The sequence below is a fragment of the Muntiacus reevesi genome, chromosome 2 (genome assembly GCF_963930625.1).
Source record: "Muntiacus reevesi chromosome 2, mMunRee1.1, whole genome shotgun sequence".
NCBI classification, from domain to species: Eukaryota; Metazoa; Chordata; class Mammalia; order Artiodactyla; family Cervidae; genus Muntiacus; species Muntiacus reevesi.
This window is the reverse complement of record NC_089250.1, coordinates 251,992,813-252,569,528: the sequence shown is the minus strand read 5'-3', so window position 1 is coordinate 252,569,528 and position 576,716 is coordinate 251,992,813. Positions and strand designations below refer to the sequence as shown.

The following is a 576,716-nucleotide window of genomic DNA, read 5'->3' as shown; positions in this document are numbered from 1 at the left end:
GACACACTTGGGAAACGTGTGCTTCTTGCCCATACTTGGGTTGGGTTCTGGCCAATTAGCAGTCTTGGTTCTCGATGGGAGTGGAGGGAGTGGAAAAAAGGTGGACTCTTCTACTAAGGGACATCACAAATTCCACTGAACTTCCAAACATAACTATTGCGTGGTCACCTTGAACTTCTCGTGTAAGTGAGGCAGTAGGGAGGACAGAATAGGAGCGATTAGGACAACTGCGTTTCCACAAGCAAGAGAATTAAGAGGGATCCTCTACCTCATACAATAACAAATTTTAACTCAAAACGGATCAATGGCCTGAACATAAGAGCTAAAACCATAAATGTCTTAGAAGAAAACATAGGGGTAAATCTTTATGACCTTGGATTTGGCAATGAATTCTGATACAATGCCAAAAGCATGAGCAACAAAGGAAAAGATAAACTGAACTTCACCAAAATTTAAAACGTTTCTGCATTAAAGGACATTATCAAGAAATTAAAAATATAACCTAAGGAAAGGAGAAAATATTTGCAAATCATGTAGCTAGTAATAGTTTAATGTTGTTGCTGTTGTTTAGTCACTAAGCAGCATCCTGCTCTTGGTGACCCCATGGACTGCAGCTCGCCAGGCCTCCCTGTCCCTTATCGGAGTTGTCCGTAGAATTCTCCAGGCAAGCATACTGGAGTGGGTAGTCATTCTCTTCTCCAGGGGATCTTCCTGTCCCAGGAATCAAACCCCCGTCTCCTGCATTGCAAGCAGATTATTTACTCTCCAAGCCAGCAGGGAAGCCCAATAGTTTAAAATCCAGAATATATAAAGAACTCTTACAAAACAACAACAAAGAGAAACAACTCAAACAATTGTCCGAAGCACATGAAAAGACGCTCAACATCACTAATCACGAGGGGAGTACAAATCAAATCATTATGAGATACCACTTTTCACCTATTAGAATGACTACCACTGAAAAGAAAAAAAAGAACAAGTGTTGGCAGGAATGTAGAGATATTGGAGCACTTGTACAATGTTGATGGTGGTTTAAAATGGTACAGTTGCCATTGAAAATAAAGTATGGTGTCTCCTCAAAAAATTAAAAATAGAATTATTGTACAAACCAGCAATTTCATTCCTAGGCAAGAATACTGGATTTCCTTCTCCAGGAAAACTTCCTGATCCAGGGATTGAACATGCATCTCTTATGTCACCTGCTTTGGCAGGCAGGTTCTTTACCACTAGCGCCACCTGGGAACCCCCTCTGTTTCTGGATCACCTCTTAAATAAGCTATCCTTGCTCCATGTCTTTTTTCCAAGCTCTGCTCTTGGGAAGGACCCAGGTTAAGACAATGTCTGCAAATTCCAATTTGCCCTGGGAAAGAACTAAAATCTGTAAGTGGGATTTTTGTCCATGAACATAAAGTACTTAAAAGACTTGGTGTTTATCATACAACCTCGGTCTTTTAATTTGGAGCCAGTATTGAAATTCCATGTAATCCCAAGGGTACATAAATTTATCAAATTGAGAACATATAGAAAAATTTCATTGTAGCATAAACAGTGAAGACACACGCCATTTCAATGTACAGTTCTCACAAAGTGAAATGCTTAGTTTGTTAAGATTAAATTGGGTGCGTTTTGAGTTCTCCCCAGCCAACAGTTCCTGGATTTCCTGATCTCGAGCATCCCCTAGTGGTATCTTCAGTTCATGTCCTGAGCTCAGCAATGAAGCCTGGAATTTGGCTTCTGCAAAAGCTGAATTAGTGGAAATTTGTTACAGGAGAAGCTACTTTCACTGTTTTTTCTCTAAGGAGAGGTCATGAGGTGTTTGAATACTTGTATAAATCTGTTCCACTTCTATGTTTAAAACAAAGTGTCAGGTTTTATGCTTTGCTTCTCCAGCAAATCGTTATTGCGTGTCTGTGTAGTTTGTAGAAGACACCATGACTGAATATGAGGTTTCAACTGAAAATACACCACCTTCCCAGGATTAACAGTGAGGAAGGGTGCCAGACCAGTGTCCAAACAGGTGCTGCAGGGAGACAGATGCCGCTGTCTGCCTCAATTTCTCATGAGAATTCAGCATCCTACCTGGCTCAGGAACAGAAACAGGGAGCATATGCTCTCTTTACAGTTCCTCCCACAATCGATTTCAATACATCTGTGCAAGGGGACGTGAACTATCTTAAATGTCTTATAAAATAAAAAGACACCTTTGGCTTAATCAGAGCTTAGCAGCTTTAAATGTAGTTGAGTTAAGGCTTTAGCACACTCCAATTGATTGTGGGGTTGATTCTTACACACTTCGGGTAATTCATATGCATGAGAAGACATCATCATTTTTTCGTGCAGTTCTGAAGGGAAGTATTAAGGGCGAGAATTTGATTTTAAGTGATGGGAAGAAAAAAAAGGTGTGAATTTCACTCCATACTCTGCAGAGGATGAAAGAAGATGTTATGTTTCTGTTTGAGACGTTGCAAATCACTCAGGAATGCCCTCTGAACTCCTCCCTCAGCCCACCTGTCCACAGAATGTCTGGGATTCACTCAGTTCTGCCACGTCTCTGATAAATAGTCTTTGAGAACACACAATCTTTGAAAGTCCCTAAAGTCACTACATGGACAACAAATTGTTTTGCAAAATGACAGTATATAATAGCTGAGAAGATCTTAAAGAAATACAATCAGCAGTCTTGAGGGTATGTATGTGTATCTACACATAACCAAAATGAAAAATTGTGATTAAAAAGCCCCAGAAATATTGACTAGAGTGATTGTGTCTTCCAAAGAGAAGCTGGCAGGGCAGGGGTGGGGTGTTAATTCATTATGGGAAGAGTAAACTTTTATACCCACCACTTCCCTCCATTTAGAAGAAGGTTAGATATGAAGCTTAAAATTTTGACCATGCTAAAGGTAAGATCTCAGTTCAGAGCTTTGGAATCCCAGGACTGAGGCCTGTTACTGACAGGGGCTATGGAAACAGGAACCCAGGCAGAGTGCGGGAGTGAGTTGATGCTGGTCCATCGGGAAGAGAGTAGTATAAGGCCCTCCCCAAAAAACTGAGAGGCTGGCTGGGCCCCACTAACTTTAAAGAATCTGAGTAACTCAATATTCCCTCTCATGCTACTTGATGGGTCACATTATTCCATGGAACTCTTTCTAGACACTGTGAGTCCTCCGGCAAAGTCTGCAGGACAAGGCATCTGGTGTTAGAGATGCTTTGGGGAGTGCCTGTGATGCTCTAGAGTTCCCCATTCATTCAGTCCAGGCAAGCAGAGCAGGAAGAAGGTTGCTGATACAGGAGCTGGGAAGGGAGGCTAGGAGAGGAGCCAGGAAGTCAGGCTCCAGGGACTTGCTCTCAGGAGAAATGGAGTTTGTTTTCACCGCTCCTATCAGCAGTCTCTGGGATTCAGTGCAGATGTTCTACTGTAAGTGGATTGAGAGTTTGAGTCACTTTCATTTATTAATGTTTAGGGTGATTTCCATTAAGCCTGAAAGACCAGGGGAACCAACAGGCTAATAGCTATTAAATAATTATTACTAACGGTAGTCATTAGTGAATGCCAGTTACATACTAGTCATTCTTTAGGCACTAGAGACCCAGGGGTAAATAAGACATGGTTCCTCTCCTGTGGTTATCACATTCTGGGAGGGAGAGTGTTGTATTTAATAGGGGTGGTCCATGAGGGCTGTGATTGTATCAAAAGTCCATTTTATCTAGGTTGTTATTCTCCTAAAAGGTTTGGCTGGCAGCCACCTTAACGTAATGCCTGGGTTATTGGAGATTTCCAATCTAGGGAGGATCAATGTATACAGGGGGTTTCCTGGTGGCTCAGCAGTAAAGAATATGCCTGCCAATGCTTAGGAGAGGGGGGTTTGATCCCTAGGTCAGGAAGATTCCTTGGAGAAAGAAATAGCAGCTTACTCCAGTATTCTTGCCTGGGAAATCCCATGGAGAGAGGAGCCTGCCAGGCTACAGTCCAGCAGGTCACGATGAGCTGGCCATGACTGAGCGAACACACATGCCCATGCTTCCATATTGACAAATGCTAGACTACATAATCAGTAGGATGTTGAGAAAGTGGTGCTGCGTAACTTTCAAAGCTAGATCATAAAGATATTGTGCTTCTGCTTTGTTTCTGGATCACTGGCTCTGAAGGAAGCCCCCTGCTTAGTGATAAGGGTGGACAAGATAGGTGTGGATTTGGATAGGCAGATAGGTGCAGGTGTCAAGGAACCCAGGCCTTGGAAATGAACCCTCCTGTCCCAGTCAATCTTTCAAATGACTGCAGCCTCATAAGATAATCCAAGCTAGAACTACCCAGATAAAGCACTCCAGAGTTCTATGAGAGGTCTTAGACGTTTACAGTTGTCTGAAGCTACTAAGTTTTGAAGCAATTTGTTATGCAGCAATAATAACAAATACAGTGATATTACCCTGTTCTTAAATCCAACTATTGACACTTCCTCAGTCTTGCATAAATTTTAGAAAATGAGTTTTAGAAAATATTGTCTTTTTTAAAAAGTTGCGACATAAAACCCTAGTAAACTTAGGGTGTGCTTAGTTTGCAAATTCAACTTTAAAAGAAGCGCTTTAACCCCCCAGCTCCTTCCTACTGCGTTGTCCCCTGGACCCCCTCCTACACGGAGATTTTTGGAGTTTCCACCGCCCGAAAGATAGGCTAAGACAGGAGAGGTATTCCCAGAGCCACTGAGGACAGCGGGAACAAACGACGGGCGTCCCAGGAGTAGGCAATCCAGCTCAGCACACGGAAAGTTGAGATCTGGCCGGCGCGGGAGACCTTCCCTCTGGCCCACGGTGCACCCAGCTCGGGACAAATTATCTCAATAATAAAGGAAAGGAAGCCCTCATTTAATGCAAATAAAACAAAAACTCGGCCATAACTCATTTATTTTATTGAAATAGTATGCAAATTACTTGATGAAACTGAGTGAAAATCAGCCCAGAGGAAAAAACAGGCATTGTTTGGAGCGCTTCCCATCGGTCTCAAACCCACACCTGACCCTCCATCCGGGCCGCTCTGCTTCCCCACTGCACACCCTCTGGCTGCTCCGCTATTTGTCTGGCTGCTCCACTTGCTGCGTGTGGAGCCAGCAAAGCTCTCCACCCCCTCACCCTGCACCGCCCCCTCCCGCATGCTTCCCTTCCCCTGCTGCTCCGCAAGGACAGGCCCCCAGCCTTTGTTTTCCGGGAGGAGCCACGCCACGGGTGAGCCCGCAACCTGGGCCGGTGCATCGACCTGGAGTGCCCAGCGGCCAGTTGTCTGCCGCATTATCGGAAGCCGCTTTGCTTGCTTTGTGTGGGCGCTGTAATCTTCGAGGCTTCAGGAGATACTTTGAGGAGCTTACTTGAGTGAAATCTCTTGTCTAGCCAGGATCACTCTCCACGAGCCGCCGGCACCGGTAAGGCCATCACCAAGGCATGGATCTGTAATCCCAGCCCACCTGGCTGCCTCCTGCCCTGGGCTACTCCAGCAAAGCATGATGGCAGCGAGAAAGGTGGCAGGGATTCAGCCCAGGAGGGCGAGGGCCTAGGGCCTGATACCTGTTGGGGCCTTGGGCAAGTGGAGGGGGCCTCAGGTAGAAGGAGCTACTGGTGCCCTCTGCACCCCTGAAATCCTGACCTACGGAAACTGCCAGAGACAATCCATGTTTATCTCCCCAGACCATCACCCCAAAGTCTGCCTTATCAGGGCCTGAACATTGAGGTCAATGGAGCATCATTGACCTGAGGTCCTGAGGTCCACAGGTGGATAATCATTGACAGAACAGGGGACAAGTCTCTGTTTTCCTAACAGGGATGTGGCCGGCAAAGGGGCCAAATGTGTGCAGAGATCCCTTTCCCCAGTGCTGTCCATCCTGAAGTCAGGACCGTGTTCCCACAAGGTAGTTGACATTTTGCAGTGGACACAACACTGTGGGATGGGAGTAGGGGGGGGGAGGAGACAAGACCCCAAAGATCCCACCTCCCAGTGCCTCTGAGCCTCAGAAGACTGCCTTAAATTCCAAAGTCCCCTCTCTTCTGGGAGCTTCAAACTACCAGATTGCTTTCTATGTTGGAAGATTCCCTGAACAGTCTCCTTTCTGATTTTTCCATATTTACTCTGTGTGTGTCTGTGTGTTTACCTACTACCCTGCCAGCCTTAAAGGGGATTCAGCACCCAATGTTCAGCACCCCCACCCTCAGTACCCTCTAGGGTCCCCTCTCTTCCCTGCTGGAGAGTGTGCTGTGGGAGGAAGAGAGGCTGGGAAGCCAAGAGGTTTGGACCATGATTCTGTTACTCAGTGTAACCATGGGAAGTCCCCTTCTCGCTGTTTCTTGGGAAGCCTAAGAAATCATTTGGAAACCTGAGCACCTAGATAATTTGAGGTCTGTCTAGTTAAAGACTGTGACTGGGGATAGGGCATCTCCATCCAGAGTTCTGGACTCTAAGCTAGGGAGTGTGTTCTACCAGGGACACGTGGAAATGATGGCTAACCTCAGAGGCAGGTCCTGAGGGTGCTGAACCAGTAGGCAGATCTGGGGGGACCTTTCATGTAGACAGGTCCACTGGGCTTAGAGGTCAACCTGACATCTTTCAAAATCACCCTTTCTCCTGAGGTGGGATCTTCCTATGGAGTAAACATCATGTTAGAGTCAATAAACATGCTTCCAGACCCCAGCTGGCCTGCACCAACTCAGGGGGTCTGAGGTCAGTGAATTAACCAAGAAAAACTCCAGCCCCTCCCTTCTTCCCCAATGGGGCTACCTTCTGAAATAGGATATTACCTAATCTAATCTTCTGTGCTTGAAGTCTCAAGTTCCTTCTCAAAATATAGTTTATTAACTTTATTTAATACATGGGCTCTGGGAATTTCTTCCACAATAATAATAAAATTTATGTAGTGCTATGAGAAACGCTGGGCTGGAGGAAGCACAAGCTGGAATCAAGATTGCCGGGAGAAACATCAATAACCTCAGATATGCAGATGCCACCACCCTTATGGCAGAAAGTGAAGAGGAACTAAAAAAGCCTCTTGATGAAAGTGAAAGAGGAGAGTGAAAAAGTTGGCTTAAAGCTCAACATTCAGAAAACTATGATCATGGCATCTGGTCCCATCACTTCATGGCAAATAGATGGGGAAACAGTGGAAACAGTGTCAGACTTTATTTTTTGGACTCCAAAATCACTGCAGATGGTGATTGCAGCCATGAAATTAAAAGACGCTTACTCCTTGGAAGGAAAGTTATGAACAACCTAGACAGCATATTAAAAAGCAGAGACATTACTTTGCCAACAAAGGTCCATCTAGTCAAGGCTATGGTTTTTCCAGTGGTCATGTATGGATGTGACAGTTGGACTGTGACGAAAGCTGAGTGCTGAAAAATTGATGGTTTTGAACTATGGTGTTGAAGAAGACTCTTGGGAGTCCCTCAGACTGCAAGGAGATCCAACCAGTCCATCCTGAAGGAGATCAGTCCTGGATGTTCATTGGAAAGACAGATGCTGAAGCTGAAACTCCAGTACTTTAGCCACCTCATGCAAAGAGCTGACTCATTGGAAAAGACCCTAATGCTGGGAGGGATTGGGGGCAGGAGGAGAAGGGGACAACGGAGGATGAGATGGCTGGATGGAGTCACCGACTCGATGGACATGAGTTTGAGTAAACTCCAGGATTTTGTGATGGACAGAGAGGCCTGGCGTGCTGCGATTCATGGGGTCGCAAAGAGTCAGACACAACTGAGCGACTGAACTGAACTGAAGGACTAAATTGTGTGCCCTTTAATTCATATACTGAAGCCTTAATTCCCAAAGTGATTGTTTGTAGACGGGGCCATAAGGAGGTTGTTGTTGTTGTTGTTCAGTTGCTCAGTCGTGTCCAACTCTTTGCACCCCATGGACTGCAGCATGCCAGGCTTTCCTGTCATTCACCATCTCCCAGAGCTTGCTCAAACTCATATCCATTGAGTCAGTGATGCTATCCAACCATCTCGTCCTCTGTCCTCTCCTTCTCCTGCTTTCAATCTTTCCCAGCACCAAGGTCTTTTCCAATGAGTTAGCCCTTCGCATCATGTGGCCAGAGTATTGGAGCTTCAGCTTCAGCATCAGTCCCTCCAATGAATATTCAGGATTGATTTCCTTTGGAACTGACTAGACTTAGCTTTACCCACAGCCATTCTCTCCCACCAGGAAGCTTCGACAAGCCTCTTATCCTCATCCATCAGAGGGCAGACAGAATGAAAACCACAATCATAGAAAACTAACCAAACTGATCACATGGATCACAACCTTGTCTAACTCAGTGAAACTATGAGCCATGCTATGTAGGGCCACCCAAGACAGACGGGTCATGGTGGAGAGTTCTGACAAAAAGTGGTCCACTGGAGAAGGGAATAGCAAAACGGCTCAGTATTCTATCCTTGAGTACCCCACGAACAGTATGAAAAGGCAAAAGGATATGACACTGAAAGATGAACTCCCCAGGTCAATAGGTGCCTGAGAAAAGCAGTAAAATAGCTCCAGAAGGAATGAAGAGGCTGAGCCAAAGCAGAAGCAACACCCAGTTGTGGATGTGTCTAGTGGTGAAAGTAAAGTCAGATGTTGTAAAGAACAATATTGCATAGGAACCTGGAATATTAGGTCCATGAATCAAAGTAAATTGGAAATGGTCAAACAGGAGATGGCAAGAGGGAACATTGACATTTGGGAATCAATGAACTAAAATGGACTTGAATGAGTGTGTTAATTCAGATGACCATTATATCTACTATAATGGTCAAGAATCCCTTAGAAGAAATGGAATAGCCCTCATAGTCAACAAAAGAGTCTGAAATTCAGTACTTCGGTGCAATCTCAAAAGTGACTCATCTGTTTGTTTACAAGACAAACCATTCAATATCACAGTAACCCAAGATTATGCCCCAAGCAGTAATGCTGAAGAAGCTGAAGTCGAACAGTTCTATGAAGACGTACAATACCTTCTAGAACTAACACCAAAAAAAAATGATGTCCTTTTCATCATAGGGGACTGGAATGCAAAAGTAAGAAGAGATACCTGGAGTAACAGGCAAGTTTGGCCTTGGAATACAAAATGAAGCAGGGCAAAGGCTAACAGAGTTTTGCCAAGAGAATCCACTGGTCATAGCAAACACTCTCTTCCAATGATACAAGAGATGACTCTACACATGGACATCATTAGATGATCAATACCGAAATCAGATAGACTATATTCTTTGCAGTCAAAGATGGAGAAGCTCTATACAGTCAGCAAAAACAAGACCAGGATCTGACCATGGCTCAGATCATGAACTCCTTATTGCCCAATTCAGATTTAAATAGACGAAAGTAGGGAAAACCACTAGACCATTCAGGTATGATCTAATTCAAATACTTTATGATTAAGCAGTGGAAGTGACAAATAGGTTCAAGGGATTAGATTTGATAGACAGAGTGCCTGAAGAACTATGGATGGAGGTTCATGATATTGTACAGGAGGCAATGATTAAAAGCATCCCTAAGAAAAAGAAATTCAAAAAGGCAAAATGGCTGTCTGAGGAGGCCTAACAAATAGCTGAGAAAAGAAGAGAAGCTAAAGGCAAAGGAGAAAAGGAAAGATACCCATCTGAATGCAGAATTCCAAAGAACAGCAAGGAGAGATAAGAAAGCCTTCTTAAGTGAACAATGCAAAGAAATAGAGGAAAACAATAAAATGGGAAAGACTAGAGATCTCTTCAAGAAAATTAGAGATACCAAGGGAACATCATGCAACGATGGGCATAATAAAGGACAGAAATGGTTTGAACCTAACAGAAGCAGAAGAGATTAAGAAGAAGTAGCAAGAATACACAGAAGAACTATACAAAAGAGATCTTAATGACCCAGGTAACCATGATGGTGTGGTCCCGCACCTAGAGCCAGATATCTTGGAGTTTGAAGTCAGGTGGGCCTTAGAAAGCATCACTACAAACAAAGCTAGTAGAGGTGATGGAATTCCAGCTAAGTTATCTCAAATCCTAAAAGACAATGCTGTTAAAGTGCTGCACTCAATATGCCAGCAAATATGGAAAATTCAGCACTGTCCACAGGACTGGAAAAGATCAGTTTTCATTCCAATCCCGAGGAAAGGCAATGCCAAAGAATGTTCAAACTACTGTACAATTGGACTCACTTCATATGCTAGCAATGTAATGCTCAAAATTCTCCAAGCCAGTACCTAAACTGAGAACTTCCAGATGTTCAAGCTGGATTTAGAAAAGGCAGAGGAACCAGAGATCAATATACCAACATCTGTTGGATTACAGGAAAAGCAAGAGAATTCCAGAAAAACATCTACTTCTGCTTTACTAACTACACTAGAGTCTTTGACTGTGTGGATCACAACAAACTGGAAAATTCTTAAAGAGATGGAAATACCAGTCCACCTTACCTGCCACCTGAGAAATCTTAATGCAGGTCAGGAAGCAACAGTTAGAACTGGACATGGAACAACAGACTGGTTCCAAATCGGGAAAGGAATATGTCAAGGCAGTATATTGTCACCCTGCTTATTTGACTTTACGCAGAGTATATCATGAGAAATGCTGGGCTAGATGAAGCACAAGCTGGAATCAAGATTGCCGGGAGAAATATCAGTAACTTCAGATATGCAGATGACACTACCCTTATGGTAGAAAGTAAAGAAAAACTAAAGAGCCTCTTGATGAAAGTGAAAGAGGAGACTGAAAATGCTGGCTTAAAACTTAACATTCAGAGCGGGTGGGCTCCCAATCCAGTTCCATCCAGTTCTCCCACGGCCCACCCCCCTACCCTCCACCCGCTGTGGGTCCCAGCAGCTCAGGAGGGGAGAGGAGAGGCAGTGGTCAGGCTACTCGGCTTCTGGAAGGTTCTTGGCCTACCATGGCTCTCAGGCACCCGGCTCTCGCCCGCCCTGCCACCAGGATGCCCAAGAGGAAGGTCAGCTCTGTCGACGGGGCGGTGAAGGAGGAGCCCGAGAGGAGATCGGCAAGCTAAACGGGCTCCTGTATGGAAACCGAGAGTCTTCAGTTTTTGAATGTTGTTGTTGTTTTTTCTTTCATAATTGAGATTTTATTGGTTGTTTTGAGGATCACTACAAAGATATTTCTATTTGTATACAATTCTTCACATACATACCAAAAATCTAAAAAATCACATAGTTGTGGTTCTTAACAGTTATTCCAGTGACTTTCCAGCTTCATGTATGGAACCGAGAGTTGGATCATAAAGAAGGCTGAATGTTGAAGAGTTGATCCTTCTGAACTGTGGTGTTGGAGAAGACTCTTGAGAGCCCCTTGGACTGCAGGAAGATCCAACCAGTCAATCCTAAAGGAAATCAATCCTGAATATTCATTAGAAGGACTGATGCTGAAGCTCCGATACCTTGGTCACCTGATACAAAGAGCTGACTCATTTAAAAAGACCCTGATGTTGGGAAAGATTGAAGGCAGGAGGAGAAGGGGGCGACAGAGGATGAGATGGTTGGATGGCATTACTGATTCAATGGACATGAGTTTGAGCAAGCTCTGGGAGTTGGTGAAGGACAGGGAAGCCTGGTGTGCTGCAGTCCATGGGGCTGCAAAGAGTCAGACAGGACTGAGCAACTGAGCAACAACAGAATTGACTGGTTTGATCTCCTTGCAGTCCAAGGGACTCTCAAGAGTCTTCTCCAACACCACAGTTCAAAAGCATCAATTCTTCAGCACTCAACCTTCTTTATGGTCCACATGTCATATCCATACATGACTACAGGAAAAACCATAGCTCTAACTATATAGATCTGTGTCAGCAAAGTAGTATCTCTGCTTTTTAATATGTTGTCCAGCTATATCATAGCTTTTCTTCCTGGGAGCAAGTGTCTTTTAATTTCAAGCCTGCAGTCACCTTCTGCAGTGATTTTGGAGCCCAAGAAAATAAAATCTGTCACAGTTTCCATTGTTTTCCCATCTATTTGCCATGAAGTGATAGGACCAGATGCCATGATCTTAGTTTTTTGAATGTTGAGTTTTAAGCCAGCTTTTTCACTCTCCTCTTTCACCTTCATCAAGAGGCTTTTTAGTTCCTGTTCACCTTCTACCATAAGGGTGGTGTCAACAGTTCAGTCAGTCAGTTCAGTCACTCAGTTGTGTCCAACTCTTTGTGACCCCATGAATTGCAGCACTCCAGGCCTCCCTGTCCATCACAAAATCCCAGAGTTTACTCAAACTCATGCCCATCGAGTCGGTGATGCCATCCAGCCATCTCATCCTCTGTCGTCCGCTTCTCCTCCTGCCCCCCATCCCTCCCAGCATCAGGGTCTTTTCCAATGAGTCAACTCTTGGCAAGAGGTGGCCAAAGTATTGGAGTTTCAGCTTCAGCATCAATCCTTCCAATGAACACCCAGGACTGATCTCCTTTAGGATGGACTGGTTGAATCTCCTTACAGTTCAAGGGACTCTCAAGAGTCTTCTCCAACACCACCATAAGAGTCATGTCATAAGAAGGTAATTAATGTTAAATGAGGTCATAAGGGTGGGGCCCTGATCTGATAGGATTAGTGTCCTGATAAGAAGAAGCACCAGAGAGCTTACTGTCTCTCCCTGCATGTACACAGAACAGGTCATATGAGCACACAACAATAGGGCAGCTGCAAGCCTAGGAAAGAGGCCTCAGCATGAACCCTACCCTTGCCATCACCACGCTCTTGGACCTTCAGTCTCCAGAACCATGAGAAATAAATTTCTGTTCTTTGAGCCACTCAGTCTATGGTATTTGCTACGGCGGCCTGAATAGGCTAATGTATTCAGATATATTTGGAACAATCTAGATGGCATTAAAAAGTATCCTGTGCACTACATGCTAAGAACACACAAACAAATAAACACCAGGGGTAACTTTTCAGCCACAGTATGTACTGGAGCAGAAGAAAACCTTCTGCCATTGAACAAAGTCCCAAACAGACCACAGTTTTAAAAATAAAAAACCAACAAAAACCCAAAGCACTATTAAAGTAAAAACTACTTGGGAGAAAAAATTTCCATCCTATGAGCAATTTGAAATAAAAACTTCAGAATCATAATAGTGACTCTACTATAATTTTCTGTAATAAAACATCTATTATAACAGATATGGCAATACAATAAAAGTCCTATTGTTCCAGAAACTGTATTATAACTGAAACAGGATAATTATAGAAATACTTGCGTGAGAATTGCATGTTCAACAGAACCATTGAAAATCATTGTTCTCAGACTGAAAATAAGTCTTCCGGGTACAGAAGAACTCTTCAGTGAGATCTGAAATGGAAGACAAGGTGGATTTTTTTTTTTAAAAATCTTTTATAGCAGCATAACCTTACAAAGCCTCCTCAGGGCCATCTGTAACATGTCTCCAAGGGCCCATGCAGCTCTGAGTTCCACACTTTATTTGGAATACTAAAATCTAATAGTAGATTTTGAAGTAGGGCATCTCTATATTCTTTCAACAAACAGATTTTAGGGTGAATCTCAGTTCTATCAAGTTCATTTTGTAAATTCTAACTTAGAATTTGTAGCTGTTTAGAACAGCTGACCCCTGGAATTCTCTGCAGAAACCTAAACGTATGTTGAAGGCATTGCTGGTACTGCCACTCCCCCTGCTTGTGGTTTACAGAGCACTTTTCTACTCTGTTCCTTGGTAGTCTTCACAGTAATCCCAGGTTGTTGAGAGTGGGGGATCTCAGCCTGATTGTATAGTTGAGGAAATTCAGAGTACCTGGATGGAAGCAGGGGCAGGGAGATCTGACTGGAAACTTAAAATATTTGCACTGTAAACACACTCTTTTTACCGAGCTTGTCTGTTTATTTGATGTGGCTTTGGGGAAACTGGCAAAAATGACAAAGGAGTTGGGGGTCAGAGGGCCTGCAAGTCATCTCTTGTCACCACTACTGATTTCTAAAATTACATACCAGGGAACTTGGCGCTTGAGAGGCTGGAGACCTGGAGGAAATTCACACAGCAGTGATGGTGGCTGTGGGAATAAGTGAGTGTGCCACGAGGAAATAATAATAATAATCATGACAATGAGGATAACACACACTCAACACCATGGCAAATATGTAGAGTGGTGCTAAGTGATGACTAAAGGGACATGATAACCATCTACAAATATTTGAAGGATGTAAACACTAAGGAAGAAGATGAATTAATTATTTAGAAGAAGAATGAGGAAGCCCAGGAGGAGCTCATTACCAGTCCCAAAGCCACCTCATCCCTCAACAACCCTTTTGGAATGAAGCTCTCCCAAGACTAAAAGCAGGCAGTTGGATGGCCCCCTGCACACAAAAACCTCAACACAAGGCATGGTTGTGAATGGTATATTTTTCTCTCTTTTAAAAAAATCTTTCTTTTTTAATTATCTGGTTGTACTGGGTCTTAGTTGCTGCATGAAAACTCTTAGTTGCAGCATGTGGGATCTAGTTCCCTGACCAGGGATAGAATCCAGGCCCCCTGCATTGGAAGTGAGGAGCCTTAGCCATTGGACCACAAGGAAAGTCCCTAAGAATCATATCTTTATCATGCTTGCAGGTACCCATGTGCCTATTTGGATAATAATCATCATAGCTGGCATTTGCTGACTACCTGGTATTATGGATTCAATTGTGTCATCCCAAAATATATGTGAAAGTTTTGACCTTTTGTACTTATGAATATGACCTTATTTGGAAATAGGGTCTTTGCAGTTGTAATCAAGTTAGAGATGATGTCATTAGGGTGAGCCCTTACTCCAATGAGATGGCAACTCACTGCAATATTCTTGCCTGGAAAATCCCATGGTCAGAGGAGCCTAGCGGGCTGCAGACCACTGGGTTACAAAGAGTCAAGACACGACTGAGTGACTGAGCACACACATTACTCCAGCATGACTGGTGCCGTATAATAAGAGGGAAATTTGGACACACACAGATACAAGGGAGAACGTCATGTGACAAAAAAGGTAGAGATGCAGCTGCAAGCCAAGGAATGCCAAGGATTGGTGGCCACCACTAGAGGCTAGATAGAACAGTCGAGGAGGTTTTAGAGGGAGCACTGCCTGCCAACTCCTTGGACTTCTTCTTTTTTTAAAAAACCATTCACTTTTATGAATAAACACTTAAGTTCACATATAGTCTAAGTAAAGCTTTTCACAATCCATCGTATGATCCTCAATCAAAATTCAGATTACAAGACTTCAGAAACATTCTTTTTCTTCTGTTATAATGATTTGAGAATTGTGATTTCTATGGTTTACATATTTAGTAAACAAAGATGTACATTATTGTTAGACAATAAACTTCTCTTTTGAGCCACCCAGTTTGTGGTACTTTCTTATGGGGCCCTAGCAAACTAATACAGCTGGTATATGCCAAAAAGTGTGCAGAACACTTTACAGGTGAAGGTGAAATCAGCCTTGGGGGAAGGACTGGGAGATGAGGAGACTTTCTCTGGGCAGGGCTAAGGACTCAGGCCCTTAGGAAAGGTCTCCTGGACCCAGCATGTACCGCTACTGACCCAAAACCTTGGCTCAGTGAGTACCTTGGGATAAATGGTTGTCTTCAAGGCTAGAGCAAGATCCCCAGGAATCCCTAATCATCAGACAGACTGTGGTGTCCTTAGTGAAAGTGTTAGACATTCAATCATGTCTGACTTTTTGCAATTCCATGAACTGTAACCCACCAGGCTCCTCTGTCTATGGAATTCTCCAGGCAAGAAAACTGGATTGGGCTGCCATTCCCTTCTCCAGGGAATCTTTCCGATCCAGGGATTGAATCCAAGTTCTCTGCATTGCAAGTGGACTCTTTACCATCTGAGCCACCAGGGACACCCAGGGAGGTAATTTAAAGAACACGATTTAGTTTTCAAAGTGACATCTGCTTTACATGTATGCTGTTATTAAGAGATTGCAGGGGTTTATGTATGTGTGGATCATCCAGCCCTGGGTCTGGGTGGGTTTATTCTGAAAGAGTTGTGTAAGTTGGGAGGTCCTCACTCATCATCTCAAAAAAGGGGCGGATGGGGTTGCTGGCCTCAGGGGATCCTACCTGAATTCCGACTCTGGTAGGCTCTTTGAATACAACCTAGCAAATGGGTCCATCAGGAAGAGGGTGCACTGCAAAGGCTGGGGTAGAATTGCATTTCTCACCATTCTGGGCATATGACACTCACACTGGGGAATTTGGGTCTTCATTTTCATAACTTATGATGTAATCAAGAATATTCTAGATTCCTACACATTACCTCCTTTGATCTTCAAAACAATCCTATGAGACAGGCACTATTATTACTGTCATTGCCCAAATGAGGAAACTGAGGCACAGAGAAGCTGAGTAACTTTCCCCAGATCATCCAGCCAGACCTTAAGATCATAAGCATTATGGAAGCACTAAATGGATGCTGGGCCAGTGAAGAGTCACCACGCCATGATGGAGACCCCGCTGTTCTCCTCATTCATGGGACCCACTTTGCAAGAGGCTCAGCTGCCATTATGAGACTGTGGTACAGTGGGTTACATTTATGGGCTTTGGTGTGTGCATGTTAAGACTTTATTCATATCAGAATGAAGGTCCCAAGTTGCTGATGGGTCAAATGTTTGCCGTACTTCTTATAGCTAACCTTCTCTAGAGGCGCCCCACCCTTGAAGTTTCTTTCCCTTCCAGCATTTTCCTGCCACCCTGTCCTTTCCTCCCCATCTCTCCAGGAGCGAGTGAAAGGGCCCAGTTCCTTAATGTGCCACCAGAGGGAGCTGGCCTGCGGAGAAACAGGAGAATCTTATCCAGGGCCAAACCTGGAGACACCCCAGGGAGTGGGGCTATTCTTTACCTTGGTTAATTTTCACTTTCAGTTTTGGAATGTCACCCAAACTCATAAAGCTCCTATTCAGGAACAAATGCAGTTATTTCAGGGGAACTTATTTGTGGCAGGGGAACTCTGGTTAATGCTATAGGCCCCTTTTCACATTAGTGACAGAGTGGAAACAGAAGTAACAAAATAATGATAAAGAATACAAAGTTTCAGTTAACTGACCTAACATATATAAATTCTAGAGATCTACTATACAGAATCGTATCTGTAGTTAACAATACTGTAGTGTACACTGAAGTGTGCTAAGCTTACCACATCTCCACACACAAAAGATAGAAATAATAAAGGAGATGGAAGGAAACACCCAGAGGTGATGTATATACTTATGGCCTTGATGGTGGTGATGATTTCACGGGTATAAATTCATCCCTAAACTCATCAACTTTTGTATACATCAAATATGTACAGCTTCTTGTATGTAAATCATACTTCAGTAAAGTGAAATATCTACCTATATATCTATAGCTCACACACAAACATACCCAAAGGACTTTCCCACTCAGAAAAAAAAAAAAAAAAAATGGTAGTTTGAAAGAGGCCGACTCTCTGGGTGCCCGCAGCACTCAGGAAGGCAAGCCAGAGGGCTGGTTACAAGCAAGGGCTTTGAGCCAGGTGGACCCAGGATGGAGTTTGGACCCTGACACTCCCTACCTTGCTGGACCTGGGTAGACCACCCTCTCTGAGCCTTGGGGCCTTCCTTCTCCTGTCTGTAATATGGTAATGGGAACCAGGCCTACGCTGCAGGATTGAGGGAGATAGCCCATGGAAAGCCCCCAGAAGCCTTTCTCAGCTTTGAGATGGTTCCAGGCCAGCCCTTGTATGTGGAGGTTGGAGGAGATGGGTAGAAGGCTCCTCCACGTGCAGCTCTAAAGCATCCCCTGGCCCTTCTCTGACCTGTCTCCCTCACGCCTTTGCACCCTCCCAGGAGGCTCCCCAACCTCAGATTTCCCCCGGAAGCTGGACCTCCTCTTTCCTTGGAACCCCAGGAGAAAGGGGGCGCAAAATCTTTTCAAACCCCCGGACGCAGAGGCCGCCGGTGTCCGCGCTGCGGCCGGCTGACGTTTGACTCTGCCAGGTACATTCAGCGAACATTAACTCAGCCCTTCGCCGAGGCCGCGGCGTTCCCTCCCGAACCGGGACACGAGGGGTGGGGGAGTGTCTCGGTCATGAGTGAAAGGCCAAAGCGAGACAGGGCCTCCCAGGAGGACCCTGGGCTTGAGCAAGAACTAAAGGAACTCCGACCTAGTATGGGGGTGAGCGGGTGGAGGGCAGGGCTGCGCGCGGCCTCGGGGCCCCAGCGATCCCGCTCCAGGCGCCCCATTCTGGCAGGCGCTCGCAGAGCGGAGCCGGGGCCGGGAGCGCAGCGGCAGGGGCGGCGTTCCCGGTGGGCGGTGCCCCGGAAGGCCCCGCGCGGACGAGCCGGAAGGCGGGGCGGGGCCTGCGCGCCCGGCGGGGTGGCCTGCTGTCCGAGCGCCTGCCGGTCTGTGACCTCGCGGCGCCGCCTCCGCAGGTAAAGGGCCCCGAGCCGCCGCCTGAGCCAAGGGGGCGCCCGGAGCAGCGCCAGGGCAGACGGTCTTAGTCCATTTATTTTCCTTATGGAGAAACGGGTAAACGAAGGGATGTGTGTGCTGTCGCCGCCCGCAGGAACTCCTGTGTGTGCGTGCGCGGGCGCGCGCGTGTCGCTTCCCGCAGGAACCAGGGTGCGCGTGTGGCGGGTGTTATATCCGCAGGGTGGGGCACTCCTGGCCTTGCCCTCTGGGGAGAGAATTTGGACGCCAGATTAGAGATGATGAGGAAGGGATGTTAGTGATTTAGGGGCGGGGAGATTAGCCTTGTGGGGACTGATAGCTTGTCTTTTTTTTGCCCGCACTGTGGGGCATGTGGGATCTTCGTTCCCCGACCCAGGATCAAGGCTGTACCTCCTGCATTGGGAGCGGGGAGTCCTAACCACTGGACCGCCAGGAAAGTCCCTCTTTATCCTTTTTGTTTGTTTAAAGAAATAGGAATATTTTGAGAGGGTGTTGCTCAAGGGCCAAGCAGGTAGATAAGATGTGCTACCGTAGGCCCCTGCTCAGCTCTGGCCTGGATTGCTGCAGAAGGCCGATCCTGTGTGGCTTGTACTTTTGATTTTTCAGGAGAATCAGAAATCTGAGGTGTATGTGAAATCTCTTGATTTTAAAATTCTAGCAACTATTTTATTTTATTTATGTATTTGGCCTCAATGCATGTGGGATTCTAGCTCCCCCATCAGGGATCCAGCCCTCATCTCCTGCATCGGAAAGTGAAGTCTTAACCACTGGACTGCCAGAAAGTGAAAGTATCTCAGTCCTGTTTGACTCTTCCCGCCCCATGGACTATACAGTCCATAGAATTCTCCAGGCCAGAATACTGGAGTGGATAGCTGTTCCCTTCTCCGGGGGATCTTCCCAACCCAAGGATCAAACCCAGGGCTGTCACACTGCAGGCAAATTCTTTACCAGCTGAGCCACTAGGGAAGCCCAGGACTGCCAGGGAAGTCCCTAATCCATTTTTTAAAAGTCTAATCTGACTGTATTTGCTGATGGGATCCAGTGTCTGTACTGGGGCACAGAGAGGTGGAAAGACATGGTTTATAGGAGCCAGTGGGCACACTGGAGCTTTATAATAAAGTCCACCAGAGAAGTAAAAAGTACTGAGGATTGCAGGTGAACAACATCACTGAATCTTAAGAGGCCCTGCTTTTTTAATTTTTAAAAAGAGCTTTGTGCATGGAGGTCTGTGTTAGCTCTGCAGCCTTCCTCTCCTCCTCTCACAATCTGGTCCATCTCAGAAAGCCAGGCTGCAGTCCCAGGGCCAGGCTCATCTCCCTCTCCCCCAGATCCCTACTATAATCAGCAGACCAACCTGGATGCTTGCAAGAAACCAGGGCTTCACGTTGGCATTTGCCTTCCCTGTGGCTGGCAGATGGACTTCCTGTGATCCGAGTCTGTTTTGTGGACAAATCTGATTCTGAAATAGGTGAGATATGGTTGTGGAGGGGGACACCCTCCCACCCCATTGAGGTCTGTCCCCAAAGAGTGCTGCCTCCTCCTTCTTCACCCACTTCTCTGCCACTTACTGACTAAGGCAGCTGGAGTGAGAGAAGGAAAAACGGGACTGGCTTCCTTCCTCAATCAGGCAACCCTGGAGAAGTTGGGAGGCTGAGCTTTTTAGCAGGGACTCAGGAGATGGTGCTGCAGACTTTTCTTCCACAGCAAGAATCTATTGATGCTCCAGCTTCTACAATGATTCTTACAAGGAAATTAAACCAGCAGCCTCTTGGATGGAGGCAGCCACCATGCCAGTGGTCTACTCATGGTGTGGATCCATTGAACCCAGCAGGAGCTGGGCCACTTCTCCCCTCCCACACACCATGGCACCTGCTGGCCCACTAGTCATACAGAGCTCTGGACTTGAACCTTGTGCTGACTCAACTGGGCTAAGTGGAGGTTAAAAGTGGTGTTTGCACAATGATGCCTCATTAGTCCCTGTGGATTTTGACTTAAAGTCATTCAGAGCAGGTTGGAAGCTGGTTTTGGTTGTTGTTGTTGTTGTTTTTTTAATAGACCGTACAGGGTGAAGTGGGTATGTATCTCCAGCCTCTTTTACATGCCTTTTCTTGCTGTGCAGAAACTGTTTGGAGAATACAGATCTGTAATTCTACAGAAAACCTGGCATATGGGCAGAATGTGCTGGCCTGGAAACCAGCCTTGCAGATCAAGCGTGGCAAGGCTCAGGGTCTTCATGCCTCTGAGAATGCAAGGGGCCTTCCCAGGACCTGAGCTTCTTCTCCATTTTTTCTGCAAAACTGACAGATAAAAAGCTAGATGTAAACCAGAGCTAAGCTAGAAGGTGATTAGGTATTTTATAGGATGATTTTTAGCTTTTTAAAAGGTTTTATCATGAAATTAGTTCCTTTGGTTATCTTAATAGGTATCTGAAATTAAACGTTTTGTTTGCATAGCTTTACAAGCCCATGGCTTTTGGGTAAATCAGGTTACTTTCTCCCTCCTCGCATTTCTAAGTGCAGTTCCTTCGCTGTTACAATGCTATTATGTCATCTTGACATTTGTGCCTGGAAAATTTTTGACTTGTGGAAGGGGGCTGTCTTGCAGGTAGGAGGGGATTGGGGCATGGGCTCTGCCTACACGTGGTCACCTCTGGTGAACAGAAGGGCCTGGAAGCCAGGAGGCATTTTAGCAGATCCAGGATACCTGGGAGCCAGAGCAAGGACAGGCACACCTGAATTTTCCTCTAGTCCCTTGGGCAGCCTTGCAGGGCTGCCCCTCCACTGCCTCTCACACTCCTGGTAAACGGACACATCTGGAGCATGCCTTTTGCATCCTGAATTCAAGGACTGAGTAGCAGATATCAGACATCTTAAGTCATTCTGTCATAGAGTCTTGCTGTTCAAAAGTGAGGGCAGAATTTCAGTTGGGGGCTTGTAAATTCTGTAAATCTCACCCTACCTATATGGGTAGTATTTAACAAGGTCTTCAGTGACTCCTATGTGCTGGTGGAGAATCACTGATATCAAGGATATCAAAAGGAGGAACTTCCCTGATGGTCCAGTAGTCAAGAGTCTGAGCTCCCAATGCAGGGGGCTACAGGTTCAATCCCTGGTTAGGGATCTAAGATCCCCCTTGCCACATAGCGTGGGCAAAAAATAAAAAGAATATTAAAAAGAAAAAGAGGGGAAATTTTCAGGGCCTGGAGAAGAGGATCCCACTTACTTCCCCTGGGACTACAAAGAAGTTCTGGCTGGTGTAGATCCACAAATTTGTTCTAAAGGCTCAGAGTTCTCTCTCAGAATTGGGAGGATAATTTTACATTAGGGTAATTCTGGATTTTCTTTGGGTTTAAAAACAACTCATATTTCCAAAAGATATTGAACAATAGGTCCTGCTCCAAACTTCCATGATCAGATTCCTTGTAAATGTCTGTGTCTCACAGCCTTGCTTGAAAAGGGAAGTATTTGTGAGAAAGGAAGGTGCTCACCCAGGCCTTGGGTCCAGCCAAGGCTGGAAGAAGAAGAACCGCTCGTTGTTGTTTTGATTTTACTTCTTGTCCTGCCAGGAGGCCCATCAGTGCCAAGGTTCTCCATTCCCACCAACCCTGGGGTAGTTAGTGCCTGCCCTACCTCCACCCTTGCCCTGACCTGTTTTTTTCCTGCTAGTGTGGCAGTTTCCTGACCCCAGAGAATTTTTCTAAAGGTCATTGTTCCAAAGTCTGTCCATCCATCTGTCATCTGTTCACCCATATGGAATTCTTTGATTTCTTTTATTCTCTGGCTGTTTCATCTCACCATATCATCCTGTCCCTGCCTTTAATATGCCATGAGTAAAACTGGATTGACTCTGAGTGGTTGCTTGTTGAAGCCATTGGTATATGTTAGGAGGAGAATGTTCATTTAGAACCATCATATCTGAGAGTCTGCAGCATTAACAGTCTCGCTCCAGGTGAGACTTTGCATCCATTCTGCTAACACCTTGTAGGAATCCAGCCTGTAGGTGGTTTATCTTCATCTTACAGGTGAGAAGCCTGCCACTCTGATGGGTCATCCTGTGCTACAAGGCTGTGTGGTGACAGAGTCTGTGCCTTCCCCTTCTCTGGCTTGGCGGGAGCCGAGATGCCCTGTCACAGAGAAGTGGACCCAGGGCTGGGACTTGTGCACTCAGCCCGGCTTTGTGCGTGGTGATTGTCTGGGCTAGCTGAAGGGCCCTGACACAAGAGAGCTCAGAATTGCATCACTCGTGATGAACTGGTGGAGCATGTGGCCAGGATTGTCCCTTAAGCTGTCATAAATCAGAAGTTAGAGTGCAGAGACCTTTCACCTACTCTGCTGATGCTGTCTACTTAATAACTGAATGCTGCCCTGCTTTCTGTTTGGCAAAGGACTTGCCGCATGACTGGGTGTGCTGTCCATCCTGCACATGGCAGAGATCCTGTTCTCTACCAAAAATGGGGGACCTTCCTTAAAACTTGAGGAAGAGTAAGATTTGGGTGGAAAGGCCTTTCACTCATTGCAACTGTCCTTAGGAGCGCTTACCCCGAGGTCCGCCATGATGCCCGTGGCGGTGGAGGACGTCATGAGGTTGCTGTGCTCCATCTCCGAGGAGAGGAAGATGAAGGCGGCCGTCAAGCACTCCGGAAAGGGCGCCCTGGTCACCGGGGCCGTGGCCTTCGTTGGTGGCTTGGTGGGCGGTCCACCAGGACTAGCCGTTGGTAAGTGCAGATGCCTCACAGCGACAGTGCAGTTGTTGGGAAAAGGCCTTTGAAACCACAGAGACATCGTAAAAGCCTCTGTCCTGTGTGAGAAGTTTGTCGCGTTGAGGTCACGTCTGTGAAGTGATCTTTGGGCACATAATCAGTCCTGTAAACACCACCAGCTTCTGTGTGAATGTCTCAGAAGTGCAGGGCTCTCTCAAAAGGCATCTGTGTCATCAAGGCCTGGAGGACATCTTTCTCCCAGAATGTGTCCTAGAGCCAGAGGATTTCAGGGTGTCCCGGGTTTTGGACAGTCTTCCTCCCCCCATCACCGTTAGACATCCAGAGAGGAAGCTGAGATTTGCTGAGCACCTCCTGAGGGGTGATGCTGAAGAGCCACTGAACGTGAATTCATTCACAGGGTGCTTCCCTAGTCTGAAAGCAAGCAGCCCAGCTCAGGGAAAGCAACAAGCTAGCTCCTAGAGTGGTCATCATCCCTGCCCCTTCTTTTACCACCTGCTTCTATTTGGGAACTTGTTTCTGGCAGTAAATGAAAGTTTGGCTGATCTTCCCGTCCTTGTTTGTAGCTAGAATGAAGCTGCTTCCTTTGGATTAGGAGCAGAAAGAATTCCTATGTGGTCTGAACTGTGGGCCGGGGGTGTTGTCAGAGAGCTGGCTGCTATCCAGGCCTGACCTGTGGAGGGGCCAGATAAGGTCTTCCTCGAGGTGTGTCAGATGGACCCTGCAGAACAGGGCTAGGTCTGCTGCCCTGGGCTCAGCAAATATTGACCGAATGCCTCCTTTGTGCTGGTAGCTTGTGCTGGGGATACAGAGCCTGAGAAATCTCACAGACTGGTGGAAACGCTTTCTATGTGGCTTGTAGTCTTCACATGAATACAGGCTAGAGAGATGACTGCTTTTCTTCCCAGCTCACGGGAAAGGCTTCCAGCTCTCCTCTTCCCTCCCGTAGTAGGATTGACATTTGAGGACATTGTATCAAGCTGAGGCCACACTGAGGAGAAAAAAACTCAGCTTGTGGGTGACCCTAGATCTTCCATCTATACATTTCCATTTCCAAACGCTGTGAGTTAGTGAGTCCTGCCTTCAGCTTCTTGCCATCCGGGAAGTATTCCCATGGGGGAGGACACAAGGCCATTGCCATCTTCCTCAGTGACATCCTTTATCTTTGTCCCACCCCATCTGATGTGCTCAAAAAGGGCTAGCTGGGATCATTTATCACATAGCTGTGCCCAGATGCCATTTTGGGAGCACATATTTTATTCAGATTGAGCAAAAGCTGGTAGAGGACAAGCTGTGAGCAAAGGGAACCCCGGGGATTGGCTACTCGCAGCCCCTAGGTGATGGGCAGGAGCATCATTTTACCCAGAAAACAAAGGAATTTTCTCTTCTCCAAAGAGTTGGTAATTTCTTGGTCGATATTTCCTGGCGACTTTTTGCATTAAGTGCTGCTCTAAATCAGATATTGATGTTCTCATAAAGGTTTAGTGCAGATGAGTGCAACTCTTGTCAGTGCTAAGCATTTCACTGGTGTCATGGGGAAAAGTTCACTAAAACTTGTAAGTGACTGACCCTCCCTCCCTGGAATGCTCCTTCCTTTCCGTGTGGGGGGAAGTCTGTCCAGGGCAGTGTTCAGCCTCCAAGACATAAGGCTGGCCGGTTTCCTGCATCTTAGGAGGTGTGCGCTACCGGTTGCTTCCACGCTTGGTTTTCTAAAATGTTGCAAGATTTATTTACTGATGGCTGCGTCCAGCCTGACAATGGGTTCTCTCTGGCTCAGGCTGCGTTCTTTTGGATAAACTTTTTATTTTGGAATAATATTAGATTTACAGAGAAGTTGCAAAGACAATGCCGAGAATTTCCATGTATGTGTCGTCCAGTTTCAGCTCCCCTAATGTTCACATCTTATATTACCACGGCACACTTGTCAAAACTAAGAAACCCAGCCTAACATGACTGTTAACTACTCTTCAGGCTATATGTGGATTTTATCAGTTTCTGCGTCCAAGGTGTTTTTCTGCCCCAGGTCTAGCTCAAGACCACACACTTAATCCTCATGTCTCCTTAGTCTCTCCAGTTTTATTATTTCTTTTCCACTCTTAATTTTCCCCCATGTGGGCCATTACAGAGTATTGAGTAGAGTTCCCCGTGTGATACAGTGAAGTCATTCAGTTGTGTCCGACTCTTTGCGACCCCATGGACCGTGCCCATCACCACCCCAGGCTCCTCCATCCATGGAATTTTCTAGGCAAGAGTACTGGAGTGCGTTGCCATTTCCTTCTCCAGGGGATCTTCCCAACCCAGGGATTGAACCCGGGTCTCCTGCATTGTGGGCAGACGCGTTAGTGTCTGAGCCACCAGGAATCCCAGTAAAGAACCCCGTTATACAGTACGAGGTCCTTATTCATTGTCTATTTTATGTAGCGTAGGGCGTCTGTGTCAATCCCAGTCTTCCAGTTTATCCCTCTCTCTCCTCATCCTCTGGTAACCTTAAGTTTCTTTTCTGTTTCTGTAGTAGAAAACCTCTATGACTCTATTTCTGTTTTGTAGATAAGTTCTTTTGTACATTTTTTTTTTTAGATTCCACATATAAGCGATATCATATGATCTTTGTCTTTCTCCTTCTGACTGACTTCACTGAGTATGACAATCCATGTTGCTGCAGATGGCATTGGTCTGTTCTTTCCTATGGCTGAGTAACATTCCATACACGTGTACCACATCTTCTTTATCCAGCCTTCTGTTGATGGGCGTTTAGATTGCTTCCATGTCCTGGCTATTGTAAATAGTGCTGCAGTGCATGTGGGGGTGCACGTATCTTTTCAAATTATGGTTTTCTCCTGGTGTATACCCAGGAGTGGGATTGCCGGATCATACGGTAACTCTGTTTTTAGTTTTTTAAGGAACATCCATGCTATTCTCCATAGTGACTATTTGGCACAGTGGTAACTCACATCTCAGTGACACAAGAGATGCGAGTTCAATCCCTGGGTTGGGAAGATGCCCTAGAGAAGGAAATGACAACCTACTCCAGTATTCTTGCCTGGAAAATCCCATGAACAGAGGAGCCTGGCAGGCTACAGTCCATGGGGTCGCAAAGACTCAGACATGACTGAGCAGAGCACATTGTGTACATTCCCACCAGTGTACGTTCCCACCAACAGTGTGGGGGTCCCCTTTTCTCCACATCCTCTCCAGCATTTATTGTTTGTAGGTGTTTTGATGATGGGCATTCTGACCAGTGTGCGGTGATAGCTCTTTGTAGTTTTGATTTTGCATTTCTCTAATAATTTGTGATATTGAGCATTTTTTCATGTGCTTTTTAACCATCTGTGTATCTTCTTTGGATAAATGCCTAGTTGGATCTTCCATCCATTTTCTGTTTGGGTTGTTTGGGTTTTTTTGGTATAATGAGCTGCTTGAGCTGTTGGTGTGTATTGGAGACTAATCCCTTGTCGGTTGCTTTCTCCCATCCTGAGCGTGTCCCCCGTCTTGTTTTCTGCTGCTTTGATACTTTTGAGGAGTATTGGTCAGGTATTTTGGAGAACTCCTCTCAGTTTGGGTTTGCCTGATGTCCTTCTCATGAGTAGACAGTGGATCTTTGGGAAGAATACGGTGGCGCCTCTCGTCACACATTTCAGGGACACATGACACCCACAGCACCTCCTTGAGATGCTCGACTTGATCACCTGACTGTTGTCAGGTCTGTCAGTCTTCTCCACTGCACAGTTAGTTTCCCCTTTCCTACTCTTCTCTTTTGAAGAAAGTCACCAAGTCCAGCCAGCCTGCATTTTTTCAGTATCCGATCACCAATATTTAAAACTTGTAAGACTATTAAAAGATACAAACCTGGTATTCCATGTGGCAGCAGTTGGCTGGCATGGGGTAGCCACTTCTCCTTTAGACACGTACCTGGCTCTTCAGGTCACCACAGTCCCACTCAGCCCAGGTCACTGACCTGCTTGGGCCCTCTAGACACTTGAGTTTGAGACCCTTACCCTAGGACATCTTCCTGTAGCAGGCTGCACTTGACCTGCTTAAAGAGAACTTTCCATTGAACTTGGAACTCTTCTGCTCCCAAGATAGCATGCTTTGACTTTGATAATAATAAATTTACATATAAAAGTAATGTTTGTGCCCTTTTGGGGTAGCAGAAAAAGAAATAATTGAATACATTAAATTTGTTATTTATCATCATACAACTTTGGAAGGGTTGTATGAAAAACATTGCTTCAGGAGAAAATACCTTGTCATCTGTCGCCGTCCCCAGGGTCCTTGAACCAGGTGGTTCCACTGGAGATTTCAAAGCTCAGGGCTCAGGCACATGTTAGCCACCCACCGGAGGAAACTCAGCCTCATCAGAGATGGTTCTCCCTGAAAATGCATTTGCTTCTCAGCCCTCTCCTTTGAGATGAGAGAGGTTTTTATGGAAGCATGAAAGCCTTCAGCCCATGAGGATTTTAGTTAGCATAGCTCTCAGGGGGCGAGATGCTTCATGTTGCACCATGAGCACAGAGCTTAGGAGAGGGCATGTGTGAGTGTCAATTATCTGAGCCAAATGGATCAAAGACCACGTAAACCTTTGCCCTCTGCCCTGCTGGTGGAGCAGACATGAAGCTGAGCCCGTCCTGACCCGTTCACGAATGTGCTCACTCGTCAGGACGGTGGACGTGCGCTCAGTGAGAATCTGTGGCCATCATTTATGAATAAGGCCGACTAATTGAGTCCTTCCTGTTTTCTAGGGGGGGCCGTCGGGGGTCTGTTAGGTGCATGGATGACGAGTGGACAGTTTAAGCCAGTTCCTCAGATCATAATGGAGCTACCGCCTGCCGAGCAGCAGAAGCTCTTTAACGAAGCCACTGCCATCATCAGGCACCTGGAGTGGACGGACGCCGTGCAGCTGACCATGCTGGTCATGGGCAGCGAGGCCCTGCAGAAGCAGCTGCTGGCGATGCTGGCCAACTACGTCACCAGGGAGCTGCGGGCAGAAGTGCAGTATGATGACTAGGCCTCGGCCCTGGGAAGTGGGGTCCATTTGGATGATTCCCCCTACTCATGGGAGGTGACCGGGGAGCTACGGGAAGCCCACATCATCAGAGTATTACCTAAACTGTAGCAGCATCTCCTGCTGAAGCGGCTGCTGCTCTGCTAGGTCATGTTGTGGAAATTAAGATGCTGCGCTTCATGGCTGTGTGCACCTGTGTGTCCTGACAGCCTTAGGGGGAAGCTGGCGAATAGCAAGGCTGTGCCTGCTGCCACGTGTGGCGGTTTTTTGAATCCACACTTGCTCACACAGGAGCCGGAAGAAGGTCAGCACGTTCAGCCTCTCATCTCATTGCAAGAAGATGACGCCTGTCCAGGCACCCACTGCAGGACCGGCCCCTCTCCCCCCACACCTTGGGACCTGGGTGGCTGGCCCCTGTTGGAATCAAGTTTACCTCTTGATTATCCTTTCACCGCCCAGTGACTTCTGAGTGGCCTCAGGGAGGGGGCAGTCGGCCTGCTGAGTGAAGCCAAGAATGCCAGTGGCTCTCTGCCCCTCCCACACTAGCTGCCAGACTAGGTTCTCACCCTCCTGGGGGGGCTTGCTTTCCCCATCTGAACAGTCACGGTAGTTCTTGTGTTCAGCTTTTTAAATTAAGTATTTTCAGTAAAAGTATTTCTCTTTCTGAGGTGATAGGATCATAAACTTACCTAGATACAGGAAACATCTCCATCCTAAATTTCCCTAATACTGTTTTTGCTTTGCTTTCAGAACCGCAACTTGACTGTCATCAAATCACAGTAAATATTTTCTGAATAGTCCTTTTCTCCACCTATTTTGTGTAAAGTGTCTCTAAGATTCAAAGTCGTGTGCTTGGAACACAAAGGAAGAGAACGGATTTGTGGCTCTAAAGAGTGAATGAAAGCTCTGGATTCCTGGGCCGGACACCTGAGGCTCCAGGCTGCTGTGGTTCCCCGGGCTGCCAATGTGTACACACTGCCGGGGCTCCCCTGGCAACCACAGGGCGTCCCTTGGGTCTCTCCAGGGAGCTGGAAGGAAGCTTCACTGGCCTCCCTGGGGTACAGCGGAAGGCACTCCTGTGGAGCAGAGATAGTATCCCGCACTTCTTTGGATAAAGGAAACTTCAGGGCAAATTTGAACCGGAGGTGATTAAGGAAGGATCAGGCTTTTATCTCAGAAAAGTTGCTCTTTATCTGGCCTCATCTAGCACTCATCAGGTGCCCTTCACAGGTCAAATGCCTGGGGTTGATGAGGCCACTTGGTCATTTGCCCTGCTCGAGTCGATGAGGGAGCAGGGCAGGGTCCTTTTAGATGATTCTCCTGATGCATAGAAGGTGACTGGGGAGTTTGGGGGGGTCCCACGGGGGGTCCCACCCACTCATTACTTGTGTTGGCTCCTACTCTGAGAGGGTCCGGGGACACAGGTGGTCCCCGCTCAAAGGCCCTACACCAGTGTCCACTGGATCCCTCCCCTGACCTGCCTGCCGTTACCCCTGGGAAAGCCACTCTGGGGAGATGGCCTGATTCCCGACCAGACAGGTGTCAGGTGAAGCAGACCTTACAGAATGAAGTCACTGGCCTAGCCAGGTCCTGGGTGACTTGTGGTGGACTCTGGGCCCAAGAGGAGTCCAGACCTTGAGTCTCATCTCTCCCAGGAGCTGAAAGCACTTTCCTTTCACGCTCTCCTCACTCACAGTAACTGTGGCTTAGTATTTCTTTATCTTCTTTGAAAATTTTTTACTTATTTATTTTTGAAACTTAGGAGACACCAGAAGGTATAAATGGAAAATGAAGGCGTTCTCCTATGCTGGCTGCTGCTCCAGCCCCTTTCCAGATGCACCACTGTAGCAATTTCTTCTGTATTCCTGTTTTTAAAATATTCATTTATTTATGTATTTGGCTGCCCTGGGTCTTAGTGGCAGCACGCAGGATCGTTAGTTGCCGCATGTGGGATCTAGTTCCCCGACCAGGGATCGAACCTGGGTCCCCTGTATTGGGAGCACAGAGTCTTAGCCACTGAACCGCCAGGGAAGGCCTGTATTCCTGTTTTTAGACAGTCTTTTGTTTGTCAGTGTTTATTGCTGAAAACATAGAAAAATCCAGAAAAGTACAATGGGAAAAAAAAACCATTAAACTATCACCACCCCAAAAAAACCCACTGTTAACACATTTGGCATACTTTGTGCAAACTTTTTATGGTATGTATGCTTCTAACCTATTTGCATCTTTACTGTTTAGACCCTTTGAACACTTTTACCAATTAGCATTAAATAACTCTTGTGATGTAACTTGAACTCCCTTGTGAACATGAATCATGGCTTTATAATATTCCATTGCACTAAACCATATACCTACTGCAGTGTCTTTTATAGGTCTTTACTATTATAGTGGTAACGTTTTTATGAACACTTTTGTGTTAATATTCTGTTCATATTTTAGATTATGATAATCTGTAGGATAGATTCCTCAATGTGAAACTGTTGCATTTAAAAGTGTGTTTTACAATAGGTGGATAGCATCACTGACTCAATGGACATGAGTTTGAGCAAACTCCAGAAGATAGTGAAGGACAGGGAAGCCTGGTGTACTGCAGTCCATGGGGGCCTCAGAGAGCCAGACACAACTTAGCAACTGAACAACAGCAACAATATTTTTAAGGCTCTTGTTATATTCAGTCAAAATTCTCTCAGAGAGGCAGTATCACTAATTTGTTCTTCCAGCAGCAAGTTTTTGGGGATGCTCATCTTATCACATCCTCACCAGGAAATAGAATGACAGTGTCTTAAAGCTTTATTAATTTGATGGGTGGTTACTGACATCTTGGTTTGATTCATTTATCTTTGGATTATGAGTGAGGTGGACAAGGCTGGAGTGAGCTCCTGGGGGCTACCTGCCCAGGTGGTGCTGAGAGCTCCAGGACCCTGGGGCCCAGGCCTAGCAGAGGGTGAGGGGGCCGTGGTGTGAGCAGACAGCCGGCGGCGGCAGCGGCTGGCCAGGCGGTGGCCAGGAAACAGCAGGAGAGTGCCAGCGGGGTAAGGAGGCAGCTGAGGAGGAAGCCTTGGTGGGGGACCCAGTAATTATAAAAAGAAACCATCTGCTCTGGGCTGGTTATTAACCTGCTTCGAGTGTTGCTGTGACAGTGCCGGGCAAGATTTTTCTCAGGCAGATGGTATATTTTTAGCTAGAATGAACTTTTTATTTATTTATTTTTAATTTTGAGATGTCTGGCTTGGAAGTAAACACTAGGGTGTGTTGCAATGCTGGAGGCGGGGATCGCTGGCGCGCAGAGTGTGGAGGAAGGGTCCTCTCCGCATTACTTATTGAGAGGCGCCATCTAGCGGGCAGCGGGCACATCCTTTCTCCTCTTCCCTCAGCCGGGCCTACAGAGCCTTCTCTAGGAGTCTCCAGCCAGGCCAGGATGTGGCTCCACAAGGATGCTGCTTTATGAGTTCCCCTTGGGACAGGGCTGCGGCCTTCCTGAGGTTTTAATAAGCCCTGAGCAGAACATCAACCATGTCTGCTGCAACCTTTTTGCACATAAACCAGAATGTCTCTCAATCTCAAACAATCAACATATGGCAATTAAGCAATGCCAGGATTCATCTAAACCACACAGGGAAAAGGCACTGTCTGATGTGTTTTCAGCTTGTTGGGAGGAGATAAATGACTTTATTAGCCAGAGGTGGCTTCTCGGACCATTACGATAACAGCGGGTCAGAAGTCAAAGCTTGGGCCTGGCTCCCTGCATCGCAGGCTCAGGCAGCTATGGTACCACCAATGCTGGCAAGTGGAGGAAGTTGAGGAGTGTTCTTCTAAACAGTTGAGGTGGTGGCTATTTCTTTAATTTTTGTGGGTTTTCAGAGGAGGACTTTACTGTCTCTCATTTGAATTAAACAAATACAAGGATAATATCTAGGAGATATCTATTACATGCCAGTTAATTAGTATAAGTGAATGCAAATGATCAAACCCAGAATGGGCAGGACTGTGGGTAAACAATGTATATACCTACACACATACATTCACTCCACCAGAGAAAATACACAGTGATACAGTCTTTTGGGAGAGTGATGTGAAGGAAAAAAGTCACAGGGATCGTAAAACTGTATATACTTTCCAGCTCACTAATTTCACTTCAGGGAAAACATTACAATAAAATAATTCAAATGGCAAAAAGATAAATTCATAGCAGTGCTGTTTATAATAGCAGGAAAAAAGGAAAATAATCCAAATGTTGAACAACAGGGAAATATTTAAACTGTACATGGGCAATATGATGGAATTGTTCAGTCGCTAAATCATGTCTGGCTCTTTTCAACCACATGGACTATAGCGTGCCGGGCTCCTCTGTTCTTTACTGTCTCCCAGAGTTTGCTCAAATTCATGTCCATTGAGTTGGTGATGCCATCCAACCTTCTCATCCTCTGTCATCCCCTTCTCCTCCTGCCCTCAATCTTTCCCAGCATCAGGGTTTCCAATGAGTTAGCTCTTTGCATCAGGTAGCCAAAGTACTGGAGCTTCAGCTTCTGCTTCAGTCCTTTCAGTGAATATTCAGGATTAATTTCCTTTAGGGTTGACTGATTTGACCTCCTTGAAGCCCAAGAGACTCTCAAGAGTCTTCTCCAGCACCACAATTCAAAAGCACCAATTCTTAAACACTCAGCCTTCTTTATGGTTCAACTCTCACATCCCTACATGACTACTGGAAAAACCATAGCTTTGACTATAAGGACCTTTGTCAGCAAAGTGATGTCTTTGCTTTTTAATATGCTGTCTAGGTTTGTCATAACTTTCCTATCAAGGAGCAAGTGTCTTAATTTCATGGCTGGAGTCACTATCCACAGTGATTTTGGAGCCCCAAAAAATTAAGTCTCTCACTGTTTCCACGTTTTCCCCTTCTATTTGCCATGAAGTAAAGGGACTGAATGCCATGATCTTAATTTTTTAAAAGTTGAGTTTTAAGCCAGTTTTTTTTACTCTCCTCTTTCACCCTCATCAAGAGGCACTTTAGTTCCTCTTCACTTTTTGCCATTAGCGTGGTATCATCTGCATATTTGAGGTTGTTGATATTTCTCCAGGGCTTCCCTTGTGGCTCAGCTGGTAAAGAATCCACCTGCAATGAGGGAGACCTGGGTTCGATCCCTGGGTTGGGAAGATCCCCTGGAGAAGGGAAAGGCTACCCACGCCAGTATTCTGGCCTGGAGAATTCCATGGACTGTATAGTCCACAGTCACAAAGAGTCAGACATGACTGAGTGACTTTCACTGTCACTTTCCTTTTTCTCCAGGCAATCTTGAGTCCAGCTTGTGATTCATCCAACTCAGTATTTTGCATGATGTACTCTGCATAGAAGTTAAATAAGCAGGGTATCAATATACAGCCTTGATGTACTCCTTTCCTAATTTTGAACCAATCCGTTGTTCCATGTTCTAACTGTTGCTTCTTGAACTGCATACAGGTTCCCCAGGAGACAGGTAAGGTGGTATTCCCAACTCTTTAAGAATTTTCCACAGTTTTTTGTAATCCACACAGACAAAGGCTTTAGCATAGTCACTGAAGCAGATGTAGATGTTTTTTTCTGGAATTCCCTTGCTTTCTCTATGATCCAACGGATGTTGGCAATTTAATCTCTGGTTCCTCTAACTTTTCTAAACCCAGCTTGTACATCTGGAAGTTCTTGGTTCATGGACTACTGAAGCCTAGCTTGAAGGAGTTTGTGCGTTACCTTGCTAGCATGTGAAATGAGTGCGATTTTAATAAGTAGTAATTGGGAGTGGGTATATGAAAGTCAGTGGAATTTCTCCATATGCATTATTTGCCTTATGGCAACTTCATATGTCTGTTCTTGGGGGGAAAAAAGAAAAAGATAAGCTGTGCTAGTGCTGGCGATGAGCCCAGGCCTTCCAGCGCCCCAGGGTTGCGGCTCACAGGAAGCAGCAGAGGTGCACGAGAATCTCAGAGTGTGGGCATCTTGTGCCTGAGGGGAGTCCAGTGTTTAAAATTGCGAATGAGATACCAGTCCAGAAACCAGACAATATCCAGCCTGGTGCCCAGCTCCCTGGGGCTGTTCCTCCCAGGAACGGTTCAAGGCCACCTCACGAGCCCACTGTGGACCTGCCTCTTCAGAGGCAGCAGCAGGTCCCAGAGCACAACCCTGAAGTGGGGGCCGTGTGTCAGTAACCAAGGCAGGAGGGCCAGCCACGTGGGAGCTGTTTAGACACAGGGTCTTTTCTCTAGGGTCTGTCCAGGAGAAATATAATACAAGCCACAAACATAATCTTATTTTCTAGTAACCACATTTTTTAAAAGTAAGAAATAAATTTAGTAGTACACTTAAGCCCAATATAACCACTTGTTATCATTTCAAATGTAATCAATATAAAAGATTATTGAGACATTTTCCAATTTTTTATATTATCTCTTTGAAACTCAGTGTATATGTTATAACACATCTCAAGTCTGTGTTTTGAGATTAGTCAAAGACACATGTCAAGTCACATGTGGGCCAGTGGGGACCTCATCAGGCATCACCACTCTGTAAGATACACAATAGAAAACAAAAAGATGAAAGGTTTTTATTTTCCACTTTGCTTGCCAGTAATACAGACGTGTCATGGTAAGGGCCAGGAACCTCTTTCAGGCCTTTCTCTGTTCTGAAGTTCAGCATCTGAACTTGTTTGAGGTCCTCATTAGAGGTCAGGGTCAGGCTGGATGGTGCTATGGATGGAATTGTGTCTCCCCCAAACTCACATGTGGAAATCCTAACCCCCAAGTGATGGCATTTGGAAGTGGAGTCTTTGCAAGGTAATTACAGTTAGATGAGGCCATGGTGGAGCAACCCCCATGATGGGATTAGTGCCCTTACAAGCAGAAATACCAGAGAGCTTCCTCTCTCTCTGTCTCCCTCTTTGCCATGTGAAGACCCAGAGGAGAGGGCCATCCAAAAGCCAAGAGCGCTCACCAGAACCGGGACATGCCGGCACCGTGATCTTGGACTTCCAGCCTCCACAGCTGTGAGCGATACATGGGCATGATTAAGCTGCCAGCCTGCAGCGCTTTGTTACGGCACACGGAGCCGACTGGGACAGGTAAAGAGCAGGGAGGCTTCCTGGATCCCTGAATTCTAACCTGATTTAGGGGCACCGGCATTTTTCCCCTGCCTGGAGGTGACAAGTTGAGCAGTGTGTGGGTGTAGACCCCCGTGGATGAAACTGAACATCCTTGGCCACTAAGAACCAGCCTTGACCTTCTGTCCCAGGCACAGGTGGCCCTCAGAGGCCTTGGAAGACGGCACCCCTGAATCTCTACCCCCTCCCTGCCTGCACCTGCCGAGCTGGATGTGGCTAAAGAAAACACCTGCCCACACTGCTGGTCTCACTCAGCATCGCTGTGTTTTCCCATCCACTTCCTCTCCCTCTGCCTCTTTTCAGCTGCCATCATTTCCTCCTCTGTCATCCCTCAGGTCATGACCTTAGTTCCTGTTTCCTTGAGAAAAGGGATTAACTGGAAGAGAATGTTCACTCCCTACGTCTGTGCCCATCTTTCCCCCTGGTATAACAAACTGCCCTTGCTCTTGACTCAGGCCAGCCCCTCCACCGGACATTGGATCCTACCCCCTCCCTCCTGAGGGCACTGGTCCAGTCATTCTCCTTCTTCCTCTCCATCACCACATTCCCCCTCTGCACAGAACTTTCCCATTAGTGAGCACGTGTGAATGATTTCTTCCATATTAAAAACAACGCAGATTTCAACAAGGGTACCAGGAAAATTCGGTGGGAAAGAATTGTCTTAAATGGTACAGGGGCAACATGTAAAAAAATGAACTTGGATGACCCCCCTACCTTTTACCATAGAAAACATTAACTTAAAATGGGTCATACACCTAAACATAGGAGCTGAAACTCTGAAACTCTCAGATGAAAACAGGAATAACTCTATGACCTTGGATTAGGCAATGGGTTCTTAGATAAGACACAAAATCATAAGTGACAAAAGAAAACATAGATAAATGGGAATTCACTAAGATTAAAAACTTCTGTGCTTTAAAGGACACCTTCAAAAAAAGTAAAAACACAAGCCACAGAGTGGGAGAATGTAATTGCAAATCATGTATCTGATAAGGGACTAGTATCTAGACTATATAGCTTCCAGTTCAAGATGGCAGAGTAGGATATGCACCCATCTCTTCCTGTGAGAGCATCAAAATTGCAACTAGCTGTTGAACCACTATCGACAAGAGGATGCTAGAACCTACCAAAAAAACATACCCCATGCCCAAAGACAAGAAGCTGCAGTGAAATGGTAGGAGGGGCACAATCATGATAAGTCAAATCCTATACCTGCCAGGTGGGTGATCCACAGACTGGAGAACAATAATACCGAAGAAGTTCTCCCTCTGTCGTGAAGGTTCTGAACCCCATGTCAGGCTTCCCAGCCTGGTGATCCAACAAAGGGACTGGGAATCCCCTGGGAATCTGACCTTGAAGGCCAGCAGGATTTGATTATAGGACTTCCAGAGGACTGGGGGAGACAGAGGCGCCAGTCTTGGAGAGTGCAAACAAAATTTTGCACACACCAAGATCCACAAGAGAGGAGCAGTGACCCCGTAGGAGACTGAACTAAAACTACCTGCTAGTGTTGGAGGGGCTCCTGTGGAGGCATGGGTCAGCAGTGGCTCGCCACAGGGATGGGGCACGGAAGGTCTCCCCTGATACTCTCTTGGGGTTTGCCATTGGGGGGGGGGGTGCGGGGGAATGCAACCCCACCCATCAGTAGATAATTGGATTAAAGTCTTGCTGCAATGCCTGGCCCACCAGAGCAAGGCCTGGTTTTTCCCATTGCCAGTCCCTCCCATCAAGACGCTTCCACAAGCCTCTTAGCCTCACCCATCAGAGGGCAGACAGAAGAAGCAAGAAGCACAGGCACACAAAAACTGTATTACAGAAAGTTAATCACAATGAAAAAGCAGAAAGTTATGTTTCAGATGAAGGGACAAAATAAAGTCCCAGAAAAACAACTAAAAAAGTGGAGATAGGCAATCCTCCAGAAAAAGAACTCAGAATAATGATAGTGAAGATGATCCAGGATCTCAGGGGGAAAAAGGAGGCAAAGATTGAGAAGATGCAAGAGATGTTTACCAAAGATCTATAAGAACTAAAGAACAAATGAACAGAGATGAATAATACACTAGAAGTAATCAATAGAAAATATAAAGAGCTCTCACAACTCAACAATAAAAAGGCAAATAACCCAATTTAAAAATGGGTAAAGGATTTGAACAGACATTTCTCCAAAGAAGATATTCAAATGGCCAATAAGCATGTGAGAAGATGCTCAACATCAGTAGTCTTCAGAATCACAATGAGATACAACTTCTCAGCTATGACAAAAATAAAGAAGACAGTAACAAATGTTGATGAGATTGGGAAGAAATTGGAGCCTTATATGTTGTTGCTGAGAATGTAAAATGGTGCAGGCACTTTGGAAAAGTTTGAGAATTCCTCAAAATATAAACACAAAGTTATCATATGATCCAGCAATTCCACTCCTAGGTATATACCCAAGAGAACTGAAAACATATGGCCACACAAAAACTTGTGTATAAATGTTTATTAGCAGCATTTTTTATATTAGCCAAAAAGTGTTAACACCCCAAATGTTCATCACTTGGTGAATGGATAAATAAAATGTGGCATATGCATTGTATATAACATACAATGGATGAAGAATATTTTGTGTATAATGACATATTTTGTATATAATGATACATGGATGAACTTTAAAAAGAATATGCTAAGTGAAAGAACCAGTCACAAAATACCGTATATTTGATGACTGAAGTGGCGTCCCTGATGGCACAAATGGTAAAGAGTCTGCTTGCAAGGCACAAGACCTGGGTTCGATCCCTGGGTCGGGAAGATCCCCTGGAGAAGGAAATGGCAACCCACTCCAGTGTTCTTGCCTGGAAAATCCCGTGGATGGAGGAGCCTGGCAGGCTACAGTCCATGGACTCGCAAAGAGTCGGACATGACTGAGCGACTTCACTAGCCAGCTAGCTATTTATTTGAAGTGTCTGGAATAGGCAATTCCACAGGGACAGAAAACAGGACAGAGCTTCAGGGGCTGGGGGAAGGGAGGAATTGCTGCTCATGAATATGGGGCTTCTTTTTGGGGTGACAGGAATGTTCTGACGCTAGGTAATGGAGATGGTTGCACAATCTGGTAACTATACTAAAACACCTGAGTTGCATACTTTAAAGAGGGAGAGGGTCTTTTATGGGATGTGAATTATATTTCAATAAAGCTGTCTAAAGAATTCTCTGGCCCTGCTGCCCCCTCTAGCCACTGCCCCATTTCTCTCTTTGTCTTTGTAGTGGAATTCCTCACTGGAGTTTTCCATACTCGCTGTCACCAATGTCTCGCCTCTCATTCTAGCAGGCATCTGCTTCTACCACCCTACTCAACGATCTCCTACCAAGTCACTGTCCTCTATGTTACGAAGCCCTGTGGTCCTCATCTTACCTGACTTGTGAGCAGCCCTTGGCCCAGTTGGCCTTCCCCCTCCCCACTTGGCCTCCTTGACCCTGTAATCTCCTGGCCTCCTCCGGCCTCTCTGAATGGCACTTTCTTGATCTTTGCTGCTTCCACCTCTAGTCCTGAATTGCAAACACTGAAACGTCTGGGGTTCATTTCCTGACCTCTCCCCCTCTCTATTGAGGTAACACTGGTATATAGCATTATATGAGTTTCAGGTATACAATATTATAATTCAACATCTGTGTTCATTATAAAGTGGTCATCACCAAAAGTCTAGTTACCATCCATCACCTTACACTTGACTCCCTTCACCCATATTTTGCTCACCTCCTCAATCCCCTTCCCCTCTGGTAACCACCAATATGTTCCCTGTGTCTATGAGTTTCTTTTTGTTCTTTTATTTGTTCGTTTCCAGAGTCTTGTGTGGGTTTTTTTTTTTTTTCATTTTTGTTTTTAGATTCCATATACGAGCGATATCATACCATACGATTTTTTTCTTTCACCTTCCAACTTTTTTCACTCAACATATTATCCTCGTGGTCCATCCATGTTGGATGTTGCAAATAGCAAGATTTCACTCTTTCTCATGGCTGAGTAGTATCTCATTGTACATGTACACCACATCTTTATCCATTCATCCATCGATGGTCACTTAGGTTGCTGCCACATCTGCACTCGCCTTTTTCTTTTCTATCTACATCACTCCGCCATGGCTCTCAACCTCTGCACAGCTTGCTCACGCACTGAAGATTCCCAAGTGTTTGTGAGCAGAGTTTCTTCCTGTACTCCAGTCCCTTAAGCAGAACTGCCCACTCAGTCTTCCCAACTTTACCTTCTGAAACTGAGTTCCTGATACCAGGTTCCCCATTCTTCAAAAAATCCTCAACAAATAACAACAACAATGAACAGCTCCTCCTTCAGCCTTCTGGATCTCAGAAACCAGGGGCTTTATGCCTCTAGTTGCTTTGATGTCTTTCTTTCTCTCACATTCCATATCCAGTCCATTAGCAAATTCTGTTGGTTCTTCCTTCAAATATATCTGTAATTTAATCTCTTCTCACACCTCCACTTGGGCCCTGGACCAGACCACCATCATCTCCCCCTCCTCGATGGTCTCCCAGCTACCCTCCCCACCCCTTTAGTCAGGCTCGTTGTAGCCAATGAGTCAGCATGTGCCTCTTCTCAGCTAAAAGCCTTCCCACGACTCCCACTGTCCAGTTCTAGAGAGAAGCCAGTCTTTACAGTGCCTCCAGGCCCCTATTTCACCTCCCTTCCCCTTACCCCTTCTCCTTCATCTCTGGCCACTGACTCTGGCCCAGCCACTCTGGTTTCCTCCATGCTCCTGGACCAGGCCAGGGACCTTCCCAACCCAAGGCTTTTGCACTTGTTGCTTTTTTCTTCCGAACACCTGCCTCATTTCCTTCAAGTCTTGACTCAAATCCACCTTTTCAGTGAAGCCCTACCTGGCCACTGGATCTGCAACGGTAGCTGCCCTGCCTACCCCGCATTGTCCCTTTCTCTGTGCTGTCATCATCTACAGCACTCAGTACCTATGAATTTACTCCATTGCAGAGGTTCCCCCCTCCCCCCGAGACAATCTATATCAAGAAGAGTGTTGAGATAATCTTTCCAAAAAACAAAAGAAAAAGTACATTAGCAGAGCTGAACGAACAAGGGACAGGCATGAGCATTTCCAAATAGTGTGGCCCCTCTTGGCTGGAAATCACCCTAGTGCTGGAAAAGATACCAGAGATAGAGTATAACATACTTTTTAAAAGTTGTATTTGTCTCTTTTTACTGGAGGATGTGCTCTGGGAAGGGGGGCTTTTTGTCCAATTTGTTCATAGCTGTATTCCCAGTGCTTATAGGTACTCAATCAATACTTGCTGAATGAATAAATAAAAATTTAAAAGCTAGCAGGCAGATTTTCTCCTATTTCATTTTGCATCCCATATGCAGACATCTTGCAGACCAGACCTAACTCCCACACCATGTCCATCTCACACACCCACTCCACCTGAGGGTGAAAGAAAATGCTGCCTCCCGTGTGCCTGGAGATGCTGGCTCTAATGTCAGGACAGTGTCTGAGGCCTACATGCAAGTAATCTTCCAGAATGACCGCAGTGGGAAAGATAGACAACACCAACTGCTAGTGAAAACATGGAGCGACTCGAACCCTGATCTACTGCTGATGGTTTAGTTCAGTTCAGTTCAGTTGCTCAGTCATGTCTGACTCTTTGCAACCCCATGGTTTGCCTCCTGCCAAAAACTTCTGGGTAGCATCTGCTAACATCATGCATACATCTATCCCATGGCCCAGCAACACCACTCCTAGTTATGTGCCTAAAAGAGACAAGGGCTTATGTGCACCAATAGACATCGATAGGATTGGCCATGAATCTTCATTCATGATAACCCCAATCTCAAATGCCCAACAACAGAATGAACAAACAATTGTGGAGGGTTCCCCATGTTGTTCAGTCACTAAGTTGTGTCCGACTCTTTGCAACGCCATGGACTGCAGCATGCCAGGCTTCCCTGTCCTTCACTATCTCCCAGAGTTTGCTCAAATTCATGTCCATTGAGTTGCTGGTGCCATCTAACTGTCAGGCGAGTGTATGCTCCTCGGTTCTTTGTCTCATCACAACAAAGATTTGGAGTGACGGACATTAAAGCCCTTGGCGCGTCACAGCTGTTGGGTCTTGGACAGACCATGTTATAGCTCTCAGGTCTCGAACAGACTGCGCTATAGCTCTTAAATAAATCAGTGTTACAGCTCAGTGTTACAGCTCTGTTTTATTTAGATAATAGCAGGAAAATCCACCTTCGAGGCGTGAGGGCACGTCGATCCAAAGACGCGAAGAGAAGAGCACCCCATCGCATGGGGTGGGTGGGGGGGGGAGCGTACGCATTCGTGGGAGAGAGAGAGAACCCTTTGACTCCTCTTTTTATATGTTTTTTCTTCCCCCTGGGCCTGTCCTATTCAAATTGGGCTTAGGCAGGAGCGCTGTTCTACCTGCAGTCCTCATTCTGGTCCTCGGACCTTCCTTTGACCTTCCTCTGTTCTATTTTCATGGACTTTTCCATTCCTTGTCTTTTAGCCACCACCATTTTGGACTCCTTTTCCCTATTCTAACTACATAACATAACCGTCTCATCCTCTGCTGCCCCCTTCTCCTTTTGCCTCCAATCTTTCCTAGCATCAGGTTCTTTTCCAATGAATCGACTCTTTCCACAGGTGGCCAAAGCATTGGAGCTTCAGAGTCAGCATCAGTCCTTCCAGTGAATGTTCAGGGATGATTTCCTTTAGGATTGACTCGTTTGACCTCCTTGCTGTCCAAAGGACACTCAAGAGTCTTGAGCACCACAATTCTACACCAGTGTAGAATACCACAATGAAAAACATCAACCACAAACACCCACAATGACAGGGAGGGATTTCACAGACAGTGTTGAGCAGAGAAACCTGAACAAAAAGATACATACAGTGTGATTCTATTTATATCATCAATGAAAAATTAATCGGTCAATTTAAGAAAGAAACTTTATTTGAACCAAACAGGATCATAAACCAAGAACAGCCTTTTAGAAAATTCTAAGAACTTTTCCACTTGTTAGGGATCAAAGCATAGTTACCTAAATTTTTGAGACAAAGGGCATTAAATGATGTATTATTGACAGTTTACACAATCCACACCTGAGGACAAAGTGAGTAGCTGGTAATGGGTCATCATGGCCCCTTGCAAGATTAAGAAGGAAGGTTAGCTTCTAAAAAGTTGTGATCCTTGATGAGATTAGGGAGGAATGTTATCTTCTAAAGTGGTCTGGTTAATCTAGATGCACAATTCACATAAAAGGGAGGAGGCTCAGATGGGCAGAGAACATTTTCATATTTAAATTTTTCTTGTCTTGCCATAAAATATGAATTTTATTTCATCAAATGAAGTTTAAAGAGATAGAAAAAAAATCTATGGTGACACAGATTAGAACACCAGTTATAGAACATCAGTTACCCTTGGAGGCAGGTACTGTTGGGAGGAACTGAGGGAGGCTTCTGGGTGCTGGAGATGCTCTGTGTCTCTACCTGGGTGGTGCTAATAGTTGTGTGTGACAGTATGCAAAGTCTCACTGAGCTGCACACTTGAAATTTGTACACTTTTCTGAAGGGAAGTTAGACCTCAACAAGAAAGAAAAGAAGGAAGGAAGAAAAAAGAAACCGAAGTCCCAGGGTGATAACCCAGACATCTACTCTATCTATGTACTGACCCTATGCTAATTTCCTCCTTGTAATGCTCCGGAGACTCATTGATTTCCCTACCTGTGCACTCTTTGACTTTTGGAGAGGAGGTCAATATGCAGAAATACCTTGGACCTAATCCTGGAAGACATGGTGCTTTCACAAAAAATATATCCTTGAAGAGTTTGGTCTCTGTATCATCACTCTCCTAACTTGAGGAGGGCTGGACAGGCTTTGTTTCCCAAAATCAGATTTTCATCTGAATTATGTTTGTTCCTCCACTCATGTGATAATCAGCTTGCGAGACAGCAAGACGGCCTGAGATGTTGCATTGTTTTTGACTTGAATAAAGGAAACAATCACTGTGAATGTTCTGTTTTCATATCTTGGAGCTGTTCATCATTGAGAGGATTTCTCCCTAATTGGATTGAAATCTGAACAATGTCTTGGCAACAGCGTCATACTGGGTGTAAATCAGGGCCCCAGGACCCTCACCTAGCCCCTTTCCCTAGACTCCTTGGTCCTCCTCTCTGAGAGCTGGGCTGAGACCTCCTGTCGCATGACCCTGGACCACTCCTCTCTCTGCAAAGGTAGAAGAAGTGGCCGTGGACCCTCAAAACTCTCAGTAGATCCCCACAGTTCCACAGTTGCACTGGTTGTCCAGACCCACGTACTACACCTGTTTCTAGAGCCAGGATGTGAGTGAGTCAGCTGTACCAAAACGTGTGGCTGAAGGTAAGGAAGAGGGCTTCCCCAGGGGCGTGGGGAAACCACTCCGTGATTTCTTTACTCCCACACTAATAATACATGCACACTTTTGACACCAGATGTGCGGGGGTTCCCACACATTGCACCAAGCAATTCTCTGCCATACCAACTGGAGGTCCTCTAACTCAGTTCTGTTCTGGCTCTAACCGGTGTCCGTGCAGACCTCACAGGTGAAGGGCTCAGCCCCAAAAGGCTGCCCCCAGTTCAGGTGCCAATGCCAAGTCCCAAGCTGTCACCTGTACTTCTGACAGACTGGCTATCAATGAAAGTTTCTCTGACCCTCCCCCTTGGGTTTGATAATTTGCTAGAAGAGCTCACAAAATTCAGGAAAATACTCGCCTGTTGGCTTATTATAAAAGATATAATAAAGAACAGCCCAAGGAAGTGATGAGTGGGAAAGGAGGCGGAGCTCGGATGCCCTCTTTCGGTCCACCACCCTCCTGGCACCTCCACGCGCTCACCAACCTGGACGTTCTCCCTATCCTATCCCTGTGGGTTTTATGACACTGTCATCATGACTGATCATTTACTCAATCCTTCCCCTTCTGGGAGGATGGCAGGGAGCGGGGGCGGGCTACAAGTTCCAAGCTTTTAATCATGGCTTAGTCTTTCTCCTGCCCACTAAACGTTGCTTCATTAGAGAAAAAGACACTCCTGTCAACCAGGAAATTCCAAAGAATTTAGGAGCTCTGTTTCAGAAATGCTCCTCCTAGTGCTCTTATCACTTGGGAAATTACAAAGGTTTTAGGAGCTCTGTGCCAGGAACTGGGGACAGAGACCAATATGTAATTTTTGTATTATTTCACACCAGGGGATACCAGAGTGTGACCACCCACAGAAGGAACATGCACCTAGGTGAGCCACAGGTGCCGACCACCCCATGAACTCGCTCCAGCAGTCAGGGGTAGGGAGCGGTGGGCAAACCGATGATCCAAGTGAGGACACCGCATAAGTGCAGAAAAGAAAGAGCGTCGAGGAGACTGGGCCTGTCCTGGGGTGATGATCTGCACCCCAGCCCCACCCAGGGCTGGGCCCGCTGTGAGCCCTGCCTCTGCTGTGGCCCCAGGACCCCCCACCCCCTCCACTGAGTACCTTTGTTTCAACTGACTTCTAGTCCAGCTCAGGTCTTGGGAAAGAAAGTGTCAGGGTGGAGGAGGAGGTGGGAGGGGGGATCGGGATGGGGAATACGTGTAACTCTATGGCTGATTCATATCAATGTATGACAAAACCCACTGCAATGTTGTGAAGTAATTAGCCTCCAACTAATAAATAAATAAATAAAGCAAAGTCTCAAAAAAAATAAAAATAAAAATAAATAAATAAAAAATAAAAATGTAAAAAAAAAAGAAAGAAAGAACGTGTCAGTTAGTGGCTGGTCCCGGCCCAAGGCTGACACGTTCCTCCCCTTCCTGGGTGTGGGGTGGAAACCCCAAGAGGCTTGGTTGGAATAGCAAGGAAGGCATGTTGGCATTTTAGAATGTTGGTAATTTGCAAACTGCATAAAATCTGTGTGTGTGTTCCAGAATCCTGGAACCACTGATTTCCACAGCCCTGGGCATTGCTGTGGGCGTCCAGAGGACCCCCAGTACTGAGAAAGAATGGGGGCAAGGACGGCTGGCCCCAGGCCTCTGATTTCCACTGCCCCCACCTCCAACCCCCTGTCACACTGCTTGGGAGCCACAGTGGGCAGGAACCAGCCTCTGGGAAGCCTCTTCTTCGGGGTCAGAACATCTGGCAGGATCCCTAAGTTGACGTTCCAAGGATTGAAATTTCCTCTTGTTTTTGCCCAGAAACGTCTGGCTTGGTCTGCCCTCCCTCTGTCCTCCCCCTCCCCCCCCGCCCCCGCCTACCAGCCTGCCTTTCTGCCTTTAGCATTGGAACATTCTGGTCAGAGCTGGGCTCCGTGGTGTGGGGCAGCCAGCAGGAGCTAGGATCTGGAGGGACTCAGGACACTGCCTGGCTGTGGCTTCTCGTGCGGCGTTGACCCTGACTCCCGAGTGCTGGGGATACGCCTGCCCCCAGGGCCCGAGAAGAGAGAGGGAAGAGCCCTGAGAGCCTCCTGGGGCTTCACTCTCCTCTGCTTCCCGGGTCCTCACTGCCTGTTCCTCCCTTCCAGATGGAGCCCAAGTCAGCCTGAGGCTTTCAGATGGGGAGCCCAGGAGGGGGAAAGTGGGAGGCAGGACAAGGGGTGGGTGGGGGTATGGGGGAGAGGGGGCACAGCCTGGCCCACACTCACCTCCATGGCCTCGTGTGAACCGCCCCCTCCAGGACCCTAAGGAAGCTCCTTCAGTGCCTCAGAGCATCAAAGACCACCGCCCACCCCCCAGTTTGGAGCTGGGTTGCCTGGATGGGCAAAGGAGGGTGGGAGACAGGCAAGTGAAGGGCCAGGAGACACCTCAGTGTCTGGCTAGAAGGCCTGAGCGCAGATGCCAACAGAGGCCAGACATGCAGGTTACAGAAAGCCGATGGGGGCAATTGTGACTACAGGAGCTATCCCTGTAAACCCAGGATCCTGCCAACAGCCCCCAGGAGCTAGGAGAAGTCACAAGGCCACCTCCCCCTGGAAGAGAAGCATCTATGGAATGGCCAGTGGCATGGGGCCTGGGCTGGGAACTGTGGGGTCCACAGATGAATAATGACTGAGCTGCCCCTGCCCTTGAGTGGCTCAGGCTTGAGGACCAGTTTTGATGGGCACAGGTGCACTCAGGCACCACCTGGAGGGTGGGGAAGCTGGAGCAGGTCTGTGGGTGCTCTGGGAGCACAAATGGGACAGCTGTGCTGACCCGGGGCATCCCAGGAAGGCAGCAGAGTGGAGGTGGCCGCTGCGCTGGAGTTCACAGGGGAGCTAAGTCCATGGGCAGAGGTGGAATGGTGGGCACAGCGTTGGCAAGCAGCCCCGAGAAGCCCAGAGCCTGGCTCTGTTGGGCTTGGTGAGAGAGAGACCCCTCTTCCTCACCTCTGGCCCTATATTCTGCACTCCAAGCACAGGTCCCACTGAATCTGCTCAGGGCTGAGGCAGGGCGAGCAGGAGAAGGGTGGGGGCCCTTCACAGGTGAGGGCCTGGGTACCAGGCTCTGAGGAGGGATGCTTCGGGGAACCCAGAGAGCCGGCTGATCAGGTGGGAAAAGCCCCAGACACAGCCAGGGCCCTGCCCCGCCTGCAGCCCTCAGAAAGGCCACTTCCTGCAGGCCCGGGACAGAGGCAGGCCAGCGGAAGTGACTGCTTTGCTTTGCGAGCGTGGCCTGAGAGAACCTGGGTTCTGGCTGAGAACTGGGTCAACCTCACACCCACTCCCACCCTTCCCAGCGCCTGATCCAAGAGAGGCCCTGACCTCCCCTGCAGCCTCTTTCTGTCTGTGTCCCAGAGAACAGGCTGGGGCAGGAGAAAGACCAGGCCGCCAGAAATCCTCTGATGTCAACCTGGATGACATCCCCAGTGGAGCCACGGGGCCCCTACAAACAGGTGTGATGACAGCTTTCCAGAAAGTTTGGCCTGGGTGGGGGTGGATGAGCACTTCCTGCCCTGCCTGAGAGGGCAACAGTCAGCGTCTTGGGGGAGAGGCTAGTCCTCAACCCTCCAGAAAGAGGCCAAGGTTCTCACCCAGAGCTTGACTGGAGGCTCCAGGAGTGAGACCCAATTCCCATTTCCTTGTCATCCCCTCTGCCCCAATGCCCCAGCCCATTTCTTACTTGATTCATTTATTCAATCAACAAATGTTTAATGCCAGGGATGAGGGTATGGTTAACAAAAAGACCCAGACTCCTAGACCTAATGGGGACTACCACCCTCTCTGATAAAGTCCTGCCCTTCTCTGAGGTTCAGCAAAACACCACCTCCTCCAGGAAGCCCTCCATGACCACACAGCTGTCCTGGGACCTTAGGATAGCCTTGTGTGATTGGGTCTGCTTCCCCAGAACCAGTGTACAGATGAGTCTCAGTAAGCGGCAGCCACAGCTCCCATCAGCACCAGTACCCACCATCATCATCATCAATGAGAGATAATATTCCTTGGGTCCTGTCAATCCCTTGCCTGCCTGTGGGACCCAAATGTTAACAGCACCCATGCAGTGGGCCCTACTTAAGAAAACTCAGCTCTAAAAATCCCAACAGCCAAAACTTACAGGTAGAGGCCATGGGCTCACCCCCTGAGGAGGTCTCCCCTAATAGCTGAGTACTGAAGGACCATGGCACCCCTGCCTAGGGGTGGGCCACACTCTAAAGGGAGGCCTGTCTGTCAGTCAGTCCCAAAATGCCTTGAGGTCACCACTGCAAGTTCACTTTCCACCTGGAGTGACTTCCATCTGGGCTGCCCCCAGCAAGGGCGCTTCAGGCAACACTAAGGTGGTGGGGGCTCCAAGGCCTCTCAAATGCATGGGCCTGGTCCTCAGACCCTCGTCCATCTTGCCCTTCTGAGGAGGAGGGGCAAGGCAGAGCCTCCTCCCAGGGCTCAAAGCCTGTTAGCATCCTTAGCTGCTGGCAAGGACACGGAGTCCATGCCCAGCTAAAGGGAAAGATTCCTGGGTGATGAACTGGAGCACTTGGCTGGCAGGACAGTTGGTTCTTGTGCCCTTGCCAGGCCTGCAAGTGAAGCCCCAGGAGACAGTGTGAAGGCCTGGATGAGGCCCAGGAGACCCAGCCCTGCAGCCAGACCTAAGGCATCATCCTGGGGAAAGAGAACATCCACGAGCAGTGAGGCACTGATTCAGCCTGAGAGCGCCTGACCTCTTCCTCCACTGGTGGCCAAGGGCAAGGGTCAGCTGTGTGACCCTGACTGAGGGCAACTCAAGCCTTGGATGACACCTGCCGCAGGGGAGATGAGTGAGGAAGGCACAGGCCCCTGCAGCCTGGCTGGGCAGCAGGCCCCTTCTAAGGACAGTGGTGGGGGGTGGGAGGTGAGGGGTGCGGCGTGAAGCAGGGTGGAGCCAGGACCTGGCCTGACCCTTGACCCATGTCAGGCTGATGAGGTTGTCTCTGAAAGGAAACAAAACCGTAAGGAGTCAGAGATGGAGTCTCCCAAGGCGGTGCCTTCCCTTCCTGGACCCACGTCTTCCCTTCCTGTAGGTCCTGACTCCTCGGGCACACTCCTCTCAGTGCTTCAGTGGCTGCGGCGGATCGCCACTCCACCTTACATGCTGACCCAGGGCAAACGTTCTGCCCAGGGCTTTTACTTTGCTTCCAAGGGTACCATCTGTTATCATCAGAGCATCTTGCAGAACAGGGCGTGGGTCAGCCCTTTGAGATAAGTTGAGGGCAGCCGAGGCATGCCTCCCGCCATCTACTGTGGTAGGCAGATGTGGCCTTAGAGAAGCCAAGGCCACCCCTTGGGGACCTCAGGGGGAGCAGGAGGCTTCCCGGCCACTCTCCCCGCTCAACCATCTGTACACAGCCACCAGGGCAATCTCCTGAAAGCAAACAGCAGACCTGCCACCCTGCTGAAGGCTCCTGTGCTTCCAGTGCAATCCACCTGGCCCCACCCACTCTCTGGCTTCAGTCCAGCCAAGCTGCTCCAGATCACAGGGGTGCCTCCCCTCCTCACGGCCTCTGCACTTGCTGGTCCCCCCAGTGGAGTCTGAATGCCATCCCCGCCCCCTGGCCTCACTCACCCATCTCACTATTTGGGGTGGGCTCATCCCTGTGATTGCTGTCCTCCTCCCACATGCTGTCTGTCCCAGTCCATGCCCCCCTCACAGCCCACACCAGAACCAACGCCACCTGCTTCTGGACCTCTCGGTCTCCCTTGCCAGGTTGCATGTTCCTTGAGCGCTGAGAACTTGAGCCTTTCACTCAGGCTGTCTCCAGTCCCTGGTGCAGCACAGGGCAATCAGGGAGTCTGCGTGAATGAAGGCTATTACTGGCCACCCGAGCCCTTGGCTCCTTCCAGGCCCTAACTCCTCAGGGCTCAGGGAAGCCACAGTCCGGTGGCTGGGGCCACGAGGGAAGCAGACCCGAGGGTGGAAGCCTGGGGGCCGAGCCAGCCCCTGCCCAGCCTGGTGAGCAGGGCATGGCCTCTGGCAGGCAGCTTTGAGAAGGCCGCTGGTGCCTGGAATCAGCTGCAGAAATCCTCTCCTGTCCAAAGGAACGCTGTCCTGGTGCTTCTACTCCCTGTTTACCAGGCAAGAGAGGTTCTCAGGGAGTAGGGCAGTGCCCAAGAGACTGGTGGCTGGGGCTGGGCACTCCCTGCCTGGGCACCAACTCTGGGCGAAGGGACAGAACCTCCTGGCCTGGCCCTCCAAGCTGACCCAGCTTTAGTAAGTTGCCTGCACCCTGAATCTGCCCTGAGCCCTCTGTCCAGGCAGAACCGCCTGAACCAGTTCGTGAGGCTCAGGGAGGCCAAGGGCTTGTGAATTCTTGGAAGCACTTCTGACCCTTCCTCCCTGGTCCCTCTGTCCTGCGGGTCAGACCATACGCAGGCCCTGGGTGCCTCACACTTTGCCTTTCCCGCTCTCCCTCATGGCGGTGGCTCCAGTCAAGAGCCGGCTGGAGTGTTGCCGCCCCTGGGCGCAGGCCTGGCCTGCTGAATCAGAGTTAGCACTTGAAGGAGATCCTCAGGGTTCTGTCTGCAAGCGAAGGACTGAGAACTGGGCTGGGAGGACAACTGCTCACCCAGGGACTGGAGCCGATTGTGGGCTTCCAGGCACTGCACCATGTGGTCTGGGGGAGCTTTCCTGGCCCCAAAGTCACCTAGCTGACAGTGAGCCCCTCTCTGCCACAGTGGCTAAGGCCAGCCAGGCTATGGGAGGAAGGACTGATACAGGAGACTGTCTTGAAGGACCACAACTCCATGGCCGGGTGTGGGCCAGGCATCAGGAGGCTGCCATTCAAGCCCTAGCCCCAGCACACATTTGCTGAGCAAGGCACTTTGCTGCACTTGGAACTTCCCCACTCAATAGCACCATACCCAGGGGCAGGCCTGGGCCGGAGACCACACGGGAGAGCTTGAAACCTGGAAGGCTCATACAGAGCTGGCTCCTTTTCTTTACTCGCTGTCTGCCTGTTTAGATAACTCACACCCGATAAACAGGCCTGCAGGTGCCTGGCCACAGTCACCCAGGCCACAGTGCCTGGATGGCCGGGGCTCCATCCCTGGGAACCAGCCATGGTGAGGTGCTAACATCTGAGCCCACTGCAACTGCCAGCGTCCTCAGGGATGCCCAGCGTGGTGGACAGTTGTTGACACTGGCCACCTAGCATGGTTTCAGTCCTTGATCACAGAGTTGCATCTGAAGTAAGAATACTCCTGGACTTTTCAACCACATGAATGAATAAAACGTTTTATTATTAAGTCAGTCTCCATAGGGTTTCTGTCACTTGCAATAAGAGTCCTAACAGAAAACACTGCTTTCCCAGCAGAGGGAGCAATGAAGACAGGACTGAGGGGCATCAGACACCTAGAGGGAGCTCAGACTGGACCAGAGGGCTTGGCAGGCCGCCCTGGACCACGGGGAGCTCAGACTGCAGTCCCTGAGGCTGGCAGGCACCCACAGCATGGCAGTCTCCTGCCTTGCTCTGGGTGAGCTCACATGTCTGGCCTGACGAGGCCCAGCCGGCCAGACAGGTAGGCATCAGCAAGGTGGGTGGGTCGGTGCTGCTTTCCTGGGAGCCTCTCTGGACCCACAGTCTTTTCTGTAAGGGGGCAGGGCCAAGTGTGGTGGTTGAAGGTCTCAGAAAAGAGGGGACCTCACTCCAGTCCTACCTTCTCTCTTGTCCCTAAAGGTGCCTGGGATCGTCTAATTCTGGAGCTACAGCTCAAAAGGCTGAGAAAGGACATTTGCTCCCAAGAGGCCTAGGTATCTGAGGCTTGCTAAATGAAAAGGTAATTACCTTAAGTGGAACTAGAAGGATGCCAATATCCAAAAAGAGGCACTGGGGGTTCGGAGAAAAGGAGCCATTTCCGTTGTGCCCACTACCCATGGGGTAGGGTCCCCTGGGGTAGGGAGGGCCCTGCGGGGGTCTGGGCAGCTTGGGGAATTCTGCCCTCTCAGGGGTCCGGGCAGAGGCATCTGCTTGGACCGAAGTGACCAGGGAAGCCCTCCCTCACGTCTGCAGACCTGGGGTCAGCTGTGGAAGGATGACCAGGACACGCCCGAGGCGTAGAACTCCACGCGGCTGGGCCAGTCCGCATCCCCACTGCCCTCCCTGTCCTCGTCTGAGTCATCGTCGTCTCCACTGGACGCCCCGCAGACGGCCCCCGCCAGGTAGGCCGACGGCCCCGGGGACCCGAGGCCCTGCTCCTCCACGTCCTCCTTCCGCTTCTGGGCGGCCAGCTCGCGGAAGCAGAGGCTGCAGACGCGCAGGGGCTTGGGCGAGAGGCGCGGCAGGAGGAAGCGCTCGCGGGAGCACTCGGCACAGACCACGAAGCCGCATTTGCGGCAGTGGTGCCGCCGAGTGAGCGCCGAGAAGCGCGTCTGCGTGCAGCGCATGCAGATGTCCGTGGCCTTGTCGGGGATCCAGGGCGCCGCGTGCTCCGTGCTGGGCTGCAGGCCCGTGGCCAGCAGCTGCCGCCGCACGCACTCCTCGATGTGGCTGATCCACTCCTGGCGTTCCGTGGCGGAGGCAGCGGACACCACGAAGGACTTCTTGGCCGTCTTGATCATCCAGCGGTTCTTGGCCTGCAGCGTCTCCGGCAGCGTCTCCAGGGTCACCTCCTCCAGCGGAATGATGTGCTGGCTACGGTACTTGCGCTTGTTCAGCACGATGCTGCCATACACCAGGATGTCGTTGAAGAGGAAGAAGATGCGCGGCTTGGCCTTCTTGCGGCACTCCTTGGTCAGCACGCCTTCACCCAGCAGTACTCGGCCCGGCAGGGCCAGCGGCTGCCCTGATGCCCCGAAGCAGCTCTCCACAGCCGCGATGCGCTGACTGTTGATCTCCGTGTTTGCCAGGTAGTCCACCATCTTCGGCCACTCGGCTGTGGGAGGAGCGGCAGAGGAGGCCGTCAGCTTGCTCTGACATAGCTGGGGGTCAAGACCACCTCCAACCCCCAGTTGCCCAAGCCATAGGTCAGACAACCCACTAATTACCCCGACTGCAACCCAGGAGGCCCAGATGTGCCACTCCACCAAGGAAACTGGCTGCTCCAGAAGCCACCCCTTAGACACGGAGTTACTGGGAGGTGAGGGGTGTGTGGAAGCCAGTCCAGGATGGGAAGGCAGTAGTTAAAGATGTGTGACTGAGCAGGGGAGCGGGCGGGGCGGGGGCTCAACCCTTGGGGAGCTTTGGAAGACAGGGTAGAACAGGTCTCAACACCATCCACTGCCCAAGAGACAAGGACACTGAGCCCCAACTCCCATCAGGGGCTTCCAGGAGAACTAACTACCCAGTGCTTTGGGCCTGCCCCAGGCAGAAGGGTGCAGAAGCCTGTACCAGCTGGGGAAAGCCAGATAATGGAGTGCTGCAACCCCAAAGGTCACTGACTCCCCCATCTACCAAGCCAAAACATCACAGACCCTGCAACCCACTCACTCAGCCTGTGGGCCCATTCACTAGCCCTCAGGAAGCGCCTACTGTGTGCTCAGCACCGTTCCATGCACTGGGGATACAGTGAATAAGAAAAGGCTCCTGTTCTGATGGAACGCCACCAACACCAACATCACAGGCACCACTGCAGAGGGCTTCCTCCATGTCAATCATGACTCTCTCAACTTGTCCTCACACCAACCCGAGCTGGTAGAATTACCACTGACAGAAGGAAACTGAGGCTCTGTTAGGAATCAGGCAGCCCAGGGCCTGCACCACTGGAGACCACACTGCTCAGAGCCCTCCCCCATGGAGGAGAGGCCTCTGTCCTCCTCTGCTGAGCACTCCACGTGGTAGCCCCAGATCTCACCTGGGCCTCCTCTGCTCTGCCCACACCCACTCCCTTTGACTCACGGCATTGAAGACACCCAAACACTGCTGACCCAGGTCAAGCCTGCAGTCCCAGCTCTCCCCTGAGCTGCCCCCGTGACCTCCCACCAGATCCTCTTCTTTTCAGAAACAAACCACCATTCACCTAGTTGTTGAAGCCCGAAATCTAGGACTCATCCTTGAACCTCCTCTTTCCTGTACTCCCAACATTCAACCAGTGAGCAGGCGCCATCATTTTTCTCTCTCACACTTGGCCCTGGTTTGCCCACTTCTCACCACACAACTCCAGCAAGGCTATCTCCCTTTCCAAAAGGGTCTCTCTGACCCCAGCTCAGGCAGCTTCTCCCGCAACCCAGGAAAGGGTTGGCAAATCATGGCCTGAGGGTCAAATATGGCCCACAGCCTGGTTTTGTGAATAAAGCTTTATTGGAACAGAGCCGTGTCATTCATTTACAGTGGTCTCTGCTGCTTTCCTGCTGCAATAACAGAGCTGAGAGCTGCGATAGAGACCACATGGTCACAGACCCTAAAATGTACGGTCTTTACAGAGAAAGTTTGCCAACCCCTTCTGTAGGATGTTACCCTATTTTGCTTTTTCTTCACAGGATTTGTCAGGGCCTGATATTTTCTTGCCTATCGATTATTTGCTTGCATGTTTTCTATTTCCCTCCCCCACCTCTAAATTCCATCAGAACAGGATTCTTTTCTTATTCACTGTATCCCCAATACGTGGAACAGTGCTAAGCACACAGTAGGTGCTTCCTGAGTGACTAGTGAATGAAAGAACCAAAGCTCCCTCAGGCCCACCGTGGGAGGAATGAGCCTCCACCTCCTGTCTCTAGAGGAAGCAGAAGAGAGCTGACCCACAGCTGCCGCCACCGCCACCGCCACCACGTGCATACGAGCACAGAGCACACCCCTGACCAAACCGATCACACTCATAGAGTTTCTAGTCACCACACTGCAGTTCCGTAAGTCTGGCCACCTGTGGGAGGCTGAAGTGGGGCCAGCGCGGGGGCTGGATGCATTACACAACAGGGGTGCTCAGCCCCGAGGCACGTATCGCTTGCCCCTTTCAGACCACAAGCCATCCTGAGAAGTGCTGTCCACACCACCTTATGTAAGAACCACTATTTTTAGGCTGCTGAACTGGGCTGCATGTTGCAAACCCAGCTGGTTATCAGTGACAGCCCTGGGCCATCCTGTTAGGACCAGTCACCACGTCCCTGTTGTGGACAGTTTGGCAACATGCCAGAGGCCACCCCCAGGACCCCTAGGATGGGGTGGATGAGGGTTCCGCTGGAGAAGCTCAGAGCATAGCAGCGGGAGAGGCACCAAGAGCAGTGACTTTGGGACCTGTGGCAGCAACAACAGAGATTCTTGGCAGAGGGGAAAGGGCAGAACAAAGGGTGAGCTGGGTGCATTCACACAAAGGGCTACTGTCAGCACCCAATCCACGTGGGTCAACATGGAGTGACAATAGACACCAAATGCTGAGTGGAAAAAGCACCCTGCAGAATGATCTGACCCTGTGTATGCAGAAATTATGCATTTAAGAAGTGTTCATGAACTACATCTGTAAATAAAAATGGACAGGATGGAGCCTTGCACCCATGAGGATGGCTGCTATTAAAAAAAAAACAAAAACAGGAAATAAGTGTTGGCAGGGGGATGTGGAAAAGTTAGAACCTTTCATGCACTGTGGGTGGGAATGTAAATTGGTGCAGTCACTGGGGAAAAAAGTATGGAGGCCCCTCTAAAAATTAAAAATAGAACTACCATATGATTCAGCAATCCCCTTCTGATTATTTATCCAAAGAATTGAAAGCAGGATCTCCAAATGGTATTTGCACACCCATGATCATAGCAGCATTATTCACAACGGTCAAGCAGTGGAAGCAACCCAAGTGTCCACTGATGGATGCATGGATAAACAAAATGTGCTATGGACATACAATGGAATATTATTCAGCCTTAAAAAGATATCCCATCACTTGCTACAATATGGATGGATCTTGAAGACATTACGCCAACTAAAATAAGCCAGTCACAAAAAGACAAATACCACATGATACCACTAATATGATACATCTATAGTAGTTAAATTCATAGAAACAGAAAGTAGCAAGGTGGTTACTGCAGAAGGAGGAAGAGCAGGGGAGGAGGGGTGAGAGGGAGAGGAGAGTTGTTATTTAATGGGTTTAGTGTTTCAGTTTTGCAAGATGGAAAGAATTCTGAAGATATTTCACACCAATAGGAATATACTTAATACTACTGAACTGTAAGCTTAAAAATGGTTAAGATGGTTTACAAAAAAAGATGGACACAAAGCAAGATCAGGAGACAAATGGCCTGGGGGAGGACACCTGAATGTCATTAGGCATGTTAGATCAAAGAGTCCAGATTTATCTACAATATTTTATTTCTTTCACTTAAAAAAAAAAAAGGCAGCAGCATGTGTGATAAAGTCCCAGTACCAATCAATTCCGGGAAGGGGGAACATGAACTTTTTCTTTTTCTCTTTCTAAATATAAGGTCCTCAAAAAGAAAAGAAGTATAGTATGATGTCTAGGTCAACAGCTGTAGGCTCTACTAGCCTCACAGTGGGTGACCTGGCTGGGCCTCCCCTGACACACAGCAGCAGGGCCCAGGCTGCAGGACACGCTAGGATGAACATCTCAGGATGGAACACAGTTGTTCCTTCCAAAACTCCTGGGTGTCGCCACCTGGCAGAAGTGGGTGAAATCCCAATCTTACAGCCACACTCCGAGGCCAAGCATGTTCAGCACCGAGGCAAACGGAACTTAGGTGGAGTGAAGAGCAGGCGCCCCCCCTATTGCTCCCCCTCCCGCCACAACCCTGGCCTGGTGGGGCTGGGTGAGCTCTGGAGGCAGACTTGCTCAGAATTCACCTCTGACTAGATGCTACCCAGGTGGGCTGCATGGAGGAAGTGAGGGGCAGTGCCCATGGAGGGGAGAGCTTTGGGCAGGGGAAGGCCTGTAACACTGTCTCCCTGTGCCTTGTAGGAGGCCCCAGGATGCCCCACACTGCTGGATCCCTCATCAGTGGTTTACAGCCCCCCTCCAGGCCCTGGTAGACCCCATTCAGCTGTTGGCAGCAAACATAGTCCAGGAAGGATGGGGAGTCCCTGGTGACCATGAAAGGGGTCTGGGCTCTGAGCTGAGCCCACACACAGACGGGATAGTGGGAAGGCTTTCGTGCCTCCTCCTCCGTGGGCCTGCAGTGAGTAGCAGCTGGGGTGAGGGGCCAGCAGATAGCATCTTCCTGGGGAGCTCCCCGACATCCGCCCACCACACTGCTACCACACCCAGAAATTCACTTCACACCTGGTTTAACATAGCCTGGAGATTTTTTTCTCGGCCATGTCAACAGCTTATTTCCCTGATGAGGGATCCAACCTGCAACCCCCTGCAGTGGAAGTGTGGAGTCTTAGCCACCGGACTCCCAAGGAAAGCCCCAGGAGATTTTCCTGGTAAATGTGGCAGCAACCCCACCTCCCCACCCCCCACCCCTCCCAGCAGATGAGAAATCCTCTTTTTATTTTTCTCACTAAAGAAGTGAACTGCCCTCCCTTAGGACAGGGCGGAGGGAGAGCTGAGCCTGTGCCCCTTCCTTTTGTGGGTGCCTGCCTCAGGACAGCCTGTGCTGACCCCTGCCTGGGGTCAGCCTGCCTCAGGACAGCCTGTGCTGACCCCCCCAAGTGCTGGCAGAAGGTGGACGAAGGGCCAGTGTCTGGGAGCAAAGAAGGAAACAGGCCAGCTCTTTCTTGCATGTTTTGGAAGTGGGGCAGGCTCCAGGGCTGGCCTTCCTAAACACCAGTGATCCCACCATCTGAATTAGGCCAACGGCTCTCTCAGTGAATAAGCCATGCTCCAGGTGGCACTGGGTGGCCAGGGTTCTATGCCTGACAGTTGAGGTGTCACACGTGATCTACACCAGGGGTAGCAAATCTACACCAGGCCCGAACCACTGCCAGCTTTTCTAAATACAATTTATTGGAACATAGCCACATGTAACAGAGATGGGCCTGCAAAGCCTAAAACATTTACCATTTGGCCCTTAACGGAAAAAGTTGGCAGACCCCTAATCTATGCCACCACACACTTGCAAATGCATAATGTGCCTGCTCCAGGGACGCACCTGACACGAAGCCACGTCCTGATGGAGCCAGTCTCCTCCACTTGGACACAGCCTTTGGGATTCGAAGAGCTGTCTGGGGCCCCAACCTGGGAACCCTGTTCAGTAGGACCTGGGAGGGGCACTCAGGTCCATCCTTCCATTAAGAGTTACAGTTGCAGACATTGCTTATCAGAGAGGGAGTTACCTGGCCGAGGTCACAGAGGGAGTCAGGGTGTTGGCCCTTTGGACTATCCCTTGGCTTCCCCAGATCAGGGCAGGGCTGATTTATCACCTGACCCTCATTCCCTCCAGTCCCAACCCAGCCCACACTGTCTTCATGCCTACCTGACTTCACCTTCTAAATATTTACTAAAGTCCTACTATGTGCCTGGCACAGTTCTACTAGGCAGGACTGGGCACCAGGTTACAGCCAGGAGCTGGGGACCAGACCCTTCAGTATCAGACAGCCTCGTGCGACAGCCAGACCAGAAAGTATCAATAAATCAACAAGGTGATTTCTGACTGTGAATGCCACAAAGAAAAGGGCTGATGTGCTGAGCAAGGCTAGGGTGAGGGTGGCCGTCAGGAAAGGCCTGGTGAGGAAGTGACCTTGCACCAACCTGAATGTGAAGGATCTTAGCCATGCAAAGGCCTGAGGGAAAAAAGTTCTGGGCTGAGGGAACAGCTCAAAGACCTGACTCTGGAGGCAGGAGGAGTAACAGGTAAGGTTAAAGGTGCTGTAGGAGCCAGTCTTGCAGGTCCACAGGCCAAGATGAGGATCTGAGTTTTTCTCCAAGTACAATCCAAGTGTCCTTTCCTTCCAGAGGGGCCACCCCTCAGGCTTGTCCAGTTCTATGCTTTCTGGAAAGCCCTCCTCCATGAAAAGAATAGTAATAAGGAAAATAAACCAGGGGTGCAATTAACTAAGAGCTTACATCTCACCAGGCACAACAGTAAGCACATTGCAAGCATTATCATGCCAACTCTTCACAAAAGCCCCATTGGGGAAGGTGCCCCCTCCATCATCAAAGCCACTGCCCAAGGTCCCAGCTCCAAGACAACCATGAGCTGCTGAAGACAGAATCAGAAATCTTCAAGTTCAGAGGGCAGGGCCCCTCTCCCAATGCCTGATCTCCAACCCCCAAACCCTCTCCACCCAGGTCAAGGGGTGGCCCGGGCAGGTCCATTAGCTTGGCTGAGCTGCCCAGCCCTTTCCTTCCTTGTAGTGGGCAGGGTTGCACAAGTCCCTGAGCTCAGCTGGGCTGCCTCAATTGCCCATCCTGGCAGCCCTGGGGGTTGATGTGTGCAGGGACACAGGCTGAAGTCAGAGAAAACTCCAGTGGAAATGGCATGCCCAGGAACATGCCAGCATGAAGTGGAAATTTGCCAGCAATCATCCTCCCCTCTTCCCTGGCTTCTGACCTACCTCGTGGTGAGGTAACAATGCCGTTCAAATTCCAAACGAATATATCCCTGATCAAGTTACAAAGTGACTCAGGGCATCCACTTTCCTATCTGGAAAGGGGGCTGGATGACAACTCTCCCGGACACAGCTCTTCAGGTGTTCAGGGAGACAGAAAGGGAAGGAGATTCCGGGTGATTCCAGGCTGGGAAGGAACTGCCACCTCTCTCTGGGTCAGCCTCAGTACTTCCTCTGTGAAATTGGAGATTAAGCCTGGCCCTGTTTCTTTCGACAACTCCCACCCAAAGTCACAAACTCAGACGCTTCAGGGGCCAGCAAGCACCCAGGCCACCCGGAAAGCCCTACCACCCTGCCTCTCCTCCCCGCTTCTCTGGGCCAACACACCCTGCAGACTGGGACCAAGAGCGGCGGCCCCCACGAGTCAGGAATTCCCGAACCCTCCCCAGACAGCAGGAGCGCTGAGATCCTTGCTGTCCCGGGCCCCACGCCTGCAGGCGTCTCCAGATCGTTTCTGCTCTCACTTCGTGCGTCCCCCCCGGGCACCTTGCCTAGACATCGGAGACCCCCTTACCTGTTTTCACCCCGCTGTCCTTGGAGCTCCTGGTAGCCCCCGCCCCGCCTCCAGCCCCACCAGCCAGCAATAAGCGCCTTGGTCCGCGCCTTTGCTCTGGGCCAGAGTCCGAGATGGCACCGGCTGCGCGACCGCCCCGCCCGAGTCCAGGGGCCACCTAGACGAGGAACCCGGGGAGCTGGGAGGCGGTCGGCCGGAAGACTGCTCCCGGCGCTGCGGCCTGGCTGGTGACCCTTACCTCCTCAGCCGGGGCCCCTCGCGTCTCGCGCCCCACCAGACAGCCGGCCAGACAGACCGCACTGGGCTGCCGCGTTCCGCTTGCCGGAGGGGGCCAACCCCCGCCGCGCAAGCCGCCGCGTTCCAACTCTCCTCGACACGCCCCCTCCCGGCGGCTCCGCCAATCGGAGCCTGGGTGCGAGGCGGGGGCGGAGCCTGGACGCCAACTCTCGGAGTCCGAGTTCCAGAGAATGTGCGCGTGCAGAGCGGCCAGACTTTGAGTGCGTTTGGGTGTGTTGGCGCTGCAGGCGCTGCGGGCGTGGGGCTTCCTTGTCGCTCTCTCCCGGGACTGGGAACCCAGACTCAAACCCCCCAGTCTCCCTTTCCGCCACCGCGCTCGGCACTCTGGCCCCGCAGGAGACTTCGAACTCACCCAACTGGGGCCTTCGGGCCAGGGAAGGGGTTGGGGAGGGAGGCGGTGGCATTACTGTGCCTTCCGCTGCCGCTGGTGGGACTCCCTGCTGCTGGCTGGCATAGTCCTCTCTCAACAATTGAGAGATTGATAATCATAATATTAAAAGTCTTCAGCATTTTATGCTTTATATTTTAAACTTGTATGGTGGAAACTTTCAAACATACACTGAAGGAAAGAGACTAATGGACTCCATGTATCCATCACCTAGCTCCAACATTATCAACCGGTTTTGTCCTTTTTCTCCACCCTCCCCCACCCACCCCGCAACACTGAACTGAAATGAAAGTCCGAGCCTCAGCTTCATCACTCCTGGAGGGTTGTCTTAACCTCCTTCTGGCCTCCTCTCAACACTTCATTTCACACTAGCTGCTTCTTCCTGTTCCTCAAAACCCCAAGGTTGTTCTCACCTCTGGGCCTTTGCACTTCCTTTTTGCCGCCAGATCTTCTCATGGCTGCATTTTTGGCATTGAGATCCAACTCAAACTGTCACCTCCTCAGAGGCTTCTCTGGCCTCTGAGGTCACCCTCATCTGCCTCACTCCCGTTTTGTTATTTTGTAAACCACATCTCTCAACCTGAAGTCATCCGATTAGGTCTCTTGTTTACATGTTCATGGCTGGTCCGCCCCACCTAGACTGTGAGCCCTGTGGGTTGGACTGTACCCATCTTGTTCATTCCTTTCCCCCATGCTGAGAGCTGAGTTCAGCCTTTAGTAAATGTCTGTGGCACGGGTGAGTTTGCCTTGCCAAATAGGGCAAGGCTGGGTAACTGCAAAGAGGGGCTGGCTCAGGCCAGGGCAGTGCACGCTGGACCAGGACCAGCACAAGAGGAACCCAGGTGCCTGGGTCCAGACCTCGGACTCTGCCCAGGGCTGGGGCCTGGAGGGCTGGTGCTGGGAGGCATGAACTGAGCAGGGGGGTGACCTGCTCTCCTGGGTGGTGAGGGCAGAGGCTGTGAGGTGGGGCCTGGTGCTGGCGATCTGCCTTTCCCAGCCGGAGTGGAGTGAAGCCAGGGCATGGGCACATTCCCACAGGGGAAGGGGTTGGGGTGAGGGAGGAGAGAGCAGGGAGAGGCTAAGAGAAAGAGGAGGAGTGGAGGCGATTGGTGGGCAAGTAAGAGGGCCACCACCTGTGCCCTTGAAGAGTCCACGTATCCTACCAGAGCATCCCCAACTCCATCACCTTCCCAGCTATTACCCTCACCCAGTGAAGCCACAGCCTCATGACAGTACTTCAGCACTTATAAAATGTATTGCCAGCACTTCATCTTGAGAGATTATACAGAAATATCAGGATTTTCAGCTCCTCTTAAATCAGGATTAGAAAGAGCTGGTCCCCATCTCCACTTTAAATGGGGCACGTGTTCTCCCACTCACCTCAGCCCCCACCATTCTCCATGGCTTCCCGCTCACCCCACTTTACCCGCTTATGTACCTGCGATTGAGTAGCATTTGAGTTTATGACTTCTGGTGGTAAAGTCCAGCCTCTGCATCAGACAGAGGAGGGAGAGACAAGGCCCCAAGATCCCAGAAACTGAGTTATAACCGGGAAGGTCAGCTGGGGCATGAGACACTGGGAAATGTCATATCAAGTGTACACATGCTTGTCACCCCGGGGAGCAGGGATGCGGGGATCTGGAGGTTAGCTTTCAAGGCCATGTTGGTGACTTCCTCAGTGCTAGATCCACCACCTCCCTAACTAGGGGGGCTTCTGCAGGAAGGTGGGCCCTGTCTGGGGTGGGGGGCTGTAGGAATGGAGCCGGAAAGCCCTGTGAACAGCCAGCTCTCTGGCATCTGACTGTGAGCTTGGCACTGAGCAGGTATCCAGGAAAGGGAGGCCTTTACATGATTCTGGAAAGCCGGAGAAAATACGTGGAGCTGTTGGTCCTGGAGTCAGGAGACCCCCAACTAGCCTTTCTCACTGCTGGTCCGTGGCCCACTGGGGCCTGAGTCTCCTCTTCTGTCCTTTCCAGTGCTGACATTCTATAGAATGGGGAGGGGGAGCTCCGGGAAACCCTGGGAGGCAGCATGAACTCTGATCCTCTAGCTGTCTACTGCTTCTCACCAGGGACGGGCTGTGGGTGGAGAAGACCTGGGTGGAGGGCCGGTTCCTCCAAATAAGAGGAAAAACTCGTGACTCAGGGAAAGGCAGAGGCTGAGTCAGCCAAGCCACAGGCTGTGGAAAAAATGAAGTCTCCCTGAAGCTTTTTCTGCACCTCGGGTAAGAAGCCCTTTCTCAGGGAAGGCTGGCTTCCAGACTTCAGGAACTAGGCTTTCAGGAGAGCACCAGGCTCAGATTAGAGATTCTAGTAATCACTTCGGTGGAAAATGCCAGGAATTTTTTTTATTGGAGCAGTTCTTAGGTTCTACGTAAATGTCAAGGAGTGTGTGTTAAACACTTCACATCCTATTTCTCCCCAGGCTGGACCTGTCATTCCCAGCTTTGGGCTAGAGAAAGTGAGACAGAGGCCAAAACTTGGAAGGGTGAATTATTGAGAGGAAGGTGCAAATGTCTCAGCAAGAGGGAGAGAAAACAGAAGGGGCAAATAGTAACAACTGATGACCTTAGGCCAGAGGTCAGTGAAGGGTCAAATGGTAAATGTTCTGAGCTTTGGGAGCCAGGAACCCTGTGGCAACTACACAAACCCTCGGTAGAGTTCACCTGTCTGATTGTCATGTCATTTTCACATGTCTTGAAAGTTTCTTCTGAGTTTTTTCCAACCACCTAAAAATATAAAACAAGCAACAGGCTGGAGTTTCCCGAGCCCTGACTTACAGCTGCATACTTTACCTGCAGCTCTTCCATTGGTTTGAAACTATTCAAAACAGAAAGTGGGGGAAAACAAAGAAAAAAGGGAAACAGGGGCCATCCTACTTATAATGGGCAGATTTGGAATTAGTCAAGTTTTCATGATTCTCCATGCTGCCTTCTTTGTCAGTTACACAGCTGAGACTGCGTCTCAAGGCTATGGAAATGTGGGACTTTGGGGGAAATATCTATTCAAATGGTTATGAAGATTGGTTCTAAAGAAGGACACCTGAGATATTAGGAAACTGATTTCAAAGGAAAATCTTTCAAAATGTTTGGATTTTGGATTGTTGAATTATTGGATCTGAAACCATGACCACATCTATACTTTGCTAAACCAAGGAACTGGAACTGCTGTGGTTTCCTCTCCCCTCCCCCTCTCTCTGCCATGTCAATATTTATTCTGTTCTGTGCGTAAGTTTGCCCTGTGTTTGTCATTCCCAACCTGCGCATCCTTTTCATGTTTGTGGGCATTTTTGTTCCTGTTTCTCATCATGGGTGTCTCCATGAGGCTCTGACTGGGCCAAACGGGAAAACAAGAGAGACGAAAAGAAACAGTGCCCTTTGAAAAATGCTTCAGGTGACGGAAATAAACGCGTTCACCTAAATATATTCTTCACAGTGATTTAGACACACCTAGCTTCTCAAATGGAAGAAAGATAAGAGGCCTCTGCCAGTACCAGTTTAACAAGGTTCTATCTGCATCATCCATTCATTCAACAGTTATTGGACACTCTTTTTGTCACCCCAAGCAGCAGATGCCATGATGAATGAGGCACTGTTTCTGCCCTTGAGGCACTCACAGTGGAGCAGGGACAGACCTGTGAACACAGGCTTATCCTTGAGGAGCGAGAAGCGCTTGCCCCGAGCAGAGGGCAGAGGTCATCTCTGGTGATAATGGTCTTGGTTGGATGACACATCTTGGAGCATTATTTTGGCATTAAAAAGTCAGCTTTAGGGGACTGGCTGGCAAAGAATTCTTCATCAGAAGCATTTGAGGCAAGAAGAGGAATTCTGGGGGTCAGGAGCAAGAAAGCTAGAGAGGGAAAAAGGCCCAGCTTAAGGTGCAAGAGAGGGCCAGGGGAAGCCCTCTGAGAAGTGCGACCAGAGAAAGTTTCAAATGGCAAGGAAGGGTGATACTCCATTTTCTTTCCTTCACTTTGTTTTCTCTTTTTCTTTTTCAACTTTTTATTTTATATTGGAGTGCAGCCAATTAACAATGTTGTGATAGTTTCAGGTGAACAATGAAGGGACTCAGCCATACATATACATGTATCCATTCTCCCCAAAAGTCCCCTCCCATCCAGGCTACCACATAACATTGAGCAGAGTTCCCTGTGCTAGACAGTAGGTCCCTGTTGATTATCCATTTTAAATAAAGCAGTGTGTACTTGTCCACCCCAAGTTCCCTAACCTTCCCTTCCCTGCATCCATCACCTCCCCACTCCCCAGCAGCCAGAAGTTTGTTCTGTAAGTCTGTGAGTCTCTTTCTGATTTGCGAGTAAGTTCATTTGTATCATTTCTTTTTAGATTCCACATGATATTGCAATTTAATTACTTTCTGAGCTGCCCAAGAGGTTCCACATTTTGGGCCATTACCCCTCAGTGCTTCATAAAATCCACATTTTTGCTGGTGGGAAGGTTAGTTGTTCTATCCAGCCTCCATGGACAGCAATGCAGCAGCAGCTACCACACTGGAAGATGTCAGGACACTTCTGTCCAGCTAGTCCAGTCTAGACATGTATGTCTAATAAATTCTAGATATTTATTCTAGTGCAGAAGGACTTGTGTTCATTTATCCACTGCAGCTTTGATTTCAGTGGAGAAGCAGTGAAGACAACCCAGATGATAATCAATAGGAGAAAGGTTAAATAAATTACGCATGCCATAGAATGGCTTATCACACTTAAAGGGAAAGAGGCAGGTCATTATTTCCTGATGTGGAAGGATTTCCAAGATACGTTGAGTGAAAAAAGTAAGGTGCAAGAAGAAGTGTGATTTCCTATGTGAGTATGTATGAAAAATATTGCTGGCAGAATTCACAAAAAACTGGTCTCAGTGGTTGACTGTGGAAGAGAAAATTAGTGACTCAAACCCATGAGAGGGAGACTCACATTTTATACCCTTGTGATGTTCACAGTCCACATTGGATAACATGAACGTATGTTGCCTGTGTAACCAATAGGAAATGACAGTGTGTGACTTCTCCAAAATATGTCACAGAAGTCATGGTGTCTTCTGCCGTGCTGTCTTGGATCACTGGCTCCGGAGAAAGGCAGCTGCTTAGTCATGAGGATGGTGAGCAGCCCTGTGCAAGGGCCCTGTGGTGAGAAGCAGAGCCCTCCTGCTGACCGCCAGCACTAGCCTGCAAGTGTGCGAGCAAGCCAGCCTGGAAGGAGAGCATCCAGCCCCAAGGAAGCCCTGAGGTGGCTGCAGCCCAGGCTCTTATCTTAGCTGCAACCTCCTCAGACCTTGAGGCAGGACCTTTCAGCTGAGCCACTTCCTAATTCCTGACCCACAGAAATCATGTGGTATAATAAACGTTTATTGTTTCAAGCCAATGAATTTTGAGATAATTTGTTATGTAGTACTAGATAACTAATAGGTCTTTTGAAATCTGTACCTTTTACATTTGTGCATGTCAAAATAATGGTGGTGGTGATGATGATAATCATCATAATCATATTAATAACCTAATATACACCATGGACTTTGTGGGCAATAATTCAAGGATTATTACTGTTGGGTAGTTTTGGGGTGGAGAGGTGGGAACCACTGCATGGGCAATGATCCCTGGGCTACGAAGGGACTCCACCTGGATGCTTGGAGAACCTGGCTTCCAGGTGTGTGTAAGCGGTGGGGCACCTCTGCAGGCAGTGGAGAGCTCTTTGGGGCAGAGGTTTCATACTAGCTGCCTGCAGGCTCACAGACCCTTTTTGCTTGGCTAGCACTTTGGATTTTGTCTTTTTAAATTAAAAAAAAATTATTTATTCTTGGCTGCACTAGGCCTTCATTGCTGTGTGCAGGGTTTCTCTAGTTGTGGTGAGTAGGGCCTACTCTCTGCCATTAGAGAAATGGCAGAAAGTGAAGAGGAACTAGTGAACCTCTTGATGAGAGTGAAAGAAGAGAGTGAAAAAGCTGGCTTGAAACTCAACATTAAAAAAACTAAGATCATGGTATCTGGTCCCATCACTTCATGGCAAGTAGGAAGGGAAAAAGTGGAAGCAATGACAGATTTTATTTTCTTGGGCTCCAAAGTTACTGCAGACAGTGACTGCAACCATGAAATTAAAAGACACTTGCTCTTTGGAAGGAAAGCTATAACAAAACCTAGACAGCGTATTCAAAAGCAGAGACATCACTTTGCCAACAAAGGGACAAAGGTCCATATAGTCAAAGCTATGATTTTTCCAGTAGTCATGTATGGATATTAGAGTTGGACCATAAAGAAGGCTGAGTGCTGAAGAATTGATGCTTTCGAATTGTGGTGCAGAAGACTTTTGAGAGTCCCTTGGATTGCAAGGAAATCAAACCTGTCAATCCTAAAGGAAATTAACCCTAAATATTCCTTGAAAGGACTGTTAATGAAGCTGAAGCTCCAATACTTTGGCCACCTGCTGCAAAGAGCTGATTCACTGGAAAAGACCTAGATGCTGAGAAAGGTTGAAGGCAAAAACAGAAGGGGGTGGCAGAGGATGAGATGGTTAGATAGCATCACTGACCCAATGGACCTGAATTTGAGCAAACTCTGGGAGATCGTGAAAGATAGAGGAGCCTGGTGTGCTGTAGTGCACGGGGCCGCGAAGAGTCAGACACGACTTTGCGACTGACTGAACAACAGCAAGGGTTTATTCTCTAGGTTGTGGTGCTCTGGATTCTCATTGCAGTGACTTGTTGCAGAGCACAGGCTCAGTAGTGGTGGCTTGCAGGATCAGGGGAGTCTGCATGCCATGGAGCAGGTAATCCCTTGTGCCAAAACTTCTGAAGTCCTTGTGCCCTAGAGCCCATGCTCCACAACAAGAGAAGCCACCACCATAAGTCCTCACACCACAATGAAGAGTAGCCCCCACTCACTGCAGCTAGAGAAAACATGCACGCAGCAGTGAAGACCCAGCACAGCCCAAAATAAAGCATTAAATAATTGATTGATTAAAGGAAAGAATTGTCAACTTTAAAAAAAAGTGCACAATGTGAGAGTTGTGAGTGACATTTTTTTTTTTTTTGGACAGGAAATAGCATTTATTGGTGAGCGTGATTAAGGAGGGAACAGAGATGATGCTCATGAGTGCAGGGCCCGCCATTTGTCCAGGGGACCACGATTAGGGATGTATTTGACCCCACAGCCGTCCGGGATGAGTCGCTTTTCTGCCACCATGTTCTCAAATTCATCCGCATTAAACTTGGTAAATCCCCACTTCTTGGAGATGTGGATCTTCTGACGGCCAGGGAACTTGAACTTGGCCCGGCGGAGGGCTTCAATCACATGCTCCTTGTTCTGCAGCTTGGTGCGGATGGACATTATGACCTGGCCAATGTGGACCCTGGCCACTGTGCCCTGGGGCTTTCCAAAGGCACCGTGCATACCTGTCTGGAGTCTAGATTGAGAAACAGCAGGCCAGTCAGAAATGCCCACTAGGAAGAGTTGTCTCCAAGGTCCCTTAGGGCTACCTGTACAGGCAACAGGTTGCATACACCACCAAGGAGGCTGCTGTTTGCAGCCACTGCACACTGGGCCCCCATGGGGAAAAGAGCACAGTTGGCTTAACTGGTTGCAAATGTGAGTGACATTTTTATGTGGCCCAAAATGAGGACTGCATCCCGGGAGATAGCACCTCAGATAGCTCTGAGAAACTCCTCCAAAGAGGCAAGGGGGAAAATTCAGTATATAGGTGATTTTGGTGAAGGAGGAATACATGCAACCAAGCACATATTTCTCTAAAAGCTTTCTACTAGTCTCGTGAAGCTTTTGCCAGTCAAGAGGAATAATCGTCACCATAAAGGAATTTAGTGCTCTTCTAGATATGGGAGATACAAGAATTGCGCTCATAAAATCTGCTCCTGAAAATATCTAACTATCTGAACACTTGTCTGGCCTTTTTTTTTTTTTTTTTCCCCGAGCCTCATTTCTGCTCTCCACCTTGAAGGTGTTGAAGGTCAGCAGCTGCAGCAGCACATGGTTTAATCCTTGGAGAGGTAGATGGCAAGTGCCCATGGCAAGTGCCGACTTGTGGTTGACAGAATGTTATAAGAACATTATTCACAATAGCTTCATAATGAATACAACTCGTATCCACCAACAGTAAATGGGTAATAGACAGTGGTGTATTCATATAATTGGATACTCCTCAACAGTAAGAAGAATGTGTGTGTGTGTGTGTGTGTGTGTGTGTGTGTGTGTGTGTGTGTGTGTGTGTGTGTGTTGTTCAGTCATGTCTGAATCTTTGAGACCCCATGGACTGTAGCCTGCCAGACTCCTCTATCCATGGAATTCTCCAGGTAAGAATACTGGAGTGGGTTGCCATATCCTCCTCCAGGGAACAAAAATACTGCTATACAAATGAAAATATGTATCTCATAGGGATGAATCTCCCAGACACTATCTGGATTTTGGTGATGATCCCACATGTGTACACACACATAAGGAGCTTCCCTGGTGGCTCAGATGATAAAGAATCTGCCTGCAAGGCAGGAGACCCGGGTTCAATCCCTGGGTCAGGAAGACCCCCTGAAGAAGGGAATGGCAACTCACTCCAATACTCTTGCCTGGAGAATTCCATGGAGAGAGGAACCTGGAGGGCTGTAGTCCATGAGGTTGCAAAGAGTCAGACATGATTGAGTGACTAACACACGCAAACACACATGCATATGTGAACATTTATAAAACAATTCACTCAAGTTTGAACATAAATCTTAAGATTTTTCTCTGTATTGTATGTATGTTATACCCCAATAAAGATGCAGCTTTAAAAAATCTGCTCTGAGTGCTATTTGAGGGCATGCATCTCGCAGTCCAGCTCCTTCCCAGTGTTTGGACTCTGAAGACTGAGCGTGGTTCTTGCAGGACGTGCCGTCGGCTAGTGTTTCCTGGTGCCTCTCCCGGAGCAGCATGGAGCCTGTGTGGGGCAGCCAACTAGGGACAGAAGAGAGCAAACAATCTATCTGGGGTTTTCTCCCTTACACTGTGCCCAGACAGTGAAGGCTGAGTGAAAATGCATGTGACATGTGATATTGTGATTTATAAAAATTATATATTTGGTCAGTCTCCCATTTCTGGTACAGAGCTCCTAAAACTCTTGGTGTTTCCTAAGTGTCCAGAGCTATAAAAATGTCTCTGGTTATGTTAATGAGGTGACCTTTGGGATGCACCTAGGTGTGGGGGCAGGTTGCTAAGAGAACCAACTGCTTTCACTTAACGCCTCTGGCAATCACTGTACTCTGTATTTATGAGATATTTTTTTTATTTCCACTTAAAAGTGAGATCATACAGTATTTGTCTTTCTTTGACTTATTTCACTTGATTTAATGCCCTTTAGGTCCATTCATATTGTCACAAATAGCAAGGTATTTTTCCTTTTCTATGGGAGTATAATATATTCAACTTATATTTATACTACATCTTTGGGCTTACCAGGTGGTGCTAGTAGAAAAGAACCTGCCTTCCAATGCAGGAGACATAAGAGACATGGGTTCGAACCCTGGGTGGGGAAGATCCCCTGGAGGAGGGCATGGCAGCCCACTCCAGGATTCTTGCCTGAAGAATCTAATGGACAGAGGAAACTGGTTGGCTGTATTTCATAGAGTCACATAGAGTCGGACATGACTGAGGTGACTTAGCACCTACTACATGTTTATTATTCATTTATCCATAGACACTTAAGTTGCTTCCACATCTTATCTATTATAAATAATATTTCAGTGAACATAAGGTGCATATATCTTTTCAAGTTAGTGTTTTCATTTCTTTTAGATAAACATCCAGAAGTAGAATTGCTAAACCATGCGGTAATTCTATTTTTAATTTTTTGAGGAATCTTCATACTGTTTTCCAAAGTGGCCTCACCAATTTACATTCCCACCAACAGCTCAAAAGTGTTTCCTTTTCTTCACATCCTCACCAACACTTGTTATTTCTTATATTTTTGATAATAGCCATTTTAACGGTTATCAGGTGATAAATCATCGTGCCTTTGATGTGGACTTCCCTGATGATTAGTGATGTTGAAAATCTTTTCATGTATCCATGGCCATCTGTATGTCTTCTTTGGAAACACATCTATTCAGATCCTCTGTCTATTTTAAAATCAAACTGTTTGTTTGCTATTGAGTTGCATGAGTTCTTTATATTTTTTGAATATTAACTCCCTGGCAGAAACATGATCTGCAAATATTTTCTCCCATTCAAACTGTTCATTTTATTGATAGTTTCCTTTGCTGTGCAGACACTTTTTAGTTAGATGTAGTCCCATTTGTTTATTGTTGCCTTTGTCACCTTTGCTTTCTTAATCTTAATTTAATTAATTAATTAATTAAATTAATCTTAAATTAAAAAGATCATCACCAAGGCCTATGTCAAGGAGCTTACTACCTATGTTTTCTTCTAGGAGTTTTATGGTTTCAGGCCTTACATTCAAGTCTTTAATCTATTTTGAGTTAATTTTTGTGTATTGTGTGAGAAAGTAGTCTAGTTTGATTCTTTCGTATGTCTAGTTTACCCAACACCATTTATTGCAGAGACTGTCCTTTCCCCATTGTATATTTTTTACTCCTTTGTCCTAAATTGATTATATATTCATCAGTTTATTTTTGCACTCTCAATCCTGATTCACTAATTTTTGTGTGTGTTTTTATGCAAATGCTACAGTGGGGTTTTTTTGTTTGTTCATTTTTTTCTCTTTTTTCATCCATGACTTGTGGGATCTTGGTTCCCTGACCAGGGATTGAGCCCAGGCCTTGGCAGAGAAAACACAGAATCCTAATCAGTGGGCCTCCAGCAAATTCCCCATAGTGCTTTTAGTCTTTGTTCAAGTATTTTTCATGTGTGTATTTGCAATCCATATATATCTGTTGGTAAAGCATCTACTGGAATATTTTGACCATATTTAATTGGGCTATTTCCTATTTTGTTGAGTTTTGAGAGTTCTTGATATATTTTGGATCTATATCCCTTTGCCAAGTATGTGATTTGCACATATTTACCCTCTGTCTGTGGCTTTTCTTTTTCTTTTAAAAGTGTCTTTTATAGAGAAAAAGTTTAATTTTGAAGAAGTGTAATTTATCATTTTTTCCTATGTGGATCATGATTTTGGTGTCTACCCTTTGCTTAACCCAAACTCACAAAGATTTTCTGTTTTCTTCTCAAAGTTTTATAATTTTACATTAAGGTCAGCAGTCTATTATGAGTTAATATTTGTATAAGACATAGGTCAGGGTTCATTTCTTTGCTAGCTATTCCAGCATCATTTGTTGAAAACATTGTCCTTCTTCCTCCTTTTCTTTAAGGAGTCTAAGCAGGGAGGTTTCATGGGGCATTTATGAAAATGCTGCTGTAGTTTTTCTTAAGAAACAGCAACAGAATGCTCAACATCATTATACGTTAGGGAGACGCAAATTAAAACCACAGTTGGATATCACAGCACACCTATCTGAATGGCTCTAAAAATTAAACCAGAACCAAAAAAAAAAAAAAAGAAAGAAAGAAATGGTAATACTGGGTGATGGTGAGAGTGAAGATCAATTGGACTGTCATACACTGCTACTAAGAATGCAAAATAGTCCAAAAGCTTGAGAAATAGTTTGACAATGTCTTAAGAAGCTAAACATACTCTCACCTGTGACCCAGCAACCTAATTCATAAGCATTTACTCAAGAGAAGCAAAGAGCCTTTGAGTCTGGGATTTTTTTTTTTTTTTTAGCATGATGCATTTGAGATTTATCCTTGTTTCTGGGTCTACAATAGTTTATTCCCTATTTTGACTGAATTCCTTTTCATTTAATTGTATTGATATACCATCCACCACATAAAGGATTCTTAGGCCATTTCCAGTTTCTTGTTTCTGTTAATAAGCCTGTTACAAGCATTTGTTAACAGATTTTTCCATAAACAAAAGACTTCTCCTAAGAATTCTTCAGCTGTTTCCTGACTGGGAGCCCAGGAGTTAGAACTTCCGTTCCTTTTTCCAAAGTCACAGAAGGGAACTTCCCAGGTAAGAAGTCAGAATTTCCCTCCCCTGAATCTTAGCAAGCAGAACGGTGAATAAGTAAAGATAAATCAGCAAAATCAAAGACATACAGCAATAACAAAATGCAAAAACCTCCCATATCAAATGAAATAAAGCACCACTAGACAAAATGAAAAGCAACCTAAGAATAGAAATGGTCTTGCAAAGGCCAGGGCAAAATATCCTGCCAAAAATGTTTCTACAGGAGCAACCGGGGACTTCCCTGGTGATCCTGTGGTTAGGAATCCACCTGCCGACGTAGGGGACATGAGCTTGATCCCTGGCTCGGGAACTAAGATCTCATATGCCATGGGGCAGTTAAGCCCGTGTGCCACAACTACGGAGCCTGCCCAGGCACTCTGGAGCCCCTGCTGGGCAACAAGAGAGACCATTACAATGAGAAGCCAGTGCACTGCAACTAGAGAGGAGCCCCCGCTCCTTACAACTAGAGAAAACCTGAGCACAACCGCCAAGAACCAGTGTAGCCAAAAATCAATCGATCAATCTCAGAAAAAAGGAGCAACCAGAGTTAAGATATACAAAATTTCAGAAATGAACCTAGTTCGTAACTCTTCCCTAACTCCTCACCTCCAAACCCCAGAGCTGTAAGGGAGAAGAGAGAGTGAGAGGACAAAATCCTCGGGGGACAGCTGAATAATATCCTCCAGCAGAGAAAACAAGACTGAGGTCATCAGCAGGCATGACTCTGGGAAGAGACACAGAAGTTATGACCATCTTCCACACCCCTACCATCCCCTGCACCTCACTGCAGGCAGGATGAACCACCCGGCTGCCCTCCTTGTTTTGATTTTTCCTGACGGGCAGCGCAGTTAGAGATGGAACACAGAACAGTCATGCAGCCATTGCTCTAATTTTCTCCAGCTACAGATTCCATAGGGATTCAGAAAATAGATGACTGCTATCTGAAAAAAAATGTAGAAATATCTCCCCACCTAGAACTGCACTGTACTTTGATTTCTTTTAATTGCAATGAAAAAAAATTCTAGATCCCAGGACAAAACTGTTCCTATTTCCTATTTAAGTCAGTACTAAGCTGACTGTTCCAGCCTGGGAGGGGGAATGAAGGGAGGGTTGGGTTAGTGTCTCTCCATTTGGTAAAGACACCGCCCACCTGTGCTAGCAGGTCTCTCGTCTCAACTGCTTTGCCATCCAGAGTGAGTATTGTTTATTTGGAAACTAGGAAGCAGGCCTCAAAGCTTTGTCTGTAGGAGTTATGGGCAACAGGTTGACTTAACCACCTAATGGAGAGACACTGACCCAACTCTCCCTTTATTCCCCCTCCCAGGAACAGCTCACAGAGCTGTCCTGAAAGCCTGGCATGAATAGAAGAAACTACACAGAGAGTTTGACATGGCTAGTGTCAGGATTAGCCTTTGCATTGCCTAGTGAAAGTAGAGTGAAAGTGTTAGTCCCTCAGTTGTGCTGGACTCTTTGCAACCCCAAGAACTGTAGCCTACCAGGCTCCTCTGCCCATGGAATTCTCTAGACAAGAATATTGGAGTGGGTAGCCATTCCCTCCTCCAGGGGAGCTTCCCAACCCACGGACTGAACCCGGGTCTCCTGCCTTGCAGGCTGATTCTTTACCACCTGAGTCACCAGGTAAGCCCTTGTGTTGTGTAAAGATCCTTGAAAGTGTGTGTGTGTGTGTGTGTGTGTGTGTCTTTCTGAAATGAAAATACTGTAAAACAAACAACAATAACGACAAAAGAGTAATGCAAAATCTAAATGTTTTACCAAATTGAATTGCAAAGTTTACAAATGTAAACAACACTGTACCCAAGGGTTTATCTTGGTTTACCTCCCTCACCTACTCTCCCCCGAGTACTCTCCCCCAAGTCAGCCACTTTGATCTCGTTTAGGTATTTTCTCTCAGCCACCTAGGCTTTATAAAAAGTTTTCATAATCAGTCTCGTGCTTCCTAGGTGGGACAGTGGTAAAGAATCTGCCTGCCAGTGCAGGAGACACAAGAGACACGGGTTTGATCTCTGAGTTGGGAAGACCCCCTGGAAAAGGACACGGCAACTCACTCCAGTATTCTTGCCTGGAGAATCCCATGGACGGAGGAGCCTGACTGGCTCCAGCTCCAGGTCACAAAGAGACAGATACCACCGAGCACACACTGCCTGAGTCAATCTCAGACTGCATTGAGGGCTTCCAAGTACCTGTTTCAAAACTGGGAAAGGAGTATGTCAAAGCTGTATATTGTCACCCTGCTTATTTAACTTCTATGCAGAGTACATCACGTGAAATGCTGGGCTGGGTGAAGCTCAAATGGGAATCAAGATTGCCAAGAGAAATATCAATAACCTCAGATGTGCAGATGACCCCACTCTAATGGCAGAGAGTGAAGCGAACTAACGAGCCTCTTGATGAAGGTGAAAGAGGACAGTGGACAAAGCTGGCTTAAAACTCAGCATTCAAAAAGCTGAGATCATGGCATCCTGTCCCATCACTTCATGCCGAATAGATGAGGAAACAGTGGAGAAAGTGACAGACTTTATTTTGGGGGGCTTCAAAATCACTGCAGATGGTGACTGCAGCCATGAAATTAAAAGACGCTTACTCCTTGGAAGAAGAGCTATGACCAACCTAGACAGCATATTAAAAAGCAGAGACAGTACTTTGCCAACAAACGTCCATCTAGTCAAACCTATGGTTTCTCTAGTAGTTATGCATGGATGTGAGAGTTGGACTATAAAGAAAGCTGAGCACTGAAGAATTGATGCTTTTGAACTGAGGTGTTAGAGAAGACTCTTTGGAGTCCCTTGGACTGCAAGGAGATCCAACCAGTCCATCTAAAGGAAATCAGTCCTGAACATTCACTGGAAGGACTGATGCTGAAGCTGAAGCTCCAATACTTTGGCCACCTGATGGAAGAGACAATTCATTAGAAAAGACCCTGATGCTGGGAAAGATTGAGGGACAGAGGAGAAGGGAGCGACAGAGGATGAGATGGTTGGATGGCATCACCGATTCAATGGACATGAGTTTGAGCAAACTCTGGGAGATTGTTATGGACAGAGAAGCCTGGCATGTTGCAGTCCTTGGGGTTGCAAATAGTCGGACACAACTGAGCAACTGAACAACAAGCACTTCGAGGCAGGGGACTGAGCGTGAAGTTAAGGACTGAATTTTCTGCTTCTTCAAGGTGGAGGTAGCCAAGTTCAGAGTGGGTGAATTGACACACAGGAAGTCTCTACAGCAGGGCAGGCATATAACAGACCTTGTGTAAGGATGAGCTATTTTTATGACTGCTTTCTACATTGTGATCTGGGAGTGATTTGGGAATATCTATTTCCTGTTTAAGAAAGTAGGTCCCTTCTGCTTTTCATTCTCTGGTATTATGACTGCCCTGAACCTTCTGTTCCGTTCCTCCCTGCCAACATGAGCATCAGAGTCACATGGGCCTCTGACTACAGTCCGTGTTAAGATAGGGTTTCACCTGTCCAAAGCCTGTTTGAATTTCTGGAGTCCAAACCTCCTTATTCAATTTACAGTTTTCCTGAATTAATCATGCAAAAAAAAAAAAAAAAAAAAAAAAAAAAAAAAAAAAAACCCAGAATTTCCCAATCGGCAGTATGGCATTTAACAAAAATCCAGAATGTGTTTATTTTCCATTTTCCTTTGGGTTTGAACATTACCCAGTTCTGAACCCAGATGGGGTTTAATGGTCATTGCATACAGTTGGGCAGGTTGTTCACTGCACAAAGATGCCCAGCAGAGATGAGAAGGTTGAAATCCAACCTTTACTTTCTACGCTGTATCCTTTAGGCTACGTGAGTCCAGAGAGGCCACTTTTCTTAGGTTGTCAGTCTAGAAGGGGAGTTTGGAGGTTATTTTTTTTAAAATCTACTGCCCACAACACAATCCCCTTTGAATTCTATAGAACCTCTCATTGAGCAAAACAACCCTTCAGGCTTAAATGAGCAGGTCAGGCACCTGGGTCTCTTGAATGGCCTAAAGATATTCCTCACAAGATTTATGTTTAAAACCAGTGGTATCCAAGTGTGGATGGTTTTCCTCCCCAGAGGACACTGGGTAAGGTCTGTGAGCATTTCTGGTTGCCACAACTGGAGGGTAGTAGTTCCGGCTTCTAGATGGAGGCCAGGAATGCTGCTAAACGCCCTACTATGCACAGGGCAGCCCCACAACAAAGAATTATCCAGCCCCAATGTCTGCAGTGCCGCTGGAGAGAAACCTTATCCAAAGGGAATGGAACAAAGCTACCAAATAAAGTGGGTTAGATTTTCCTGTTGTAGTTCTGAGTGCCCAGCTTATCGCCAGCTTCATTGACTGTAGCCACAGCCATGATGACTGCTTCTTTGCTTATTTCTCTCTTGCTCCTGCCCAGCTTTGAGGAAGATCTCACTGCAGTGTGGGAGCCTTGGCCTGTGTCCGTTATCAGATCAGAGTGCAGTGGGTGACCAGGGTCTTTCTTGACGTTGCTCCTTTTTACAGAGGGGCGGCAGGAGGTGTTGAGGATCCTTGGGGAGGGGGACCCGTGGACAGGAGTTGCAAGGCCCAGCCGCCTCTAACTGGGCTTCTCCCCAGGTATCCCCTTGGATATCCAGGTCTGACCACAGAAAACTGTGGTTCCCACGCATACTGGCAGCCCTCTGAGGCTGCTTCTTCCTCAGCACTCAGAGGCTTGGATGACCAAAGATCTGACACTGGATATGGCGTGGTTCTTCTTCATGAGAGTTAATATCCAAGGCTTGGTTCTTCCCCAGTGTACAGGCTGTCAGCGGCCGGCTAGATGTGTTCAGTCGTCCTCTCACATCTCTGAATCTCTGCTGCTTCCTCTTCTGAAACACCCTTCACTCTGAGTTTCGCCGCAGAGATCCAGCCTTCAGGCCTCAGGTGAACCATCCCTCCCACTGCAGAGGCTTCCCTGACTCCTGCTCTAATTCCTCTCTCCACCGCATCCTCGCTAATCCCTCTCACTGCTCTGCTGCTCAACAGGGTGATCTTCTGTGATTCTGCTTCTTTGGAGACTTAGACCCAGAGGACAAGTGACTTGGGTTCATTCCCCATGTGCACACCCAGAACACGCAATGCTGTTCCTGTTGCGGTTGGTTTGAGTCTCGCTTAGGAGCATGGCAACCCACTCTAATATTCTTGCCTGAAAAATCCCATGGACAGAGGAGCCTGGTGGGCTACGGTCTGAGGGTCGTAAAGAGTCAGACCCAATTGAAGTGACTTAGCATGCACGCAGGCACGTAGGAGCACAGGCTAGAGTTAGGGAATGTACTAGAAATGTTCTGGTGCCAACATGTTGAGCTCTGCCTGAAGTTTCAGCCACACTCATTACATTCATAACTTGCTTTCTTTAAGAGGGATCCCTCTTGACTGTTGGCATCACAATTGCTTTTGAAAGTGCTTGCATATGTCTACTATTTATGAGTGCTCTTTCCCTTAGAAATTTTCTGATGGAGCATGAAATTTAACCTTAGAATACATCTGTACCTCTCTTCATTACACATGTCCTCATTATCTGAGGAGAACCACTATCAGAGAAAAGCCCCTTAAAGTGAGTCTCAAATGTGGACACAATAAGAAAGAAAAATTAAAAAGAAAAAAGTTCCTTTGTATTAAAAAAAAAGGAAATAAAATTATGAAAATGTTTAGCTTCCATTTAACAAAATGTGGCTTATGCTTGCAACTACCCAAACATGCTTAGGATGAACAAAGGTTGAGTCATGTTGGTTTGGAGGAGGCATATATCTTCAAACAAAATGTGATCACTTGATATGACATTCCCCTCTTCTGACTCTTCCTTGTGGGTTATAAGGGACAGTTTTGAAAAAAAAAAAATATATATATATATAATTATTTTATCAATTTTCTTAACCCATTGACATTCAAATCATTCTCTTTTGAAACAACTGTTCTGTCACTAATCTAGTGATTTTCTCCAACTGTTAACTGGTTTATTATATATATATTTATTATATATTTTTTGATGAATTTTTATCTTGTCAAAATGAAATATATTTTAAAAAACACTTAGAGAGAGATGAGAAATGAGAGACAGAGAGAGATGAGGATAGATGTTCGAAAATTCCCAGACATTAACACTTTTAGTCTCTGTAGCACTGGTGAGACGCGCTGAGCTGCCCTGGGAGAGAGGACAGCTTGCTGCTCCTGGTAGGAGAGGAGAAAGTATCTTAAAGTGAGATTTCCTTGTATCTCCCCCCCCCCACCCCCCGGCCCACTTCCCTGATGATGCCTCCTATTTCCCATGTATAGGGACCCATTTATTTTGAAAGATGTTCGCATCAATCCGGCTCGGTGGGTTCCAGCATTTGAGCAGGTGTGGTGAAGGAGGGGAGGCAGGGGCAGGCAGGCCCTGATGTCACCCTGACAGCCAGAATCGGCATTTTCATCTTCTCCAAGCAGCAGAGGCACTTCTCTCCCCTCCTGCCTGCAGACTTTTTATAATAGCAATAAGACAACTCTGGGGAAGATCATCTCGTATTAACTCCGGGGAGTAATCATCTAATCACATTCCAGGCTGATTTGAGGCACTCATCTGGACCGAATGCCTCCCCACACCCCGGGAGCAGCTTTATGAGGCAGCAGCCAGGCCCCATCGAGCCTTATTGCTTAATTAAAAACAAATTCCCGAGTAATTTATTTTTTGGGGTTTTTATTATTTTTTAATTTTTTGTCTTCCCATAAAACCTCCAGCCGCACAAAGGGTGAGGGAGAGCCCAGGAGCTGGAAGAGGAAGTGGAGATTTATAGCTCTGGCTGCCGGGCTGGCCGCTGGCATTCAGGGTCGAGGCTAAACAGGAACATCCTGCGAGGCCGGTCTGCGGGCTGTGGAGGGTGACGGGCTGGGAGGCACGTGGGCGGGACACGTGGGTTATAAAACAAGAGCAACCCTCAGGCTTGACCCGGTGTTGGGATGATAGCCCTGTGCTGTGACAGACCCTCCAAAATGCCACCAGCGCAGCTGGGGCCTTAACTTGCCTGCCCAGGGCTGCTGGAGGCGCCTTCAGAGCTGCCAGCCCTGCTCAGGCCCTGCTCTGTGCCCAGGGAACCCCAGTGGTTGCAGCCTGGCACCTGGAGCTCCCAGGATGCCTCTGGGCCACTTGCTTTTTTTCTCTGGGCCTCAGTTTCCCCAAGTGAACAGTTTCCCACCTGCCTTACAAGGTGATGAGGGGATCAGAGTGGATGGTGGTGCTGGAGAGGCTGGGGCCGCCCTCTCACATGTAGGGAGTGACGAAGACAGTGAGAGTGGGGGCTGGGTTTTAAACAAGGAGATGAGTGTCCCAGCACCCAGATGAGGCTGTGAGTGCAGAGCCTTCCCTCAATCATCTGTGCCGGGACTCACCAGGGCGTGGGACAAAGGCTGCAGAAGGGATCGTGTGTGTGCTCAGGTGCACCGAAGTGCTGGAGGTATGTGTGCATGTGTGTGGTGGGCGAGAGTGTGTCTACAGAGGCCCAAGTGCCTTCCTATGATCTGTCTGTGAATGGAGAATACCATTAAAGGGCCCATACTCTGAGGCCAAGCTGTCATAATTCAAATCCCAGCTCTACTTTGGGCTAGTGACTTAACCTCTCTAAACCTCAGTTTTCCTATCTGCAAAATGGGAATAATGATGGCATTGACCTCTCTGGGTTGTTGTGAAGCTTAAATTTGTTAATCCAAGCAACACTCCCTGGAAAGTGTTTCACAAGCATTCTGACATCTATGAGTGTGCGGATGTGACTTGTAAAAATTACGTGTAATACAAATTTCTCTAACTTAAGTCACATTTCCCATAGACTTTAATTTAAAAAATTAGGGATGAGACTTCTAGCAGTAATTTTGTTCATATGTTAAAATAAAATCACCAAAAATGTGGCAAATCTTTACAAGTCACGATTTTTACAGGAATGAGGATGCTTACATTGGAGTACAAACCAGGGAGAAATTGAGCCCCAAACTGAAAATAGAGTTCTTTACTCTATCTCACAATTCTGACTGACTGAAAAGCTGCGTCCTGAAATTGCAGTTCTGTAGGAGAGTTGAGCCCCAAATGCTTGTCTTCTCCTCACTCTCCTCTCCTCCCACCCCCATCATCACTTCAGAAATGAGCCAAGTGGCCAAAATCAGCTCTTGGAAGATTGCAATCAAGAGCGGAGATCTTCAACCACTTCAAAAAGAGGCAGCCTTTCCTGGGAAATTTAAGGGTCATTCATTAGCATCTGCAGAAAAACATTCCTGAAAAGAGACTCTGGGTAGAGCGGCTATCACAGAAGGGGAGGCCTTGACTGTGATCATGGTGGGTGCAAAGAAAGTCCAGAATCAACCTAGAAAGTGACTATTGGTAAAGGCAGGCCCTTGAGGGTCTCTGAAGTGGTTGTTCAGTTTTCCTTCTCTGAGAAGTTGGCAGAGCCTGGTGGTGGCTTAAAATAACCCTGATGAATCTGTGGGGTCTATGGGGACAGCTTCCCTGGTGACTCAGATGGTAAAGAATCTGCAGTGTGGGAGACCTGGGTTCGATCCCTAGGTCGGGAAGATCTCCTGGAGAAGGGCAAGAAAACCCACTCCAGTATTCTTGCCTGGAGAATCCCATAGACAGAGGAGCCTGGTGGGCTCCAATCCACGGGATCACAAAGAGTCAGACATGACTGGGTGACTACACTTTCTTCTTTCTTCTTCATGAGGACAGCATTGATCTCAGAGCCACATGTCCAGGATTCGAATATGTACCCTTTCATCTCACCAGCTGAGGGCCACTTCCTGAGGCTTTTCAGAGCACTTGGATGTTGAAAGTTACCTCTCCAACTTTGTTGGTAGGATTTGAAGTGGTTACTTGGACAGCAGACAGTGCTGGCCTAATCAACGGCAGTTCTGTAGCAGATATTTGGTGCCCACTTATACCCTGTAAATGGAAGGCCAACAACCAGTCTCTGGATCTATTTACCAGAGTTCACTGGTAAATTCCAGGACAAAAAATCCACAGACATTCCCGGAATCAACCTGCTGCGACAGCCCTCACCACTAGCTTTGGTGGATTAATACCCCAGCTCCCTCACACTTCAGGTAGGATGCCTGAGGTGGGGTCTCCTGCAGTTGCTCACAGCTCCAGTGTGCCTGAAAACCCTTTGTTGGCAGCTTTCTCTTACCCGTCTCACTTCCTCTCTCCCCTGCCAGTGTTTGTCTTTACCTCCCAAATAAACTACTTGCGTGAAAAGCCTTGTCTCTGGCTTTTTCCTGGTGAACACCAACTAACATCCCTAGCCTAGCCCAGCCATTAAAACCGTTAACTCATTAAAACCATAAAACTCATTAAAACCAAGTACACCGGGCCTACACAGACATCTTTATTCACTGTTTTCTCCTGTGTGGCATCCTCTCTCCCTTCTGGCAGAAATACCTGTTTTCTTTGGGGGAAACTGAGACTTCCTCTCCCATCATCCCTTTCATTCAGAGAGGACTGACCCCAGTCTTGGCCCTGGAGGTAGGTATGAGATGTGAGTCTGCTGGACTAGAGAGTTGTGTCCTCCACCTGCAGTTGGTTCAGGGATGTGCACACGATCTGAGTCAGGCCAGGATCCGACTCAGTCCCGTTGCTATACTCCTGGGAAAGAACTGTCCTGACACTGGGAAGTTTAGGCCAATCAGATATGACCAACATTCTCCAAGATCAGTCGACCCAAGTGAGAGTAAAGCTGACATGGGGGAAAACATGGTTGAGAGGTGGAGAAAAGCATATTCCTAACAGAATCTTTGAGCTCTGAATCCAGCCATGTCTGAAGCTACAATGCCCCCATCCTTTTCAGTCGCATAAACCAATTTTTTCTGCCCTCCACACTTTTTGCAATTCTGAGTTTGGTTTTGGCACTTCCAACAGACTAATACACACTTTCATCCTTCTTTAGCTTTCAGTTCGTGAGGAGACGGTATGTGGCTTTGAGATTTTTCTCCTTTCTGGGTGTAGATTCTTCACAGGTAAAGTTGGTTTGAAACTAATCCCTTCAAAAGTTGCCTGAGGAATAAGTGTCTACACCATTTATCACCTGGGGTGTTTTTGTTTATTTATTTTTTTAACTTTCTGCTTTTGTATTTGGGTATAGCCTATTAACGATGTTGTGATAGTTTCAGATGAACAGTGAAGGGACTCAGTAATACATATATATGGATCCATTCTCCCCCAGACTCCCTTCCCATCCAGCCTGCCACATACCATTGAGAGAGCTCCATGTTTCTATACAGTAGTTCAGTTGCTCAGTCATGTCTGACTCTTTGCAACTCCATGGACTGCAGCAAGCCAGGCTTTCATGTCCTTCTCCATCTCCTAGAGCTTGCTCAGACTCAGGTCCATTGAGTTGGTGATGCCATCCAACCATCTCATCCTCTGTCATCTTCTCCTCTTGCCTTCAATTGTTTCCAACATTAGGGTCTTTTCTAATGAGTTGGTTCGTCACAACATGTGGCCAAAGTATTGGAACTACAGCTTCAGCATCAGTCCTTCCAGGACGGATTTTCTTTAGGATTGACGGCTTTGATCTCCTTGCCGTCCAAGGGACTCTAAAGAGTCTTCTCCAATACTACAGTTCAAAAGCATCACTTCTTTGGCACTCAGCTTTCTTTATGGTCCAATTTCCACATTCATACATGACTACTGGAATAACCATAGCTTTGACTAGATAGAACCTTTGTTGGCAAAGTAATGTTTCTGCTTTTTTTTAATACACTGTCTAGGTTAGTCCTAGCTTTTCTTTCAAGGAGTAAGCGTCTTTTAACTTCATGGCTGCAGTCACCACCTGCAGTGATTTTTGAGCCCAAGAAAATAAAGTCTGTCACTGTTTCCTTGGTTTCCTCAGCTATTTGGCATGAAGTGATGGGACTGGATGCCATGATCTTAGTTTTTTGAATGTTTAGTTTTAAGCCAGCCTTTTCACTCTCCTCTTGCACCTTCATCAAGAGCCTCTTTAGTTCTTCTTTGCTTTCTGCCATAAGGGTGGTGTCATCTGCATATCTGAGGTTATTGATATTTCTCCCGGCAATCTTGATTCTGGCTTATGGTTCATCCAGCCTGACACTTTGCATGGTGTACTCTGCATATACAGTAGAGGGCTATACAGTAAATCCTTGTTAATTATCCATTTAAAATATAGCAGTGTGTACACGTCCATCCCAAACACACTAACTGTGCCTTCCAACTGGAGTGTTGTTGGATGCAAGTAGCAGAAACCCCAACTCAAACTGGCTTAAACAAGAAGGAATTTTATTACCTCTCATAACAGGAAGCTGAATGGCAGGAGAGTTTGCAGGGTTGTTTGACTCAGTGATTTGGCCACATCCTTCAGGATCCTGCTTCTCTTAGTTCCTCGGCCCTCTGGTCTTCAGGGTGGTGGTTCCCTGTCAGGATGGAGGCTGAATTCCAGACTTCTCATCCCTACATAGCACCATCTAGAGGAACAAGAAGGGAGTATTGGCTTTCTTTCTATATGTACCTCATTCTTAGAAAGAGACACTGTCTCTGAGCCCCTAGTAGAATTTTGTAACAGCCAACATAAATGAAATTACACAGCAATAACAAAAAATCTCAAAGTGCTAGTGACTTAAAACCACAAAATTTTATTTTCACTTGCGTTGAGCGACAGAGCAGATCTGCAGAGGGCTGTCTCGCCGACGTCTTTCAGATACCCGGCTGAGGGAGCAGCCGCCATCTTGGGTGGTGTTGGTTGCTGCGCAAAGCGCTCTCACCGGCAGTTAAATGCTGCGCCTCAGAAGAGACACACAGAGCTTTGTCTCATGACTCGTTGGCTAAGCTTAGTTTTGTCAACCCGCTTGACCACAAGGAGACCAGGAAACAAATATTCCCCTGCCAGAAGTGGGAAGAACTGGAAACAGTGCTAACGATAGTCACAATTGCTCTCATTGGCCAGAATGGGGACGTTTATAAACCAGTCCCTGTCAAGGAGGGTTGGATGATTATGATTGACTTCGAGCCTTGTTTGGATGGGGTATGGGTTCTGGCAAGTTAACTGCAAAGACCTCTACCTCTATAAGTGTATCTGCGACCACATTTATAGATAGTGAGATATACATAGGGCATTTTCATTGGCGTAAGCCAGGGGAGGGAGGCGGCAGTGGCTGTGGGGAAGATATTCTTCATCCAGATGATCCTATGTTCTGATGGGGTGACTCTAGTCCAGGTTTTCTACCAGCGCCAAAGCTTCTTCCAAGGACTTGCATGTCTAACTGAAGTGGGGTGACCCAGGAATCCTTGCAGGCAGTGGGGAGAAGGCTGCTCCTGGCATTGGTCCTATGTATCATTCATGAGCTCATCAGGATAATTTCAGAGCCAGAAGCTCAGACACTGTTATGTCATGGGTCCGTCAGAGGAGCAGAACCTCTGTGAGACTATGTATCATAAAGGATTTATTATAGAGACTTGACCTTATCCTCCTGTGGGAGCTGGTTTAACAGATGGCATGAGACCATCACTTCTGTGTCTGATCCTGGAACCAGGAACCTGCAGGGCAGGTGACTGGGAAGGGATGATGCACATAGCGTGTGTGTGTTGTGTGTGTGTGTGTGTGTGTGTGTGTGTGTGTGTTGGGGAGGGTGATATAAGGATGAAATGGTCCAGGGAGGTTGGCACTGTATCAGGTCCTCACTGTCCCCACCTCCAGTTTTACCCTTGAGGGTGTTCTGCAAGAGGTGCTGGCATCCTTCTTAAAGGCCCAGGACCAGAGAAACTGGAGGAGGACCCAGCAGGAGCTGGATGCTCCATAGGCCTGGTTGCAAGCTGCACCAGCCCCATGAGCCAGCAGATCCTGCCAACGTCAGCAACAGTGGCGCCTCATGACCAGCACTAACCTCAGAGCTCTGAAGAGATGCTGCCGCTGTGCTTCCACCTCCAACTCTCAGGCAGAAGGCCTCTTGTGGCCTCTCACACTGAGACCCTGCATGAAAGGGAATACTGGGAAATGTAATTCCAGCTCAGCTGCATTGTCGCTACCAGTCCATCCCAGAGCCCCTCATTGTGCTGCAACTGGCTCCTCCTTTAAGAACTCAGTGGTGTGGCATCTATAACTATTTTCACTGACTCCAGCATCCATCCTCCTTTCTTTTTAAAATAACTCCTTGATGCCTTTCAAGGAATATCCTCTTTCCCATAATCCATTCAGGTGTTTCCAGGGTAGAAGCGTGTGACCCAGGCCTGGTCAATCAGTGCCTTGGATGCCCCAGCCACAGAGTAGGGAGACAGAGACCTGATCTAAATGGTCAAATCAGGTGAAGGAATCCTGGGACTGGAGGAAGGGCTACCAGAAAGAAACATTCCTTTTGTTTCTAGCTAGACCTCAGCTTGACTGAGAGAATGTGTGGATTGCTGCTGCTATGAAGGGAGAATCTGTCTGAGCAAGCAGACAGCACAGAGCAAAGATATGACAAGAGAGAAAGAGATCTGAAGACATTGTTTCATTTGGATCAAACCATTCTTGAAGGCAGTTCTACTCTGACCTTTCAATTATGGGGTACAATAAATTTCCTTTTTGTTTCACCTGTTTGAGTTGGGTTTTCTATTACATTCAACCAAAATAGCCCCAGCTGACACACTCAGTGGTCACAGGCCAAGTCAGTGATTCCTGGAACTGCAGCTCAGAGACCTTGTATGCATGGGACCAAAGTGGAGAAGACTCACCCACCTCAGTGCTCCTGAGCCAGAGCAGACCATTGGGTTCCACAGAGGTGTGGATGAATTAGGAGAATGGAAACAGCATAAGAAACTGGAGCTGAAGTCCAGCTCCAATCCTGATAATCTCTAATACCCTTTGCTTCTCCCTCACTCCTCTGAACACCGTTTTCTTGTTTACATGCCTTCACTGTCCCTTGTACCAGGTGTTGGTGCAGAGCTCCCTAACATGGACCCAATTCAGTGATCCTTGTGCCTGGAGACCTCCGTTTTCACATAGAACTAAGCAAAATGTGAGGAAATAAAGTTTCCTGACTTTATTATAATAAAAGGTGCAATTTGCTTTGGTATTTTATTCCATAGTTTATCCTTTTTTCAAAAAAGAAAATAAAAGAATGATCATCATCACCACCTGCTAACATTGATTTTTTGAAGTTTTTGGAATAGACTTTTTAAAAACATTTGCCCAAATTGCCCTCTGCAAGGCATGCTTGGATATGTGCTGGTCTGCAGGTGGGTCACTGGGTGAAGTGTTCGAGAGATGCTTTTCAGAAGCACAGTCCTGCCACAGAGATGGCTTTGAGATGATCCATGGTTTAGCACCTGGCTAAACCAGCTGTCGGTGCACTAGCTGACACCCGCCCTCATTCACTCCCCGGGCACCTGCACGGAGCCTGCTTTGTGCTGAGCCCTGGGACTCAGAGTGGGTTTCTCAGAGCTCGCGGTCAAGGGTCGTGAGAAATCCCAGCCCCTAGTATCTGGACTAAGGGGCACCTAGCCCAGTCTATCAGACCTGGGTGGAGCTGTGGTCACCCTGGAAACCTGGGCCACATGTCTGCAGTGGCAAGGTGCAGCTTATTCCAAAGTCCCAGCTCTTAGACTGGTGCTTTTTTTTTTTGTTTGTTTCCAGATTGGTTCTTGATGCTCACAAACTATCCATTCAGCAGTAGAAAGAGCCAGGATAGAGCAAATCTTAATGAGACTTACTGCGCCTGGCCCTCTTCACTTCTTACAACACAAGGGAGACAGTCCTACTGTACAGAGAGGAAGTCCCGACTCTCAGAGGCCAGGTGACTTGCCCAAGGTCACGCTGCTGGGGAGTGTCTCAGTTGAGGTCTGAACCCAGATTTTTCTACCACTGATTAAAAACTTGCAGATGCCAGGGCCCTACCCCTAAGGAATTCTGGCTTAATTTTGGGAAGGTGAGGTCTTGTCTTTGGAACTATTCTGGAAGCTCCCTAGATGGTTGAAATGTGCAGCCAGGATCGAGCAGCCACTGATCTGGACACAGGTTCTTCTGAAGAGAGGCCAGCCCCAACCCATCTTGTGCCACCCATGACTGGGGCAGGGAGGTGTGGGCAGCCACTGCAAGGCCCAGCCGTCACTACAGGGTGGGGACAGACCTGTGGGCTTTGTTCTCTAGCACTGGTGGAAGGGAGTCAACTAAGGCAAGGTGGTCTGGGAAGGCCTTCCTGAGACGGTGGCATCTAGTGTGCTCCCTACCCTCCGGAGCTAAAAGAAGCCAGACAGTGAGCAGGAAAGTCCATCCTGGTAGATTTGCTTGGGATTGCACAGTCTGGGCAAAACTTGGACAGGTTGCTCCCCTAGTCTGGAGGTGGGGGTGAGGTGAAGCTGAAGGGAGGCAGGAATTTTAGGACTTCATTCTCTGTTTAGTGTTTCTGGGAGAAACATTCCTTGGTCTCCCTGCAGGAAGGCCTAGGAAATGTTGTCACTGGGTTTCAGGGAACAGTTGAGCCTCTGGGTCTGAGAAAAAAGAACCTAGGTGGGAGTGTCTCTCTCATCTGATTTGGGGCCTCGAGACTGAGCTTCCTCAGTTCTTGGGGCCAATTAGCCCTCTGTCTTCATTATTTAAGGCCATGACTTACCTGTTACTCCACGAAGTCAGAATGGGGCTGCCACCATAAACGCCCCTGGAATGGGGCCCGGGTGGCTGGCAGAGCCTCCTCCGAGAAACATCAGCCTCGGTGAGCGGACGGTAACTATCATTTACATTAATTAGGCAGCCGAATAATAGGATGTTCAATAGTTATTACAGCCTGTAAATTCTGCAGCAAACGCCGCCAGGAGCCAGGAGCTGGCAGGGGCTCCTACTTTGCAAAAATCAGTCCTGTTCTTACCCTGGCAAGCAACACCAGGGCTTTAAATTCAGGGGGAAAGGGAGTCTTTATCAAATTCCAGAAGAATAGCTGATGTCGGGAGAGAGGGCTACCCTCGTGATCCAGTCAGCACTGTGTGATCCTGGGTGGATTAATCTCAAGTGTCCTTGGCCAGCAAACAGGTGACCAGTGCCAAGCCTCCACCAAGAGTGTTGGCCCGGGTGGGGGGGGGGGCAGCTTGGACAAGTGACAGCTCCTGTGTGTTTGAAAGAAGAGACCACATATTGTGGGAACTCTCCACATTTGGGGGTGATATGCACAGTAAGTGGAGTAGGAAATGGCAACCCACTTCAGTATTCTAGCCTGGAAAATGTCATGGACAGAGGAGTCTATCGGGCTACAGTCCAAGGGGTCGCAAATTTAGTCGGACACAACTGAGCGACTCAGCACACCGAGCACACACACACATGCACGCAAATCTTTTCTAAATTATTTATTTGACTGTGTTGGGTCCTCGCTGTGGCACATGGTCTCTTTGATGCAAAGCATGGGCTTCTCTCCAGTTGTGGCGTGGAGGCCTAATTGCCCTGCGGCACATGCTGCTTAGTTCTCCAACCAGAGATCAAAGCCGCATCCCCTGCATTGGAAGGCAGATTCTCAACCACTGGACCTCCAGGGAAGACCCACAGAGTAAATCTTACTCATTGTGCCTTATTTGTGACGCTTATTTTACAGATGGGGACACAGACACTGCAAAGGTGGTGGCTTGCCTAAGCGACAGAGCCAAAGCAGGGAAGGACATCTCAGAAGAGTGCCCACACCACTCCCTGTTCTTGGCCCAGCTTTCCCATCTTCCTCCTCATTTCCTGCTGCCAGGGGTTCCTCCTTCATTCCCCACCTGCCCACTGGCGCTTTCTTGCCCGAGACAGCTCACCTGCAGCCTCCTCCCGCCTCTTTGGCTCTGCTGGCCGTGCTCCAGCCCCTCCACTTACAGCCTGGCTGGCTGAGGCCACCCTCTGCTTATTGACCTGTAAGGTGGAGCCTTACAGGTCATGAGGCTGTGAATGGAGACTCAGGTGGCGGCTCATGTGGGAGGCTTGTGAACACAAGGCCTTGTCTGTGGGGAGTTGTGTGCACCCTTCAAACCTGCTTTTGTGTATCCCTGAGGCTGGCACTCTGGTCCCTCACAGGCACAGCCTCCTTGCTAGTCTTCCAGGCCTGGCCCCGGCCAGCTCCAGCTCACCCCTGTCTCCTTTCCTCCCCCGACCCTGGCTTCCTGCCGCCCTGCCCAGTGTCCAAAGCCTCCGGCTGCGGTCAGTACTGTTCCCCTACCCACGCCCCTCTGCCTGCCCCTAGTTCCTCTGTAGGAGGTTCCTCTGCCTGCCTGGCTCCAGCTCAACCCTCTGGCCTCATCATAAGGTCAGGTCCCCAGGGAAACTGCTCCGCCTCCAGACCTACCAGCTTCCCCTGGTAGGTCCTGTTTCCCACCCCTGCCACCCCACTCTGCAGCCCCCATGATAACCGTTCCCACCACTTGCTGTCTGTCACACCCGCTAGAGCTTCTCATGGGTGGGGATGAGGACATCTGTGGTGATCACACCCTAGTAACAGCACTGCTGACTTCTTGGTCATGGAAGTTCAGGGCAGAGAGACAGAGCACATATTTTGAGAGGGAGGTATTAAAACTGTAAAGTTGGTGACACATCCCATTTCTCAGGACCTTGAGTTTCGTCACTTTCAATCCATGATCCTGAGCAAGAGCTGTTAGGGCAACCCAGCTACCATCAAGAAAACAAGATTTCCAGGGAGATGCTTAACTTGCAGAAACATATGTAGCACCCACATGATAGACTCACACAAAGGACACAGATCCGAAATCCATAGCCCTGCGAGTTATCAGACAGCAAATGCAAATCATGTTTCCAGTCCCCAGGCACAGTGTCCCATCTTCTGTGGGCTAGGTGTCAACCACCACCTCAGGCTCAAATCATGTTGTCACATCTCCTGCAGGGGCCCTGCAGGGACAGGCCCTCCTCCCTCAGAAGGTCCTGCCCACAGGGCTGGAACTTATCACGGCTTCTCCTGCACGCAGAGGAGCTGACTGGTGTTTCGGGTGGCAAGCTGGAAAATGAACAAGGCCTGATTGGCGGTGTAGTCTAAATATTCCCACCACAGCTGGTCTCGAGTTGCCGACGTGAATGGTATAGTGAAGCTGGAAAGAGAGGCACATGTCAACCCTCCCGGGCTCGGGGCCCCTCCAGCACACCTCAGGCCTAGGGTCTGTGCTGCTGTGAGCAGAATCACAGTCACACACTTTCTGGGGAGACAGAGGGCAACTGAGGATGCTTTCCATCTCACACCACTGCAGGGCAAGCTTCCACTTAACGGGAGCGCAGGGCCATAGGCAGCTCCATCTGCAACATCATTTCTCTCCTTCCCTTTCTTCTGGCAGAGGATGCACGTTAATTTGTGTAGATTAAATAAAGCTACCTTGAACACACTGTTTTTTTCACGTCTTCTGTGGCTGAACCTGCAAGTCAAGAATAAACTGGACCTTGAGTTTGAGTTTCCTGATTGATTACTGAGCTTCTTGAGCTCAGCACCCTCTCAGGCCGGGTCACCTGCACCAGCCGCACCTGCTCCAGCCGCACCTGCTCCCACTCACACCCTGGGCTCCAGCGTGTGACGCTGGAAAGGGCAGAGGCACGCTGGCCACACACACTGCACGTCACAGCTGCTCCTGAAGTGTAAGTGCACCTGGCTGAGTAGACGGAAGGGCAGGCCTGATGACGCAGGACATCACTGCTGCCTGGGATGCCTGCCTGCCAGCATGGAAGGTGTGGAGCCTGTGGGTCCCAGGACACAGTTCTGCTCTGCCGTGGACAAGCTGTGGCAGTGGTTGGTGGGGTATTGTCTGAGCTGGAGGGGGGCATGGCCAGTGTCACAGCAGCTGTGTGCCAACCCTTATCCATCATCAGGCCACACTCTTGGCTGCTTGCCTTTTTTTTTTTCTTTTTTTTTTAGTCAGACAGCAACTACTTAACATGTGCAACTTAGTGTTCTAGATTGCATTGAGGAAACAATGGTTATGATGGCAAACGAGACAGGCAAAATCCTGGTGTTCATGGGGCTCATATTCTAGTAGAAGGAGATGACAGTAAATAACAGGCAAGATTGTTAGATACTAAGAAATGCTATAGAAAATGTAAGATGGACTCATACGAGAGAGGGGCTGGTGTGGGACTGCTCAGAGGAGGCAGCTCTGAGGGAGGCCAGTTGTGGGGAGTTGAATACAGAGGAGGGGCTGCCTTGTGGTTGCGAGTCCAAGGGAAGAGTGTCCCAGGCTGCGTGACAGGTGCCCGCACTGAGTAGGGCAGAGCTCTGCAGAGAAGGCGTGGGGCTGGGACACTGGGGAGGTGGGCTAGGCCAGGGCTGGAGGGGGCCCCGATGACCCTGGTCGGAAGCTGGCTGTAATTCAAAGAGCACTGGGAAGTTTCCCTGTGGGTGTTGAGCAGAAGGGCAGTAAGATCTGAGTCATGCTTCACAAAGGTCAGGTCAGCTGTGGTGGAGCCCCACGTGGAGGCGGGGGGGGGGGGGGGGAGGAGAGGGTAGGGAGGGGCTGTGGCTGTTGGTTGAGATGAGAGCAGGTGGGAGCAGGGAGATGGCAAGGAGGCTGGAAGGAGGGCCACCAAGCACTTTATGGGAGATTGGTTGGGGGGCACGAATGCAAGAGAGGATGATGCCTGGGTTTCTGGCTTGAGTCATGGGACAGCCAGGAGGCCATTCGCTGAGGTGGGAGCAGAGGAAAGTCAGTAGTTCTGTGTCCTGCCCTATCAGGCTGGGGTGGGGGGCATTAGAGCTTTCAGTGGGCACTTGTGTTCATTCCCTCATGGAACACCTGTTAGGGTTCACTGTTTCTACATCACTGGGGAGACAGCAGAAATCAGTACAAAGATGTCCTTCAGAAGTTCACACTGGAACAGGTTGGGGAGGCAGACAATACAGTTACAGATTTGGGTCTGGGGTTAGGAGGAAGCTAGGCTGCCAATATGATTTTGAGAGTCAAGTGTATTTGAAGTTGTGGATGAGACCAGCTACAGAGCAAATGCAGAAGAGTCCAAAGCTGGAGTTCAGGGCTTAACCAACATTTGGAAGTTTGGAACAGGACGAGAATCCATGAAAGAACACTTGAGAAGGTGTGGCCAGGGAGGCAGGAGGAAAGTCAGGGAGTGTGGGGCTACAGAGGTATTTCAAGAGGCAGGGAATGGTTAGTCATGACAAAAGCTGATGAGAGATGAAGTAAGAGAGAACTGACTACTGATTTTGGGAAGCTATAGCTCATTTAAGTGAGAGCTGTTCAGTGGCGCGGAGGAGCCAAAAGTAATAGAATGTTTTCCTCTCATCCCATTTCATCCTGTTGCGCCCACCCATTCCAGCCAATCCTGCCCTGTGCTAGAAGGGGCCACCTCTCCCGATCCACACAGCTATGGTATCTAGTGAGAATCTCTGGGTGAGTCCCTCCTTCCTCCATTTCCTTCCCACATCCAGGAGCTGTCTGAAGGACTCGGTCAGCAAACGTTTTCTGTGAAGGTATATGAAGCGGGCAGAGCAGGACTGTGCTCCTGAGAACTGCCTCCGATGGCTGGACCCTCCCTGGGCAGAGCTGACCAGGACACAGAATGGTTAAGCCATGCGTGGGGCCTTGTCCATTGTGGACCCTGCTGGGGACACCAGCACCAACACTCCATCTCTGTGTCTACTTAGCAATGCTTGTCCTTCACAGCTCAGGAAAAATTACCAAGAATGTTATTGACTCTAATTTTAATTTGTCTAGCACTCTTGTTAATGATGTCTATTTAAGACATCCATTAAAGGCCCATGAGGTTAATTAAATGGACAATTCCAATACAGTTCTATTAGAACCCCCTCTATTAAATTAATATTATAGACATTTAACAGATGTCTTAATTAGACATTATAGCTAAGAAATGCAAACTAAATTAGAACTAAAGCCATTGTCCAGAAAGAAAGCTTTTTACCGTAATTTATGGCTTTTGGGGGGAATGCTCATGTTTACTCTTCAGAACCTGAGAGATCAGTCATTTGACAATCTTTTCCAGCATTCACAAAGCACCATCCCGAGAGGCCCAAATCTTAAATCACAGTCCAGATGTCAGAGCTGGAAGAGACTTCAGATACCATCTGGAGTCCAGCATCCTCAAACATCAATGATTGGAGGAACCAGCTGGGGTCTTAGAGAAACAGAAAGCTGTCTGGGCCCCACCCGTGGAGTCTGATCGCAGCCCAGGATCTGGCTGCTTTCGACACATATCCTGCAGATTCTCGCACAGGTAGTGCCAGAATCCCACTTAAGGAAGCCCTGATCTAGTCTCAAGGCCACACTTGACAGATGGCGACACTGAGGCCTTGGAAGACTTCAGAACTGGGTGACTGGATCAGCACAATTCCACAGCCTACCCTGATACAGTAGAACTTTTCTAGCAGCTCTCACCATCTCTCCCCTCCTGCTGGGCATCTCCTGAGTTTGGTAGCCATAGCCCCACAGCCTTTCTTGTCTCTCTTCTGCTGGCCCCAGGCCCTCTGTGCAGGTGATTTCCTGGGTTCTCCATGTTGGCCCTGCAGGCCCTGCTGAGCCTGTGTGACCACACTCTTAACATCCCACAAATGGCTGGATCCAAAGCCACCTCCAGGGTGCCTCCCTTGCCCACCCCGCCCACCTGTGTGTTCTTTTTCCAACCGGACTCTGCCTGGCCCCAAGAGGGCTTGGGAAGAGGAGCTGTTTGCAGAAATATAAGAGAAGCTGGAACCCTCTGAGCTTCAGGTATTGGAGGGAGCAGCTGAACTGAAGTTCCATGAGCAAATCCTGGAATCCTGTGGTGATGGGAGCTCAGGGTCCAACGGCTGGGTTGGATGAACTGGCTAATGGTCCGAGCACCCCATTGAGGGGTGCAGGAAGGCCAGGCCAGGCCAATATCTGAGGATGTGGGTCAGGATACAGGATACAAATAGTCTGTCCCAGCCGAGACGCCTCCATGGCTGTTATGGACTGAATCATGTTCCCTCTAGATTCCTCTGTTGAAGCTCTGAGCCTTTAAGGAGGTAATTAAAGTTAAACAAGCTTAGGAAGGCGGGGCTTTAATTCCATTAGACTGGTGTCTTTACAGAGGAAGAGATACCAGCGATCTCCCCTCACCTCTCCCTGAGTGCACACAGGTTATCTGAGGACACAGTGATGTGGCCAAGGAAAAAGCTCTTACCAGACAGCAACCCCAAGAGCACCTTAACCTTGGACGTCCAGCCTCCAGAACAATGAGAAAAGAAATGTCTGTTGATTAAGCTGCCTCCCTGCAGGCAGGCTGGGCTAATAAGGCATAGCTTACACTGTCCCTCTTACCCTCCAGGTGCTGCATCCTTTTCCTGCCCTAGAGGCACTGGCCTGTCCTCTGCAGGCCCCGCACTGTGGCTGTGTCCTGCTCAGACCTGGCCTAGGGGATGTAAAGGGGCTGGGGCCCACTTGCTCTTAGGGGGACAATGGGTCACTGTACCCACATCTCCTGTCTCGTCCCGTGGTGTTAACTGTTCTGTTGCTTCACAGGCCTCTTGGGGCACAGGGTTCTCCCCTGCATGAAGGCTTATACACAAGGCAGATTTTGCTGTGTCTCACAGGTAGCCTACCTGTCCAAGGCCCCAGCTCTGCTGGAGCTCTGCTCCCTGGGCAGTGGAGATGGGAGTGACTGGACTGCAAAGTACTACACCGCCCTCCAAGACAAGCCCTGTGCTGCAGCCATGGGGACGGTGGGCCCCGTGCCCCTGCCGTGGCAGCGTTTAGTACAGTTTCATCGGGATCGCTCACTCACAGCCAGCGCCCAGGCCGGCTTGGGCCCCCCTCACCCCGTCCCCTGCCTTTGAGGATGGCATGGTCCATGGGGCACAGGGCCTAATGGCCCCTAGGGACAGAAGGGTCTCCCAGAAACAGGCAGCACAGCAGCAGCAGCTTCGTGGCAGGTGAGCGTTCTCACCGAGTCTCCTTGGGGAGGGGGAGAGGTCTACAAACAAAACAGCCACTCACATGGAAACTTGAGTCTGCGCCAAGTGAAAAACAGATTTCACATGGCAATTGGTTCCAACAACTTTTCTGGAAAGCAACTGTATATTTACACAACACTGGCCGCCTTTTACACTGCAGAGGGGTGGGTAAGAGCAGTGGGATTTAGGAAGTGATAGCACCTATACTGTTACCAGTGTGGCACTTTCAGACAGCCGGAAGAACAGAAGCCGTATTATGGGAAAGACAAGAGATTCCCTCAGGAAGCGGGAACCCAAGTAATAAAGGATGCACTCTCAAAGTATCTTCCCATCCTAAAGAACGTGGCTCTGGAGCTAGACTATAGGGTTCAAATCCCAGCTCGAGCTCTCAGGTGGTGAGACCCCAGGCAAGCCAGTGCTCTGACTCTGAGTGCCCCTGTGGCCACACCCAACGGCTGTCACTGGGTCAGGATGCCCTGTCTGAGGCGGTGCTGGGACTTGGGCTCCAAACCACAGGCAATGGCGGCTGGGCTGCGGGGAACACCCCAGGGGACTCAGACCCTCCTGGTAAGTGGGGGACACCACGCACAGATGGACGCGGGGTCGAGCTGCCAGGCATGTATGTCCATGGGAGACTCTCGGCAGGCTCAGCCCTCAGGAGGCACAGCTAGGCCTTCTCGCTGTTCTCCAGTTGATGTGAAATCAGTGTTTACACTCCCCTTATCATGCTTCTTGTCCCGTGTGGAGTCTGAGTGGGAAATGCTGAGAAAGCAAAGCTCTGGCATTGCTGCTTCTCTTGGTGTGGAAGAAAAAAGCATGTGAATTTGCCACCAGCTTGTCTTCAGGAATGCTTCTGCCTTCACCTTGTTGACTGGCAAACACCTGCTTCTCAAAGGAAAGGGGTGATAGGGTCTCCTAAGCCACATGGCTTTTTCAATAGCACACCTGGAAGGCTGGTCCCCACCCTGTTCTCATTCAGCTGGTTTGTACTCAGGCCTGCGTAGAAGGGCCCCACCTACTGGCCCACGGGCACACTGCCCACAGGGCCAGGGTCAGACTGGAGAGCCATGCTTTTTGGCAGCAAAAATGGAACTAAGAGTCAACTAAGGCGGCACCGCTGGGGACTCAGGCTTTCCTAGCAGGTTAGACCTTGGGAAAGACTGTAGTCTTGTTTTCCCTTCAGTCCACCTTCCTCTGGAGCCTGACGGACTCAGGAATTGAGAACACTCCATAGGCTTAAACTCCCTGTACTGGAACTTTCTTCTGCTTTCTAGAAACAGCAAAGTGAACCTTGGTTAGGTCAAAGAGCTTGACAGAAGGCCTGATTTAAAGTGACCCATCAAAGATGCAGGTCACCACTAGCTAGTGAGACTCGGTGCCTCACGGCACCGAGCACAGAAGTAAAGGCAGGAGCCAGGGACGGCCTCAGGCCTCTCTCCCTCGTCCTGGCTGTGCTGCAGGAATCGCTCCTGTGGCCTATTCATACCCACACGCATGCTTTATTACACAAATTACTGACTTATCAAACAACATTCTGAACACACAGAAAAGTATGAAAAAGAAAAACCAAACAAACTGTTTGGGTCAACTTGTGTTAATCCTGGGGCTTCCTGCCAATCGTTTCTCTCCATGGGAGTAACAGAAAAACGAAAGCATCTGTAAAGACACATCCCTCTGGTCCCTGAATTCTGTGCTCAGTACAGTGTGCTTCTCCCCAGATGACTAAATGTCCTTAACGCTGATTTAAACTGGCTGGAAGTGGTCTATAACCAGAACTGGCCTGACCATCTCTTCCCTGAAAGGCGAATGTTTCCAGTCTTTGGCTGGCATAAATAATCCCCTTAGGCAGTAACAGCTCACAGGTCAATTGTTCCCTTGGCTTTGAACTTTTTTGCAGACCGCTCACTTGACCGCAGCTGGAATTTGCTACCATAAATGTAGGAAATAAAGCCATCGATCTCCACAGTGAACACACAGTTTTGCTTCGGGATAACTGAAAAAAAGTAAGAGAAAAAGGATAAGGAAAAAAATTCTGGCAGTAAGTTCACTTTTACGGAAACTATTATTCCCAAGATGTTTGTATTAGAAAATAAACAAAGCTACTAGGAAAGACATTAGGAAATGGAGGAACCCACAAAGGTAACAATACCAGGACGAAGGTGATGATTCTACCAGAAGGTCAATTTACTCACATTTTAAATATAACTCAACACCTATTTTTCAGGGTGAAAGGCCAGGAACCAAACTCCCAGAATCAGAAACTCCCAGAAAAAGTGCCAGAAACAGGTCTTGCCACATAACTTGCAGACAGACTCATGGCTTTATGCTTCCTGGGGAAACTTGTACACCACTTTCTTAGGTTTAAAATGAGAACAGAAGAATATATAGGGAAATAGAAGCAAGCAGCAAGAAATCCAAGGGTCAAAAATAAAAGGAACAACCCCCACTGTGGTTTTGAAATCTCTGGATTCGTGGGCAAGGTAGGGGTGTGGGAATCCTGACAGACCAGGTGCTCCTCTGCCAGAGCGGTGAGCACAACGGGCAGATGAGCGGGGACTCGCTTCCCTGGATCCCAGGGCGCGGGCTCTGGGAACTCCAGGGGCAGGCGCTGCCTTGGCTTCCTCCCTACTGCCTCTCTGGCTGCAATCCTCTGGGAGGCAGCAGCCTTTGGGCAGGTGGAGGGTCCCAGTCCTGGAAACAGACCCAGGTGTCTGGAGGCACAGCCAAGCAACCCTTCCTTCCCTTGATCATATCTGGCCACAGCGGCTGGGCTGACGAGTGTCTCAGGGAGAGCCTTGGGTGCCAGGATGGTCTCTGCAGGCTTAAGATGTAAGGTAGGCAGGTATCTGCTGACTCAAAAGGTCAAACTACCTTTAGAGGAAAGGGCCGGTGAGTTGGTTGGGGCGGCCACAGCCATGGCCATCCAGTCACGTACCTTTCAGGCGGTCTTCTTTAGTGATAATTTTGAAAACGTGCTTTGTTTCTTGTAGAAGGATCCCTGTAACACCCACATAGGAGGGGCACTTGGATTTTGTAACTGCAAAGGAAAAGGGCAGTTCAGGGCTCAGGCCTCTGTGCTATTAATGGAGCCACAGGCAGCCAGGCCTGTGGGGGATGAGGGCTCTGTTCCCAGCCTTGAGCCAGCGGAGGAAGAAAGAGCAGCAGGCGGGGCGTGGTGGGGGCAGCGCTCCTATCCTAAGTGCTGGCTACTCAGCTGGGCATGGACAAGCCCAGGCTTCCCAGTCCCTTACTGGGGGTGTTAGGGCCTGTGCTGCTCTGATAGGGTGTCCTTCAGAGGGCCTGCTGCCACAGGGGTCCTAGGCAGGATTCTGGAGCCAAGGGGTCACATGTGTGTCTAATACCACCAAGACCCACAGTTGGGTTGCTCTGGCAAGGCCACCATGGTCCTCCTGTAACCTCCCACGCTCTGGCCAGAACGGGAGGCCACTACAGGTCACCCAGCAATGAGCTGCCCCCACGGCGGCAGGCCCCTTGCCCCCTCCAGCCCACCCCCATGCAGTCGGCACATGGTCACTGGACGCCTGCCGTGTGTCCGGCACTGTCCGAGGTCGGTGCTGGGCACAGTAGTGAGAAGGGCAGTCCCGGTCCTGCTCTCAGGGGCTGCTGTTCTAACGCGGGAGGGGTAATACACACAGACAACTGTATTTTCTGATAGTGATGAGTGCTACGAAAAAAACACAAGGGCAGGGTAATGGGGGAGAGAGGTCACCTTTAGTAATGGTAGACCCCTGGGAAGCGACATCTGAGCAGAGACCCAAATAATGAGAAAGAATCAGTCTGTGAGCACAAAGAACTCTCTGGACAGAGGGAAGAAGCAAATGCTAAGAGCCTGAGGCAGGGCCAGGCCTGGTGAGAAGCAGAAAGCTGGCCAGTGTGGTCAGACCTGCTGCCCAAGGACAGCAGGACAGGCTGTTTGGGCCACAGTAAAGAGGCAGAAGGGACACAACTTTTCAGTTAAAAAAAAAATCTTTCGTCTGGCTGCCTGGTCAGGGGAGGAGCAGTGTGTTGGTAGGAAGAGGGTTAGGCAGCTTTGCAATAATCCAGGGGAGGAGGTAGTGGCTTAGATCTGGATGTTAGGGTGCGCTCATGCCTTGGAGGTGGGGATGAAGAAAGAAGAAATGTGGATACTTGGGTTTTCGGCCTGAACAACCAGGGTGAACAGTGCACTACCATTTGTGGCCTCAGTAGTACTCAGTGCTATCACTGACAACGATCTCAGTGGCAACTGAGATGACAAAGACCAGGGGAAGGGCTGATCTGAGGAGAGGCCCAGAGTTCTATTTTGGATGTGTAAAGTTTACAATGTCCACTGCACATCTGGGTGGCTATATACAGTAGACAGTTGAATTCAAAGAGTTCAAGGGTGAGGTCTGTGCTGGAGATGACAACTTGGCAACTGTTGGTCCACAGCTGACATTTAAAACCACAGGACCGTTCAAGTGAGCAGGCTATGTGTGCGTGCCAGCAGCTGCAGTGTCCTTTGGGATACCAGCAGGGGTCTTTGTGTGGGAAGGTACACAGAGATCATCTAAGAGTATCCAACAAGTGGTCAGAATTGACTAAGACATCTATAGTCATCGCCTAACCTAAGTGCTGGTGATGTGGGGACATCAGCAGTGAAAGGAACTGTCACTAAAGGATGGCTTGGGCATCCGGATGATGTGCTCTTTAAGCAAATTACCTGAAACAATAGCGCCGTGAAGATCTGCCTTTAGAAGCTTGGCCTGAATCATCTGTGGCTGCCTAAGAGGTAAATAGAAGCTTTCAGTGTATACCATGATGGTAAATTCTGAAAGAAGTAAACAGGTCTACAGACTTCTTCAGGCAGGCAATGCTGATAGCAGGGTTCCTTGGGTTCTTCCCCAAAGGGCAAGGCTTCAGAATTGCGACTCACGTGTCTGGTTTGAGGCCGTTACATAGATCCCGGATGTACTGTTTCCAGAGTTCATGTAGAGGGAGAAAAAGACTGTATCTGTGGCAAATTCAGAGAGAGGTAAAAAGTCAGGCAATGTGGCATATACAATATATGACAATGTAACATCCAAAGAGCACAGAGCGTGGCTTGATGCCAAGGACCATGACCTGGATCACTGGGGCCTGGGTGCAAATCCTAGTTCTACTTCCTATAACCGCACTGAAATCCAGTACTTTCACCTCTCAAATCTTAGTTTCCTCTCCGGTAGAACACTCTCAAGGCTAAGTTTTTGCTAGTGAGAAGAGAAAGATGTTGCCTTCCTTTGCCCCTTCGTCTTTCCTGCTGGTTAGACGCAGCCGTGACAGTTGGAGCTCAGGCAGACGCCTTAGATAAAGATGGTGCAGCAGCAAGGACGCACCCAAGGCTGCACTCCAGGGTGCCTGATGGCTGTGGAACTGCCTGCTTCACCAGCCCAGGATGGTACTCAACTTGACTTTTCACAAGAGAAAAGAAGCCACTGCTACTGGCTTATTGTTTAATTCACTGCTGTTTTGAGGTTTTCTGTCATAGGAAGCTGACCCCAATAAGCCCTCAGTAAACAGGAGTTGCTGGTTGTCATAAGCCCATGTGCAAGGTGACAGGGTCTGTCTGGAGGGTGAGAAGTGGTAGGGTGCAGGGGAGGAAGCAGGTGAGAGGACCCCGAATGGGCCTTCCTGGTGCTTCATGAGGAATCCGCTTAATGAAGCTACTGGTTAGAGAAAATGAGAACCTCAGGCTGAAACCCAAAGTGGACTCTATTGGTGGGGTCACGGGTGAGGCACACCAGGGGCAGGCAGCAGTCCCTTCCTCCTCCCAAAACCCAGCTGATTTTGTGAGGGGGCCATGAACAAAGTGACAGTCTCTGTCTTAGGGGATGTGGGAGGCTATTTGGCTATAGATCTCGGAGCCAAAGCATATGAACAGTCCTAAGACATGCAAATACAGAACTGTAGCCACGGAGGGATGGGGTGTCAGCTGGAGGGAGGAACATGTCCTCCCACAGAGAGTGATGTCTCTCTCAGAAACTTCTGAAACACATGGGCAGCACGTTCTTTGGCAAATAAAACCCCAATGGGTGAGTCTGTCTACTGCTATTAAAAGCTACAAAGAGATATATGTTAAGAAGTATCAGTTCCTTTTGTTCTAAGAAAACTGTCGCCCTATTACCATGGACGACAGACTCACTTTTGGCACTGGCCTTATTAGTTAAGGATAGGACAGAAGCCAAAAATCAAAAAGGTCTGAATTGGTAAAGGAAGGCTGCCCCCTTGTGGCAGAAATGGGAGAGGCTCTCTTAGCTTAAGTGGAGCAGGGGCTGCCTAGTTTCCCAAAGTGAAGTTGCTCAGCTATGCCAGACTCTTTGCAACCTTACAGACTGTAGCCCACCAGGCTCCTCCATCCATGGGTTTTTCCAGGCAAGAATACTGGAATGGGTTGCCATTTCCTTCTCCAGGGGATCTTCCTGACCCAGGGATCGAACCTGGGTCTCCCAGGTTCAGGTTGCAGGCAGACTCTTTACGGTCTGAGCCACCAGGGAATCCCCTAGCTTTCCAAATCCATTCTCAGTACCAGGAAGATCACGCTGCTGGGACGGAAAGGCAGGAAAAGCTCACCATACCTCTGCTGCTCCGGTTTAATGTCAAAGAGCCGCAGCTCCCTCCTCTGCTTGGCAGAAAGGCCTTTAGATTTCTTTCTCTTTTCCTTTTGCTTCCGGTGAGTGAAGTACTCCAGGACAACAGCCTTGCGTTGCAGGTGGTCCTCTAGGGCTTGCTGGCTCATGCGAGGGATGCTCCGCCTCAGGAAGGCCCTCACGAAGGCCTCGGCCCGCTGGGCTCCCATGTGCTGCTTGGGGACAAGATGGTGAGATGCTGCTCTGGCTGGGAGCACCCAGGCCCCTGGGCACTCCCACACACCACCGCAACAGCAGGGGGGCCACCTTCACTGACCCACCTATCTACCCACCGAGGCCCACACAGCCTCTTGTTGGCCGAGTGTCCGCCAACCCAGCTGGCCAGAAGTGAAAGCCACATTTAAATTTCAATTTGTGACTGTCACACAGATCAATCACCTCAGACTCCAACTTCCTACTCTACTTCTTTGAAGTTAGTTAAAAATAAAAACAAAAAGCCACAGCAAAAAACCAAACGGACAAAAACATTGTATTTGGAAGAAAAGACTTCTCTCATCCTTGGAAAGGAGGAAAGCTTGAGAAACGACAAGACAACAGTATTTAATCAATCATGATCAAATGAAGGCAAGTGATGGCCTCGAAGGAAATGATCCTAACACTAGGGAAAAACAGCATAATCAAGAACTCCAGGTTGGGCCCAGCTGCAGCAATTTTGACACTGGCCGTATCATTAATACTCTTTATTGAGTCTTCAGTCTTGCGGACATGGCATGACTACTCTCCTAATTGGTTCTGGCACTGCATGAAGAAAGACACTGTGAGCATACCTTAGCCCTGCGTGGTCACTCTTTCCCACACAGAGCAGAGCATCGTGTGACTGTGACAGCACCTGCGCTTAGAGAGGACTTCTGGGCAACGTTACTGTCAGGACTGCGTGTAATTCTTGAAAGAATATGCACTGCTGTCCCCCAAGTTGAAGTTCCACCAGTCTCTTCCTCATTCCAATGCCTCTGCCCACATGTTTGCCACACCCCTAGGGAGCACTGTCTACTGAGGTTCTCCCTCTTGGCAGGGCCATTTCCTGGACTTCTGTTGCACTAACTGGGCTGCAAACACCTTGGAGCTCATGTGTCGATAGTGATCAAGCCTCATTTCATGGAGCAGTCATGGGCTTGGGGATAGGTGGGAGATGGGGATAAATGTGATACACACAATCTTCAAGGATCCCCATAGTAAGGAGGGCCGTCAGCTTCAGCTCTGTACTTTTAAATGCTAAGTAAAAATTCACTATCATCACTATTATTATTATAAGAGGACACTTGATTCTTTTTTTGTTTTTGACATTTGATTCTTTAAACACCTAAGTGGCCCACCTTTCATGCAGAAGCCAAATAAAAGTATATCAGTCTTTCAAAATCTTGATTTCCTAAGTAACTCCCTCATTATGAGTCACCAGTGAAGCTTCTGCCAAACTATGTTTGTAGCACCCAGATATGATCCATAAATTACATCTATCAAATATGATCTGTCTTCCCTCTTCAGGAGTGAAGGGGGCAGAGTAAGTTCAAATGACAGTGCTCACCATGACAGGTTTCAGGTGAGCACAGCCTGGTGTCCCCTACATGGTGAAGGGACACAGATCAAGAAGTCCCAGTTTACCAAACTTGACTCTGGGAAAGGAGGCCAGCAGAACAACAGACCTTGATTAAACCTAATATGTCTGCTGGAAACGTGAGAAGTCAACTGTGGGAAAGGACATCTAAAACAGCACTAAAGGAGTCACTAAAGCACTTAAGAAGCCACTGAGACATCTTGGTCATCACCTCTGGTGCTCCCAGACCCCCTGCCCAAGCACTGTACCTTAACGTCGAACTCTTTTGCCTCCTTCTGAGAAAAGGCATGGCAGACCGCACCTAGGGGATTAAAACAAAACACAAACATGGAAAGATCGATCCTGTTGGCTATGGCTAGAAAACCTAAGACTCTTCGAACTGTGAAAAGCACTTTGCTTATTGAGGGACAGAAGACGGGTGGTACAGAGAGCACAGCGCCAAAGCTTTTTCGGATGTCTACGGTCCTACCCTCCGGCCACATCCATCCTAGCAGTCCCAGCGGCGTGCTTTAAAACAGTGCTTCTCAAACATGAATGTGTGTCTGAATCTCTGGAATCTGTTGCTCTAGAACTCTAATAATGTATCTCATTTAAAAGTTATATGACAGGGTTTTTCAGGATGAGGAGAGCTGAAACTACTACATTTTGTTTACTGTTTGATGTTTAAAAACAGACTTTTCACATTTTAGTATCAATGAAGCTGAGATGCATCATACAACCGATGGTGTCCTAAATTGATAAAATACCATAGAGCTTTCTTCAAGCTCAAAATACATACTGCTCAACATGGTTTCAACCTTCAAAAATTTTCACACTCTTGTTTCTTAATTTCTTCTGAAGAAGAAAACCACAGCATTGGGGACAGAATATGGGTGTGAAGAGAATGAGACAAAGGCCTGGTTTAAGGGCCAAAGGACTAGAAAATATGGTTCACACTACACTCTAAACTCCATCCCAGCTCTGTTGTGCTTCCCTGAATACATGTGAACAAACAAACCAAGGTGGTTACAAGCCTCATATACAGAGTATGATTCTCCCTCAACTGGAAGACAGGGATTGAAATCTGTTTGTAGAAAGCAACTTGCAGGGTATGGAACCCCAGGAATGACTGCAACTGAAACAGGTGCCTAGCATTAAACCCAGAAGCCTTTTTTCCCCCTCCTATAACAGACATCTAACAAGTATTGAGCCCTCAATACTTACCATGCCCAATTAAAAGCTACATACACTTTATCTTATACTTTCTGAATGACCATTTTAAAGGCATTATTATTCCTATTATATAGTCCCAGGTGGCGCCAGTGGTAAAGAATTCGCCTGCCAATGCAGGAGACACAGAAGAAATGGGTTCAATCCCTGGGTTGGGACGATCCCTTAGAGGAGGCAACCCACTCCAGTATTCTTGCGTGGAAAATCCCATGGACAGAGGAACCTGGTGGGCTACAGTCCATGGGGTTGCAAAGAGTCGGACATGACTACCCACGCACACACACATTCCTATTATGCACTGAGAAAACTGGAAGTTCAAATATGCTGAGACACTTAACTCGATCACGCAGATCGAGAGGCAGAAGTGGAACTTAAAATCCAGTTTTAACGGTGTCACTCCCCTGCCTATATAAATTGCCTAGGGTGTTTGCTCACCTCCTCTCTGCTCAAACTCTCAAAGCCTTGGGTTAGTGGCACTGTTCCCCAGCGCGCTCTCTGCGCTTTACACCAGAAAAGGGTCGTTCACAGAACAGCTGGCTGGGCAGGCACCATTATCAGTACCTTCAGTTCAGTTCAGTCGCTCAGTCCTGTCCGACTCTTTGCGACCCCAGGGACTGCAGTAGGCCAGGCTTCCCTGTCCATCACCAACTCCCAGAGCTTGCTCAAACTCATGTCCATTTAGTCGGTGATGCCATCCAACCGTTACAAAAGGGGAAAGTGGGTTGAAGAGAGGAAAAGGGCCTTAACCACGCCACCACGGGATATAGCAGCCAAGTCAGACCAAGGCCTTGGGCCCTCCTCTAGCACCACTCACCAGGGAGCAGGGCAGCCCCCCTCCCCCTCCTCCGGCCCAGAGAACCCGACATCAGTTCCTAGTTCAGAGATTGCACCAAGCCAATCGGGACTCCTGGCCACAGTTACACTTCTAGAAGGCGGGACAATTCCCACGGCAGTTCCGTCCAGACTCCCCTGCAACCCTGTCACCCACCAATACCTAGATCTAGTCTCCGGCTCTCTAACACCCCACCCCTCTCCAATTTCGTGGCCCTCAACCCGGCTTACTCGTCATTCTCGGACCGCTTCCGGTGCGCTCTGCTGACGTCTCCTTCAGGCGTCGCTCAGTCTTTATCCGCCTCTACTTTCTTCAGCAACCCTCGACCACTAGAGCCTCTTTCGTCCAAGTTTGTGGCGCAGACGTTCCTTGTGCCCGAAGTCGCGCGGTAAGCAGGCTGACAGACCGACGACCTGCTTCTCGGAGCTGGAGTCTCGGGCTCCTGGCTCAGGGGGTGGCGCGCCCGTGACGTCACCGACGTGCGCCGACTTAGGATGACGCCTGCGCCTTGGGGCTGACCCCGGCGAGCGGAGTACTGCGGGCAGACAAGAGTCTTTGTTTGACGGCGCTCTCTGCGTTTGTGTGTTTTGTAGGCGAGGGACTGCCAGAAGCAGTAGGGTTGGAGTCGGGGAGTGTGGAATGTTTGTGAGGCCCTGGAATAGAGAGAGACAAGTGGACTTGGAGAGAACGGAGGGAGGTTGGGGACGCGAGGAGGGTGGAAATGGGTTTGGGGATGGTGGTGGTGGTGGAGGAGGAAATGAGGTCTGTGCGATCCCTGCTCGCTACAGGGTCAGCGGAGGCACGGAAGTTGGGGCAGGAGGTTCTTGTTTTGTCTCTGCTACTAGCTAGCTGTGTGATCTCGCTTAAGGCACTTTCCATCTCGGGGCCTCACTTTTCCTGTGTACTGTGAGTGGGGTTGGGCTTGATGGTCTCTGGAATATTAGGTTCTGCCAATAAGGTAAAAGGCAAGGAATGGATTCTTATTGCCCAGGGGATGGGTTCAAGACATGTGGCTGAAAGGCCTGGTGGAGATCTCTTACAAGTGACCCGATGGTGCACACAGAATCGTGCAGTCTGAACTTTTGCCCCGTGCTGAGCCTGGGCTGGGTGCTGCCCAGGAAGAAAAGCAGGATGACTCTTGTCTTCTAAGCAGGTGGTTCTCAACTTTCAGTACGGTATAAACTCCCTTTAAAGGAAAAACTTTTCTCAAGGAACCCTGGGAGTATGTCTGCACATCCTAGTTTTAGAAACATTGGCTTAAGTTTCTTTGAGTGGTGACCTTGTATCATTTTGATATTAAATATAGGACTGCAGGCCCTGAAATTGAGTGAATTGTCTAGTATTTACCTTGTATGTATATTACCATCGAAATGGAAACAGCATTGAAACCAAACTGTATTGCACTTTGAGACCCCTGAAAATACCTAGGAATCTCTGGGACTAAGTTTAAGAAACTGCCCTTTGGGTTAGTTATGTGAACTACCATTCCTTGTTGTTCAGTTGCTAAGTCATGTCTGATTCTTTGCAACTCATGGACTGCAGCACAGCAGGATCCTCTGTCCTTAACTATCTCTTGGAGTTTGGTCAACTCAAGTGCGCTGAGTTGGTGATGCTATCTAACCATTTTATCCTCTGCCACCCCCTTATCCTTTTGCCTTCAGTCTTTCCCAGCATCAGGGTCTTTTCCAGTGAGTCGGCTCTTCCCATCAGGTGGTCAAAGTATTGGAGCTCCAGCTTTAGCATCAGTTCTTCCAATGAATATTCAGGGTTGATTTTCTTTAGATTGACTGGTTTGATCTTCTTGCAGTCCAAGGAACTTTCAAGAGTCTTCTCCAGCACCACAGTTTGAAAGCATTAATTCTTCAGTGCTCAGCCTTCTTTATGATCCAGCTCTCACATCCATACATGACTACTGGAAAAACCATAGCTTTGACTATACAGATCTTTGTTGACAAAGTGATGTCTCTACTTTTGAATACACTGTCTAGGTTTGTCATAACATTCCTTCCAAGGAGCAAGTGTCTTTTAATTTCATAGTTGCAGTCACTGTCTGCAGTGGTTTTGGAGCCCAAGAAAATAAAATCTGTCACTGCTTTCACTTTTTCCCCATCTATTTGCCATGAAGTGAAAGGACTGAATACCGTGATCTTGGTTTTTTGAATGTTGAGTTTTAAGCCAGCTTTTTACTTTCCTCTTTCACCCTCATCAAGAGGCTCTTTAGTTTCTTTTCACTTTCTGCCATCATAGTGGCGTCATTTGCATATCTGAGGTTGTTGATACTTCTCTCAGCAACATTGATTCCAGCTTGTGATTCATCCAGCCCAGCATTTCACATGATACATTCTGCCTGTAAGTTAAATAAGCAGTGTAATGGTATGCAGTCTTGACATGCCCCTTTCCCAATTTGGAACCAGGCCATTGTTCCATGTCCAGTTCTAACTGTTGCTTCTTGATCTGCATACAGGTTTCTTAGGAGACAAATATGGTGGTCTGTTATTCCCATCTCTTTATGAATTTTCTACAGTTTGTTGTGATCCACACAAAGTGAACTAACATATCTGTATTTTAAAATGCACACAACAACAGAAGACAGCCAATTTCAGTGCTATACTCAAGGGAGGCCCTTTTGAGCAGGGTTGTGATTATGGAGATAAAGGAGAAGGCAGACCTCAGTCTTTTTAGAGTTTTTCTAGGGTTGTTAAGAGTCTTAACTCCCAACTGACCCTGAATGAGTCTTCTGTAGAATTCTCTGATTGTGTTGGGGTGAGCACTCCCAGAACTGCAGTTATTCCATAGTTCCTGATTATTAAATTCTTTTTAAAAAGCAAACAAACTACTTAATTGTCCTCAGGAAATAAATGTATATATATGCAGAGAGATGCCTGTCCTTGTATGTTGTTGTGATTGTCATTTAGCAGAAATTTGAAAACTATTTGATGTTTGAAAATAAGGGATTAAACAAATGAAGTATGTGATAATTAATTAGGTAGGTTAATTAAATGCATTATAATCACAGGGTAAGCTTCAAAAATTCATATTCCTTGCCATCCTGGAGATTCTTATTTAGTTGGTGGGTCCCAAAGAATTTTCCCAGGCGATTTTGGAAACTATAGTATGGTATGTTTATATAACTTATATAATGGAATACCATGCAGCCATTAATCAAGTGACATTCTGTTTTTTTTAAAGTGTGCAAAATATTAATGTGTGTAACCAAATAGTACAAATAGAATATACACAAAAAGGACTGGAAAGAACTATAATAACATACTGAAAGTTTCTGTACCTGTGTAACTGAACTTATGAGAGATTCTTTTTTTGTCCATTTTCTAAATTTTTCTCGGTGAAAATAAAATTTCTTTAAGTTTATTTTTTTTTTATAGTTGTCAGTGGTAAACTTTCAAACATGGATACACGTTTTCCCACTAGCGACCTTGTGAATGTTCCATGGGAAATCAAGGTTTGTTAGTATCATGCAGATGACTTCCTCCTGCCCCTGACAACTTATTGTAAAGAACTTCAAATATACAGAAAAATGGAAAGAAGTCTGTAGTGAACACTCTTATGCTCTTAGATTATACAATTAACATTTTGTTTTATTTGTACAAGTTTCTTTTGATTGCTGCTTTAAGACATTCAGGCTATTAGATTGAGTACTCAAGGAAAATTCCATACGTAAAGTCAGAAAGATTAAGCCTCAGCTATTAAATAAGTGCATATCTATGAAAATTAGAACCCTCATTATAAATAAACACAACTAAATCCATAGAAATCATTTATCTAACAGCCTCTGACAATACAGTGGAGAAATATTTTTTTCTGTGTTCCTTTTCCTCTACTTTTGGATTAAAGAAAGACACCATTATTAGTAGATTTTCTGCCATTCCTTTAAATGTACGGAAAGGTAATGATCCTGAAGAAATACCAGCACACCTGCAGTGAGAGCGTGGAAAACTTTAATTTCAATGAAAGTTGTAATCCTCCAAGTTCAAAAAAGTCAGCATGTTATTTTATATATTGTGCATATTTACATATGTGTATATACATAGATACACATATGTATAGACACATTTATACATATGTTCGTAAATTTTTCTTCTGTTTCCTTTAAATGATTAAAGAGGGATAAGGCCTGTTCATGCTGCTTTGCTACAACAGGAGGCCTTGTCTGCGATGGACTGACAGCAGTACCTGCTTCCTAGGGTTCCTTTGGGCCCCCAGTGAGATGATGCCCGTGTTCAAATGGCCTGGCGTAGATAGCACGGTTTGAGAAATGAGAACTATCATCGTCTTCATCCCTGCAAAGCTGAAACAGTCCATCTGGCTCAGGGTTATGAACTTCCCTGGCCCTGCTTTGCCTTTGGTCTGTAAACTGGTCCAGATGCGGTATATGGACAAGAGGAGCTGGGGATGGTGGTGGTGTTGGGGGTGACCTGGACACAGCGGCAGCAGCAGTCATTCTGTAGGCTTAATGGTGCCACTCTGCCCACTCTGACAGAGTGAAGAGGCTAGGCAGCAAGGTACTAGCGCTGACACTGGATATTTCTTTCAGGCAAACCCTCTTCTGCTGGGTAATTGGGTGTTTTAGCTACAAGAAGCAAAGAACTGACAGGTGAAGGAGGATGCCATGTCAGTCCCTCTGGTCAAGAGGAAGTACTGTGCTCTAAGTCAATTTCAGATCAACCGTTTAGGTTTTTGAATAGCAAAGAGTATAACACATGTCATGTGTGGTCAAATTGCAGTGTCTGAAAGCCAGGTCACTCTGTCAACATCCAGATGTCACACTTCAAGGCTACCTACCTTGATCCCACAGGTCTGAAATGCAACTCTAATAGATTTGCCCAGTTCCCTGAAGAAATTTCACTCTGCGCTGAACCCCCTGGGAAATGCTTGGTTTTGGTTTTCATGATGCAGTATCTCCACGGGATTCCCTGGTGCTCAGTGGTAAAGATTTGCGCCGACAATGCTGGAGACCCAGGTTTGGTCTCTGGGTCAGGAAGATCCCCTGGAGAAGGAAATGGCAACCCACTCCAGTATTCTTGCCTGGGAAACCCCATGGACAGAGGAACCTGGTGGGCTACAGTCCATGGGATCACAAAAGAGACACAATTGAGCAACTAAACAACAACAACATCTGAACGCACAGGAGGCTCTTTGGGGTCCTAAGAGGTCTCCTTCGGTGGATGTGTGGGGTAATTCTTGAGGCCCTTGAAGGATTTATAGGGAAACCACTGCCGGCTTCATGGGGCATGTGTGCATAAAGCTCCTATTTCTCCTCACCTGCGCTTAACTTTGGGGAAGTTGTCGTTGGCTCCTGGCTGAAGAGCTGTGTGTTTACACATGTATGTGTCCAGTCTAGTTCAAAATGTGGGGAACTGGGAGGGAGAAGGAGCTCATATAAAATCACCCCAAATGAATTGGGATGGACTAGAAAGTGAAGAGACCTGGTTTGTATTGAGTCTCAAAGCCCTGTGGGAAGTAGGGGACAAGATGGTCTTCTGTCTTCTCTTCTGTTCTTTAATATACACTATACAGCTTAAGATGTAAAACAACAACAGCACAGTATATAGGACATGCAGGAACTCTGACCATAATCAAGAGAGAATGGCCACTACCAGAACCTTAGACGACGCAGATGTTTGAATTGAAAGACGCAGCCTTTAAAACACTATTATAGGACTTGCCTGGTGGGACAGTGGATAAGAATCCACTTGCCAGAGCAGGGGACCCAGGTTCTATCCCTGATCTGGGGAAGATTCCACATGCTGGGGAGCAGCTAAGCCCATGAGCTTCAACTATTGAAGCCTGTACCCTCTAGGGCCCGCGAGCCACACCTCCCGAGCCCGGGCGCTGCAGCTGCTGAAGCCCGTGCACCTGGAGCCGAGCCTGTGCTCAGAAACAAAAGCCACCACAGTGAGAAGCCCATGCGCCGCATGAAGAGTAGCCCCTGTCTCTGAAACTGCTTTTGGAGCATCAATGACTGTGAAGGAGGCCTCCACACTTTGCCCATAGAAGCCAAGAGGAGGGCTTCAGTCCATCTGTCACTGGGGTGACACCCGGTGTCAAAGACAGGACATATATATATATATAATATTTGTACATTGAATTTTTAGTCTGTGTTCTATATTTCTTCTGCCCTACGCTCGTTGACTTAGGTATCAAAGAAACCTATGAAGTCCTCCTCGAGAAAAAAATCCTCTCCCAGTGGGAAAAATGCCTTTTTGAAAAAGTTCACAATAAGTTCTACCAAGAAATGATAGTCAACAGTCTCAGCATACTTAATGCTGTGTATAATCCTAGGAACGATATTAACGTAAAGGACCGGAATGTGTTCCTGGTGGGAAAGAAGGCCGCTGGCAAGATGATGATTGTAAAGTGATGCTGTTACAGTGGACACATGGGGACATCTGGGAAGGCGTCTACCCCACCTCAGATGTTCCCCTGGGAATAATAGTCACCTCCTTCCATTTCTGGGTTTTCCAGGTGACTCAGAGGTAAAGAATCCTGCCAAGGCAGGAAGATGTGGGTTCCACCTCTGGGTTGGGAAGATCCCCTGGAGAAAGAAATGGCAATCCACTCCAGAATTCTTGCCTGGGAAATCCTATGGACAGAGGAGCCTTGTGGGCTCTCGTCCATGGGTCACAAAGAGTTGGATGTGAGTGACTGAGCACTCACGCATCTATCTGCACCAAGTCTTAGTTGTGGCATGCGAGCTCTTACTTATGGCATGTGGTTTCTAGTTCCCTGACGGGGGATTGAACCTGGGCCCTGTGCACTGGAGTGCAGAGTCTTAGCCACCGGGCCACCAGGGAAGTCCCCATCTCCCCATATTTGAAAGGCTTCCTGCCAGAACCTGGTATAGATCAAATAGAATGTTCTTCATACATAGCTTATGTTACAGATGGTTATCTGAAGTTGAGATGATCAGCAGAGAGTTCTTTTCCTCTGTGGTTGTTCAGTCACTCAGTCGTGTCCGACTCTTTGCAATCCCATGGACTACAGCACACCAGGCTTTCCTGTCCCTCATCATCTCCCAGAGTTTGCCCAAGTTCATGTCCATTGAATCAGTGATGCTATCCAACCATCTCATCCTCTGTCATCCCCTTCTCCTCCTGCCCTTAATCATTCCCAGCATCAGGGTCTTTTCCAATGAGTCAGCTCTTTCCATCAGGTGACCAAAGTATTGCAGCTTCAGGCTTCAGCATCCGTCCTTCCAATGAATATTCAGGGTTGATTTCCTTTAGGATTAACTGATTTGATCTCCTTGCTGTCCAAGAGATACGTATCTATTCCTTTTCAAATTCTTTTTCCCAGTTAGGGTGATGCATAATATTGAACAGAGTTCCCTATGTTCTACCGTAGGTCCTTGGACAACCTGACTTTGAAATGAACAGACATCCCCCGACCTGGATGGGAGTCTGAGATGGAGAGCAGCAAGTGATCAACACTGAGAATCTGTTTTGGCCTGAAGAGGGAAGGCGGGAAGAATGACATGGAGAAGAGGCACATACTCTGTGTGGGACCGGGGCTGTAACCCTCCCGCGGTTTTATCTTTCTGCACGTTGACCTGTGTCTCGGTGGGTACCCGGTTTGAAGACGTGTTCAAGTCTATTGTTCATAACCGGAATCTGACGCCCCTGAGCCTGGGCTGTGTGCCGCATTCCCTAGAGATGGTCTCACTTCTGGGTGAGGCCTTGGAGAATCCGGCTCGCAGCCTATACAGCATCTGAGGTGAGTTATTCCCTGCTGGATGCTCACTGTATGCAGGAGGGGCGTGGCTGGATGTTGCCGGCACAGATACCCTTTAGATCATTCTTGTTTGTTGTTTAGTCGCTCAGTTGCATCCAGCTCTTTGCAACCCCATGGACTGTACCCGCCAGGCTCCTCTGTCCATGGGATTCTCCAGGCAATAATACTGGAGTGGGTTGCCATTCCCTTCTCCAAGGGATCTTCCCAACCCAGAGATCAAATCCAAGTCTCCTGCATTGGCAGGCGGATTCTTTACCATCTGAGCCACCAGGAAAGCCCCCACTTTAGACAATACCACCTGATATTTCTCCTGGATGCCTCTCACTCCTTAAATATTTTAAGCACATGGCTTGTTTCTCTCCCACCAACGTTTATTCCTGTCATTTTGGATGGCTTTGGTTTCTACATGGATGATTTTTCTTTTTTCTTTTTAACTGGAGGATAATCGCTTTACAGTGTTGCATTGGTTCCTACCGTAAGGCATCGTGAATCAGCTGTAAGCATGCATGTGTCCCCGCCCTCCTGAGCCTCCCTCGCACCCGTCCCTTCTGGGTCATCACAGGGCACCAGGCTGGGTTTCTTCTATTACACAGCAGCTTCCCGCTAGTTGTACAAAGATGATCTTTTCTATAACTTGGCTTCTCATTTCTTTGACCTGTATGTCTCTAATCATCTTGTCCCTCTGCCCATTCTCAGGCACAGAACACCCTGGTCAAACCTGAGAGCCTGGGGCTTCCCCGGAGGTTCAGTGGCTGGGACTCCACACTTCCACTGTAGCAGGCGTGAGTCTGATCCCTGGTTGGGGAACTGAGGTCCTGCTTTTCTCTTTTGTGGCCAAAAATAGAAAAATAAGTAAATAAATAATAAAGAAATTTTAAAAACCCTTATAGTCTGCCTATATATAAAGTAGATAATCAATAAGAACCTACTCTATAGCACAAGGAACTCTACTCAATATTCTGTAATAACCTATATGGGAAAAGAATAGTTATATTTATATGTATAATTGAATCATTTTGCTATATACCTGAAACAGAGCATTATAAATCAACTATATACTCCAACATAAAATAAAAATTTAAAAACTTAAAAAACATCCTTAGAGTCTGCCTGATGGAAATTTTTAAAATATATATTTATTTAAATTGGAGGCTAATTACTTTACAATATTGTGGTGGTTTTGCCACACCTTCACATGAATCAGCCATGGGTGTACATGTGTCTCCATCCTGAACCTCCCTCTCACCTCCCTCCCCATCCCATCCCTCAGGGTCATCCCAGTGCACCAGCCCTGAGCACCCTGTCTGATGGAAATATTAAGCAAGCCAGAAAGATAATTTAACATCTTTGAGTAGCCACATTTAGGGAAAAAAAAAAAAAGGAAACAGGTAAAATTAATTTTAATATCTTAACATATCAAATTCAGTTCAGTTCAGTCACTCAGTCATGTCCGACTCTTTGAAACCCCATGAACTCCAGCACACCAGGCTTCCCTGTCCATCACCATCTCCTGGAGCCTGCTCAAACTCATATCCATTTAGCCAGTGATGCCATCCAACCATCTCATCCTCTGTCATCCCCTTCTCCTCCTGCCTTCAATCTTTCCCAGCATCAGGGTCTTTTCCAATGAATCAGCTCTTCACATCAGGTGGCCAAAGTATTGGATCTTCAAAGCCATGGATACCTGGAAAAGAATATATTACTTCTGAGTTTCCCACAGATAGATCGCTTAGTAAGTTAATGTGAATATTTTTCAAGAACGACAGCAGTAGAAAAAAGAATCTTTTCACAACCCCCAGAAGTCCTACCTTGTGCCTTGGGGAAAGATTTCCAAACCATAGATCTGTCTGAGATTAGCCTGCCATCCCTGCCAATGAAAGTCTTTCTAGGGATGCTTAGATTGCGTGAGGACTGACTGCAGGTTTGAACTGGGCATCAGGGCCAGGGAAAGTTCCAAGTCTGCATCCAGGGTGAGGGCTGAGGTTCTACCCTGACTCATGCTGAGAAAGCCAAACCCTGACCTTGTCGTTCAGTTGCTGAGTCACGTCCGAATCTTTGAGATCCCATGGACTGCAGCACGCCGGGCTTCCCTGACCTTCACTATCTCCCTGAGTTTGCTCAAATTCACGTCCATTGAGTTGGTGATGCCATCCAACCATTTCATCCTCTGTTGCCCGCTTCTCCTGCCGTCAGTCTTTGTAGCATCAGAGTCTTCTTCAGTGAATCAGCTCTTAGCATCAGGTGGCCAGAGTATTGGTGCTTCATCTTCATCATCAGTCCTTCCAATGAATATTCAGGGTTGATTTCATTTAGGATTGACTGCTTTGATCTGGCTTCCCTGTTGAGAAATCTCCATCAGGCACTGTTCTTAGGGCTTTAGAGTTCTAGCCAACAGAGGCAGTCTTTCTGCAAAGCCCCTTGCTTAAATTCTAGACATTCTGGTTCATTCAGACCATAGCATTCTCACTGGCAAAAAAAAAAAAAAAAAAAAAAAAGAATACCTTTGGTACTGTGTATTCCTGATCTGGGAAGAGGACTGGAGGACAGGTCCAGAAACTTGTTATGAACAGGTGTTCAGTTGTTAACTGTGGGACCTAAGTCAGTGTTTCTCCGTGTCGGCACTGCTGACATTTGAGACTAGATAGATGTTTGTGGTCAGGTAGGTACTCTAAGATGTTGATTATCATCCTGCCTTCCACCCCCTAAATTACAGTAGCAATGCCCTCTTTGTCTGGTTATTGAATTAATTGTTGTTTTAGTCGCCAAATCGTGTCCGACTCTTTGTGACCCCATGGACTTGTAGCCCGCCAGGCTCTTCTATCCATGGAATTTCCCAGGCAAGAATACCAGAGTGGGTTGCCATACTCTCTTCCAGGGGATCTTCCTGACCCAGGGATCTAATCCGAGTCTCCTGTGTCGGCAGGCAGATTCTTTACCAGTGGGCCATCAGAGAATCCCAGTATTGAATTAATAATCAACTCAGTAAAAGTAGATATGGCACCTATGGAAGGTGTATGGAGAAAGAATGAAATAATTATTTCTCCTGCTATGAAAATCAGACCTTCAAAGACAGGACCTGTGCCATATTAATTTTTTTATAATATTCAGAATAGAAATGAAGGGATAGATTAAACAGGAAAAGATGATTGATTTGAGACATGTATGGGGTTGTAATCTATAAGCCTTGGAAAGTAATTGGTTGTGTTTGGTGGTAGGGGCTAAGGGGAGTTATAGATAATTTCCACATTAACCTGATAAAAGCAATGTTTACCTATTGAAATGAAGATGACAGAAGAATCAAAGCTGATTTGAGTTTTAGGTGGAGTGAATTAGGCTTGGGGGGACTCTTTAATGAAAAAATTCTGAGAGTCTAAGAAAGTGAAAGTGTTAGTCTGTCAGTCATGTTCGAATATTTGTGACCTCATGGACTGCATGTAGCCTGCCAGGCTCCTCTGTCCATGGAATTCTCCAGGCAAGAATACTGGAGTGGGCTGTCATTTCCTTCTCCAGGGGATCTTCCCAGTCAAGGGATCAAACCCAGGTCTCCTGTATTGCAGGCAGATTCTTTACCATCTGAATCAGCAGGGAGGCCCAAGGAACCAGTTAAATTTGAAAAACCAAACCACGTGGAGTGCTGGTCTCAAGATAGAGATTTTTGATTCTTCAACTTTTAGGTGTCATTTTCAGCTAAAATAGGTTGATGTTCTGATTGGATGTTTTCAGTAGTGCTGCCCTGAAAATAGGGGTGCAAGTATCATTTTAAATTATGATTTTCTTGGGATCTAAGGCAAGAGCAGGCTGGCTGAATCAGGTGGTAACTCTATATTATAGAGTTTGAAGCAATCTCCGTAGTGTTTCCCTTTGTGGGTGTACCCACCCGCTTGCATCCGCACCCGCAGTGTAGGAGGGTTCCTTGCTCCCCTTGCCCTGGGCAGCAGTTTAATCTTTGCAGACCTTTGGGAGGATGGTCATTCTGAGTGAGTAAGCTGATGCCCTGTTGCAGTCTCCATCGGCGTTTCTCCAAGAGGGATGCTGAGCATCTTCTCATGTGCTTTGTGGCCATGTGGATGCCTTCTTTGAACAAATAATGTCCGTTTAGATCTCTAGCCTGTTTTCTGTTGGGTTGATTGGCTTTTGGTATTGAGTTGCATGAACTGTTTGCATGTTTTGGAGATGGAGTCCTTGTTTTTAAATTCGGTGGCAAATATTTTTTTCTTCGTCGTGAGGGTTCTCTTTTTCCTCGGCTGAGTGTTTTCCATGCTGTGCAAAAGCTTTCGAGGTGAGCGAGGTCCCTTTTGAGTTTCCTTTAATTTTCCTCATTGTAACAGTTGATCCAAAAAGAATTTCCTGCGACTTATGTCATCGCTTTGATTAAGATGGAACTTTGCTGGCCAAGTAATGTCTCTGCTTTTTAATATGCTGTCTAGGTTGGTCATAGCTTTTCTTCCAAGGAGCAAGTGTATTTTAATTTCATGGCTGCAGTCACCATCTGCAGTGATTTTGGAGCCCAAGAAAGTAAAGTTTGTGACTGTTTCCATTGTTTCTCCATCTATTTGCTATGAAGTGATGGGACTGGATGCCATGATCTTAGTTTTTTGAATGTTGAGTTTTAAGCCAGCTTTTTCACTCTCCTCTTGCACTTTCATGAAGAGGCTCTTCAATTCCTCTTTGCTTTCTGCCATAAGGGTGGTGGCATCTGTGTATCTGAGGTTATTGATATTTCTCCCAGCAATCTTGATTACTGCTTGTGCTTCGTCCAGCCTGGCATTTCGCATGAGGTACTCTGCATATAAGTTAACTAAGCAGGGTGACAATATACAGCCTTGATGTACTCCTTTCCCAGTTTATAACCAGTCCATTGTTCCGTGTCCAGTTCTAACTGTTGCTTCTTGACCTGCATACAGGTTTCTCAGGAGGCAGGTCAGGTGGTCTGGTAGTCCCATCTCTCGAAGAATTTTCCACAGTTTGTTTTGATCCACACAGTCAAAGGCTTTGGTGTAGTCAGTGAATAGGAAGTAGATGTTTTTGGGATTCTCTTGCTTTTTCTATGATCCAACGGATATTGACAATTTGATCTCTGGTTCCTCTGTCTGTTCTAAATGCAGCTTGAACATCTGGAAGTTCTCAGGTCATGTACTGTTGAAGTCTAGCTTGGAGGATTTTGAGCATTACTTTGCTAGCGTGTGAGATGAGTGCAATTGTGCGGTAATTTGAACATTCTTTGGCATTGCCTTTCTTTCCCCCTTACCTGGGGAATATTATTAACAAATGCCCACCAGCACAGGTTTTTCAGTTGTAGTTAGCAAAATCAGCCACAAGGGGGCAGCATTTCTTCATGCGCCATTGGGTTTTTTTTTTTTTTTTTTGACAAATTTAATTTTTGTATTCTGTTGGCATACAGTTGATTTCCGTTCTTGTGTTTGTTTTAAGTTTACTTTAGCAACTTGATTCAGTTATACATAGATGTGTGTCTATTCTATAGAAATAACTGTAGATGTATTTCTGGGTCTTTCCCCATATAGCTTATTTCAGGATGTTTAGTAGACTTCCCCGTGGTATCCTCTAGGTCCTTTTGGACTTCTTGTGTGCATATGTTAATCCCAAACTCTTAATGTGTCCCTTCTCCTGCTTTTTTAAAAGTAATCATAAGTTGGTTTTCTTCATGAGTCTGTTTCTGTTTATAAATTCATTCATTCATATGAATTTATAGATTCCACCTGTAAGTGATATGATATTTTTCTTTCCCTCTCTGACTGACTTCACTGTGTGTGATGAATCTCTTGATCCATTGATGCTGCTGACAATGGCAGTTTTCCTTCTTTTTGATGCCTGAGTATATTCCAGTGTCTAGATGGATCAGTGACTTAATTTCTCTATTGATGAACATTTTGGTTGACATTCTGTCTTGGCTATTGTCAACAGTGCTTCCATGAAAAAAAAGAGGTGCATGTATCATTTAAAATGATGATTTTCTCCAGGTTAAGACAAGGAGTGGGCTTGCCGGATCATGTGGTTAATCTGTATTTAATGTTTTAAGAAACTTACATATCACATTCCTCTGTGGCTGCACCCATCCATTTACATCCCCATCCACAGTGCAGGAGGACTCCCGGTTCTCCTCGCCCACGGCAGCATTTAATCTTTATAGATATTTTGGAAGATGGACATTCTGAGGGGTGGGAGCTGATACCTTGTTGTCGTGTTGATTTGCATTTCTTTAATAATTAGTGATGCTGAGCATCTTTTAATGTGCTTAACCGCCTTTTTTATGCCTTCTTTGGAGCAGTGTATATTTAGATATTTGGCCCATTTTTCTGTAGGGCTGTTTGGTGTTTTGATATTGAACTGCCTGAGCAGTTTGCATGTTTTGGAGATGAAGTCCCTGTGGGTCTTAGTTTACTAACATTTTTTTTCCCATTCTGAGGGTTGACTTTTCCTTTCCTTTACGGTCTCCCTTGCTGTGCAGATGCTTTTACTGTCCATGAGGTGCCTGTTGTTGACTTTTGCTTTATTTTTCATTAAGTGGTGGATCCAAAAAGAGCTTGTTGTTGATTTATATCAAAGCGTGTTCTGTGTATATTTTCCCTCAAGAGGTTTATAGTAATCATCCCACCATTTAGATTTTTAATTGATTTCGAGTTCGTTTTTCTGTATGGGGTTAGGGGGTTGTCATGATTTCATTCTCTTTTCCCTGGTTTGAGGAGCTTCCGCCTCATGCTCCACGGTGGCTGTCCACATTTTACGTTGCTAGCATCAGTGTATGAGGGTTCCCTTTTCTCCACAGCCTCTCCAGGATTTACTGTTCATAGACTTTTAAGGAAAGGCCAATCCGATCGGTGAGAAGCGATACCTCATTATAATTTTGATCTGCATTTCTCTAAGATTTCAGGAGGTGAAACTTTTCCACTAATTTTTTTTAAGCAGTGTGAGTAAAACTGACCCCTGCAGAGTGGCCTCTTGACCATCTGCCCTGCTTTGAATCTTCTCCCAGGACCTTCCCGAGGATATTTGTTGAGAGCAGCTGTTTTTCCTTCTGTCGCTCTGCCTGGTGAATATGAAGTGCCCAGGTAAGAGATGTGTTCAGTTGTAGTTACCAAAACTGGCCACAAGACGGCAGCATTTCTTCATGCTCCACGCTTTTTTTTTTTTTACTAATTTAGGTTTTGTGTTTTTTTTTTTTTCCCCACTTTGAAGTAGAGTTGATTTCTGTTGCTCTGTTTTAGGTTTACAGGAACTTGATTCGGTTATACACAGACCTATATCTATTCTTTTTCAAGGTCTTTTCCCATAGAGGCCCTCTCAGCGTGCTCAGTAGACTTCCCTGTGCTATTCAATAGGTCCTTGCAGATTATCTTTGATAATAGTGTGTATCTGTTAATCTCCCAACCTCTTAACGTCTCCATTCCACTACCTTTTATTTTAATAATCATAAATGGGTTTTATAAGCCTGTGAGTCTGTTTCTGTTTATAAATTGGTTAAACTGTATGAATTTATAGATTCCACCTGTGATTTCATATTTCTCTTTCTCTCTCTGACTGACTTCACTCAGTATGATAAATCTAGGCCTCTTCATGCTGATGACAATGGCATTTTTATGCTCTTTTTGATGGCCGAGTATATTCCAGTATGTAGATGGACCAGTTACTCTTCAATTTTTATTGGTGGACATTTTGGCTGATGCTCTCTACTAAATATTGTCAACAGTGCTGCCTTGAAAATAGGGTTGTGAGTATCATTTTAAATTATTATTTTGTACAGATCTAAGGCAAGGTGTGGGCTTGCCGGATCTTGTGGTGACTCTACATTTAGTATTTTAAGGAATCTCCATACTCTTTTCCTTCCTTTCTGCACACACTCACTTACCTCCCCACCCACAGTGTAGGGGCTTCCTTGGTGACTCGGCTGTTAAAGAATCCACCTGCAATGCAGGAGACCTGGGTTCGATCCCTGGGTTGGGAAGATCCCCTGGAGAAGGGAATGGATACCTACTCCAGTATTCTGGCCTGGAGAATTCTGTGGACTGTAGAATTCCCTGTTCCACATTCCCTGGGCAACATTTAATCTTTGTAGATATTTTGGAGGATGGCCATTCTGATGGGTGTGAGTTGATATCTCGTAGCTTTGATTTGTCACATTTCTCTAACAGTGATGCTGAGCGTCTTTTCATGAGCTTTATTGCCATCTGGATGCCTTCTTAAGACAAATGTCTATTTAGATCTTTGGACTGCTGCTGCTGCTGCTAAGTCGCGTCAGTCGTGTCCGACTCTGTGCGACCCCATAGACAGCAGCCCACCAGACTCCACCGTCCCTGAGATCCTCCAGGCAAGAACACTGGACTGGGTTGCCATTTCCCTCTCCAAGATCTTTGGCCTAGAGTTTGTTTTTTGATATTGAGCTGAATGAACTATTTGCATGTTTGGAGATGAATAAATTGTTTTTAAATTTGATCATAACCATTTCCCCCCATTTGAGGGTTGTCTTTTTCTTTCATTTAGAATTTCCCTTGCTGTGCAAAAACTTTTGAGGTTAATGAGGTTACTTTTGTCGAATTTTGTTTTATTTTTCAATTTTCTAAGAGTGAAACCAAGAAGTTTGCTGTGATTTCAAAACCTGTTCTGCCCGTATTTTTCTCAAGAAGTTTAGAGTATCCATCCCTCCATTTAGCTCTTTAATATATTTGGAATTTCTTTTCTGTGTGAGGTTAGGGAAGGACTTAGTTTCGTTCACTTTTCCCTCATTTAAGGGACTTCCACCCTGTTCTCTGTTCTGGCTGTTAACAATTTACATTGCCGGCATCAGCGTAGGAGAATTCCTTTTTCTCTAAAGCCTCTCCACCATTTGCTGTTTGTAGAGTTTTTAACAAAAGCCGTTCTGACCTGTGTGAGCTCATGCTTAGTTCTAGTTTTGATTCTCATTTCTTTAAAATGACTCCATGTTGAAAGTTTTCCATGTGATTTAAAAAAAAAAGTGAGTAAAAACTGACCTCTGGAGATTGGCCTCTCGACTGTCTGCCCTGTTTTGATTTTTTTTTCTCCAGACCTACCCGAGGACTTTTGTTGAGGTCAGGTGTTTTTCCCTTACATCCATCCCCTCTGGCCTGGGGAAGAGTGAATAGCCATCAGCGCAGGTTGTTCAGTTGTTGTTACGAAACGCGGCCACAAGGCGGCAGCGTTTCCCCGCAGTCCTTTTTTTTTTTTTTTTTTCTGTTGAAGTACATTTGATTTCTGATATGTTTGTTTTCAGTGAACAGAAACTTGATTCAGTTATGCACAGATTATCTATTCTTCTTCAGGATCTCTTCCCACATAGGTTATTACAGTGTGTACAGGAGACTTCCCTGTGCTAACAGGAGGTCCTTTGGGATATTCTATCTGATAATAAGTAGTGTGTATATGTTAATCCCAAACTTTTAGTGTCTTCCTTCTCCTACTTTTGATTTTAATAACCATAAGTTAGTTTTCTAAGTCTATGCGTCTCTTTCTGTTTACAAATCAGTTTATTTGAATGAACTTATAGATTCCACTTGTAAGTGATATATTTCTCTTTCCCTCTCTCGCCGACTTGACTCAGTACCTTAAATCTCTCAGTCCACCCATGCTACCCCACTTTTTCCTTCCTGTTGATGGCCGAATGTATTCCCGTGTCTAGATGGACCGGTCACTCTTCATTTCTCTACTGACGGACGTTTCGGTTTCTGTTCTGTCTTGGATATTGTGGGCAGTGCCGCCCTGAACGGAGGTGCATGGTGCAGCTGGTGGAGCAGAGACCAGAAGCTGCCCCACGACGCGAGGGTGCGGCAGGCGGTGCCCTCGCGATTGTCCTGGTAAGCGTGGCAAACGGACATTCTTGGGCGGGACGTGGCCTCTGCTCCTCCTCGCTGCCTACGCCTGCGTCCGTCCCCATGGAAACAAAACAAGATGCTGCTGATCAACAGCAGAGCCTTAACTTTCCTCCCTCGTTATGGTGTGCTGATCAAACTCCCAGCATAGCTATTCCCTAATGATCGCGTGTGACTCCTGCCAATAAAACTGCGGGCTGAAAGGAGCCGTTCTGTCTTCCTGCCATGCAGAGCAGGGGGGCCCCCGACACCCCGCGCCAAATTACATGTGTCTGTCTTTTCATGATGCGCTCACCCCCGTTTCAGGCCTTTCACACCCGCTGTGCTGGACACGGCAGGTGCACTCACATATCATTTAAAATTTCTATTTTCTCTGGATCTAAGTGTGCTTGCCAGAGGGGGTGGTAAGTCTATGTTTACTGTTTTAAGGAATCTCCTAACTGTTTTCTTTCTCCACCTACCCATTTACATCCTTGGCATAGTGTAGGAGGATTCCCTGTTCCCCACGCTCTGGGCAGAGTATAATCTTTGTAGATCTTTTGGAAGATGGTCATTTTCAACGATGTGAGTGAATACCTCGTTGTTTTGATTTGCATTTCTCCAATCATTAGTGATGCTGAGCATCTTTTCATGCGCTTTAAGGTATCTGAATGCATTCTTTGAAAAAATGTCCATTTAGATCTTTAGCCCATTTTTCTGTTGTATTTTATTTTTTATTGAGTCGCAGGTGCTGTTTGCTTTTTTTGCAGATGAATTACTTGTTGATATATTTGCTTGCAAACTTATTTTGTCCATTCTGAGGCTCTGAGGATTGTCCTTTTGTTTATGCTTTCACTTACTGTGCAAGTGCTTTTAAGGTTAATGAGGTCCTTTTATTGAGGTTTTGTTTTTTTTTTCTATTTTTTATTATTCTAAGAGGTGGATCCAAAAAGAACTTGTTGCGATTTATGTCAAGGCTTGTTCTCCCTATGTTTTCCTCTAGAGGTAGAGCATAATCCTCCCTCCATTTAGTTCCTTAATCAATTTGGAATTATTTTTCTTTAAACAGTTATGGAGTGACATAATTTCATTCTCTTTTAAGGAACCTCCACCCTGTCCTTCATCCTGGCTGTTAACAATTTACCTTACCAGCATCAGTGTAGGAGGGTTCCCTTTTCTCCACATCCTCTCCAGCATTTATTGTTTGTAGACTTTTCGACAAAGGCCATTCTGACCAGTGTAGGTGATACTGTGTTTTAATTTGCATTTCTCTAAGATTTCATGATGTTGAAATCTTTTCATGTGATTGTTTTTTAAAACAGTGAGAGTAAAACTGACCTCTTGCTATTGGCCTCCTGACTGCCAGGGTTTGAATCTTCTCCCAGGACCCACCCCAGGACATTTGTTGAGAGCAGGTGTTTTTTCCTTACTTTCCACAGGCCTGGTGAACAAGTGCCCGTCAGCGCATTTTTTTAAATTGTTGTTACCAAAGGCAGCCACAAGGCGGCAGCATTTCTTCTTGCTCTACTTTTTTTTTTTTTTTTGGTATTTTAATTTTTCTTTTCTAATAAAGTTGATTTCCGAGATTGTATTTGCTTAGGTTGTATTTGCATTAACTTATGCAAGATAAAGTATAAACAAAAGGACAATCCTCAGAGCCTCAGAATGGAAAAAATAAGTTTGCAAGCAAATATATCAAGTAATTCATCTGCAAAACAAGTGAACAGCATATGCAGCTCAATTAAAAATGAAACACAAGAAAAACAAGCCAAAGATCTAAATGGGCATTTTTTACAAGCAGATATAGACGTACAATGACATTTTTTCAAGCAGATATAGACATATTTCTGTTCTTTTCCGGGGTCTTTTCTCATGAAGGTTATCTCAGTTTGTTCCATCGACTTCCTGTGCTGTTCAGTTGGTCCTTTTAGATTAACTATTTGATATGGAGTAATGTGTACCTTTTAATCCCTCTTCGTGAATCCCTCCCCACAGCTTTTTAAAATAAATAATCATGAGTTGGTTTTTTTAACTCTCTGAGTCTGTTTCTATTTGCAAATTATTTCATTTGCATGAATTTCTGGCTTCCACCTGTAAGGAATCTTTTAGGATATTTGTCTCTCTGTCTCTAACCTCACTTAGTAAGATAATCACTCGGTCCATCCATGCTGCTGCCCATGGCATTTTTCCTTCTTTTTTTGGATTAATGACTGTATTCCAGCGTACAGATGGGCCAGTTTATCTATTTATCTACCGATGGATATTTTGGTTAATGTTATGTCTTGGCTATTATGAATAGCGCTGCCCTGAAAAGAGTGGTGCACGTGTTCTCTTTGAATTAGGATTTTTTCCAGGCCGAAGCAAAGAGTGGGGTTGCCCCAAAATGTGGTAACTCTCTATTTTGTGTTTTAAGGAGACTCCAGATATTTTCTTCGTGGCTGCACCCACCCATTTGCAGCCCTGCCCACAGTGTAAGATGGTTCCCTGTTCCCCTCACCCTCAGCAGCATTTAACCTTTGAGGATCTCTTGAGGATGGCCATTCTGAGCCGTGTGAGGTGACACCTCATCCTAGTTTTAATTTGCATTTCTTTAATAATTATTGATGTTGAATATCTTTCCGTGAGCTTTTAACCTTATACTGTCTGAGTACAATTAACCTCTTGAAATTGACTTCAGGTTAGCCCTGTTTTGAATTCTTTTTCGGTGATTTGTCCCGGGGCATTTCTTGAGGGCAGGTGTCATTTCCAGCCCTGTCGGCTTTGTGAATATTGAGAGCCCATCAGCCCAGGTTTTGGTGTCGTTACAAGGAATGCCCACAAGGCGGCAGCATTTCTTCATGCCCAACTCGAACTGCCTGGGCAACCAGAGCCTTGGGGCAAGTCCAGTTCCTTGGCTGTCAACTGGAACGGAAACACCCAAGGCCTGTGTTACTTTCCTTCTTCCCCCTTAGTCTTCATCCCCCAGACGCATCCCAACGATTGCCGCACCACTCTGCTGAGGGTGCTGTCCTCCTCAAGTGGGCGACCCTAAGGAAGGAGGCTGGAGGTGGGAACCCCACCAGCAGGAGACATCTAGCCCAGGGGACTTTGCAAAGCTCTTCCAGGCCAGAGACCCCACCATCCTCTGGGGGCACTAGGCTTGGCTTTGCTGCAGGAGGGCCCCCCTGGGTCTGGAGAGCGTGGCCTCGTGCAGAGGGGAACAGGAAGTCCAGGTCCGTGGAGCGTGGCAGGGGCCACGTTGCCTGGACACCCTCCCCAGCTCCCTCAGCCCCACCACAGCCCAGCCTGGGGACCCAAGCCCAGGGTACCCAGGGATGTGACACCAGCCCAGGTACCCAGGCCTGAGGGGAAGAGAGGCAGCAGTCCTTTTGTCTGTCTGTCTGTTTTGAATCCCAGTGTGTAGGTGATTTGCATTTGCTTTGGGGTTTTTATTTGTGCGCTAAGTAGCTTCAGTGTCTGTATCCGACTCTGGGACCTGATGGACCATAACTGTCCGTGGGATTCTCCAGGCAAGGATCCTGGAGTGGGTTGCCAGGCCCTCCCCCAGGGGATCTTCTGACCACAGGGATCGAACCCATGACTCTTATGTCTGCCTGCTTTCACTGGTGGGTTCTTAACCACGAGCACCATCTGGGAAGCCCCCTTTTCTTTTATGCGTATAACAACTTAATTTGTATGTAGATGTGTATATGTTCTTTTCCGGTTTGTTTCTCATCAGTTCAGTCAGTCAGTTCAGTCGCTCAGTTGTGTCTGACTCTTTGCGACCCCACGGACTGCAGCAAGCCAGGCCTCCCTGCCCATCACCAACTCCTGGAGCTTGCTCAAACTCATGTCCGTTGAGTCAGTGATGCCATCCAATCATCTCATCCTCTATCGTCCCCTTCTCCTCCTGCCTCCAATAGGTTGTTAAAGATTGTTGAGTAGGGTTCCTTGTGCTCCACAGTGGGTCCTTGTGGATTATTTTGTAAATAGTAGTGTGTATATGTCATCCTCAACCTGCTAATTTCTCCCTGCCCTGACACCTTTCATTTTTGGTAACTGTGAGTTTCTTTACTAAGTCTGTAAAGCTGTTTAATCTGTTTTGTAAAGAAGTTCATTGTATCCATGTTTGGATTCCACCTAGAAGTGACAACATGTGATACTTGTCTTTGTCTCAGTTAGTGATCATCTCTAGTTCTTCTCTGTGGCTGGAAGTGGCATTCTTTCATCCTTTTTATGGGGGTAATACAGCCTTGTGTATGCGTGCCCCATCTTCTTCATCCATTCCTTCTACACTTAGGTTTCTTTTGTATCTTGGCTATTGTACCTAGTGTTGCCATGATTGTTGGCATGCAGTATCTTTTGAAACTTCGGTTTTCTGAGGATCCACACCCAGGCATGAGATGGCTGGGTCACTTGGTACTTTTTGTTGAGTGTTTCAAAGACCCTCCATACTGTTCTCCAGAGTGGATGTACTGATTTACATTCGCACTCAGGAGTGTTCCCTGAGTGTAGGAGGGTTCCCTTCTCTCCACACCCCCTCCAGCATTTATTGTCGGATTTTTGAGATGGCCATGCTGACTGGCGTGAGGTGATATGTGACTGAACTTCTGATTTGCATTTCTCTAAAGGTTGGCGATGCTGAGCACCTTTTCAGGCGCTTGTGGCCACCTGGCTGCCTTCTCTGGAGAAACGTCCGTTAGATCCTTGGCCCATTTTTCTGTTGGGTTATTTGTTTTTTGATATTGAGCTCTACGAGGTGTTTGCCTGTTGTGGATATCTCCATTTCTAAACACTGTTTCCCCCCATTCTGAGAGCTGTCTTTTTCATTTATGGTTTACCCTGCTGCTCAAATAATTTTAAGGTTAATGAGGTCCCATTTGTTTAGCTTTGGTTTTCATTATTCTAAGAATGAATCCAAAACAAACTGGCTGTGATTTATATCAAAGCATGTTCTGCCTGTATTTTTCTCAAGAGGTTTATAGTATCTGTCCTTCATTTAGACCTTTAATTGATTTGGAGTATGTTTTTCTGGGTGGGTTTAGGGAGTGTCCGAATGTCATTCTCTTTCCACTTGTTTAAGGAACCTCCACCTGTCCTCCTTCCTGGCTGTTAGCAATTTACCTTGCCAGCATCAGTGTAGGAGGGCTCCCCTTTCTCCACATCGTCTCCAGCATTTATTGTTTGTAGACTTTTTGCCAGAGGCCAATCTGAGGTAGTTTGCAGGTTTGATATGCATTTCTATAAGATTTAGACATATAAAATCTTTTCATGTGATTATTTTTAAAGAGTGTGAGTAAAACATACCTCTCAAGTCAAGGTGGGCTTCTTGACCATCTGCCCCGTTTTGAATACTCTTTCCAGGACCTACCTGAGGACATTTATTGAATGGAAGTGAAAAGTGAGAGTCACTCAGTCGGGTCCAACTCTTTGCCACCCTATGGAATACACAGTCCATGGAATTCTCCAGGCCAGAATTCTGGAGTGGGTAGCCGTTACCTTCTCCACGGGATCTTCCCAACCCAGGGACCGAACCCAGGTGTCCCACATCGCAGGCGGATTCTTTACCAGCTGAGCCAGGAGGGAAGCCCTCACAGACCTGGTGAATATCAAGTGCCCATCAGCCCAGGCTTTTCAGTTGTTGTTACCAAAAGTGCCCACAAGGCGGCAGCATTTCTTCATGCTCTTTTTTTTTTTTTTTGTAACTTTATTAATTCTATCAGAGTAGACCTGATTTCCGATGTCGTGTTTGTTTTTGGTGTACAGGAACTTGATTCAGTTATATACAGACATATGTCTATTCTTCTTTGTTTTTTTCCCCTATAGATTATCACAGTGTGTTCAATTGACTTCCTGTGCTATTCAGTAGGTCCTTTTTGATTATCTATTTGCTATATAGCAGTGAGAGAAGAAAGTGGGGAAAGAACCAAGCTTCCCCTATTCCTGCATGTTCCCTTATTCCTTCAGGCCCTTCTGATCAAACTAAGACCCCGGCTCCCAGAGGGAAAGGCCCTGCTTGATCAGCCAGGCTGCTCCTGTTACAGGGCCAATCTGAGCATGTTTGGTCTGTATGTTAGCTATGAAACTAGGACTACAGAAAGGAGAGGTGACATTTTTTTGACACTAGATGGCATGATATTCTTTAGATTCCAGAGAAAATGGGTTAAAATGGAACTTTTTTTAAATTGCAAAACTGGTTCCTTTTGCAATTAGGAAAAGCTGGCTTGTTGAAAGACTTTTCTTTTCAGAACTCTGACCCTGAGAAAACAAAAATATACCAAGAAAAAAGCCTGAAGTTTTTATCTTGACTGGGAGATACACAGCCCACTTTACCTGAGACTTCAGCCTTGGGTAAATCAGTAGAAAATCAAGCCAAGGAAAAGAAAGGGGCAAGAGACATTTTATAATAAATCTTAAGCAGAAAACTATGAGATTGCTGTCTGTCTCAATTTATGTATGCCTTGGTGTGTGTCTTTGTTTTTGGATAATATTGCTGAGGTTAATTTGTAAGTGAGCTCTATTTAACTGATTTAAAGAAAAGTAAGTACTTACAAATCACATAATTCTAAATACAAGAAAAAAACCAAAGATGTTTGGGCTTATTAGATACATGCCTTGTATTACATTGAGAAAAGAAATTGAACTTCGGAAAAATACATGTTTTTAGAGATTCTAAAATATGTTCCTGAGTTTGCTAATTAGAGAATGCCAATATGATAAAAAGTTCACAATTGCTTTCTTCTTGGTTTTCACTAGGAGTTAAGGTTTTTTAAAGGTTAAAAATTATAATATGGAATCAAAGCTACTAAAGTGACAAGGAAAAGATTTTGGTGCATAAAGCAAGTAAGATGTATGTTGTCAGTGAGAGAAGATATAAAGATTGGAGATGTTTTTGTTGTTAAAAAAAAATAATGATAATAATTCTGTTCTACAGTTGCTTGTTTATAAATGGGGAAAAAATAGAACAAATATATAGATCTTGAAGGTGACAAAAGATTTGCATTAAAGGACCAAGGGGAAGATGCTTTGGTTTAAGTGTTAATAATACGTCAAAGGTTAAAACCAACTTAGATAAAACTAGACAACTGGCTACAAGCCTGCATGTCTCCTTGAAATGCCAGGTGTAGACTGGGATTCAAGTTTATTCTCCTGGAAATAAATGAGATCCATTTTGTATATTAATGTTCAGATTGTCACTTATCCAACTACTGAAGTTGAGTGGCCTGTCACACCTACATCAGTCACTCTGGGCTAATAAAAATGATACCAAAAATATGTGCGACCACAACAAATGGTTCCATTCCTTTGGACAGGGTAGCACAAGCACTGACTCTATATCTGGACCAGGACTGAACTTTCTAAAAAACGCAACCTGGTTCTTACTCCTGCTTGGGCCCCTGGTCAAAATAACTCTTTTACTGATCTTTGGCTCCTGCCTTTTAAAATCTATGTGTTAAATTTGTCTCTTTCAGATTACTACAGTTTCACATTAAGATGATGGTGATGCAGAGATTCCAGCAAATCCTCAGAACAGATCCTTCAGGAGTAACAACAGAAGTCCCTCTGAGGCCACGAAATGAGACAGGGTGAGAGCTCCATGACCCCAGCTAGGTAGGGTCTGCGAGCCCCATGCCAGCTTGAAGAAACTACAGAAGAGAGACCTTCACCCTTCAGCCTCCCAGTAAAGATTTTGGGGGTTCATGTCTCTCAGAGGGATTTGAGGTGGGAGATAGAGGGGCCTCTGGGCTGGACAGCTGGTGTTTGTCAAGTGGAGTGAAATTGAAGCTTTGTTTTCACCCAGACACTCAAGCTAATGGCAGAGGCTGAGCTCTGCTGGAATAAAGAGATAAGGTGCCTACGCCTGAGGTCAAGGAAGACTTCCCTGTCTGCAGAAGCGCAGGAAGGCTCCTTGGAGGCCACAAAGGGAGGGGGTCCCACCCCACAGTAAGTGCGGACATGCATCCACAGGCTTCCACTGTGCGATCAATCTTAGCAAAAAGCTGTGCCCACATCTTGGGCAGGGTCCTAGACGAGTCAGGTGTGTGTAAGAAAGAAACGAGATGATTGGTGAAAGGTAAGCAAAGGTGCGGAAGGACTGCCCTGTATGAGGGACTTACCTCACCTCCATCTGTGCCCCTCGGGAGGCCAGGCTTCTCTCGGCCGTGTGTCTGTCCTGCTTCCGTCTTAGACTGGGCTTCTGTATGCCCTACCACAGGTTGTGCTGTGTCCGTAATAATGGGCTTTATATATGTATTTACACCTCTTGCCTCCTTAAAACAGTCTTGGTTTCAAACGGGAGAAAGACGCAGGGTCACCTTGCTCCTAGCCTCTGGCCACTGGTGGTCTCATGGTTGGGATCCGGGTGTTCATCCAGGCCACCCAGGTTCAATTTCTGAGCAGGGAGCTAAGATTTCTCTTTAGGACCGCTCACTGCTATCTCTCCAAGATCATGAGCATGTTTTTCAGTTGCTGTGGCTGGAAAAGGCATTATTTGATCCTATTTTATGGTAGAATAACACGGCCTTGTGTATCTGAACTGCATCTTCTTTACCGTCATCTCTCCTCATAATGTAGGCTGCTTAGCTGTCTTGGTTATTGTTCCTAGTGCTGCCAATGTCGTTGCGGTGCAGCTGTCTTCAGAAAAATATTAGCTTTCTCCAGATCTCTCCCTAGGCATGGAAGCTAAATAGATGACACTGTATATAGTCCTATGTTTATTTTTTAAATTTACTATTCATTGGTGGATAATAGTTTTGAAGTTTTGTGATGGTTTTTCACTTACCTGCAGCCCACCAGTGATTTTAACTTATTTTGAGTAGAATTGATTTAAGATGCATAGGCCGTAGTGAAGACTGACTCAGAGGCTGAGTGAGGAACAGACTAGGGCCTTCCTTTGTGAGGACCAGTTTGACCTGTGTTACGATGAGACCGGCCTTTGATACCACCAGAGTCAGGCCTTGACGTGGACCAGAGTAAGACCCAAGACGAGAATCAGGCCTTAGTGTGGCCGCAGTCAGGCCTGAGTGAGTACCAGGGTCAAGAGTAAGTCAGGCCCAGGGTCAGGCCTTAGTGTGGACCTTAGTAAGGCGTTAGGGTGGACCAGAGTCAGGCCTCAGTGAGTACAAGGGTCAGGGATATATGAGTACCAGAGGCCGGCCATGGTGTGGACTAGAGTCAGGCCTTAGTGTTGGCCAGAGTCAGATCTTAGTGAGTACCAGAGTCAGGCCTCCTGTGGACTAGAGTCAGGCCTAAGTGAGTACAAGGGTCAGGAATATGTGAGTACCAGAGGCAGGCCTGAGTGTGGACGAAAAGCAGGCCTGAGTGTGGACCAGAGGCAGTCCTGAGTGTGGATCAGAGTCAGGCCGTGATGGGGACAAGAGTCAGGCCTCCTGTGGACCAGAGTCAGGCTTTAGTGTGGACGAGAGTCACAGTCAGCCCTTTCTGTGGACCAGCGTCAGCCCTTACTGTGGACCAGAATCAGTCCTAGGGGATACCACACTCAGGCCTTAGTGCGCCCCAGAGTGAGACCTTAGTGTGGTCCATAGTCAGGCATTAGTGTGGACCAGAGTCAGGCCTAGTGTGAACCAGAGTCAAATGTTAGTGAGTACCACAGTCAGGCCTTAGTGTCTGTGAGGGTCAGGTCTTAGTGTGGCCCAGAGTCAGGCCTTAGTGTAGACAAGAGGCCTTAGTGTTCACCAGGAGTCGGGCATTAGAGTGGAGCAGAGTGAGGCCTAAGTAAGGACTGGACTCAGGCCTCAGTGATGAACCAGAGTCAGGCCTGAGTGTAGACCAGTGTCAGGTCTGGGTCTCGAGTGGAGTCAGGCCTCAGAGTGGATCAGAGCCAGGCCTTAGTGTGGCCCAGATAGGAGTCGAGCCTTTGTTGGACCAAGGTAAGGTCTTGGTGTGGACCAGAGTGAGACCTTAGTGTGACCCACAGTGAGGCCTTAGTGTGGACCAGATCAGAGTCCAGCCTTTGTTGGACCAAGGTGAGGCCTTAGTGTGGACCAGAGTGAGGCCTAAGTGAGGACTGGGGTCAGGCCTCAGTTTGGACCGGACTCAGGCCTCAGTGATAACCAGAGTCAGGCCTAACTGTGGACCAGAGTCAGGCCTCAGTATATATAGATTCAGGACTCAATGTGGATGAGGGTCAGGCCTGTGTGGACCAGACTGCAGCCTCAGTGTGGTCCACAGTCAGGCCTCGGTTTGACCGGTGCCAGGCCTGAGTGTGGACGAGAAACAGCCCTCTGTAAGAGGCAAAGGCAGGCCTGATTGTGGACCAGGGCCAGACCTAGGTGTGAATCAGAGTCAGGCCTCAGCGTGGACCGGAGTCAGGCCTCAGGGTGGACCAGACTCAGGCCTCAGGGTGGACCAAACTTAGGCCTCTGTGTGGACTAGAGTCAGGACTAAGTGAGTACCACAGTCAGCCTTCAGCGTGGACCAGGGTCAGGCCCAGTCTAGACACAGTCAGGCCTCAGTGTGTATAGATTCAAGCCTCAGTGTGAACCATATAGATCTGAGTGTGGACCAGAGGCAGGCTTGTGTGGACCACAGGTAGGCCTGAGTGTGGACCAGAGTCAGGGAAAAATGAGTACCACATTCAGGGCAGACTCTGGTTTAAATTAAGGACTGACTTCAACAGAAAATAAAAATTACTCGAGAAGAAAAACCCCAAACCCAGCGTCTGCTGCGTTCTCCTCAGCTCTCTGACCCCTGTGCTTGCTCACCTCTGGGCCGTACTAGGCTTGACTTCCGGGTCAAACTGAGGTCTTCATGAGGGAGCTGGAAAGGTGGTGCCAGCCACGGACCTCAGTAATACCTTGACTGCCTGACGCAATAGATGGGACCACCTTAAAATTCACGTGGTCCCACTACACGTAAAGCAAGCCTCTTGCACCTAGAAAATGGTGGACTCTGTCTTTTGGAAGAGGTTTGAACAGTCACCCTATCGTCCCCTCTTTTGCTCAGAGGGTTCCTACTTCCAGCCTCTCTCCCTAGGGGCTCCACCTGCCTAGGACAGCTGCCTCAGCATAAGACTTTGGCAGGGGATAGGATAGGTCTGGAGGGAGAAGGGTAAGGGGCAGAAGGAATGACACTCTGGCCCTCTGTGTCTGTTCCGCCCTTTCCACAGTCATCTCCAGCCCAGGAACCGCGTTGCCAGGGCCCAGGTTCCCCCGCACGCAGAGCGGGGCACGAGTAAGGGCTGCCCCCTTGCGGCCGTTTTAGGAAACAACAGCCGCAAACCCAGGACCCGTGGGCATTTCGTATCCACCGGAGCTGCTCTGCTCTGAATGATCTCTTTGCTGGAGAAATGACACGCGGGAGGCAGCAGAAACAGAATTCAGAAGAAGGCCGACCTTCAGGAGCCGATTTCAAATGGCAAAGTTTCGCTTACATTTAAAAAACAGGAAGGAAATCCAAATCCCCCTCCTGTGAAAATCCCGGGCGGCCCAGATGAAAGAGGAAGGCACACAGAAATACAAGGAGCTCTGGTGAGTGGCAGTTTGCGGGAAATGTGCAAACAGTAAGTACTGCAGAAGGCCAGGAGACCAGGGAGCACTCCTAGGCTTCAGCGGGCGATGCACTCGACAACAGCCACTAGGGACAAGTGCATGCAGGCTCCTTTAAAAATAAAAAGCAGCCTAGGATGCTGCAGCCTGCCTCTGGGGCCTAGACCCTAGGAAAAGCACCCCTCCAGGACACACACGCATCCCAACGTTCTCTTCGGGGCTGTTTACAACAGCCAAGGCACGCAAGCAACAGAAACCTCAAGCCACGGAAGAATGGCGGCTAAAGATGTGCTGCACACGTTCGTGGACTGTGACTGACCCACACAAGGGAATGAAGTGGTGCCAGCTGCCGCAACAAAGACAGGGAGGGGGAGATGATCAGGCTGAGTCAGGTCATCGGACAAAGACAAAAAGCATGTGATAGCACTTACAGCTGAAATCTCATGATGGATGCAAACGAACTCTTGGATCAACAGAAGCAGATGCTTAGAAAAGAAACTTTCCTTACCAAATGGGAAGACCAGGTGGTTGTGGAGAGATAACGGAGACATTTGGGATTAACCCATATACTCTTCTATACAGATACGAACACAGAGAAAAAGAATAATGAACAAGGATGTGCTCTATAAACAAGAAACTACTCAATACCCTCTCATAAACTCTATGGAAGAGAACCCTAAAAAGACAGGCACATGTGTATGTGCACATATGTTAACTGAATCAACTTGCTGTTCCCCTGTGATTAACACAACACTCTAAATCAATATGTTCCAATAGAGAATAAAAATTCCATGATAGGAAGTCAGAAATAAATGTCTCCTCTATTCCCCTTAGGCCTCAATCCCCGGGGCTGCTGTCTCATCCCTGCGTCCTGAGCACCCTAGTCCCCAAGGCTGCCATGTATGTGTGGAGGGAGCTGGGGAGGATGTTCAAGCAAATGAGCCCCCTGAGGATCCTGTGTGCCTGGTTCCCACTAGTTGGACCACAGTCTTCACTTCCAGGCAGGCCCTCTACACCAAGCCTCTTTCACTCAAACAAGGAGGGCACTCTGTGCTGGAACAGCTCTCAAAAGTTTATATTTCCATAAAATGAATTTTTTAAAAAAGAGCAAGAAACCCCCAAGTTACAAAACAAAGGGAATAGCAAAACCAAGCTTACCTCAAAGAATGAAAATAATGCCAACACTTTCATAAAAGTGGAAGGAAAAGAACATATAAAATATTTTAACAAATTATCGTGATCAAAGCCAAATCAACAAGGTCTGCCAGGACACAGCCCTGGGTTGCCCATCTGTGACCCGCGGATGAAGCAATTCCTTGAGATCCTACAGCTGGTAAAGAACAGTGGTGGGTAGAATTCTGACTCATACTCGAAAAACTGTTTATGGCCATTTGGCAATAAATAGTTCTCCCTACTGAGGTGGTAGGTTCCAATGATTTAGGTCAAACTCAACTATTCAACCCTGATATGATCGCAGAGCCCAGCGTTCCCGACCCCTCACCCCACCTTTCCAGCAGGCAGCAATGCACCTCTCAGGAGCTCTAATCCTGGGCCCGCCCCCATCGGCTTTGATGTCCTCAGGGCGTGTGGCCTGGGCACCTTCGAAAGCTCGCTAGGTTTTGGAACTCGTTCAGGAACATCAGAGACTTGGCAGCGAGCCCACCCCTGGTCACCATGAGTGGCATCGTCTCCCTCAGCCTGCAGTTGGGGGCCTGTCACCCCGGTGTCGGGCAGAATTCCCCGCTGAGGGAGCACCCACTGCCCTGATCAGAGTGCCTGCTGGTATTTCTCCCCCGATCTAGACTCTCCCGGAGAGCAGGGCCCCGGGGCTCACCAACCTTGTCCTCGGGATTGATCAGTGACTAGATCCTTGGAAACCGACAGCCTGAAGAAGCTGCCACTGCCGGTTCTAAAGCCTAAGCCTCGAGACCTCATCCTTGGGAAAGCTTCGTGGGCGTGCTGGAGCCAGGACTGAGGGGCAAGACTCAGCACTGAGCACAGCTGGCTCCTGAGATTCTAGAGCCTGGGGTCCTTCCAGCGAGCCAGACATCTGACTCCGCGTTCTCAGTGTCTGAGAGGCCTGTCGTGAAGATAAAACTCCCTCCCCTTATTAGTGATCTCAATCCCTCACTCCAGCACCCTACGCAGTACCGGCTCTGTCACCTGCGCAGATGTCTTGATTCCAGGTTCTAGCTGTGAAACCTTAGGAAGATGGATCAACCTCGAGGAGCCTCTGCTTCCTCATCTGTGAAGTGAGGCGGCACGACCTCGCTCATCGGGCAGCTGCACAAGATGAATGAGCTGACGGGTGTGAGATGGCCCAGTCCTCCTCCCCTCAAAGAAGGCAGGCAGCGTTTTACAGCGATCACTTTTTAAAATGATCGATATTATGGAGTAAATTGTGCCTCCTCCTGCCCCCCAGTTCATATAGCCTCGGTGACAGTATTTGGAGACAGCACCTAAAGGAAAGAAGTTAAGTCAGTCATAGTGATGTGGCCCTGATCCAACAGGATCAGCGTCCTTATAAGCAGAGACGCTAGAAAGCTCTCGGGTAAAGCTCGAGTTAAGTCCCTCTGTCCCCGAAGAAGGCTACAGACTGAGTGTAGAGTCTTCTAGACCAGTGCTTTCAACCCTACTGTGCATCCAGATCACCTGGGATGGTGTCAAAATGCAGATTCCGATCCGTAGGCTTGGGGTGAGGCTGGGGAATCTGTCCCCAGTGAGCCTCCAGGGGATCCAGATGCTGCTGGTCTGCCGACTATGCTTCGGAGAAGCAAAGTCCTTAGACTCCCATCTTATTTCCCCACCAAAAATATATGGTCATTTATTTATCTAGATGCCAACTGTCCAGTGCTGCCAGGCACTGTGCCAAGTGCCGAGGGTTAATAAAACAGGGTCTCTGCTCTTGAGTTCATAGTCCAGTCAAGGCCCTAAGAGGTTTCCCTGACTCCACGAGCCAAGGGCAATGTCAAATACAAAACACGTCCCAATGAAGACAACATCCTTCCAGAAGATCCTACACAGTATGTGCGGGAGGCAACAATAACGTTGAGATGAACACCTCTATTCAGGGACTCAACTCAAGCTATGATAAAACCAGGTGTTTTTGAGAAGCAGAGCTAGTGATGGATAAAACCAGGGGCCACTGTAGCTTCAGTCCATAAAACCACGGACATGGAGACAAGTCTATATGTCAGCCCTGGGTCTCCTACTCATTAGAGCAATACTCATCAGTACTGGCATTGGCGAGAGGCGGGGTAACGACAAGCAGTGGTGGAGAGAGATGGTACTCAAGAAAGTGGCACTTGAGAGAAGCAGCTAGATGTTCTTGACATGCTGAATGTTAGAGCTGAATGTTAGGAGGGTCCTCTTCTTGGAGCAAAATCCCCTTTAGTTGAGGATGAAACTAAACCCCAAAGCAGTTAAGGCAGTGGTTCTCGACCGGGGTGACTATGCATCCCCTGGACACAAATAGCAATGTTTGGAGACAGTTCTGTTTATACAACCAGTGGAAAGCTACTGATGCTTAGTGGACAGAGAACAGAGATGCTGCTAAAAGCAGCACAAGATGGCCCACCACAATCAAAAATTACCTGTCCCAAAATGTCAATAGTGCTGAGGTTAAGAAACCCTGAGTTAAGGAATTTGCCCAAGTCAAAGAATGTCACACCACAGACTAGCTTAGAGCATTCTGCAGTGATGGATACGTTCTACACTCTACACTGTCCATTATGGCAGCAGACAGCTACATGTGAGATATGACTGGTGTGACTGAAGAACTTGATTTAAATTTTTTGTCTTTAATAATGTAACTGCAAACAGCCACGCATGGCCAGTGACTACTGTGCTGGACAGGACAGAATTTCCCTTTGTATTTCCTGATACATAGACTGGCATTCTTTCAGTTTCACAGTCTGCTTCTTTCTACTTTTCTGAAACTACCTACCCATCTGACTTTATCACAAAGGTTTGGCTGGAAAAAAATTACAAATGTAAAACAACAGCCTTTTCATACTGTTCATGGGGTTCTCAAGGCAAGAATACTGAAGTGGTTTGCCGCTCTCTTCTCCAGTGGACCACATTCTGTCAGACCTCTCCACCATGACCCGTCCGTCTTGGGTGGCCCCACACGGCATGGCTTAGTTTCACTGAGTTGGACAAGGCTGTGGTCCGTGTGATCAGATTGGCTAGTTTTCTGTGATTGTGGTTTCAGTCTGTCTGCCCTCTGATGCCCTCTCTCAGTGCCTACCATCTTTCTTGGGTTTCTCTTTCCTTGGACATGGGGGATCATGGCATCTGGTCCCATCACTTCATGGCAAATAGATGGGGAAACAGTGGAAACAGTGGCTGACTTTATTTTTCTGTGCTCCAAAATCACTGCAGATGGTGATTGCAGCCATGAAATTAAAAGACACTTACTCCTTGGAAGAAAAGTTATGACCAACCTAGACAGCATATTGAAAAGCAGAGACATTACTTTGTCAACAAACGTCTGTCTAGTCAAGGCTATGGTTTTTCCAGTAGTCATGTATGGATGTGAGAGTTGGACTATGAACAAATCTGAGTGCCGAAGAATTGATGCTTTTGAACTGTGGTATTGGAGAAGACTCTTGAGAGTCCCTTGGACTGCAAGGAGATCAAACCAGTCCATCCTAAAGGAAATCAGCCCTGAATATTCATTGGAAGGACTGATGCTGAAGCTGAAACTCCAATACTTTGGCCACCTTATGTGAAGGGCTGATTCATTTGAAAAGACCCTGATGCTGGGAAAGATTGAGGGTAGGAGGAGAAGGGGACAACAGAGGATGAGATGGTTGGATGGCATCACTGACTCAATGGACATGGGTTTGGGTAAACTCTGGGAGTTGGTGATGGACAGGGAGGCCTGGTGTGCTGCGGTTCATGGGCTCACAAAGAATCAGACACGACCGAGCGACTGAACTGAACTGAAAATAACAGCAGAAGAATCTTTAAAAAAGGCTTGAAGTTAAACACCTTATCTTGTAGATTCTGAGAAAAGCAGAATGTCAGATCATGGTGATACATACAGTGGCCCCCCCATTAACTGAGGTTTCAATTACCAGTGGTGAACTACAGGTCCATAATATTAAATGGTAAACTTCAGAAATAAACAGTTTGTAAGTTTTAAGCTATATGCCACTCTGAGTGTTGAGATGAACCCTCATGCTGTCCCACCAGAACATGGATCACCCCTTCCTCCAGTACACTCAGGCTGTCCATGATACCTGCCCACCTAACAGCTGTCATCCTGGACAGGCTGGGTTATCAGATCAGCTGTCCAGTATTGCAGTGCTTATTATGCTCAAGGAACCCTTGTGTTAGTCGCTTAGTTGTGTCCAGCTCTTCGTGACCCCATGGACTACAGCCCGCCATGCTCTTCTGTTCATGGAATTCTCCAGGCAAGTAGACTGGAGAGGGTTGCCATTTCTTTCTCCAGGGGCTCTTCCTGACCCAGGGATTGAACCCAGGTCTCCTGCATTGCAGGCAGATTCTTTACCATCTGAGCCACTAGGGAAGGCTCTTATTTTGCTTAATAACCATTCTAAAATGCAAGAGCAGTGATGCTGGCCAGGCGGACATTCTCTTACTGTGTCTAGTTTATATATTAAACTTTGGCCAAGGTGGTGGAGTAGGAGGATGTGGAGTTTGCGTCTCCTCACAGGTACAGCGGGGTGGTGGGGGGAGGGTCTGGAGTGGTTCTTGCAGAGCGCCTGCTGGGCCCAGATGAAGATATCACACAAAAAGAAAATTACAGGCCAACATCACTGATGAACATAGACACAAATCCTCAACAAAATACTAGCAAACAGAATCCAACAACACATTTAAAGGCTCACACACTACAATCAAGTGAGATTTATCCCAGGGATGCAAACTGAAGAATAAAAACCAGGTGATCAACTCAATAGATGCAGAAAAACCTTTGAGAAAATTCAACAATCATTTGTAATAAAAACTCTCCAGAAAGTGGACACAAAGGGAAACTACCTCACCATGATAAAGGCCTTATGTGACAAATCCACAGCAAGCATCATTCTCATGGGTGAAAAGCTGAAAGCACTTCCTCTAAGATCAGTAACAAAACAAGGATGGCCATTCTCACCAGTATTATTCAACATAGTTTTGGAAGTGCTAGCCATGGCAATCAAAGACGAAAGAGAAATAAAAGAAATCCAAATTGAAAAAGAAGTTAAACTGTCAGTGTTTGCAGATAACATGATACTGTACATAGAAAATCCTAAAGATGCTACCAGAAAACTACTGGTGCTAATCATGAATCTGGAAAAGTTGCAGGATACAAAATTAAGGCACAGAAATCTCTTGCATCCCTATACACTAGCAAAGAAAGGACAGAAAGAGAAATAAAGGAAACAATCCCATTTACCATTGCAACAACAAGAAAAAAATACCTAGGACTAAACCTACCTGAGGAGGAAAAAAGACCTGTACTCAGAAAACTATAAGGTACTGATGAGAGAAATAAATCACACAAAGAGACAGAGAGATATATACCATGTTCTCAGATTGGAAGAATCAATATTGTGAAAATGACTATACTACCCAAAGCAACCTACAGATTCAATGCAACCCCTATCAAATTACCAATGGCATTTTCACAGAATTAGAATCAAACATTTTTACAATTTATTTGGAAAAACAAAAGACACTGAATAACCAAAGCAATCTTGACAAAGAAAAATGAAGTTGGGGGAATCGGGCTCCCTGAGTTCAGTTCATTACAATTCAGTTGCTCAGTCATGTCTGACTCTTTGCGACCCCATGAACCACAGCAAGCCAGGCCTCCCTGTCCATCCCCAACTCCCGGAGTTTACACAAACCCATGTCCATCGAGTAGGTGATGCCATCCAACCATCTCATCCCCTGTCATCCCCTTCTCCTCCTGCCCTCAATCTTTCCCAGCATCAGGGTCTTTTCAAATGAGTTAGCTCTTTGCATCAGGTCTTGCCAAAGTATTGGAGTTTCAGCTTCAACATCAGTCCTTCCAATGAACACCTAGGACTGATCTCCTTTAGGAGGACTGGTTGGATCTCCTTGGAGTCCAATGAACTCTTAAGAGTCTTCTCCAACACCACAGTTCAAAAGCATAAATTCTTCAGCACTCAGCTTTGTGTGTAGTCCAACTCTCACATCAATACATGACCACTGGAAAAACCGTAGCCTTGACTAGACAGACCTTTGTTGATAAAGTAATGTCTCTGCTTTTTTATATGCTGTTTAGGTTGATCATAACTTTCCTTCCAAGGAGTCAGTGTCTTTTAATTTCATGGCTGCAGTCACTATCTGCAGTGATTTTGGAGCCCTCCAAAATAAAGTCAGCCACTGTTTCCACTGTTTTCCCCATCTATTTGCCATGAAGTAATGGGACCGGATGCCATGATCTTAGTTTTCTGAATGTTGAGCTTTAAGCCAACTTTTCCACTTTCCTCTTTCACTTTCGTCAAGAGGCTCTTTAGTTCTTCTTCTCTTTCTGCTATAAGGGTGGTGTCATCTGCATATCTGAGGTTATTGATATTTCTCCCGGCAATCTTGATTCCAGCTTGTGCTTCATCCAGCCCACCGTTTCTCATGATGTACTCTGCATATAAGTTAAATAAGCAGAATGACAATATACAGCCTTGACGTACTCCTTTTCCTATTTGGAACCAGTCCGTTTTTCCATGTCCACTTCTAACTGTTGCTTCCTGACCTGCATACAGATTTCTCAAGAGGCAGGTCAGGTGGTCTGGTAGTCCCATCTCTTGAAGAATTTTCCACAGTTTATTATGATACACACAAAGGTTTTGGAATAGTCAATAAAGCAGAAATAGATGTCTTTCTGGAACTCTCTTGCTTTTTTGATGATCCATCGGATGTTGGCAATTTGATCTCTGGTTCCCCTGCCTTTTCTAAAACCAGCTTGAACATCTGGAAGTTTATGGTTCAAGTATTGCTGAAGCCTGGCTTGGAGAATTTTCAGCATTACTTTACTAGCATGTGAGATGAGTGCAATCGTGTGGTAGTTTGAGCCTTTCTTTGGGATTGGAATGAAAACTGACCTTTTCCAGTCCCGTGGCCACTGCTGAGTTTTCCAAATTTGCTGATATATTGAGTGCAGCACTTTCACAGCATCATCATCTTTCAAGATTTGAAATCACTCAACTGGAATTCCATCACCTCCACTAGCTTTGTTTGTAGTTATGCTTCCTAAGGCCCACTTGACTTTGCATTCCAGGATGTCTGGCTCTAGATGAGGGATCACACCATGGTGATTATCTGGGTCATGAAGATCTTTTTTGTACAGTTCTTCTGTGTAATTCTTGCCACCTCTTCTTAATATCTTCTGCTTCTGTTAAGTCCATACCATTTCTGTCCTTTATTGAACCCATCTTTTCATGAAATGTTCCCTTGGTATCTATAATTTTCTTGAAGAGATCTCTAGTCTTTCCCATTGTATTGTTTTCCTCTATTTCTTTGCACTGATCAGTGAGGAAGACTTTATATCTCCTTGCTATTCTTTGGAACTCTGCATTCAAATGGGTATATCTTTCCTTTTCTCCTTTGCTTTTCACTTCTCTTCTTTTCCCAGATTTTTGAAAGGCCTCCTCAGACAACCATTTTGCTTTTTTGCATTTCTTTTTCTTGGGGATGATCTTAATCACTGCCTCCTGTACAATGTCACAAACCTCTGTCCATAGTTCATCAGGCACTCTATCATATCTAGTCCCTTAAATCTATTTCTCACTTCCACTGTATAACTGCAAGAGATTTGATTTAGGTCATACCTTAGTGGTCTAGTGGTTTTCCCTACTTTGTTCAACTTAAGTCTGAATTTAGCAATAAGGAGTTCATGATCTGAGCCACAGTCAGCTCCTGGTCTTGTTTTTGCTAACTGTATAGAGCTTCTCCATCTTTGGCTGCAAAGAATATAATCAATCTGATTTCAGTGTTGGCCATCTGGTGATGTTCATGTGTAGCATCTTTTCTTGTGTTGTTGGGAGAGTGTGTTTGCTATGACCAGTGCATTCTGTTGGCAAAACTCTATTAGCCTTTGCCCTGCTTCATTCTGTACTCCAAGCCAAATTTGCCTGTTACTCCAGGCATTTCTTGACTTCCTACTTTTGCATTCCAGTCCTCTATAATGAAAAGGACATCTTTTTTGGGTGTTTGTTCTAAAAGTCTTGTAGGTCTTCATAGAACCATTTCAACCTTGCTTATGCCTTAAAATCATGGGCTTGAATACTGATAAATTTTTATAAAACGTAAATTGTGCTTTCCTTTACTGGTGGGGGTCTGCACAGCTTTTAAAACCCCTGCCAATATAATCTTACATATAAAGGTGGGTGCGGCAACAATCTGAAAACTGCTGCAAATACAGATTTATCTCCAGAGGACAATGCATGACTTAACAGCTTCCTCCTGGTACCTTGACACCAAGGAGCACTGATAAGGGCATTTCTAAATGTCTTCTAAGGTTTATGTCTTTAGAATTTTGATGACGGTTGATGTAAAACAATGAAAAAAAAATCAATGGGAACAATTTGGATCTATTTCTCTAGTGTGTACTCATTTCCACTAGACCCATATCTAATATAATTGTTCATGTTTCTTTTGCTGTTTGGTTTGGCTTTTTCTTAAAGGTGAACTGAATTTCTCATGGGTCATAATGTGATAGAGTTTTTAAATAATTGAAACAATAAGGAGATGTTTATTTTTTTTTACCAGAAGAAACTCTTTTCTTCTGAAATCACATTCTGGCCTAGGTTGCTAAGAAACCAGTTTCTTGCTCAAGGCCCAAATCGATGTTTTGTCCTACCTTTAGTTCAGAAGTTCCTGGAAATAATGGTTATTGTTGTTTTTCTGATATCTTGGATAGTGTCAGCTAGTTAAGTTCTTCACCCATAATTTGGCAGGGCTACTGAGGACAAAGCCCAAGGGCTTCCGTTGCCTTCTCTATGTGCTCACTTCTCTGTCCGTGGGGACCAGCCCTGGCCAGGCCTGCTGGGCTCAGACTCCTCCAGACTAGTGGATAATGAGTATGTCTGCTTACACACTGGCCATCATTTCACAGTTGCAGCTCATCTGCACATGTGTGATGACACCTGGTTAGTGACACATAACTTACGGGCATTATATAGCAAGAAGGGGCTTGTGAGACTTTAAGACAGGGTCCCTCAATCTTGAACTGCACAAAGCAGTTTTGCCAACAGCAGCGTGATTTTGCTGGAGTGTCAGGGCAGTATGTTGAGGGTCTAAGAGGCTTGGGAGGTCCCACATTTGGCATTTCTTAGTATGTGGCAGGCCCTCGTGATGTCACAATATAATCACCTCTGACCTGAGGCCCGTCTAGCCCAGAGAAGTGTCTAGACTCACGAGGATGCCATACTCACCAGGGCCTCCGTGTAGAACAAATGGCATCAGGGCGCAGCATTCACAATCGTTTTCCAAGCACCATGGTCTCTGGAATTGTGCCACCTGGACCCTGATATTTTCTCAGCATCCCCCTCAGTGAGACATCTCTTGGTCTGCTTTGCTGAGAAAGTGTTCTTTCAAATGTAACTTCTACCAGCTTTTGATAGGATGCTTGTTTTCACCACACCTCCCCTCCAGCCCTCTGTTGAGCTATTCTGCCATTCCAAACTTACCAATATGAAATGATTTTCATTGCTGTCTTTTTCGAGGCCAAGGAAATGTAAGAACCACGCACAGGAAAGCGATGTACCCCCATGTCAAGTCATCCCGGAAGGGGGTTCATGCTGGGGCAGGGCCTGGGCTGGGTGCTTGGTCCCAGGGGGGTGTGTCTCCAGGCCTTGAGGCTTGGGCCCTAGACTTAGTGGCTGGCTGGAGCAGGACGGGGCTGAAGCCGCGGAGTTGCCCCGGCCACCTAAAGGCACTGCTTCGCTGGTGGTGATACTGGGAAGTGACCGGTTTCTATAGCAGCCAGTGTCTAGGGTGGGGGCTGGGAGCCCCGCAGCCTCAGGGGAACATAGCTGAGTCTTGACCCTCACAGTTAGAGGAATCTTGGGTCTCACTGTGCTCGGACCATGGATGTTCTAGCTAGCTTCTGCACAGCTTCCTCCCTCTTTCCTGAAGTCTTAAGAACTGTCTATCATATGGGGTTTAAAAGTGTTGAAAAGGTTTACCCTTTTAGAAGAAGCTGGTGATGGGCCAATGGCTCCCCTCCCCCCAGATCTGCCTCTGGGGAATTGGGGGGGGATTGGGGGGTAGGGGCCCGTTTCACTCATTAGGCCGTAAGAAGAGTTGGTGAGATTCTCTCCAGGGCTCTAATGAAGAGCGTTAGGGGCTGTGGGCTCAGCAAAGGCTCCAGTTCCCCTGGGGCCTTTGCAGCCACGCTCTCCCCTGCACTGTGCATTCAGCCCCACCCCCACCCAGGAGGGCATTAACATGCAGATTCTGACTCAGGAGGTCCAGGCGGGCCTGACAGTCTGCATTCCTAGGTGCTACTGATGCCAGGCTTCAGAGCTGTGCTGGCCACGTGGGCAGCGATGGCGTCCCTCAGAACCCGGCAGAAATGCAAATTCCCCGGGCTACCCAAACCTACTAAATCAGGCCCTCTGAGGGTGGGGCCCAGCCGTCTGTGGTCAGCAAGCCCTTAGGTCATTCTGATCGATACTAAGTTTGAGAACCATTGGCTTCTTCGGACTCTGTACTGGCTGGTTAGAGGACGTGTTCCTTACTCTGTGCTCCCTTGGCGTGCTACTCATTAATCACTGGGAGTATCTGTCGTCTTGTTCTTCAACTTTATTCCTATAGCACGGTCTTCAGTGGTCACAAAAATGAGCTCTCAAGCATGTGTCTGCAGCCTCTTTAGGAGAGGCTTCATCTGGTATAGCTGTGTGTCAGGTGTAAGGGGCTGAGGGTCGGAGGGAGGTACAAAGAGGTGGAAGAATCTCTGTCCGTTAGAAAACACCTCCAGTACCACAAGGTCTTGTTAAAAACACAGGTTTCTGGGCCACGACCCTGGAGCTTCTGACTCAGCAGGTCTGGGGCCGGCCCTGAGAACTTGCATTTTTAAACAAATTCCCAGGTGATCCTCAGGCTGTCGGTCCAGGGATCATTTCTGAGCACCACCTCTTGGGAGCATCCATTCCCAAAAGGCCATGGAGGTTCTTTGATGCCTCCTTCTCTTGCAGGTGGAGTGGATAAGGAGAGGGGAGGAGGTGGAGGCTGGGGACCCTCAGGCATTAGGTGTGTGTGCGCGTTTGTGCAGAAGCCTGTTGGCCCTCCACTCCTACGCCTGAGGGTCAGTCTTCAACCACCTTTATGTCAACAGGTGGCGCCAACGGGTGAGTGGCTCTATTAAGACCACTGCAGGACCCCGGGGAGAGTCCAGGGAGGCACTCTCCCCAGAGCTGGGGCCTCCACGGCCTTCCCTCGGAAGAAGGGCCCCAACCAGACTGTCACTCTTTGTGAGCACACACAAGACAGCTGCAGCTAAAACGCATCCACCTGAGACACGGTCCCCCTGGAAGCACACTCCTGACTGGCCGCTGCGTGACTGGCCAGGTGGGTTTTGATCTGTAGCACTGCTTCTCAACTCTGCTATACAAGCTAAAAAGATGCCAGGTCCCTCCCTGGACTGACTAAATCAGTGTTTGGGGAGGTGGGGTCTGGATCAGAATTAGGCAGAGACTCACTGCTCTGCAAGCTGAGTGGGGTTGGGGGAACTGGGGTCTCTATTAGCATCTCTCCAGGATCTGGCCATCAGTGAGAACTTTCTATGGGAAACAGATCAGGGACCCAGAGATGGGGGAGCACCCCAACTTCTGCCCCTGCAATAATTGCCTTGATGTATCTGCTCTTTGCTTTGAAAGTAGTGACTTGTTTGGCTTTCATATGAAAGCAGAATAAAATACAGTGTCAAAACAGAATCATGGCTAAGGGCTCTTGAAGCCATCATGGGTTTTAAAAAGAAACTGCAGGGCCCCAGAGTCATGTGCCGCTGAGAGCCATGTGAGAGAAGGTCACCTTATTAAACACGGGGATTATTACACAGTGCCTGAGCTTTGTAGGCATATTAAGAAATCAAATTTAGAGACTTGCTCTTGCAAAGTAAAATATAGCTCTGTTTTATATAGTTACCGTGTTAAACATGGGGTATCTGTATTTCATATAGATATTTGGAATTCACATAATATGGAAATAAGTGCCCTTATAACTGAATTGGAGATGGTACCTTTAGAGTTCTCATTATTTTCTCTATTCTTTGTGGGGCTTAGAACAACACAAAGGTCGTAAGGGCTGATGAGATGGCTTCTTGATGATGCTGCCAACCCTGGTTCTCACTACGGGGTGATCCCCTTCAGGTAATAAACCCACTTAATTCCAGTGTCGCTGCCCTCGCCCGGCGGACAGGTTACAATCAGCTTGCTGGTGATTGGTGTTTTGCTGCCCGATGGGTTCCCTTCGAAGTAGACCGTGATGTTGTTGACCTTCTTGGGCTTCACAGAGTCCATGGCGCGGATGGAGAACGCGGTGTTCTCCACGATGAAGGAGAAGGTGACCGGGTGGTAGAAGACGTTCTTGAAGGGGATGACGATGCTGTAACCGGCTCGGATCAGGAAGGGGCCTTGCGGCTTGGGGGGCAGCGCCACCCCGAAGAGGGGGATGGTGTACTCGCCGCCCGCCAGCGACAATAGGCTCAGGTTGCCCTTGCTCTCGCCCAGGCGGCTGGGCTCGAAGTACACCTCCACGCTGACCTCCGTGCCGCCCTGCGCCCCAGGCGCCGCGTAGATGACCTTTTCCGTGTGGAAGTCCGGACAGTCGGTCTGAAAGGGGAACACACGTGCTCGGCTCCCCCTGGACCCTGAGGAGCAAACCTGCAGCTCCGGGCCCTCCCCAGGGCCCCACCCTCCGACATGAGCAACCTAGGCTTGTGTGAGGCAGGGCAGGCTGTACAAGAATCGAGCCCTGTGACTCTCTTGAAGAGAAGGTATTACTAGTTTATCCCTAGTTTACTAAGAAGAAACCAAGGCCAAGAGGAACTGAGGCAGGGTGATGTGGGCAGCGGTCCTTGGGGCTGCTCCCCTGTACCTGCACTTCTTTCCTTCCACAGGCAAGGAGGGCCAGGCTTTCTGGCTCCTCGTGGATTGGGGGTGGGGTGCACTAGATCTGGACAATAAGCGGAGAACAGAAGTGCAAGGCGTGCCTTCCACACCGGGGTGTTTAGGTGCCAGTGCAGGTCCCTCTGGGGTCTCGTCACGCCTTTGCTCCCAAGACTGGAGCATGTGAGATGGTGGGTGCCCTTTCGCCTGCATCCCTGAGTGGCTGGTGAGCAGAGTCCCCCATGGACTGTGACTACACAGAGGAGTGCTAAAGGAGACTTTGTTGTTTTAAAGCCACTGAGATACTGGGACTGTTTGTTACTGCAGCATAATTAGGCTTCTCCTGATGGATGGGATGACCAGGAGCCTATGCCTCTTTGAAAATTGTGAATCACTATCTCGTACACCTGAAACTTATGTTAAAATTGTACAACTATACCTCAATTTAAAAAAAAAACAAAAAGAGCCTCTGCCTCGTGACCATGGCCATGGGACGTCAGTGTTAACTGGGCACGTGGCCGCCGACTGTAAGGCTACACTCCTAGTGCCCCTTGTTGCTGGGTGTGGTCGTATGAAGTTTTCTTCAATAAGTGTGAGTGGAAGTGAGGTACACAGCTCCCCGCCTTCCCCATGGTAGCTGGCTGCAGTGAGGATGCCACAGTAAACCATCTTGGTCCACGTGGACCTAAGCGACTCTCTATAGATGGAAGGAGATCAGGACAAAGGGGTCTGGGTGCCTGATGTCACGGCACCTAACCCTAAGCCCACGCTGCTGTCTGAGAGAGGAATAAATTTTATTTTGTTGGTTTGGGGGAGGTTCTGTTTCAGTAGTTAATCCTATATTCACACTGATGTAATAGGTAACATATATGGAACACTTGCTATGGGCCAGGCTCAGTTTTACATGCATGTTTAAAAAACCCTGACAGCTATCCTGTGAGAGTACTGGTAAGTTATTCACACAAAGAATAAACAGTGAAGTGAGGATTCAAATCCAGGTCTGCTGGATTTCATAGCGTATACTCATGACCACTGAGCTCTCGGTAGAGTTAACCAATAACTTACCAATACTCTCACAGGATAGCTGTCAGGATTTTTTAAATATGCATGTAAAATGGAGCCTGGCCCACACCAAGTGTTCCATATATGCTCCCTATTACATCAGTGTGAATATAGGATTAACTATTGAAACAGAACCTCCCCCCCAATCAACTGTCTCTGTATCCACTGCTGAGCAATGCTGCCCCCCCGCCACACTCCAGCTTGTTAAACTCGTGACGAAGAACCCAGACCTGATATTCTTTCTGGTACTCTTGTTTCTAGCTGGGAGTTTTCAACTAGATGAAGGCCCCAAGTATGGGTTTCCTATTTCTGCACCCCAGTGTCCGCCCGTTATTTCTGAGCCCAGACCTCTGGAAAGTGGAGGGCAGAGGGTGGGGCCGGGGCTGCTTACCCTGCAGTAGTATTCTGTCTTCTGCCGAGTGTAATTGGTGAACTTGGCAAAGATGCTCTGGCCGCTGCCAAGAACAGTCTGGAAGTGGACAGGCTTTTCAGGCAGTGCTGGCAAGGCTTTCAAATTGAGCTCATATGGGTAGTAACCCAGGTCGCTGTTGTGCAGGGTCAGTTTCCCGAAGGTTTCTCCAGCTTTCAGGGGCTGGAATTCAAATATGAACGTTCCCTGCAAGAGAAGACAGAGGCTCCTGTGATGCTGAATGTCCGCCTCTCCTCTGCCCCTCTGGGGGCCTCAGAGCAGGTTGGCGGTAGATACTCACACTGATCTTGAGCCTGGGAACCTCTGTCCAAACCAGCCCTCTTTTCCTCCCTGGAATTTTTCCCTAGTCGGGGTATTTCTGTATCTGGAATCTCTCTGAATATAAAAATAGGTACTGGATCCTCTCTTGAGAAGTGTAATTACAGAGACAGGAGTGGGTGGGCTGGGGGAGCGGGAGGGCTAAAGGTCGGGCAGCTCCTTCTCTGCTCGTGGATAATCTCCAACCAGCTTCTGGGGTTCTACCATCATTTGAAGGAGGCATTCTGCTTCCTCTATTGTCATCCAAAGCAAAACAAAATAAGAACCAAAGAGTACTGCTTATAAAAGCAAAATAAGGGCAATAATTCCAATGTATTAGCAGTAAAAGACTGGATAAATAAATTATACTTACTTCTGTGGAATATTATGTAGCCATTAAAAAGGAAGCACCAAAGCTCTAATCATTGAAATAAAAGGTGGTAATAATATTTTAAGTGGAAAAAAGAAGATTCCAGAAATGTATATGAGTTCATTGCTGTGGAGAGGAATATGTCTACATATGTATAGAAAAGACACATCAAGGCTATATTGAACTGTTACCAGTAATTGTCTTAGGGTGGGGGAAATGAGATTTGGGGGACTTTTCTATTCTTTTTTTTTTTGCCATGCCAAGTGGCATGTAGCATCTTACTTCCCTGACCAGGGATTGAACCTGTGGTCCCTGCAGTGGGAGCACGGAGTCTTAACCACTGGACTGCCAGGAAGTCCCAGGACTTTTATTTTCTGTTTCATGTACTTTTATAGAGATAAAATAGTCTTTTTGTCATGAACAGATATTGTTTCTTAAAAAAAACTGGGTCTTATTGAAAAATAAAGAGGGTATCGTTAAAGTTGTTGTAGATGTTTAACAGAAAAAAAATGCAGTGTTAAAATTTACATGATTTTACCACAGTTAAAAAATTTAGATGAAAATGGACAAATGTGTAAACAAATATAACTTACTACAACAGACTCAAAAAGATAAAGAAAACCCATATAGCCCTATAACCATTAAAGATATTTAATCAATAGTAAAAAAAAAAAAATTTCCCTTAACAAAATTCCAGGATCACAAAGCTTTCTTTTTACCCATCTAATACTCCACAAATTCTCCCATAGAAAAGAATAGGAGGAAACCTACCTCAATGAGCATAGTCTGACAGCAGACTCCAACAAGGCTAATAGAAGAAAGGAAAACTGGATGCCAGTTTCCTTACTGAGCATATATACAAAACATCTAATAAAACTATTATCAACTGATCCAGCAACACTATTACGTATCCCTTGCTGTCCTTTTCACTACATATATTCCATTGACTTATATAATTAGGAAAAGTAAGAAAAATAATTTAATTTGAGCAGGGCAAACAAACATGTAACAGAGACAGCTAGTATTACTCGCTCAGCCGTGTCTGACTCTCTGCGACCCCATGGACTGTAGCCCACCAGGCTCCTCTGTCCATGGAATTCTCCAGGCAAGAGTACTGGAGTGGGTTGTCATTTCCTTCTCCAGGGTATCTTCCCGACCCAGGGATTGAACCTGGGTCTCCTGAAATGAGGGCAGATTTTTACTGTCTGAGCTACCAGGGAAGCCCCAGTGGCTAATAAATTAATTCCTTTAACATGCTTGAGCCAAAGCTCTATGTGGCCCTGGTTTATATCAGGACTTGGGCAGCAGGGCAGAGGAGAGAACAGGACCATGACGGATCGGTCGTCCTCCGCCTTCCTGACCACTGCCAGGCTGCCCCAACTCAAGGATGCAGAAGTGGGTTCAGAGGCCCCCTGGGCAGAGTCCCAGGGCCATACCTCAGAGTTGGCCGGCACCACGAACTGGGAGGGCAGGCTGATGTCAGGCACCCTGCATTCCGTGGAGAAGGTCACCATATAGGGCAGGGGGTTGTCCACCTTGATGGAGGCCGAGGTGCTCTGCCGGACGGGGCTCACCATCTCAATGGTTTTGATGACGCCTGAAGGGATGACCCTGAAACTCAACATGTAGTATAAGAACTCGTTGGTCACCTCGTTTCGGAAGATCACCTGGATTCACAGAGAGAGTGGGAGGAAGTGGGGCGGGGCAGAGAGGTTAGTTTGGGGTCTTCCACCATCGACAGGCTCCTTCTCTCCGTTAGCAATGCCTGGGCATGTGAAGCATGGGGCCTGGGCTGACATGGGCCCTCCCAGCCTACGTGAACCCCGCCACCCAGCCCTTCTCTTCAGGTGTTCTGCTCTGGCTCCTTCCAGGTGAGCAGGCATGGAGGAGCCTGGGTTGCTTCAGAAGAGGCGAGAGCAACACGGTCTAGTGCCTTTTCAGTATATTCACAAAGTGGTCCAACCATCACCACTCACCTTCATCACCCTCAAAAGAACCCCTTTATCCAGCAACAATCATTCCCATGTCCCCCTAACCCATGCCCTCTAGTCCTAGGCACCACTAGGCTACTTTCTGTTCCTATAGACTTTCCTATTCTGGACATTTCATATAAAAAAATTGCACAATATGTAGCCATTTGTGACTGGCTTTGTTCACATAGTGTAATGTTTGCAGGGTTCATTTCAGTGTTGCCTGTATCAGTACTTGGTTCCTGTCACTTTTTATTGCCAAATAATAGTCCATTGTATTTCTCTGTTCACCAGTTGATGGAAATTTAGGTTGTTTCCATTTTTTAGCTCTTAAGAATAATGCTGCTATGAACGTTTATATATAGGCTTTTGTGTGGACGTATGTTTTCACTTATTTTGGGAAGAAATTGCTGAATTCTTTTTTTTTTTTTTTAAAGTCTTTATTGAATATTGCTTCTGTTTTATATTTTATTTTTTTGGCCATGAGCCACATGGGATCTTGGCTTCCCAACCAGGGATTGAACCTGTGTCCCCTGCATTGGAAGGCAAATTCTTAACCCCTGGACCACCAGAGAAGCCCCCGAAATTGCTGAATTCTATGGTAACTCTATGTTTATCCATTTGAGAAGCTGCCAGACTGTCTTCCAAAGTAACTTCACTATTTCACTCCCCCCAGTGAGCGACACATGAAAGATCCATTTTCTCCACACCCTTGCCAGTACTTGTCATTATTTCCTTTCATTCTTGCCATTTCTTTGTGCTCATGGGCTATTTTTTCGCTTTAAAATCTTTCCCTAGGTGATTCCATCCTCCATCTTGGTGTCAAGCACTATCTGTAGGTGGATAATTCCTGTAAGTTCTCTTCAGCCCTGACCTCTCACTGAGCCACTGAACCATGTACTCCTTTTCCTCAACGCACTTACGCCCTTTTGAAGTGACCCATTGCAATGACATGATGCATGCTCATCTCCTCCACTGGACTGCGTGTTCCAGCAGAACAGAGACTGTGCCTATTTTTGATCACTGCTAAGTTACCAGCATGTAGTATAGCATATGGTACATGTGCTCAAGAGAGGCTTGCTGAACTGATGAATGACTCAGGAGAAACAGTTCATGCGTGAAGGAACCTGTGGAGTCCTGGAGTCACTGGCTCTGAGATGAATCCTGGCTCTGACGTCACCAGCTGTGTCAAGGGCTCAGCCTGATGCTGGGCGCTCTCTAAACCCTCAGAAAAGGGATCTTTTCGCTCTTATTATTGTGGTCTGGTGTCTGATGCCCAGTGTTACCTACTGCTTCAGGATTTTCATGATTCTGCCGCCTTGAGGGCTTGGTATGGACCTACATGTTGGCTGGCTATCTAGTCTCATCTTAAAGGGTCTGGTCCCTCTAAATGGTCAGTCTCACAGGATAAGGGAGGGTATATCTTCCCTCCCAACACCAGGATCATCAGCCTCAGGGCCAAACCTCCAGGGTCCCAGGGCAGTGCCTTTAGTGTGTGGATACCTTTGCTGTGTATAGTCCCTCCTTGTAGGAGAAGAAGTTCAGCTTGTAATCTTTCTTGGAGGAGGACAGCACATCAATGTAGTCAAGGCCCTTTAAGGTGACACTCAGGTCAGGCTTCTCTGGTTTCAATATTTCCACAATGACCCGGAATCTGCGGGAACACAGGGGTGCAAGGAGAGAGGACGAAATGAGACAGTTTGCCCAAAGGAAAGAAGGCAAGGTACCTTGTCCACTCTTGATTTCACAGAAAGCATGTGGGTCCAGGGTTTTAGCTCCCACACTGTCACTAGTAATAACAGGAACTACCATTTAATAACTGCCTATTGTGTGCCAGGTACTGAGTCCTGCTCCACATGGGTTACATTACAAGCTTTTAGTCGCCACAGTGTTTGTAGGAGGTACATCTTGTTATCCTCTCTATTTTACAAGGGAAGAAGTTGAGGTGGAGAGAAGGAAGACGCCATGCTCAGGTAGCAGTGCCGAGTTATAGGCAGAACTAGCATTCAAACTTGGGTCTGGGCGTTTATCCACTGTGCTGAGCAGGTAGCTCTCTTCTCCCAGCCTTTTGCTCTTTTTCCAAAAAAAGAAGGGGACCCGTCTGGGCCTCCAGCTCCTCTAGCTCCTTTTTGCTCTGCAAATACAAGATCCGAGGATCTGGCCAGTGGCTGATGTGATAAGACAGGGCTCTCAATAATAACCACCACGATTATCATTTTGATAATAATGACAGCTAACATTTATTGAGCACTTATTTTGTGCCTGGCACTTCCAGGAGATTTACAAGGCATCGGCTGCTCACAGACAGCCCTGGACAGGACACTGTCTGTGGGGTGCAGGCCAGGCAATGCCTGGCAGCAGCACAAAGGGCCAGGCTCGACACTGCGCGTCCTCCCTCCGTCCCCTCTTCATCCCCCATCTATTCTCTCACCTCTGGGGCTTGTTCAGCCAGTTGGTGATTGGCAGGAGCTCAGTGTAGGGTGTTTTACATGGCACTTCACGGTAGATATTGGCCACAGCCTTGGGGAGCTCGGAAGTCCCGTGCAGCTGGTACAGCCAGCCAGTCCCATCTGGGAGGGGGAAGAAGAGGGTGCCCTAAGAGAAGAACAACCATGGTGAGCGTGACACAGAGGGTCCTTTATCAGCTACCTCTCAGGCATGGCAGCGACACAGGATTAACGAAGGTACGCAAATAGGTTTAACACTTTTGGAAAGCAGCTTCATAATATGTTTCCAAGAGTCACAAACATGTTCATGTGTATTTGAACCAGGAATCTCATCCCAGGGAACTTACTGAAGAAAAATCCCTGCAGAGGAAAAAGTTATACGTAAACGTGCGTGCTCAGTCACTCAGTCGTGACTGACTTTTTGTGACCCTTTGGATTGTAGCCCGCCAGCCTCCTCCCTCCAAGGGATTTTTCAAGCAGGGATATTGGAGTGGGTTGTCATTTCCTCCTCCAGGGGACCTTCCCAACCCAGAGATCGAGCCAGTCTTTTGCGTCTCCTGCATTGCAGGCAGATTCTTTGCCACTGAGCCGTTGGGGATACACATGTATATTAGAATCGCTTCTATTGATGAAAATTTAGAGATAAATTAAACATCCAACAACTGAGGGTGTTAAATAAATTATGGAGCTGGCATTCAGTGCAATATTAGTCAATCAGTAAAAATGATCACCAAGAAGATCACACAGTTAAACAGACACATGCTCATGATGTGATGTAAAGTGAAAGTAAACAGGATGCAAAAACTGAGGATGTGATGATGGCAGCCATGGCTGTCTTTGAGTGAGGATTGGTAAAGAAGACAGAAGAAGACAGTTCTTTTTTTGTGAGGGGAGTGGAAGATTGTGGCTTCTTTTTTTAATCTTTATCACAGTCACCTTGGTGTTATTTGTGCACTTGAACTAAGTGTTAATTGTTTGATGCTTCATCTGGGACTTCATTTCAGAGATGAGCCTCGGGTTCCAAGTGAAGCCCCTCAACATGAAAATATACGGACGAAGAGGGAAGCTTTGGTCTTGATAAGCTTTGGACACAGTTCCCTGTGATTTCCACATTATTTGTAGGGTCCCCCCCTTGTCCTAACATTCTCTCTCCCACAGCTCCTTCCTCCAACCATGCCAGGAAACCGATGTGGGAGGCGGGGCTCAACCTACCTGATGCTTGCGGTTCTCCACGTTCATGGTGCGGGGCCGGTAGGTGATCTCGTAGGGCTTGTTTTGCTGATGAGGCTCCAGGGTGATGAACTCGGGCCCCTCCCAGTGCTCACCCTCAATGATGGGGTGCAGATTCCAGGTTTGGTTGGTGCGGTTTGAAAGCATGATGGTCTGTGTGTGCTTGGAGCGCACCTGGCAGGTGAAATTCACCACCTGGAAGAAGATGGACACCTCAAGTAGGCAGCGGAATTTACAAGTCTGGAGTTCAAAGGAAAGTTTACACACACACACACACACACACACACACACACACGCATTTGGGAGCTGTCAGGATAGCAATTTTTTTTTTTTAAGGGCAAGAAACTGGATGAGATCATCAAGAAGTAAGTGTATTTAGAAAAAAAGAAGGGATTTTAGGACTAATTCTTAAAATCCTGTACACTCCAATGTTAAGAAAAATCAGAAGGGGAGATGAGAAGCAGAAACTATTAAAGTGGGAGGAAAACAAGGAGAGGGTGGTATCCTGGAGGTCACACAATGAAGGAAGTGCTTGAAGGAGGAGGGGCTTGTTCAAGGTGTTCAAATGCTATTGACAAGTCAAGTAAGAAGAGCAGTGAGAACCAGCCATTGAATTTAGCAACATGGACAATGTTGCACTGGTATAAAGGAAACCAAAAGAGTTCACCAAGGGGATGAGAATAGTTTAGCAAGAGACCCACACCTATATGATCAATTGGTTTTTGACCAAAGTGCAAAGGCAATTCAGTGGAGAAATGATAATTTATTAAGTAAATGGTTCTGGAACAACTGGATATCTGTGCACAAAAAATGGATTTTTTGAATTTTGATCCATAATCTTAACTATATACAAAAATGAACTCTAAACAGACTGAAGATATAAATTTAAAACTTATGTCCTGAATATACAAAGAGCTCTCAAAACACAGTAAAACAAGAAAACAAACAACCCAAATAAAAATGACTTGAACAGATACTTCAATAAAGAAGATAGATGGATGGCAATGAAGTACCTGAAAAGATGCTTGACACCATTAGTCATTAGGGAAATCCAAATTTAAAACCACAAGATATCATCATGTACCTATTAGAATGACTAAAAAATTTTAAAACCTGACCATATTGAGCATTGGCAAGGATGTGGTGCAAGTAGAAACGTCTGATGTGGCTGATGGGGACGTAAGATGACACAACCACTTTGGAAAACAATTTGGTAAGTTCTTAAAAAGGTAAACATGTACCTACCCTATGATCCAGCCATTTCACTCTTACATATTCACCCAAGAAAATGAAAGTATATATTCTTGCCAAGACTTGCACATACACTTTTATAACATACGGCGTGATTCCATGTACATAACGTTGTTGAAATAGCAAGAGATGCAGATCAGGTGTCATTATGACCGTAAGCAATGTTGCCAGGAACTATCAGGTGTCCGCTACTAGGGCTTCTAGCGACAGGGTGAGCAGAGGTTAACCCAGGTGTCACTGTTTGCTTAGAGAGCTTGTGACAGAATGTGATCTAGCCAGAGATGTCCGTATAACCTTCCTTTAGAATGAGATGCCTGGGTTGAGAGCTGAATTAACTAAATGGAGAGGGGGGAGGAGTATGTCAGCAGTGGGAAGAGCCTGCGCAGAGGCCGTGTGGCGGAGGGAGCAGGTCTGCACCGAGGACTGTTTGGACAGAGTCTGACTGAGTTCTCTTGTGGGGCTTGCCGGGCCAGCCCACCACCGGCCCATCTGTGGGCAGCACCTACTGACCTCTTTTACTGAAGGTGGTCCCACGCACACTCCGGACAGGGTTAGGCTCAGAGGACTGCCTCCCTGGATGAAGCAGAGCAAGTTTTTGTGGAGAATCTCCTTGCCCACCTCGGTAGGATGGTAAGTCACTTCGAAAGAAACCTCCATGCCTGCGGTGATATAACCCTCTTCCGGGCTGATGGAAAACGGAGGCTCAAGTTTCCTGGCATCCCATTTGAACCTTTTCCAAGACAGGAGACAAGGAAGACAATTTATTACTATCCCGGTGGTGTCCTCAATGCGGCTGAGAAGAGACTGGGTCTGGTTTTCAGGTGGGAGGTTCATCCCCTTGTGCCCTCCCTGGGACCTAGGAGAAGGAAGGCTGCCAGGAAAAGCCGGGGTGTGGGACCAAGGCCAAGTCATTCCTGGGTGCACTCTCTTCACTCTCCCTAGGGGCTGAGAAGGGTGGAAAGTGGTGCATCTTATCGTACTGTCCACAAGGGACAGCCACTGGGGGGACATGTGCCTGAACACATTTCAGTGGGTGCCTGAGGTCACACAGCCAGGACTGGAACCCTCCCGAGCTGGTAGCCGTGGCCGATCCCTGCACTGCCTCTCGGGTCTGAGCCGGGGGTGGAGATGATCCCTTCACATGAGAGCTGCCCCTGACCCTGCTGACCCCGTGGTCACCCCTCTGTGGTCGGCCCTTGGTCCAGGCAGGATGGCGCAGACCAGAGCTTCCAGGGCCAGGGCTGCCACAGCACAGCTTCCAGGCACTGCTCCCCGGAGGCCGGGGTGCAGAGCGCCCCCTGGAGGTGCGCGGTGTGCGGCAGGCACGGCTGTGGCCGCGTGCTGAACGGTGACTGGGCGGGCGCCTGTGGTGGGCACCACTTTGAGCCTTACCTCCACCTGTGGCATGGAGACCACCCAGGGAATCCAGGCCCAGGGGGCTCTCCTACCTTGCACCCACGTCACCCATGTTCAACATGAGGATGCGACGCGTGGCTTGTGTCTGACACACGACTGGTCCAAAGGGAAGATGCTCCTGGTCCAGGGAGATCTCCAGGGCCTGGCAGCAGCCGCTGATGAGGAAAAGGGGCCGCAGGAGCCCCATGCACTCCATGAACACCTCCTCGGAGAAGGGAGGGACACGCTTTAGCGGGGCGAAGGTGACTTCCAGCTTCCGGACCTCTTTGGGCTTCATAGTGATGTTGCGGAACGGTGACAAGGTGATGACCTGGACAAAACGACAACAAGTCTCACCAGCTGAGGGTGGGGCACTCCTGGGGCTCCATTTCTGAGGTCCTGCTGCGAGGATGGGTTACTGAGTAAATGTAAGAATGAATTGAATGAAGGAATGGATACAATCCATCCTCAGGATAAAATACATCTGGTCCCATTTCAAAGGGGCACCCAAACACTGTTAGAGGAAGCGGGCGGCCAGGGCTGTAGGTTCCCTATGCAGAGAGCCCGAGGACATGGATTTAGCAACAAGCATGTTTCTCTCACATAGAGGACTCCAGTGGAAAGAGGGACAGCCTGTCGGGGGCAGATGAATGATGTATGTTGAAACACACTCTTCCTTTTGGTCCAAGAAGCCCACTCCTAGGAGTATATGCTCCTAGGAGAGTCATGGATGCACAGAAAGGTTTGTTTAAATGGATATTACAATGTTGCTTATAAAATAAATTAAAAAAAAAAACCCAGGAACACCTGAAATGAGCAGAAATAGAGGCTTGGTTCATCTACATAATGAAGGTACAGATGAACAAATGAAACTGAATGTTTAGGAGTTACTGGTAGATGATAAAACCAGGTTTCAAAACAATCTGAAAGTTAGCAATTTATTTTTAAAATGTGTAGGAAAAGCAGGGGAAAGAAAGGTAGCAATAATGTTAAGTGATTATTTCAGGGTATGACATTATAGGCCAAATGTTTTTTTTGTGTGATTTTCCATATTTTTCAAATTTTCTGTCATGAAGATGCACATATATTCATTTGCGCCCAGATCTTCTGGGTCCTTATCAAGGGCACTTCTGTGCGTCACTGTCGCCCTCTAGAGGCAGAGCATCTCCAAGCTGTGGTTTCCCTACATGTAAAGGAGAGTAACAGGGGTACCCCTATACTGTTTTTATGAAGGTGATCAGACATGGACAGCACTTGGAATGGCCTGGCACACAGAAGCTGCCTGAGAACCATGAGGTGCGGAGGCATGAACACGCCACTGGGACCCTGATCACCAACCTTGGTTTCCTGGAGTTCCGCTGAGAACATGACTGACAGGTTAAATGTGAGCTGGGCTTGGCTGTTGTTCATGATGGAAACCATTTTTTTCACCACCTGTCCAGGTAGGATGGCTCCTAACTTCAAAATTTTATTGGCTGGATCGAGGACTAAAATCTGTGGACAAGAAAGAGAGCAGGAAGGGAGGGGTCAGCAGTTAATGAGAAAGAGAAATACTGTGGGTGTACCCTAGTGAGGCAAGGGTGGTTCCCTCTCTTCCCGTGTCCCTCATTCTTCACACTGGATGGGCCTTCGCCTTCGCTCACTCAACAAACATTTATGTGCATAAAATGTGCACTAAATAGCTCATTGTACAATTACATACTTACAGCTGGGTTCAGAGCTGTTAAGAAGGAAAGGCTCGGGGTACAAAGGGTTGAGCCAGTCTGAGGGTGAGGGAGGCCTCCCTGAGGAAGGCATGCTCACACTGGGAGCTGCTGGAAGGGTAGCATCTGGATTTAAGTCAGGGTGGCGTGGGGCTGCACCCCGAGGGAGGAGAGAAGCTGTGGCAAGGCCCTGAGCTGGAGGGAGTGGTCTGGCCAGGCCTGTGGCTGGGAGCGAGGTGGGGAACACGAGAAGATAGCTTGGAGGGGGATCAGGTTTTTTTCTGGGAGAAGTGGGAAGCCAGTGCAGCCTGGAGTGGTCCCATTAGATGGGTATCTTGTGAGTATGCCCTGGCTTGCTCTTCTGTGCAGAGGGACTGGAAGAGGGCAGGAGACAGAGCCTTGAAGAGAGAGAGATAACCATGGCAGCGGAGGTGGGAAAAGCAGATACATCTTAAAGCCCCCATCTAAAGCCCTGATCAAAATGCTGGCCTGCATCAGGCTGAGATCAGGCTGGGCCTTGCCCTCTGGGATGGTGTGACCCACATAAACAGCACCCACCAGTCACTGTCACTTGACCAGTCAATAAACAGCACCCCTCCCCCTAATGGAAAGATGGGATCTTTCCATCCCACCCACAGGTTTCCATGTTGTCTACAAAGGTAAGAGTCTCTGGCCCCAGCGTGTAAGCTCCTGGAGGTCAGAGAACACGTTTACGTCTCCTCTGGATTTCCGCAAAGCACCTGACATAAATGAATGCTGAGCGAGTGAATGAATGAACACGTGAAAGAAACCATGACACCAGAAGAGACCCTGCCGCCGGCTTGGGCGCAGACACACCAGGTGGCCTGATCCTGTTGCTCCCCTGGATTGATGGAAAGGACGCCAGGAACACACCCCTCCCATTTCCTCTTGGTTGCTGAAATGTCCCATGCATTGCTGAGGATTGCAGGAGGTCTTCAGTCTTCTAAAACAGCCTAATAAAGGTGGAAACTCCCACCAGACAGACATGTGAAATGTATACTGGACACGGGGAAGAAAGGATAAGCGGTGGAACCAGACCATCCCCTTCCTGCCAGGAGCACCTGGTTAGAAGCAAGGGCCTCAGTCAGATGGGATCCTGGGAGTTGGGGTTGACTGGAGAATGTCAGTCTATGTGGTCTTGGGGAAAGATGTCCCATAACTGAAACTTATGTCTGCATACAGTGCTTCAAACAAACCTTGACTGTAACCTGAAAACACTACATGCTCTCATGTGGGAGGAAGAGGACTTGCTTGGGACACTGCATCGGACAGTCTCAAACTTCTCCAAGAAAAAGAATGTTTCTGCAGCGCCTGTGGTTACTTGTATCCTTTGACACAGTAACATTTGGTACTGGCAAGATCTATGTGATTCTCTTGGGTCTGATCTGTCTTGATGGAACTGGCTGACCTCTGACAGAGCAGCTAGGGGCAGGAGACATGGAGTCAGAGGAGTGTGGGTTCAGGTGGGCAAAGGTGGCTGAGAAGGGCAAGAAGTGGGGGTGCCAAGCCCGATGAGCTCCCCAACTGTCACTTACCTTCATTTCCGTTCCTTTCCCTTTGATTTCAACAACTTGCTGGGAGAGGCCATTGATTTCAAAGGGAATGAGTTCTCGATAACTGATAGCTTCTCGAGGATAAAAGGTGATGGGGATCTCCAGTGTCTTTCCTGGCTTTATCACATCGACTCGGAAGTTCACCTCGAGGTGGCTGGTGTTGGTGTACAAACAATCCAAGCTGGAGGAAATCAGAAGGAAGCTGTGTGAGCTCTCGAATGGCCGACATGGAGGGAATGAGTCCCTTGCTTCTCCGAGCTGGACCCGCTGCGGGATGTCCTGCCGTGTCGTCCTGGAGCTGGGATTTCAGGGCTGGAAGGGACTGCAGCAGTGGTCCAGCCTACAGTCTCCTGGGCATGACTGAGTCACCTCCCCCAGATCACAGCCTGAGACCTTGGCAGAACCAGGCCTCAGAGGCAGTCTCATGACCTTTGACCCAGTGTTCCTTTCACTCTCTTCACCCCCTCTTCCTTGATGACGCAGCTCATGGTGTGGCAGCTTCCTGGGAGAAGGGTGTGCTTCCTGGAGTAACTGGGTGGGAAAGCACAGCGGGGAGGAGGATGTGTCCAGAGTCAGACAAGCGTGTGGATTCAGGCTCCAGCCCTAACTTCCATGTGACCCGAGAACAGTTACTCAGCCTGTCTGGGTCCCTGTTGCCTCACCTGCAAAATGAGAGTAGTGATCTCTTCCTCATGAAGCTGCTGTGAGGATTAAATGAGATAAAGTGACTAAGTCAGCCACTGAAGGCACAGAGGAAGCATTCCTAAAGGTGAGCTACTGTTATGATTATTACTAATAGCTCAACTAGAAGGGACCTTCAAAGATCACGTCCACCCCCTGCATCTGTGGATGGGAAGCACCTAGACCTCCATTACAATCCCTCCTCGTCTGTCTTCCAAGTATTTAGAGAAGGACTCTAGCTAAGGCAGTAAATAGAGTATAATTCCTGAAACAAAATAAGAGTCAGATTCAGTTAAATTAGACAAGAAGGAATATAGGCAGATAAGATTTTAAATTAGTATTTAAAATTACATGACACTCCTGTAATGTAACATTCAGGAGAATCGTCATCACCACCAGTATCACTCCCACAAAAGTAGCAGCAGATAAAAATATCTGAGCATTTTCTATGTTCCAGGCACTAAGTACTCTCTCTAAATGAACTAATTAATCCTCCTAATAACCCATGGGGAGGTACTATTATTATCCCCCAATTCAGACAAGGAGACGGAGGCACAGAGAGTTTATAAAGACCTAAACGCAAGGCTGGATGCTATAAAACTCTTAGAGGAAAACACAGGAAGAACACTCTTTGACATGAACCACAGCAAGATCTTTTTTGACCCACCTCCTAAAGTAATGAAAATAAAAACAAAAATAAACAAATGGGACCTAATTAAACTTAAAAACTCTTGCACAGTAAATGAAACCCTAAATAAAACGAAAAGACAACCGTCAGAATGGGAGAATATATTCACAAATTAAGCAACAGACAAGGGATTATTAGTCTCCAAAGTATACAAACAGCTCATGCAGTTCAATATAAAATAAAAAAACAACCCAATCAAAAAATGAGTGGAAGACCTAAATAGATATTTCTCCAAAGAAGACATACAGATGGCCAACAACACATGAAAAGATGTTCAACATTACTAATTATTAGAGAAATGCAAATCAAAACTACAATGAGATATCACCTCACACTGGTCAGAATACCCATCATCAAAAAATAATACTAACAATAAATGCTGAAGAGGGTGTGGAGAAAAGGGAACTCTTACACTGTTGGTGGGAATATAAATTTATACAGCCACTATGGAGAACAGAATAGAGGTTCCTTAAAAATCCAAAAATAGAACTACCCATATGACCCAGAAATGGGTCTACCATATGACTCCTATGCATAGATTCAGAGAAAACCATAATTCAAAAAGATAGGGACTTCCCTGGCAGTCCAGCAGTTAAGACTTTGCCTTCCAACGCAGGGGGTGCAGACTCCATTAGTGGCCAGGGAGCTAAGACTCCACATGTCTCGTGGCCAAAAAACCAAAACATAAAACAGAAGCAATACTGTGAAAAATTCAATAAGGACTTAAAAAAAAAACAAAGCGAGGTTGGGATGTTCTGAGAGAATAGCATTGAAACAAGTATACTATCAAGGGTGAAACAGATCACCAGCCCAGGTTGGATGCATGAGACAAGTACTCAGGGCTGGTGCACTGGGAAGACCCAGAGGGATGGGGTGGGGAGGGAGGCGGGAGGGGGGATGAGGATGGGGAACACATGTAAATCCATGGCTGATTCATGTCAGTGTATGGCAAAAACCACTACAATATTGTAAAGTAATTAGCCTCCAACTAATAAAAATAAATGAAAAACAAACAAACAAACAAACAGACACAAGCACCCCACTGTTCGACATGCAAGCAACCTAAATGCCCATCCACAGAGGAATGGATAAAGAAGATGTGGTACACATGCACAATGGAATATTACTCAGTCGTAAAAAGGAACAAAACTGTGCCCTTTGCAGAAATGTGGATGGACCTAGAGACTGTCATACAGAAAGAGAAAAAAAAATAATATATTATATGTGGAACCTAGAAACATGATACTGATGAACATTTTTTGCAAAGTGAAAATAGAGACACAGATGTAGGTAACAAATGTATGGATACCAAAGGAGGAAAGGGTGGGTGGGATGAACTGGGAGATTGGGATTGACACATACCCACTACTATATATAAAACAGACAACCAATGAGAACCTTCTGTATAGCACAAGGAACTACATTAAATGCAGGGATCTGAATGGGAAGGAAATCCAAAAAAGAGGGGATGTATATACACGTACAGCTGATTTACTTTGCTATACAGCAGAAACCAATACAACACTGTAAAACAACTATGTTCCAATAAAAATTAATTTTTTTAAAAAAGCAAAAAACATTTGCTCGAGGTCACATAGCTAGGGAAGAACTGGGATTTGAACCTGTGCTATTTGAAATTTGACATGGTAGCCACTAGACACGTGGTTATTAAATTAAAATTAATTAAAATAAAAAATCCTGTTCCTTGGTGACATTAGGCACATTTCAAGGGCTCCATAGCCACATGTAGCTATAGGCTGCCATATTGGACACTGCAGATAAGACAACTTTTCTGAAACTGAAGTTTCAGTTCAGTTGCAGCACACTGATCTAGAGAATTTCTAATAAACACAGGTCTCTGGGTCTGTCTCTGGAGATTCCGTTTTGTTAGGTCTGGAATAAGGCCCAGAAATCTGGATTGGAACACTCTACACAGGGATGGTGCAGAGCGGCTGGATTTGAATCAGAGGGCTAAGGCTCAGTATAGATCTGCCTTTTACTGCAAGTTCACTGGCCCGAGAAATTAACTTTTTAACTCTCCAAATCTGAGTTTCCACATTTATTGCTGCTAAGTCACTTCAGTCATGTCTGACTCTGTGAGACCCCATAGATGGCAGCCCATCAGGCTCCCCCGTCCCTGGGATTCTCCAGGTAAGAACACTGGAGTGGGTTGCCATTTCCTTCTCCAATGCATGAAAGTGAAAAGTGAAAGTGAAGTCACTCAGTTGTGTCCGACTCCCAGCGACCCCATGGACCGCAGCCCACCAGGCTCCTCCGTCCAAGGGATTTTCCAGGCAAGAGTACTGGAGTGGGTTGCCATTGCCTTCTCCCCCACATTTATTACGTGTGGAAAATAAATGCAAGTAATCAAGCCTCTTGTCAGGTCATCTGGCATTGTCCCCCTCACTTCCAGAAGAGGATTTTGTCTTCTTTTTTAGCAGAGAAGTTCATGGCTATCCAAATATCAGTATTAGCAGTGAGGAAAGGATATTCAGGATTCATGCCCACCTGTGCTAGAGGCTCTCTTATAATCCTTTCTCTGTCTTGGCAGGACCTCAGCTGTGTGGAGGCTGTAGAATCCACAGGAGTGGCAGAATCATCTGGAAGTTCTGGAAAGTCTACTTACCTCATAGCTGTCTCTTCCTTGTTGGTGACAAGCAGGGTTTGCTTGTATGGGGGCATGCCAGCTTGGTAGATGAAGCAGGTGCCAAAGTTGTAGCTGGTGAAGGAGAAATGGACAGCTGGGCTCACAGCAAAGCCTGAGATGGTGCACGTAAATGTTGGGCCGTGGCTGATCTGTGGGGGAGAGAATGTCCAGTGGAGATGACAGGGAGAAGTGAGAGGAAAGGGCCCTTACACTCTCAGGTGAAGGAGGGAAGAAGTCAGGTGCTTTAAAAGAATTCAGGTCCCAGGACTCCATGTGCAGAATCTCTACAGAGATTCTGATTAACAGGCTCTAAGTTTCTTTAAGGAAACCAAGGTGGATGACTCTGCAACCAGGCCCCACATTGGCTCTTGAATCATTGCAGGAATACTTCAGCTCGAAGGCAGAGGGGTGTGCAGAGACCTGTCAGTTCCCACCCAACATCTGCTTCCTGGGGCTTCCTCATTAGCAGGACTCCGATTGGTTGCCAACTTGCCTGGGAAACATGCTTGACTTCCCATCCTGCCTTGCAGCTAAGGGTGGACATTGGACACAGTTCTCAAGACAGAATGCTGTGAGCACATTCAGTGTTGGACAATGTTAAATGCCTCACCTTGATTTTGAGTTCCAGACCCTTCAAGACACATTTCTTTAATGGCTGGAAAGACAGGGAGGCGTGTGCACTCTGCCCCACGTCCACACTGCCATCAGTGGGTGAAAACTCCAAGTACTGTAGCAGGGATCTGGGGCCAGACAGCTCTGCCTGGAAGCTGAAGTTGAACTTTCCAGTGTTGATAAAGCTGAATTCACACTGGACACACTCATTCAATTCCACCTGAAGAAGAACAGAGTTGTATGTTGAGTGAGTACATACTATGGTTCCCTTCTCTGGGGTCAGGGTATGTAACGTGTTGGGGGAAATACCCTTTGAGAGGCAGCGACAGCCCATGATGTTAGTGAGCTGAGTGAGTATCATTAGCATAATGCAGCCAGAATCCAGCAGGAGCTACAAAGTGCTGGAGTCCTTCCTTCTGAAGAGGAAGATGACAGCTGAATTCTTAGAGCTCACTTGGTAACAAAACCTCCTTCATGTATGTTTAAGATAAGCATTCTTCCCCTTGCCTACCATCTCTCTGCCCCCTGAAAAGTAAAATAAGAAAAGCTTTCTTATCATACCATGTGAAAAGCTTTCTTTTCACATCAAAACCATGCACATTCTGGGGATGGAGCTGCTGTTGGCACATTTCTGTTCTCCTGATCTCCCTGGCATTTGAAACAGAGCTTCATCTAATGCTCCCATGCACTGCTTTTCCCAGCCAGTGTGGAAGCAGAGAGAGCAGGGCCCTCTCACACCTTTACCTCACAGAAGTTGACAGTGGTAGTCTGGTTGGGAGGCAGGAGAGTGATGGAGCCGTTCCTGTCCTTGCATTTGACCTCCACGTTCACGGAGTAGCCCTCAGCCTTGACATTTAAGGTCAGAGGGTGGGCTTTCTTTTTCACATTGCAGATCAAATTAAAGTTCACATCTCCTTCTTTCTTTGGTGTGAAGAAAATATCAATTGGGAACCTGGTTGGGGAAGACGACAGCAGATTGGGTAACTAGACCAATCTGTTAAAGAAGTTGAAGAAGATAAGCCCAATGGATCATCAGGCACTAGGAGGGGAAGGCAGCATAACGCCAAATCAGGGTGAATTCTGAAAGTTTGCCAGGCATGGCAGGCTACTGCTTTAGGGATTTTCAAACACAGTGGATAGTATGGAAAAGAATATAAGCATAAGAAAATACTGAGAATAAGTGCTTAAAGTTCTCAGTATTCTACAACTCATGGTGAAAATTACCAGCAGGGGATAAGCAGGACAGAGATGAAACTGCAATATCTCAATTTTAGAGTTGGCAGAGACTTCAGAGATGGGGCACTCTGCTAAGATGCTTCAGTAGTATCTGACTCTTTGTGACGCTATGGACTGTAGCCTGCTAGGCTCCTCTGTCTATGGGGTTCTCCAGGCAAGAATACTGGAAAGGGTTGCCATGCCCTCCTCCAGGAGATCTTCCCGACCCAGGGATCAAACACACATCTCTTACGTCTCCTACACTGGCAAGTGGGTTCTTCACCATTAGCTTCACCTGGGAAGCTCCAAATTTTAGAGTTGGGAGAGACTCCAGAGATGGGGCACTCTAAAGGAACCTGATTCTCCTGGCTAGTCAGCCTGGGACCCCTGCCATATGAGCAAGGGCAGTCCTGGGGGGCTTCCTTTCTGTTTACCTGGACAGTGGGGGGACCCAGCCTTCCATGGGACATACAACCAGGCTGTTGCTGAAACCTTCAGAATAGCGGGAGGTGTCCTGGAAGGCGAAATGGAACTCCTGCTCCTCCTTGCTGATGATCTTCACAGTCTCCCTGGCTTCTCTGCCTGAGGAGGAAACACTACCCTCAGAGGGGGCCTCGTGCCTGCTCCGGACGTACCTCAGCAGGCGAGAGGAAGCCTGCTCAGAAGGGAGTCTCCAGCTTCTTTTCTTCCCTCTTCCACGCTCCTGAGCCTGTGGCTCCCCCTCTTCCTTCTTTTTACTCTACAAGTGTTCTTCCTCTCAAGGCGCTCCAGCTCTTCCTTCTAGAACTATGCCCCATCAACTGTCTGCTCCTCGTAGGTGGCCACTCAGCCTGGGCTGTAGCTCTCCTGGGATCCTTCTTGCTCCTTTAGACTCAACGCCTTTCTGCTTTTGTTAATGGGGGTAGGTAGGCCCCTCCGCTCAGATGATCCATGAATCATCTGTGCATCGGGCTCTTTTGAATTAGACTTCAGATGTGCCATGGGTGTCCTGACAGGGCCCTGACTAACATATCTCTTGTCACTAGTTTGCTTTTTCTTCCTTTCCTTGACTATTGTGGAGCATTTATTTTCCACATAAACTTTAGAATCATTTTACCAAATTCTGCCCTCACCTCAATCCTTTAGGACTAAGACTGTCAAGTTTAGCAAACAATTTTTATAGTATAAGTATGTCCCAAATATTGCATGGGACAGACTTATACTAAACAATCATTCCTTGTTATCTGAAATTCAAATTAAACTGTGCATCCTGTATTTTATCAGACAACAATAGCTGGGATTTTATTTAGAACTTGATTAAATTTGCATTTAATTTTTGGAAGAATGGACAAATGTTCAGATTTTGCTTGCGGGCATTTCAATAAGATTTTATAGTTTTATTCATATAGGTCCTGTGCTTTTCTTGTGACATTTATCCTTGGCTATTATATAGGTCTTATCAGTATTGAACGGAATTTTCTGTTTGTTTCTAGGTGCTTATTGCTAAAAGAAAGAGAAAGCATTGATTTTTGCAAACAACTTGCAAACATCTACTTCCTAAATTATCCTGCTGATTCTAGAAGTTTGTTTTGCTTTTCCCTAGAGTCTCTTGAGCTTATCTATGTATGGCATCATTAGCAATAGCATAAATGAGACAATTTTGTCTCTTATTTTTCCAATGTTTATGCCAATTATTTTTTTTATTTTATTGTACTTGCTAAAGTCACTAACAAAGTGTCCAATAATGACAGTGACAATGACCATTCTTGCCTAATTCCTGACTCTAATTGAAGTAACTTCAGTGGTTTATTACCAGATAATATTTGCCTCTTGATTTTGGTTAATCTTTGTTCAAGTTTTCCCCCTCTATTTTTATTTTACTACTAGAGTTTTTGTTGAGAATGTCTGCTGAATTTTTAGCAATGATTCTTTGGTATACACCAATACCTGGTTCTTCTTTAATCTGATGATGTAATAATTACATTGAAATGCACCATTAAACTGCATTCCCAGATTAAATTGTCTTGTTGTTATTCTTAAGCTACATTGCCCACTTACTTGTTCAAAACCTGATTAAATGCCATAATCTCCTCCTATCTATTATACGTATCAGTGTAAGAAATGTATGGAAATAATACACATCATACTGTTCACACTGGTTTCCTCTGATGGAAAGGGAAAAATGAGGGAGGTGGGGAGTGGTTATTACATTTTTCCTTATACAACACCACATTGGTTGACTTATAAAGAATGCTACTTTTATAACTAGTCTAACGAATTACTAAAACAAATCCTCTGACTTCAGTTGTATTTCTCTCTCTCACACACATACACAAAACATCACATCCATGTGATAGAGTCACAGTGTTACAGGGGACTTGCCCATCACTTCCTTTATTTCAAGTTTCTGCTCAAATGTCACGTTCCCACTGCCCGCTGGCACTCCTTTTCCCCCTACCCTATTTTATTCTTTGGAACACTTATCCACACCTGACATGCTACATATTTCACCTTTCCATTCCGTGATAGCCTCCTTCCTGCTACTAGAATGCAACCATCATGAAGATCGGGACATGGGCTTTGTCCACTGCATTCCCAGCTCACAGAAGAGTGCCTGGCTCACGTGAGGGGCTCAACAATGTTTGTTGAACGGGGCAAGAGTGAGAAAGGATGGCAGAGGAATGTGAGCACTGTGGCCCACAGTCTGGGGACACATGCAGGTAGGATGGGGCTAATATGGGGCTCTGGGGACAAACTAGTCAATCTAGACCCCAAAGGAATCTTCCGAGGAGGCTCTGCAGCAAGCTTCCTCAGTGTTCTTAGGTTATTAGTGTGTGGGTTTAGAAGACACTTGATGGAAATTAGATTGAGAGGTTAAATATTCTGTGGCCCTGTGAATAGCAAAAAGAGGCCCTCTGACACACTTCTAGAAGATACCAGGAAGAAAGAATTCCTCTGCTGGGGGAACACCCTCCCCCACAGGTCATGTCAACTCTAAAATATAAACCAGCAGGGCAGCCTTACCAATGAGGAGACAACTGAAGTTGATATGTGACTTGTCAAAATTGATGAGAGGGTCAGTGGCTTTGCCTACCAGCAGGAAAGGGACTGTGATATTGTGTTCAGGGATTAAGAAAGTCCAGAATGCCTCCGAGATGTCCAGATGGGAAGGTGTGAACTGGAAGATAACCTAAGAAGACAGTTGGGAGCGCAGTGGTTAGAGGCACTTCTATGTGTTTGCTCCACGTACCTTAAAGGTGTGCCAGCCCTGGGGTTGTGCCGGGTAACATTATCAGGTCATCACTTCCTATTCCCTGTCTTTGTAAGGGCATGTGAGTTTGGCTGTACCAGTAACATCCATGTCTGTTTGCCCAGCCCACCAAGTATTTCTATGGGCTTCTGCCCCGCTCATTTCTATTTCTAAGGCTCTGCAGGCTAGGCTGCCACGTCTTGGGATGGCATGTAAAAATGGAAAGATTTAGGTAGAATTTGGAATTTTCCTGAAAAGTTCGGGAGAACTGGCAACCCTGGGCTCACTGCTCTGTGTGGTGATTTGTCCCCAGAGAAGCATTGTGGCCAGCCGACCCTGGTGCCCACCATTCCCTGTCATTGACCCCTGGCCTGGGCTCTCCATTTTTACGATTTTTCTGAAGGCATCTCAATTCGTAATCTTTGTTTCATGGATTTATTTCTGCCCCCAATAGTCTCTGGAGAATTTACAGGACACGGGGCCCACAGAGCTGCTTTGGCCAGCAAGTTTGTATTTCTTGAAATCTGACCCTCTGCCCTAAATCACTGTGTGGACATTAGGATTAAACCATGGGGCACGACTCTGCTTTTCTGTTTTGCCCTTTGGCCCGACCAAGCAAAGATACATCTCTGTTCTCTCACGGCTGTCAGTCCCTGGACAAAAACAACTCGGTTCCTTGCTATTGTGTGAGTCCTAGAGTCCCCAGGCACTGGTGTCCAGCTCTCTTTTCCTTGCTTTTAAAATATCAATTTTTAAAACTTCAAATACTAGAGCTCTTTGCTTCTCTATGGCCAACCAAGACGGCTGAGGTTTGTCCTGTTCATGAGGACTGGCTAACACACAGTAACCACCCAAGGAACTTGTTGATGGACACACCCTCCAGCTGTTCTCCCTAACTCCACCCACGCTCTGCAGCACGCCCGCCCTGCAGAGGGCGATGGGAGGAGTAAAGCCCTGGGTCGAGTGGTCCCCATTCACACATACCTCAGCTTTCTTTTCAGGGAGGACGAGGCCCTTTTCTGTAAGGCACGTGAAGGCTGGAGGGTTCTGGAGACTTTCAATTTCTTCAGAGAGCCAGGAGAAGGAGTAGGCACCACAGGTCGGGTTTAGGATTGTAAAGGTCCTGCCCCAGGGGAAGGAACGGCAGCAGGAGTGAGATAGGGGCTTGAGGATTAAGAGAAACTTCTCTAGACTGTTCCCGAGCACAGACCCCTTATGTGGGGATCAGAACTGTTTTGGCCATTTTGTTACTGTAGAAACAAAAATGGCATCTTGGGGGTCCCAAGTGTGGCTCTAGTTCTGGACTTTGGAGCAATAACACCACCAAGGGCCCTTCTGTCTCAGTGATCCTCTGTGGTCTAGGTGGTGGTCAGGGATCATGTTTTATGTCTTTCAAATTTCCCGAGTGTCAAAACTAAGGAGACAGAAATCCGCTTCCTCACTGCAGCAATTCACTAACGGCAATCCCTAGGATAGCAAGCGTGCTTCGAGGTGTCAGTCTAGCTTGGTACCCTGAATTTCTTCCTCTGGGTTTTCAGAAAGACGAACTGATATGAACTCAACTAGTGCAAACCCACACCACTCACCGGAGATTCTTCCCTCCTATGCCCACGCTGGTGAACTCAATCACCCGGGTGTTTGGGTCCAGAGCCCCGCCACTAGGCCCTCGGAGGTCTGGGTTGCGCCGATGGCCGATGATGTAGTCGGAGTCTTTCAGGTCAAAATGGCAGATGGGCAGCGAGCTCCGCCCTTTGGCTGACAGGACTGGGCCATGCTCTCCCGGTGGCAGGTTAGGAATCCTGAGAGAATAAGGTTATTTTGATCTATTTTTAACTCTTTAATAAGTTCTTGCTTTTGTGGTTGGAAACGAATATGACACCGACCAGAATGTGAGCTCCATGAGCACAGAGAATGGGTCTGTCTGGTTGACAATGTAACCTCAGTGCCTTGAGGAGTACATGATACCTAGTAGGTATTCATTAATTAATCGTGACAGGGATAAATACATGCATGGGCTGAGTATGGGGAGCCTGAATTCTGGTTCCTTCTGGGTGCCTCAGAAAAGACCCTGCTGCTGGGAAAGATTGAAAGCAGGAGGGGAAGAGGACGAGATGGTTGGATGGCATCACCGACTCAATGGACATGAGTTTGAGCAAGCTCCAGAAGATGGTGAAGGACAGGGAGGCCTGGCGTGCTGCAGTCCATGGGGTTGCAGAGAGTTGGACACGACTGAGTGACTGAACAACAGCTTGCCTAAGTTACTACCTTTACCAATGGTGAGAAAGTCTCCCTGCTATAACGTCAGCACAGAATCTTTCCCTCTGGGCTCTTTCATGGGCATCTAATGGGATACAAAAAAGGACCCAGGCATCCTTAAGAAAACAAAACAAAACAAAAAACTACCCTGAGCTCCTCGGAGAAAGTGAACGCGATGTGAGCAGACCTCTATCCCCAGCAGCGAGCTCAGGTGGCCCAGGTGTGGGAAGGGTCCCTGCAGTGTGACGGCAGGTTTTCCACAGGTCTCATGGTTCACATAGGTTTCTGCCACCCCACGCCATGGGTCACAGACTTCCTCTAAGGTGGGTGTCCTCCGTGGAGCTCTCAGGGACTTTCATTGCCAGATATTATTGGGTCGGCTCTCCTCTAACTGGACCTGGACTCCATCTGCTCCTCTCTTACTATGTTCCAGGTCCACTTCCTCCATCACCACTACCACCTGATGTTCAACTGTACTTACTGTGCGCTGGGCACTGTTCTAAGCTCTTCACTTGAATTAGCTCATTGAGTTTTCACAACAACTCTACAGAGCGGGTACTGTTATTTGCATTTTACATAGCAGGAAATTGGGCCTCAGAAAGGTAAAAGAGAGCTTTCCTAAGGCCATGCTTGCCCCAGGACTGGAGCCCAGCTGGCTGCCCACCATTCTGTTGCCCCAGTGGAATCGTGTGTGTGACCGGGAAGGGGAGGTGGACAGGAGGCAGGGTCTACAGAGGGTTGATGAACAGTACAAAAGACTAGACTCCTCTTGTTCTCCAGAGGGAAATGTGGTAGTGTGGGGCTCCACACGGGGCTGGGGTGAAAGAACGGTGGTCGTGGTGGGACAGAAGAGGGGTTAGGAGCGCATCTCCTTACTGGCAGAAAAGATTGCTCTCGAAGTCTCCAACTTCCAATGGGGAGAATTTCACTTTGAGCTTCTGAGTCTTCCCCACTAGCACGGTGCCTGAGATGGGCTCCACACAGAAGGGCGGCAGGGAAGTTTCATTCCAGTGGTCCACGGCACTGTCCACTGTGCTGGCCGTGTGTGGTGTGCCCTGGCTAAGTTGGTCTCTTTGGGAGAAACCTGGGGGTAGATAAGAGTGCCAGTGATGTTCTTAATCTGCAGTGGGAGGGCGGTGATGGCAGCCCACCCATATGGGTCCTTAGGCACCCTCTATGGGGTCTGTGGGCTCACGTTTCCTAGCCGGTATACTTAACTTTGGGCCCCAGGGGTGAGGAATTAGCTGTGTCTCATAGGAGATTCATGAAAAATACTTCTATTAATTACATCAGGTTTTCAAGTGTTTTTCCTTTTTACTCAAGGGTATGGGTCAAGTAGATGTCTGTGGGTCATCTGCCTTAAGAGTAATGGGCTGTGAAATAATTTTTTGGAGAATCATTGCTTTAAAGCAGGGGTTCACAATCTGGGGGGTTCATGAAAAAGAGTTCATTGGAAAGGTCTGGGAATCTCCAAACTGAAAGAGTAGTGGTTTGCCCACTTTGCCCACCAAGGGTTGGGTTCTCTTCACATGTACCAACTGCAAATTGGGCATGGGTGTGTGTTTTGCTGGGAAGTCAGTTCATTGCTCTCATCAGCTTCTCCAAGAGTCTGTGATTTCCAGAAGGTTAAGATCTAAAAGAAAAGACTCCGAGGGATCTGTGAGAGGGGGTACCAGCCTTGTGGGGCCCAGGGAGGCAGAATTCAATTCTGGAGTTTCTTGGGCCCCTTTGGCTCTGCAGATGCTAGAGGGCCCCTGGTCTGCTTCTTTGCTACCAAGAGGGAGGTTGGAGCAGCGCTTGTTTCTCCATGAACCAGGCTCTTCTACTAATTGGGGACCCAGCTCAAGCCCTGGGTTTTACCTGTCACCTCATTTACCTTGGTTGTCTGGCATGGCAAAGCTGACAGCTTTTGCTGCCTCTTCTGAGATCCAGTTGAATTCCAGTTGCACATTTCCTGAATTAATCAGTTCAAACCTGCAAACAGATCGGGAATGGATGTGAGAAACACACTGAAGATGGTTTTTGTCCTGTCTGCACATCATCTGTACCATTAACTATTTTTTTTTAAGTCAAGTTACTTTGTTTCCCAAATGTTTCTTCAAAGGCAATTTTATTTGAAATCAAGCATGTGATTTCAAATTATAGTTCCTTTTAAAACACAAAAATATATACATAGCTATTAAAAGCAAAAGCATCCAGATGTTTAGCACTTCAGTCATCTTGTATACCCCTGGCATACTGTGCCTTGAGCTCTCAGCCTACATCGTGGTGATCCTGAAAAATTCCCATGGGAGAGGAAACAAAACCCATTCAGAAGACAGTATCTCCCTCGGGTGCAAACTCCAAGGCCTCTCCCTTCCTGAATCACTTTCTCCCTGAAACAATGTCCTCGTGGTCAGAAATCATTTGACCCCTGCCTGAAGTGTCTTCACTGGCTGAGATACCGACTTGTCTCAGATTCTGAATTAACGGATCCTCGTCTTGCCTCAAGTTTTCCTGCTCTGTGGTAAGAACTGGGAGACAGAAGCTTTTTCTGGAGTCACTGTTAAATGTGATCACAGACAGTCACAGCAAGAGGGTTATTCAAGAAAAGAGCTGTGCAAGCGAGAGAAAAACACACACATGCTTCCTAGTTTTAGGGGAGAAGTGGGAGCTGAGACTTGGGGGCAGGGGAAATAGGTCCAAGGGAGGGGTTTAAGGATCAGATTCCCTATATCCAGTCCAGGTAGGCTATGTAGTTATGCGTGAAGTCAAGTGTTTTGGCCTCAGGGGCTTGTGTGAATTTATGAACTATGGGAATTTATGAGCACTGGTCTTTAGGCTAAAGCAAATTTTTATGAAGGGGAGAAATCTCAGTGGCACAGGATACTTCCAGTAGAAGCACTCTTGGTTTAGGCCCAGGGGTGAACAAACGTTCCTGTAAAGGGTCAGACAGTAAGGTTTTGGGCATCATGAGCCAGAGGTCTCCGCAGTGGCTGCTCCCTTTGCTGTGGAAGCAGCCTTGGATGATAATAGATAAATGAGCATGACCGTGTGCCCACACAACATACAGCATAACCGTATCTAAAAAAATAAGCCACTGTTGAGTTTGGATCATGGGCCAGAGTTTGGCGACCCTTACTGTAGGTGAAATGGCCACCAGCAGAAGATCCCATTTCCTGTCTCCTAGCTTTTGGTTCTATAATAACTTGAGAGGATACATTAAGGGCCACAAGTGCAGAATGAGTTGAACAACTAATTACCAATTTTTACAAAGTAGAAATGTCAGTGGTTTACACTTTTGTGTTTGTAATTCTCAAAGAAGAGTCACAGGCCTTCTCTCTGCCTGAAGGCCCCTTTTCTCACTTCTTCACCTGGCCACCTCTTATTTGTCTTCTGAAGTTCAGCTGGTCCACCACTTTGGGAAGCCTTCCCAGACACCTGTCTCTCCCCGTATCTTGGTCTGCTTTGGGGACGCTTACTGCAAACCCAGAGCATTGGACTGTAACATCAATTCCACCATTTTCACCCATTCACCCAACATCCACTATGAGCTCTTTGAGAGCAGGACCCACGCATCCCTGTACCAACTGAGAGTGAATAAAGGGTTAATATAACCCCTTCTCCTTCTAAGTACAGTTTCGACTTTGACTTAGTTTTTGAGTTCTGTGTCCGTGGAAGCCTGATGAGTGAGACATATCATCTATATTATCAGTCAACTTTGTTTACAGTAAAAATGACCCCTGATTGCTAACTTGCTTTGGGGCTAGGAGAAATCATGATACCTGGAGGGAAGCCATAGCACTGGGGTTCTCTGAGTGTAGTGACTCTTGTAACTGGGCAGGTCCCTTGCAGGAATCCTAGAAGTTATAGCCTGGAGTGCTTGTGAGACATGTTGGCTTCTGTTGGTCTGGGCCTTCCAAGCTAAGATGAACCCTACACCCACCAACATGGATACTGTCTGAGCTGTCACTTGGGGCAGAGGGTTGGGCAATAAGAATAGTTGTTGGGTGGTGATATGGACCATTGCAAAGACTGTTCCCACTGAAGCTGAATCAAGTCTACATCTTGATTTCAAGTGTGAACTTGAATAGGTTCGTGGGTCTGAGTGTTTCTTTGGACCTACGAAGATCCTCTGGTGCATGCTACACAGATGTTATGTCTGGTCTGTGCTGTCATGGACACTGAATAAATGTTTGCATGAGTGAATGATGGAATGAAAGGACTGCTCTAAGAGTGTCAGGAGGCTTCTGATGACTCACTCAAACACTCGAGTCTGGTAAACCAGTGTTTCCTTAAAGTGCACATCGGTAGTCTGGCACTTGTATGAGGCGAAATTCACGTGGGCACTGATTTGCAGCTGCAGTTCTCGATAGTTTTCTTCTAGGACTGAGTAAGCCGGCTCGGGATCAGTCTCTATCACCTGCAACAAAGACAGCCATGTCCTCAGTGATGCAGAGCCAGCTGCTTCACGGGAATGATGGGGAGATGAGACAGTGCTTCATCCTACCCAGTAAGCGAGCACCAGCCCACAAACCCAAGTTCCAGGATACCTGATGAGGTCAAATCTAAAATGACTCATAAATGGGAAAGGAAGAAATTGAATAACATGGAATTACTGAGAGCATCATGACAGCACAGGCATGAGTTCTGGGGTCAGATACACTCCAAAAAAGATTGAAAAAAATAAAAGAAATCATAAAGACAGGAACAGATATTAATAAAACAAAATAAATCTAAAACAGAGAGGATCAGTGAAACCAAAAGCTGTTTATTTGAAAAGATTTAGAAAAACTCTGGTGAGAATGATCAAGAAGAATAAAAGAAAGAATAAAAATAACCAATATCAAATGAAAAAGGAGACATCACTGTCTACCCTACAGATATTTAAACATGATAAAAAATATTATGAATAATTTTACGAAGATACATATGAAAACTTAGTTGAAGGGAAAATTCCTAGAAAAATGATTTAATAAAACAGACTCAAGGGACTTCCCTGGTGGCCCAGTGGTTAAGAATCCCCCCTGCAATGCAGGGGATGCAGGTTCTATCGCTGGTCAGGGAATTAAGGTCCCACATGCCACAGGCAACTAAAGCCTATGCACCACAACTAGAGAGAAGCCCTCACAGCACAACGATAGATCCCATAACAAAAAACCTGCGTGATGCAGCTAAGACCCAATGCAGCCAAATAAACAAATATTAAGAAAAGGACTCAAAAACAAATTTAAAAAATCCTAAAGAATCTTATTACTATTAAAGAAACTGAGCGGTAGCAAAAAAAAAAAATCTTTAAAAAGACCTAAAGAGAGATATACCTTGATGAATTAATGTTATAAAATGATAAATTTTTCTTAAACTGATTTATAGATACAATCCAATTCCAATCAGGTTTCCATCTGGGTTTTTATAGTACTTGTTTAAATGGATTCAAAAATTATTTAGAAAAATAAAGGGCCAAGAATAATCAAAATACTTCAGAACAAAACAATATGGAGATAATCATGAAAAGATACACTAAAGAAAGTGAAAAGATAAGTGAGAAATACAGTGAGGATATTTGCAGACAAATCTAGGAACAAAAGAGCTTATCAAAACTAAAATAACTAGTATCATGTTTTTCCAAGATAATGCCTGTGTTGTCCAAAGTGGGCTGTACCAATTTATACTCCTGCTAGCAGAGAGCTTCTGTGGAAACACTTGGACATTATCTTGGAAAGCTGAGCTTTCACACCCTCTATGGCTCAGCACTTCCACTTCAGTGACTCAGTTTAGGAATATAAACTCTTGCAAATGAACACCAAGTGACATGAACTATAATGCTCACAGAAATACTGTCCACGGTAGCAAACCTCAAGTGATTTTCAAAAGAAGAATGGGTAAATAATAATTTACATGGCAGTGACATGGGTGTGCTACATCCAAATGCAGTAACACAGATGACCACATGCCATAACCTATAAAAAAAATAGTTCAAAACCACACTGAAACAATATGCCTTTTAGAACACGTAGGTTAATTTAAAAAAGAACTAAAAACAAATATCAAGGGAATGAGCAAACAAGATCCTGGGATAGTGACCACCTCTCAGTTGGTGGGAGGGAATGGCTGAGAAGCACACAGGTAATGCTGGTTATACTTCCTGTGTTGGGTGTGGGTTCATCTCTGTTTATTATTTTACTAAAAAGAAACCAACTAAGGAATAATTAAAGGAGTGGCATGCATGGACCAAACAAGAGATTAACCCAATTCTGGACACTGAGGGAAAAAGGAAGCAGCTAAAAGACTAGTTATGAGGTTTCTGAAAAAGAAAAAGGGGGGGGACTTGCTCAACTAGAAACTAGATACCGAGACTTAGACTCAAGCTCTGCCAATGAAGCTGAGTGGTTTGTGTGGTATGTGTGGTGAGGATGGCAGGAGGCATGCTTGAAGTTCAGTTTGCCACTTTGGAAACCCAGGTCAGGTGAATGGGGACTGTTTCTTTTTTCCATGAAAGAACGATATGATGAGACACTGAACATGACAGCATGGCGGGCCTGGTCAGACTAGGGGCTTGGTGTTCCTACTCACTTTTCGTTTTGTAGTGAAAGTCCCGGGAGTGTTTCTGGGCACGTCCATCCACTTGACCGTCCGCATGCGGTCATCCCAGTCAGGCACTTGGTCTGCAGGGAGCGGAAACATGATCTTGGAGATCTTGCACTTGACCCCCATCTTCTTCAGGTTGATGGGCACGTCTGACTTCATGGTCACCACTATGTCCTTGGCACAGCCAGGGTGGAGGTGGCCCACCTGTGGAAGAGCCTTGTATTAGTATTTGGGGGAATTCAATCTTGAGGACTCTTCATGCCTGATGGTGCCATTCTAGGGGTAAAGCCAAAGTTCTGGGAAAAATGCATCATTCAAGACCATATATGTATATCATCTTAAATATGTACATGAGGTTCTTAGAAATAGAATCATAAAAGCAAGAGCAGCTAGCTATATAGCACAGAGAGCTCAGTCCAGTGCTCTGTGATGACTTAAGAGGGGTGGGATGGTAGGGTGGGAGGGAAACTCAAGAGGGAGGGGATATAAGTATACATATAGCTGAGTCACTTCATTGTACAGTAGAAATGAATACAACACTGCAAAGCAATTATATTCCAATTAAAAAAATATTCATACAATGCAATATTATGACAAATAAAGACAAAACATGAGGAACTAGTATTATTAAACTGTTACATGCTTCAGGTACTATTCTAAACCTTTATAAAATTCTACGAACCCCCATGACAACCCTATAGATGTGCAGTTATAACCCCTATTTTATAGGCAAGGAAACTGGTAAGTTGCTCAAGGTCATACCATTAATATTAGAATATCTGGATTCAGATCCAGGTTGGATGGTGCCAGATACCATACTCTTAACCATCTGTACTTCTTAATCATATGATCCATACAAATTATGGACAGATGTACACAGTACCTTAGCAGTTGTCAAGTGTGATCTAATGACCCTTGGGGGCCCTGAGACCTTTTCAGGAGTCCACAAGGTTAACACTATTTTCATCATAATACTAAGATGACATTTGACTTTTTCATTCTCATTTTCTCATGAGTATACAATGGAATACGCTCCACTGTATACTCAGAGACAGGAGTATACACTCTCTTCTCTTCCTACAGATCACATGAACTACGATATCAAATCAGACAGAATGCAGAAGCAAATACAAGAATCCAGCTATCTTCTACTAGGCCAGATACTAAAGGGTCTTGTAAAAATGTAAAACAATATCACTCTTCTCACATAATGTTTTGAAAATAAAGCCATTTTCAAAAAATATGGCATTCATATTACCATGTAATAGGCTTGTTATTATATTTTAAGTGACTAAATATATATTTTTAAAGATTCTCTGTTGTAATTTCTAATATGATAGACATAAACCACGTAGATGACTTTTTCTATAGTCAAAACATTGTCTTTTATTTATTTATTTATTTTTCAATTATTTTTATTAGTTGGAGGCTAATTACTTCACAACATTGCAGTGAGACATAACCCATGTAAACAATAGCTCTTTGAGGGTCTTCAATAATGTTTAAGAGTATAAAGGAGGGCTGATACCAAAAAGGCTGAGATTTCCTGAAGTATTCCAGATATATAGGAAATCCAGTTTGGTCTGTAGAATAAAATCACTTGTGCTTTAGCATACATAAATGCACATACATATATCCAAATGTATACTATATATCAGTTCAGTTCAGTCGCTCAGTTGTGTCCGGCTCTTTGCGACCCCGTGAATCACAGCACGCCAGTCCTCTCTGTCCATCACCAACTCCCGGAGTCTACCCAAACCCATGTCCATCGAGTTGGTGATGCCATCTCCAGCCATCTCATCCTCAGTCCTATATATGTAGTTTTCTCATGTTTCTAATAAATTAAAAACCCTTTCTCCTCTGGGAAGTGAAGGAAGAAGAAAGCGTTAATACTTCCCAAGGCCATGACTGTGTGTGTGTGTCTGGGTCTGTAAATGGATCATGAGAAGCTAGTTCTGCCTACTTTGACTACCACTTTACATCTTTCCAGGAAGCAAAGCACTTCTTCCTGATAGCGCACTAATATTTAAAGTGATAAAGGAGGGTGGGTCCTCAGCCCTCCTCCATCCTCCTAGATTGCTGTGCTTGAATAGACTTGGTGGTGGAAACAAAGCAGGAGGCCACAGATACACACATAGTCCTGAGAACTCAGAAGTGAGCTGTCTATGAAAAGCAAGGGCTGGGGAACTCCCTGGTGGTCCAGTGGTTAGGACTCCACACTTTCACTGCTGAGGGTGTGGGTTTGATCCCTGGTTGGGGAACTAAGATCCCACAAGCTGTGCAGAAAGGCCGAAAAAAAAAAGAGCAAGTGCTGGCCAGAGGGGAGGCTCTGCTGCAATGTTGCCCTAGGCTTTATTCAATGTCGAGCTTTGGTCAGCAATCCATAAACTGTGTGCTGTGAGATGCTAAAAAAAGGGGACAGAATATTCCAGGTAGAACAAAGTTGACTATGTTTTAATATGCTGAAGGAGACTGAGAATCTTTGGGAGAAAGATGTAACTTGTAATATTTTCTAAATCACTATTGTCCACAAAACCCACCACCCCCATTTTAACTTTTGATGAACCACTTTTGCAGGATAAACACTCAAAAGAATACACACCGAGGGTGACACAGGTCTATACTCAGGGATGGGAAGATTGGAGCCTGTCTTCATCCATGGAGGTCTCCATGGAATTTCTCAACATTGGCCTAGCCATAGACTTGGCCAACCTCACTCTCTTTTCTTAGGCCAGAGGGGACGCTTCTGGTACCAAGTGTGAGTGAGGGACATATCCACCCCATCCCACGTATCTGTGGGATGGGTCAACAGCCAAGTCAGGGTTGGGGTAGGCCTAAGGGAGTGTGGAAAACAAGGACTGTCTTTCACTTACCTGTGGGGAGAAAGAAACAGTAGCCAAAAGCGGCCATTCAAACCGTATCACATTTGCTTGGCTGTGATTAGTGATGGTGAAGCTCACATTATAGCTGGTTCCAATGTGGCAGTCCCCAAACTGGATGTGATTCACTAGAGCAGCTAGGGGACAGAAGCAGGGGGCAGTGAGTCCCCCCTTGTCTTTTCTGCAGGCTCACTTCCCCCAAGGAGCCAGCACTTGAAAGACACTGTACCTCACCCTCATGCAACCCTACCCTCCTCGGATGGTCATCCTGGAAACACCTGGAGTCCCTTGGCAGCACGCTTTCTCTCCTACAGGAGCATCTATTTACCATCCATCCATCTACCCACCCATCCTGGCCCTCACCTCCATCTGTACAAAGGAAAACATAACCACCCCCTCAACTCCATTTGTTTGCTGAAACAGTATTATTAAGGCTTGGAACTGCCACACAGACTGCAGGAGTCCCCACTGAATTTGAATTACAAATAAATGATGAGTAATTTTTGGTATAAGTAATGTCTGAGGCAAAATTTGGGGACATAAATTTACTAAAAGTTATATATGGTTTACCGAAAATTCAAGTTTAATATCTAAAATTCAAATTTAATTGGGACTGCTGTATTCTGATTTTCCAAACCTGGTAACCCTATTAAGTAAATGGAATCTGATATCTGAACTAGGGTTCATGGCTGGCTCCTTCTTGACCCCTGACAAGAGAGATGCCACCCTGTAGCTGCAAATAGAGGTGAAAACACCAGATACATGAGGAGCACTCATTTTAACCCATGCTGTAGGGACTGCCTGATGCTACATTCTGGGACTGGAATTAAGCTCCTAGAAAAACCGCGAGACTATGTTTATAATTCACTGCACAGCAGTCAGCCACACAATCAGGGTTTTAACAACTGCTTTTCGATAATAATGATGAAGTACGTTTTCTCCTGCCCAATGAATAGTTAACCAAATGCAGCAGTGGTGCCTGACAGACTGCAGAGCAGCACGTCTTCAGCTCTAATACACACACAGATCACCAAGGGGTCTTGTTAAACTGCAAATTCTCATTCAGTAGGTCTGAGGTGCTGGGGTGGGCCTGAAACTCCCGTTTCTAGTGACTCCCAGGTGATGCTGACGCTGTAGGTTCTGACAGCGTGTTTAGTAGTGAGGCTGCAGGGAACAGTCTAGCCGAAGCACAAACTTACATGTTCTCTAACTCAACCAGTTGGCCATTTCCTTTAGAATGTCTAGGGCACATGATACAGATGAAACAGACAATACCAACGCAAGCCAGCTCAAAAATACAGACAGGGAAAACTCCAGAGAGACATGTATTCACTTCTCAGCTAATCTGGAATTTAAATTTCACTTATTAACTAACTAAATTGGAATTTGAGCTCAAATAAAAAGCTCCCTATGGGGCAGACTCCCTTATTAATTACTCTCTAGAACTCCAGACTCATGTACACTGATGCTCAACAAATGTTCCTTGAGGGAACACAGGGAAGATGCAGTGACTCAACCAGGCGTGAGGGGGCAAACAGTAACAAGGAGGAGATGCCATCCTAAACTCCCAGGACGCTAGCCAATCTGTTATTTAAATTTCACTCTTATTTAAAATGACCCAAGAGGGACTTCCTTGGTGGTCCAGTGGTTGAGACTTCGCCTTTCAATGTAGGGGTTGAGGGCTCAATGCCTGGTCAGGGAACTAAGATCCCACACACCTCATGGTCAAAAAATAAAAGAGGCAATGCTGTAACAAATTCAATATGGACTTTAAAAATAGTCCACATAAAAAAAAATCTTAAAAAATAAAATAATAAAAATGACCCGAGGGCCAACAGCTGTCAACACCTCATTGCTGCTTCTCTCACCTGACACCAAGTCTTCCATGGTGCTTTCCTCAATGACCTCAGAGACATCTGGGGACTCAGGGCTGGAGGAAGCCACCAGCCCATGGATGTTGTCCAAGGTGATGTCATCCTCATAGCCCTCTCCCACCATGTGGATGACTGTATCCTCGTACTGGTTGTTGATGACTGACAAGTGAAGGATGCCTGCCATTCTCCCGACTTTCTTGGGGTGGAAAACAACATCAAATCCGGCTATTTCTCCAGGAGGAACAACCAGGGAAGCTGTGTGAGCTTTCTTTGCTGCAATGAGAAGAGAGAGACATGATCTAGAGTCAATTTAAAGGAATATGCATCTGTAAAGATCTGGACTCAAGGGAAAGCAGCCCTCGTGTGGGAAGGAGTCTTGCCTAGAGAGGCCATTGGTGACAGGGCTGAACATCTGACTCGGGCTGAGTACACATTTAGTTCAGTTCAGTTCAATTCAGTCCCTCAGTAGTGTCCGGCTCTTTGTGACCCCATGAACTGCAGCAAGCCAGGCCTCCCTGTCCATCACCAACCCCCGGAGTCCACCCAAACCCATGTCCATTGAGTTGGTGATGCCATCCAACAATCTCATCCTCTGTCACCTCCTTCTCCTCCTGCCTTCAATCTTCCCCAGCATCAGGGTCTTTTCAAATGAGTCAGCTCTTTGCATCAGGTGGACAAAGTATTGGAGTTTCAGCTTCAACATCAGTCTTTCCAATGAACATCCAGGATTGATCTTCCTTTAGGATGGACTGGTTGGATCTCCTTGCAGTCCAAGGGACTCTCAAGAGTCTTCTCCAACACCACAATTCAAAAGCATCAATTCTTTGGCACTCAGCTTTCTTTATAGTCCAACTCTCACATCCATACATGACCACTGGAAAAACCATAGCCTTGACTAGACTTTGTTGGCAAAGTAATGTCTCTGCTTTTTAATGTCTCTGCTGTCTTGGTTGATCATAACTTTTCTTTCAAGGAATAAGCGTCATTTAATTTCATGGCTGCAATCACCATCTGCAGTGATTTAGTAGCCTAGAAAAATAAAGTCAGCTACTGTTTCCACTGTTTCCCCATCTATTTGCCATGAAGTAATGGGACCAGATCCCATGATCTTAGTTTTCTGAATGTTGAGCTTTAAGCCAGCTTTTTCACTCTCCTCTTTCACTTTCATCAAGAGGCTTTTTAGTTCCTCTTCACTTTCTGCCAGTAAGGGTGGTGTCACCTGCATATCTGAGGTTATTGATATTTCTCCTGGCAATCTTGATTCCAGCTTGTGCTTCTTCCAGCCCAGTATTTCTCATGATGTACTCTGCATATAAGTTAAATGAGCAGGGTGACAATATACAGCCTTGATGTACTCCTTTTCCTTTTTGGAATCAGTCTGTTGTTCCATGTCCAGTTCTAACTGTTGCTTCCTGACCTGCATACAGGTTTCTCAAGAGTCAGATCAGGTGGTCTGGTATTCCCATCTCCTTCAGAATTTTCCACAGTTTATTGTGATCCACACAGTCAAAGGCTTGTACACATTAGTTCCTAACAAAACAGCTACCGGCACCCATTGCTCTCCAGAAGCTATACTCACCCTACTTACCTTTTGCTTGTGGTTTGTTTTCCTCCGTGATGTAGATGTAGGAGGTAGAAGGCTTCCCTTTCAGGGAGAAGACTCCTAGTTGGTCCTGCAGGTCAACATGCAGCTGGCAGAAGGAAGACAAGAAGGAGCGTTAAGCGTACAGGTTGCTCATGAGTTCTGAACTGAGGGAGAGACGCTGTGCTGTGGGGGAGTACCCCTCTTGACCCCAGGTCACTGTGCTCAGGGCTCACTGTTTTCAGTTCCTTAATAAGAGAGAGGTACTAAATATTAGACCTGGAAAGGAGAAATAAAAAATTTAGCTCAGTTCTTGCTATTCAAAGAAGGAAGCAGAGGTCCAGAGAGTATGGGGACTTTCTGGAACACCCAGCTATGTAGTGTTAAAATGGGGCTGCCAAGCCCTCTGTTATCGACAAATCAGTTGTAAAGGATATATTAGACTAATAAAATGGGAATGATGGCTTTCCTGGTGGCTCAGATGACAAAGAATCTGCCTGTGATACAGGAGACCCAGGTTCAATCCCTGGGTTGGGAAGATCCCCTGGAGAAGGGAAAGGTTACCCACTCCAGTATTCTTGCCTGGAGAATTCCATGGACAGTGGAGCCTGGTGGGCTGCAGTCCATGGGGGTCTCAAAGAATTGGACACAACTAAGCAACTAATGCAACAACAAAAATAAAATGGAAATGAATATTCATCACGCTATGAGGACTTGCATGAATGTGAGTTCCTAAAAACCAGTATCTTCTAGATAGGAGTAGGTCATTTTCCAAAGTCCTACAGTTCATTGTATAATACTTACATGATTTATCACCTTTTTTGTAAAATAAAAACATAAGTGCTGAACCCAAAGTCCCTTCAGATGTTATATCTCTCACCCCTGATGACGTTTCTTTCATTTCTTTTCTTTATTGCAGATGCAGTGTTCATTACAGAAAAAAAAGTGAAAAAATAAAGACACTCAGAACAGCCATAATCCTATTCGTTCAGCTTGGTGTGTATCACCGCTCACTGCCTTGCACTGTCATTTCCAGTGTACCATGGATCAGTGTCCTAGTAATCAGACCAACCCTGGGTCCCTCTGTAAGTCCCATGTCTTACCCACACTCCCGTATGAGGAACATGAAAGAAGTCCTCACAAGTTAGGGATGGCAGAGACCCCAACATCAAAAGTCTCACTTCTAGAAGACTCCCTTTTCACCCCATGCTCACCCTCCAGCAGTACCTTGGCAGGGATGGCACCGCTGTTCTTGAGGATAAGAGGCAGTGTCTCCGAATGACCAAGCAGAAGCCTCTTAAAGAGAAGTAAGGGGTTTCTATACTGATTGTAGAGAACTGGCCGCACAACGGTCACCCGAGGGAGGTTCCCCTCTCCAACGATATCAAACACAAGGCTTCGGTTCTTGGTCAGGTTGCTGCAGGGAATGGGAAGATAGAAGCCAGTCAGCCAAGCAAGGCAGGAAGGACATTCCACAGAGAGCGTGGCCTGCAGCCCTGCTGGAGGAGGGGAGCTGGGGAGCTGGTACCTGGGCAAGCCGTCCAAGGTGGCCTCAAAGATGCACTGGTAGGTCTGCATGGTCTGTGGGGTGAAGGACACTGTGGCAAAGGCGTGTGAGCGGCTAGCAACACACATCTTGTTGGGTTCCACTTCAAAGATGTCCGTGATGCGGGCATAGACCTGGAAAGGGGAAGGGGAGCAGGGGCTGGTGTGTATGCCACTTGGTGTTTACACAGGGCTTGCTGCTCATCTCTATTGGCCCTGCTGTGACTTCCCTCCTCTAAACTCTGTGCAGGCCTGTCCCACTACTTGGACAATCCTGCTCCTGGAAGGCGTGGCCTGGGTTCTTGGGGACCCAACCCTAAGCATTAATTGGCTGGACTTGGCCAGACTTGTGGTCTTTGCAATTAGATGAACTGAACTGTATCTTGGATAGCAGATCCACCCCACCCCACCCCTACTTTTCTCTCTGTCACACACACACACACACACACACACACACACATAAATTTAAGATGCCAGAGACCCCTGGTGGTTACTGAAGTGAGGTTTGGCCTAGAAGCCAGATGAGAGAAAGGAGCAATGGAGACACCATGTGTGAGAGACATGTGGTCTTTGGCAGATGATCTTCTGAAAGTTTGATTTTAGGTGACAATTCCAGTCAGTCTCCCAGGCATCCAGCTACAGGCTGTGTTCCATCCTGCGTGTGAGGTCTCGGATTCACCGAAGCAAACCTTGATATGGTGGAGCCATTCTGAGTGGGTTTCTGCTCCTTGCAATTCTAAGAGTGCTAGTTAGAACCACCTCCTGCAGCACTTTATCTGCTCCTGTCTTAGGGCAGTGTTTGGGGAAGACTGCGGGCACGACCTCTAAAGGATTTTTTGTTCTCATGGGAGGCAGGTGGGATTCAAGAGTGACTATTCCTTCTTGCTCTTAAGCTGAGAGTATAATTTCTTTGCCCTTTCCAAAGGATAATCTGCCAATTAAGGAAGGATGACAGAATGCATTTGTCTGGAAAAGTGTGGGCCTCGGTCACTGGGCCCCTGAGGCCATGTGAGGCAGATTCAGCTAGGGATGCACCCACCACCAAAGTTTAATACAGTGCGACGTCTGAAGCCTGGGCTAGAAGGTGAAGCACATCAGTGCCTACTGATTCATGGAATGAATGGAACTGCTCAAGAGGTACTAGGTTTCTCTGTAGTCCGTTTTCCCAAAGGGGTGGAAGAAATATAGAGGAACTGGTACCTGGGTACTAATTAGTTACATTGGGTAGATTGGAATGATAAGACTTGTTCCATCCCTTTATTTTTGAGTTACTGTAAAAGGTTTTGTAGGAGCCAGAAATTAAAATTTTGCTTCATGTAAAAAAAGAAAAAAAACACAGGAGGACAACAACATAATGTCTACAAATCCCTGTTAAAAACTTATCTTTGTTTAGAAGTCAGGCTTGCTCATTTCTTATGTTTTTAGCAATGGAATAGGGAGAAGGTTGCCCTTTCTTGTCCCAAGAAGGTCAGAAAGTGATGACAGTCTCCCAACCCCTGGCCCTCTGCAGTGATGGTTCCCCAAGAATGCACACTACTGTCAGCTCTAGGCTAGGCCAATCCTCTAGGTCACCTCCCCACTACTGTTAGCTGTGAGAACTTACTCTCACGTGACTCTGGGGCACAAGGACACCAGGGTCAAGACTCTGCCTTTGGCTGGAGAACTGATGTGGCTGAGAGACGCTAGGCAGTGTTTGCAGCACACCGACTGGAAATTAACAGGAGTGAAACCCACTGACTCAGTCCTTTCTCTTGGTCTCCTGAATTTTCTGTTCCACGGCAAGGAAACAGTGTCTCAGTATGGTCCAACTTAGAGAGGAAAGGCAGTTTTGGTCTGGCAGAGCCCAAGATAGGCATTTATTTTCTACCTGGTATTGACTCAGATGGTAAAGAATTTGCCTGCAATGCAGCAGACCTGGGTTTGATGCCTGGGTCGGAAAAATCCCCTGGAGAAGGGCGTGGCAACCCACTCCAGTATTCTTGCCTGGAGAATCCCATGGACAGAGGAGCTTGGTGGGCTACAGTCCAGGGGGTCACAAAGAGTCAGGCATGACCGAGTGATTTTCACTTCTGCTACTGAGCGGACGAAGCTGGGTTTTTAAACCAAGCTATATATCCCTAGGCTATGGAACCTAGGGCAAGAATGCAGCATTTTTGAGTCTCAATTTTCCTAACGATAAAATGGGGAGAATAATACAAAATCAGATAATACAAACTTCTGAGGGTGAAATGAGATAAACGAACATCAGCGCAGTGCTCAGAATACAGCAGGAGGTCAATAAATGCTCACCTCATCTTACACTTTATAGAGTGGCATCTCCCAAACCTCTTCTGCCAGCCTAGTGTGCCCCTTGAGCAGCCTGCCAGAGCTGGCACTACACTTTGGCTCTCCCCACAGAGCTCTGTCCTGTAGACACGGCGAGTGTCTGGTGTGGGAGTGCTCCGCTCTGTCTTGTGAGCCCGTTTATCACAAGGTACCCAGAGAAGACATCCCCTGGGACAGACGCATGTCCCCTCAACATAACTTCCAGGGAGGCCGAGAGCCAGAAAATTCCCACTAGAGATGCAGGCTCCACAGCAGGGGTTTCCAAGAGCTCCCGCCCTGGCTTTATGCCAACCACAGTGGACCAGGGCCACGGTGGACCAGTCCAATCAGGTGGACTGGGGCTACCTACCTTGTTGGAGATGGGCTTAACCACGATGTTCACGTCACAGGCGATCTTTCCCACATTGCAGATCTTGAACCGAGCCTTGGCCTGATGGCCCACCAGGACGTTGCAGAAGATGAACTTGTTCTCATCCTCCACATACAAGCCCCCACTCTCTATGGTCTGCAGGATGCTGTTCAGGTTGGCGCTGCTACAGAGCTGGTGCTCCTCAAATATCAAGCTGTTGTTGTCCGTCACAAAGGCTGGGGAGTGGAGGGAAGACTGTGAGATGGAGCCTAAGTGCCCGGTTTCTACTCTGTAATCCCTAACTTGGAGATTCAGACTCCGACAAAGGACAATCACAGGGGAGAGACAGGGGGATTCACACAAGGGAGTGTGAGGGGTGGGACAAATTCTATCTTCTCTTCCTTTTTGGACTGCTTTTGCTGGTCTCCAGACTCCAACCACCTTCTCCTTCCAATGGAAAGGAGGATGAGATCTGGGGTGAGCTGAGGAAAGAAGGAGGCATTCAGCTCACTTTGGTGCAAGTTTGCTGGGGACCTAGAACCAAAGCAAGAGGAGCTGTCTCTGTGCTCCAAACTTGCTCTGTCACTGATCATTACTCCCTGGGCACATTTGCACAGGGAGTGGTCTGGCCACTCAAACCCAACAAGATCTCAGCTGAGCAGAATTCAGTATTCCCAGGTCACCCTGCACCATACCCCATCACACCATGATTCCCAGATAACACTGTCCATCTGAGAATCCCGGACCAAACTCAGGAAGACCTGGAATTTAAAGCTGCACATCCTCTTCTAGGTGTGTGCATGCCCTGTAAGTCTTTAAGGAAAAATATGGCTGAAGACACCACAGGAGGTTCTAAGGTCCCAAAGGAAGAAGCCTAGCAATGTCTATTAGGTGCCTGCAGGGGGAGGGGTCTGCTATAGAGGAAGGTCTTTTAAGGGGTGCTGCCCCATCTGAGCCCTCAGTACCTGGCTGACAGGCTTCAGCCAACAGGCTGTATGGGATGCCAGCAGGTTGGTCTCTTGGATCTCGGTCAGAGATATCAATTGCTATGAACTCTTCACATCTTCCCACGGGGTCAGCCACGCAGTCAACAGTGATGACCTGCGTCCCTCCAGAAGGGATGGTACCAAACCCAGGGTACACGGTGAACATGCCGTGGGTGAAACGAGCCTGCAGGAGGGGCAGAGGCAGAGTAAGTGGCAAGGTCTGAGTAAGCAGCAGGGTCTGAGCCCTTCCACCAGAGTCATGAGATGGTGTCAAGAGGGACTGGGTGGCGGGGATGGGAGGCCCTCCCCACAAGCTCTCCCTGGGCCCCAGCTGTGCTCCTGGAGGCCTGGAGGGCCGGGGGTGGAGGCGGGCAGTCCTTCAGGAACAGGCTCTCTCAGCACTTCTTTCTCTACATATTCCTTCTGAACAATCATGGGTAAGTGGGGGTTTTAAGGAAATAGACACATTCCACAAAGTATAACACTTATCCAGATGGGAAGCTCCCAGCAGAGGGGCAGGGCTTAAGAGTATCGACCTTTGAGTCAGACAGTCCTGGGTTTGAATCACAGCCTTCAAACCCTCCTGTGTATTAACTGTTGGACCTTGGTCAAGTGACTTTTCTGAGTCTCAATTTTATCCAGAAAATGGAGCTAAAGCCTTTACCCTGAGACCACTGGAGGCTTCAGTGAAAGAATGTGCAGGAAGCAGTTAACAAAGCAATGGGCACAGAATCTGCTCAAAACATGGGATGTTATCATGCACTCCTCTGGGTTTTAGGAGCTTCCTTCCTTTTTTTGCTCTATTGTAATTGCATTTTGAAGCATTTTTATGTTGGTTGCTTTACCATCTTTGTCATATAACTCTAACATTTTGGTCATCTCAGTGTTGGCATCTACTGCTTACCTATTTTCACTTAGTTTGAGATCTTCCAGGTTCTTGATATGCTGAGTGATTTTCAGTGGAAACCTGGACATTTTGGATATTACATGATGAGACTCTGGATCCTACTAAACTTCTCTTTGAGCTGGCTTTCTCAGACACCTCTTGGGTGGGGACAGTAGTCCAGATTCCACACTGGACTTCTTACTGCTGCCAGGCAAGGGTGGGAGTTCCAGTTCCCCACTAGTCTTAGACCAGTATCACCCTCGGAGGTGGGGGGCGGGTAATAGTGTCTCATTACTGTTCTGCTGATTCCACAGAGTAGGAGGTCCACTGGGGGGAGGGGAAGGGCAGCTCATTTCCACAGGGTTGGAGTGGAAGTCAAGGCTTCTCATTTGGTGTCTCTGTTGACAACGGCTGAGGTGGTGGTGGGTAATGAATTTCTGGCTCTCTGCTGAGTGTTCTTGGATATCACTTTGACCTCATTACAGCCTGAATTAAGTAGGAAGTCTAGGTTCCCTGTGCGTCTTTTCTTGAAATATGTGGTGTAGGACCACAGGTTTCTCTGTCATGTTTGAATGTAACATTACAGCTCTTATTTGAACATTCCTGTCTTGCTAGACTACCCTTTTTCTGGTTCTTTGGCTAGTGAGAGCAGGCTTTTGGTCTGTGCTTATTGATGTTTCTGGATTGCTGGCTCCCTCAGTACCAAATCTGAGAAGTACGAAGTAAAAAGAAATCTCAGGGAACTCATCACTCTGATGTCTATTGGGTCCCAAGAACCTTAGCTGGTGTGAAGTTTTTTCTCTCTGTTCCTCAGTCTTCTATATTTGTTTTAAACATAACATTCATGGTTTTTAGTTGTACTTATTTGTAAGAATAGGGAACAATCATCTACTTCATATTACCAGAAGTAAAAGCCTTCAATCTTCTTTCATTTAAGCCAATCTGAATGGGCTTTAGTTTTGTATCAACAAATAATTCTTTTTTAATTTTATTTCTGGCTGTGCTGTATCTTCGTTGCTCTGTGTGAGCTTTCTCAAGTTGCAGTGAGCAGGGGCTACTCTTTGTTGCAGTGTGCGGCTTTCTCGTTGTAGTGGCTTCTCCTGTTGCAGAGTACAGGCTCTGGGTGCATGGGCTTTGGTAGTCGCAGCACACAAGCTCAGCAGTTGTGGCCCACAGGCCTAACTGCTCTGCGGCATGTGGAATCTTCCTGTGGAATCTTCGGACCCTTGTCCCCTGCATTGGCAGGGGGATTCTTATCCACTGTACCACCAGGGAAGTCCAACAAAAGATTCTTGATGAAAATACTTATGAAGAGCAGACACTAATTGTAAAGCAATGAGGAACCAATGAAGGTTTTAAAGCAAAAGAGGACATCCAAATTAAAAGTCACAATTCCTTATTTTAATATGAAAGTGATAGTTTCATTACAACTAATGTTCCTGCCATAGTAGGAATATTCAAAATTCAAATCCTGGTATCCTTGGGAATTATCTTTTGGGAGAACTAGTTTCCAGGAGGCCTTACAGGGTTTCTATTGAACAAAGAAAAGGGTGCTCACCTGGCTTGTGATGTTCACGTCTTTCTGAACAGAGTCAGAGAACTTGGTTGTTTTGGAAGGTCCAGTCTTGTAGAAGTTCTCACTTTCTCGGGATCTTGCATGTCTAACATGGGTGGCTCTGATTAAAGAAGTGGGAATACACCCTCAGGGTGGAGTAATCATGAAATACCACCTACCTGCTTGCTTGCAAGGTCCCTTCTTCTTGGAATGGAGGAAAGGGCCTTTCCTTGCCCAGAGGGCATCAGGGAGCATGGTCAACTTATTTATTAACAGCCAAACTCATTTAACAAGTATGAGAAAAGTATGCAGAAATTATACATATTAACTATGACTCATAAGGACATTAAAATTACTGCAAGTAAATAATAATTGTAAATGTTTGCCAAAAACGGAAGAGGAGTTAAATTTACTCATATTACTCTACCAAAACATGAAATGATTGCAAACAATGTAAAGCTGTGTGTCTGATTTAAAACAATTATTTAGAAAGTCAGTCTTAAATGACTATTAAGAAAGTCAGTTCATTAGAAAGCCAAGACAAAATACCTGGGAATTGGTAAAAATAGTCCCTAATTTGTAAAAAAAAAAACAAAACCCAAAAACCAAGAATATGACAATCAAATCAAAGCCAAAAGCACTCAAAAACATGAACTGTTTTGGTTAGTTGACTGACAAACACTTTGTGAAAATTACAGTCTTTGTTGGAACAATTATTAAATTAGTTATAGTGATTGAGTGTCTTCATGGGGACAAGGTAAAGACATTCCCAGGAAGGTAGAGGCCTCACCAGGTTTTCTCTAGTCCAAATTTCTAGGGTACTCTTTGCTACCCCTCATATCATGAAACATCATGCTTTCTTTTGATTTAGCTTGCTGTTATAATCATCCCTTGACTTCTACAGAATGACAGACAGGAGGTGACTTACTGGTAAGCAACGCAGCACACTAGGCGCATCGAGACAATAGACACAATCCCAAGCAGGAGACTTTACATTTATTCAATTAACATGCACTGCATGTTGGTCAGCAGTTGAAAAGCATGTGAAATTGGGAGTCAGAGATGTGGGTTCAGAACTGAGATTCACTGGTGATGTTTTTGATAATCTTGGATGAGCCATTTCTAAACCTTAGTAACCTCACCCATGAAGGGGGATTGGGTGGATAAAATATATGAAAGCTCATGGGAGAATAAAAAGCACCAATTAACCAGGGGATGTTTTGAGTTAAGTAAATACTTGTCTTACACTTTCTTCTGATGAAGGGGGCTCTCCCCTGTCGTTCTGTACAGAGCATATTTGAAGTCGATCACACCTAGATTTTCTATGGTGAAGAAGGCGCTTTTACGAGTGCCATAGATCAAAGCCCCGAAGTTGATGATGGAGGAGGGGCTGATGTTGTATTTGGAGAACACCGCAGTCACAGAAAACTTAATCGGGATGCTGGCAATCATTTCACCTCCTTCTGAGATATTAGGCTCAATAATCTAGACAGGGAAGACAGATTGGGAAGATGTCAGCTTAACAGTTGCCAGCATAATTTCTATGGCTGTCTACTCCATTCCTTATTTTCTTCATTGACACAAAGCCATATTCTTTATTATCTTTATATAATTGCATTGATAATACGAGTAAATGCTAACATGAGACTTACTGTGTACCAGCTATGGGTCAACATGCACCAACTCTGCCTCCCATTTTCACTTCCCCCTTTTCTTTTGCACTTGATGACTGAACTCAGCCTCCCTGTCTCTGGTCTGGTCTCTTCCAAAGACCAGGGGCCACATTTCTTCTCTGGAGCTTCAATTTCTGATACTCTAAACACCTCCCACCTGACCTATCTGTGCCTGCAGGTCCCCAAGCCCTGGTGAGCCCTGTCTGGTGGCCACCAGGTCCGCCCTCCCTTTCCCCCTCAGGGCATGGGTCAGACTACATAAGCTTCATTTTGGCACCTGCCACCATGGGAGTCATCCCTTCAAGCTCTCTTACCTGACAGCGCAGAACTGGCTGGTTCTCGATTTTCACTTCCTTCTTTGCATGGAAGATCACCTGGACATTTGTGGGCTTTTCTGTCATGGTCAGTGAGCCCTTCTTGGGTTGGACTGTGATCATGGAACTTATATTGGTTGCTGAAATTCCTATGGATTCCACAGAAAAGCTGAGTGACAAGAAGAAAAAGTCAGTTTAAGTCATTATCTAGGGAGCTCGAGACACCATAGATGAGACTCTAGACCGGTAGGTACCTGCCACGTCCCCAGCCCTGTTTCACCACTATGGCGAGCGGTGTTCACTGTGCTCTGTACTCTGTGACCACTCCTTAGCCAGGATCGACCAGGCCAGGCGCTGAGGCTTGAGGCAAAGATAGCCATCTCCAGCCCATGGTTAAGAGATGTCCTTGCAGGAGAGCTCTGTCTAACAGGAACATGTGATATTGGATAAGGACCAAATCAGTTCATTTCTCCCTCTCCCTGCCTCTCTGTCTCCCTCTCTCTCTCTCTCTCTCTGTCTCCCTTCTTGCTCTAAGACTGAATGCAGTAGACATAGAGGGAATAGTAATGCAGAAAATGGGGGATCTAAGGAAGGACTGAAAGGGCAGGGGCAGAAGTCATCCAACCAAGGTGTTCAGAAGCGCAACCCTGGCCCAATGCAAGTGAGATGAGAGGCCGCAGAGAAAAGCTTGGGGACTGGAGCTGGAGCAAGAAACCTCAGCTGAGGTGAGACGCGTGGAGTTGCCATAGGGACCCACAGGTCATCCCCATGCTCACTCCAGGAGATCTGGCCCTTCACTACAGCGTCCCTGCTGCCTGAGCTGCCTCACCTCCCTGCACATCCATCCTTTCAGTGAACCCTGACCACCTGCTCCAACTTGAGGGAGACTGTTCCATGCAACCTAAAAGAGCAGGGGTAATACCCAACATAATCTATAAAATAAAACTCACAACGTGCAATATGCCATTTATCGCTAATTCCACAGTGACTGTGGCTCTCTTCTAGGTTTGTTTAGCATTTATTTATATTAACTTATTTCATTTTCTAGTTCTAAGAAACAGCAGTATTGAGGTGGGACCTCTCTAGTTTCAGCATTCTTTGAACTGAAATGAAACACTCATGAATATACGGAGTTCCTATTAAGTCTGTGTGGTGGGGGAAGTCCCTTTATCAACTTCAAATTCTTCTGGGAGAAGGACGACCTTCCATAACATCGACCAGCTGTGGGTGCTGGCGCTGCCTGAGGACCTCCTCCCTCCCTGCCCCAGAGCCACTTCTTCCTCCTTGAGGAGCCTTCTTTACTTAGGGTTTTATTTTTAATCTAAAGATGAGCACAAGCTGGAGCTGTCTCCCACCAGGCTGTCATTTGGAATCTATAATATAATAGTTCTTAACATTAAGAAAGAAAAATGGACAATCCCTTCTTAACGTGAAAGCTTACGCAGACCATCAGCTTATGAAACAGAGAGGAGCTGGAAGGCAGGCAGGATGTCCTGAGGGCAGGGCCCCCATCTCCAGTCTCTCTCTCAATCCCTAAGACCTCCCCGCACCCCAGGATCTCCTCCTCCAAATTCCCTGCCAGGCTCTTCTCCACCCCCAGGCCCCTGTGGCTCAACCTGCAGAGCAGCTGGGATTCCATCATTTGAAGCTAAGAGAGGCTAACAGCTGAGATGGTTCTTAGAATTTCCTTGATGGACTTTTAATAAAAACTCTCTCAGGCAACACTCCTCTCACCATGAGAGGATGTGGACGACCACATGCTCGATAATTTTTAGGTTACCTGAACATGATCTCATATTTCCCACGGTTCTTCAGCTGCAGGGGCTGCTTCACCTCGTCCATGACCTTCACAATCCCCAGATCAAGGCCTCCTTCAGCTCCTGAAAAAGGCAGAGGCCAGGGTGGGAAGGGGTGAGTGAGCATGGGAGTGAGAAGCAAGGGAACTTCCTATTGACGTTCACATGGAAAATCCATGGTAACAATTTCAGAGAATCTGTTTTTTAAAAGCACTGTGGCTAGAAAAACTTGGAATTGAGTCTTAGCAAACAAACAACAGACACTTCTCCTGTACTCAGTTCAACCAGGCGGCTCCCTTTAGCTTCCACCTTAGGACTGTTCTTCCTTTCATATCTCTCATTAGCTAAAACTCCCAGTGTCTAAAAAAATTTTTTTGAATCATGTGTATAATGTACAGAGTTGGGACATAATGCATAAATTCATATTATATTTTGTATAACATCATAATCATTTCCCCATGTAACTAAAATCTCCCCATGTTGTATTTATGGCTGCACAATATACTATGATACGGCTATTTCATAATTTACAATATTATTCCTACAATAATAACATTCTATTACAGATAGACGCTTAGGGTACTCCTAATCTTCCATTATTATAAATAATGCTGCAATAAATAATGCTGTGCGTAAGACCAATGACATCAAGGCAAACATGTAGCTCTAACATTCTATGAGTCATGCTGAGTAGCAGACCTATCAGAGAAAGGAGGGCCCTAACCTCCTGGGTGTTGGGGCAGTGTGGTAGGCAGAATAAGGCCTGGCACCTCCCCCATCAAAGATGCCCATGTCCTAAAACCCAGAACCTGTAAATATGCCAATTTACGTGGCAAAGGGGGATTAAGGTATTAGATGGAATCAAGATTGGCAATCATCTGTCTTTAAAATAAGGGAGAATTTCCTTGTGTCTCTGGGGGGACCCCAAGTAATCACAATAGTTCATAAATGCAGAAGAGAGAGATGGAAGTGGTAGAACCAGAGAGATGGCAGTGTGAGAAGGACTGGACCCAACATTGCTGGCTTTGAAGAGGGAGAAAGCGGATCATGAGCTGAGGGATGTGTGTGGCTCCCAGAAGATGGAAAAAGCAAGGAAATGGGTTCTCCTCCAAAGGCTCCAGAAGGGACAGTAGCCCCACAACACTCTGGTTTTAGTCGAGGGAGAGCCATTTTGGACTGCTGACCTATAGAACTATAAGATAATAGATCTGTATTGTTTTAAACCACAAAGTTCATGGTAATTTGTTAGGGTGGTGACAGAAAAGCAACACAAGCAGGCAGATAAGAACTCACTCTCAGATGACTGCTCAGAAAAGAACTCTTCGAATTTAAAATTTTGACCACCCCATTATTGTCTCCAGTTGGAGAGATTAAAATTTGTACTAACACTGCTAACATCACTTGAGTTTGCCTGCTCACCATTTACTTCAATTCCACCTTTCTCTCCAATAATCACTGGTCTTTCTCTACACAGGAAACACACTACCCTAAAAGATGTGACCTCTAAACACCCTTTCTTTGGAGGAGTCAACAGACCTTTGGGGAAGGTGATGTCTAAGGCAACGTCATAGGACTCGGCAAAGATCAGGATGTTTTCAATCTGAACGACACCAATGAGGTTGTCTGCGTCTAAAACCTGTCAGGGTGAGAGACATTCTTTAGTGAGGGCAAGACCTGCAGGGTTCTTGGGAGTCGGAAACTAAAGAACCTGTAGGAGGGGATCATGTAGAAGGGAATGTGGTAAGAAACATTTTTGCAATGTATTTAGTTTTTGTTTACTGAGCATTTGTGTAGGCTGAGTGTTCTTTGTAATATCCTTTGGGGGAGGGCTGGTGTAGGCAATCAATAAAAGGATGAGGAAGAGGGACTATATTTTCCATCTTGTCTACTCACTGGGTTTCAATAATCTGTATCACTGGCACTACCTTCCTGAAGTTTGGATTCTGAGTACACACAGTAGGAAAGCCTTCTTTGAACTTTTAAGTCAAATAAACCTGAAGAGCATTTTTCTGACAGTTGAAATGAAAATCTTTTATAGTCTAAACTGCTTTAACTCATTTTATAAATCTGAACTGCTTTGTTCTTTATTTCTGATTCAACCCATGATAAAAGTGCCAGGTTTTCCATATAAAACGAATGCTTAATGTCTCTCTTTTGGAAATTTCAGATTTAAAACAATGAATGCCACTACTATTAAAGCTGGAAAAGTTAAAAAAATAAATAAAAGCAAGACTCCTAGCCTCCAGCTGATTTCTGTCCCCTCTATTGTCCCTGATGGCGGTACCTCTCCTGATTGCTGTCCCCTCTGTGGTCATCTCTGATGGTGGTTCCTCCCTCACTGTCCTGAGGGATATCTGAACTGGTGTCAGTCTTTAGCTGGATCTGATTGTTGACTCTTGAGACTGATGATGGGGCAGTAAAGGGTCTGTGTTTCAAGGGGAAGAGCCACTGGGCAGTGGGTGTGGCTCTCTGTATCTGCCTGGAGACCACCTGCCTCTCTGCTGAAGCCCCAAGCTGGAAAGCTAAGTGGCCAGCTCCCCACAGCTGGTGCCTTATTAAGGCGCCAGGGAGGAAATCTGTAGCTGTCACCAAACTCAAATTTTAATTCAGAGTTTCCATCTTTCCTTTCATCAAGCATTCTGCCAATGTTTCACAGAACAAATTGGATTGCTTGATTTTACCTTCTCTCTTGTGATGCTCAGCCTCTGACAGAGATGACAAGAAGGGCTGGCAGCAGGAGGGGATGGTAAGACAAAGAACTTGGGTTGTCAGATCCAGAATTTATATAGTTCTTCTCTATTGATAGAGACCAAGTACCCAGAGCATCCTATTTCCTTTGCTACTCTACTGGATGGCAGGGGAAGTGGGGGGGGGAAAATAAGGACAACTTTATTTGATAAAGTTCACCAGAGTGCTTTTCAGAGTGACCAAAAAGCAAGGCATTTCCTCGTGTGGATGTTGAAGGAGTATAACCTGGGAAGAGGAAGCAGAGCAGGACGTTGTGGGTTGTCAAACATAGATTAGATGGGAGCATGTAACGTGGAGAATTGCCTTGGCATGTCTGTGAGTTGGTAGTGTGGGTGTCAGCAAACCCAGTGTGTACACATCTTGGTGACCGGGTCTGAAGACACAGGAAGCCTCACCTCCAGCCGGATTGCCTTCTTGACGTTGACAGGTTTGGAGGGCAGGAAGTGCACCTGGAGGCTGTACTCGGACCTGGGGGCTATGGTCCCCTGCATGGCGGACACGCTGAAGTCTTCGCCCAGGTGCTCCAGGCTGGTGATCCTCCAGGCCAGGGGCAGGAGTGTGAGGTTGCGGAGAACAACTGCCTTGGAGTCTTTTCTGCAGAGACCAAAGGAAATTCTGTCCGTTTCAAACAATTTTGATTTATTACAGCAAGTCAGAAAAAACACTTTTGGTTATTTCAATTCATACCAGTTTATTACTATTTATTGCAGGGAACAGGGCCTATCTGTGATGATCAGGAAATGTAGGATACATGAATCAATATACTTCCCCAGCTGCCTCAGAAATAAACATTCTCTATTTAGAATAATACAATTTCCATGAATGATTGTGTAAGTTCTAGGTCTGGTCTAGTGTTTTCTGCTTGTCCTCTAAATTTCTAGAGCCAAGATTCTTAACCTTTTAGGGTAATGGACTGAAAATCTGAAAAAAGCTAGCCCTTCTGAAAAAAAAAAAACACAAACATGCACACACTTTGGCAGTTGATCTTAGAGAAGTCCTTAAACAGCCTGCAGTCCATTCACTGAACCCAAGCTGACAACCTGTGAACTCAGAGGGTTACCACCCATCCCGATTTGCACAGGACCAGAAGTTTCCCAGGACAGAGGACTTTCAACACTAAAACCAGGCAGGTCCCAAGCAGATCAGAATGAGTTGATCACTTCAGAACTAAATGTTCTTTAAATTTCATTCATCCCAGTCCTGGACTCATCTAGAACTCTGACCTGTGCAGCAAGAGCCGGTCAAAATGCAATTGCCTGGGATCCAACTCCAGTTCTGGGCGGACACCCTGGCAGCTTAACTTGAATACAGCTGGCTCGGGGTTCTCCTTGATGCAGCAGACAATGCTGTCTTCAAAGACACCGACTGCAGTAGGGTAGGCCCATACATTCAGCAGCTAATGGGAGAGTCAAAACAAAGAACATTTATATCCAGGATGCCAAGGCCTCAAAATTCAAAGGAAAGCCTTGCCCTGGTAAACTTGTTTCCACGTGACTGTACCTGCTTCTCATTGGGTTTCAGAATCATGTTGATGGGCTCCAGGAAGTAGGTGTTTGCTTTGATGTCATTCTGAAAACAGAAGAACGCCTCCACGACCATTGGGGAGCTGTTCAGGATTGTCAGTGTCTCCATGTTGCCTGGGAACAAAGAGGACTTGTACCTGGAAGTGAACAAAAATTCAGGATGTGGATGTGAGGACTGACTGAGAATTCAGGTGGAAAAGCAGACTGTGAGGTGCAAGGCAATTTCAAAGGATAAAGTGGCTACACAGAGGCAGTGGCATGAAGGCTACGAACACAAACCTCATGGTGAAGACTTGCAGCTGTGACCTGACTACTCCCCCACAAACCCACCCCAAACCTTGGTCTCATCTTTTTAAGATGGGATGATAAAAACTCTTAGGATTTCAAGTATCAAATGAAATATCAAAAGTACATTGATATCAAGAGTATAAAATGAAATAGAGCACCTAATGCTCTGAGGACAGCTGCAGATAACAAATGCCCAATAAAGGGCAGTTGTTACTACGGCAAAGATTTCTAACTAAGAAATCTGTAGCTCTATCCTTCCCAGTGCTTATGCTTCCAAGAGAGATGATCGCTTGAGTAACCTGTTATTTCATATCTTAGAGAAGACCTCATTTACCACCTTCTCCTACACTCGCACAGGATGCTACTGTTTCGACATAGATGCATTTGACACTACTCACTGCTCAGGGCTGTTTCTGTTCCCTAGTACTTTAGGGAGAGACCCACTGAGTGGAGCACTGTAAGCACCGGAAACTGCCCAGTTAACGGCACCAAGCAGAAAAGCAGCCAGAGAAGGCACAGGGAACATCAACAGACACACACATGGCTGGAGGTTACAGCACAGGTCAGGAAAGCATGGCACCACTGTGCCCACAGGCAGTCTGAAGAGCTCTCTGGACAGTCTACAATGGAGGAAGGAAGGAGAAGGCGTGGCAGAGATTAAATCCGAGAGACAGAGCTTTCTCTGTGTAACTGCCGGAGAGGTGGTGGCCTTCACATCTCACTGTTAATTATCACCACCAAGCACTTTGCTAAAAGTTACATGTGTACTTTCTAGTTTGGTCTTTCCAAAACTGTGCAGTAGGTGCTATTCTTTTCCCGTTCTGCCGATGAGGACGTTGAGGCTCAGCAAGACTTAAAAGATAAATGATACTCGTTTAGGGACCACTGTAATTGCCCTCTTGAACCATTGCTGTCTGGCCTAATACCCTGGTTAATTCCAGTGCTGTTCTGAACACAGGCCTCTCTGAACAGGCCATCATTTCCCTGAATCCCACCTCTGGCTGCTGATGGATCTACATCACATCCATCAACCTTACTCCCACCCCTTCTCTTGTCTAAGCCTTTCTACTGGGTCTTAAGGATCCTCTCTATCAACAGTCAACTCTCTTCAACTTCATTTTCTAGTCCAATATCTTAGAAAATAAGCAAGAGGTTATGAAGGGAACAGAGAACTAACTTGGCTCATTAGTTTCACCAAGTAAGCATAGCTTCCTGCCTATATAATAAGCAACTTATATATAACTAGAAACAAAAAAACTTGTATCACTAAATATTAATGACCATTGACCTTAGCTGGGCCCCCAATTCTGCCAGATAATCTTAATCTATTTCTCTAATATTCACCCTCTCTTACTTTGCACAAAACCTGTTTCATACCTTCTCCATTTTCCCAACATTTTAAACTTCCTTCAACTTGCCTCACTGTTAGGGATGACCTCACATCATTCACTACGGAGAAAATAGTTGCATGGGAACCTCACCATTCCAGTCAAATCTGTGACCCTACCTGCACCTGAAGCCATCTCACCTTCCTCCGATGTGATGATGGTCCTTCGTCCTGACAAAGCCAGCATCTCCACCTCTTGTGTTGTTCCAGGGAGCTGCACCACTCACTGCCCTGACTTTCTCTGGAAACTCTAGCTTCTTCCTCCCTACTTCCCCCCTTGACATCTAAACATCGTAAGAACAACAGTGAACAAACAGCCTTCCCCGCACTCCAGGTCTCTCTCCTGTCCTCAGCGGCCTCCATCTCCCTTTACAGTCGAGCTTCTCCAAAGAACCAGCTCCACACTCTGTCTCTACTCTCTCACCTCCCACTCACTCCTCAACTCACTTTACTTGCATTTCATCCTCAGAAATCCCCTGAGAGGGTCCTATGACTTCCGTGTTGTTAAGCCCCATGGACGTTGATGTCATCACCTTTCCATCCTCCCTGCCACAATCAACATGGATGGCCAGGCCCTCTTCTCACGGCTCCAGGACACCATGCGCTACCGGTTTCCACCAGTAACCCCTGCCCTCTTATCTCTTGTGAGCGGTGGAATTCTTTAGGGCTTCATCCACAGTCCTTCTCGCCTTACTGTGTATTCTCATTTAGGTGATCTCATCAGACTCATGGCATTTTTTTGGTCTTGAAACAGATTTTCCTCTGAAAACCATTTTCCTATATGGTTTCCAAAACCATATAGACTATGCCCTGCTTTCTGTGGCTTCTAGCTGTATCTTGTGAGCATCTCAAACTGAACACATCCCCAAGTAAACTCTACATCCTACCCTCCCCCTACCCAAACTAGGTCTTCCTCCAGGCCACCCCATCCAGGAAAACAGCATCCTCAGTCACTTGAGAGCTTAGCAGAAACTTGGGGTGCAAGAACCCACTTCTGACCTGTGATGCAGGGATACCTGAAGCAACGTCAGTAAGAGCTGGGTCTACTATTAATACATAGGAACCCCAGCTCGTACTCTTCATGGGTCCAACCCAGGGGTCTGAATCTGCTTTGAAATAGTGGAACACTTACTTATCTCTTGATTTCCCACAAAGCAGTGGTCCGAAGTGAAACCTCTCCAAGCTCACAATATACTTCTTAAAGATGACCTCATTTGCCTTCATGTCCATCTTCTGCTGAGGGAATACCACCCTGAACACAGAGGAGGAAGAGGAGAGGAGGAGTGTCTGAATGCCTCCACATGATGTATACATGAACCCAACATTCCCTGTTCAGCAAAGGGTCCAGGAGTCTGGAGACAGAACAACTCTTAATTTGAGGACGTTTCTGGAACGACTCTTAATTTGAGGACATTTATGGAACCAACCCTGAGGGAAGACAGTAGAGTTTGATCCTGAGAAAAAAATATTCCCAGTAGTATCTTTCCAATGGGGCTGATGATGAAACTGAGCTGGACTTCCTGTTCTAGTGTGCCTAGCTAGAAAAAGCCCTGAGAAATCCTAAGGAAGCCTAGTTCTGGTGGATCTTAACCAGCTTATGAGCTCCCTGTCTGATGTGGCCCCTTGGTGAGAATTGCAAAAAAACTCTTCCTGGTGTACAAGCTATAACGAGTCCCCTGGCTTACTCAAGCCAGGGGCCTTTATGTGGTGCATAAGGGGCTCAGTGTTTGGTACTCAGGAAAAAAATCTGCCTGTGGAGATATATACATATACTGAGGTTACAGGATAAAAGTCATACAGCAAATATAAAATATGTTTACATTTGCTTAATAGTTAAATAAACAAACTAACTTGCCACAGGAAGACATTCCCTTGCCCTTCACATCTGCCAGTATACTACTTCAGCTACATGGTACCGTGTCATTTCTGTGACTCAATCAATGTCCATGGCTCTGGAGCCCAGTACAAGAGGGCCTGGGAGGCTGCCCCGGTTCCACATTTCTATTAAGACACACCTCATTCAAAGTCCCATGGGGGAAAACAAAAATGTATCTGCCAATCTTTTCTTTAAGGACAAAATACACTTACTTTGGGTCCTGGCAAATGTATGGGTAAGTGCAGACACCTCGGCAGTAAAGCTGGTACTGGCGGTGAGTTCCAAGGATCTCAAAGTTAAATGTTTGGTCAAAGATCCCAAGATCGTTCGAAGAGAAGTGCACGCGCAATGTCACCTCACCGTTGGCAGGCACAATCCACCGGAAATGATTCAGCCTGAAAACGACCACACAGGCTTTTACTGTGAGGATGCTTCCTCTGGGCCAAGAGAAGACAGGACTGTTGCCTGGGAGAAGTCTGATCCTGCTGCGGTTAGGCATGGCGGTCCTTGACCGCCACAGAGGTCCTTAACAGTCAGGACAACCCCGTTCCCATCTGAGGCTGTGACAGCCACACCCTCATTTGGAGCTTCGGCCTTCCCCTCCCTAGCTGGCTCCAAGGCCCACCTGGTGAATTTCTCCTGGGAATGCTGCCCAGATAAGTTGTTTTGCTCTATGTCCGATAGCGGAGCAATAGTTCCGGAAGTTCCTGCAGAAAGGCCCTTCCTGTTGAAGGCCATTCGACGTTTCTCCTTCTGAGTCTCACGCAGCTGATCTGTTTTTTCTTTCTCTTTTTCTTTCGTTTTCTGTTTGCTCCCTTTAGATGAGGTGGTTTGCTCCTCCTGGGTCTTAAATTGAAAATGAGTACAGGGTCTTAAACAATCATCCTACGATCACAGAAGCAGGAGACAGGAATGCCCATGACATTGCCTGTGGTTTGGGGTGACCTCGCCGCCTGCAGTCTGGGGTGACCTCACCAGGTTCAAGATGCTGGCAACTGCTGAGAGTGGCAGGGCCCAGACTATGACACTACTGTAGGAGAGAAGTGTGGAGAGGAGTCTAGGTCTTTCCCTGGCACCCCATTCCCTGAAAGGAGGCCAAAGCTCCAGAGAAAGCTTGAAGCTGGTCTGCAGTGTTTTCCTATAATGTATTTTGTTGTTGTGCTTCTTTAGTAATTTTTTAAATCTAGATTTCTAATTTCTTCCCAATCACACTGATTTTTTTCATAGACCAAATCTGTATCATGCCAGAATATTCCATAGTCTGTAAATCTTTTGACTGTTCTAAGAGTGTCACTTAAAACTTACTTATTTCCTGTATTTCATGTAAGCTGAAAAAAAGATTTAAAAACTCGATTAGATTTAGAGAGGATGCTGTGCACACCATACTTGGTCACAGTGGGAGACAAATGATGTCAGGTAGACTCACGATTATAGATGCAAAGGGTGTCTGTGTGGCTGCAGTGATGCTCACAGATCTTGGCCATGGCAAAGCGGACTTCCCTCTCTGCAGCCAGCCAGCCGCCCGTGGGACGATGCTCTGGCTCAGAGCAAGTGTCCTGTTCTCCAACAAACCAGCACTCTAGGAATCCCCTGGCACTCCTTAATCAAGTACGTCACTGGGGATATCAGAATGGTGCCTTTCTAATTCTACCTTTCTTTCTATAATTTCAGCTGTCATTCTCCTAGAAAGAAGAGCTTTCCTTCATGTACTGGAGATGAGCTTGAGTTCCTCCTAAAATTAAAGAAAGCTAAACTCTTTCCCCTTAAGGTTCAGTTTTCAGAAAAGAGGTTGGTATAAGTCACCTCTGATGGCGGCAATATTTTCTTTTTTACCTTTTTATTGGACTCTGCCCAAGTAAGGCCTGCCCACCAGTGCTGATATTTGATGCTGATTGTCTATTTACTTACCAAACTGAAGTTTGGGGCTCTCTGTTACCTAATTGAGGTGTAAGCAGGGCCTATAGATAACATTATTTGCTGCTGATTTTGTTTTCTGCTAACATGCATGGTTTATAGGAAGAAGACTAGGAGGCAATTCAAATTTTGGCCCCCATACTCCTCTTTGGCCACCCGATGTGAAGAACCAACTCATTGGAAAAGACCCGGATAATGGGAAAGATTGAAGGCGGGAAGAGAAGGGGACGACAGAGGATGAGATGGTCGGATGGCATCACCAATGCTATGGACATGAGTTTGAGTAGGCTCTGCAAGTTGGTGATGAACAGGGAAGCCTGGCATGCTGCAGTCCATGGGGTCACAAAGTGTTGGACACGACTGAGCGACTGAACTGAACTACTCCTCTGGTAATAAAAAGCCCCTCTGTAATTTTTAATATCCATGCATTCTTCATATTACTAGTCAAATCTATTTTCCTTTATTTATTCCATTAACTGTATATGTAAAAATGAATTTTCTACTTTTACATGATTTCATTTTGAACACTTATCCTTTTAATCTAGGTGGAATTACTTTTACTGCACTGTGTCAGGCAAGGAGATAAAAAGCAACTTTATCCAAAATATCCAATCTTCCCCATATAATTTCTTAATAGTCTTTTCTTTCTCCAATGGTGTGTGTTTCCTTGTGTCTGTTGATTCTTGTATTCTTCTGCACTGTGTGAATTACCTTAGCTTCATAATACATTTTGCTACCTTTTTAAAAGAGCTAGTTTCGCCTTTTTTTTTTTTTTTTTGCAAATGAGCTTTAGAGCAAATCAACAAGTGTCATTTTTAGTCTCTTCTTGGGGGCACAGGAAGAGTCAGACCAAGGGAAGGTGCAGCTTAGGAAGGCTTGGGTGGAATCCCAACTGAGTGGAGGCAAACACCCCAGTGAACTTGACATCAACCTCGGGCTCAATTTTTGGCCATGTGGAGGGCCCATGTGAAGTCTCGCCAAGGTCAGGAGGATAAGTTTCTTCCTTTACCTTTGAGGAGCCCGGAGTAGCTGAAAGCTCTGTTTCTGCTTCCACTTCTCTTTTCTCCTCCATCAGGGAGAGCTCTTCAGAGGGTGGAGTTACAAACACGAAATGCTTCAGGATTTCTGTCATGGTCAAAGGCTGTCGCTTCACAGGGTAGGAGATGATTGAGAACAAAGCAGGTGGTGGGATAGGTGGTCCAGAGGAACCCAGGCCCAAGATGTCTAGGATCTAAAGGAGAATATCAAGATTAATCTCTGGTGTAGAGGGCAGGCTACCCCTAACGGCCTCCCTGAAAGAGCACAGGATGGTGAGACCCTCCCTCCTTTCTCTCAACTTTCTCGGGAGACGCCCTGATATAGGCGTGTGTCAGGGATGGTGTGTAAAGGGCCTCTGACACAGCTCTGCAGGTCCTTCCAGACCCCACACCTCCAGACCCAGCTGGGGCTCTTGCTATGGGCTTCAGGCCCCCTCTCTTATCATAACCTTTGTCACTTTATTATGATTGCTTGATGGTCTCTCTCTGCAACTGGACTGCAAAGTTCATTAGGACTGGATCTAGGGTGATACAGCACATGGCCTAGCACACAGCTAGGACTCAAACCTCTGTTTAAAGAGACCATCTCTTAACATTCTGATGTCTATAGTATAGAGCTGTTTCATTTATTTTCAGATCCCCTGTTAATATCTCTTCTACCTTTAAGTGTTCTTTCTTTTCAAAGGTAAAAGAGAGTTAGTGCTAGAGCAGGTCACATACAGCAAAGAAAAAAAAAAAGCACATCAAGGTTCTGGGAATGGGGTGAAAGATGGGAATGAAGAGAGAAATTAAAAAAGAAACTTTAGAGGAATAAGTCAACTTATTCCTGCAGCATTTCCCATTCTACTCTGATATATAATAAATGTGAGCCATCCAGAGCAGATGGCTTGAAAATCTGGTAGCAATTTTCTCCTCAGCTTGTAAAACCCTCAGAAAAAGGATGCTGTCCCTTGATTAATTGTTGTCATCACAACCATGAGGCCACCTGAGTGGACCAAACAGGCTATTAGCTCAAGCAAGTAACTATCTTCATGCAATCCGGTGTTGCTAATTCTCTGGGTCAGAAAGTTGAAGACACTTCCTGACTAACATGTAGCTAGAAGTTAACTCCCAGGATTCAGAATATCTGTGAGAAAAGGGATGAATAACTTTAATCCCCTATTAAATTAATAGAGGCAGGAAGGTCTTTAAGCAAGTCTAACTCATGGTTCCTCTCAGGCTCTGCTCTCTACTTTTAAGGTTGCATCTAGTTTCTGATAAATACTAAACTAAACCAGTGGGTAGACTGCAACCCCCTGCTCAAATGTGGCTTGCTACCTGCTTTTGTAAATCAAGCTGTATCTGAACAGAGTCATGTCCAGTCATATCCATTGTTGGGGGTGGGGGTTTGGGACAGAGACTGTATGACCGATAGCCTCAAATATTTGTTTTTGGTGTTTCACCAAAAAAGTTTGCCCCGGGATGAAAGGTTATAACCTTTCATAACCATCCCCTCCAAATCACTGCCAAAGGGGTTTCTGAATATGATGCTTTTGTTTCTAGGTACAAGAAGCTGTCTGGTCGTATAATTTCTGTCATGGTGGGAAGCTTATGGGAAAGAAATTTTAGAATAGTTGAGCCATTTGCATCACCCCCAAAGTATACCTGCCTTGCCAACCCATAACACAGTATTGTTAATACTAAAATTAGTTTTATGAGTGGCTTTTTATAACGTTAGATGGAATAGTTTAGATCTGTGGAACTTCCTATGGATATTTCATCACATAGAAAAAGGTCCTTTTAGCCATTTTTGTTTTGTATACAAAGGGACATCAGAGATGAATGGAATTAAGGGGATCTGGATTTTGTGTTGAAAACACATTTATAAGGACTAGCTCTGTACGGCTACCTGGCTACCTGATTGGTACATCTCTGTCTTGGAGGAGAGTCTGTACCTGCTCCCCTTTAGGAAGCCTCTCATTTTCCAGGGCCTGCTTCCAGCTCGAGCCTTCGGAGTCAGGCGTCTGGATGCTTATGAACGGTACACCCAGATCCTTCTTCCCCTCGTGGTCTTCCTCCTCGCCCTCGCCCCCGTCGCTGCGCTCCTCCTGGGCGCGGAGCTTCTCCAGCCGCTCCCTCTCCGCCCTCTCCCGCTCCAGGCGCTCTTTCTCGGCTCGCTCCTTCTCCGCGCGCTCCCGCTCCCGGTCCTTGCGGCCTCGGCGTCCACCGGAGGGAACCTGGCGCTGGTCGGTGCCTTCCTCGTGGCTCATGTCCTCAGTGCCGATGTGATGCAGCAGAACTCCCTGCTTCCGGTCCCAGTACGTGAGGATGCTCTGGATGTCCTTCAGGGTCAGCTCGAAAGTCTTAAACTTCTGGGCCATGTTCTTGTCAGTGTCCTTCGGGAGGTCCCCCTCGCTGTCTTCTTGCTCCTGGACAAGAGGAAACCAAAGTGTGTTGATATCTGACAGGAGGTTCCTCTTCCTCTTATTTCATTCTTCCTTCTCCACAGCTACCTGCTCTCTGATGGACACTTTTCTTTCTACTGCGTCAATCTTCACCTCTAGTTTGGAAAAAGTAAGAATCTAGAAGGCAAAAAAACATAAAACATTCTTAAAACAGTTCTTTCAGGGAGAGCAAATCGCAAAAGAAGGAGAAAGAGGGCGTTTCTGCTTTGTAAGATGGCCTCATAGGATTCCAGCCCCTGATACACACACCAGGGCTGTGCCTATAGATTGTGTGGGGGCCTTTCTCAGAAGACTGGCTCTGTGGTCCTTCCTTGCCATAGAGCTGGCTGGGGCCGGGCATTACGCACAGCAGCTGTAATGCCACTCCTGGTTGAGAGCTGCTGCTCTGAAGGATCAACGGGAAAAGATGCTCAAGAAGAGCCTTTCCTCTGGAGAGGCCACTGAGTTTAGTGGTCCAAACCTGGTCTCACAATTGTTAGCTGTGTGACCATGGGTGAGCAGTCCACATCTCTGGCCCATCTGTAAGGTGTTGACAGTAATATTAATAACTACCCCAGGGGACCACTGAAGATTAAACGTGTGAGTACATGTAAAAAGCTTATAACAGTGTCTGTCACACAGTAAAAGGTCTCGTAGTGCCAAGTTATTAAAATTATTCAGATTATGTATACAGATTAATCAGTGCTGCTGGGGACAGACAGGGTTTCAGAATCTGACTACACTCTAGTCTCTTAAACAAACCTGTATTTTAGCTAATGAACCTTGCAGAGAGAAACCAACCTTAGTCTTTTTCTTACTGCTTTGTGGGTTCTGACTTTCTCCCCTCCTGAGGAAACCCTTTTAAACTTGCTTTGTGGGTTCTGATTTTCTCCCCTCCTGATGAAACCCTCCAGGCGGCTTCACAGGTTTGGGGGTCATTCTTTGAGGACAGACAGTCCAGTCCAGCCCAGTGACATTCTTCTCTTGCCTAAGCTCAGGTGTGGAGGCATGAGAGGCCCAGGCTGGTTATCCCGTCTCTGCACTGCATCAGCTCCCCCACTACATGTCCGTCTCTACAGCCTGGAGAGAGCTGACACAACAGTACTGACATCACAGTCTCCCGGAGTGGGCGGACAGCCTTATTTGTGTGGGGGAGGGGAGGGCTGGGTGCCTGCTCTATGTTCCCATCTACAGAGTTCTGCCTAGATATCCTGTTCCAAGTGGAAGTGGACTGAGTGTAGAAGCGCCTGCTGAAGGAAGCACTTGCACTTGGAAGGTTGCAGGAGCCTATTTCTTACCCTTGTTTTGGTGCCTAAGTTTTAAGTGCTCAGACCTGCTCCTGCCTGAGCTCTGCCTGATGGGGACTCCCAGGCTCTGCTCTTCCATCTGCCTCCTAGGACCAGTCTGCACCTCATCTGGGAGTCTGGCTTTAGTTTAATCCTCAGCACTCTCAGGGCTGGAGCGGCCACTGCGCACCCCAACTGGCCACACCCCTCAGCCACCAGTGCCACCCTGGACGTTGCTCTGGCCAGTCTGCACCAAGACTGGGTACCGTGTATCAGTGGGCAGAGACGTGACAGGCAGACTGACAATCACAAGGACAGCTTATGCTGGAGCATCTCCCTTGACTGCGGTCACGGATCAGCTCCTGGTTGAACACCCTGACTTGGTGGCTCACTGGAAACAGCTCTTTACCACCAGTCTATTTAACCCCATCCAGGGGGCTGCAGGAGACAGCAGGAGGAGCCAATCTGTGCACACACACAACTGTCATAGCTCATCCTGTTAAATTCTGGATGGGGTTCATGTCTCTGGACCTCTGAGGAAGGACAGGATGTAACAGGACAGGATTACGGGAAGCCACGGGACACACGGTCAGTGCTCAGAAAATGCTGATCCCTCTCCTCTTGCCTTTTGCTCCACCACAGAGTCTACACAGTCCTAGGTCAGCTTTCTGGAGGGGAAATATGCTGGGTTGATATGCTGGCTGTGGTGGTGGACCACTCTGCACCTGCCTGCCGCTGAGGGGTGAGGGAGGGTTGCTACCTGCCGACTTGGTATCTGAGTTTTCTTCGTGGACGGCTCCTCCTTTACGGGTCCCTGCTTTGGCTTCTTATTCTTCCGTTTTAGCTCATCTTCTTCCTTCTGTCGCTCAAGTTCCTGCTGTAGCTTCTTTTCCTGCATCTCCTTTGCCAGTCTCTCCAGCTCCCTTCATTAAGTCAGGCAGAGAAAACAAGAGTTCAGAGGGTCCTGCCTGAGCCCCTCCCCTGCTGAGATAACCTGGTGGGGGGAACATGGCGCAGAGCTTTCTTGAGCATAGAAACAAGGAAAGAACAAAAGAAAGCTGGATATTATAGGAAGGAAGGAAGATGGAAGGAAGAGAAGAAAAGAAGGAAAGAAAGGAGGAAAGGATGGCTCACATCTACCTTTGAATCGTCATTTAGTAAAACTGATAACTGAAGCTCAACTAAGAGGAATTCTCAACTGATCTTTAATTCTACTCCAGTTTCCTTTCACAGGAGAGTGAGGCAAGGGCTGTAAATAAGCTGGATGTTATCACCCTTAAAAAACAACTTTCAAAGATTGCTCTGATATCAGTACAGATGAGGCCCAGCTTTCTACACTCATGTCTGAGGTTTAGACAAGAAGAAATGATGTTTTTCACAGCAGTCCCCATTGTGGCCCATTTGGAGCCATGGTGCTAGAGCTGAAGGCCACGTTCCTCTCCTTCTCTCTCTTTCTTTCCTTTCCAGCTATGGATTCAGCCGTGTTTGCCCTGCTGCTAGTGGCAGAGAGGGCACCAAGCCTGGGCACCACGTATAAACAAAGCATGGAGGGGATGGCATTTCTGAAGATACGGAATCCATTTGTTTTCATCTCTGGGAATCCCTGGTTGTTCTGACTGCTGTGGCTCTCTGCTCACTGAAGTTGACTCATCTTTACTTCATCACTTTGTGTGTGTGTGCGTTACAAACAAGTCACTGTTGAGCTCTGAGAATCAGATTTGCATTTTCTAAGTCCACTGTGAGATGAATGCCTGAAAGTAAATGACCTGAATGAGAAAAAAAAAAGAAAGCGATTCTTTTGGAATCCTAAAGCTGGGATTCCTGAGGCCCAGGCATGTTTACAATAGACCATGCAGGAGATGTAGGTATATATATATATATACTGATACTGTAGAGGACATAAAAGCTCTTTGGGGGCCAGTGGGAGGAGTCTGGAGGTAGGGGGAGAGGAGAAAAGGGGATTAAATTATAGGTAGGCATCTTGCCTACCCACCAGTGTTTGGAATCCTAGGGAGGGGTAGGCAGTAGACCCCCCTCCCTCCCTTGGCATGTCTGAAGATCTGAGGACAGGACACTGCCCACCTGTGGGTGAGACAGCATGAAATTGTGGGCCATGTCTCGTGGGTGGTATGGAGGGGGTTCAGTCAGTCCTGTGTGGTCCCCAGGGATGGGCACAGAAGGTGGCTGAGAGCACTGGCCTGGGAGCCTGCCCAGGGTCGCTGGTGAACTGCCCAGGCTGAAGGGCAAGTGGGAGTGGCAGTCAGACCTCAGGGGATGGACAGCACCACCAAAGGTCAAGACGCTGGCCAGGAAAGGAGGAGAAATGGCTAAGTTATGGAAGGCAACCACCATGCCCATGTCACAAGAGTGGCCCCCTGGGTCACCATCTGTGGACACCTGAGCACAGAGGCTGATGAGCTGTGGCTCTCAGGGCAGCCAGCAGGAGCCCAGGACAGTGCAGGGTCCAGAAGCCCCTCCTCTTTTTACACCACAGCCTCTATCCCTGGGTCCCACCTGTCCCCCAGAAAGAAGGAAGGACAGGAGAATGGAGACCTGGGAAGGCTGTAGCAACCAGCACCCTGGTTGTGCAAGATACCTGTTTCTGCTCTCAGCAAGTCAGCCTCCCAGGTCTCCCGTGGCCATTGCTGCCTCATCCCCGGCCCCGATGACCCTGGTCTCCAGGATGGGCCGTGTGCCTGATGGAAATTGCTCCCAGCGACAGTGCCTCCCTTCTGACCAGCCCCAGACACTGACCTCCTCTTCCTCTCCCTCAGGGCTTGCTGAACCTCTCGATTGAATGTTATCTTCTCCTCCTCTGTCAAGGCATCATACTCTTCTTCATCCATGTTTTGGAGACGCTCCTTCTCTCTCTTCTGTGCTTCCCTGCGCTTGTGCTCTGCGAGGAACAAACAGGAAGGTGGGAAAAACTCACCCGCCACCCTTGGCTGTGGGGACCCCAGTGGTTTAGCTCTTGCCTAAGCAGGCTGTGGTGTGTGTGTGACAGGGAGAGGCGGCGGGGACCACAGGCGGCCTGCCTAATCTCTGATGGGCTTTCCTGCACTAACATAGTTCCTACAATGGTTTCCATCTGTGGGAGGCTGAACCGGGGCCCCAAAGATGTCCACGTGCTAATGCCCAGAACCCTGTGAATATGTCACCTTACATGGCAGAAAGAACTTTGCAAATGTAATTAAATTAAGGATCTTGAGTTGGGGCGATTACCCTGGATTATCTGAGTGGCCCAGTATAATCACAGAGGTCCACCAGAGGCAGGCAGGAGGGTCAGGGTCAGAGAAGAAGAGTGAACAATGAGGCAGAGGTCAGAGAGTTGCGAGGTAGGAACCACGAGCCGAGGAACACAGGGGGCCTCTAGGAGCCAGAAAAGGTGAGGAGGATTCTCCCCTAGAGCCTCCAGAGAAACATGGCTCTGCTGACACCTCAATTTTAGGACTTCTGACTCCCAGAACTGTCAGAGAACAAATCTGTGGTGAGTCATCAAGTTTGAAACAGTGTATTACAGGAGTAATAGGAAAGTAATATACCACCCACTGACTTTACCCATTACTAACACAAGCAACCAAAGTGCTCAGGTGACAGAACTGTCAGCTTCCACACCCTGCAGATTCCAGGTCCTGAAGTGTGGTTCACACTTGGCACGAAGGCTCTGGGCTGCTTCTGCACACGTCCCAGGCACCACATTCTTGCCTGATGCTTCCCGAAGTTTGAGCTTTGGGCTCAGAGATCTACATCTTGAGGTCTCAGTCTCTAACACTTACCAGAGGATAGCAACAGATCAGAATAATAATTTCTCCTTCACAGGGCTGTTGTGGGAATCAAATAAGCAATCGTGTAAGGTACCTAGCCCAGTGCCTGGCACATTCATAAATGTTCAATAACAACTAGAGTCTAATATAATAATATTGTACGCTGCCTCAGGACTTTTTTAAATGATTAAGGGAATAGGGACCTATATTGCAACTGTGAAAACTACAGGTAATTGAGAAAGTGAAAAGAGATACTTTCTTTCAAAAGTTGATTGTTGAGGGGAAATGAGTTTTCTGGAAACTAGGAATCTGGAGGTTGAAATATTGCTGAGAGATGCCTGGTCAATCTTCCTAATTTTTCTCTGGACGAGAATAAAAGGAAGCAGTCTTTGAGTTCTGCTTCAATCCCTGGGTTGGGAAGATCCCCTGGAGAAGGGAAAGGCTACCCACTCCAGTATTCTGGCCTAGAGAATTCCAGGGACTGCATAGTCCATGGGGTCGCAAAGAGTCGGGTACAACTGAGTGACTTTTACTTCACTATGAACTAAGAGAGCTCAGTGTTTGCAAATATTTCCTTAAAAGGAAAAGCATTATGATTGGTGCAGACTGTTCTGGAAGACAGAGGCAAGGATGAGTGAGGAAGGGCACTGATATGACCAGAGCTGAGGCTGAAGCAGGATTCTGCCTCTGAGGGGTAGTACCGTCCTCTCCCTCAGGGGCCAAGATCTGCTGGGTCTGCTTCTGTCTAAATTTGGAACTTCAGCTAACATTACTTTCTTTGTGTATGTGTGTATGTACTTGTTTCCCACATCTGTAGAATGGGGGCAATAATCTTTGTGAGGACTAAATGACCCGAAGTGTCCTTTAAAGACATATTAAGTGTATACAGTCTGCTGCAGTGCCTGGTACACAATAGGCTAAAATGTAGAAACTGTTTCCTAAAGTTACAAGTTTTACTCTGGTCTTACAGGAGATTCACAATGGGCTTAAACAAAACCGACAAGCTAACGAATGGGTCACCTGAGTAAGGCTGGGACCTGTGACGTGGTCCTCTCAGTCCGTGCTCAGTTGCTCAGTCATGTCTGACTTTTTGCAGCCACATGGACTGTAGCCAGCTAGGCTCCTCTGTCCATAGGAATTTTCAGGCAAGAATATTGGAGTGGGTTGCCATTCAGGAGACTGTCCCAACCCAGTGACTGAACCTCCATCTCCTCTAATTCTGTGTTGGCAGGTGGATTCTTTACCACTGGGCCACCTGGAAGCCCTGTGATACCCTCAGGTAGGCTGTAATTACACAGAAGATGAAGGGATGTAATGTGATGTCGGGGGAAAGATGCTTATGGTGAGAAGAGCTGGGTTCCATCCTTCGTTCTATAATCTCTCAACAGGTCACTTGTGTCTCAATTTCCTCACATGCAAAGTAGAAATAAGAAGTCCCAGCCACCCTCCAGGGCAGAGGTGGGGCACCAATGAGATGGCAAATGTAGCTGCACATAAGCCTAATGGGTGCTCACGGCAGGGAAGGACTGTAAAAAGCCTAGAGCTCTGTTTAAAGGAAAGACCTATAGGGCTTGAGAAGGACAGCCCAGGAGTGTATGGCCTTACCTTCTTGCTCATTTTTGGCTTTCTCCTGGGCCTTCATGGCTGCATAATCCTGGGCCATGTTGATGACATAGATGTGCTCCCGATTGCCGATGGCCTTCAGCAGGCAGAGGAGAGCGGTCGCTGCGTTCCGAGCAAAGAGTGTCTCCAGGCTGTCAAACACCACTCCTCGGTAGCAGTCACTCAGCTGAAACCAGAGCACAAACAGTTACTGTGGCCACAAGATCATCTGTTCTCCAAGAAGGAAGCTACTTGTTCTTCTGCTGCGGCTTTTACAGGTGCTGCCTTTGGTTCTGCAGACACAAAACCATTGGTTCTGGGCCCAGATGAAAGTTCCACTGCCTTCCCACCTGCTAGATTCAAGGGGCTGTAATTAAACAAGAGAGAAAAATAAAAATGTTTCAGCTGTCATAAAAGATCTTTGCCATACATATCTGCAGAGCAAAGGATTTATTCTGTCTCTGTAGAAATCAAGAAAACAAATAATGTTAAGGTGAGAATCTGGGAAGAGCCATGAAATACAGGGAAAGAAGATGTGTATGAAAGGTGTCCGTCTGCAGCAAAGGCAGCGGTAGCGGATGGGCCATTTTTATCGTAGTGGTTTTCCTGCCTTGGAGCGTAATGACTTTGGTAACAATAACTACTGTAGACCAGGCCTTGGCTGTGCTGCAGTGTTACTTAAGGTGTGGTGCACAGGCTGGCCACCATGGGCTAGAGACTGATCACTACCACTTTCTGATGAGACAAGAATCCTGCATCAGAAAATCAACTACTGCAATCAGTACATATACTATTTAGTTTAGCTGCCATTTGTTTTTCCTCATAGGGAAGACTTTGTCAATAAAGGAAGTAGCGCAAGCTCCGTATCTCATCAGAGGCCAGTGCTATGAGTAGTGCAGCTCTCCTGGCTCACTTTGGGTTTTACCAGTTTTCTCACGGGACCTTTAATGCAGCCTCGAGTTCAAACCTTGACATGAATCGTTTCCGGGGATTACATCCTCCTCTTCTGGGAACCTCAAGTCTAATTTTTGTTTACTTAGATGTGCAATTAACACTGCAGCCCATTCTGGCAAATCACAGCAAACACAGAACTCTAGGACCTGGTAAGCAAGTTAGTTTTCTGTAATCCATAAGCAGCAAACCCTCCCAAATTCTGCTGACCTAGTTTTCTTTTAAGACTACAACACTTATGAAAAATCAAAACAAAAAGAAACAGTTACTGTGTTTCTGACTTTAAGAGCCATATATCATTATAAAATAATTCAGAAATGTATGAAGATTAAAAACCTATAATCTTGCTAGCCAAAGATAACCACAGTTAACATGTATTTTAAGGATTTTTATTATGTGTATGATACACATTTATAAATATTTTTAGAGAAATATAATTATGGTTTACATACTATTTAATAATCTGATTTTCTCAGTTAGTAACACGGTGGTGGTAGTTTAGCCACATCTGACCCTTTGCGACCCCTGGACTGTATCCCACCAGGCTCCTCTGTCCATGGGATTCTCCAGGCAAGAATACTGGAGTGGGTTGCCATTTCCTCCTCCAGGGGATCTTCCCGACCCAGGAATTGAACTTGGGTCTCCTGCATTGCAGGTAGATTCTTTACCAATTGAGCTATGTAAACACTTATTTTTACCACAGTTAATATCACTCCAAATTCTAACTCATCATGTCTCCATGTTATGATTCTTAATATACTTCTGAGGGCTGTATACATGTGTGTTTTGAATGTGCTACCTTCTGCCCACTGGTCCTTAAGGTGAGTGTGACTTCAGCCAGCAGACAGCCAGGGTCAGAGACTGACGAGGGCTATCAAAAGGACAAAAGGGGGTGAAGAAATCCATCTTTCCTTTCTGAGGCCCCTGAGTTCTGAGCTGCTGTGTGTGGGCAATGGCTCAGAACCTCAGCTTACAGCAGGGGGACAGGCGTGTAAGCCCTGCAAGTCCATGCAGGTAGGTGTGGACGCACCTGAATTCGGTCGGCCAAGATCTGAGTGAATAGCTCCTCAGGGAGCACGCAGCTCACAAGCCCGGTGTCACCTCCAACACTGGCGCTGACACTGAGTCGACGCTGTGTGGGCCCCGAGGGGAGAGGGCTGGAGGAAACCTGTTTTGAGAGAGAAGGATCAGGAGTCAGAATCCAGAAGTCTGGTATTCCAACAGCTCCTCCACTTAACAGGCCATGTGACCTTGGGAAAATCATCTATCTAATCTCTGGGTCTCATTTTCTCATCTATAAAATGGGGGTTGTACTATAAACTGGAAGGTTCCTATCTCACTTGAATAACTGCTGTTAAGTTTCAAGTAGGAACACTGTGGAAGATGCCTTGTATGTGTATTGAACAGCAAACATTTGTTCATTCATTCATCATTTGTTCACTTCCACTCTCCACCCTGCTTCCCCCACAAGTAGCTGTATCTATTTCCACACCTTTACTGACTCCAGAGGAAGATGGCACCCATTCCCTTCAACTTTGCTTAATCCCGGTCTGCCCCACCACATTTCCTTGGAATCTCTTTCCCTCTTGGGAAGATCATCATCTGATACTTCTCCAGGAGTTCCTATCTTTATAGAACCTGCTTGTGCCTCTACCTCCTTTCACAGAAAGAACTCTCTTGACCCTGGGTTTGCTCCTCTAATGACTATTTGATCTTTTCTCCCTTTCTTTCAAATATTTCAAAAGCTTGCACTCATCTGACTCTGGTTCCCACCAACAATCCACTGTGCCACCCACTCTTTCTGGCTTCAGCCCCTGCTATTCAGCCGAGATTGTTCTTGAAGTCCCTCGGCACCTGACTCAAACTCTCTGGCTTCTTTATGACTTTTCAAGACTCCCCTGCAGCCCTCCCACAATTTATATTAGTGGTTCCATCCTTAACATTCCTTTAGAAGTAGGTTGAACCATATGAAGTTGTTGCAACAGAGGTCTCAAGTGGTTGAATACTGTCAATTTCATATCAATTTTGTATGGTTTAACCTAATTCTTTTTACATACCTCTTTTGTCCTAATCTCATTTTACTGCAAATAAAATGTGTGGTGATCACCCTCATCAGGCTCTTAGTACAGCCTGAGTGCAGGGTTTTGCTTTATTTATCTTCACTTTGCCAGGACCTGACCTGCTTCACACCTGGTAGAAGAACACTCCTTTCAGGAGTGATACAGGGGCAGTACCCAGGTCTGCCTGGCCAGGGCACCTGTAGGAATGAGGTTGTGCTGACCCAGATGCAAGATGCCAGGAGGAGGAGGGGTAGGAGAAGGAAGGGGATTAGGGGGAAGGAGGAGGGAATCCCAACCCTCCTTTGGGGGAGCCCTGATTTGTACCTGGGGCGTTTCGGATGAGTGCTGGTGATGCTGCTTCTGAGACCCAGAGCCGTGGCTCTCTGCCTTGCCCTTGGTGATCAGCACACTTCCACGCACAGGCTTGGTAGGTTTAACTTCGGGAGTTACCAGAGTGCATTCCGAAGTTAACTTGCCCAGGGTCTCACTGCTCAGGCGCAATTGTCCCATGGCATTTTGATTCATAGCAGCAGCCTCCTGGGCTACACGGAGAGAGTGGGTTTATATTGAAAATCACCTCAGGGTAATAAAGAAATAACAGGGAGGATGGCAAGTTGAAACCTAGTGTGATTCTTCTGGGGAAGTCACAGCCACCTCCACCTGCGGCTGGCCCAGCAGGGCTGAAAGAAGGGGCTCCGCCACTGGGGGTGGATGGTGATGATGGTGGGTGTGTGCCCAGTCTGGGCTGGAGCTCGGCCTACACTGCTCATCTTCTCAGAGGAGCCACAGACTCTGCCCACCTTCTCTTCCAGCCCAGAAGGTAATCATTTCCAAAACTGCTGGCACAACTACAGTCCTGCCTGCCCGGGACACCTCACATGATTATTACTGTGCTGTCTGACAGTCTTTTATTCTCACTACATCTTCAAAATCCAGCACGTATCATACACTTAGAGCACATCTCAGTTTGGACTTGGCACATTTCGAGCGGCCAGCGGGTCCTGTGTGGGACCCATGGGTTTGGATTGGTCACTTCCACCTCAGTATGGCCAGCTGACTTCACAGCAAACAGCAAATGTAGGTCTGGGTTTAACCCCCACCATTGAAAGGGCTTTCTAAGAAGTCACCAGTGACTTCTGAACTTATGAACTATAGCTGTCCTCTTCTCAGGGATCATTCAGTTTGAACTTTCAGCCATCTCTGATTATATTCACTTACTGATTTGATACATGTTTGTAAATCTTTACTGTGTCTACTATGCACCAGGCACTGCTCTAGATGCCAGGAATACATTAGTGACAAAAACTAATGCAAATCTCTGCCCTCGGAAGCTCACATTCCTGTGGGCGTGGGGGAAGACAGATAGTAGAGTAAGTAGAATAAATAGTGTATTAACGAGGGATAAAGGCTATGAGAAAAATAAAGCGGGAAGGGTCCCCCAGACTCTTAACTAGGGCTCTGAGGAGACATGAAAGTCCTTCTGGCCCCACCTCCGGCAGCCCTCCTGATTGCCCCTGCCTCCACTCTGCCTTCTTCACCTCCCCTGGCTTCGCTGCCTCTGCCTCCTCCTGAAATATAAGTGTTCTCCAAGGTCCCATCTTGCCCTGTGTCTATCCTTCTCTTCTCTTTCTAGAACTTTCTGGACTGATTTCCTATTCTTCAGCAGCCACATCTCTCACTTTGTTGAGGAAGTCTCTCCCAATCATTAAGCCTTTAGCTTGACATTACTTTCTCAGGGAGTTCAAATTTATGATTTGTCAAGGGACATCAACACAGCTCTGAAGACCTCTGAGAAATGCAGTTTGACAGAAAAGGAAATTAAAAAAAATCTAACAGAACTAGAATTATGATGCAGCTTGGGGTTCCCACTAAAGGGTGCCAAAATATGCCACCCCAAAAAAGACTATAGGAGCTCAGGACTTGCCACCTCGAAACATGCTGGCTATTTTGAGCTGCAGGCACTTGAAAAAAGCAACACATGCAAGGAGTGGGTTTCTCTGACCTCCCCACAGCCACTTAAAGACAGAGTCTCCCTAAGAAGCTCCAGTCACAAATCCCATCCAGGGAAGTTACATCAACCAGGGAGATGGACTCTTATCACAGAAGGAAGACTCAAGTCCACACTACACCCAAACCATCAGAAGTCAGCATACCTCCCATCCAACCTCCTAAGGCCCCTTCATCTTTCCTAAAAACCACTGACCCTCCCCTCACAGGACCACAACCCCCTTTCCTTTCCCTATTAGGAGGTATTTACTTCTGAATTCTAAAGCCACTCATTTCCCCCTGAGTATTGCCCATGGATACAAGAAGCATACATGTTAATAAACTTGTTCTTTTCTTGTTAATTTGTTTTTTATTACAGGGGCATGCAGCCAAGAAATCAGAAAAGTAGAGAGAAAATTATTTTTTCTTTCCTATACCACTAAAAAGCTGTTTCTACCATCCTCCCAGAAAAGAATCTCCCATTTCTCCTGAAAGCCCCAGCCAGGTCTACCAACTAGTAAGCAAGGGACACCATCAGGAATGACATGCTGTCCTAAGCATTCCTATTATAAGAATGAGCCTACTCTCAGCAGGCGTTCGGCTTTATAGTCCATAGATTTTTTTCCCACTGAGCAGCTGCTCTCCTGCCCCGCAGGTCTTTAGAGGACCTGAGGGAGTCAGGATTCTTAACCTCTGGTAGGTAAGACTATACTACTTAGTAGTAAGTACTACTACTATGGGGTTTAAAAACTTAATTTTCCTCTCCAGTAAACTTTCTCCTCCCCCATGTTCCCTGTCTTGGTAAATGATGTAACTCCCTTTCTGGTTTCTGTGACTGGTAATCGAGTGTGGCCACCTTGAGTGCCTCCCCCTCTTTCAATTCCCTGCCATGCAGGTCACTCTCAGCCCCACTCACATTCACTTTCACTACTGCTTTCTTTACAAGACACCATGAGAGTGCCTTTCCTCCTGTGACTTTCTGGCAATTTCTCCCACAGGGTGAAAAGTGCCCAATTCCTCTTTTCCTTCAAAACACAGTCCAAACGCCTAATCTCAGCACTAAGGTCAACTGTGATTGCCCCTCAACCTGTCTTCCCACCTCTGACTTACCATCCCTGCTCTCTTGGTCTGGAATGTCCTTATCTTCATCTTTGCCTGTCAACATTCTCCTCCTTCAAAGCCCATTTCCCTGAAAACTTCCCCAAATCATGCTTGTTGGAACTCAAGTATCTCAAAGTTGGTCTTTTGCAGAAGCTAGTACTTCTGTTACATACTGTCCTCTGCTCTGCACCTCGGTGCCCGCTCCAGGGGTCACCCACAAAGATATGGCCATAGTCGCCCTGCTCCCTGCAGTGCCAAGTGCACCGGGCAGTCAGGACAGTGGATGTCTGTGGGAGAGAATTCTCTGGGCTGCTGCTCAGTCAGCCTTCAGTGGAGCTGTGGGAGAGAAGCTCGGGGGGAAACTGAGCACCACCAGTTGGATCAGGGCCAGTCGGCCGCAAAGCGTCAGAGGAAATGCTCTCACCAGACTCCTCCTCCTTCATGGACTGTTCTATGGCAGCCCGAATGCAGAGCTCCCGGGCTCGGATGCCTGCGATGTTGTTGCCGTCAGAGATGGCTTCCAGCATGACAGAGTCAAGGTTCAGGCAGGCAGCGCTGTAGTACCTGGCCATGTTGACTGCGGTGGCTGACTTTCCTACAAGAAAGGTCAGGGGGTTGAATTTTCACGGCTCTCAGTTGCTCACTGTTCTCAACAGAAGAAGTTTCTAGGTCAGAGGCTCCTATAAAGTGACCTCTCCAAGGTCCCGGCCTCTAAGTCTGTCATGTGGCATCCAAGAAAAGAGGGAAGACGTGAGCCAGGAGTCATAACTAGGGGTTCTGGTCCTAATTCTACCCTTGAACAGCTGTGTGCTATGGCAATTCACATTCCCTCTGGATTTTCTCCTCAGCTTAAAAAGTGATTCTAGTGGATGAACTTTAAAAATCTTGTAGCTCTTACTTCCCTCATTCTACTGGGAAGAGACATTTTTGGTTTAAAGAATAATTTGCGTTGATGTCTGTTTTTCTCATTCCCAATACCTGCTTATTAAAAAAAGAAAGCAGAAAATTCAGAAATAACAGAAGAAAAAGCAATCCATAATTTACTCATCCAGAGAGATTATAGTTAGCATATGGCTGCTATTTATGCATCTATAACTACTTTATTTACATTTCTTATGAAAAAAAGTAGTGGGCTAGGTGGTAGGCTGAATAATCCCCCACCCTAAAATGTCCACATCCTAATCCCTGAAGCCTGTGACGTGCTCTGCTCAGTCGTGTCTGACTCTTGGTGACCCCATGGACTGTAGCCCACCAGGCTCCTCTGTCCATGGAGATTCTCCAGGCAGGAATACTGGACTGGGTAGCCTTTCCCTCCTCCAGGGGATCTTCCCAACCCAGGGATCGAACCCAGGTCTCCTGCATTGCAGGCAGATCCTTTACTGACTGAGCCGCCAGGAAAGCCCAGAGCCTGCCTGTAATGTGTTGTCTTATATGGTAAAGGGACTCTGCAGGTGTGATTAAATTAAGGGTCTTGATGTGGGAGAGTGCTCTGGGTTATCTGGGTGGGTCCTTACAAGAGAAGCAGGGTGGTCAGAGTGAGAACAGGTGATGTGATGATGCAAACAGAGAGACAGAGAGAGACAGACAGACTAGAAGATGCTATGAGGCTGGTTTTGAAGATGGAGGAAGAGGCCATGAGCCAAGAAATGCAGGTAACTTTTCTAGAAACAAGAAAAGGCAAGGAAATGGATTCTCCCCCTATAGCTTCAAGAAAGGATGCAGCCCTGTTGACCCATTTGAGACTTCTGATCTCCAGAACTCTAAGAAAGTTTCAAGTCACTAAATTTGTGGTTATTTGCTACAGTAGCAATAGGAAATGAACACAGATTACAAATTGTAAACATGACTTTTTTCCCACTTAAAACAATATATCATGAACCTTTTTCTATTCATTTAATACACTTCAATGGTACTTTTTTTAATTGTCATAGTATACATACAAAATTTACCATTTTAACTGTTTTTAAGTACACAGCTTAAAAAGCTAAGTATATTCCCAGTGTTGTGCAACCATCACCACCATCCATCTCCAGCATTTTTCATCTTTCCAAACTGAAATTCTGCACCATTAAACAATAACCTCTCATTCCTCCCTCTGCTCAGCCTCTGGAAATCACCATCCTACTTTATGTCTCTATAAACACAATGACTCTAGGGTCCTTATATAAATGGAATCAAACAGTAAATTGCTATTTCAGGTCTTGCTTATTTCACTTAGCACAATGTCTTCAAGGTTCATCTATGTTGTAGCGTGTGTGAGAATTCCCCTCCTTTTATGGGTGAATAATATCCCACTGTACCACATTTAGTTTATCCACTCATCTATCAGTGGACAGTTGGGTTGTGTCTTACCTTGTGGCTATTGTGAGTAATGCTGCCGTGAAAATGGGTGCACAGGACACTGTTTTTAAAGGTGATATAATTCACTACATGAATGCACGCATGCCTGCATGTGAAGTCACTTCAGTCGTGTCCTAGAGAATGTACTATGGTTTAATTAACTAGTCCCCCATATGAATACTTCAACTGCGCCCAAATTTTTAGTATGGCCGACAATGTTGCAGAGAACACCAATGCAGTCAGTCTTTACCCATATGATTACTTTCCTAAGAGAAATTTTTAGAAATAATACTGCCAGGTCAAAGAGTTTGCACATATTTCCCCCACTACTCTTCTTAAATGACTTACTGTCTTGGATTTTTCTTTAATATTTTAATGCTATTAAATTATTGAAAGAATACAAGCTCCAACAATTCAGAGATGTATTAATTAAAAATGAGGTGTCCCTGCTCTTTCTCTAACTTTGTTTGTATCTCTGAAGTTGGCAATGTAACAATTTAGGGATAATCCTTTGGTACATAAATCTCAAACAGAAGAGTATTTTATTGCCTCAAAAACAGCACACGCAAATTTCACTGTAAATGTATCCCAAAGGGGCAACTCTTTAGGCCTGTGCATACCTGACAAGGGCGTCCCATGGATGATGATGGCGATGCCTTTCCGATTCTTGGCCATGCGGCCTTCTGCAGAAATGTCGATGCCCAGGTAGCGAGCAATGGCCTTGCTCACTGGGTTGTTCTCTACTTCTCCAACCTCTTCCGCAGAGTGGCTGTCAATACTCTGAATCTTGTCAGCTACAAATTAAAAATACATGTGCATATATGCATGCATGTGGACACACCCACAATTCACATGGGTTCTGATGAAAATGGGATGACTTTTCCTAGCCTACGTATTATTTTAAAATGACCAGCACAATCTGCAGCAGATGTTGCTGCCAGCGTTACTCACTTCATAGCATACAAAAGTGCCCTTTTTGGCTAATAATTTGTCCGTAGCTACTAGATTTGAAAACACAGATTACTCTCTGATTCTTAATCCCATTTGAAGGAATCTCTCCTGCTTAAAAATAACACTGGAAACTAGTGTTTGCAATAGTAAGGGACATGGCTAAATAAATGATGGCCTGTTCAAACTGTAGAATTAACACACGATTGTGCTAGTTAAATGTGTTTTATGGAGAAAGGTGAAAGGCACTGAACAGACTTTCCACTTTTGCTTAGAAGGAACTGGTACCCAAACATTAAAATGCATGATTACTTTGAAACATGAGTTTTTCCAGGCTTTCCTCATCCTCCTCTTCCTCTGGGTAGGTCTTGGATTCAACCATTGGGACATGCCGCTCTTCCAGGTTGGATGTGACAGAGATCCCTCTACTAAGCGAGGTCCTCTTCGTGCTTGCTGAAGTGCCCTGCTCTGACGATGGACCGTCGTCCTCTTCTGCCAGGGGAAAAGGATGGGAACACATAGGAAGAGTCAGGAAGAGGACCAGGGAGATGGGGCAAAGAAGGGAAGAGAGACAAAGAGGAGAATCAATGAACTGCTTACCATCAGCCTGGACCATCTGACCCAAATTAAAAAGAACTGCAGTCAGTCTGCCTTTAGATTTCTCTGCCCAGAGTGTTTCCATATTTTAACATTGAAAAAAGATACCAAAATTACACATTCGCCCCAGAAAATTTGGGACGTTCCAAAGAGCAAAAATGATAAAATTTAGCTGCAGAAAGCAATATAAAAAATGGTGGTAGAGGAATGGCAGCTTCATCGGATGATACCAGAGTTGAAGAGCCGAAGCCTCTCAGAGTTTTAATTTTTCCAAACTGAAGTTGGGATCATACTGTACGCACACCAGTTTGTAGCCTGCTTTCCTCCTTTTCATGAGAATTGTTGAGCACATCTACTACTTTATTTGCCCCAAATCCTCCTCACTGTCCTGATCCCACAGAGTTTCAGTGGGTGCATTGGGCTGTCATTGGCCAAAGTCCGCTCTGTCCTGGAGCTAAGACATCCTCTTTGTTTAACTTTGGATTTGAGTCAGAGAGATTGTGGCTCTCCTGGGAATGGCAGCGGCGCGACTTGGAGCTGCGAGCCTTCCCTGGACGTGGTCTGGAAGCAGAGGAGGATGGATCCTCTGTGAGACAGCAGAGCGAGCAGGAGCTCAGAGAGGTGCTGGGGAGGAGCAGAGCAAGCGCCTCCCTGGACTCCTGCTGACCCTCAGGTCGCAGCTCCAGACCAACTTTTCATGGGCCAAATGGAAAGGTGTGTAGGACGGGGATGAGAGCAACAGGGCCCTTCCTGACCCTCACTAAATCCTCTCTACCCTAAAGCTTCCCATGGCTCTCTGCCTCAGGCCACCAGGCAATCCTGGGTCCATCCCCCAACCCTTCCTGACTGTGAGCTCTCAAAGGCAGGGGCTGGTTTCACTGATCTTCCTTCCAGCATGTCAGCTCAGTGCTTGGAACACAATGGGTGCTTGTTATGGACTTAACTAGTTTCCATAGAATTTTATTTGCTGAAGTCCTAAGCCCCCCACTCTCACCCCGATATGCTAGAATGTGACGACTACTTGAAGACACAGTCTTTAAAGAGGTAATTAAGTTAAAATGATGTCATGTGAGTGTCCCAATCCATCCACAGCCCAACACGACTGGTGTTCTTACAGGAAGAGATTAGGACACAGACACACGGGGGACGTCCCTGTGAACACAGGGCGGGAAGACAGTCATCTACAGGCGAACAAGGGAGGGTCACAGAAAACAACTCCATCAGCACCTTCATTTGGGATCTCTAGCCTCCAGAATCATGAGAAAATAAGTTTCATTTGGTTAAGCCCCCCAGTCTGTCGTATCTGCAATGGCAGTTCTGGAGAACAATATGCTCAGTGAATACAACCAGAAGACTAGGTGAACAGGCAGCTGCCTTCTCTCCTCCCCTTTTAGAGCAAACTAATGTTCTCCAACTAGCTTCTGTCTCCCTGAGACAGTAAGACAGCTTTAAGGGCAGGAGAAGCGGACTTCATTCACTCACTTTAACAGCACACACTTATCGGGCACTATGATGTACCAGGTGCTGGTCCATGCACTGGGTTTACATTGGGGAACACATGGTCACTGCCTGTATGGGGGCTTCTTGTTTGGGGGGGAGATGGGTGTGAAGAAAATACACATGATGACTATTATGCAGAAGAAAGAAAGAATGGGGAAGGTGAATTTCCAGGATGAGGGCACGGGGAAGAAGGGAAGACAAAAAGCACCCCAACAAGCTACATGATCCTACAGGTCACCCTGGAACCGTGATGTTCAAGTGTACACAAGGGGGCCCCTGGGCAGATGACAGATAGCTTGGGGATGCTGGGCGAGAAAGGGCAAGATTATAAGAGCACAGTCTAGCTTTGAGATTGAGCTTATGATCACGGAGGGTCCTTCCTCATGTGAACTCCCACCCCCACCTCTTGTAGGGCACTAATGTCTACCATGCGTGACAGATTACCTTACATCACCCAGGCACACATTTAGAGGCTGTGGAGTAGAGCGGTTACTGTCGTGGACTCCAGAGTCAGAGAGATCCGGGCTTGAGTGATGGTTCTGCCACTTAAAACTGCAGGCCTGGCTTTTCAGTGCTTCCTCTCTCATCTGCATGTGTGAAGCCCTCAGCACAGAGCTTGCAAGCATCTAGCAAGCATCCTTCTATATCTGCATTAGCTGTTTTTAAGCCTTGACTCCCCATCAGAATCCAGTGAGAGCAGAATGTGTCCCCGTGTCTGCATCCATACAATGGGGACAACAGGGCCATTCTGTAAGGGTCAGAAAGGAAATCCCCAGGACACCTGAAGCCTGCCTGGCACCTGGCAGGTGCTCAGTAACTGGTTCATCTCCCAGCAGAGATAACTTAAAGAAGCCAGTGGCTCCAGAACTGTTGAGTTCTCACCGGTCTCCTGAGCCAGACTCTCCAGATATTTCACCTTCATCTGCTCCTCTTTGGACCGCTTTATCTCCCTGAAGTACTCAAACACCTCTGGGGGCAGCTTCTCTCCCGGAAGGCGAGGAGGCAGCAGCAGAGAGTTGTAGGAATCATAGCCCTTCAGTGTTCGCAAGATCTGCGTAAGGAGAACGGGAGTTGCTGTTGGCCTGACTGGATGCTTCCTCCCCACAGCCCCCAGTGGGCCTGCCATCTATCTCATGAAAGCCCTGCTTCTACCCAAGGCTGGGGTATGCACAAATACTTTCTGGACCTCAAAGGGTAGGGTCCTCTGCAGAGGTCTAAAGTTTAAGGCTGAGTTGTGGATATGGGGGACATATATAGGGACATATATATAGGATTTTGTGTCTGGGCATTTCCCATGTGGAAAAGAATTATCTCCTTGCTTTAAAAACAACATATATTGTTTTTCTTTTGTTTTTTTACCCATTGACAAAAGTACAGAACTCAATTATCCACTTTGAGTGACACATTATTAAAAAAAAAATGGTTGTCTCATAAGATATAGAGAAAAACAGGTAAAATGGCATTAGGTATGTATGTGCATATGTGTGTGTGTGTATGTGTGTGTGTGTGTTTGAGAGAGAAATGAGAGAGAAATAGAGACAGATGTATATTAGGGTTGTCAGATGAAGCATAAGACGTCTAGTTAAATTTCAATTTCAGATAAAAAACTGATAACTTTTAAAGTGTGAATCTGTCCCACATTGTTTATCTGGAATTCAAGTTTAATTGGGGCAACCTGTTTTTCTTTCTACTAAATCCAGCTACCCTAGGGTGTATGTATATTTAGTATAAAAGACAGTAAAGTCGACTCCTAGAAAGTAATTACTTTCTAAGTTACTGGTGTGAAAAATCAGTTAGGTAACCATTCTCCAAGATCACCAATTTTAGTTGTTTGAAAACCAATATCAATGAGTTTATTCTAAAATTTACATGGAAGAACAGAGGGCTAAGGATAGCTAAAATGCTAATGAAGAAAAACAGAGAGGACTGTCCTACCAGATATCAGGACCTATGAAGTTGGAGCAACAGACTGTGAGGTATAGATGTTGGGGTAGACAAATTGAAATAGAGGAGAAAGTTCAGAATAGACCCATGTGTATGCAGAGCTCTGATACAGGACAGAAGCGGCACAGCAGATCAGTGGGGAAAGGAAGGATTGGTCCAAATATTGGCTGACACAGAGACACAAAGGCCTGGCCAACTTGCTTCACCTGGGCCAGCCCAGGTACACAGCGTCCTATGGGATCAGCTGAATGCCCTGTGCCACATCGTCTCAGTTTATCTTCTTGTCTACCCAGGCCTACAGTCCTTATTCTTCACAGGATCATCCCTGAGACCGCTCCCTGATAAATCTTCTGCATGCAAATCTCAGAGCCTCAGATTCTGCTTTCCCCAGACCCTGGCCCACAGTGAAGGCTGTTGTGCCAACACAAGCCATTGAACACTTACTATTACCTAGTGGAGAAGCTTGCTTCCAGAGGGACAGAGTCCCATTTGGAGGAAAATTTCTGGATACAGAATCCAAATTGGGCAGAGCATAAACACTGGACGTAAAGACAATATTCAAAGGCCAAGTTGGTGGAGAGTCCAGAGGAAGCAGATCTTAAATGCATACTACTAAGTGAAAGAAGACAGTGTGAATGTCTACATGTGATATGATTCCACCTATATGGCACCCTGGAAAAGGCAAAACTACAGAGACAATAAAAAAAAAGATCAATGGTTACCAGGGGTTGGGAGGAGGGGGGATGAACAGGTGGAGCACAGAGGATATTTAGGGCAATAAAAATACTTTATATGACACTATAATGATGAATACTTGTACATTTGTCTACATCCCTAGAGTGTACCAAGAATGGACTGTAAACTATGGACTTTGGGTGGTTAGGATGTGTCACACAAGTTCATCAATGATAACAAATGTACCATTCTAGTGAGGGAGGTTGATAATGGGGGAGGTTATGCCTGTGTGGGGGGAAGGGAGATATGAGACATCTCTGCACCTTCCCCTCAATTTTGCTGAGAATCTAAAACTTCTCTAAAAAAATTAAGTTAAAAAAAAAATGGATAAAGCAGAGCAATCGTAAAATACGCAGCCCAGAACCAACTGGGGGGTAAAAGGCAGACTGAAGTCCTAACGTGATTACATTAAATATACTGTAATATATAAATACCCCAATTTAGACACTGCCAGAATATATTAAAAAGATGACCAAATATATGCTGTCCGCAAGGACCTCACTTCAAATACAATGACTGTGGCATACGTTCTTTACTGTTTTAACTATAAGCATGAATTAGTTTTTCAATTAGTTGTTTAAAATGTATAATGAGATCACAAAGAAGCAATGAATTTTCTCAAGGTGAGGGAAAGTAGGTCAGGAAAGCCTGTGAAGTGGTCTTTAAACTGACAGGGAAGGGTTCACAGGAAGAAGGAGCAAAGGTCAGGAGCTGTCCAAGCAGACAGGAGAGCACCTGGCAGGGCCCAGCAAAACAGAGCTGGTTTCCGTCTGTGCTCACCTTCTCTTCCACAAGATATTGCTGGTCAAACTCTAGGGAGTAAAACTCAATGGGAAAGCTGCAGGGATTCTTCACCACCACCTCGGCCTCATCTCCAGCTGCGTAGGGCAACAGGGGCCCCAGCTCCAGAACCGAGGGACTGAATTCCAAGCGTGGTTCTAGACCTTGCCCTTCCGCCAGCAGAGTAAGCTTTTGAGCGCTCTGGGCAATCTGGAACACCAAGGTTTGGCTGTAGAATTTCTGGGAAACATACAAACAAAACGAGCATCTCAATCGGTTTCTGCTGTGCGTCATGTAAAACTGATAACCACTGGAGAACAGAACGGATTCTGTTTAGATTAAGAAAGAAAACTTTTCTTATAAAACTGCATGACAGCAATTTAGATTAGAGTGTTAATGCTGGGAATCTAGCATGCCAGGCACTGTACCAGTGCTTATCACAGTCCTCAGAGTGTTGTTCTCACACCCTTCAGAACCTCCAATGTGCTCAGATGTCCCACTGCCACTATGTGCACCTCTGGGCTCTCGTTTCATGGGCCCTGCTTCCCGTCAGTATAGGGCAGGGCAGGGCAGAAATGCTGGAGAAATAACACCTTCTGGGAACAATCCTCAATCAACGATTCCCGGGAGTTATTGTATGAAGACCTGAGCTCCTTCACTCCTGGGGAAGGAAAATTCTGAAATGTGCATTTTGTATATTTTCTCTGAGTTTCCAGTGGGATTAAGATCCAGTGTCCAAGGCAGCTGGCTCACTCACACCCTATTAGCTGCCTTCCTTTTCCTGATCACTTTCTCCTTCTCTATTAGTATCCCCTACACTTCCTACAGCTTACACTCAAATTCTTGACTCCAAAGTCTGTTTCTTAGAGAATCTGAATGATCACACTTCTATTATTTGAAGATACAGTTAAGCAACTGGTCAGAGATGATCAGCTAGGGCAATCAATTCATCTCATACAATTACAATCCAAATACCAGTGACAGTGACACCAGTTACCCTAATCTGGTTTCATTGAGAAATCTATTAAAATGCATATTCACAGGCCCATTCCTAGAGACCTTGACTTGGCAGAGAAAGGATTGGAATTCTGCACTTTTCACCAGATGCCCAGGTGGTTGTGAAACTTGGGCCCATGGCGTGGGTTTGGATGGCATGATTGACTGAGCAATTTGGGGAGCTCTTGGATACCTTAGTTCAAAGGGGAAAATCAGATGGATGGACTGTGTAAGGATGTAGATACAAGTTCAAAAAATACCTATTGTTGGAGAGAGTAAGAAAATGAATTATTGGCTATGAAGCTTTTCTATATAATTATGGGTTTAGCATCTTATGTGATCCAAACTTCTATATTTTAACTGCTTATTAGGGAAATATTTCTAAAACATTTCACTCATCTCCTTGTATTCAGAACACGTTACAATGTCTAGGAGTTGTTAGTGGGGACATCAATAGTTTCTCTTGCTCCCGGTGCTGGTGCAGATATAAGCGGGGATCGTACGGATTGCAAGGCTAACCAGCTCCCAGTATGCGTGCGTGCTCAATCACTTCAGTCGTGTCTGATTCTTTGTGATCCTACAGACTGTAGCCTGCCAGGCTCTTCTGTCCATGGGACCTTCCAGGCAAAAATACTGGAGTAGGCTACCATTTCCTTCTCCAGGGGATCTTCTGACCCAGGGATTAAATCTGCATCTCTTACATCTCCTGTATCGGCAGGTGGGTTCTTTACCACCAGCTCCACCTGGGAAGTCCTGGTACACAGCCAATAAATTCCTCTTCCAACTCTAATTTGAAAAGATGCATCCCAATGTTCATAACAGCACTGTTTACAATAGTCAAGACATGGAAGCAACCTAAATGTCCATCAAAAGATGAATGGATAAAGATGATGGGGTATCTATGTATAATGGAATAAAATAGAATGAAATAATACCATTAGCAACATGGATGAACCTAGAGATACTAAGTGAAGTAAGCCAAAGACAAATATCATATGTTATCACATATGTGGAATCTAAAAAAGTGATACAAATGAACTCATTTACAAAGCAGAAATAAACTCACAGCCATAGAAAACAAATTCATGGTTACCAAAAGGGATAGTGGGGTGGGGGCAAAAATAAATGAAAGCCTTTGGGATTAACATATATATACTGCTATTAACAAAAGAGGTAAACAACAAGGACCTATTGTATAGAACAGCGAATTCTACTCAATATCTTCTAATAACCTATAATAGACAAGAGTCTGAAAAAGAATACATATATATATTTTAACCGAATCACTTTGCTGTGCACTTGAATCTAACACAACACTGTATACTGTAAGCTAGCTATACTTTAATAAAAATGATGCTTGAAAAATTCCTCTCCCATTTGGTGGAAATATTTTATTAATTTTGATCAATTCTAATTTAGCATTTATGGAATTGCACAAACAAATCTATGTTTTTTACTATATTTACTGATAATTCTCTCATTCAGCAAGACATCCAAAATCTTGAGTAGCCCCACTGATAGTCTTAGGACTTCCTAAGAATGACAAACATGTTAGTTTTCTTTTCTTTTAAAGGATCAGAGAGATTTTGACAATGATAGACAGGGACTCTATTTTAGAATCAGATATGAAACCATTCACTTTTCTTTCTTCTCACTAGATTCTTAAGCATCTCATCAAAGCTGTTACCCAGAAAACAGGAGTTAACTGTTTTATAGGTGTTTTATAAAACTCACATCCATTTCTTCCTTTAAAAGAATAGAGGAAAAACATCTCCCAAATGCCTTAGACTTTGAGCAAAAGTCTTAACAGTGTAACCTCTTGAGATCCTCTCTGGTTCTAGGATTTTATCATTTTTCACTGTGTTCTTTGTCAGGAGTAGCTTTGTGGTGATGGTGTTCGCACAAGAGACATTTGTGAGGCCCAGGGAGTATGTTTATCAGGAAGTACTTATTATTATCACAACTACTGATGATAACAGTAAGTAGATATTGAGCCAGTACATATAGAGCAGAATGCTGTGCATTTTATTCACATTAATTCATTTCCTCTTCAAAATGACCCTGCTGTTGCTGCTGCTGCTGCTAAGTCGCTTCAGTCATGTCTGACTCTGTGCGACCCCATAGACAGAGGCCCACCAGGCTCCTCTGTCCATGGGATTCTCTAAGCAAGAACCCTGGAATGGGTTGCCATTTCCTTCTCCAATGCATGAAAGTGAAGTGAAAGGGAAGTCGCTCAGTCATGTCCGACTCTTAGCGACCCCATGGACTGCAGCCTACCAGGCTCCTCCGTCCATGGGATTTTCCAGGCAAGAGTACTGGAGCGGGGTGCCATTGCCTTCTCCGTCAAAACGACCCTAGGAGGTAGCTATTGCAGGTCAATAATGTCTTACCGGAAACCCTAGGGGCCAGATGCTTTAAAAATTCAGATTTTTAAAAAGGTAAACATACCGCATATGCCCTATGTTATAAAGTATCCTCTGCAGGGTCCCCTGGAATCAAGCACATTATTATTTCTGTGGCTGTAGAGTTTGAGTCTGCAAACCAAGGTGGGTACATAAAGGTTAAGTAGTTTCATGTCAGTTCAGATTAGGTTTTTCTGCTAAATGAATTTGGGTCTGAAACTTATGAAATCCAACACTCCCCCCTCCCACCCGGTTTTTAGATCTTATTGGATTTTGAAATTGCAATAAGGGATTTGGGGACATATGATATTATTATTTTTCATTTTATCTGTGAGCAAACCGAGGTCTAGTGAGGCTGAGTAATTTGCCCAAAATCATGCTCTCTCCAAGCACAGAGGAAGAAGGCAACTAAGCCAGGTCTGCTGATAGAAGTCAGAGTATTAGACAGGAATCAGCGCCACTGCTGCTGATGCCAACAACGGGGCTCCTAACGACCAGGGCACAGCTCCCATATGAACCAGAGTACTGGATGTCACAATCAGAGCAAGGAGGGACAGCTCACTCAAAGCTTCCCTGGAGATCAATTAAGCATGGACTTCAAGTAAGTCTCAAAGAGATCCAGGGAGTCTGACTACATTTCTTTAGAGCTTACCTCCTCTTTGGGCATGAATTTCACTTGCACGTTGGACCTCTCACCAGGATCCAGGACCCCACAAGTGGGCTGAATCTCAAAGATCCGTGTCTTTGGCTTTAATTCAGTGCATAGTTTGCGTCTTAAGTATTTTGGCATGTGTTTCTCCAGCTGGTGAAGTAATATTAGACAATTAGATCATTTTCTTTGGAAAATGATTCCATTCTCCATTCACTCAACCTGTGTTTACTGATTATCTCCCTGATTATCTCCACACATCAGGGGATGTGTGGAACCAGGGGCACAAAGATAAGATATTTGCCAGATAGCATGGCCTGATAGGCCCTTGAGTGTTGGGCTGAGGGCCTACATTTTATTCAGGAGGCAGTGGTTGTCACTGAAAGTCTTTGAGCAGAGGGTGAAATGAAGAGAATGAAAGTCTAGAATTATAAAACTGGCACAAATGGAGATGGAAAAAAGGCAACAACGGGCCAAAACTCACTTACCTTACTAACAACTTGCTTATGGCTCTGGACAAACCATTCACAAGGGACTTGGAGATGATTGGAAAGCTGAATAGTTTCCACAAGGCACTGCCCACACTGAATTGTGGCAAACTCCACTTTTCCACAAGATAGTGTCATACTGGGAATGGTCACCTTGGCTTGGAGACGGATATGAACTGGTGGCCCTCCAACCACCTAGAGTGGGCATAAAATTGCTGTTACCATATAGCACAGGCTTGGAGGAAGAATCATGGCTTTGAAATAGCTGTGGATCATCACAGGGTGGTCAGCAAGCAGGGCTGGAAGCTGGGGAGGATCAGCTGGACCCAGTGGCATGTCTTACCTTGATGGGCAGAATGACCTCTTTGCTGCCAACAGAAACATTGCCCCCTTGTGTGTCAAATCGCACTTCAAATGTTTCCGTTTCACAGTAAGGCAGATTCTTCACACGATCTAGCTCAATACTGAAGCCTGGACCAAGACAAACAAAACTTTGTGGGAAGGAAAAGTAGCAGTCAAGAGCTGCTCTAGAGAGAGTCCATCTGAGGCAGGACAATCCCTCAAAGTATCGATTAATAGCCCAACACTTCTTTCAGCTGATCCCAGAAGAAACACAACCACCTCTCCAGGACAGTACAGCTGGGAAACTTGTCAGAAATGATAGCATACATTAGGAAGGGTCTCCAGCCTGGTCACCTGTGTCATGAAGGACACGCTTCTCTGCATGGAAGGACACTGGAAAGTGACTGGTGTTGGTGATCTTGATGATGTGGGTTTGGACGTCACCGAGGATGATGTAGCCAAAGTCCAGGATGTATTCTGGTAGCTGGACTCTGAAACAGTGAACAAGCTCTCCTTACCACTCGTGTTTCCATATGTGACACAGTGTGAGGCTCTCTTCTCTTTCCTCTGCAGAAGTCCCTTCTGTGGGGTAGAGAACCACCACTCTCCAGAATGGAGGCTAGAGGTGAGACACTTCCCCCAGGAGACCACACTTCTGCTTTAGCCTTCATCTCTAAATGCAGTCAGGGCTGGTCCTTAAGCACCTGAAACCCAGCCTGTCTATACACAATGTGGGAGGTTTCTAAGAGGCAGAGCCCTGCCTGGCTGGCTGGCTGCTGGAGAACAGTAGATATGTGAAGCGAGTGGATTTCATCCCAACATGATCAACCATTAATTCAGGGAGCACTCTGGTGGAGGACACCACCAGCTCTGCTACATTCTTAAACAAACATGACAGGGAAGGTCGCTTACTTGATTGGTTTACGGCGACTCCGATGGTAGAAGTCATCCATGGAACCAGGGACAATTGATTTCTGATGTTCTATGGCATAGTCTTGGACTATAAGTCGCTCTACTTCCATCTGGAGGTGAGCATTTAACTGGAGCAAGACAGAAGAGCAAGTTAATAAACTCTTTTAGAATATGCATTCTCACTGGGGGCAATATCACTCCAAAGTGGCAAAAACTACTTTGTGGAGGGAAAGTCAGAAAATCTTAGACATTGTAATGGCTTGTGGCCCTCCAAAGGGTCAGAGGACATAAATAGATATACAGTATAACTATGGGTTTAAAATTTTTATTGGAGGATAGAGTAGGCTAAACAAACTGTGCATCTATGCCATGGAATATTACTCAGCAATGAAGTAAGGAATGAACCGTTTATGTTAATGGTTCTCAAGGGCATTATGCTGAATGAAAAAAACATCTCCAAAGGTTGCAAATTGTATGTTTCCATTTATATAACTTATATGCTCATAACAAGAGTACAGAGATGGAGAACTATAGTGGTTGCCAAGCAAAAAGGGATGAGGAGCCTGGGGACGGCTACATCAATGTAAGCATGTAAGGGCAAAAACAAATTAAAAATAAGAGGCTCAAGGGAGTTCATGGTGGCTCAGTGGTTAGTATTGTGGACTTTCACCACTGCGGTCCAGGTTTAATCTGGGAACTGAGATCCTACAAGCTGTGTGGCACAGTCAAAAAGATACAGAGGCTCAATTCTCCCTGTTAAAAATAAGGATGAAGACTTATTCCAGTTTCACTTTTCTTGCGCATTTACTTAAGAAAAAAACTTGCAAGTTCTTTGTCTCTTAGAAATATATATAAAATATTTTTAGAGGGTAAGCCTTTTGTCAGCTTCATAATCCAGGAGTGTCTTTCTCAAGGACCTGGGAACCATCTCTTTGACATGGTTTGACATCTCTGTGTCACCATCAAAGAATACAGAGCCCCATCTCCCAGTTTCCATGGGAGGACAGAGTTCAACTTCAGAGGACTCTATCATAAAAACACAAGAGGTTTGTTTTCCCTTCGGGTAAAGCCAATTAGCTAAAACAGATGGTCATTCCAATTACCATGTGAGTACAGCATGAAGTAAGTGTGACAAATGGTGCTGTCAAGTCCTCTTACCTGAGAACTAGTTATAGTTCTTAAGGACTAGTTACTGTTTACTTTGAGAACATGCATATAATGGGTTATATATAGTGGGATTGTATCTGCTTGGCTCCATGAAAGACTGAGATTTCTTTCTGTCTTTGCAATCTCCTAGCAGACTAGCAGAAACATGGAGCACTTTCTACTTTAATGCTGATCAATAATAAACTTGGATTCTTTCTTTGTGGAAAGATTTTGTGGGTTGGAAAGAGAGTTTGTGTGTAATTCTATTTTCCCTTAAGCACAAGGGATACTTAGGAGATGAAACACTTCTGTGTTTTAATTGTGGTGGTGTTTACACAAAGCTATACATGGAAAAATTTGGTAGAATCACACACATATACAGATATGCATACATAAGTAGACATGCAGATAGACAGACACACAAGTACATATAAAACGGATGAAATCTGAATAAGCTCTGTGGCTTGTACCAATGTCAGTTTTCTAGTTTCTATATGGTTCTATAGTTACAAAAGATGTTACCATTGGGAAAAACTTTTTATTTTCTTGCAGCTTCCTGTGAATCTAGTTCCTGTGCAGAGGGAAGCCAATCTTACCTCAGAAGATTCATCATCAGGCACATTCTCCTCTGGTGTCTCTAAGTGATCAAGCATTTCACGTTTATTGCACTCTTTCTCTAGGTTTTTTCTGGCCTGATTTAAGAAGATCTCATACTTTTCACTTCCTGTGGGGGTTGGAGTTAGAAGGAAATCTGGATGGCTAGAAATATATGAATTATGCCTAAAACATAGATTCAAAGCTCAAGGTCAATAAAGTGAGAAGGTAAGTGAACCTTGTGATACTTCACCTGCCATGTTTTCTCTGCTTCAGAGGGTATTTTGTACCAGAGACCTCACTGAAGTTAATAACATCATGCTTTAGTGATGAACTACTATCTAGTTCTCAAGAACTTTATGGCAGTAGCACCCTGAATCGGTTGTGGGATGACCAACTGGATCCCAGCTTACTTGATATTTTGCCAATTTAAGCACAGATGGCTGTACCACTTGGGAAACCTCTCCATGTTGGACAAACCCAAGTGGATGGTCACCCTTAGGGTGGTCTTCATGTTTAGTGATTATCTATTAACTAAAAGAACATATTTGATTCAAGTTGCTTTAACTACAACTAAATAAGCTACAGTCCCCCTGAATCAGGGAGGGTGGGCAATGGCGGGAGAAATGTCAGACACCCAAGTTCACCAGTAAGCCAGCACAAATTCAAACGCCCAAGTAGATAAAGTAATTAAAGCGTCTTCTGTGAAACCACAGGAAGTGCTGAGACTGCGGTGAACTGGAACAGAGAAGACCCGACTAATACTCAGATTTAAATTATTTTATAACTCTGTATTGGTTAAACATGTGTACTGCCATAAAGAGGCCAGATTGGCATCCAGTTTTCAGCTATGAGGCAAAGGGTTTCCTTCTTGAAATTGTATGTGGAGCTGGACTAACCTATGTCTGGTTGGAACTCTAGATGCTAGAGAGTAACATGGTCTTAGATTTACTAATATTTGTGTTCATATTTTCAGGAAGCAGACAATTGGGATATAATGAATCAACAGGTGAGTTAGTGACTTTGGGGAGTGGGGTAGGAGGAAAAGCTGAGGAGGGAGAGCTTAGTCTGAAGCTGCTTAGGGAATGTGGGTTTCAAGGAACCTGAAGAGTGACAAGTTTCTCTTGACTCCTCATCCTGCAGCCCATGTCAGGAAGAAAGAGCAGGAGTCAGTCCATGGCTCAAAAAGCTGCTTAGTTGAGCTTCAGAATCTGCTATGACATAAATACTCTGGTACACAGTGATGGCTCCAGGAGCTGGATGTTGCCCAGAAAAGCCTTGGTTAGGGATGTGGGCAGACAATTAATAACAGTCTAAATTAGCCCCCAAACTGAGTAGTGCCAGCATAAGGGGTTGGAACCTTGGTTGCTTCTCTCTACAGTTTATATTTTGAGAATTGTACTCCTTGCAGTAAAATTAGTTGTAGCCTTCTCAATGGCCAACCATGAGTGACAATTCAGGGAGACAGTGCAGCTGGAAGGAACATGCCATGGACGAAAAGGCATTTGGAAGTACGAAGTCCTGATCACTCTGTAATTTAATAATGGTGAAATTGGCCAAAAGTCTTAATTTGGGACTGTCATTGACATATCTTGTTGCACTCATCTCAGGTCATCCAGTCAATTTCAACTCTTGATGTGTTTTGCAACTGAGGAATAACACAAAAGGGAGGACTGCCAAACAAATAATGCAGACTGCCAGCACTCTTTTGATAAGCAGCTAGAATGCATCTTGTCATCCAGTGGGGAAATATTACAGGGGGTAGAAGTACCTTTGAGGTTCCTGGGGAGATCGAGGGAGATTCGGGGAAAGATTCCCTCTCCACTCAGAGTAATATTTTCTGGGTCCAGGTGGGCAATCTGTATCTGGAAACTTCTTTGAAAGATCTCAGGCACTCCAGGTAAGTAATAAACCTTCAACACTTGCTCTTTATGGGAACTGATAAAACCCTATACAGCAGAAAGATCAGAGAGAACTTTAAGTAAAATTTACAATAGACTCTTGCTTCCAGCAGTTTGATGCACTGAATAATCTCAAGGGCTTAGTGTATGCCATAGTGTCCACTCACACTGCTCTCCCAAGATTCATTCCTATGCAGGTGTGAGAAAATGACAGACAATAGGAAAATAGAGGCAGCAAATATGGGCAGGCATTTCATAAAAGAGGAAAGCGGAACAGCAAGTCAACACAGTGAAAGTGCTTATTCTCATAAGTAATCAGGGAAATGGAAATTAAGATCATAATGAAAAAAATTTTAACCATAAGATTGCCAAACTTTGCCAAATTTCAGTAAGACTATGAACCAAAAGAAACTCATTTACATCTGGTGGGAAATCACCAGATTTTTCACAGAAAAAAATCACCATGAAAACTGTGTTAGCACCTCCTTATAAAGTTGAACAAATGCATAGCCTATGACCTCAAAATTTCACTCCTAGGAAAATTCTCTGTGAAAACTCTTCCACCTGTTGGCTGGGACACAGGTACAAAAGTATTTGTAGCAGGATTATTTAACAGCAAAACTTGGCAGGGGAGTGGAATCCCCAAATGTGATTTGTCAGGGAAAAGGAAAACTACTTTCAATGTAGTAGTTACAAAATGAGTATTGTACATTAGTGAAAATAAATGAACTATAGCTACATGCAACAATGTAGACTAGCCTTAAAAACAAAATATTAGGGGGAAAAATTGCACAAATTACAGGTACTGATGACATTTTTATAAAGCTCAAGATAGAGCAAAATCCCATAAAACAAAATCTCCATGAGGGCAGGGTATATCTGTATGTTTTGTTTACTATTCGATTACAAGTTCTAGAAAAATACCTGGTTATTGCAGGTGCTTAGAAGTTTTCATAAAGTGATAAACTAAAAGTACTTGATGTAAAGATGCATACATATGTAATAAAACTGTATTTTACAAAGAGAATGACAAACTTAAAATTCAGACTAGTGGTTGCTGGCCCGGGGGTATCCAGAAAGCATATGAGAGACAAAAAGAGCCTGGGTAGATTGCAGTATGTTGAACTGCATGCACCAACACACAAGTGATTTCAAATATATTAGTAATGTTCTGAGTTTGAAGATGGGTGGTAGGTACATGGGTCTTCATTTTTTTATAATGCTCTGTAAGTCAAACACATGTGACATGGATATCTTTTACATACATCAAATATCATATAATAAATCTTAAATATTGTGAATAAAGTCACAAAATAAAGACTCTAGGTCAGTAATCAGAAAGTAAAAGTAGGAGAATTTTATGGTAAAAAACTACCAGAAAAGGCAAATCAGCCTAGAATATAAACCAGGGGAAATGCTATTATAGATTCAAGTTATTTAGAAGTGCTTTAAAAGTCATCTTTGAAGGGGCCTCTAATAATTTTTTTTAACATATTTTATTGTCTTTTGATGTTACAATTGATGTATATTCTTTGAGGAAAAATGAGAGAATGAAGATAAGAAAAAGCCTGAGTCATGCAAACTTAAGGAGTCTTAATGTACACTGACAGATCACTGTGGTTAATCCAGGTCAAAGTATTAACTCAAAATCTGACCCTTTGAGGTACCTGGCAAAAACAAGTGCAATGCTGTTGGTAGCATCACATTACAATCCAGGGTGAATGAGGCTCTCTTAGAGAGAACAATCTCAGCTGAAGATGACCCCAAGTCAAAGATTACATATCATACAGGGAAAGCACTGATAATGAAAGAGAGTCAACAGTCACATAAATAGGAATAATAATAACTCAATTAGAAAATTTTAAAAGAATGTACAAAATGATTAGTGATAAATGAAGAAATTAAAATCCCAAGTGAAAGTGGTGAATCAGATGGAATTTCTGAAATTAAGAGAGTAGGGTTAAACAGTAGATTATACTCAACTGAAAAGAAAATTAGTTAACTGAAAGAGCTGAGGTAGTTATCTAGAAAACAGTATAGAGAGATAAACAGTAAAGAGATACACATGTGCAATATAGGTTAAGAAACATGGACAGAGTGAGAAGGTCCAACATATATCTAACATTTGCTTTAGCAGACTAGAGACAGACTAGAGGAAGTAGGGTAGAAGCAATACTTGAAGAGATAAGAAATGAAAGACACAGATCCTCAGGATGAAGGTGTGCTGTATGCTGAGTCGCTCAGTCATGTCTGACTCTTTGCAACCCCATGGACTGTAACCCACCAGGCTCCTCTGTCCACGGGGATTCTCCAGGCAAGAATACTGGAGCCTGCCAAGCTCTTCTGTCCATGGGGATTCTCCAGGCAAGAATACTGGAATGGGTTGCCAAGCCCTCCTCCAGGGGATCTTCCCAATGCAGGGACTGAACCCAGGTCTCCCGCATTACAGGCGGATTCTTTACTGTCTGAACCACCATGGAAACCCAAGAACACTGAAGTGGGAAGCCTATCCCTTCTCCAAGGAATCTTCACAACCCAGGAATCAAACCAGGGTCTCCTGCATAGCAGGTAGATTCTTTACCAGCTGAGCTACCAGGAAGCCAGAATGATGGAATGAACATATAACTAAGAAAAAGATACACTCTTGATTGCTATAAAATGTCTAGAACCAAACCACAGTAAAAACAACATACCAAACCTTGTGAAAGACAGTTACAATGCTACTTCAAAAGATGTGATATTAATATTGTGAATTAATATTAATAAACAAAGAAGAACTCAAAGTAAACAGCATTAAAAGGGAAGAAAGTGGTTATTTAAAATAGGTAAAATATACAGTCCAGGAAGAACACTTAATAGTCATTAAATCTTGTGTCTTGAATAACACAAAAATAAAAATGCATAAAATGAAACTTTATATATTGTTATATACCATTTTATATATACACTCTAGGGTGTGGCTTGCAGGTTTGAGTTTGGGCCCCTCCTACCATGATCAGTGGCTGTCATGGGTGGGTGTGGGGTAGGCTACTTACTGAGAGAGGCTGGATGAGTGGCACTCCTGGTAGAAGGCTGTCTGGTGAAGACTGGGGGTCAGTCAGAACCCTGAACTCAAAGCCAACTTTCCCAGTGTTCTTGAGTGTGATTTCACTCTCTGTGACATGGTCGAACAGCTTGAGAGGAGAAAAAGGAGCAGAGTGACTCCCCTGCCACCCACCCTCCGAGATTCTGCCGTCATTCTGACCGAGGTGGGTAGACAAGCATACCTCACATACACATATTTCATTTTCCATGAGGTGTGTGCTGTGTACTAAGTTTGTTCAGTTGTGTCTGACTCTTTGAGACCCCACGGGCTGTAGCCCGCCACGCTGCTCTGTCCATGGGATTCTCCAGGCAAGAATACTGGAGCGGGTTGCCGGGCCCTCCTCCAGGGGGTAGATGCTGGCCAATCCACATTTTAGTAGCACAACCAGGTGCCTCCTGGGTGGGAGGAGCACTGGATCCTAGAGTCTGGTTCTAGTCTTAGGTCTTCTAACAGCTAATTTAGTTTAGTACAGCTGTGGGTAACCTCCTTAGACCTCTTTCTTCACCACAAGGAATTCATATTAGAGGATCTTAAAGTGAGATTTTTTACATTAAGAAGATTTGGATAAGATTTGAGTTCAGAATTTTCTAGAGTGAATGTTTCTATTTTTACAGAGAGCCATGGGAGAAATAGGCCAGACATGCTCTTTTTCCTGAGATTTTGCTAACACAATCCAAAAGGTCCAATAATCACAAACTGAAGCCACTTATGGGGCTCTTAGAATAAACTAGGGCAAGAACTAGCTGCTTCAAAGGAAGTACTCTGAGCTGAGCCAGAACCAATCACCCAGAAGACCTTGGAGATAAGGAGTGAAAGAGAATTCTATTTAGTCAACATGTCAATAGGTGTTGGGTGAATTTGATTTTCAGCACAGTTTTTAACTTATACATGTACACATGCAATTCAGTAATAATACATGCAGTGGCTATATAATGGGGAGTCTAATCCCCATTAAAATTTTGTAGGAGATACAGTATCTGAGTACATAACACTAATCCTAATTGGGAAGAGAAGCTGTACAGACATAGAATTGACAATTATTCCAAAGCAAGATTTAGAAAGCACATTATATTATTATATTATGGCAAAGAGTATACTTAAGTGCCAAGAGAATATAGTGCAGGTGGAAGGTAACGGAGGGATGGAGCTGAGCTGGGTCTCACAGTATGTGTGTGTTTGGAGTTGGCAGAGTGGAGGATGAAAGGGATAATACAAATGGAAAGATGCAGAAAGCGCTGGGGTGCATTATGGCTAGTGGGTAAACCAGTCTGACTATAAATTAATAAATGGTTTATAGTGGGAAATCATGAGAAACAAAGTTCAATATGTAGGGAGTATCAGTTAATAGAGGGACTTAGGATACCCTTACCCAGGTGGAGGAACCTGGCTCTGATCCACAGAGTGACTCATGATTGAATGCATTCTCTGATCCAGGCACAGTACTGACAAGACACTAGAGAAACCATAACCACTTGGTAAAATAGGAATTGCTACCCCATTCCCATTTTATAGATGAGGGACGCTGAGATTTTGAGAGGCTGGTGACAGTCACAGTCAGTAGGAAGTAAAAGTAAGATAACCTCCCAGTTCTTCTGACCACAAAGCAATGTTCTCTTCTCTATGCTGCTTTTCCAAATGCCTCTGGGATTAACTGTTCAGGGACTGATGGCATGAAAATGTAATCTGGGGGAAATCTATCTGACAGTGATATTTAGATGGATTATAGGTAGAAGCCAGGAATGCATTGTAATCCCTTATCTCCATGGGTCCGTGGACCAGCAGCATCGACATCACCTGGGAGCTTGTTAGAAATGCAGAGTCTCAGGCTCCATCGTGGACCTACTGAATCAGAATCTGCACTTGAACAGGACTCCAGGTGATTCGTATACACATCATAGTTTGAGTAGTAATTTAGGCATGGCTTGATTAGATCCTGGAGTGTGATAACTGCGTTGGTGATGGGAAAGGAAAACCAGCTCAGAAGAATTATGCTTGATGAAGGAACAAACCCTGGAGGGTGTAAGGATGTGGGGAGGTGAGGGACACAGTGCAGTGGAAAATCCCATAGAGGTCATAAACTCAAGGGGCTGAGAAAGGAGTGGTCCTACTGAAAGAAAGAAAGAAGCTGGTGGGCTTTTGGATTGAGAATAAAGATCCAAATTTTAAGGTCTAACATGCAGAATTTGAGGAGACAATAAGAAAAGCAAGTGAAAATATCTGCCACGTGGTTGGCAGTAGGAGGATGATCAGGGTTAGGAAGCAGATTAGGGATCAAGGACAGGGGTGATGGTGAGACTAGGAAGACTGCAGGTTCCAGGAGCGATGAGAGCACAAGGACTTTGGCCAATATTGAAGGCAAACCCAGAAACCCTCCTCCCGATGGCTGGCAATACCTGTAATCCATAGTTAATATCCTTGGTGTCAAAGGAATAGTTGACCAGGGAGGCCTCTCCCCTTAGTACGATCTCATAGGTGGGTCCTCCTTCCACTTCGCACAAAGCCTTAGCCTGTGCAGTGATGTCACCGTGTCCATAGAAGGTGAACGATATCTGGTGGCTACTGTGTGGCCGCAGCACTCCATAGAGGGGCAAAATATCAAACACCTGCAGAGAAAGTCATTCCACAGGAGGGTCTGCAAAGGGTAGGCTAAAGTTCAGCCAACTTACAGACTGACTCCTCACTTTACCTTGCTTGATTCTACGAAAGGTGACTAACTCAGCACTCTGATAATACATGATGATAAGGCAGTAATAGTGCTTGGGAAAATTTCAATTTCTAACTTGGGGGCAGGTGCTCAGTAAGAACAGTTAGTATCAGATGACTTTAGGGCCCATGAGGTGTTAACTTACTTCTTCTACCCCAATGGAAAACATTTCATCCCGTTCAAAGCTCCATGGGGATTCCTGCAACTCCCTGTGGCTCTGGTTCACATCTATTCTTTCTGTTTCAGCAGAGTTCATTTTCAATCCCTAGGGATTTGAGGTGTGAGGAAAAACTTGTAAGCATTCATAATTTGTTATCAATGTGCTCCTCCTCTTCACTGACAGAAAAATGCAGCAGGTTGCATATATTTTAAAAATAGCACTTTTCCCCTCACCAGCCTCACGCCCCTTCCCGCCAGGAGATAACTGGGCAAGTGCCGAAGATGTATGTACAAGGGTGTTTACTGCAGCCCAAGATAATGTCAGCCAGAGACATCTGACCTGAAAGGAGCCAAATGGAAGCTTGTGGAAGATGAAAAGAGCTTTTCCATGCTCTTATAAGGCCATCCTGGGTGAGGATGGAGGTGGAGGTGCAGAAGAGCTAAATTACCCTGCTTGCTGCCTACCTGTTCTTGTTCAACCATCCTTCCATCCATCCATCCATCCATCCAGTCAGACCTGTATTGAGCTCATGCCCCGTGTCTAAGACCCTTGGCTTTGTGAGTGGTGAAGAGGAAAGACTTTGAACCCTGCCCTCCAAGAGCTCACAGTGCTTGGGTGGTGCTAGCCCAGTGTTTCCCCAAGAGGAAACTGAACTTCCAGCAAAACTCTGGAAGTAAACTAAATGCCTATCACTAGGCAGGTAGGGGGGTCGCTTTAAGTGAAGTGTGTGTGGTACCTCTATCTGTGGAGGATGATGCAGTGTGCATTTATGGACCAGGGATGACGCGCAGTTCCATTTGTGTAATATTCAGTTCAGTTCAGTAACTCAAGTCATGTCCAACTCTTTGAGACCCCATGGACTGCAGCACGCCAGGCCTCCCTGTCCATCACCAACTCCCGGAGCTTGCTCAAACTCATGTCCATCGAGTTGGTGATGCCATCCAGCCATCTCATCTCATCTGTGTCATATTACATATGCCTATGTATCACACCTGCAAGTGTGAGTGTGTATAAATTCACTCAGATTTTCATATGCAAATAGAGATATCTGGGAGGTTAAGTGCTAAAGTTTTTCTATGAGTGGTGGGATTTTGAAAATTTTTGCTTTCATTTTTCTATATTCTTAAATTTTCTATGACATCTTAAAAATACACAGAAAGCTTAAAAGGTCAAAATACAAATCAATCATTAGGTTATTCTGCAGATTTATATATGTGTGTGTGCATAGTGTGAGTATATAGAGATACATTTATATTCTGATTTTTCAGTTAACATTATAGCATGATTGACACCTTCCCATATGACTAAATATTCTTTACAGGCATAATTTAAAATACTTTAAAAAACAGAACATGTAGTATTTTTACTTAATGTATCAGGGATTACTCCAAATCAGTAAAAAGAAAAAAGTTCTCATTTTCTAAAAAAGGACTTCATAGTATTGCCTTGTGCAGATGTAATATATTCAACCAGTCTCTCATTGGGAGAATTAAGTGGTTTTCAATTTTTCTTCCTTTTTCCAATAAAGCTGCTATGTACAAGGATAGTTACCTGTCATTATATAAACCTAAAGGTATATGTGTAGAACAGTACTGTAGTAGAGGAACTGTGCATTTTAAGTTTTGATGTGCTCAGTCGCTAAGTGATGTCCAACTCTTTGCAACCCCATGGACTCTATCCTGCCAGGCTTCTCTGTCCATGGGATGTTCCAGGTGAGAATACTGGAGTGGGTTGCCATTTCCTTGTCCATTAAATTTTGATACACCTGCAAAATTGCCTGTCAAAAAGGCTCCGCTAATTCACACCCCTACCTACAAAGTGTGAAAATGCTTGCTTCCCCCCACTCTGCCACTATTGAGACAAATCCTATTTTAAAAGATTGGAGATCATCATGGACACAAAGCAATTTATTTTCTCAATTCTTTTTTTTTGCTATTTTTACATACACCTTTGTATATGCATCTATGGATATACAATATACATATTGTATTGTATATTGTAATAATCATTCCTGATTATTTCCTTAGGCCATCATTCTAGAAGGAGAATTTAAGTGTATAAATTCATAAACTCTCTTGCTCTTCTTTTTTTTTTTTTTTTACCATGTAAGACAGTTTTCCTTTTGTAGCCTCTATCTAGGGGCCGGGAAGAATGCATGATGGCCACGGTCAAGGGTAACTGGCTTTTCCATTAGTTACAGAGAAAATCTATGTGCTGAGGTGTCTGGATTGTCACTGAGGTGATGGTTCTGTGGGTGTTTGGTTGGAAAGTGACCCAGAAAAAGATTCATAGCCCACTCGCCCCAGAGAGAGGAAACCATACGTCTGAGATGGCCAGGGCAGGCACTTGTGCTTTTTTGTTTTCTCTTTCTTCAGATCCAACTTCTTCATCCACAATAATAGTCCTAGGGAGTTTAATGAAATGTGGAGAATCACTCATTCAGCCACCATCACAACACAGTCTTCAGCTGCATGACGGCCCTGTCTTCCTCTCTCCTCTGCTGCACCCCAAAGAATAAGTGAGGTTCTCACTCAAGAGACACTTTTCTCAAGCTGGTCAGTGCTCTGTTACTCCCTGCCCCAAACATGAAGTCTAAGGCATCAAACTGGCCAATTTTCCAGAGGCCTCAACCCTTTTTTCCTGGCCTATGAAGCCCTTATCTGACTTACAGAAGTTCTCAAAAGCTCGGGCAACCCTTCAGACAATTTGGATGTGCCCCCCAAGTGCTCAATGTTAAGCTTCATCATTTATTGGAACATTTTTATCGTGAGACTACAAGGTTTGGCCCATTGTCACATCCTTCTCTGCCTTCTAAACAAACTTGACCTGACCATGGCTGCAGACCTAGGGCAGATGGAGAAGGCAACATGATAGGAAGGGCTCAGTCCCTCAGGAAATCAGGAGGCTACACTCTCTGAGAGCAGAGATGATTTTTAACTCTGGATCCCAGATGCCCAGCAAAGGGACTAACTCATTACAATGCTGGAAGAATAAATGAAGGATACGAAGAATGAGTTTGAGAATATAATTCAGTGTAGAGAAAAGAATGCTATTTAAAGAAACACACTGTGGCTTTGAGTTGGCACTTACTTAACAAAATCACTTAGGTCGATCTCGGGGGACTCTATTGCTGGGACTGCAGCCGAGCTGATGGATGCCAAGGTCACTGGGGTGGACTCCTCCTGGGACAAGGGGGCACTGTCAGGCTTCTTTGTCGCAAACCTACAAAACACAGGGTGGGTGGGGAAACTCAGTCACGTCAGCTGTTGCAGGTCAGTGCCTGGTGGGCTCTTTTTTGGAGGCCAAACTCCAACTCCTAGACCAGGTAGGTCGAGACGGGACTGCCCCATCCCTCTCTTGGACTGATCTTCCTCACTTCATAACTGAGGTTTCACGTTCTCCAAAAGTTTGCTGATCAGCCCCTTCCGATATGGGTCAAGTGTCTTTCCTCTGAGAACCCGTGGCACCCGGGCTTCCCCTCACACACTGTTCTCTCCCTTCCTGCTAGACCGTGAGCTCACTGGGGACTTGTATCTAACACGACCTCTAACACAGTGCATGGCCTGCAGAGACACGCAGGCACAGCTTGGAATTAATGAGTCACTCGGGCTCCTGCTCCCAGCTTAGCAGAAAGCAGGGTAAGGTTGTGAGGCACGCACTCCCAGGTCCTGTTAGTGAGGGCTTAGCCCTTGTGGGACCCCGCCTCCCATCATGCTTGCTCTGGGTGGCTTGACTGCCTCACCCTGGTCCTAGCCTAGCCAGTTTGCTTTGTCACCACTCAAGTTCTCAGAGCCCCCAAGGGCCGAGGGGGAAAGCGGGTGACTGCACCAGCTGGTACTAAAGGCCTTACGTCCAGGTCTTATGTTCAGTTTTCACAGAAAGGACCTCATAAAGGCCAAAGTGGTGGGGTCACCCTCATTCTTACTGTTTTCCCAGGGTGTAGGGGCTTTTTTAAGGATACCTCTCCTCTCCCATCTCAGGCCCCTGATATTAATTTCAACCCAATTTCACTTAGATATTTATTCTGACCCCATGTGCTGTCTACTTTTTCTTAAGAGGTTCAGGAGAAATGTTATCTATTTTATGAAGCTCCCACCACTTCCCATCTTCCTTTGAAGTTTCACAGCATCTCACATGCACATTTTTTAGGATACTGTCCACTTCACCTGAGTGCCATTTCCTAAACTTCAGATGTTCCACTACCCTCCGACTTCATGATTTCTACCTTTTTGAGTATCACTTAATAAATCCATTTTATTGAGGTATAGCTAACATTCACTTTAAACATACAGTTTGATGAATTTTTGCATATATATATATGCGCACACACACACACACACACACACACACCCCTTCCCAATACAATCACTACTGTATTAATGTACATAGCACTTAAAATGTTCATCATCTTAAGAAGTTCCCTTCTGCCTCTGCCCAGTCAACCCCCAACCCTGCCTCCAGATGAACACTCATCAGCTTTCTATCACTGTACATTAAGCTGTGCCTACAGTTTCATTTAGGAATCCTAAATATGTACTCTTCTGTGTCTGACTTCTTTTGCTCAGCATAGTAGTTTTGAGAATCATCTATACTGTAGCAAGGGGCAGTAGTCTCTTCTTTTTCATCACTGAGCAGTATTTCACAGTATGTGTGATGACTAGAGTGTTTATCCATCATCTTGTTGATAAGACACCTTGGCTTTTTCCAGCTTTTAATACTATAAAGTTGCTAAGAACAAATGAGTACTTGTCTTTCTGTGGACATTATGTTTCCATTCCTCTCAGGTAAATTCCAAGAAAGGGAACTGCTGGGTTGTATGGTATATATATGTTTAAAATTATAGGCAAGTGCCCATTTCCCAAAGTAACTTTACACCAATTTACACTACCACCCCCAGTGATGAGAGTTCTGGTTGGCCCACGTCTTCACCCATATTTGGTATTCAGTATTTTAAATTGTAACTATTCAAATGAGTATGAAGCAAAGGCACATTGTGGTGTTAATCAGTAGGCTTATTTTCAAGGAAAACCTTGTATCATTACAGTAAATTAAAAACTAGTTTTATCTACCACATTTAGAAAAATCAGCATGATGGGAAAAATTAATGTCATTACTTTCTTGCCTGGTGAAGACTTGAGTTGACTCCCGCTTGCTCTTTTCAAGAAGAGAGACCAGTTCGGTTTCCTCTTGGGGAAACACTGGACTAGCACCACCCAAGCACTGTGAACTCTTGGAGGGCAGGGTTCAAAGTCTTTCCTCTTCACCACTCACAAAGCCAAGGGTCTTAGACACGGGGCATGAGCTCAATACAGGTCTGACTGGATGGATGGAAGGATGGTTGAACAAGAACAGGTAGGCAGCAAGCAGGGTAATTTAGCTCTTCTGCACCTCCACCTCCATCCTCACCCAGGATGGCCTTATAAGGGCATGGAAAAGCTCTTTTCATCTTCCACAAGCTTCCATTTGGCTCCTTTCAGGTCAGATGTCTCTGGCTGACATTATCTTGGGCTGAAATCATACCATTCTAGGCAAAGGACAGAGGGACTGGGTGCTGGGAGGCTCATTAGACTCCGGAACCTCATCCTTGGATAAATTCTGATTCTTCAGGTCTCAGTAGGGCCCAGGAGTTAGATGTTTAATGTTTTCCCAGGTTGATTCTAATGTAGAGCCAAATTTAGGACCCATCATGTGTAGGAAAAGCCAGAGGACAGTAAAGGGCTGGAGCTGATAATTAATGTGGGACTGTCACTCAGCCTAACCAGCTCGGGACAGTGAAGACCAGCAGAGGGTGATTTAGAGCATTTATTAAATCACCCCAGGGCAGCAGACTCTCTGGGGAGACTCTGCAGGTCCCTGCCCCACATAACAGCACTCTTATTCAAAATTTGCACCCCCCTAGGATGTGGTTTGGATGGGGAAAAAAAGCATATGGGAATATCTGAAAAGTAAAAATACAAAGCTGTAGAGTGTCTGCAGACCTGAGGGAAAACAACACCTCAGCTGACAATGCTACCTAGATATTGGGAAGGCAAGAGGTCTTTTGGAAACAAAGGAGACTAGTAAGGCTGCCCCACTGCTAACAGGCAGCAGACAAAGAAAGCTTCATCATAATGAAGGCTTTAACTTATCATTAAAATGGAAAACCTGCTTCAAAGAATTGATATAGAATGGTGGGAGAGTTTTTTGGATCAAATTTCATTTTGCTCTCAGGAACAGATGATTACTTTCCTGTTATGCTGACCCAAACAGGATTAGATTCAGTTATTTTTAAAAGCGAATTCGTGGCAAACAAGGAAAATCAATACTGCTCCAGTTGCAGAGCTGCCCAAGTCAGGATTGCTGAAGGAGCCAGCAAAGAAACCCTCCCCTCAGCTGTGACAGGGCTGTGTCAATGTCAGACACACTGTCCGTCAGCCACATTGGCTTGGGCTCAGCGATTTCCTTCTTCATGTTTTATTTTCAATTCATGGGTAAATTACGATCGATGCAATCTTTTGTGTTACAAATTAAAAGAAGTCCACCACTCTTCTTTCCTGGTCTCCCTTCACCGGATGCAGTGTTCCATCAAAACAAAAAACTGAAGAACAGGCTGGTGTTTCAGGTAATGCTGTGTATTGTGGTTTAGACCACATTTGGAGATGGAATGGTGTACGTTGCACAGCCACTGAAGTCTCTGCGGTGCAGACAAGGTCTTGAAAAAGAGGGGTACCCTTGCAGTAGACAGTGACTTTTAATTTGCTGATTCATTGAAACTTGGATTCTGGGAGCGTCCATGTAAGAGGGTAAAAATGGCCACTGACTGGATTAAAAGGTCCTGCAGGTATGCTTTATTTGGCTCATGTTTAATATTTTTTGAAATTACTGACAGCAGCAGAGGCTGATGGTGCACAGGCTAGGTGCACTAGGATGATGCACCCATCCCTGGGTGCTGTGGGTGCTGGTTACACCTTTCTCTGGAGCACTGCCCTGGCTCAGTGGGAGCTGCCTCACCCACTCTGAGCTGCCTAGGAGGTTATGCTTTTCATCCCCTACAGACTCAGCTATGCAGCTGTGTCCCACCTCAGCATGGGTGGGCAGTGGGACTCTGCCTTCTGGGTCACGATGAAGGGCTAAGGCAGGCTGTCTTCCCTTTGTGCATGTCTGCAGTCCACCTCTCCCGCTCATGTGGCAGAGCGAGTGCCGAGTGCCGATGGGGAAGGTGCTGAGCAAGTCCCATCTGTTTCGTCTGTCATTTGCTTCCCAATGTGGAAAGATCAGCAAGTATAAGACCACAAAGCCGGGCAATAAATATGGAAACATGGCTGAGGCTTTGTGTTTGTGCTCAGAGAGGCTCCGAAATTTGCCTACTTTTAATGTGATTTAAAGCGATGATTATAATCTGCTCCCTTTAGCAGCAGGAATTGGAGGGGGGGTGGTGCTATCTAATCTAGGGCAGTTTGCGAGGTGCAGTGTTGGAGGAAGGGCAGGAAGGAGGGAAAGAGAGAGGGTGGTTTAAGAAATTGAGAAAAGCGTAGGTCAGATAGCTGAGAGGAAGAATGGGAATGTAAAAAACCACCTGATAAGATCTAACAAGTAAAGATGTGTGGTTTGCTTAATGTAGCACAGATTATAAATTCAAGCAATGTAAATAGGAGGTATAATTGTAGGAGAAAATACCTCAACAATGAAATCAGTGTTGTTGAACAGCACACATTCATAACCTTGAATTGTTGGAACACCAACTGGACCTCCAAACCATGCTAGGAGCACTGATGGGACACCAGTGGCTGCTGTGGGTCATTTTCTCATTTTGTTTTCATAATTAGGGGAGGGCAGGGAGCAGAAGGCTTGACCCTGAAGGGCCTTGTAAGTCTCACTAAGGAGCTGACTTTATCCTCAGGAAAATGGGGAGTCTTCCAAAACGTTTTAAATGGGGAAGTGAAATGATCAGTAAGTTCATTTGGGCTGTAGAAAGGGGCAGGGATTTGAAGGGGACAGCCCTAGCATGACCAAACCTGTGAACCATGCCATATACAGTGATGGAAAATATAACCCAATGGGATATTTTCTGTTTTTATAATATTATTATTTTTTTAACAAAGTAAGAATCAGGAAGCCCAAACAGAAAACAGTGATAGACGTTCAGACAAAAGATAATGGCGATCTTGGTCAAGGAGGTGGAGATGGAGATGGAGACGGAGCGGGACGCCCCTGTGCAGACTAGGAGGTGGGACGGCAGGACCATGGCCCTGGGGTGAGGAGCTCATCCTGACAGACCACAGCCCAGGTCCAGCTCCACTGCTGCCGCCTCCCCAGCCTGTCCATGAGCAAGGCTGAGTGGCTGGCTAGATAGAGGGGATGGAAATAGAACAGTGGAGGAGACCTGAGGGGCCACACTACAATCACCTGTGTTCCTCCTACATTTGGCAACTTTCCTTGCCCAATACCAAGAGGAAGAGGCAGGTGAAAACACTAAAAATCAAGCGACAGGAGGACGAGCACCTCTCCTGTCACTGTGGCTGCTATCCCACCTAACCTGTCACGTGTACCTCCACTGTGACCAGCCCTGACTCCCAACTCATTGACTCTCTAGTTTCCATCACTGTCATCACTGTCAACAGCACTGTCGTCACCATCATCTGCTACCATCTGGCACCTACACGCTTTCTTACATGGAAAGCAGCCTGCCTGAGCCCTTTATTATGTCCCAGAATGCTTCCAACTGGCCTACCTGTTCTAAGGTAGAAGTTGGTGAGACACAACAGAACAGCTGAGACTCAAGTTTCTCATACTGTGTTTTTAAAGGTTCTCAAAAGGAGCTGCTGCTTCCAGAACAATGGATCTCCCTACAGCTATCCACTGAATCACCCATGGTTCTTTAAGAGCAACTTCCCTACCCCAAACTGTAAGAAATAAATGTCTGTTGTTTAAGCCACTCAGCCTGCAGTAGTTGTTTTAGCAGCCTGAATGGACTAAGACAGGCCCGAATAAAGCAATTGTAGCCAACAATTAGCATCTCTTACTCTCTCTCAACTATTATATTAAGTACTTACTAAGGACTGCCTGTGTTTTAGTTGCTCAGTTGTGTCTGATTGTTTGGAACCCCATGAACTTAAGCCCACCAGACTCCTCTGTCCATGGAATTCTCCAGTCAAGAATACTGGAGTGGATAGCCATTCCCTTCTCCAGGGAATCTTCCTGACTCAGGTGGTTCAGATGATAAAGAATCTTCCTGCAATGCAGGAGATTTGGGTTTGATCCCTGGATTGGGAAGATCCCCTGGAGAAGGGAATGGCTATCCACTCCAGAATTCTTGCCTGAAAAAGTCCATGGACAGAGAAGCTTGGTGGGCTACAGTCCATGGGATTGCAATGAGTGGGACATGACTGAATGACTAATACTTTCACTTTCTCTTCAAGGACTGCCTAATTAAATCCTCACAACAGGTTGATGAGGTAGGTATGATGATGGTCTTCAGTCTTCAGATGACAAAACTCAGAGAGTAAGTCAGTGGCTGAGCTAAGTCAGCCTGGCTCCAAAGCTAATGCTCTTCAAAGCTTTACTGGACAACAGAAGGCTCCTCCTTGGTTACTTAATGCCAGGCCATGCCCAAGTCAGTGACTCATAAAGTAGGCCTTTTTTTTTCTTCATTGTAAAAGTAATTGGAATCTACAACATAAGGAACATACAGTGCATTGTCTAGAAGCTTTCCCTGGAAGAGGAGGGACCCATTCTGATTGTATCTAAATATGGAAAGCAAGACACAGTTGACCTTGCCCCTGAAGGGACTTCCTACAGTTTTGCTGGAAGGTAAGAGTGGGGGGGTGTGCCCAGAGTCTACCTTGACGCTCTCCAGAGGGATTTCCGTGATAAATGACCACTTCTATAAAAGCTCCAGAAGGTGTCTCCACTGCTACATGCTCTTAGGAAGGCTGCTGAATAGGTGAGCTGTGAAATCTCCCTTACAATTAGCTTCAAAGCTCTTCAGAAATATTTCCAAAACAGGATAGCTTTTAAAGTCAATTTCTTTTTTTTTTAATTTTTAAGTTTTTTATTTTGTATTGGTGTATAGCCAATTAACAACATTGTGATAGTTTTAGGTGAACAACAAAACGACTTGACCATACATATACATGTATCCCTTCTCCCCTAAACTCCCCTCCCATCCAGGCTGCCATATAACATTGAGCAGAGTTCCCTGTGATCTGATATATCCACATGTTTATATTAATTAAGATTTCACAACTCCCCCAAAGCTAGCTATATCTACTAAGGATCAGACGTTAAAAAATTGACAATTTCTTTAATGTCTGGCCCTTTGTAGCTATAGCTAGCTTTGGGGGAGTTGTGAAATCTTAATTAATACAAACATGTGGATAAATCAGATCACCATATGAAGCAAGCAGATGTCATCCTAACTCAGGTTCAGATGTGCACCTATATCTTTCCACTGATTCCTTTAGAAACCAGCTTAGTTCACACTGAATATCTAAAAGCCTGATGCCCTCCACTGAATTTGAGACATTGAGAAGATGCCTTAAAAGGAATGAGTCTAAAACAAGGTAACTAGAATTCTTCTATAATAACATAAAAACAGTACCAGAAGTTTTATCACACTCAGAATTGAAAAGGCAGTCCAATTCATTTCTCTAGGGGGTAACATATCTCAGGAAATTGGACTAAATGAAACTGCAACAGAAGCAGACTGCATAACTTCTCACATGGTGATCACTTTTAAGTTAAATACGCAGAGAGTGAAAAGTCGCCCATTTCTTGGACTGGAGTCACTTGCAGGCTGACTACAAAGGCAGGAACTTATTTCTGGAAGTTCAGACTTGAAACATGGTGTGAAACCCTCCCATTAGTCCCAGAGGCAAACTTGATCCCCTGTTTTTAGCTGCCCCATCATAGCAGGAGAGGAGATTCTAGATAAATGGGCTATGGGAGGCCTGCGGGGGCCTTCCAGGGGCATCAGCATGGAGGATAAGCAGGATGGTTAGGGGCTGACCCCACATTGTTCTCTTTCATCAGGGGCTTCAGACTTACCAAGTGTTATATTTATGATGAGGGTGATAAGATGTAGGTGTTGAATTCATTATTATTCTTAAGCCATGTGCATGTGTTATACATGCTTTTGCCTACATGATGTAACTTCACAATAAAATGAGTGAATGTCAGGGAACATTATGGAGTGAGAAAGGGCTTCAACTGGGTTTGAAATCATTACTGACCTTCTAGAGAGGCAGTTTCAGTTAAGTGAGGGGCCAAGAGCCAGCTTAAATAGAATCAGGGAGTGAAAGGGGTTACTAGTGTACTGTTTTCTTCTGTCTCCTCATACAGAGATGGTGGTTGACACAAGAGGATTAAGAGGAGGGCTTTTCAAGATGTGGAGCACTTGTGCTGAGGGCAAAAATCTCTCTCTCTGGTAAGAGAGAGATTACTGATGGAGAGAAGCACAGATGGAAAGTCTGGCCTTGAAAAGCAACAGATGTCAGGAGAAGGAAATGAGATGATGAAGGCGGTAGCCTGAAGAAAAGCAATATGTGGTGTGGGCTACAGGGAAGCAAGCTGTCTAGCAGTGTGGTGGGAACCTGGAAGGAGGGATGCCTGAGTAAGAGGGTAGCTAGGAGCTAAAAGAAAGGACCGATCCAGGAAACACTTTTGAGGAAAAACTGATGGCACATACTGACCAACTGGGCTGAGGATAGAAGCAGAACAAAAGAAAGATGGTACAGAACCAGATAGGCATAGTCTTGGGAATGTTCAGGATCAATGATCAGTGACTGACACGTTGCTTTCCAAAGTAACTGTGTTGGTTTACACGCCTGTTATCAATGCATATGCTTCTAACCTCCACACCCTCAACAACATTCAATACGGCCGTATTGCATTTAATATGGTGGGTGTGCAATGGTGCCCAGCTGTTGTTTTAATTTCCATTTTCAAGATTACTAATAAGATGGAACATTTTTTGATATGCTTACTGGCCATTCAGATCTCTTCTGTGAAATAACTGTTCATTTCCTCCCTTTTAAAATTGAATAACATGTTTTTTCCTTCAAAAGTATGCTTTATGTATTATGTGCTCTAATAATTTGAAGGTAATGTGTATGCTGAAACTTTTGTCAGTTTGTAACTTGTCTTTCATTCTTTTCTATGGTGTAAAAAGGAATAAAAGTTCTCAAATTTAAGGCAGAAACTATGAAAAGTTTCTTTAAGGTTCTGTACTTTTTGTTATCTTGTTTAAGAAATTCCCCTTTACTGTTTGCAAATGACATGATCCTCTACATAGAAAACCCTAAAGATTCTACTAGAAAATTACTAGAGCTAATCAATGAATATAGTAAAGTTGCAGGATATAAAATCAACACACAGAAATCCCTTGCATTTCTATACATTAACAATGAGAAAACAAAGAGACATTAAGGAAACAATTCCATTCACCATTGCAACAAAAAGAACAAAATACTTAGGAATAAATCTACCTAAAGAAACAAAAGAACTATATATAGAAAACTATAAAACAGTGGTGAAAGAAATCAAAGAGGATACAAATAGATGGAGAAATATACCATCTTCATGGATCAGAAGAATCAATACAGAGAAAATGAGTATACTATCCAAAGCAATCTATAGACTCAATGCAATACCTATCAAGCTACCAACGGTATTTTTCACAGAACTAGAAATAATTTCACAATTTGTTTGGAAATACAAAAAACCTCAAATAGCCAAAATAATCTTGAGAAAGAAGAATGGAACTGGAAGAATCAACCTGCCTGACTTCAGTCTCTAATACAAAGCCACAGTCATCAAGGCAGTGCGGTACTGGCACAAAGACAGAAATACAGATCAATGGAACAAAATAGAAAGCCCAGAGGTAAATCCACACACCTATGGACACCTTATCTTTGACAAAGGAGGCAAGAAACTACAATGGAGAAAAGACAATCTCTTTAACAAGTGGTGCTGGGAAAACTGGTCAACCACTTGTAAACAAATGAAACTAGAACACTTTCTATCACCATACACAAAAATAAACTCAAAATGAATTAAAGATCTAAATGTAAGGCCAGAAACTATAAAACTCCTAGAGGAAAACATAGGCAAAACACTCTCCAACATAAAACACAGCAGGATCCTCTATGACCCACCTCCCAGAATATTGGAGATAAAAGCAAAAATAAACAAATGGGACCTAATTAAAATTAAAAGCTTCTGCACAACAAAGGAAACTATAAGGAAGGTGAAAAGACAGACTTCAGAATGGGAGAAAATAATTGCAAATGAAGCAATGGACAAAGAATTAATCTCAAAAATATACAAGCAACTCCTGCAGCTCAATTCCAGAAAAATAAATGACCCAATCAAAAAGTGGGCCAAAGAACTAAACACACATTTCTCCAAAGAAGACATACAGATGGCTAACAAACACATGAAAAGATGCTCAACATCACTCATTATCAGAGAAATGCAAATCAAAGCCACGGTGAGGTGCCATTTCACGCCAGTCAGAAAGGCTGCTATCCAAAAATCTATTAGCAATAAATACTGGAGAGGGTGTGGAGAAAGGGGAACCCTTACACTGTTGGTGGGAATGCAAACTAGTACAGCCACTATGGAGAACAATGTGGAGATTCCTTAAAAAACTGGAAATAGAACTGCCATATGACCCAGCAATCCCACTCCTGGGCATACACCCTGAGGAATTGAAAGAGACACATGTATCCCAATGTTCATTGCAGCACTGTTTATAATAGCCAGGACATGGAAGCAACCCAGATGTCCATCAGCAGATGAATGGATAAGAAAGCTGTGGTACATATACACCATGGAATATTACTCAGCCATTAAAAAGAAAACATTTGAATCAGTTCTAATGAGGTGGATGAAACTGGAGCCTATTATACAGAGTGAAGTAAGCTAGAAAGAAAAACACCAATATAGTATACTAACGCATATATATGGAATTTAGAAAGATGGTAACAATAACCCTGTATGCGAGACAGCAAAAGAGACACAGATGTATAGAACAGTCTTTTGGACTCTGTGGGAGAGGGCGAGGGCAGGATGATATGGGAGAATGGCATTGAAACATGTAAATTACCATATGTGAAATGAATCGCCAGTCCAGGTTCAATGCATGATACAGGGTGCTTGGGGCTGGTGCACTGGGACGACCCAGAGGGAGGGGATGGGGGAGGAGGTGGGAGGGGGGTTCAGGATAGGGAATACATGTACACCCATGGAAGATTCATGTCAATGTTTGGCAAAACCAATATAATTATTGTAAAGTAAAAAATAAATAAATTAAAAAACCTGAAATTAAAAAAAAAAAGAAATTCCCCTTTATTCAGAGGTCATCAAGGCATCATCCCACATTTTTTTCATATTTAAAGCTTGGACTTTTATATCTTTAATCCATATGGAATTAATTTTTTGTATAGTATGAGTTTAGGGATGTATTTAGGCTTTTCTCCCTCCATAGATAGTGGGTTGTCCCTAGATTATTCACCTAATATACCATTCCTTCTCCTTTGTTTTATGATTTCAACTTAGTTATGTTTCCATACATGTATGGGTCTGTTTCTGGACTCTATTCTGTTCTTTAGTCCATTTGCCTATCTGTGCACCAATACCACACTATTAAAATCACTATATTTTCATACTAATGTGTTATCCAGTAGATAAAGACTTCCCACTTGGACTTGACTAGTCTTGTGCCTTTGCTCTTGCATATATATTAATATTTTAGAATCAACCTGTTGGGATTTTGATTATAAGTGTATTGAAACTATAATTTTGGGGAGAAATATAACATCTTTAACAAATTGCATCTTTTAAAGATCATGGTATGTCTCACCTTGTATTTAAATCTTTTAAAATGAGTTTTAATAAAATTATTTCATACACAGGGATATTTGCAATTTTTGTTAAATTTATTCCCCTACATTAAAAAATTTGCATTCTCTTTTTTATTTGCTGCTGGTACACAGAAATGCATTTGGCCTTTATAACTCATACCCATCCATCATCCTCACTAAAATCTTTTCCTAATTCTAATAATCTGCTATGGATTATTTTGAGTTTTTTATATAAGTAATCATTACATGGCAGTTTCATTTCTTTCTTACCAAATCTAGCCCCTTTTATTTATTTTTGTATCTTCTTGTACTGGCCAGGCTCTTTAGTAAATTACTGAATAGAAATGCAACTTTGTCTTGTTTGTGACATTAAAGGAAATAATTTTAACATATTATTGTTTTTCAAGTTCTCCTTGATTGAGTTGAGGAATTTTCCCATGGACAGTTGTTTAGCTTTATTAAATGGTTTTTCCTTAGTCTATTGAAAGGACCATATTTCTTTAAAATAGTAAAGTGATGAATGTTTAGATTTTTCATATCTTGAATCAACCTTGCATTCCTGGAATAAGCCCAACTTGGTCATGATATTCCATCTTTTTATCCTTTGCTGGGTTCAGTTTGCTAACATTTTGGTGGATATTTGCATTCACATTTTTTAATTAATGAGTGATAATAACATGAAATATTTATGTCTCTGATCTGGCTTAATTGGTTTTGGCTAGTTTAGTTTCAAAAAATGACTTAAGTAACACTTTCTCCTTTATTTCTCAAGTGTTATGTAAGTTTGTGAGTTGTGTAAGCAAAGGAAGTCATCAACAAAATGAAAAGACATGCTAAATGGAAGAAAAATACTTGCAAATAATATCACCAATAAGGGGTTAATACCAAAAATATATAAACAGCTCATACAACTCAACATCAGAAAAACAAACAACGTGATTTAAAAATGGGCAGAATACCTGAATAGACATTTTTCCAAAGAGGACATGTAGATGTCTAACAGGCACATGAAGAGATGTTCAACATCATTAATTATCAGAGAAATGCAAATTTTTGAAACTATAATGATCTATCACTGCACACCTATCAAAAGAGTTATAAAAAGGAACACAAATACCAAATGCTGGAAAGGATGTGAAGAAAAGGGAATCCTCAAATACTGCTGATGGAAACATAAGTTGATGCAGCCATTGTGAAAAACAGTATGGAGGTTTCTCAAGAAACTAAAAACAGAACTATCATTATGACCTGCCAATTCCATTCCTAGGTATATATTGGAAAAAAAACAAAAACATGAATTTGAAAATATACATGTACCTCAGTGTTCACAGCATCATTATTTACAATTGCCAAGATACAGAAGCAGCCTAAGTATCCATCAACAAATCAATGGATAAAGATGTGGTGTGTATATGTGTGTGTGTGTGTGTGTGTGTGTGTGTGTGTGTATACACACACACATATATATAATACTTCTCAGCCATAAGAGAAGGAAATTTTGCCATTTCTAACAACAAATGAATGGATAACAACATTATGCTAAATGAAATAAGTCACACAAAGACAAATACTATGTGATATCATACTTGAGGAATCTAAAAAATACAACAAGCTAGTGAAGATAACAAAAAAGAAACAGAGTCACAGATACAGAGAACAAAATAGCGGTTACCAGTGGGGAGAGGGAAGATGGGATGGGCAATATTGGGGTAGGGAAGTAAAAGTTAGAAACTATTATGTATAAAATAAACTACAAGGACATACTGTATAACATGGAAAACACAGCTAATATTTTATAATAACTATTAATGGAGTATAACCTTTAAAATTGTGAATCACTATATTATACACCTGTAATTTACACAATATTATACATCAACTGTACTTCAATAAAAAAATAAGTAATATAAAAAATAATTTGTGTAAGTTTGGAATTATTTGTTCCCTGAATACTTGGAAAAACTTGCTTTTGTCTATCAGGACTAGTGTTTTATTATAGCAAGACTTGAAACTATTCAATTTCTTCAGTGATTAAAAGAGACCATTTGGATTTCTTTTTTTTAAGTTAGTTTTCAAAAGTTGTATTTTTCTATGAATTTATCCATTTTATCCAATTTTTCAAAATTTTCCATAAAGTTACTCAGGAAAATTTCAGCTTTTTAATATCTGCTACAATTGTAGTTATGTCACTTGTGTATTCCTAGCAATAATTGTGTCTTTTTTTTTTTATTAGTCTTGCTTGAATCTATCAATTTTATTGATAGTCTCTTCAAATAGCCAACTCCTGGTTTTGTTGATTCTTTGTACTTTATTTAATTTTCTCTTTCATTAGTTTCTGGTCATACATTTAGTATTTCCTTCTGTCTATTCTCTTTGACTTTATTTATTATCTATTTACCCAACTTCTAAAGGTGTAAATGTTCAACTCAGTTTTCAGCCTCCCTTCTTTTGTAACACAAGCATCTAAAGTAGAGTTTGTCAATGGCAGCACTGTCAACATTTTGAATAGCTAATTCTTTGTTGTTGGGGGCTGTCCTGTGTATTCAAAAATGCTGAGCAGCATGCCTGGCCTGTCCCCACAGAATGGGCGAAAATATTTGGAAACAAAGTGACTGACTGACAAGGGATTAATCGCCAAAAGATACAAACAGCTCATGCAGTTCTAAGTCAAAAAAACAAACAACCCAATCAAAAAATGGGGAGGAGATTTAAATAGACATTTCTCCAAAGAAGATATACAGATGGTCAGAAAGCATAAGAAAAAACGTTCAGCATCACTAATTATCACTAGAAATGCAAATCAAAACTATGAGGTGTAACCTTACATGAGTCAAAATTTCCATCATCAAAAAATCTATAAACAGTAAGTGCTGAAGAGGGTGTGGAGAAAAAGGGACCCTCCTACACTGTTTGTGGGAATGTAAACTGGTACAACCACTATAGAGAACAGTATGGAGATTTCTTAAAAAACAGAACTACCATATGAAGCAACAATCTCACTCCCAGGCATATATATCTGAAGAAAACCAAACTTCAAAAAGATACATGCACCCCAATGTTCACTGCAGTACTATCTACAGTAACTGAGACATGGAAGTTACCTAAATGTCCATCAACAGAGGAATGGATAAAGATGTGGTACATACATATAATGGAATATTTACTGAGTCACAAAAGAACAAAATAATGCCATTTGTAGCAAAATGGATACACCTAGAGATGATCACACCAAAGACAAAGATAAATACCATATGATATCACTCATATGTGGAATCTAATTTTTTTAAATGATACTAATAAACTTATTTACAAAACAAACAAGACTTATAGATATTGAAAACCAAAGGGGAAGCATGGGGAGGTTTGGGGACAAATCAGAAGTTTGGGATTAACATACACATACACATATAGTGGAGAAGGAAATGGCAACCCACTCCAGTATTCTTGCCTGGAAAATCCCATGGACAGAGGAGCCTGGCAGGCTACAGTCCATGGCGTCACAAGAGTTGGACACGACTTAGTGACTAAACTACCAACCACCACTACTACGTCAAAGATAGATAACCAACAAGGACCTACTGTATAGCCATAAGAAACTCTACTCAAACTCTGTGATAACCTATATGAGAAAAGAAGATGAAAAAGAATGAATGTATGTATATACATAATTGAATCACCTGAAACAAACACAACATTGTAAATCAAATATAATCCAATAAAAAATTTTATAACTACACTTTAGCTTTTATTACCACTATTTTTTTTTTCCATCCTCATTCAATCTGTTGTTCTTATTTACTCTATTGTGTCTGACTCTTTGTGACCCCGTGGACTATAGCCCACTATGCACCTCTGACCATGGGGTTTTCCCAGCAAGAATATTAGAGTAGGTTGCAACTGCCTTCTCCAGAGGCTCGTCCCAACCCAGGGATCAAACCCACATCTTCTGCATTGCAGGTGGATTGTTTACCGCTGAGCCGCCAAGGAAGCCCATCATTCAATCTAAGTATTTACTAAATTTCATTGTGATTTTTTTCACCCTAGATTATTCAGAAGTGTATTTTAAAATGTCTAAGCCTATGTACTTGTTTGTTTGTTTTTAAATATCTATTTTTTATCGATTTATAACATATTTGTTGACATTTGCTTTAAGCCCTAGAACATGGTCATTTTTCATAAATGTTCCATAGGGCTGGATGAGTTTTTTCTTAGTGGGATGTTCAACATACATCAATTATATCGAGCCTGTTAATTGTGTTCAAGTTGTCTGCAGCAGAGTTGTCTAAAAAAACTTTCTGCCATGATGAAACGTTCTATATCTGTGGTATTAAATACAATAACCACTAACCACATGTGGTTATCAGCACTTAAAATGTGGCGAGCATGACTAAGGAGCTGCATTTTTAATTTAAAAAATCTTTAATTTAAATAGCTACATGAGCCTTGGTGACTTCTCCATGGGGCAGTGCAAACTCTAGAGTCTTGCTGATTTTCTGTCTGCTTGAGAGAGTGTTATTAAAGACAGTGGGTTTGTCTACTTCTACTGTGGTCCTCTGAGTATCTGCTTGAAGTATTTTGAAGTTATGTTTTGAGACATGTGGGGTTTAGATTTATTATATCTTTCTGGTGAACTGAGCTTTTAAAAAATGACCTAGTAACTTTCGTGATCTCTAGCAATGCTTTTTTTGTTTTAAAGTCTATTTTTACCGTTGCCAGGGTGGGAGGAGGGGAAGCGGGGAGGAGGGGAGGGATACATTGGGAGACTGGGATTGGCATATACACACTACTATACAGAAAAGAGATAACTAATAAGGACCTATTTTATAGCACAGGGAACTCTACTCAATACTCTGTAATGACCTATATGGGAAAAGAATCTAAAATTTTCAAGAGTGGATATATGTATGTGTATAACTGATTCACTTTGCTGTGCAACAGAAACAACATTGTAAACCAACTATTCACCAATAAAAATTTAAAAATGATACTAGAAAATTAAGTGTATTTTAACTGACGTGTCACAGGTTTGTCACAACTCCCCTTCAAGATATGCCTGTTTTATCTTTTCCCATCCTTTTACATTGGCATGTCCATATTTTTCAGATATCTCTTTTTAAAATAATTGTGAGTAAAATCTAGAAGCACAGCCATTTTCTTAGCTAGTTTAATTTACATTGATTTCAATTACTGATACATTTGGGTTTATTTTGTAATTTTTAAAAATTTTCTCTGTGTCTTCTCCATGTCACCTCTTCCCCTAATTTTTAAATTTTTCTTTGGATTGACTGTAATTGTCCCCTTTACTTTTTCCCTCTTCTGGAACAATTTAAAGACCTAAAATCTTTGATTTCTCCTCTTCCATAGTGAACAGTATTTCAGTCCTATATGATATTTATCCCCCAGATTTTACATTACTATTATCATTTAATGGAGTTTAAGTTTACCCATAATGTACCATTTTCTTAGTTCAGAAATCTTTCTTGAATCTTAGACATTATATCAGATAATTTTCCTTCTTTCTTAAGTATACCCATAGAAGTGTCTTTAATGAGTCCGCCCCTCCTTTAATGGGCCTGCTGATAACGACCTCTTGCAGTTTCAGTTATTCTAAGGACTGCTGTTTCCGATTCACAGTAGCCCATGTCACTCTCTTACTTTAAACCCTTCCATAGCGTTTCACTACATTTTTTAAAAAAATCAAATTTCTTAGCATGACCTGACTGGCCCTGCAGAAACTTCTAGTCATATTGTTACCATTTCCTTGGCTTGTGGGCTTCTGATATCATGACCGTTTTACTCTTCGAATGTTTATTCCTACATTTGCTGATTTAAACTTTTTAAATTAAAGACTGTTATGAGCTGAATTCAAGGTCCCCCTTGAAATACTATGTTGAAGTTCTAACCCCCAGTACCTCTGCCCCACTGCTCAGGGGATATTCTTAGGTCAACTGCCCCTCAACCCTCAGCCATACATGACTCAGAAGAACAGGTCACAGGACATCCTGAACTGGTGAGGGAGGCCACGGAAGTTCTGGTTAAGAGTCTCACCCCCTGTTCCTTCAGGCCTCCACTCTCTTTCTTAATCTCATCTAGACTAATCCTTTAGGTGTGCTGTCTACTTCCTGCCAGCATCAGCTTGTGGTGGTTTGTTACAGCAGCAAAAGGAAACTAATACAGGTGAGAAGGGTTAGTCCCTGCTGGCCCTGGATTCATTCTTTGGGCTGTAAAATCATCATTCTGGCTCAACTACAAGCAGGGGGAGAATTAGGGCAAAAAGGAGGTGTGGGAGGGGCATAAGAGCTTGACTTGGCACTTTGCCTGAAGCCATCTGTGGCCACTTCTGTTCCCTTTTCCGACCTTCTTGCTCCCTCAACAGAGCTGCTTGCCCTCTAGCCCTCAGGCTCCATAATTTCTTATACAAACTTCCTTGAAGGGAGAAAAGAAAAAACTATGACTGCAGAAGATTAAAGGATTCCAATAGGTTCAGGGCCTGTAGGGAAGAGAGAGGGTTACTTATGAAAGGGATAAACTCTCAGGCCAGCAAGAGATAACCTGCGGCCCTCAGGCTCTGTAGCTTCTGACTGATTTCAGGAGAAGCTATCTCCAAGCCAACTCTGGGACCCTGCTTCTCAAATACGTCCTGTGTCTGCACTGGGGTGCCAATCCACTAATTTCTTCAATAAAAGAATGACCATAACACCTGACACTTCCTGATCATTTATTGCATGATGGGTGAAGATCTGAGAACTCTGAGTAGAGGTGGAGTCAATCCTCACCACATCCATATGTGGGAGGTGCCATTACAACTGCCCTCGTTTCAGATGAGGAAGTCAAGGCTCAGAAACCCTCAGCCATCCACCAAGTCAGGTGGGGCAGGTGGCTGAGGGGAGGCTGCCTCAGAGGCCAGGCTCTCAGCATACTGAGCAGCCCTGGAAGGCTGAGGTGCAAGGATACCCAGTGTCTGCCCCAGGGGACTCAATAAAATTATTTTTGTTTTGAAAGGAAAATAAAGACTCATTTTATTTTCCTCCTAAATACTTTTGTTTTCTTGATTGGGCCCTTGGGCAAAGCAAGGGCCTATCCTTGACCGTGAGTCTGGGCTTACCTGGCTGTGGAGAGGAGTAGTGGGGAGGACAGGGAGGCACGCTGGGCCTGGCCATCCTGCCCACACTCGGACTGCGGCCTGGTGAAGGCTCGGCTTCAGCCTTGATGAATGTGGCCTGGTACAGGGAAGTGAGTTTCTATCCTTTAGAAGGAAAATGGGTCTGAGTCCATTATCTCCGTGTCTAAAGATCCTGTGGTTCTAACACTTTAGGGTCCTGGGGAGGGTTTCACTTTGCAGCCCTTGGTGGGAAGGAACAGAGAAGAAGGAACCCTTTGAGACTTGAAAACAGCCACCAATTGCAGATTTTTCTTTTAAGTGTCATCTCGGAGACACACGCACTTCATAAACATTTAGTGCTCACAACAACTCTTTTCGGTTTCTGCATTACCCCCTTTTACAGGTAAGTAAACTAGGGCACAGAGTCACACCTTTAGGAGGACAGACCTAGGATTCTAACCAGCCATGTCCAATTCCACAGCCCAGGACCTCATCTACCACTGACTCCATGTCTTTAAAAAGTTCCACTTTCAAGGCAAGAGAAAGTGAGGGGTGATGAAGAAACATACAGAAGCCTGCAGGCAATGAGAGTCCCTCTATCACACTTCCAGCTCTTCCACTCCCCTCTTACGATCACAATATTGGATAAATGACGCTCACCACAGAAAAATCGGCGTGAGAACAACACATGTTCTTTTGCTGTCAGGCTGGGCTCCCTTAGGCTCTTGTATCTGATTTATTTATAATCTGATTTGGAAATGAAAAGGCAAAGTTGTCCTTGGGGACCATGTGGCCCACATGCTCGAAGTTCTAAGATTGCGTCAGCCTGCAGCTCTTAGTCTGGGCACAGATGCCAGCTGAGCCACCATCTGCTTGGCTCTCTCTGGTCTCTTCAGAGCAAAGCCTGGTTTGAGTGTGGGTGCTCCTTTTCTCTCCTTCTACATGGATGCCATGAAACATCACATTCTTATCCAGCTGAGCAGTCAGGCCAAAGAAAGGGTACATTCCCACAGCGCTGGTGAGGCCGGCAGCCATGCCCAGCCCTGATATGTCACCCCAGCTTCCTCACTACATGTGAGCAACTGGACTGTCATCTAGCAGAGTCAGTCTAGGACCCTGTCATGCATAGGGACGGCACATAGATGAGTGGGTTTCAGGCAATGGCAGGCTTACAGAGTGCTTACCAAACACACTTGCCCACTTTACTTCTTTGTTCTTAGGTGTGACATGAGATGGAAACATTTTTGGAACAAAAATTATGTTCAAACAAGAGAGATGCTTTGAATGCCTGAGGCAGAATTGCCTACAAAATCTCACATCTATACACAAACTCCCAAATGCACAGACACATGCCTGCACACATGTACACACACACACACACACACACACACACACACACACACACTCCCTTGGGTTGTGATACATGCGTGCTGTGACAGGCAGGAATATTGACAGTGTTGCGGTCTCCTCATATCCTGTCTAATAAAAAGAAAATCCTCTTTTATGCTTTTGTTTCTTTTATTAGTTGTGAGGGTTAGAGGAATTCTGATTGGCAAAGAAAGGTTCTTGTTGGTATATCTGATAAAAGTGACCTTTAGTCAATGAGCGTTTCATGTTTTTCTGACGGGCTGTACAGACAGAGTCTGTCTGGACAGCAAGTGGCATTTTTTTCTATGCAAGGTGACATTTATGCCTTGAACCTTTCCCTTTGGCAGGTGCCAGGAAGCTGACAGAAGAGAATGTTAAACCAGTTATGAAATGACTCTCCTCTCACTACAAACACCAGGGGCAGGGAGAGAAGTTGATTAATTACAAACTATGCTTTGAGGACTCACTCTGTGCTATGGACTGTGCTGGGCCCAGGGATAAACAGGCCACAGATCAGATGTGCTCCCTAGTCTCACAGGGATTAAGAGTCAGCAGGGGAGTTGAACATTAGCCGGAGTTCAAATGTGATGAGTCATGGAGGAGATGGGCTACCGGTGCCTATGACAGGGGACCTCCAATAGGGAAGGGTCTTAGAGAAGGCTTCTCAGGGAAGGAAGTTTAAGCTGAGACCTGACAAGGCAGCAAGCCTTGCTAGGTGAGGAGCAGGTAGAGCTTACAGCAGAGAGAAGGTGTGAGGCAACGACAGCACTGGGGAGGAAAGAGGCTGGCATGTGAGCAAACAGGAAGATGTCAAGGTGGCAGCGGACAGCAAAGTGCGGAAAACTTGGAGAGGAATGCAGGGGTGGTAGGTACATGTTGAGCCTGGAAGAATACAGTGAGTATTTTGTATTTTATCTGAAGAAGCATGGGTGTCCTCAGAGGCTGAAAACCATGGCAGTGACATGCTCATCACTTGGCTGTGGAGGGGCTGATAGACTGTGGCCCAGGAGTGGAGACAGAGAGCCCGGTCAGAGGCTGTCACAATGGTCCAGGCAAGAGGCAAGGGTACCTTTAATTAGTGTAGAGTAGGTAGGATTTGGTGATGGATTTGATGGGGTATGTGGGATAAGAAAGAGGAAGAAATCTGGATGCCTCCCAGGAGGACAGAGGGGTCATTTACTGGAACAGGGGCCCTGGGGGAGAAGCAGGGAGGGGGTGGAGCCTGAGCTTGGGGTGGGGCACACTGGACTTGAATCACCTGTGAAACAGCCAAGAGGAGAAGTCAAGAAGGCAGACTGGCAACTCCGAGGGTTCTAGGAAGAGATACACATTCAGAAGCCTCTGCCACAGGAGCTAAGTGAAGCTGTGGGTGGTGCGACTCCAGGAGGAGCAGAGGGCCTAGGAGGGAGCCCTGTGCCCCCACAACTCCAGCTGTTGCTGGCCAAGAGCTGCAGAGTAGTCAGTTGAGGGGACAAGAGGAAAGGTAGGAGAGTATGGTGCTATTAAAGATATGAAAGGAATTGCGTTTCAGGAAGGAAGGGTTGGACAACTGTGCTGAATGCTGCTAAGGGTTATTTTTCCAAGAAAACCTGTCTCTGTCACTCTCCTGATTACAAATCTCACCAGTGCCTCCAAGAAAGAGTCTAAGGTCCTTACCATGGAATCCCAGGCCTCTCATGTGCTTCCGCCAGTCTACCTGCCCAGACTCCTCTCCCCAGCTGCCCCCTACCGATGAAGTCTGTGCTGCGTGTGGCCCCTGTGGACACTGACAAGTGTGTACCATCTGCTTTCCCTGCATCCCTCCCCCCGTATTGCAGCTTTTGTCTGGAGGTGTGCCCCACTCCCACCCTTTCAGTCCATGTGGTTCTGAGTCACCAGGGCAGCCCTTGGCATGGGGCTGCAACCAGGTCAACACTAATCAAGTGCTTCACCCTCTCCTGACAGGGACTGGGGAGGGGAGGGGACAGGAGAGGTGATTTAAGAAGGTCCCATCAGAGTGAATTTCCTGGAAATTCAGGGACCAAGGCTCATCTTCCTTTCCAGTGGCTCACAATCGCACAGACATGGCCCCGGCAGCGCTGGCAGCACTGAGAACACGGCTCACATGTGAAGGAGAGCAGAGCTGAGACAGGGAGGCTGGCACCAGGGACACGCTTTCAGTCTTTCCTGTAAGCCAGGCCAGAAGCCAAAATGCACTTGGAATTTTGAGCTCTGGGAACCAGTGAATGAACTCTGATTTTCATTTTTACATAGGAGCCAGGTTCCTGGTCACGTGTGACAGGATCCATGAATCCTAACTTCTATACGTGCTATTTCTGTAACTGAGAATGTTTCCCTGCTTCTCTGACTGGGGCATTTACCTGTGCTTCTCCGTGCAGTCTTCTCTGACTCCTGTGAGCATTCATCCCCGTGGCCTCTCATACAGCCTGGCACTACCCGCCCACTGTGGTTTACACACCTGCTTCCCCAACAGCCTCAGTCCAGGGATCATGTCTTACTTCTGTATCTCTGATGCCTCACAAAGTATTTGGTGTATAAGAGTCACTTATCAAATGGTTTCCGAGAGACTCTCTGAATGAACAAATGAAATATAAGCAAGAGGCTCAATATCAAGATATTAGAAGACAAAGAAGAAAGGAAAATAAAGGTCAAATGAGTGCTTAAGCCAATGAAAAATGAAGTGCATCACCTCCAGTACTGGCCAAGTACATTTTCAAAATGTCATTATTTTAAATTATGGAAATGGCTTCTCGAAAACAAAAAAATAAATAAAGCATGTCCCCTGCTCCCAGATGGAATAAATTCATTTATCTGTGTTACATCAGAATAACTTCATACAATCTGGTATTCGAAACTCATTAGGTCGGGTTGACTGATTTTTCCATAATTATTTTAAACGTTTACCATCTACAAAATTTCATCCCAAACCTGAACAGTCAGTCATTGGCACCTAAATGAGTAGGCTCCCTCACTCAGGCCCTGAACCAGCTTCAGTGCTACACTGGGTTATCATCAAATGTTTATGGAAGACATCCAGAGCAAGCCATAGTTACCATGGAAACAGGCACGGTAAAGGAAAGGATGGCTGTCATACACAAGATGAGGACTGTGTATAGGAAGCATTGACTAGCCAAGAAACAACATGAGATATTCCCAGTTAAGAATGGTCATTTATATTCAGGTGTTGAAAACCGAGCTGTCCAAACACCCAACAAGGAAACACGCAGAAGCCTGTTCATCCTGGCCACCAATGTGGCTTTTGATCCAGATGAAACTGTTAAGGCCTGACTGAAATAGGCTGTTTCCGATTTTGCAAAGGAGTGTTTTTCAAATGAACTTGGATTTAGCTTCTAATTGGACAGGAGAGACACTTCTAAACCTAAATGTTGTGAAGACACCTTTTCCCTTTCAGTGCTCGCAATCTCCCTCACACGCTCCCACATATGAGTTTATGTCTATACACATAATGTACAGTCATGGGCCAGAACAAAACCCACTGAAATATGCAGAAGGCAGAGTTCAAAGAAGCACATGCCTCATGTATTGTCCTACTTGGTTTGTGCCTTGGGTTTGAAATGCTTATTAAGGAAACTCGACAAAGACTATTTTTAGTGATAAATCTCTAAAGATCCAACCACTAGATTGAAAATTAGAGCAGGCTTAGGTATATCACTTTGTTCATCTAGTGGCAATGGGCGCTTTATCTGCTTTTCCTGTGAAACCTAGGATGGATCATGGTTCTCTGTTCCTCTGTCAGTGATTAGTTGTGGAACTTTATCCCAACTGAGAGTATTATTGAGGGCTTCCCTGGTGGTCCAGCAGTTAATCCGCCAGCCAATGCAGGCAACACTGGTTCAATCCTGGCTTGGGAAGATTCCACGTGTCGTGGAAAAACTAAGTTCACAAACCCCAACTACGGAAGCCTGTGCTCTAGAGCCCAAGAGCTGCAACAACTGAAGGACCACACACCCTAGAGCCTGTGCTCTGCAACAAAAGAAGCCACCACAATGGGAAACCCAGGCACCGCCACTGAAGAGTAGCCCCTGCTTGTTGCAACCAGAGAAAGCTCGCAAGTAGCAAAGAAAACCCAGCAAAGCCAGAAATAAATAAATAAAAGGTAAAAAAGGAAAATATTCACGGAAGACCAGGACTCAGAATACAGGAAACTCAGTGCAAAGTCCAAAGGAGATTTTAAAAAATGAAAGCACAGGAGAGCTCTGCAGGATCACCCTGCTGGTCGGTACCTTATTTGATTTTCCTCATCGTCCACCAGGAAGAACCAGCGAAACTTCACAACCAGGGGGCTGCAGTTGGTGATCGTGACGTAGCGGATCACCTCAGTGTCATTCAGGATACAGCCAAAATCCAGCTCCATGGTCTCAAAGGTGAGGTTGGGGTAATTCACTTCTCCACGCAGGTGCAGGGTGTCCACTTGAGGGTGCTCCACATACTTGATGGCTAAAACTTCTTCGGCCACCCAGTTGTTCAGATCATTTTTGTAGGAAGGGTCAAATCTGACCAGCAGGTCTTTTACTTCACCGACCTCCAGTTTAACAGGCTACAAAAAAGATAATGGGGAATTACCAACCTCTACACTATGCATTTCCAACCTGATATATGAAATAGGACAACCAAAGTTATTTACATATATTTATGTGCACACACATACATATACATACATACAGACACACACAATAGCAAGAAACAAATACATACACACATATATGTAAATATATATAGACATACACACACTTAATCCATAACTATGCATCCACAGTTTACATAAACAGCTGACATACTGATGGCAATATCTCTATATATCTACCTCTACCTCAATCTCTATGCACACACATATTTTTCAATAGTTGAAAATGAAAGCAAGGAAAATTTGGAGAAAAATGATTTGAAAGAAGAGATTTTGATAAACGTGAGGTTCTAAGGATTGAGGAGTTGTGAAAGGAACGTCTGCAATGAATAGCTATTATAAAATATTCTGAAAATCATATAAAAACTGAAAATAAATTAGATTGCAAAACGGTCTTCCTAGATAAGTGGGAAATATTCTTTGCTTAAGAAAAATTTTAAAAAGGCTTTCTAAAGGACTGGGGGAGGGGTCCCATAGACGGTGACCCAGAAAGGGATGGATTAGGTAATTTAATTTCTTTTCTTACGTCTGCAATTCTAACACTTCGCACAGTGTTATTCACTTTCCGCTGTTTTCTATTCAACTTAAAATGACACTCCAGAGCTGTACAGAGTTTGTTCGGGAGATTGTGTTTGTTCTCTTCTCTGATTCAAATCCCCATGTGTTCCTTGATACCAAGGCCACAGAAACACCTTCCCAAAGAAAGCCTGGCCCTGAGTTCGCTTTTTTAGGAACCCCTTAATCCCCACATTTAATCGGCATGAAAGCCACCTCCTGGTTTTGTAGAAAGTGCCCCGAGGAAGTCAGGAAGAATACAGCACAGGAACAAATCTGTTTACAGAGCACTTTCCTCTCCACTGAGTTTTAAGGTTCAGGTCTTTAACCATTTACTTCACTGACATGATCAGATGGCTTCAGTGGATAAAGTCAATTACCCAACTGAAGAGTCAGAGAGAGGGTAATGACTCCCCAGTTGGCTAATCTCCTCTGAGAGCCTTGCCAGCCACTTGGCACAGGTGGCTTGGCACAGTTTAGAAGCCATTCTTGTAGATCATGGCACCTGCAGCACTAGGCATTGTGATGATTAGTATTTAAATACAAAAGCACAAAGAAGTCAAAAACTTATCCAAAATTTCACCAGATATTATTTCTCAGAGATCATATCTGGTAAAACATTAGTCCAGACATGATGAATGGATAAATAAAATTTTACAAAAATGGAATTAGACTAATTTATTTTTAAAAAATCATGTTTGCACTTTAAAAAATAGGAAAGATTCTTATATAAGAGGTATTAATTATAAGATCATGGACTCTGGAGCCAGACTACCTGGGTTCAAATTCTGGCCTGTCAGTTAGTCACTCTGTGAACTTGGAAGCTGCTTGCCTTTCCTAGCCTTTAGGTTCTCCATCTGTAAGACAGGAGCAGTAATAGTACCTAACTCTTTTCTAAGAGGATGAAATGAGGTAACGTATTGGTGATATGTTCAGAGCAGTGCCTAGCACATAGTGTAGGGTATATAAATGTCAGTTGTTACATATCAGTGAACATCAACATTTTAGGAATCAGTGAACTAAAATGTACTGGAAATGGTGAATTTAACTCAGAAGACCATTATATATACTACTGTGGGCAAGAATCCCTTAGAAGAAATGGAGTAACCCTCACAGTCAACAAGAGAGTCCCTAATGCAGTACTTGGATGCAATCTCAGAAACAACAGAATGATCTCCATTCGTTTCCAAGGCAAACTACTTAATATCACAGTAATCCAAGTCTATGCCCCAACCAATAAAGCTGAAGAAGCTGAAGTTGAACAGTTCTATGAAGACCTACAAGACTTTCTAGAACTAACACCCAAAAAAGATGTCCCTTTCATTATAGGGGACTGGAATGCAAAAGTAGAAGTCAAGAGATACCTGGAGTTACAGGCAAATTTGGCCTTGGGGTACAGAATGAAGCAGGGCAAGGCTAATAGAGTTCTGCCAAGAGAATGCACTGGTCATAGCAAACACCCTGTCCCAACAACACAAGAGAAGACTCAATACATGGACATCACCAAAAGGCCAATACCAAGACCAGACTTATTATATTCTTTGCAGCCAAAGATGGAGAAGCTCAATACTGTCAGCGAAAACAAGACTGGGAGCTGACTGTGGCTCAGATCATGAATTCTTTATTGCTAAATTCAGACTTAAATTGAAGAAAGAGGGAAAACCACTAGACCATTCAGGTATGACCTAAATCAAAACCCTTACAATTATACAGTGGAAGTGAGAAATAGATTTAAGGGATTAGATCTGATAGACAGACTATCTGAAGAACTATGGACAGAGGTTTGTGATATTGTACAGGAGGCAGGGATCAAGACTATATCCAAGAAAAAGAAAAGCAAAAAGGCAAAATGGTTGTCTGAGGAGGCCTTACAAATAGCTGGGAAAAGAAGAAAAGTTAAAGGTTAGGAGAAAAGGAAAGATATAGCCATTTGAATGCAGAGTTCCAAAGAAGAGCAAGGAGAGATAAGAAAGTCTTCTTCAGTGATCAGTGCAAAGAAATAGAGGAAAACAACAGAATGGGAAAGACTAGAGATCTCTTCAAGAAAATTAGAGATACCAAGGGAACATTTCATGCAAAATGAGAAAGAAAGTGAAGTTGCTCAGTCATGTCCAACTCTTTGCAACCCCATGGACTGTAGCTTACCAGGCTCCTCCATTCATGGAATTTTCCAGGCAAGAGTACTGGAGTGGGTTGCCATTTCCTTATCCAGGGGATCTTCCTGACCCAGGGATCTAGCCCGAGACTCCTGCATTGCAGGCAGAAGCTTTACCTTCTGAGCCACCAGGGAAGCCCTAAAAGGAATTTGAAAAGAGAGGCCCCTTGCCATGCCATTGTTGCCACAATGCTGTGACTCGGATTCGAACCGAGGTTGCTGCGGCCACAATGCAGGGGACTAACCACTATACAATCACGGTGAGCTACTGGAGACCTGTGCAACCCTGTGGACTATATAGTCCATGGAATTCTCCAGGCCAGAATACTGGAGTGAGTAGCCTTCCCTTCTTCAGGGGATCTTCCCAACCCAGGGAGCGAACCCAGGTCTCCTACATTGCAGGCAGATTCTTCACCAGCTGAGCCACAACGGAAGCCCTCTTCATGCAAAGATGGGCTCAATAAAGGGCAGAAATGGTATGGACCTAACAGAAGCAGAAGATATTAAGAAGAGGTGCCAAGAAAACACAGAAGAACTATATAAAAAAGATCTTTATGACCCAGATAACTATGATGGTGTGATCACTCACCTCAAGCCAGACATCCTGGAGTGTGAAGTCAAGTGGGCCTTAGGAAGCATCACTATGAAAAAAGTTGGCAGAGGGAATGGAATTCCAGTTGAGCGATTTCAAATCCTAAAAGATGATGCTGTGAAAGTACTACACTCAATATGCCAGCAAATTTGGAAAACTCAGCAGTAGCCACAGGATGGGAAAGGGTCAGTTTTCATTCCAATCCCAAAGAAAGGCAATGCCAAAGAATGCTCAAACTACCACACAATTGCACTCATCTCACACACTAGCAAAGTAATGCTCAAAATTCTCTAAGCCAGGCTTCAACAGTACATGAACTGTGAACTGTCAGATGTTCAAACTGGATTTAGAAAACACAGAGGAACCAGGGATCAAGTGGCCAACATCCGTTGGATCATAGAAAAAGTAAGAGGGTTCCAGAAAAACATCTACTTCTGCTTTATTGACTATGCCAATGCCGTTGACTGTGTGGATCACAACAAATTGTGGAAAATTCTTCAAGAGATGGGAATACCAGACCACTTTATCTGCCTCCTGAGAAATCTGTATGCAGGTCAAGAAGCAACAGTTAGAACTTGATATGAAACAACAGACTGGTTCCAAATCGGGAAAGGAGTACATCAAGGCTCTGTATTGTCACCCTGCTTATTTAACTTATATGCAGAGTACATCATGAGAAACGCTGGACTGGATGAAGCACAAGCTGGAATCATGATTGCCAGGAGAAATATCAATAACCTCAGATATGCAGATGACACCACCCTTAGGGCAGAAAGTGAAGAAGAACTAAAGAGCCTCTTGATGAAAGTGAAAGAGGAGAGTGAGAAAGCTGGCTTACAGCTCAACATTCGAAAACTAAGATCATGGCATCTGGTTCCATCACTTCATGGCAAATAGATGGGGAAACAATGGAAACAATGAGAGACTATTTTCTTGGGCTCCAAAATCACTGCAGATGGTGACTGCAGCCATGAAATTAAAAGATGCTTGCTCCTGGAAGAAAAGCTATGACCAATCTAAACAGCATATTAAAAAGTAGGGACATTACTTTGCTGACAAAGGTCCATCTAGTCAAAGCTCTGGTTTTTCCAATAGTCTTGTATGGATGTGAGAGCTGGACTATAAAGACAGCTGAGCACCAAAGAATTGATGCTTTTGAACTGTGGTGTTAGAGAAGACACTTGAGAGCCCCTTGAACTGCAAGGAGATCAAACCAGTTAATCCTAAAGGAAATCAGTCCTGAATATTCATTGGAAGGACTGACGCTGAAGCTGAAACTCCAATACTTTGGCCAGCTCATGCGAGGGGCTAACTTATTGGAAAAGACCCTGACGCTGGGAAAGATTGACGGTGGGAGGAGAAGGGGATGACAGAGGATAGGATGGTGGGGCGACATCACCAACTCAACAGATATGAGTTTGAGTAAGTTCCAGGAGTTGGTGATGGACAGGGAGGTCTGGCGTGCTGCTGTCCATGGGGTCGCAAAGAGTCGGACATGACTGAGTGACTGAACGGAACTGACTATCATCCTTTTATGATCACAGAATTGATCAGAAAGTGTGGATAAGTCTAAGGTAAGTCTAAAATCTTCCCTTGGTGGGTCTCCTCTCTTTAGAAGCCATAGAATTCTTTGGTCAATCGTAAGACTGGTAATTTCACTAAGATGTGTCTACCTGTTGAATATTCTACATCATTTTGTTCCAGGACAAAGTGTGACCTTGTTTTTTTTAAATCTTAAAAAAATATTTTGTTTTTATTTTTGAACAGACAGGACAATGAAAACCATATTATCCTTGGGCCCATCTCAAGTGAATTCTTTCCCTCCCCTGAGGCAATTATGATTACACAAGTGTCTTATCTGTCCTTGTATGAACATAAAGATATTACATGAATATAAAATCACATTCACATATGTATTCCTTTATTTTTTACATATATGATAGCATACTATGCACTCCTGTTCTGCATGTTGCTTTTTCCACTGGGGGATAACTCATCAGTGCAAACAGAGCTGCCTCACTCTTTTTCAATAGCTGCATTTTATTCCAGCATAAAATTCTGTCATCATTTTTAAGCAATTTCCTATTGACAGATATTGACTCCTAGTCTTTCGTTCTTATAATCAATGTTGCAATTAATATCCTCTTTGGCCACCTCATGCGAAGAGTTGACTCACTGGAAAAGACCCTGATGCTGCGAGTGATTGGGGGCAGGAGGAGGAGGGGATGACAGAGGATGAGATGGCTGGACGACATCACCGACTCGATGGACATGAGTTTGAGTAAACCCCGGGAGTTGGTGATGGACAGGGAGGCCTGGCATGCTGCGGCTCATGGGGTCGCAAAGAGTCGAACACGACTGAGCGGCTGAACTGAACTGAACTGAACTGATACATATTATCTCTTATATTGTGTCTATGTCTGCAGGATAAACTCCTAGGAGTAGAATGACGAGGTCAGAGGGTATGGGCGTTTGAAATGTTGATAGCGAGAGCTGTACTGTCTTCCACTGTATACTTCCCCAACACAGTGCCTGTTTCTACATGCCCCACAACATAGAGAATTATCCAATTTTTGCTCTCTACCAGTCTGACAGGAAAAATGTGTTGTTTCATAGTAATTTTAACTTGCATTGCTTCTAACATGAGTGAAGTGGGACATACTTTCATATATTTAAGAGCTTTTTCCTTTTTGTAAACTCTGTTCATTTATTTTGCCTGTTTTTCTACTAGGTTGTTGGTACTTTCCCTGTTGATTTGTAGAAGTTATTTTTAGAATTATATATATGCTTTTATTAAAGTTACATGTGCAAGTAATGTAAAATGTCAAACTGTACTAAATGATTTATTACAAGAAACAGTAGTTCCTGACCCACTCTGCCATTCTAACAGTCCCAAGGCCACCATTTCTCAATTCCAGTAGCAGGATGGGTCTATGGAAGAGCTTTTCTGGTCAGAGAGGGGTGATCAGGCGCTGCACACAACTCAGATATCAGGGATTATTCTGAGGTATCGATACTGACACAGGACACATTAAATTCCCGGAACACTTTGATGAGTTTCTCTGCGGAAGAGCATTTATCTTTACGTCTTGGGATGAAAGCCTGCTGCCCATGTCTTCTGAGTGGAGTTGGTCAGGACAGCTGGCTGGCGCACACAGGGTCCCTTGTGTTCACAGCTGGTGCCTCTCTGCCCAGGCCACCTGAGCTGAAGGACTCACACTGCCTTGCCTCACTGGAGAATTTCCTGTGCTTTACGTCTTTGTCTTTTTGACTACCCACTCCCCTCCTCATTCTCTCTTACAGAATTTGTTTAAATCTCTCATTAATTGGTTACACCCACCGTCTTCTCCTTTCATTTCATTGTTCTCGGTGGCTTTCCTTTTGAACATTTCTACTTTTATCTTGTTAAGATTTCAGGAGGGACAAGATGGGGTCTGACCTAAGACTGAATTTTCATTTTGTCATCCAATTGTCTTCCTCTGCTCTTCAGTTCACTCTTCGTCTCCTCTTTGAACACTTGTATCTTGTCCTTGAGCTCTTTTTAAAGACAGGTTATATCGTCTGTCATTTCTCTGAGACTGTAGAAAACTCCCTGTTTCTACTTTGTGTTTTTCTTCTTTGCACAGGTTCCCTCGCAGGAGGTTTTTTATCTGCCTCTTGCTTATAATCATCTTCTCCTTTTATTTTTCTGTTCAGAGACCTTAGCTGTTTCCGCCCTCCCAGCAGTCATGCTTGAATGAGACCCTAAAGAATCAGCGAGGAAGGAAGGGCAGGGGAGGGTGGTGGTGCAGTACTGTCTGCAATACCCTCTCATCCAGTGGCTCATCCCCCATCTCCCACAAACACTTGTCCCCCCGAGCAAGTCTCCATGCCTCAGTCATCTCCACTCCTGTTCCATAGCAAATATCCTTCAGTCACAGGCGCCCTCCACTCGGCCTGCCCTTCCTGCCTCCTCTATCATTTCTCCATTAGCTGTCCCCCTGAGAGACTGAACACCATGGGGTGTGGGGCTGCTCTCTCCTTCAATCCTCTTCCCTCTGCAGCAGCCCCGGCTGCAGGACCCAGTCATTCCCTCTGGTGTCCTCACGTCTAGCCAAGGATGGATGATCCTGTGGGATTATTCAGGGAACACCGCATCCAGCTCCAGACCAGTGGCCAGGGGAGCTCACAGCCTCCGCCTGTGGCCCAGTTCCCATTTCTCAGTATCTGGAGATGGGCTGGCTGGTTCAGGGCCTGAGCTTTGAGTTTTGGTCAAATTTGAGGGACATTAAGATCCTTCCTCTTATTGCTAGGAAGTCACTGTTTTCTAAAGATCAGTTTCATCATCACAGGCAGGAAAGGAAGGATCAAAATAGTTAGTCAGAAGTTCTTTCATCATTAATAATAGCTTTCCTACCAACTGATACTGAAATTTGACTCATTTTAGATTTTTCCTCTCTGTTTCCAAGATTCTTTACATTTTTTTTCTGGACTGAAATTTGGCAGTGCACTGATACTATTCTCTTCCTTTATCACACACATGGCTCCCTGCTGGGAGTTAGGAAATCCTCTGTCTAGTTACCTCAGGAGTTGAGGGCAGTGGGGATTTATCAGTCTCGCAGATAAAGAAGGGTCCACCTGTTGAGAGCAACACGTTCACAGGCAGCGTGGAAATGTTCTTTACAGTCAAGGGCTGGTATTCAGGTTCTAGGATAGTGTTAGGTTTCTGCAAAAAAAAAGAAAAAAGAGGAAACAAACCACAGTAAGCCTTTAGCAACAAAGGTCTGATATTCATTGTTAACAGCTGATTTAGCATTCTCTCTGTTTGTATCTATGGATGTATGGATTTATATTATCTGTATCTATCCAAATATCTATCTAAATATAGGTAATATATATCTATATATTATATAGATTCACATCTCAATGGTCTTCCATACATTAACAATGATTTATCTAAATCTCTACAAGGGATTAATATAGATGAAGATACAGGTATAGAATTGTCTATGTGATGTATGTATCTATCTATCACACTAGAAATGATCCTATGTTAAGCCATAAAATACAGATTAGATTGTCTTACTTCCTTGTTACCTGGTTAAAAAAAACCCTATATAAGCCATGCCTCTGAATAGAACTACTACTACTGAAGTTTCCACAGCATCATAAAACAAAAGTTTAAAAAGTTAGTGGTATCTTATGGAAGAATCCATGCACCATTATAATGAATAAAACATTTTTTCCTTACACAATATTTTTTTCATGCTTAAAACACCCAATTTGCAAATATACTCACCTTGCTATATCAGAAATGCTCATAACTGTTTTCTATAAATTTTCCTGATAACACTGGAAGAGGTGATTTAGAAGCACCTTTCACTCTATTAGATCAAATTTCATTTTCAACTGGAGAAAGCATCAGAAATGGATCTTGAACTGGAAGTTTCTGTTCAGACTGAAGTTTTCTCCTTCTGACTCTGGGATCCACATTATTCCTTGTGTATCTTGGAAGGATATCTTTAATATCAGTAGGAGGGGACAGGAAACCTTAGTCTCTGGCCTCCAACAAGCTCCCTCTCATTCCCTGTCTCCTCCAACAACTCTAGCTTAATTTTTTCCCAGGCCTCTTTGTTTTGATTTGCTTTTTCTCCTTGTTCGAATTTAAGGTAAATCCCCATGATTCCATGTTTTTCTCTGTTCCTGATCCTTTGCCCGGCATCGTCTTTCCTCTACTGGGCTTTCTGAGGGAGCTAGGGTGACCAGTGTCCATGATGTCTTGGTTAGTTCAGGCTGCTGTAATGAATATCACAGACTGGGTGGTTTAAATCGGCAGCCATTGATGTCTAAACGTTCTGGAGGCTAGCCAGGCCAAGATCAAGGTGCCAGCACATCCGGTGTCTGGAGTGAGCCTATTTCTCGGTTTGTAGATGGCTGTCTTCTCACTGTGTCCTCACATGGCTGAGAGAGAGATCATCTCCCTTGTCTCTTCTTATAAGGGCCCTAATTCCACTCATGAGGGCTCCACCTCCATGATCTTATACTCTCAAAGCCTACTTACAACACTATATAAAGAATTAGGGCATCAACATATGAATTCTGGGGGGACACAATGTTCAGTCCATAAAGTTGGCTTGAGCCTTCTGCCTCAATTGCACCCCATTAGTCCTTTGTGGATGCCCGAAGCTCCTTCAGTGTTCAAACCTCCCAAGAGAAGCTGCCACTATTTCTCTCCCTCTAACATGGTGACATAGGTCCCGGGTTCACTGTGCACTCGCAGACTGCATATTACAAGTTGGGGTGGGATGGAGCAGCACCTTCGACCTTCCCGCCAGCCTGCTGTGGCACTGCAGGTAGCTTTGAAGAGAAAAAGCCACACTCGGTTGTTTTGGCAAGAGGCCATTTAGAGGACAGTGATGGGAGAGTCGATGCACGGAGAACCTGTTCTATTTTAAAATGACCCCTTCTGGCTTGTTTGTCTCGCCAAATATCAGCAGACAGGATTTGCTGCTGGACTTCATGAAGCAAACTGACTGCTAGTTTCAACTGACCTTTTCAATTCCACAGAGATGTGGCTTCATCTCTGTGGCTTATGAATGGTACAACAGTTACACAGTAGATCAAAACTGAGGAAATGGTTATAGAAAAATTCTTCTCATAGGCAGGCTTGGTATCATTATAGTCTAATGTGCTAAATCAGATACACTGCCTTGTGCCGAAAACAAGGAGACAAGAATGGATAACTGGATATTATGCAATTGAACCTGAACACCAAGACCTAACAGGTCTCCTGCACATCCTGGGTAATGAAGTAACATTTCTTCATTGCCCCTGATATGGATTCAATGTGAGCAGGAAATGAACGATGAAAAATACCGTAGAAGGGCAGATTGCAAACTTGTGACATTTGGGAGGAAATAGAGAAAGGCAAAAACAAACGGGGCCTTATGACTCAATTCATTTCTTAGTTCAACAAGTTACTGTCATATTCAAAACATTTGCTGTTTTATTCCAGTGATAAATCCAAGCAAAAGACATTTAAACAAGAATATGCGTTAACTAAAAACAAGGCTTAAGAAAATAAAGAAAAGAAAAGGAACACTATCCACACATGTTTATGAGCTTTGGAAAAAATAATCTAATAAGAAACTAAGCTGCATGTGCTGCAATGTCTTGCACAGAATAACTATTCAATAAATCTTCACTGAATTTTCTCTGAGTGGCTACATTTAGAGAAAATATGATGCCACCAAATTTGGCTCAGCTATCACCAATAAATATCCTTCCTGATTACTTTAAAAAAGGAAGAATTTAAAACAGCGATGAAAACTTGATAGCTACAGCAGGAATTCTTGTAGTATTTTCTTTGTGTCTCAGGGAGACTGTCAAGTCAGTTTTAGTTCAGCTCAGTTGCTCAGTCGTGTCCGACTCTTTGAGACCCCCTGGACTGACTCTTCGCAACCCCGTGGACCCACTCTTTGAGACCCCCATGGACTATAGCATGCCAGGCTTTCCTGTCCATCACCATCTCCTGTTGCTTGCCCAAACCCAAGTCCATCGAGTCCGTGATGGATTCAAACCATCTCATCCTCTGTTATTACCCTCTCTTCCTGCCTTCAATCTTTCCCAGCATCAGGGTCTTTTCCAATGAGTCAGTTCTTCACATCAGGTGGTCAAAGTATTAAAACTTCAGCATCAGTCCTTCCAATGAATATTCAGGACTGATTTCCTTTAGGATGGACTGGTTTGACCACCCTTTAGTCCAAGGGACTCTCAAGAGTCTTCTCCAACACCACAGTTCAAAAGCATCAATTCTTCAGCGCTCAGCTTTCTTTATGGTCCAACTCTAACATCCATACATGACTACTGGAAAAACCATAGCTTTGACTAGACAGACCTTTGTCAGCAAAGTAATGTCCCCGTTTCTTAATACACTGTCTAGGTTGGTCACAGTTTTCCTTCCAAGGAGCAAGCGTCTTTTAATTTCATGGCTGCAGTCACCATCTGCAGTGATTCTGGAGCCCAAGAAAATAAAGTCGCTCACTGTTTCCATTGCTTCCCCATCTATTTGCCAAGAAGTGATGGGACTGGATGCCATGATCTTAGTTTTCTGAATGTTGAGTTTTAAGCCAGCTTTTTCACTCTCTTCTTTCACTTTCAACAAGAGGCTTTTTAGTTCTTCTTCACTTTCCATCACAAGGGTGGTGTCATCCGCATATCTGAGGTTATTGATATTTTTTCAGGCAATCTTGATTCCAGCTTGTGCTTCATCCAGCCTAGCATTACACATGATGTACTCTGGATATAAGTTAAATAAGCAGGGTGACAATACATAGCCTTGATGTACTCCTTTCCCGATTTAGAACCAGTCTGTTGTTTCATGTCAAGTTCTAACTGTTGCTTCTTGACCTGCATCAGATTTCTCAGGAGGCAGATAAAGTGGTCTGGTATTCCCATCTCTTGAAGAATTTTCCACAATTTGTTGTGATCCACACAGTCAAAGGCTTTGGTGTAGTTAATAAAGCAGAAGCAGATATTTTTCTGGAACTCTTACTTTTTCTAGAATCCAACAGATGTTGGCAATTTGATCCCTGGTTCCTCTGCCTTTTCTAAATCCAGCTTGATTATCTGGCAATTCTCGGTTCATATACTGTGAACCTAGCTTGGAGAATTTTGAGCATTACTTTGCTAGCATGTAAGATAAGTGCAATTGTGCAGTAGTTTGAACATTCCTTGGCATTGCCTTTCTTTGGGATTGGAATGAAAACTGACCTTTTCCAGTCCTGTGGTCACTGCTGAGTTTTCCAAATTTGCTGGCATATTGAGTGCAGCACTTTCACAGCATCATCTTTTAGAATTTGAAATAGCTCAGCTGGAATTCTACCGCCTCCACTAGCTTTGTTTGTAGTGATGCTTCCTAAGGCCCACTTGACTTTGCACTCTAGGATGTCTGGCTCTAGGTGAGTGATCATACCATTGTGGTTATCTGGGTCATAAAGATCATTTTTGTATAGTTCTTCTGTGTATTCTTGTCACCTCTTCTTTTTTTTTTTTTTTTAATTTATTTTTTTATTTTTTATTTTTCAGTGGGTTTTGTCATACATTGATATGAATCAGCCATAGAGTTACACGCATTCCCCATCCCGGTCCAAAAGTCTACAAGCAATAAATGCTGGAGAGGGTGTGGAGAAAAGGGAACCCTCTTACACTGCTGGTGGGAATGCAAACTAGTACAGCCACTATGGAAAACAGTGTGGAGATTTCTTAAAAAACTGGAAATAGAACTACCAAATGAGCCACCTCTTCTTAATATCTTCTGCTTTTGTTAGGTCCATAGCATTTCTGTCCTTTATTGTGTCCATCTTCGCATGAAGTGTTCCCTTGCTTGGTATCTCTAATTTTCTTGAAGAGATCTCTAGTCTTTCTAATCTTTCGTTTTCCTCTATTTCTTTGCATTGATCACTTAGGGAGGCATTCTTATCTCTCATTGCTATCCTTTGGAACTTTGCATTCAAATGGGTGTATGTTTCCTTTTCTCCTTTGCCTTTCACTTCTTTTCTCAGCTATCTGTAAGGCCTCCTCAGACACCATTTTGCCTTTTTGCATTTCTTTTTCTTGGGGATAGTTTTAATCACAGCCTCCTGTACAATGTCATGAACCTCCACCCACAGTTCTTCAGGCACTCTGTCTGTCAGACCTAATCCCTTGACTCTATTTGTCACTTTCACCATATAATCATTAGGGGTTTGATTTAGGTCATACCTGAATGGTCTAGTAGTTTTCCCTACTTTCTTCAATTTAAGTCTGAATTTGGCAATAAGGAGTTCATGATCTGAGCCACAGTCAGCTACCAGTCTTGTTTTTGCTGACTGTATAGAGGTTTTCCATCTCCAGCTGCAAAGAATATAATCAATCTGATTTCGGTATTGACCATCTGGTGATGTCCACATGTAGAATCATCTCTTGCGTTGTTGGAAGAGGGTATTTGCTATGAACACTGCATTCTCTTGGCAAAACTCTGTTAGCCTTTTCCCTGCTTCATTTTGTACTCCAAGGCCAAACCTGTCTGTTACTTCAGGTATCTCTTGATACCAAGTCAGTTTAGCATCCTATAACTGAAAACACAATCCTACTTCTTCATTCTCCACCAGTCTGTGAAATGTTAGAGTTTTTGCTTGTCTCTACTGACTAAAAACACAGTAAGTGCTGAAACATTATTTGTTGACTTGAACTGAATTGTGTTAATACATCTCATCACTTATATTAGCTAATAAGCTCTCTTATTCATCTCCTGGCAGAGCACCTTATCCATGGTGGGTGTTCAACAGGTATTTATTTAATATGAACACTCTTACAGAGCACGTTACCAGAACAAATGATTCTGAACACTCTCTTCAAGCCTCTGTTAGTAAAAGGAATCCCAGTTGGTTCCCTCACGACCTGGGTAGGCACTGCCACACCCAGAGCTTTTGTATGACAGCACAGAACATACCTATGGGATCTTCCTTAAGACTTGGTGTTCCCTGTTGACTGTTAGGTTCATCAGGGAGGGACTACTCACTGTTGTATCTCTATGACCCAACACAGGGCCTGGCACACAGTAGGTCTGGATACATATTCCACTCAGCAACCTGCTTCAATGAATACATCTGACCATGTCACTCCCTTCCCCAAAACCCTCCAATGGTCACCCGGAGCAAAACCCAAAGTTCACAACACATGTCCCAGTCATGCCACACACATCTGGCCCCTCCCCACTTCTCCAGATGGACTTCATTGTCATTTTTGGCATAATCTCTAAGGTGGACTTCCAGCTTTTTTATGTTGACCAAGCTCTTTCCTGACTCAGGCCCTTTGCATGTGCTGTTCCTTACAATTCTCTCCCCCTTTCTCATCATCAGACTGCTGTTTTTCAAGTCCCAACCTGAGGTGTTTGCTCAAGGAAGTCATCTATGACCTCATGCACAAATAAGGTCATGTCTCCTGACACATGCTCTCACTGCACTTGTATCTTTTCTTCATAGTACTGTTTAGGACTGCCATTTAAACAATTAAAGCTTCATAGTTTGTTTACAGTCTGTAACCTCAACCAGTGTCTCAGCTTTGACTATGTCATATTTTCAGCACCAACACAGCCCTCGACTCAGAGATGTTCCACACATACCTGTTTTGAATAGTAAATAATTTTCTGCTGGAAACCTGCCTAGGAGTAGGCTGAGTCCTGCTGTGATATCTCCCGCTCCTCGCAACCATGCCTGCCCCCTGCCCTGAGCAGCAATCATACCATCTCTTCCTTGTCCGGGGCCTCCCCCACTTACTGCTCACCCTTAAAGGCACATAAGGTCATATACAGGTATAAGCACATGAATTAAAGAATGTGAATCAAATAGTTTAAGTCAATGATTTGCAAGCAGTATTAGGTGACCTACAAAACAGCTTAACTTGTCTCTCAGTTTCCTCCTGCATATCACAGGAAAGATATCAGACCTTCCCACATAGACTGTCGTGAGGGACAACTGGGCAATGCATGTAATGAACATGGCTCAATGCCCAGTACATACCAATCAATAACGGGTAGCTATTCTAACTGGTTACTGTAATTATCAAAGATTCTTCTCCAACTATTTCTGTACTATGATGTCAATTTTACCTATGTAGAGTAAATGATGGACTGAAATGCATTTTCAGTGCATGGAATAGCCCTTCATTTTGGTCTTATACATCAGAAATGATGGAAATAGAATTTCCGTGGCAATTCACCTTTCAAAGGAATGTAGGCTTGGATTAGGAATTTTTAGTTGAATGTGTACTGGCCTCTGAAGTTGCAAAAACATTGGTGGGGTGTGGGTCTAACAGGATTCCCATTGATTTAGCTTCCTAAATGAAAGTGTGAACATGTGGACCCCTGGCTGGAGAGTGCCCGGCCCTCTGCTGCACAGCCTCACTGACCTTCTCCAGTCGGTAAACGAGCTGCTTGGTGGAGAGCTGGATGAATGGCGCCACAAACTCACAGATGATGTTCACAGTCATCACCAGGCTCTTCCCCTTTTGTGTCCCAATGATGGTGTGGCACACCAGCTTTTCCTTGACTACCTGAGGACAAGATATACCAGCATTTGTGAACCCTCCATAGTTCAGAAAACTTAATTCTCAACCATCAGCAAACATTCTCAACTACTCGCCTGGGGACACCAGGGAAGAGCACAGTTTTCTGAGCAGTTCATGTCAGGGAGGGGTCTCTGCCACAGTTAAAGTCACATTGGTTAGATATGGCCAGGGTGGATCCTGTGTCTACTTCTGACTGTCCCTGAGGGCACAATCAATTTACATCCAGTTCATCCAGTGTGTTTATGGAAGATCTATTATGCACTGGGGCTGTTAGAGACTGGATACACAAAAGAGTGATGGACAAAGCAGATAAAAATCCTTCACGGGCCATCACTGTGCTGGACACCTGAGGCTGACACAACATTGTAAACCAACTACACTTCAGTTTAAAAAAAACCTTCACAGGCTTAGAGCTCAACAGTAGTTACACGATTTCTTACCAAGCTAGCTGGAAACTGACTGGAACAATTTTACCTTTCCTATTTGAATATTTAAAAATCATATACGATAACAAATACTTCTTTGGACCCAATAAGCCTAGATTTTTATAAAGTAGAAAGGACCCAGAGTGAATTTATATCATGAATAGCCTTTATTGAAGACTGGCTAAGGTTTCAGATGTTAATGAATTCAAGACGCATCTCACTTATGTAGCAGAACTTGGAAGAACATTCAGCGAAGCTTTTAGTAAGGCTACAACTGAATTTAGAACCCCAGCAGCTCAGATTTAATGGCTTTAAAAATAGCCAACTCCTGATAATGACATTGTAAACATGTTCCTGCAATGGACCATCAGTATTGAGCTGAGGGACTGTATTCTATTCATCTTTGCATCCTCAGTGCCTACTCTGGTGTTTGCCGTGTGTACATACTCAGTGAAAGTTGGCTGAAGCCCTCAGTGAGACAGAAAGAACACATTATACACTCCACCATGGGAAATAACTGTCTTTTTAAAATTGAGGATGTGTTTTACCTGAAAATATTCTGTGAAGAAACAATTTAAGTGAAACAAAGTGACCCTGTGACCCCAGAGGAGCTAAGCAGTGGACCAGATTTCCCATCTCATCTGCTAGGAGACATCTTATTACTGTTTCCTTTTTCATGAGAAGAAAGTTCAGCATCACATCCCAATTTGGTAACATGAGCAGAAGCTCAGGTAACCACTGTTTCTCATTCACAAAGTCTGTCTTTGTGAAGAGGCTTATAAATGATTTCAGATTTTTATGTTTTTGATGGTTTCTAACCTCCATGAGGTGATAAGAATAAACAGACACATGGTTGGATCTGCCTAAATGTCTTTAGCAGAATGGTGATAATGTGAATAACAGCAGAACGTCAGAGTTGAAGATAAATGCAGCTCTTTTATCCATACATAAAAAGGTGATGATTATAAATGTGAATCTTTCAACTCAGGCTGAGAGGAAAGAAACTGAAGACATTCCAATACCTAGATAGGAGAGGCAGCCAAGATGGACTATAAAAACATTTTAAAAAACAAATATTAAGTGAATACTGCTAAGTGTTAATAAGGGGCCTAGCTTGGCCTGAACGTTGGTTGTCCCTCCACCAGCGACCTACTGGCTTTGTTAACTCTGGGGATGAGAATCTGCTTTAAATGGTTTTTGAAGATTGGGTTCACAGCAGCTGTAGAAACAAACAGAAAACTCCACAGTGCTGAACCTTGAATGGAATGGGTGCTGCCATGGTAACACAGTGCTTGAGAAACCATAGCCTTCCTTCAGATAAATGTCAAGAGACTCACCTAAGAAACAGAGCAAAGATTTATCTAGGAGAATAACAGCTTCTAAACATGGCGTCCTCTTACCCTGGGAGTGGTAGAATAGCCTTCGAGTATCACATCGATCGTCTGGCCTGGGGACAGCTCCATCCTGACGGGGTGGAGCTGAAATACGGGGCCGTGAGGCTCCCTGGGTGCCTGGCAGCACTGGACCTGGGGCTGGCTCTTCGCACGATCCTTCTTGGCCAGTTTCTTCTTGTTCAACTTTTCTTGGGGACAGAAATCTTCATTCATCCAGAATAACTGTTGGGCCCGACGTCCCTTGTTGGTCAACTTGAAGTGGTAGTAATAGGTGTCCAGGCTGGAAAAGAGGAGGGAGGGATTCATAGGACTTCCCTGGGGGTTGTTCTGTTCAGCTCTACACCCTTGGGATTTATCCCTCTGGAAGTACTTAAAAAGTGAGCAAAAAAACAGACATCAGTATTTTTTTTTTTTTTGGTAATGTAGAAAGGCTAAACAGTGATACTATTAGGAGCTGCCACAGTAATAGGACAATGTAGCGTCTACTCATAGGGTCATCTACGCAAAGGGTCCCTGAGTTACCATCACCAGGGAAGGGGTTGTGGGGAAGTGGCTCCTGCGTCCTCAGTGTTTCTCATGAGGAGAAGCCACCACACAACACAAAGACACAGATCACGTGAAAACCACTTTCATTTGCGAGAAACGGTTCTGAGGAGAGAAAACAAAATACCTCCTGGAGGAGAAGCTTATTTCAAATTGTATTGAGTAAACTTCTAGTGACCAGTAAAATGCCTTGTGATGGACTCAATTTGAAGGGAACTTCAAAGAGAAACAAAACATCCTCTAAGCCTTACAGTCAAGGAGATTGTAATAGATTAGAACACCAGCCAGACTGGTCATTTGTCTTAGACTCATGTGCTTTAAAGATGCTACTATTTCATTCACTTATTCATTCATCTGTTCCACAAATAAAGTACCTCTTTATTGTCTGGTTCTTTGCGAGCTACAGTGATTTATAAGATCTGGGAGGTGGTTTATATGTGTTTTTTTGTGTTTGTTTTTTTTTTAAACTGATTATAAGCTTACTTTAAAATATTCTTTTCAGGGAAAAACTCATCTCAGGACTTTTTAAATTTATTTTTAATTTTGAGGGACTTTGAGTTTTCATCTCATGTGTCCCCTCTTTGGAAAGATGTCATATCTAATAATAAGTCTTAATAAAAAATGAGTGCCAGTTGTCAGGTACAACCACTTTTATCTAAATATATGTCCAACAGGGCTTCCTCATTGGAGTCTTTACTTTGTAGTTAGACTTCAAGGCTAAAAGTACACTTTTGGGGGAAATAGCAAGTAATAAATACTAACAACTAGGTAGGGTCTCCGTCACTTATTCACAGCATATCTTTTAACCATCACAGCAACCCAGTAATAAGAAGTATATTTACTCCCATTTTATTGACAAAGAAACAGAAGCTCTGAAAACTCAAAGTTGTTGTTCAAAAATATGCCATCAGAAAAGCTGGCATCTGAGTATTTCTTTAGATCTTATGTCCCCAAAGTTGGCAAACGTTTCCGGTAAGGGACTGAATAATAAATATTTTAGAGCTTCCCTGGTGGCTCAGATGGTAAAGCATCTGCCTGCAATGCGGGAGACCGGGGTTCGATCCCTGGGTTGGGAAGATCTCCTGGAGAAGGAAATGGCAACCCACTCCAGTATGCTTGCCTGGAGAATCCCATGGACAGAGGAGCCTGGTAGGCTACAGTCCACGGGGTCACAAAGAGTCGGACACGACTGAGCAACTTCACTTTCACTTTTCTTTGGGCCTTGTGGTCCATTACAACTACTCTACTCTCCACTGCAGTGTCAAAGAAGCCAGAGAAGATACATGTATATGAATAGCCATGGCTGTGTTCCAATAACACTATCTTTTTTAATTTATTTTTAATTTGAGGATAATTGCTTTACAATGTTATGTTGGTTTCTGCTATATAACAACACGCACCAGCCATAGTATACATATGTCCCCTTCCTCCTGAGCCTCCCTCTCACCCCCTACTCCATCCCATCCTACTATTGGGGTGAGCTTCCTGCATTGTAGAGCATCTTCCCACTAGCTATCTGTTTTACATATTGTATTATGTATGTTTTAATACTACTCTTTTGATTTGTCCCACCCTCTCCTTCTCCCACTATGTCCACAAGTCTGTTCTCTATATCTCCTTCTCTATTTCCTGCCCTGAAAATATGTCCAATGACATTTTATTTATAGAAACAGGCAATGGGCTGTAGTTTTCCCACCTTTGCTTTTGATGACTCTTCTGCAGATTGCTGGCATCAACATTTTATGTCAAAAAGAAGGACAGTATAGTTTAGGCAGAGCAGAAATTGGCAGTTAAAAGTTACAGATTGCTTCTGTTTTCATAGAAAACTATCAGCTAACCCTCCAATTCTAGGCAAGTGTCAGAATATCTTTTGTGGTTCAGTTCATTTCAGTCACTCAGTCACATCCAACTCTTTGCGACCCCATGGACTGCAGCATGCCAGGCTTCCCTGTCCTTCACCAACTCCCGGAGCTTGCGCAAATTCATGTCCATCAAGTTGGTGACACCATTCAACCATTTCATACTCTGTCATCCCCTTCTCCCCACCTTCAATCTTTCCCAGCATTAGGGTCTTTTCCAATGAGTCAGTTCTTTGCATCAGGTGGTCAAAGTACTGGGTTTCAGCTTCAGCATCAGTCCTTCCAATGAATATTCAGGACTGATTTCCTTTAGGATAGACTGGGTGGATCTCCTTGCAGTCCAAGGGGCTCTCAAGAGTCTTCTCCAACACTACAGTTCAAAAGCATCAATTCTTCAGTGCTCAGCTTTATTTAACAGTCCAACTCTCACATCTATACATAACTACTGGAAAAACCATAGCTTTGACTAGACAGACCTTTGTCAGTCAAGTAATGTCTCTGCTTTTTAACATGCTATCTAGGTTGGTCATAGCTTATCTTCCAAGGAGCAAGCGTCTTTTAACTTCATGGCTGCGGTCACCATCTGCAGTGATTTGGAGCCCAAGAAAATAAAGTCTGTCATGGTTTCCATTGTTTCCCCCATCTATTTGCCATGAAGTGATGGGACTGGATGCCATGATCTTAGTCTTTTGAATGTTGAGTTTTAAGCTAACTTTTTCACTCTCCTCTTTCACTTTCATTAAGACGCTCTTTAGTTCCTCTTTGTTTTCTGCCATAAGGGTGGTGTCATCTGTGTATCTGAGGTTATTGATATTTCTCGCAGTAATATTGATTCCAGCTTGTGCTTCATTCAGTCTGGCATTTCTCATGATGTACTCTGCATATAAGTTAAATAAGCAGGGTGACAATATACAGCCTTGGTACTCCTTTCCCAATTTGGAACCAGTCTGTTGTTCCATGTCTCGTTCTAACTGTTGCTTCTTGACCTGCATACAGATTTCTCAGGTATTTGACACTATTTGTAAATTAAGAAGAACATGTAATTAAGCCTGGTTTGCAATATATTGTTTTCTATAATTATATCTGAATGCACTTAACAAAGAAATCTGGAAACAGAGGCATGGTACGCAATGACAAAATGCCCCGGCTTATAGTTAATGGACAGGAGGAGACGGCTCCTAATATTATTTTGTCAGGTACACCTTCTCTTAACAGTGTGTCCATCTTGGTTTCAGGGCATCAGACCAGAAGGCAGGAGCATCCCTTTGAGATCTGTTCACAGTGTTGAAACAAACAGGTACCAATTCAGCTGGCTCATGAGACTCAACTAGTGACAACGTGTGACTCTTATGAGGAAGCATGAACCAAATTCCATGGTTAGTATTCAAACCCCACACATTTTAAGAGTTACATTTACATCATTCTGCTCAGAGGTGTCTACACTGTACCACCTGTTATTTAAATATCTAGGTGCTCTAGCTTTTCCTGAGTGATTAGGTGAAGCCAACCACAATCATTTCAATTGTTGGCGCTGTGGTAAGGAGGCAAGCAGAGAACATGATACAGGAAAAAATCACTGGCTTTGCAATACCTGAAAAGATACATTCGCAGTATATTTTTACTTTCCTAGTTATATTCTATGTATGTTATCGCTAGCTTGCATCTTTATTTTCTACATTCATGGAAAGAAGTTAGCAATGTATTGAAATCAAAGAAGAGAAATCATGGTTGAGATTCTAAATCTGTCACAGAGAATCCACTCTAAGTTTTAGAGAAGAACACCTTTCCTATGAAACATCTCTTCTCTAGTGCAGAGGGATACCAAACTAAGTTGCAGCATGTAACCAAACTAAGACTAGAAAATGTCTACTTGTGGCAGATGAACCACCTGGAGGAGGGAAAGTGAAGATGAGGAGGTTAGTTCTATTTACTTAAAAATAACATTTCGAAGTAGAAGTGGTGCTCAGCTTATGCAATATATATGATATGTATAAAAGCTGGTCCATGATATTTCTTTACCTAAAGTGTGCTCCCAAATTGAGTTCTGGTGCAAAGGGCTTATCTGAAACAATGGTGGAGCCAACTCCTGAAGCCTGGACAGGAATTCGGTAGGTGTTGCTATTTTCAATGTCCAAAACAACTGTGTCTTTGAATGTCAGTATGTCGTTCAGGTTGGCGATCAGTGTCAGTTCGACATCACTTTCTGGGGGAACCATGCCTTCACTGGGCTCAATGGTCCAAAGGGACTTTTTGTGTGCCTGTAAAACAAGACTACAAGTTAACTGTGAAGATACTCTTGGCTTTTCATTCTGCACATGTCAAAGCCCTCTATACTTCAGATGCCTGGCACTGCAGAATTCAACATCAGAGACAAACATTATTTTTTTGAATCAAAGCAGCTGGGTGTTTGTTGGCTTTTCTTTTTTTCAAAAAGCAATATGATTCTGAAGTGCAAACCTACAATTCTACTTCTGAATGCTCTGTGAAGATTCCTTACATCTTTTTCGTAAAGTGACAGCCCAACTCTCTAACAAACTTATACTAATTATCTGCTCTAATCTCCAAATTCTGAGACACCAACAGAAGGTACAAAATCCTTCCTGAAGTTTGAAAGTTTTAAAAGAAATGTTTTTCAAGTGCAAAGTTTCTGTGATGTTATAGTAGGGGTGAACAGCTTTCATTAATAAAAACAATGTGAAATCATCTTGGTTTCTACTATTTCATTTTTTTTTTAAATTTTTTATTTTTCAGTGGGTTTTGTCATACATTGATTACTATTTCATTATAATCAATAGAATTTCATTTGCTAAAATTCCAAACTTATTTTAAAACATGTTACAGGACTAAATAATAGAGTTGGGAGTGACTCCCACCAATGTATTCCCTTTAACTGCTTAGATCCTCATAGCTCAATCTCTTTCCTCCCCAAGGTCTTTGACTGAACAACACTTGGCAATGAAGCTTACACTTTCCATCACATTTTAAGTTGAAAACCTTCCCCCTCCAGTACTCCTTATACTTTTACCCTGCTCCATTTTTTACCATCTTCTAACATAGTGCATGATTGACTTATCATGATCCTGCTCTCCCTGCACTACAATATACACTCTCTGTAGAAGGGATTTTTGTCTCTTTTGTTATAGTTGTTCTTGTATTTATAATTATGCCTGGTACATAGTAGATGCTTAATAAGTATTTGTTAGATGAACTTATATATCTGCCTTTTAATCAAATCCTGTGATGTTAGAGAACTCATTTATAAACTAAGGTAATATATCACTGATTTTTAACAATCCATAATATCTGGTATGTCTTCCTTACATTAAGCAGAGATCTGTTTGTTTTTGACCTTCCATATACTGGTATTTGGTCCACTCCCTTGGAGCTAAATAGAACAAATTGAATCTTCCTCTTTTGTTTAACAGCCCTTCAAATTACACCTCCAACTTAAGAAGAAAACCTCTTATGGCTCCAAAGTAAGTTGAAAATTTGGCTAACATGTCAAATAATAATAATTTTAAAAAAATTACTCAAGCTATAAGCATCTTATTTAAAAATATAAACTCTGGATCTTCAGTGTTAAATCACTTTCCTAGGCGGCTTTTAAGACTTTTCTTCTTGTACTTGATTAATTATAGTGCAGTTTCACCTCAACATGTCCAGTTATGAGTTTATTTGTATATCCTGCTTGGAATTGGCTACTCTTCCAGAATCTGTGGTTTGGTATCTTTATTTCTGAAAAACTCTCAGCAATTATGTGTTTAAATACTGTTTCTGACTCATTCTTTCTTCTTTCTTTATATTACTCCATAATAAGTGGGCATGACTTTCCTAGTGTGTCCTCACACGCTTCAAGTGCATTTTCCATCCTTTCTTTCCCTGTGCTTCATTTTGGATGACTTCCTCTGAGCTATCTTCCAGTTCAATAATTCTTTCTCCAACTGTATATAATTCACTGTTAAACACATCTAGCATATTATTAATTTCAGTGTTTTTTGAATTCAGTTTTATTATTTACTTTTCTTTTTATACATTTTTCAGCCTTTTGAGATCTTTTAAAATTCTGATTATGACATTCAACTTATTAGCTACTTTTCCTCATCCTTCCCAGTCATCTGCAAATTTGATAAGCATATTGTTTTACATGTACTTAAAAGTAAATACTTTTTAAGTGCATATAGCAAATACATGCTCAGTGGTTCTGAGGTCAAGATATTGTGGAAGACACAAAAATGTCCAAAGCACAGTTTCTGCCCCCAAGAAGTTTATAATAATGACATTCAGAGAGACAACCATGCAAAACAAAAATGCAAGTCAGAAGGAGGCTATGGTGAAAGTGTCTCAGGGAAATATAAAGAACAAGCTGCATTTTTGGAGCAGAAGATACTGAAATTCTTTGTATAATAAATTTCCAGACACATTGTCTTTTCTGCCTAAATATGAAACTGAGCTTAATTATCAGAGAGTGTGATCCTTAACTATTTTATGCCATTGCTTAATAAAATTCAATTTGTTCCATTCTCATTTTACATGTAAACAGGATCTCAAAATTAACACAAAACACCACATCCTTATTTTGATTGTTATATTATTTAAATTAATTCTAACAGTACTGTTTTGTTTTGAGAAAAAAATTACTCAGAAATATTTATATGCATAAATATTCATAGAAAATATTTAATGATGACTAACAATGTATTGGGGAAAGGCTGAAAGCAGAAAAGATGTAGAGATCATTTCAAAACTTCCAGGATAATAATGGAGTGGCAAAATCAAGCTTTCCACTTCATTGAAGAAGAGTCTGATTATCCCCTCATGAATCTTCCTTGGCTCCCCGTACTCTTCTGAGTAAGGAAGCTCAGAATAAGCTCTCTTTAAAAAAAGCAGACAGAAGAAAACAACAATTTAAAAGCAAATGTAAATATACTCTATCGGCTGGATTTGAGAAAGCATTCCAGTCCAAAGTTATCCTTCCTCCATATTTAATTTCTATGGTGTATTTCTCTTAGCAAAAGAAAAAAGAGAAATGTAAAAACACATGTAGCTCCATGAGGACTGAGGTTCAATGTAAAGTTACAGATCAGAAATCTCCTGGGTTTGGAATAGAGTTGTACTGTTTGATGTTCATTGTAAAAAAGAAGAATGTATTTTGCAATTTGCAGGCAAGAATTAGAAATGTCAGTAGGCAGAATCTTGTAGGATGACAGTGCCTGGGAATGTCTCCAAAACCCAGGTCTAGCCCCAGTGTAAACTCAGAGACTGGATTTGGTGAGTGGGCCCTCAATGGTCACTCTCTTGGGAACAGGATCACAGGTACTTAAATAAAGAGAATCTAATATTTAAACCCAAATGCCAATTTCCCAATTAACAACTGAGGAAAATCCTATTTCACAGATCAGAATGCTAATTACATTTTGTCTTGGCTTGAAAGTGCATGGGAACTAATAAATTGCATTTCAAAATTCAAATAAATGAAGCAAAGAAGAACAGTTCTCAAGATTATAAATTGTTTATAAAGAGGATGTAGATGAATGATGAGAAAATTTTAATTTTGGTATTAATGGAAATCATCGATTTAACTCTAAGTCACGAGTTCTATTATTATTCATAGCCTTTTAATATGGGACATCTCTAGAGACATAGATAGAAAAGAAAACAAACATGAAATACCACACTAGATAAACTAGGGCTGAGATAAGATATTTGTATGCTAATTGTCTCTATTCAGAACACTTACTAAAAGAAATGTTGATGTTTGTATGACCAACTGTTTTTCCAAAATTTTTAAACTTTTCTCCTCATACTAAATTAACCCCAGTGAAATACTTTTAATATTAAGAAAACAGTAAGCAAAGTCTGTCTTTCCATAAAATTGACTTGTATTTGTGCATAATTTTATCCTTAACTATTAGTAACAAAAAATAATAATTCTCATAAATTTAATTTTGGGGATTATAGATCAATTATTACTGCAAGATAAACTACATGATTGAATATCATATATTTTGCTCATGTTTAGGCTCAAAGAAATAACTTCTTTGCATCTTCTTAATTTATCCACTTTTTAAAAAACAGTGTCTGATAGCCCAGTCACAGCAATGTAGGCTTATTCTAGCATGAACTTCAAAACTCTTACATGTATAATTGATTCACTATGCTGTATAGCAGAAGCTACACAAGATTGTAAATCAATTATACTCCAATAAAATTTTTTTTTAAACAGATAACCAACAAGGACCTACTGCATAGCACAGGGAACTATACTCAATGTTATGCAATAACCTAAAAGGAAAAGAATCTAAAACAGAATACACATACACAAACATACACATTTCAACAAAAAAAAAAAAAAAAAAAAAAAAAAAACTCACAGCTTCAACCCATTTCCCAGTTCCAAAACCACAGTCATATTTGTAGGTATTTGTTACAGCAGTACTCCATTCTCAGCATCAGTATCTGTCTTTGTCAGCTAGGGCTGCTATAACAAAGTACCATAGACTGACTGGGTGGCTTATAAACTACAGAAATTTATGTCTCACAATCCCAGAGACTGTGAATCCAAGATCAGGGTGCCAGCATGGTTGAGTTCTCCTGAGAGCCCTCTTCCAGACTGAAGACTGTTGGCTTTTCCTTGTGTCCTGACACAGTGGAGAGAGAGCAAAGAAGTAGCTCTCTTTTGACCCTTATTAGGGAACTAATCCCGTCTTGATGACCTCATCTAATCCTAATTACCTCCCAAAGGCCTCACCTCCTAACACCATCACATCAGAGGAGAAAGTTTCAAATATGAACTTTGGAGGTATACGAACATCCAGTCTCTGACATTCTGCCCCAAAGCCCCCAAATCCACGCCGTTCTCATATGCACAATATATCTATTTCATCTAAATAGCCCCCAAAGTACTTGCTTGGTTAACTTGTTTGGTCTCACAGGTTCACAGCTAGAGAGGAATTTTACCTTAGGATGAATGTACTCTGAGTTTTATTCATACCTGATTTAGTTGATAGTTAGATGAGACTCAGGACCTTAGAGGTGATACTGGAACAAGTTAAGGCTGTTGGGATGGAATGAACTTATTTTCATGTGAGAAGGACATCAGTTTGGAGGAGCCAAGATGGAATGTTATGAACTGAATGTTTTGTGTTTCCCCCTAAATTAATGTTGAGACTCTCTCCTCAGTATGATGGTATCAGGAGGTGGGGTTCATGAACCAGATTAGTGTCGTCCTTAGAGTCACGAACCCTGGAGGAGGGCATGGCAATCCACTCCAGTATTCTTGCCTGGAGAATCCCCATGGATAGAGGAGCCTAGAGGGCTATAGTCTATGCGGCTGCAGAGTCAGAAATAACTGAGCAATTAAGCACAGCACAGCGCAAGAGTCATCAAAGATTCACCTTGTCTACTTCACTGAGGATACAGTGACAAGTTATGAGCCCCTGGGGTGGAAGAGGGCCCTTGGCAGAACTCAACCACTCTGGCCTCCTGATCTCAGACTTACACCCTCTGGAATTGTGAGAAATAAATTTCGGTAGTTTATAAACCATCCAGCCTACTGGTACTTCGTTATAGTAGCCTGAACTAAGACACAGTCCCAAAGAGCAAATACTAATACCTTCTAACATATTGGGCTTCCCTGGTGGCTCAGATGGTAAAGAATCTGCCTGCAATGCGGGAGACCTGGGTTCAATCCCTGGGTTGGGAAGCTCCCGTGGAGAAGGGAACTCTACCCACTCCAGTATTCTGACCAGGAGAATTCAAGAGTTGGACATGACTGAGCGACTTTCACTTCTAACATATTAACCATAGGAAATAACACAAAAGTGAGTTCTAAAGAGCTATAAATGCAGATAGATGCTTTTAAATGAGTCATTATAGCTTCATTTCATTGGAGTTTTTATTATTGTACATAGGAGTCTTTGGCATATCATTTTCAGTCTGATCTACACAATCAAAGTAATATATGGAAATAGATATCCCATGCTTGAGCAACCAGCCTTTCTCCTTACTTAGAACTACTTGTTTTACTTTCAGTCTTTTAATTCTAGGCTTTTATTTTAATTTGTCAAAGATTTCTTTATCTCTTTAATGAGAAAATTACTAAAATAATACAGCTGGTTCCAAGGAGAACACAGGGACTGGTTTATATAGCCAGTGAAACGAAAAATTGCTGAAATACAATTGCTAATAAGTTACATATTTAATTGCTTGATCTCCTATAGAACAATAAAAAGACAACATCTGATGTAATCTTTCACCTTTCTAGAGGTCTTTTAGAATTTTAATGTCCATATTGACTTTGAAAGACACACAGTAATCTGTTTAGGTGATTATTTTAGATAAAGTAGTGCCAACTGCTACAAGGGAAAGACCCCTGACACTCAATGGCTTAAAAAAAAAAGCCATTTATTTTATTATTATTCCTGTTTACACACATTCCAGTTGCTGGCAGGAGTGAGGATGGGTTTCTGCTCCATTCAGGCATTCAAGGGTCCCAGCTAAATAGAGAACGTCATGTTTAATTCATGGCTTCTTTGGCAGTCTGGACACTGACTGACATCTGCCCAGCCAATAAGAAAATACAGAGAATGGAGGGTCGTAGGCCAAGATTTTATGCACCAAGACTGGAAGCGGCACAGATCACTTCTGCTCACTTCCACTGGCCAGAGCTCAGTCATGCAGCCACAATTAACTCCAGAGGGGGCTGGGAAACGTCACCTGCTCTGGTTCAAGAGGAAATGAGGATAGGCATAGTGAACTACAAGCCACTCTCTGCTACAGCGACCTTGTGGGTTCAGTCTACTGTCATATTCTTAGGTCTTTCCAACTGCCTTCGATCGTAGATTTTGGAAGGTGAAGAGTTCACTCCACCAGAACACAGAAGTAGAAGTATCACATTTCAACTTCTCTGGGAATTTCAGGCCTGGAGTTCATATCTATCTGCTGTTAGGACAAATGGAGGAGCAGCTAGGAGATAAAATAAAAATGTTCTAGGCAGCATCATCTCACTCTGATGGCCCTTCTCCCCAAATACATGGCCTTTGAGCACTCTATTTAGTTTGAGGCTTAGCTTACAATTAAAACATAAATCAATGCCATTTTTGTTCTTCTTTTATCAAAAAAACAAACGCCTTTCAGAAGAGGGCATTGTGAATGTCAGCTCTCGTGTTCTAACCATTTATTTTCCTCGTCTAGCTAGTAGCACAGGTCAACCCTCTGTCCATAGTAAAGAGAGGGTGTCACCAGCATAAGTGCTGTTTCAAGTCAGGGGACATTAGTTTTCGATGGATGGGTACCACTTCTGATTCCTGCTGACACAGGTTGGCTGCTCTGGAAAGAAGACCTGACGTTGCTCTCCAGGGCTGAAGTGATGAGTTTTCTTTTTGATGAAGCTTATTAATCAATGTTTGGCACAAAACCAGGCAGCAAAGTACATCCTAGAATCCAAGAACAAGTCACAATAAAATGCCTGCTGCTAAGTATTGGACTGTCCTTATCAAAAGTCAGTCTCTAAACCACATTCACCTTGTGGTATTTGACTCTTAGGGGTGTCCTTTGTTTTTAGCGAGGACTTGGTCCATGTGACATTTTCTGTTATTAGATGGCAAATCTGACTAAAGGGAGGACCAATGAATGATAATCTTGGCTATGGAGGACACTCTGTAATCCTTTTAAAGGTTCCAATGGTTACGAAGGAGGGTTCTAAAGGAAGACCGACACTGCGGTTTGAGTCCCAGATCTGCCACTTTCCTGCTCTCACACGTTGGGCACGTCACTTCACTGTGTCCAGCCTCAGTTATCCCACCTGTAGCTCATGATACTGATGACAACTTCTGCAAAGCGTTGATGATTAAGCGAGGTGATGCACATAAAACTCAGAACATCGTCTCGCACACAGTAAATCCCTGTAAGTAACAGCTACTGTCATCATTTTACCAAGAGCCGAAATGCTCCACATGACATATAATTATGGGCTCAATAGTGTTTCCCGTGACATGTATTGCCAAACTCATAAAACAAGGATAGATGCTAAGAAGCATTTAACATGCAATACTCTTGTCAGAAGAGAAGCATCTCATAAGCATTTACAGTAGGTGGACATCTAAGATGGCCCCCAAGATCTCCATCTCCTGGAGTCCAGTTATCTCCTCCAAGTTATTCAATCAGACACCAATCTAGGCACTACTGTGAAAGGTCCCGAGTCAGCTGATGTTAAGGAGGCGAGATTACCCTATTGGGCCTGACTTAATCAGGAGAGCCCTTAGCAGGGACTGGGTCTTCCTAGTGAGGAGATTCCAAACAGGAGAGGGTCTGTAGGGGGCTCGACAGCCGACAGTAGCCCCTGACTGACAGCTGGCAAGGAAATGGGGCCTCAGTCATTCAACTGCAAGAGAAGAAACTCTGCCAAACCTGAGGGGGCCCAGAATGGATCTTTCCCTCATCAGACCTCTAGAAGAGAATGCAGATCAGCCAGCAACTCCATCTCAGCCCTCTGAGATCCGAAGGGGAGGATCCAACAAGTCATGCCTGGACTTCTGACCCATGGAAACTGAGGTAATACATCTGTGTTGTATTAAGCCACTAAGTCTGTAGTAATTATTTACTTAGCAATAGAAAACTAATACAGACTTTCAAATATTTGTTCCTAAAATGATTAAAAAAAAAAAAAAAAAAAAAACCTTTCCTAAGGCTTCTACCAAACTTTCAGCAATAGTTGCCTTTGTTTCCTCTATGAATTGGGGCTAAAATGCTTCAGTCATTATAGTAGCTCAAGAGCAACACATACAGGTGGTTGGTATGCATATGTGCATATGATAGTGCAGAACACGAAAAGTTGTGATCTTCTGCATTTCAGTATTCCAGACCCTGCTCCCTGAGGTTACACGTTATCTAAGGCTAACATTTGCTTTTTATTTGACAACAGGGCATTAGCACACTTCTTAGCCAACGCTCAGGTCCCAAGGTAAAGCAGCCAGTGCTTTTATAAGTTACCCTATCTTGTATTTAATATTTTCCACAAAAGACAGAAGTGTTTGCACATGTCGTTTTAACAATAAATGAACACACACACACTCAGGCAGACCTTCTATCCTGCAGTGTTAATGACTAGGAAGCTTGAAGAAAACAGCACTGTGCACTTGTCTCCAGAATGACTCGCTTGCAGGAATTTCCTTCCATGGGATGACAGGACACAAATAACAACAGGAACCAAAGTGCAGAGTGAGGAATTTCTTTGGATTTATACCATTATCTCAGCAGATGATCAATTCTTTGTGGAACAAGAACAATGAACAGTCACCGAGGCCTTTCTCTTTTTTGTCCTCTAAATGGTATCTCTAGCCATATGGTTCTCTGCCCTGAAGTGAGTCACTTTGCTGCTTAAAATAATTAACTGAATGTTAGGAAATGAAATACAAAAGAAATGATGCCAGAGCTTTATAAGAGAGGCGCAGAGGGTCATGATTAAAAAAGAGGGCTTTAGAGTCACATGGAGACCGGTAGGTCAACTGTAGACTCTGCCAATTTGTAGCCAGGTGACTCTGTACTAATTTTTAATAAAATGGGTGCCACAGAATATTCTGCCACAGACAGAATATATTCTGTCTACCACAGAATAAATACTCAGTAACTGGTGGTTATTACAAGGTTATCATTCAAAATTTCATGTCCAGTCCTCCTTCCTGTTTGTGCCCTCCCCAATCTAACTTGTTGACAGGAAGCTCTTTCACAGACCTGATCCTGTGCCTCTCCTACTGGAGATTCTGGATGGCTCTCCAATGTCTGGACTAGTAGTGCTGATTTTTCCCCTCTTGGGAAAACTATGGAACCTCTTCAAAGAAAAAGTGTGTGCACGCACGCATACACACACACACCTCCCACATACAAACATACTCCAAACACATATCCCAAACTTTACATATAATTTCCAGGGTTCAAGGACCTCCAAACATGGTAGATATTTGTCATCTTTTCTGTTTGAAACAAAGGCTGTGTGCTAAGTCACTTCAGTCATGCTCGATTCTTCACAACCCTATAGACTGCCCCCCACCAGGCTCCTCTGTCCATGGGATTTTCCAGGCAAAAACAGTGGAGTGGGTTGCCATTCCCTCCTCCAGAGGATCTTCCTGACCCAGGGATCGAACTCGGGTTTCCTGTATTTGCAGGCCACCAGGGAAGTCCAATTTGTTTGAAACAAAGGCAGCCTGCAATCAAGACTGGTACATCAGATAGGAGCCTCTGGTCTGGAGGATCTGTTTCAAATTTTTTGTTATGCAGAACTTTTGTAGGCTTACTTCCCAGGCACTGTCAGTTTCTAACAGGCATCCTTGGCCTCAGCCACACTGAATCTCCCCAGGTGCTATACACCATCACTGCACTTAACTGTGCTGCTCTTTGGAAATGTACACCCCATTTCCCTGTCTTCCTCCTCCTTATTCCTCAAGTCTCCACTCAAACGTGCCCATCTATGAACATTTTTAATTTTGTGGGGGAATTAGCCACTTCTTAAAGGCTTCCCTGATAGCTCAGTTGGTAAAAAATCTGCCTGTGTTGCAGGAGACCCTGGTTTGATTCCTGGTTCAGGAAGATCTGATGGAGAAGGGAAAGGCTACCCACTCCAGTATTCTGGCCTGGAGAATTCCATGGATTGTATAGTCCATGGGATCGCAAGGAGTCGAACATGCCTGAGCGACTTTTTACTTTACTCACTCATTAGCCACATCTTACGCTGTGCCTATATATAACACTGCACACTGTAATACTGTGTTGTTTTTGTATTCATTACTTTTTTTGAGATTGCAAATTCTTTGAAGAAAGAGATCATTCTTAAGATCTTATGAAGAAAGAGATCATTTTTATGTCTCTCCCTTCAGTGAGCACAATTAGTCCCAGGCATGGGGAAGATACTTAGAAATACTTGTTAGTCAATAAGTACATGAAAAATGTTCAGTATCACCAGTAAGCCAAAGAAACACAAACTTAACTAGCAGTATGTTTTTTTTTTTTTCTCATCTGCCAGATTTTGCAAACAAAATGCCAGCAAGGGTCTAGGACAGAGTAACCTTCTTTAACACTGAGGGGGGTAGGATGGGTAGGATATAAACTGGTACAAATTTTCTAGGAGATAATTTCAAAAGACTTACCAAGACTTAGTTACATTCATTTCATTTGATCTAGCAATTCCATTTCTAGGAATTTAGTCTAAGGAAACCGTTAAAGATGGGAGCAGCAATTAGGATGTGAGTATTGTTTACAGTGGTGAAAAGCTGGAAACCACCTATTGGTAGGCGATTAGCTAAATCAACTGTGGTGAAGCCAAATGATGCAATAAAGTAAGTCACTGTAAATGATCTGTGTAGGAATATTCCTTAATAATTCATATCAGAAACTGACTATACCACACTGTTGAATGAAAATAGCTGGTAATGAAATAATATTGATGGTGGGGGATAGGAATACACAGACAGACACACACAGTACAGTTTTGGAAGATGTACACCAAAAGCTTAATAGTGGTTATAGGCAGGGTGGCACATGAGTGACTTTTCTTCTTTTATTAACTTCTGTTTGTTCTATAAGGATGCTAATTTGTGTAACAGGGAAGACACACTTTTGTTTCTTGAATAAATAACTCATCCTAAAAGGATATGATCACCCTTCCCTTTAGGGTCCATTTAATTTTAACTCTGCTTGCTCTCTTTAGTTTCCTGCCCAGTTTCTTTCTTTCTTAGAAGCTTTTTCTTGAAAAAATAAATAATGCATGTCACAGTGTTGAATTCAAATGGATTCTAATGAGTCTGTCTCTCTTTCATGCACAGGACCACTAGTTACCATTCCCAGAGGCAGCCATTGTTTCCAGTTTTCTGCCTGTCTTTTCAGAGAAACTTTATAAACAAAACTAAAAAATACACATATTTTTATTTTTTCTTATATAATGTTTCTTGCATAAGTGGTAGCATACTTCTACATACTGTCTTGCAGCATGATTTAAATTTTTAAATCTTTCTTATTTTTATGAGATATATGCATTACACAATTTACAGAGTTAAATGGTTCTAGAAAAGGCATTTTTGTGAAAAACAGAAGTCTCTTGCACCCACCTTCCCACTTTATCAATCCCACTGTTGCTCATTAATGAGGGCAACCACTGTCAATTTTTAGCATTTTCTTTTGCTGTTCATCTTCATATCTACAATCTACTGCTACTTCTTACCTCGGCAGTTTGAGTCTTATCCATTTGCTTCTGTGGAAGGCAATGATAGCTTTTTCCCCTTTCCCTCTCTCTCTGAGTTTGTCTGTTTTACCAGCTCTTCTACATTTTCATTTTGGGTAGTTCCTTCTGAACTTTCACTTCCACAGTTCTCTATTCATCTGTATGTAATGCACAGTTAAACTCATCTACTGAGTTCCTAATTTCAATTTCATTTTTCAGGTTTTCAATTCCCATTTGTTCTCTTTTACACTTTCTAGATCTCTACCAAAATTCTAAATTGTGCCTTTTATTTCCTTGACTATATTAAGCATATTGTAGTTCTATGTTAATTTGTATCCTATGCTTGGTAATTTTAAAATTAACTGTTTGACATTGTATATGAAAACTGTAAAGATATTTTGAGGCTTAGAATCATGTTGTCTTCTTCTGGTAAGAACATATATTTGCTTCTAGGAAAGATGTGTCGGGAACTAGGAATCCTGGATCTCCTTCATCCAGGCAGAGATTATGAGGTCTGCATTACATCACTTTTGTTTCCAGAATATAGCTTTTCCTAGTCGGAACCAAAAGTCTGAGAGTTTTACCAAGTTCATTCTTCTTCAGTTTTTATCTCTCTAGCCTGTCTTGATTCCAGTGTTTATCTTCTTAGATCAACAAGTTTTCTGAAAGCTCCTTTTAGTTTTCAACCTCTTCTGGTACTATATAGAAAAAGCAGTCATAATGCTGGGTTTAAATTTCTCAACTTCCTTTTCCTTCTAGGTTGTTGTCACTGGCATTGTTGTTCCATCATTCCCTTAAACTTGTGATTTTTCATATTGTGCCCAGATTTTCTCCCTGTTCTTAAAGGGAAGGAGTTTAGAATGACAGACTGATTGAAAGGGCTTGGTCACTGAGGTGCTGAGAGTTCTATTGGTCAAGCAACTGTCCTACTTCTTCATTTCCCCCTTTGCAGGGAGTGGAGGGTAGGGGGAAGTCTGTGAGAATTTTAAGACCAGCAGAGTTTGACTATATGAGGGAAGCAGGTTTCTATAACTTACATAGCTCTTACGATTACACAGCTCTTAAGATTACCAATAATCCTTTAAGGCTACAAGGAGGTATCTTTCAATAGGGACAATAATGTTCTTTCTGAAAATCACTGCCTTCTCAAGACTCAGTCAAAGATGTTCAATCAAACACAAGGCATGAAGATAGTTAAATAAAAGGAACTAGGACTGCTCTAAGCATATAGACATGATTTACATGGTGCCAGGAAGCATCTGCACAAATACATGAATAAATAAGCTCCAAGAATCAGAAAGCTAATGAACCTAAACTTTCTAAAGTAATTTATTTGCTAATAAATCTCTTTTCTTTGGTGTAGAAGAATACATATGGATTCATCAATAAAAATGTTTTATATTTTATAAGCTGGCTTCACTGTCAAAAATTACAGAAGCCAGTGAAGAGCAAGAAAAAAGGCAGTAATAGTGCTCCCATCTGATAAAGCACTGTACTATGTGGATCAGTAAAATTTGAAATCTTAAGGCCTCTCTGAGTGTGCCTTATTTCTTTTTCTTTCTTACCTAAGAAATATAAAAAATCTTAAGATACAGTGTCGTAAAAATAAAAAGTCTTTCCATAAGCCATTTCACTAGATCTTTTTGTCTGTCAACATTAATAATCAAAATCACCATTTATTGAATGCTAATGTTTATTTTTCATCAGGCTCTTTCTACGTAGATTATCATGTTTAATCTTCTAGATGCCATTATTAGTTCCACTGAAAGAGGAGGAACCAAAGCCTCAGAAAGATTAAATAATGTGCCCAGAATTAGCACACGCAGAGTTAGGGCTTGATTCCAGATGTGTCTGACTAGAACCCATACTGTTGATAGTGCAGAACATACTGCAACTCTCAGACACTCAACCACTGTTTGCTGAGTGACTACCACATGTAAGACAGCTGGGCAAGATGTATGACCACGCTCACCCTCAGATAAATGCTGCCCTTCTCTCCCAGACTCTTTTCCATTTAATATCCTAACATCCCAGTGGAGGATTTTTTCCTTCCAAAGCATGAAACAATGCTGCATACAATTTCATCACAACCAACATGTAAAAAAATATCCCAAATGCCATTCTACAGAGAGCTCTACCATGCTACAGATGCCTCTCCAGTCTCTTTCCTTTCACTTGTGACAGAGAAGATAAAATGGCACCGAGGAAGAATATGACTTGCTCCCTGATCAACTTCATCTGATCTTTATGTATGTCAGGGTTTCATACCATTAATTCATATGATCTTTATGTACGTGTGTCAGGATTTCATACTATTAATAAACCTTTACACCATGCTCCTTAACGCATCTGTCTTTTCTCATTACATAAAAGTGTGTTTCATTTTGTACTAGCTTATTATTGAGGATGACTGTCTACTGTCAGTGCACAAACAGGCAGAATAAATTCTTTATAATGATAATGACAGGTATCCCTTAAGAGTAACACGAGTTGGTGTCTTAGTAGACACCAATGTAGACTGCTATAACAGAATACTATACTGGGTGGTTTACAAACAACAGAAATTTATTTCTCACAGTTCTGGTTGGTAGTCTGAGATTAGAGTGTCAATATAGTCAGGTTCTGGTGTGAGGTCTCTTTCAGGTTGTAGACAGCCATTTTTTTCTTTGTATCCTTAAGTGATGGAGAGGGTGAGAGAGTTCTCCAGGGTCTCTTTTATGAGGGCACTAATCTCATTCATGATGATTCTATCCTCATGACCTATTTACCTTCCAAAAACTTCACCTCCTAATACCATCACATTGAGGGTTAGGATTTCAATACATGAATTGGTGATGGCGGGGGTGGGGGGGTGGCACAGAGCACAAACATTTAGTCCACTGCAGTTCTGCTGATGGTGATGCTGGTGAAGGGGAAGAAGTTATAGATTTGTCTGGAGGAGGGAAAGTAGAACTTGAAATAAAAAAGCCACATTTGATCCATATGAAGGAAATTTTGCCTTAATCTCCCTCTGTGGTGACAAGTATTAAGTGTATGACTGAATAATAACTAATGAGCAAAAACAATTTGCTAAAGCCAATTAAGAGCTGGAATAGGCAGAATGAAGATGGAAAGGCTTATAAAGCATGCAGGAAATCAATATATTTTTCTTTTATTTTCTGGCTAGCTCTTTTGTGACAAGGAAATCAAGCCTCCTTTCATTCTGGTTTGAGCTTATACTTGAACTAATCATATTTAATCAGCAGAGCTATCACTCTAAATTCAGGGAAGGTGCTGACCCATCATGTAATCAATAGCTTTCCTTCTCCTAGAGTGGTTTATAATCAGTATGACCTGCTGGAATCTGTCTTATGAGTTTCACATTTAGCTATGCCAAAATAAAAAAAGTCTCAAGTGAGGGTCAGCATGAGGGGCTTTATAGCTGTCTGCCAAGTACAAACCTTTGCTTCTGGAAGTCTCTTGATATCACTGCCATTGGTATCCTCTTGTGACTGAAAGAGTCACTTGGTAAGGCTTAGGAAGAGCGTGATCCATTTTGGAATGGCTATGACTTTTACATGGTAAGAGAGAAGATGCCCATCTTGATAAATTAGGATGTTATTCTCTTATTATCTTATTCCTATGAGTTTATTCTATAGATTTTGTTCACAATTAAGGCTAAGACATAAGAACTCTGCCCTCTCATAAAGATACATTTTATTGTCCTTTTTTCAGTGCTCACTGGTAATATGTAAAACATTATAAAAAATAGCTAAGAGGCTTGACTATAAATCAATGAGTTTAAGTGTTAAAACATGTCTTTTACTTTAATACACAGAAAAAAGATAATACTTTGAAAAAATGAAAAGCCATAGTTGTCTCCACGTCTTAGCAATTGTAAACAATGCTGCTATAAACATAGGAGTGTGTCTTTTTTATTTAGTGTGGTTTTTTTTTTTTTTGGAGACATACCCAGGAGTGGGTTATAATAAAGAGGAACTAGGGATGAGACTAACACAGTTTATGCAGTTGAACTATGTAAATCTCTGCTTCTGTAGATCATTTTCAAAGACATGTTGCTGAAATAAGGCCACTGCCTCTAAGATACAGGCAAAGCTGTGTTTTCATCATGTGACAGCTCACAATCTACTCACCATGTATGCCTTGAACAATGCGGGGATGAAGGACTGGTTAGACAAGTTGAGAACCCTGAGCGAGTCCTTCAGGACGTAGATATTGCCAAAATCAACTTGACTGGGATGTACATAGATAACTGGGCCTTCTCCGATGCTCTTTAAGTGACATACCTGCAGTCCATGCAAGAGAAAGAATACAGGAATGGCTGAAATGGTGGGCCTTTAAAATCAAATTGAAACAGAAGCTTCTAAGCATCCCTTTAAAAAAGCAGGGACATAAAAGGTTGCTATTAGAACTGACAGTCCTTTTCCCTGATATTCTGTAGTGAAAGGTCACAAGGATGGTCCCACTGATCAGACCCATGAATCTAGCATGGAATTCCTCCCTTAAAATAAAGCTTTGCTTCCCTGGGTCAGCCCAGAGCCACGCACCGGTGGGAAACCAGAATAACAGTTCGGTACGCGCCACCAGAACCCCAGTCTCAGGAACACTTAGGGGTTAAAGACCAGCACTTCAGGGCTGACAGTGGCTGGACGGAGTCCCAGCCCTTTTGCTATCCCAGCAATACAACGGGCGCCCGCCATGCAAAGCTGTGCAGGTTGGGGACTGAAATTCGCCTTGCTCTCTCTTCCCTTCCCCTACGCTCTCAGCCAGGCACTCTGTCTGCCCAAGGAAAGGGGTCTTTTTCTTTCATAAAATGTTTCCTGCTCAGCAAAGTTACATCTGCTACATCTGTGCAGGGCAGGCGTGTAGGCTAGCAGGTTACCTGGACTGTGGCACCTTTCAGCTGGCCTGCCTTATGATGCTGCTTTGTAAGTCAGATGGCTTATCTATGTGATCTTATATGGAAGAGATAAAAGCAAAACCCTAGTTTATTATACTCTCTGAGCAATCAGAATCACTTAAAACAAACGTATGTTGACACCACTCAGCTTCTAAGTAAATCCAATGTCTAGGAATTCATAGCCTACTGGGACAACTTCCTTCAAGGTTTGTCCTTTGATCCAGCTCAAGCAGCAAAAAGCTTTCCATGTCTCCCTTTTCTCAGACTTGGAGTAAGTAAGGTTAATCAGTGATACAAGTCCAAGAATATAATAGGATATGCTGCAGCATATAGTTGTGTATACATATCCAATAATCTACAAGAAAAGATCTGGTGAGCAGTGAAGGACATCAATCTCAGAGACATGTAGCAAGCTAGGGATACCCAGCTTTGTAGCAGGAACAATTGAAAAGGGGGTTAATCATCGAGGTGTGCTGGTCCTCTGTCCTCAGAGATTCTGGTTTCATGGGTCTGGAGAGGGGTCAGGTGTGTCTGAATGTGTGAGAAAAATCAATTGCTATAAAGCACCATTTTCAGATGTATCCACAAACAGATTCCCGAAGTAACAGCCCTGGTATTTTACCACCGCAGAGAGAAAATGAAAGACTCTAGAAGACCAACAACCAGAGGATATGCAAATATGGTGAGTAGCTTACAAGCAAAGGTTAGAATGTCCCCACAAGAAGTACGGCACTTAGAACTGCAACTCTGAAAACAGGCACTCACCATCGGGGGATCCTGGCTCCCAAAGGTTGAGATGTAAACTGTGGACCTGTATTCCCCAGGGACTTGGGTCTCCAGGGTCAGAGGTATGTGAACTGTGCTGTGCGGAGCGATGATCCCACAGGGCGTGGGACTAGAGAGCAGCACAGTGGGCACATCCTGATACACCTGGTGGGGGAGAGAAGCTAGAAGGATAAGCAAGCCCCAGGTTCAGTATGAAACCAGTAGCACGTTACATTATTTTGAAACAAGCATTGTCCTGAATCCACGGAGGGTCTTATAATGTACCATTGTTAAAGCAAGTGAATGGGGATGACCACCTCAATTTAACCAAAAGGAACTCTGGCTAAGAGAGGTGTACAAGCCCCAAATCCAAAGTGTGTGACCCAGAAAAGTGCAGAATCATCCACAATGTGAATTAGCTCAGGAACAATGGCTTCCCATGGCCAAATTCCTTGAACAGGCCTTTTGCACCTTCATGCTTTAATCCCCGTCCACTTCAGCCCTGTACGCTCGATCAGTAGAGATCACTGGCATCTCCTGAACACATGATACTGCTTTCACCTCCAACCCTTTGCACTTGCAGTTATTCTTTCTGCAATGCCTGAACCTTCTGACCTGCCCCCTACTCATCCTGAAACCCCCAGGGGTGTCTAGGCCCTAAAGTCCAGGCACTTCCTTTGTTCTCAGGGAACATCCCTCAGTCCCTTTCCTCAGCATGTGCTATCAACATGTCCATCTTCTCCAAGGGCTATAAAAGTCTTAGGGCATGACCTGGGCCTCTCTCCTCAATACCTGCCCACTTTCTGGCCCAAAACACATGCTCAGTATATGTTCTTTAAATGGAAAAAACAGGTAGGTGAATGAATGAATGTTGTCCACTGTTTACTAGTGTGTGTTCCTAAGAACTCTGTTCTGCAGCACATTACTAAGTTTTTATGTAACACAAATAAAACTTTAAAAATCCCATGGTCGGGAGCCCACACCCAAGCCACCGCCTGAGGCACTCAGTCATCCACCTGGACACCGGAGCAGGCTGCCAGGCCACCACCACAGTTGTTCAGGTTTGAAAGAAGCCACAACATACAACTCTAAGCCACAGACATACAAGAGGGACATTTCCTTAAACAACAGTCACCCCTGAACAAGATCAAGTCTGCACCTTTGGAGTGGGAGCACTGACTCCAAGACCCAAGACTACCAGAGAACTAACCCTAGGGGGTGTCAAATAGTGAGAACTCAAAGGAAAACACCTGATTACAAGACCTGGCATCACTAAACCACCAGTAGCACCCTGGGCAGGACGCCTCATCCAAACAAAAATACAAACTCAATCATCAGCAGACAGGATTACCACCTCACTCAGCCTTGCCCATCAGAGGAAAAACAAACAAAAACTCAGCACAAATCTCACCCTATAAGAAGTTTACACACACCACTGGACCAACCTTAGGAGGGCAGAACCAAAAGGAAGGAAGAATTCAACCTTGAAGCCTGGAAAAAGGAGACCTCAAACACAGTAAGTTAAAAAAACTAATGAAAAGGCAGAGAAATACTACACAAATGAAGGAACAAACTAGAAACACAGAAGTCCAAATAAATGAAGAGGAAATAGGCAAACTACCTGAAAAAGAATTCAGAATAATGATAGTAAAGATGATCAAAAACTTTGAAAACAAAATGGAGAAAGTGCAAGAATCAATTAACAAAGACCTAGAAGAATTAAAGAATAAACAAGCAGAGACAAACAACACAATTACTGAAATTAAAATAACTCTAGAAGGAATCAATAGCAGAATATCTGAAGCAGAAGAATGAATCAGTGAGCTGGAAGATAAAATGGTGGAAATAACTTCTGAAGAGCAGAATAAAGTAAACAGAATGAGAAGAACTGAGGACAGTCTGAGAGACCTCTGGGACAACATCAAATGCACCAACATTTGAATTATAGGGGTCCCAGAAGAAGAAGAGAAAAAGAAAGGATATGAGAAAATTTTTGAAGAGATTATAGTTGAAAATTTCCCCAACATGGAAAAGGAAATAGTCAATCAAGTCCAACAGGCACAGAGTCCCATACAGGATAAACCCAAGGAGAAACACACCAAGTCAAAGTCACATACTAATCAAACTAACAAAGACTAAACACAAAGAAAGAATATTAAAAGCAGCAAGGGAGAAGAAACAAGTAACATATAAGGGAAACCCCATACGTTTAACAGTTGATCTTTCAGCAGAAACTCTGCAGACCAGAGGGGAATGGCAGGATATATTTAAAGAACTCAAAGGGAAAAATCTACAACCAGATTGCTATACCCAACAAGGATCTCATTCAAAACTGAGGGAGAAATAAAAAGCTTTTCAGACAAGCAAAAGTTAAGAGAATTCAGTACCACCAAACCAGCTTTACAACAAATGTTAAAGGGACTTAAATAGTCAAGAAATACAAAAGAAAAAGATCTACAAAATCAACCCCAAACATTTAAGAAAATGGCAATAGGAATATATATATCAATAATTACTTTAAACGTAAATGGACTAAGTGCTCCAACCAAAAGACACAGACTGGCTGAATGGATACAAAAACAAGACCCATATATATATACTGTCTACAAAAAACCCACTTCAGACCTAAAGACACACATAGACTGAAAGTGAGAGAATGGAAAAACATATTCCATGCAAATAGGAAGTGAAATCTGGAGTAGCAATCCTCATATCAGACAAAATAGATCTTAAAATAAAGAAGATGACAAGAGATAAGGAGGGACACTAAATAATGATCAAGCGATCAATCCAAGAGGAAGACATATAACAATTGTAAATATCTATGCACTGAAGACAGGAGCATCTCAGAACATAAGAACAAACACTAATAGACATAAAAGAAGAAATTGACAGTAACACAATAATAGCAGGAGACTTTAACACCCCACTCACACCAATGAACAGATCATCAAAACAGAAAATTAATAAAGAAACAGAAGGCTTAAATTATACATTAGATGAGATGGATCTCATTGATATCTTCAGGACATTTCATTCAAATGGAGAAGAATACACCTTCTTCTCAAGTGCACATGGAACATTCTCCAGGATAGACTGCATCTTGGGTCACAAATCAAACCTCAGTAAATTTAAGAAAATTGAAATGGTATCAAACATCTTCTCCAACCACAACACTATGAGACCAGATATCAATTACAAGAAATAAACTATAAGAAGCATAAACACATGGATATTAAACATGTTTCTAAATAACCAACAGGTTACTGAAGAAATCAAAAGGGAAATCAAAAAATTTCTCGAAACAAATGACAATGAAAACACAACTCAAAACCTATGTGATGTAGCAAAAGCAGTTCTAAGAGGGAAGTTTCTAGCCATACAATCCTACCTCAAGACACAAGAAAAACATCGAATAGACAGCCTAACTTTACACCTAAAACAACTGGAAAAATGAAGAAAAAAGACCCAAAATTAGTAGAAGGAAAGAAATTATAAAGATCTGAGCAGAAAGAAATGAAAGAAACCATAGTAAAGATTAATAAAACTAAAAGATGGTTCTTTGAGAAGATAAACAAAATTTACAAGCCTTCAGCCAGACTCATCAAGAAAAAAGAGAGAAGAATCAGATTAACAAAACTAGAAATGAAAAAGGAGAGGTTACAACAGACAATGCAGAAATACAAAGGATTGTCAGAGACTATTATGAATAACTGCTGCTGCTGCTAAGCTGCTAAGTCACTTCAGTCATGTCCAACTCTGTGCAACCCCAGAGACGGCAGCCCACCAGACTCCCCTGTCCCTGGGATTCTCCAGGCAAGAACACAGGAGTGGGTTGCCATTTCCTTCTCCAATGCATGAAAGTGAAAAGTGAAAGTGAAGTCGATCAGTCAGGTCCGACTCTTAGAAACCCCATGGACTGTAGCCTACCAGGCTCCTCCATCCATGGGATTTTCTATACTTATGAACAACTATATGGCAATAAAATGGATAACCTGGAAGAAATGCAAAGATTCTTAGAAAAGTTCAATTTTCCAAGACTGAACCAGAAAGAAATAGAAATTATGAACAACCCAATTACAAGCACTGAAATTGAAGCTGTGATCAAAAATCTCCCCCCAAACAAAGGCCCAGGACCAGATGGCTTCACAGGAGAATTCTATCAAACATAAAGAGAAGAGCAAATGCCTATCCTTCTAAAACGTTTTCAAAAAATTACAGAGGAAGGAACACTTCTAAACTCATTCTACAAGACCACCATCACCCTGATACCAAAACCAGACAAGGACAACACAAAGAAAGAAAACTACAGGCCAATATCACTGATGAACATAGATGCAAAAATCCTCAATAAAATTTTAGCAAAGAGAATTCAGCACACATCAAAAAGCTCATACACCATGATCAAGTTGGATTTATTCCAGGAACACAAGGAGTCTTCAATATACCCAAATCAATCAATGTGATACACTATATTAACAAATTGAAAGAAAAAAAAGCAAATTATAATCTCAATAGATGCAGAAAAAGCCTTTGACAAAATTCAGCACCATTTATGATTAAAACTCTTCAAAAAATGGGCATAGAAGGAACCTACCTCAACATAGTAAAGGCCATATATATAAGCCTACCGCAAACATTATTCTAGTGAGAAACTGAAAGCATTCCCCCTAAGATCAGGAACAAGACAAGGGTGTCCACTCTCACCACTATTATTCAACATAGTTCTTGAAGTCCTAGCTACAGCAGTCAGAGAAGAAAAAGAAATAAAAGGAATTCAGATCAGAAAAGAAGAAGTAAAGCTCTCACTGTTTGCAGATGACATGATACTATACATAGAAAACCCTAAAGATAGTATCAGAAAATTAATAGAGCTAATTAGTGAATTTAGCAGTTACGGGATACAAAATCAATACACAGAAATTACTTGCATTTATATATACTAACAATGAAATATCAGAAAGAGAAATTAAGGAATCTATCCCATTCACCATTGCAATGAAAAGAATTAAATATCTAGAAATAAACTTACCTAAGGAGACAAAAGAACTGTACACAGAAAATTATAAGACACTAATGAAAGGAATCAAAGATGACATAAACAGATCTTCCTAGGTAGGAAGAATCAAAATTGTGAAAATGACTATACTACCAAATTCAATCTACAGATTCAGTGTGATCTCTATCAAATTACCAGTGGCATTTTTCACAGAATTAGAACAAAAAAATCCACAATTCATGTGGGAACACAAAAGACCCCAAATAGCCACAGCAGTCTTGAGAAAGAAGAATGGAGCTGGAGGAATCAAGCTTCCTGACCTCATATTATACTACAAAGCTACAGTCATCAAGACAGCACAGTGCCAGCACAAAAACAGAAATTTAGACCAATGGAACAAGGTAGAAAGCCCAGAAATAAACCCATGCACCTAATGGGTACCTTATTTTTGACAAAGGAGGCAAGAATATACAATGGAGCAAAGATAGACTCTTCAATAAATGGTGCTGGGAAAACTGGACAGCGACATGTAAAAGAATGAAAGTAGAACACTTCCTAATGCCACACACAAAGATAAACTCCAAATGGATTAAAGACCTAAATATAAGACCAGAAACTATTAAACTCTTAGAGGAATACTAATAGGCAGAACACTTGATAACATAAATCAAAGCAAGATCCTCTATGACCCACCTCCTAGAGTAATGGAAATAAAAGCAAAAGTAAACAAGTGGAACCTGATTAAACTTAAAAGCTTTTTAACAGCAAAGGAAACTATAAGCAAGGTGAAAAGACAGCCCTCAGAATGGGAGAAAATAACAGCAAATGAAACAACTGACAAAAGATTAATTTCCAAAATATACAAGCAGTTCATACAACTCAATGCCAGAAGAATAAACAACCCAATCAAAAAGTGGGAAAAAGACCTAAAAAGACATTTCTCCAAAGAAGACATAACCTGTATGGCTAACAAACACATGAAAGATGCTCAATATAACTCATTATTAGAGAAATGCAAATCAAAACCATAATGAAATATCACCTCACACCAGTCAGAATGGCCATCATGAAAAAGTCTACAAACAATAAATATTGGAGAGGATGTGGAGAAAAGGGAGCGCTCTGGCACTGTTGGTGGGAATGTAAATTGATACAGCAACTACGGAAGATGGTATGGAGATTCCTTAAAAAACTAGGAATAAAACCACCTTATGACCCAGCAATCCCACTCCTAGGCATATACCCTGAGGAAACCAAAATTGGAAAAGACACATGTATCCCACTGTTCACTGCAGCACTATTTACAATAGCTAGAACATGAAAGCAACCTAGATGTCCATGGACAGATGAATGGATAAAGAAGTTGTGGTATATATACACAATGGAATATTATCCAGCCACAAAAAGGAACACATTTGAGTCAGTTCTGATGAGATGGATGAACCTAGAACCTACTATACAGAATGAAGTGAGTCAGAGAGAGAATGATAAATACCATATTCTAATGCACATATACAGAATCTAGAAAAATGGTTCTGAATAATTTATTTACAGGGCAGCAATGGAGAAACGGACATAGAGAACAGACTTATGGACTTGGGGAGAGGGGAGGAGAGGGTGAGATGTATGGAAACAGTAACATGGAAACTTACATTACCATGTGTAAAATAAATAGCCAACGGGAATTTGCTGTCTGGCTCAGAAAACTCAAACAGGGGCTCTGTATGACCCTAAAGGGGTGGGATGGGGAGGGAGATGGGAGGGAGGTTCAAAAGGGAGGGGATATATGTATACCTATGGCTGATTCATGTTGAAGTTTAACAGGAAATAACAAAATTCTATAAAGCAATTATCCTTCAATAAAAAAATTTTTTATAAATCCCATAGTCAAATAAGTTTGAATAATTTGAGGAAACACTTTTCAGAGCCCCCACTTCTGGAAGGAAGGACAGACGGTGCCAGTTTCACTTGCCTGGAGTGCCCCATGGTTTTTCTGTACCTGGTCTGGTCTAACTTTACCTAATCATAACTCAACATCCCTCTGTGGCAATGATCTGCCTAGCCTTCCTGGACCCTGAGGCCAAAGGAAAATCAGTCTGATTACATCTTTACCAAATGTTTTGATACCTTATTTATCATGGATTTTTTGTGATACTTTTGATTTCTTCAAGTGTGGCATGAAAACACCGTCTATCTTGATTACTGTTTTGGTCCCCCTGAAGCTACTGCCTCACCCTTTCCCAGCCCAGCTGTGCAGTAACAGCTTCCCCATCACTCGATGTGACGCAGGCTCTGTTTTGAGTTCTTGAGGTGACCAAGCGCTGTGAGTGGCCAGCCTGTTCTGCTGTTGAACATCTGAAAACTAGAAAAGTTGTCTCCTGTCACCCCCATTCATTCTTAGCTTCTGGTTTTGTCTCAGAGAAGCCCACAGAATAATTTGAATTTCCTTTTTAATACAGTAGTCCTTTGACTAGAGATAGCTATTTCATTCCAGTTAATCGTCTGTTCCAGGTTAGACGCTGTGCCTGCTCCTCAGATGACTTGGGTTTCCAAATGATGTAGGCTGACACTCTGGTTACTCTGAACATGATTCCATATTTTTCAAGTTTCCATTAAAAAAACATCCTGTCAAGAGCTGAAGACAACACTCCAGCACTGCTCTGACAGGGGGCTCTCTCCTTCCTCTAGCTATGGAATACCGTGTTTCTCTGATGCAGCCTAAACCTGCCTTGGTTCTGCGGCCCCAACACTGGTCTTTTGGAAGTCCAGGGCACTATCCATTGCACCATGGAGTCACCTTGCTGGTTTTTTATTTTGCACTTGTAGCCAAATAAAACCATTTGATTTTCTGCATGAATTTTTATTAGAGTAGTACTTATAGAATTGAGTTTTAAACCCAAATACTTTCTTGGTAAACTGTACCTCATTAGTCACTTTCCATTTACTGTAGTCTACAGATATTTTTGAATCATTTTTCCAAGTGTGTTTAAGTACTTAGTCTCCCACCTAGATAGGTATAATGGCATGTGGATAGATCCATTTCATAAAACATTAAGGAACAGTTCCTCCTTTCTCCTTCATATATTATCTCTAACTTTCCGGTGCAAAAAGTTCATTTATAAATACTGTATTAGCATATCTTAGTGATTCAGTTCAAGTCACAGCCATAGACATAAATGAAAACTCCCAGCTCGGCCTTATTTCCCATGCATGGTGAATTCACAGGCAATAATTTGCAAGTGCAACTTCTGCATGTTGGCCTAATTGACCCTTTCCCCTCTTTATCAAAGGCAATTTCCCTCAAAAAAAAAAAAAAGAACAACTGTTTCCACCTGCAGCTGCTCACTCAAACAGGGGGCAATCCAGCTGTGGCTTTATAACCTCACCCCCAGGTTATCCCACAGTTAAAAATCAGAATTTACATAGATCATGCGGTCAGGAATATGGCTCTTTCAAAGGACTTCTCTTTCTCGCTGAAGGAATCCAACTGAAATAAAAAGCAACACTGAAAATGGATAGAGCAACTCGCCTGAGGCAGGACCCGATAGCACCCTGGGAGGTCATCATCATTGACAAGCTGGATCGTTTTCTTATACGGATATTTCAGGAAGCAACGCCCGAAGTCCACCTCTGTATTAACCACGTGGAGGGTAGGTACAATACACCTGCTCGAGGGAAGGAGCCCATTAAAGAACTCAAAAGGATGAAGGCAGAGCTTGTTTACACATGGAGGACGCAGTCCCAAGTTAAACACATCTGTCACTGTCACACACTAGTTTTCCTCTAATAACCACATTAATCATTTTCACATCTTCTCTCCTGTCATCCCTCTCTCTAAGCCCCTAGTAACCACTTTTTAATCAAAAAAGGGCTATTAGCAGGATGCCGTAAACACTGTCTTCTGTGGGTAATGACTAACATTTCCATTGTTTTTCATATTTGACTTTTCTCTGGCAAAGGGCCCCCAAAGCACAAGTTCCTTAGGATAGTGGATCTGTTTACATGACAAACAGGGCCCAAGCCACTAGCATGGGGTCCTGACTCGCTGCGACACTATGGACCAGTCAGAGTCCCCTGAGGCCCAGCAACAGCTCATACCATCTAAATAATGGTACTAATTCTAATTTCCATGAGGAACAGCTGCCTTGGATCAGTGGGCTCAGGCAGCTGCTCGACCCAGATCTGGCACTGTGACAGTGGTGCTCAGTGTGAAGGGGCTGTTGTGGGGGACAGGAGGGAGGGATGGAAGGCCTGAGTGTGCAGACTGGCCTATTATTAGGTGACCTGGGTTTGATTTCGTGTCTGTTAAGTCCCCAGGTCTGCCCTGCCCTGCTGCACTTTCACAACATGGTGCCATGGTGAGGAGTGCTGGCGTGTGAATCTGTCAGAGCCAGGTTCAAATACTGACCTCACCAAGCACAACCTTGAGCCAGCTGCTCTCCCTCCCAGAGCCCCATTTTTGCTCATAGGTAGAAAGAAGATAATCTGAGGCACTGACATTGGCATCAGCTCTTCCTGGGGAAACACAGAAGATGGTGTGAATGAAGGCATGGCGCAGGACCACCTGATGGCTCAGTACGAGGCGATGCGCCCGTGGCCTGCCCGACCAGTCACACTGCTGGCTCTCTGGGAGAATCACTTTGGGGAGCACGTTCTAAAAGTAGCTCCTCTGTTGAGAGTCTCTGAGCAGTCCTTACAGGCTGCTCCAAAAGTAGTGACACAAGAGTCTTGACCTCAAGTTCAGGTTTTAGCGGAAGATGAGGGTTCACTTTTAGTTAGAATGGGAGTTGTCAGTTGACCCAATGATTCTGGTAAAGCTTATCCTTTACTACCTGAAACACTGGGGCTGACAGGACTCATAGCATTTGACTTGGTCACAGAGTATACGTGCTAGAACACTCACAGCCTCCTCTGACCCATTCCCCACCTTTCTAAAATGCAGGATTTTTCACTTAGAGCTGCAGGGAAAAAGCATTGGAAAGTATCAGAATAAAAGAAAAATAGAAAAGAAATACAAGACTAGACAAAAGGTCAAACTTTGGGATAGAGAAGACCAAACAAATGGGTTTTTCCACTGTTCTTAAACAAATGATTAGTGAGGTCTCTGGAGGGAATATTAAGCAGATTGTGGCAAGAACTTGACCTTCAAGTTATTTTAGGGCTGCCCCCTGACTTCACTCAAACCCAAGACAGAGGAAATGGTGCTGGTTATGATGACCCCACCAACCAGCATACCTGTACCTTCTTTAAGGTGCATCTTCCTAAGATTCATGAAGGCCCTACATTCTAGGTACTAGAATACTGCCTGTTTCCTTCAGATGGCAGTTTCATCCACACTATCAGGTCCCAGATCTGGACACTTGTTTACTTTGGCAAGAGCACGGCCTGTGATTTTATTTAGGACCACGGTCAGCATCACCACACTTAGAAAGGCTGTAAACTTAGTGAAGGAGACACAGTCAACAAACGTCAGAGCCCGGATCTTACCCTGACTCCAGGACCCACTGCTGCCTCTATTGAGAAAGAGACAAGCTGTGATGGTTCTGAGGAGTTTATGATGTTAGTGAGGGCCTTGTTTTGGGGGGCCACTTGCAGCCTGCCTTTAAGTCCTACTGACAATGTCCAGGAGCAGGGCTATGAGCACCACTCTTTCTGCTGCACAGCTCTGGAGTACTATCTTTAAAGATAAAAATAAAAACCAGCAACTGCTCATCTCTTCCTGATAAAACCTTGTCAAGTATATACACAGAAAATCAGACCCATTAAAGAGCACTGTTATACTTAACACCTAACACACACATCCCTCCTCATACCTCCACCAAAGGTGCATTTTCTCATATAAAACTTTGTCACTCCAATATCAGATTCTTCTTCCTTTCTCAGGAAAGGCAGTAAACTGGTTGGTTGCTCCTGTGCTGCCTTCCTTCCCAAGAGCCAGCCCATTACTGGTGGCTTAGGGGAGACTGGGAAAGAGAAAGTAGGTGAACGTGATACCTTGCTGTGATTAGGAGTGCCAGGACTTCCTCCCCGATGCCCTCCACATCTACCACCAGGGCCAGCTCATATTTCTGCACAGTGTTGGAGCATAACGTCACCTAGAAAGAAAAATGTAAAAAGCTGCTCTTCTAAAAGGCCAGTTCTCCCCCTGCACAGGGGAGAAGGGGGCCAGGAGAGGACCACACGGATGAGTGTGGTTTCTAAGTACTTTATTAGAGGATGTATGGCATTTAACATTTTTAGTTAAACAGGTTCCATTTCAGGGTCAGGGCATGCTGAGTTGTTTCAAAGGCCAGGTTAGATTCTAACAAATGGCTTTTGGTATAATAGGTCTGCTGAATTCTGAGGGGGTAGTATCAAAGGAGCCACAGATCTGGCATGAGAGGAAACCAGGCCCTGAAGGACATCAACATCAAACAAACTTTAATTACTGCAATTTAAAGTGTTCCCTATGCCTCTGGGTTATATAAATTCTGAAAATTCAGTACACCAATAAAACACTACAGCTAGATTTCACTTATGGCAAAATAAATGAATATAACCAAGTCAGTGATAGAAATGGTGTGAGAAATAAACTAATCTTTTTTTTTAACCAAAATCTTGTCGTTCCTCACCACCTCCCGTATTCACTATTAGAGCAGAAAATACGAAACTCTGAAGAAAGGTTAATCCAAGGACAGTATGTGACCAATATATTTTACCCTATGTTTGTATTTATTGTTGTGAAACTTGACATTTAGTTTTTTGAAGCTTTGTCACAGTTTTTAATTGCTTTAAATGATTTGTATTGGAAGAGATACTTCTAAGTGTAGAAAACAGCTTCTGGCACAGGTTATGGCTCTTCTATCTATAAATTATGCATCAGGTACTAATTAAAATTTTTTTGGTTGGAAAGGGAATTGTTGGATGCAAATCTGAGTCCAGATAGACGTGGTTAAAGTGCAGATCAGGAGGGAAACCTGAGGCTTGGAGAAAACTTTCTAAAATACAAAGGAAAAATAAAGCAAAGAGGGAGTCGCTGATTTAGAAGGAAAACTTGGCAGCTCTGGAGAGAAGCAGCCACTACAGCTCCAGATTCCTGGAGTGGTTCTAACCCTGACTTATGTCTCTGAGCTCAGGTTAGAAGAAGTGATTCTGGTAGAACCTGCTAGATAGATGCTGTCTTCTAGAATCTTCCTGAACTACACGGGAGAAGATCCACAAAAGGGGGGAATGGTAGGTAATATGTAAGCTAAGCATTACTTTGTAAAAAATAAATTCATTCATTGCAGCTGCACCTCTCCTTGGGCAAGTCACAATTAGCAATTGCTCTGATCTGAATGCTAATGTCCCCACCTCCCAAATGTATACGCTGAAATTCTAACTCTCAACATGCTGATTATTAGGAGGTAGGGTCTCTGGGAGGTCATGAGGTCATGAGGGTGGAGTCCTCTTGAGTAGGATGAGGGCCCCTCTAAGAGGCCCCAGAGAGCTCCCTCGTTCCTTCACCAGGTGAGGATACAAGGAGACATCAGCAGGCTGAAATCTGAAAAATGGCCTTCACCGGAACCCTACCATGCTGGTATTCTGACCTCAGGCTTCCAGCCTCCAGATTGTAAGAATAAATTTCTGATGTTTATAAGCCACCCAGTCTCTGGTCTTTTGTAAGAGGAGCCCAAATGGGAAGTTACAACAATATGTGATATAAAACCTCACTGTATCCCTGAAGAAGACCTTAGAAAAGCTGAAACCTCCTAGAATAGATTTAGGATGCATAAATTCATGGTGAGATATTATGAAGCATTTAAAGCAAATTTGAGGGGTAAAACTCACAGCTGAATTAAATATTGAAAGGTAATGACTAAAGAGAAAATTATCACCTTAGTTGTGAAGTTATTCTTTTTTCTTTTGCAGAAAAGATAAAAATCATTTAAATTTAGCAGCCTTCAGTGTTGCTAGACCTAACTGCTTGGAGAAGCAAAAAATAAGTGATGGGAGACAGCAAAAACCTTTCTCAGCTGGCACTGGAACAATTCTGCTGTTGGCACTACGAGGCCATAAGCCAAGCATCACACTGTGGACCTTAAAGCACTGCTGGGAACATCACATCCACATTCACCAGGAAGCTCAGATTCAGGTTAAAAATTTGAATAAACTGGATATCATCTGGGGCATAAACCTGGATACTTACTAGTATAAATGATTTGAGTCTAATGGAGAACCTGATTGTCAATGAGCTCTTAAATATTTTTATATTAGCATTGATGAGTACACTATTAGGCACAGAGCAGCGATTTCAGCAGAAATTGCTAGAATCCACTGTTCTGATAAAGGCAATGCATGTAGACTGATGGAAACCTACTGAAGCAGTGTCAGATCTTTGGCCCAATATATTTGTATCTGGTTTCTTTTGCCACAGTAGTTTACTTCCTCGTAGAAATAGACCCACTTTTCCATGTGAATTAGAGGCACTCCCTCTCATTGACAATGGGCACATAAAGCAAACGCTAGATGTGGTCTCAGTACCTATTTGACAGTTCAGCTGTATGGCTACATATGCTGGAAGGCTGAGCAGTTTACCCTGATAGCAGCAAATCCTTGGGAGCGAATGGTGCCGCAGCTGGGGGTTATGGTGAATTCTTTTGGTCTTATTACAGGTAATTCATCCTTGCTCCAAAATGGTTTTTTGTTGTCTGAATACTGCTCACAACTTGAAATGCTTTGCTGGCCAACGCCATCCCCAGGGATACGCAGTTTGAAGGTCATGGGGACCAAGGAGGTATTATTGAGGGAACATATCAAGGTATGAGGAAACCCTGGAAAACAAAATAGAAGGTGAGAAATAGATGCCCTATGACAGCGTCCCTTTAACTTCAACCTCCCCTCTCAGTGCCAAACCTCTTAAATGAATTAGACACGCAATTCATCACTGCTATTTATTTCCAACTCTCCCCAGTACTGTTTTCAGTTGCACAACCAATAAATACATTTCACTCATTCATTCAGTGAGTACTTGTTATGCACTTACTATGTAACAATAGACATGAAACAAACCACTCTGTCATTATCCAGACCCCTCTCCAGAGGCGGTCTCTATAATCAGTTTGTTGAGTAACCTTCTAGAAGCACCATTTGCATTTGATTTTTACATAGAAATACAATTTTCCCCAAAGAATAGGAGTATATTTGCTCTTTTTATTTGCTGGTGTGTGAAAGGAGAAGCCCACGCAGCTTTGCTTGCTGTGTGACCAGAGCCTGCCAACACATTATATATTTCATCCCAGACTTGTCTGAGGCTCTTGCTCTTAGAGTAGATGACACAAAATCGAATAATAGCCTCTCCTGAGAGAGACTTTACGACCTGCTTTTGAGCTGGCCAAAGACTCGCTGGCCAAAGCTTTCACCTCCCTGAGACGAAACTGCTTTTTAATGTTATTTAATGTTATTTTTTAGCCCTCCTACATTCAGTTCAGGGAGATTTGTGTTCCTTTCCTAAGAGATGTGGCTCCTTTTTGCCTGGCAAGCAATAAACCAAACTCTGATTTTGGATTCCCTAGGTGGTCATTGTATCTGCTACCATTTTCAGAACAAGAATGATCTAAAACCATAAGAGAATAAATATGCATATTTCTACTGGATGTAAACACTTCTCTTTCTATGTTGAAACCTACTGGGATAAAATACAACTGGTCTCCTGGAGTAATTGCTGCAGCACTGCTGGGGATATTTTGAACTGATCTACTTCTCCCCGTCTGAGCCTCTGTCTACACATTAGGACTGTTGGAGGAAACACATCCACGTCTCCCTCATAATTTCGCACCTCCTTGGAAGAGACATTTTATGGAAGAATTGTGTGATTAAGGGCACTTGAAAGATTATTCTTGGAAATTCCAGAGATATTGCTAGAAAGTCATTTTCACAATCATATAATTGCTTCATCTGACTTCTCTGAAATTTTTCAAAATGTCTCTTAAAACTACAGATTCTTCCTTATTTTACCTTATCATTTATGGGATAAACACTCTTCAAATGTACGGTGTAATTTGGAATTGGATCCTATAAAGGTTCACATGTGTCTTTCCAAACCACTGCCCAGACTGCATTCCTGAATCTGTAAGTTTTTCTGAGAATAAAGTCAATTACAACCTTCTAGCTAGAACAATTCCTTGTACAACTACTTGTAGTAGCCTGTATTGCTTGTGTAGAAGCCCCCAAAAAGAGGATATTGCTTTATTAAAGATCAAACATTCATTAATACAAATGTTATTCCTAGGTTTCTGGTTGCATCAAATCTGAATTACTGTTCTACTGTCCATCTGAATGCAAGCACTTTACATCTAACACATTAAAAAAAATCAACATCTATGTGTCTTTTCTTCAAATAATTAACAACACACTTGGCCAGACTGCCTCAAAGACTCAAAAGAGACACTTTCATAACTCTCTCAGTACTTAAATAATGATTTAAAAGATTGTAGTCTTAGGAGGTTTGATTCTCATTCAAGATGTATATTTTCATCTGACCTAGAAAGCCCCGAAAAAGAAACTTAAGGAAACTAGGGGCAAAAGATCACAAGGCTACAAAGGAAAATTTTCAATTCTGACAAAAGGTGATAAATTGTTTGGAACATTATCTCTCTACCAATAATGGATCCTAACTAAGAAGAGTGTTAAACTGATTCAGCAATACCCAAGACGAAACATTAAATTACAAGTGACAGACTTTTGGGAATTCATTGGATATTTTAGACAATGGATTCCTAATTTTTCTAGTAAAATAAAAATCTCCACAAAGCAAAGAGAAATGTATTGGCAGAACATTGTGCAAAAACAGATGGTATTATTGTAGCTGTCTATAGAAATATTTCACAATATAGGAGATCAATAGGCACATTTGCACAATTCATTTTGAAGATAAAAATATTCAGACTTAGAAAACAAACATTACTTAAAAATGGGATCCTCTGTTCACTTCAATGGTTTCTCATACCCCAAGTATGAAGTGCCCCAAAGTCTGAGCTGGTCTTTGACAAAAATCTTATACCACAGGTCCCATCATAAAGAAGATAATTTCTGAATAAGAGTTGATAGGAAAATTTCTCCTCTGTAACTGGCTCCTGTCTTACATCCTGCTATCATATTCCAGAAAAAAATGTGCAGTCAGTTGTGGGTCTAAATCATACTTCAGAGGACCTTTCAAATACAAATGGGCTATGCCAAAATTATACAGTTAAAACACGTTGTTGTAACTGTCTGTCTTGAGACAGATTTGAGCCTTCCTATACAGAAAGGCTGCTGCTGTAAATACGACTCAATCATTGTACTTGATAACTTTCCCCCATGGGGAACACCAGCCTTATGTAGAAGAGTTATAAAGAATCCTACAGTATATTAACCATTTGATGAAAAAATGTCACAATCCACAATCTTTGGAAAATATAGAGCATAAAAATTTTACTACTGATCTTAAACTGGCCAAGCTCTCTAAGCCTCCTGGATTTCTTTAGTGAAGAGTTTTACTTTTAGTTCTAATGTCTATCAGACCAGGTTAGCTCCCTCTGGAAACTCAAAGGTTATTCACCTTAGGAAATAAAAACTAGAAGAACCATGGGATTACAAGTGTCTTTATCAATCTGAATCAAGTTTCCTTAATAGAGATGTAACTAAACATTGTCTAGAACCAACTCACCTATAAGTTCAAGAAGCCTTCCAAAAGCTCACCCTCAGAAACTTTCCCTTTTTTCAGCTTCAAAAATGAAAAAATAAACCAATAGTCTTTACGGCCTTCTAACAACTGACCCTACAACTAACTAGGAGGTGAGCTTTTGGATAAAAAGATGCCCAAAGAAACTGAATTACTGGCTGAAGGTGTATAGAAAACTACTCTTACTAGAGATTCTTTAGTTTTCCTTTCCTTTTTTTTTTTTTTTTTTTTAATATCTTGGCCACGCTGTGCAGCACATGGAACTTTAGTTCCCAAACCAGGGATCAAACCTCCATCCTCTGCATTGCAAGGTGGATTCTTAACTGTTGGACCACCAGGGAAGTCCCTGGCTGGAGATCTTAAGTGGAAATTTGCTAAAATGAACTTTCAGAAATCAGTCACCTCAGCAGTAGATTGCTATTCTAAGATCCTCAGAAACAGCAGACTCGAAATGAAGTTGAAAAATTCTGCTCATGAGTGACAGAACAAGATTTTGCAACATACCTGGTATTACTGAGTTTCACACTTTACCTTGTATACTTTCGTTCTTATCATTCTGCCATATTATTCTCTACCTTAAGGTCATATTACCTTAAGGTCATTCTACCTTAAGGTCATATTAATTCTTAATCCTTCTGATATCGCTGTTGTGTTTCCCTTTACTGCTGCTTCTGCTGCTGCTAAGTTGACTCAGTCGTGTCCGTCTCTGTGTGACCCCATAGATGGCAGCCGACCAGGCTCCCCCGTCCCTGGGATTCTCCAGGCAAGAACACTGGAGTGGGGTACCATTGCCTTCTCCATTACTGCTAATGATCCCTTACTCAAATCTAGGCTTTGCTTATGCCTACTGTAATCTCTTCTGCCAACCTTTCTAAGAACTTCCTATGATCACGACAATTAAGCTTTGCCCATATCTCTCTACTTTACACCTTCCTAAAGTTAACTTAAATACTTCTCCTTGAGTAAAATACTGCTAGTTAATACTAGGTCATGTGTATTTTTGACGCTTATATTTATTTATCCCAACAACTCTGCCCTCAAACCCTAACTTCTCTGTCTAAATTATCTAATGGTCAAGTCCACAGAGAAACCAGAGCCTTCCAATTTCCTTATTCTCATTCAGCAAGTTCTTGTACCTCCTGAAAAATAGTGACTTTGCAGATATTTATCCTGCCCCATTTGATCTATCACCTGGTATACCACTGATGATTTGGTTCATTTCATTTCTTGATCAATCTGAGGAGTTATCAATGTCCCAGTGTTCCTTTAGGGACAATCACTACCCAAATTCTATAATTTAACTCTCTCAATACTGTAGCTTTAGTCAAAGTAATTAATTATTAGATATGACATCCAACATCCAATCCTACCATCACAATCTCCAGCAGTTCAGTTCAGTCGCTCAGTCGTGTCTGACTCTTTGTGACCGGATGCCATGATCTTAGTTTTCTGAATATTGAGCTTTAAGCCAATGTTTTCACTCTCCTCTTTCACTTTCATCAAGAGGCTCTTTTTTTCTTCTTCTCTTTCTGCCATAAGGGTGATGTCACCTGCATATCTGAGGTTATTGATATTTCTCCCAGCAATCTTGATTCCAGTTTGTGCTTCATCCAGCCTGGCATTTCGCATGATGTACTCTGCATATAAGTTAAACAAGTAGGGTGACAATATACAGCCTTGATGTACTCCTTTCCCAGTTTGGAACCAGTCTGTTGTTCCATGTCCAGCTCTAACTGTTGCTTCCTGAACTGAATACAGATTTCCCAAGAGGCAAGTCAGGTGGTCTGGTATTCCCATCTCTTTCAGAAGTTTCCACAGTTTGTTGTGATCCACACAGTCAAAGGCTTTGGCATAGTCAATAAAGAAGAAATAGATGTTCTTTTGGAACTCTTTTGCTTTTTCAATGATCCAGCAGATGTTGGCAATTTGATCTCTGGTTCCTCTGCCTTTACTAAAACCAGCTTGAACATCTGGAAGTTGACAGTTCACGTATTGCTGAAGCCTGGCTTGGAGAATTTTGAGCATTACTTTACTAGCATGTGAGATAAGTGCAATTGTTTGGTAGTTTGAGCATTCTTTACCATTGCCTTTATTTGGGATTGGAATGAAAACTGACCTTTTCCAGTCCCGTGGCCACTGCTGAGTTTTCAAATTTGCTGGCATAATGAGTGCAGCACTTTCACAGCATCATCTTTTAGGATTTGAAATCACTCAACTGAATTCCATCCCCTCCACTACCTTTGTTCATAGTGATGCTTCCTAAGGCCCACTTGACTTTGCATTCCAGAATGTCTGGCTCTAGGTGAGTGATCACACCATCGTGATTATCTGGGTCATGAAGATCGTTTTTGTACAGCTCTTCTGTGTATTCTTGCCACCTCTTCTTAATGTCTTTTGCTTCTGTTAGGTCCATACCATTCCTGTCCTTTATTGAGCCCATCTTTCCATGAAATGTTCCCTTGGTATCTTTAACTTCCTTGAAGAGATCTCTAGTCTTTCCCATTCTGCTGTTTTCCTCTGTTTCTTTGCACTGATCACTGAGGAAGGCTTTCTTATCTGTGCTTGCTATACCCATACTTTAAATATTTTAGATACCAACCAATAGTACTATTACCTCTTACCTACTTTATGATAATTACAATATCCTAACATCATCAAAACCAGCAGACCCTGTGATGCCAAATCTAGATCTTTATCTGTAATCAAGTAAATGCCATGTCTCTACTACTAGCCCGCAACTGATGCCTCTTCAAGAATGGGCCTTAGTGCCCATAAGGGGATGATATTATCAACTTCAGTCACCCTAATGTACTACCCAGCCCCACTATAGTCCCTGCAGACCTTGCTTAACTCCACGCAATGTATCTGTCAAACTGAAATAATTTAACAAGTCCTCCAATGTATGGCTGGCTTCTGTAACAGTTCTTTTCTCTCTTGCATCTGGAACTACCAATGTACACCTCTATTTGTCTTTCGTCCCTGAGCCAGTAACATGCTTTATTTTCTCTCTCTCATCAAAGCCCTACCTGCATAGGTGGGGTAATAATTAGAGAACTTCAAATAAATAATTCCCCAATGAACCATGTTTCTTTGTGGTAGGAGGCCAATCTACCTGAAGAAATACATGATACCTGGTATTGGAGTCATGAAGACTCTAGTTCCAATTTTGGAACTTGAAATATTATCACAAGATAATTTTGAAAGATTGTTACAAAACTGTTCCTAACTTTGGTCATTATAGTGCAGAATCCAGAAGCACAGAAAAGTAGCTTGAATTCACTGACCCAAGTGTTACGAAAATCAAACAACCTTAGATTTCCTGTTGGCAAGAAAAAAGGGTATGCTATTGTTAACCTTTCTTGTCATAACAGAGAGAAGACTAAGGAATCCGTCTCCAAACTCAAAGAAAAGGCAATTTGGGTTCTGAAGGTGGGCTCAAGAGAGGAAGTTCTCAGATCTCAGACTTGGGTAGTCTTGGGTCATGGCTCTGTACCGTCTTCTAACCTCTCATATCACAAGAGTCTAGCTTCTGTATCGCCTCTTATTGTGCATCTGTCACAGTTACCCTTCAAGTTGCAGGTCACTTTTATTTTCCTTCAAAGGAGCCTATCATTCAAATATGCCCTACAGATCTGTAAACATCTCTCTAGCCATTTTCACATTCTACATGAAGAGACATTCAACTTCATTTATATAAACTTTCTTATGGTAGGTGCCTTACCCAATACAACACAGGTCAGGATGGGGGCATCGTATAAATACATGTGCTCTGAATTTTAAAACACTTTTACAACATCCACGTGCTAAAGCAATTTATAAAGGCATTACGATTTTTCTTAAGAACTATTTTTCCCCAAGTTAGATGGGCCAACTTGAAACGAAGCAAAAGAAATAAAAGTCAAAATGGAAAACAATAGAGCAAAATGGAAATGATTAAGGAATAAAGATTCAGACTAGGGTTTCTCAATTAAAAAAAAATTACCACCTCCTAAAAAGAACCATTGTGATAAACTAATTTTATATCATCAAATCAGTTAATTAAATATGACTTAAAGTAGACTCAATTCTCTCTAACAAGAGAAATAAATACCAAGGAAAAAGATTGTTGGGTAGGGTGGACCTTTGGACACAAACAATTGTTATATCTAAGTTTTCTCAGCCCCTAGGAATCAATTTTTGCTTCTCTAGGGGCAACTGTCAACACCCAAGTTGACAAAATATGATTTAGATAGATCTCAATTGAAATACTAATTCTTCTACAGCTGTGTGACCTTTGGGAGTTATTTAACTGTTCCAGTGCTCAGGTCTTCTATCTTTAAAATGTAAACCTTAAAGAGTGCCTCACCCTAGGACTGCTAATGTGTTTAAATGTCATATTTCATATTATTACTTAGCAGCAATTGGACTGCAAGAAAGAACCAATTAATAAGTAAATTTGCTTCCACTGTTGTTATCAGTTCTATTATTGGGGAAGTTCAGATGGGAGATAATGACTCAGTGAAGCAAGTGAGTAAAAAGTCTATACAACAATAAAGAAGAGTCTTTAATTTGAAGTGATAAAACACCTGACTTAAACCACCACTGAGTTCACTTTAAATTTGAGAGCATCTCTGTTGACAGGCTGTGTAGCCAAAGTGGGCAGTCAAAATCTACAGAAAAAAAGAGTGTTCAGAATGTTCAGATAGTGGAGTGAAACATAAAGCATTCTGTTGTTCTATTGCAGGAAGGGGGTGGACAGCCATGGCCTGACAACTACTAGTGTCCAGCACAAGGCTAAAATGTTCACCTAAAAACTAGGAAATGGCAACAAAGTGCTAGAGCAGAAGAACAATTCTAGAACCTCTTAGCTATTGCCCACACAAAATGGCAAGAGAAATTCTTTGTAAACCTTCTCCCTCCCACATAGAGGGAAAAGGAATTTTTCTCAATATCTAATTTAAAATGGAAAAGTACTCACCAAAGGAAACATCACCAAAACGCAGAGCAGGAACATTAAAATGGAAGGTAGGTCCAATGACACAGCCTCTGGAAGTAAGAATATACACTGAGGGAATGGAAAGGGAACCCAATGAATTCAAGGTAACAGTCAAGAAGTGGGCAGAGAGTGAGCACTGAAAACCATAATTTGGCATTTAATCAATTACAGAATCATCTAGGACTCACTGAAACTGTGAGATGATGGTCAATCACAATGGTTCTTAAAATTCCTTTACAACTCAAACCTTTGCGTTTTAGCGAATGATGCTATGGTTAACTTATCACCATATTCCTACCAGTGATGAGGCAGAGAAGACACACCACTAAACTAATGGCACAAAATGTTAATGTGGATGAGATACACAACATGACAAGTTATTAATTCAGACAAGAAAAAATTATAGGTCTAATCCAGGTATAGACATCAAAGACTATCAATGATACCAGTATTCCTTGGCCCACACTTTTATAAATCTGCTTTAATCCAGTTCCTACCACCAACTAGCTGTGATCTTGGTCAATCACTTTACCTCTGTAGGTCTCAGTTTTTCTCCTAACATACACAAGAGAAGACGGGAATAGGTGGCCTTTAAGGACTCTTTAACTGTTGATTTTCTGTTTCCCTCTCATGCAAGGCTCATGATCTTGGAGTGATGCTCTAGCTTAAAATAAATAACAGAGATTCCATAGCTTCTAGCTGACTTCAGGTGTGGTAGATAGTATATTGGTCCCCAAAGATGTCTATCTGCTAACAAACCCCAGAATCTATGAATATACTAGGTTACATGGCAAAGACTAATTAAGGTAGCAGAAGGAATTGAAGTTGCTAATTAACTGAACTTAAAATAAGGAAATTGGGCTTACTAGGTGATGCTACTGGTAAAGAACCTGCCTACCAATGTAAGAGATATAAGAGATGTAAGAGATGCGGGTCCAATCCCTAGGCTGGGACGATCCCCTGGAGGAGGGCATGGCAATCCACTCCAGTATTCTTGCGTGGAGAACCCCATGGACTGAGGAGCCTGGGGGGCTACAATCCATCAGGCTGCAGAGAGTTGGACACGACCTAAATGACTTAGAAGGCATGCACACAGGATATGGACATCAGCCTGACTTATCTAGTTGGGTTCAGTGCAATCACTAGGATCTTTAAAATCAGAACATGGAGGCAGAAGACAAGGTAGGAGTGAGGCAGTGTGAGAAAGATTCAACCAGCTTTTGCTAGGTTTGAAGATGGAGGAGGGAGGTCATGAGCTAAAGACTGTGGGCAGCATCAAGAAGCCAAACAAGGTTAGGAAACAAATGCTCCCCAAGAGCTACCATAAACAAAGCCAGCCCTGGCCAATACTTTGATTTTAGCTCCGTAAGACCTGTGTTGGACTTAAAATAATATATGTGTATTGCTTTAAGCTACTGAGTTTGTGGTAATTTGTTACAGCAGCAATAGAAAACTAATATATCAGATATTTGTTTATTCTTGCCTTTTTCTATGGTCTATGTCCCTAAAATCTCTAGACCAAAGGTAAGAACTGAAATAATTTCCCATTTGTGTGTCAGGCTTTCAAAAGTTATAGACGCACAAATATCAGAAATCCCACTAAGCCTGAGTCTTCTAATCCACCCAGATCCAGATGTTGGTGATGTAGGTGTGTCAAACCATGCTGAATGAACTTGGTGCCCCAGTGATACTTCCGGCTGCTACAGATCTGACTATAATATGTTGAGGGGCTCCTGCAAGCCTGGGAGGAGAGATGACAACAAAGACTCAGTGCAGGAAGTCTGGATTCTAAAAGCCTTTCCCAGGACCATCTTTTCTATTTTATGCTAATAATCCAAAGTGGTTTCAAAAGGAGCAGCTGGTACTCAGGAGGAATTAGGATCCAGCTGAGAATGAAGTCAAACGAGCCTACAGATTAGATACTTGATTTGTAAAAAAAGTTTTTGGGAGGCCAAAGTAACGAATAGATCAAAAGAGTCTGCAGTGCACAAAAGCATAAAGAAATAGGAAAGAAGATCACAAAACTGCACAATGCAGTCATTTAATCAGTGAAGCAGGAAAAAACCAGAGTTAAATCGCATTTGTTCAAAGGCACATATAACTAAGGGAACGGCAGCTGAATACCAACTGGGCTTAGACACTGTCATATCCATTCAAACAGGGATTCTGAATATTAGGACAGTCTCTGCCAAGATGGTACCCAACACCAATGCAGTGGTCTGTTAAGATTAGAATTTTAAAGACCAAGAGATAGAGTGATTGAATTATTATGTTGTTATGTAAAACAGACTGAATGAAAAATATGCTACAGTTAAACTTCATAAAGTCACATATGTAAAAATAGGAGAGTATAAAATTGCTTATAGGTAATTTTTAAAAATCACTTCAATTTTACAGTGTTGTTTATCCAACCACTTTAAGTACTGTGTCATGCAGTTGGAGAAATAAACAGAAATAGAAAAAAATTCAGCAATAGTTCTGGTAACTTTCAAGGTATACTAGCAAAAATTATGTGGTATTGAGGAAAGAAGATTACCTGACAGTGAAAGAATAAGAAATAAAATTTCAGAATCCACAACATAAACTTTATAGAGACTTCCTGGGCTATAAGGCCCAAGAGAGTGTCCCTGGCAAAGGCATAAGTAAAATGAGCATTACTGTGTGGAACTGAAAGTAAATAATAAATTGTACATGTATTTCAACCTTTATCATTAGACATTTATTTGTGACACCACATATTTACCAAGTTTTCAAAATTACTGTTTGTGGTATGACATGCTAGAACAATTCTGGACAAATGCAATTTAGACAAGAATATTTCTCTTAGCAATTTGTAATTCGTTTTAGGATGAAATAAACATTCTTTCCACAGTCAGATTTTCCTTTCCTTTGCAAGAAACAAGGAGTGAACATGCAAAAAAAAAAAAAAAAAGGCATGGGAGCTGGTATGAATGGTAAGGTCCAGAGACTTAAGAGACCTAAACTTCATAGAATACCTGGAGTATTAACTAGTCCAAACTTACTTGTGAAAAGGTTCCTAGAAGATTTCTAAACTCTGCTATTCATAGTGGAGAACACAAGTACATTCTGATCTATTCAGACATTGCTAGTGACATGCAACACTATATAGAGCATGCTTGGGATCTTTAGGGGAAGAGAGATTTAAAAAATTCACCCATGAAATGACAGAACTATTATTCAATATTACAGGCTCTTGGAAATTGTAAAAAAAATAACAGCCTCATTCAAATATAATTCATATGCTATAAATTCACCCACTTAACAGGTACCATGTTGTAGCATGTACATCCTTCTTTCTTTTCTCATTCCTTTTTATATATTCCTTAATAACATTCCATTGTGTGAACAGACCATGTTTTATTTATCCATTCATCAGCTGGGAGACACTTGGATTATTTCCACCTTTTGGCTACTAAGAATAATGCACTGTTAAACATTCATGGGCAAGTTTTTGTGTGGATTTAAATTTTCATTTTTCTTGGGTAGGTATCTAGGAATGGATTGCTAGATTATAAGGTAATTCAAAGTCTACCTCTTCGAAAACCTGTCAGACTGTTCCAAAGTGACTGCAAATTTTACATTCCCACCATCAGTGTATGAGACTTCTTATTTCTCTACATTCTCTACAACACTTGCTATTTTCTATTTTTAAGTTATAGCCATCCACACAGGTATGAAGTTGCATCTCAGTGTGGTTTCTATTTGCATCTCCTTGATGATTAATGATGTTGAGAGTCTATTCACATGTTATTAGTTACTTGCATATCTTTTTTAGAGAAAAGTCTGCTCAGACGGTTTGCCCATTTTTAACCGGGTTGTCTTTTTGTTATTGAGTGTTAGTGTTCTGTATATATCTTAGATAGATCCCCCTTTTCAGATATATGATTTACAAGTATTTTTTCCCATTTTGTAGTTTGCTTTTTTCATTTTCTTAATAGTGTCCTTTGAAGCACAAAATTTAAAAATTCTGATGAAGTCTAATTTACTTACTTTTCCTTTGATTGCTTATACTTAGGTGTCATATTTAAGAAATCTTTGCCTAATCCAAAGTCATGTATAGTTGCACCTATGCTTTATTTTAAAAGTTTTATAGTTTTAGTTTTTACATTTAGGTCTTTGGTCTATGTGTGTGTTAGCCACTAAGTCATGTCCGACTTTTTTGTGACCCCATGGACTATACCCTGCCAGGCTCCTCTGTCCATGGGATTATCTGAGTAAGAATACTGGGGTGGGTTGCCATTCCCTTCTCCAGGGCATCTTCTGGACCCAGGGATTGAACCCAAGTCTCCTGCATTGCAGGCAGATACTTTACCGTCTGAGCCACAAGGGAAGTCCATATTAATTCTGTATATGGTGTGAGGTGGACGGGGGGGGGTGCATGGAACTTTATTCTTTTGAATGTAGATATCCAGTTGCTCTAGCATCATTTGCTGAAAAACACTATCCTTTTTCCCATTGAATTTTCTTGATACTCTTGATAAAAATAAACTGACCATAACCATATGAATTTATTTTTGGAATCTCAATTCTGTGCCATTGATCTATATGCCTATCTTAATACCAGAATAACAGATGCTTGATTACTGCATCAAAACTGTAGTATGTTTTGAAATGGGATATATAAATTCTCCAAATTTAGGGTTTTTTTAAAAAATTATTTTGGCTATTCTGGATTTCTTGCCTTTCCATATAAACTTTAATATCAGCTCATCAATTATTGCAAAAGGACAGCTGGAATTTTGATAGAATCATGTTGAATCTATATATCACTTTGTGAAATCTTGCCATCTTAGGTTAATACTAAGTCTTCTAATTCATGTCACTTATTTAGGTCTTCTTTTAAATTCATTTTTGATGAGGTTTTGTAGTTTTCAATGTGTAAGTCTAACACTTTTTTTTTGTTACATTTATTCCCAACTATATCATTCTTTTAACTATTGTAACAGGAATTTTCTTAATTTTATTTTTGAATTTTCATTGCTACTCTCCAGTAATACAAATGATTTTTGTATATGAGCCTATATTGTATAATTTTTCTGAACTCAATCGCTAGCTCTATAGCTTTTTGGTGGAATCCTTGGAATATTCTACATATAAAATCACATCATCTGCATAGAGAGATAGTTTTACTTCTTCCTTTTCAATCTGAAAGTCTTTTATTTCTTTTTCTTGCCTAATTGCCTTGGCTAGAACTTTTAATACAATGTTAAACAAAAACAACTTTCAGTTTTATTTTTTCTCTATTGTTTTTCTTTTTTATTTCATTAATTTCCACTATAATCTTTATTATTTCCTTCCTTGTGCTTGCTTTGGATTTAGTTAGCTCTTCTTTTTCAAGTTTTGTAACATAGAAATTTAGGTTATTGATTTGAGATCTTTTTTCTTTTTAAATACAGGCACTCACAGCTATCAATTTCCCTCAAAGCATTACTTTTACCACATCTCATAAGTTTTGGTACTCTGTGTTCTGCTTTCATTTATCTCAAAGTATTTTGTAATTTTTTTCTTTGCCCTATTGGTAATTTAGGTGTGTTTTTTAATTTCCACATATTTGTAAATTCTCTACATTTTCTTCTACTTTGGATTTTTCATTTTATTTCTTTCTAGTTAAAGAACACACTCTGCATGATTCAAATTATTTAAAATTTATTGAGACTTGCTTTATGGCCTAACACATGGTCTATTCTGGAAAATGCTCCAAGTGCACTTGTTGGGTGGCGAGTTCTATAGGTTTCTGTTAGGTCTAGTTGGTTTATGGTATTATTCAACTATTCTATTAAGATATTCTGGCGAGCTGTTCTATCCATTATTGAAAGGGGGGTAGTGACATTTCCATTTATTACTGTTCAATTACCTATTTCTCTCTTCCATTATATAAACTTCTGCTTCATGTATCTTTGGGCTCTGTTGTTAACTGTGTCCATATTTATTTCCTCATAGTTCTGTAGGTTGGAAGTCTAAGATCAACATGTTGGCAGGGCTGGTTTCTTATGAGGAATTCTCTCTTTCGCTTGCAAATGGGTACCTTCTCCCTGAGTCTTCCCACAAATAGGTCTTTTCCTATTTGTGTATCTGTCCTAATGTCCTCTTCTGACAAGGATATCATTCATATTAGATTAAGGCCCACTCATATGACTTCACTTTCCCTTAATTACTTCTTTAAAAGTCTTATCTCCAAGTGCAGTCACATTGTAAAGTACTGGGTGTTAGGACTTCAACATATGAATTTTGAGAGGATGTAATTCACCCTATAGCAGAGATAGTTAGGTGAAAGAATTGAGAAGAAATGGTAATCACCTTCAAGTCAATCTTAAGATTCTACATTTTCAGTAGATATCTTAAAATCAATAAGTTTTCCTAGGATCATTCAGGCCTCAGAAATGTGCCTGTCTCTTTTCTATGTCATCTCTAGACCTCAAGGGAGAGACTTCAGATGTAGATGGAGTGAGGTCCTGCTAGGCTTCTGAACCAAAATAAGAGAGACTATCGGCTAATTAACAACCTGTTGCTGTGGGAATCCAAATAGAATCTGCAATCTATTCTGAAGACATGAACTTCTAAAGCAACAGGAACCAAAGTTATAGGTCTGCCAACGGGCTGGTTACAGAGAACTTCTTTTTAAAACCTGAAGACAAACAGAGCAGTCGGAGAAGGCATCAAAAGATGTCTAGCACAAAAGTTTCAAGTGTCTAGCACTGGCTGACTGACACTATAAGTAGACTTTTATAATTCTTGGCGGCATTAGACGTAAGAGCATTTAAATAATTTCCTTAAAATAAAAACAAAAGATGGGAAAAAAACAAAAGGTGAAAGTTTAGAGGAACTATTAATAGGGTGACAGCCAAAGCTTAGTCATAGAAGATGATTTTATCCAGGTGTTAGTAACTTACTTTCCCTAAATATAGTAAAACAGAGAGAGTAAGTAGAAACTAATTTAAGTCTTTATTTTATAAGGTTATAATTTAAAGAAAAACTAGATCCCAAAAGAGCAACTGCATCCATGTTACAAGAAGTTATACATGTCTACTAGAGAAACACTGGTAGAAATTTAAAACACCCTTATATATTGACGTATTCATATCAACAAAGACAGATATTGATATTCAAGACATGATCTAGTTCTGGTTTTTAAAATAATTTTATGAGAGGATTTTATTTTTACATTTTATGTTTGTGCCTGGATTTTAAAAAGCAATCAGTAGGGAGTCAAATTGTTATTTTCAGATAGGTATCAATAGTGTTATTAACAGGGGCTGGTGCACTGGGAAGACCCAGTGGGGTCTTGGGGTGGGGAGGGAAGAGAGAGGGGGGATTGGGATGGGGAATACTTGTAAATCCATGACTGATTCATGTCAATGTATGGCAAAAACCATTAAAATATTGTAAAGTAATTAGCCTCCAACTAATAAAAATAAATGGAAAAAAAAAAGAAAAGAAAATAAATATTCTGTCAACCTAGTAATTCTCCATTAATGTATAAAGTGATCTAGTTTTGAAGTTTAAGAAAGCATAGGTAAAAAGTTCAGTTTCCATATTACTTGTAGAAGCACTTACCTAATGGTCAATTTCACAGGCTCAGGTGACCCATTCACATTGACCAGGAACTCTTCTTCAAAGTGCCCCAGGACGGTAGAACTAAAGGAGATCTGGATAGCCTGGACTCCGCTTGGTTCGATGATGCCTTCCTTGGGAATGAAAACAAAGCAGGCCCCCAGAGGTGAAACTGGAGGGATCACATTGAAGAGGGCATCAATGCTGCCTTTGTTGGATAGCACTGCCTGTATCAAAAAGACAAGAATGAGAAAAGTAAGCAACGGAACTGTGATTTATTTTCATATAAGCACCAACACAGAGACAGCTGCAGGAAGACAGCTCCAAAGAAAAACCTCAGGGGAAAAATGAACAGTGTTCTGTTTAAAGACAGGAGTCCCAAGCCAGAAAATAATTTTGTGTTTTTATCTCCTCTTTAAAATGGAGTTAGTCATATGTATTATACTTAAGCTATAAAGACTGATCATAATCACATCTACTGAAGAAAAACCTTAAAATACCTTTTATTCTACCCATGAAATTATCAAGGGAAGGTAGGTCTTTCCCTTATACACATGAGAAGGCTGGGATTAAGTGACATGCTGAAAAGTAAAAATCAAGTCAGAATATAGGAGCAAGAACTATCTAAGCCTACCTTTATAATGTAGCTTGAAGAATGTAGATGAGATATAATTGTGGATTCCAGATTGCAAAGATTCTCTTTGTTGCACCATTAGATTTCATCCTATTTTGATACTTTCATCTCAAACTCTAATGGAGAGATAACTGTTTGGCAAGCTACTGTTTTACTACAGAGAAGTTTTATTCCTATATATCAGTTTCTGGAACCAATTTGCCCATATTTGATTGCACACTAGGTGTGTGTAAAAAGCTCGTGCTTGGCATTTAGAGGCCTCTTCGCTGGCTCTGTCGACTGCTCCTGCTGCCATTTGCCACAGTTGCTGCCGTGAACCTGTAGCACTGCCACACAGTTCTACCCCTGGACTTCTAGAACACAATCTCCATTCCTTGCCAATGTTTACACCTGAACAAGTGAACAGCCATTCTCTCTATGTAGTAAGTGCCCTCAACCTACACTCAACCTATCACTGGAGGAAAAAAAAGAGGAGATAGGAAAGATTCATAAAGGTATGTGAGGCATGTCAGGAACTGAGAAAGCCAAGAGAGAATTTCCAAAAGACGTTGAATGTGGACAGAGGTCGAGGAGAATAAGCTTTGAGAAAATGCTACAGATATTTTATTTTTAATTGGGTCATCCCTGCCCTCAAAGAAGAAAGTAATTCCAACAGAGCGTGACTGAGGAATCCAGAGTACAAAAGTTTAGGGAGTGCACAGATGCAGAGGAAATAGTGGTTGACTGTTCCAGACTGCTGTTTTGACAATATTAGTGGTAAAAAGAGAAAATGGGGGTGGCAAAGCTGTAGGACGGTATGGTAGAGGAGATCTAGTCTATTTGTACTATTAAATGAGATAATGCGGTCAAGGCCCAGATTAGATGTTGATGTTGTAATAAGAAAAGGGGACTAGATAACCAAGATAATAGGATTTTGGTGGGTGTAGGGGGTCCACTAGATTAGGTTGCCTCCTAAGGAGCAGAGAAGAAGGAATCAAGAGCACAAGTAGGATAGAGACAGTGGCCCTTGCAAAGGAAGAAACTGCTCCTGCCAAGAGAAGATGGATGATTCACCACAAGATACCTGTTACTTGATGTTACTCATCTTTTTACATTTATTTCCCATCTCCCTCGTTCTAAGTTCCTTGGTCATAGGAACCACATTTTGTTCTTTACTCCTTTTAAAAAGACCATGTAGAAAAGTGATTATGACCACGGTCTCAGAAGTCAAATGCCTGGGTTCAAATCCCAGCTTCTCCACTGACCTTGAAGAACCTGCTTAGCTTCTCTGTGCCTATTTCCCTACTGGTAAAATATAAGTACTATTAACTTCTCAGATTGCCATGAAAATGAAATTTATTAATTTACGTCACTTTTAGACTAGTGAGTGGCAATGAGTGTTCATAAAGGACAGTGATTGATATTTATATAACCAGTGTTAAGCCAAATGAGTTTAAGATTTATCTGTGCTTAAGATGCAACTGATATGTACTAGTTAGTGGTAACGTGAAGGCAACTCAAAGGTATTGGTGCTAACTTGAAGGACCTTTGTTCTCCTCTCTGAGCTGGTACAAGGACTGTCTTTACTGTTGTCTTACTCAGATTTTCTATAAGGGGCCAACTCTATTTTCAAGAATTATGCGTTTCATTCTTCTCCCCCCTGACAAACCAGAAACTACTTATGTATACGGAATCCAGGAAATTGTTTGGCAGCACAGTTCTGACATCTTCTGATTACTAGTAATGCTCTTACCCTGTAGTCCAACTCCTTGGAGAGGGGGAAATTTATAGAAGAACTTCACCTCTCATTTGTTTTTCTTCTAATTACACTGGGGAACAGTGTATACTCTTGGGGATTATTCTTTATGTATCTGCTAAGCTCAGCAATGACTAAGAGCAATAGCTAGTTATTCAAATTCGTCTCAAGTAGGTAATGTAATAAATTGAAACAGAGATGCAATGAGGCATCAGCATTAAATACGCAATGTGTGCAAAATATTCCTATAAGAAGCACCTTACCATGTCCTTCTCTGGCACTGCACAGCTCTCAAAACTGTCCAGTCTAATGCTGCACTCCATTTAACACTTATTTAGCTGGCTGTGGTTTGTTACTGTTCAAATGTGGGAGGGTGGGAAGTGAAGGGCTCAAGTACACTTCTCTTAAAATTTGTAAGAAAGTATTACTATATTCAGGCAAACCCTATCCATTTTGCATCAGAACTAAATGCTCTTTTCTGCTGCAGCACCTATAAGACACAGTCTTTAAGGTATAAGTGAAATTTATTCTGGATAAATTACAGGCAGAATACCAATTCAATAAGAATTCATATCTGTTTCCCTCTAAATGACTATTTTTTTCAGAATGCAACACAGCACGATGCGACATGGTGGGTGTGCCCGTTTCATTTTCTGATAGTCATGCAACTGATTACTTCATTTAAAGTGTGCTCTTAGGTATATTCCACGTCAACATGATGTTAACACCTCTATTTACCTTTCAAATCATCCCATTTGGGATATCGTTAACTCTGATGAATGTGATGACAAATGACACAGCAGGAAGCTCTCAACATCACCTGGGCACTTACCTTCCATGCCAGGTTAGGCTGGGCTGAAAGGTGAGCTGCCTGTAGACCGGATTTGCCCACAATGAGATGCCAAGAGACTGACAAGCCAGCAAAGGGCCTTCTCTTCCCCTAGGATGTCAGGCCCGAGCCACTCACTGCTCACTAACATTTCCAAGCTATGTGACCTTGCCAAGTTACTTAACAAATGTGGCAGAATGAAGCTGGCTGTTCACTGGACCTATATCCTCTTCTTCCTGTGTCTATAGCTAGACTACATTTCCCAATTACCCTCGCAGTCACAGAATGTGAACAAAAGCGATACGTGCCACCGCTGGTGCTGCCTCCTATAAAAACCTCTTGTGCGCATCCCTCCATGTTCTACTATCAGTGTGATACACGTGACACTGCAATCTTCAAGTCACACGTGAGGGGTAAGGGGTGGCAGAGCCATGAGATAGGAGGCTGAGTTCCTGATCCTCCGCAGGAGGAGAGCCCTCCGCTGATGAGCAAGCTTGTCCGGGACTTTATGTTAGGAACAAAATAGATACATTATTGTATTTGCTTGTTATGGTATGTAGCATTACCTCCTCTAGCTTCCTCAGCTATAAAATGGGGACAGTCATTGTACCTACTTCATATGGCTATTGTGAGGACCAAGAGAACTAATACATGTGAGGTCCACACACCTGAAGGGTGAGAATGTTGAATTAACTGCTATGCACCTCATATTTCTCATTTATAAAACAGGTACATAAAAATTAGAAATGACACATGCACATGTAGGCATGCACACAAAATAGAGCGCGGAACCTGATGCCTATTTGTCTCTCACTAAATGAATGCTTTTGTTTTTACATTTATAGAAATACAAACACAATTTAGGAATTTTTTCACAATAACCTTTCTAGGTAATAGTTTTATATAATGTAAACAAATGTCCTAGAAACGAATTTAATGATGAAGCGACACTGAAGTAATTTTGATCCTCATGAACCCATGGGAACACTATGTAAAAAAATCATTTTCTATTTAATTGGAAAGGCAAAACAGGGAGATAGCTTCCAGGAATCAGGATGATTGGTTTTTAAATCAGGGAAAATTAAATTAAAATTTTAAATTAGAGAAAACTCTGAAGTGTGAAAACAGCTTTCCTCATTAGGACATTCTGGAAAATGTAACAGGTCCTCCATTCTCTCATCTGTAGGATTTATGTTGCCAGAGAACAAACATTAAGCAGATAGGGAGATGTATTAATATTTATGGTGTCCCCCTTTGCAATTCATAAAATGATGCTGATAAAATCAATAAAATTATGAATTTGATGCCTTTTGTAAAGTTAGAAGGGCTGAAAGGGATGGGAAAAGTTGCTTCCTTCAGTAAAACTGGGAGGGAGGAAGAGGAGTTTGATCATTTGGGGTCCAAATAGGTGTGAGTAACGGTAAAAAAAAATATGATAGCAAAAATTTCTTATCAATAAAAACACAAAAAATCAAACAAAAACAGCACATACTTTTGAGTCTCAATGAATAATCTTAATGTTTACCTCATAACAATGTACAGATCCAACAAAAACTTTTCCAATATCCAGCAACTCAAAGTTGAAATGAATCTTTGGTCCTATTCCTTCCCCTTTGATTCGGAGGGGCAGACGGATCTCTCGACCTGTTGAAACAATTCAGATTTTATTATCCTAAGTGATGCTCTATTCCCCTAGATCACCCACAACTTCTTATTAACAAAACCAGTCAAGATTATTGCAACAACATCCTGCAATGGACTGAGAGAATGTAATTTAACCAATGCTAAATAATTAGCTTATATTTAAGAAACAAAAATACTATTAGTTTCTTAACTTTCAGTTCAGCTGAGTTCAGTCGCTCAGTCGTGTCCGACTCTTTGCAATCCCATGAATCGCAGCATGCCAGGCCTCCCTGTCCATCAACAACTCCCAGAGTTTACTCAAACTCATGTCCATCGAGTCGATGATGCCATCCAGCCATTTCATCCTCTGTCATCCCCTTCTCCTGCTCCCAATCCCTCCCAGCATCAGGGTCTTTTCCAATGAGTCAACACTTCACATGAGGTGGCCAAAGTATTGGAGTTTCGGCTTCAGCATCAGTCCTTCCAATGAACACCTAGGACTAATCTCCTTTAGATCTTAACTTTAGAGGACAGCTTATATTGCAAGTGAGATTGATCTTTCAGTGGAAAAAAAAATTTTTTTTTAATTTAACCCCATATCTTAACTGTATCCTTAAATTTCTTACAAAGGAAAATAATTTCTCTAAATCAAAGAGAAATGATCTCTAAAATATGACCATAACATGAGAGTTGACATGGGTCTCCAAGAGACTTGTTCACACTGATCTTTCCTAGATTTAGGAAGAGGCAGGGCATTAACAGATCTGAGTCCAGGAGTCTATCTGACCCTCACTTTACAGCTTCTTTCATGTAGAGGAAATGGAATCCAGACTTTATTTTCTTGGGCTCCAAAATCACTGCAGATGGTGACTGCAGCCATGAAATTAAAAGATGCTTGCTCCTTGGAAGAAAAGCTATGACCAACCCAGAAAGCATATTAAAAATCAGAGACATTACTTTGACAACAAAGGTCCATCTAGTCAAAACAATGGTTTTTCCAGTAGTCATGTATGGATGTGAGAGTTGGACCATAAAGAAGGCTGAGTGCTGAAGAATTGATGCTTTTGAACTGTGATGTTGGAGAAGACTCTTGAGAGTCCCTTGGACTGCAAGAAGATCCAACCAGTCCATTCTAAAGGAAATCAGTCCTGAATATTCATTGGCAGGACTAATGCTGAAGCTAAAACTCCAATATGTTGGCCACCTGATGTGAAGAACTGACTCATTTGAAAAGACCCTGATGCTGGGAAAGATTGAAGGCAGGAGGAGAAGGGGAAGAAACAGGATGAGATGGTTCGATGGCATCACCAACTCAATGGACATGAGTTTGAGCAAGCTCTGGGAGTTGGTGATGAACAGGGAAGCCTGGCGTGCTCCAGTCCATGGGGTTGCAAAGAGTTGGATATGACTGAGTGACAGAACTGAACTGAAATAGTATCCCTTACTACAGAGGCACAATGCATACAGAGCACAAGCCTTTAAAGTACTGACTGGTTTTGTTTCCCTTTTAAAATGAGGTATACCTGCATGATCATTATAAAATATTAAAAGGGAAAGTAGAAATTCTATCATAATTCCACCATACAAAGATAATAACTATTGTTATCATTGTGGGCCAATCCTTTCACATTTAATCTTATTTAAGAACTGTCAATGTAAATGAGAGCATAAGCTATGTATTATTTTTGGCCTCCATTTTTTTAACTTAATAAAACATCTTATTGGCAAATTCAGACTTAATTGAAGAAAGTAGGGAAAACCACTAGACCATTCAGGTATGACCTAAATCAAATCCCTTATGATTATACAGTGGAAATGAGAAATAGATTTAAGGGACTAGATCTGATAGACAGAGTGCCTTAAGAACTATGGACGGAGGTTCGTGACATTGTACAGGAGACAGGGAACAAGACCATCCCCAAGAAAAAGAAATGCAAAAAAGCAAAATGGCTGTCTGAGGAGGTCTTACAAATAGCTGTGAAAAGAAGAGAAGTGAAAAGCAAAGGAGAAAAGGAAAGATATTCCCAATTGAATGCAAAGTTTCAAAGAATAGCAAGGAGAGATAAAAAAGCCTTCCTCAGAGATCAGTGCAAAGAAACAGAGGAAAACAGCAGAATGGGAAAGACTAGAGATCTCTTCAAGGAAGTCAGAGATACCAAGGGAACATTTCATGCAAAGATGGGCTCAATAAAGGACAGGAATGGTATGGACCTAACAGAAGCAAAAGACATTAAGAAGAAGTGGCAAGAATACACAGAAGAACTGTACAAAAATGATCTTCATGATCCAGATAAACACGATGGTATGATCACTACCTAGAACCAGACATCCTAGAATGTGAAGTCAAGTGGGCCTTAGGAAGCATCACTATGAACAAAGCTAGTGGAGGTGATGGAATTCCAATTCAGCTATTTCAAATCCTGAAAGATGATGCTGTGAAAGTGCTGCACTCAATATGCCAGCAAATTTGGAAAACTTAGCAGTGGCCACAAGACTGGAAAAGGTCAGTCTTCATTCCAATCCCAAAGAAAGACAATGTAAAGAATGCTCAAACTACCGCACAATTGCACTCATCTCACACACTAGTGAAGTAATGCTTAAAATTCTCCAAGCAAGGCTTCAACAATACATGAGCCGTGAACTTCCAGATTTTCAAGCTGGATTTAGTAAAGGCAGAGGAACCAGAGATCAAATTGCCAACATGGGTTGGATCATCAAGAAAGCAAGAGTTTCAGAAAAACATCTATTTCTTCTTTATTGACTATGCCAAAGCCTTTGACTGTGTGGATCACAACAAACTGTGGAAAATTCTTCAAGAGATGGGAATACCAGACCACCTGACCTGCCTCTTGGGAAATCTGTATTCAGGTCAGGAAGCAAGTTAGAGCTGAACATAGAATAACAGACTGGTTCCGAACTAGGAAAGGAGTACGTCAAGGCTGTATACTGTCACCCTGCTTGTTTAACTTACATGCAGAGTACATCATGTGAAATGCCAGGCTGGATGAAGCACAAACTGGAATCAAAATTGCTGGGAGAAATATCAATAACCTCAGATATGCAGGTGACATCACCCTTATAGCAGAAAGTGAAGAACAAAAGAGCCTCTTGATGAAAGTGAAAGAGGGGAGTGAAAAAGCTGGCTTAAAACTCAACATTAAGAAAAGTAAGATCTGGTCCCATCACTTCATGGCAAATAGATGGGGAAACACTGGAAACAGTGACAGACTTTACTTTCTTCGGCTCCAAAATCACTGCAGATGGTGACTGCAGCCATGAAATTAAAAGACGCTTGCTCCTTGGAAGAAAAGTTATGACCAAACTGGACAACATATTAAAAAGCAGAGACATTACTTTGACAACAAAGGTCCATCTAGTCAAAGCTATGGTTTTTTCCGTAGTCATGTATGGATGTGAGAATTGGACTATAAAGAAAGCTGAGCACCAAAGAATTGATGGTTTTGAACTGTGGTGTTCAAGAAGACTCTTGAGAGCCCCTTGGACTGCAAGGAGATCAAACCAGTCCATCCTTAAGGAAATCAGTCCTGAATATTCACTGGAAGAACTGATGCTAAGGCTGAATCTCCAACACTTTGGCTTCCTGATGTGAAGAACTGACTCATTTGAAAAGACCCTGATGCTGGGAAAGATTGAAGGCAGAAGGATAAGGGGATGACAGAGGATGAGATGGTTGGATGGCATCACTGACTCAATGGACATGAATCTGAGTAAGCTCCGGGAGTTTGTGATGGACAGGGAGGCCTGGCGTGCTGCAGTCCATGGGGTGGCAAATGTCGGACATGAACTGACTGAACTGACTGAAGAAAATCTGGAACATTTTTACATATCATCACCTAAAGATGTACTAAATACTTTTAACCAGTCCCTTCTGTGGATATTTAAGTGTTTCCAACTTCTCATTACAACGTATAGTGTAATTAATGCCATTGAATACATTTATGATCAGTTTCCTGTATTTTCTTTAAGCACTTTGAAGGCATCATGCTAGTCTTTCTTGTCTTCTACCATTTCTGTTGAGAACTCAGTTGATTGTCTTTTTGCTCATTTAAGATAATATGTCTTTTTCTCTGACTGCTAAGGTTTTCTTTGTCTTTCTTCAGTTTTACTATAATATTCTTGTGGTTAGGACTTATCCTTTGTGAGATTTACTGCATTTCTTGATGAATATCTTTCAACAATTTGGAAAAGTTTAAAGTCATTATCTCTTCAAATATTGCTTATGCTCCATTTTCCCATTTCTTTACACACACATACACACACACACACACACACACACACAAGTTTTTTGCCTCATTCCCCTCAGTTCTTATGCTCTTTTCTGCATTTTGTCCTTACATGCTTTAGTGTACTGGTTATTTTCTTTTTCTAATTTCCAGTTTACAAAATCTACCTCTGGCTGTAACAGGCTATTAAATTTATCTACTGAGTTCTTAATTTGTCAACATAGCTTTCCAGTGCAAGACTTCCTAATGGATTTTTTTGTAGTTCCCAGGCTTCTGCTCAATGTTTTCAGTGAGAATATTTAAAAAAATCTGTGTCTGAAAAATTCTATTACTTGGCTGTCTATGGGTTTGTCCCCATTGTTTATCTTAATATTACATCAGATTGTGTTACCTCCTTATATACTTGGTTATTTTTAATGTAGGGCTGATCAGTGTACATAAGAAACTGTAGATATAATTTGAAACCCTCAGAAGATGTTATCTTCCTCCAGGAACTGGGTGGTAACTAGGGGATATTAGTGATTTCAGATAACCAAATCTTACCACTGGCAGCAAGAGTCTGTGACAGAATTAAGCCCTGCACCAAATCAGTGAAGTAACTATTTTCTCAATTCTACTGAGAAGGGTACGTAGTGAGGACCATCCTACATACAGAAGAGAAGTTAAACTTCTCATATATAAAAGATACCTTAGAACATTAGGGATTAATTATCTCTTGAAACCTTGGTGGGGAAGCATCTTAATCAAATCTGTACCTGAAAAATGATCCAAAGTTGAGCTCTAGTTCTTTTAAGGACTTGTTTTTAGTTCCCACTTAACTGGTTCCTACCTTTATGCATGGGGGGTTTCCAGGGCCCTTTCTCCTTGGGCATCCCATGAACTCCTATGTTTTCTCTCCTGACTCCATTTAATTTTTCAGTCTTTGCAGTATCTACCCAAAAATCAGTGTCACTAAGGATAAAGAGGCCCCCCCAGATCTGATCGCTTTGGTTTCTTTCTTTTCACGGACCTTGGCCTACCAATCCTTCAGTGTCTTGGCTGCTCTCTTTTGCTTTCTAAACAAGTTTAAAAAAATATTTTTTCCTGTTCTTTTATTTTTTTAGTTGCTCTGAGATTATGTGTATGTGAGAGAGAGACTGAGGAAGTTAATCTAAATTACCCAGCTCACCACAATCGGAAGTAGAATGCCAGAACAAAAGGATGCGCACTTGGTAGTTTGAGAGCTATGCCTATATTGTCTTCCGGAATGGTTGCATTAATTTACACATAAACATCAACAGTATTAACAATGTTGAATAGTTTCTGTCTCTCCATGTTCTCCCTCAAAAATCAACGCTCTAAATATTTGATAATTTAATAGGTTTTCCTTAAATTTATACCACTACAATTTCAAGCTATTTAAGGAAAAATTATGTATTTGCTCTGCATGTAACATTTTAAACATCTGAAATAATTTTGATGCTCCATTAAATGTAATTTTCAATATTAGAGCAAATACATTTTGAACAACCAAGTGACATTATTGGTTATTAATTAATTAATTTATTATCATTATAACTCCTTGTGATATTTTATGTTTTGTTGTCTTCTATTGCTATTTAGGTTCTATATCCTTAACAGTTTCTCTCCATGACTATCTTTTTTTTTCTCATCTTTTCTACTTTTATTTTAATATGTATCTACTTTTTATTTTTCTACTTTTATTTTAATATGTATCTACTTTTAAGCATTTCTACTTTTATTTTAATATGTATCCAGTATTTTTTTCTTCATTTATTTTTATTAGTTGGAGGCTAATTAGTTTACAATATTGTAGTGGTTTTTGCCATACAATGACGTGAATTAGCCATGGATTTACATGTATTCCCCATCCCGATCGCCCCTCCCACCTCCCTCTCCACCGCATCCCTCTGGGTCTTCCAGGTGCACCAGCCCTGAGCACTTGTCTCATGCATCCAACCTGGGCTGGTGATCTGTTTCACCCTAGATAATATACATGTTTCGATGCTGTTCTCTTGAAACATCCCACCCTCACCTTCTCCCAGAGTCCAAAAGTCTGTTCTGTACATCTGTGTCTCTTTTTCTGTTTTGCATATAGGGTTATCATTACCATCTTTCTAAATCCCATATATATGTGTTAGTATACTGTAATGGTCTTTATCTTTCTGGCTTACTTCACTCTGTATAATGAGCTCCAGTTTCATCCATCTCATTAGAACTGATTCAAATGAATTCTTTTTAATGGCTGAGTAATATTCCATGGTGTATATGTACCACAGCTTCCTTATCCATTCATCTGCTGATGGGCATCTAGGTTGCTTCCGTGTCCTGGCTATTATAAACAGTGCTGCGATGAACATTGGGGTGCACGTGTCTCTTTCAGATCTGGTTTCCTCGGTGTGTATGCCCAGGAGTGGGATTGCTGGGTCATATGGCAGTTCTATTTCCAGTTTTTTAAGAAATCTCCACACTGTTCTCCATAGTGGCTGTACTAGATTGCATTCCCACCAGCAGTGTAAGAGGATTCCCTTTTCTCCACACCCTCTCCAGTATTTATTGCTTATAGACTTTTGGATAGCAGCCATTCTGACTGGCATGTAATGGTACCTCACTGACGTTTTGATTTGCATTTCTCTGATAATGAGTGATGTTGAGCATCTTTTCATGTGTTTTTTAGCCATCTGTATGTCTTCTTTGGAGAAATGTCTGTTTAGTTCTTTGGCCCATTTTTTGGGCCTTTTGGGTCCTTTATTTTTCTGGAGTTGAGCTGCAGGAGTTACTTGTATATTTTTGAGATTAATCCTTTGTCGGTTTCTTCGTTTGCTATTTTCTCCCAATCTGAGGGCTGTCTTTTCACCTTGCTTATAGTTTCCTTTGTTGTGCAAAAGCTTTTAAGTTTCATTAGGTCCCATTTGTTTATTTTTGCTTTTGTTTCCAATATTCTGGGATGTGGGTCATAGAGGATCCTGCTGTGATTTATGTCTCCATGACTATCTTTTTAAAAACAAGGACCTTTGTCTCTGAGCTTCCCAAGTGGCGCAGTGGTAAAGAATCTACCTGCCAATGCAGGAGCCACAGGAGACCCGGGTTCGATCCCTGGGTCGGGAAGATCCCCTGGAGAAGGAAATGGCAACCCACTCCAGTATTCTTGCCTGGGAAATTCCATGGATAGAAGAGTCTGGAGGGCTACAGTTCATGGGGTCCAAGGAGTCAGACACAACTGAGCACACACACACGCACACACATATCTGTCCCCTCTAGTGCTTGGCAACACAGTGGTCATTAGGCAAGGATTGCTTTGATTACAAGAAACAAGAGCAATTTTAGCAATATTGGGGACAGTTGATTTATTCAAAGGGTTCCCCCAATCCATGTGATCCCTGGAAGTACTGATCAGATGCTAGTTTGACAACACTCTAGAACATCAGTAAAAATTTCAGAGAACCCAAACCTTATTACCCTACTCCATTATTTTAGAGTTTTAATCTTCAAACCTGTTGTGAAGGCAGTGATTTTTACTCCCTGGTCAAGAGAAAAGTATTTTGACAGAGATCCAACTTTCAGAATGGCAAAGAAAGAAAACTGCAAATGTATTGTGAAATAAATTGCAAGCCTATTCATTATTGTCAGGCTTAAAGCTTTCCCAATCTGTTACCTTGACTGCCTTCCTTTTTTTTTTTTAAAAAAAAAAAAAAAAAAAAAAAAAAGAGGTGTAAGAATAAAGCAGGAGCCAATGTTTCTTTGGGAATTATTAATTACTTCAAAGGTGACTGTCTTATTTGTAGCTAGCCATTCCCCTAACTCAGGGCAGAATAGGAGTAAAATAATACCCAGACTTGCATTTGCAAGAGTTAATTTACATTTTAGTGTTACATTACAAATGCTACATTTCCACAAGATTTTCGAAGCAGGGCAAAAGGCAGCAAGGTGGACAAGCCTGCAGGAACTAGAAAGCTCTAAGGACAGATTCCTTAACAAAAGATCAAAATATTAAAATATTTTTAAAATAGGGAAGTTTCTCATTTATGATTACAGTGTTCTGGTTTCACAGCTGAGAAGCAGGGAGATGTGCTATAAAACCTCTTTCCCAGCCCTAAAATCTGTGAATGCACTAGACTACATTTTATCAAACACCAGAAAATGTAACCTTGGGCTTTCAAAAACCTGCCATCTAAGATATACTAGATGTTCAATATGATACTTGAGCTCCATTCTTGTGCAATGAGACAAGAAAAGGGGGGAAAATGCATAAATGGAAAGAACAAATCGTCATTACTAACATTTTAGGATGATCTTACCTGAAAAATCCTAAAGAATCTATAAACACTTTTCAAAATTAATAAGACAGTAAGATTGATGTTTACCAAATTAATACACAAAAATCAACTGCATTTCTACAGAGAGTCAAAAATTAACTTTTAAGATATTGTTTAAAACAGCAACAAAAATATAAAATACCTAGGAATAAATCTAACAAAATATACTTAAGACCTTCAAGGAACAAATTGTAAAACTTTACTGAAAGATATTAAGAAAGATCTAAATAAATGGAGAACTAGGTTATGTCTTGAAGAGAAGATTCAATGTTATAAAATTGTCAAGTTTTCTCTAACTGACCTAAATCTATAATTTTAATGTGCTACTAAACAAAATGCCAGCAGGCAGAATTTGATGGTTCTTTATAAAATTTAAATGTAAAACTCAAAGGGCCAATATTAACCAAGACATTTCTAAAGATTCACAAAGTGAGGGGATTTGCACTGTCATATATTAAAATCTATTATAAACACATTGTAATTAAGAGGGTGTGGTATTGAGGCAAAAAGGACAAAATAACTGAGGAGACAGAATACAAAACTCAGAATAAATGCACACATACATGTAAATTTGACTTATGACAGAACAGGTGCTGAGAATCAGTAGGAAAGATGGACTACATAGTCTAAAGAGCTAAAACAACTGGGCACCAACATAGGATCTGTGGTAGGCCAAATAATGGCCCCAAAGATTACCACGTCCTAATTCCTGGAATCTATAAATATTACCTCATACCACAAAAGGGTAAATACTATCTTACATGACAAAAGATGTGATTAAGGATATTATCCTGGATTATCTTGACTGTGTGTGTGCCCAGTCACTTAGGCATGTCCAACTCGTTGCGACCCATGGACTGTAACCCACAAGGGTCGGTCCATGGCATTTTAAAGACAAGAATGCTGGAGTGGGTTGCCATTTCCTCCTTCAGAGAATCTTCCCAACCCAGGGATCAAATTCGAGTCTACTGTGCATCCTGCATTGGTACCTGGATTCTTCACCACTGAGCCAGCTGGGCAGCCTCTATCCTGATTATCATAGCTTAAAAGTTGTCTTGAAATCAAATCATAGTAGCCTTTCAATTTTATTCTTCTATCCCAAAGTTGTTTTGGTACAATTCTAAATGCTTTGCATTTCCATATGAATTTGAGAATAAGTTTGTTAATTTCTATCAAAAAAAAAAAAAAAAAACAACTTGGATCTTAATTTGAATTGCATTGAATCTATAAATGAATTTTGGAGAAAAATGACATCAATATTTAATTTATCTATATTAACAAGGTACAGTTCTTCATTCAATTTTGTCTTTAATTTCTCTCAGCAGTGTTTTAAAGTTTTCCACATCTTTTGTCAGGTTTATCTTTAAGTAATTCATATTTCTTAATGCTTTTGTAAGTAATATTGCTTTTTTAAAAATTCAATTTCCCATTGTTCTCTGTCTAGAAACACAATTGATTTATCTCTATATAAATCATTTCCTGCAACTTTGCTACACACTTACTTTTTAGTCCACAATGAAATAGATGCTCTCTAGCACCCTCTCCAGAGTTCGATGCAATAAAACATAGATGAAACCCAAGAACCCACATTTTTAATGAGCAGCCAGAGTGACTCAATGCAGATTCTCTAAGAATGCTACCTCAAGAAATATATAAACACTGTTAACTACATTAACTTCTGACAACAGGGCAGAGTAAGCTGACTCAGCACATCCTTTCATTTTAAATACAAAAAGAACTTATTAAAAGCATGACAAACATGTAGCTTTAATACTTATCCAAGTCTAAAAAAAAGAAAGAGGAATTTATCAGCTGCTAGAAATAAAAAAATTCATGTGCCAAGCAGGAGACCTGGGTTTGATCCCTGGGTCAGGAAGATCCCCTGGAAAAGGAAATGGTAACCCACTCCAGTATTCTTGCCTGGGAAATCCCATGGACAGAGGAGCCTGGTGGGCTACAGTTCATGGGGTCATCAAAGAGTCAGACACGACTCAGTGACTGATTTTCATTTTCACTTTCAGAAATTAAAAAAAGAACTCAGAGATTTGTAAAGTATATACAGTCTTCTGATGTAATGGCTTCAGTTTAAGTGCCCTCACAGAAACAGGGCATATGGCTATGCTCCCATCTGGGAATGAGGAACTGAACTTAGATCCTTGCATAAGTCCAGGACCTTGGAAAGGATGCCTCTTTCCAAAAAGAGAACTAGAAAAATTCTACCTTTGGGTCTAGGGAGGTAGTGATGAAGCCTGTCCTCTACCCTGCAGTCTGAATAAGGGAAAGACACCCCTGCTAGAACTCAAAGTCCCATGTATAGGTACAGGATCCAAATTTATACTATATTATAGATGAAAGGACTGATGCTGAAACGGAAATTCCAATACTTTGGCCACCTGATGTGAAGAACTGACTCATTTGAAAAGACCCTGATGCTGGGCAAGGTTGAAGGTGGGAGGAGAAGGGGACGACAGAGGATGAGATGATTGGATGGCATCACCAACTCGATGGACATGAGTTTGAGTAAGCCCCGGGAGTTGGTGATGGACAGGAAGGCCTGGCATGCTGCAGTCCACGGGGTTGCAAAGAGTTGGACATGACTGACCAACTGAACTGAACTGATAGGTGAAAGATTGAATGCAGAAGGAGAAGAGGGCATCAGAGGATGAGATGACTGGATGGCATCACCAATGCAATAGACATGGACTTGGGCAAACTTCGGGAGACGGAGAGGAACAGGGAGGTCTGGTGTGCCATGGGGTTGCAGAGTTGGACACAACTGGGCAACCAAACAGCAAGATAAGTGAAAGAATTAGATGCTGAGAAAATAAAAGTTGCAAGGTCTTAAAGAAATAAAAAATTGCTCTGAAGGACCATTCATAATCTAGTACTCATGCTGTGCTAAGTTCATTTGGGTTGCTATAATAAAATACCATAGACTGTGAGGGTTAAACAGCAAGCATTTATTTCTCACAGTTCTGGAGGCTGGGAAGTCCAAGATCAAGGTACTGGCAGATTCAGTGTATGGTGAGAGCTTGCTTCCTGGTTCACAGATGCTATCTTCTCACTCACATGGAAGAAGGGACAAGGGAGCTTTCTGGGGTCTCTTTTACAAAGGGCACTAACCACATTCATGAAGAGTCTGCCCTCACGTCCTAATCACATCCAAAGGTACTACCCGCCAATCACCATAACACTGAGTACTAACTATATTTCAAAATATGAATTTGGGAGTGAGGGGGAAGGGACACAAACATTCATTGCACAGCACATGATAAAGATGAGCTCACAACACCTGTGTTTCAAGTCATCTGAAGAATCAATTCAACATGAGGAAAATCAGTGGTTACCACAAACATGTAAATTAGTATTCCAAAAGTTTGAGATAATAGAAAAGTCTAACATGTAGCATTCTCAAATTCTTTAAAGATGTAGATGAAGAAATAGAAACCATGTGAAGGAGATAAGTGAAAGTACTGAAACCAAATAGAACTTCTAAAACTGAAAAGCCAAATCGATGAAATAAAAACTACAGGAGTAGTTTTTTATTTATAGTAGTTTATTTATAGTAGTATTTATAGTAGTTTATTTATTTATAAATAAATGGAGTAGAAATAGCTGAAGAGTCAACTGGAAGAAAAATCTTAGAGAAAACCCAGAATGTATTATAGAAGGAAAAAATGTGAAGGAGGGACTTCCCTGATGATCCAGTGGTTAAAACTCCATGCTTTCATTGAGGGGGACAAAAAGAAAAAAAAAAAAAGAAAGGAGAAGTGAAAAGAATTTTTGATTCCATGGGAAAGAAATATATATAAAAGAATTTCCAGACGGAGAAAACTGAGATAATGAGATAAAAACACTGAAGAGATAACTGCTGAGAATTTTCCAGAATTGATGAAAGGTACTTATATTAAAGAAGCATACCAAGTTTGAAGCAGGATAAATAAAGGTAAATCCATCTAGGTGAAATTGTAGAACACCAAAGCATAAAGTAATTCTTAATATTAATCTGATAAAAAAGACAGATAATCAAAAGAAATGACAATTGGACTGCAGGAGATTTTTCATCTCAATAACTGAATTCACTGTTCACTGTTTTCACTCTCCTCTTTCACTTTCACCAAGAGGCTTTTTAGTTTCTCTTCACTTTCTGCCATAAGGGTGATGTCACCTGCATATCTGAGGTTATTGATAATTCTCCCAGCAATCTTGATTCTAGTTTGTGCTTCTTCCAGGCCAGCATTTCTCATGATGTACTCTGCATGTAAGTTAAACAACTAGGGTGACAATATACAGCCTTGACATGCTCCTTTTCCTATTTGTTCCATGTCCAGATCTAACTGTTGCTTACTGACCTGCATACAGGTTTCTCAAGAGGCAGGTCAGGTGGTCTGGTATTCCCATCTCTTGAAGAATTTTCCACAGTTTGTTGTGATCTACACAGTCAAAGGCTTTGGCATAGTCAGTAAAGAAGAAATAGATGTTTTTCTGGAACTCTCTTGCTTTTTCGATGATCCAGTGGATGTTGGCAATTTGATCTCTGGTTCCTCTGCCTTTTCTAAAACCAGCTTGAAATCTGGAAGTTCACAGTTCATGTATTGCTGAAGCCTGGCTTGGAGAATTTTGAGCATTACTTTACTAGCATGGGAGATGAGTGCAATTGTGCGGTAGTTTGAGCATTCTTTGGGATTTCCTTTCTATGGGACTGGAATAAAAACTGACCTTTTCCAGTCCTGTGGCCACTGCTGAGTTTTCCAAATTTGCTGGCATATTGAGTGCAGCACCTTCAAATAAAGTTCTCATATGGTAAACCAAATATGTGTGGTTTCCCTTCGAGTCTTTTTTTTTTAAAGGGTAATCTTTAAATTAGGTATTTAAAGGAAAAGTACTTTTCCTATTCCACAGGAAAGTCAAGATAGATGAAAGATCAGCTTTGAGACCTAGATCAAACCACCAGCAAGTTTTTATAAATATCTAATATACACGTTTAACCACTTCTAAGAAAATCTAAAAATTTTAAATGAAAAAAAATTCAGTATCAGATTAACTGGAAAGGTCTTAATGATGTTATGTTTGCCATATTCAGGTCTGAGCTGGTCACGCCCCACTTAGAGCCCTTCGGGGATTCCCTGCTCCCTGAGGATGAGTCTGAGCTTCTTAGTCGGCCAGTCAAGGGCAGGCCTCTGAGAACTGGTTCCCACCTACTATACCCCAGCCTACAGCTTCATTTCCTGCCCCTGCCTGCCCCCTCCCAAGTCTCAGTTTCTCTCTGATTCACACCCTAAAGAACTTACAATTCTTTGTCATTTCATGCTTGTCATATTTTTACATAGTGTTTTTCTGTGTTTTCACAAGTGTTTCCCTGCCTCTCATGCCGAGGCCCTCCTTTTTTTCCCACTTGACTAATACGTTCAAGGGTCACTTTCTCCGGGACCTTCCATGCAAACTGCAAGACAGAGCTATTCTTTTCAATAATTTTCATTCATTCACTGTATGGCATTACATAACTGTTAGTTTCTATGTCAGTTCCCCCCACTCCGTTCTATGCTTTCTAAGGGCAGGAGCTATGCTTTTGTGCATCTTTGTACTCGTGGTGCCCAGTTATAGAAGCTTTCAAATGAAGAAAAAGTTGCAGTTGGAGATGGGGATTAAATTTCATGTATCCCAAGAGGCCTCCCTCAAGACCAATGACATTGGCCTTCGCTGCTACTTCCTGTCTCTGAACACACATTCACATAATGGAATACTTTACAACAATGAAGATGAAATGCAACTAGAGCTACAAGCAGCAACGTGGATGAGACATGTAGATTGATTCCAATTATGCACATTCCAAAAGTAGGCAGTACTAAATTGTAATATTTAGCTACACATACACAGGAATATAAACTATAAGTGAAAGCAAGGAGATAATGATCATGAAGGAGAAAATAATGATGACCTAGGGGGAAGTTGGAGTGAAGGGAGTATGACAGGGAAGGAACACACAGGAGCCTAACGAAGGTTCAAAATATTCTATTATTGATCTTGGTGACAATTACATAATGTATGCTCTGTAATTATTTGTTACACTGTACTTGCATGTATATTAGTTCTCCAATGCTGCTACAACAAACTACCACAAATTTAGTGGCTTAACATATAAACTTATTCTCTTAAAAGTTTGGTAGGTCCAAATCCAAAATGGGTCTCACTGGCTTAAAATCAAGGTGTTGGCAGGGCTGTGTTCCTCTCTGGAGGGTCTGGGAGAAAACACCTTTTCTTGCCTTACCTATTTTCTAGAGGCTGGCTGAATTCTTTGGCCTTTCTAGCTTCAAAGGCAAAAATGGCTGGTATAATCTTTCATACAGGGCAGCATTCTGACACTGAGACTGATATTTCGGCCTCCCTCTTGAACATTTAAGGACCCTTGTGATTATTATTGATTGAGTCACCCAGGACATTTTCCATACCTTAAGGTTAGCTCATTAGTAACCTAAATTGCATTTTCTACCTTAATTCCCCTTTGCCATGCAATGTGAAATATCCACAGATACTGGGGACATGGACGTCTTGGAGAGGCCATTACTCTGCCTACCACAGCACACAATATGCACATTTCTGAATCTGTGCTCTACTTCTCAGTGACAAAAGGTTAGAAGTAAAATTTGGTATATAAACACAAAGAATTCCTATACAACCACAAAAAAGAATGACCCTTTTAAACTTAGTGTTATGGAATAATCTCTAAGAAGCATTTAAAAAGTAGTGTTAGAACTACTGTGTAAAGTATGCTGTCATTTCTGCAAAAAAGTAAGAGAAAAAGCATATCTGTATGTTTCTCATTTTATGTGCTCAAACTATATATGAAAACAAAATTAAAACAAGGGAAGGAGCTTTTCTATTTGCCTAAGAAGGATTTCTTAGTGACCTAAAATCAGGAGGTTTCACCAACCCTTTGAAGATAATAGTAAGGAATCAGCGCTAGCCCTTGAAAAGACACACAGAATTGCATGGAATTTAGAGAAGATAATATGGAATTACCATGCAAATAAAACCCTTTCCTGGCAATCATATCTTTAAATAAATCACTAACAAAATAAAAAAGAATGTCATGCAGATGGAAAATTACACCATTCACTTTACCCAGGATGTGAATTCTGTGGCAGAATTCAGAAATTGCAAAGAAAACAATAGATAAATACAATTAGTTATGTAACGATTGGGAACCTCCTGGAGAGCAGCCAGCCCCCTGGAATAAGGCCAAGCACGATGACATCCCAGGGGAGCCATCGATGGGAGGGAGATCCCAGCACCTGTGATGTGGGGGCCACTGGACCATTTCCAGCCTATGTCTGAACACTGATGTACCAATATTTCCTCCAGATCCACTAAGAAGCCTGGGGTAGATGATGCTGATCTGAAGCATGGAAACAGGTCAATCCAGAAATTTGTAGTGCATTCTACATTCATCTTAGTGCCACATTGAGAATCCTGCATCCATGCACAAAGGGAGAGACCGGATCAAACTAGGATTCATTTGTTTTCACTTATCTGCTCATTCATTTAATCAGTATTTACTGAGAGGCTTTATCTTTCAAGTACTAATAGTGTAAGACACAAAATTTTTTTAAAACAGGTAAAATATACTGTTTTGCTTAGGAATTAATACATAGGTGGTAATACACAAGAAAATGACTATCATAAAAGTCAAGGTGATGGCTACATCCAGGGGAGGTGAGGGAAATATCATCAGGAAGGGACATACAGCTGGGGTAAGTGGAAAATGGCACAGTCTTGGGTTGGGCAGTCCATTCTAAACTGCCTGACCCCTGTACACAAAGAGAAGAGTGACTGTATAGATATGAACTGGAAACATGCTGATTATAACAGAATAGTGGAATTTTTGCACTTCGGGATACTATGATTGTGCACTCTTATTACTCTCCCTCCAAGTCTAAAATAACCACCACAGCCATATTCCTGGGAGACCTACAAAGAGGTAAGTAGCACAAGCTATCCTGAAAATTAAGTCCATTTTCTTTCTTTTTTTTTTGTAAGTCACATATCTGTAGTTTCATTTTTTTTTTCTTTTAAACCATTGTTTCTCACCCCCCCCCCCCAGTTATTTTTATTAGTTGGAGGCTAATTACTTTACAATACTGTAGTGGTTTTTGCCATACATTGACATGAATCAGTCATGGATTGACATGTGTTTCCCATCCTGAACTCCCCTCCCACCTCCCTCCCCATTCCATCCCTCTGGGTCTTCCAGTGCACCAGCCCTGAGCACTTGTCTCATGCATCCAACCTGGACTGGCGACCTGTTTCACACTTGATAATATACATGTTTCGATGCTGTTCTCTCGAAACATCCCACCCTCGCCTGCTCCCACAGAGTCCAAAAGTCTGTTCTGTACATCTGCATCTCTTTTTCTATTCTGCATAAAGGGTTATTGTTACCATCGTTTTAAATTCCATATATATGCATTAGTATACTGTATTGGTCTTTATCTTTCTGGCTTACTTCACTCTGTATAATGGGCTCCAGTTTCATCCGTCTCATTAGAACTGACTCTAATGTATTCTTTTTAACAGCTGAGTAATATTCCATGGTGTATATGTACCACAGCTTCCTTATCCATTCATCTGCTGATGCGCATCTAGGTTGCTTCCATGTTCTGGCTATTATAAACAGTGCTGAGATGAACATTGGGGTGCACGTGTCTCTTTCAGATCTGGTTTCCTTGGTGTGTATGCCCAGTAGTGGTATTGCTAGGTCATATGGCAGTTCTATTTCCAGTTTTTTAAGGAATCTCCACACTGTTCTCCATAGTGGCTGTACTAGATTGCATTCCCACCAACAGTGTAAGAGGGTTCCCTTTTCTCCACACCCTCTCCAGCATTTATTGCTTGTAGACTTTTGGATAGCAGCCATTCTGACTGGCGTGTAATGGTACCTCATTGAGGTTTTGATTTGCATTTCTCTGATAATGAGTGATGTTGAGCATCTTTTCATGTGTTTGTTAGCCATCTGTATGTCTTCTTTGGAGAAATGTCTGTTTAGTTCTTTGGCCCATTTTTTGATTGGGTCATTTATTTTTCTGGAATTGAGCTTCAGGAGTTGCTTGTATATTTTTGAGATTAATCTTTTGTCTGTTTCTTCATTTGCTATTATTTTCTCCCAATCTGAGGGCTGTCTTTTCACCTTGCTTATAGTTTCCTTTGTAGTGCAAAAGCTTTTAAGTTTCATTGGGTCCCATTTGTTTAGTTTTGCTTTTACTTCCAATATTCTGGGAGGTGGGTCATAAAGGATCTTGCTGTGATTTATGTCATAGAGTGTTTTGCCTATGTTCTCCTCTAGGAGTTTTATAGTTTCTGGTCTTATATTTAGATCTTTAATCCATTTTGAGTTTATTTTTGTGTATGGTGTTAGAAAGTGTTCTAGTTTCATTCTTTTACAAGTGGTTGACCAGTTTTCCCAGCACCACTTGTTAAAGAGGTTGTCTTTTTTACATTGTATATCCTTGCCTCCTTGGTCGAAGATAAGGTGTCCACAGGTACGTGGATTTATCTCTGGGCTTTCTATTTTGTTCCATTGATCTATATTTCTGTCTTTGTGCCAGTACCATACCGTCTTGATGACTGTATAAGCCCATTTTCTTTTTTTTTTTTCAAGAGGATATTAAATCTTTTATTGATTACACATGATAATGGATGATACACAAGCTTCATTCCCATCTATAACTTTTATCTAGTACCATAATTCAATTTAGATATATTGCACAGGATGTGCCAACAATCATTAATAACCAAAAAACAAAAAAAACAAAAAACCTCCATGACTTTGCATGGGTGACCCTTTTTAATGGTGAACTCCAGGTCACAACACAATAACTTTCAGTTTAACTACACCAAGGTTCTGAAGACAACAGCTTCTCCACCAAGCAGGTTGTAAATAAATTTCAAATGGAACCTGGCATCACCCTGAAGGAATTCTAACTTCACACTGTTGGGGTAGTTTACCAAAATGGCTTCAGAGTAGACTAACTTTACACAGCACATTAAAAAAAAAAAAAGACATTTATTCAGCGTCATGATCAGACTATTACATTTAGCAATCAACAGCATGGGTGCAAAAGAAAAATCTACATTAAAACCCTTTGTTGGAATGCTTTACACTTTCCACAGAACAGAAACTAAAATAACCTGTTATACAATTAGTCACAAGTACAGTCTTCAAGTTTTTTGCCCATACACATGAGCATTGTCTAAAACATGTCTTCTTTGTAGCAGCTAGGCCCTGCCACCACTGTGCTTGGCTGAGTTCACAAATCTGTTGTCACCTGTAGCTTCCCTGTCACTTCTCTGGCTCTCCTCTCCTGCTAAGCTTTGTTTCCTGGCAGTAATTAAAACCTTCTGCCACTGCCATAGCTACTGCTGCTGCTGGAACCACCATAGCCACCTTGGTTTCGTGGTTTGGCAAAGTATTGGCCTCCACCACCATAGGGGCCAGAACTTCTGCCTCCGAAGTTTCCTCCTTTCATGGGTCCAAAATTTGAAGATTGATTGTTGTAATTGCCAAAATCATTGTAGCTTCCGCCACCTCCAAAATTGCTTCCGTCATTACCAAATCCATTATATCCATCCCCACTGCCACCATATCCACCACCACCACGGCTGCCACCAAAGCCACCTCGACCACTGAAGTTTCCTCCACGACCAAAGTTGTCATTCCCACCAAAACCACCTCCACGGCCACCACCAAAGTTTCCAGAACCACTTCAACCTCTCTGGCTGGATGAAGCACTAGCCATCTCTTGCTTAGACAGGGCTTTTCTCACTTCACAGTTGTGGCCAATTCACAGTGTGGTATTTCTGAATGACAATCTTGTCTACAGAGTCATGGTCATCAAAGGTTACAAAAGCAAAGCCTCTCTTTTTGCCACTGCCTCGGTCAGTCATGATTTCAATTCAGTTTTTCCATACTGTTCAAAATAATCTCTCAGGTGATGTTCTTCAGTGTCTTCTTTAATGCCACCAACAAAAATCTCTTTCACAGTTAAGTGGGCACCAGGTCTTTGAGGATCTTCTCTTGACACGGCCCTCTTTGGTTCCACCTTATGTGGCCTTGCATTCATGGCCGCATCCACCTCCTCCACCGTGGAGTATGTGACAAACCCGAAGTCTCTGGAGCGCTTGGTGTTTGGATCCCTCATTACCACACAGTCTGTGAGCGTTCCCCAATGCTCAAAATGGCTCCTCAGACTCTCATCAGCTGTTTCAAAGCTCAATCCTCCGATGAAGAGCTTCCACAGTTGTTCGGGCTCTTTGGGAGACTCTGATTTAGACATGACGGCAGTGGAGGCGGGGAAGTCTTCAACGATGCTTTCTCGGTGGCGTCCACGGGCTGAAAAGAGTAACCTCACGAACGTATCTCCCATTTTCTTACTCTTATATACAAATAGACAATCACAGACGAGAAAACACTGGAAGGAGTCCTATGAATGCAAGATACAAGTTACCTGAATTTTTCTGACTAATAAATGTCAGAAATGTATTTCTCTGGGCATCCTTACTTAATGGCTTTAAATGGTGTTTAAAGTAATTTACTATCCATGTTGGAGGATTGAAATCTTATTCTTTAACAAAAGATGATCAATTCTGTATGTTTAACTTTAGAACATTAAAATCTCCAAAAGAATACAATGAAAAAGATGGAGGAAAGTATGTTTAAAAAAAAAAATTCCCAAAACTGAAGTAACATACGAGTAATCAGATTTGGCCCATAGAAAGCTGAGGAGAATGAACTAGAAAAACTCACTTTTGGACATACCTTCACAACATTTCAGATCCCAAATACAAAAAGAAAACCCTAGAAAATATGAGAGAAATACCAGGCCACCTGCAAAAGAATGAAAATTGAGTGACTTCAAGCTTCTGAACTTTTATAATAAATTTGGCACAAGGTCTCAAAGTTCTGAGGAGAAATTATTTTGAACCTAGAATTCTAAAGTCAGCTGAACTATCAAGTGGGTGCATGCATGCATGCCAAGCCGCTATAGTCGTGTCTGACTCTTTGCAACTCTATGGACCATAGGCTGCCAGGTTCCTCTGTCCATAGGATTTTCTAGGCAAGAATACTGGAGTGGTTTGCTGCCCTCCTCCAGGGGATCTTCCTGACCCAGGGATCGAACCTGTGTTTCTTAATTCTCCTGCACTGGCAGGCAGGTTCTTTATCTGTAGCCCCACCTGAAAAGCCTATCAAGTGGGTACGGAGGGAGAATAAGACATTTTCTTGCATGCAAGGATCAAAGTTTCCCATCTAGATACCCCTTCTGAGGAAATTACCTGAGCAAAATGAGAGACAAAAAATACAATGGAATGCACATGGAAAAAAAAAAAAACTCCTGGAAAAAAACTGTGCAGGAAGTAAATGATCTAAATTAGAATAAAATGCTGATGGGCTCTGAGGAAATATCTTCAAGGAGAAGAAGAGCATGACCCTAAATTTAGATACAAATTTTTAAAAATGAGGAATTAGAAACCACAGGGGGAAAAATACCAAAAACTATATGGAAGAGTCAAGTCAATTATGACCTGAGTTAAAATGAGATATAAGTTGTGAGAAGATGGTGGACAGTCAAGAGAATCTACATTACACACAAGTCAGAATGGCTGCAATCCAAAGTCTACAAGCAATAAATGCTGGAGAGGGTGTGGAGAAAAGGGAACCCTCTTACACTGCTGGTGGGAATGCAAACTAGTACAGCCACTATGGAGAACAGTGTGGAGATTCCTTAAAAAACTGGAAATAGAACTGCCATATGACCCAGCAATCCCACTTCTGGGCATACACACCAAGGAAACCAGATCTGAAAGAGACACGTGCACCCCAATGTTCATCGCAGCACTGTTTATAATAGCCAGAACATGGAAGCAACCTAGATGCCCATCAGCAGACGAATGGATAAGGAAGCTGTGGTACATATACACCATGGAATATTACTCAGCCATTAAAAAGAATACATTTGAATCAGTTCTAATGAGATGGATAAAACTGGAGCCCATTATACAGAGTGAAGTAAGTCAGAAAGATAAAGACCATTACAGCATACTAACACATATATATGGAATTTAGAAAGATGGTAATGATAACCCTATATGCAAAACAGAAAAACAGATGCAGATGTACAGAACAGACTTTTGGACTCTGTGGGAGAAGGCGAGGGTGGGATGTTTCAAGAGAACAGCATCGAAACATGTATATTATCAAGGGTGAAACAGATCACCAGCCCAGGCTGGATGCATGAGACAAGTGCTCGGGGCTGGTGCACTGGGAAGACCCAGAGGGATCGGGTGGAGAGGGAGGTGGGAGGGGGGATCGGGATGGGAAATACATGTAAATCCATGGCTAATTCATGTCAATGTATGACAAAAACCACTACAATATTGTAAAGTAATTAGCCTCCAACTAATAAAAATAAATGAAAAAAAAAAAAAAAGAGAGAATCTACAAGATTCAGACCTTAGGGACATTCTTTGAGTGATTTAAGGTCAGAACACTCAACCAATAGAGGATAAAATGTTATCCCAGAGTACAGTTTGGCCCTCCAGTGTATAAAATTTATGTAGACAAAACAGAAGACTTGAATGTGGTTATCAACAATGACAACACAAAAGTAGAACAACTCACAGAAGAGGGAGAACTGCAGTGGGCAGACAACTCATCTAAGGATATTGTAGAGTGATGGACACAAATTTATAGTTTTAAATATATAAGTAAAGGCTATTTGAGACTATAAATAAACCTCATAAAATACAACAAATATAATAAAAAATAATTGGGTTACCAGGGATTAAGGTGGGGGGTAGAATTGTCTGCAAAGGGGGGCATGAGGAAATTTTACTGGGTCGTGGAGATATCCTACGCTTGCTTTTGGTGGTGGCTACATCACTGTTTACGTCTGACAAAGTTCACAAAACTATATATCCAAAAAGAGTGAATTTTACTGCATGTAAATTATAATCTATTAAGTCCAGGAAGGGGTAGAGAAGACAGGAGTGAACTAAATCCTCATTTTTTATATTGAGGACTCAAAAGTAGTATGTGAAGGTGATATATCAACAAATAGCCATATAAGCAAGAAACAGCTAAAAGTACTTCTTGGAAAGCAGTACTGAAGAAATAAGACTATTATTTAGCTTTATAATGTTATTATATGTATTTTTACTTATTTATTGATATCAGCTTTTTTTAAAAAATTCTGAAACACTTTTAAAATACATAAAACTCTCCTTAGTAGTACAAAGAACTTCTACATATTCCTTTGCTCTCAATAATCTCCTTGGTAGCAAAGGATCCAATGCAGGGTCACATGGTTGCACCCAGATGTCGTCATGTTTTGTCCTTCACCTTGGGTGAGTCTGAGGCTTCCTTGTGATTAGACTCACCTAAGTATTTAATATCACTGAAGAGATGCTGTGCTTCTACTGCATCCTAGCAGGTGCTATATGAGGTTGATTTGCTCTATTACTGCTGGTATTAACTAAGATGACATCCACCATTCCATTCCAATACCAAAGGCTTCCTCCTTCCCATATCTCTATTTCCCTTCTCTGAGTGAAAATTACTAGCTCTTGTTATCCTCGATATACTTACTTTTTTGCTTAATTCCTCTATATGTATCCAATCTCCTGAAGTCATCAGGTTGCCACCCTACCAGTACACCCTCTTTGTGGCTCTGGCCACTGCCAAGCTGCCTTCCCATCTCACTTGGCATGCATTATTCTGATAAAAACTTAAAAAGGAAAAAACTAACTATTCAAATACTATAAAAAGAATAAAACATAACATTGTGAGAATTTGTGTCAAGTAATATTCTTACTCTGGGACTTCCCTGAAGTTCAAATAGTAAAGAATCTGCCTGCAATGCAGGAGACCTGGGTTCAATCCCTGGGTCAAGCAGATCTTCTGGAAAAGGGAATAGCAGTCCACCCCAGCATTCTTGCCTGGAGAATCCCATGCACATAGGAGCCTGGAGGGCTACAGTTCATGGGGTCACAAAGAGTCAGATATGATTGAGCAACTAATACTATTACTATTGAGCAAATACTACTGTTACTACTAATATTCTTCGGTTCAGTTAAGTTCAGTCACTCATTCATGTCCGACTCTTTGCAACCAAGTAGACAGGCTTACCTATCCATTACCAATTCCCAGAGCTTGCTCAAACTCAGGTCCAACAAGTCGGTGATGCCATCCAACAATCTCACCCTCTGTCATCCCCTTCTCTTCCTGTCCTCAATCTTTCCCAGCATCAGGGTCTCTTCAAATGAGTCAGTTCTTTGCATCAGGTGGCCAAAGTATTGGAGCTTCAGTCTCAGCATCAGTCCTTCCAATGGATAGTCAGGACTGATTACCTTTAGGGTTGACTGGTTTGATCTCCTTGCAGTCCAAGGGATTCTCAAGAGTTCTCCAACACCACAGTTCAAAATCATCAACTCTTCGGTGCTCAGCTTTCATTATGGTCCAGCTCTCACATCTATACATGACTACTGGAAAAACCATAGATTCGACTAGATGGACCTTTGTTGGCAAAGAAATGTCTCTGCTTTTTAATATGCTGTCTAGGTTGGTCATAGCTTTTCTTCCAATGAGGAAGCGTCTTTTAATTTCATGGCTGCAATCACCATCTCCAGTGATTTTTGGAGCCCCAAAAAACAAAGTCTCTCACTGTTTCCACTGTTCTGCCATCTATTTGCCATGAAGTGATAGGACCACATGCCATGATTGTACTTTTCTGAATGTTGAGTTTTAAGCCAGCTTTTTAACTCTCCTCTTTCACTTTCATCAACAGGCTCTTTAGTTCCTCTTCGCTTTCTGCCATAAGGGTGGTGTCATCTGCCTATCTGAGGTTACTGATATTCTCCTGGCAATCTTGATTCCAGATTGCATGTCATCCAGTCTGGCATATCACATGACATACTCTGCATATAAGTTAAATAAGCAAGGTGACAATATACAGCCTTGGCGTACTCCTTTCCCAATTTGGACCAATCCTCTGTTCCATGTCTGGTTCTAACTGTTGTTTCTTGACCTGCATACAGATTTCTCAGGAGGCAAGTAAGGTGTTCTGGTATTCCCACCTCTTGAAGAATTTTCCAGTTTGTTGTGATCCACACAGTCAAAGGCTTCACCATAGTGAAGCAGAAATAGATGCTTTCCTGGAATTCTCTTGCTTTTTCTATGATCCAAATTATTCCTTGATTTATAGAGCAATAAGAATATTAGTTGGAATTCTCTTGCTTGGATCATAGAAAAAGCAAGAGGATTCCAGCTAATATTCTTAGTGTTCTAAAAATCAAGGGGTAACCTAGATCTGTGGTTTTCCATCCCCACCCAGGACACCACAATTATAAAGTTCGATCTGTTCTAGAAAGACGTATGAAGTGCATAACTTGCCTCTATTATTCTCCTCCCGATATCATGTACTGCACATAAACGCCAATATTCTCACACACACAGCACTTTATCACTTTATGCTCTGAGCACTTGGTAACCTGAATTTACCACATGAAGGAAGTCTTTACCCGAAATGTCACAGTAGACGGTCTGCTGGTAGAGCCTGGCTTCCCGGGGATTAAAGTACACAGTGATTTCAGCGGATGAATTGGGCCAGACATCGCCTTCCTAAAAACATGAAAGAATAATTAAAAAACAATATGATGAAGGGAAGACACTGCTTTTAAATGCTATTATTATAACTCTAGGAAATTTGAAGGCAATATTTTGACAAAAAATAAAAGGAAGCACAACTTTACCCAATAGATAGGAAATTTCTAGTATTTGTTAAGAGGTGATACAAGCTGGAAAAAAGCTTCAAAGATCATTTCATTGAGTAAATGGATTCATAATTAGTTACTAAAGGAAGTTAGAATACTTAGGGCATTTTCTAAAGTTTGCAGATTCAACTAACATTCATTGTATGCCAATGCGTGTACAGCATTGGGCTTCAGAGATTAAGAAAGGCATGGTCTAAGATTGCATGGAGCTCATCTCTTAGAGGGATGATAAAAATGTACACAGATATCTTAAAATATATGTGGTAAGTGCTATCTGTGCTTTAACTACATAAGATCCAGATATTGCTTTTCACACGCAAAGAAGTATCTAATTCACTTGATGGAGAAACCTCATTCCGAACCTTTGAGTGACAGCATAAAGAAATACTCTTATTTTGTGAAAACAGCAATGGTCTGAGGCAGAACGATGGCCAAATCGAACTCTGGTTCTGATCCTGTGTGATATTAATTCTCATTTTAACTCAAACTACTGAAAAGTCATAATAAGAAAACAGGTTTGAAACTGTAATGCAACATACGACAATATCAGAATCCCCTTGAGATACCCTTTGAAAAATATTTTCTACAAACCATGCAACCTCTCAGGGCTGTAAAAGGACATGTTATAGGACCTGCCTCAAAGGGTTTCCTAACTTCTGATGAGGGATCATGAGGTCAAATGCTTTTGACCCACATTTAATACACAGTAAGAACTCAGCAAATAACAGCTTGCTATGATTGATGTTATTCTTTTGCCACTTGGAATGACTAAGATGAAAATATCAGAAAAAATAGGGAAGAAAATGTGTTTTTTCCCTACGATTTTTATAAATAAGGCCAAGTAGAGTATCAGTGATAAGCTGATACATCCAAAAATGTATAAGTAGTCCTACCAACTAAATAAAAAACTAAGGAATGTGATGATAAATAATTGGGATCCAGTTTCAGACAATCCCACAGGCATGTTCTAGTTCCATTTTGACTTGACATGAACATAGTGCTGGAATAAAGAATTAGGCAGACATGAAAGTGGTTTAAAATGCAGCTATCAAACAAGAGGGCAAGGAAGAGAAAACTAGAGTCAATTTGGGTTTGCTTATGAAGGTTACTGTCTGGTGAGTGTGTTGCTCAGGCTGTATCCCTCTGCTTCAGGAGAATAAAGGGCACAGAGGTTCCAAGAAGGAGCAGTGAGGGCTGTGGGGGTTACGTGGGTCCTGGGAGCTCTCACATCCCTTCAGCCCACTAGAATGAAGGCTCCATGAGGGTAGGTGCTATTCTATCTCCACCACCTAAGCCAGAGGTGACTCATAGTAAGTGTTCAACATGTTTATTGAATTGGTTGTATCCATTCAGTTTGCACAATGTGGAGTTATTGACAGTTGCCTATTCATCTTTGCAACCTATTTCTGCTATCTTCTTCTCACCTGGAACCCAAAAGTCATACAGTCTTAGATCTGACAAGGACTTCTGAGATCATGCAGGGAATAGGGAAGTCCTAAGCACTTTCGCTTATTTGGGCATCTCACTGTAGCCCTTTTCTAAACTTGTAGCTGGTATCTGCTCTCTTCTGATATATAGTGAATACCTGGCCCATTTTGATTTGTGGGGATTCTGGTGATATGGAGTGCTGGGAATGTTTGTGGCTAAAATGAGCAGAGAGGACAAGCAGAAAAGGTGGTTCATCCATTCCGTGGTATATCAGTGGGTAGTCCATCTTAGAATGAAGACCTGGGCTTACTCCTAACCCACAAGACAAATGTATTCCCCTGGAGGGATCAGGCTCTGCTTTGTTTGGAAGTGTATAATGGACACAGCTAACCTGTTCCCATTCAAACTGCTTGACCACAGATGTCATCTTGGATCCCTAGAAAATTTCTACTAGAAAAGCCTCACCAAAATGGTAGGAAATGCCCCAAAAAGGATATGTTGGAAGACAGATAAGCTCAGTACCTGTGGATAAATTCAAGTCTTATGGTTTGGGCTGGTCCAAACCAAAACAATATTCAAGCAACAAAATTCAGGGCCCATGTGCACACAAGAAGGCAATACACTTAAGTATTATCCCAGAGGCACTTTGGCACACTCCATCTTCTAAGAAGTCTGATTATCAGATTGTGCTTAGTCACTCAGTCATGTCTGACTCTTTGCAACCCCATGGACTATAGTCTGCCAGGCTTCTCTGTCCATGGGGATTCTCCAGGCAAGAATACTGGAGTGAGCTGCCATGCCTTCCTCCAACTGATGAGTTGGGAAAAGGTGGGACAGACATGCTCCAGAGAGGCAGTCAGAATCTCCCAGAGGAAGGAGCAGTAACATCTGGATGTGATCCAGGAGCAGACCATCCGATATGGATGACCTAGAGGCTGAGAAACCCTTCTGCCTGGTGAGGGAAGAACAATGTGAGAGAATCTGAGCCCACCGGCTGTTCACACTGGGCGAATGCAACTGTGGGTACCGTGCTTTCTCATCCTAGGCTGCAGTGGCTTTGTTGTGTCTATGACATCTGCTAGTAATTTAGAGCTTTTATTGAGCCCCAGGAGATAATTCAAGGACAAATCCTGTTCTAAAGCCTCTCCTGGGCTTGTAGCAGCTACTGTGCATTAAGAGTGCTGAGTGTATCTGTAAAAACAGAAGTGTGGTCATTCAGTTTCCTGTCACAGAGGGATGCTTCTCACATAAGGTCATTTCAAGGAGTTAGGAACATTGTAAAAGGATACTTTTATTTTTCAGTTGGAATTAAAATAAAAGTTAAAGAACTTAATTTTTTTTTTTTACAGCAAAAACTCACTACAGCATTTCCTACCAAATCAGAGTGCAAATACCAGAAACAGGTCATCAGCCTAAGATGACCCCGTTTTTACTTATGTATCTTTGATATACTTCATATTACTTTTCAGACATTTCTGAAGTTAACTACTGTCATTTATGTCATCTCTGAAAAGAATTTTTCTTTCTTTATTGCTCAGTTCTAAAGTTTCTTTCTGAGAGCCAAAACATTCAGAATGTTCCCCGCTGGCTCTGACATCAGTATCATTTCCTCCCAGGCCTGTGAAACCAGCCTCATCACGCAGAACCCCCTGCTGTTCTCCTTTGCCTTCCACAGACGACTCCTTTCGCATCGTTGTCCATTTTCCTGCTCCAAATGAGAGACTGAGAACGTAGAATATAATCTGCAGATGCCCATTATCTTGTTTGCTGAAAATAATTGGCAAAATGACCTTCTGTTTTACTGTAATGATCTTCCTTCTTGGTCTTAATCTTTTGTTTTCCCCTCAGAACCACCACTACATTTCACTTATCAATCAAGTGACCTGCCGGAAGAAATCAACTTTGAATTTTCAAGTTTAAAGTTAATTTGCTATGTTTGTGTTTTTGGTCCAAATATTAAATATTTCTTGAAATGGAACTACTGGGACAAGAACAACCAAGTGTCTTGAGAGGGACAGTTTGGAGACGTTTTGAAAGCTGTTTATGATCATACAGCCACTGGTTCATGATAAGCAATTAATATGATCATGAGAAGGGTATCCCATTAAAATGATCTCCTTAAAAGATGATATTGGCAATGATCAAATAGGACCTTTAAAAATTCTCTACGATGTCTCTATGATGACCTACAAGACCTCCTAGAACTTACACCAAAAAAGCTGCCCTTTTCATCATAGGGGACTGGAATGCAAAAGTAGGAAGTCAAGAGATACCTGAAGTTACAGGCAAATTTGGCATTGGAGTACAAAATGAAGCAGGGCAAAGGCTAATAAGAGTTTTGCCAAGAGAATGCACTGGTCACAGAAAACACCCTCTTCCAACAACACAAGAGGTGACTCTACACATGGACATCAACAGATGGTCAATACCAAAATCAGATTGATTCTATCCTTTGCAGCTGAAGAGGGAGAAGCTCTATACAGCCAGCAAAAACAAGACTGGGAGCTGGCTGTGGCTCAGATCATGAGCTACTTATTGCTAAATTCAGATTTAAATTGAAGAAAGTAGGGAAAACCATTAGACCATTCAGATACGACCTAAATCAAATCCCTTACAATTGTACAGTAGAAGTGACAAATAGATTCAATGGATTAGATCTGATAGACACAGTGCCTGAAGAACTATGGACAGAGGTTCATGATATTGTACAGAAGACTAGGAACAAGACCATCCCCAAGAAAAAGAAATGCAAAACAGCAAAATGGTTGTCTGAGGAGGCCTTACAAATAGCAGAGAAAAGAAGCCAAAGACAAAGAAGAAAAGGAAAGATACCCATCTGAATGCAGAGTTCCAAAAAAATGGAAAAGAGAGATAAGAAAGCTTTCCTAGTGATCAATTAAAAGAAATAGAGGAAAACAATAGAATGGGAAAGACTAGATATTTCTTCAAGAAAATTAGAGATACCAAGGGAATATTTCATGCAAGTTCAGTTCAGTTCAGTTGCTCAGTCAAGTCCGACTCTTTGCAACCTCATGGACTGCAGCATGCCAGGCTTCCCTTTCCATCACCAACTCCTGGAGTCTGCTCGAATTCATATTCATTGAGTCGGTGATGCCAACCATCTCATCCTCTGTCGTCCTCTTCTCCTGCCTTCAATACTGCCCAGCATCATGGTCTTTTCCAATGAGTCAGTTCTTGGCATCAGGTGGTCAAAGTATTGCAACTTCAGCATCAGTCCTTCCAGTGAATATTCGGGACTGATTTCCTTAGGATGGATTGGTTGGATCTCCTTGCAGTCCAAGGGACTCTCAAGAGTCTTCTCCAACACCACAATTCAAAAGCATCATTCTTCAGTGCTCAGTTTTCATTATGGTCCAGCTCTCACATCCATACATGACTACTGGAAAAACCATAGCTTTGACTAGACAGACCTTTGTAGGCAAACTAATGTCTCTGCTTTTTAATATGCTGTTTAGGTTGGTCATAAGCTTTTCTTCCAAGGAGCAAGCGTCTTTTAATTTCATGGCTGCAGTCACCATCTGCAGTGATTTTGGAGCCCAAGAAAATAGTCTGTCACTGTTTCCATTGTTTCCCCATCTATTTGCATGAAGTGATGGGACCGGATGCTATAATCTTAGATTTTTTAATATTGAGTTTTAAGCCAGCTTTTTCACTCTCCTCTTAGATGGGCACAATAAAGGACAGAAACAGTATGGACCTAACAGAAGCAGAAGATATTAAGAAGAGGTGGCAAGTATACACAGAAGAGCTCTACAAAAAAGATCTTCATGACCCAGATAATCATGATGGTGTGATCCCTCACCTAGAGCCAGACATCCTGGAATGTGAAGTCAAGTGGGCCTTAGGAAGCATCACTACAAACAAAGCTAGTGGAGGTGGTAGAAGTCCAGCTGAGCTATTTCAATTCCTAAAACATGATGCTGCATTCAAGATGCCAACAAATTTGGAACACTCAGCAGTGGCCACAAGACTGGAAAAGGTCAGTTTTCATTCCATTCCCAAAGAAAGGCAATGCCAAAGAATGTTCAAAATACTGTACAATTGCACTCACCTCACATACTAGCAAAGTGATGCTCAAAATTCTCTAAGCTAGGCTTCAACAGTACATGAAGTGAAAATTTCCAGATGTTCAAGTTGGATTTAGAAAGGGCAGAGAACACAGAGATCATATTGCCAACATCCGTTGGATCATTGAAAAAGCAAGGGAGTTCCAGAAAAACATCTATTTCTGCCTTATTGACTACGCCAAAGCCTCTGACTATGTGGGTCACAACAAACTGGAAAATTCTTCAAGAGATGGGAATACCAGAACACTTTACCTGCCTCCTGAGAAATCTGTATGTAGGTCAAGAAACAACAGTTAGAACCAGACATGGAAGAGCAGATTGATTCCAAATTGGGAAAGGAGTACATCAAGACTGAATATTGTCACCCTGCTTATTTAACTTATATGCAGAGTATATCATGCAAAATGCCAGACTGGATGAAACACAAGCTGGAATCAAGATGGCCAGGAGAACTATCAATAACCTCAGATATGCAGATGACACCACCCTTATGGCAGAAAGCAAAAGGAGCTAAAGAGCCTCTTGATGAAAGTGAAAAAGGAGAGTGAAAAAGTTGGCTTAAAACTCAACATTGTTAAACTAAGATCATGGCATCTGGTCCTATCACTTCATGGCAAATAGATGGGAAAACAATGGAAACCATGACAGACTTTATTTTCTTGGGCTCCAAAATCACTGCAGATGGTGACTGCAGCCATGAAATTAAAAGACACTTCCTCCTTGGAAGAAAAGCTCTAACCAACCTAGACAGCATACTGAAAAGCAGAGACATTACTCTGCCAACAAAGGTCCATCCAGTCAAAGCTATGCTTGTTCCAGTAGTCATGTATGGATGTGAGAGCTGGACCATAAAAAAAGTTGAGTGCCAAAGAGTTGATGCTTTTGAACTGTGGTGTTGAAGACTCTTGAGAGTCCCTTGGAGATTCCTTGGAACAAGGAGATCAAACTAGTCAATCCTAAAGGAAATCAGTCCTGAATATTCATTGGAAGGACTGATGCTGAAGCTGCAATACTTTGGCCACATGATGCCAAGAACCGACTCATTGGAAAAGACCCTGATGCTGGGCAATACTGACAACAGGAGGAGAAGGGGATAACAGAGGATGAGACGATTGGATGACATCACCTACTTGATGGACATGAGTTTGAGCAGACTCCGGAAGTTGGTGATGGACAGGGAAGCCTGGTGCGCTGTAGTCCATGGATTCGCAGAGTTAGACATGACTGAGTGACTGAACTGACTTAAAAATTCTCTATTGAAAATCTTTACATAAAAATAAAATACTTTAAAATCACCTTTTCCCCTCCTCTCTGTTACCCATCTCCTTCCTTCCTTCTTTCCAATGAAGAACTATTTCTTGAAAAATTTTGAAAATCAAAGCCCAAAGTGCAAGAAGAATGGGCTGTAACTCCCTCCAGTATTTCTCCCTGGAAAATCCCATGGACGACAAGCCTGGTGGACTACAGTGCATAGGGTTGCAAAGAGTTGGACACCACTGAGCAACTGAGCATACATACATACATACATGGATACATTGGTTTATCTGGAAAGTAGTTTACAATAAGATTCTGCCTATATTTATCATAAAATAGCTGCATTTTAATTCCCAACTTACACTTAGAAGAGTAATCCAAATGCTTGCCTGCTCAAATGTTACATTTTCCAGTCATACTCTCTAATCTGGCAAGATATTAGACACAACATAAGACTGAATTGTGAGAAGGCAATGGCACCGCACTCCAGTACTCTTGCCTGGAAAATCCCATGGACGGAGGAACCTGGTGGGCTGTGGTCCATGGGGTCACTATGAGTCGGACATGACTGAGCGACTTCACTTTCACGCATTGGAGAAAGAAATGGCAACCCACTCCAGTATCCTTGCCTGGAGAATCCCAGGGATAGGAGCCTGGTGGGCTGCCGTCTGTGGGGTCGCACAGTCAGACACGACTGAAGAGACTTAACAGCAGCAAGACTGAACTGTATTTAACTTCAAATCATTATATTTGCTGTTAAGTGAGAGCTCATGTTCCCAGTACTGTGTTAAGTGCTGAGGTACACTATCTAGTTCAATCTTTACAACCTTGTGAAGTGATATTATCCCCATTTTAAACATGTGAAAATCAAGGCAAGGAGAAGTTAGTATCTCACCCCAGGCTGCATCAACAGTTAGGTGGCAGAGCTGGGATTCTGCAGTACTTTTTTCTTTAATTTCCTGAACCCTGCTGCAATTATAACAAAACGTGAGGCCTCTGCTTTTAAAAACTGCCAGGAGAAATTTAAAAACACTACAACCAACAAACAGGCTTAATTGAAGCCAGTGGGACCTGGTGTTCGTCCAGTGGACATAGTAGGACATGCTGCATACTCAAACATTCAGGTACTTTGGAAGGTGACTCGCAGGAGGTTCCTATGAATGACACAGTCAACATTAGCATGGAGCAGCTCTTGAGAAGTACACTGGAAGATCTTCACCAAGCTTTCCTGGTCGCGTCAGGGTACAGCCAATTCAGAACAAGTTTCCTGAATAATGACTTCAAGAGCAGCTATAATGTGCCACGAATTTCATAATGTTCTACCAAAATGGAAACATTTTTTGGGTAGAATGGAACAAATATTTTCAGCTATCTTATCGTTTTTAAGGAAAATTTAAAGAATTTCTCTTGGGAAATAAAAATATCCCCTTAAAGTCAGATTTCTATTAGACAGTAAGAGAAAAAAATAGAAGTACTGATGAGCAGCTATAATCCACAATGACTTTCTTAGAACCTTCCAGATCAATGGGAGGTTCTCCTTATTGTCACCTGGGGCAAATATTAATAGAAGTGTCTCAAAGAGAAATAAGAAAAAATAGAAGCTAAAAACTAAAGGTAAACTATTCTAATTATCATTGAAAGAAAAGACTGAACTGGCACATGGCAAGCAAAGAGATTTTTCTCTTTCAGTATATCTCCTGGGAGAGGAAATTGTCAATTTAGGCAAGTTTTGATTCTGATCAGAAAAGTTTTTAAGAGAAGGTTTTAAGATCTGGCTATCCCAGGGAGACTTCCCTGGAGGTCCAGTGGTTAAGATTTTACCTTCCAACACAGGGGGTATGGGGTCCATACCTGGTCAGGGACCTAAGACCCCACATGCCTTGTGGCCAAAAAACCAGAACACAAAACAAACAATATTGTGAGAAATTCAATTTAAAAAACTGAATGTAGACCACTTTAAAAAATGGTCTACATCTAAAAAAAAAAATCTTAAAAAAAGATTTGACCATCTCTCAGAGAATGTTTCACCAAAGATCTCTCTTGGGTGAGATACTCCAACCCATGTACAGCGAAAACTCCAGCAGGATTTTGTGGAGCTGAGGTAGCTGTGGGTGATGCTCCTGCATTGAGCCAGGCCTGCGTCACTTTCAGCAAAGAAGGGTCTTAATTTATTCAACAAGCCATGAGGAACCTTGATGGTTCTAAGACCTCCCTAAGTCTCCCTCCACCTCCACTGGTTCTCAAATACAGCAGTGAATATACCAGCACAAATGGAAAAGATTTGGCTGAGCATAAAGATCTGAGAGGATGAACAATAATAAAGGGAGGGTGAAGAATGGGAAAACCACACTGACGGAAGAGCCATGACTTGTCAAGGACAGTTTGTTCCCAGCACAACCCTGTCCTCTTTTCTCCTTTCCGGTGTCCATTTCCAAGAAGTCAGCGCCCACATGTTTGCAATGTGACTCACGACTAATGGTACAAGAAGTGGAAGGGGTTTGCAGTAAAGAGCTCGATCCTTCCTCTTTGCTAGCCATCTGGGCTCCCACCCAACCATAGTTCTGCTGAGCTCACATGCTATGCCAATTTGGGAAAAATAAAGTAAACTAAATTTGAGCTGTGCTTTCAAAGTCTGAATTGCTGAACCCCCTGTTTTCTGCAGGCTTAGGTGACGACAAAGCATGGTTTACTGTTACTTACGTGGTAATAAAGAAATTATCAAGTTTCTCTCCCTTTAAAAGGCTTAGTTAAATTAAGCTGAAGCTTCCTAGGAATACTGGATGAAGTCTGCTTTGATGGAAGACACTTGCTAAAAGAAGCAGAAATGTTTTCCCTGATGTCAGTCAGTCAATCAGATAGGGCCAGTTTGGGCAAATATCTTTAAATTCTCAGACATTTCTTTTTGAGAAAATATCTAGTGTTCAACATTCAGAAAATTGCTGCATTTTCAAAGTGTGACCTGAGCTAGCAGTACCAGAGTTCAGAAGCAAGGCTACCACACCTGTGCTGTGAAGTCTCAGAGGACTCCTAGATGCCCATGGAAATCGAAAGCTTAATTCTCTCTTTTTGCCCTGTAATATTCTTTTGCCTCTCAATCCTCAGAATTGTGTTTTTTTTTTTTTTCTTTAAATCTCTCTCACTCAGGATACTCAAGAGACATAAGCAAAGGAAATGAGAGAATAAGACTGTCAAAATTCTGTACAGCTAGAGTCCATCTAGTAAAATAGAATATTACATTTCTGAAAGTAGTCCATTTCACTTGTTTTTCTGGAAGGCACAAAACATGCATAATATACTCAATTTTGCAGTTCTTTTCCAAAGGGAAAAGAAACCTGTGTGGATGCAGGTGGCTTGAGAAATGATCAACATTCTATAGAACCTAGTGCCTTCCCTAGGTAAGAAATAAAGAGAAATTTCAGGTTAAGTACATTAGTATTTTGAGATGTTATCAAAAGAACTGACATGAGGAACTGGATATAAATAGCAGTAATATACATGTTTTAAAGACTAGAACAATTTTTGTTACTATTAGAATATCAGTGGTTACTACTAGAATATCAATAAATTATCAACTAAGTTGAAAAAAATCCCTTCCATCCCGTTTTCATGTATCTGCCCAAAACTGCCTACTTCTTGTGTTTTTGCCCACACCCTTCTGATGGAAGAAGGGTCTCTCAAAAGACAAACTTCCACTTTTGCACTCTGTGACCACACCAGATCCAAAGATGCCCAGGCATAACTCCCCAAGATTCTGCCAACAGACCCTATAGCAATGGTATTCAATGAGCAGAATGAGAAGAAAGTGAACTGAGACAGTGGAACCAATCAGGTGTCAGGCGGTGAAAAGGTTATAGAATAGAGTAAGAACCTGTAGTTCCAGAGTTTTGGATCATTCTTACAGCACTGAGTCAAACTACTTCTCACAAGATCATATAAACAAAATGTGATTTAAATTCAAACCCTCACCACCTTTTGCAATTTATGGACAGTGACTGATCTCTTAATCTTGAATCTACTTGCTTTAAATTGAAAGAGCCTCTAAAGTAGGAACAATGTTCCCATAAAATACTCAATATGCAAGGAAAACAATAAGGGCTAAACTAAACTCTATTTTAACTGATGCATTTAAAGAACCAGATACATAGACAAAGGTCTGAGAAATAATAAGCATATCATTCTTTACTTATTTTCAGACCCTAAAGTACCATTTTTTTTCTTTTTGGTTTTTAAACTAATTTTTTAAGTTTACCTCATTTGAAGAAAATATCCTTCCTTAGTGGACAAAGAGGCTGAAGGACCTAACAGAAAGCAAGGTAGTCTCTAAACCCCTACATCAACCTTTAATTTTATTTTTTGAACAGGGCATCGATTAGGGACTGACTGTTAGATCAGTAGGTGGCACTGCTTGGTTTTAATCATCTCTGCTTCTGTTGTGAACTCATATCATATCAAGAAACTAATTAAAAAGAATCACATCCTAATAAAGAAAACTAATCACTGATGCATAACTCAACTGTCTGAAGTTAAATAGTGGCCATATGGCACAACTGATCTTATACATGAGCAAGATTCAGAAGATCTTTCAGTAGAAAATGGTGATGAACAAGGCATAATAGGGTAGAAAGACATGTAGGATAGCCTGGTGAGTTATCAGTCAGCTGATTCTCCTCTTAGCCATCCTTCTCTGTGAAGTAACAGCCTCTCCCCTCTTTCTAGGGCCTCTAAAGGTGAGCACCGGGGGGCTATCTTAGGCCTGCTGCAAATTTTTTTCTGTGCTGTATTCTTATTTTAGAATTTCCATCCACTCTTCCTTCCATGAAGACCTCCAAAGGATACTCGCAAATCTTGCCTCCAGACCTGATTTCCATCCCACAAATTAAGTACTGTATTTTCAAAATTATTTGAACATCTAGTGTCATCTCAAATTCAGAACCAAATTAATCATCATTAACTTATTTCCATTTGTTCATTTGTTCCTTCTTCCACCCATTAATTGGAACTGTGCTATGCACGGGGTACAGATAAGGATAAGGCACTTCTTGATTTTAAGGAGCTCAGAGTCTGTCAACCTAGACAGTCATAACCTACTAGGCACAAAGCATCAACACACCCTACCCAAATATCCTTATCTGGTGTATGAGGCAACTGATGCCAAAGGAGACGAAATGGCTTGCTTAAGGTCACATTTGCTATCGGCAAAGCTAGGAGAAAAACCCAGGACTTCTGGCTTGCCAGTTCCTATTAAAGTCATAATTCTCCCAGTCACTCTAGTTCAGATCTGAGAAGACATGTGATTCCTCACCATGTCTCACCCTCAATGGCCAGTCTACCAAAAAGCACTTTGGTATCTTTGTTTTGAGCATCTCTTACATCTGCCATTTCCATTGCTTTCTGACTGTCACCAGGATGTTTCAGGTCAACATCACCTTCACACAGCACCCTCCACTTGCCAGCAGATGTTCAGCTTCCTGACCCTCCCTGCATTAGTGAATTTCCCTGCCTGACCTGCACTACCCATCCCAACTCTCATCCTCCTCCAATTTGATCTACAAGTGGATGCTAAGATAATTTTTCTGAAACACCCTGAACACACCCTGTGCCTGATCCAAAACTGAACTGAGTTCTCAGAAACCTTCAGTACCAGTTACCAAACTAGGATCCACAGAACACTGACCCCAGTATACATTTTGTGTGAAAAAGGGTCTCTTGTCATGGGAAAATACTGTTTGCACTTTGCCTTTTGAGAGTCACAGCCTCTTGAACCAGTATTTCCCAAAATTATTTGACTGCAAAATTCCCTTTTTGCAGGGAACATACACTACCACCTGTCAGACCCAGTGTTTACAGAAACACTGTAGGAGACAGCCAGCCATAGCATAACAGGTTGCCAGCGCAGCCCGGACATGCCAACTCTCCTTCTCTGTCTCAGTTCTTATATTCTCCATGACCACCGGCTCCAGACAAACGATCGTTTCATTGCTATTTAATATGCTATGAACCTAACACGTTCTCTTTTGTTTTCATAACTTTACCACCTGGAAACATTCTTCTTCCTTTCTTAAATCTTACCCTTCCTTCAATATTCAGGTCAGATCTCATCTCTTCTATAAATCTTTTACCAACTCCCTCACAGAATTCATTTACCTGTATCATAAAACCAAAATCTCAATGGTGGAAAATACTCATAGTTCATATCTGAATCAAGAATCTAATGTTACAGAATTTTCCCATCAAATAACTTCAAAAGTAATTTACTAGGTAAGATTACATTACACCTAGAAGAACTGTATTTCTATAGAATTATCAGGGTCTCTAAGTAGGAAAAAAGGAAGTTTAATATCAATAAATAATTCACTATAACAGATACTGAGTTCTCTTTTTTACCAGAAAAACACTAAGGAAGACATTAGGAAAAATTCATGACTTCATTGTTCAATTTGCAAAAATTATCAAGAATCAGCTAACAAATACTACCATGAGAAGAAAACCTGATCATTACAGATGCTATAAGCATCACTTATACACTAAGCAAATATTATCCCTTTCCTGGAGATTTTTTTTCATACAATATAAACAAAATTAGTCTCATTTATTTAAAAGATATCATATCTGTGTATTGCTATCTTAAAAAGTGGTTTTCTTCCTAATGGTAAAAATATGCCTTGTGCCCAATTCAGTTCCTATTTTAGAATTCAAAAATAATCATATTAAATGCCACACATTAACACATTTAACATCTGCAATGAGAAGCTTTGGGTTTTGTGCGTGAAGAAAAGAAAATCTGAGGAAGCCTAGTCTTTTTATTTCTGAATTTAATATGTACAAGCCTTACCTGTGGGCCTCCCACCTCCTTTTGACTACCAATCTTTGCCATCCCAGTCACCCATTCCCAGAAGGCTATGAGAAAAGGACAGCAGTCATCAGCCTGGATTCTCTGTACCAGCTGAGTAAAATCCTGGACTGCCCATACTCTGGGCCTTCCCAGCCATGTCTAAGACTGCCCTGACTGATTGCTCCTCCCTGCCTCTGTCCCACTCAGCAACTTACTTGCTTGGGATTTGTAATGCCTCCTTGATCTTCTCACATCTTTGGGTATGACTTACTTTTACAGGTACATGTCCTGTTCTTCCAAGACTATATTTTCACCTTGACTTAACCTCTTTCTGGTCTAACTCATTATATCTGAAGATCCGTTTGCTCAGTTGAACCCTAGATTGTCTTCTGACATGAGCAAAGATTCAGCTTCAATCCACATCTCCAACCTTATTTTCCTACATGAATCCTTTACTTCAAGCAAAACTGAACCATTAATGGAGCTCTAAATGAACCACGCCTTGAATGAAACCCCAATTTTGTTTTCCAAAAGTTCCATCTTGCAAGATCCAACTCAAGGCTCTGCTCTCAAAAAGCCTACTCTAACTTTGTAACCTATGATAATCACCTCAGCCTCTGAATTAGTGTCCTGACAATCTTTACCAGTGACTCATATAACCAATTCTACTAAATATTAGTTCCAAAGGATATCTCCAAGGGGAAGGCTCCCTCTTAGAGATTTATAATGCTCATTATCATATGAAAGATTTTTAGATGTCTAACAGCAAAATAAACCTTTCAAACAACATGGAACCCAGTGTTTCTCAAACTCACTTAGCCATGGAATACCTTTTCTATGTTATATCTTGTAATCATAATTTCGAAGTACAGATAAAAAGAAAACTGCTGTATAAAAGCCAGTGGCATTTCTCACAAATGACTCTTTATTCTAATGTGTCCTTGTGCCCAACAGGTCTGAATAGTAACAATCCAGCAGCTCTAACTAGTTGTAGGCTTTCTTAACTCCTATTATTGTCTTTATCCTCACATCACTCTATGCTTGCTAAGTTTAAAATAACATACAGTGCCTAGCACATATAAAAGATGCTGGTTATTCATTTTGAGGCAGTGGGGCAGAGTGGTCAGGAGTTTGTTCTGTGATACAGGCACATAAAAGTATAAAGCATATTAGTAGACATAAAGGGAGGAATTTACAATAATATAATAATAGTAGTGGACTTCAACATCTCACTTACATCAATGGACCAATCAACCAGACAGAAAATCGATAAAGAAACTATGACCTTAAATGGCATATCAGAGCAGCTGTACTTCATAGATATCTACAGGACATTCCATTCAAAAGCAGCACAATAAACATTCTTTTCAAGTACACATGGAACATTCTCCAGAACAGATAACATGCTGAGTCACAAAACAAGTCTAAACAAGTTTAAGAGATGGAAATTATATCAAGCATCATGTCCAACTGCAACAGTATGAAACTAGAAATCAATCACAGGAAGAAAAATGGGTAAAACACAAACCCATGGAGACTAAACAACATACCACTAAAAATCAATGGTTCATTGAAGAAATCAAAAAAGAAAGCATCAAAATAAATGGCAATAAAAACACAGCTTTCCAAAATCTATGGGATATAGCAAAAGCAATATACTTACAGCAATATAGTCTTACCTCAAGAAACAAGAAAAATTTCAAATAAGCAATATAGCTTTTTATCTAAATGAATTAGAAAAAGAAGACCAAACAAAGTCCAAAATCAGCAGAAAGAAGGAAAAAATAAATATAAGAGAGGAACTAAATAAAATAGAGAACAAAAAGAAAAAAAATCAATGACACGAAGATAAATAAAACTGATAAGCCTTTAGCCAGGGCCATTAAAACAAAAAGAAAGAGAATGCAAATAAGCAAAACAAGAAATGAAAGAGGAGAAACTACAACTGATATCACAGAAATACAAACAATTGTAAGAGAATACTATTAACGTTCATATGCTAACATATTAGACAACCTAGAAGAAATGGGTAAATTCCCAGAAACATACCATCTTCCAAGATTGAATCAGGAAAAGAATAGATAAACTGAAAGATCAAGACAAAGACTGGCTGAATGGATACAAAAACAAGACCCCTATATATGCTGTCTACAAGAGACCCACCTCAAAACAAGAGACACATACAGACTAAAAGTGAAGGGCTGGAAAAAAATATTTCACGCAAACGGAGAACAAAAGAAAGCAGGAGTCGCAATACTCATATCAGATAAAATTGACTTTCAAATAAAGGATGTGAAAAGAGACAAAGAAGGACACTACATAATGATCAAAGGATCAATCCAAGAAGAAGATATAACAATTATAAATATATATGCACGCAACATAGGAGCACCGCAATATGTACGGCAAATGCTAACGAGTATGAAAGAGGAAATTAATAGTAACACAATAATAGTGGGAGACTTTAATACCCCACTCACAACTATGGATAGATCAACTAAACAGAAAATTAACAAGGAAACACAAACCTTAAATGACACAATGGACCAGCTAGACCTAATTGATATCTATAGGACATTTCACCCCAAAACAATGAACTTCACCTTTTTCTCAAGTGCACACGGAACCTTCTCCAGAATAGATCACATCCTGGGCCATAAATCTGGTCTTGGAAGATTCAAAAAAATTGAAATCATTCCAGTCATCTTTCCTGACCACAGTGCAGTAAGATTAGATCTCAAATACAGGAAAAAAATTGTTAAAAATTCAAACATATGGAGGCTAAATAACACGCTTCTGAATAACCAACAAATCGTAAAAGAAATCAAAATATGTATAGAAATGAATGAAAATGAAAACACAACCCAAAACCTATGGGACACTGTAAAAGCAGTGCTAAGGGGAAGGTTCATAGCATTACAGGCTTACATCAAGAAACAAGAAAAAAGCCAAATAAATAACCTAACTCTACACCTAAAGCAATTAGAGAAGGAAGAAATGAAGAACCCCAGGGTTAGCAGAAGGAAAGAAATCTTAAAAATTAGGGCAGAAATAAATGCAAAAGAAACTAAAGAGACCATAGCAAAAATCAACAAAGCTAAAAGCTGGTTTTTTAAAAAATAAACAAAATTGACAAACCATTAGCAAGACTCATTAAGAAACAAAGAGAGAAGAACCAAATTAACAAAATTAGAAATGAAAATGGATGGATCACAACAGACAACAATGAAATACAAAGGATCATAAGAGACTACTACCAGCAGCTCTATGCCAATAAAATGGACAACTTGGAAGAAATGGACAAATTCTTAGAAAAGTATAACTTTCCAAAACTGAACCAGGAAGAAATAGAAGATCTTAACAGACCCATCACAAGCAAGGAAATCGAAACTGTAATCAAAAAATCTTCCAGCAAACAAAAGCCCAGGACCAGATGGCTTCACAGCTGAATTCTACCAAAAATTTAGAGAAGAGCTAACACCTATATTACTCAAACTCTTCCAGAAAATTGCAGATGAAGGTAAACTTCCAAACTCATTCTTTGAGGCCACTATCACCCTAATTCCAAAACCAGACAAAGATGCCACAAAAAAAGAAAACTACAGGCCAATATCACTGATGAACATAGATGCAAAAATCCTTAACAAAATTCTAGCAAACAGAATCCAACAACATATTAAAAAAATCAAACATCATGACCAAGTGGACTTTATTCCAGGAATGCAAAGATTCTTTAATATCCGCAAATCAATCAATGTAATACACCACATTAACAAATTGAAAGATAAAAACCATATGATTATCTCAATAGATGCAGAGAAAGCCTTTGACAAAATTCAACACTCATTTATGATTAAAACTCTCCAGAAAGCAGGAATAGAAGGAACATACCTCAACATAATAAAAGCTATATATGACAAACCCACAGCAAGCATCACCCTCAATGGTGAAAAATTGAAAGCATTTCCCCTAAAATGAGGAAGAAGACAAGGGTGCTCACTCTCACCACTGCTATTCAACATAGTGTTGGAAGTTTTGGCCACAGCAATCAGAGCAGAAAAAGAAGTAAAAGGAATTCAGATAGGAAAAGAAGAAGTGAAACTCTCGCTGTTTGCAGATGACATGATCCTCTACATAGAAAACCCTAAAAACTCTTCCAGAAAATTACTAGAGCTAATCAATGAATATAGAAAAGCTGCAGGATATAAAATTAACACACAGAAATCCCTTGCATTCCTATATACTAACAATGAAAAAACAGAAAGAGAAATTAAGGAAACAATACCATTCACCATTGCAACAAAAAGAATAAAATACTTAGGAGTATATCTACCTAAAGAAACAAAAGACCTATACATAGAAAACTATAAAACACTGATGAAAGAAATCAAAGACGACACAAACAGATGGAGAAACATACCGTGTTCATGGATTGGAAGAATCAATATTGTCAAAATGGCTATTCTACCCAAAGCAATCTATAGATTCAATACAATCCCTATCAAGCTACCAATGGTATTTTTCACAGAACTACAACAAATAATTTCACAGTTTATATGGAAATACAAAAAACCTTGAATAGCCAAAGTAATCTTGAAAAAGAAGAATGGAACTGGAGGAATCAACCTGCCTGACTTCAGACTCTACTACAAAGCCACAGTCATCAAGACAGTATGGTACTGGCACAAAGACAGAAATATAGATCAATGGAACAGAATAGAAAGCCCAGAGATAAACCCACGAACCTATGGACACCTTATCTTTGACAAAAGAGGCAAGGATATACAATGCAAAAAAGACAACCTCTTTAATAAGTGGTGCTGGGAAAACTGGTCAACCACTTGTAAAAGAATGAAACTAGAACATTTTCTAACACCATACACAAAAATAAACTCAAAATGGATTAAAGATCTAAATGTAAGACCAGAAACTATAAAACTCCTAGAGGAGAACATAGGCAAAACACTCTATGACATAAATCACAGCAAGATCCTTTATGACCCACCTCCCAGAATATTGGAAGTAAAAGCAAAACTAAACAAATGGGACCCAATGAAACTTAAAAGCTTTTGCACTACAAAGGAAACTATAAGCAAGGTGAAAAGACAGCCCTCAGATTGGGAGAAAATAATAGCAAATGAAGAAACAGACAAAGGATTAATCTCAAAAATATACAAGCAACTCCTGCAGCTCAACTCCAGAAAAATAAATGACCCAATCAAAAAATGGGCCAAAGAACTAAACAGACATTTCTCCAAAGAAGACATGCAGATGACTAACAAACACATGAAAAGATGCTCGACATCACTCATTATCAGAGAAATGCAAATCAAAACCACAATGAGGTACCATTACACACCAGTCAGGATGGCTGCTATCCAAAAGTCTACAAGCAATAAATGCTGGAGAGGGTGTGGAGAAAAGGGAACCCTCTTACACTGTTGGTGGGAATGCAAACTAGTACAGCCACTATGGAGAACAGTGTGGAGATTCCTTAAAAAACTGGAAATAGAACTGCCATATGACCCAGCAATACCACTTCTGGGCATACACACCGAGGAAACCAGATCTGAAAGAGACATGTGTATCCCAATGTTCATCACAGCTCTGTTTATAATAGCCAGGACATGGAAGCAACCTAGATGTCCATCAGCAGATGAATGGATAAGGAAGCTGTGGTACATATACACCATGGAATATTACTCAGCCGTTAAAAAGAATTCATTTGAATCAGTTCTAATGAGATGGATGAAACTGGAGCCCATTATACAGAGTGAAGCAAGCCAGAAAGATAAAGAACATTACAGCATACTAACACATATATATGGAATTTAGAAAGATGGTAACGATAACCCTATATGCAAAACAGAAAAAGAGACACAGAAGTACAGAACAGACTTTTGATCTCTGTGGGAGAAGGTGAGGGTGGGATGTTTCGAAAGAACAGCATGTATATTATCTATGGTGAAACAGATCACCAGCCCAGGTGGGATGCATGAGACAAGTGCTCGGGCCTGGTGCACTAGGAAGACCCAGAGGAATTGGGTGGAGAGGGAGGGGGGAGAGGGGATTGGGATGGGGAATACCTGTAACTCTATGGCTGATTCATATCAATGTATGACAAAACCCACTGAAATGTTGTGAAGTAATTAGCCTCCAACTAACAAAAAAATAAAATTAAATTTAAAAAAACCCCAAAATTGAATTAGTAATCAAAAAATTTTTAAGAGAAAAAATGTCCCAGACTGCATGGCTTCACAGGGAATTCTATCAAACGTATAAAGAATCTATCAAACATACCTATCCATCTCAAACTAATCCAAAAAATTAAACAGGAGGGAACTCTCCCAACCTCATCTTATGAATCCATTACCCTAGTACCAAAGCCAGAGAAAGATACTGCCAAAAAAAACCCCAGGAGGCCATTATAGGCCAATTATCTATGATGGACACAGATACAAAAATCCTCAACAAAATATTAGCAAGCCAAATTCAACAATATATAAAAAGGATCATACATCATGGTCAAATGGGATTGTTCCAGGGATGAAGGGATGGTTCAATATACACAAATAAATCACTGTGATATGCCACACTAAGAAAACAAAGGGTAAAACCCTACACGATCACTTCTCAAATGATTAAGAAAAAAGCATTCAACAAAATTCAATAGCCATTCATGATAAAAACTCAACAAAGTTGGTATAGAGGGAACATATCTCAACATAATTAAGCCCATTTACAATAAATACTCAGCTAGGGCTTCCCTGGTAGTTCAGATGGTAAAGCGTCTGCCCACAATGCGGGAGACCCAGGTTCGATCCCTGGGTTGGGAAGATCCCCTGGAGAAGGAAATGGCAACCCAATCCAGTATTCTTGCCTGGAAAATCCCATGAACTGAGGATCCTGGTAGGCTACAGTCCATGGGTTCGCAAAGAGTCAGACACGACTAAGCTAATATAATACTCAGTGGTAAAAAGGTAAAATCTTTTTCTCTAAAATCAGCAATAAGACAAGGATGCCCACTCTTAAAAATCCTATTTAACATAGTATTAGAAGTTCCAGCCTCAGAAATCAGATAAGAAAAAGAAACAAAAGGAATCTAAATTGGAAGAGAAGAAAGGAAACTGTCAGTATTTGCAAATGACATGATACTATATAAAAAGAATCCTAAAATCTCCTCCATAAAACGACTAGAACTAATAAATGAATTTGGTAACATTATAGAATATAAGATTAATATATAGAAATCTGTAGCTTTTCTATACACTAATAATGAACAATTAAAAAAGAAATCAAGAAAACAATTCCATTTACAATTGCATTAAAAAGATTAAAATACCTAGGAAAAAACTTCATGAAGGAACTGAAAGACTTGTACTCTGAAAACTAAAGACACAGATGAAGAAATAGAAAATGATATAAATAAGTAGAAAAGCATCCTGTATTCATGGACTGGAAGAATTAATATTGTTAAAATGCCCATATTACCCAAAACAATCTACAGACTTAATATAATCCCTATTAAAATACCCATGACACTTCTCAAAGAACTGGAACAAGTAAACCTAAAACTTACTTGGGACCACAAAAGACCCCAAATAACCAAAGCAATCTCAAGAAAAAAGAACAAAGCTCAAAGCATCACCCTCCCTGACTTCAGACCATACTAAAAAGCTAATCAAGAGAGTGTGGTACCATCACACAGATCAATAAAACTGAATAGAAAGCAGACATATAGATCAATGGAACAGAATAGAGAGCCCAGATATAAACCAACACACATATGGTCAATTAATCTATGACAATCTAATTCCATCAACAGACAAACAGATAAAGAAGATGTGGTGTGGTGTGGTGTGCAAAAGAGTTCGGTTTGCGACCCCATGGACTGCAGCATACAAGCCTTCCCTGACCATCACAACTCCCAGAGTTTGCTCAAACTCTGTCCATTGAGTCGGTGATGCCATCCAACCATCTCATCCTCTGTTGTTCCCTTCTCATCCTGCCTTCAATCTTTCCCAGCATCAGGGTCTTTTCAAATGAGTCAGTTCTTCGGATCAGGTGGCCAAAGTATTGGAGATTTAGCTTCAGCATCAGTCCTTCCAATGAATATTCAGGACCAATTTCCTTTAGGATTGACTGGTTGGATCACCTCGCAGTCCAAGGGACTCTCAAGAGTCTTCTCCAACACCATAGTTCAAAAGCATCAATTTTTCAGCGGTTAGTTTTCTTTATGGCATAGCTCTCACAATCATATATGACTACTGGAAAAACCAAAGCTTTGACTAGACAGACCTTTGTAGGTAAAGTAATGTCTCTGCTTTTTAATACACTGTCTAGGTTGCTTATAGCTTTTCTTCCAAGGAGCAAGCGTCTTTTAATTTCATGGCTGCAGTCACCATCTGCAGTGACTTTGGAGCCCAAGAAAATAAAGTCTATCACAGTTTCCATTGTTTCCCCATCTATTTGCCATGAAGTGATGGGACGGATGCCATGATCTTAGCTTTTCGAATGTTGCGTTATTTTTGTTCTTGTTTTTTTTATTAGTTGGAGGCTAATTACTTCACAACATTTCAGTGGGTTTTGTCATACATTGATATGAATCAGCCATAGAGTTACACGTATTCCCCATCCCGATCCCCCCTCCCCCCTCCCTCTCCACCCAATTCCTCTGGGTCTTCCTAGTGCACCAGGCCCAAGCACTTGTCTCATGCATCCCACCTGGGCTGGTGATCTGTTTCACCATAGATAATATACATGCTGTTCTTTCGAAACATCCCACCCTCACCTTCTCCCACAGAGATCAAAAGTCTGTTCTGTACTTCTGTGTCTCTTTTTCTGTTTTGCATATAGGGTTATCGTTACCATCTTTCTAAATTCCATATATATGTGTTAGTATGCTGTAATGTTCTTTATCTTTCTGGCTTACTTCACTCTGTATAATGGGCTCCAGTTTCATCCATCTCATTAGAGCTGATTCAAATGAATTCTTTTTAATGGCTGAGTAATATTCCATGGTGTATATGTACCACAGCTTCCTTATCCATTCATCTGCTGATGGACATCTAGGTTGCTTCCATGTCCTGGCTATTATAAACAGTGCTGCAATGAACATTGGGGTGCACATGTCTCTTTCAGATCTGGTTTCCTTAGTGTGTATGCCCAGAAGTGGTATTGCTGGGTCATATGGCAGTTCTATTTCCAGTTTTTTAAGAAATCTCCACACTGTTTTCCATAGTTGAGTTTTAAGCCAGATTTTTCACTCTCCTCTTTCACTTTCATCAAGAGGCTCTTTAGTTCCTCTTTGTTTTCTGCCATAAGGGTGGTGTCATCTTTGTAACTGGGGTTATTGATATTTCTTGCAGTAATACTGATTCCAGCTTGTGTTTCATCCAGTCTGGCATTTCTCATTATGTACTCTACATATAAGTTAAATAAGGAGGGTGACAATATATAGCCTTGGTATACTCCTTTCCCAATTTGGAACCAGTTTGTTGTTCCACATCTGGCTCTAACTGTTTCTTCTTGACCTACATACAGATTTCTCAGGAGACAGGTGAGGTGGTCTGGTATTCCCATCTCTTGAAGAATTTTCCACAGTTTGATGTGATCCACACAGTCAAAGGCTTTAGCATAGTCAATGAAGCAGAAGTAGATGTTTTTCTGGAACTCTCTTGCTTTTTCTGTGATCCAGCAGTTGTTGGCAATTTGATCTCTGGTTCCTCTGCTTTTTCTTTTTCTTCATTTATTTTTATTAGTTGGGGGCTAATTACTTTACAATATTGTCGTGGTTTTTGCCATACACTGACATGAATAAGCCATGGATTTACATGTGTTCCCCATCCCGATCCCCCCTCCCACTTCCCTCCCCATCCCATCCCTCTGGGTCTTCCCAGTGCATCAGCCCTGAGCATTTGTCTCATGCATCTGACCTGGGCTGGTGATCTGTTTCACACTTGATAGTATACTTGTTTCAATGCTGTTCTCTCAGAACATCCCACCCTCGCCTTCTCCCACAAAGTCCCAAAGTCTGTTCTGTACATCTGTGTCTCTTTTTCTGTTTTGCATGTAGGGTTATCATTACCATCGTTTTAAATTCCACATATATGCGTTAGTATACTGTATTGGTCTTTATCTTTCCGGCTTACTTCACTCTGTATAATGGGCTCCAGTTTCATCCATCTCATTAGAACTGATTCAAATGGATCCTCTATGACCCACCTCCCAGAATATTGGAAACAAAAGCAAAAATAAACAAATGGGACCTAATGAAACTTAAAAGCTTTTGCACAACAAAGGAAACTATAAGCAAGGTGAAAAGACAGCCTTCAGAATGGGAGAAAATAATAGCAAACGAAGAAACAGACAAAGGATTAATCTCAAAAATATACAAGCAACTCCTGCAGCTCAACTCCAGAAAAATAAATGACCCAATCAAAAAATGGGCCAAAGAACTAAACAGACATTTCTCCAAAGAAGACATACAGATGGCTAACAAACACATGAAAAGATGCTCAACATCACTCATTATCAGAGAAATGCAAATCAAAACCACAATGAGGTACCATTACACGCCAGTCAGGATGGCTGCTATCCAAAAGTCTACAAGCAATAAATGCTGGAGAGGGTGTGGAGAAAAGGGAACCCTCTTACACTGTTGGTGGGAATGCAAACTAGTACAGCCACTATGGAGAACAGTGTGGAGATTTCTTAAAAAAACTGGAAATAGAACTGCCATATGACCCAGCAATCCCACTCCTGGGCATACACACCGAGGAAACCAGATCTGAAAGAGACATGTGTACCCCAATGTTCATCACAGCACTGTTTATAATAGCCAGGACATGGAAGCAACCTAGATGCCCATCAGCAGATGAATGGATAAGGAAGCTGTGGTACATATACACAATGGAATATTCCTCTGCTTTTTCTAAATTCAGCTTGAACATCTGGGAGTTCTCAGTTCACGTACTGTTGAAGCCTCGCTTGGAGAATTTTCAGCATTTTTTGCTAGCGTGTGAGATGAGTTTTGTGCAGTAGTTTGAACATTCTTTAGCATTGTCTTTCTTGGGATTGGAATGAAAACTGACCTTTTCCAGTCTTGTGACCATTGTTGAGTGTTCCAAATTTGCTGGCATATTGAGTTCAGCACTTTCACAGCATCATCTTTTAGGATTTGAAATCGCTCAACTGGAATTCCACCACCTCCACTAACTTTATTCACAGTGATGCTTACTAAGTAAGGCCCATGTGACTTCAGGTTCCAGGATGTCTGGCTCTAGGTGAGTGATCACACCATCATGGTTATCTGGGTCATGAAGAACTTTTTTGTATAGTTCTTCTATATTCTTGCCACCTCTTCTTAATATCTTCTGCTTCTGTTAGGTCCATACTGTTTCTGTCTTTACTGTGCCCATTTTTGCATGAAATGCTCCCTTGGTATCTGTAATTTTCTTGAAGAGATCTCTAGTCTTTCCCATTCTATTGTTTTCCTCTGCCATAAAAAAGAATGAAATTCTGCCATTTGCAACAAGTGGATAGACCAAGAAAGTATTATGATTAGTGAAATAAGTCAGATGGAGACAACAAATACTATGTTATCGCTTACATGTGGAACCTGAAAAATAAAACAAATATATACAGCAACACAGAAACAGACTCACGGGTATAGAAAACAAATTAGTGGATATCAGTAGGAAGAGAGAGTGGGGAGGGGCAAGATAGGGGTATGGAATTAAGAGATACAAACTACTGTGTACAAAGGGATAAGAAACAAGGATATATTGCACAGCACAGGGAATTATAGTCATTATTTTGTAATAACTTTAAATGGAGTACCATCTATAAACATATCAATTCACTACACTGCATACCTTAAAAAAAAAAGAGAATTTAGTCTGTGGAATCAGACAGATTCTGTTCTAACTCTAGCTCAGGTGTCAGTAGTTGGACAGTGAGGTCAAGGACTATGTCTGTTTTGTTCATCAATGCCCAGTACACAATGCCTGGTACAGAACATGCAGTCAATAGTATTTATTGAGTGAATTAAGGACAAAACAGTTTTCCACTCAAATGATTTTGCCCACCAGAGGACATCTGACATCTGGATGGATATTTGGTTCTTACAACTAGCATCCAATGGGTAAAAGTCAGAGCTGCTATTAAAATATCCTACAGTATACAGGACAAAGAATTATCCAGCCCCAAATATCAATAGTAAAGACGTTGAGAAACCCTGCTGTAGAATGAGGCCAATCAGGGATAAATTTCTAACTACTAACATTAATTGCTTGACCTTGAGTAAGTTATCAAATTTCTCTAACTCTTAATTTCCTCATCTGTAGAATGGGAGACTAATTACAACTGATAATAACATATATATAAATGAGATAAAGTAGGTATCATGTATGAAGGGCTTATCAGCAACTGGTACATAGAGTGTGACCTTTATAAATGTCACCTCTGAGTGTTCTAACCATTAACCTTCATTCACTGTCACATAATGACAATGAGGTCCCTCGATGGAATCTTTACGCTCTTGGATCACACCGTTATCAATCTCAGAGTGAGTATTCACATCACATTAAGCCCTGCTTCCCCACTACATTTATTGCAAGGTTTATTGTATTTATGTGCTTACCAGAGGCTCAATAGTGAAAATGGTATTCAAGAAGAGCATGCTGTCTGCCTGAACCAGCTTTCTCTGATTCTCAAAAGTGCGGGAGAGAATGGAAAGACGCTGTCGGAGAGAAGGATCAGTAATGCACTCTTCAAGAAACTCATCGGTCTCACTCTTTTCCTTTTTGCTAAGATCATCACAGATCCTAAAAAAAAAAAAAAGAAGAAGAAACATGCGATTCATTCTGGTACTTCCATGAAGAACACTGTAAAGGGCTCCCCTCCAGCCCATCCTGTTGGGAATATTCTCACCCATGACCTTGGGGTGGTCCTTCCTTGCCTGAGACGTAATATACCAGTTGAGAGACCTTATACCATATTCTCTGGAGAACTTCAATTTGTTTCCTTCTAGAAGTCTCCCAGGCTTCCTAACCTACTCAATGCTCACTTGCTTACTCCTGAGCCCTTACAGATATTTGCACAAATATTTTCCTTTAGGTAATTGTGTTTTCCAGGATGTTTTTTCAGTATTTAACATCTACCCTGCCTCTCACACTTCAAGGGTAATTTTTTGTTTCTTCTAAACTTGCTTAGCTTGAATTCTTTCCTAGCCGTTATTACCTACAGAACAGAATCTGGAGTCAGCAAAAACTAGGTTTTGATACTAATTCTACTCTTTATTTACTCACTCTGTGACTTCAGGAGTTACTTAAGTCCTCTAAGCCTCAGTGCCTTCATCAACAAAATGGAAAGAATAGGAGATCCTCCATCATAAAGATGTGCTGAGAATTAAAAGTGATCAAGCTCATGGGGTAATTCTTAGAACAAAGCAGTTGCTCAAGAAATGCCAGTTTTCTCACTATATGAACCTCAGGCAGTTACAAAGCTGTCAAGTTATAAAATACTCAGACTACATGTGGAGACAAGTCCTTTCTCTCTCTCTCTAGATCTTCATATCCCTTGTGATAAGTCAGAAAAGCAACCTTCACAACCGTCTACTCATTACTAAAGGTATGCTCACAAAACTCCTTGCGTCTGTGACTTCATCTGAAGACTGAATTTCAAGCCCAGCAAGGATACATGACCATTTTCCCAGCATTTTTCTGGTATTACCAATGGTGAGAGACATTATTTAGTAATGTGAATACTGAGTGAGAAGCTAGGGTCACGTAAATCCAATCCTAGCCCCAATTATTTTGTAAATGACTTCATGCAAACCATATGCTCAGCAATGTCAAATAATTCTTTTTAAAATAACTTCAGTGTCCAGGGTCCTTCGGTCATACAGCATAAAGAAATCAAAGAAATGGGTTCAGTGTGTTCTGGTCCCGATGAAGAAAGCATCGTGAGCTCCCTTTTTCTTGCTGGATGGGAAGCAGTGCACAAGGTAACCAGAGCAGCCATCCTTCTCTACTGCTGGGCAGGTCAAGGTAAATTAACGGCAGCTCAGGACACAGGAAGAAAGGAAACCATGTATTCCTCCAAGTGGAACTTATTAATACATATCTACTCCTTAGGAACAAATCCTAAAGAAACAATCATGAATGTAAATAAAGAGCAACAAAGAGGTTCACCAAAGTGCTTGTAATAACACAAAAAATGTGGGTAAATTTGATATACCAGATTGAAGTATTGGTTAAACAAATAATGGGACTCATACACATTACATTTGTATATGAGGGTTAATGGGAGTGGGGTGTGGGGATAAAAAGCCTTGTGTGGACCAAAGATATAATGCTTTATGAATTGAGCAGTACGATGAACTCAACCCTGAAACAGAACAAGGCAACATAAAAATTCTGTTTTTCTCCCAGGCTGTTGGGACTCTTGAGTCCATGACAGCTGTATAATGAGAACTGGGGGGGGGGGAGTGGAGTGAGGACACCCGATGTCCTCCTCTCTGCCATCTATGCAGAATTACAGCCATGGCTGAGTGTAAGAAGGGAATGTATCACTCCACTGTGAGCTGGGTTGACTCCAACAAGGACTTCTATATACCTCAGTCTATTGTTTTGCCATCTTGTCTGGCTGATACTCATTGTCTCCCGCACTTAGAGGTGTTCTGCTTTTCAGATGAAGATGCCTCTCATCACAGAATGTAACAATACACTAGCCTTCTCTTTCAGTAAAATCATGGATTTAACCCATTTTGCAAATTGCCTGGTAGCCCAAACATCCACCACCTTCAGGCATCAACTACAGTTCAGTCAGTGGACTATACTCAGTGGGGAGTATAGCGTGTCTCAAGTACAGTAGCACTGAACCAGCACTGCCCTCTAATCTTGGGTTCCTAGACACCTGCACTCTGATCCTTTGCAGCATCCCAAGAGGTGGTAATTGAATGCCAAGATTAAAAACTAAGAACCTCAGCCATCATGGCTGGCAGGAACATTCCCCTCTACAGCCAGTATGGAAAGGACAGAGCCATCCAACTTCAACTGGACTGTGCGATATTGGACAGAGAATATTAGTAACTCTGAGATGCCTGTTATAAATGAAGTACTAGAGGTCCTCGTCCTGTTTACCAAGTACCACCCAAGTCTTTAGGTTCTTATATGACTAGGAAAGGGAGGGCTGTGCTAGGTCATTTCAGTCGTGTCTGACTGTGACCCCATGGACTGTAGACATCCAGGCTCCTCTGTCCATGGGATTCTCCAGGCAAGAATACTGGAGTGGGTTGTCATTTCCTTCTCCCAGGATCTTCCCGACCCAGGATCGAACCAGAGTCTCTTATGTCTAATCTGCATTGGTAGGCGGGTTCTTTACCACTGGCACCACCTGGAAGGGCTCCTCAAACACAACTGAGATTAAATTTGTTACTACCTGGGAGGAAGGTTGAAAGCCCAAATACAACTGATTTATTTAGAGAAACGCGTCATCTCCAGCACTGTAATGCTTTGGAACACATCCATGCTGATCATTTTTGGGGCAGGGGGCTCCACTGAGGATTCTGTGTTCTTGTACACAGTGAATCCAGAACCAGATCAGCTGTTATTGAGAGAATGGTCACGACCTTGATGGAGAAATGGGGAGCAGAAGTCCTCAAAAGCCCATGCTGTGTCTTTGGAAATAATAAACTTTGATTAAGAATGAGGATGGAAGTATCTTGTAGGATATTTTATAATCCCTCAGACCAAGATAGAGGAAGTAAGGAGGAATTTCAGTCTCAATTTTTGAAGGGATCATTTTGTAACTGCTACAAAAATGTCAGAAAAGAGAGAGAACCGAAAGATCATTTTCAAAGGTTCTTATATCTGATTCTAAAAAAAATGGGAAAAAAATAAGTTCAGAACTTCTTCCTAGGGGAAATGATATCTCCATTGTCAGAGTCTGGAGCCTGAGATTAGCCTGAGGTCCCCAAATCTGAATGTGTGTCCTAAGGTTCATACCAACATGTTTTGGAAGACAGAGAGGAAGACTTCCTTCGTAGAATGAAAGTGATAAACTGCCAGAAAGGTAGAGGGCTCAGATGTGCCTTTGCTCAGCATCAAGATGCTGGAGAACAAGAAACTATGATGGCTAGAATAGGACCTTGAGGATGTCCATAATACTAAAGGGATTAGAATTCTCAAAGTGATCATACAGCAAGTTTCAGCCTCTTAGATGAATGCCTTGGGATGAGTTTTAAGCCATATTATAACTGGAAAGCAGTGGGAAGACTCTTGAATTCATCTAAAATCTACACTGAAGTTTTAAAATCTTAAGTCACTGGGATACTGCAAAGGGAAACGTGAATCTCCTAAAGTATACCTAAGGCCCGTTTAGATCACCTATTTTGCAAGTTCAGGACAGAAGTCAACCTTTCTCTCTACACCTTAACTACAGAGGTTACTGAAGGAAGAGGAGAAAAAAGAGCTTGTTCACCACTATGAGTAGCAGAGTCAAACACAAAAAGATTATTCCAGGGATTCTTGCACTGGTCTTCCTGGGGAGCTCAAGAGAGAATTAATGCCAGAAGCTAAAGATCTCACTCCTGTTTCTTAGAGACAAGCAAACCTTGGCCCATAAGCCAGCTATCCAAGAACATTCTGCTTGATCTGTTGCTGATGTAAGCCCAAGAGACAAGCTAAGGGTTTGTTACATGGAGGAGAAGAGGATCTACATTCACAGCAAGAGAACAGCCACCCATGAAAGGGGCACCTATCCAAAGACAGGAACCAGATGTTCAGTAAAGAATACCCTCTTTCTTTGCTTTTTGAGATGATGGGCATTTTGCTCATTAGTCTAGGACAAGAATCCATGGCTAACAATATGAAACTTGGTGGCATGCTTGGGAAGGTATCAAGGAACAAGAGAGGCATGGAAGAGAAGAGACACCTGGTCAAGTAAGAGGTTAGGCATCTTACCCTAAGAGAAGGGTAGGAAGAGGGGATGGGGCAGAAAATTCAATACATTCTCCACTTAGATCAACCAATCCAGTTTGTAGCAATACAAGTTATGTTGCTGCGTGTCACCCACACACAGCAAAACATTCTTATTTAGCCTTCTGAAGCCACTTTTCAAGTCCATTGTTTAAGGGAGGGGTATGATCCAAGATGATAAAAGTGGGCTTCCAACTGTGGTGGTTAAAATGCTCTATTATATTGTTTTCTTGCCACAAAAAAGCAAACAAACAAACAAAACAAACAAACAAATCCAGGAGGAGGATCTAACAGAAAGAGCAAGCGAGAAAATGCAAAAGAATAAGACTCAAGGATAATAATAGAGATCGGGTCATGAGTGTTGGGGGGACAAGAAGTGTGGGGGAGGGTAGAAATGTCCATTCACGTGTGGTTAAAATTATAACCTCTTAGAATTTCTGACAGCAATTGGTTTGAATTTTTCCTGAGTTTCACTGCTGAATAACTTCCTTACATATCTTTTGGACATAGCCATGGCATCAGCCATGTCCTATACATTTGTTCAAACACAAAGACATAGTTGAAATTAAAGCTGGCTTTCCCTCTGGTGATTTTCCCTGGTGGCTCAGACAGTAAAGAATCTGCCTGCAATGCAGGAGCCCCAGGTTCGATCCCTGAGTTGGGAAGATCCCCTGGGGAAGGGAATGGCAACCCACGCCAGGATTCTTGCCTAGAGAATCCCATGGTCAGAGAAACCTGGTGGGCTACAGTCCATGGGGTCGCCAAGAGTCGGACACGACTGAGCCATGAACACTTTCCCTCTGAGAGTGCGTACTCTTTTCTCCCCAAAAGACGATGCCCACAGCACAAGGAGGGACTGAAACACTGTTTTACTGCTGCTTCTGCACCTAGCCCTGCTCTGTTTTTATCTTTGAACATGCCTGGACCATTCTGATTGTTGCTACATACATGTCAGCTGAAGAATCAGTGCCGATGAAGCAATGGACAAGAGGTCTCCTCTTGCCTTTTTTAAACTACTGGTGTTTCTATGCCATGAGGCAACATGAAGTTTTCAGGCAGGAAAGGCTTTTCTTTCCTCACTTTTTAAAGATGGCACAGTGGCAATGCGGTGATTAAAGCTCATTGTCTGGATGACAAAGCCTCTGGTCCGCGGTGTCCTGTCACTGTCACCGCTCCTTCTGATTCAATTAGGGACAGCTCGCTGGGGGATTTCTGCCTGGCCTTCACAGACCTAAGACTTTTTATTTTTATCACATACTAACTTGGTGTTAAACAGGGCTTTGAAGCTTCTCGGGGCTAATCTTTAATGAAAATGGAGAGGCAAATAAAAAAGACTGAAATAAATTCCAATGAAAGCGACAAAAGTGCTAATTCAGGGAGGATGGAGGAAGCTAAAATTGCAAATGGAGTTTAAAAGAGTCAATGATAGATTCAGTAAAAAAGAGAAATATTATAAACTTAACAGTGATGAGATTAATTAAAAGTTTGGCTTTCCATTTTATTAATTTTCTCCACTGCCTGAAGTATCATTTTAAAAAGCAGCAGATTAAAATACCAACAAGAAACCTCTATTAAACTATACAGTTAGTGAGGATTGAGCAATGCTACTAAAACTGAAATTATTAAAGCCATTATATCTAAGCCCTCATTTCCCCCACTCTTTGTCTTTTCTGAAAGTTTCTTTTCACTGGGAAAAAAGTAGTCTACAAGGATCCCAATCCAAAAGAGATTACTTTTAGAAACCCTATGAAAACTGACTGATCTGGTTAGGGTTATGAAAAGAAATAAAGACATGTAGATTTGTTTTGAGAGAATAGAGAAGAATGATGTATTTGGTCTTTAAAATTCAGGAAACCAACTACTGGTAAATTATTAACATAAGCAGGATAAGATTAACTGAGGACAGACAATATTGTGTTCCACATAGTTCAATCCAGGTTCTTTAAATGAAACAAGGGGCATTGTATACTGAACCCAAATGATAATATATCTGACATTGTTTGAGTTGGTTAGAAACTTACCACAAAAGCCACAGAATTTTCATAACTAAATTTCATATTCCTTCAAATTATATGGATAGTGATTTTTCTTACAAACCTGTACTTTTCTTGGTCTTCCTCTTCCTGGGTAGCAAAGATCTTCCACTGGAAGTGGGCAATGATGTTACTGTGGTTGTGAATAGTTATAGTTCGCTGATTGGCCAGAGATATGTAAGTTTTCTCAAGGATTAAGGAATTCTTGTCCAACCTTATGTTCATGTCTATGGCAGCTCCATACAGAGATATAAACACTTTTTCACCTAGAATATTAACAAAGTATAACTGCACTTTAAGATTTATTCTAGAACTATGCTACCAAGCTATGTTCCCCCCATGGTGAAGTCAGGGAATATTGCACAAGCATTAGACACTTCATTCTCCCCTCTTCCCCGTCAGAGATCAGACATGATCAGAAATCTGAAATGTTATGTTTGGTACAATTATAGAGAAATAAACTATCTTTCTTGATTACTGTAAAAAGAATACATAAAATATGAATTGTGGTAAGTGCTACCAATCTTTTACTTCTTTGTAATAGTTTAAAATCCAACAACCTGACCATGAGGGCACCTGAGTTCTAGAACTGTAACTATTAGCCTCATCTTTATTCCAAGCATAAACTGGATTTCTTAAATTAACTGCACCAAGTACATCTGGGAAGAGCTGCTCAGCATGAGAGGATATAAGTCCAAACAAAGGGGATCAGAAAGGCGGCATTAATAACTTCATTAACAGAAAACTGACTATTCAAAAGGAACCACATTCCTAACAACAGTAATTAAAACAAAAATGAAACACACATGCACATACATACATACTATGGGTGGATAGTGGTTACATGAAAAGGAAAAAATAGAAAGACAAAAGTACTGGTTGAAACTTAAAATGTTTTAATGCTAAGAACACCTTTATTCAGCATAGTAATTTAAGTTTTTATTTCATTCAGGATGCATCAACTGCCTTGAGTCTAGATATATGAATGTCCTTGGGCATCCAAGAAGACACGAGTTACAAACATTTATTTTATCTGATCTCTGCACTGTCACGGCAAGTACCTTACTCTGACATCAAGGTAGACAAGGGAAATTCTTAAATATCATGAATGTCTGTTGGTCTGTGCTGCTACCATTTTAATTAGGACTCAGAAGGCCTAATCACTCGGACTTTTTTTAGCAAATATTTCTGCTACATTCACAACTGTATGAGCTGAACAGGTATTTAGTAAACTGATAGCCCTTTATATAGTGCAAACGTTTTTTAGGCCCTATTACTTTGAACACATCAAAACATTTCACAAACTTTAAAGAAAAAGTTAAGTAACTAGGCATTTGCCTCTAAAATGTTACATTTTTATTTAGAAAATATGTATATGGGGTTAAAAATTTAAGTACGAAACAGCACATACCATGAAAAGAAAACATCTTCCTCTCCTTCACTCAACCCTCGGCCTGCTTTTTAGAGGTAAGAGCTGCTAATATTTTCATGTGCTTCCTTTTTGCTTTTTGATGAGTTAAATTTAACAGTCTGATGAGTGGAAACTTGTTGCTTTAATTTGCATAATCTTAATTATGGATCACAATAAACTGTGGAAAATTCTTCAAAAGATGGGAATACCAGACAACCTGACATGCCTGTTGAGAAATCTGTATGCAGGTCAGGAAGCAACAGTTAGAACTGGACATGTAACAACAGACTGATTCCAAATAGGAAAAGAAGTACGTCAAGGCTGTATATTGTCACCCTACTTATTTAACTTATATGCAGAGTACATCATAAGAAACGCTGGGCTGGAGGAAGCATAAGCTGGAATCAAGATTGTCAGGAGAAATATCAATAACCTCAAATATGCAGATGACACCACTCTTATGGCAGAAAGTGAAGAACTAAAGAGCCTCTTGATGAATGTGAAAGAGGAGAGTGAAAAAATTGGCTTAAAGCTCAACATTCAGAAACCTAAGATCATGGCATTCAGTCCCATCACTTCATGACAAATAGGTGGGGAAACAGTGGCTGATTTTATTTTTCTGGGCTCCAAAATCACTGCAGATGGTGATTACAGCCATGAAATTAAAAGACGCTTACTCCTTGGAAGGAAAGTTCTGACCAACCTAGACAGCATATTAAAAAGCAGAGATATTACTTTGCCAACAAAGGTCCGTCTAGTCAAGGCTATGCTTTTTCTAGTGGTCATGTATGGATGTGAGAGTTGGACTATAAACAAAGCTGAGCACCAAAGAATTGATGCTTTTGAACTGTGGTGTTGGAGAAGACTCTTGAGATTCCCTTGGACTGCAAGGAGATCAAACCAGTCCATCCTAAAGGAGATCAATCCTGGGTGTTCATTGGAAGGACTGATGTTGAAGCTGAAACCTCAATACTTTGGCCACCTGATGTGAAGAGCTGACTCATTAGAAAAGACCCTGATGCTGGGAAAGATTGAAGGCAGGAGGAGAAGGGGATGACAGGGGATGAGATGGTTGGATGGTATCACCGACTCGATGGACATGGATTTGGGTGGACTCCGGGAGTTGGTGATGGACAGGGAGGCCTGGTGTGCTGCAGTTCATGGGGTCGCAAAGAGTCAGACACAACTGAGTGACTGAACTAACTAACTAATTATAGATGATGTTGAACATCTTTTCATATATTAATTGATTTTATACACACACACATATACATGTGTGTTATATCATTCTTTGATCATTCATCACAGAAGATATCATTCTGAAGGGGGCAAGAGACATAGAAATCCAAGTCCTAAGCCTATCGAAGGGAGAGGTTAACACACAAAAAAAGTATTATGCAGGAACTGCCTATGTCTTTTAGAGGACTTTAAACCTTGATTTTGGTTGTTATGAATGGGTTTTGTCCTCAGAAACCTAGATAAAAGAACTCATTTCTCTTTAGAGTAAGATACCTGATCCAATGTTTCAAACTGTTCCACATTTTTTTAAAAAAGTCAAACATAACCAGACATGCAAAGAAACAATACTCTGTAAGTTAAAAACAGCATACACAACAAAAACAGAAGCAGACTCACAAAGAGTCAAATACTAGAACCAAACTACAAAACGATCCTACGGCCCACTTCTAGAGATTTATCCTACAGATAATTCAGAACAAGATGAAGAGTATTCATAGTATTGTTCCTTATAACAACAGACTGGAAAAAACAGAGCATCTATCAAGAGAAGGCTGGTTAAAAAATCTGTCTTACACCTAAAAGTGGAATACTGTGCAGGTATTAAGAAGTATCCAGTGAAAAGAAAAGAGCTCCAAGATATACAATTAAGTGGAAAAATCAGGGTTTAGAACAATACACATATTGGTTTGGTTAAAAGGTTCGTTCAGTTTTTTTTCATAACATATTACAGAAAAACTCGAATGAACATTTTTGCCAACCCAATAGTATGTTATTTTTGTGTAAGGTGGGAAAATAAGAATATGAATTCAAGTTTACATTTATTTGTATAAAAACACTGGGAAGATATACAAGAAACCAATAAAATGAAAGAAGGGTCAGGTGAATGTGGTAGGATGGAAATAGCACTTTTCAAATATTGCTTTATTTTTTGGCTATCTGATTACATTACTCGTCCAAAACTCTGATGTAAAAAAAGGACTACAGGGCATCCAGGAAACATTTAAATGTGCTAGATAGCATTAGTAATGAGAAAGACATAAAAGAAAACAAGAAGATATCATTTCATAACCATTAGATTAACAAAAATCAAACCATTTGACAATGCTGTTTTGTCAGTATATTGACAAGTAGGTAGAAAAACAAGAATTTTCATATACTGCTGATAGAAATACAGATTGGTACAACCACTTGACCAATAAATTTCATATCCAGTAAAGCTCAAGATGAGTCTGAGGAAACTCTGGGAGTTGGTGATGGACAGGGAGGCCTGGCGTGCTGCAGTCCATGGGGTTGCAGAGAGTCGGACATGACTGAGCAACTGAACTGAACTGAAAGCTCAAGATACATTTGCCCTGTAACTCAGCAATCTCACTTCTAGTTATTTATCCCTAAGGATAATCTCACACAGCTGCATAAGACATATACAAAGATACCCACTGCAGCATTGTTCATAATAGCAAAAAACTAGGAACATCCTAACATTCAATAGGAGTACAGATAAACTATAGTATTTTCACATGCTGGAGCATGCTGCATTAGTTAAAATGAATCAGAGCTATATATCTATGTGTTTAAATCTTTAAAACATAGTGTTGAAGGACTTCCCTGGTGGTCCAGTGGCTATGACTCCACACTCCCAATGTAGGGGGCCAGGGTTCAATCCCTGGTCAGGGAACTAAAGATCCCCGCGTGCTGCAGCTAAGACCCAGCACAGCCAAATAAATTTAAAAAGTATTTCAACAAACAAAAAACCCCATAATATTGAATGAAAAAGTCAAGTTGGGAAATGGTATACACAATATAATATCATTTACAAGACGTTTGAAACTACACAAGACAATGGTTTATGGACAAGTAATATGCAGGAATGGCATTAATATGCACCCAGCATGGCTCCTCTGAGGACTAAGACGTGAGAATTAGATTAGGAAAGAATAACAAAGCAACTGCACATCTATAATCAGTTTAGTTACCTATAAAACATCTGAAAGAAAAGCATATGGCAAAATGTTGAGATATGTTAAATGTAATGGCTGTTGATTACATTATTTCTGTGCTTTTGCACTTATTTGAAATATTTCATTGTTTAAAAATCTAACTGAGGAAAAAGATTCCAGGGCTTACTTATTTCATCCAAATCTAGGAGTCAGACAGACTAATGTTATCAGTTTAAGTTGCTCATTGCAAAACGTTCCTTCCCAGAAATATAGCAAAAGCCACTGTATTCTTTTCAAGAGCCATCTAATATTGATTTTTTTTCACTATTATCTTCCAAAAGTCATCAGATCACAAAGTGAAGGAAGCAATAACTCTTGTCTTGCTTCCATAGCTGTTGAAGAACTTGCTATTCACATCTGCTTTCATGAAGACAACAGTAAATAGGGTCCCTCTCCCCAGCTAAACAAATGATAGGAAAGATGGAAAAGGTGTTAGGCCTAGGAGAATGGTTAAGGTTGCTGTACCTCACCAACGGTATTTTTTGTGCCCTTGGAGTGCCTGTTACCACTATAGTTTCTTATCGGTTTCAGGGGTTGAATTCTGCAGTCACTGTAGATGAGGTTAGCCACAGTCATTTATTATGTTCTAGTAAAGACGCATTTTGTGGAAGGTCTCATTATTTTTGCAAGTTCTGCCACTATCAATCAAGCAAAAACAAATATGAGCAAAACTAATTTTGCCCCAAAAATGTGAAGCCAGCTATATCCACAATACATTTCATTCTGTGGTTTCAGTTACTTTCAGACAATGGAGGACAGTAAATAAAATATATGAGCGGAGCCATAGATTCTCTAGGGAACTAGCAAGTTGATGGAAAGAGTGTTTCTTATCTCCTGATCACGGCAAGGTCAAATTCACCTCTCAAGTTAACTGCTGAATCAAACATCTTCGGAAGTGCTCCTTCTCTGAAGGGTTCAGGAAACAAATTATGCAAACTGATCTGGGCTTACCCAGTACACCAGTGTCAATGGCAATGCCAAAATCGGTATTCTTAATCTGCGCAGAAGGCAGTGTGCAGATTAGTAGCAGCAGTAGTGGTAGCAGTAATAGTATTATAGTACTATAGTATTATAGTAGTAGTAGCATTATAATAGTATATACTATTATTGTAGCATACTATAATGCTACAGTTTTATAGTATTGTTTTTGCTGTTCAGTCGCTCAGTCATGTCTGACTCTTTGCGACCCCATGGGCTGCAGCACATGAGGCTTCCCTGTCCACTAACCATCTCCTGGAACTTGCTCAAACTCATGTCCATCCAGTTGGTGATGCCATCCAACCATCTCATCCTCTGTCATCCCCTTCTCCTCCCACCTTCAATCTTTCCCAGCATCAGGGTCTTTTCAAATGAGTCAGCTCTTTCCATCAGGTGGCCAAAGTATTAGAGCTCCAGCTTCAACATCAGTCCTTCCAATGAATACTTAGGACTGATTTCCTTTAGGATTGACTGGTCTGATCTCCTTGCAGTTCAAGGGAATCTCAAAAATCTTCTCCAACACCACAGTTCAAAAACACCAATTTTTCAATGCTCAGCCTTCTTTATAGTCCAACTTTCACATCCACACATAACTACTGGAAAATCCATAGCTTTGATTAGATGGACCTTTGTTGGCAAAGTAATGTCTCTGCTTTTTAATATGCTGTCTATGTTGGTCATAGCTTTTCTTCCAAGGAGCAAGTATCTTTTAATTTCATGGCTGTAGTCACCATCTGTAGTGATTTTGGAATGCAAGAAAATAAAGTCTGTCACTATTTCCATTGCGACCCCATCTATTTGCCACAAAGTGATGGGACCAGATGCCATGATCTTAGTTTTTTGAATGTTGAGTTTTAAGCCAGGTTTTTCACTCTCCTCTTTCACCTTCATCAAAAGGCTCTTTAGTTTCTCTTCACTTTCTGCCATAAGCATGGTGTCATCTGCATATCTGAGGTTATTGATGTTTCTCCTGGCCATCTTGATCCAATTTTAGCTTCATCCAGCCCAGTATTCGGCATAATGTACTTTGCACATAAGTTAAACAAGCAGGGTGACAATATACAGCCTTGACACACTCCTTTCCTGATTTGGAACCAGTCCGTTGTTCCATGTCCAGTTCTGTTGCTTCTTGACCTGCATACAGGTTTCTCAGGAGGCAGTAAGGCAGTCTGATATTCCCTTCTCTTTAAGAATTTTCCAGTTTGTTGTGATCTACACAGTCAAAGGCTTTAGCATAGTCAATGAAGCAGAAGTAGATGTTTTCCTGGAATTATCTTGCTTTTTCTAAGATTCAATGGATGTTGACAATTTGATCCTCAATTTAATACTATAGTATTATAGAAAATATTGTAGTATTCTAGAAAACTTATTGGCCTCAGAGGGAACCAAAGAGCTGGTTCAAGTTCCAGCTGTACTTAGATGTACCGTCACTTAAAGCCTCTGGGCTTCAGTTTGTTGTTTACTTGTCAGTTAAGTCGTGTCTGACTCTTTTGTGACTCCATGGACTGTAGGTCGCCAGACTCCTTTCTCCATGGGATTTCCCAGGCAAGAATACTGGAGTGGGTTGCCATTTCCTTCTCCAGGGGCTCTTGCCAACCCAGGATCCAACCCACGATCCAGCCCACGCCTCCTACATTAGCCAGCAGATTCTTTACTACTGGGGCACCAGAGAAGCCTGGGCCTCAGTTTACTCACCTTTAAAAAGAAGGGAGTTACAGAGATGTTCTCTGTAAGCACTAACATCTAATGATTTGAGACTTTTCACTTGCTATGTAATTTTCAAAAACATTCCACTTAAACAATCTCTAACCATCAGTGTATCCTAACTTCTGCCATTCCCTATCCTAAACTGTGGAATACGAGGCAAACAAAATTGTGACAAAAATATAGACAAAAAAATATTCCTAGGTCAAGGAATATTTGCACTGATTCTAAAGCCATGTTAAAAACATTTCCTTTTTTTTTAACAGTAACGATGTTTTGCTAGATTTTGTAATTATAACGGCACATGTTTATAATTCATTATAATAATTGCACACCTGACACAAAGTTCATACAGGTAAATCTGCAGGAGTATAGTGAGTTAGCAGGGCTTTTTATTTTTTATTTTTCTGGCCTAACCTGGCAGCATGCAGGAAATCTTACTTCCCTGACGAGAGATCAAATCCGGGCCCCTTGCTGTGGAAGCCCAGACATCCCAAACACTGGACCACCAGTGAATTCTGCATGGTTATATTCAGATGTATATTATTTAGCAGTTTTAACTGCAAGACAGCATATCACACTCAATTACTGTATCATAATTTGGTATTCATTTATTAGCTTTTAGGAGGAAAAAAATATTTCTCCATATTTTATTAGAGTAAAATATATAACTGACCATAAAACTGCTCTGTGAAGTATTAATGATTGCTTATATATTTAATAATACATCATCACACCTTTGGGGAAAAGAGCCTATTTGCCAACTTCTAGTCCCTGAATTGAACTATCTTTACTTTAGTAAAAGACACAACACTTTCAAAAATGCTGAGTAAGTGCATTAGCTCTGTTTCCTATTTATGCCAGTAATGTCAGCTCTAAGTTACAGCATCATTACCAGGCATTAAAGAAAAAAACACTGCTATGCTCCTACTTCTAATGCTTATCCAAGTAACCAAAATTTTAGAACCTATGTCTTTTTTAAGCCTATTCTGAATACTGATATTTCTTTGAACCCTTAGATTATATAAAGTTTCTCAATACCCAGTTGAAAAGTGTGAAAGTTAAGCAATTATTTCTTTGTCTCCTGTGCATGTGTGCATGCATGCTCAATTTTGTCTGACTCTTTGCAACCCCGTGGACTATAGCCCTCCAGGCTCTTCTGTCCATGGAATTTTCCAGGCAAGAATACTGCAACGGGTTGCCATTTCCTACTCCAGCTATTTGTCTCCTAATAGTCAATATTTTCACTTCTCAGTTTTAATCAAATGATAGAACTAATTTACTAGTTGTTCTGGTTTTGTTTTAGCTTGGTTTTTGTTCTATTTCACTGTTATTAATGTAACCTTGAGAAACTGTATTCCTAATCTCTTCTGGAGGTTTGTAGTTTGCAAAAACCTTCAGTTACTTCAGTTCTTTCTTAGTTTTTGACTATAATAAAAATATAACTAAATCATCCCTGGGGTACAATCAATTGCTTGAACAAACTTGATTTCACTATGGAAGGGCATACACAGGAGAAAAGGAGGCGAGAGATAAGATTCAGGAAAATGATAATGAGTAAAATATTAGATGTTGGTGAAATTTACACTTGACTGCCATAATTGCTAGAGCACTGCTTCAAGCTCTGGATGTCAAGAAAACAACATGTCCTAGCTGTATTTAATCAATAATTAAATCCAGTGAAGGACCAGCAATGGAAGGGCATAAACACAACTGTTAGAGAAGTGACTGAGTACTTCCTGCTGAGGAGCATCACTGTTTCTCCTTGGAACATTGTTTGAAGAAGTATGAAGAAAAAGTGATGCTAAATTTCCCTCCTCAAATCAATTCATACTTCAAACAGCTGCAGAAAGTTCAATCAGATGCTTATTTAGTGAGATGACAAGCCAATGTGATCAAGGCTGCTTGGAAAAGCTCTGTGATTAATTGTGTTTAGGTAGTCATTACTGTTTTTCACTAATGAAAGGTTATAAGTCCTGGTCATTGATAACCCACAATAAAGATGAAAGCGCATTCTTATCAGCAGTTCTTTTCATGTAAGGAAAATGCTACAAGACAGTTTATCTCTGTCTGCAATCTTTAGAAAATGACTTTATTCAAAAATCAAAGCTGACACCAGAACCTCAGTGTAGGAATTCAACTTTTCTATGCATGACTAAATTTTAATATACAAATATTCACTTTCTTTAGCAAGGGACTATACATGTAAGTATGTGTGTCAATCCAAATACTTACATAAAAGTAAAATCCAGATTGAGGGTTGCTAGGAGAATGTACAGATAGCTGCATTTTAAAGTCAACAGATTAAGGGAGTAAAAATGTGTATGCAGTAATATAAGAGATTAGGGAGATGATCCATAATGGAGGAAAAAGCACTGCGCGAGAGCTGAGAGTCTGAGTTTGGGTTCTAACTGTGCTCCTGACTACTGATATCAGCTACAGGCAAGCCTCTTCATTTCTTAGGATGTCAGTTTTCCATGCGCAAACAAAGCTAGGGACTAGATTGGATGCTCACTGTCTTCTCTCAAGTTTTGATTCTACTGATGATGTATGGGCAATCTAACTACTGCATAAATACAGCTGCATAAGGTGAAAAAAGACATATATTAGAGTCAGTTTTAAGCAGCATATTAAACTAGAGATTGAAATAACTAAAATACTCAATAAAACATTTTTCAAACTACTTTAAAACTGATTACTAACCCAATAGGAAAATAAGGACATTAAAGCAAAAGGAAGAATATCAGGAAATAATCTAGTGCCAAGGCTGTCTTTTGCCCTACTGGCCTTTGTTATCCTTTGAACCTCTGTTTTAACTATTACATTGGATGCCTAGGACAGGACATAAAGTCCAGGACCTGCCCAAAGTGACAATGCTAAATCCAAAAATTATAAAACACAAAGAGGCATAAGATATGATGGGATCTATAACATACTACCACAAAACATGGCACCTTGACATATTAAATATATCAAACTGAAGGAATATAAGAAATGGCAGGTGCAAGAGGGACTTTGTTAACCTCCCCTGAAGCAGGTAATAAGATCCTCTATTTGAGAGGTACGTTTCAACACCGGGTAGAAAGAAGTATGTTTACCTTCAAATACAGAAGGATACCAAGAGGAATCTGAATTAACAGGCCTTACTGTTTCCCTCAATTTACTATGCTTAGCTCAAACACTGTTTGGTCCTATCACATTTTCCCACAACCTTCCACCCTTCATCGAACCTAGCATGAAGAATTCAGATTTTACTACTTCTTCAGATCATTTCTTATGAAGGCTCAAGTAAGTTGCAAGCGAAAGTTGCTTAGTCATGTCCAACTCTTTGCAACCCCATGGACTATACATATACAGTCCATGGAACTCTCTAGCCAGAATACTGGAGTGGTGGCCTTTCCCTTCTCCAGGGGATCTTCCCAAACCAAGGATCGAACCCAGGTCTCCCTCATTGCAGATGAATTCTTTACCAGCTGCTCACATACCACATAAAACTTATATTAAATGCATTTTTATGTTCTTCTCTTGTTAATCTGTCCTTTGTTACAGGGGTCACATCTTAAAAAACAAAATGGATAGAGGAAAAAAGACATTTTTCCTCCTCTACCAGATACCATGATAGAAAACCATAAGAAACAACAAATAACAAAATAAACAAATAAATAGATGAGCAGACTTAGTATGTCTGAATTACCAAATATACAATATAACTATATTTACTATATTAAAGAAATAAAAGGAAAATATGAAAAATAAGAGTAGAGAGCAATCAGATTTGACAGAACCAAATAAACTTTCAGAAACTAAAATAACTGGTGCACTGGGAAGACCCAGAGGAATCGGGTGGAGAGGGAGGTGGGAGGGGGGATCGGGATGGGGAATACATGTAACTCCATGGCTGATTCATGTCAATGTATGACAAAACCCACTGCAATGTTGTGAAGTAATTAGTCTCCACTAATAAAAATAAATGAAAAAAATAAAATAAAAAATAAATTAATTAATTAAATAATTATAAATAATTGAAAAATTAAAACTCAGCAGATGAGTATTCACTGAAGAAGAAATTACTGAATGGGACAATGCATAGGAAGCATTCAGAGAAGTCTGCAAAAAAAAAAATGGAAAACATAAAATACAGGTTAAAAAGACTAAATAATAGACAAATAGTAGAATAAATAATAGAATAATACAGTAAGTAGTTGGAATTCCAGAATAATAGAAAGGAGATCAGCTAATAACCCACAGGGTAAAAATAAAGCATGGTGCACACCTGAAACATATTCTAAAATGAAATAAAAGATAAATCATTAATTTAAACAAAGCAGCTAAAACTACTACCCTTATAAAAGTGGACACAAGAGAACATATTCATGATCCTGGAAAAGGCAGCAATTTCTTGGCAAGAAGGCAAAGAGCATTAGTCTTAAAGGAAAAAAAAATTATAGTAGAGGTTTCATCAAAATTAAAAATGTCATCTTGTCAAGAAATATCATTAGGGAAATAAAAAGGCAATCTACAGAGCAGAACAGAAGATTAGCAATACATACACTTGACAGATGACTAGTATTCAGAATAACAAGCTGTAAAGTACTCTTACAAATTAATGATAAAAGGAAAAACAGTAAAATAAAAATGAGCAAAAGACTTGAAACTTAATTTTAAAAGATAAATTAAAAGCCAGCAAGAACATGAAAAGGTGCCCAACATCATTAATCATTAGAGAAATAAAAACTAAAACCACTAGAAGACATCACTTTATATATCCAGTATGCCTAAGATGAAAAATACAACACTGTGGGCAGGCAAGGATGTGAAGCAAATGGAACTCCCGTGCTTTGTCAGTGGGAGACTAAAATGGCACTACTTTGAAAAACTGACATCCATGATGGTTTATGTACTCTGCTTTTAATCTTCCACCGTTGTGTTACCAGGGCTGAAACTTCCCCCTTCTCCTTAAGCTAAGTCCAGGCTGAAACTGTCTTGCTAGCAGCCAGTGAATTGTGGACACACGAAAAGATAAATATAGACTGTGCCACTGATTATTAGTTGCTGTTATGCTGGGCTTTGTGGAGCCAGGACCACTTACCCACAGGTCCTTAAGCAAGGGCTTGATTGGTCCTGCTCAGACACACATCCACAAAGCCAGCAATTCTGAACTGTGACCTAGATGTTATTTGCTGATTTTTCCCTGTCTGTGCACTGTTTTCTCCCTACAATGCCCTTCTGATGAAGACAGTCTAGGTCAATCAACATAAATGGGTAAAGAAGAAATGAGAAAAAGTGAGAAAAATCACAAAACAATAAATAGTAGGACAGAGGAGCCTGGTGGGCTACAGTCCATGGGGTCACAAAAGAGTCAGATGCAACTTAGCAACTGAACAACAACAACAAGATAACATATATTAATTTGCAAACCAACTTTGGAGACTGGCATAATGTACATGCAATCTACATGACCACAGACCAAATAGCTGCAAAAACAGTTAAGTGAATATTCATTATTATGAAGGGCAAGGCCTTTAAGAAAATGCTAGCAGCAACAAAGCCCCAGGTTTAAGTAAGATGTTAAGTAAGACATTTGCATATTCTAAGGATTAAATAACCAGATCTTACACAGACTAGAGGGCACACAGAAGAACATTTTGAACTGGAGTTTATAGTTTTTAAATGTTAGACAAAGGCAGCAGTAAACTGAAAGCCCAAGGAATATTAAGTTATCTTCAATTTTACATTTACATATAAATAACCTCAGTCTACCAGTGTAACTTCTGGGTAACTGGTTCCTTCCCTTCCTTCTGAGCCCTATATTTCTCAGGCTTTCAAGCACTGAAGAAACTGGTAGGTGGGATTTACATGTGGCTCAACATTATTTCTGCTGGAGGCGTTTACTCTTCAGTTCTTCACCATGTGGGTCTTAGCTTTAATCTAACACAAATAACCAAAATAACCATTTCCTATTTTGCTTAATCATGTTTTTCATCCAACCTTTCATAACATGTAGAACTTTACCAAAGAATAATGCATACCTGTGTCGTAATGCACAATAAGTCTTTCACTGTGATTGCCCACAGTCTGTGGTTCAAAATCCACTTCCAGTTGCATGGACTCTCCTACATTAAGAGTTCCAACAGATGGCTCTACAGAGAAGGGCCTGCAACACACATGGAGACACACACCATCAGAACACACTGCTGACTAGTGTGAGGGGAAGGGGAGAAGAGACATGAGTTCCAGGTCTGCAGACAGAGCACACCCTACACCACAATTCAGCGATTCAGAATTCTACTTTCTCCTTAATGTGAAAAAACTGTATATTAATATTAAAATGACAGATACAGAACAACAAATGTAAGAAAAACTTAAATGGTGCATGACAGTCTTGTTTGTATCCTTGCCATTTAGCCATTCTTTGAACATTCACTGAGTGATTCCAGTGAAGGATGGACTTATAACATGTATGCAAATACTGTAATTTGCAAAAGAACAGCACCTTCAAAGAGACAAAAACCAAGTTTTGGGAAGAGTTCAGAGAAGAGAAGGTTTTTACAAGGGAAAAACCGTATCAAAGTCTCAAAAGGAAAGCGATCACACAATTGCATGAGAATGAGATGAGTGCAGTTTAACAAAGGGTCTATTTATAATCAAAGGGTGAAGGGATATCGGGAAACTACAGGAGACAATGCGATCACCGAGGGTTAGTAACAGTAGACTTACCAAAGAGCACAAATACCCAAAGAGCCAAGAAGGAGGAGTGGTTCTGAAACCTACCAGTGGCCTAAGAGAAGGCTCCATGGGCTTTAGTCAAGAGTTACAGTCATTCCAGGGGGCCTCACACATAAGACTCTAGAGTGAAAAGTGTCTTGACCTCACATCCTTTGTCTGATTGCCTGCTGGGGCTCCCACTGACTGACCCCAATCAAAAGCCAAAGGCATACTGACCTCTTAAATAGGTCAGCCTCCTGGGTGAGAGTAAGTTGGAAAAGGGTGGAGAGCATTTGGAAAGGGGACATCTGTCTCTTGAAAATAGAATTTAGGCAAGGAGACCTTATGAAGAGGTAGGGTACATCTGGGAACAGGAAATAATTGAGTTTAATTGCCCTGGAAAGGAGCAGTAAGAGAGAAGATGCATCTGATCATGATGTACCTTAAATAACTTTCAGATCTCTTCCTCTTAAACAGGAAACCCAGCCCATTTAATTCTTTCCATGGTTCATTTCACTTCTTTTTTTTTTTTTTTTTTTTTTCATTTCACTTCTTTAAATTGCTTGTTTTTCAAAGTAATGTGCTGGACAGTGTATCTGGCAGGCTAAGCTGTTTCTGATTATTTACTTCAATGCAAGCATTTTTAGAGTCTTCATTCCTTAAAATCTTCCCTTAGATAGTGAACTTAATTTCAGAAAACCTAACCTTTCTTCTGAGGGCACGGAGCTTACAGTCTGGGTAGCACGTGGTGGTACCTGAGATTATCATTGCAGGATCTCAAGTGCTTCCTACCATGGACAAGTGTTAACTTCCTCTGGTGCTCTCTACTTGGATTGCCCTTTTCTTTCACTACTTTCCCTTTCCTGTGTCTGTCCATTTCCTGTGCCTTCGGCACCAATCCTCCAATGAACTCCAGGCGCTGCTGTAGGGGCACCATAAGGTAGTTACTAGCCTGGAGTCAACTGAATGAGTTCAAAACCCAGATCAGTCATGACTTTGAGGAAGTTACTCAAACTTCAGTCTCCTCATCTGCAAAATGAGGTAATGACAGCACCTATTTCACAGGATTGTAGTGAGAATTGAAGGAGCTGACATAGGTAAAGTGCTTAGAATAAGTCTGGCACATAGCAAGAGCTAAAAAGATGTTTGTCGTTATTTTTGTTATTGCTGCTGTTATCTCCCTCACTGGCAGCCCCTAGATGGAAAAGCAGACAGAGAATGATCTTCAGAATTCAGATGAGATCAGGTGTTTGTCATTGTCCTTTCAATCCCTCACTCTGCTCCAGAGATATTGTGAAAAACAAACAGAGGACATAACACCTTGTTCAAACAACTTCAGAGGCCCCCATAATTTATGTAGTAAAGTTCAAAGTTCTAGACATTTAAAGTCCCAAGTAATCTGCTTCCAACCAGTTTTGGCTTTCTCATTAAACAGATACATTTGTCCAAATGTCCTGTATACCTGTCACATTTCACATCAGGCTGGGGTGGACAGGATGGGAGGGCTTTAGTCTCTTCACCCATAACCCTCCCAGCATTGCAGCTCCTCTTCCTTCCAGCCAGACAGTGCCCTCTACATACACATTCCAGAACTGCTTGAGTTTTATAGGAACATTCAGTGTTTTCTCCATCATACTCCTTCCAAAGTCACCTATCAGAGCCCAGACTCAGAGTTACCTCTTAAATTGAATCTTTCCAGATTCTCCCTCTTATTAATAAAGTCTCCTTCCTCTCAGGGGAAGCTGTAACTTTATTTTTACTTTTTACTTTGTACTATAATAAGTTTTCATGCCTGTCTCTCTCAATAGCTAGAGACTTTTGAAAGGAAAGAGAAAGCAAAATTTCAAGAGCATGTACTCTACTCAAGAGCTGGATTTCATATATGTCAATTCTTTTAATCCTCAAAAACCTTGAGAAAGTAGGTCCTGTTATTTGCATTTTAGACATGAGAAATGTTTGCTCTAAAAGCACATACAACCGGCCCAAAGCTACCCAACTAGTGAGTGGTAGAGCAGGGATGGAAGCCTTAAGTTCTCCCTATCTCCCCAAACTATCCCTGAATGTGGAAACCACCTGATTAGATTTATCTTTGTGTCTCTCACCAGTCCATGCACAGCTATTTACTCATAAGAGCCTCTCAAAACATGCTGAATTGAATTATAATCAACTTTTAAAGGGAAATTAAAAATATATCTATTTTTTACTTAATCTTTCTACCATTTCGGGGGAATACAGAAGGAGTAGACTTCTGGTATCTCAAGAATTTCTACTTGATGGGAGATGGAGGCGAATCTTACCGTCTTTAAAGTTTTTTCCTTTCTTAAAGGCTCAGAAAGAAACAAGAACTGGCCCCAGCTTCCTGGCTTTGAGAAAAACACTGTAGTATTTTCTTCTGTCTCTGCTTCCCTTGTTCTTAATATTTTTCTTCCTACACTGTGTTTTCATTTTCTTTTCAAACATTTCTCAGTAGCAAAATAACAGTTTTGGAATGAATTAGTATTACATTACAGAACCTAAGTTAATTTTCTATGGACAAAAGGATTCTTCTTAGGACCTCTAGAAATCCTAATTCTAAAGAGTGGTAACAGTTTCTTCCTTTTTGTGCTAATTGTTGGGCTTATATTACACTAAACTTCTTCAGTGGTTAGAAAGTCACCGGGGAGAGTCATTGCTACTTAGAGCTGCCTAAGCTTCCTCAATAAATCAGACATTAATTGGAGAGAGTGTGTTAAGTTCTGGTGCTTAAACATTGTCTATAATTTGATTCTGTACTTCATTTTACTAAAGGCAGACAGACAGAAAAGGCTAGAGAATATCAAGTATCAGAAAATGATCTTACAAAGAGGTAAAAGGTGCTGTTCCTCCAGGGTATAAGGCTGGCTCTGTCTACCAGAATGTCTGGTTTTGACATCCTCATTAATACTGCATACTTGATCAGGGAGGGAATTCAGTTTGTGAAAAATCATGAGCCATGAGAAAGATTTTGAGTTTTTGTTCAATTCACTATGAATTGCTCATAAGAACTAAAATATCCCATCCAAATGATTCAATATTTTAGCAGAAGGCTAAATATTGGTTGTATTATATTAAACACTGAATATGAAATTAGTATTTTTTTCTTTTAGAGAATCTTTCTTATTAATTGATTCCTAAATTGAGATTTTAGATTTTAAAATTGCTTCTTCATTCTTTCTATCTCACCTTCCAAAATTAATCCTACTTTAATAGTCAAAGTTATTCTGGTACCTACAAGAGTTTTAGGTCAAATCTGTAATAAAGTTGAAAACTTATTGTTTGTGTTCTCTGTATATTTTACAGCACATTGAGGCTCCTTTTATAGTGTAAAAAAACATTATGCCTCTTTTATAGTACTTGGAGCATGTTTTTTATTTTAAATTATTATAGAGGTTTATAGTTGTAGCTCTGCTGTTGTGATATACTGTTGGTTAGGCATCCTATAAACATTTATTGAGCACTTATTTATTCTAGACACTTTGCTAGATGCTGGGGACATACAAATGAAAAGAGATAAAATCCTTGCATTTGAGAAGCTCATATTCTTACGGGAGCAACAGACACATAAAGAGTTTTACTTTTTGTTATTTATATGGACCTATTTATAAACTTAACCATTAATTAAGCCATTATTTCAATGAAAATAATATGATTTGCTTTTTTAAAACAATTTCCTAAGAGATATTTCTGACTGTATAATGACCATAAAAGAAGCAAAACTTTTTGACTTCCCAAACTATTACTGATCCACTATGTCTGTTGACAATCATGTTGTCAATGAAAGAGGGGTCCTCAGTCCTGCCTGGGCAACATAATCACCTATGCATTTTTTAGAATAGATAATCATCAGGGGATCTCCCCAGACATTTGGATTTAATACAAGTGACCACAAAATCAGCTGCATTCTTCAGAAACCAATTCTGGCGAACTTAGACAAAAAGGGGATTTATTGGAAGGATTTAGAAGTAACTCGCAGAATCGACATCATGGTTGGAATACACACATTTAGAGGAAAGAACGTAAAAGTACCATTTGGTGCAGAACCTACACAGGAAAACAAAAATGAACAGGAAATTCAACTGAAAGATTTGATTATATAGAAGATGAAAGCTATGAAAAGCCCAACTTAAGATGGTAAACTAGCTCAGGGATTGGTAACAGCAGTAAGCCACTTCCATCACTGGGCTAGAGACCAAAGGAGAGGAGGAGGTACTAGCAGATCCTGGGGAGCGGGTGGAAGTTGGAACCATGGCAGGTCTGTCTGACAGGAGCTAGAACGGCAGAGGAGATGCAGCTGCCTGCTGGGGACTCTACTGAAGTCGGAAAGGGAGAAAGAGAAATACTCTGACTTCTTCCCACTCTCCAGCCTCCTTCTAGTTCCCACCCCCCTGGACAAACACAGCTGGAATTCAGCAGGTCCACAGGCTAGGGAGGCTAACACAGCCCAACACTGATGCTGAGCAAAGTCTAAAAGGGCAAGGAATGGATCTTAAGGTAAACAAGGCCAGGACTGGCCCATGTTTGTTTTTAATCCAAGTTTTATTATTAACTTATTGGGAGAACTTGAATGAGTCATTTCCCTTCTCAGACCTTACTTCTTTCATCTGTAAAATTAAAATGTGGGACTAGAGTTTCTAATGTTATCATGATTCCTGGCTAGTCCTTGAGTTAGCTCACCATTTTACCTTAGAAGTGTTTCCACATTATGATTCACTTTCAGTTGTATGGATACAAAAGTTTTAGATCTTTTCCTGCAACTTCATACTATTAAATCTGTGATTTCACTTTACTTTATATGAATGTATTGCCATTCATGTGTAGTTTTGAAGATTCAGCCAAACAATTCAGGAAGATATGCTGCCTGTGTTTGTTTCTCCACCTTACGTGGATTCTCTCTATCACTGGAACAATACCAATGTAACAGGAAGTTTTTAACGTGTATTATGGATGGTGGTTATGAAGGGTCTTTTTTCTTAATGAAAAGAGACTGGTTCTTTCTAAGTGACAGTGAGCCAGTTGAACAACTTGCTCCCTTCCCTTCAATCAAAATATGAGTCTCACCACAAAATGCAAACAAAAGCTTTATAAGTACTTTGACAATCTAAGGAGACACTGATTGACAAGAGTTTTTCCTTTGCCTCTGCTGACTGATTTATCTAAAGTGGGTCAGAGTCCTGCTTCCACCTAGGAGGTAGAAAGCTTGAAAGAGTGTTTCTCCTACCCTAACAATGAAAAATGCCAGATAAACCACAAAATCACAATTTTTCTCAAACCCATTAGAGAGCTGACATTGCAGGGCCAACAAAAATGGGCAATGCCCTGCTCCTAATTAAGATGAGACGTGTGCTAAGGAGTTCACCTGTGGCAGGCAGAGCATTCCTACAAGCAGAAGAAATGATGAAAGAGGATGGAGCAAAAGCAAAAGATGTATTTGAAGATATAATAGCTGGTATTTTCCAAAAATAAGGAAAGATCCAAGAAGCTCAGAGAACATCACGCAGGATTAAGATCAAAACAAAATAAAAGCAAAATAAAATTCTTAAAACAAAAAATAACCAAAAACAAAATCCACACCTAGATTCATCACATTTAAACTGCTAAAAACCAAACATCTTCAGAAATCTTGAAGGTAGCCCAAGAAAAAATATAATTACCTATAGACGAACAAAGCTAGAAATCTCTAAAATCTCATTAGAAAAATGTAAACCAAAAGCCAATAAAGTGACATCTTTCAAGTACTAAAAAATGTATATATAATTCTATACTCATCAAATGTATACAGAATTCACAATTCTATAGAGAAAAAAACCTTTCAAAAATAAAGACAATATGTTTTTTTCAGGTAGACAAAAACTGATAGAATATCCATTAGATTTGTGCTGCAAGAAATATTAAAGTAGATTTCAGCCAGGAACAAATGATATTAGACAAAAACTTGAACCTACATGAACTGGTTTACAGATAGTGATGCTCCTGGGACACATGTAAGAATAAGCACAAATTCCCTCCTGTGGGATGTGCCTCAACCTATATTATGGCATCCCTGCTACTTATAACATAGCAGACCAAGTAACATGAAAACTATCCCACCAGAAAACACCTAGGAAGTCTGGATAAAAAAATAACTTACGTAAATGTGCAGCTAAGCGTGTGGAAAAAAGAAAAAAAGGCAAATTCACAGGATTCAAATTCTCAGGAAAATAAGAACTAGAGCAGTAGGTGACTGAGCCCTTGAAGCCTGGGTTTTAACAGCCCTGCTAAACTAGGAGACAAGGTCTTGGGTTGGTGAAGTGAGGGGGACTGGCAACAAAATCCCCATATAAACCTGAGAAACGTCAAAGGCTACCAAAACATTAGCACAAGGAGAAATGTCTATCTTGGTTCTAAGGGAGGGAAATAGGGACTCTAGGGAATTCATATTGGACACGTGTCTTCTACAGGTTTGGGGTTCAGACATGCATGCTCAGTCCAGGAAACCCTAAGCCAAGAAATTCCCAGAAGGGCAGTGTATGTGGTCTAACCTTTGGTAACCAGGCAGAAGTAAATGCTAATCCTTTCTGAAGAGATGTATCCTTAAACTAGCAAAGGATTCCACAGATAAAGCCCTTATGAAAATGAATTCATGATCCAACCCAGGATCTGCACTATTTTTCAAAAAGCCACAGAAAAGAACTTGACCTTCTGTCTCCTGTCTTCCCAGGCTGGCCATTCTTTTTATGGTCCTGCTCATCAGCCAGCATTTTCACTTCCCATAACAACTGATCTTTCCTGTCTTATAAGAGAGGTCCTTGAGGACCATATTTGTACTGTCTCACTGTCTACTACACTGTAGCTACCAAATAAATAATCAGATTAACACTGAACACCTTCGCTTACTAGCTGTGTGCTCTTGAGCAAGTTATGCAATCTCTCTATTGCTCAGTCTCTTATCCAGCATTTCAGAAAACCACTTATACCCAAAGAGGTAACCTTGAATTTTGGTTTTCTCATGGGATGAAGAGGAAGTCTGCCCCATGTCAAGGAGGTCTCCCATCCTTGCAACTGAAGATTGTAATAAGCAGTTGCATCTTGACTGCTATTCTGGGAAATTACATGTGTGGACTAGATTAGCTAGAATCAATCAAAACCAAGAGTTGAAGGAATGCATACCTATGAGTTTTGATGTGAAACACAGAATCTTTGTTGCCAATGTTTCGTACCAGCAGGGTCTTCTGAGTGCTGTATTTGACAGGGCAAGTGGAAAAATTCAGCTTGTCTGGAAAATCTATGATGGCTCGTGCACCTCTAGCTTTGATGGGCACAATAAACTTTTCTCTTTCAGTAACACAGGTCAACATATGGGCATAATCCTACAAGAGAAGGAGACAATCATTACTTGTGAAAACACCAATGATCAAGATAACTATAAGAAATGTGGCTGTATGGCAATCATCTTGGAAAACAGTGTAGTATGTGTGTATATATATATATTCTATGAAATCGTCTCCAGAAAGATATACTTTCAATGAGATTAATTAATATCCAATGAGATTAATTAAAACCTACAAGCCAATAGAGAAGCTTATACTTGTGTTTCTCAGACATTAGGGAGGTGGGATGCAGGATAGTTGAGGTGCATTCTTCTTTAGACCAGAGGAGGTTCACACCAGTAATTTCATGTCCTCCGTCTAAACCCTACCTACTTATCCTACTTATCCAATTAATGGTCTCTAGCTACACTCTTGCAATATGACTGTACAGCTTCTCCATCATGAGTTGAGTCTATTTCTTCAACTGTGTTCTGACCAATGGAATTTGGTAGAAGTTATGCTGTGCCAGGTCCAGCTTAAGGCCTCAAGAAGTTTTGGGCATTTCCGGTCTAGCTCTTGAAATCATGCCATGGAAGTAAGTCTGGTCTAGCCTACTGCAGGATGGCAGCCCAGTTATCCCAGCCAGGGCCATGCTAGACCAGACTGAGGCACCAGATATGTGAGAGAGCTCAGCCAAGTTAAGCAGTTGCTTACTCAACTCATGAGGGGGTCCCATCAAGTTTATCTAAACCACAGTCTTATGAGCCTTAATACTTGAATTTGGGAGTGGTCTGTCATTATACAACAATAGCTAAAGAACACAGAGCCATTTCAAACCTCACCTCATGTGCAAAGCCATTACTGACCATTCCAAATAAAAATGAGGAGGTCTTGGGCATCTATCCTTCCCCGTCTTAAGTCTAAATGCATAAATGCAACAGAAGTACTGAATCAAGTCACCCTTTACCTCCTCTCATAAAATTGGAATTCTTACCCTCAATGCACCAAAGTTAAAAGTAAACCCTCACCAACAAGCAAATCTAAACGTGAAAGCGAAGTGTTAACAGTCCCCTCAAGAATAGGCCAGAAGCTCAGAAGTCACCATGAAAGGAATTTGCTATCTAAACCAGGATCACTTTCCTTCAAGTTTCCCCATCATTTTAGTGTGTGTTTTTGGCTGCAAGGCAATCTTGATTAAGTATTACGGCCTCTTGGAACTCAAGTTTCCTTTTGGTAATCACATAACAAATGGTTTTCAGTAGTGAGGGTTTTAAAACCTGTTTGGACTTGAAGTACTGAGCAGAAAACGGGAATGTCTGACAAACTGACAATTAGACCTTAAGGCCATGCACTCAATTTCATGAAATCCACAGGACAAGTAGAAAGCAGTGGTACCACATTAATCAGTGTTCAGGTGCCAGGCACTGAGCTGGGTCTGGGTATAGCACAACTGAGTAGTAAACACAGACATGGATCACCTCGAGCTCACACAGTGATGGCGGAGACAATGAGTGAGTAAATAAAGCGTATCTAATGTACAGTGTAACACATACACAAATATATAAAAAATATAAAGATAAAACAGCTAGGTGTGGTCTCATGACACAGCCTTACATCTGCAGTCTCTCTGGCTCCCTGAACCCAGCAGCCCAATCAGCATCTCAATGGCTACAAACTTACCATGGCCCAGAGCAAAATCCCTGACTAAGGCCATTGCCTACAGCTGTGCAGAGAGGCCCTGCCAAGGGAAGGAGTGGGGCCTGAAATCCTGTTCACTCTGACAGTGCCTACTGAATCAGTCTACAGGAGCAGCCTTTTCTCATGCCCACAAGAGCTCAAGAATGCTGACTGAAGGCCTGCTCATGACCTTCTTTCCACTTTAAATCTGTCCCTTTACTGCCTCCCTATCTCGGTACTGGCACCTACATCCTTCCAGTGGTCTGGATTTAATATCTTGGCATGAGACATCCTTAATTGCACTATTTCTCAATTTCTTAGTAAACATATAGGACTGACCCTCAAAATATATCTAGACCACAATTAGGTCTCACTATCTCCACTCTGCCATCCTGACCTGACCCTACCCCCTCCAATCTTTTCAGGATCTTCTAACTGGACCCTTTATTTCAAACCTTGCTCCCCAAAACTCCATCTTCTACACAAGGGCCAGACATGTCAGCTCAGGAAGCTCCTCTGTTCAAAATCTCCCAAACAGGGAGGTGGGGTGCGCTGAGTGCTATTATCTGGCACCCCTGTCACTTCTCTAGCCACACCTCCCTCCCCCACTGGCTCCTATCCTCCAGCTACAGCCTCCCCTTCTGCTCCTTGAGTATTTTAGACATGTTCTCCCTTCAGAGCCTTCAAACTCAATGTTCCTTCCATCCAGAACACACTTCCATGTAGTTATTCACATCGCTTGCTCCCTCACTTTCTTCAGGACTTTGCAAAATGTCCATTGTCTCCCCTAGGCCTCCTCCGACTGCCCTACTGTAAACTTAACTCTCCCTCTGCTGTCTCATCAACCTGAGCCTTTCGTTTGCTTTAGCTTTCCCAAAGTGACCTTATGTGCTTCCTATTTATTGAGTCTATTTTATGCCTACCCCATATCTCCATGCCGACAGGGATTCTGCCCGTTGTACTGACTTCACATACCCAGTGTTAAGAACAGGACCTGGTATTTAATAAACACTCAACAGGTATTTACTGAAGACAGACAAATGAGTAATATGATGCAGAGTGAAGAGAAATGAGGCATAAGTGAGCAGGGAAAGGCCGCTATGAGAAGGTGACATTTCAGCAGAAACCTAAGTGAAGGGAGAAATGATACCGGGGGGTGGGTGGTAATTTGAGCAAAGGATGATTCAGAGACCGTGGCCAGAGGGGAAAACGGCAAGGAGAGGTTAGAGATACAGCAAGGAGGTGGTGGGAGGCCAGATGACATAGGAGCCACTGGGAGGACCTGAGGACGGCCAAACACATGAATGATGCTGAAAGCTGATCATGATGTACCTGACTTGTGTTTTAGAAGAATGACTAGCTGCTATGTAGGCAATGAACCGTAAAGAGGCTAAGATGAAAAAAGGGTGGCCAGTTAGGAAGCCACTGCAGCAGTCCAAGCAAGAGATGACACTGACCTGGCTTAGTACAATAAATGCTTAGCCTAGTGCTTGGTGAGTAGTAAGTATTCAATGAATGTTAGTTGTCATTACAAAAATGTTGCATAAAACACAATGATTTGCATAAGGCATGTAGGAAAAACTCAATTTGTGTACTCTTGTTAGGATAATAATGGTAATCCTGGTAATTAATGATGATAATAATAGAACAGGATAATTTTGGAAAACAACAAGGACTTTGAAGAAAATAAAATGGTGAAGTGACACCAAAGGAAGGGGCTGCTTTAGGTTAGAACAGCCAAGAAGGCCTCCCTGAGGACGTGACCTCTGGATGGAGACCTGAATAGGAAACCATCCAGTCAGGTGAGATCTAGAAAAGCAGTGCTCCTGGTGAGGAGAGTTGCAAACATAAAGGTCCTAAGGTAGGAGCAAGTAATGAAAATTAGTGGGCAGTATTCATGAAATTTAAATAAATTTAAATGAATTTCAAGAATTGGACTCTTAGTTCTTCAATTGATTCTGGCTTCTGCACTGTAATAGCAGGCTCAAAAATTATGCCATTCAGATATAAGGAAGTACAAGTCACATGAAGCATACTTGATCCTAGAAAATGCCACAGAATTCAACAACGAAACAGTCTAGTCTGATTACATCAGAATCCTAAAGAGATAAGTACTGTTTTCACTTTTTCTTAGGAGATCAAACCCAGCAAGCAAAGGTTTTGTTGGGAATTAGAAACTGAAAAGCTGCTGGCATATGTGGAAACTTAATATTAACTGAGACTTTGACAGAGAGAACAAAAGATGCTGCTGAGTCCACGATGAGAGGTGATCTGCAGGTAATTTTTTTTATATTTACATAATTCTCTGTCTTGTTCTATAAGGAACTGAAGACAGTCGAAAATAGTGTAGGAGGCTAGTTGAAATATTCACAGGGATGTGTTCAAATCTTTTCAAATTTCCCAATGAGGAAGATTTGAGATTTTATCAGAACTATATACTTTTTCATAATCAATTCACATAAAAGAATATGAAGAAATTCTTCACACAACTCCTTAAAAACGTACTCTAATTGCTAAAGTTCTACATTTAAGATGACTATATTAGATTATATAATATACAATTATATACTACTCTATTGGCTTAAAATCAATTCCTGTATTGTGACTTGGGAGGATTTTTCAGCCTGCAAGCTAAGCAACTGCTTTAGGTGATGTACTTCCTTCTACTGTACTTAAATTCAGAGCAACCAGGTCCCCATTCAGAGCCAAAATATTTATTCCAAACTCTCTCTCCTGTACTATGAGAGACTTAGTCATGAATTACTTTACATCCTAAAAGGCTAAGTGGTCTCCAGATGAAATTTCCAATCCAGTTTTTTGTCCAATAGCCTTCCTTCCAACATGCCTATCCTCCAAACTTAAAAAAAAAAAAGATGCAGTGGAATACTAAAATGGCAGATTTGACTCTGAGAAGTGGAAAGAATGAATCTTGATTTTATATTAGCTCCGTGACAGAAAGCAAATGTGGCAATAATTCTGTCCTTTAATGTCTTAGGCAAAGAAAAATGATGTCTTCTACTGTAGCAAACAACTCCCCAGGCATTCAAGAGTGAGCACAGCCCATGTGGTTAAGCCCTCACTATCCTCTTTCTGTCTTTTCTCCACTTCTAAACTTGAGGTGGAATGGCTAACACAGTAAAACCAGGTGTGATTAGGACTCAGCACATCTAATACTCACTGTCCTTGAAAAACATTATAAATTTCGTAACGAGTTAAAATTACTTTATAGTATATTCTCACTCTGAAATTCACCTTTCTAAAGGAAAGAATCAGTTCTCAAGTCCTAATCAATTTAAAAATAAGACTAATCAGGTCTCATGAGCCTTATTCTCTATCACTCTTGAGTCTTCATATGATTTAGCTGGGATCTCAGCTTCCTAGGGGCACCTATGCTTTTCCATCTGTTAAAAGGGAATAACCTCTGACCTTTGGCTTGTGAAGATGCCCAAGGACTTTCAAATTTACTTTGATCACTTTTATTATTAGTATATAACAATAATGTGGTTACCTCATGATCCATGTACAAATCATCATTTAAGATAATATCCTCAAGCTTTTTTGCTAAGTTACCTTAAACCTACCAGTCTACCTGTATCTAAGTCCATATACTCTGCCGTCACTCCTGTTCTTACCTAAGACCAACTTCTTGCCTCGAATACTAGATCAACCTTTTTACTCACCTTAGGATTTTCCCAAAGCAGCAATTTTCCCTCTTCACTGAATATTCACAGCTTATAACAACGCTTAAATCGCTTAAATAAACATCAGCTTATAACAATGCTTAAATTGCTCATATAAACATTAGCTTAAACAATGCTTAAATAGCCTCATCTTAAATATTAAATAACCAACCCTCAATCTCAACACCCACCTCTAGCTACCACCCCATTTTCCAATTACTCTTTACAGCAAAACTCCTCAATGGTGTTATTTATATTCAATATCACCAACTCCTCATTTTCCATTCTTTCTTCTACCCACCCCATCAGGCTTCTGTAACCAACATTCCACAGAAACTGTTCTCACTGAGGGCACTAATGACTTTGCCAGAGTCAAAGGCTAAGTCCACATCCTTGCTTTATTCGATTTTTAATAGCTTTGGGCACAGTGGATTACTTATTTTTTTCATAATAAATTGATTTTATTGAAGTATAGTTGATTTACATGTTTCAGGTGAAGAGCAAGGTGATTCAGTTATACATATACACATATATTATTTTTCAGATTATTTTCCATTATAGGTTATTAGGGATCAAGATCATCCCCAAGAAAAAGAAATGCAAAAAAGCAAAATGGCTGTCTGAGGAGGCCTTACAAGTAGCTGTGAAAAGAAGAGAAGTGAAAAGCAAAGGAGAAAAGGAAAGATATTCCCATGTGAATGCAGAGTTCCAAAGAATAGCAAGAAGAGAAAAGAAAGCCTTCCTCAGCGATCAATGCAAAGAAATAGAGGAAAATAATAGAATAGGAAAGATGAGAGATTTCTTCAAGAAAATTAGAGATACCAAGGGAACATTTCATGTAAAGATGGGCTCAATAGAGGACAGAATGGTATGGACTGAACAGAAGCAGAAGATATTAAGAAGAGGTGGCAAGTATACACAGAAGAGCTCTACAAAATAGATCTTCACGACCCAGATAATCACCATGATGTGATCACTCACCTAGAGCCAGACATCCTGGAATGTGAAGTCAAGTGGGCCTTAGGAAGTATCACTATGAAAAAAGCTAGTGGAGGTGATGGAATTCCAGTTGAGCTATTTCAGACGAGATCGGGCGTGTTCAAGGTGGTATGGCTGTAGACAACTGAGCTATTTCAAATCCTAAAAGATATTGGTGCAAAAAGTACTGCACTCAACGTGTCAGCAAATTTGGAAAATTCAGCAGTGGCCACAGGACTGGAAAAGGTCAGTTTTCATTCCAATCCCAAAGAAAGGCAATGCCAAAGAAAGTTCAAACAACTGCACAACTGAACTCATTTTACACGCTAACAAAGCACTGTTTAAAATTCTCCAAGCCAGGCTTCAGCAATATGTGAACCTTGAACTTTCAGATGTTCAAGCTGGATTTAGAAAAGGCAGAGAAACCAGAGATCAAATTGCCAACATCTGCTGGATCATCGAAAAAGCAAGAGAGTTCCAGAAAAACATCTATTTCTGCTTTACTGACTATGCCAAAGACTTTGACTATATGGGTCAAAATAAACTGTGGGAAATTCTGAAAGAGATAGGAATACCAGACCACCTGACCTGACTCTTGACAAAACTATTATGCAGGTCAGGAAGCAACAGTTAGAATTGGACATGGAACAACAGACTGGTTCCAAATAGGAAAAGGAGTACGTCAAGGCTGTATATTGTCACCTTGCTTGTTTAACTTATATGCAGAGTACATCATGAGAAACGCTGGCCTGGAGGAAGCACAAGCTGGGATCAAGATTGCTGGGAGAAATACCAATAACCTCAGATATGCAGATGACATCTCCCTTATGGAAGAAAGTGAAGAAGAACTAAAGAGCCTCTTGAAAGTGAAAGAAGAGAGCGAAAAAGCTGGCTTAAAGCTCAACATTCAGAAAACTAAAATCATGGCATCCGGTCCTATCACTTCATGGCAAATAGATGAGGAAACAGTGGAAACAGTGACTGACTTTATTTTTAGGGGCTTCAAAATCACTGCAGATGGTGATTGCAGCCATGAAATTAAAAGACGCTTACTCCTTGGAAGGAAAGTTATGAGCAACCTAGATAGCATATTAAAAAGCAGAGACATTACTTTGTCAATAAAGGTCCATCCAGCCAAGGCTATGGTTTTTCCAGTAGTCATGTATGGATGTGAGAGTTGGACTATAAAGAAAGCTGAGCGCAGAAGAATTGATGCTTTTGAACTGTGGTGTTGGAGAAGACTCTTGAGAGTCCCTTGGATTGCAAGGAGATCCAATCAGTCCATCCTAAAGGAGATCAGTTCATTGGAAGGACTGATGTTGAAGCTGAAACTCCAATATTTTGGCCACCTGATGCAAACAGCTGACCCATTTGAAAAGACCCTGATGTTGGGAAAGACTGAAGGCAGGAGGAGAAGGGGACGACAGAGGATAAGATGGTTAAATGGCATCACCTACTCAATGGACATGAGTTTGGGTAAACTCCAGGAGTAGGTGATGGACAGGGAGGCCTGGCACGCTGCGGTTCATGGGGTCACAAAGAGTCGGACATGACTGAGCGACTGAACTGAACTGATATGTTATTACAAAATCTTGATTACAGTTCCCTGTGCTATAGAGTAAATTTTTGTAGCTTGTTGCATATCTATTGTTTTAATTAGAAATCTAGCATTCTATTCATACTAAGTCAAACAAGTGGAGTCAAAATGTCATAAATATTTTAGTGCTTCTTTTTTAATACACTTTATCTATTGACTACACTAAGGCCTCTGGCTGTGTGGATCACAACAAACTGTAGAAAATTCTTAAAGAGAGGGGAATAACATACCACTTCACCTATCTCCTGAGAAACCTGTATGCAGATCAAGAAGCAACAGTTAGAACCTAACATGGAACAATGGACTGGTTCAAAATTGGGAAAGGAGTACAACAAGGCTGTATATTGTCACCCTGCTTATTTAACTTCTATGCAGAGTACATCATATGAAATGTCAGGCTGGATGAATCACAAGCTGGAATCAAGACTGCTGGGAGAAGTACCAACAACTTCAGGTATATAGATGATACCACTCTAATGGCACAAAGTAAAGAGGAACTAAAGAGTCTCTTGATAAGGGTGAAGGAGGAGAGTGAAAAAGCTGGCTTGAAACTCAACATTCAAAAATCTAAGATCATGGCATCTGGTCCCATCACTTCAAGGCAAAAAGAAAGTGAAAAAGTGGAAGCAGTGGTAAAGTTTATTTGGGGGGCTCCAAAATCACTGTGAATGGTGACTGTAGCCATGAAATTAAACAATGCTGCTCCTTGGAAGGAAAGCTATGACAAACCTAGATAGCATATTAAAAAGCAGAGGTATCACTTTGCTGACAAAGGTCTGTGTAGTCAAATCTATGGTTTTTCTAGTATGTACAGATGTGAGAGCTTGACCGTAAAGAAGGCTGAACACTGAAGAACTGATGCTTTTGAATTGTTGTTGAATTGTTGAATTTGAAGGCTGAGAGTCCCTTGGACAGTAAGGAAATTAAACCAGTTATCCTAAAGGAAATCAACCCTGAAAATTCATTGGAAGAACTGTTGCTAAAGCTGAAGCTCCAATGTTTTGGCCACCTGATGTGAAGAGCTGACTCACTGGAAAAGACCTTCCTGCTGGGAAAGACCAAAGACAAAAGGAGAAGGGGTAGAGGAAGAGATAGATAGCATCACCAACTTGATGGACACGAATGTAAGCAAACTCTGGGAGATAGTGGAGGACAGAGGAGCCTGGTGGGCTTTTGGTCCATGGAGTCGCAAACAGTTAGACCCAACTCAGTGACTAAAAAACAACAATCCACCTGGACTACGAAGCACTGCAGTCTCTGGGTTTCCCTCCTACTTCACAACTACCTCTTCTTAGCGTCATACTCTGCTGACCATGAAGAGTGGTACTTAGATATAGGATTTATGATTTTTAAATGTTTGCCTACAGCCCCAACACTTCCCCTTTACTGAAGACCATTGCGTCCAACTGCTTCCTTGATATTTCTACTTGGATGTCTAAAGGGAAATTCAAAACATATAAAACTGAGTTCCTGGTTCCCTTCCTCACTCCTCCCACTGGGTCGGCTTCCATCAGGTACATGTGTTGGAAGTCCTGCTCACATCTCACTGGCCAACACTTAGACACAGCAGCTACAAAGAAGACTGGGGAAATGCAACCTTTTATCTCTGGCAGCTATCAATCCAATCAAAATTTGTGATTCTCTTACCAATGAGGAAAGAGAAAAATAGATGTCAAGGGAACACAGCTAGTTGTTATGCCTCACACCCTCTTCAGTCTATTCTCCACAGAGCAACCAGAGTGATCTTAAAATGTAAGTCAGATATGTAATTCTTAATCAAAATTCACCAGAGTAGATAAAGGGAAAGAATCAAGCATTTATTCTATCTTTCCTGTATATGAACTGTACCTCAGGAAGCTCACTATATCATTACAAAAATAAAGCAAAACAACAGACATTTTATGCCTTGATGTGATGCAATAGGACATACCACATCACCCGAGAATTCTGGCCCCTCAAAAATCAAACATGAATCTAACCAAACCTCTAGATCTAACTACTAGTCTATAGGAAACAGGGGGGATTGAGGATCACTCAGTTTGCTGTGGTTTACAGAAAATATGAAGTGATCCATTTTTTTTTTTGCTCAGTTGTGTTTTAAGAAAATACCTAGCTTGTTGTCAAAATGGTTTGTTACTATGAAATTTAAAGAACATGGCCCAAGAAGAATAGAAAAACATTACCATAATTTGTTATCCAGGTGTACATATTTTTTGAAAAACTTTAAAAATTTTTAATTGGAGAATAATTGCTTCACAATGTTGTATTGGTTTCTGCCCTACAGCAATGCACACCAACCATAAGTATACTGTAGTGCTAGCATTTTGAATTGGAATATAGATGTTATAAGATTTGCCACAATCAGCAATTCTTGTTGACAAAAATAATGATAGGGATTTAGTTTTCTTTCTGCCTCAAATTCGCCTCCTTGGTTCTGTCTAGGTTCCCCTTGTAATCCAGGTGCTTAGCATAGGGCCTAACACACAGCAAACTGCGGTAAATATTTGAAAAGTGAGATAAGTAAGTTCATCTCAAGAAAATAAAACGTAGTTTCTTCAACTTGAGGATGGCCTAAATATGATAAAAGCAAAGGCGTAAAAAAGGGGGCCCAAATATCTTTTCGTGCCATCAAGTTCTTTAAATTTTATAGTAACAAACCAAGAAAACTATTTTGACAACAAGTTAGGTATTTTCTTAAAACACAACTGAGCGCAAAAAAAAAAAAAAAAGGATCACTTCATATTTTCTGTAAACCACTGCTGCCATTTTCATATGCCAACACTATTGCAAACTGAGGCTGTCTTAAGTCCAAGGATGTACCCAGTTTTGCTTTCCTACAAAAGCCTAATATTTCTTATACTCTTTTTAATAGTAAAGATACAAATTTAAGAAGTCAAGAAAAATGTCAGGCTCCAGACATTTATAGTGTTATGATAACACTGACTACTATATTTCTACTTTCCATGACATGTACACTAGGATTATTAGATAAATAACATATCCAATCTTTTTTTTCAAGTCCGTGTGAAAAGAGATAAGGAAAGCTGAAATGAACTTGCTGCACCTGTTATCTGGGTATTTGGCATCCTTAACAAGTTAAATCTCCAGGAAGCTAGATTAATAGATGACAGGGAAAAAAAAATGTATACTGCATTATAATCTTAGACATGCTAATACACAAAGAGAGCTGAAAATTCAATTGAAAGAGGACTGGCTTATTAAACTGTGGCATGCTGCAATTTACATATCTCACCCTCCAGATGTGAGGAGGGTAAATGAGAATGAAGTGTGTTCAGATCAGCAGGAGGTAGGAGGAAAAACACATATGCACTTTGGCTATCAATTTGGCCAAGTGGAGAAAGTGACACAGTGAAAAGATTGACTTTTATTCCTCCTAAAATAAATCTGGTCTTGCTACTGCTTTGCTACATTCTGGATCAGCACTGAAGACAACAGGACTAACCCTAGCTGGTTGTTCTGTGTTCCAACAGTTAAGAGTGAATGCAGATACCCAGATGACTGGAAAACCTACTGCAATGGGGCCCTACTGATGGTGCAGGATGGCAGGATCTTTGTGGAAAAATGGGGACCAAAACTAGCAGCAGGTGCTTCTGCAAATACCCACCATTAGTCTTAGACAGTCAGTAAAAGGAGAAATCACTACGTCCTCAGAAACACATATTATGTCAATTATTCCACAGCTGAGAGCCCAATCCAAAACAAAATCCTAATGTACTGAAAATGGTATAAACTTCTCATAGTCAGCCGTTACTCTCAGCCTATCTCCTCTCACAGATGCATGTAACCCTTGATAACTTTCAAATACTTAGAAGAAATACTAAAGAAACATTTAACTGATTTATTTTTAATTAGGGCTTTCCCAACAGACCACAGGAAATGTTGGTGAAATGGAATGGTAAGAGGGAATAAAAAAGGTAGGAGTAAGATAAGCAGCCACAAAATACAGCCACGGAGTAATCCTCAATGGGAATGCTGGCATTTCATATTTATAAAGTAGGTACAAACTTACTTAAAATATATTATTTGCTGTATAAATAAGTAGTTCTAAAAATCTCTCCCTTTGCTTTTAGTTTTTGATGAGGGGAAATTGAAAATATTTATAAATAAAACAGAAGAGTAGAACAAACCCCATGTACTCATCACCCAGATTCAACAGTAACTAATGTTCTGTCCTTCTGGCTTCATCTGTACCTCTATCCATTCACCTTTCTATTGCTATTATTACATTTTTAAGTTTTTAAGGTAAAATTTAGATATTTAGAAAGCATAAATCCTGAGTGTACAACTTTGACAAATGAATTCATCCATGGAACCCACACACCTATGATGAAACAGCACATTCCGCCTCTTCAGAAAGTTCTGTGTATCTCTTTCTCAGTCAGACTGCCTACAGGTAGAATAACACTTATTCAACAGAAGACATTTTTTTTTCTCCAGCACAGAAAAAAAATTAAGGAAAGCCAACCCCTCGAATTCAGTAAGCTTTATATTTCAAGCTGCACAAAGGCTTACTATAGCCAGTTTTTATAATAAAATGACAGTGTAGGAATTTGACCCCCAAACTAAATCCAACCATTCTCTTCACAGATAATATTCAGATATAGAACCTGGAGGAAAAAAAAATCAGGACTTCAATAACGTACAGCAAAAAGCACTACTTCTGGAGCTATTTATCTTTTTGTTTATTTCAGTAACACCCCAAACAAAACTAAAAGTTCATAAACACAATTCAAGAAATGAACACTAATACTACAAAGTGGAAAAATAATAACAGCAGTATTATATAATGAAATTTCTAACCACTCATTACAGTGATCCATACTTGGCAGATCACATTAAATCCTCTATCCCTGCTCTCTAGAAAAGTAGAAACAGTAGCAACAGCAGCAGGAACACCGCTAATGACATTTACAGCAGCTAAAAAGTATTAGTGATAGAGAAGAAGGGATTCAAAGCTAGTTCACTATCTCCATTACGTTCTTCTGATTCCACGTGTAATGGCACAACACGGATAAGCATACACACTATTAACATTGCATATAAAGTGACATTTTGTGACGCCTACTTTAGCCTTGGTGTGTTGTTTTGTTTTGTCCTTGTTCCTTCAGTCATGCTGGCAAAATCCTTTTCTCTTCCACACAAGTCCCCACTTTGCCCCTTACAGAGGAAAACTCAACCCGAAATCTTGCACTCTTGGAGAAGGAGTGGGGAGAAGCCACCCTCCCTCCGTCCCTCAAGCTAGTTCTTCCTTCCAGAAGTAACTGGAATTTACACACCTTAGGAGAGAGAGCCTGAAAATGGGCTAGATGCCTGACGGCTGTGGTGGTGCCGAGCGGAAATGGCTTCTGTTTGGACGCAGGCTCTGTGCAGACAGGGGTAAGAAGGCAGGGCAGGCCTCTGCTTTTAGCTCTAGCTGCCTCACTTGCGCTTGGGCGGGGCCACAGGTGAGGTGAGCCCTTCCCCAAGGGCTGGTTACCCACCGTCTCTAGGGAGCAGAAGGAAGCCTTCTCTGGGCCTCAAGCCCTGGTCACATTCTTTGCCATTAGTGAGACCGACACTGTGATCAGCATTTGAATCTTAGGCCTCTTTCCTAAACTAGTTACTAGGTGGGGAGGAAGGATGTAACTAACTAGGATCCCAAACTTCCAAGAAGCCATGATCTCTACCCTTAGTCTCAGCTCACTACACCTGGACCACATCTTTCCCTTTTTGGTGTCCCTCCAGTTGTACAGTCCAACATAAATATGCTGAGGCAGGTGCCAGGGAAGCATCCAGAAGGCTACTCTTCTTTACAGTCTGGCTACCTGCGGCTCATATAAGCCCTCATCACTGCTTGGCAGTCCTTTCCTGTTCCCAGTGGTGCACCACCCCTCCTCTCTCACCCACCCTGACCATTCCTCTCACCCACCCTGACCATTCCTCTCCCCACCCTGACCATTCCTCTCACCCACCCTGACCATTCCTCTCCCCACCACCAGCAGCAATACCATCAGTGACACTGATACCATCGACAACACAGCTCGCACCCCCACCACCACCTCCGTGAATGTTCCGAGTTGCAAACTGCCAGCGACCAGCATTCAACCACTGTCTTGCCAGCGCTGCTGTTACCTTGTTTTCCTCTGGAGTAAAGAGGATTCGGAACACGGATGGCACTCCTGGGGCGACTTTGTGGCTGATACCTTTGGGGCTGATTACTTTAAAGTAAGGTGAACTTTCCTCAACAACTTTCACCATCCTTGGAATCTGCAAGAAAAACCCAATAGTGGTCACTGTTACGGAAAATTTTTATTTTATTATTTAAATGTGACTATTTTTGAAAACTGCTTGATTGTCTAAAACCCCACCTACACTGGGGAGCTGCACTGGGCTTTTTAACGTCTGAGAACTGCTCTGGGAGAAGAAATCACACTGCACTCCTGCTGTGGCTTATCCACTGTACATGAGGCACCGCTTGATCCTCGCAGTAACCTCTGAGCCTCATTACAATTCATTCTTCAGATGAGGAAACAGACACTTGCCCTAAGAGTTACAGCTTTTCCAAGCAATGGTGTTCAGAATCATATCCTGGACTATCTCTACCTCCCTTCCCTACAGGATTGCCCTACCCAACACTTCTGTGAAGCAAGAACATAGAGGGAGGTAGAATATCCCCTAAGGCTAGTCTCGGAGCAGGTTCAAACAATTCCATCCTTTTAAAGTCTCATTCTTCTGCCCTGTTTGCCTCACTCAGAGCACATACACCTATCTTGGATAGCCCCCAGCAATAAAGGAAATTTAACTGTGAGAAGAGGCGTGGTCAGAGGTAGAGGTTCTAGGGACACAGGAATAGGAGAGGATTTTTTTTTTTTAAAGAAAAAAAAGATGATTTAAAGGCAGCAGAAGAAAGTTAACTATAGATAAGTCTGTCCTAGGAGTCTCAGGTGGAAAATGAGGAAATAAGAAACCCCACAGCCTCTCAAAACTGGAGCCCAGATGTAGAAGGGAAGAAGAAATGCAGAGAGAATTCAGACAGATCTTAAGACTAGAGACTGGGGAGGCAAGAAAGAGATGTGTGCCTCTCTGACAGGAACAGAACTGGCTTTGCTATTAAGAGAAAAGTTCAATGGCATTCGTGATGTGTTGAATGATGTCATATAAGGTTGTTGGGAATACTTTTAGTAAGATCATAACTGTGGATTAGAAACTAGAAAGGAAAACAGCAGCAACACTGGTAATAACACTAACACTGCTTTAGTGCTCATTAATGACAGGCACTGAGCTGAGTACTTTACATCCATGATTTCATTTAACATTCCAAACAACCTATTGAAATGGGTGCCATTATTATCCCCATAGCTTGGAGAAGTGAAGTGACTTGCCCAAATCTACAGCTAGGAGAGCACCCGCCTGGAATCTGATCCCAGATTCATCTGACTCTGGAGTCTGGTTGCTTATAATTGTACCCCAAGTGAATTGTGTTGTGGCTTGTAGAGTGTTCATGGCTTGCTTTCAACTTGTATGTTCAAGAGATAGAAGAATAACAACCAATCAGACTCTGTCTTTGGCATTCCAAGCCAGTGAGGAAGCAAAAGGTGAGTGACACAGACAGCATTTTTCAGTGTCCTATATTTATCTCAGTGGTTCCTTCATGAAATAGGAAGTAGAGAAGCAGGCTTACATCAGCCACCTCGTACAAGGGTCCTGGGATTAACTCACCAAGAACAAGCTTGCCTGGCCTAGGGAAACTGTCTGCTTGTTGGCAACTGAACTTCCTTGGATGAGGACCTTTTTATCATGGGGTCCAATACTCCAACAGCATCTGACCAAGAGGTGTGGGTTTTATCCACAAGAACTGAGTGTCCTTTGATAGAAAAGGCTAGCACTCTTATCCTTGACATGTTCGCATACACCCACTGGCAATCATTTCTTGTTGATGGCCAGGGAGGATTACCTTTTGGTCTAGGTCCTCACTGCCTTTAATAGCCTAAAAAAACTTGAACAAGAGTCAAAAAGTAGTGGAGAAAGGGAAAAAGAGAACTCAAAGTAAGAAATAACGGATCTCTTCTTGAGATATACGAACCTATTTATAAACATCTCGGGTTCTTTTTCTTCTCTCTGCCTACCCTTTAGCTTCCATCCCATGAGCTTCTCTTGCTAACTCTCCTGCAGTGAAGAATTAAATGTTCCATCTTCTAAAGTCTGACTTTGCTGTCACTAAATAACCTCATTGATCTCTGAAAGGCATCACTGATTCCTTTAATCAGTTACTGTAGTAAATATAACTGCAAGTCTTCCCATTTGCCTTGAATTCTTGCATAGTCTTCACTTAATTTCCCACTTTTATTATACCTAGAATTTCTGTCTCAATGGTCTAAGTCTCCTACAAGTATGTCTACTTGTCTTTAACACCTGATATTTCACTTCAGTTCAGTTCAGTCGCTCAGTCATGTCCGACTCTGCGACCCCATGAATCGCAGCATGCCAGACCTCCCTGTCCATCACCAACTCACAGAGTTTACTCAAACTCATGTCCATCGAGTCGATGATGCCATCCAGCCATCTCATCCCCTGTCATCCCCTTCTCTTCCTGCCCCCAATCCCTCCCAGCATCAGGGTCTTTTCCAATGAGTCAACTCTTCCCATCAGGTGGCCAAAGTATTGGAGTTTCAGCTTCAGCATCAGTCCTTCCAATGAACACCCAGGACTGATCTCCTCTAGGATGGACTGATTGGATCTCCTTGCAATCCAAGGGACTCTCAAGAGTTTTCTCCAACACCACAGTTCAAAAGCATCAATTTTTCAGTGCACAGCTTTCTTCATAGTCCAACTCTCACATCCATTCATGACCACTGGAAAAACCATAGCCTTGACTAGACAGACCTTTGTTGGCAAAGTAATATCTCTGCTTTTTAATATGCTATCTAGGTTGGTCATAACTTTCCTTCCAAGGAGTAAGCATCTTTTAATTTCATGGCTGCAATCACCATCTGCAGTGATTTTAGAGCCCAAACAAATAAAGTCTGAAACTGTTTCCACTGTTTCCCCATCTATTTCCCATGAAGTAATGGGACCAGATGCCATGATCTTTGTTTTCTGAATGTTGAGCTTTAAGTCAATTTTTTCACTCTCCTCTTTCACTTTCATCAAGAGGCTTTTTAGTTCCTCTTCCCTTTCTGCCCTAAGGGAGGTGTCATCTGCATATCTGAGGTTATTGATATTTCTCCCAGCAATCTTGATTCCAGCTTGGGCTTCATCCACCCCAGTGTTTCTCATGATGTACTCTGCATATAAGTTATAATAATAAATTATAATAAGCAAGGTGACAATATACAGCCTTGACGTACTCCTTTTCCTATTTGGAACCAGTCTGTTGTTCCATGTCCAGTTCTAACTGTTGCTTCCTGACCTGCATACAGATTTCTCAAGAGGCAGGTCAGGTGGTCTGGTATTCCCATCTCTTTCAGAATTTTCCACAGTTTATTGTGATCCACACAGTCAAAGACTTTAGCATAGTCAATAAAGCAGAAATAAATGTTTTTCTGGAACTCTCTTGCTTTTTCAATGATCCAGCAGATGTTGGCAATTTGATCTCTGGTTCTTCTGCCTTTTCTAAATCCAGCTTGAACATCTGGAAGTTCAAGGTTCACATATTGCTGAAGCCTGGCTTGGAGAATTTTGAGCATTACTTTACTAGCGTGTGAGATGAATGCAATTGTGCGGTAGTTTGAGCATTCTTTGGCATTGCCTTTCTTTGGGATTGGAATGAAAACTGACCTTTTCCAGTCCTGTGGCCACTGCTGAGTTTTCCAAATTTGCTGGCATATTGAGTGCAACACTTTCACAGCATCATCTTTCAGGATCTGAAATAGCTCAACTGAAATTCCATCACCTCCATTAGCTTTGTTCATAGTGATGCTTTCTAAGGCCCACTTGACTTCACATTCCAGGATGTCTGGATCTAGGTGAGTGATCACACCATCATGATTATCTGGGTCGTGAAGTTCTTTTTTGTACAGTTCTTCTGTGTATTCTTGCCACCTCCTCTTAATATCTTCTGCTTCTGTTAGGTCTATACCATTTCTGTCCTTTATCAAACCCATCTTTGCATGAAATGTTCCCTTGGTATCTCTAATTTTCTCGAAGAGATCTCTCATCTTTCCTATTCTATTATTTTCCTCTATTTCTTTGCACTGATCGCTGAGGAAGGCTTTCTTATCTCACCTTGCTATTCTTTGGAACTCTGCATTCAAATGGGAATATCTTTCCTGTTCTCCTTTGCTTTTCACTTCTCTTCTCTTCACAGCTATTTGTAAGACCTCCTCAGACAACTATTTTGCCTTTTTGCATTTCCTTTCCATGGGGATGGTCTTGATCACTGCCTCCTGTACAATGTCACGAACCTCCATCCATAGTCCATCAGGCACTCTGTCACCTGGTATTTAGCATCTCTGTAATGCCTTCCTTCCTATCTGATTACTTTTCATGCTTAACTGTGCTTCATGCTGACATTCTGCATTATCTTTCTTTCATCATTGTTATATGTCAAAAAAATCTTCAGTCATTTAATACTCTTTCTTGAAATAAACCCTAATTTATCTCTGAAGGGAAAAGGCATCACGATGGAGAAGAAATCCTCAGTTGCAACCACAAAGAAACAAGGAACAGACAGTGGGAGAAGCCATCCAAATCTATATGGAGACAGATTCTGAAGGCTGTCTGAGGTAGAAGGGGGTCGATGGAAAAGAGAAAACGGGAACTTCTTTTTTGAAGCTTTTTTTAATATAGTTTGCATAATCTAAACACATTGGCTCAACAACTGCAATTCATATGAGTAGACTTGACACCTTCTCTGAAAGGCATCACTGATTCCTTTAATGAGCTACTGTAGTGAATATAACTGCAAGTCTTCCCATTTGCTTTTAATTCTAGCAGAGACTTCACTTAATTTCCCTCCTTTATTACAGCTAGAATTTGTGGCTATAATAGTGGGAAACAGTGGCTCTAATGTGGAGTATGTAAACATGAGTAGTAATGGCACTGTCTTAAATGAAAACCTAGCCCAAATGGTCACTGGTGAGAACTTCGTGACACTCATCTAGCTAATCCTTTATTCAACAGAATACTTAGTGCACATGGTGGGAGTATACCATTTACTGGGTACTGCCCTGGGACTGAGCCTTTAGCAACAAACCAACCAGTATAGTCCTGACTTCATTAAGCTCATAATCAAAGGGCATGTCTTCATCTATTGTCCTAGGTCTATCAAATTAAAGAGCTTATCTAAGATCTTACAGGATCCCATTCTATCTAATCCCTTCTTATATATCCATAAAAGGTACAGCCATCCCAGCAAACATACTCACTGTGTCATTGTTCCTCAAAACCAGTGGAACCTCATAGACTTCACAGGGAGTGTAGTTCTGAAATACGATTTCTGATGGAAAGGGCTGGAATAATGCCTGATCCAGGTCAATTCCTGGAAACTACAGTTGAAAGAATAAATTAATCATATAATCACAAAGCAGCAGAAATGACTGGAAAAGATAAGAAATTACTACGCATACCTATGATTATTAACACTAAGAACCAAGGAAAGACTTTAAAAGGAGTAACAGATTGACAAATGCTGTAAATTAATGCACATATATGGAATTTAGAAAGATGGTACTGATGATCCTACATGCAGAGCAGCAAAGGAGACACAGATGTAAATAACAGACTTTTGAATTCAGTGGGAGAAAGCAAGGGTGGGATGAATTGAGAGAACAGCACTGAAACATATACATTATCATATGTAAAACAGATGACCAGTACAAGTCCAAAAGCAGGTCACCTAAAGCTGGTGCTCTGGGACAACCCAGAGAGATAGAGTGGTGAGGCAGGTGGGAGGGGGTTCAGGATGAGGGGGACACATGTATACCTGTGGCTGATTCATGTTGATGTATGACAAAAAACCATCACAATATTGTAAAGTAATTCCTATTAAAATCAATTAACTTTAAAAAATTCAAAATAACCTATACATTAGAATTGATAAGTGACTTATCAAGGTCACTGAATAAAAGGTCAACATAAATGAATTATATTTCTTTGTACTAGCAATGAACATTTAGGACATGAAATTTATAAATAATACCATTTAAAACCACATTCTGAAACATAAAATACATAGGAATAAATCCAATGAAAGATGTGTAGGACTTTTATTTGGAAAATCTACAAACCATTATTGAGAGAAACTAAAGAAACTCTATGGACTTCTCTACTGGGAAGAAATACAGAATCACTTTATTTTAAAAGAAAGAAAAAGAAAATCTACACTGAACCACTGACAGGTGTGTGGAAAATACATTAATATGCATATTTATAGGAAGAGTCCATCATTTAGACAGGCTAGAAGACTCATAGCTGAGAAACTCTGGGGGGAAGAAAAGGCTAACACAATTCTGTCACATCTCCTCCCTTCTTCTCATCCCCCTTCCAAATAAGCACACACATACAATTCTCTTTCATAAAGAGCTGCCCCTAGAATCATGGAGAATTTCTATTGGACTGCAACACTACCAGCCCTGCCTCAACAATAACTACCTGAAAACAGCAAGTCCAGGAAGAATTCCCTTCTTTATTTCAAAGATGAGTGATAATAATAATCACAATGACAAATAAGCCAGAATCTATACAAAAACACTCATCAAAAAAAAAAAGCAAAGAAAATGTCAAATGAATATTCACTTTTCTGGTTGCCATGAAAATAATAAGAATCTTAACTACACCACTTCATCATAAGCTCAAAGAACATATTGGAAAAAAAATCAGAGCGTACAAAGCAAATATTCAAGAGTTCAGGGAAGATTAAGCAATCAAAAGCGATGAAAAATTCAAGCGCTAATTCAATAAATGCTAATTGAATTTCTAATGCTTTCCATATGTTGAACATACAGTAGTGAACAAAGTCAATAAAATCATTGCCTCATGAAGCTAAAATTCTTGAGGAAATGTATAAAAAATAAAAATACATAAAACAAGGTCAGGCAGTGTTAAAGCTATAAAGAAAGCAAAAGCAGGAAAAGGAGACGGAGTGAATGGGGATAGGCAGTCAAGGGATGGCCTCTCTGTGGAAATGATTTGAATTAAAGTCAGTCATGCAAAGATCTGAGAAAACAGCATTCCAGTTAGAAGGAATAATGAGAGCAAAGACCCTAGCGTAAGAATTATCTTTGAGTGTTTGAAGAGCAGCAAAAGGAGGTGCAGTTAGAGGAGAATGAGCTGGGGAAGACAAAGGAAAAGACTACGAAGGATGCAGGATCAGATGATGCAGGACTTTATCATTATGAGGGTAACAGGAAGCTCCTAGGTAGTTTTCAGTATGGAAGCAACATGTTTTAGTTTACATTTTAAAAAAACACTCTTCTTTGTGGAGAACTGATAATGGGGTGATCGGAGGGAAACAGGGAGGCTATTTTAGGAGTCTAGATGATGATGGGTTGAACGGGATGGTGGTGGTAGAGGTGGTGAGAAGTGGTTTGATTATAGCGATATATTTGTGATTACCAGTCCTTGTTGGATTTCATATAAGATGTGAGAAAAACAGAGGCATCAGAGATAACACCAAGGTTTTTGGCCTGGGAAAACAGATCAATGGAGGTATTACATGGTGAAGGGAGGAGAGATCATGTCTTTAGGGAAAGAATGTAATGCAAAGATTAGATCTTAAAGATTTTAAGTTTGAGCTGCCAATCATACACTGAGCTGAATATATGATCCAGAGTTCCAGGGCTAGACCACAGTAGGAGATAAAATTATGAAAGTAATCATTTAAAAAACCACTACAATATTGTAAAGTAATTAGTCTCCAACTAATAAAAATAAATGAAAAAAAAAAAGAAAGTAATCATTTAAAAGGTGAAATTTAAAACCTCATCCCTAGAAGGGGCCACCTAAGGATTGAGTGCAGAAGACAAAGAAGTTTAAAGAGCAAGTACCGGGGAGCTCCAATGTTTAGTAATTAGCAAAAGGAGAAAGAGCCAACAAATAAAATAATAAAAAAGCAACCAGTGAAGTAGGAAGAAAGCCAAAGGAGTGTGATATGATATCTGAGACAAAAGTGAATTAAAAGGTACAAAAAAGACACTAACTATGTAAAATGCTGTGAGACAACCCAACTGTGTTGAACTGATCAAGCTTAAGAATGAATTTTAAGACACACACACACCTCAAAGTAAGGGATACAGAGGATGCTAACGAATGTAATTACAATGAAATGGGAATGAACAAAGTTTAAAATGGATTGGAGAGGAAATACAAGATGTAGTAGGGCAAAGAAGATAAAGCATCTTCACAACTGATATTTCTAAAGAAAAAAAAACAAAAAAGGCATGAATATTTGATAATCCAAGAAAAGCTTTCTAGCAAAAATATAACAGATATAATATTTTAGGAAAAATTTAGTCACATCCTAATAATATTGTGCATGCTGCATGCATGCTAAGTTTAACTCTGTGTGACCCAATGGTGGACCATAGCCCACCAGGTTCCTCTGTCCTTGGGATTTCCCAGCCAAGAACACTGGAGTGATTTGTCATCTCCTCCTTCAGGGGATCTTCCTGATTCAGGGATTGAACCCGCATCTCTTACATCTCCTGCGCTGGTGGGCAGGTTCTTTACCACTAGCGCCACCTGGGAAGCCTCCCTAATAAAATCACTGGATATCAAATAAGAATAAACAATCTTTGGGCAAACAAGTTAATATTATAGCTCAGCTGGTAAAGAATTCACCTGCAATGCAGGAGACCATGGTTCGATTCCTGGGTCAGGCAGATCCACTGGAGAAGGGATAGGCTACCCACTCCAGTATTTTGGGGCTTCCTTTGTGGCTCAGCTGGTAAAGAATCTGTCCCCAATATGGGAGACCCAGGTTCAATCCCTGGTTTGGGAAGATCCCCTGCAGAAAGGAAAGGCTACCCACTCTAGTATTCTGGCCTGGAGAAATCCATGGACTAGGTCTATGGGGTTGCAAAGAGTCGGACACAACTGAGCAACTTTCACTTTCACTTTTTCCTCAATATTCGTTATTTAAAACCAGAAGGTAGTGAAGAAAATGTCTGCAAAGCTCTTATAGGGAAAACATGTGGCCCAAGAATTGTACATCTAACAAGTCTACAGTTCACCTCTAAAGACAATAAGCAAATATTGTCAAATATATAAAATAAAGGAAATACAGTTTCCATAATTTCTTCTTGAGGAAATGAGAAGGGTATGCTGCTGCTGCTAAGTCACTTCAGTCGTGTCCGACTCTGTGCAACCCCACAGATGGCAGCCCACCAGGCTTCGCCATCCCTGGGATTCTCCAGGCAAGAATACTGGAGTGGGTTGCCATTTCCTTCTCCAATGCATGAAAGTGAAAAGTGAAAGTGAAGTCGCTCAGTCATGTCCGACTCTTAGCGACCCCATGGACTGCAGCCTACCAGGCTCCTCCATCCATGGGATTTTCCAGGCAAGACTACTGGAGTGGGGTGCCATTGCCTTCTCCTAAGAAGGGTATGACTCTCATCTAAATAAGAAACAAACGAAACTCAGGAAAATAAAGCAAAAAATAACTGACTGAGTTAACAGAAGATAGAAGAAGGAAGATGAGATGTGGTACACTAAAAGCCTCAATCAAAATACATTAAAACACATACACAAACAGTAACACACACAGCAATATACACGGTCTGGTTTTAGTTATGCTCTGGGAAAGAAGCAGATAGCCCTTAATTATGATGAACTAGCTTTGGATGAAGCTATGTTCCCTGCCCTTGAAGTTAGAGGGTGGCTATGGGAAAAAGACAAAGCTATGAATAACTAAAGCTGGCAGAGCTCAGAAAAAGAGTAAATTGTATGCATATCCTAGACAGGAGAGGCAATGGCATGCCAAGGAAACAGAAACAGCCTGAGGCAATCACTCCTCTTGAGGGAAATCACTCTGAAAAACCCTCAGGAATAGCTAGGAACCCTTTGAGAGGGGGCTAATCTCCAGGAGTTCAACTAAGGGAAGCTCATACCATAATTTGTGCATAAAAACTGAAGCATATAATTCAAGAAATTAAAAGTAGGAAATAAGACCCACTCTAAAAACATGTTCCTAAAACCTGGAATATATGGTTTACATTCAAATACAGAAACATCAAAATAGCTATTCTTTACAAACTAAAAGGATGTATTTGTTATTGGAAATGAGCCAGAACAGACAAAAATGCCTGCTTTAATAAACAATTCCTCCTTCTTCCTTTCTACTAATGACAGCTCAGGTAAGCAGGGACTTCTTTTTCTAGAAAGATAACCTAACTGGGCTTGACTAATATAATTCTCAGGATTACTCTTACTCTGTAAACCATAGTGTTCAGAAGTAGCTAAGGAAGAAATGTGACTAATCAAAAGTTATTTATACTCTGCAATTCTTGGTATCAAATTATAGATAGCAACATAAACAGAGGTAGAAAAAGAATATATAAAACAAGTCCAAAAGGGATTAGTTAGCCCATAAATAGTAAGTGCTGCATAGTTCTTACTGGTTTAGAGCAGTCACATATTCCAGGATTTACTCTTATACACAAATACAACAGAAAGCAGCTACCTTTTGATGTGTTGTTTCCCTCATATCTAAAAGTTCGATGATCTGCGGTCGGCACATCACACGGGTGTTGGCCAGTCTCTGCTCTGTGGTAAGGGACATTTCCTTCAGAAACTCCGAGGGTGTCAGCTAGGATTGAAAACAACAGGAGCTGAAGATTCATAAGTGGTAATACTGAAAAAGTGTTTTCATAAGTGCCAGTAATGAATAATTTGTGTTTATAGCTTTCAGGATAATTCTGGAATGCCGTTAAGTTCCCTTATAAAACATTTAAAATAACTAAATAATACAAACAAGTGAAGGACCTATGCACTTCTGAGCTTTCTGCACAATAATTTGAAATGACATATGGTTGCCGTTTCCTTATGATTTTAAAGGAATCACACAAAAGAACATGGGGTTGGGGAGAGGAAGGGCAATAACCTGCATAGGAGCATGTCCAATGAGCTTAACATTTATGCTCAGAAGAGCATAAAACTCTAGGTTTCTAAAATCACTTAAGGGCTTCAGAGCTAAAGAGTCTGAGATATTTCTATTTCTCAACTGAAGTTCCAACATGCAAGCAAAGCTTTTGGGTGTTTATCACGCTATACCTGGTTAAAGAGAAGTCTTACAAAATGTAAAGGATCTGGGAAGGGTGACTGCGTGGCTTAGGAATGAGTATGAACTTTTTAGAAATCATAAGAGCACATTCATATCTTGTTTCCAAAGAGCTCTCAGCTGATCATCAGATACAATAGCCAGTCACATCCACTTACCCAAACAAGAACATAAAATGCTTTAACACTTTCTAATCTTATGAGAAAAAAATGGTACCTATCATTTAAATAACCCAGCAAGGGCTTACCCAAGACCAACTACTATTCATTGCTTTTGTCTGTGTAGTCTTACTTCAACTGGTTAACATAAGCAAGTTAAGCCTCTACTTTGATGTATATAATTTCAAAAACTTCCCAGGCTTTAAAAGGTATCTATGCTCTGTAGCAAGCTACCATGTGAACTAAACTGAGACTATTTGATATTCTGTTTGATATTCTGAGAATGCCAGGCAGCCATTGTCATTCTCCAGAGGAGAAACATACTTTTTCTGAGAGATGCTTCTCCTCTCAGAGGAGATGCTTTACTCTGAAATTCTCTGATACATTACCATTCGATTTACTTCGTCTTCTGCAACCACCTTTGGACTCAGGGGTGGTAAAATCTTGCTTTGGAATCCTTGAAGTGTTCTGACTAACCCCATATGAACAGCCCCCATGGACTCCTCAATACTTCTACTTGTCATTTTTAGCTATTTCCTCTGTTTACCTAAGAATGAAAAAAAAAAAAAAAAGTTTTAGAACAAATGCAGTTAATTTCTGAATATAGGTCACATTTTTTGAAGCTTTTTAAAATACAGGAAGGTTTAGAAAATACTGATCTTCAAAAATACATCCAGTACTTGGAACCAATGCCTCAACTGTAGGAGTCTATTCCATGAGACAGTCTAGAGTTAGCCTTATCCCAAACTCTGGAACCCCTTTTAGACAAAACAAGTGATTCTGGACTAAGCTCAGGGAAGACATGAAAACACAAGCAGCTCTTACATTTTGGTACTTTTATCTTCCCCAGATAAACAAAAACTGCTCAATAAATATACTTCATAGTTTGCTACTTTATCTGCTTATTTGACAATTCTCTCTCATGACACCCTTCAAACAGAATAAATATAAGGCTTCAGGCCTTCACAGCTGGCAGAGAATTGAAAAAGGCAGCATGAGATGATATGGGGAAGAAGTTTCTGAAAATGTTCTGACGTTTATAATAATAAATAAGGCATTAATCAGCCACCCAATACCTCCAAATCAAAGAAATATGACATTTCCCCATTACATATATTTCCTTATACTTCTACCAGGACATTTGCAACTTTGGGAATCCATTTATGACCAAGTAGGGGCTTCCCTTGTGGCTCAGCTGGTAAAAAACCTGCCTGCAATACAGGAGACCTGGGTTCGATCCCTGGGTTGGAAAGATCCCCTGGAAAAGGGAAAGGCTACCTACTCCAGTATTCTGGCCTGGAGAATTCCATGGACTGCATAGTCAGTCCACAGGGTCGCAAAGAGTCGGACACGACTGAATGACTTTCACCTTCACACTTTCACTTATGACTAAGTAGGGGTTTCTATTTTTAGTAACAGCAGGCTAGATTCTTTAACCCTTGAGATGACTGCAGGCTGGGCCAACAGGTTGACTGGAGATGCATGAGAGACCCTAAGTAGGAGTCACCCAACTAAGCATCTTCTAGATTCCTGACCTACAGAAACTGGGAAAACAAATATTGTTACCCCTATTAATCTGGGGTAATTTGTTATACAGCAATAAATAAAAATACAGGCACTATAAAGGGTTTACATACAAAGAAAACTGCTGAACATAAAGATTAATGTTCCTAAATACCAAAAGTAATTTTAGAAAATGCAAAGATGACATACTAAATAAAGACTAACAATAAATCACATACAATATACATAACTATTATAAATAGGAAGTGTGATATCACCAACGTAGTAGAATAGGTAGATGTCAACTTCAGTCCCACTCACAAAAAGACCAACTATTAAGAGCAATTATTCATAGACAAGACACTTTTGTGAAAATCCCAGAACTCAGGGTGAGACTGAAGCACTCCCTTGGATCACAGAGACTTGGAAAAACCTCAGAAACATTTTGTTAAGTAAAATGAGCCAGTCACACACACACAAAAATACATATTGTGTGAGTGCATTCACATCAAGTGACCAGAGCAGGACAATCTCTATAGAGAAAAAGCATATTAGCCATTGCGAAGGTCGGGGAGGAATGAAGGGGTAGAAGAATGATAGCTAAAAGGTATGGGATCTCTTTATGAAATGAAAATGCTTACAACTGACTATGGTAATAATTGCACATGTTTGTGAGTATACTAAAAACTGTGGATTGTATGTACACTTTAAATGGATAAATTGCATCCTGAATTGAATGTGAATTATTATATCTCAATAAAGCTGTTAAAATATATTTTAAAACATTAAAAAAAATCAATCCTTAAAAGTTGAAAAGTGAAACAAGTAAACCTTGCTGTATATCAAGTTCGTGTGATAACTACAAAGAGAAAACAATTATTCTAAACAACCTTAAAACATGATTTCTGACTACATGTCATCATTGGATAGTAGTCTTATTGTCATAATATTTTAAAAACAAATAGCAATATCAGTATTGCTAGGAATCAAACATTTCAACATTTAAAAAAATAAAACCATAAAAGTTCTTATATTAAGAAATACTATAATCTTAAATTTAAATTGCAAATATAAGTTCCAGCTTATGATTATTTTCTACACAAAAATAAACTCAAAATGGATTAAAGATCTAAATGTAAGACCAGAAACTATAAAACTCCTAGAGGAGAACATAGGCAAAACACTCTCCGACATAAATCTCAGCAAGATCCTCTATGACGCACCTCCCAGAATATTGGAAATAAAAGCAAAACTAAACAAATGGGACCTAATGAAACTTAAAAACTTCTGCACTACAAAGGAAACTATAAGCAAGGTGAAAAGACAGCCCTCAGATTGGGAGAAAATAATAGCAAATGAAGAAACAGACAAAGGATTAATCTCAAAAATATACAAGCAACTCCTGAAGCTCAATTCCAGAAAAATAAATGATCCAATCAAAAAATGGGCCAAAGATCTAAACAGACATTTCTCCAAAGAAGACATACAGATGGCTAACAAACACATGAAAAGATGCTCAACATCACTCATTATCAGAGAAATGCAAATCAAAACCACAATGAGGTACCATTACACGCCAGTCAGGATGGCTGCTATCCAAAAGTCTACAAGCAATAAATGCTGGAGAGGGTGTGGAGAAAAGGGAACCCTCTTACACTGTTGGTGGGAATGCAAACTAGTACAGCCACTATGGAAAACAGTGTGGAGATTTGTTAGAAAATTGGAAATAGAACTGCCATATGACCCAGCAATCCCACTACTGGGCATACACACTGAGGAAACCAGATCTGAAAGAGACACGTGCACCCCAATGTTCATCGCAGCACTGTTTATAATAGCCAGGACATGGAAGCAGCCTAGATGCCCATCAGCAGATGAATGGATAAGGAAGCTGTGGTACATATACACCATGGAATATTACTCAGCCATTAAAAAGAATACATTTCAATCAGTTCTAATGAGATGGATGAAACTGAAGCCCATTATACATAGTGAAGTAAGCCAGAAAGATAAAGAACATTACAGCATACTAACATATATATGGAATTTAGAAAGATGGTAACGATAACTCTATGTGCAAAACAGAAAAAGAGACACAGAAGTACAGAACAAACTTTTGAACTCTGTGGGAGAAGGTGAGGGTGGGATGTTTCGAAAGAACAGCATGTATATTATCTATGGTGAAATAGATCACCGGCCCAGGTGGGATGCATGAGACAAATGCTCGGGCCTGGTGGGCTGGGAAGACCCAGAGGAGTCGGGTGGAGAGGGAGGTGGGAGTGGGGATCGGGATGGGGATTACGTGTAACTCTATGGCTGATTCATGTCAATGTATGACAAAACCCACTGAAATGTTGTGAAGTAATTAGCCTCCAACTAATAAAAAAAAAAAAATTTTTAATAAATAAATAAAAAGTCATTAAAGCAAAAATAAATAAATAAATAAATAACCTGCCTACCGAAAGACCCTAGAAGCAATGAAAGCTCAGTAAGCGATGACAGTCCTAGGACGTAATGTGGTCTTTAAATACTATTTCCCACTAAAAAGAAGCCATACTGCTTAGAGAAGTGAGTAACTCAAGGTCTGGAGCATGAAATGTATAAGACGAACTTGGGACATTCTACTATACTGAAAAACAAGGCCGTTATCAAAGGCTACTGGGGTTGAGTCTAAGGAGCCCAGAGCAACTTGAAGGAGTTTTCATTCGCCAAAGACAGGACAATTTGGGAAAAACAAAAACAAAAGTGTGCAATGGATTCATCTTTAAAACTCTGAGTTCAAAAGAGATACTAAAAAAAAAAAATCACTGGTCACCTTTGGAAGTTGCTAGGACACTAATTATTTTAGAAATAATAACAAGGTGGAATCAGCCATTTATCCTGTCCCTTTCTGTACAAATTGCATCATAAGTTATCCAAATAGTTTATGAGGGAAAATTATTCTTCATAGACAAACTCCAGCTAATAAATGCAGAAGAAATGACAGAAAAATAATCACCATTTTCAGCCTCTAATGAAACAAAGGATCATCAATGCCAGAACCATTAGGAAGAATGTTCTTAAAGAACTTTATAATGGCTCAAACAGGCTAACAACACCTGAGCCCTCTACATCAATCTTAACACTAAAAGAGTGAAAACCAGACATATTATGTGCCTGCTGACATGATGCAGTACACAGCACCACCTGTGTAGCACTATTAACAAAAATCTTAACCTAAATCTAATTAATCTCTAGATCTACCAACTAGGGTACAGGAGATCAGGAAATGGAGGAACATGTGTAAGAACATAATTAAGCCATATCAAGAATGTAGAAAATGTTACAGGAAAATGACCCACTTCACTAAACTAGTAAATAGCGCTTGTGTGCAAGCATGACCACCTGAGGGGGGAGGGGAGGGTAGTTATGAATTAAGAGAATTGCTTCAACAACAATGACATATATAGATTATAAGCAAAAGGAGGGAAGAGGTATATCATGCAAAGTTGGTCAAAAGAAAGCCAGAAGGGCTATAGTAATATTAGATAAAGTTGACTTCAAATCAAAGAAAATGACCAGGAACAAAAAGGGACATTATGTAATGTCAAAGAGTGAATCTATGAAAAAAGCACAACAATCATAATTATAAATGGACCAGACAATTTTTAAAACATATGACTTGATCCAAGTTTCAAAATATATGACGCAAAAAATTAAAACTAGACAAATCCACAATTGTAGTTGGAGACTTCAACATTCCTTTCTCAACAATTAACGTTAAGTATTAAGCAGAAAATTAACAAGATATAGAGGAACTTAACACAACCAACATGATTTAATCAATATTTATGGAACAGTCTGCCCAACAGCAGCAGAAATGTACATGCTTTTCATGTATCCAAGGAACATATATGAAGATAAATAATTTTCCAGGCCACAAAATAAAATTCAACAAAGATAAAGAGCTGGAATCATACAGAGGGTGCTGGCTAACCACTGTGAAATCAAATTAGAAATATACAACAGAAAGATAACACAAAATCTACAAATACTTAGAAACTAAACAACACATTTCTAAATAAACACAAATCAAAGGAGGAAAACCAAAAGTATGTTGAATTGAATGAAAATGAAAATACAATAGTTCAAAATTTGGAGGAGGTTGAAAGTTATAACACTAAGTATTTAGATTAGAAAACAGTAAAAGTCAATCATGTCATCTAAGCACCTAAGTCCAAAAAAAGAAAAAGAGGACCAAATAAAACAAAAGCAGCTCTTTCCTCCGCTGCCGCTAAGGTGCTCGGTTCTTCCGAGGAAGCTAAGACCATTTTGGGGTGAGGCCCTCACTTCATCCGGTGACTAGCACTGCGCCCGGCAGCCCCCACCTAGCACACGCCCGCACCATGGCCTCCGTCTCGGAGCTTGCTTGCATCTACTCTGCCCTCATTCTGCACGACGATGAGGTGACGGTCACAGAGGATAAGATCAATGCCCTCATTAAAGCAGCCGGTGTAAATGTTGAGCCTTCTGGCCAGGTTTGTTTGCAAAGGCTTTGGCCAATGTCAACACCGGGAGCCTCATCTGCAATGTGGGGGCTGGTGGACCTGCGCCAGCAGGAGGTCCTGCCCCAGCCACCGCTGCTGCCCCAGCTGAGGAGAAGAAAGTAGAAGCAAAGAAAGAAGAATCTGAAGAGTCTGATGATGACATGGGTTTTGGTCTTTTTGACTAAACCTCTTTAGTAACACATTCAATAAAAAGCTGAGCTGTTAAAAACAAACAAACAAACAAAAGCAAACAGGAACAAATAATAAAGGTAAGAACAGAAATCAGTAAAATTAAAAACAGAAAAGCAATAGAGAGAATTAATCAAAGATCTGATTCTCTGGAGAAACCAATACTACTGACAAAACCTCCAGCAAAGAAAGAAGACACAAATTACCAATGTTAGGAATTTAGTAAAAAAGGACAAACCATATGGATATCAGAAGAATAATAAGGAAAGGCTATAAACAACTGCACACTCATAAAATTTGACAACTTAGATATATTGCTTCGATTTCTCAAAGAACATACTACCACAACTTAATATGAACAGATAATCTGAATAACTCAAAGTATTATGGAAAAATAATTCATAATTTTATAACTCAAAAAAAAGAAAGAAATCTCTAGGCATAGATGGTTTCACTGGAGAATTATAGGAAACATTTAAAGAAGAATTAATACCAATACTACCAATCTTTTTCAGAAAATGGAAAAGAAGGGAACACTTTACAATTCATTTTATGAGGCCTAAGACAAAACCAGACAAAGAAAGTAGTACCCAAAAAACACCTAAAAACCAGTATCTGTCATGAATATAAGTGAAAAAAAAAAAGTTTTAAAACATATTATCAAAATCTTAACAAGTTATTTAGCAATATGAAAAATAATTATATGCCATGACCAAATAGTTTAATTTCAGGAATATAAGTCTAGTTCAACACTCAAATTTCAATGTAATCCATCACATTAGCAGGCTAAAGAAGAAACATTACAGTATACTAACACATATATACGGAATTTAGATAGATGGTGGCGATAACCCTATATGCAAAACAGAAAAAGTGACACAGAAGTACAGAACAGACTTTTGAACTCTGGGGGAGAATGTGAGGGTGGGATGTTTTGAAAGAACAGCATGTATATTATCTATGGTGAAACGGACCACCAGCCCAGGTGGGATACATGAGTCAGGTGCTCGGGCCTGGTGCACTGGGAGGACCCTGAGGAGTCGGGTGGAGAGGGAGGTGGGAGGGGGGATCGGGATGGGGAATACGTGTAACTGTATGGCTGATTCATGTCAATGTATGACAAAACCCACTGAAATGTTGTAAAGTGATTGGCCTCCAACTAATAAAATAATATTTAAAAAAAAAAAAAAAAAAAAAAAAAAAAAAAGAAGAAACATCATATGACCATATCATTTATGTAGTAAATGCATCTGACAAAATTCAACAACATTCATGATAAAAAAAAAACTCCCAGAAAACTAGGAATATAGAGGAACATAATAAAGAAAATATACAAAAAAACTTTACAGCTGACATCCCTGGTGCTGATTAGTCACTAAGTCATGTCCAACTCCTTTGCAACACCACGGACTGTAGCATGCCAGGCTCTTCTGTCCATGGGATTTCCCAAGCAAGAATACGGGAGTGGGTAGCCATTCCCTTCTCCAGGGGATCTTCCCAACCCAGGGACTGAACCCCCAACTCCTGCATTGGCAGGAAGATTCTTTACCACTGAGCCACCTGGGAAGCACAGTTGACATGATGAATGGTAGAAGACTGCATGCTTTCCTTATAAAGACTGAGAACAAGGCAAGGAGGTCCACCCTAACCACTGCTATCAGACACAGGATTGGAAGTTCTAGTCAGCACTAGAAGAAGGAACAAAAGAAATAAAACAGCATATAGAGCAGAAAAAAAGAAAAAAAACTCTCCTTAGATGCAGATGGCATAACTGTCTACATAGATATTCCCAAAGAATCTACAACAAATCTGCTAAAACTAACCAGTAAGTATAAACATATAAACATCATTCATATTTCTATATACTAACAATAAAGATGTGGAAACCAAAATATGATACCATTTGTAACTGTCGTTCCTTCAAAAACAAAGTAAGTGTAAGTTGAACAAAACATATACGACTTGTATACTAAAAATGACAAAGAGCCAATTAAAAAAATCAGAGAGGATCTAAGTAAAAGGAGATCTATGTTCATGGATTGGAAGACTCAACATGGACATATTTGGTGGAAAAGTGACATTATTCTACCTAACACACAATCCACCAAGAAAAACTCTGGGCTGGAAGAAGCACAAGCTGGAATCAAGACTGCCAGAAGAAATATCAATATCCTCAGATATGCAGATGACACCACCCTTATGGCTGAAAGTGAAGAGGAACTAAAAAGCCTCTTGATGAAAGTGAAAGAAGAGAGTGAAAAAGTTGGCTTAAAACTCAACATTCAGAAAACTAAGATCATGGCATCTGGTCCCATTACTTCATGGCAAATAAATGGGGAAACAGTGGAAATAGTGTCAGATATTATTTTGGGGGGCTCCAAAATCACTGCAGATGGTGACTATAGTCATGAAATTAAAAGATGCTTGCTCCTTGGAAGGAAAGTTATGACCAACCTAGATAGCATATTAAAAAGCGGAGACATTACTTTGCCAGCAAAGGTCTGTCTAGTCAAGGCTATGCTTTTCCAGTAGTCATGTATGGATGTGAGAGTTGGGACCATGAAGAAAGCTGAGCGCCAAAGAATTGATGCTTTTGAACTGTAGTGTTGGAGAAGACTCTTGAGAGTCCCTTGGACTGCAAGGAGATCCAACCAGTTCATCCTAAAGGAGATCAGTCCTGGGTGTTCATTGGAAGGACTAATGCCAAAGCTGAAACTCCAATACTTTGGCCACCTCATGCGAAGAGTTGACTCACTGGAAAAGACCCTGTTGCTGGGAGGGATTGGGGCAGGAGGAGAAGGGGATGACAGAGGATGAGACAGCTGGATGGCATCACCGACTTGATGGACATGAGTTTGAGTAAACTCTGGGAGTTGGTGATGGACAGGGAGGCCTGGCGTGCTGCGATTCATGGGGTTGCAAAGAGTCGGACACGACTGAGAGGCTGAACTGAACTGCACACACAATCCAATTAGAAAATGGACAAAGGACATGGAGACATTTCATTGAAGATGTATCAAAAGCAAAAAGCATATGAAAAGTTGTTCAACATCACTAGATATCAGGAAAATGCAAATTAAAACCATGATTAAATAATACCACATACCTATCAATCACCTGTGTATCACTACAACAACCTAGATGTGGGTACTATTAGTCTCCCCATATCACAGATAAGGAAACAGGCACAGAGGAGGTAAGTAATCTGCCCCAGTTCCCACACTAGGATAGGGGAGAGCTGCAAGGAGAAGCAGTCATTCTGGTTCCAGAGTCCACACTCTCAATGGTGACACTATTCTGCCTCTATCCTGAGATTCTATCTCCTGCTGCTGCTGCTGCTGCTAAGTCACTTCAGTCGTGTCTGACTCTGGGCAACCCCAGAGACAGCAGCCCACCAGGCTCCCCTGTCCCTGGGATTCTCCAGGCAAGAACACTGGAGTGGGTTGCCATTTCCTTCTCCAATGCATGAAAGTGAAAAGTGAAAGTGAAGTCGCTCAGTCATGTCCGACTCTAAGCGACCCCATGGACTGCAGCCCACCAGGCCCCTCCGTCCATGGGATTTTCCCGGCAAGAGTACTGGAGTGGGTTGCCATTGCCTTCTCCTTCTATCTCCTAGTATCTCACAAATTCACCTATGCCTTTTCATCCCTGCTGCCTTCCTTTGTTAATGTTACTCTCATGGCTTGTCTGGGTGACTGCAACAGCTTAAGTGACCTCCCTGCCTCCAGAATTGGGTCTCTACTTCCACTCCACCCACACAGCCTAGTCACGCTCTACACTGCAGCCACAGTGACTATTCTAAAGGGAAAACCTGGTCATGCCATTTCCCTGCCTAAAATCCTTTAGTCCGGAATACTCCATAGGGTTCTCAGCATGACATCCATCCCAGGAACCTGCCCTTCTTGCACTTTATGCTCAACTCACAATTCACAAAGTCTCAGGGGCTCACACACCTCCAGACTTATATATAACACCTGGAATGCCTTTCTTCTCCCCTACACCCCTCCTCTATCCAGTTAATCCAACTTGTCTTTCTGGAATCAAGGTATGACCTCTTTCAGAAAGGCTGCCACTTGTTTACTGCCCTCACAGGTTCTCATGCTCACCCTGTCACAGCCATCTATTCACCTCCTTTTATGCCTTGAGGCTGTTAAGTCCCTTGAGTACAAGGATTTTCTGTTTCTCATCACTGCATTCACAGAATCAAGCACAGTGCCTCATACACACGCTTATTTAATACATGTGTTTAATCAACGAAATGGATTTCACAATCCCCAAATTGCCAGGCTATTTCATACCTCTATACCTTTATATAGCTCATCCTTTCTTTTCACATTCATATCCCTGTCTGCCTCGTGAAGTTCTATTCATCCTATAAAACTTACCTCAAGGGTCCCCAGAAGTAAGGCTTTCCCTGATGCAGTCAAAGAATGCCAATCGCTTGGTCCTTTGCATGTGACTCTTACTGAATGTAATATATTGTACTACAACTATCTGCTTACAAGCCTGTGTCTACCTCAAGAATATAAGCTCCTTCATTGTACAGACCATGTGTGACTGCCACAAAGGGGCTCAGTTAATATTTTTTAATTGAATTAAATATTAAATCATACTCATCAAAAGAAAATTTTTACTAGGCCAAAACATTTCACAGAGGAACAATTTCCCTCTTTTTCCTTAATTTGAACATCAACTTCCAGCTCCTTCCAGGGTTCCTACCTAACAGTCTGGTTACATAAAGGCTCAGTACACATGACACAGTATCTTCTTTCAGAGAAAACAGAGAACAATGCATTCTCATCCAGCTTAGGAAACAGAACCTGGCTTGGAGTCTCTGAGGAGGATGCAAAGATGGTAGCAAGGGTTGCAGCCATCTGAAGGCTTGACTGGGGCTGGAAAATCCACTTGCAAGGTGGCTCACTCACACAGCCAGCACGCTGTTCCTGGCTGTTGGTTGCAGTCCCTTCCCTCACGGGCCTCTCAACAGGGACGCTTCAGTGTCCTCATGGCACGACGACTGACTACGTCCAGAGAGAGCAGTCCCAGAGGCAATGGGAGAAGCGGCCCTGTGTCCTCTGTGGCCCGGAAGTCACACACCACCATTTAGGCAAGATCTATGAGTCACATAGATCAGCCCTACTGCATACGAGAGGCCACACAAGGACGTAATTACCAGGAAGTAAGGATCACTGGGAGCCATCTTGGAAGCCATCTTCCACATCTATCTCATATGTTTATGACGAGGATTAAATGACATGATAACTGTATGCCACTTTGTACAGTACTTGGCATAAAATTGTTCTTAGTGTTACTAGCAGAAAGTTTGGTTTAAAAAGAACTGTAAAAGATGGAAATTCCATTTAATTAAACCTTGCTTGCTAAAAATAAGTAAGAGCATCATATGAAACTGCTCACATATTTTCAAGTTCTGCTACTGCTAAAGTAAGGACAGGGGCCATGACATACTTTGGGATGTTGATAAATATTTGTTTACCCCAAAGTACTGTTTTAGCAGGAAAATATCAGAGAAAAAAACTGCAGAAAAAGCTCAAGTAAATGCAACATGACTTGTTACCAGTGAGGGGTTCGCTAGGCACTTGGAGAAAAAGGATTAATTTTCATATTTTAATCTTGCTGCTGCTTCTGGTTTTCTTCTGTTTCTTAAGCTGCTATGATTCTTGGTTTCTTATGTGCAGGATCTCTTTTAAATTAGATTTCTTCAATTTCATACATTTCACATTGGGCTTTGCTCTTTTCCCCTTAAATACGTCCTGAAAACAATCTGTCTCTGCAGGATGTGTGGCTTATAGCCTAGGCAGATAAAAGAGAGACAAATTTCAGAAAGAATCCTCTTATTTGACCAGACGGAAGAAAAGAAAAACAGAGATGTGTTTTGTATTTTGTTCTGGTCACCAGTTCCAACATGCATGTGTGTTTGTGCGTGTGGTGTGGCGGGGGCAGGAGGGGTGTTCCCCACAATAGCAAGTAATTTATCTACACAGACATGGCATCAAATTCCACAGGTTAAGTGTTAGTCCTAGAGACTGCCTCCACACTTCAGACACTAGTCGCAAGCCCAGCGTGTGTGCTTCTGACCCACTGACTGGAAATCAGAAGTTTCCACAACGCCAGCCTCAGGTTCAATTAGTTTGCTACAGTGGCCCTCAGAACTCAGAGGAACATTTTACTTACTAGATCACTGGTTTATTATAAAAGGATAGTCCCTGGGTTGCTGTTGCCCTTGGACGTGGCCTGATAACTTCATTATTTGTTAACCTTCTAGTGCCTTGAAGCAGGCCTTTGTTTATAATCTGTCCACTTTTTCCAGTCACTCTCAGCAGGAGGGTGGGCCTGTAGACCTAGTCTACCACTGTTAGAAGCAGAAATCCTCATCCACTGAGTGTAGATGGTATAGGGGGAGAAATCCTAACCCACGCCTGAAGAATTTTCCAATACTCCAACTTTTTTGAAACTTTGAAGATAAAATATAAAATAAGCACAATACAAAGAGCACCCAGGACAAGTAGACATCTACTTAGAGGCTCAGATGTCTGAAATTACCTGGATATCCCATTCATGCCACTTATCCAAGATATACAGAGCTGATATCATGACATCTTTATTGTTTCATTTCAGGTAAAAGTTGAGATACAATTACCGTTAGCTGAGATGCACACTTAGTGTGCTAACACTGAATAGCTACTTGCAGAATTTTAGGGCCTGAAAGTAAACATTTTTAATTTGTCTATCAAGTAGCCAAAGGCAAGTTTTTCTAGCTCCTTCTCACCTTAAGACCCCAAAAAGCAAAAATTTTTGAACAGGTATATTAAAATCAAGACTCTCCGAGCTTTGTTCTTGTTCAGTCGCTCAGTTGTGTCTGACTCTTTGCGACCCCATGGATTGCAGCACGCGAGGCTTCCCCATCCGTTACCAACTCCCAGACCTTGCACAAACTCATGTCTGTTGAATCGGCGATAATCTTGTCTTCTGTCATCCCCTTCTCTTCTTTGCCTACAATCCTTCCCAGCATCAGGGTCTTTTCTAATGAGTTAGCTCCTAGCATCAGGTGGCCAAAGTATTGGAGCTTCAGCTTCAGCACCAGTCCTTCCAATGAACATTTAGGACTGATTTCCTTTAGGATGGACTGGTTTGATCTTCTTGCAGTCCAAGGGACTCTCAAGAGTCTTCTCCAACACCACAGTTCAAAGCATCAATTCTTCAGCACTCAGTCTTCTTTATGGTCCAACTCTCACATCCATACATGACTACTGCAAAAACCATACCTCTGATTAGACAGGCCTTTGTCTTTCAGAAAGAGTCTTGATCCATGTACGGATCTGGATTATGAGACTCACTTATCACAGACACCCTCAGATGACACGGTGAAATGCACTGTTCTCATCTCTGGAATACCTAGCCTCTTCTTCCAAGTCCATTAGCCCTACTGGTACACTCTGTCCCCATTTTGACTACGTTCTCAGGCTTCTCCATTGCCCCTGATCCAACTATAGGGTCACTTACGGATAAAACTTCTGAAACTCTCTCCTCCCATTCTATACCCTTTCCCCTGCTTAAACTCATCCTACAGGTCTCAGTTGAAACATCACTGCCTCTAGAAAGCCTTCTCTGACCACCCTGAAGGCCCCGTGTTATATGTTCCCATAGTAACTGCACTTCTCATATAATGAATAAATTGCCTGTGTACCTAGATTTTTACATCTGTCTTCACCAGAGAGCAAGTTCTCTGAGTTCAGACACCTCAACCATTGTGCTCACCACTAGTATATATGCCTAATACATTAACAGTGCCAGGCATGGAATCAAGAAGTATTTGTTTACTGATTATTGGGCAGCTGAATTATTTGTTGCTTTCTTTCTCAATGATCAGTTCAGTTCAGTCACTCAGTATAGTCCAACTCTTTGCAACCCCATGGACTGCAGCACGCCAGGCTTCCTTGTCCATCACCAACACCCGGAGCAGACGCAAACTCAGGTCCATTGAGTTGATGATGCCATCCAACCACCTCATCCTCTGTCCTCCCATTTTCCTCCCTCCTTCAATCTTTCCCAGCATCAGGGTCTTTTCAAATGAGTCAGTTCTTCACATCAGATGGCCAAAAAATTGGAGTTTCAGCTTCAGCATCAGTCTTTCTAATGAATATTCAGGACTGATATCGTTTAGGATGGACTGGTTGGATCTCCTTGCAGTCTAAGGGGCTCTCAAGCATCTTTTCCAACACCATAGTTCAAAAGCATCAATTCTTTGGCGCTCAGCTTTCTTTATAGTCCAACTCTCAAATCCATACAAGACTACTGGAAAAACCATAGCTTTGACTAGATGGACCTTTGTCGGCAAAGTAATGTCTCTGCTTTTTAATATGCTGTCTAGGTTGGTCAGAACTTTTTTTCCAAGGAGCAAGTGTCTTTTAATTTCATGGCTGCAGTCACCATCTGCAGTGATTATGGAGCCCCCCAAAATAAAGTCTGTCACTATTTCCATTGTTTCCCCATCTATTTGCGATAAAGTGATGGGACCAGATGCCATGATCTTAGTTTTCTGAATGTTGAGCTTTAAGCCAACTTTTTCACTCTCTTCTTTCACTTTCATCAAGAGGCTCTTTAGTTCTTCACTTTCTGCTGTAAGAGTGGCGTCATCTGCATATCTGAGGTTATTGGTACTTCTCTTGGTAATCTTGATTCCAGCTTGTGCTTCATCCAGTCCAGCATTTCTTATAATGTACCCTTCATATAAGTAAAACAAGCAGGGTGACAACATACAGCCTTGCTGTACTCCTTTCCCAATTTGCAACCAGTCTGTTGTTCCATGTCCAGTTCTAACTGCTGCTTCTTGACCTGCATACAGATTTCTCAGGAGGTCAGGTGGTCTGGTATTCCCATCTCTTTCAGAATTTTCCATGGTTTGTTGTGATACACACAGTCAAAAGCTTTGGCATAGTCAATAAAGCAGATGTTTTTCTGGAACTCTCTTGCTTTTTCAATGATCCAGTAGATGTTGGCAATTTGATCTCTGGTTCTTCTGCCTTTTCTAAATTTAACTTGAACATCTGCAAGTTCATGGTTCATGTGCTATTGGAGCCTGGCTTGGAGAATTTTGAGCATTACTTTACTAGCATGTGAGATAAGTGCAATTGTGTGGTAGTTTGACATTCTTTGGCATTGCCTTTCTTTGGGATTGGAATGAAAACTGACCTTTTCCAGTCCTGTGGCCACTGCTGAGTTTTCCAAATTTGCTGGTGTATTGAGTGCAGCACTTTCACAGCATCATCTTTTAGGATTTGAAATTGCTCAACTGGAATTCCATCACCCCCACTAGCTTTGTTCATAGTGATGCTTCCTAAGGCCCAGTTGACTTCCCATTCCAGGATGTTTGGCTCTAGGTGAGTGATCACACCATCATGATTATCTGGGTCATGAAGATCTTTTTTGTATAGTTCTTCTGTGTATTCTTGCCACCTCTTCTCAGTATCTTCTGCTTCTGTTAGGTTCATACCATTTCTGTCCTTTATTGTGCCCGTCTTTGCATGAAATGTTCCCTTGGTATCTCTAATTTTCTTGAAGAGATCTCTAGTCTTTCCCATTCTATTGTTTTCCTCTCTTTCTTTACACTGATCACTGAGGAAGGCTTTTTTTTTCCATTTATTTTTATTAGTTGGTGGCTAATTACTTTACAATATTGTAGTGGTTTTTGCCATAGATTGACATGAACCAGCCATGGATTTACATGTATTCCCCATCCTGATCCCCCCTCCCACCTCCCTCTCCACCCCATCCCTCTGGGTCTTCCCAGTGCACAAGCCCCGAGCACTTGTCTCATGCATCCAACCTGGGATGGTGAACTGTTTCACCCTTGATAATATACATGGTTTGATGCTGTTCTCTCGAAACATCCCACCCTTGCCTTCTCCCACAGAGTCCAAAAGTCTGTTCTGTACATCTGTGTCTCTTTTTCTGTTTTACATATAGGGTTATCGTTACCATCTTTCTAAATTCCATATATATGCATTAGTATACTGTATTAGTCTTTATCTTTCTGGCTTACTTCACTCTGTATAATGGGCTCCAGTTTCATCCATCTCATTAGAACTGGTTCAAATGAATTCTTTTTAATGGCTGAGTAATATTCCATGGTGTATATGTACCACAGCTTCCTTATCCATTCGTCTGCTGATAGACATCTAGGTTGCTTCCATGTCCTGGCTATTATAAACAGTGCTGCGATGAACATTGGGGTGCATGTGTCTCTTTCAGATCTGGTTTTGAGGAAGGCTTTCTTATCTCTCCTTGCTATTCTTTGGAACTCTGTTCAGATGTTTATATCTTTCCTTTTCTCCTTTGCCTTTCACTTCTCTTCTTTTCATAGATATTTGTAAGGCCTCCTCAGACAACCATTTTGCCTTTCTTTTTTGTGGGGATGATCTTGATCCCTGTCTCCTGTACAACATCACAAACCTCTGTCTATAGCTCTTTAGGCACTCTATCAGATCCAATCCCTTGAATCTATTTGTCACTTCCACTATATAGTCATAAGGGATTTGATTTAGGTCATACCTGAATGGTCTAGTGGTTTTCCCTAATTTCTTCAATTAATTAATGTAATGTATTACTATAGCATAAATAACTTGAGAGTTATGGTTCCAGACCATAACATGTAAAAGCAGTTTTTGACAGACCTGTTAATTTTGTCAAATATACTAATTTAAACATGGCAGACAAGCTATTTTAAACCCATGTTTGCTTTACTAAAATAAAATAACTGCTAATTTATATGCCAGTTGATTCTGTTACCACCAGAGTCTAAAAACCAGTAGGCTTACAAAAGCACAGTGAGAATGCCTTTGGTTTCTGAATGCCTTTGGTTTCTGAATGCCTTTGGTTTCATGAAACACATGATGAATGTTCATTTGGAGAATTTGCTTCAGTTCACATACAAATGCACATCACTCAAAAGTAATCTATTTTATATGCTTATGAATGCTAGGCAATCGTAATATTTTCATTGCAGAAAATTCATAAACAAATGCATATTTATTTATGAATTTGTTGCAGTGAAGAAGAGATATTGAAATTACCATTTACTGATAACTAAAATCCCTTTTTTGGATCTAACCATTATATCAATGAAGGCTTATTTTAATAATAACAGATGAAATGGCACTCCTGCTGGTTTAGCAAAAATAAAAAATAATTTAAAAAATAAGCTACAGTCTATGATCTCTTAATGACTTCTTTGTGAAAGGAATCTAACTAAGCAAAGGAAAATCTTGGATGTATTCATTTCTTTTCCTAACAAAAAAATCCCTAATTCAATTGTTCTCTCCTCCAGTGTGCTGTTTCAATTCCTCTAATCTATAGAAATTTTCTAACATGAGAAAATATCTTCTCATATGATACTATAATGGGCTTAGTGGATCGTTTTCTCAAATCTGCTTATGTTACTTGGATTCAAGAATGCATACTCAGGAATACTTTTTAACAGTATTTAATGCTTTTTAACAATCTATTTTTGTAAAGGATTTGAGTTGTCCAGTATTAATTTCCCCCTCCCATTCTTGTCCCTTCTATAAGAACCCACTGTCCTGTCCAGAGGTGGAGGCAGACCTGGCCAATCATAGTAACCTGTTCTCCTACACTCTGATTGTTCCTGAGTGTGAGCAATGTGACCCTAATCATGTCAACTGGAATCTTCTCTTGAGTGATAGTTGAACACTGGGGAAGAGAAGTTCTTTCTTTGGACCTTCTGGGCTGAAAATGAATTAAAAGATATCAGCAGGCATCTTCCCCACTACATGGAGAAAGCTTTCTGCAGGACAATGCCATGTAGATAAAAGCAGAAATGTCAAAAGGATGGATGGATGACAGGCGGGAACAAAGATGAATATAAGTGAATCATAATCATATTGAAAGCAGTTCTAAACTTCGAGGCCCTGATATCTACAGCTCATCTTTTGATCTTATGAGCCATCCTAGTGTCTTAGTGTCCCAACTACACAAACTAATAAATTGCTTATTTTGTTTAAGCAGTACTGAAACTTGAAGTAAGAGTCTGTCACCTGAAATCTGACACTCTCTAGTGTCAGTGTTATATTTTTAGGACTTATATATTTACCTGAAAATTATTCCTGGAAGTTAGGAGGATGATTTTTAAATAACTACTATGCAAAGGCATGAGTTTTATTTCCAAAACCAGTAGAAAATGCCTCAATTCTATTAGGATAAGAGAGAATAAGTTTATACACTTTGTATTTACTTATAATATATAGATTAATTCATTTGTACCATCAGATGTACTCTCCAGGATGCCTAGAAATCTGGAAATCATGAAAAATCATCAGATATGGGATTATAAAACCCAGGACAGGAATTTCATATATAAATTATTCTGCTCTTACCAAGCCCACATTTGAATATGACTGGCACGTAACAAGGTCTCTGCAGAAGCTCACGTGGATCCAAATATTCTGGTCATCCAGAATGTGGGAGTCCAGAAGAAAGAATTAAAATTATTTCATTTTCACACTTTAAAGGATGAAAGTCTATAGAGGGCTACACAGAAAAATCCTTTACAGAAAATTGATACATTTTACATCAATTACTCCAAGTACTAACAACTTAAGAGTTATTTGCAACGTTATTTAAAAGTGATCTTATTCATTAACCAAATTCTCTGACAAAAATAATGCCTGGGAATCAGATTTCCCTTCACAAAGTCTCTTTAATAAAAGCCAGCCATTCACATAAGAGCAAAGCTGGATTTACTCAGTGACCCTTCCATGGTTCCAACATGAGTGAAGAAAGGGACCGATGCTTTCATCAGTTTCCACTGGCCATTAAGGATGTGGCAAACCCCAGAAGAAAGTGAACAGCAAGCTTGCCTGACCCTGCTCAACAGAGTGCTTTCAACACTGATCACTGTCTCAATACACCCTCACAAGCAGCTACTTGTTAAATGCTGCATGTCTACCTTTTATTAAAATGTCAAATGGAATTCTTTTAATTCATATTGGATGGCTGTCATAACAAAATTCAGCAATGAAAACCAATGACAGAGATTGGTTACAAACTACAACACTATACTTGAGCTGTCTAGTGTATTACAGGGCCATTTTTCTTCTTTCAGTTATCACACCGTTAAATATTGACCAGAAAATGTTGAGTGTGGTGCTTTCAACGGGCTTGTCAGATCAATTCCCATTAAAAGTATGAAAAATTTCTGTATCTAGCCTATATCTCTATTAAGAACAACTATAAACTTTCTTCTAAAACTAAACAGGATTCCATATCCAGTAATGGCAGGTAACGGGTGAACCAACAAGTCATGTGAATACAACTAAAAATTCCTTCTCCAGGGGATCTTCCTGACCCAAGAATCAAACCCCGGTCTCCTGAATTGCAGACAATTGCTCACCAACTGAGGTATGAGGGAATCCTTAAAAAAAATTTTAATCTCCTTAAAAGTATTAAAGAATTTTCAATATAGTCAACAATTTCCAGACCAAAATCTAAAGGAAATCAAACACCAAAGAAGTGAGCAAAGCAATAGAACTCATAGCCACTTTTGCCCCAGGGCATTTGCTAATCCAGATAAATTTGGGCTTTGGTTTTGGTGACCTTGCTGGGCAATGACAGAGGAAACAATGATCAGATTCCACTCAAGATGAGAAGTATTATGAGAGATCTTCTTCACCTTAGCTTGGGGCCCACAGTGAAAACTGACAACTCCATCACCATCCCCAGAAAGCCACAATAAAATCTATCATGGTGCTAACAGAGAAAGAGAATAAAAAGAAAAACGGGGGGGGGGGGGAATATTCAAAAAGGTGGGGTCACTTCTGACTCAAATTTGCAGCCCAGGTCCTATCATTTAAGTCGTTCACAGAACTTCAAGTCATGACTTAGGTTCAGGGTCATCCCAAATTAACAAATCCCGAGGTGAAGCAAATACAAATCTCCTATGGAGGAAGGCACCATCCTACCAGACCCTAAAAAATTAAAATCCCTACAAATAAAATTTCAAGGACAATGAAGAACAAAAACAAGCACTCACACAAGAAAACAAGATACCATGAGCAAAATTAACAGAAACTACAGACAGTAGAAGATAGCAGCAGAATACAGAAATAACAGAAGCAGAAGATATTAAGAAGAGGTGGCAAGAATACACAGAAGAACTATACAAAAAAGATTTTCACGATCCAGATAATCACGATGGTGTGATCACTTACCTAGAGCCAAACATCTTGGAATGCGAAGTCAAACGGGCCTTAGGAAGCATCACTATGAACAAAGCTAGTGGGGGTGATGGAATTCCAGTTGAGCAATTTCAAATCCTAAAAGATGATGCTGTGAAAGTGCTGCACTCAATACGCCAGCAAATTTGGAAAACTCAGCAGTGGCCACAGGACTGGAAAAGGTCAGTTTTCATTCCAATCCCAAAGAAAGGCAATGCCAAAGAATTCTCAAACTACCGCACAATTGCACTCATCTCACACGCTAGTAAAGTAATGCTCAAAATTCTCCAAGCCAGGCTTCAACAGCACATGAACTGTGAACTTCCAGATGTTCAAGCTGAATTTAGAAAAGGCAGAAGAGCCAGAGATCAAATTGCCAACATCCACTGGATCATTGAAAAAGCAAGAGAGTTCCAGAAAAACATCTACTTCTGCTTTACTGACTATGCGAAAGCCTTTGACTGTGTGGATCACGACAAACCATGGAAAATTCTGAAAGAGATGGGAATACCAGACCAACCGACCTGCCTCTTAAGAAATCTGTATGCAGGTCAGGAAGCAACAATTAGAACTGGACATGGAACAACAGACTGGTTCCAAATTAGGAAAGGAATACATCAAGGCTGTATATTGTCACCCTGCTTGTTTAACTTATATGCAGAGTACATCATGAGAAACGCTGGGCTGGATGAAGCAAAAGCTGGAATCAAGATTGCTGGGAAAAATATCAATTACCTCAGATATGCAGATGACACCACCCTTAGGGCAGAAAGTAAAGAACTAAAAAGCCTCTTGATGAAAGTGAAAGAGAGTGAGAAAGTTGGTTTAAAACTCAACATTCAGAAAACTAAGATCATGGCATCTGGTCCCATCGCTTCATGGCAAATAGATGGGGAAACACTGGAAACAGTGACAGACTTTATTTTGGGGGGCTCCAAAATCACTGCAGATGGTGACTGCAGCCATGAAATTAAAAGACACTTGCTCCTTGGAAGAAAAGTCCTGACCAACCTAGACAGCTTATTAAAAAGCAGAGACACTACTTTGCCTACAAAGGTCCATCTAGTCAACGCTATGATTTCCCCAGTAGTCATGTATGGCTGTGAGAGTTGGACTATAAAGAAAGCTGAGTGCTAAAGAATTGATGCTTTTGAACTGTGGTGTCGGAGAAGACTCTTGAGAGTCCCTTGGACTGCAAGGAGATCCAGCCAGTCCATCCTAAAGGAAATCAGTCCTGAATATTCAGTGGAAGGACTGATGCTGAAACTGAAACTCCAATACTTTGGCCACCTGATGTGAAGAACTGACTCATTTGAAAAGACACTGATGCTGGGAAAGATTGAAGATGGGAGGAGAAGGGGATGACAGAGGATGAGATGATTGGATGGTATCACCAACTCAATGAATATGAGTTTGAGTAAACTCTGGGAGCTGGTGATGGACAGGGAGGCCTGGCGTGCTGCAGTCCATGGGGTCGCAAAGCATCAGACACGACTGAGCAACTGAACTGAACTGAACAGACAGTAGATCATCGAAGACTTCATAGAGGGGACTTAATGGATACAGACTATGAAATAACTATATTACTGGGCCTGAAGTAGTAACAGAGAAGCCTGAAAATCTCTTTAGGACACAGGAATCTATAACCAAAAAATGATACAACAATTCTGTGAAAACAGATGCAATCCTCAAAAATGTTAATATTCTAAAAAGCAAAAACCAACACCATCCCCCCGCCCCCCTCCAATACGTCAGGGGAACTATTCTACACTAAGGAGACTGAAAACCTTAAAAACTCAATGAGGCACATGACCTTTGGCTGAATCCTGAATTTAATTTAAAAATAAAAAGGAAAAATTATTGAAAATTGGGGAAAATATGAATACAGTATTAACACTGTATCAATTTTAAGCTTATGGACTGTGATAACAGTATTGTGATTATGTGAAAGAATGTTGCTCTTCTTAGAAAGTATCTGTTAATGTATTTAAAGGAGCAATGTGATGGTATCTCCAGTCTGTAAGTTTTAAACTAGCTCTCAAGTAGTTTTTAAAAAAGAGACAGAGAAAGGAAACAAAAGCAAATGTGGCAGAATGTTAACAACTAATGACTCTAAGTAAAGGGCATTTAGGTACTATTATTTCAAGTTTTCTTTAGATTTGGAAATTTTTAAGAACAAAACATTGTAGGGGGAAGTCATATAGAAGATTTCATAGGATCCAAATAGAACATCTAACAATAAGAGGTATAGTAGCTAAATTTAAAAATTTCTGAGGTTATACAAGTGAAGTTAAGAGACATGAAGGAGAAAGATCTTATATCCTTGGAGCCTTGAGAGCAAAGAGATGAGTCAGAGGCAATATCTAAAAAAATGATAGCTGAGGATTCTACCGAAATGTTGAAAAAGACCAACATGTAAATTCAAGAAGTCCAATAAATCCCAAGCTAGATAGATGGGAAGAAATCCATACCTAGATTCATCTTAGAGATGGTAAAGAAAACTAAAAATAGATAAATCATTTAAAAGGCCAAGAAAAAAAAGACAAATTGTGTTCAAAGAGGCCATGGCTCGATTGAGAGCTAATTTCCCAATATAATGGAAGACAGAAAATGGTAGAATGATGCAATCAAATTCACTAGAAGAAAAAACTGCCATCTTATAATTCTACAGCCAGTAAAAATATCTTTCAAGAGTAAATTAAAGGGACAAACAAATGTGGAAAGATTCCCCATAGTAGATCTACTTCAAACTTAGTTAATTGGTATTGACTGCAACTGGATATTTTAGACTCTGCTCTCCAGCATTCTGCTGTTCTCTCAAACAATCCATCCAATAACTTACAAGAAAAATGAACAACTTGCTGAAAATGATTTTGAAATGGTTAATACACAAGTCATTCCATTTGAAGTCTCAATGAATGATTCAAGTTGTCATTCATACAAGTTCATTAATACTTGTAAATTCATACTAATGTACAACTTTTCCAAAGTGAGAAACCAAAATAATTTGAACTCAGCAGGGATATCATTTGCGCCTGACTCATAATAACATTGTCTGTCCTATGTCTCTGTATTCATTACTTACCAAAAAGAATCATCATTACCTGTATATAAATTTCTCTTCTAAACAAAACAAAACAAACCCATGAGTGGTGACCTCAAACTGAACTAGTTAAATTTAGGGACGCATTTGTAAAGGTCAGTGTCCTTTGCTGAAAATCTACTTTTTATGCAGATGAGAAGTTTAACCTGCCCTATGAGTGCCAGGCATAATTAGCCAGCTGCACTCTCATAATAAGGTGCAGATGGTTAATTACACCAGCAAATAACTGCTCACTTGTGGGCACAAAAGCCTGTACCTAAAATCATTAAAAGTATACTTGGGCCTATCTATGCTCATGCAAACAAAACACTTATCTCCAAGGTTCACCTGTGAGCAAATCACCACCAGCTCCAACTCCACCGCTCTGGGGGAGACCCATTAACACTGCTGAGGTCTGGTTCAAGGAAGGGACACCAGCCGCAAAGCCATACATCAGTGAGCAAAATATTTCATGGGGTGCTGAGTCCTTGTTGAAAAATCTCCTGAAGTTAATTTGTTGTAACAGAAACCTAAGATAGAATTTGTTTTCCCTAGAACCCAAAGTAAATTCAATCTTCTTTAGATTAAAAACTCTGAAACTAAAGAATTTTTTTTTTCACAAGCAAAGTCAACATTAGTTGTCTGACAAAGAAAAAAAGACAAATTTTCCTGTGCCCTTGAGAAATTTCATCAGCTAGCTGAGCTCTCAGAATTTAGAAAGCCATATCAGAAACAATACATCCATTGGTTGTTAGATTGTTCCAAAGATCCCACTTAAAAACAAATTCTACTAATCCTCATGTGGTGAGAATAGGACTTGGGAAGAAAGCAGAGAGGGCGAACTACTTTCTAAAACCCAAGTTTGGAAGTTCTCTGCCAGCTTCACTGTTCTCAACTTACAGGGTTTAAGATGTTAGGGCTCATTTACTTGAATCAGTACAGAACCTTTACTCAGAGGAATCCACAGGATGTGTGATTCTATTCAGTTTAATTGTATGTTGGGGAAGAGGAAAAGCTGCCTGCCATGATTTTAATTGCTAAGAGCACACGATCTTTTTAGGAACCATCTGTTTAATTGTAATTACAAACAGCGATGCAAAAACACAAATGATTAACAAGTACAAAACTTCCCTACCACTATCAGTTTTAACATAACAAGCCATATAGTGAAAGAGTGTGTTGCCTTTTTCCTCTCTGCAATATTTCATGATTTAGCAACTGGCAGTCTACTATTTATTACAGAATCTCATTCTGGTGGTGCTAAAGTTATTAATTAGTATTCTTGGATTATATTTCTCTGTTACTCCTTTTTATTAAACTTTAATTCCCTCTGAAAGTGACAGGGATTATATCAGAAATGAAATGCCTAAGGCTCCTGTTTTCTACCTCCTGCTCAAATCTTTGAGGTTTCATATAATACACATCACCTATAATTAATTACCTGGGACATTCCAAAGTATTGCAAGACTAATTTTTTGGCTTTCATAAACACAAATTTCAGCCTTCCTGGTTTTGAAATATGTTTACCACACTGTTATTATTCTGAAAGCCACAAGTATTGGTGATTGTTTCCAGGCATGAATAAAAATACCTTAACCTTGAAATTTATTTTAATTAAGGACTTTTCAAAGTCATTGCCGCAAACCTGGTGGATTGTTTATAAAAAAAACAAGCATCAACAACATAGTTGTACAGAATACAAAATTAGGGGTGAAGTTTTTTAACTTGGGTTTATAAGAATAGTTTAAAAAAAATAAAAAGAGATAAATGCTGTGAGATCATAATGTTCATAGAGCAACCTCATATTTAGGACATTTTAGATAGCCTGTTAAAGCAAGAAGATGCCATTTAAAAATAAAATTCAGAAAAATAAATAAATAAATAAATAAAATTCAGGAGAGATTTATGAACTGACAGTGAAATTACATGAGATTTCTTTCTTAGTCATGTCACATTAATTTTTCCTCAAAGTGAGATGAGTTGACTTTTTGGTATTCATTTTAAGATGAAGATCACCACTTAAACAATACCATATACTTTCTGACAAGTCTTTCAGTCACACATGAAACACTTTTAAAAAGCCTTCTCTCCATCCCGACCACTGCAACAGATAAATATGACCCTTAAAAAATCAGAGAACTAAAGCACTTTAAATCCTCAAAGATGTAAAAAGACTGCACAGCTTTTCAAGTTAAATTGCAGTAGAGGCGTTATGCGATACGTCAATTCCCCACTTATGCTCTGTCCAACTTGAATCCTTCTAGTCATGATCCTACAATGATTCTTGCCTTATTTCAAGCCTGGCTTCCCCTTGCAAGATATTTTATATGAAGAGCAGTCAAATGCTAAGCTTCTTTGCAAGTGTTAATGAGGAAACAGATCTTGGGAGAAAACATATGAAAGGAAGAAACTGCCCTCGGAAACAGCTGCTTCTTCGCTTTTGACAACAGCAACTGCGATGGAGCACGTCACTGTGCCCTGCACTCTGAAATGTGCTGTCCTAAACCAGTGATCTTTAACGTTCAAGGTTCAAATCCCATTGGGGATCAGTTAAAAGCTATGAACACTGTTCCCCAAAGATGAAAATAAACATAAAATCTAAACTAAACATGAATATAAGATAACAAGTAGAACCATATGGGAGGATTCCAGCCCATACCAACTCAAAACAAGAAGTCGTCCTGCCCCGGGGGCCCCTAGATCAGGCATCCAGAAATGCTTCCTCCCTGACAGGCAGGGTCGATGCGGCACTTCAGTGACTATTCAGCTCTGAAGCAGCCACAGAAGACTGTCGACTTTCTGTTCCCCAAAAGATTATGGGAGTAAAATCTCTGCAGGGAGAATGAGGCAGGAAAGTGGGCAGGGAACACCTTTAAAAGAATGACATAGCCTGAGGGTGCAACAGACTGAGCAGGGACAACAAGGTCCAGGATGGCAGCCCAGGTATCTCCCACTAGACTCTGAGCCTCAGTATGCACTCGCTGAACCACACCAGCGTGCTAAATGACACACCCACAGGCACCGTGACCATAAAAGGCAAACAGTGGGCGGTGGCCCAATTCCTGGCAGTCCCCATCCTTTCCTCAGAAGAGCTGGAATGCTCCTCCCACTCATTAGCCTGTGAAATTACCCACCCCTATAAAAACTGACAACCCCATAACCTGGTGCCTCTAATGCCTCTCTTGCCTTCTGAGAGGGCCCACACTCTATGGAGTGTGTCTCCTCCCTGAAAAAACTTTCACCTCAAAACAAACAACAAACAAACCCATTAACATAAATCCAGAGTCAAACATCTACTCTATGCAGATCCCAGTTTACCAGTTTAAACATAGCTTCAATACTCACTCATAGGCTATATGGGTTCTCTCACACTTGATGAGAGTTTTCCTCTTCTAAATAATTTTTGATGTTAACATGTAAAAACATTCTCAAAGCTACTTTAAGCTTGTAAAACTCTATCACTAATTAATAATAGATAATAACTTCCCCTCTCCTGTGTGATCACATGAATCACTCTCCCACACAAGCCAGAGGGATTGTTGGGCTTTCCCCTAAATAATTCTAAATTTGCTCATATACAAAATATGAAATAAAATGTAAAACTAAATCTATAAAACTTCAAGAAAAAAACACAGAAGAAAATCTGTGTTACTATGGGTTAGGTGAAGAATTTTAGATAACATAATACATAATAGGAAAAATACTAAATTGGACTTCACAATTTAAAATTTTGACTCCAAAAGGCAACTCAGTAAGAAGACAAGTGAATAAGACATGGGTAAAAGATATGAACACAATCTTAACCAAAGAAGAGATAAAATAATCCATAAACTCATGTTGTTCAACATCATTATGCATCATGGAAATGCAAATGTGAAACAGAATGAGAAAATGCTACACAGCTACAAAAACAATTAAAACAAACTAGACTGTCACTAGATGTCATGGGTGTGGAGCAGATGACACTTTCATACTATGCTGGTAGAAATGCAAAATGGTACAGTTAATTTGGAAAACAGTTTCTTATAAAATTAAACATATACTTACCACAGAACCATGTGGCTGAGCCCTGGTGGCTCAGAGGATAAAGCATCTGCCTGTGATGCAGGAGACCCAGGTTCGATCCCTGGGTCGGGAAGATCCCCTGGAGAAGGAAATGGCAATCCACTCCAGTATTCTTGCCTGGAGAACCCCATGGACAGAGGAGCCTGGTGGGCTACAGTCCACAGGGTCGCAAAGAGTTGGACACGACTGAGCAACTACACAGAACCTAGTAATCACATTCCCGGGTATTTATCCAAAAATTATAATAACATATGTTGATACAAAGACTTTTCTGGGAATGACTACAACCAACAACAAGAGAACTTTCTGAGTTAACAGGATCATTCTATACATTTACTTGGATACATAACAATTTTTCAAAACCCACAGAACTGTACATCTACATCTAAAAGGAATAAATTTTGGAAAAGGGTCTATTCAGATCCTCTGCCCATTTTTAGTAGGGTCTTTTGCTTTTTTGATGTTGAGTTGTATGAGTTCTTTGTATATTTTAATATTAATCCCTTATCAGATACAGCATTTGAAAATATCTTCTCCCAGTCTGTAAGTGGCCTTTTATTTTGTCAGTTTCCTTCACTGTGCAAAAGTTTTTTAGTATGAAGTATTCCCATTTGTTTATTTCTGCTTTTGTTTCCCTTGCCTGAGGAGACATGACCAAAAAATATTTCTAAGATCATTGTCAAAGAGCATACTTCTTATGTTTTCTTCTAGAAGTTTTATGGTTACAGGTCTTACATTTCAGTCTTTAATCCATTTTGGGAATTTATTTCTGGGCATAGTATGAGAGGGTAGTCCAGTTTGATTCTTATGGATATAGCTGTTCAGTTTTATGAACACTGTTTACTGAAGGAGCTGTCTTTTCCCCATGATATATTTTTGCCTCCTTTGTCATAGATTAATTGCCCATATAAGTGTGGATTTCTGGGTTCTTTATAGATGATCGACAGGTACACGAAAAGATGCTCAAGATCACTAATCAGAGAAATGCAACTCAAAACCACAATGAGATATCACCTCATACCTCTCAGAAGAGATGTCATCCAAAAGACAACAGATAAGTTTTGGTGAGGATGTGGAGAAAAGGAAACCCTTGTGCACTGTCGGTGGGAATGTAAATTGATGCACAGCCACTATGGAAAACAGTGTGGAGATTCCTCAAAAAACTAAAACTAGAACTACAATGTGGCTCAGCAATGCCACTCCTTGGTATTTATCCAAAGAAAACAAAAACACTAATTAGAAAAGACACATGCGCCCCATTGTTCACTACAGCATTATTACAATAGCCAATATATGGAAGCAACCCAAATGTCCATCAATAGAAAAATGGATAAAGAAAATGTGGTACATGTACACAGTGGAATATTACTCAGCCATAAAAAAGAATAAAATCTTGCCATTTGTCACAACATGGATGGATCTAGAGGGTATTGTGCTAAGTGAAATAAGTCAGAAAGAGAATAAGTAATCACTTACATGTGAAATCTAAAAAATAAAACAAATGAATAAACATAACAAAACGGAGACAGTCATAGACACAGAGAACAAGCTGTATGGTTTTTTCTGGTGGTTGCCAGAGGGGAGGAGGTGAAGGGAGGAGAGCAATTGGTGATGGAGATTAAGAGGTACAAATTTCCAGTTGCAAAATAAATGAGTCATGGGTATTAAACATACAGTGTGCGGAATATATTCAATAATTATATATCCTTGAGTGGTGACAGATAACTAGATTTAGAGTAGTGATCATTTTTAAAAGCATAGAAATATTCAATCATGATGTTGCGTAACAGGAACTAACAGTGTTGGAGGTCAACTATACTTAAAAAACAAGCAAATTCATAGAAAAAGAGATCAGGTTACCAGTAGTAAGGGGTTGAGGGAGGGGGAACCAGATGAAGGTGGTCAAAAGGTACAAACTTCCAGTTATAAGATAAATAAGTACCAGGGATGTAATGTACATGATATATACAATTAACTCTGCTGTATGTTATACATGAACGTTGTTAAGAAAATAAACCCTAAGAGTTCTCATCACAAGTAAAATTGTTTATATTTCTTTAATTTTGTATCTGTATGAGATGATGGATGATGACTGAACTTCTTGTGACAATCATTTCATCCTGAATATATGTGAACTCATTATGCTGTACAGCTTAAACCTACACAGTACTGTATGTCAATTATATCTCAATAAAACTGGAAGAAAACATAAAGGTGAATTCTACAGTATGTAAATGATGCATAATAAATCTGACTTTTTAAAACAGCTAAGAACATACTGGGATAAAATATTAATTTAAATTATATCTCAATATAGTATCAATATTTCAAAGTATCAATACCAATGGTATATAAAATACTCTGATAAATCAATATAAAAAGGACAGTCACATTTAAATTAGGCAAATATAAACATTGGCAACCCACATAAGATCAATTATCAGTAGTAAATAATCATAAACTGCTTTATCTCACTAATAAGCCAGCAAATGTAAATTACAACAAAGTGGTAAACATTATTTTCCCATAAGAAAAACAAAGTTTTAAAAGACTGATAATATCAAGTGTTGACGCCTATGCAGGGCAAGCACAATCTCTACAACAAGACTTCAAAACAGTTATATCAATGGGGACGATGGAAATTCAATTTATTCAAATTCAGCTAAATGAAAAGACAAAAAAATAACCTTTATAATAGCCGAGTGATTGTCTTTGCTGCTTAGTCAGTGGGCTGTAGAACGGGGTGAGATGGTAGTTAGTCATGAGAATACTTGTGTCCATTTCATCAATCAACGCTCAACAGTCAGTCCAGGCAGACTGAGGGGAGCCCAGAAGGAGGCATGGACGACTCTAAGGCGCTAGCAGTCCACCAAGCAGAGTGAGTCCAGGTAGCCACATGAATGGCAACAGCCTCCTCAATGTTCTCAAGGAAGAAACTGAAGAATGAAATGAGGGCTACAGCAAAATGGAACACGGACTTCCATGGTGGTCCAGCAGTTAAGAATCCGCCTGCCAGTGGGTGGGACACCGGCTCCATCTCTGGTCCGGGAAGACCCCACATGCCCTAGAGCAGCTAAGCCCACAATTACTGAAGCCTGTGCATCTAGAGCCGGAGCTCTGCAACAGAAGAAGCCACCACAATGAGAAGCCCACGTACCTCAACTACAGAGTAGCCGTTGCTCACCGCAACCAGAGAAAGCCCAAGAGCAGCAACGAAGGCTTTGCCTTCAACTTTGACCTTAGCATCCCCAACCTAATACAGTAGTAAAGCATGACTCCACTAAACAAGCTCATCAAGAGCACAAATCCTGTCTTTACATTTTTTTTTCCTGCAAAACATCTAGATAACTACTAAACATTAAGTAGGTTCTCAATTACTTTCAGGAATAAAGTAAAGGAGAGTAGGGAAGAATCATCTAGATAAAATACATACTGGTTGAAGTATTCTGAAGAGAAAAGGCCAAGACCCTATAGAGGCAGGGCGCAAGAAATCTAAGGTAAAACAGGTGAGGACACGTAGAGAACGGGACACCAGAATGGTTAAGAGTCGTACAGACAGCTCTAAACATGGGGCACTCTATGAACCCAGACTGCTGAACTGTAAAGGGCGGTTAATCATTAGTCATCTCACAGGCGCAGCTATGCAATGAGACCACACAGGTAAATCACATCAGGGTACACCGGGAGTGCATTTGATCCTCAGAGTCAACCTAAGAAGGGAGGAGGGGGTATGGCACCCCATTTTCCCGTTAAGGAAATACAGAAAATGACTTGCCCAAGGCCGAGCTAATTAGAAGTTAGAAGCAAGGTGAACTTCTAACTCTGTCCTTCAGGCTGATGTCTGCTCCTCATCCACACAGGTAGTCTGGGGAACCGACAGAAACAGGAGGCTCCACTATTGAGAGGAGAGGGGGTGAGGAAAAAGAGAGTGAGGAGGCTGGAGGGAGATGGGATCTGGAAAGCTTAGGGAACCCCTGGGACAAAGAGCTGGAACACGAGGGGACGCCCCAGCCAGTCCACATACCCCTCATATTGCGACCCCACGACCACTGCGAGGGCCTTCGACCCCGGTGACCTCCACCCCCTGTCAACTTCGCGCCCCGTACCCCACCAAGACCCCGCGTCCAACTCACAGACGCTGCAGCAAGGGCTTCCCCCAACCGGCTCCAAGCAGAGGGCTCTCCTGCGCCGCCTGGGAGCGAAGCTGTTACCATCCGTTGCCACAGCAACCACGCATCGCCGCACAGCTTAGCAAGCTGCTCGATGATTGGAGAAGGCAAGCGTCCATAGCAACTGCCCGACAGCGATACTTGTAAAAAAGATTTTGGTTTTGGGAAATTCTTCAGACACCTTCCCTCCCCAAAGGCACCTTTTCTCACCAGACACTTGTCCTAGTTCTCTAAAAGTGCATCATACACTATCTTATTTAACGCCTATCTGCCAGTGTAGGAGTGAGGTTCTTCATCTCTCCAAAAACTTTTAAAGGTCCTTTTTACCTCTTCAGGGGGTCTGTGAACCCTTAAGTTATCTGCAAAAATTTATGTCCCTGTACCAAGTAGGATGGTCCATAATTGTCCAGTCTTAAAGGAGCCAGAAACAGAACCCAGGCAGCCAGATGCCCAGGAAAGTCCAAGAAAATAACTGCTCTATGCATTTACCCCCGTCTTCTCAGAGAATGCAGACAAAAATATAATGCAGTTCTTCACAGACTCCACTTAGACTGTGGCCTCATCCAAATCCTGCCTTGAGATGCCTCCCAGTGACTCTAACTCTTGACCTTTATTCATTCATTCAATAAATTATCTACTGATCACTAATTATTGGTTGTACATTTACCACAGAGATACTTTTCTAGCCACTGGAAGATAGCAATCATTGAGAAAGACTCCCCAGTTTCTTAGAGTTCTCCTTATGGTGTGGGACACAACAGATGAAGAGACAAGATCACTTTACAATGCAGTAATAAAATATGGTGATACTAAGGAGATGTCTAAGGCAATGAGCCCTTTAGACCCGATGGTCAGGGAAGTTCACATTGAGATGGTCTTTGAGCTGAGACAACACTTCCCTGATAGCTAAGCTGGTAAAAAATCTGCCTGCAATGCAGGAGACACCGGTTCAATTTCTGGGTTTGGAAGATCCCCTGGAGGAGGGCATGGCAACCCACCCCAGTATTCTTGTCTGAAGAATCGCCATGGACAGAGAAGCCTGGCAAGAGACTGGAGACTGCAGTCCATGGGGTCACAAAGAGTCAGATACGACTGAGCGACTAAGTACACATGAGAAGACAATACCTACACAAAAGCAGACAGTAACATGTGAAGTGTATAAAAGGGGCAGGAGTAGGTGATTAAGGAAGATTTGTTCAAAGAGATCTGAGCTGTGAGCCCCATTTCCTAACCTCTAGTCATTTCTTTCCACCGAGATGCCCAGTAATGAGGGTGAGTTTCTGACTCTTGAAAGTGCCCTGCAAAAGGAAGTATCAACCTAATCACAGCAGGATCAGACAAGTGACAATTTCCTTGATGCCTTCTCTATTCCCTCCTCCTGATCTAATCTCAGAGGAGCCAGAAAAAAGTGACTCAACTGGAGGCACAGGTTCAGTGGCTGGCAATGAACCCAAGTAGAAACCAACAGGAAAAAAAGCAGAAAGTGACCACGCTTTCATCCCCACCTGCAGGTTTCCTGTTTGCATCAAGACCAAACTGAAAAAGGAAGAAGCCATAATTTTAAGTTAAAAGTTTTGATTATCACTTTGGACAAACATATTAAGGCTGTGTTTTGACACCCAAGACTGTCCATAAAAGTCTTGGCATCTGACTGAGTTCACCCAAAAGCAGGAAAACAATTTGTCCCACAGACCATTTTAAAGGGAGACTAGAAGAAAAAAGTTAAGCTGCTTTATGGCTGTGACCCACAAGTCATGTTTGCTTAACTTTAGGGTTACATGAGATATATGAGACAAGCTATAATATAGGCAGCAACATGGGTTATACCTGAAGTATACAGAACAGTAGAAGATGCAAAAAGATAAGGATTAAAGTGTGTACTATTATGGGGAGGAAAACATTTATCCAGTCACACAGAACCTCGGCATCAGACCTGAGACTAGAGTATAAGCCCCCATCCCCAGAGGCCTTGCCAGGGCTGCTGAGAGCTGTGGCCAGTGACCATGGCTGCTCCTCCACAGGGCCCACTGCAGCTGCTGCACGACGATAGAAGCCTGGCATGTCCTCGGTGTCAGAGAGATGGAGGGGCAGGCAAACACAAGGGAAAACAAACACAAACAAGAAACATATGCAGAAATGGATATCCAACTGAATGCTAATTATGGTGTTAAAAAGTAGATCAGATTTAGGAATCATTTTTGTTAACCTGCACTTCCCTTTAACCAAAAAGGCTCACAGGAAGTATGAAGAGTTCTCCATTTGTCTTAAGCTCCCTGACCCCTCAAAGAACCTTACATTTTGATCAAGTGAGAGAGATGAGGTTAGGGCCTTGTTCTTTCTAAGTTGTGAGCAAATAATTGGGTCAGTGAGCAGACAAGATTGTGAAGACAGAGCCTTTTCAGACTTCAGAGTGAAATAGGACAGTAACCCTGAGGACCTCAAGACACCAAGCCCACCCCAGCAGTCCTGGCCCACGGGACCCACACAGAGGAGGACCCTGGGTGAGAACCTGCAGAAATCACAGGCTTACCATTATAAAGGCCCTTAGAGCAAAATGTGTATAAGACTCAGAACACAGTAGTTGCTCCATACATGAGCAGTGATTTTTCTTACTATTACAAGACGACTCCAGTTCTGAACTTATCCCTTATATGGAGTTGCTACTTAACCTCTGTGCTTCATGTAGCTCCCACATCTATCAAATAGGGGCAACCACCCCACAGGATTGTTGAAGATAAGATAGGTTTGCTCTTAGGAAGAAAAGCTATGGCAAACCTAGATAGCATATTAAAAAGAAGAGACATGACATTACCAACAAAGGTCCATATAGTCAAAGCTACGTTTTTTCCAGTAGTCATGTATGGATGTGAGAATTGGACCATAATGAAAGCTGAGAGCCAAAGAATTGATGCTTTTGAACTGTGGTGTTGGAGAAAACTCTTGAGAATCCCTTGAACTGCAAGGAGATCAAACCAGTCAATCCTAAGGAAATCAATCCTGAATGTTCATTGGAAGGGTTAATGTTGAAGCTGAAGCTCCAATACTTTGGCCACCTGAGGCAAAGAACTGACTCATTGGAAAAGACCTTGATACTTGGAAAGATTGAAGGCAGGAGCAGAAGGGAACGACAGAGGATGAGATGGTTGGATGGCATCATTGACTCAATGGAGATGAGTTGGAGCAAGCTCTGAGAACTGGTGATGGACAGGGAAGCCTGGAGAGCTGCAGTCCATGGGGTTGCAAAGAGTTGGACACGACTGAGTGACTGAACTGAACTGAACAAACACCAAGTGAACCAAGAAATAGAAAATGAAGCTAAAGTAAGCCTGGTTCCTCTGTCTACATCTCTCTCTCTGGACCCAAATATCCCTTTGTTTCTGCTTCTCTATGTATGTCATTTTTCTCCTTTACCTTAGATTTGTCTTTCCCTACTTTTCTACCCAAATCTTACCAAACAGTCAACCCAGTGCCCCACATACCCATACTCTCAGTTAACATTCATCTCTGTCTCTAGGTGTAGTGGGTTAAATGGTAACTCTAAAAGGATGTGCCTGTGTCCTAAAATCCAGACCCTGTGGATGATACCTTACTTAGAAAAACAGTCTTCGCAGTTGTAATTAAGTAAAGCGTCTCAAGATGAGATTATCCTCAGTTATCCAGGTGGACCCTTAAATCCACTGACTTTGTAAAAGAGAGAATAGGAGAAGACACAGACACATAAAGGGGAAGCAGCAGTGAGACCACAAAAGCAAAGCCTGAAGAAATGTGGCCAAGGAAGCCAAGGGCCACCAACAGCCATCAGACACTGGAAGGGGCAAGGAAGAATTCTCTCCAGAGCTGCCAGAGCAAGTGCAGCCCTGTCTATGTCTTGACTTCAGACTTCTGGCCTCCAGCCTGTGAGAGAATTATTTCTATTGCAGGAAGCCAGCTGGTTATTGGTGGTTTGTTGCAGCAGCCATAAGAAACAACTACACTAAGTTTTCATTCCAAACCCCTGGGAGAGAAAATCTCACTGGTTGAGGCTAACTCACAAACAACAACATATCCACTGAGCCCGTTCACTGCTGCCAGAGAGCTGGGTCACACTGGAAGAACATGACTGCCAGGGCCACTCCTGTGTGGAGGGTGGCTGTCAGTTCTCCAGAAGAGAAGGGGGGCTGGGCAGAAAGCCATTTACTACATGCGAGTTCTCCAAACATCCAGGTGCCAGACTTCGTTTTCCAAATCTTTTTCCCTTCATCTCCACATCTTGTTCATTGACTATTTTTGGACCAGCTCTCCCTGCCTTCAATTTTTCACTTCTCAGTTCAGTTCAGTTCAGTCGCTCAGTCGTGTCCGACTCTTTGCGACCCCAAGAATCGCAGCACACCAGGCCTCCCTGTCCATCACCAACTCCCGGAGTTTACTCAAACTCATGCCCATCGAGTCTGTGATGCCATCCAGCCATCTCTTCCTCTGTTGTCCCCTTCTCTTCCTGCCCCCAATCCCTCCCAGCATCAGGGTCTTTTCCAATGAGTCAACTCTTCGCATGAGGTGGCCAAAATATTGGAGTTTCAGCTTTAACATCAGTCCTTCCAATGAACACCCAGGATTGATCTCCTTCAGGATGGACTGGCTGAATCTCCTTGCAGTCCAAGGGACTCTCAAGAGTCTTCTCCAACACCACAATTCAAAAGCATCAATTCTTTGGTGTTCAGCTTTCTTCACAGTCCAGCTCTCACATCCACACATGACCACTGGAAAAACTACAATCTTGACTAGACAGACACTTGCTGGCAAAGTAATGTCTCTGCTTTTTAATATGCTGTCTAGGTTGGTCATAACTTTCCTTCCAAGGAGTAAGTGTCTTTTAATTTCATGGCTGCAATCACCATCTGCAGTGATTTTGGAGCCCCAAAAAATAAAGTCTGACACTGCTTCCACTGTTTCCCCTCTGCAAATCTTCCCACTTCTAACTCCCCTGCCACCACTCTATCTCAAGCCAGTATCATATCTTGCCTGGTTTGCTGCCACAGTACTTGCTGAGTTTCAAGTCAACTCAAAAAGCATATACTGAGGCACCTCAGGTGCCACCGTCAACTCAGAGGGATGTCTCAGGTTATTTTAAATCGTCATGGAAATCATAGCAACATTTGTCAGAAACTACTAGCTTGAGGTACTTCAGTTTTGATATTAGTTTATTTTACTGTTTCCAAAGACCAAATCTTTTCAAAGGTGGTTTTTAGTAATTGCTGTGATGAAAGCAAGCACCACTTGAAAATCAGTGTGTAGCAGAAAATAAGACTGGTGGTGGCCGACATGATTCCAAGGCTTGAGAAGGCGTGCAGTGTTCAACAAGCACTAAATTGTTAGAACAGAAGTGCTTATTAAGCTATTTGGATGTGTTTACTTAATAAATGGAGTTGTTAGTTATTCCTTTTGGCCTAGGCATGCTGTGAAACAACTACTAAGACACCAAAATATTGCTCACTTTTCATTCTTATTTTACCAAGAGTAGGAGATGGAACCAACTCCCATTTCAAAGATGAGCCAAGCATCATTAATGCCCCTGGAGAAGGCTAGCTGGATTCTTCTGAATAGACTGACTTTCTGAGACTGTCTATTGGTCACTTAGGAAGTATTTGTTTCCTCTTATGGGACTGTCTAGTATGTTCAAGTCAACTCAGAAAGCATATAATGAGCGTTAAGAAAAAAAATCATGAGACTGAGGAAACCTAGGTTTGAGACTCAGTTCTATCACCTATTACCTTCATGTCCTGAGGCCAGCGGCTTCATCTTTCTGAACCTCGGTTTCTACAGCTATTAAAGGGTGTAATGTAGTCACTTAAAAAAAAAAAAAGTATTTATGAGCCTACTCTGTGTTCATCATTTTTCTATACTGTGAAGCAATGTTCTCAATGTTTTATTTCATTATGCTCCTCTAAGTGAAAGTAAAAGTCGCTCAGTCATGTCTGACTCTTTGCGACCCCACGGACTGCACAGTCCAGGGAATTCTCCAGGCCAGAATACTGGAGCGGGTAGCCTTTCCCTTCTCCAGGGGATCTTCCCAACCCAGGGATCGAATCCAGGTCTCCTGCTTGGCAGGTGGATTCTTTACCAGCTGAGCCACAAGGGAAGCCCTTGCTCCTCTAAGGAGACTTTTTTGGTCCTAATTCTACCTCCCAAGTTTGAATGCCATATATATACTGCATATTTGTGTACTACACATAAATCTATGCTATATACATAAGAAGAGTGAGATAATTGACTCCTCAAGAGTGAGATAATTTTGCCCCCTGGGGATAATATCATCCGTGTTGAGAATATACACCCTAAGGGAAGAGAGGATATTTCTGCTGTCACAAAACCTGTATTCTAGCATGAGAAGTTGGACAAGAAATAAACAAACAAATAAATGTGTCAGATGTGAAAAGTGCTTGAAACAGTACAACAGGGTGCTCTGCTGGAGAATGACTGAGGGGATAAGCCAGAGGCCTCTGAAGAGGCAACTCCAGGGGTAAGATCTGAATGACAACAGGGGCAGTCAGGCCTCTCCACAGGAGGGACCTCTAGTGTGTGGTCCTCTGCTGGGCACCAGCTGGGTGAGTGGCAGCAGAAGGGCGGAGAACACCGGAGACTGGTTTTCGAGACTGAGTTATACAGCAGAGAAAAACATCTTGGAAATAGTAAGTTGCTGAATGAATGGGAGGGATTATTATGTGCAAAGGAATGCTTTCAGGCATTATTTAGGCAGAAAATGACTAAGCCCTGGCCCCTGCTATCAAAAGAGTTGTTTTTGAAAAACAGATGAAGAAGCTGGGTTCTGGTAAAAGGTTTAAACAACCAAAGATATGAGATATATATCTATCTAGATATAGAGAACTAGAAGAGACAGAAACATTAGAAGTAAACAGATGGTACCCAACATTTCAGAAGTGCTTACTATGTGCTTCTGTGCAGAATGCTTTATACACAAACTCTCGCAGTCCCATCGGGTTATTCTATTTCATTTCACAAGTGAGGAACAGAAGCTCACAAAGCATAAGTGACTTGCCCCAAATCACACAGGTAGTAAATGGCAGGACTTAGGTCTGTCTGACTTGGGTCTAAGGTCTTAACCAAGATGACACAACTCCCAGTTTCCCCTCCGGTTCTTTGTGGCATGCCATCTCCCATGCCTGCCCCTCTGATATCAGTGATTTATAGTTATTCAGTTAGTAGAACTGAACTTCTCCTGCTAGAACATCAGACTCAACTCAACAATTAAAAGACTAATTACTCTGCTATTACAGGACCTTGGAATAAAAAACTGTCCACACCATGTTTAATCACCCACTGTTTTTTGCTTGTAGGGGAGAAATATATCTTATCGCAGGTCCTGAGGATGACTTCATGCCCTTAGTAAATACAGTCAATGTCTGGGTTGGAAGCAAATTTAAAATCAGATTTTCTTCTATCTCGGACCTCCTAAAAACGCAAATCCAAGAACGGTCAACAGAAATATAGTGCTAGTGATTAACTGTCAAGAGGAGACCCAAAGACCAACACTTGTCAAGAGAAGAAAATAGACACTTGCTGTGTCTGTAGGCCATGAGACATAATTGAAGAAATAGTAGATGAGAAACCCCAGGATCTAGGACCGATTCATGATATGGAAGTGTCATGTGGCTCTGGAAAAGTGTGTGGTAGAGAAGATCTATAGTTTAAAAGAGGTGGAGCCAGAGCTAGTCTGTGAAAGATTCCTCCCATCACTGGGCATGGGCAATCAATTGTAAGCAGAGCTTTTGCTTCTTGTCAATATCCTGGCAAAGTAAAAATCATCTCCTGATTGGCCTCCAACTAATAAAATAATACTTTAAAAAAAATAAATAAATAAAAATCATCTCCTATTAGGAAAACAGTTGATAATGCAGTTACACAATTAGAGATGCACTATTTTTTTTTCCTTTCTTTGATGAAAATCTCACAAAATAGAATTCCTGTTTTTGTAGGATCCAGAGGTATAGCAGTACAACAAAGAGTGGATATGTCTGTGTGTGAGATAGCAAACAGATACGTAAGCAACTATCAATAGTAAACATACCAGTTTACATTAGACATGCCAGAGGGGGAAAAAAGAACAACTATCTATTCCCTCTAAAAAATTATACTATAAAATCACTGGGAGAGAAGGGACATAGACAAGCAAATATTAATGTACAACACGTCATAAAATAAATAGCACTGTAAAATTCATAAAAACATTCAACAAACACAAGAGTGGTTAAGAAGAGCATGACGATGGTTGGCTGCAGTTGTCTTGAAACTTTTAAGAGAGGTTGAATTTAAAGTGGCTGTTGAAAGACAAGTAAAATTCTGATTCACTTACTAATAGGTTCTTTGATGGATTCATCAAACATTGTATTGAATCCTCAATCTAGAACAGATCATGCCTAAAGCAACCTAAACTGTCCATCAACAACGGAAAGGAAATATTATACAACAGAATATTACTCAGCCATAAAAAGGGATGAAATCGTGCCACTTGCAGAGATGTGGAAGAACCTAGAGACTGTCATACAAAGTGAAGTAAGTCAGAAAGAGAAAAACAAACATTGTATATTAATAATATAGCTTATATGTGGAATCTAGAAAATGGTACAGATGAACTTATTTTCTTTCTTTTTTTTTCCATTTATTTTTATTAGTTGGAGGCTAATTACTTTACAATATTGTAGTGGTTTTTGCCATAGATTGACATGAATCAGCCATAGATTTACATGTATTCCCCATCCCGATCCCCCCTCCTGCCTCCCTCCCCACCCCATCCCTCTGGGTCTTCCCAGTGCACCAGCCCTGAGCACTTGTCTCATGCATCCAACCTGGCCTGGTGATCTGTTTCACCCTTGATAATATACATGTTTCGATGCTGTTCTCTCAAAACATCCCACCCTCGCCTTCTCCCACAGAGTCCAAAAGTCTGTTCTGTACATCTGTGTCTCTTTGAGATGAACTTATTTTCAAAGCAGAAACAGATCCAGATGTAGAGAACAAAGATATGGATATCAAGGGGAGAAGGGGAGGTGGGATGAATAGGGAGATTGGGATTTGACACATATCCATTACTATGTATAAAATAGATTACTAATGAGAACCTACTGTATAGCTCGGGGAACTCCACTCAATGCTCTGTGGTGACCTAAATGGGCAGGAAATCCAAAAAAGAGGGGATATACGTATACATGTAACTGATTCACTTCGCTGTATGGCAGAAACCAATCCAACATTGTAAAGACCATTACACGCCAATAAAAATTCTTTAAAAATTTTGTTCTGATAATTATATTCTTTTACTGAACAGAAAGGAATGTATAAGAACTCATACATTCATTCATTTAAGCCCAAATTTCTCAAGCACCTAAGTATCCAAGACTGTATCAATTGTGTCTGATACTAGGGACAAGAGAGGAAAATTCTCAGGGGTTAATTTTCCAGCTAGACTAAACATCATAGGGTACACCCTCCAGGCTACTGACAAGAAGGGAAAGGAGCCACAAGGAGGCAGACACTGAGCCAGTGGTCTTTCGTTAGCTGTCCAGGCTAACTCTTGGGAAGAAACAAGACAAGAAAGCCCAATTAGAAGTACCCGTTGCCCTTGTCTTCTCATTAGACCAACTCTGAGGCTTCAGAGAGCCCTTAGCCCCAGGCCTCATTAGGAAAGCAGATGGCCATATCAGAGGGGTTAATAGCAGCCAAGGATGACCCTGACATGACTTGGTCCTAGCTGCTGACCGTCTGGAAATGGTTATGACTTTGAAAACTGAGGGCAAAAACTTTTGGTGGGGAATGAACAACAAGGTAAAATCTAAAAGTATGCTAGAATTTAAGGAGATAATCCACCTACAGAAACAGGAGAAACAAAAATTTAAAAGAGTAGTAGCAACATGGCTGACTATTTATATAATCAAATATTACACGCCTACACTAACAAAGGTAGTCATGGCATGGATAATACACCAAAAATTAGTATTTTGAAATATCCTTAGCTATTCTACTAATGTGGACAAAACCTAGTAGAGGAACATGACTGACATATACATGGTGGAGAGTGATGTGTGTGTTGTGTGTTTCTTGAGAGCCAAAATGAAGATGAGGACATTGAGTCTAAGTCTACATGGATTAAGTGAAATTATTAATATATGATGTGTTCTATGTGTTCTTCCTGTTTCTCACCAACTGTCCTGGTCTGTCAGTGTCTGCACACCACCACCTAAACTCTTAATAAACAGCCCTTACCTCTGTTGCTGGCAACACAGTTATCAAAAGCATGTGAGACTGAAGGACTCTATACTGTGGACAAATGGGATCCCCAAAGAGTGCAAAAACACTGGTGGTTTGGTTACAGTTTTTGCTCTTATCGGGTAAGCTGTGGTTGTTTCCCATCCCAGAATCACAGTGTTTGTTCCACTCTCATAAAACAGTTTCATTATTTAGGAGGTCAGGAAATGAAAAGTTTCCAAACCAGTGGTGACAATTTCTGCACAATCTCTTCCTTTCCCCATAACAGAGCTGCAAACAGCTCAACATGCCTAAATATGCAAAAATAGCAATGACCTTCCCGACTGATTAATCCAATGACTTATCCAAAGTCTTGGGTGTGAGCATTCTCAGACCCGTGGCCCCTGCTTTCCCCATTCTTCTTTCTGCATCTCTGTTAGCCTTCTCTGTCTAGTGTTGGGCACAAAAGTGGTCCCTGACCTAGATGGCCTTACGCATTCCTCAGCAGACTGCCCAAGAGACTTTCACAAATTCCTTGTGCACTTTAAATTTTAATAATGAAGACTGTAGACTTACATAAATAATTTGCAAACAGAATTTGAAAGCTAATTTCTTTTGCTCATTAAAATTTAGGATAGCCATATTATACAATCAAGCATAATAGACTCAGTTCACATCTTGTGACATGGACAACTGGCTCTCCCAGGCAGGAAATAATTTAATTTACATATAAACCCCATTCCCACAGTGTGACAAAAGCTCTCTGTGGTAAAGAAGTTTGAAGTACTTGAAGTTAAGTCAGTGCATTTAGAAAGGGTTTGTGACTGAAGTGCAAAACAAAGAGTAGAGACGCTAATACCTTGACTGCAGCTCTGGGAGAAACCCCAAACCACTCCTGCCCCACAGAAACTGTGAGACAACAGATGCTGTGGTTTTCAGCCACAAAAAAAGAAAAGGAAAAGGAAAACGAGTGGATGTTTTGTTAAACACCCACATACACTTCTGGGAAAGGATATTTTCTCCTCACCTTATTTTCCCCTCTCATCTTTTCTAACTTGATACAAACTATGCAGCAAATGAACTGGTCCTATTCATTCTAGACTTGAAGCCATGTACATAGCTCTTTTTCCCAGCTAAAGCTAAAGTCATGACCGGGAGCAGTACACATACCCAGGGAGGTGTGCACATCACTTGTGCATGCACACACGTGCATGTGCATGCATGCACATACATGCACATATCATTTCATTTATTTTTTGGGGGGGTTTAAGAAAACACCCATTTATTTTGAGATAAATAAATTCTCCAAAACCATTAAACATAGAATAATGGAACTAATATTTAATATGGGAAATGAGGTCATGTGGAGCTAGCCCCAGAAAAGCCTTGAATTCCACATCAAGAAATTTAAACATTATTAAATTGATAAAGCCATTATGGAAGACAGTACGGAGATTCCTTAAAAAACTAGGAATAAAACCACCATATGACCCAGCAATCCCACTCCTAGGCATATGCCCTGAGGAAACCAAAATTGAAAAAGACACACGTATCCCACTGTTCATTGCAGCACTATTTACAATAGCTAGAACATGGAAGCAACCTAGATGTCCATCGACAGATGAATAAATAAAGAAGTTGTGGTACATATACACAATAGAATATTATTCAGCCATAAAAAGGAATGCAATTGAGTCAGTTCTAATGAGGTGGATGAACCTAGAGCCTATTATACAGAGTGAAGTAAGTCAGAAAGAGAAAAATAAATATCGTATACTAACACATATATACAGAATCTAGAAAGATGGTACTGAAGAATTTATTTGCAGGGCAGCAATGAAGAAACAGACAGAGAAAACACATCTATGGACATGGGGATGGGGGAGGACAGGGTGAGATGTATGGAAAGAGTAACATGGAAACTTACATTACCATATGTAAAGTAGATAGTCATCGGGAATTTGCTGAATGGCTCAGGAAACTCAAACAGGGGCTCTGTATCAACCTAGAGGGGTAGGAGAGGAAGGGAGATGGGAGGGAGGTTCAAAAGGGAGGGGATATGTGTATACCTATGGGTGATTCATGTTGAGGTTTGACAGAAAACAACAAAATTCTGTAAAGCAATTATCATTCAATGTAAAAATAAATAAATTTTTTTAAAAAAGAAATTTAAACATAGTGTGTGTGTGATGGAATACCATTTTGAGATTTCTAAAGATGGGGTTGATGTTGAACCAACAGTTAACTGATAGGAAGAAGGAAGTGAAGAGGAAAGGAAGTGCAATCAGAAAGACTAGTTAGGGAACTGTGGCTACAGTTTATGGAAAAAATAACACAGTTAACCAGAGATCACTTGAATCAGATAAGGGGGAAAGTACACAGCTACTGGGGTAGACACACGTTAGTAATTGATGGCTAGTCAGGTGGAAGATGGAGAAGAAACAGTAGATGCAGTTTCCAGTCTTCGTGACTGTGTGTGTGATGAGGGCATTAATTGTGTTAGAAAATACAGAAGAGAACACAAGTTTGAGGAGAAGGAAGGGTAATTATAAGCTCACATTTTTAAAAGTTTGCTTATACTACTGTTATGACATGATGAAAATGACACTTCACCTGTGATCTTCCTCCTCAAATTCCATAACTCCAGTCTAAAGATGAGAAAAACATCTGACAAATTCCAATTGAGGGACATCTACAATATACATGGCCATGCATGAATGGTCAGTGGCTCAGTCATGTCCAACTCTTTGCAACCCCCATGGACTGTAGCCCACTAGTCTCCTCTGTCCATGGAATCTTCCAGGCAAGAATATTGGAGCAGGTTGCCATTTCTGCCCCATATACATGGCCAGGGTTTCTCAAAACTGTCAAGATCATCTAAAACAAAGTCTGAAAAACTGTCAAAGTAGAGAAAAGCCCACGTAAACAGGATTACTAAATTTAATAGGTGGCATGCTGGAACAGAAAAGGTCATTAGGTAAAAACTTAAGGAAATCTGAGTAAGTGATACACTTTAGCTTATTGTTCTAAAAAATAAAATTTGTTCAAAGTTTGCTTATTAAACTTTAATTAAAGTTAGCATTTGATATTTCTAACCCATCACAGGAGCAAGGGGCCCAGGCAACCAGTAAGTTCTTGTTCCCCACCCACAAATACTTCATTACATTAGATCTCATCCCTGATGACTCTGTCACCTTCCCACCATCCACCTGAATGAGAAAACTGAGATGGAGGACAGAAACTCATCACCTACCCTTAGAAGCTAGACTTTCTGGTACAGTGCGGTACATGTTTGCTCAGTCTTGTTGAATTCTTTGCAATCCCATGAACTGCAGCCCGCTAGGCTCCTTTGTCCATGAGATTTCCTAGGCAATAATACGGGACTGGGTTGACATTTCCTTCTCCAGGGAATCTTCCCCACCCATGGATCAAACCCACATCTCTAGCATCTCCTGCATTGCCAAGCAGATTCTTTACCATTGTGTGAAGACTTTCTAGTACTAATGCTGAAATTCAGAAAGGGTATATATGGGTGAGATAGCAATGTGACAAGAGAGGGCAAAGCAGGCCAGAGAAGAGCACTTCATTTTCCAGTGGCTGTGTTCAGGTTGCAAACACACCATGATCACATACCTTAAACCTCTGTGCTTTTGGATTTCATCCAACAGACGTTTACTGAATGGTTAGACAGGCTGTGTACTGTTAGGTGTGAGCCACATGGGGAGGAATATGCCACAGCTCCTGCCTGTAAGAAGACCACAGTCTATACCAGAGATAGGATGGCAAATGACGATAATACATTGTCAGAAGAGGGGTGTTAGAATTGGGAAGAAAAATCATTTGGGATGTGGATGAGGAGTTAACAATGAATTTTACTTAGGGAGATGGTAATGGAGAGTCACACCAAAGACAGAGCTTAATACTGGGGCTTCAGAGCAGCATTTGCAAAGACATGGCCACATTCAACTGTATGGTGTACTTGAGGAAGTGGCAGCCAGAGTTTCAGATACGGACTTTCTCCCTGTGGTCTGTGAGAAAGAACAATCAGGGAGGAGAAGGGCTGGAGTGAGGGAGACCAGGTAAGAAGCTACTGTAATGATTCTAGCTGGAGATGAAGAAATTCTACAATCAGGAAGAGATATAAAAATGTGCTCAACCCTCCTACCTTCTCATTCTTCTAGCAATATTCAAGCAAAAGAACCTGAGTCCCTGATGTCTTCTGCTCTTGGCAATGCAGGAAGGCCTGATATTTGTTTCTCGAGCAGCTGATGGCTAGACGTTGGCCTCCTCTCATTAGAGAACCCTGAGGTGCAGGCCCATGCCTATTTCAGAATTCACCAAGGAACTACACACGCACCCCCACCATCTGCTAAGTAACCCTCCCTTTCTTCCCAGTACTAGTCCTCTCAGCTCTGGCTGTTAGAAGGGGGCCATGCTTACAGTATGCTGGGGAGCAATTTGGAATAGCTTCAAAAGCTGCAGAGATTTCCATCTATCTCTTTTGTTTCTAGGAAAATGTGGTCAAGGCCATGAAATGCAGGCTTCTTTTTCCCTTGAAGGTGGGTGAAGATAACCTGTGACAGACTCTTTACTTAGAAGTCACATGGCCTCATGAAACCTCAAGTTTGGCTTAAATTTTCAGTTTTTGTCAGTTGATACAGCTCAAAGACCTCAAACTCTGTGACCAGGAATGGTGGCTCCTGTTGGGATGCAGGCCCTGCAGCTTTGCTCTCCTGGTGCTGAGGAGTGGCACACGGTGGGAGAGTGAAGGGCACAGACTCTGCAGCACACAGACTTGGCTTGGAATCCTAATTCCATCACATACCCATGATGTGACCTCAGTCAGCCAGTTAACCTCCATATCTGTCTCCCCACTTGTAATAATGGACACAACAAGAGTACGCATTATGAGGGCTGTTGTGAGGATTACACTCTAGGTGAAGCGCCAATACACAGCCTGTGACATGGTGACCAAAATTAGCTGGTAGATGCCTTTTGCAGGGCCCACGTGTACCAGTTCCACCCTGTGCCTCTGGGTGTGTTATACTGAAGCAGCACACACACCAAGTACCTGCTGATTACACAGCCAGAGGTTGGGGGTAGTGGTGTGTAGTGGTTAAGGGCTGGAACTCAACTGCCAGGGTTTGAATCCCACTTTTGAGTTGCGTGGACCTTAGGCAATAACTTACTCTCTGTGTGCTCAGTTCTCTCACCTGTAAAATGGAATTAACAACAATAACTACCTCATAAAGTTACTTTGAGGAGCAAATGAGATTCACCCATTGCGCTGCACATAGTTAGAGTTCATTCACTCTCGTTGCTGTGTACTAAACCCCTTTGCAAATATTCTATGATTTATTTACCCTCCTACTCTTGATGAAGATTTCAGCTGTTTCCACTTGGGGGCTATCATAAAAGTGCTGCTACAAAAATTCTTGTACATTTCTTTTGGTGAAACCATGCATACACTTCTGGTTCAAGTGGAATTTCTGGGTCAAAGGGTATCAGTTTTAGCAGATATCGCCAATCAGTTTTCCAAAGTGGTTGTTCCAATTTAAATCCCTGCTAGCAGTGTATGAGAGTTCAGTTGCTTCACATCCTCACTAACAACTTTGTGACATTTTCATTTCAGACGTTCTAGTGGATTTACAGAGCTATCACACTATAGTTTCAATTTGCGTTTTCCAGGTTATATACCTTTCCATATATACATTAAACACCAAGTCATGGATAGAGGAGCCTGGCAGTCTACAGTCCACAGGGTCAAAAAGAGTCAGACATGATTTAGTGACTAAACAACAACTAGCATATAGCAAGCATGCAATAAATGCTAGCTATTATTGCTATTATTATTATTATTCTGTGATCACGAAAGCACAACTTTTCAAACAGAGGCATTGGCACAGACTTCTAGAAGTTTCTAGACATTTTATACTCTCTTGACCCATCGTTTATCTTCCGTGGGTGCCTCTTCCTATGCCTCCCACTTCTCTTGACTAATTTCTCTAACAGTAACACACCTTGTTTCTCCCCCAGTCCAGACATACAAAGTAGGAGGAACTGGAGACCAAGTGAGACTTCTGACCTCTGATATACACAGGTTCCCACCCCTGCTCAGGTGTGTCAATTCCAAGAAGACCAAAAAGAACATTTAACTCAGAGACTCCGGGCCACCCAGAGTCTCATCCACCTGACCTCACTTCCCTCTAGCTCCTTCCTGATGAATGGTTTTGACAACTTTCTTATGATCACATCCAAGTCAGAAGTGAATCTTTAATGCCTACTGTTAAGATGCATCACTTGTTTCTAAGTTGCACACTTGATTCCCCTCACATAGCCAGGATCCTGAGGGGGTTGTTAATGCATAAAGCCACATACCTTAGGGGAAAATTCCATAATGTCCCTCAAACAAGAAGATAGTTAAGTTCTAACCTCAGTTTAGGCTTTACTGGTAAGCTCCAGGAGAGAAGGAAAAAATGACATTGTATAATTGGGGGTGGAGTTGCATCTTAACAAGATTTTAGGAAAGAGGAAAAAAGGAAGGCAGCTTAATAATTCCCAAATCAGGTCAAATTTTTTTGCTTATGTTCATATAAAATATTCTTCACTCTGTAACATAATGGACATGATGTTATTCTCTAATTAGCTGGGTAAGAGGCTTCCTCTTAGATGAGACTCACCTTTCTTGGTGTACCCTATGGAATAAAAGGTGGGACCCCTGCCTCCAATGACCTTGTGAGGCAGAAATACTCTGGGTAAAATAAGAGAATAAACTTGCTACTTGGTTGAAAGGAACAGAAAGAAAGAGAAGGATGCTAAAACACCAAAAAAAAAAAAAAAAAAAAAAAAACTGGTTAAAGGCTGTTCATTGGAATATGTGCACCTTAAGTCTTCAGGAAAGGTGGTTATTTCATTAAATTCATAGTGCCAAGTGAATCTTCTGTGGAAATTCATGAAGGAACTGAGATTTGTATGTAGGTCCTCCTGGGACAAAATTGAGAAAGCCTCTATAAAAGAATCACAACAAGGTGGAAAAAAAAAAAAATAAGCAAGAGTTCTGGACTCAGTCAAGCTCAGAATAACCAACTTGTTGCAATTTGTGTAGGACTTCTCCAATGTTAGCATTGGAAAGCTCCCATTCCAGGAACTCCCTCTCTCCCAGGCAAACTATTAACCAGGCTGGAAAATTGAGGATTTGAATTAAGTTTACCTAAATTTCCTAAGACCAGGGAGGTCCCATCTGACAAATTAATTATAATTAAAATAGCACGTATACTGTTCAGCTTTTGCTTTCTAAGTATGATCTCTTGCTATACAAAAACATATGCACAGAAACACAAACACCAAAAGTACATGCTAAAATTAAAATAAACAACTCCTAACAAGCTAAATCCCTTTCTGATCAATAATTTATATATTTCTCACCATGTTACTTAAGAGTTTGCACTTCTTTGTGCATGGAGAAAGATCCATCACTTTGCCTCCGCTCCTGCTTTAAGCGCCCTAAATCAGCGGCCTTCCCATTGGAAGACCTTTGTTCTGATCCAATACTTTTGATGGGAAGAGAACAAGCAGCAGAGCAAGAGCCTCCCTCTGTAATTCCTCTCATCCCTTTTCTTCTTCCCCCAACACGTACGCATGGAATATGGAAAAACTGACCTAGGAAGGACTTGTTTTCAAGAGGCTAGGCACAATGATCTCCTGAGCTAAAATTGATTATGTTTTCAATAAGTTTAACTCAGACTTTCAATTTTTGTAGTCTTAGAAACCAGGAGAAATAATTTATTAAGAATGTGGTCTCATGTCTAAATACCACTCCTAACCTAGAATACAAATTCTAAGAGTCAAATCAGAACCTCATTTCAGGCTAGTGGGATCAGAAGGATAAAGCAGGATAACCTAGGTGCAATTTAAAGCAAGGCATGCCTGGATTTTAATTACAAACCTGGCAGTAACTGGCATCTAGCCTTCATCCTATTCTCCGTGAATGAGGGGTATGAGAGAATAAGAACAATCAAGAATTTGGACCTGAACATTTGTAGCAATCTGGATGGACCTAGAGATTATACTAAATGCAGTTAAATCAGTCAGAGAAAGACAAGTAACAGATGATAACACTTACATGTGAGATCTAAAATATGACACAAATGGACTTGCTTACAAAATAGAAACAGACTCACAGACATAGAAAACAAACTTACGGTTGCCAAAGGGGAAAGGGAGCAGAGGGATAAATTAGGAGTTTTGGATTAACAGATACAAACTACTATGTATAAAACAGGTAAACATGGTCCTACTGTACAGCATAGATAACTATGTAAATATCTTATAATATAGTGGAAAAGAATGTGAAATGGAATATATATGTAAAACTGGATTACTCACCTGTAGACCAGAAACAAAATACTGCAAGTTAACTATACTTTAATTTAAAAAAGAAAGAACTTGAGCTTGAAGAACTAAAAGGACGAGGGAGTGGCCAAGTGAGATGGCTATAGGCAGAGGAAGTTTAGGAGGAAAGATCAAGAGTTCCATATAGGATATGTCAAGGAGAGAGCTCTAAACTGGAAATGTAAGTTTAGGAGTTACTGATATACAGAGAGTATTTGAAGCTGTGACCAAATAACATCACCAAGGAAGTGATGGCACAGACAGAAATGTCTGTATGTCCAAGGTATGCCACAGGGGTGGGCAGAACAGTATCGCCTCCACGCTCCCTCTCCCCCTGCATCGATGCTCAGTCAGTTCACACAGCGGCAGGTGCTCATCCATGAGAAGCCAGTACTGCTGTCGGACAAAGAATTTCAGGTTTGGAGATAAAAGATGGACTCAGGCTCAGATCTGCCACCCAAAGGTACTACCTTAGGCAAATCATTTGATTTTGATGAGCTTGTTTCTTCACCTGTAAACTGAGAGAAAATATTATCTCCCTATAGAATATCTGTGAGTGTTAAGTTGAATAGAAATACTTTGTGAAATGCTTTACACTCTGCAAATTAGTATTATTTATCTCATAATCTTTGATAACTGAAGGGAGAAAATGCTGTGCTTCTATTAGTGATTACATATAAAGTTTAGGATGATATACATCAATGTTTAAAACCCATAACCCTTTAAAACATATATTTTGCCCTCAGCAACATTCAAAATACATGTACCCTTTGATGCAGCAATTCCAACTGTCCTACAGAAAATAACTGCACAAGGATAAAGATAAATGTGTTAGGTGCTGGAAATAATAATAAGATATTGGAATTACCATGTATCATTAATGGGTTGAGTAAATAAATCATTGTATATTCATACAGAAGAATACCAAGTGTTAAATGTAATGAGAAAATATATGTTTACTGACATGAAAAGATGCCCATGACATTTATGTAAAATAATAGCAAGCAAGTTGCAGACAATGCATATAGTATTAATCCAATTTGTTTTGCATTTCTATGTATTCATATTGCACATTTTGATACATGCATAGTAAAAAGCTAGAAGGATACAAACCACACTTGTTGAGAGCAGTCACTAGGGTCACTGTGTGTGGCTAAGGAGGTCATGCCCCTCTGAGGAATGTGACTAGCACAGCAGAGAATTACTTTCAATTTCTCCTTTTGATACTTTGGAACTCTTTGAAGTTAAAAGCAAAAGTTGTTTTAAAGACATACCGGAAACCAATCCCGGCATCCCGAGATCCTTAGGAGGGTGGCTGCATACATTCAAGACCAGAAAGTCTCTGTTGGGTTACTGGTCATATTTCAATTTGGCAGGCCATAGCCTTCCGTCCCACCAATGCATGGGGGTAACAGTGGAAGCAATACACTGAGGGGAAAACACTGATAGCAAAAGTAGGGCCATTTTAGAAAGGAAAATGGAAATGCAAATATATTCTGAAAACAGATGGTGTCTGGAAGAGAAAGTGTGTTTTGGCAACAAGAAAGGAAAATCACAGGGGGAAGAGAGAAAACTAGTAAAAGAGAAACAGCCAAAGGAGGTGGTAATTAAGTGCGAAGCTGAAGATTTCCAAGGGATTTTTCAGCTTTGGCAAAAGCAGGCCTCTGGACAATTCTGCTGAAGTATATAGACACCATTTTATATTTTTTTTTATTTATAAGTATTCCAAGAGAGCAGTAAGCCTGAACCATGATATCCTGACACTAGTTTGTCACCAGTGTTTCCAGTACTGAAGTTTTCAAATAATGTACTTCTCGCTACAGTTTTAAAAGGGACCCAAAGTTAGCTCTCACACAGTATCATCCTAATACACTGCACATGGTGTGAGACAAAGCCTTGAGTCACGGCCAGTGTTGAGGGGGTGGTGTGTGATCCACGGGCTGCCTACTTTGGCCACCTGATGCGAAGAGCCAGCTCAGAGGAAAAGACCCTGACGCTGGAAAGATTGAGGGCAGGAGGAGATGGGGATGGCAGAGGATGAGATGGTCGGACAGCACTGCCAACTCAATGGACATGAGTTTGAGCAAACTCCAGGAGATAGTGAAGGACAGGGAAGCCTGGTGTGCTGAAGTCCATGGGGTCACAAAGTGTCAGACACAACTTAGCAAATGAACCACAACAATCTGTCTCACCACCTCCTAACACTGTTGCTATTCTTCTCTGGGCTCTGGAGGTCCCCATGGGTCACTGGCTGGGCAGGGGGACAACCATCCATTGAGAGATGCACGACAATCAGGAGTCATGCCACATCCTACCTCATTTATAGTACGAACAAAGGCACAAGCACCTCAAATGTCCAATAACAAAGAGATTAATTGATGAATTATTCTGCACTAAATTGCTTGCTGTCACAGCTGCTCAGGATATCAAAGAGCACCCAGGAACTATGACTGTTCTAGCAGGGAACAGCTGCCAGGGCCAGAGGCCAGCTCCCCTACCCAGTGAGGGAAGGAAGTCCTTATGTCTGTATTGACCCCTCCTGCTATACCAGTGACAGTTCACAGACAGGATTACAAAGAAGAGGTTTTGCAGTTGGTCCCAAGCAATTATTTAATGTCACAAAAAGCTGAGCCAAAGCCAAGAATATATTCAGTTCAGTTCAGTCGCTCAGTCACGTCCCACTCTTTATGACCCCATGAATTGCAGCACACCAGGCCTCCCTGTCCATCACCAACTCCTGAAGCTTACTCAAACTCATGTCCATCAAGTTGGTGATACCATCCAACCATCTCATCCTCTATCGTCCCCTTCTCCTCCCACCTTCAATCTTTCCCAGCACCTGAGTATTTTCAAATGAGTTCTTCACATCAGGTGGCTAAAGTATTTGAGTTCCAGCTTCAGCATCAGTCCTTCCAATGAAAATTCAGGATTGATTTCATTTAGGATGGACCGGTTGGATCTCCTTGCAGTCCAGGGGACTCTCAAGAGTCTTCTCCAACACCACAGTTCAAAACCATCAATTCTTCTGTGCTCAGCTTTCTTTATAGTCCAACTCTCACATCCATACGTGACCACTGGAAAAACCACAGCTTAGACTAGATGGACCTTTGTGGCAAAGTAATGTCTCTGCTTTTTAATATGCAGTCTAGGTTAGTCATAGCTTTTCTTCCAAGGAGCAAGCATCTTTTAATTTCATGGCTGCACTCACCATCTACAGTGACTTTGGAGCCCCCCAAAATAAAATCTCTCAGTGTTTTATCTATTTCCCCATCTATTTGCCATGAAGTGATAAGACCAGATGCCATGATCTTAGTTTTCTGAATGTTGAGTTTTAAGCCAGCTTTTTCACTCTCCTCTTTCACTTTCATCAAGAGGCTCTTCAGTTCTTCTCTTTCTGCCATAAAGGTGGTGTCATCTGCATATCTGAGGTTATTGGTATTTCTCCCAGCAATCTTAATTCCAGCTTGTGCTTTATCCAGTCCAGCATTTTTCATGAGGTACTCTGCATATAAGTTAAACAATCAGGGTGACAATACACAGCCTTGACATATTCGTTTTCCTATTTGGAACCAGTCTTTGTTCCATATCCAGTTCTAACTGCTGCTTCTTGACCTGCATACAGATTTCTCAGGAGGCAGGTCAGGTGGTCTGGTATTCCCATCTCTTTCAGAATTTTCCATAGTTTGTTGTGATCCACACAGTCAAAGGCTTTGGCACAGTCAATAAAGCAGAAGTAGATGTTTTTCTGGAACTCTCTTGTTTTTTCAATGACCCAGTGGATGCTGGGAATTTGATCTCTGGTTCCTCTGCCTTTTCTAAATCCAGCTTGAACATCTGGAAGTTCATGGTTCACGTATTGCTGAAGCCTGGCTTGGAGAATTTTGAGCACTACTTTGCTAGCACGTGAAATGAGTGCAATTGTGTGGTAGTTTGACATTCTTTGGCATTGGCTTTCTTTGGGATTGGAATGAAAACTGACCTTTTCTGGTCCTGTAGCCACTGCTGAGTTTTCCAAATTTGCTGACATATTGAGTGCAGCACTTTCACAGCATTATCTTTTAGGATTTTAAATCCTTCAACTGGAATTCTATCACCTCCACTAGCTTTGTTCATAGTGATACTCCCTAAGGTCCACGTACATGACTTTGCATCCCAGGATATTTGGCCCTAGGTGAGTGATCACACCATTGTGATCATCTGGGTCATGAAGATCTTTTTTGTATAGTTCTTCTGTGTATTCTTGCCACCTCTTCTTAATATCTTCTGCTTCTGTTAGGTCATACCATTTCTGTCCTTTATTGTGCCCATCATTGCATGAAAAGTTCATTTTGTATCTCTAATTTTCTTGAAGAGATCTCTAGTCTTTCCCACTCTATTGTTTTCCTCTATTTCTTTGCACTGATCACTGAGGAAAGTTTTCTTGTCTCTCCTTGCTATTCAGATGGGTGTATCTTTCCCTTTTTCCTTTGCCTTTTGCTTCTCTTCTTTTCATAGCTATTTGTAAGGCGTCTTCAGACAACCATTTTACCATTTTGCATTTCCTTTTCTTGGGGATGTTCTTGATCCCTGTCTCCTGTACAATGTCACGAACCTCCATCCATAGTTCTTCAGGTGCTCTATCAGATCGAATCCCTTGAATCTATTTGTCACTTCCACTGTATAATCGTAAGGGATTTGATTTAGGTCATACCTGAATGGTCTAGCGGTTTTCCCTACTTTCTTCAATATAAGTCTGAATTTGGCAATAAGAAGTTCATGATCTGAGCCACAGTTAGCTCCCGGTGTTGTTTTTGCTGACTGTATAGAGCCTCTCCATCTTTGGTTGCAAAGAATATAATCAATCTGATTTCAGTGTTGACCATCTGGTGATGTCCATGTGTAGAGTCTTCTCTTGTGCTGTTGGAACAGGGTGCTTGCTATAACCAGTGCGTTCTCTTGGCAAAACTCTATTAGCCTTTGCCCTGCTTCATTCTGTACTCCAAGGCCAAATCTGCCTGTTACTCCAGGTATTTCTTGACTTCTTACTTTTGCATTTAAGTCCCCTATAATGAAAAGGACATCTTTTTTGTGTGTAAGTTCTAGAAGCTCTTGTAGGTCTTCATAGAATCATTCAACTTTGGCTTCTTCAGCATTACTGGTTGAGGCATAGACTTAGATTACTGAGATACTGAATGGTTTGCCTAGGGAATGAACAGAGATCATTCTGTCGTTTTTGAGATTCCATCCAAGTACTGCATTCCAGACTCTTTCATTGACTATGATGGCTACTCCATTTCTTCTAAGAGATTCCTGACCACAGTAGCTGCATGGCGCTGGAGCGACTGTAAGGAGATAACCCACGTCCAATGGCAGAGAAGCCCCCGCAGGATGGTAGGTACCAGCACGGTGATTGTGCAGTGCTGGAGCAACTTTGAGGAGATACCGCATGTCCAAGGGCAAAGGGAGAAGCCCCAGCAAGACGGTAGGAGGCACGAAATTGCGTTTAGAACCAAACCCCTTACCCGCCAGGGGTCCTGCGTGCAGTAGACCTGGGTATGGCATAAGCCCTCTTGGAGCAGGTCGCCATTAACCCCTCCATAGAGCCACCAGAACTTACACAGGACTGGGAAACAAACTCTTGGCGGTACAAACAGAACCTTGTGTGCACCAGGACCCAGGAGAAAGGAGCCGTTACCGCACAAGAGACTGACCCAGACTTGCCCGTGAGTGTCCAGGAGTCAGCAGTGGCCTGCTGCAGAGCTGGGGCACCGAGTGTATCAGCGCATGCATGGGATCTTTTGAAGGAGATCGCCATTATCTTCATTACCTCCACCATAGTTTGGCCCCAGGTCAAATAACAGGGAGAGAACACAGCCCCATCCATCAACAGAAAATTGGATTAAAGATTTATTTAGCATGGCCCCTCCATCAGAACAATTTCCCAGTTTCCCCCTGTCAGTGTCTCCCATCAGGGAGCTTCCATAAGCCTCTTATCCTTCTCCATCAGAAGGCAGACAGACTGAAAACCACAATCACAGAAAACTAACCAATCTGACCACATGGACCAGAGCCTTGTCTAACTCAATGAAACTATGAACCATGCAGGGTAGGGCCACCCAAGATGGACGGGTCATGGTGGAGAGTTCTGACAAAATGTGGTCCACTGGAGAAGGGAATGGCAAACCACTTCAGTATTCTTGCCTTGAGAACCCCATGAACAGCATGAAAAGGCAAAAAGATACAACACTGAAAGATGAACTCTCCAGGTTGTTAGGTGCCCGATATGCTACTGGGGAACAGTGAAGAAATAACTCCAAAAAGAATGAAGAGACAGAGCCAAAGCAAAAACATCACCCAGTTATGGATGTGACTGGTGATGGAAGTAAAGTCCGATGCTGTAAAGAGCAATATTACATAAGAACCTGGAATTTTAGGTCCATGAATCAAGGCAAATTGGAAGTGGTCAAACAGCAGATGGCAAGAGTGAACACTGACATTTTAGGAATCAGCAACCTAAAATGGACTGGAATGGGTGAATTTAACTCAGATGACAATTATATCTACTACTATGGGCAAGAATCCCTTAGAAGAAATGGAATAGCCATCATAGTCAACAAAAGAATACATTATGAAGTCTCAAATTATCAGTTCTACCTTTGGGATAAGATGTATACCATGCACCAAAATGAAGGTCAAAAGACAAATCTTTTAAAAAATATATATATACACACACACAAGCTTTTTTCTTATATACACACATAAACATGCATGTATGTATGGTGTATGTGTATGTGTGTTGCTTGGGGCTCAGTTCTGGACAAATAGCTTTGAAATGTCTATTAAACATCCAAACAGAGATGTCAAGTAGGTGGCTGAATATATATGGTCTTAAGAGTTAAGGAGAATGGTCTAGGCTGGAGACATTTATTTGGACACTGCGGTAAGCAGAACAATGTTCTTCCAAAGATGTCTATAACCTAATCCTCAAAACTTGTGAAAATATTGTCTCACATGGCAAAAAAAGACTCTGCAAATGTGGTTAGCGTATGGACCTTGAGGTGGGGAGACTATCCTGGATTATATGAGTGGACCCAACCTTATCAGATGGAACCTTAAAAGCAGAGAATTTTTCTCAGCTGTGGTGAGAGAGAGCTGACAAAGGAAGAAGGTTCAGAAAGATAAGATTCTGATAAAGAATAAAACAAGCTAAGGAACATAGATTTCATCCTGAAGGAAATCAGTCCTGAATGTTCATTGGATGGACTGATGCTGAAGCTGAAACTCCAATACTTTGGCCACCTGATGCAAAGAACTGACTCATTGGAAAAGACCCTGATGCTGGGAAAGATTGAAGGCAGGAGGAGAAGGGGATGACAGAGGACAAGATTATCGCCTGGTAGGCTGCAGTCCATGGGGTTGCAAAGAGTCGGACACGACTGAGCGACTTCACTTTCACTTTCAACCTTCACGCAACCCTAGGAGATGGTATTATTTACTTCATTTCTCATAAAAGAAACTTGAGATTCAGAAACATTAAGAAACTCACAGTTTGTCAAACTAACTTAGAGAGTGGCAGAGTTATCTAATGCCAAATTCTGTGCTGAATAAGGCCACCTCCAAATACATTCACATCCTAATTCCTGGAATGCATGAATTACCTTCTATGAAAAATATGATTTTGCAGGTATGAATAAGGATTTTAAGGTGAGGAGATTTTGCTGGACTATCCTGGGCTCAATGTAATCACAAGAATCCTTGTAAGGGGGAAGGAGGAGATCATATTGAATAGCAGGAGATGTGACAACAGAAACAGGAGGTGAAGTGATTCGAGCAAGGAGCCATGAACCAGGGAATGCAGGCAGCCTATAGAAACTGGAAAAGACAAGGAAACAGTCTTTTCCCTAGAGCCTTGAGAAGGACACACCTGCCAGTACCTTGATTTTAGATTTCTGACCTCCAGAACAGGAAGATAGTAAATTTGTGCTTACAACACTAAATACCTGGTTACAGTGGCCGTAGGAAACTGACACCGCGCTCTGTGCCTCTGTCCTTATATGTCCCAGCATCCTCATGACCTAAGGGAGTCAAAGGATGTTTGCTAAGTCAATTACAAATGAGAAAGAGATTTTCCTCTAAGATTTCTCCCACCTGGGCCAACCCAAACTCCTGACCAGGAGAATAAAGCCTTCCTCAAACAGAGGCAGGTGGGAGCAGCCCAGGTGTGTCTGGGGTGATAGCATGTGGTTTTCTAATTGCTAAGCTGAATGGATACGCTGGTTACAGTCTGAAGCTCATGCTGTGCCACTCAGTGTGCCCTTGGAAGACGAGACAAAACGCAACCCTAACTTACAGCTATGATTTAAAGCCACGGGGGCTCGAGGGAGGTACGAGATGAGGGGAACTGGGTATTTTTATGTTCTACTTCCTGCAACAGTGCATTAAACGTCACAATGATTCAGCTGAAATTATAAGCAGCATTTGTAAAAAGATGAAATCATATTTTACAATCTAATTCCTTTATAAAAATTATTTCATAGCAAATTAGAACAATGAATACACACAGCAAATATGTACACACAGCAAATGTACACAATTCTATCTTCTTATTTCTCTGAGATCATTATGGTTCATTCTTTTTTTTTTCCCCCCTGTAATAATTGCCAGTTTTATTCCTCTGGTTAAGAGATCCAGAGGTATTTTGAGGTTTACATTTTTTTAAATAGTTCTTTCATCAGGAGTTTAGGTGCCCCCATTGCCCTTATAAGCTGGTTGCAAATTATTTGATTGACTCTTAATTAATAAAAAAAACTTTAATTCTCTTTGTGTGTGTGATGTGTTCATTAAAAATGCATATAAGCAAAAAGAAAAAAAAATCACACAGAAACAAGCACATTTAAATTTCTGATATATGCATGTATGTAAACACACATGCATACACACAAAATTTGAGACTTTCTCCTACATATGTGAGCTGGTACTGAATATGCTGCTTTGTAACCTGCTATGTTTTACTTTACAATATGGAATGAACATATTTTCATGCATATGTGTGAAATTTCCCAATCGAAAAATAGACCTAGAGAATGTGTCAAAATACAAAATGCAGATGCTGATAACGAGGAAAACTACCTAAAACAAAACTCCACCAGATGATTAAAAATAAAGCAAAAGTCAAAGATACATCAGAAAATGCTAATAGAAAGCAGGGGCCAGATTTTAATATCGGACAAAAAAAGAATTCAAGGCCTAAAGCACACAGGATAAGGATGGCTGCATGAATGTCTTTGCTTCCAATGCATCATCGCAAACTTGCTTCTTATTCTTCTTATCTCTTCCCTAAGGCTTTCCAACTCATCTGTTCCTCTTATTGTTTCTTCAGGGTCTAAATGCCTAACAGGAGCAGCCTCTTTATATCCCTGACCAGGCTGAGTCAGCCCTCCTCTAAGGTTTCCTTCTGCTTCCTGGCTTGCACCTTCTCCACAAGGTTGAGGATTTCTTTCTGCGGTACTGTGGTACAGCTTCCAAAGGGTGGTCTTCCTCAGCCTTTGGCATGTTCTGTGGTTTTCCTCTATTTTCTTCACAAGACTTTTGCATGTTGAGTATTTTTCAATTTCCTTTTTGAATAAATTAACCCTGCAGGGATCCGGGGAATTTTCCTCCGTCTTCCCTTAGTCAATTTGGATGGCTCCCCAAAGACCAAGAGTCTGGTTCCCTTCAAGCAGGGAGTGGGTGACTCAAGTTATTTCTAAATTGTTTCTGTGTCTCTCTCGGGATCCTCAATTAGCTCTGGTCCATTCTTTAAACAAAGACGATGGCATCTTCTCTACTAGTATCCATAAGGAGGCAGTTTTCCAAATTAATAAATTCAACGTACCTCATAGTTTAGCTCCTTTAGAAACAAAGAGCTGGAAGTCTGAACACTTGAGGCTTCACAAGTGATTCACTGTGCCATGAAGGATTATTTTCCCTTCCTGTATCCCAGTTTCTCTAGTCAGGTTAAAATCCTACACTTAGTAAAAACCTCAAAACAGTTTTTGAGCTTTCAAGAACAAGTATTAACATACGGGAGGGCTTCCCTAGTGGCTCAGATGGTAAAGAATCCGCCTGTAATGCAGGTGACCTGGGTTCAATCCCTGGTTTGGGAAGATCCCCTGGAGAATGAAATGGCAACCCACTCCAGTATTCTTGCCTGGAGAATCCCACGGACAGAGGAGCCTGGTGGGCTATAGTCCATGGGGTCACAAAGAGTTGGACATGACTGAGTGACTATACAAGACATGACAATTAACATAAACAGAACTAAAGCAATCGTTTAGAACTGAATCTCAAATTCACAAAGGTTTGTATTCATAATCTATTTGTAGCTGACACAGAAGGTAAAATAAGTTATTGGGTAAGTCTAAGGTAAAATCAGTCACTGCCCTCAGTATGATCTTCTGATTGGATTGGCAATTCCCATGGTGTTCCCAGCTTGCCTGGTTTCGCAGCCAAGGTCCCCAGGGGTCCTGAGCAGCTTTAGAATCTGAATAAATCACACATCCTAAGGGTCCATCGAGACCACCAGAAACTCAATTTATTTTTAACCTGAGACAAGATTTTATTGCTTCTCAGATTAACAGTTAAAAATGTTTTGCTTTTCTGCCTCAGGGGTATTAGTTTGATATATAAGGCAGGGAGATTATTAAATCCAAAGATGTAAATTAAACCACAGCATCTCCTTAGCCACCTCCCCTGTATGAGCTGGAGATTTATTATTAACTTGTCACTCTTGCAAGCTCATCAAAACAAGTAGCACTATGATTAATTACACCTGTTTATTTAAGGGTACCTGTCATTTCAACTTTCTGTAGACAGGATATTACAGTCTCTTGATTTCTTGGCTGAACTAGAGCTAAGGACTTTTAGAGGGGAAGAGAGAATCACTGTCCTCTCCTAATCATTTCCATAAATACATTTGAAAGTAAGGTGGTCTATATGCAACTGCACAATGTTGTTTTCATTTTAAATGAAGAGTATATAAATCATCCATTACTTATTAAATGCTTTTCATGTACCAGTAATGGTACTAGTTATACCTAGTTCAAAGCAGTGAATAGTCCTTGCCCTCTTGGAGTTTATAGCCTTGCTATCCCCTTCCCAAGGCATTTGTCTCTCCATATTATGAAAACAGGGGAGAATAGAGCAACATTGAGAACCTGGATAAAAGGAAAGCAAAGCATAACATTCCCCTTCTAAGGTAAGTTTATATGAAGTGAAGTGAAAGTCGCTCAGTAGTCTCCGCCTCTTTGCAACCCCGTGGATGTGGCCTGCCAGCGGGCTCCTCTGTCCACGGAATTCTCCAGGCCAGAATACTGCAGGGGGTAGCTGTTTCTTTCTCCAGGAGCTCTTCCCAGCCTGGGGATCACACCCAGGTCACCTGCATTGCAGGATTCTTTACCGTCTGAGCCACCAGGGAAGCTCAAGTTTGCACAAAATAGACACTAAATTGAACCAGGATTAGTAAGACACCTGCAAGGTTCATTCCCTCCTCTGGGTCCAGTGTAGGTCTGCAGGACTGAACTACATTAAAACCATGGCATTTCACCTCCTTTTTTCCCCCCTCCCTATACCTATAATATGGAGAAGGCAATGGCACCCTACTCCAGTACTCTTCCCTGGGAAACCCCATGGACGGAGGAGCCTTGTAGGCTACAGTCCATGAGGTCGCTTAGAGTCGGACATGACTGAACAACTTCACTTTCACTTTTCCCTTTCATGTACTGGAGAAAGAAATGGCAACCCACTCCAGTGTGCTTGCCTGGAGAATCCCAGGGACGGGAGCCTGGTGGGCTGGCGTCTATGGAGTCACACAGAGTCGGACACGACCGACGTGACTTAGCAGCAGTTGCAGCAACATACCTGTAATATAACATATTATCTGATTTCCTGAATACCCACTGAAGCACAGGAAGCTTTCAAATGAAATTTTAGGCAGGGTTGCCTGACCTCTGATCTGCCACAAGAAAACTTCACCTTTGCCACTTTAAATTTTAGGATAGAAAGTGCGAAAGAAAGTGAAGTCGCTCAGTCATGTCTGACTCTGCGACTCCATGGACTGTAGCCTACCAGGCTCCTCAGTCCATGGAAATTTTCCAGGCAAGAGTACTAGAGTGGGTTGCCATTTCCTTCTCCAGGGGATCTTCCCCACCCAGGGAATGAACCCAGGTCTCCTGCATTGCAGGCAGACGCTTTACTACCTGAGCTACCAGGGAAGCCCAATTTTAGGATAATTACCTTTAAAAAAAAAAAAGACTCCTGATTTATATTCCTGTTTCTCTTTTTTAAAGTATTTATTATCGAAGTTGACAAAAACTACAATAAAGATGAGATAATAAAATAATTACCTATTATCTAGCTTTAGTAATTATCAATATTTTGTCATTCTTGTTTTTACTTATCAAATTTCTCTCTCCCTTCACCTTCAATTTTATTTTTGAGCATTTTTAAATAAATTCCCACTATCATAACATTTCACCTCCAAATACATCAGAATTTATAACAAATAATATTTTTTTTAAAACGTAACTATAATATCTTTATAATACTTAACCAAATAACAGTATTTTTATGTCTAATACCTAAGTCCATGTTCAAATGCTCCTGATTGTGTAAAAATAATTATTTTGGACTAAAACAGGACCCAAACAAAGTCTACACAATGGATTTGGTTGATGTGTCTTTCATTTACACCTTTTCTCTCCATGTCCTTTTGAATATAGCCAAAATGACCTTCAATATTTGATTTTTATCCAAGATAAACAAATTCATCCATAGTTAACATATGTTCCCAGTGAAACCTCATTATGTAATACTTTCAAGGACATGGTGCTCACACAATTTACCATTCAAATGAAGAAAACTCTTGAGTGAAAAGGGGATTATACTGGTGTAAACCAGGACAAAGAGTCATCCCACCAGTAGAGATATGGGGGGGGGGGTAAAAAGAAGGAGTAAGTTTGGGGTTTCTGGTTTCTACTTGGATATTAACAGCTGGAAAAAGACCTTACAATTGAAAAAAAGCATTCAACAAATGGCAAGTCAATGACCTTTCCTGAATCTGTCAAAGAGCTGAAGTTGCAGAAATGTCAACTAGCCCCAAATCTGAGAGACAAATACCTACAAGAAGATAGGAAATGCAAGCATTTGTTTACTTGGGGCATTTGAATACTGGTAAGAATTCACCTAGTATTGTATTGGTGGAGGCTAAGTACTGGTTGGTGACAGAATTTGGAGCTCTAAAGGCTGCAGATAAAGGGGACTTCACACCACTCACTGGCCCCTCTTTCAACAGACTTCAATGGGTACTCACAAAAAAATTATGACAGGAGTCCTGAGAAAGCAGTCCTCATGGTACAGGCTTAAGGGAGGGCAAGAGCAGCTGTGCAGGAAGGCCATGGAGCCCTGCTCAGAGCCTTCTTCTCTATCTCCCCTATTTAAAACATAATAATAATAAGACTTACATAATAATACCACTTACATGGTATTCAAAAAAGCAAGAGAAAGAACCCACAATGCCAAGAGACAAAACAATCAAGAGAAGCAGACTCACATATGACACTGATATTGGTACTATCAGATACGGAATTAAAATAACTATGAAAAATATGGCAAAGGCTCCAGTGGAAAAAGTAGACAATACTCATTGTCAAATGAGTAACTTCAGCAGAAAGAGAAACTATAAGAAAAAAAACGAGAGGCTAGAAATAAAAACACAGTAATAGAGATCAATACTGTTACTGACAGACTGGTCAGTAGACTTAACAAAGCTTAATCAGCAAATTTGAAAAATACATAAACTGAACACAGAAAAAAACGTTTAAAAATAAAAACCGTGTATAGCATCCAGGAACTGTAAGACAACAAATGATCTAATACATGTGCAATTACAACTCCAGAAAGAAAAAAGACAGAGAATGGGATAGAATAAATATTTTAAGGGATAATGGCTAAGAATCTCCAAAATTAATGGCATATATCAAACTATAGATCTGAACTACCAACCAAAATAAATACCCAAGTCAGATGTATACATATTAAAATTCAACCTCTGAAAACACAAAATAGAGAAAATCTTGAAAGCAGTCAAAGGAGGAAAAAAGACATACTAATTACTAAAGAGAAATAAATGTATTAATAACAATTACAACAGCCATCTTGTTAGAAATCATGCACCTAAAAGACAACAGTGTGACATTTTTAAAGGACTGAACAAGAGTGACTTCATCAAGACTGTGGAGTAGGAAATACCCCCCACAAAGGGTAACAATTAGACACCTATCCATGAATGAAAATAGCTCTGGGAGAGCTCAGGAATCCACTTAAGAAGCATAAGCAACACAGTTCAGTTCAGTCGCTCAGTCACGCCAACTCTTTGTGACCCCATGGACTGCAGCACACTCAGCAACACAACGGAGCCAAAAAATTGAAAATAACCACACAAAAAGGATAGGAAGAATAGCTTCATTTTGTCTGCTTCATTGCCATCCCCCAGGCTGGCCCTGCTCAGTGCTAAGAGGAAACTCCTCAGCCTGAGAAAGCTTCCCTCATCAATGACAGGAACCAGCTTCCCCAGCCTTCAAAAAATTAAAAATCAAATTGTCATGTAATCCAGTAATTTCCCTTCAGGGTATATACCCAAAGAAAACAAAAACACTGATACAAATATATAGTTATATATATATATATATATATATATATATATATATATATGCATTTCCCTCATAGCTCAGTTGGTAAAGAATCCGCCTGCAGTTCAAAATCTTGTCCGATTCCTGGGTTGGAAAGATCCCCTGGAGAAGGGAAAGCCTGCCCACTCCAGTATTCTGGCCTGGAGAATTTCACAAACTATATAGTCCATGGGGTTTTAGAGTCAGACATGACTGAGCAACTTTCACTTTCATGCACTCCAATGTTCACTGCAGCATTAAATTTAGAATAGAAAAGATATGGATGCAAGCTATCCATCAACAGATGAGTGGATGAAGGATATGTGGTATATGAACAATGGATTACTCAGTCATAAAAAAAATAATTTTGCCATTTGAGACAACATGGTTGGATCGAAATGGTATTATGTTAAGTGAAAGATTAATAAGTCAGAGAAAGACAAATAACCTATGATATCATTTATATGTAGAATATACAAAATTAAAAATGTAAAAGCGAGATCCAATGACCTATACAGGGAATATAGGTCCTAGGTCCCATGATCTATACAGAGAAAAGCTTGGTGGTTGCCAGAGATGGAGGTTAATCCATATACAGCTGACCCCTGAACAAGTCAGGAATTGGGGCACCAACCCACCATGCAGTCAAAAATTCAAGTAGAACGTCACAGTCAGCCTTCCATATACATAGTTCCACAAGCACAAATTCAAACAACTGTGGATAGTGTAGTGTATGTATATAACATGTATTTAGTGAAAGAAACCCACATGTAAGTAGACCCACACAGTTCAAATCCATGTTGATCAAGAGTCAACTGTATGTAGTTAATACTGTAATCTTGAAAGTTGCCAAGAAAGTAGATCTTCAAATTTCTCACTGTAAGAAAAAGAAAATTTGTAACTTATGTATGATGACAAATGCTAACTAGTGGTGGTGGTCATATTGCAATATATACATATACTGAATCACTATGCTGCATACTTGAAATAATGTTACATACAAATTATACCTCAATTTAAAAATTTAAGCAGAAATTGATGAGTTAGAAAGCAGAAATAAACAGTAAACCAAAAAGTAAACCAAAAAAGCTGGTTCTCTGAAAATTAATCAACAAAATAGAGTTAACCTGATTTTTAAAAGAAAGTATAAGCACACAAAAGAAAAACTCAACACAGCGAATTTTTTTTAAATTATGAGACTACTCTATACAATTGAGAAAATGTTTGAGAAAATTTAGATGAAATAAACAAAACTCTAGGTAAATACATCAAAACTAACACTAATAGAAACAGAGGCTCTAAACAAATGACTTTTGTAAAAAGAAATATGTGTGCATGCACACATGCTCAGTCGAGTCTGACTCTTTGCAATTCCATCGTCCTCTGTCCATGGGATTTCCCACACAAGAATACTAGAGTGGATTGCCAGTTCTGCTCCAGGGGATCTTCCCAACTCAGGTATCGAACCTGCATCTCTTATGTCTCCTGCATTGGCAGGCAGATTCTTTACCACTAGAGTCCACCTGGGAAAAAGAAATATAGGACATTGTAAGAGTTCCTCTGCCAAAAATATACCAAGCTAAGCTTGTTTCACAAAGAAGTCTACTAAACCTTAAAGGTGATGCTAATGCTATTTAAACTACTTCAGAGAGTAGTTTAAATACTCTCTGAAGAGTATTTAAATAAAGAAAATATCCAAATTATTTTTATAAAGCAAATACAACACTGATTACAAAACCAGAAAAATACTGCTCAATAAGACATAGATATAAACCAATCTCATTTGTAAATATTAAAGCAAATATTGTAATTAGTATTAGCAAACAGAATCCAATAATCCATCAAGATAAAGCAGTGCTTACTTCAGAAATGTAATAAGAGTTCACTATTAGGAAGTCCATTAATACAATTAATCATATTAATAGAGCCAAAGAGAAAAATACACTCTACGCTAATCTTCACAAATTTTTAAAAATGGAAAAATGAAGCACTCATTTATGCTTTTAAAAGCCTCAAAAATAGGAACTAATACCTCATTAATATAAATAAAAATAAATTTTTTAAAATCTCAGCAGCTGATATAACGGGGAAAAGAGCTCCAGTTCTCAAAGTGTGGTGTGTGGAGCCAAACCAAGACATTATTTATTTCCCTTTTTCACTATGTTAACAGTAAATGTAATACAAAAGCAACGAGCAAAATTGCTGGTGTCAGCATAAATCACCCTAGTGGCAACAAACTAAACTTGTAGTCATTCTTCATCACGCATATTATAGTGGGGGAGGAGAAGCCATTTTTACTTGAGTACCTTTGATATAACGCATATATATGGAATCTAGAAAAATGGTATTGATTAACTTATTTGCAGGACAGGAGTACACACACAGCGTAGGGAACAAACTTGTGGACACAGTGGGGGAAGGAGAAGGTGGAACATACTGAGAGCAGCGCTGACATATATACACTTTTACGCGCTCAGTTCAGTTCAGTTCGGTCCCTCAGTCATGTCCGACTCTTTGCAACCCCGTGGACTGCAGCACACCAGGCCTCCCTGTCCATCACCAACTGTACGCACTACCACGTGTAGAACAGGTAAACAGTGGGAAGCTGCTATATACAACATAGGGAGCCCGGGACAACCCAGAGGGGTTGGACTGGCGGGGATGCCAAGACAGAGGGGATATAGACATACGTATGGCCGATTCACCCTGCTTCTACAGCAGAAACCAACACAACATTGTAAAACAATTATCCTTCAATTACAAATAAATAAACAAAATAAAATATTTTTAAAAAAGAATATCTTTGATAAAGTAATAAACATGATGAATTTTATTAAGTCTCGACCCCTGAGCACACGTCTTTAATATTCTAGGAGAAGAAATGGGAACTATACACAAAGCACTTCTAGTGCATATCCAAATATGACGGCTGTCTTCAGGAAAAGCATTTGTGAGACTGAGTTGTAAATTGAAGCTTTACACTTTTCATGGAATACCATTTTTACTTTCAAGAACAACCAGTTGATAAACTGTAGTTATTCAGACATATTTTTGACAGATATTTTCTCAAAAATTGATAAAGTGAGCTATCACTTCAAGGAAAACAACTGACAATATTTCCTGCCATGACAATATTCAAGCACACAAGTGAAAATCAGAATTTAAGAAAAATTTTGTTCACCATCGTGAGCATGACAGTTTCTCAGTAGTAAGATTACATTGGAGACATTAGTTGAGATGTTTAAAAATGTGATTCTTTTTTGATACCATATAATCGGATGTGTCAACATTTGCAAGATCTACAAAACTCAAGGAACTGATATTTTCCAAAGGACAAATTCATGGCATTACAAAACCATGTGTGGGTAAGAGACCCACTCAAAGCTCAAGACAGACCAATGGATATTAGTGTAACAGAGTATAAAAGGTCATTAATTTAGTTTAACATTCTTCATTGCAACTGAATTTTAAGAAACTATCACCTGTCAGATTCTGGAGTAGCATCAAAGAATATTCCTAACTACCTAACGGGGTTGTTTAATACTCCTCCCTTTCCAACCACATAGCTATGTGAGGCCAAGTTTTTTAAGTACTTCAACAAAATAAAAACAGTGTGTTGCGACAGACTGAATGTAAGAACAGATAGGAGAACCGAGCAGTCTTCTATTAAAACACATAAACAAAAAAGATTTGGAAAAATGTAAACAATGCCATGCTTCTCACTAACTTTATTTTGAAAATTATTTTTCATAAAAAAATTTAACATAAAATAGTTTTATCATTATTTTTGAATTAATAAAATGTTTCTCAGCTTAAATTTCTGATATGGAAAATATCAACATATATAACTCCCATAAACTAAAGTTCTTTGGATTCCTCAATAATTTTTAAAAGGGTAAAAGGGTCTTGAGGCCAAAAAGTTTGAGAACCACAGTACTACAGACATTCCAACTAAGGTCAGGATGGTAGCAGGTATGGGCAGAAAATATAAAAGGTGGAACTGAGTTGTGCCAGAAAGTATGGAAACTATCAGAAACTGAATTATTTAAAAAATGACCTAGTATCAACTTGAAGGATCCTCTCTCTGACCCACCCATGCCAATTAGGATGACTTGAGCATCAAGCGAAAACAATAACTGTAATTCATTAAGACACATCTAAATAAGCACCTAGAAATTTTTAAAGATAATTAAAAAAAAAAACTATAAAAATTTTTCACTGAACACCCCTAGAAATTACTAAGACACCATCCTACTTATTTGAAAACTGATAAAGTGTTTTCTTAAATTAAGTATTTATAAGACCAGAAACTATAAAACTCCTAGAAGAAAACACAGGCAGAACACTTCGACATATATCGTAGCAATGTATTTTTGGATCTGTCTTCTACTACAAAGGAAACAAAAGCAAAAATAAATGGGACCAAATTAAAAGTTTTTACATGGAAAAAAAAAAAAAAAGCCATCAACAAGAAAAAAAAGTTCTACGGAATGGGAGTTCAGTTCTACTGCAGTTCAGTTCTACTGCAAATTATATGACTGTGGAAAATTCTTCAAGAGATGGAAGTACCAGACCACCTTACCTGTCTCCTGAGAAATCTGTATCCAGGTCAAGAAGAAACAGTTAGAACCAGACATGGAACAACAGACTGGTTCCAAATTGGGAAAGGAGTACATCAAGGCTGTATATTGTCACCCTGCTTATTTAACTTATATGCAGAGTACATCGTGAGAAATGCTGGGCTGGATGAAACACAAGCTGGAACCAATCTTACCACAAGAAATATCAATTACCTCAGATATGCAGATGACCCCACTGTTATGGCAGAAAACAAAGAGGAACTAAAAAGCCTCTTGATGAAAGTGAAAGAGGAGAGTGAAAAAGCTGGCTTAAAACTCAACATTCAAAAGACTAAGATCATGGCATCCGGTCCCATTACTTCATGGCAAATAGTTGGGGAAATGGAAACAGTGAGAGACTTTATTTTCTTGGGCTCCAAAATCACTGCAGATGGTGACTGCAGCCATGAAATTGAAAGATGCTTGCTCCTTAAAGAAAAGCTATGACAAACCTAGACAGCATATTAAAAAGCAGAGACATTACTTTGCCAACAAAGGTCCATCTAGTCAAAGCTATGGTTTTTCCAGTAGTCATGTACGGATGTGAGAGTTGGACCATAAAGAAAGCTGAGCACTGAAGAATTGATGCTTTTGAACTGTGGTGTTGGAGAAGACTCTTGAGAGAGTCCCTTGGACTGCAAGGAGATCAAACCAGTCCATCCTAAAGGAAATCAGTCCTGAATATTCATTGGAAGAACTGATGCTGAAGTTAAAGCTCCAATACTTTGGCCACCTGATGCAAAGAACTGACTTATTTGAAAAGACCCTGATGCTGGGAAAGATTGAAGGCGGGAGGAGAAGGGGACAACAGAGGATAAAATGGATGGATGGCATCACCGACTCAATGGACATGGGTTTGAGCAAGCTCCAGGAGTTGGTAATGGACAGGCAAGCCTGGAGTGCTGCAGTCTATGAGCAGCAAAGAGTCGGACACAACTGAGCGACTGAACTGATGACTGATAAAGGATTAATATCTGAAATATATAAACAGCTAAAATTCAATACCAAAAAAAAAAAAAACCTGACTTAAAAACAAACAAAAAAAACACCTGATTTTAAAATGGGAAGATGATCTGAACAGGCATTTTTCCAGATATACAGATGGCTAACAGGCACATGGAAAGATGCTCACTATCACTAATCATCAGAGAAATGCAAATCAAAATCACAATGAGATCTCATCTCACACAATCAGAATGGCTATCTTCAAAATGACCACATATAACATGTTGGCAATGATGTGAAGAAAATGGAACCCTTGTATGTTGTTGGTGGGAAGATAAATTGGTGCAGTCACTAAGAAAAACAATATGGAGGCTCCTCAAAAAACTAAATACAGAACTACCATATGATCCAGCAATTCCACTCCTAGGTATTTAGCTAAAGAAAATAAAAATGCTAGTTCAAAAATACACATGCACCCCAAAGTTCATAGCAGCATTATATACAATAGACAAGATATGGAAACAACCCAAGCGTCCATCAATGGATGAGTAGATAAAGATGTGGTATATATACACAATGGAATTCTTCTTGGCCATAAAAAATAATGAAATTTTGCTATTTCCAGCAACATAGATGAACCTAGAGAATATTAAGCTTAGTGAAATATGTTAGAAAGACAAATACTATATGTTATCATTTGTATGTGGACTCTAAAAATTAAACTAGTGAATATAACAAAAAAGAAACTGACAGGGACTTCCCTGGTAGTCCAACTGCTAGGACTCTGCATTCCCAATGCAGTGGGTCAGGGTTTGACGCCGCTCATGAAATTAGATCCCACATGCCACAACTAAGATCGTGAGCAGCTAAATAAATAAATAAAATTATTTTTTAAGAAAGAAACTGACTGATATAGAGAACAAACTAGTGGTTACCAGTGGGGGACAAATGCAGGGAGGGAAAAACAGGGGTAGGGAATTAAGAGGTGACAGACTACTATGTATAAATTAAATAAGCTACAAGGATGTATTGTACAGCATAGTGAACACAGCCAATATTTTTAAACTACAAATGGAGTATAAACCACAAAAGTTTTGAATCACTATGTTGTATACTTGAAACTAATATTGTGTATCAACTAACCTCCATTTTAAAAATTAAAAATTCCTAAAGGACCTAACAGAAGCAGAAGAGATTAAGAAGAGGTGGGCAAGAATACACAGAACTATACAAAAAAGATCTTAATGACCCAGATCACCACGATGCTGTGGTCACTCACCTACAGGCAGACATCCTGAAGTCTGAAGTGTGAACTAAAGTGGGCCTTAGGAAGCATTACTACGAACAAAGTGCTAGAAGTGACGGAATTCCAGATGAGCAATTTCAAATCCCAAAAGATGATATTTGGAAATATCTTCCAAATTTGGAAAGATTTGGAAAACCTGGCAGTGGCCACAGGACTGGAAAAGGTCAGTTTTCATTCCAATCCCTAAGAAAGGCAATGCCAAAGAATGCTCAAACTACCACACAATTGCACTCATTTCACATGCTAGCAAGGTCATGCTTAAAATCTCTCAAGATAGGCTTCAACAACATGTGAACTAAGAACTTTCAGATGTACAAGCTGGATTTAGAAAAGAAAAAGGAACCAGGTATCAAATTGCCAACATCTGCTGAATCATAGACAAGGCAAGGGAATTCCAGAAAAACATCTACTTCTGCTTCATTGACTACATGAAAGCCTTTGACTGTGTTGATCACAACAAACTGTGAAAAATTATTCAAGAGATGGGAATACCAGACCACCTTATCTGTCTTCCTGAGAAGCCTGTATACAGGACAAGAAGCAAGAGTTAGAACTGGATGTGGAATAACAGAGTGGTTTAAAATTGGGAAAGGAGTACACTGATGCTGTATATTGTAACCCTGCTTATTTAACTTATATGTAGAGTATATCATGCTAAATGCCCGGCTGGATGACTCACAAGCTGGAATCAAGATTGCCTGGAGAAATATCACTACTCTCAGATATTCAGATGACGTCACTCTTATGGCAGAGAGCAAAGAGGAACTAAAGAGCCTCCCGATGAAGGTGAAAGGAGAGTGAAACAGTTGGCTTAAAACTCAACATTCAAAAAACTAAGATCAAAAAAAGGGCCAAAAAACTCATTAAAAAAAAAAAAAAAGGGATGAGAGTTTGGATGGTATCACTGACTCAACAGACATGAGTCAGAGGAAACTCTGGGAGATAGTGAAGGACAGGGAAGCCTGGCATGACGCAGGGTGGCAAAGAGTTGGACATAACTGAGCAATGGAACAACAGCAAGCATTTCTCCAGCTTCTACGCAACAAACTATTCAGAAAAAAACAAACAGCTGACTTCAAGAACGTATTATAAAGTCCAATTACTACATAATATGGTTAGAAACCACTAATTTGGAATTTTAGCTTTAGTGGAGCTAAAAACCAATATTCAACAGAAGCTAATGCTATTAAGTGAAAGATTGATAGAAAACTTAGTAGTGTAGAAATAAAATTGGTATCTGAATCTCTAATCCTAATATCACTGAGACAGGGCAATCAGTCATTTCGTGCTTTGTGACATGATTTAAAAAAAAAAGTACACAACACTGCTTACAAAGTACTGGGGCCAAAAGCAATCAATTCTCTAGATCTAACTATCAATTCACAGAAAATGTGTGGCATAGAGATACAAGTTGAAAGATAAAATAATTGGATCCAGATAAAATAATTAAAATCCAGAATGTACAAAATTATAGGACAGTTAAATTGGCATGGATAAGAAAATGTTGGGAGAGGGACTCAACAGATGGACAGTCTAGAGACATACTAAGTAAATTCAACATCTGAGCTTTATTTGGATCCTCATTTGAATCAACTGAAAAAGCCATTTTTGAGACAAACTGTAAAAATTAAACACAGACTTAAGTATTGGGTGACTATTAATTTTTTCAGGTGTAATATGTTACAGGTATTTCATGAATTTGTTTTAAACACTCCAAGAAAAAAAAAGTGGAAGAATAAAGTAAGTTTTAACAAAATATGGATAGTTATTGAAGTTGGGTGAAGGCACATGAGAGGGTTGTTACCTACTTTTAATGTTGCATATGTTTTAAAGTTTTATATAATTTTTAAAAAATCACATATATTCTGTAGACATCTGTATTGACAATATAAGATATAAAATCAGTATATCATTGTGCCTTGCCCTTGAGTTTGTAATTCTGGTAAAAATGAAAGAATGGTGAATATAAAGAAAGAACAATGTAAGTACTGCTTAAATGGAATATCATCTTTACAAATTGTGAACTACTAAGTTATGCACCTAAAATTTATATAATACTGTACATCAACTAGCCTTCCTCAGTGATCAGTGCAAAGAAATAGAGGAAAATAGAATGGGAAAGACTAGAGATCTCTTCAAGAGAATTAGGGGTACCAAGGCAACATTTCATGCAAGGATGGGCTCAATAAAGAACAGAAATGGAATGGACCTAACAGAAGCAGAAGATATTAAGAAGAGATGGCAAGAATACACAAAAGAACTGTACAGAAAAGATCTTCATGACCCAGATAATCACGATGGTGTGATCACTCACCTAGAGCCAGACATCCTGGAATGTGAAGTAAAGAGGGCCTTAGAAAGCATCACTATGAACAAAGCTAGTGGAGGTGATGGAATTCCAGCTGAGCTATTTCAAATCCTGAAAGATGATGCTGTGAAGGTGCTGCACTCAATATGCCAGCAAATTTGGAAAACTCAACATTGGCCACAGGACTAGAAAAGGTCAGTTTTCATTCCAACCACAAAGAAAGGCAATCCCAAAGAATGTTCAAACTACTGCACAATTGCACTCATCTCACACGCTAGTAGTAATGCTCAAAATTCTCCAAGCCAGGCTTCAGCAATACGTGAACCATGAACTTCCAGATTTTCAAGCTGGATTTAGAAAAAAGCAGAAGAAACAGAGATCAAATTGCCAACATCCGCTGGATCATCAAAAAAGCAACAGAGTTCCAGAAAAACATCTATTTGCTTTATTGACTATGACAAAGACTTTGTGTGGACCACAAAAAACTGTGGAAAATTCTTCAAGAGATGGGAATACCAGACCATCTGACCTGCCTCCTAAGAAATCTGTATGCAGGTCAGGAAGCAACAGTTAGAACTGGACATGGAACAACAGACTGGTTCTAAACAGGAACAGGAGTACGTCAAGGCTGTATATTGTCACCCTGCTTATTTAACTTATATGCAGAGTACCTCATGAGAAATGCTGGGCTGGATGAAGCACAAGCTGGAATCAAGATTGCTGGGAGAAATATCAATAACTTCAGAGATGCAGATTATATCACCCTTATAACAGAAAGAGAAGAACTAAAGAGTCTCTTAATGAAAGTGAAAGAGGAGAGTGAAAAAGTTGGCTTAAAGCTCAACATTCAGAAAATTAAAATCATGGCATCCGATCCCATCACTTCATGGCAAATAGATGGGGAAACAGACAAAAGAGTGAGAAGTTATTTTGGGGGGCTCCAAAATCACGGCAGATGGTGACTGCAGCCATGAAATTAAAAGATGCTTACTCCTTGGAAGGGAAAGGTATGACCAACCTAGACAGCATATTAAAAAGCAGAGACATTACTTAGCCAACAAAGGTCCATCTAGTCAAAGCGATGGTTTTTCCAGTAGTCATGAATGGATGTGAGAGTTAGACTATAAAGAAAGCTGAGCACCGAAGAATTGATGGTTTTGAACTGTGGTGTTGGAGAAGACTCTTGAGAGTTCCTTGGACTGCAAGGAGATCCAAAGAGTCCATCCTAAAGGAGATCAGTCCTGAATATTCATTGGAAAGACTGACGTTGAAGCTGAAACTCTTACTTTGGCCACTGATCGAAAGAGCTGACCTATTTGAAAAGACCCTGACGCTGGGAAAGATTGAAGGTGGGAAGAGAAGGGGACGACAGAGGATGAGAAGATTGGATGGCATCACTGACTCAATGGACATGAGTTTGAGTAAGCTCCAGGAGTTGGACAGGGAGGCCTGGCATACTGCAGTCCATGGGGTCGCAGAGTCAGACATGACTGAGCGACTGAACTGAACTGTACATCAACTATACCTCAATAGTGTGTTGTTAGTTACTCAGTTGTGTCTGACTCTTTGCAACTGCGTGGAGTGTTAGTTCACCAGGATCCTCTGTCCATGGGATTCTCCAGGTAAGAATACTGGAGTAGGTAGCTATACCCTCTCCAAGGGATCTTTCTGACTCAGGGATCAAAACCAGGTCTACTGCATTGCAGGCAGAATTCCTTACCATCTGAACCACTAGGGAAGCCCTATACTTCATTAAAATATATATAATACTACAAATAAAATGTTTTAGAGAGTAGAAAAATCAATCAATTTCAAATTGAACAACCCAAAAAGTATGTGCAATAAAAATAGCTCCAGGAACAGATTAACATTACTAGAGTTATTACATAGTTGCAGGAATGATGTTTACTTTTAAAAAATAAAAAGGAAATTTATTAGGATGTTTGTGCTTGTTTAGAGTTTTCTCAGCTAGCCTAATACAAAGACTAATTTTTCAGCGCTGGAGTTCACTGGAAACAGAATAGAAACTCCTAAAAGTCTAGACAATAAAAGCACATCTGTATTGCCCAGGGTCTTTTCCAGTGAGTGGGTTCTTTGCATCACGTGTCATGATGGGAGACATCATGGGTCATGGTGAAGAGTTGTGACAAATGTGGTCCATTGGAGAAGGGAATGGCAAACCACTTCATTATTCTTGCCTTGAGAACCCCATGAACAGTATGAAAAGGCAAAAAGATATGACACTGAAAGATGAACTCCCCAGATCGGTAGGTGTCCAATATGCTACTTGAGAACAGTAAAGAAATAACTCCAGAAAGAATGAAAAGATAGAGTCAAAGCAAAAACACCACCCACTTGTGGATGTGACTGGTGATGGAAGTCAAGTCCGATGCTGTAAAGAACAATACTACATAGGAACCTGGAATATTAGATCCATGAATCAAGGCAAATTGGAAGTGGTCAAACAGGAGATGGCAAGAGTGAACATCAACATTTTAGGAATTAGAAAACTAAAATGGACTGGAATGAATGAATTTAACTCAGATGGCCATTATATCTATGTGGGCAATAATCCCTTAGAAGAAATGGAGTAGCCATCATAGTCAACAAGAGAGTCTGAAATGAAATTCTTGGATGCAACCTCAAAAACGACAGAACGATCTCTGCTTGATTCCAAGGCAAACCATTCAATATCACAGTAATCCAAGTCTATGCCCCAACCAGTAATGCTGAAGAAGCTGAACGGTTCTATGAAGACCTATAAGACCCTCTAGAACTAACACCAAAAAAGATGTCCTTTTCATTATAGGGCACTCAAATGCAAAAGTATAAAGTCAAGAGATACCTGGAATAACAGGCAAATTTGGCCTTGGAGTGCAAAATGAAGCAGAGCAAAGGTTAAGAGTTTTGCCAAGAGAATGCACTGGTCATAGCAAATACCCTTTTCCAACAAAACAAGAGAAGACTCTACAGATGGACATCACCAGATGCAATATTAAATATTATTAAATCCCTGGTAACAGGCTAAACTCATGCTCCTGCACTTGGTGTAAGTGAACACAGAATGACTACACCTAATCTATTAGACCACTATAAAGACATGACAATCAAGATCTTGAGAAAATTAGAGAAACACTGTATTTGTAATTGAGTATATAACCTACTGGGCTTCCCAGGTGGCACTAGTGGTAAAGAACCTACCTGCCAATGCAGGAGACTAAGAGACACAGGTTTGATCCCTGAGTCAGGAAGATCCCCTGGAGGCGGGCATGGCAACCCACTCCAGTATTCTTGTCTGGAGAATCCCCATGGACATGGGAGCCTGGAGGGCTACAATCCATAGTCACAGAGTTGGACAGGGCTGAAGCGACTTAGCACACATGTACATACAACCTTTATGTAAACATAAGCAGATTACACTTTTACAGAAAATTTTCAGTTGAGTGAAACCAAATGCTAACCTATGCTCACTGACGGGTAATTTCCAAATATTTTCACTAAAATATTTCATATTCATTAAGAAAAGCTGGTATTTTCCATATTTGTGGTTATAAATCAAAATGTTCCAATATAAACTTGTGCTTATCTAAAGATAAGTTACCTTCATTTTCTGTATTGGCCAAAACTAAGAAAAGACAACAGAATGAGGAGAAAAATTCCTTATTAAAAACTTTAATGTAAACTGTTTTATATAAAGTGTACACTGATTAGAAATACAAAATCATAAATTTATCGAGGATTATTGTTTTAACCACATGCCCTAAAACATGCCAAGATATTTTAAGTGACTATATGCAGTATCAAGCTTTTAGCTTTTTGTTACTTGGCCATTAGGCCAACCAGAAAAGCACCTACTATCCAAACAGAAATTTATTTGGGAACCGTGAAATTTTTGTTTTATAGTTAATTCTGCTAAGATCAGCCAGAAATGAGTTTTAATCTAACTTAAGAAAAAAAAAAGGTGGGGAGAGACCTATTACCCAATAATTGAGTCTCTTTGCAGTAGTATCTATGTGCAAATATTCAGCCAGGTCCTGCAAATCTGTAGTACCATCTATGTATAATAATTTTTCATCATTTTAATAAAGGATATACTAGATATTACTTGGAGAAGGAAATGGCAACCCACTCCAGTACTCTTGCCTAGAAAATCCCATGGCCAGAGGAGCCTGGTGCCCATGGGGTCACAAAAAGAGTCGGACATGACTGAGCGACTTCACTTAGATATTACTATATTAAATCTAAGTTTTGTTCAAACTGTATTAAAACAGATTACAAAGGGAATTTAAGATCTAATTATAACAGTGTAATTAATGGTTTTATTTTTTTATTAGGTTTCCCCAGTGGCTCACCAGTAAAGAATCTGCCTCCTGCAACACAGGAGATGTGGCAGGAGGCACGGGTTTGATCCCTGGGTCAGAAAGATCCCCAGGAGAAGAAATCCAGTCCAGTATTCTTGCCTGGAAAACCCCCTGGACACAAGAGCCTTGTGGGCTATAGAATATAAAAATAAACAGAAAATCTCTCATGCTTTGGTTAAAATCTTTATAAGCATGTACTGGTTTTATAAAAAGTAATAATCATTTATTGCTTAAAATGACTCAAAAAACTGAAACAAAATTAAAACATCTCCTTTTTCTTACTTTCATCTTAAAAAGCAAAAATACACTAAACAAAATACATTGCCCTTTGTAAAGAATCAATGAAAAATATTAAGTATTTAAACAAGAAAAATAAGAATTTGATTGGGTTTATAATCAACACTTTCATTCTAAAAAGTGAGGTAATAACTAATTTTATATACTCACACCACAGTACCTTAACAAATGTTAAAAATACTCAGTTAAATATCTGGAAATAAAAGATAAGGTTTAAATATTTAAAAGGACTTGTATTCTCATCAAAGATTAAATAAAATAACAAAAGTATTTTTTTCAACTCTCCTAGTAACTTGTTACTTTTGTTCCACTTCGATATCTTTGGAGTAGAAAAAAACTTTTAATGCAAATCTCTTTAAACAAAATAATGACTAAAAATGGAGAAAGACCACAAATTTGGATTTTACATTGACTCAGAAATTTTCAAAACTTTGACATTAGCATGATATATAAAAGCCTCCACTAAAATACAAAACTGACTTTTTCCTTGGAAAACATAAAACAATATTGAAGAAATTAAGTGTATTTTAAGACCACTTTCTCTGAGTTTGTCAGGAAACACATCTGTGATGATTAAATTTTATGGCTGTTAAAAATTCTTTTCAAAAAGCAACACAATTAAGTTAAAATTTTCAAGACCCCCCCCCCCCCCAAAATTTTAATAACAGAAAATACTACCTTGATAACCTACACAAATCGTCTCATCTTATGGTCTTCCTCTATTTTCTTATTCGTTTCTCAGACATTATTTTTCCTTCCCTTTTTCTCAGAGCAATTTCTGAAAATCACTGGTACCTGTCAGCTACACCTCGTTCAACTGAATCTTCCATGAGGTTCTATCTCACCTCAAGAGCAACTCTGAATTCAATAAGCCATATGAAAAGCAACTGATCCCAAACACGGATTAAAAAACAAATACATTCTAGTATACACCAGTATGTTACATATCCCAACACAGGTTAACAGTAAAAACAACTAAGCATTCAATACTTATTTGAGGGGCTTAAATTAAAAAGTTCCTGAACCGGCCGTATCAGAACCTGGCCGTAAGCTTTCACCTTCATTCTAATCAAATAGTTAAAACAGGTAAAAATAAACTGAGTCACTGTATTGGACCCCATCAACCAAGGCATAAAGTCTATTTAAGTGCAAAATGGTTTCCCAAGAGTGGTTTTTAATTCTCTCTTGGTAACCAATTTTCTATCAGATGTCTACTATTACACAACTGTAACAGCTTTCATAAAGTCACCAGTAGGAAATCACATTTCTTTCAGAAATCTACCTCAAACACTCACATCCTCCCTGTCAAGAACTAAATATAACCTCTTCCTCTGTCCCTTAAGTATTCCATTTCTTTCCTGAAGTAGAGCTTCTGTAAATATTGCAACATTAAGGAATAAATTTTAATGAATACAAATCAGAGAAAATGAAGGAACATTAGCTTCCATTAAAGCTTTCCTTAAAAAAAAAAAAAAAAAAGTGTTTCCAAGTTATATTTTTTAATTCCCCCATGATTCTCTTTAAAAGAATGAACACAAAATTTCTCTGCTAATGACTTTATTCATGAATCTATAATGGAACTCAAAATAGCAAAGAACATGAAAAACTTCAGGTTAATATTTGTCAACCAAATACATCAAAGAATATTTATATAACTAACAAATATCTCTAAAATGCACATGTGAAAATACAAATATTCTTCACCTTGTGGAATTTCAAAGTAACAAAGATCTGCTTAACATAGCTGGCCATAATAGCCCAATTATACTGACAGATATATATAATGCAAAAGAAATCAATGTACCTGAAAAATAAACATCACATGGTTAATCTTTTGGTAAAGTGCTACTTTCATATGGAAAAAAGGATTTATAAAGATTACAAAAAGTTCATGTTATACCATCATTCTCAAAGTGCCAAAACTTCTCAGTATTCACTATGTTCATCACATTTGTATGTCCCCAATGAGAGACCATAAACATTATTTTGCAATCTTTTTGTTCACACATTATTTCCTGGAAGCTAAAAATCACCACTCCATTGCTAAATGAAACTTTTCACTCATATAAGACTGTTTTAGACACAGTAATTCTTCATTGTTTTAAATATGATCTTTGGTTTAAAGCTGTCCTGATAGCCTTTCTAGTTGGACTGTAGTTAGTAAAATATTTATAAAACAGTACAGTAGCTTCATTTGAACCACAAAAGTAAATTGGATCAGTGGCCTAAACGCAATGAATGGCATGTATCAAGATGTCTAGAATGATGAGTTCCCCAAATTAGTAACTGATAAGGTCAATATCAAAGGAAATTAGTATTGCTGAGGAGTGGCTCATCTCTTTTCACCAAAGACTTCTATCAATTCATAACAGTATTAGCCATTGAGAGAAAATTAGTTGGAAAAAAAATCTAACCTGAAGGCACACAGGTGCAAATCTTAAGCAGATAAATAAAACCAACTAAACTGCATATGCACACATGGGTATGTCCAAGTATATACACACTTCTCTGTGTGAAGTTGAATACCAGCACTATGTATCTTCTACCATATAGGAAGCTCTATGCCTGTGTGTGTATATACCCTAGAGGACAGACTAGCTGATGGGTTTTCCAGAAAAAAGTGAGACTTTAAATGATGTAAAACTTAGCCTTTCTTCAAAACAGAAGGTTTTAAATTAATAGCAAAGGAATGCAATAACAATGGAAACTGTAAGAAGCCATCGAGTTAAATCTCAGGAAGGACAAGATCAACTTCATAACTGAAGGCTGCTGACGATTTCTTCTCTCTCCCCTTGAATAATCAAATGCAAATACCTTTTAGCAATGGCAGCATTCAAATCCCACAAAAAATCAAGTAGTGCACCATTAAGGAGCACCTCCATTGGCACAAACTGTAAAACCTGCTGGGTTTCCTCAGTGTTAACCAAATCTCTCAACAATTCATTCACATTTTGCAGATACTGAAAAACTGGGTTTGGAAGATCCTGATAACCAACACAAAGCAGGACTGCACAAGTCTTCAGGGGCTCAGAGGATATGGGACAAGAAAACGTGATGAATCTAAAACAGCTGTGGAGTACAAAGATCAAACCAGCCATAAACCTTGTAAAACAAGAAAGTATAGGCAAAATCATAACATCTCCTGTATGAAGCTGTTGCAATGAATGTAGTATGCAGTCCAAAAATAATTGCTGGTAAGTGGGGTCTCCATCATGAAGCAATGAACAGCTAAAAGTCATGAGTGCAGCTGATTCCAAGAGTCGAACTTCCAATGGTACGTGCATTTTGATATTATGGAGAGCTGGGAGACCCACTAGCAGGCACTTTATCTGGGTGCTGGGTTCTTCATCCTGATGATCCTGAAGGCACTTGGTAAGGCTAAACAACTCAGAAAATATCAATTCTTCAGAAAAAACATGACAAGAACAACAATGCTGCTGTTTTGGCCTAAACTTAAGATCAAAATTCAAGGCTCCTCCTAATGACTTTTCAACTGCTTCATTAAGAGCCTTTAAAATCTCACCATCACAGAAAGGAGAACACTTTACCTTTGGCAGCTTCTTTCCCTGTAAAACCTGCCATAAGTGACACTCAAGATTGAAAGCTGTCCCTTCCAAAACAGAACTTTGCCCAGGATGATATGTAGCATGCTCTTCAGCCCAACTGTTGAAGTACCCTTTGGCCACCTTATCTTTCCAGGAAAGGGTTTCCAGCATTTTCCTTTCATTGTAGGTTTTAAAATATTTGTTTCTATGCCCAAACCATTTTGTATTTGTACTACAGCCAATGTTAGATTTTTTCACTAGCCAGTTATTTCTGGAAAGAGGCTTCAGTTGAAACTTTTGCATGAAATACTGAACAGCATAGTCCCTTAAACTATTCAACTTTGTTTGTTCCCCTTTCCCCATGTACTCAAACAGACGAATGTTCTCAGAAATAGTCTCTAGTTGGTATTTATGAAAGAACATGCAACATTCTTCATGTTTTCTAAGGAAAGATTCTGGAATCATGTGATGGGGAAAGAGAGCTTTCTTGGTCATTTCAGACCCAAAATTCAGCACCATCTTAGATAAAAGAGGATAGATTGTCTCTCTTCCCTTATAGTAGAGACATACCACATAGACTTCTGAGTTTCCTGCCTTGCTAGTAGCTGGTTTGAAAACATGAACTTGATCAAAAGAACAGTTTAGTAGGTACATAAGATTTATGGAACAATGTTCAAACAAAGTAAACATCTTCAGAACAAAAGAGCCACCATTTCCAAGGGTCATCAGAGCAGTGACAGCTTCACAGTAATGCAAACAAGAGACTAAAGCTTCTTGTTCACCTGGGTTTCCTTGGCAATCAAAACTTCCATCTGCAGTGATCAAGTGAATGGTACCCATACTGCTTATGAAATTCTGAAGTCCAGTCAGATATTTCAAGGTCATGATATCACCAGTGTTATCTGGACCAAAGTACCAGCAACGCAAGGTATTTGCAATAAGTCGGTCATCCATAATCATCGTAAGATTGTCATTTGCCTCATGGTAAGGATTCAGAGTATTAGCTACCCAATTCCAATCACATGGGAATCGGCGGGATTTTAAGTAGTGATTGAGACTAGCTATAAAAGCTCCAGGAGCTTCACAAAGGTGTAGAGAATTCAGTTTTCCATTCTGAAAAGCTTCCTGTGGAATAAGTGGAAAGCTGCACAAAATTTCATGAAACTTACACCATGCTTGAGTACAAAGTTCAGCATTTACAGATTTTCTCACATGAGAAATTATTTTCCCAGCTTTGTTAGTGAAAGCCGTGTGCTCATGCCACTCATCCAATTTCTTATCACTCAGTAGGTTTTTCACTTCATTTAGGGAGTTCTTCAAATCAAGGAATGCACTGAATTCCGTGTGGTCACAGGTGAAAATCTCACTGGGATCTGGTAACTGCCACTCATTATTAAGTGGTTTGCCATAAGAAAAGTTCTTGGCAAAGAGTTCAAAAACGTCAGCAAGAACATCTGGGCTGAATGTCTCAGAACTTGAACCCAGTGGTTGCTTTCTGCACTTACTCATTTTCAAATCAAATTAAAATCTAGAAAAAGAAAACACACAATTAAGTGAATCAAATTTTATTAGTGAGTGAAATCTAATCCACAGCAGATGACCACAATCATGACAAATCACATAAAATAGGTAGACTAATGTGAGTACAATTCATTATATATTGAGGCAATATGGAATAAAGAAAGAATAAAAGCACTGATGTCCAATAAACCTAGGTTCAAATTCCAGTACTGTTATTTACAGCCTAGTAAAGTGGCCATGGGCAAATAACTTTACATCAGTTTCTTATTTAAAAACTTAAGGTATTATTTTTTAAGATGAGGATGAAACATGTTAGCATACACAAAAGAACATTGACCAGTGAATGGCAGCTCCTATTACCAAAGTAATACACCTAGTTCCTCCCCAAAGTTCTGTACCCACGGCTGAGACACCACCCACAGGGACCCAAACACACGCTTAGAGGAAGATTTATCTTTTTGCTCAAACTACTAACAAGTGACTTCTAGCTCGTTTTTTTTAGCTCCCTCCAAATCTCACTTCCTTCCAGGAGAGATTCCAGCACCTGAACCCAGCACCGCTCCTGCTATGACCTCTCTGCCCCCACCCACTCAAACTCACCTATGAGGACTGCCAAGTATGTCCTCTGTCCAGGTTTGACTCCTGCTAAGTCATGCACTTTGGTGGTACCAAATCACCTTTACAGACCACCCACCAGCAAACACCCATCACCATACTACTTGTCAACTGTGGTGAACTTGACAGGTTAGCCTCTCGCTCAACGCTGAAACTGACCTATAGTTCACCCTGGCATGTCTCTAAACTTCAGATTCCTGCCTCATAAGGTCGGTCAGACAGCTCCATGTTTATTTATATTATAAAATATTATCTTTTTATTGCCACAAAAACTTAATATACTTTCATAGAATAATTTTAAACTGAAGAAATATCCTTAATGAATATATAAATTACAAATAGTCACTCTACATCCTGTGCTATAACACTGTCTAAGAAACCAGAAACATCTGTCCACTGGAAATGGAAAGGGGTGCAAGTGAAGGAAGCAAGGCTTAATGACATAATGTTGAAAAAGTTCTAAATTCCAGCAGAGACAGCAATGAGTATTAGATGGTACTTGTTGGCACAGTGTTAATCAACAGGTGCTTCAGTTCATGACTTCTGGGCTTATTTAGTATATTCAATACATTCTACATCAGTATGAAGATTAAAACAGGAGATAAAAGACGAGTGAGCACCACAATAAACAGTAACAACAGAAGACTGTATTCCATTAGCATTTACTTTGTACTCAAAATACTTTTTCATCCTTTTATATTTTGTTTAAATTACTTACAAGTCTGTCTGTGCCATTCCGTGCTCAGTCGCTCAGTTGTATCTGACTCTTTGCGACCCCATGGACTGTAGCCCGCCAGGCTCCTCTGTCCATGGGGATTCTCCAGGCAAGAATGCTGGAGTGGATTGCCATGCCCTCCTCCAGGGGATCATTCAAACCCAGGGATTGAACCTAGGTCCCCACCACTGCAAGCAGATTCTTTACCGTCTGAGCCACCAGGAAAGCCCAAGAGCTTGCAAACTTCCTGAAGTAACAATCACCTTAGTCATTTCTGTTTGCCACACTATATTTACCCCAAAATTGTGGATAACAGTCACAATAACCTATTAATGTATTTTTCTTACCTTAGGTCTATTTTTTTTTTTTACTGTTAGACTATTTAGACAATATCAATGTATGACAAAACCCACTGAAAAATAAAAAATAAAAAAAAAGAATATTTAGACAAATTTCTGACAGAAAGCAAAAAGGAAGCATTTTCACATTCACTAAAATTTTAATTAAAAGTAAATGCACGAGGACTACAACAAGTTATTCTATCCTAATTCACACTTTGCTTACTGGAAACTGCAACTTTTAGATTTCAACTATATTCTATTTTGGGAAAAGTCTGACTTTAGTCATTAACTTCACATACCAATTAATGGCTGTAAGTAAGCTCTGAAATCTTACCTAAGCTAATACGTAATTACTTTCACAGGAGAACAGCTAAAGTGGTTCAAACAGTCCACTGTTCTTCCCGCCTATACTTGTGGAACATGAACCAAAATTATATATTATATATTTTTATATAAACTGTATATCATGTTGAAAAATGCTCAGGTTGACAACACACAACTTATCCAAACATTGTTTCCTACAAATTCCCAGAATCCAACTGCTTCGCACTCACTCCAACTACCAAACTTCTGATCAGAAACACGTATCAACTCTCTTCTGAACTACTGGCACAGCTGTCTCACTCCTCTCTTTGCTTCTACCCTTGCCTCCGCCATTCTATTCTGAAACACACTCACCAGAGTAACTCTGAAAAACCTTAGATTGTAGGGCTGCTCTGCTGTCACGGCTCCCCGTTTCACTCACAGTAAGTGCCAAAGTCTTTACAATAGTCTACAAGGCCCTAGAAGATGTCTGTTCTCCAGCCCCACCCCATGGCTAACCTAATTTTCTCCTACTACCCCTTTTTTTCATTGTGTTCCAGCCCCACAGGCTCTCTTGCTGTTCACTTAAAAGCCCAGACACACAGCAAGGGGAGTCTTTGGACAGTCAGTCCCTCCACCTGGAATGCTCTTCCCTTCCCTTATCTCCTTCAAGAATTTACAAAATGGGGAATTCGTGTAGCTCTATGGCTGATTCATATCAATGTATGACAAAATCCACTGAAAAATAAAAAAATAAATTAAAAAAAAAAAGAATTTACAAAAGTGTCATTTTTTCTGTGAAGCCTTTGACATTCTAATTTAAAACTGCATCTTCCATTAACAATGGTAAAGGTAAGAACTTTGCTGTCTTTTCCTATGACACTCTTTCCTTCTAACATGTGAAAGTGAAAAAGTGAACGTGAGGTCACTCAGTCGTGTCTGACTCTTTGAGGCCCCCATCGACTGTGGAGCCTACCATGGAAATTTTCCAGGCAAGAGTACTGGAGTGGGTTGCCAGTTCCTTCTCCAGCGGATCTTCCTGACCCAGGAGATGAACCCAGGTCTCTGGCATTGTAGGCAGACGCTTTACCATCTGAGCCATCAGAGAATTTACTTATTTATGTTTACTATTTTTTATGTCTTCCCAAAACTACAACCTAAGCTGCAATGGGCAGGGATCTTTGTTTTCTTTACTCACTTATTAAGAAGTTAGAACAGTACACAGAAAGCATTCAGTAAGTATTCATGGAATAACTAAAGGTATTTCAGACTAGCCCAAAAGACGTGCCTCTGATCAGGTTCTGAATATATAAGTCTTAGCAAAGAACTTCAACATCACTCTAGCACCTCACACAAAACAAAAACAAAAATGCATATGGTTTACGAGATACAAGGGAAAAGTTTTCAGTATGATCCTCTGGAAAAGGTTCCTCTGTCCCTCTTATGAAGCACTCCATAGAGCTTTGTGGCATCATCATTCTGCTACGAGGGTTAGTATTACCATTGTTGTTTTGCAGAATTGAGTAGGAAGTCATGTACCCCCAGCCCAATGCCACGAAGGGAATACCCGCAAAATCACCGGCCTAACACAAAGTCTCATTAATAGCTGTTACTCCCCCAGTTAACACTTGCAAAGAAATTTTAGAAGAGGTGCCAACAGCTCCACCTCCTCACAGCAACAGCGAAAATAATGCCTACTGTGTATCCAGCGCCTTACTTTGCGCCAGGGGCACCCCAAATCTCATTTCCTCTAGGTAGAAATTAAGTCTCAAGTTTCATTCGAGCGACCCAGTCCCTGACCCGGAGGAAACTCAGCCCAAGCCTCTGCCTAATCCACTGGAAAGTCGAAGACCCGGGTTCGGAAAGTGGGCCTGAATTACCTTCGCTCACGCCCACCTCAGCCCCCAGAGTCTAGAGAGGCTGCGCTTCACTCGCTCTCCTCACTCAAGGAGGGCATTCTCCACTTCCACTCCTGGGGATGATTCCCAAGAGCATCGCTACTGCAGGTCTTCTGAGCCCTGGCACAGGGATGGGAGGTGGCGCGCCGGAAGATCGAGAAGGAGGCAGGAGCGGCCCTAAGAACACGCAGAGCGGAAGCACAACTACAGCCCGAGACTCCGGCGCGAGACTCCGGCGAACGGAGGCCCAAAAACCCTAACACACGCACTGCGCGTGCGCCTCAAGGCTGAGCTGGCGTCTTACGTCAACGTTACGCACGTCGGCGAAGCTCGTAAGAGACCTCTGCTCTCTCGGTTTCGTTTCTCCGCTGGGTGCTGAATCTGGGAAGCGCCAGCCTCCCGCCCAACGGCCGCTATGGCAACTGCGCGCTCAAACCGAGCGTCCTTTGGCCCCGCCCCCCGAGGGTGGAGGCGTGGAATGGGGCGAGGACAACCTGTCCCGGACACGCTGGCCCCGCCCACCTGGGCCCTGGACGCCCGGGGTTCTCTCGCCTTGGGGTAGTTTAGCTCTTAGCAGAAAGAATGAGGTTAGAAGAAAATGAGGTTAAAAAGCCAAACTAAGGAAACTACAAAAATACTGTTATCATGACATACATATATTTATAAACGAGTAAAACAACCTCCCTTCTAGATACCATATTAAAAAGCAGACATTACATTGCCGACAAAGGTCCGTCTAGTCAAGGCTAAGGTTTTTCCAGTGGTCATGTATGGATGTGAGAGTTGGACTGTGAAGAAAGCTGAGTGCCGAAAAATTGATGCTTTTGAACTGTGGTGTTGGAGAAGACTCTTGAGAGTCCCTTGGACTGCAAGGAGATCCAACCAGTCCATCCTAAAGGAGATCAGTTCTGGGTGTTCATTGGAAGGGCTGATGCTGAAGCTGAAACTCCAATACTTTGGCCACCTCATGCGAAGAGATGACTTATTGGAAAAGACTCTGATGCTGGGAGGGATTGGGGGCAGGAGGAGAAGGGGACAACAGAGGATGAGATGGTTGGATGGCATCACTGACTCGATGGACATGAGTTTGAGTAAACTCCGGGAGTTGGTGATGGACAGGGAGGCCTGGTGTGCTGCGATTCATGCGGTCGAAAACAGTGAGACACGACTGAGCGACTGAACTGAACTGAAGACAAGCTCCCCGGAGAAGGAAATGGCAACCCACTCCAGTACCCTTGCCTAGAAAAATCCCATGGACAGAGAAGCCTAGTAGGCTACAGTCCATGGGGTCGCAAAAAGTCGGACATGACTGAGCGACTTCACTTTCAGTTTTCATTTTCACAAGACAACCTCAAAGGAAAATGGGAGACGATTGAACAAGCCATTCGAAAAAGCAAAACAACCGGTAAGGGTATAGTGCAAAGCTATTTGGGCTTCCTGATAGCTCAGTTGGTAAAGAATTTGCCTGCAATATGGGTGACCTGGGTTCAATCCCTGGGTTGGGAAGATCCCCTGGAGAAGGGAAAGGCTACCCACTCCAGTATTCTGGCCTGGAGAATTCCATAGACTGTACAGTCCATGGTGTAGCAAAGAGTTGGACATGACTGAGCCACTTTCACTTTTACAGAAGGCAAACTTTAAAATAACCTTGCACCTTAGCCCAGCAATTCCCACTCCTAGCAATTTAGCTTTAGAAAACAACTGGCACTCACTTTGGGAAAAAATGTTTATCATAGCATCTTAATAACATTAATAACAATACTGGAGCCTATTATACAAAGTGAAGTAAGTCAGAAAGAGAAAAATAAATATTGTATACTAACACATATATGGGCTTCCCTGCTGGCTCAGGTGATAAAAAATCTGTCTGCAATGCAGGAGACTGGGTTCAATCTCTGGGTTGGGAAGATCGCTTAGAGAAGGGAATGGCAACCCACTCCAGTATTCTTGCCTGGAGAATTCCATGGACAGAGGACCCTGGCAGGCTACAGTCCATGGGTCACAAAGAGTTGATCACAATTCAGTGACTAACACTACTATGCAGCCATTAATAGATTATATATGCCAAAAGTGTCATATGAAAATAGGAGAATATAGAACTAGATGTGGAGTTTGACCCATTTATGTCATATATATACATATATGTGTGTGTGTGTGACACACATACAAATTTTACAACTCTTCCAGTATACGCATCAGTGGAGAAAAGTCTTTTCAAAAAAAATAAATAAATAGTGGGGCTTCCCTGGTGGTTCAGTGGTTAATAATTCACCTGCCAATGTAGGAGGCATGGGTTTGATCCTTGGTCAGGGAAGGTCCCACATGTGACAGGGCAACTAAGACTGTGTGCCACAACTACTGAAGCCCACACACCCAGAGCCTGTGCTTTGCAAAAAGAGAAACCACTGCAATGAGAAGCCCCTGCTCACCACAACTAGAGAAAGCCCTCACGCAGTAACAAAGACCCCATGCAGTCAAAAACAAATAAATAAATAAATTATCTTTTAAAAAAGGATTGTAGGACATTTGAATATCTATTTTATATGGAAAAGACTTCATCTGGACTCTTCAGTCAGTCAGTCAGTTCAGTCGCTCTGTCGTGTCCCACTCTTTTCGACCGCATGAATCGCAGCACACCAGGCCTCCCTGTCCATCACCAACTCCCGGAGTTTACTCAAACTCATGTCCATCGAGTCAGTGATGCCATCCAGCCATCTCATCCTCTGTCGTCCCCTTCTCCTGCCCCCAGTCCCTCCCAGCATCAGAGTCTTTTCCAATAAGTCACCTCTTCGCATGAGGTGGCCAAAGTATTGGAGTTTCAGCTTCAGCATCAGTCCTTCCAATGAACACCCAGGACTGATCTCCTTTAGGATGGACTGGTTGGATCTCCTTGCAGTCCAAGGGACTCTCAAGAGTCTTCTCCAACACCACAGTTCAAAAGCATCAATTTTTCGGCACTCAGCTTTCTTCACAGTCCAACTCTCACATCTAGACTCTTACTTCACATAATAAACAAAAACAGATTTCATTTTGATTGTCAATCTATATTTTAAAGATCAAACAATAACTATTAGCAGAAAATATAAGAGAACATCTTCATAGTCTTGAAATAGGCAAAAAGTTTATAACAGGACAGAAAAGGCACTAATACACACACATATACACACATAAATTGACACTAAAATTTAGAATGTTTACCCATCATAAGACAACACTGAGAGTGAAGGGGAAATAAAATATATATATATATATATATGTATATTTACCATACACATATGAGACAAAGGATTGCATCCAGAGTATATATCTCCTTAAACAAGTGAGAAAAGACATCCCATTAGGAAAATGGGCCAAAGACCAGAACAAAAACTTCAAAAAGATGATATCCAAAAGGTCAATAAACATAAATACATGCTCAACTCCATTAGTCATTGGAGAGATGTAAACCAAACCCATAATGAAATAGTTACACACTGACTAGCTAAAATGAAACACTGAAAATATAACTGTTGGAGAGTTTGAGGGGCAACCAATGCAAAGCTATTTGGAAGGAAAAAGATCTTCCAAGATCTTCCTAACTCACCAGTTGGTTGCCATTTTTAGAAAATTTTTCCAGGTATAATTATATTTCAGAAAGTTCCCTCGAGCCCCTTCCCAATCAATCTCCCACCCCCAAGAAGCAAACACTGATCTGTTTTCTAACACTATATTTTAGTTTTGCCTATTCTAGATGTCATATAAATTCTGTCATTACAGTCTATAATTTTAGTTTCCAGCCCCTTTCCACTCACTGTAATTTTTTTCTTTTTTTTTTTTGGTATTGTAGGGGAGGAAAAAAACTTTCTTTTACTAGTCTAGGATTCTTGGCTTGGGCTCTGTAACAAAAGATAGAGTAACAAGAGAAAAGTGTATAAATTTATTAATGTTTTGCATGACAAGAGAGCCTTCACAAGGAAATGAGGATCTGAAAGACACTGTTTTTCACACTAGGTTTCAACCTGAGTGTTATTATACTAGATTTGATAAGAAGCAGAATGTCGTGGGAAAGTGTGACGAAGGAGTCTGAGCTAAGAATGAAAAAGCTGGCTTGAAACGCAACACTCAAAAAATAAGATCATGGCATCTGTTCCCATCACTTCATGGCAAATAGATGGGGAAAAAGTGGAAGCAGCGACAGATTTTATTTTCTTGGGCTGTGATTTCCAAAATCACTGTGGACAGTGACTGCAGCCATAAAATTAAAAGACGCTTGCTCCTTGGAAGAAAAACTATGACAAACCTAGAAAGAGTATTCAAAAGCAGAGACATCACTGTGCCAAGAAAGGTCTGTATAGTCAAAGCAATGGTTTTTCCAGTAATCATGTATGGATGTGAGAGTTGGACCATAAAGAAGGCTGAGCACCAAAAAACTGATGCTTTCAAATTGTGGTGCTGGAGAAGATTCTGGAGAGTCCCTGGGACTACTAAGAGATTAAATCAGTCAATCCTAAAGGAAATCAGCCCTGAATATTCACTGGAAAGACTGATGCTGAATCTCCAATAATTTGGCCTCCTGATGCAGAGAGCTGACTCATTGGTAAAGACCCTGATGCTGGGAAAGATTGAAAGCAAAGGGGGAAGGGGCGGCAGCAGAGGATGAGATGGTTAGATAGCATGACTGACTCAATGGGCATGAATTTGAGCAAACTCCAAGATAGTGGAGAACAGAAGAGCCTGACGTGCTGTGGTCCATGGGGTCACAGATAGTTGGACATGAGTTAACAACTGAACAACAACAAGAGTACTAAACTGGGGAAATTTTAACAAGGTATGTTTATCCAGATTCCTCTTGGTGTCCTCCCATCTTTGGAGAGAAGGATGTTTCTTTCTTCTAGGTATAGGGAGGGCATCTCTCACCCAAGTTTCTTATAACCTGCTTCAGAGCAAGGTCAAAGTCTTTCCTGTGGCTACCACTTCTTACATTCCTTTAACTTAAAACATTCAATATGCCAAGGCACCCTATTTAAGAGGAGTATGTTCTGAACCCTGAGTATATTCATCCATGTTGTCTTTGGTACCTGTAGTTTGTTCCTTTTTATTAAGTAGTATGCCATTGTATTGATAGACTGCAGTTTAATATATTATTCCCCTGCTGATGGACATGTGAGTTTTATTTCCAGTTTGGGGCTATTATGAATAAACCTGTTGTAAGCATTCCAGTGGGGCTTCCTTGGTGGCTCAGTGGTAAAGAATCTGTGCCAATGCAGGAGACATGGGTTCAATCCCTGGGTTGGGATGATCCATTGGAGAAGGAAACAGCAACCCACTCCAGTATTCTTACCTGGGAAATCCCATGGACAGAGGATCCTGGTGGGCTACAGTCCATGCGGTCGCAAAAGAGTCACATGACTTAGTGACTAAACAACAACAAAGCATTCCAGTAAAGTTTTTTGGTGAGCATATATTCTCTTTACTCTTGGGTAAATCCCTTTGTGTAAGTATCTAGCCATGATATCGCTGGGTCATGAAGCAGATCAGGATTTCTCAACCTCAGCATTATTGTCATTTTGAGAATCACTGAGAAAGATGTAAGTGTAACTCTTTAAGAAACCCCCGAAGAGCTTTCCAAAGAGCTTGCACTATTTTATATCTCTACCCACAGTATGTGAGCATTCTGGTTGCTTCACATCCTCACCAACTTTCAGTGTTGTGAATCTTTTTTATTTTAACTACTGGTGGGTGTTGGTTGCTTTTTACGTCTGATTCTTAGCAAATATTAACTAAAAGCTAAGGCTATTGCTCTTTCACGGAATCAAAGACTAGACAAAGGATATTTAATCCCTTAAACACAATCACCAAGTTCCTCGAGGCTTATAAATATCAGAAACATTCCAAACAAAAAAACTTATAGTGAGTCTGTTTTTACTAAAATAATCACAACATTAACTTTTTTGAGTATGTAATATGTGCTAAACCCTGAAAATTGCCATTTTTCACTTATTCTTCTCAACACTTCTATGAGATCAATATATGTATCATCTCCATTTTATAAACAGAGAAATCAAGGACCAGAGTGGTTAAGAAATTTGCTGAAGGTCATGCAGTCAATTAGTAGTGGAGTCAAGTTTTGGGCCTAGGTTGGCTGACTCCAAGGCCAATCTGTTCCGCAGAGAATTCCTAGAAATTGCCTCCAGTAATTTAAAAACCACTTTATAGTCCACATTCATGGCCAGAAATGCTTACAGTAGGCCAGTAATTTTTTTTAAAGATGAGTTTTATTCATTTTGTCCTAAAAGCAGGAAGATGGATTGTTGCAAATTTGGAGGCAATAGATGAAATGTTACAAATGAATTAAATTAATATTTAAAACTTTGAAGAATTGAAAGAAAATCACCAGGCCCTGTACTAATTTGCACATTTGCATTAAAATGCACAGTTATGTGAATGCATCTAGTATCAACTTTTTACAATATATTTTAATGATCATACACAGTGTCTGAGTACAGTTGGTTATTCTTTCCAGTTCCTGTGAGTTCTTTATGTCTTCAGTTGGCATGATACATCGCAAGCAACACACAAGAATTAAAACAATTGGCTCCCCAGCCTCTATCTGATTATAATCCTCTGTCAAAGCAAACAAAACATAAACTGCTTCTGTGATCGTTTATCACCAATTGACTTGCTGAGTCTCTAATTACATCCTCAGATTCTGTGAGGCAGCAATGTACAAATCGTGGTTCCAAAACCCCAGAGGGAGTTTTCTGGGGAGATAGAAATGCTCTGTATCTTGATAGGGGATTTAGGTTAAGAGGTATATGTATTTGTTAAAAGTCATCAAATGGTACAATTCAGATTAGCATTCCACTAAATAAAAATTTTGCTTTAAAAAAAAGTCATAAACAAATATTGAGCTCTAGGTTAACCATTTGCATGCTGAAGTGTTTAGGGGAGAAGTATATTATATCTGCACCTTACTTTGAAATGTACTACACAGAAGATGAGTTGGTGGATGAATAGAAGGATGGATCAATGATAAAGTGAGTATAGCAAAATGTTCACAACTGTAAAATCTAGGTAGTGGACACATAATTCTTTAAGCTTTTCTCTATTAAAATTTTTCATAATAAAATATTGAGGGAAATAGAGATTCGTATCACAAAAGACAAAAATGGCATCTCTTTCCATCAAAAAACAAATAGAGGAACCTCCCCGGTGGTCCAGGCTTCCCTGATGGCTCAGACAGTAAAGAATCTGCCTGCAATGTAGGAGACCTGGGTTCGATCCCTGGGTTGGGAAGTTCCCCTGGAAGAGAGCATGGCAACCCACTCCAGTATTCTTGCTTGGAAAATCCCCATGGACAGAGGAGCCTGGCGGGCCACAGTCCATGAGGTCACAGAGTCAGACACGACTGTGCGAATAAGCACAGCGCAGCACCCTGGTGGTCCAGCAGCTGAGATCCATGCTCCCAATGCAGGGGGCCCAGATCTGATCCCTGGTCAGAGTTAAATCCCACACGCCATAACTAAGAGTTCAAATGCCACAACTAAATATTCCTCATGTTTCAACTAGACATCCCTCATGCCATAATGAAGATCAAAGATTGTGCTTGCCACAACTGAGACCCAGTGCAGTCAAATAAATAAATATTTTTAAAATAGATATTTTTTACCTTAAAATAAATATGTATATCTATTAAAAATAAATATTTTTTCAAGCCAGGCTTCAACAATATGTGAACTGTGAACTTGCAGATGTTCAAGCTGGTTTTAGAAGAGGCAGAGGAACCAGAGATCAAATTGCCAACATCCACTGGATCATTGAAAAAGCAAGAGAGTTCCAGAAAAAACATCTATTTCTGCTTTATTGACTATGCCAAAGCCTTTAACTGTGTGGATCACAATAAACTGTGGAAAATTCTGAAAGAGATGGGAATACCAGACCACCTGACCTGACTCTTGAGAAATCTGTATGCAGGTCAGGAAGCAACAGTTAGAACTGGACATGGACCAACAGACTGGTTCCAAATAGGAAAAGGAGTACATCAAGGCTGTATATTGTCACCCTGCTTATTTAACTTATACGCAGAGTACATCATGAGAAATGCTGGGCTGGATGAAGCACAAGCTGGAATCAAGATTTCCGGGAGTTTATCCCACCCTCGCCTTCTCCCATAGAGTCCAAAAGTCTGTTCTATACATCTGTGTCTCCTTTTCTGTCTTGCATATAGGGTTATCGTTACCATCTTTCTAAATTCCATGTATATTATCAAGTTTGAAACAGATCACCAGTCCAGGTTGGATCCATGAGACAAGTGCTCAGGGCTAGTGCACTGGGATGACCCAGAGGGATGGGATGGGGAGGGAAGTAGGAGGGGGGTACAGGATGGGGAACACATGTAAATCCATGGCTGATTCATGTCAATCTATGGCAAAAACCACTACAATATTGTAAAGTAATTAGCCTCCCGCTAATAAAAATAAATGGAAAAAAAAGTTAAAAAAATAATTAATTAAAAAAAAAAGATTTCCAGGAGAAATATCAATAACTTCAGATATGCAGATGACACCACTCTTACAGCAGAAAGTGAGAAAGAACTAAAGAGCCTCTTGATGAAGGTGAAAGAGGAGAGTGAAAAAGTTGGCTTAAAGCTCAACATTCAGAAAACTAAAATTATGGCATCTAATACCAACACTTCATGGCAAATAGATGGGGAAACACTGGAAACAGTGGCTGACTTTATTTTTTGGGGCTCCAAAATCACTGCAGATGGTGACTGCAACCATGAAATTAAAAGACACTTCCTTCTTGGAAGGAAGGTTGTGACTAGCCTAGACAGCATATTAAAAAGCAGAGACATAACTTTGCCAACAAAGGTCCATCTAGTCAAAGCTATGGTTTTTCCAGTAGTCATGTATGGATGTGAGAGTTGGACTATAAAGAAAGCTGGATGCTGAAGAGTTGATGCTTTTGAACTGTGGTGTTGGAGAAGACTCTCAAGAGTCCCATGGACTGCAAAGAGATCCAACCAGTCCATTCTAAAGGCAATCAGTCCTGAATATTCATTGGAAGGACTGATGGTGAAGCTGAAACTCCAATACTTTGGCCACCTGATGCAAAGAGCTGGCTCCTTGGAAAAGACCCTGATGCTGGGAAAGATTGAAGGAGGGATGAGAAGGGGAATGACAGAGGATGAGATGGTTGGATGGCATCACCAACTCAATGGACATGAGTTTGAGTAAACTCCAGGAGTTGGTGATGAACAGGGAGGCCTGACATGCTGCAGTCCATGGGGTCTCAAAGAGTCAGACACGACTGAGTAACTGAACTGAACTGAACTGAAAAATAAATAACAGTACACAACTAAGTACTATATTGTATTCCACAGGTTAAGTATTGTAGGAATCTAAAGAAGGAGGAACTGGTAGGGAAAACAGACTTTAATTTTTCCCTTAAAAGGCTGCTATTATTTTGGTAGAGGAAGTACCAGCCTAGCTCAGGAAAATAACACAGGTGGAAAAACAGGCAAGAGGAAGGATAATTGCTCAAAAGGGAGAGAAACTTAGTAAGATTAAAATGCTATATAGGTAGTGTCTTAGTCACTTTAGGCTGCTATAATAAACACCCTACACTTAGGCTGCTATAATAAATACCCTACCCTACACTGCTATAATAAATACACCTAGGTTTCTTAAACAACAGAACTTTGTTTCTCACAGTACTGGAGGCTGGAGTCTAAAATCAAGGTGCGGGAAGGTTGGTTCCCGGTGAGGGCTCTCTTCCTGGCTTGCAGAAGGCTGCCTTCTCACTGTGTCCTCACAAGACAGAGAGAGAGTGAGTCAGCTTTCTGGTCTCTTCATACAAGGGCACCAATCCCATCATGGGGATCCCCACCCATGAAGTCATCTAAACCTAGTGTTAGGTGCTCAGTCCTATCCCTAAACCTAATTACTTCCCAAAGGCCCCATCTCCAAATACCATCACATTGAAGAGAAGGGCTTCAAAATATGAATTTTGTGGGGACACAATTCAATCCACAGCAAGCAGTGAAGAACCAGAGTATAGAGAGCCATTGATGCCAAGCTGAGAATTTGCAGCAACTAGAAATGGTCAAGAAGAAAAGAAATAACTGTTTGGTACTTAGAGAGTAAGGGATGATAGAGGAATAGTCAAGCAGAAATATCCTGGCAGGAGTTTCAAATCAATGGGTGACTGAAGTTCAGGTGAGAAAATTAGTCTGAGGTTAACTCTCAAGCTTGTGAATTAAGTAAATACTCTGTTGTTATTTATTATTAACAATCACTGTGATACTTAACTTAGAATTGAGATCAATACCAAAAGTTATTAAAGCACTAGCCCTGGGGATTGTACTGTTAATAGCTCACCTAACACTGTCCCTACTTGGGCTCAATATGGCTTCTCTTTTTGAATCGTTAAGCCTTTATCGGCTCTACCATCTGAGTGTCTAGGTTAAAATCTTCACAAACTAGCTTTGTGACTTGGGGCAAGGAAGATCTCCAAGGGTCACACTGAGGATTGACAAATGAATGTGAAGCACTCAGTGTAGGTTTTTGCACTTAGTATCTGATAAATGTTAGCTGCTCCTGGGGAGGTGGTGGGGGGGAAGTCTATTCTTTTCTGAAAGATATGGTGCAGACCTTCCTTTTAGAATTTTCCTTCTTTCACTATGTCTTTTTACATTCAAAACCCACAACAGAGTAGGAGAGGAAGAGAGGGAGGGAGACGAAGGAAGAGAAAATGAAAACTGAGAAGACAATTGAGACCAAATTATTTCATATCTGTCACTGAGAAGCTGTCAAATGTATTCACTGTCTTCAACAATTTGGGCAGGTTTCAAAGAAGGGAAAGAGGACCAGCTTTGTAAAATGAATGAACACACAAATCAGCATGGCTGCTGCTCAAAAACACAGAGGAGAATGATAAAGGCAAGTGGCAGAAGTTTTATACTGCCTTACCATTTGTGTCATGTTTAAAAACACATGAAACAATTCTGCTTCATGTTTATTGACTCAAATGTAGGAAAAATATAAAACCACAGAGGAGGAAGATGCACACTATAACTTCCAGAGAGTGGTGAGCTCTGGGAAGACAGAAGGGATGAGAAAGAGGCACAAAAGGGACCTCAACTGTGTCCACAATGTTTTTACTCTTATTATTAAGTTGTGAAGCAATGGCAGAACGCTAGCACTTTAAAAAAATCTAAGTAGTAGATACATGGGTGTTATATTATTCTCTTTACTTCTCTGAATGTTTGAAATATTTCCCAAAACTTTTAAGCATAAAAAAAGAGGACAATCTGCCTCATTCTTACATTCATTCAAACTCCCACATACTGTAGAAATCCATTTGCTCAATGCAATCATATGTATGAATGATTTTCAGGAATGAGTATGCATCTCAGATTCAGTTTGAAAAGAGTATAATGAATCTATTAAAAATAGGCTATGTTTTGTGTTATGTTTACATTATCAAAATAGATTTCAAATTCTGATATCCAGGTTGAATTACACCTATTACCATATTATTGAGTTTTTCTTGCATTTTATTTTACTAACAGTTGATAGTAATACCACATTACAATTTGGGGGTGCTTTGTAATTAACAAATCGATTGTGTATACTTTTAAGATTACCCTGGGTTTCATCACAGCGGCAAATGCTGATTGATGGTGCCTGCTCTGAATACTGTGTTGAGTCAGTTGTGAAACCATATCTGGGCCCTGCTGGACTGGCAATGATCAGGTAGGCAGGGCAGGGTGTCAAGGGCAGGGTGGTAGAATCGTGGGGCCCTGTGTGTCCCACTGGTACTCCTGACACTTTCCTGATTCTCCTTCTGCCTCTCTCACTGCTCCTTCTCTGTTTCCCTTCATCTACCCTTTCTATCTTGGTGCTTCCAAGTACTCACTCTCCTTCATTCCCCTTGATCTCCCCTCAGCCTGCAAGAATCCCTGACTGATTTCATCTTCATCCACAGCAACCCTCCATGCTGATGAGTCCCTCCTCTTCTGTTTTTCTATGAAGCCTTCCCAGATCCATCTGGGCCAGGTGAAATGCCTCCCTTCATCCCCATGGCACGCACAGAGCATTTATCTCTAAGCATTCCAACTATTTGCTTACCCATCCATCTCTGCTATTGGGCTTTGAAAGAACAAGACTGGGTCTTATTGATCTCTCTCGCCCAGCTTCTGGCACATAGTGAGAAATCGATAAATGTTTGTTAAATGAAAGAATGATTTAATGAATGGTGTCCTTATTTTTCAGAAAAGGAAACAGACTCAGAAGTTGGGGTTTTCTCAAGGTTATCCTTCCTCCAAAACACCCCCATCTTTCCTCTAGAACAGAGATGGACAAACATTTTCTGTAAAAAGGCCAGATAGTAAATATTTTCAGCTTTGTGGGCCATAAGGCCCCTGTCACAATCATTTAATTCTGATGTTACAGCTGGAAAGCAACCATAGACATAGCTGTACTGAAATATATTTGTTACACAAGCAGGCAGTGGGCCAGATCTGGCCATGGGCCATAGGTTGGGGACTTTGCTGTAGAAGATGGTAAATAGACACTCCTATGTGTCTACCTTCTTCGCTAAATATCCATCTGTCTCATCCCAAATCCCAACATCCTGATTCCATTTCCACAGTCCCTGCTGGAGTCGCATGAACAATCCCTTGAACAGCTCCAAGCCCAGGAGCTGAGGAAGGCTTATGGGAGAAGCAACTGCAAAGCTGAGACCAGGAAGGAGGTGAGGAGTCTATTGACAATGACTCTCAGGAGACCTAGAGGAATCCAAGACCAACTGATCCACAACCTCCTTGATCACTCATTTTGAATCCCCTTTCAGTTCAGTTCAGTCACTTGGCCATGTCCAACTCTTTGCGATCCCATGGACTGCAGCAGGCCGGGCTTCCCTGTACATAACCAACTCCCAGAGCTTGCTCAAACTCATGTCCACTCATCAGCATCCAACCATCTCATCCTCTGTTGTCCCCTTCTCCTCCTGCCTTCAATCTTGCCCAGTATCTAACTCAATGAAACTATGAGTCATGCAGTGTAGGGCCACCCAAGATGGACGGGTCATAGTGGAGAGTTCTGACAAAACATGGTCCTCTCTAGAAGGGAATGGTAAACCACTTCAGTATTCTTGCCTTGAGAACCCTATGAACAGTATGTAAAGACAAAAAGATATGATACTGAAAGATGAACTCCCCAGGTCAGTAGGTGCCCAATATGCTACTGGAGAAGAGTGGAGAAATAACACCAGAAAGAATAAAGAAACGGAGCCAAAGCGAAAACAATGCCCAGTTGTGGATGTGACTGGTGATGGAAGTAAAGACCAATGTTGAATCCCCTTAGCATTTTGAAAAGAGAAGAGGTACATTTCTTGGTTTTAGTAGACAAAGAAGATTATGGAACCAACTCCCTTCTATTTCCCTGATTCCCTTTCTGTGTTTCCAAATGACTAGTCTTTTTCTTTTCCAGAGACTTTGGACTTCTCCCATTCTTCTCGTATTTCCTACCCTATCATCACAGGAGATGACCTCACCTCCTCCCTCACAAAGGAAACTGAAGCCATCAGGAGAGAACTCCTTCAGAATTCTGCCGCTCATCCAAAACTTATCTGTACCCACTCTCTGGTCTTCCTGTCATAATGCAATAGAAATCTAAGACTAACCCCTCCTTCTGTTCTCTGTGTCCCAGGTCGTTCCACCTCATCAGGGGACCTGGTTCAATCAATCATTTCTCTCTCCTGTATCTCTCTCGCTAAACTTCATGCCACAGGCACAGAGGAGCCTCTCCCCGCACCCTCTCTCCTGCTTCCATCAACATTTACATATGCATGTCTCTACCATCTTGAAAATAAGTCTCTCATACTCATGTCTTGCTTCAATCACTGTCCTATTTCTCTGCTACCTCCTTCGTGGCCAAAGTTCTTGAAAGAGTTGTATGCTCATGGCTGTCACATCATCACCTCCCAGTAATTCTTCAGCTCATGAAAAATGTGTTTCTCCTCTTTCATATCCCTTAAACTCTCTCACTGAAGATCTGAAATAACCTCCTTTATTGCTACATCCAACCTGGACTTCTTTGCCCTTATCTTTACTGAATTCCTGGCACTACTCAACCCTGTGGTCTTCCTTCTTTGAACATTCTCTTCCTGTGACTTTGGTGACAACACAACCTCCTGGTTTTCCTCCTATGCTCCTTCTTCCTACAACTTCTTTGTGGGCTCCAGTACCTCTGGCTATGCATTATACATTGGTGTCCTCAGAGTTCTCCACTATACCTTCTATTCTTCTCAGTCTACATGCCCCACTAAGATGTCTCACTGATCTCCAGGCAATCCTTAAATAAGCTGCTGACTCTTTAAGTTACTTCTTCAACCCAGAGCTCACTGCTGAGGCTAGAGCCAGCTGGCCAACTGCTTAACAGAATTAGAATTGTCCCTCTTCTCTTTTATTTACCACATGCAGTCCCATCTTAAAAAGCATTATCCTTGGAGCATAGGGGATTTTTTTTTTTTACAGCAGTGAAACTATTCTATAGGATACTATAATGACACAAGACATGATGCATGTCAAAACCCATGGAATTGTATGACACAAAGAATTAACCCTAATATAAATTAGAGACTTTAGTTAATAATATTGTACCAATATTGACTCAGTTGTAGCAAATATACCACACTAATGCAAGATGTTAATAACAGAGGAAACCCTGAGTAGGGGGGATAGAGAGAACTCTGTACTACTTGCTCAATTTTCAGTAAACCTAAACTGCCCTAAAAAAATAAAATCTGTTAATTAAAAAAAGCATTATCTTGACCCCACCATCCCAACCAGTTACCTCCTCTTTTCTTCACCCCAAATACAACAGCATTTCTTGAAAACTGTCTCTTAAATTCTCTCCAATCAAGCTTTCAACTATACAACTCTACTGAAACAGCTCTTGTTAAGGTCACTTGTGACTCCTGCATTGCCAAAGGCGGGGGGACAATTTTCAAGTCTCATCTTATTCTGATCTCTCAGCTACACTTGACACAATTAATCACCTACTTTTCCTTAATGCCCATCCTTCCCTTGGCTTTCCTGACACCACCACCTTCTGGTTTCCCTCCGTCCTCACTGACTTTCCTTCTTAGTCTTCTTTGTTCATTTCTCTTTTCTCTTGATTCTTAACATTGAGATTAACCACGGCTCATTCCTTGACCTTCTCTACACTAATTCTCTGAGTGATCTCATCCAATCTCAAGCCATAAATATCACCTCTATGTCTATGATTCCTAGATATATATCTCCAACCTAGACTTCTCTTCCAAACTCTAGTCTCTTATATACAAACTACCCACTCAATATCTCCACTTGAATGCATCCTAGGCATTCAGATTTCATTGAGATCCAACTCCAGTCCAAAACACCTACTTCCCACAGCCTTCCCCATGTCAATAGGTGGGAATGCACTTTTGCAGTGAACAGGCCCAAATCTTGGTGTCATCATATAAAAGCTGATTCATTTCCTTTAACTATGCTTTCTCCATTTATGTCTTTTTATCATGGTTCCAAGAGTTGTTTTTTTTTTCCAAGAGGGCACCTAGGTGCTAAGTTTGAGCAAGCTTAAAAATGTCTCCTGTATTCTCAAAGGACATATAGATTTTCTTTCCCTCATGAGCTTATAGAATTTGTTCCATGATCACCTGGTAATTAGTGCCATGTTGGTTCTTCTCTCCTGACCTCTCCATTCATCTTGTGGTTTGTTGAATTTCATTACTGAAGTAGGTGGGTTTACTGAAGTAGTTTTGGGGTTTTTTTAAACCTTGTCTTATTGAATTCACGTTCTTAGTAATTTCTAAGATTTTCAGTAGATTTTTCTTGGGGGCAGGGTGGGGGAGCAGTCTTTTATCTGTTTTATTCCTGCTGTGCTCCTTTAAGTTTTCCTCCATTTTAGTTATCTGCATAATTTTCCTTAGTTACCATGTTGCTTTTTTTCTTGCTGCTCATGCCTCAAATGGATGGCTCCACCCAGTTCATTTTGCTTTGGTAGAAAGAAGATGAATTCTCACTGACAACTTTCTAACCTCATCTGGGACCTTTTTTCCCCTTCCAGCTACTCTCAAGGCCTGGTAAAGTTATTCCATCCACTTTCCTGTAGCCTGAGGGCAGGAACTTGGAACAAGCTTGGCAAACTTCCTGCAGCCTTTGATATAGGACTGGGTTTACCGTCTCTTTTTAAGATTTTGTCAGTGTCCAAGCTGGGGTACCCTCCTTTCCATGGGGGTGGGGCGAAGCAGAGGTCCTTGGACTTCATCTCAACCCCAACTCAGCAGGAATCCTGGAAGAATGATGATACCTGGGGCCTTGTCCTGACTCGGCTATGATGCTGAGATCATAGATGGGAACCTCTGCTCCTGGAAGAGACTTCCTTGATTTTTCTTTAAGTTTCCTACTCCCAATTATGTCAGTTGCTATCTAAACCGGGGGATGGTGGGAATTCTCAAGGTTTCCCTATGTATCACTCTCTGGGGGAAAGGGTGGTGTAGGGGCTGCAATAAGTCATACCAAAATCTGCCTTTCTTTTTGTTGGATGCTTTTTAGTTTATAGCATGAGGATAAGCTCCTTCCCTGTTTGGTCATTGCTGGTAATTATTTTTAACCAGTTTATTCCATTGAGTGACAGGCGAGGGTGATTCTGGAAGCAAAAAAGCAGTGTTTTTTCAGTCGTGAGAAGATTGGTTGTCTCACTCTACCATTCTTGGCGACAAGGTTGGGTGGGGGAGGAGACGAAATGTGATGAACGTAGCAGATCCCAGCCTTGAGACAGTGGCAGGCCGGTTTCAAGAATCCTGGTATGTTTTTTCAAAGGTTATCTGACTACCACACCTCTCATTTACTCTTTCCTCTGTTCTGTGTTTTCTCAGCCAGGAGTACTGTCACCCTTAGCACAGAAAGGGCTTCTGTGGTACTTGACAGAAAAGAGTGGGGACAGCAAAAGTGGGTGAGCCAAGCTGCTCCCCACTCAGCAGCCAGTTCAGTCCAGGAGGGTGAAGGAGTGGAGATAAGAGGAGGCAGGCTGAGCCCCAGGCTCTGTAATAAACCCACAGCATGGCAGAAGGAGATGCATGGGGAATCTGGGCTTGGGCAGTGGTCTTGGGATGACGTAGAGGGGGAATGGAGGTGACATGGGTGGGAGATCTGAAAACCTGACATCTCCCACATCACACAAAGTTCACAGTTGCCAGTAGGAGAAAAACAGCATCCCCAAGGAGTAATGAAAACATGGCAACTGAGCACTGGAGCTTGGAATTAATGAGCAAACCCCATCAAACCTTTGACACAATGGGCTTTGGCTTCAGAAGGCAGAAACCTTTTAAGCACCAACGATCATCCCCCTGCTCTTCATCTTCGGGCTCCGTCTCGGTGATGGATTGCCACCTGCCTAGTGCCCTGGCATTTCCATGCACAAAATAATTGGTTGCAGAAGGTTGTTGGATGCCTTTGTGGGAAGGAAGCTGCAAAAACAAATTCTATCAACTCAAATATTTTTTTGATATTTTGGAACTGGAGAGCACGAGTTCTGTAATTTAACTTCTCCATGATATGAAATTGTTCTTTACCAGGAAACCGAAAAGAGTAAAAGGAAAACAGTCCTTCATATTTACCAGTTAAAAAAGTATTTGCTTTAAAGAGATTTTTGGGTATTTTATTCTCCTGTAAAGGGCACAGAATTCTCCCCTTCTCTGAAGAAACTGAGGCAACAAATAACCCAAGAGTATAGGGTTAGCAGAGCTGTGAAAGCTCAATAACAATAGCTAAACTTGGCTGATATTGCTAATACTGATATTAGTGAATGAATGAATATTAATATAACTAAACTTGGTGCTGGCACTGGATTACTCACTTAGCCCTCCCAACAACCATATTACTATTATGTCAATTCTACAGAAGAGAACGCAACTTGAACAGGTTCAACAGCTTGTACAAAACCACACAGCTGGCTCATGGTGAAATTAGGACAAGACATGAACCTAACTGACCTCAGAGCCGCTCCAGTCACCACACTCCTGGCTGGTTATCTACCACTGCATAACAGACTAATCCAAAATGTAGTCGCTTAGGGGTGGAACTTCCGGAATGGTGGAGTGAAATTTAATGGCTAAACACAACATCCATTATCTTACAGGTCCTATGGGTTGGGAATCTCAGAATAGTTGAGTGCCTCTGGCTCTGGGTCCCTCACAAAGCTGTAATCAAGGTGTCAGCTGGGACTGCAGTCATCTCAAGGGAAAGGGAATGGGAAAGGATCTGCTTCCAAGCTCACTCCCAGGCTTGCTGGCAGGATTTGGTTCCTTGCTGGCACTTGGCTAGATGGCACCCTCAGTTCCGTGCCCCATGAATCTCTCCACAGAGCACAACACGGCAGCTTGCTGTACCAGAGCAAATAAAACAAGAACCAGAAAGACAGGGTCTGAGCAAGAGGAAAGTCCCAGTCTTCTGCAACCTAATTTGGGCAGTGTGTTCACTTTAGAAGCAGTAGTCACCAGACCCAGTTCACATTCCAGAGGAGGGGATCACACAGAAGATAATTCCTGTGGATGCCAATAGTCACAATAATCACTGAGAGCCATCTCAGAAGACACTTATCAGCGTGTCCTTCTCCACTAACTGCCTCCCCCATTACTCACAGAGGCTGGCAAGATGGTAAGATTACATAATGTGACTGGGACCCCCTAGCCACCATCCAGAGATGGACACCTAACCCAAACCTGGCCAATTAGATACTTTTCCCCAAGAATTCAGAATTATGATTCAGAGACTCTGATCAGTTTCTACTAGAGCCTTGAAACTGACAGATATAGGAGCTATGAGACAGCTATCTTTTGCTATGCTCAAAAATTAGCAGAGAAATACCCCTTACGGGTATGGGAGGGGGTGGAGAGGAAGAAACCGAGAGATAGACAGACAGACAGACATGCAATGCTTCCTGGATTTGGAGAGGTACAATAAAAACCTTAGGTTTCTGTCACTTGTAACCAGGGGTGACATTCATAATATTTAACCACTGATAAGGCCCAAATGCCAACTAATCCAGGGGGAACTCACCATAAGCATATAGAGCAGCCCCACTGCTAGACTCTGGTTACCCAACTCTTTGTCACCCCAAAGCTCACCTTTTTTCCACCCCACCCACACTGCTGCCCTCAGGGAGTGAAGCTGCAGGAAGGTGTGACCTAAGAATCTCAGGATCACCCGAGTAGGAGTCGCACAAGAGCCTAGCACAAACTTTGGTGTGATCACAGATTTCCTCTGTAGCGCACTGGGGAGTCAGTGTCTCTCTCAGACAACTCACAGATAAATGTTTGTGATAATATCAAGTGCATTCACTGTGATTCTTGGAATAACACACACAAGTGGCCTACAGATGGAAAGCCTCCATCTGATCTGTGTGAGGAGGGGCTAGATCCTCTAGTGGGTAACGGGATTTGAGGCACTTGCCACTCCCTCTAAAACAGGTCTCTGGAGCTCCCTGATACACTCCAGGGATCAGGAACCCCTAGACTGTTATCAGTAGTACTGTGGGTATTCACAGGCATGTAGGTAACATCAGATACTCCAATTACATGATGAAGACAAAATGAAAGAGGCCAAACTTTTAGGGAAAGGGTCAGTTTTATTTTGATTATTATTTTTTTATTTATTTTTATTATGATTATTTTTTAAATTAGATCAACTGAGAGTCAATAGAATCAGTGAATGCTCATGCAGCCTGATTCTGCTCAGGAACAAGGAGTAGACACAGCGTTCCTCTCTCTAGACTGGGAAGACTTTCTACCTTGACTCCTCATCACCCCGGAGAGATGAGCTTTCTTTCTCCATCAGGAATAAACGTCAGTGAATGCCATCTGAAAGCCAGTGAGGAATTGATCATGGCAGGAAGTTTTGTCCTGAGCATTAAACCAAAATCTGATTTCCTTTTGAGATATCCTGCCGAGTTAAACTTTTACATGAGAGCTCATATAGTCATGATTTTTTTCCTCCTTCGTATATTGTGGATAATTGCTTTGCTTCCTTGGTCAATGAAATATGAAGCACATTGTTATAATTTTCAACAAAGATAGATTTATGCCCCTGTCTCACAACTCAGCATGGTGTGTACATTTCTTCCTTAAAAATAATAAGGTATACTTTGATGCACTGAGGTAGAGATCGATATTCATAATTACAAGTCACAGCTCACAATACAAATTCTCTTCGAGTCAGGAATTTCCCCCTAGATTCCCTTTTGCTTAAAGTATGTTACTTTTATAATTAAAAGGGGGGGGAATATATATGTAATCATAATTTTCTTATCAAAAGCTTTAGAAGAATCAGCTGCAAAATCCTGCCTAGGTTACCCACTGGACCTGCAGCAAGCAGGGTTCTGTGTAGAGATATCCTCTGGAGATTAAATTCACCACAACCAGGAAAACTGCAGGGACTCCCCAGGTGGTCCAGTGGCTCAGACTCTGCACTCTCAATGCAGGGGGCCTGGGTTTAATCACTGGTGATGGAAGTAGATCCCACATGCTGCAACTAACGATCCTGCATGCAGCAACTAAGACTCCACACAGCCAAATAAATAAATGTCGAAAAACAAAGGAAGAGTGGGTAGTATTTCTTGAGCACTCAATGTATGCCAGGCACTGTCCTAAACACTACGCATACATTTGCTTTATCCTCATAGCAACCCTCTCAATAACTATTATTATCTCCATTATATGGGAGAGGAAATTGAGTCATAGAAATGGTTCAGAAATTTGACCAAAGGTACACAGTTAGTAATTGGTAGAGCAGGGATTTGGAACCAGGTCTGTTTTATTCCAGTGTTTACTCTGAACCACTATATATGATCCCTAAACTTGAGACTCTATACATATCAAGTACTCAGTAATATAGTTAGTAATCTTCCAAATAGTAATATAGTTACTAACCTTGCAAATAGTCTCACCTAGCGTAACCCCCCTTCTTCAACTGGCACATATAAAACTTTAAGTAGCATATTAGTTAGCTATTGCTGCATAGTAAACTCTCTCAAAACCAAGCAACATGAACAATAAGTACTTGTTATTGCTCATGAGTTTGTACAGGCCAGCTGAGCAGTTCTCCTGGTCTCCGCTGCACATACTGAAGTAGCTGAGGTCAGCTATGGGTCAGGTAGGCAGTCCTGCTGATCTTAATTGGCCTCTCTCACACCACTGGGGGTCTACGGGCTGCAGCCCAGTCTGATGGCCTCAGCTGGGACAACTGGCCTGTGCTCCGTGTGGCCCTCATCCTCCAGGAGTCCAGCCCAGTATTTTTCATACTGAAGTGGCAGAGTTTCAAAGCAAGTAAGAGACTGCAGAAGACTACAAGGCCCCCAGAGGCTTGAGGCTAACAGATGCCACATTCTAATGCCCAAAGCAAGACCCAAGGCGAGCCTGAGTCAGAAGAGGGCAGGGACTAGAAATTCTCAACCACAAAGGGTGTGGATACAGGGAGTCATGAACCGGGGCCATCAACATAATCCATCTTCCACATGAGTAGCTATGGAAACAGTAAACCTCCTATTTCAACACCAGTAGCAACAATGGCTGAATGCATAGTACGCGTGGACTCTGTCACAATTGCTCTATTATAACTGCCCCTCATATGAAAGGAAACTGAGGCTTAGAGAGCTGGAGAAACTTGCTAGCAATAGGACACCTCTGCACAAAGGACGCAGCCTTAGCATTGGCTGGCTCTCTCCAACCACCTGGGCCCTGAGCCAGAGGCTCTGGTAGCTTCTTTTCTTAAAAAGCATAAAGATTGATCTGTACCTGTCTGGTCCCAAGTGTGTATTCAAAGGTTAGCCCTTTGATTTTTCATCCTTTCTGTGGAGGGCCCTAGGAAATTGATAGGACCCGAGAGTCCACAACTCTGAACAAGTCCCTTCTCAGCTTACTGCTCTGGCAGCTTTTGCTCTAATTCCAAAACGCCGTAGGGCCCTGGGGGCATAACAGCCTTCCCTAGAACGGTAAACGAAATCAGTCTCAGCTATTGGCTCTCATATCCTGTGAGTACACTGGAGGAAACGACAGGGGCTAGGGCCCAGGCACCGCCGTAGGCCTTCATCTGCAAATGACAGATACTTAACCCGACCCGGTCTCTGGCACAGAATATTTAGGAGGACCCAAGGAGCACGTTTTATGAAGATACAAGGTCTGGGGATATGAGGCAGAGCAGAAGAGATGAGGAAGCCAAACAGAACAGGAGACAAAAGGAAAGTGTGTAGGATAGGATCTTGGACAAGAGAAAGGGTGGATTCATCCACCCAGAACCTGCCCAGATAGGCACAGTTTTAAGGCACAGAAACTTCCTCAGACCCTTGTGGGAGAAGCAGGCAGCCCCTCACTCACAATCAATACGTTGGCTGCACTGCCCCCTGCTGACCTTCGCGTGTAAGAGCACAGACACGGAACAAACAAAACCATGAACCTGGGTTTCAGAGACCAGACCACACGTGCACCAAGGAACCTAGCAGGCCTTTCTGCCTACTCGGCCCCACAGCTGCTTATTGGGCCTAGCTCACGATTTCCCCAACCCTTCCCCTTCTTCCCAGGGACCCAGAGACCAGCTTCTGTTCCCCTGAAGGCACCATCTACTCTCTGAGTTGTGGCTGTAACAGGGGACCCGGTCTTCCCAGCTTTTCCATTCTTTGCAAGGACAAAGCCCACGGGGTCGTTATTTCTTTCCAGGGTTTTATTGCTAATCACGGTGGGGAAGTGGCAGGGGGAAAAGGTGGAGCGGGATGTAAGACAGCAAAAAATTCTAGCATGTTATTTAAAAAAAAAAAGAAAGGACTTTCCCAAGGTCACAGAGCTACTAATAAGGGAGCTGGGATGTGAATGCAGGCTTTCTGGTTCCAACACTCACCAGCTTAACCTTTAGGCAACACTGCCCTTACTGCAAGTAATGAGCCTCATCTTTGGGGCTTGTGGGCTCTGGGACTTAGTTTGCATTTTAATCCCCAGTCTGCCTTTCTGTCACTTGCCACGTGTGTGAACTTGGACAGTATACTGAAATTCTTGAAGCTTCCATTTCCGCATCCACAAAATAGAAAGAAAAATAGAATCTACCTTACATAATTATGATAAAAATTAAATAAGATGATGCATATACAGCATGTTGCACAGAGCCTGGCAATAACAAGCACTTAATAAATGATATTTATTCTTATATTTTTAAACTTTTTCAACTGTACCAAATACATTAACTATTGGAACAAATCTTAATGTTTTACCCCCAGGCTCTGCCATTAACTCACCATATGACTGAGAGGTTATCACTCATTTGGCTCACAGCAGAAGTTTCTTTCCTATACTCCACACTCCTCTGTTGCCACCTCCAATGGACTGTTTTTCTCAGACAGCTGGAGTAGCCCTTTAAAAAAATATATCAGATCACTTTGCTGCCCTGTTTAACACTTTCCAGTGGTTCCCAGTGCACGAAGGACGAAATTCAAAACACCCTGGCCATGACTTGCAAAACCATGCATGCTATAAGCACTGCATCGCCTCCCTCGCCCTCAGTGTAATCCAGTCACACTGGCCTTCCTTCTGTTCTTGAATGTAACAGTTTATTCCCACCTTGAGGTATCTGTCAGAGAAGCAGCCAGAAAATTCTTCACTTTGACCTTTGCAAGGCTGACTCCTCATTACTCAGATCCCAATTCAAAAATCCATTATAGAGGCAGGTTCCCTTATTCCCGTGGCCATCCTCTTCCCCAGTCACTGTCTCACTACCTTGTTTGGCTTTGTTTCTTGGCTTTTAAAATAATTTTTTTATTGTCGTAAAAGTCACATATAAAACATACTATTTTGACCTTTCTTAACTGTGCAGTTCAGCGGCATTAAGTACGTCCCCATTGTTGCGCAACTCTCGACACCACCCATCTCTCCAACTTTTTTACTTTCCTAAACTAAAACTCTGTCTCCGTTAAACTCTAACTCCCCATTTCCCCTCCCACCTCCCGAGTCCTTGGCATCTACCAATGTACTTTCTGACTCTATGAATGTGACTCGTCTAGGTACCTTGTACAGGCGGAACCAAACAGTATTTGTCTGCACCTAGTGTATACTGGAGAAGGAAATGGCAACCCACTCCAGTACTCTTGCCTGGAAAATCCCATGGATGGAGGAGCCTGGTAAGCTACAGTCCATGGGTTCGCAAAGAGTCAGACACGACTGAGCGAATTCACTTCACTTCAGTGTATACTGGAGTGCATTTTTAAGGTTAATTTAATATAGATGTCCTACAAACAGATCGTACCTTCTTTTTTCCCCTGTGTTATGCAGCAGGCCCTCACCAGCCATCTGCTTCACACATAGTAGTGAACACATGTTGACCTTGACTTCCCAATCCATTCCACCCTATCTACCTTGTTTTATCTTCTTCCCAGTGTCATCACTACCCGAAGCTATTTTATTTTACCTATTTATTTGACTGGCTTTCTCTCTGTATCACTCCATCAGAATGTAAACTACCAAGGAGCAAAGAAGATAGTCAGAACTCTTTCTGTTTTGGTTACTACTGTGGCCCTGTAGCAACACAAGCTCAATGCCTGGTATTCAGTAGCTCTTTAAGACGAGAGACTGAATTAATGAACAATTGAAGGAACTAAATTAGCCCAAGATTCACTTATAAAACAAGATCTCTTAGATTCAGTGATATCCAAAGTCATTTCTAGCTCTAAAATTCTAAGACCCTTGGGGCATTCTGGGGTCCTGAGAAAATAGGGGAGAGAGAGCACCCTGTCTGGATTGTGGAATTCTAGGAGATGTTATTGAGAAGTGATGTTTGCCCAGTGATGGGAACGAGGTTTTAATCATCTTCCACATAACTCAGTCACCTTTGGTCCACATGTCCCTCAACCTTCTCTCACTGTAATATTTCACAACCTTAAGTTTAGCCTTCCTATCTTTTCTATATTCCTATAATCCCTATAATCACATCCTAGGACAAGCAAAGGGCACTGTAAGAAAAGACGGCGGTTGACACTGGCTGATAGGACCTTGGCCTCTAATCCAGAGAGCTTTGTTGACTCTCAGAGTTCTCATTGTATCAATATTTCCTTTTGAGACTGTTCCGTTTTATACCATCCAGGAACATGAAAACCTTTTAGAGATGGACCTGGGCTGTATCCAACATCTTGGCACTAAAACTATCATGGTGGTACTTGCCCAGATCAATTTTTAAATGAATCAATTAACAAACGTGTATTCGGCACTTGCCACGTGCAGTCAGAGGGAGATCAAAAGAGATAACAGTACCTATTCTTATAAAGTATCAGCTGATCCACCACCGAAACTATGTAAGTGCTACTTGTCAACTCTGATAAAGACGATGGCAAAATAGTCTCCAGAATCCTGTATAGTAGGTGAGAGACTGCAGGTTGAGAGCAGAATACATATAGACGAAGAACATAGAGTCAGAAATGTTAACCCACATGGGACTTCCCTGGTGGTCCAGTGGTTAAGACTCTGCGCTTCCATTGCAGGGGGGTTATGAGTTCAATCCCTCATTAGGGAACTAAGATTCCACATGCTGCATATAGTGGCTAAAAAAAATAAAGAAATATTAACCCACAGTGTTAGCAGAGTTCCAAACAACTTTCTGTGTTTAACCGTTTTGAAATCACTCTCATTTGAGATTCTGCTTGTTTATGGAGATCTAATCGGCATGTTTGACTGGAAGCGGAAGAACCATGGGGAGAAAAGCCTACAGTGTCTACACATGGAAAAATCTCCTTTTTTAAAATCCTGCTTGTTGTCACGTGCTGCTCTCCTTGCCCACAGTAATTTGTGATCATCTCTGGGGAAAGTAGGGAGGAGTTTACAGAAACAGAACAGAAGAGCAGAGACAGGTGAGGCCTCGGGCAATGCGCAAAGCCCTGTGATAGGCAGTTCTGGAAGGGAGGAGACTGCATCAGCTTCAAGAGCAGATGAGCCTTGCCTTATTTTTCTTTGCTCATCTGACCAGGTACTCCATAAATGTCAGACAGAGGATGAGAAGAAGTAAACATGTTATTATGGAAAAAGAAGGGAGCCATCTGGTTCATGTCAGATGTCTGGACTGTAAAATATTGCAATTCCCAGGTGACCTTGGGGAAGCTTGCATTGGTATAACACCAGCCATCTATGAAGCTATAGTAAACTCTTTGGTTTGAACTAGAGGGTGTATTTACATGGATGGCAAATGCAGGTGCTCCTTGAACATGCGTGCTCTCTTCTTACTGTCTGGAGTTGGCTGTGTTCTCTCTGGCTGGATTTTCTCGAAGCCAACAGATAATCATGTGGAAGGTATGTTTTGCTGCAGGAGGCCTTGCTAATGTTTAGCAATCCCTCAAAACATAAGAGAAGCATTTCTCCAGATGGCAGAGTGCTTTGACTTCAGAGGGAGGTGTTTTTGGCCATCAGCAAGGCTTAGTCCTTGGTGTTGGCCAGTCACGCACGGAACATCTCATGCAGCTGTGCCCTGTGACAAGCGGCCACAGTTCTGGGCCCTGGGCTGAGTACTGTTATTTGAACCGTCTGCTAAAAAGTAAATACTACACTGTGGAATTGATCTAAATTATTCAACTCGCATACTGACACATCTTAAGGAGAATGTTTTATTAAAAATCTTTGAAGTCAGAGAGGTCTAGATTTAAATTTCAACTCCACCCCCTTGTAACTATGCAACCTTGAGCAAGTTATGAAATCTCCTCGGGAATTCACTTATTTATCTTTAAATGGATATTAAGAATGATGTCCACCTCTTGCAAACAGGGTTATTATGAGGATTAAGGGAGATAACATAGGCAAAATCCTCAGAACAGTGACTGACAGTAAGCAAGGGCTGTTTTCACTGCACAGAGTTCTGCATTGATATATCCAGCCCTGCAGTCAGAGAATATTTTTCAGGATGGGAAGGAAGAGAAACCAAGCATAAAAGTGCATCTCCTGGTGGCTAACTCAAGAGGTTTTTAGGATGCCTTTTTCTCACATACCAAGTCTATTTAGTGGGCAGAAATCAGCACTGTGGACCGCTCCATCAACAGCAGATAGGGCAGAAGGTGCTGGCTTTGGACTTGGACCATCGATACTAGTGTTTTTAAAACTGTGGTTATAGCAAAATCAATACCAAAGGGTTGTGACCAGAATTTTTAAAAGAAAAGAATGAAATTTAAAAAAAGCACAGTGTATTTGCACAAAGTACTATTTTATGAGTCCTGGGTGTGTGTGTATACTGATATATATATATATACATATATTCATACACACACATGCATATATGTGTCAAAAGCTAGAAAACCACTGATTCATTTTTCTTTAGAAAAATCCATTCTCAACTATTTCTGGCTTGACTGACTACTGGTATTTCCCTTCGACTGAAGTCACACATGCCATCTCTCCTGGAAGAGCCACAATAAAACAATGACCCAACACACCACAACTCTGGAGAACTGAAGTTAGTGCTCCAAATATCAAAACTACTGAGTCAAAAATTCAGTCAGATATCTGGGGTTTGATCTGTCTGACGCTAAATAATCAAGAAAACTATTTTCCCCCACAAGGCTGATAAACCGAAGACTACCTAAAAGTCGGTTCATCAGGAGGAATGCTCCTGACCTGGGGAGGCCTCAAAAACACCAGTCTGGGTAACATCAACCCAGGAGAGACACTGGGGAGTCTGTCTTGGCTTCAGGGCACAGAAAAGCTCCCTGGAAAGCTTCTTGCCAAAGATCTCTTCTCATAAGCTACTCAGTGAAAGAACTGGGATAAATATCCTACTCATTAAATCCCACCACTGTGGGGACAGGGGTGTTTATTTGTTTTACCTAAATGAAGTCAGAGAGGAACTCCTGGGGAAATGAGAAACTTTCACTCCAGGTACAATGATCTTTCTCATTAAATATGCAGCTTTACTCCAATTAAATAAATAAATAGGCAGGTTTAGTCAGTACAGTCATGCAGTGGAAATACAAAATCACTGAGAGAGAAAAATGCACTTCTTTCTGATAAATGATTAAAGGGTAAATATTGCCATTACTTTCCAATGTTATGGTTTGTGGCAAAACTCATCTTCTTCCCATCCCACAATTATTTCCCTGATAAACAAGTTTTAAGCTTTTCTAAGTTTAGAAAAACTAAGTTTTTCTCTGCCAGATCTGAAAATGCAATATATTTGGATTCATCTTGCCTTTTGATCACCCAGCCTCTACCTCCTTTTTCTAAAAGCACCTCTATTTCCTTCTGAGAACTTACTTCTTTTCTTTGAGATACAGATACCTGTGCCTAGCACTCTGCTTCTCAAGTTGTGTCTAGATGACTGAAGCTTGAGGCAGTCAGGCACTCTCTGGATTTTATGTCCTGATCAATGAGTCAAGAGACCAACCTTTGCAGGGTCCATTCCTGGTCAGCATCAGGTCCTAACTGTGCTGGTGTCTCCTGCATCATTGCACTCCAGATTGACCTTGGTTTTGCCCAGCCTGATTCTTCGGCCTTCAAAAAATTCTGTGAGATCTCAGTTCCTTCCAATGAACGCCCCTTTGCTTAAACTAATTTTAATCAATTTCTGATGCTCGCCACTAACAGTTATATTCAAAAAATTTAGCAACCAACCCAATTGAACCAGATGCCCTGAGCCATGGCACCCCACTCCAGTACTCTTGCCTGGAATATATCATGGACGGAGGGGCCTGGTTGGCTTACAGTCCATGGGGTCGAGAAGAGTCAGACACGACTAAGCAATTTCACTTTCACTTTTCACTTTCATGCATTGGAGAAGGAAATGGCAACCCACTCCAGTATTCTTGCCTGGAGAATCCCAGGGACGGCGGAGCCTGGTGGGCTGCCATCTATGGGGTCTCACAGAGTCAGATATGACTGAAGTGACTTAGCAGCAGCAGCAGCAAGTTCTGGCTGAAGATCAGCCCAGTTTGCAGCCAAAGAAGGCTGACAAAATATCAGGGCAATACACCCCACCGTTCATGACCCAAGGAAATACTCTCTCAGGAGAGATAAAAAGAAAAAAGGGGGATCACAGGGTTGGGAAACTCTGCATGGTTCAGAGTAGGGATCTAATGACTGTCAAGTCAATGAATGAATGAATGAACTAATAGCTACCCAGAAAAAGATATAGGAGAAAGGTGAACCCAATCTATTGCTTACACTTACTCAAAGCTAGGCATACGCTTCTTTCCTCACAGAAGGATCTAGACATAGTGCATTCCACTAATGGCATGCAAAATAAGTACAGTTAATACATAGACAAACACTTACAAAACTGTAATGCTTATGTGATTTTATCATACCTTATGGTTACCTTCTATTCTTGGCAAGTAATAATGACTTCAGATTAATGGTGGTGAGATAAATTTTCCTTATAAAATTAATTATTTAAGCAAAAATATGGGGCATTTTTTTAATTGTGTAGATAAGAACACAGGTGGTACAAAGCTGTGATAAGAATCATTATGGCAATATAAGAACACATGGCGTATAGGAAACTCTGTATTATACATGGTGGACAAAGAGCCTAAATTCAAGATCAAAACTTAAATCTTGGCTGCTTCTTGGTCTCTCTAAATATCACAGCCCATCCCCTCTCTACTTGGGTGTCTGCAGCCACTAAAGAGGGAATGACAGTGCTGGTAGCATTTACGAATATGTTGTGAAGGGCGGCACCTAAGCTCAGCCACAGAGTGGTACAGAAAATCTAAATATGATAGCAAATCAAGATCCCGAGTCCTTCACACAGTCCACTGAGCAGCGGTTGATGTTTACATGTTTCAGACAGTTTTGCCTTCGGGGGGGTTCATTCAGTGACCTGGACACTAAAGACTGGCCATGCCCCAGTTCTAAGCTTCTGAGTTGTGTTGTTCCGTCCCTGTGCTCCGACTGTTCCTATCAAAGGGGGCTCCAAAACACCCAAGAGTTTTCCTATAATATATTCCTTTTCAAACTTTTTACTTAAACAAGGTAGCTTTTAAAATTAAATAACACCCACATAGCTAAATGCATGTCTATGCATGCATTCTCTGGGGATACTTCAGTAATTTCACTAACCAGGAGGCATACTTCAGAGAAATTATTCTTAAGTGGTGATAGTTGCAGGGCTAAAGTCTCAATCTGAATTTTTAATAAGATCAAAGAGTAGCAAGGATGAAATCGCATCTCCTAAACGGGGGCTATCATGCTAGGTAAACCACTGGGTCACTGTAAAGCAAAAATTGCAAACCAACAGCCTATAGAGTGAATCAGACCCACAGATGGCGGAGGAGGGAATGTTGGAGGCACGAAAAGGGGGAACAGGCAGGGGAAGGTTTATTAGAATGAATTGCCTAAATCTTTAAATTGGGAGTTCTCACATAAAAATGTGAATTTTCCACCTCCTTTGGACAAAATACAAATATCTGACAACACTGGGCCTAGGGACCATATTCAGGAGGAATTCAGGAGTGGCTTCCTGCTTGAGGTAGGTCATGCACTTTTCAGTTCACCAGAGTCCTTGCTTATCCATACTGTGCTACACCCAACCCCTCTGCCTTCCTTTTAGTACCTGCCTGAGAGCAGAGGACAGAAAAAGGTCACTGTTGCCTTTCACCACAGGACTGGCCTCCTTTGTCCAAAGGTCTCAGGAAGGAGATGGTAAGTTCTGTGTGGGCAGGCATTCACTGTGTCCATTTTCTACTATAGCCCTAGCATCTAACATTTATCAGCTGCTCCGTACACTCCTGGGCTGGCTGGCTGGCTGGCTGGGTGGGGAGATCTTGGGATCCACAGTGCAGAAGAAGACCATCAGAAATTATTGCCTTGTTTATGTGGCTCAAGAGAAGTATGGTGGCTCCACAGCCCAACCACAGAAAGTGTTATCAGCCCACACGGTGTCCACTGTTCTAAAAATTCTTTCTTCTGAAGAGGAAAGAAGCAAATGAAGGAAAGAGAAGAGGGGATTTCCCAAATATTTAAGAGACAGCATATTGGCTAAGAGCATGAACTTTGGTGTCAAAAAAACCTGGATTTGAATCTTGGATCCGCCATTCACAAGCTGTTAGACCTTAACCAAGTTGCTTGATCTCTCTGGCTCTCAGTTTTCTAACATTTTAAATAAGAATCATGTTTACCTTGTAGGGTTTTGTGAGTACCTGATAAGATGGTACATGCAAAGCATTTAGCAGCTAGCAAATAGTAAATTCTCAATAAATACTGTAACTATTGTCCCCACTGGCTACTGAATCATTGTTCCTCTTTTCCACTGGATTATTCTCCTAAGAATAAAACACACAGTAATAGCTATTTTTAAAAGGGATAAATTGAAAAATCCTCTTACTAACTTATAGTTACCAGAGGGAGAAGGATAGATTGGGAGTTTTAGGCACTGCTATATTTAAAATAGATAACCAACAAGGACCTACTGCCTTGTAATAATGTAAATGGCAAAAGAATTTGAAAAAGAATACATCGTGTATATGTATAACTGAATCACTTTGCTGTACATCTGAAACTAACACAACATTGTTAATCAACTATACTCCAGAGAGAACAGCATCGAAACATGTGTATTATCTAGGGTGAAACAGATCACCAGCCCAGGTCTGATGCATGAGACAAGCGCTCGGGGCTGGTGCACTGGGAAGACCCAGAGGGAGCGGGTAGAGAGGGAGGTGGGAGGGGGGATCGGGATGGGGAATACATGTAAATCCATGGCTAATTCATGTCAATGTATGACAAAACCCACTACAATATTGTAAAGTAATTAGCCTCCAACTAATAAAAATAAATGAAAAAAAATTAAAATTAAAAAATACTTCTCTTGATCCACATCCCTCTCCATCTACTGCCCCATTTCTCAACACTTCTTTAGAACAAAATTTTACAAAGCTGTCCAAACTCAATGTCTCTGGGTTCTCTCTTCCCTGTCTCCTCTGAAGCTCTCAGGCTTTTTTTTTTTTTTGTCTCCACCACTTCCCTAAAAGAGCAGTGGTTAGGATTACCAATGACCTCCCCATGGCTATATCCACTGATCAATTCTCAGTGCTCATTTCACTCAACCATCTCATCAATATTGTCAACACTTGGCACAACTAATCACTATCTCTTCCTTGGAAAATCTTTCCTCATGCCTTTCTATCTCACTGGCCACACCTCACCTTCTTTGCTCACTCCTCATCTCTCGTTAGTTATTTTTTGCTTGCAAGGAATTCTCACCTAGTCTTGTAATTTTATGATCATTTCCACCATGATGAGTCTCAAATGTGCCACTGAAGCCCAGATCCCTCCCTGAACTCCACACCTGTATACAGAACTGACATTTGTGTACACATCTCAACTTACGACATCAAATGAGAGGCTTGAACTTAATATTACCAAACTTGAGCTCTTGGACTAGAAACAACAATGTCCCAGTAGCAACTAGCAGAACTGGCTTCTAGATCTTGGTAATACCACTCTCCAATAAAAGAAACCAGGGATCCTTGGAGAAATAGCTAATTCTAGAGACTAGGGAATAAAATATATAAGATGAGCCTGAAGCATACTAATTGTAAGGAAACAATAATGATAGGGATATGTCAAAAAGACACAGGAGTCAAATGAAAAAAACTCTCAATGGCCAAACAACTTCAGCAACAAAATAAAGTAGTACTAGATTATAAGCCAAAGTATACAGCAAAGTATACGTGAACTGTGAGCTTCCAGATATTCAAGCTGGTTTTAGAAAAGGCAGAGGATCCAGAGATCAAATTGCCAACATTCCCTGGATCATCGAAAAAGCAAGAAAGTTCCAGAAAAACATCTATTTCTGCTTTATTGACTATGCCAAAGCCTTTGAATGTGTGGATCACAATAAACTGTGGAAAATTCTGAAAGAGATGGAAATACCAGACCAACTGACCTGCCTCTTGAGAAACCTGTATGCAGGTCAGGAAGCAACAGTTATAACTGGACATGGAACAACAGACTGGTTCCAAATAGGGAAAGGAGTACATCAAGGCTGTATATTGTCATCCTGCTTATTTAACTTCTGTGCAGAGTACATCATGAGAAACACTGGGCTGGAGGAAGCACAAGATGGAATCAAGATTGCCGGGAGAAATATCAATAACTTCAGATACGCAGATGACACCACCCTTATGGCAGAAAGTGAAGAAGAACTAAAGAGCCTCTTGATGAAAGTGAAAGAGGAGAGTGAAAAAGTTGGCTTAAAACTCAACATTCAGAAAACTAAGATCATGGCATCCAGTCCCATCACTTCATGGCAAATAGATGGGAAAACACTGGAAACAGTGGCTGACTTTATTTTTGGGGGCTCCGAAATCACTGCAGATGGTGACTGTGGCCATGAAATTAAAAGACACTTCCTTCTTGGAAGGAAGGTTGTGACCAGCCTAGACAGCATATTAAAAAGCAGAGACATTACTTTGCCAACAAATGTCCATCTGGTCAAAGCTATGGCTTTTCCAGTGGTCATGTATGGATGTGAGAGTTGGACTATAAAGAAAGGTGAGTGCTGAAGAACTGATGCTTTTGAACTGTGGTGTAGGAGAAGACTCTTGAGAGTCCCTTGGACTGCAAGGAGATCCAACCAGTCTATCCTAAAGGAGATCAATCCTGGGTGTTCATTGGAAGGACTGATGTTGAAGCTGAAACTCCAATACTTTGGCCACCTGATGCAAAGAGCTGACTCATTTGAAAAGACCCTGATGTTGGGAAAGATTGAAGGCAGTAGGAGAAGGGGACGACAGAGGAAGAGATGGTTAGATGGCATCACCGACTCAATGGACATGAGTTTGCGTAAACTCTGGGAGTTGGTGATGGACAGGGAGACCTGGCATGCTTCGGTTCATGGGGTCTCAAAGAGTCAGACATATCTGAGCAACTGAACTGAGCTGATACAGCAAAAATCCATGAGTCCATACTAACATAAATGATTGAATGGATAAGTAAATGGAGGAGATTAGCTAAATGCATAAGAATTTCCAAATAATTTATGAAGATACTCTGCCTTTAAGGAGATGGATCATAACATTTCTTAAGTGTAGACTGTACAGAATGACTTCCTTTCAGAGAGTACAGCCTGGAAAAGGTATAAGAAAGTTGCTTTGTAGTACAGAAGCCTGAAAAACACCATCTTATCCAGATGATGATCAAGTTTAACATCAACATGCTAAGTCATGTTGGTAGAATGTACCCTTGGTGTGATATGACAAGAAGAGCTCTCTCTATTTCTGAGGTCTTACTCCAAATAAATCACAGCCTAATTATGAGGGGGGAAAAATGAGACAAATCCTAGTTGAGGGATATTCTACAAAATACCTGACCATCACTCCTCACAACTGCCAAGAACATTTTTTAAAAAACCCAACAAGGAAATGTTGAAAAGCTGACACAGTCAAGAGAAGCCTAAAGACACATGACCGTTAATGTACTATGATACCTTGGATGGGATCCCAGAACAGAAAAAGGGTATTAGGTAAAAACCAAAGAAATCTGAATAATGGATGGACTTTAGCCAATAATAGTGTATCAATATTGATTCATTAATTGTGATAAATGTATACTAATATAT

General features: G+C 42.6%; 6 protein-coding genes, 1 non-coding gene and 3 pseudogenes across 12 annotated transcripts; 2 read left to right on the top strand and 8 right to left on the bottom strand.

The window, feature by feature from the left end:
- Window positions 1-18,253: 18,253 nt before the first annotated feature.
- On the top strand, window positions 18,254-28,909 carry C2H19orf12 (chromosome 2 C19orf12 homolog). 2 transcript variants are annotated; one of them, XM_065925717.1, is made up of 4 exons: window positions 18,254-18,371; window positions 19,719-19,858; window positions 22,919-23,104; window positions 27,847-28,909. In XM_065925717.1, the coding sequence occupies exons 3-4, from the start codon at window positions 22,942-22,944 to the stop codon at window positions 28,110-28,112; spliced, it is 429 nt and encodes a 142-aa protein (XP_065781789.1). In that variant the 5' UTR covers window positions 18,254-18,371; window positions 19,719-19,858; window positions 22,919-22,941; the 3' UTR covers window positions 28,113-28,909. The 2 variants fall into 2 exon arrangements, with proteins under 2 accessions (XP_065781789.1, XP_065781788.1); XM_065925716.1 differs by lacking the exon at window positions 19,719-19,858 and having other exon boundaries at window positions 18,268-18,371.
- A 21,996-nt stretch (window positions 28,910-50,905) lies between these two features.
- On the bottom strand, window positions 50,906-59,982 carry PLEKHF1 (pleckstrin homology and FYVE domain containing 1). 2 transcript variants are annotated; one of them, XM_065920550.1, is made up of 2 exons: window positions 59,869-59,982; window positions 50,906-52,558 (listed from the first exon to the last, which is right to left on the bottom strand). In XM_065920550.1, the coding sequence occupies exon 2, from the start codon at window positions 52,542-52,544 to the stop codon at window positions 51,705-51,707; it is 840 nt and encodes a 279-aa protein (XP_065776622.1). In that variant the 5' UTR covers window positions 52,545-52,558; window positions 59,869-59,982; the 3' UTR covers window positions 50,906-51,704. The 2 variants fall into 2 exon arrangements, with proteins under 2 accessions (XP_065776622.1, XP_065776623.1); XM_065920551.1 differs by lacking the exon at window positions 59,869-59,982 and adding an exon at window positions 59,631-59,808.
- A 7,785-nt stretch (window positions 59,983-67,767) lies between these two features.
- Window positions 67,768-67,902, bottom strand: LOC136162217 (small nucleolar RNA SNORA70). The gene has a single exon (XR_010662035.1). It is a non-coding gene; the product is annotated as a small nucleolar RNA SNORA70 (small nucleolar RNA).
- A 20,728-nt stretch (window positions 67,903-88,630) lies between these two features.
- POP4 (POP4 homolog, ribonuclease P/MRP subunit) lies at window positions 88,631-105,890 on the bottom strand. Of its 4 annotated transcripts, none has more exons than XM_065925715.1 (7): window positions 105,661-105,890; window positions 103,638-103,690; window positions 101,766-101,989; window positions 100,088-100,165; window positions 99,875-99,936; window positions 98,108-98,209; window positions 88,631-90,655 (listed from the first exon to the last, which is right to left on the bottom strand). In XM_065925715.1, exons 1-7 carry the CDS (start codon window positions 105,665-105,667, stop codon window positions 90,612-90,614), a joined length of 570 nt encoding a protein of 189 aa, XP_065781787.1. In that variant the 5' UTR covers window positions 105,668-105,890; the 3' UTR covers window positions 88,631-90,611. The 4 variants fall into 4 exon arrangements, with proteins under 4 accessions (XP_065781787.1, XP_065781786.1, XP_065781784.1 ...); XM_065925714.1 differs by lacking the exon at window positions 88,631-90,655 and adding an exon at window positions 96,656-97,165; XM_065925712.1 differs by lacking the exon at window positions 88,631-90,655 and adding an exon at window positions 97,216-97,863.
- Window positions 105,891-145,994: 40,104 nt separating this feature from the next.
- Window positions 145,995-323,819, bottom strand: LOC136157473 (hydrocephalus-inducing protein homolog). Its single transcript, XM_065919347.1, has 72 exons — window positions 323,789-323,819; window positions 315,567-315,748; window positions 314,035-314,187; window positions 297,712-297,950; window positions 293,297-293,570; window positions 291,313-291,456; window positions 283,946-284,089; window positions 275,682-275,995; window positions 251,215-251,346; window positions 250,447-250,528; window positions 248,110-248,229; window positions 247,654-247,863; window positions 245,211-245,348; window positions 242,046-242,223; window positions 240,277-240,404; window positions 238,535-238,662; window positions 237,977-238,113; window positions 237,624-237,751; window positions 237,281-237,475; window positions 236,796-236,945; window positions 232,746-232,985; window positions 230,169-230,337; window positions 227,502-227,681; window positions 226,862-227,035; window positions 224,326-224,496; window positions 221,139-221,356; window positions 219,785-219,922; window positions 217,807-217,990; window positions 215,192-215,333; window positions 213,198-213,360; window positions 211,221-211,289; window positions 210,663-211,136; window positions 208,701-208,922; window positions 206,403-206,623; window positions 205,990-206,172; window positions 205,034-205,153; window positions 202,204-202,363; window positions 201,927-202,099; window positions 201,099-201,297; window positions 199,492-199,591; window positions 197,940-198,039; window positions 196,160-196,328; window positions 195,419-195,657; window positions 194,176-194,293; window positions 191,711-191,915; window positions 190,746-190,981; window positions 188,055-188,206; window positions 187,754-187,943; window positions 186,533-186,635; window positions 184,939-185,217; window positions 183,065-183,207; window positions 180,177-180,395; window positions 177,866-178,026; window positions 175,501-175,598; window positions 174,501-174,708; window positions 172,955-173,167; window positions 172,353-172,491; window positions 171,143-171,308; window positions 168,574-168,721; window positions 167,669-167,876; window positions 166,923-167,144; window positions 166,292-166,461; window positions 162,279-162,477; window positions 160,358-160,513; window positions 159,073-159,350; window positions 158,135-158,354; window positions 156,356-156,568; window positions 155,128-155,291; window positions 154,200-154,350; window positions 152,163-152,393; window positions 150,021-150,245; window positions 145,995-148,291 (listed from the first exon to the last, which is right to left on the bottom strand). The coding sequence occupies exons 1-72, from the start codon at window positions 323,817-323,819 to the stop codon at window positions 147,809-147,811; spliced, it is 13,113 nt and encodes a 4,370-aa protein (XP_065775419.1). The 3' UTR covers window positions 145,995-147,808.
- Window positions 323,820-323,992: 173 nt separating this feature from the next.
- LOC136157472 (hydrocephalus-inducing protein homolog) lies at window positions 323,993-486,053 on the bottom strand. The gene is made up of 17 exons (XM_065919346.1): window positions 486,002-486,053; window positions 454,644-454,801; window positions 453,500-453,625; window positions 448,248-448,367; window positions 443,014-443,148; window positions 428,810-429,009; window positions 420,970-421,094; window positions 407,676-407,877; window positions 401,240-401,423; window positions 374,743-374,842; window positions 349,516-349,634; window positions 344,796-345,019; window positions 337,203-337,270; window positions 329,122-329,357; window positions 326,560-326,660; window positions 324,095-324,230; window positions 323,993-324,052 (listed from the first exon to the last, which is right to left on the bottom strand). Exons 2-17 carry the CDS (start codon window positions 454,776-454,778, stop codon window positions 323,993-323,995), a joined length of 2,271 nt encoding a protein of 756 aa, XP_065775418.1. The 5' UTR covers window positions 454,779-454,801; window positions 486,002-486,053.
- LOC136158738 (heterogeneous nuclear ribonucleoprotein A1-like) lies at window positions 368,416-369,503 on the bottom strand (annotated as a pseudogene).
- LOC136158737 (large ribosomal subunit protein P1 pseudogene) lies at window positions 460,103-460,490 on the top strand (annotated as a pseudogene).
- A 27,718-nt stretch (window positions 486,054-513,771) lies between the features above and the next one.
- LOC136158735 (transcription elongation factor A protein-like 8) lies at window positions 513,772-514,237 on the bottom strand (annotated as a pseudogene).
- A 17,984-nt stretch (window positions 514,238-532,221) lies between these two features.
- CMTR2 (cap methyltransferase 2) lies at window positions 532,222-542,395 on the bottom strand. The gene is made up of 2 exons (XM_065925711.1): window positions 542,105-542,395; window positions 532,222-538,257 (listed from the first exon to the last, which is right to left on the bottom strand). The coding sequence occupies exon 2, from the start codon at window positions 538,236-538,238 to the stop codon at window positions 535,938-535,940; it is 2,301 nt and encodes a 766-aa protein (XP_065781783.1). The 5' UTR covers window positions 538,239-538,257; window positions 542,105-542,395; the 3' UTR covers window positions 532,222-535,937.
- Between the last annotated feature and the right edge of the window lie 34,321 nt (window positions 542,396-576,716).

Excerpts from the sequence above, each read along its gene's own strand:
- LOC136157473 (XM_065919347.1), bottom strand. The coding sequence starts at position 323,819 with ATGCAGAAGTTGCACTTGCAAATTATTGCCT. Across the intron at positions 199,592-201,098 it reads AGAAGGCAATCCGGCTGGAG|GTTTTAGACGCAGACAACCT; the intron begins GTGAGGCTTCCT and ends TCACCCTGACAG. Across the intron at positions 186,636-187,753 it reads GCGGTGCCATCCCTGCCAAG|CTGCATGTTGACCTGCAGGA; the intron begins GTACTGCTGGAG and ends TCCTTCTGCCAG.
- PLEKHF1 (XM_065920550.1), bottom strand. The coding sequence starts at position 52,544 with ATGGTGGACTACCTGGCAAACACGGAGATCAACAGTCAGCGCATCGCG.
- CMTR2 (XM_065925711.1), bottom strand. The coding sequence starts at position 538,238 with ATGAGTAAGTGCAGAAAGCAACCACTGGGTTCAAGTTCTGAGACATTC.
- LOC136157472 (XM_065919346.1), bottom strand. The coding sequence starts at position 454,778 with ATGACAAGTAGAAGTATTGAGGAGTCCATGGGGGCTGTTCATATGGGG. Across the intron at positions 453,626-454,643 it reads AAGACGAAGTAAATCGAATG|CTGACACCCTCGGAGTTTCT; the intron begins GTAATGTATCAG and ends TTTCAATCCTAG. Across the intron at positions 324,231-326,559 it reads GCACTCCTAATCACAGCAAG|GTGTATTGTACCTACCCTCC; the intron begins GTATCACGTTCA and ends TCCCTCGAGCAG.
- C2H19orf12 (XM_065925717.1), top strand. The coding sequence starts at position 22,942 with ATGATGCCCGTGGCGGTGGAGGACGTCATGAGGTTGCTGTGCTCCATC. Across the intron at positions 23,105-27,846 it reads TCCACCAGGACTAGCCGTTG|GGGGGGCCGTCGGGGGTCTG; the intron begins GTAAGTGCAGAT and ends CCTGTTTTCTAG.
- POP4 (XM_065925712.1), bottom strand. Across the intron at positions 101,990-103,637 it reads CAAAAGAGTTCGACGTTAAG|CACATGGGAGCCCAGCGGGC; the intron begins GTACAGTGCTTG and ends GTCCCCAAGCAG. Across the intron at positions 99,937-100,087 it reads AACGGCCTCAAACCAGACAC|GCAGCCACAGATGATTCAGG; the intron begins GTGAGTCGCAAT and ends TTTACCTCTTAG.